This window comes from Acromyrmex echinatior, chromosome 6 (assembly GCF_024713525.1).
Source record: "Acromyrmex echinatior isolate Ae372 chromosome 6, ASM2471352v2, whole genome shotgun sequence".
NCBI lineage: Eukaryota > Metazoa > Arthropoda > Insecta > Hymenoptera > Formicidae > Acromyrmex > Acromyrmex echinatior.
In genome coordinates, this window is record NC_141857.1 from 15,204,397 (window position 1) to 15,657,706 (window position 453,310).

General features: G+C 36.4%; 14 protein-coding genes, 3 long non-coding RNA genes and 12 pseudogenes across 18 annotated transcripts; 12 read left to right on the forward strand and 17 right to left on the reverse strand.

Moving 5' to 3' along the window:
• Positions 1 to 8,017: 8,017 nt before the first annotated feature.
• Positions 8,018 to 8,578, reverse strand: LOC147909545 (uncharacterized). The gene has a single exon (XM_087406821.1). It carries the CDS (start codon positions 8,576 to 8,578, stop codon positions 8,018 to 8,020), a length of 561 nt encoding a protein of 186 aa, XP_087262947.1.
• Positions 8,579 to 8,594: 16 nt separating this feature from the next.
• On the reverse strand, positions 8,595 to 10,586 carry LOC147909546 (uncharacterized). The gene has a single exon (XM_087406822.1). It carries the CDS (start codon positions 10,584 to 10,586, stop codon positions 8,595 to 8,597), a length of 1,992 nt encoding a protein of 663 aa, XP_087262948.1.
• A 3,413-nt stretch (positions 10,587 to 13,999) lies between these two features.
• LOC147909547 (uncharacterized) lies at positions 14,000 to 15,389 on the forward strand (annotated as a pseudogene).
• A 14,722-nt stretch (positions 15,390 to 30,111) lies between these two features.
• Positions 30,112 to 30,738, reverse strand: LOC147909548 (uncharacterized; annotated as a pseudogene).
• Positions 30,739 to 34,636: 3,898 nt separating this feature from the next.
• LOC147909549 (uncharacterized) lies at positions 34,637 to 35,504 on the forward strand (annotated as a pseudogene).
• A 2,272-nt stretch (positions 35,505 to 37,776) lies between these two features.
• LOC147909550 (uncharacterized) lies at positions 37,777 to 39,632 on the reverse strand. The gene has a single exon (XM_087406790.1). It carries the CDS (start codon positions 39,534 to 39,536, stop codon positions 38,337 to 38,339), a length of 1,200 nt encoding a protein of 399 aa, XP_087262916.1. The 5' UTR covers positions 39,537 to 39,632; the 3' UTR covers positions 37,777 to 38,336.
• Positions 39,633 to 40,805: 1,173 nt separating this feature from the next.
• LOC147909551 (uncharacterized) lies at positions 40,806 to 41,603 on the reverse strand. The gene has a single exon (XM_087406791.1). The coding sequence runs from the start codon at positions 41,597 to 41,599 to the stop codon at positions 40,871 to 40,873; it is 729 nt and encodes a 242-aa protein (XP_087262917.1). The 5' UTR covers positions 41,600 to 41,603; the 3' UTR covers positions 40,806 to 40,870.
• A 1,048-nt stretch (positions 41,604 to 42,651) lies between these two features.
• On the forward strand, positions 42,652 to 44,780 carry LOC147909552 (uncharacterized; annotated as a pseudogene).
• On the forward strand, positions 44,389 to 44,790 carry LOC147909553 (uncharacterized). The gene has a single exon (XM_087406823.1). It carries the CDS (start codon positions 44,389 to 44,391, stop codon positions 44,788 to 44,790), a length of 402 nt encoding a protein of 133 aa, XP_087262949.1.
• Positions 44,791 to 61,316: 16,526 nt separating this feature from the next.
• On the forward strand, positions 61,317 to 62,471 carry LOC147909554 (uncharacterized). Its single transcript, XM_087406824.1, has one exon. It carries the CDS (start codon positions 61,317 to 61,319, stop codon positions 62,469 to 62,471), a length of 1,155 nt encoding a protein of 384 aa, XP_087262950.1.
• Positions 62,472 to 62,567: 96 nt separating this feature from the next.
• Positions 62,568 to 64,151, forward strand: LOC147909555 (uncharacterized). Its single transcript, XM_087406825.1, has one exon. The coding sequence runs from the start codon at positions 62,568 to 62,570 to the stop codon at positions 64,149 to 64,151; it is 1,584 nt and encodes a 527-aa protein (XP_087262951.1).
• A 41,842-nt stretch (positions 64,152 to 105,993) lies between these two features.
• On the reverse strand, positions 105,994 to 106,717 carry LOC147909556 (uncharacterized). The gene has a single exon (XM_087406792.1). The coding sequence runs from the start codon at positions 106,538 to 106,540 to the stop codon at positions 106,004 to 106,006; it is 537 nt and encodes a 178-aa protein (XP_087262918.1). The 5' UTR covers positions 106,541 to 106,717; the 3' UTR covers positions 105,994 to 106,003.
• Positions 106,718 to 106,864: 147 nt separating this feature from the next.
• On the reverse strand, positions 106,865 to 109,036 carry LOC147909557 (uncharacterized; annotated as a pseudogene).
• A 5,596-nt stretch (positions 109,037 to 114,632) lies between these two features.
• On the reverse strand, positions 114,633 to 117,415 carry LOC147909558 (uncharacterized). Its single transcript, XM_087406826.1, has 5 exons — positions 117,288 to 117,415; positions 116,679 to 117,214; positions 115,190 to 116,355; positions 114,861 to 115,091; positions 114,633 to 114,722 (listed from the first exon to the last, which is right to left on the reverse strand). Exons 1-5 carry the CDS (start codon positions 117,413 to 117,415, stop codon positions 114,633 to 114,635), a joined length of 2,151 nt encoding a protein of 716 aa, XP_087262952.1.
• A 1,136-nt stretch (positions 117,416 to 118,551) lies between these two features.
• Positions 118,552 to 120,004, reverse strand: LOC147909559 (uncharacterized). Its single transcript, XM_087406793.1, has one exon. The coding sequence runs from the start codon at positions 118,966 to 118,968 to the stop codon at positions 118,552 to 118,554; it is 417 nt and encodes a 138-aa protein (XP_087262919.1). The 5' UTR covers positions 118,969 to 120,004.
• Positions 120,005 to 120,710: 706 nt separating this feature from the next.
• On the reverse strand, positions 120,711 to 123,597 carry LOC147909560 (uncharacterized). Its single transcript, XR_015545475.1, has 2 exons — positions 122,218 to 123,597; positions 120,711 to 122,085 (listed from the first exon to the last, which is right to left on the reverse strand). It is a non-coding gene; the product is annotated as an uncharacterized LOC147909560 (long non-coding RNA).
• Positions 123,598 to 123,938: 341 nt separating this feature from the next.
• On the reverse strand, positions 123,939 to 403,505 carry spz3 (Spaetzle domain-containing protein 3). Its single transcript, XM_087407075.1, has 7 exons — positions 402,138 to 403,505; positions 362,967 to 363,893; positions 268,745 to 268,982; positions 202,930 to 203,054; positions 202,347 to 202,604; positions 127,986 to 128,111; positions 123,939 to 127,838 (listed from the first exon to the last, which is right to left on the reverse strand). Exons 2-7 carry the CDS (start codon positions 363,401 to 363,403, stop codon positions 127,643 to 127,645), a joined length of 1,380 nt encoding a protein of 459 aa, XP_087263201.1. The 5' UTR covers positions 363,404 to 363,893; positions 402,138 to 403,505; the 3' UTR covers positions 123,939 to 127,642.
• Positions 169,739 to 170,598, reverse strand: LOC105153265 (uncharacterized). The gene is made up of 2 exons (XR_847084.2): positions 170,492 to 170,598; positions 169,739 to 170,314 (listed from the first exon to the last, which is right to left on the reverse strand). It is a non-coding gene; the product is annotated as an uncharacterized LOC105153265 (long non-coding RNA).
• On the reverse strand, positions 169,739 to 171,229 carry LOC147909561 (uncharacterized). The gene is made up of 3 exons (XM_087407214.1): positions 171,158 to 171,229; positions 170,919 to 171,102; positions 169,739 to 170,847 (listed from the first exon to the last, which is right to left on the reverse strand). Exons 1-3 carry the CDS (start codon positions 171,227 to 171,229, stop codon positions 170,765 to 170,767), a joined length of 339 nt encoding a protein of 112 aa, XP_087263340.1. The 3' UTR covers positions 169,739 to 170,764.
• Positions 172,186 to 176,264, forward strand: LOC147909562 (uncharacterized; annotated as a pseudogene).
• LOC147909563 (uncharacterized) lies at positions 177,745 to 182,652 on the forward strand (annotated as a pseudogene).
• Positions 182,714 to 184,304, reverse strand: LOC147909564 (uncharacterized; annotated as a pseudogene). The gene is made up of 3 exons (XR_015545467.1): positions 184,254 to 184,304; positions 183,635 to 184,046; positions 182,714 to 183,527 (listed from the first exon to the last, which is right to left on the reverse strand). The product of XR_015545467.1 is annotated as an uncharacterized LOC147909564 (transcript).
• Positions 229,425 to 231,771, reverse strand: LOC147909565 (uncharacterized; annotated as a pseudogene).
• On the forward strand, positions 288,200 to 291,321 carry LOC147909566 (uncharacterized; annotated as a pseudogene).
• On the reverse strand, positions 330,457 to 349,369 carry LOC147909567 (protein GVQW3-like). Its single transcript, XM_087407076.1, has 2 exons — positions 338,945 to 349,369; positions 330,457 to 337,695 (listed from the first exon to the last, which is right to left on the reverse strand). Exon 1 carries the CDS (start codon positions 340,779 to 340,781, stop codon positions 340,137 to 340,139), a length of 645 nt encoding a protein of 214 aa, XP_087263202.1. The 5' UTR covers positions 340,782 to 349,369; the 3' UTR covers positions 330,457 to 337,695; positions 338,945 to 340,136.
• On the reverse strand, positions 383,051 to 394,683 carry LOC105154974 (uncharacterized). The gene is made up of 3 exons (XM_011070797.2): positions 393,058 to 394,683; positions 388,377 to 389,527; positions 383,051 to 386,925 (listed from the first exon to the last, which is right to left on the reverse strand). Exons 2-3 carry the CDS (start codon positions 388,888 to 388,890, stop codon positions 386,894 to 386,896), a joined length of 546 nt encoding a protein of 181 aa, XP_011069099.1. The 5' UTR covers positions 388,891 to 389,527; positions 393,058 to 394,683; the 3' UTR covers positions 383,051 to 386,893.
• On the forward strand, positions 394,853 to 395,526 carry LOC147909568 (uncharacterized). Its single transcript, XR_015545383.1, has 2 exons — positions 394,853 to 394,977; positions 395,101 to 395,526. It is a non-coding gene; the product is annotated as an uncharacterized LOC147909568 (long non-coding RNA).
• A 36,257-nt stretch (positions 403,506 to 439,762) lies between the features above and the next one.
• LOC147909569 (uncharacterized) lies at positions 439,763 to 440,906 on the forward strand (annotated as a pseudogene).
• Positions 440,907 to 451,012: 10,106 nt separating this feature from the next.
• LOC147909570 (uncharacterized) lies at positions 451,013 to 451,759 on the forward strand (annotated as a pseudogene).
• Positions 451,760 to 453,310: the final 1,551 nt, after the last annotated feature.

Here is a 453,310-nt window from a genome sequence, read left to right on the forward strand (position 1 = left end):
ACTTATACTTAATGTCTTACAAGAATAATATTAACGTATAATCAACGTCTTACAAACAGGATTGTTTCCCTTCACCTAACATTACGCCTTACAGAATAATATTGCCGACTTATGATTAACGCCTTACAAAAATAATATCGTCGACTTATAACTAACATCTTACAAAATTGTTCCCCTTAACCTAACATTACGTCTTACAAAATGATATTGGTTACATTCAACTGTATTCCAGGGTTTAATATATTCAGCGCAAGTCGAAGTACTTACAGGTCTTTCGTGAACTCCACTTTTAATCACATCGTATGTGTCATTAGGCTTAACCTTCTCAATTAGGTATCTCCTAAATATTTCGCGCGTAACTTTCGGCCTGAACCTAATTGTGTTCGCTTGATCGCTACTACGTCTCCTACCTGGTATTCTGTAGCTTTCTTACGTCTGAGATTATATATTTTACAATTCTCCGATTGCACTTTCAGAATTTACTCTTTCGCTCTAACTCTAATTTCGTTACGCTCTTCCTCAAATTTCAATCGAAATTCTTGTTCTATTACTTCGTGTAGTTTCAGATCGGTTTCGTCGCGCATTTTTACGCCGAATAGTAAGTCAAAAGGTGTCGCATTTACACTACGATTGAACGTGGAATTTAATATACGTTGCAATTTATCTACATTTGTACCATTTAGCAGGTTCTTCGATTGATAACTTGAAAAGTATCGATACGATCGCCCTATTCAAACGTTCCACTTGTCCATTTGCCCTTGGCAATCCCGTGGTGATTGTCACGTGTTCAATTCCTTCACTCTGACAATACTCCTTGAACTCTTGGGAGGTGAAAGCTGTGCATCTAACCGTCACGATTTGTTTCGGGCTCCCGAATATTTATTTTTGAATGTCTAACCGACTTGTGACCTCGCGAAGGTGGTAGATTTAGTCGGATACAACCACACAAATTTAGCAAAACTATCAATAATAACGAGAATATGATTGTAGTTTTTATTAGTGGTATCTAATGGCCCTAAATGATCGGCATGATATGTGTGTAACGGCACATTAGGCTTGGGAATGGGATGCAGATATCCTTCTTGCCTATCTTCTTTGCGATTCGTCAATATACATTGCACGCAATTGGCAATGTGTCGTTCTACTTTACTTCTTAAATCGCGTATGAAGTACTCCTGCCGAATACGTTCTTCGATATGTTTCGCTGCCATATACCCTTTCTCGTGAATCGTTCAAATTACGTCTAATTTTAGCGTTCTGGGAATAACAAGTAAATCTCTACTGTCTTGAAATTTGTATAATAAATCGCCGCTTATGTGGTAATTCTTATATGGTTTGTTTTTGACAATTTCTTTTATCGCTTGAATCTCTTCGTTCGCTTGTTGACTCCTAATTTGTGGTATAATCGGACTTTTTGCTATCGTCATACCGGATGTCAACTCAAAGCATCGGTGTTTCATACGGTTTCCCGGTCTGTGCTTTATGATGTAATCATAATCTTCTAATACTAAAGCCCATCTTCGCTGAAAAGCCGCACAATCAGTAATTATTTTGAATTGAATGCCTAGCAGGTATATTCGGAATTTTCTAAGTGCTTCTACTATCGCAAGCGCTTCTAATTCGTAACTCGTATAATTCCTTTCCTCCTTTTTCGTCTTTTTGCTCATAAAATGTACTGGGTGTAATAAATCGTCTTCGTCTGAACGTTGTAGTAGTACAGCTCCATAACCGTCTATACTTGTGTTCGTATGTACTTCCGTTTCGTGTCGCGAATAATATATTTTCAGTACTGGGTTCTGAGTTAAAATCGTCCTCAAGTGTACGAACGCGTTTCGAGCCTTATCATCAAAATTATAAGATTGATCTTTCCGCAACATGTCGCTCAACGGTTTCGCGATCGTAGAATATGAAGATATAAACTTTCTGAAGTAACCCGTTAATCCAAAAAAGCTTTGAACGTCTTTAAATTCTTTCGGCTCTGGGTAATCTATCACGGCTTTGACTTTCTCTTGGGAAGGGTAAATTTTGCCCCCTTCTACTACGTGTACTAAGAACTCGATTGTTCTTTTCACGAATTGACACTTCTTAAAATTAATTTGCAAACCGTAGTCGCTAGCTGTTTTCAATACGGTTCGCAATCGTTCCAACACTTCTTGTTCGTTTGCTGCCGGCACGATCAAGTCATCTACGTAAAGCAACACTATATTTTGTCTAATCAAATCCCAGAAAGCAGCATTAATGTATCTTTGGAAAACCCTTGGCGAATTACATAATTCAAAAGGGACTTTCAGGAATTGGTATTGACCGTTCGAGGTGACAAACACCGTATATTTTCGACTCTCTTTTTCTACGGATACATGAAAAAATCGTTTTTCAAATCTAACGTACTAAACACACACGCATCCTCTAATTTATCTAATAGATCTTCAATTAGTGGTAAGGGATGACCGTCTTTTTCTATGACTCGGTTTAACTTCCTATAATCGATACATACACGCGGTGATCCATCTTTCTTTCTTACGACGACTACTGGACTCGCGTATTCCGACGAACACTTCTCAATGACCCCGTCGTTTAACCGTTCCGCTATTTGATTTTCGACTACTTCGGTGCCGGTAATCGTCGCGGTTTTTGAAAAATAGGCCTTTCGTTTTTTGATACGATACGCATGCTCACGTCGGTTGTCTTACACTTATTTACTTACTCTTCAACAATCGTCTCTACTTCTTCGCGCACTTTCGAATTCGTCGCGCCACCAATGTCTAACGGTTGCTTTTCGATCACGTTGATTTGTGTTAATTATTTGTGTGATATTGTGTATTTGTGATTGAGCAGATGTTGCTCTTTGTATAATTATTCCATCGTTATTGATGGTCATTTCCGTCGTCGCTAGAAAATCGCTATCAATTATGATGCTCGACTTTGTAGCTTTATTTGGCACGTGCACTACCCACGGATATTCATCAGCATCTACTTCTATAATTATATTTACGCAACCTAACGAGTGTACTTCGTTTTTCCCAAAACCGGTTAAACGAATATTATTTCTCCGTAGCTTGTCTAATTTCATTCTATCGTAAATGTCTTTGCGCATTACTGTGATTTGGCTGCCGGTATCTATTAACGCATTGACCCGCACATCGTTTATCGTGATTCGTTTACACATTCTATCGCTCGGTGCATCAGTAACCGTATTAATTACCGTCGTCTTTTTATCCGCTACCGCCTCGCTATCGTCTGACGTTACACAACCACGCCGTATGTCCGTATTTTTGACACTTTTTACCTAGTTCTTTCTTCTTGCAGTTTTTAGCTTTGTCTCCTTTATCGCCGCAATTGTAGCATCTCACGTCTGTTTTCTGTTCCTTTTCACTTTTTGATGTTGATGGTTTCCTCGCTTCTTCTATCTTCTTCTGCATGTTGTTTCTCTCTCTCGTCCTCATCCTCTCAGTTCTTCTTCCGAATTGCTTCGTATACTTTCAGCTTCTCCTTGAATTCCGTCAATTTTTTTGCTCCGTACAATATAATCTTACTCTGCGCGTCTTCCGGAAGTCCATCAATCACATACTTCATGAGTGCTTCTGCTTCTATGTTGCCTCTGTAACTATTTCTTTCATCACATAATAATATTCCGGTACGGTTTCGTCTCTCTTCAATCTTCTTTTGCCCAGCATTTCGTGTATTTGAGCGCTGTTTATTTTGTCTATAAATTCGTCTCGTAGAGTTTCTTTTAATTTCTTCCATGACTTGGTGATGCCTTCGCTGTCGATGAGCATTTTAGCGAGTCCAGCTAGCGATTTCTTTGCGAACACTAACTTCTGTAATTCCGACCATCCAAACAAGTTAGCCGTATCTTCGAATTCAGATATCCACCTTTCAACCGGATATGCATCTTTTCCAGTGAAAGTTTTTATTGAGTCTTGTACGTCTCGATATGTCATTGCGAATTTCATATTCCCTTGGTTGCCTCTGATAGAGTGGCTCTCTTCGAGGTTATTTTCACTTTCTTTGTTACTTCTTTGCTCCTCCCTTTCCTCGTCTTGCTCGTCCGCTGTTCCCTCGTCGCTCTCCTCTTCGTCTAATTCGCCATCCTGTTCTCTGTTTTTTGGCGCGAGTATATCTAGGTCCATTAAATCATGTAGTATGCGCGTTATGATCTTTTTTCTATTTCCGCCATATTCTAGACTCAGGATGTTGCAGCATGATATTAAGTCGCCGATCGACAGTTTTCGCGCCGCTTCCATCTTGTTCACGTACCTACCGTGTCTTTCTTGAAGATGAAGCCTTCGAAATCTCTGAGTCTCTGTTGGTTCTTGCGGTCGCCTTCCTTTTCGAATACGAATCTATGCAAAGCCGTCACTGCAACAGTCGACGCCGTACGTATCTTTTGTCGAATAGCTTTTATTTGAACGAGGTTGCTCATTTTGTCTTCGCGCAACGTGACACGTGTTTGCCGTCGCTACTGTCGCGCACTCACTCGAGTCGTATTGTCACCGCCCTCTCGCCGTTGGCGTTACCGACGCTCTCGCGGTCTTGCTGGTGTTTCTGGTGTCGCTGCGTCACCTCGTAGTTGACTTTCGTCTTTTGTCTTTTCGTCTTTTCCTTTATCTTTTCTCCGTCTTTTCTCTCTCTCGTTTAATCGTCTTTAATTTCATGTCTTTTCTTTCGTCTTTTCTCCGTCTTTCGTCTCTCTTTCGTCTAATCGTCTTAAATTTTACATCTTTTCTTTCGTCTTTTCTCCGTCTTTTCTCTCTCTCGTTTAATCATCTTTAGTTTTACGTCTTTTCTTTTCGTTTTTTCTTTGTCTTTTCTCTCCCTCGTTTAATCGTCTTTAGTTTTACATCTTTTCTTTTCGTCTTTTCTCCGTCTTTCGTTTCTCTTTCGTCTAATCGTCTTTAATTTTACGTCTTTTCTTTCGTCTTTTCTCCGTCTTTCGTCTTTCTTTCGTCTAATCGTCTCTCACCAGCTCTTGTCATATATATCCCGGGCGACCCCCCCCCCCAAATTTGTAGGATATCCGACGACATCCAGAGAATGGAATGTCCGGTGAACCAGTATCGCTGGCCGACGGTTTAGCAGAGAGACTCTTTGTTTTTCAGCTCTTCAAGCAGAGAGACTCTTTGTTTTTCAGCCTCAACTCTTCATCGTGCCGCGCACGTGCCTCGCTGTTGTTAGACTGTGTCTTTGTTCTCGCTTTCCTCTTGCGCAGGCGCGCTGATATTCTAGCACATATCGTCAAAATCGGAAACGCACGAACTAAATAAGAATTCGTAAACACAGTATGTCCTTTTCTTACATATGTATGTTGCAGTTATTATGATTCATATACCTACGTCACTGCGATTATTTTAATTAATTTGAGAGTTTTATCTTTCACACATACAGTTGTCAGTACATACTGTTTTGCATATTTATTCCCTTCTAAAATTTTAAAGGCTTCGTTATCAAGGACATTACTGATTCTGATTTTTTTCTGCCACGCGACATGACGTACGCTCAGGCACTTAACAGGGAAGTTAGGCAAATCAAAAATTCTGAAAATTCTGTGAAAATAGGGTAGTTCATCTAGAACACAAAACTATTTTTTATTCGTGCGGAATTACTGTTGATACAGTATCTTTTTTTTTCACTATGTTGCAAGTAGCTGTTCTTAAGACCAAAATTAAATGCATGATATTTTATAAAAATAATAATTTCTTTATTTATGCTTTGTTTTTAATTGTCCAAAGTATTTTGTGCATACCTTTATACACTATAAAAATATTTGAGACTGGTTTTGCAAGCAGTTTGACAAATTATTATTACTATTATTGTTATTGTTGTTATATAAAAGTTCTTATTTCAATAGTTGCTGCTATACTGATGGATTGTATTGTAATTGCCTTTCACGCTACTTCGCGCACCCAACGCGGTATGAGACTAATACGTACAGGGCGCGCAAATAGAGAAATTTTGTTTATATTTGAAAAATGGATTTTCGGAACATAATTATCATATACATCGTCATTTTCAACGTAAAATGCTCTTTAATTTTAGTTACATAAACGTTAACAAATTTTTGAAAATAGGGGTGGTGGTGGGAGTACACAATAAATAATTAATTAAAAAAATTTTTTATTACAGTTCTGTAGTATTTATGAAGTGATTCAATTTTTAATTTGGAAATTTTTTTCTATCCTTTACAATTTCGACAATATTCGCTTCGAAAGAAAAAAATCGATTTTTTTCAAAGAGGTGTTTCACCCTTTAAAACTGAAATTCCGCACAAACAAAAAATAGTTTTGTGTTACGGATGAATTACTCTACTTGCACACCAAATTTCAGAATTTTGTGAATTTTTGAGTTGCCTAACCTCTCTTGTGAGTTGATTCTCGATAACAACTGAAGAACTATAATAGTTAAACACAATTTTACAATTATGGACTTTCGAACTTCTGATTTGATACTTATTTCGGTCCGTAATATCTTAATGCAATTATAACTAAATAAATAAATAAGATTAGCCTAAATAAGATTAGAGCGGTAATTTTTATTATATATTATATGTTAGTTCATTGACATTGAATGGGGTTATATAAATAAGTTTTCTTTATTATTACTGTGCGGGAATGCACCGCGCGGAAAGATTCGAGTGAGAGAACGGTACAAGGTTGATATGATACGCGACAGTAAAGAGAATTCCGTTTCTTGTAATTTAACAAAAGAATTTTCTTTAATATGCTCAGTTACAAATTCAGAAAATATAATTAAATAAATATTAGATTAACAGAATATTAAATGCGGTCACCTTTTCCCAATTGTAGTTGGAATCGCGGTGATGGAAAATCTCGGCGATTTTCTCGGCACTTCTCGAAAAGATTCGTTTTATAGCGGTTTTCACTAAGCGGTTAGCACGGCGGTTTTACGAAGCGATATAGTAGCAAGACTATGACTCTAAGAACTCTAAGAACTTTTTTGACTCTAAGAAAGAGGAGGCCCGTTGCTCCGGAAAGAGGAGGCCCGTTGCTCCGGTAAGTCCTTGATGGGCTCCAGATCGACGCTTGGCCATTGCGTCGGATTCCCGCATAACCATGCGGGACCCGTCCACCACAAGGGATGGCTGAGGAGCTCGCGTGGTGTCAGTCCCCGGGAGGCACAGTCGGCAGGGTTGTCCTTGCCCCGGACGTGACGCCATTGAGCCTCCGGAATTTGCTGCTGAATTCGTGATACTCTGTTGGCCACGTAAGTTTTCCAGCGAGAGGCGTGACCTCGAATCCAGTGGAGCGTGACCTTGGAGTCTGACCACAAGATCACTGGCGTTGCAGCTAGGTTTAGCACAGAGCGCGTGTGCACGAGTACACTTGAAAGTAAGGCGGCGGCGCAGAGTTCGAGTCGCGGGAGAGAAACAAGTTTGATCGGCGCGACCTTGCTTTTGGCTGTCAATAATCGAGTCTTTGTTTGGTTGTTTGCGGTGATGCGGAGGTATACCACAGCGGCGTAACCTCTTTCGGATGCGTCTGCGAAGCCGTGTAATTCAAGTTGAGAGCTCGTGTCGCCGGTGCCGAGCCAGCGGCCGACACTGAGCTTCTCAAGCAGTGGAAGTTCTTCCCAGAGCCGCTTCCACTTTCCAGCGATGGTTGACGGCAATGGTGTATCCCAATCTAGCTGTTGCAGCCAGGCCGACTGAATAAGAATTTTAGCTTGAATGGTTACTGGAGCCAGCCATCCGAGCGGGTCGAAGAGTCGAGCGGTCTCCGACAGCAGACTTCTCTTGGTAAACACGACGACGGTGCGAGGAGGAACAGAGAAGGCGAATTCGTCCCTAGTTGATACCGGTAGATACCAGCGCAATCCCAGCGTTGAGTGGTTCTCTTGTTCCCACGACCGCGAGTCTCTGTGAGGCAGTACTCTGGCGGAATGTCGCGAAGAAGCTCCTGGCAGTTGGCGGCCCACTTTCGGAGAGAGAACCCGCCCGCCATGCAGAGGTTGCGGAGCTCAACTTGGAGAGCGATAGCATCTGCTTTGTTATGCGCTCCGGTTACGACATCGTCGACGTAGCAGTCGTGTCGTAACGCATCTGTGCCTCGAGGGAAACGCGATCCGTCGTCATCGGCGAGTTGACGCAGAGTGTGAATGGCGAGAAATGGCGCGCAAGCGAGACCGTAAGTGACTTTTTCAAAGTAAACTCGCGTATAGGCTCATCAACGCTGTGTCGCCAGAGAATGCATTGATGCCTTTGATCGTCGGGATCAACAAAAATCTGACGATACATCTTTTCGATGTCAGCCACTAGCGCGTACCGATGCCACCGCCACCGCAGAAGTACGTTCGCGAGGAGTGGCAGCAAGTTAGCCCCAACTAGCAGATGAGTATTGAGTGACTCACCGGACCTTGTGCGCTGCGATCCGTTGAAGACGACCCTGAGCTTCGTAGTGGTGCTGGATTCTCGAAGGACGCCGTGATGTGGAAGGTAGCACCGATCTTCGCCAGAATTCGAAGGTTCTTGCGCCAATTCCATGTGACCTTGGTCCCCGTATTCCTTCAGGAAGGCGCGGTAGAGATCGCCGAATCGTGCGTCTCTCTCACAGCGTCGCTCCATGGCGATTAAAAGTCGTTCAGCAGATCTTCGCGATCTCAACCAGCGTCGTCGGCGGAGATGCAAAAGGTAGTCGCACTATGTATCTTCCTTCGGCAGTGCGTTGGTGCTGCAGCGCGAAGATGTCCTCGCATTGCTGCTCCTTTGGCGTGAGAGCGACGGGAGCGGGCACTTCTCGCTCCTGCTCCCAGAAGCGGTGCACAAGGTCGGCCAACTCGTGATCTGCTGTGCACTGAAGCGAGTGGCGTTGTGCTGAGTTGTTTACTCGGTCGCAACCTCCCGATAAGATCCAGCCGAGCAGCGTCTTTTGAGCGATAGGCGCTTGGGGGCCTCCCTTGCGGAGACCATCCTGGAGAATGATTGAGCATACTTCCGCTCCAAAAAGCAACTCAATAGCGTCGTTTGCTGCGTAGTCGGGATCTGCCAATTGGAGCCCCTTCAGATGTGGCCACTCCATTCTGATCCTTGCGTGAGAGCCTTGATAAAGCGACAGACGTGGCAGAACAAAGGCTCCGACGGTGAAGTCGGTCCCTGTTGTTACCGAGGTCACCTTGAGAGTCACCTTTCCCCGGCTGGGCCCGGAGCTCTTGCCGCTGATGCCGATGACTTCGATTGCGGATCGAGAACGTGGCAGGCGTAGGCGCTGGACCAGAGCCTCGGAAATCAGAGAAATTTCCGAACCTTGGTCGATGAGCATGCGTGCGGTATGCCAATTGCCATGACGATCAGCGATGGAAACTCGCGCAGTTGCGAGCAAAATAGCCTTGTGGTCGTTGTCGCGGCGCACTGCCGACAGTGAGCTGACCTTTTGAGGTTTCGGTGAAGCGTACGCGTCGTGTAACATTGAGTGGTGACGAGACTTGCACGTGGCACACGTCCTCGTCGACTGGCACTTCGCGAATGTATGAGAGCCGAGGCAGTTGAAGCACAGCTTGTGAGTTTCGGCGACGGCCTTGCGGTCGACCGCGGATTTATTCTTGAATTCTTCACACACCATCACGTGGTGCTTACCCTTGCATAGGACGCATTGTGAAGATTCGGTGTATTTCTTGATGTGATGCGACTTGGCAGATTGCGACGGGTTGTCGGAGACCTTGAGCGATTTTGGTTTGGCGGCTTTGAGAGTCAGCGTTCTTCTTGTAATGAAGTCCAGCAACGTGTCGTGGTTTGGCAAGTCCGTGGAATCGCTCACGTGCGATTCCCACTCGAGACGCATTTTCGGGTCGAAAAGCTCGATGACTAGGTGATTCAAAAGGTCGAATCCATGTGAGTCAATTGGTCTCCCAATACTTTCTTGGCCGTTCACGACACTGATCGCGGCGTTGTAGATGCGGCTAAGTTCCTCGGCGGTATCGCTTTTCATTTTCTGCACTGAGGTGAACGTGCAAAAATTGGAGCGCGACAACTCCCGTTTATTCTCATAATGCTTGCAGAGCAGCGTCCACGCGCGCGAATAGTTGTCTCCGGTTACGGCCAGCGGGCGTATCAACGCTTCCGCGGGTCTTTCCAAGCAATGCTTTAAATGGTGAAATCTCTCTACGTTTGAGATAGACGGATTGTTGCCAACGACAGACAAGAATATATCCCGAAACGATGGCCAGTCTTCAAACGCGCCCGAAAACGATCGGATTTTTAAGCGCGGCAGCGCCGACTTGGTAGAATAATCGGTTCCCGATTCACTTGGAGGAGCTGTACTAGATTTCTCAGCTTTGAGCTTTGCCAGGTACTCGCTCAGCAGGCCGCGCTGCAGCACGTACGTGTTTTCGGCGGAAACGGCAAATTGAGATGTGTTGTACTCACTCTGATCGAAGGCGACCTTGTAAAGTGCTCGAATAAGCTTGTGTTGCTTTTCGAATTCCGTCCACATCTGGTCGAGAAGCGCCAAGCGGGTTTCGACATTGTGGAGGGTGATGTTGGCCGTCCCCAATTTCTTCAAATTGGTTATTGACCTGGCCATACGACCATGGATGTCACTCTGGGCGTTCAGCAAGGTGGCTATTTCGTCACTCATGATTTTACTTGCGAATTCTTCTCTCTCTGATTTTCTTGATAATGCGCGCATTGGACGCGATGCACTCGACACTGCGGATGCCGGCGAGTATCCGGCTCGAAGGACCAGAAAATGTGCGGGAATACACCGCGCGGAAAGATTCGAGAGAACGGTACAAAGTTGATATGATACGCGACAGTAAAGAGAACTCCGTTTCTTTGTAATTTAACAAAAGAATTTTCTTTAATATGCTCAGTTACAAATTCAGAAAATATAATTAATTAAATATTAGATTAACAGAATATTAAATGCGGTCACCTTTTCCCAATTGTAATTGGAATCGCGGTGATGGAAAATCTCGGCAATTTTCTCGGCACTTCTCGAAAAGATTCGTTTTTATAGCGATTTTCACTAAGCGGTTAGCACGACGGTTTTACGAAGCGATATAGTAACGAAACTATGACTCTAAGAACTCTAAGAACTTTTTTGACTCTAAGAAAGAGGACGGCGAGATCGAAGCATTTATTGCTTTCGGCCTGGGCTTTCTTCTTGGGAAAAATCCAATAAAATTTTGCCACAATCGTCATTATTACGTGGCATTAGGTGTACAAAATTGATTGGCGCTTTGGATTCTTTTCTAACGACGTTCAACGTAACAGTCATGCGCGACAGAAAATCCGTACGTGGGATTGGTGACAGCGCGTGACGTATTCGTCGGAGCGCGGCGCTCGCGTGCGCGAATTGAATTGTTCTAGAACTTTCGAGTGTCCGTTACCGGTGCCTGTTTGCGTCTACCGAATTGTTTTAAAAGAACAAAGAACGCCAAATCGCTGATTTTTAACGAGGATTAAGATCATGCTCGAGATGAAATCACGAGCTCACTTTATGCGTGCGTTCAATGACAATTACTGTCGGTCGACTGAAAGAATTCTTGCTTTTCTTTCGAATTACCGATCTCAAACAATTACTGATGAAGATTTTGTAAATCGAAACGTTTAAAATTTATAACGTTATAGGAATGTAATAAAAGATGAATTCTAATTAACTATTTGCTCGTTTTTTAAAAAGCCTTGACGTTTTAATTTATTATGTTGCATTTACACGAGCCTACTTTTCTGTAAATGCTCTGCTCTCTTCGACGAAGTACATTTTCAATCGTGCGTACAAACGAGTATTGCAAGATTTATCGTATTCGTATAAATTGTAACGTATATGGTAAAACTTCTAGAATCGAAGAGAGGGGGGGGGCAACTCTTCCCCTCTTTCTAAATTACGAGCGTGTCGCGGTACGTTTTATCGTGTTTTTTCTACATATTTTTTTTGTTCGCAAATTTATCAATGTTTATACTTATATTTCTTGCCTTTATAGCTTATATTTCGATGGCATTGATGACATTGATAATGATGATGATTTTAATGCTTTTTTCCCAGAATATTCCCAATATTTCGCTTTTTCCTTCGATAGCGGTAGATTTGACGGACTTAGTAACAAGGAATGATACCCCTTTCGCTCGATTGATTTTCGGCGTATATATTTTTTTACTCGGTCCATGTCTTAACGTTCGTAACTGAAGCTTGAATGAAAAAAGCCATATACACTATACATATATGTACTATTAGATCGGCCATGTCGTGACGCGTTTAACAGAAGCATCGATTTGGACATATATATATATATATATATATTAGGTGTACAAAAAAGTTCTGAGCTTTTTTTTGTAAAATTTTGTAAAATATCGTACGGAAATGGCTTGCTGCGTAACGCCAAGCTGTTCTGCAAGCTCCTTTTCAGTTTGTGCAGAGTTTATATCCAGCAGTGCTTGCAATTCGTCCGTTTCAATCTTTTCAGGGCGTCCAGCACGCGATTCATCTTTAAGACTGAAATCTCCTTGGCGAAACTCTTGATACCGTCTTTTACATGTAGCATGACTTACAGCGTTCTCTCCATATGCAGCACAAATCATTGCAGTGGCTTCAGCAGCATTTTTCTTCAGATGAAACGCGAAGTAGATGGAAAATCGAATATGCTCTTTTGTTATTGCCATCGTGAACACTACTGATTTTTGAGGTTATGTGCATCAAACGCCAAACCGTATGGCATTTTAGAAGGCCAAATGTTAACGCTTTAAAACCGCAAAAGGGCGGGAAGATATATAAAATTTAAATTGTTATTTCGGTTGTATCAAATCTAAAGCTCAGAACTTTTTTGTACACCTAATATATATATATATAATATATATATATACACATGTATACGTTTAAACATACGTTCGTACATACACCTTACGTTGGTCTCGGCAGTAGCACGGGGTAGAGATTTCTCAGCCTCTGCCAAGTATTCTCCGCCAAAGACCGCCAGTTTCACTTCTCTATTCTTCCCAGCACATCCGAGAAGAATGCCGTGAATTATCGCATCGCGTATGGAACCACGCGCTGACGTATACTCGCGTCTTGCGTGCACAGTCAACTGTTTCGTCGTCAGCATCGTCCAGATCGTGTCGACAAATAAAAACTCGTGCGACTAGTTTCGCCGGCAATACACACGTACACATATACCATCATTGTACTTGCTCGCACAGACATATACGCACACAAACACAAACTTGCTTACACACATTTGCGTACCGAGCCGACACGTTTTTGATGAAACTACAAATATTCTGTATTATACACTGCATGGTTTTATTAAATATATTAGGTGTACAAATAAGTATCTGCCGTTTTTTATCAAAAATTAAGCATTTATTGTGAAAGAACGATACATAATGTTTTATTGATGTAAGTCAAAATGTAAGTGCAAGTTCTTTTTGCGTTTGACACGAATCTTCATTCAATAACGCTTCTAATTACGCTTCTTCGTACATTTTCGGCCTTCCGCTACGTTCTTTGTCTTCGACGTCAAATTCACTGTTCTTACATTTTTGAAACCATTCACGACAACTTCTCTCACTTAAGGCAGCCTCACTATATGCTTCTACAAGCAATCGATGAGCCTCAGCTGCAGATTTCTTCAAATTAAAGAAGTAAATCAAAAGTTCCCGCAAATGACGCTTATTCGGCTCAAAACTCGGCATTTTCGCACAAAAAAAATATATGATGCTGATACAAAATCGCTAGTATTTCAAGGTTATGTTGTTGACAGATGTCCAACCTTACGATATAATGTTTTACATCAGACAATTTTAACCATAGCTTGCTAGTGACGCCGTCTTTTGTCAAACGGCGGAAACTTATTTGTACAATAATAAATCGTCTTTATTTTTATAAATGTTAAATAAAATAACCGTATCAATACATCTCCTCTTCCCGAACCTTTTTCCGCACTCCGACCGCATAAAATCCGACGAGCTATTCTGCGCGAAAATCAGGTTGTCACATGACTGTCCGAAGGAAGGAAATGCAAGCCGTACCAAAGTATGGATATATAAACTTAACAAAAACGACATTATCATGAGCTGGAGTTCTGCGGATTGAATATCGAGGTCAATCTGAACGAGCTGAGATCTTGTCTAAGTGCATTTGTGGACGAAAATCCGGGGAGCTTCCAAGCTCATGCGTCATCGCTGCCACCCTCGCCGACGCGAATCTGATGCATCCGCCGCGAATGCTAACATAAATCCTTTTAACAGGGTACCCCGCTCAGTTCGGAGGAAAGGTCTGCAAAGGCTTAATTAACCAAATGCAAAAATAGAGCCTTCAATTCGAAGGACTCTTTGGCGCGATTTTTAAAGCGCGAGGAATTAAAAGATTATGAGCTGACTGATCACCAGTTTCTCAAAGGCTACCGGTATTCTTGAAGGGGAAATCGCGAATGTAGTACCGAGGAAATCGCAAACGCTGGGAAAACTGGCAGGACTTCGTTGATAGTTTTAAAACCACGTTTTTACCTTCGCAGACACCCTTCCAATTACTGGAAGATGTCCACGCCCGTAAACAGAAACATTTTTCCGGGGGAGACATTTTTTAAATTTTCACGGCGCTAATCGTCCTTATGAACCATGCCGGAATAACGACGCAACCGCAGCAACTCGAGTACTTCTACTGGATATGCATTTCTTCTACCAGTAGTGTATCCGATATACCGGACTTACAATCCATATAAGAAATGAGTTGCGAGGTTGCAACATGCGAATACTCATCACGCTTGAAAAGACAGAAAAAAAAACAAATAAAACGTCCGATCGCGAAATTTCCATTGCAGCCGCAGTATACAACCGTGACGAGTGTTGCTGGCGTTGCAAGCAAAGGAAGCACATCCGATTCGAGTGCAGACGCTTCCCCAAAAAATTTTGCTCGCAGTGTGGCAAGAACGGAGTCCTGACAAAAAACTGTTATTCGCTGTTGGGAAACAAGCCGCAGACTGGGGAAACCATGGCCGCTTCCAGGTCATGAACGTAAAATTTACGCCCCGGCTGCACGTCGACATGTACGTCCAGGATATAAAACAGGTCACGCTCACAGATACTGGTTTCGAGATCTCGTTTATCAACGACAACACTGCGCAAATACTGCATTTTTCCATAGAGGGGAACGTGGGGAAAGTCTAACTTGCCGACGGATAAATAATCTCCCTGACCAGTCTCGTAAATATACTTGTTAGAATCGACAACCAACGCACGCAGTATACAAGGTGCGTCCCAAAATTTTCCGAACTTTTTCAATAGGGATAGGTCGGGTGGCGCCATCCGTGTGTTCGATTGCGCGTTTGAAAGGTACATCCCTAGCTGACTTCCAGTAAAAATTTCATGACATTTGGTTCAGTGGAAACGAAGTTATGGCGTCTCAAGTGTCAGTATGTTGTATACATCGGTACGAGAATGAACTTCGAACAAAGAGCCAATATTAAGTTTTGTTTTAAACTTGGTAAAACATTTACCGAAACCCATAATTTGATGAAACAAGTTTATGGTGATAATTGTGTAGCCCGTGCCAGTGTTTATGAGTGGTATACGCGATTCAAGAACGGTCGTGAGGACATAAATGACGACGCACATACAGGTCGCCCAAAATCGACAATTAACGAAAATTCCATCGAAGTTGTGCGTAATTTCATCAAGCATGAGCCAAAATCTTCAGTGAGATACATGGAAATGGAATTGAACATCCCCAAATCAACGATTTATCGCATTTTGACCGAACATTTGGGTCTACAAAAAGTAGGCCTTGTTACACGATAATGCGCCATCTCACCGTTCGACACTTGTCACTGATTTTTTGACTAAAAATCACATTTTAACAATCAACCATTCCCCGTATTCGCCTGATATGGCACCTTGTGACTTCTACCTATTCGGCAAAATGCATTTGTCCATGAAAGGAAAGCGGTATGTGGACGTAGAAGACATCCAAAGGGCTTGTACCACTATTCTGAAGGACGTGCCTTTGAACGACATAAAACACTCATTTGAAATGCTTTTAGATCGTGCCAAACGTTGTATTGAGTCCGACGGGGACTACTTTGAATAAACAATTTGAATTTGAAAAAAAAAGTAAACCGTTGTTGTTTTATTTCAAAAGTTCGGAAAATTTTGGGACGCACCTTGTATATTCCGCGTAATTGTGACGCTAAAAAGCGAGGCATTAATAGACGTCGATTTATTAAGATTTGCAATCCCACCCCCTGCCCCAACCATAAGCCACCCATCATTGTCACTTCGACGGAAGGACTCACGCATAAAATCAAGGACGAAGATCGACAGCTACAAAACTTCCTAGACGAAAAGTTGTCAAAATTTGATCGCGACTCCACGGGATAAGTGCAACTTCAAATACGCGTCAAAACGGGCACCTGGCCGATTAAACAGAGACCGCCCCCGAAACCCTGCCATACAAACCATAATCAACGCCGAAGTGGAATAAATGGTGCAGGACGGCATAAAACCAGCAACGAGCTCCCGTGGAGCTCGCTGGTAGTCGTAAAAAAGAAGAACGGAAAAAATAGGTTCTGTATAGACTTCCGCCGCGTAAAAGAGGTGACCAGACACTTACCCTCTCCCGCAAATAACCGCAATATTAAATATTGCGGATAAATTGAGCGGAGCACGATACTCCATCATGTTCGACCTAAAAAATGGCGTAAATTCCGTGACGGGTTTGCTATCTGGTGTTAACAGTACTTGCCAATAGTAGTATCATATCGAAAAAGCTGCATCAATTTACGGTCATGTCCTTCGGACTTTACTCAGCAGCGACCACGTTCCTTTAGACACCATTTTGGATCCCGAGAACTGCGCGTATTTGCATACACGATATAATAATTATTAACCGGACGATTTACGAGCATTTAAAAACACTCCAGGTTTTCCGATTACTCCGAGACGCCAATCTACAAATAAATTCGGAAAAATGTAAATTCTGCGTAGATTAAAATATCTGGGCCACATAATGGACAGAGAAGGCATCAAAACCGATCCGGATAAAGTCAAGGCAATAGACGAGTAGCCAACGCCGAGAACCGTAAAGCAAATTCGGCAATTTTTAGGCATAACTTTCTAGTACTGTCGATTCGGTCATTCCGAAGACAAGACTTCGCTACTGTAGCCACCCCGCTCACCACACTTACGCGCAAGAACGCGCGAAGTGGGGGCCGGACGAGGAAGCCGCATACCAGCAGCTAAAAAATACGCTTACCACCGCCAATAGGAATATTAGGGGGATTCTAATCCATAGGGCTAGAGGGAGGCACGGGGCGCGAGGGGTATTCGTGAGGGGGGGGGGAGCGGTGGATACTCGTAGGCGCGGGGAAGGAGAGGAGAAGATCCCAGAGTAGGCACTATCGGTGTTTACGTAAACACCGATATCAATGATATGCCGCCATGTTGTGGCTTTACATATCATTGACGACCCTTCCGCGGATCGCTGCCGCCCGCCGCCGCCATTGCAGCCGCTGCAGATCCCACGCTTATCCCAAAATACGTCGCGGTATTATAACGCAAACAAGACATTTTCTCTAGGAGATTGGTGACGCATCATCGATGTTCCGGCTGCTAAACAAAAACTATCAATGAGGAGTAGATGTAGGAAATCATACTACTTCTCATAGTCCTTCCTTTCATGGCCAGAAGCGATAACGATATTCTGGAAAAATCCGCGGAATCAGTGACATGCCGCAATACGTTTATTCTAGATGTAAAGCGATGCTGAACCATGTATGAATGAGTCACGTGCAAGTACTCTATGAAAAAGTGTGACCTAAAGACTGTGAAAAAGACATAGAAAACCACGAGAGAAGCAAACGTGAACTGTTGAAGTAGTGCGGTCGCCACTCTGGTGAAGTGTTTCGCGTGGCTGCAACTATGCGATAAAGGCATCGAGCGGCTCGAAGAACGTTGTCGTGCTAAGCATCCGCGTCTCGTCGTTGGACACAGACAATCCGTGGTGACAAGGATCGCGCAATTCACGGATGCAAAGGCATAATTGGAGTGACGGTTCATTCACATTGGTGGCGAGTATGCGAATGGCAACGATAGATTTCTTGTTTGGCAAGAGATCGATGCCGCGTTCGAAAATTGTGCGGCGATTTTTAGAAGACGCTGGCAATGTTGTGCTCGAGTGAGTACGAGACGCTATAGAAAGACAGTAGGTAGTGTAAAAGTGACGTTCAATAAGTTTGCGACGAAGGGAGGTGCTAATAAGAGCATAAACACAAAGAACAGTAAGATATATCGGTGCACCGATATGCGCGAGTAGTACGAGCGACACATCATTGATCCTACCCTGGCATCGCTCGAAATATTCCAGGATGGGCGCTGTCGCAAATTTTCAACTTGACTGTTAACATGAATAAATTAAATTTATATCATGCGCGCGGGATGTCACATCGAAGTGCCGCAGGAAATAGCTATAAAACAAGTAGTGATCAGTATGCGTACGATAGACAATGCGTGCTTCGAGTGGGAATCATTATACCCATACATTACATGACAGTGTTGAATCTCGCGGGTATCGAGTTTCCGATTTTAAAAGACATTTCCAAATTCGAATATTTAAACGCGATGTCAATTAACGTATATATTGAAAATGGACAGGTCTGCGGCTCACCAGTGACAAAAAAGGGACAAGCACTTGAACATGTTATATCTGTATGATACACACAACGATGATGTCGGCCATTTTGCGTGGATTAAGAATCTGTCTCGTCTCGTAAGCTCGCAACTTACCAGAAAAGAGCACAAGAAATATTTATGCCACCGGTAAGTATAAAAAAAATTATAATTTTTCTTTTTACTAATAAATAATGATCATAACATTTATGCTTTTTTGTGCCTGTACTACTTTGAGTTGAGTGAAAAGTTACAGATACGCATGTTGTGGACTGCGAAAAATAAACAACTGCGCGGTCCGGCAACCTAGCGAGACGACAAATGGTTATGTTTTCATTGCAATAAGGACACCATCCTTTCATCGTCTACGCCAACTTGGAGTGTGTTCTACGTAAGACGGAACCCAACAAGGAAGACGCGTCGTCGTATCAACAGCATGAAGCATTTAGTATAGGCTACTACGTGTGATACGATGATATATTATCGTCATATCAGTGCCGTCACAATGAAGACTGTATAGCATAGTTCGCGCGACAACATCAAGATTTGGCGCATCGCGTATAAAATATCGTACTAACGTGGCAATTAAAACGTTGTCGAAAGAACAATAAGAGGCGTACTGTAGCGTGACGCGTTGTCATATCTGCGAGAAACCATTTGCGCCGGAAGACACAATGGTACGCGATCATTGCTATCTCATCGGTAGATGCGATTTAGCGCATTCAAATTGTAACTTAAATTATAAAAATTCGTTCTATATTTCGATTATATTTCATTTATCGGACTACGACGCACACTTTATAATTAAAGAAATTGCTAGTGGGTACGATGGAAATGAAGATTTCCTTTCTATAAAGGAAAAATACATTTCATTCATTAAACATGTTAAAGATACCAAGAAAGCAGACTCGCAGAAATGCATAAAATTACGTTATATTGATTCTTTTAAATTTCTAAGCAAAATACAAGCTTTGATAAATTGGCGCCGTAGCGCGATAAAGATTAAAAATTGTACGTCCCAAATTTTGCAAGCTCAGCACGAAGGATTTCGATTTTCTCACGAAAAAGCGCCTTTCCGTACAAGTACGTTGACTGCGGTGAAAAATTGCAGGATACGCGCTTACCACCGCGCGAATTACTTTTCAGTTCATTGACGAGCGATACCGTATCCGAGAGCGATTACACTCATGCCGCGAACTTCTGGAAGCGATTCTCTATTCGAACGCTCGGCGAGCCAATAATACCGGGAGCGTTACAATTATGATGAACTTGAATAATAATCCTTGTGATCATTATAAGAGGAGCCGAAACGTTAATTAAAGATGAAAAATTGAGTTTTTAACAAATTATATTAGGTGTTGGAATTAATTCGTAGCGTTTTACAAGTGATGGGAAATACTTTCATTAATGTATTTTTTAATGCTCATGTGAAATAAATAACATTCTTTCATTAAAAAACGCTACGAATTAATTCCAACACCTAATATAATAAAACATTTATTATATAAGAACTTCAAATATTATAAATCTATATATATAAACATATATGGTATGATTATATACAAAATATTTTCTTATGTTCTTCTTTTTTTTGTAAAATTATTGTGCGGTACAAGAAAAATTATAATAATGAAAAAATATAAAAAATAATCAAAAGGATAATTTTCGTATTGTTCCTGTTACGAAAAGTCAAGTTTGAAGAAATGAGAAAAAATTGCTCATATATAACTGTATAATGTTTTATATGTAATTATATAGCTAAGTAATTCTTTTTCATTTTTTTTAAAAGAAACAATGCGAAAATTGTCTTTTTAATTCTGCCGCGACTGTTGACAAAAAGAATATGACTTTTCAATGATGGACAAGAATAGCGCTTAAAGACAGAAGATACAAGAAAGGATATAACGAGTTCGCGATTGCGCCTACATTCAGAACAATTGCATTTAAATTTTGAATTATTAAGTCTAATGTTATATCATAAAGATGACTGAAAAAAGCAACCGAAACGTCGGTAATATATGTAAAGAATAAAGAAGAATTGTAAAGTACATTAATAATAATGTACATTAATAATAACTGTGTACTAGTTCTTAGTTGCATATTGTTTTTATAATAGTGTTTATACATATGTTTATATGTACACATGTATGTTATAAATACGTACGTTTATGTATACATATACATACATACATACATTTATACGTGGAAAAGTTTCTGCAATCTAATACTTCCAGTGGCGCCAACGTTCTGCTACTATCATATCCGTAAAATTAGACATTTTTAACCTATAATTTAGTTGATAGTTTGTACCCAAGCCAATTAGTTTTGTTTGCATAGTATTATAAAAGAAGTTATTTTGTAAGAAAATGAAAATTTCGCGTGGAAATTTTCGGGCAATGATTTTTTACGATTACAAATGTAATCTAACTTCGAAACAATGCATCGATCGATTTCATTTGGCTTTTGGGGATGAAGCACCATTCAATTTCACTATTTATAATTGGTTTGCCGAATTCCAGCGTGGACGTATCTTTTTTTGTGACGAATTTCGTGAAGGTCGTCCATCCACGTCTGTTGTTGCCACTAATGTTGATGTTGTGTGTGAAATGATTGAACGAGACCGGCGTATGACATACCGCGAGATTCAGGCATCCTTAGGCATTGACATGAAAGCAATACATACGATTTTGCACTTGAGCGTACGGAAACTTTGCAGTCATTGGATCCCACACAATTTGAAACCGAAGCTCAAAAATAGGTTAAATGACTCGTGTTAAATGGAGCAAAGAAATGCTCAAGAAATTCAACCAAGGTCGATCAAATTTGGTCTACAATATCGTTACTGGGGACGAAATATGGATCTATTCGTATGAGCCCGAAAGTAAACAACAATCCACTGTTTGGGTATTTCAAAATGAACCGAAACCAACAAAAGTTGTTCGTTTACGCAGTGCTGCCAAGCAAATGATTGCTTGTTTCTTCAGTTATATGGCAACCGTGGCTTTGGAGGATCGAAGGACTGTAAATACTGATTGGTACACAACAATTTGTTTGCCAGAAGTCATAAATGAATTGCGTAGAACAAATCGTCGCATCATCCTTCATCATGACAACGCCAGCTGTCACACAGCATGTCAAACCGTTGATTTTTTATTCAGTAAAAATGTCGAACGAGTTGATGACTCATTGTCCGTATTCACCTGATTTATCACCTAATGACTTCTTTTTGTTCCCAAACATTAAAAGGAAGATGCGTGGTGAGCGATTTGAGTCGCCTGAAGCAGCTGTTGAAACATTTCGTACACTGATTTCTGAGGTTACAGCCTCAGAGTGGAAAAATGCTTCGAAAATTGGTTCGAGTGTATACAAAAATGTATCGATCTTAAAGACGAATATTTCGGAAAACAATAAAGTCATTTACCGAATTTTACATGTTTTTTTTTCATATTGTTTGCAGAAACTTTTCCAGCAGCCTACATTTATATGTACGTTTATATATGTATTACAAAGAAAGAGAAAAGATACATAATAAATATGTTAACGTATTTTTATTAAAAAAAAATTCTTTTGCAACCACCAGTTATATATTTCCAATACATTTTGTAACGCGCAATTTTTAACATATTGTCCGCATCGTATAATATTAGTAACATCTAGATTAAATACAGATTCCATATCTTCGTAAACTACATCCGGGTCTCGATGTACATGCGTTCTCGCTCATCATTTAGAAACAAGTTCCACAGTCACGTTCGTTTCTCGTATCCCTTAACGCATACGATTTCATCATCTATATCACAAATATAGCTGTCGTAATCGGGCGTTTTGCCTCATTATACGTATTCTCTAGTCCTTCTTTCACAATCCATGGTAATAAGCAATCAAACAGGAAGCACATGACCTGTCGGATTTCAAAAATTTCCATGGTACGGGACTTGTAAAAATGTAATGCGTGAGGACAGCCCTCTATTTCAACACCGCTACTTCCTCCACGATAAATTTCTTGTTAACAATGAATCGCCCCCCCCCCTCTCCTTGCAGATCAATAAACGTTGATATGGTGTATCATGACGAACAATTTTTCGAGATTGCACCTCACTCCACTTTTTCTCTCTCTTTAAAATTCTAAATACATATGACGTTGCAATTTACATGATCTTGCACACTACATTAGTCAACGGACGGTATTCAATTACACGATCGTGTAAGATGAGACAATTGGTGGTAATAGTGACAGGCACATTTCTTCCTTGCAGTCAAATTCTATGCGTCGACAGTGGCACTCTTGACGGATTCGTTTTGTCGCGAGCAATCAATGACTACAAAAGGTCTTTTGTCGGTAAATGAGAGCACATTGAGTAGCACTTTGAAGCAATCAATTCCATAATATGCTCTAAAAACGCAAAAATGCACGTATATATCAAACAGAACATATCTCTTTTTGCCAAAATCTTCATTTAAATCGTCGTACGGATAAAACGTTAAATATAAAGTTTCACGTTACTCAAATTACAATCGTCGAACATACTAACATCTCGTGACGTGATATTCTTTTGACCGGCCTGCAAAATAAAAATAACGCGACTTCTCAAGCTGAGTCGCCGTTTGGTGGCCCATGAATGCTTTGTCGTATTCTGTAACGGAGGATGCTCGTACAAATCTCATGAGCGAAAACTCATACTCAGATAACGGTCGCTTCCAATGCTCGCAGCATTGATAATTTATTGATCTCGTTTAACGCAATGTGAGGCATCCGCCACTGTACTTTAAATAATTCAGCCTCAGACTCCGTTACAGGATTTCCCACCAAACAATTGTAATTGTTGCACCCTCATATCAAAATTAATTCGTGGCGAGCGTTGACGATCAAGCGTTTGTAATCTTCGCAAAAGCGCAACAGCATGTTGATCAGCACGCAAAAATTCAAGTGTCTTTCCTCCGTGTCGGATTTAGAGTTCTATCCAGCGTTTAGCAAAATCAAAGCTTTGTACGTTATCGATACTTAATTCTTAAGTGTGCTAGTTATGCCCACGTTTCTGTGTTGCGATCAATCTCCATATCGTTGAGTTCATATCAAATTTGATCAAACATGAAGGCCACGCAATTATTTACAAGCATCGCTGGCATCTAATCACTTTCCTTTTTTACCATCAATCTTTCTTCGCCGTAGAGAAAACTTTCGCATAGCAACGTGTACAAATCCTGTTGTTGTATGGGTACTCTTATCTTGTGGCTGTACCCAAACGTTGTGTTGGCGAAGGCTTTGTGTGAGTCACAATCTTAACGAATTGCAATCGTCAAAGATCGGTTGGCCGGTAATATTCAAGATATCAATTATCTCAAAAGTTGTGCACCGCGAATCCCAAAGATTGTACAATTTCAACGCGCTGAGCTTCTTCTTGCTGATGCAGTAGAACGAGTGTTGTCAAGCGGCGATGTCACCGGCCTTGTAAAGAATATGTTATCTCTCTGCGTGCGCTCCGCTCCGTTCAATACGAGCATCTCATGCGCGCGTCAACGTTATCGTACGTGCAATCTGAAGATAATCTTCTTTCCACGAAAATCGAGCAATCGTCCGTTCTGGTCGCGTATCGTTAAATTCGTAATGCTCCATGTGGTGATCGGCAAGTAAATCATCTGCGCGTCTTTCCAATATTATATATCCCGGTGACACGCTCGGCGAAAATTCGTGTATCGTGTGTGCACTTTTGCCGTTGCTATAAGCGCCCGCAGTCACGTTACACTCTAAACGTGGATAACGTTTACGTTCATTATGTTGATCGACACATCCAATTCGTGCCATCTTCTCGGTCACAGTATACGCTTTGACGAGAATCCCAACAGCGATTCGATGCTGTTAAGCTTACCAAAGTTTATTCTGTAGGCGCATTTAATCTCACATCTCAGAGCGTTATCGGGTTTTCTCTACCCTCGCCATTGTCGTCATCGGTATTATTGTTGCTATTGTCAACATGCATTACATAAACGATTTCGCGTGTCGCGATGCGAACGTTTCCGTAAAATCGCATGTTTCAAAAATTCATTTATGTCTCGCACTTTATATGAATCTCCCGGGAATCTCTGCGTTTTTTTTTGCCGAAATAAAATTTATTTTTCGATTCGTTTACGTATTGTGTGATATGTTTCAAAAATCGTTAAGCTCGTAATCGCCGTCACTCAAATCTATGGCAGGGAAGTAGATCGCCACGAGGAGGCTGCTCTTCCCATTCAATGTAAGTGTCAACGAAATGACGGAAATTCGATCAATACTGAGATTTCACGGCACCTCGTCAAGTTTTTTAAATTCACGCGTATTGATCGTTCGTAGAAATCGCAGACACATCTGTCCGCAGAAGCTTTGATCGTACGTCTGATAGAACGTGCGATTGTACTCTATCATCATAACACCGTTTCCGAAATATCGCACCACTTCCTTGGGCGGTCGAATATTACCGAAACTGTCAAAGTACACGATACAGTTGTTCCTCTTCGCGTACGCTACTCAGTGAGTACCGGATTTCGTCGCATCGTCCAGATTCACGATACCGCTTTCGTTTCGACGCGAGCTATTCGTCAATAACGTTACGCATGAAAACACTTCTAAAGTACGGTAAGCGCATACGTCTGCGAACATGTCCAATTGCATGTTGATAGTTGCACCCGAGGGCATTTTTATCGTCTCTTTGGCGTTTTTTTTTCTTTGTTGCTATGCCCTGTCCGCGTTTGTAAGGACCGAGATACAATCCACATCCGTATTTGTACGGCGCGAGATACAATCCATCGTCATATTTCATCGCGCCATTGTGACGTTGCAACTCTTCGAGCTGACGCTGCGCTTTGCTGTCGTTTACTGCTTTCGCCACGCTGGTCGTTCTACTAATCAATGATCCGAATGCGTCCAATATTGTTAGAAACGCGTCGCCTCGTTTCGCCGACGCTAGTATAGTTTTTTTCGTTTTTTTTTACTTGTCATCTTCTTTTTCGGTTTCATGTTCATGCCGATCTTAGTCTTGACTTTCATCGCTGCCCAAATGTAGCGGCGACTCTCTCGCTCAGAGCCGAATGTGTCGCGGTGACACGTCCTAGCACTTTCGGTGAGTACCTTGTCCGCCGCGTGTCAATCGATGAGATCATTGCTTCGAGAATACGCAATTAAAGAAAGACGGCGTAAAGAAGCGCAAACATAACGAAATGCTGCCGAGTACTATACGCGCTATCATTTGTGACCCGTAGAATTACGATAAACTCAACATTCTCATAAGCTTGCTGGTACGTCTACTCGAAATTGTTGCAACAGCCAAAGTATCAATATCGCGAAAATTTAACATCTATCGACGAAATCAGCTACTTTACGTTCTCCAATAAGCGACGTTATTCCACCGAGCGAGACGCGTTCAAATTTTTATTTTTATCTTTGATGCGGCATGCGACAAGCACGATGCTAGAGAATATTTTTCGATGGATCGTCACGCGAACGTCGACTACTTTTATCTCTGTCAGACGTACACGTGGATCTGAACGTCTACGCGACAACGCTGCTGATCCTGTTCAAACAGTACGGGATCAATTCAAAACATGTTTACAACGATCATGTGAATACCAACATGTCGTACGACGAACTTTGCGCGTTGTGCTGCGACTGCTGACAACAAAAATATGGATTTCTAGTGATAGACAAAAACAGTGCGCTTACAAACGGTAGATACAGAAAAAGTATTTAACGAGTTCGCAATACCGTAACATGACCAGTCGTTGTCGATTGTGACCACATTGTTCATATACTTATTTTAGAATTTAACCTTAAGATAAGAAATACGTCCTTTTCTTTATTTCCTTTACGTTTCGTTTTTTTTTGTGACTCTTATCCATTTACTTATGGACTTTAAGATAAGAATAGAAATAAATATTTCCCGAAGCCTTAAAATAGAGATTTGGACTAAATCAGGCAGTCCATTGAGTCTTGCGAGGCCGGTCGCATTTAAAAATGAAAATTATTGCGAATTAATAAAATGAACTTTGTAGAAAAATAAAAAATAAAAATAAGATTGGAAACAAGACTGTTTATGTTAAATAACATTGCTTTAAATACGAAGCGCCACTACGGTCTGAATGTTAAAATGTTGCACTATTAACATAAGAATTGAAAGATGTTGAAAGAAGTTTAACATAAAATGTTAAAAATTAACTCAATTTTGTTAATTTTCAAACAAACAACAGTCAGTATCTTTATTGTACTTAACCAGATCTTTGGAGAATTTAGATTTAATATTTTATATAAATTACCAATATTATAAAATACTCGTAATTAAAGAATTCTCAAATCGTTTGATACAAATCTGTGACAAACTGGATTCTCGATCTCAACCGAAGAATTTAGCAAATCTGTTTTATCGATGAACATAATTGATCTACTATTGACCGAAGTATTCAAATGTTTCTAGCTTTTTGTCATTTTGTCTGACGGGATACTTATTGACGTTAGAATTTTTTTATATTTTTTTTATATTCTTTTATTTTTTTATATTGTGACACTTCACCATTTTTTTGAAGGTTTTTAAATGTATCCGTTATTCTTTATTCATTAATGTAAGATTGTATTATATTATTGCGTTGCGACACTGAAGAAGGCTTTGTAAGCCAAAACAATTAAATTAATATAATTAAAAGTTAATTTAATTATAGCTCGAAATAAGCCATGACATTGTATTAATTTATTAAAATTGCTTTTAATAAAGATCCAATCTCAGGATGGAAAAAAATAGATCCAAAATCTGTTTTCTCAGAAAATCTCCGAATTTTGATCCTACCAATTCTTCAAAACTTAAATGCTGATCCTGATAAATAAACATTAAATTTTGTTGCACCTTAATAAAAAAATTTAGAATTCCATTGACATTCTTATTTCTATACATGACCTACAGTCAAAAATAAAAATTATTATCGAAAAGCTACCCTCACAATGGTTCTAAGAAATAAATCTAGTAATTAAGCCTCTGCCTAATTCACAGGAGGAATCTCCCTCTCGATTCAAACCTAAAATACAAAGACAAATAATAGTTAAAAATTAAGTTGGACGACAATCTAACAAAACGATCCTTTTTATTGAAACTTCCCCAGAAATTACAAGGAATAATGAAATTTATATTTTCCCTCATGCTACTCACAGACAACTTATTCAATTATATGATTTTCTAACGGAAAATGACAACACGTAAATGTAATACATGACCAAAAAGAGATTGCCAAATTAATTTCGGTTATTGATGAATACTATCTCGGAGAAAAACTATATATACATGTCTAAATATCTTTCTGAAATATTAAATAAAAAGGAGATTATTTCAGATGCACACTCTGGAATTTTAAGCGGACATTATTCAATAGAGAAAAGACTTCAAGGAATTAGACAAAAATATTATTGGCAAAATATAACCATTGACGTTAAAGAATTTATTAGTAAATGTGAATTATGTCAATTAAACAAACCAGATACTTAAAAGCCTTATATATATATTCCTCTCCAGATATCCCTCGAGCTCCTAATGAAAAGATATTTAATAAAAAGATATCATTTGAGTTGATAAATAAGGGAAATCATCATATTTTGGTCATACAAGATTATTTTACACGATACATATGGTATTAACAGAACCTATTATAGATAAATCGACCGCATCAATTATTAAAGCACTCTGATATTCTTGATTTAGATATTTTGACAAAGAATTCTTATCAGACAACGCTCTGGAATTCACTTTGAATGAATTCAAAACACTTTGCGATCATTTACATGCCAAACATACGCTCATGTCAGTTTATCATTCACAATCAAAAACGAAAGGTCACACATTAATCTTACAGAAAATATAAGGTATTATATGAAAGAAGAGCAATAGGACATGATACTGCCTCAGGCAATTCTCATATATAATTGTACCTTAAATAAGAACACAGGATACACACCCTATGAGTTACAATTTGGCAGGGAACCTAATCACATCTTCAGTGAAGAAGATGATAGATTATCTCTCCAAAAACAAATAGACGATCTGCATATACAGCATGAAAATATTGTAAATTAGAAGAGACACGTAGAAACATATGTGATTATCAGGATTCCAACCTCCCTACTAAATCCTATATTCCAATAGAAAATAATGATCCGGTACTCGTAAAGAACTTCAATGCTAAATCATTCGAACTTCAGTAGAAGGGCCCATTTCCTGTGATTCGATACGACAAATTCATAACTTATCATAATCGCGAAAACATAGAGATTAAACAATATCACAGGAGTATTAAGCCTTTTATTACAGATGAACACGATGAACTTGAAACGAGTTATTCCAATCTTTCTGTTGACTCTCCAGGGTCACTCTAGTAAAAGGATAGAAAAATATATCATTACACAATTCGATGACAATGAAGTCATTTATCTTGAAACGTTAAACAAAATTAAAAATGTACCATGAACAGTGAAAGATAGCGATAGGTTATAATTTAACAAATTTAAAGAAAAATTATGATATGCTTATTGTTGCATATACGAATTTATATGAATTTATAGAAATGTTTTCCTAAGCTTAATGAAGAAAATTGGACTTGTTCTTTTAAATACCATCTTGCTTGACGATTAAAGCGATTCGCGAACAATGAAATAACCGGCGATTTAAAAAATATGTCACATTTGGCGCGACTTCAAAGAAAGACGAAAACTAAACGCGATTATTCGATTTTATAGGAGAAATAAGTAAAACGTTATTTAGAACTTTAGTTGACACGGATGTAAGTTATTACAATAACGAATTAGATAAATTGTATGCCGATCAGTAAAATATTGTTCAGTATGTAAAGAATCAAACTAGTATTAATCGGTAACTTAAAATATTAATCGGTAGTGGAAAAGCTATCGAAATTACTTCAGCCACGATAAGAAATTTGAATAGTTGAATCGTATTAGAGACTTATCTAAAGCCAACGAATATTCGGATAGATAAGGCATTATTAAATTTGGATGACGAGTTACAAAAACTAATGGATGATATTAGAAAAATATAAGAACTTATCGTTGATGGAAGACTTGGAACTATCAAACCATATGTTTTATCACCTAAAGAATCATTTAACATTTTCAAGGAGCATAAACACATAGACAATTTCCCTGTACCGATGGATAATATACATTACATCACTCTTATAGATATTGTTGAGGAGGGATCGCGACGCAGGGAATGCTTGAACTGTTCCTTGTCGAATCAAGCTCGCGGAAGATGAACGTGCCGGTGGAAGCGCCATCTGTGGTCGGAGATAGCGTATCGTTAAAGCGATTTCCCAATACTTCCCCTCGATACGCGATCGAACCAAAAGAGAAACTATTGCTCATGTTTCGCCGAGGCCGATCAGACTCCGGCACTTGTCGTGCTTAGGTCTCGGTAAACCTTTCGTTAGGACGTCTGCAGCCATTTCATCCGTTGAGACGTGACGCAGCTGAAAGGATCCGTTATTTATAGCTTCACAAACAAAATGGTGTCGTATGTCGATATGCTTTGTTCTAGCGTGAAAGAATTCTCGGCTAGTTTCAGTGCTCCTTGATTGTCACTGAAAACGATGACCTCTGGCGGGTCCTCTGAATTGAGAAATTTCAGTAGTCCTTTTAAATGAATGGCTTCTTTAGAGGCTTCGGTGAGAGCCATATATTCGGCTTCTGTCGAGGATAAAGCCACTGTCCTTTGCTTCCTCCATTCCCAGGATACAGCACCTCCGTTGTACATGAATATGTATCCGGTGTACGACCGTCTGTCTGTGAGGCAGTTTCCCCAGTCAGAATCCGAGAAACCGGTGATTGAGCTTCCGCCATATCCGTAGGTAATCCCGATGTCCGGTGTTCCTTTCAAGTAACGCAAAACGCGTTTTGCAGCGGTCCAGTGCTCTTGTCTGTAGTTGGTTAGGAACTGGCTCAGAAAACTCACGGCATGTGCAATATCGGGCCTCGTTGCAGTGGCCAAATACATCAAAGCACCCACCAATTCACGGTAGGGCAACTCGGCATACTTCTTCTCCATGGCGCCCTCAGGACGGGTCAGTTTAACCCCAATGTCCATAGGCGTTGACACAGATTTCGAGTCGGCCATCCCGAATTTTTTCAGGACGTCTAAGATGTAACCCTTCTGGCGAATCGAGATACTTCCGTTATCTCGATTGAACTAACAGTCCTATGCAGTATCCAATCTCATCTTGATCCTTGATGTCGAACTTCTGAGCCAAGAATTATTTGAGGTTACGGATCTCCTTGATGCTGTCGGAGGCGATCACGATGTCGTCGACATATACGGCAATTAAAAGTGTGATTCCCCCTCGATTTACTCGGAATATGCAAGGATCGGCTTCGGTAGGAATGCCTCCGTACTCCTTGATGGCTTCACTAATTTTATTGTTCCAGCTTCGCGCAGCTTGGCGTAGACCGTAAAGGGATTTCCTTAGACGGCACACCATGTCGCCAGTCCTGATCTGGTCTAGCATCTTCTTGACCTTATCCTCGATTCTTCTTGATGCCATGCCAGATTGAATCACTCGCTGCATGGTTTCTTCTAGAAATTCCAATAGCTCCATGAAGATTTCTTCGTCAATGTCTCCATTCAAATAGGCCGTCGTCACATCGGTCTGCATCGACATCTGATGTTTCGCCGCCACCGCGGTTAGAGCACGAATCGAGCTCAAACGTGCTACTGGCGCAAACGTTTCGTGAAAGTCCACTCCTGGCTTTTGGGAGAAACCTTTTGCGACCAATCGAGCTTTGCGGCATTCAACGTTGGAGTCGTACTTATTCCTTAAGACGAACATGCTTCCAATCACGTCGCGGTTTGTCGGTCTTTGTTCGAGTTCCCACGTGTCATTTTTGACGATAGAGATCACTTCTTCCGCCATGGCGCGGAACCATTCATCCGCATCAGAGCAATCCATGGCCTGACGTATAGGGATCTCCACCGAGAAGGCTTGTTCCATTTCTTCGCGAGCTTCATGATACCTTTTGGGGGGTCTTCCCCTCAGTCCAGTGCGCACTATGGTAGGCCTGCCTCGGCCCCTTTTTGCCTGCGAGTCCCTCTGTGCAACGACGTCCCGCTCATTCGCCGCCGATTGCCTGTCTTCGAAGTTTTCCTCTGTCTCGTCTTCTGGTACGGTTTCGTTAATTATTGGTTAATTATTGGTGGGGGCATTAGCTCGATGTCCACTTTATGTGACCCGTCTATTGGATCGTCGGCCTGCTTCTCACTGAGCGTTCCCGGCACAGATTCAATACGGGTAGAATCTTTTGCGTTATTCTCCATGAATCTGACATCTCTGGATATCACGACTTTCTTTTCCTTCGGTAGCCAGACTCTGTAGGCTCTTGACGTATCAGAGTAGCCGATGAATACTCCTTTCGTAGATCGAGGCTCGAGCTTCCCCTTGCCGGATGTCCTATCCAGGACATAGACTTCGCATCCGAAGTCTCTGAGATGGCTGACGTTTGGTGTGCGTCCTCTCCATTTTTCGTACTGTGTCCTCCCCTTCAGACTACGTGTGGGGCACCGATTTCGCAAATAGTTTGCCGTGGCGATGGCCTCGCCCCAAAATGATGTGGCTAATCCAGATTGCGTCAGAAGGCATCTCGCCATCTCCACTAACGTGCGATTTTTCCTTTCCGCCGTTCCATTCTGTTCCGGGTTGTAGGGTGCAGTGAGTCGCCGCTGAATTCCGTTCGCTTTCAGAAATTCATAGAACTCCGTATTCACGTATTCCAGACCGTTGTCCGTTTGAAGATATTTTATCTTCTTTCCGGTAGAGTTTTCTGCGAAGGCCTTGAATTCTACGAAGCAATTGAATACGTCGCTCTTCCTTTTGATCATCCTCACGTGACACCACTTCGAATTGTCGTCTATGAAGGTCACGAAGTACCGGGCCCCGCCGTTCGTTTCCACACGCATGGGCCCGCAAACGTCTGAATGAATGAGCTCCAACAATTCCGTTTTTCTATTTGAGTTCTTCGGGAAAGGAAGCCTAGTCATTTTTGCTCGGGTGCAGATTTCACATTCGAGCGGTCCATGGAATTTATCCAAGCGCAGTCCTCACACTCTATTCTCGCGATCGCACTTCACCAAGTCTTTCAGATTCAGGTGTCCTAGGCGTCGATGCCATTTCACGATCTCAGAATTCGTTGATATTCCGGTTTAGATCTTGCGGTGCAAAGTCAGTTTACACTCCGGTCGCGCATTTCCCTCGAGATAATAAAGTCCGTCGATACGTTTTGCGACGAATTTCGTATTTCCGTCGTCGTCTATTATAGATGCGGAGTTTCTGTTAAATATTACGCTGAATCCCTTTTCGGTTATTTTACCGACTGAAAGCAGATTTGTGCGTAAGTCGGGGACGTGTAGTGTATCACTCAGCACCACGTTTGTCTCACGTCCGTCTGAATTCGCTACAATAGTCACGATTCCTTTCGCATTGATCTTTGTAGAGGCATTGCTCGCTAAGTTGAGTTGTCCGTCTTCGCACGCCCTCATCTCGGTGAATTCATGCGCGTCTTTACAGATGTGCGACGTGCAGCCGCTGTCGAGGCACCATAGTTCATTGCGAGTTGCGGCTAACGCGTGCGTCGACTTGTTATTCTCGCTGCGGTTCGCTACAGTCGCACCTTCAGCGTCCCTCGGGAAACTTCGGACGGTGTCGCCGAGTGGCCCCGCTCGTGGAGGTCTGCACTCTCCGTCCTCGGCGATCGCTCGGAAAACTTCGCCTTCGGTTATCTCCGCGAGTCTTCGTCGCGAGCGTCGTAAAGAACCCTATATCTTCGGCCGTTTTGGCTAATTATTTGTCTCGATGCCAGCAGTCGGCTGCCTTGTGCCTAGTTTTTCCGCAACTGTGGCATTTAGGCTTAGACTTTTCCTTGTCCACCTCGTTTTTCGGTGCGGCCTTCTTTTTGTTCTTCCAATTTTTGTTTGCATAAGGCTTGACCGCCATGGCGTTTTGCACAAGAACGTTGTTGTCCTTTTTTCGAGCGTCGCTCTCTTCAATTATTTTAATTCGTAGTGCTTCCGGTGCAGGTAATTCATCACGCGACTCGATGACACATCGGAAGTTTTCATATTGCGATGGCAGGCTGTATAATAACAAAATCGCGAGCAGATCGGGATTTATGGTCACTTCCATTTCGGTCAGTTTATCCACTGCGTCGAAGAATGTGCGAATGTGTTCGCGCACGTCTTCCTCGTCCGCCATTTTTTGTAATGCGAGGCGCTTCAGCAACGTTGCCTTTCGGGCGGGACCTTTGGATTGATATATCCCTTTCAATCTCAACCAAATTTCTCGAGACGATGTGCAGCCTTTGATCTGCTTCAATTCGCTCGGATGAATTGAAAGGATGAGATCCGACATCGCCTTGCTATCGTCCCATTCCGCACGAGCTTGGGCAGATATCCCGTCGTCGTCGGCAACTAGTTCCGTTTTCACGTTCGTTTCATTCACATATTTCCATGCGTTGTTTTTCACCAATATTGCTTGCATCTACATTTTCCAAGTGTCGTAGTTGTCTTTATTGAACGTTTCAATGTGGCTCATAGCGGATACGTTCATCGTGAGTGTCGTTTTCTTTTATGCATTTGATCACCGAGAACCTCTCTCGCTTTGTCACTTTAACACGAACACTTATCGCGAATCGTTGCCTGGGCCCATAACCTATTGAGGAGGGATCGCGACGCAAGGAATGCTTGAACTGTTCCTTGTCGAATCAAGTACGCGGAAGATGAACGTGCCGGTGGTAGAAGCGCCATCTGTGGTCGGAGATAGCGTATCGTTAAAGCGATTTCCCAATAGATATAAGTGATATCATTAACACAAAAACGATTGTTTATTCAATTTTTAATTCCCTTAATAGAAGATAAAAATTTAGAGTTAACTAAAGTAATCCCACTTCCCAGACACAGTTGGTTAAGACAGTTAGTTATAAATACAATTCAAAAGCTTATTTTATTAGATCCTTTTAGAACTACGTTTATGCCGATTAGCGAGCTAGAATTAAATACATCTACAAAAATCGGACGATATCAGTTATTGAAGCGAATATATCCAGACTATAAAGTAGGAATAAAAAATAATTGTCTTACAGAAATAATTACAAAATGTGATACCGAAAAATGTACGACTAAATATATGCAGATACAAAATATGCTCTGGATACAATTTCATACGAATTAAGACTGGATTGGAATTGCGCCGAGAGAAGAACTTATACATATACTCTGTTCTGACAAAATACTCCGTCATGCGCAAATTCATCAAAATTTTATACTCCACCTAGAACCGGATTATACAGCAATTTCCGATCCTGACAGAAAATTTGCTCAAAGACGGGATTGAAGTTCATAAAACCATTTCGCTTAATAGATCAAAAGACTATTATCGAGACACTTATAAAGCAGCAACTAACCGACATACTATTGGATCCAATAACAGAAGTTCATATTAATCCTGAACACTTACAGATTTTGGGAAAAAGTTTAAACTAATTAAACAATTTAATAGATCAAATTGCAGAACATGAAAAACTACAATTGGATGGAGAGATTTATGTACTATCTTCACATGGCAGGATATATAGTCCTTGGCTCTGTTTATATTTTTTTATAAAATCGGTCTTTTCTCAAGTATAATTAATTTACTTAAGCAATTATTCGGAAATTATTATAATCAATGTAGTTTTGGAAATCGTGCTTGAACACAACATTATACAGCTCGCGCCCCAGCTACTGTCATGTTAGACATGTTAGATTCAAAAGTACTAAAATTTTTGTTTAGAAATAAAATTTGGAGATACATCAAATTTTTATATAAGAAGGGAGGTGTAACTATATACTTATTTTAGAATTTAATCTTAGGATAAGAAAGCGTTAGAAATACTTTTTCTTTATTTCCTTTATTTTTGTTTCGTTTTTTTTGTGACCTTTGTCCATTTATTTATGAACAAAGAGCCTTTAGGATAAGAATAGAAATAAGCATAATCCGAAGCCTTAAAATAAAGAGCGTTTGGACTAAGCCATGCAGTCCATTGAGTCCTACGAGACCGATCGCATTTAAAAATGAAAATTGTTGCGAATTAATAAATAAATTGTGTACAAAATTAAAAAATAAAGTTTTTTTTTTGCAAGAACATAATTGCGAATCTTACATGATACTTAGACAGAGACGAACATGGTAAATGTGCACGAGCGTGAAAAAAAATCACTCGCAAGATCGAGAATATGATCGAGTCAATCGGCAAGAAACATCGCGTTCTGAAAACCAATAGAAGCAAGAAAAGCATCGCGTCGAACAGACATTTTAAACTTCTTATCGAACCGCTGCGACGTTGACAGCCCCGGCGTGCGACAAAGAGAGAATCGCGCGACGATGATGCAGCGTCTGCCACTAAAGGTGAGAGAAAGGAGGAGAAACAAGAGGAGGAGAAAGAAGAAGCGAGCGAGACGTTCGAGCGTTCCACGACTCTGCATAAATCCAATGATCGATCGCACGATCGTGCACAACCGATAACCACCACCTAGCATGACAAAATCCGACGATAGAATGGTTAGAGAACATTTTCAAAACGACGGAAGATTCGCTAGCGACAAAGGTTCAAAATCAGCTGCAAATCGGAAGGTTGAGAGGCGTTACGAACCGGCTTGGGTCCGCTGGGTCAAAAATACGTCGAGGCCGTCTTGAGAGGAGCGAGTAGATATACTAGGCGGGTTCTAACCCAGGGGCTAGAGGGGAATGCGGGGTGCGGGGAAGTACTTGTAGGCGCGGGGGATACCTAACGCGGGGGAAAGAGGGGGAAAGGTCTCCTACACAATAGGGTTCCTATACAATAGGGGCTCCTTTTTTTATTATCAAAATTTGATCATGTTTTTCTTTAAAAAATGCATTGATAATAAAGGTTTGAATTTGACCATGACATATTTTTCTTTAAAAATGCACCGATAATAAAAGCTTGCATGTTAGAGAAAGATAGAGCGCGCGTGCTATGAGTGAAGAAAGGATGGAAGAATTAATAGAGTACGAGTTTCTTTTGTATGATACAGTTTTTTCAATTTTTATGGTTTTTCCTGGCGCGTCGAGGCAAAGGATGGGAAGTAAAAGACAATACACATGAAATAAGGCTAACAAAAAATGTTTTATTTACATCTTATTACACCGGTTTTCGTACTTATTAAAAACTAAAGATACTAGTTCGCAATCGATGAGTTGCGGTCCATTGAAGATGTCGCTATCACATATAATGTTCTCAGATGCGATGTTGGAGAATCGCGTATACTTGGTATCTACCGTATCGACGAGTCGAGCTAATCGTTCGAACGTTACATCGATACACCCGTTAAAGTCAAACATACGGCGTAGCGTCGTTTCGGTCATCATAATGCGTACGGATGAAGAATCAAGACGTATGTCCGTAGCATAGTTCAACATGAAAACACTGACGATTAGCGGTCCAACGCTTATAAAATTATCCTTGTATTCGTTTCGAAACAGCTTGTAAATATTTCCTCGCTGCTCGTAGAGGCTCTTCCACGTTTCGAGAGATAGCGATAGTTCTTGTCCGCGATGATCTCCAAGGGCGATCTCCACGTAACTCGGTGGGCCAACGTTGATTCCAATTTCCAAAAATTTGTAGCCCGTATTCGTCAGATCGTAACGTCTGCTCAGTAAACGCACCGCACGATGCTCCGTACTGTGTACATACATAATGTTAAAAAACGTTTCTTTTATGTACAGAATGTTGGAACTTACATGTTATATTCCTTCTTCACATCGTACGATGCACTGTTCTCTTTAGCGTACATTTTTTCGACCGTTCGTACAAGCGGGTATCGTAAGACTGATTGCATCCGTGTAAATGGTAATACTTCTGGAATCGATGAGAGAAGGTAGGGTCCCCCCCCTCTTTTCCAAAAATTTCGAACATGTTGCGACATGTTTTATCAAGTCTTTCTACGTATTTTCTTTGTCACGAATTTACATACATACATACATACATACGTTTATACATACGTTTATACATACGTACATATGTTTATACGCACATACGTACGTTTATACATACGTTTATACATTACAAAGGAAGGGAAAAGAAATATATAATAAATATGTTAATGTATTTTTATTTAAAAAATTCTTTTGCAACCACCAGTTATATATTTTCAAAACATTTTGTAACGCGCAATTCTTAACATGTTGTCCACATCGTATAATATTAGTAACATCTAGATTAGATAAAGATTCCATGTCTTCGTAAACTGCATCCAGGGTCTCAATGTAAATGCGTTCTCGCTCATCGTCCAAAAGCAAGTTCCACAGCCACGTTCGTTTTTCGCGTCCCTTAACGTACACGATAGCATCATCTTCAAATACAGCTGCTGATCAGACGTGTCGCCTCGTTGTACGGGATCGTCCCGTCCTTCCATTGCAATCCATAGTGATAAGCAATCAACCAGGAGGCGCAAAACCTGTCGGATCTTGTCAAAAGTTTCCATGGCACAGGACTCGTAAAAATGTAATGCGTGAGAACGGTCCCCTGTTTCAGCACCGCCACTTCCTTCACGATAAATTTCTTATTAACGATGAATCCTTGCAGATCCACGAACGTTGGCATGAGCATGTTGTCGAGAAGACTGCAGTCGATTGTGGTCGTATCGTAGATCTTATCGTGTTAGAGGTGCACTTAGGTGATTTTGCGCACAACGTTGGTCAATGGATTATACTGAATCACGCGATCGTGTATGATGAGACAATAGGCTGTTGTATTTGCAGGTACATCCTCTTTACATTCAAAGTCTAATCGCACGTCCACGGTGCCACTCTTGATTGATTCGTTCTGTCGAGAGCAATCAATGATCACGAATGGACCATAACGTAAAAAAGTTGTAAAGGTGAGACTCGGCTCGAGATACTCGTATCCGTAGTAGCCCTTGCAGAAACGCGCGTACAATTCATACAGAATCGCACATCTGTTTTTGTCAAAATCCAGATTCAAGTCATCGTACGGATAACATTCCGAATTCAGGTAAAGTTTCGCATTGGTTAATTTGCAGTCGTCGAATCGACTTACATCCTCGGAAATGATGTTTTTTCGACCTGTTTGCATAGCGAAAATAACGTAGCGCGGCTTCTCGAGCTGAGTAGCCGTCTTGATGGCCCACGAATGCTTGGTTGTGCTCTGCAAGAGTGGAAATTCGTACAAATCCCACAAGCGAAAAGCCATGCTCAGATATCGTCCGCTCTCTAAAGCGCGCAGCATCGACAGCTTATTTATCTCGCTCAATAACACATGCGGCATTCGCCACTGTACTTTGAATAATTCGAGCGTTGGCTCTACCGCCAGATCTCCCGTCAGACAATTGTTGTCGTTGCGCGCTCGTATTAAAATCAACTCGTGACGAGCGTTAATCACCACGCGTTTGTAATCTTCGCAAAATCCCAGCAGTACGTAGAGCGGTACACAGAAATTAAAATATCCGGCTGCAGTAGTCTGCGCATCCCAGCCGGCATTCCGTAGAATCACGCTTCTGTCGGATGACACTGTTACATAGTTTTTGAGCGTGCTAGTTATACCCACATTTCTATTACGATCAATCTCCACACCATTGAGTTCATATCGAATCTCATCGAATATGAACGCGACACAATTATTTGCCAATGCCACATGAGCATCCTGGACAGTTTTGTTCTTCGTCAGTTTTCCCTCGACATATAGAAAGCTTTCGTACGGCAGTGTGTACAGATCCTGTTGCTGTATAGGTATTCTTATTTCGTCACTGTACCCGAATGTTGTATTAGCGAATGGATTGTACGTGTGAGTCTCAATCTTGACGATGCGATCGTCAAAGATCGGCTCATCTTTAATGTTTAAGATATCAGTCATCTTAAAAGTTGCGCACCACGAATCCCAAAGATTGTAAAAATTTAACGTTCGACGCACTGAGCTTCTTCTTGCTGACGCAGTTGGATGGAGCGAGCGTTATCGAGCGATGATGTTACCAGCTTTGTAAAGAATGCGTTATCTCTCTGCGTGCGCTCCACTCCGTTCAATACGAGCATCTCACGCTCGCTGTCGCTGTCGCACGTGCAATCTGACGGTGATCTCCTCTCCGCGAAAATCGAGCAATCGTCCGTTCTGGTCGACGACGCGTATCGTTAGATCCGTAATGTTCCATACCGTGATCGGCAGGTAAATGATCTGCGTCGGCCTCTCCGATATCTTATATCCTGGTGGCACGCTCGGCGAAAATTCGTGTATCGTGTGGGCGCTTTTGCCGTTGCTGTACGCGCCCGCGGTCACGTTACACTCTACGCGGATAACGTTTACGTTCATTATGTTGATCGACATGTTCGATTCGTGCCATCTTCGCGGTCGCAGCATACGCTTCGACGAGAATCCCAGCAGCGATCCAATGCTGTTGGGCTTGCCAATGTTTATTCTGTATGCACATTTAATCTCGCATCTCATCGTGTTGTAGTTTGCGCGGAGCGTAATCGGGTATTCTTCACCCTCACAATTATCATCATCAGTGTCATTATTGTTGATGTTGTTGTTGTTGTTGTCACCATGCACTACGTCAACGGTTTCAAGTGCGTTGCGGTGCAAACGTCTCCGTAAAATCATACGTTTCAAAAATTCATTTATGTCTCGCACTTCGTACGAACCCTCGGGAATTGTAATTTCTGCATCGTCTTTGCCAAAATAAAATTTATTGTTCGATTCGTTTACATTCGGTATCCTGTGATAAGTCTCAAAAATCACCAGACCGAGCTCGTAATCGCCGTCACTCAAATCTATGGAGGGAAAGTAGTTCGCCACGAGGACTTTTCCTGCTCAGCGTAAGTGTCAGCGACATGACGGAAAAAGCGTTCGACTAATACTGAGATTTTACTGCACCTCGTCGAGCTTTTTAAATTCACGCGCGTCTACCGTTTGTAGAAACTGCAGACACATTTGACCGCAGAAGCTCTGATTGTACGTCTGATAAGACGTACGATTGTACCCTATCGTCGTAGCACCGTTCTCGAAATATCGCACTAATTCCTTGGACGGTCAAAGATTACCGAAACTGTCAAAGTATATGACGCGGTTGTTCCTCTTGGCGTATGCTACCCAGTGAGTACCCGGCCCGGTCGCATCGTCCAGATTCACGATACCGCTTTCGTTTCGGTGCACCCCGCTCGTCGGTAAAGCGTTATGCATGCGTGAAGACACCTCTAAAGTATGGTACGCGCATACGTCTCGCGAGCACGTCCAATTGCACGTTGGTAGTTGCACCCGAGGGCATTTTTATCGTCTTTTTGGCGTTTTTTTTTCTTCGCTGCTACACCCTGTCCGCGTTTACAGGGGCCGAGATATAGTCCGCGTCCATATTTGTACGGAGCGAGATACGCGGCCCTGTTCCATCGCGCGGTCGTGACGTTGCAGCTCCTCGAGCTGACTCCTCGCGCTTCGTTTACCGCTTTCGCCACGCTGGCCGCTCCAGCAATCAAGGACCCGAGCGCGCCCAACATTGGTAGAAAAGGTAACGCACCACTTCGTTTTGCCGTTGGAAGTATCCGCTTTTTCGTTGTCTTCTTCCTCGTTGTCGTCTTCTTTTTTGATTTCATGCCCATGCCGATCTTGGTCTTGGCTTTCATTGCTGCCCAAACGGCAGCAGCGGCAGCTCTCTCGCTCAGAGCCGAATCTCTCGCGGTGACACGTTTCCGCGCCTCCTTGGCGAGTACTTTGTCTGCCGCGTGTCTATCGGTGAGATCGTTGCTCCGAGAATATACAATGTCGTGTTCTCGGCACGCCGCGTCCAGCGGATTTATGCCCACGTCACCTCTGGCTAATCGCTTCGTAAACTGAGTGCCCGGGCCGCAAAACTGGTACCCCGGAATATGTAACTCGAAAGGAAGCGCGTTTATCGTTCGATTCAACAGACTGCCGCCCGACGCTGACATTCGTTACAGTCCTTTATCTTAGGTGCGGGACCGTCGATGTGCGTCCTCTGCTGATTGTAGTGCTCGTCGCAGCGACGATACGTTTGAACCTCCGAATCCGCCTTCACGTGTTCCGGAAGCTTGTCCCACACGTAGTCGATATAGTCACCGTACACGCGTAAGAGTACAACCTTCGGTATATACTGCAGCTGCTCAGCGTTCAAATCCTGAATGTCGAAAGGATGACACAGCACGAGATACATTTTGCTACTGCGCGACTCGTAAATTCGCACGCCTTTAAATAGTCGTTCGAGAGCGCGTAGCCTTAGTGTGAGCATGAAATTCGTGCCGCAATCGTTGTCGATACGCGTCACGAACTGTGACGCGAAATCGCAAATGATGGGAGGCAGCGTGGAGAAGCGCAAGCACGGCGAAATGCTGCCGAGTACTATACGCGCGATCATTTGCGGCCCATCGAATTGTGGTAAAACCAACGTTCTCATAAGCTTACTCGAGAGCCCGAATGGCGTGCGTTTCGAAAACGTGTACGTCTACTCGAAATCGTTGCAACAGCCAAAGTATCGATATCTCGAAAATTTGTTTACGTCTATTGACGAAATCGGCTACTTTACGTTCTCCAACAACAGCGACATCGTTCCACCGAGCGAGGCGCGTCCAAATTCTATTTTTATCTTTGATGATGTGGAATGTGACAAGCAGGATGCGGTGAGAGAATACTTTTCGATGGGTCGCCACGCGAACGTCGACTGCTTCTATCTCTGTCAGACATACGCGAGGATACCTAAACATCTGATACGTGACAACGCGAACCTGCTGATCCTGTTCAAACAGGACGGTACTAACTTGAAACACGTTTACAACGATCATGTGAATACTGACATGTCGTACGATGAATTTTGCACGTTGTGCCGCGACTGTTGGCAGCAAAAATATGGATTTCTAGTGATAGACAAAGACAGTGAGCTCACAAACGGACGATATAGAAAAGGATTTAACGAGTTCGCGATACCGTAACGTGACCAGTCGTTACCGATACTTAGCCAGAGACGAACATGGCGAATGTGCGCGAGCGTGAAAAAATCGCGAGGGAGATCGAGAAGACGAGTGAGTCGATCCGCAAGAAACATCGCGCTCTGAAAACCGATAGAATCGAGGAGGGCATCGCGTTGGACAGACATTTTAAACCTCTTATCGAACCGCTGCGACTTTTCGTCGACAACCCAAGCATGCGCGCTACAAAAAGAGAGTCGCGCGACGAAGATGCAACGTCTGCCTCTAAACGTGAGAGGAAGGAGGAAGAGGAACAAGAGAAGGAGGAGGCAGAAGAAGCGAATGAGACGTTCGAGCGTTCCACGACTCTGCATAAATCCAATGATCGATCGCACGATCGCGCACAGCCGATAACCTCCACACCATGTGCCAAAATCGTACCGACGATAGAGTCGTTGGAGAATGTTTTCGAAACGACGGAAGACTCGCTAGCGACGAAGATTCAAAATCAGCTGCAAACGTCGGAAGGTCGAGAGGCGTTACGAGCCGGCTTGGGCCCACTGGGGCAAAAGTATGTCGAGGCTGTCCTGAGGGGAGCAAGATAAAGAGAGCGGTATAGATCACGTGTACGGCATTTACCTGCACAAGGATGGACTGATGTTTGACAATAAACGTTTCGACGTGGATGACGCGGACAACATAATTATCGATGGCGTACGATACGCCGGTACACCTGGTCTTTACGAGTTGATTTTCAAGAGAATTCCCGACGATACTCTCTACACGGAAGACGATATGCACAAGTACAAGAGCATGCTGTTGGTGACGAACGCGCACAAACACAAGTACCATTCGCAGGGTCGATTATTGAGCAACAGGGGATACAAGTACAAACACGTAATCACACCGTTGATGTCGATCACACCCAAGAAACGGAAGAAGAAATCTGGAAAGGGATTACCTCATGCAATGATGACATTGAATGACAACGCGATCGATTACGAGCACTAGGATGATCCCAACGAGCTGGTGGATCGTCTACGATTGCTCGACGCTTCGCACCGAGCAGGCAACAACGCTCACAACAACGAGATGCTGTCGATCATCGAGGAACTTCGCGAAGCGAAGTCTTATATAAATTAAATCGCATAGCCATGAAACGATTCAGTTGAGTAACATCAGCGAGAAAAAATACATTATTTTCTCGTACTCAGTGTATTACACGTCGAATCATGAAAAAGAAATCTGAGAAAAAGAGAGAGAAAATTAGCTCCGAGAGACGTCAACTCATTGAGGAATTGCACGCTCCTGCGAGAAGAAATTTTCCGCGAAAGCGCGTCATAGTTCGGGGATACGACGCGTAGGCTGATGGTCTGTGGCAGGCTGATGTCGTTGAGATGCGTCCGTACTCAGGTTTCAACAGAGGCCATCATTACATACTCACCGTCATCGATGTGTTGAGCAACTACGCGTGGGCCGTACCACTCAAGAGCAAGGGTGGAAGCGAGACGGCTAACGCTATCGCTGAGATCGTTCGAGAGAATAGAAGATGTCCAAAAAATTTACAAACGGATATGGGGAAAGAGTTTTACAACGCCGATGTGCAGAAAATCTTGAAAAAGCACAATGTTAATCACTATTCCACGTATTCGACGTTGAAAGCGTCAGTAGTTGAGCGGTTCAATCGCACGCTCAAGAACGACATGTGGAAGATGTTTACGCTCAACAATTATAAGTGAGTCGACGAGCTGCCGCGTCTCCTATCAGATTACAACGCGCGCAAGCATCGCACCATCGGCATGCGACCCGCCGAAGTAACTCCCGCGATCGCCGAAAGACTCTTGGACACGGTGTACAGCGCGATAAAAATCGCGGGTCCTGCAAAATTCAAAATAGGCGATTCGGTACGCGTGAGCAGGTACAAAACGATTTTTGAGAAGGGTTACACGTCAAATTGGACCATCGAAGTGTTTACGATCGTTAAGGTGCAGCGTACCAATCCTGTAACCTATTTATTCGAGGATTATTGCGGAAAATCCGTCGCTGGAGCGTTCTACGAGTACGAGTTGCATCGCGCTACTCATCCAGACGTGTATCTCGTGGAGAAAGTACTGCGCAGGAAGGGAGACAAGGTGTACGTCAAGTGGCTGGGATTCGATGGATCACACAATTCATGGATACACAAAAACAATGTTATTTGATAAAAATTTTGATTCATATATTTTATTTCTACAGGGTGGGCCATCTATTGGTACGTTTTTAAAAATGCGATCAAATGAGCATACATTGATATTTTTTATTAATTTTTTTTTTGTTGTGAAGCTAAAAGTATCCGCGTCAAGAATGAAAAACGATTTCGTTCATGTGGCTCCCTCTACTGGCCTTACAGTATGCCATTCGGTCACCCCAATTATTAATGACATTTTGGACTACCTCGGCGCCAATTTCACTCAAAACAGTCGTAATATAATGTCATCCACTAACATCCCTTTCTCACGAACTTTCCTCACCAATTTGCGTATAGCTCCTTCGGTGGGTGCTCTATCACGACCCATATTTCTTTTCAAAATTCGTACAGTTTCGGCGACACAGCACTGACTTTGAAAATAAGTTTTTAAAATTTCAAAACGCTCTTCAAGAGAAAACATGTTGTTTCGTGCCGCGGACGGTATGACTAATAAACTGTCAAAATTTCGGGTCTGTAGCTCGTTCGGTGTTGCCATACGACGAAATTCAAAAACGTACCAATAGATGGCCCACCCTGTACATATAAAAAATATATCAATATAAGTATATAAACTAAGTATATTTTTTATTATTTCCCATTCATCTTCGTTTTGCAGTATACAGATATAAAATACGTATATAAATGTATGATACATGAAAATGAAAATAATAGTAATACATAATAAATGATACTCTATAAAACGTAATAGTAATACTTATATAAATGTAAAAAAAAAATGCATTACGTGTAAATTAATAATGATAATAGTAACATGTACACTGTATGAAAATGTAGAAAAAACATAATAGTGATATAAATGTTGTTACACACACACACACACACACACACACACACACACACACACATACACACATATATATATATATATATTACAAAGTTATCCGCCAATGCCCCCACGGTAACGTCTCCGTCGAGTCTGGTACGACGTATCGTTTGTCATCGTATGGACTCAGAGCGATTTTCGATTCGGATATCGTGTACACATCGTGCAGTTTAGATCGTATACACGATTGACGACGAGTCATTTCGATCTCTTCATTCAAACACCGCGTGTAATCGTCGAACGTTATCGTTCGCGCTATGTTACCCTTTACGCCTTTCGCTTTTTTAGTTTCTCTCTTGCCGTCCACCCTCACCGCGTACATCTTCGCTCTGAGACCAACGAATTCGGTCATTATCACACCGTTATTTTCGTCTTTCATCAGACCAGGTACTTTTTTGTTCGCGAGAAGCATACCGTACGCGTTGTCCATCGAATAATCACTCGAATCTAGCGATATCACGTTTCATAGTCTCGTAAACGTTCTCGCACTCGACGCTGTATACAAGACTGTCCGTATCGGTGTACATAATTTTACATTTGTAGCGAAATAGTGGTAACATATACTCGTGATGAAATTCGTACAAGCAGACTTTCGATATGTCGAGTATACACATACCCACGTAAATCGGCTTGTTAAACTTCACCTCGAGTTTGCGCAGTTCGACGGCGATCAAATTTTCCGTAAAGATGCTACGGCTGTGGAAATTCGGTTTCGCAATCATTGCCTCCGCACCGTACCGTCCGTCCCATTTTGTTAATAATTTTCAACGTGGTTGCGCACATTCTCCATAGTTTTACCGAATACCGCGTTGTTCATTAATTTATATAAATTTTTCTCGAAATCATTTTTAGCGCGAATTCTGAAATTTGTATTGAGTTCAATATATCGCGAAGCCATGGAGATTGCGCGAATTGTAGTACTCGATGAATCTTTGTTACGCGAAGACCGTGACGAGTACATTACTGCAGGTTGCGGTAGTGGATGACGTAACGCTGTTTATCGTACAGCGTCGCTAAAAGTTTAGCCTCGCGCTTGCCGGGTGGCTTATCGCGCGTCGGACAGAACGGCAGGTCAGTGTGCAGATCGTGTAGATGTTGTGGATACTCAAGATCGACTTCGAGAATGTAACCGATGGATGAATCCAGAGCGATCGCACTCACGTCAAAATTCGCAGCATCTTCGACCCATCGAAATTCGGCGTATGGCAATGGTTGACACATCGCCCATCCGTATAAATTGATATAACATTGATAGTACATCAAGTACGACGATGATTTCGATGAGTCGTACGAACGCATGTACTTGTTATTAGCCTGTGCGTATCTACCGGAACATTGACTGAGACTACCGCGTATACCGCGCTCGATGAACATGATCATATCGATGTCAGTGAGTAACTCGAATCTTATACGCGTATGTTTTAGCATCGCATCCCACGTGAAACCAGGCAATGTATAGTAATGCGCAGGATCGAGACCGTAACTCGCGACACAACTTTCGCGGAAATTTTCGAAAATGTCGGCCAATAACAAGACATCAGTTTTCAAGTACAGATCACTGTACTCACCGAGCGTTTGAATGGAGAATCGCTTCCAGACGTTCGCGGCGTGAGCGTAATCGCTCTCGGATACTGTATCGCCTGTCAACGAACTGAAAAATAATTCGCGCGGTGGTAAGCGCGTGTCCTGCAATTTTTCGACGCGATCAATGTACTCGTACGGAAAGACACCTTTTCGTGCGAGTAATTCAAATTCTTCATCTGATAATGTTGGAAATTCAGAACGTACAATTTTTAATTTGTCTCTGCTTAAAAACGACGTCAATTTATCGAGGCTTGCGTTTAGAAATTTTAAAGAATCGATAAATCGTAATTTTATGCAATTTTTCCAAAAATTCTTTTTATTTGTGTCTTTGGTGCTATCGACATTTTTAGTGAATGAAATATATTTTTCTTTAGTTATCGGTAGTATATTTACATGTCCTTCGAACGCGGTAGCAATTTCTTTAATTATAAAATGCGCGTCGTAGCCTGATAAATTGTGAAAAACGATCGGAATATAAAATGAATTTTTATAATTTAAATTACAATTTGCGCTGGACCACGGAATCTATCGGTGAAATGACAATGATCGCGGACCCGCGTATCGTCCAGCGCGAACGGTTTCTCGCAAATATGGCAACGCGTCGCGCTACGGTACGCTTCCAATTGTTCTTTCGACTACGTTTCCATGGGTACGTTGGCGGATACTATATTTTTAACTTGATGCGCCAAATCATTGAGTTGTCGCGCGAACCACGTTATGCAATCTTCATCGCGACGGAACCGATACAATGATAACGCGTCGTTGTACAAACATCGCACGTAGTATCCTATACTAAATACCTCGTACTGTTGATGCGTGTACGACGACGACGATGCATTTTCCCTTTCAAGTTTCATCTTCCGTAGAACGCACTCCAAATCAGCGTAGACGATGAATGGGGCGCTCTGCTTATTGCAGTGGTTCTCAAATTCGAGCCACTTGTCGTCCACGCTCGGCAGTTTGATAGCGAAGTCGTTCATTTTTTCGCAGTCCATTACGTGCGACTGCAATTTTTCGTTGGTATTGAAGTAGTGCAAGCATCTGAAAAAAGAAAAAAATTATAACTATTACCATTATTTTATTAATGAGACGGAAAATTATAATAATTTTTCATGTATATATACCGATCGCAGAAAAATTTCTTGTTCTTTTTTCTACTAATCTGCGAATTCACGAGATGGGATAAGTTTTTTATCCACGCAAAATGTCCAATACCATCGTTGCGTGGATCTTGCACGTACAGCATGTTGACGTGTTTCTCCTTCTTTTCATTGGTGAGTCACAGAGGAAGGACCTGTTTATTCTCGATGCCGTACACGTTGATCGACACCGCGTTCGAATTTATAAATATCCTTTAAAGTCATTGGAAACTCAATGTTTGCGAGATTTAGTACTGTTGTATAATGCGGATATGACGATTCCCGATTTACATATCTTTCTGCAGGATACAGAGCGGCGACCACCGATCACGCGAAACATGTATTGTCTGCCGAATAAACACTGATCACCGCCCGTTTCGTCACTATTTCTCGTGGCACTTCGATGTGACATCCCGCGTGCATTGGATTATGTTTATTCACATTCACTATCAAATTGAGGATTCGCGACAATGCCCACCCGCTGTCGCGTTCCTAGAATTCTTCGAGCGATGCTAGGATAGGCTCGACGACGTGTCGCTCGTACCACTCGTGCATATCGGTGCAACGATATATCTCGCTGTTCTTTGTAATTATGCTCTTATTGGCACGTTTATCCTTCGTCGCAAACTCGCCATTGAACGCAGTATTCACTTTTGCGCTACCGTGTCTTTCTACTGCGTCTCGCACACGCTCGAACACTATTTCCTTCGCGTCTTCCAAAAACCGTCGCGGCTCAATGTGATTAGAGTTTATCACAGCACCTGTCGATACACGGTTTTCAAACGCGGCGTCGATCTCTCGCCAGATGAGAGATCTTTCGTCGCGATTCGCGTACTCGCCACTCTCGTAGTCGCCACCAATGTACACGAAACGTTGCTCCAATTGCACTTTTGCACTCGCGAGTCGTGCGATCCTCGCCACCATGGATTGTCTGTGTCCAACGGCGAGACGCGGACGCTTGGCACGACAAAGTTCTTCAAGCTGCTCGATGCACTCGTCGCATCGTTGCAGCCACGCGAAATATTCCATCAGAGTAGCGACCCGGCCGCACTGTTCCAACAATTCGTGTACTCGCTCGTGATTTTCCATGTCTTTTTTTTACAGTCTTTAGATCACACTCTTCTACGGAGCACTTGCATGTGATTCATTCACAATACTATTCGTAATAGTTTTTTCAATGTGTGCACTGTGGGCACTTGTTGCATGGAAATATAAGGTATGTTGGTAGTCTGCAATTTGTGCAAGACTGACCACTTAGCGCGTAAATATGTCCAACATCGTGGTTCCTTATGAGATACAATCCTGCGATATCAGTCTCATTCAAACGTATCATGCATTCTGCACATATACTTAAAGCACCATCCGTCGTTGTATAATAACAATGGATTATACAATGTTTTGTACGGCTGTTCAGTGCACGGATTTCTGATGATGACACAAACCTTTGTACATAATCTGTATCAATCTCGCTCAAATCGCTAGTATAGCCAGCGTCGTCCGATAATGTTTCTTCGTCGGAATCAATCTCTTGATCCATTAATTCTTCGAAGTTCACTTCTTCGAGTACTTCGAACACTTCGTCTCTGATATGTGCGAACTGTTCCGGATCTGCGTTTCGAACATACTGGACTGCGTTGGCTATGTTCGCATGATTAGCCATATTATGCTTATCAATAACTGAAGCGTCAGTAACTGAAGCGACTGATTCCTTGGTCTTCCAGGACACCACTGTGGTACATCGAGCACTTATGCACTTTTATATATTTCATTATGTCCAATGGACTCCAAAATTTCTCCGTTTCATGAAAATTTCAACAAAAAAGGAAAAAAAAACAATCGTTAATACAAAGCACGAACATAAAACTCAAACTTTAACGATCACTGATCTGTGAGTGATAATATTCAAGAAACTTGCCATTAGAAAATCTTCCCAACGATATTGGAAACATAAACAAAAAAACATAGATCCTCAGAATCGTCAGATCTACGACAAAATTTATGAAAAAGATTACAAATCATGTAGAAAAAATCCTATTTACATAGGATCCACATTTAGATTTTGTATTTACTGAACCAATCGTGTATAAATAAAGACTCATATTTTCACTGTATCATACAAAAGAAACTCGTACTCTATTAATTCTTCCATCCTTTCTTCACTCGTAGCACGCGCGCTCTATCTTTCTCTAACATGCAAGCCTTTATTATAAGCGATTCTCCAACATCGCATCTGAGAACATTATATGTGATAGCGACATCTTCAATGGACATCAGCTCATCGATTGCGAACTATTAGCTTTAGTTTTTAATAAGTACGAAAACCGATGTAATAAGATGTAAATAAAACATTTTTTGTTCGAGTTATTTCATGTGTATTGTCTTTTACTTCCCATCCTTTGCCTCGACGCGCCAGGAAAAAACATAAAAATTGAAAAAATTGTATCATACAAAAGAAACTCGTACTCTATTAATTCTTCCATCCTTTCTTCATTCATAGCACGCGCGCTCTATCTTTCTCTAACATGCAAGCCTTTATTATCGATGCATTTTTAAAGAAAAATATGTCATGGTCAAATTCAAACCTTTATTATCAATGCATTTTTAAAGAAAAACATGGTCAAATTTGGATAACAAAAAAAGGAGCCCCTATTGTGTAGGAACCCTATTGTGTAGGAGCCTAGACCTTTCGCCCTTTTTCCCCCGCGTTAGGTATCCCCCGCGTCAACAAGTACTTCCCCGCACCCCGCATTCCCTTCTAGCCCCGTGGATTAGAATCCGCCTTATACTACCTACTCTCGTTATATTTGAATCCTCATATTTCAAAAATTTCTGCTTAAAATAAAAATTTACAAATAACTTTTTAACTTAATTTTTCGAGATCTTTCTTGTTATATAATACTTTGATTCGAATTTCAGAACACCCTATATATGTGTATATGTATGTATATGTACATATACAGGTTATAAAACTGAAATAACGCCCTATTAATCATATAGTGTTATTTCTATAAAAAACTGAGTCCTCTATCATTTTGCAATTTTTTCAATATCTTTTTTAGTTACCCAATGAGCAAAATGTCTAAAATCGTATAAAATAGTTAAAATATTAATAATATAAAATATACATAATAAAGCAGCATTTATGTACAATAATAAATCTAATATGATATCTAATATATTTTAAGATGACACTGTATGATTTAACAAAAATATTCAGAACTGCACATATTTGGAAATAATAAACGTTATTAAAGCATAGCTTGCTAGAAGTGAGGATTTAATAATAATAAAAATACTAAAATATATAGTTGAGAAATTATAAATACCTAATAATAAAGAAAATCTGTACAAGGCCCGCAGCGTGAAAATTAATTCACAAATCTTTGTGAAAGGAAATTTGCATTGAAAGTGACTCAATTAAAATCCAGACGTTTGTAATAAATTGCTCCATTGATATTAGTGTGTCAGTTATTTAACTTTGAACTGTAATGTTAAAAAATACATCAAAGGTTACGTCAGTCTGACAGACCACTGTCATATTTCTGCTATTTTTGTAAGTCCTTAAAATGAAGAATGTACGCTATGTGTAGTATGTACGTACGTGCATACGTTTTACATACGCGTGACGCGATGTTTAATCATACTCGGGTCAATTTCGGACATCTTGTCGATATGGTTCTATTCGTTGAACACGATACATGGCGGTACCGTTCAACGACTGTTGGTTCAAAGAAAAAGAAAAGAAATACGAAAAGATCGATTTAGAAATTGAAGTTGAAGTTTCTGGGAACTCAGTGTGTATAGTTAGGATTAAAAGTGGTGCGATAGACATTCGATAACGGTTCGATAGATGTTTGACATTAATTCGAAAGATGTTTTTGACAGTGATTCGATAGACGTTCGACGATGGTTTAATATCTGTTTGATAATTGTCATAAATGTTTTGATTGTAGTTCACTAATACTATCAACATGTGTTAGTGGGTACACGATATAATAGTAAAGCATTTTTCGGTTGATAATTTAAGTTTAACAGATGAAAGTGCATAAATTCTTCTCGGTGAAACGTCGATGTACGGCAGTTGTGACCACGTTAGATACGATTTTGCATAAGTGTAATATAAAAATATTTTCTACGGAAAATCGATGAATCTCAACATGTTTTGCGGTAAGATTACTCTGTTGGATACGTAGAAACACAATTTTGCAGTTTCGCATAAATCAAGCGTGCCGACTTTAGCAATACTTGTCGCCAATGATTATAAATAAGTGAACATCCGTTTGATCAACAACTGATGAATATCGTTTTTAAGGGAACATGTATGAACACAAAATTGTAATATATCATAATTTGATAATACCACTGTAGTTCCATCCATGATTGCGTTTCAAGATTGAAAAGGACTTTATTGCGTGGCTTATAGAATTGTCTATGTACGTATGTATATAAATTCAAACTGAAATATTTAGGGAATAAGATCAGCTTTGATCGAATATAGGATTTTTTTTTACTTAATTGATGAAATTAATTTATTGATGCTGTCGTGTATGTCAAGGGACGCGAGAAACGAACGTGACTGCGGAACTTGCTTCTGGATGATGAGCGAGAACGCATGTACATTGAGACCCTGGATGCAGTTTACGACAGAACACACGGAATCTTTATCTAATCTAGATGTTATTAATATTATATGATGTGGACAACATGTTAAGAATTGCGCGTTACAAAATGTATTGAAAATATATAACTGGTGGTTGCAAAAGAATTTTTTAAATAAAAATACGTTAACGTATTTATTATATATTTCTTTTCCCTTCCTTTGTAATGTATAAACGTATGTATAAACGTATGTATAAACGTACGTATGTGCGAATAAACGTATGTATAAACGTATGTATGTATGTATGTATGTATAAACGTATGTATAAACGTATGTACGTATGTATAAACATATGTATGTATAAACGTACGTACGTATATACGTATGTACGTATGTATGTACGTATGTACGTATGTATAAACGTATGTATAAACGTACGTATGGGTATATAAATGTATGTATAAATGTATGTACGTATGTATAAACGTATGTATAAACGTATGTATAAACGTATGTATAAACGTATGTATGCGTGTATAAACGTATGTATAAACGTATGTACGTATGTATAAACGTATGTATAAACGTATGTATAAATTCGTGACAAAGAAAATACGTAGAAAGACTTGATAAAACGTGTCGCAACATGTTCGAAATTCTTGGAAAGAGGGGAGAGGACCTGTCTTCTCTCATCGATTCCAGAAGTATTACCATTTACACGGATGCAATCAATTTTACGATACCCGCTTGTACGAACGGCTGAAAAAATGTACGCTAAAGAGAGCAGTGCATCGTACGATGTGAAGAAGGAATATAACATGTAAGTTTCAACGTTCTATACACAAAAGAAACGTTTTTTAACATTATGTATGTACACAGTACGGAGCATCGTGCGGTGCGTTTACTGAACAGACGTTACGATCTGACGAATACGGGCTACAAATTTTTGGAAATTGGAATCAACGTTGGCCCACCGAGTTACGTGGAGATCGCCCTTGGAGATCATCGCGGACACGAACTATCGCTATCTCTCGAAACGTGGAAGAGCCTCTACGAGCAGCGAGGAAATATTTACAAGCTGTTTCGAAATGAATACAAGGATAATTTTATAAGCGTTGGACCGCTAATCGTCAGTGTTTTCATGCTGAATTATGCTACGGTCGTACGTCTCGATTCTTCATCGGTACGCATTATGATGACCGAAACGACGCTACGCCGTATGTTTGACTTTAACGGGTGTATCGATGTAACGTTCGAACGATTAGCTCGACTCGTCGATACGGTAGATACCAAGTATACGCGATTCTCCAACATCGCATCTGAGAACATTATATGCGATAGCGACATCTTCAATGGACATCAGCTCATCGATTGCGAACTATTAGCTTTAGTTTTTAATAAGTACGAAAACCGATGTATTATAATAAGATGTAAATAAAACATTTTTTGTTAGCCTTATTTCATGTGTATTTTCTTTTACTTCCCATCCTTTGCCTCGACGCGCCAGGAAAAACCATAAAAATTGAAAAAACTGTATCATACAAAAGGAACTCGTACTCTATTAATTCTTCCATCCTTTCTTCACTAGCACGCGCGCTCTATCTTTTTCTAACATGCAAGCCTTTATTATCGATACATTTTTAAAGAAAAGGAAAATATGTCATGGTTAAATTCAAACCTTTATTATCAATGTATTTTTAAAGAAAAACATGGTCAAATTTTGATAACAAAAAAAGGAGCCCTATTGTGTAGGAGCCTAGACCTTTCCCTCTCTTTCCCTCGCGTTAGGTTTGTATCCCCCGCGCCTACAAGTACTTCCCCGCACCCCGCATTCCCCTCTAGCCCCTGAGTTAGAACCCGCCTAGTATATCTACTGGAGCGCAAGATAAAAAGAGCGGTATAAATTACGTGTACGGCGTTTACCTACACAAGAATGGACTGATGTTTGGCAATAAACGTTTTGACGTGGATGACGCGAACAACAAAATTATCGACAGCGTACGATACACCAGTACACCCGATCTTTATGAGTGGATTTTCAAGAGAATTCTCGACGATGCTCTCTACTCAGAAAACTATATGCACAAGTACAAGAACATGCTGTTAGTGACGAACCCGCAAAAATACAAGTACCATTCGCAGAGTCGAATTATTGAGCAACAAAAAATATCTTCTTGTACCTTATATATTACGCATCAAATTATGAAAAAAAGATCTGACAAAAAGAGAAAAATTAGCTCTGAGAGACGTCGAGGAATTGCACGCTCCTGTGAGAAGAAATTTTTCGCGAAGGCGCGTCATAGTCTGGGGATATGACGATCTGTAGCAAGCTGATAATGTGAGATGCGCCCATACATAAGCTTCAACAGAGGTTACCACTACATACTCACTATCGATGTATTGAGCAAGTACGCGTGGGCCGTACTACTCAAGAGCAATGGCGAAAGCGAGACGGCTGGCGCTGTTGATGAGATCGTTCGAGAGAATGGAAGATATCCTTATAAACAGATATAAGGAAAGAGTTTTATAACGCTGATATGCAGGAAATCTTGAAAAACGATGTTAATCATTATTTCATGTATTCGACGATGAAAGCGTTAGTGGTCGAGCAGTTCAATTGTTCGCTCAAGAACGACATGTGGAAGATGTTTACGCTCAACGGCAATTACAAATAAGTCGACGAGTTGCCGCGTATCGTGTCATATTACAACGCGTGCAAGCATCGCACTATCGGCATGCGACCCGCCGTGATCGCCGAAAGGGCATAGTGTACAGCGCGATAAAGATCGCGGGTCCTGCAAAATTCAAAGTAGGCGATTCGGTACGCGTGAGCAAATACAAGACGGTTTTTGAGAAGTGTTACACGCCAAATTGGACCACCGAGATGTTTACGATTATTAAGGTGCAGCGTACCAATCCCGTAATCTATCTACTCAAGGACTATCGTGGAAAATCCATCGCTGGAGCGTTCTACGAGTACGAGTTGCATCGCACTAATCATCCGGACGTGTATCTCGTGGAGAAAGTACTGCGCAGGAAAGGAGACAATGTGTACGTAAGTAGCTGGGATGTGATGGATCGCACAATTTTTGGATACACAAAAACAATATCATTTGATAAAATTTTCATTCATAGATTTTGTATAGATATGACAAATATCTCAATATAATCTCAATAAGCATATAATCATATAAAATATATTTTTTTATTATACCTTCCATCTTCGTTTTGGAGTATACAGATATAAAATACATATATAAATTTAGGATACATGAAATGAAAAATAATAGTAATACATGGTACTACATAGAACATAATAGTAATATTTATATAAATGTAAAAAACATACATTATGTGTAAATTATAATGAAACTAGTACATAATAGTAACATAATAGTAACATATACACTATACGAAAATATAAAAAAATGTAGAAAAACGTACACGAAACAGTGTTGCCAGATACAAGGGAATTTCCCGAAACTTAGGGAGAATTACAATACAAGAAAAAAAATGAAAGAGAGAAAAAGAGATTTTTTGTGAAAATAAGTTAAAATTTATTGATTTTTCACAGTAAATAAAAATTTTGTTTTATGCTCGGTTTTCAGTCAGTAATTCGGCCGTGGGGTGACCACCATGGTGGTCGAAAAGTGTGATATGTGGATAGTAAGCCGAAAGTGTCGTTTTATCCTTATTATTCACCCAATGTTAAATAAGGATAAAACAATACCCGGGTGATGTTTCCGAACGCAGCCTAGCGCTTGGATTCGGGACTACTACGCACATGCGCAGTTAGTTCGTTACATCATGCTAATATGACAGATTTTTAACTTAAATAGTCGTTAACTTTAACGATAAATATCTCGCTTTATGGGACTAAGCACAACATTTAACTGCCAGATTCTTTCATTTCATACAAAAACGCGTCGAATGAATTTAATTTCATTGAAGGTGAGGAGTGTTTTCTGGATAATTCTTTTTTACTCTTGTTTTAAAAAAAAGTGCATGGCTTAACTTTGTTATAGAATCTGTATTATATCCTGTACATATACTGTATCGATTCAGTCAGTGCTTTGCTGGCGATCACACTTTTACATACAACGAAATAAAGATAGAACATGTAAGTATTTTTTTAATGAAATACTTAAAATAACTTGTATTGATATAAATATCTAACCTTTTACAATTTACACAGGTCATCAGAATTAGAAGTCGATAACACGGTTTCTACAAGAAATACTACTCCAAAAAAGAAGAGAAAAATTAGAGAACTTTCAGAAAAAGAGAAAACATGGTACACAAAAAAAATTCTGTCCAGAATGATTAAAACAAAAAGAATCTGAAGATTGATTAGAAGAAATGCCATGTAATATAAGTAAATGCAAATGTTTAGTTTGTAATGTGCAATTAATATGTGGAAAAAGTGAGTTATTAAAACATGCGAATTGAAAAAAACATAAAAGTCGTGTAGAAAATTATAAAAATACAAGGATAGTAGATACTTTTTTTACTAAACAGAAGCAATTGAATAAAGAAATAGATCGAATTAAAAAAGCAGAAATCAAATTTACTGCAATATTTGCAGGTCACAATGTAGCATTCTTAATGATAGATTATTTAGATCCTGTTCTACAAGACATATTTAATGATTCTGTTATGGCTAAGAAAATGCAGCTAGGTCGAACTAAGTGTATTAACATAAAAAGTAAAATATGTTTTAGCACCTAAAATATTAAAAGAAACGATCAATTACTTAAAACATGATAAATTTAATATCTTAGTAGATGAAAGTACAGATATAAGTTTAAAAAAAATCTTTGTGTCTATTTGTTAGGTACATGACAGCTGCAAATAAAATGAATACAAGTTTATTGGAATTGATAGATTTAGATGTGAGAGATTGTTCGGCTGAAAACATATACAGGGTTGGCCATATTCGACGGAAAGATCTGGCAATACTGTAACTTTTGACAGAGATGTTAGATCGAGTAACGATGTAGCGCGTTTGAAGCGTCAGTCGAAGGAAATTTTTGCCATGGAGCAGTACACGCCACGCGAACGCTCTCAGATTGTTGAAATTTACATTCAACAAAACAAGTCAATTGTTAAAACTCAACGTGCATGGAGAAAAATAAATAAAGTGAAAAGTGCGCCTTCCGCGAACACATTGTATCGTTTGTATGAAAGATTTTCAACTAGTGAGGCACTTACTAATCCCAAGCGTCCAAATAAAATGCGACCAAGGCGATCGGATGATAATATCGCACTCGTACAGGCCAGTGTTCAGAGGTCTCCAACAACATCTCAAACACGTCGATCTGAGCAGTTGGGCATAAAACGAACCACTTTACGTCGCATATTGCATCATGATTTGCATTTGTTCCCATACAAAGTTCAACTGACGCAAAAACTGTTACCTGTCGATAAGCCACGTCGATTGGAATGGGTCTAAAGAGTAATCGAAATGGTTGAACCTGACGAAAATTTTTGGCAAAAAATCATCATGAGCGATGAAGCTCATTTCACGTTAACCGGAACCGTAAACAAACAAAATTGTCGGTTCTAACGCTGCAAAACGGCTACTCGCCATGCAGGCTCAAGGCGGTCATTTAAGAGATATCATATTCAAAAAATGATGTACACAAATCTCCTTGAACCCTATTAAATGATTTTTAAAATGAACAGCAAAAAATGTGTTTTTTTCCCATGATTGAAAAAAAAAACATCTTTCCGTCGAATATGGCCAACCCTGTATAATAAGTTTTAACAATATTTAAGTGAAAAAAATATCCCTATTAATATCAGTAGTATAATCGATTTTGCTTCAGATGGTGCTGCTGTAATGATAGGATCTGAAAATTCTTTTAAGAGTAAATTAGAGAAAGATACTGATATCTTATTTACTATGCAATGTATTTGTCATTCTGTAGCACTAATCGCCAGTAAAACATGCCAGAAATTACCACGAATTCCTAAGAATTTGTTGAGGAATTTGTCCACATACATGTCATTCAGTGCTGAATGCTGCACACAATTTGTAAAAATGCAGGAGTTCTTTCAAATAGAAAAAAAGAAACTTTTAAAATTGTCTACCACTAGGTGACTCTATACCATTGCGTAACACGAATGTTAGATAATTAGGATGTTTTAAAAAGTTTGTTTTTAGTAGCTACAGTAAAAGATAAACAGGCGGAGAGTATTTTACTCGATTTAAATAATGATTGCAGTAAGGCATATTTACTATTTTTGAAACCTGTACTTTATTTTTTTTATTTCAACAACTTTAATACTTTGTTTCAAAGTGATAAAATTTTAATAAGCGATTTATCAAATGAAAGCAAAAAATTATTTCTCCAAATTTTAACAAATTTCAAAAAGCCTGAATTAATTTCAGTTACAGTCAATTAATTAATTGCAATTACCCTCACAACTTTCTGCAATTAGAAAAAATTTATTTAGGCCTCGAATGTAACACTTTTTTTAAAACTCTTTCCAACAGTATTGAAAACGATATTAGAAAGAATTGCTTAGAATTTTATATTTGTGCTAGTGAAGAAATAAAGAAACGTCTTCCTATTAATAATATCTTGTATTTCTATGATACGATATTATTTATTAAATCAATGTTTGCTCTATATCAGGAAAAAAAATGATACATTGTCTTCTCTCTCTTTATTAGGACAAAAATTTTCTAATTATGAGATAGATGTTGTTAAATCAGAAATAGAATGGAAAAATTTACCTGTTATGTTTAATGATGAAGAAAAGAAAAGTTGCGTCTTTATGTATAGAAGAATTTGGCAACACATTGGGGATGTCAGAGACTTCAATAATGAATTAATTGCACCTAATGTATACAAACTAGCAAATTTCATACTAACACTTCCTCATTCCAATGCAGAAGCATAGAGAATCTTTTTACTTGTCACAGATATGAAAAATAAAAAAAGAAATAAACTCAGTTCAGAAACACTAAATTCAATTTGTGTAGTAAAAAGTAATTTTTTAGCAAACAATACAACTTGTAAAACGTTTCAACCTAGCGCTGAACATGTAACTTTGATGACTGCAAGCAATTTATATAAATAATAAGTTTATTATATTTATATTCATGTTAACAATGGACGTCCATACCATTTTATATTGATTACTAGTCTTACCAGTCTGATTTCTGAAAACGTATAACAAATACAATTTATATTTTTGTTAAAAACATGTATTTTTTACGTTACGATAGATATGGAATACCATTTTATGTTGATTATTAATCTTACTAGACTGATTTTTGAGATTTTGAGATTAAATTGTGCTACAAATATGTATTTGTTTAGGTTAAGATAAGTTATGTATGGAACACCAATTTATGTTAATTACTAGTCTTACTAGTCTGATTTCTAATAGTCTACATTAGAAGTCTACATTTGAAGTCGTAGCGATAATAGTGTCTTTAATAGAAAATTAACCAACCAGAGTCGATTATTGTAATAAAGTAGCGTGTTCGTGTAAAATAAGAAGAAGTGTCTAATATTATTGAGAACCTTACGATCCCGAAACCGCGGCTGCAACATTCTGGCGACCGTGACAGGACTGAGTAATTTCGTTTCATAGCAAGCAGAGATCGTAAGAAAGTAATCCATAGACATGGAACAAGTAAAGTTAACGCTAAAAATAACACGATCCGCCTTTACGAGAGTGTACACTTCCTTCCGGATTGAGCAGTCGAAGGAATCGCCGGACATAACCTCATTGCAAGTCAGCTTCGCGTTGCTACGAGACAAAACGAGTGAGCTTAGTGAGCTAAATCAGAAGCTGCAGACCTTGATGATCGAAGCTGGAGAGTCTGAAGAAACCATTGGAAGAGAGGCACAACACGCAGATGAGTATGCCACGAAATACCATCAAGCAAAGGTCGGGCTAACCTGTCTTTTAGAGCGGAAGAATGAACTCGAAACGCCGACACCGGCTCCGCTACAACGGACTACCACGACAACACAGGAAAGTATACGCACATTGAAATTGCCGAAAATTGAATTGAGAAAGTTTGGCGGTGATATCAAAGATTGGTTTCCGTTTTGGAGTACTTTTAAGAAAATTCATGAAGACGCGTCGCTGTCGAGGGAAGATAAATTCCAATATTTGGTTCTATGGTAAGTTACTTTACAGTCTATGGTAAAAGACTCGCGCGCGTTTGAAGTAGTGAATAGTTTTCCACTAACGGCCGGTAATTATGAGAAAGCCATACACAGCCTCGAGTCTCGATTCGGCAAAAAAGACTTATTGATTGAATATTATGTACGCGAACTTTTAAAGTTAGTCTTAAGTAAGAATAAAACATGTCGCTCGCAATCACTTATAATAAATTAGAGACACATATACGAGCACTTGAAACTTTAGGCATGACAACAGAAATGTGCGCAGCAATGTTGCTTCCTTTAGTAGAATCCTCACTGCCTGAAGAGATTTTACGTACATGGCAACGAACAAGGATTCAATTAATTCCTCATTCTGACGCGTCTGTTACTGTTGTAATTACTACTGCAAAAGATCGTCTTATTAGTCTAATGACTTTTCTAGGAAGAGAAGTCGAGAACGAGGAACATATTCAAATGGCAAAAACATGCTTCGAGAGCAACGATTTCCAGATGACAAAGGACAAAAATAAAAGGAAATCAAAGAGTGAACGAGATCCAGAGATAGCGACAGCGTCTAGCTTACTAGCGGCGAAAGAAGCAAAGCCACAGCAATGTATATTTTGTGGAGTTAATCATGACAGCTTGAGTTGTGAAACGGCCAGAAGTATGGACTTAGAGAAGAGAATCCAAGCTGTAAAAGACAAGCAGGGCTGTTTCAATTGTCTAAAAATAGGGCACAGCTATAAAAGATGCCGTAACAAAATAAAATGCCCTTGGTGCAGCAAAGGACATTGCCTGCTGATGTGTAGAAACCTGTCGAGCAAGAATGAGACCAAGCAAGCGGATGAGAAGAAACCGAAAGAACCAGCTTTTCACGAGCGAAACAGTTGTCTCGCTAATGTCTCTTCGAATATAAAAATGTTTCTGCCTACACTAAAAGTCAAGATGCGAGGTCCAAAAGGCTTGGTGAATGTTCGTGCCATCATAGATACTGGCTCGCATAGATCTTATGTTTTGGAAAAAGTAGCCAGAGAGCTTGGATACGAGACTGAGAGCGAACAGACGATGGTACACTTGTTGTTTGGAGGAACTAAAACCAAACCTCAGAGACACAAAACTTGTCGGATCTACATCGGCAACTTAGATGGAACATATAAATGCGACTTCGTAGCTTTGCAACAAAACATTATCTGCCAGGACGCCCCTTGTAATATCGATGATACTTGGATGGATGTACTTGAGAAAAAAAACATACGCTTGAGCGACACCGGTGAACGTCAAGAATCCATTTCACTATTGATTGGAGCTGATGTTGCTGGCAAAATATTCACAGGGAAAGTCCTACAGATAAATTAAGGAATAACAGCTTTAGAAACTAAGCTTGGATGGACAATCTTGGGTAGGAATATAGACGATGACAGTGGCACCGATACTACGTTGACGATTTTGTCGATGTTCACTCAAGAAGCCAACATATCAGATTTATGGAGACTCGATGTCTTGGGCATCACGGATCCTATTGAGAGTGTTACTAAAGAGGCACGTCAAGCTGAAATAAAGACCTCATTTCAAGAGACAACGAAAATCGACAACGAAGGTCGATACGAAGTTCTTCTGCCGTGGAAAGAGAATCATCCATCTCTACGAGATAATCGAGACGTAGCCGAGAAGAGACTAAAAGGCGTTACAAAGAGGTTGCGACAAGAAGATTTATTCGACGACTACCAGGCTGTCTTTGATAATTGGCTCGAAGAAGTGATTATTGAAAGGGTACCTGTACTTGAAGTCGACCAAGAGAACTACTATCTTCCACACAGACCTGTAGTCAAGAAAGAAAAAACTATGAAGATACGCCCTGTTTTCGATGCGTCAGCAAAAGTCAAGGAATCGCCTTCGCTTAACCAATGCTTGGAGACTGGACCCAATCTTATAGAGTTTATTCCAGCATTGCTACATCGATTTCGAGAGAGGAAGATAGGAGTAACAGCTGATATCGCGAAAGCTTTCTTACAAATCAGCGTCTCTCCGTCGGATAGAGATGTTTTGAGATTCCTGTGGTGGAACGTTGACGGAGAAATAGAGATTTATCGACATCGTCGAGTTGTTTTCGAATTGACAAACAGCCCATTCCTTTTAGGGGCGGCGATTGAATTGCATATTAATAGAGCCTTAAACCCTACCATTTTGCCATATAAGAAAGCAGTTTATGAGAAACTGGCAAAATCCTTTTATGTCGATGACTGTGTTACTAGTGTCAATTCTTATTCTGATTTTGAAGTTTTCAGGAGAGAAGCCTGTTCCCTTTTGACTCAAACCAGATTTGATTTAAGAGATTGGAAATACAATACTGGCAAGGACCCTGAGAGTCAATCAACGGTGCTTGGACTTATATGGGACACCAAGAGGGATATTTTAATGTTACCGGAATTTCCTGCACTGACGATCACGGAGAAAATAACGAAGAGAGTCATTTTGTCACAAGTACAGAAAGTTTATGATCCTCTCGGATTCGTCTGTCCCGTATTGTTAAAACCAAAATTACTATTGCAAGATCTGTGGAATAAAAACGTGGATTGGGACACGGAAATAAACGACGACATTAAACATGAATTTCTTAAATGGGTTCAACAGCTGGGTCTTCTACGCATATTGAAGTTTCCACGATGGATTTTTGGAGAGGAGAGGGGTCCCGACTCACTGTCCTTTCATGTTTTTGTCGATGCCAGTAAAGACGCATACGCGGCGGCAATCTTCGTACGAGTTGAGTCAAGCACAGGAGTCGAGATACATCTCGTAGAAATGAAATCTAGAGTAGCACCCAAAGAGAAGAAGACCATACCTCGCCTTGAATTACTAGTAGCCTCCATTGGAGCTAGGATGATGCGATCTTTCATAAAGGCTATGGATTATCAAGATATCAAGACTTATTTCTGGAGCGACTCGATGACCATTCTAACATGGATTCGACAAACAAGAAAAATGGGCAGTCTTTGTATGGAATCGTGTTCTGGAAATAAGGAGCCTTACGGATATTAAATCTTGGAGATATGTCCCCGGAGTGATGAACCCAGCAGATTTACCCTCACGAGGTTGTGATACTAAGAAATTCCTTGAACTGAAATGGTGGGAGGGACCGGAGTGGTTGAAACTACCTCCCAAAGAGTGGCCCAAGGAGGAGGGAGAAATTGACGAAAACATAGTTAACTTAGAGTTACGCAAGACTGCCGGACGATGCAAAGAGAGAATATTCCCTGAGACTACTATTGAAGAAATCGCTATGCTAACCTCCGTAGAACAAGCGAGTGAAGAGACAGTCCCCTGGTATTTGCAGAGATTTTCGATGTATTCCAAAATTCTGTGTACTATCGCGTGGATATTAAGATTTGTGAATAATTGTCGAAGAATTCAAGTAAACAAAACTCAAGAGTTAACTGCCAAAGAAATAACTAAAGCAGAATTGTGTCTCTGTAGACTGGCACAGAAAGAATCATTCCTGGGAAGTAACGATTCACGATTACGAAGCTTAAATGTTTTCGAGGAGAATGGACTAATACGCACAAAGACAATGATCTCCAATCGTCAAGACACTTTTTCTTTCAGATGTCCCGTGTTGGACTCAACTCATTTATTGACGTTAAAGATCATCTTTCATATTCATCTGAAACTTAATCATGCTGGTATTGACATTGTGATGAATAGTTTACGCGAAAAGTTTTGGGTCCTGCAATGTCGTCGTACGGTACGCTCAGTTATAAGAAAATGCGTCGTTTGTCGTCGGTATGCATCGAAGACAATGAAAGCACCACCTGGATTGTTACCTGAAGACAGAGTGAGAGATGCCGCAGCGTTTGAAGTGATAGGTATCGATTACGCTGGACCACTCTTTTTGAGCGGTGGACAAAAGGCATACATCTGTTTGTTTACTTGTGCAGTCTACCATGCAGTCCACTTGGAGTTGGTTACATCTCTATCAACAGAGGAATTTCTGGAGGCCTTCAGAAGATTTATTGCACATCGAGGAAGACCTACTGTGGTATATAGCGACAATGGGAAAAATTTTGTAGGGGCCAGGAATCTACTACAGAAGATTAATTGGCGGAAAGTTTCCCAATATTGTGCACTCAATGAGATAACATGGCATTTTAATCCATCTTCAGCCGCCTGATGGGGAGGATGGTGGGAGCGACTTATCCGCCTCCTTAAGGATCTATTGAAGAGGACATTAAAGAGAACTTCGTTGAGCTACGAAATGAACACAATTTTATGCGATTGCGAGGCTACTATGAATTCAAGACCCCTTACCTACTTGACAGAGGAAAATACTGAAATCACAGCGCTGACTCCAGCGATGTTCATCAGTGACATTCGAGAAAATGGCGTTCCTGACTTCAGATCAAATTACAAGTCCCACTTTGCAAAGAGGATACGCTATCGTCAAAGATTAAAAGAAGAGTTCAGAAAACAGTTTCCGTATACAGTACTTGGGCCAGTTATCTAGACGAACTAAACCCAGCAATAGTTCCGCGTCCGTGGCTCTCGGGGACGTCGTGCTTATTGAAAACAATTTACAAAAGCGATTAGACTGGCCGCTCGCCGTCATTAGAGAAGTCTATCCCGGAAAAGATGGTTACGTGCAGGTGGTAAAACTGAAAACGAGCAAAGGTGAACTGGTTCGACCCATTCAAAAACTAATTCCCTTGGAAGTTGAACACTCCAGTCCTGAAGCTGATAACTTTATCGAGTCTACCACTACGACGTCAGAGACTACTAAGGGAAAAACAGCTAATACCCTCGAAGAATCTGTAGCTATCCCTAAAGAGGAACCGAAATCATTGGAAGAAACGAGCTTAAAGACCCGAAGGGGTCGTATCATCAAGAAACCGGATCGGTTCAAATATTAGAAAATGTTTGTCATTTTATTTTCGTTTTCATTTTTTTTTTAGATAGGTTGAGTTGCTCCTACCAAGAAGTCACAACTCAAGGTGGGAGAGATGTTGGAAACGCGCCCTCAGTACCGTTGACATAGAGGGCGAGACGCGTGTTACCGGCCGAGGAGTGACTTTGAGGAAGATGCCGGAAGTAGCCGCGTGTGAACGGAAGAAGACGAGATCGGATCGCGGGCAGAGAGAGTGCCCGCCATTATATATTTCCCGCCATTATACTCGTTCGACTTTTTTACTGCCATTGTTACTACGTTTAATCCGAACCGTGTGCTCTCAATGTTCTGTAATAAAGTAGCGTGTTCGTGTAAAATAAGAAGAAGTGTCTAATATTATTGAGAACCTTACGATCCCGAAACCGCGGCTGCAACAATTATATTTAACTGTGATTGGTAAATTTTCTATGATTATTTACTACATAAATTATTTTTTATTAATATGTCACAATTTTAAATTATAATAAATATGAAACAAAACATAGACCTTTGTGACGACATTAAAACCGTTTTAGTAAAAACCGTTCTATAAAGCTGGCCAATCACAGTCGTTTCATTCTTCCGAGCTCCAAGGAACAGCTACGATTGGCCAGTTTCATAAAACGGTTTTACCAATGCCGTGTCACAAAGGTCTATGTTCTGTTTCATATTTATTATAATTTCAAATTGTGACATATTAATAAAAAATAATTTATGATTTTATTTTAATAAAATTTGTAAAAAAACAAAAATTTTGTGAAGAAAAATAAATGAAATTAAGCCCTACTCCCCACTCTACAAGTTTATTCTTAATAAGTAATAGTTGAGTTTTAACAATTTGTAGTAATAAAAATTCTGTTTTCCTTAATATCCTTTATGCGAGGCGAATTCACTACATTTATATGTTTAAAATTAATTTAACTTTATTAGAAAAAGAAAAAGGGAAAAAAAAAGATATTCGTTCTCGCATTTAGGAAGATTTCTATTTTACTGCTAATTACTTAATCGTTAAACGCTAATATAATATACATTATTATTAATGTTAATGTACGCTTTTATATTTATTATTTTATAGGAGGGCTTCTTTGAGAAAGATCATGTGATATTCTTAGACATTCTTTCTAAAATAATCTGTAGATAATTTTTATGACGCATAAAAGTATATAACATGATCTATCTGTTAGTTTGAATGTTTAAATAAAGAAACTTAATATATCCTCTTATAAAAGAGAAAAGGAATTTTCGGTTTCGAAATAAAGATAAAATAGGGAAATCTAGCGATAAGATAAAAATAAAGTATAAATCGTATATCTATGAAAAATATCTATAAAGAATAAGAGGATTTTATCGAGATGTAACAGCAGAGATACAAAAAATTGCGATAAAGACTTTATGGAACCAGTGCCCACGATTCGTGCGAATGAGTATCGGCCCGGCATAGTCGATGTCGGTTCTGAGGAATGGACGCGCAGGAAGTGTTACGTCTCCTTGAAGAAGGTTACTCATTGGCGGCTGTGGCGTGACTCCTCTCCATCTGATACACGTGACGCACCGATGCCCAGTATTTTACCATGGCTCGCCCTCAAGGGATTCAATACCGTAGTCGCAAAAGGCCCAAAGTCAACTGCAGTCCTCCATGGAGTGTTCGGCGGTGACAGGATGATATCAAGAGGCGTATGAGGTGTGAATGCGGAATGATTATAGGATGCCGCTCGTCCGGAAAAAGAACTGTGTGCTTCAGGTGACTTCCGATTCTCAGCATTCCGTGTTCGTCGATGAAGGGATTCAAGGTAACTGGCTGCGAGGTGGCATTGGGCGCTGATCTTCTGCGGCATTGACCTCGTGCGCATAGTGCCTGGATTGCTCGGATCCATCGTCCAAGTGCAGCGTTGAGCTCATCGGCTCCGCACTTCCTTCCGTCGTTGGCATTTCTCTTAAGCGTAGCCAACGTAGACGCCACGCTATGACCCTCAGGACCTTCAGGAGCCGATGAAGTGAGGAGAATCGGAGAAGTAGCTCCGATTCCGTGACAACCTTTGATGTGCGAGAGTGGATACGTTGCTCGAGCAATTCCTTCAATGGAGCTTCAGGTTGTGTGCTGGGCCAGTTGGAGTTGTCCTTGAGCAGCCAAGAGGGACCTGAGTGGATGATCACCAAAGTGGATGATCAATAAGCTCGCCTGGTGTTATTCCCCGAGAGGCGCAGTCGACCGAGTTGTCCTTTCCGGGAACACGACATTGTCCTTCCAGAAGCGCCTCCTGTATCATGGACACGCAGTTGGCCACATAAGTCTTCCATCGAGAGGCGTGATCCTAAATCCAGTTATATAGAGTGACCCTGGAGTCGGACCAGAGAATGACTGGAGCTGTGGACAGGCTTAGAACAGTGTGCGTGTGTGCGACTAATTTTGTTAGCATGGCGGCTGCACACAATTCCAATCGCGGCAAGGACATTGGCTTGATCGGAGTGACCTTGCTCTTTGCCGCTAGCAAGAGAACATTGACACTGTTAGCGTGGGTGATACGAAGATACACGACTGCGTATCCTCGTTCGGACGCGTCGGCGAATCCGTGCAGCTCTACTCTCGCACTCGTGTTTAACCAGAGATTGATTCGAAGATGTTCCTTGGGAATTTCTCTAGGAAGTGACTCCACTGGCAGACGTCTGCTTGAGGGAGCGGAGTGTCCCAGTCCAGCCTTTGCAACTATGTTAATTGAAGCAAGATTTTGGTGCGAATCACCACCGGTGTCAGTCATTCGAGCGGATCAAATAAACGTGCAGTCTCCAAGAGAACCTTTTGGTGAATTTTTCAACGGCTTCGAATTGAGAATATGATAGTGTCATCGACCGGGTGCCACTGCAAGCCCAGCGTTGCGTGACTCTCGTGTTCCCACGATCGTGAATCCGCGAGACAGTGATCCGCAGGAATACCGAAGAGAATTTCAAGATGATTAGCGACCCATTTCTTCAGTGGGAACCCGCCTGCCATGCACAACTGACGAAGCTCGGTTTGCATCGCGATTGCCTCGTCTTTAGTGTACGCTCCGGTCACGATGTCGTCGACGTAGCAGTCGTCTCAGTACGGCGGAACCTCGCGGAAATCTTGCGTCTTCGTCGGCGAGCTGACGAAGTGTGTGGCGAGAAATGGCGCGCACGACAGACGTATGTCACGGTATTTAACCGATACTTGCGAACCGGATCGCTGACTGAGTGACGCCAGAGAATTCGTTGGTAATCTCTATCCTAAGGCGCTACAAGAATTTGACGGTACATTTTTTGAATGTCCATCACGATCACGGTGCCACCGCCACCGGGTCAACACATTGGCAAGCGACGGCAACAAGTTAGCGCCGATTAACAACTGAGTGTTCAGTGACTTACCGGACCTTGTACTCTGAGATCCGTTGAATACCACCCTGAGTTTGGTCAACGTGCTCGATTCTCGAAGCACTCCGTGGTGAGATAAGTAGCATCTTGCTTGTGACTCCGATGACTTGGCACTAATTCCAACTCTGATCCAACTCTTCGTAGTCTTTTAGGAAGCGTCGTACAGATGTCTGAACCGAACGTCACGTTCGCACCATCGCTCCATGACGATGAGCAGTCGCTCGGCTGATTGGCGGGTCACCGATTGCTGTTGGCGACGCGGCAAATGGTAGTCGCACAATGTACTTTCCTGTAGCTGTGCGGCTGTGAGTTCGAGCAAAGATCTCCTCGCATCGTTTTTCGTCTGGCGTGATGGACACTGAAGCTGAAGATTCTTTTTCTTGCTCCCAAAACGTTGTACGAACGTGATCAGCTCGTGGTCGGTGGTGTACTGGAAGGAGCGGTGTGGAGTCACTCAGAGATTCTCGCTGCAGCCTCCCGAGAGACTTCATCCAAGCAGAGTGCACTGAGCGACGGGAGTATCGTCCTTTCGAAGGTTCTCTTGTAATATGATGGAGCACTTTTCCGCGCCAAGTAACAGCTTTATAGGATCGGCATAAATTGCGAATCAGTTAGCTGGAGGCCTTCGAGCTCCATTGATCCTGGATATGAGGCTAAGAGATACTTTCCCACGACAGGAACCCGAAGGTGAGCCATCAATTCCGAAAATTGAGATTGCCGCGCGAAATCGCGGCAGGCGCAAGCGCTGGACTAGCGTCTCGGAGATCAAGGAAACTTTTGATCCTTGATCGATTAAGACTCTAATCGGGTGTGGATCCCCGTGACGATTAGCGACAGTAATTGTCGCGGTAGTACAATAGCCTTGCATTCTTCGTCTTGGCGTATAACGGTCAACGCGCTTACGTCGGTGAGCTTCGGAGTGATGTACGCTTCGTAAAGGAGCGAGTGATATATCACCTTACACGTAAAGCACATTTTCGTTGACTGGCACTTCGCGATTAGATGCGAACCGAGTTGTAACATAACCGGTGTGATTCCGGAACGGACTTTCGTTCGGATGCGGATTTCGTCTTGAACTATTCGCACATCATTATATTGTGCCTACTCTTGCACAGCAGGGAGCGTCGGTTGCACGTTTAGCGATATGCGATTTCGCGATTCGTAGTGGATCTCCGAAGACCTTGATGGACCTTTGGTTTTGCGACCTTGAGAGTTCGCTTGATAATAAAGTCCAAGGTGTCGTGATCTGGCAAGTTCATGGAATTGCTTGTGCGAGATTCCCACTCGAGTCTTCGAATCGAATATAATCGATGATAAAGTAATTAAAGAAGTCGAAGCCATGCGAATTAATTGGCTTCCTATGCTTTCTTGACTGTTCACGACACTGATGGCGGCATTGTAAATGCGGCTAAGCTCCTCGGCGGTATCGCTTTTCATCTTCTGCACTGTATAAACGTGGAGCGCGACAACTCCTTTTTGTTCTCGTAGTGTTTGCACAACAGCGCCTACGCATGAGAATAATTATCTCGATTATGGCTAACGGATATATCAATGCTTCAACAGACTTTTCTAGGCAATGCTTCAAGTGATGACTTCTTTACGTTTGAGACGAATTATTACCGACGATGGACAAGAATATGTCTCGAAACAATGGTTGTCTTCAAACGCGTCCGAAAATGATCGGATTTTCAGACGCGAAAGCGCCGATTTGGTGGAGAAATCGTTTCCAGATTCATTCGGAGGAGCTGTATTTGACTGCTCAACCTTAAACTTTGTTAAGTTAGTTGTTCAACAGGCTACGCTGCTGCACGTAAGTGATTTCAGCGGAATCGGCAAATTGAGACGTACTGTACTCACTTCCGTCGAAGGCTTTCTTTGTAATGTGCTTGTATAAGCTCGTTCTTTTGAACTTCGTCCACAGTTGATCGAGAAGCACTAAGCGGGTTTCGACAGCGTGGAGAGTGATGTTGGCTACACCCATCTTGTTCAAATTTGCCATTGATTTCGCCATGCGACCGTGGATATCACTTTGAGCGGTCAGCAAGGTATTTATTTCCCTACTCATGATTCAGTCACTTACGTTCTTTCTTTGTTTTTTTAGGTATGAATGCGACGACGACACTCCCGAACAAGCAATAATCGGCGAAGGCGAATCCGGCTTGAAGAACCAACAATGTTTGAGAGCAAGAGAGAGAGAGAGAGAGAGAGAGAGAGAGAGAGAGAGAGAGTTTGAGCGGGAAGACGTTTCGAGCGAAAGTTCAATCTACGCGAATGTTCACGTAACAGATCACAATTTTATTTTCGACAATTTACAGAGTTGATAATTTTGCAAAAATGTGTAACAAATTTTAAAATGATAAATTTAATACAGCACAAATAAACGCGAATAGAAATCAACGTTTCCTCTTTACAGGCGAACATCCTTTCGGATTTCTATCACGAGTCGAACGCGGCGGTTTTCTTCGGCGGAGCGTCTCAAAGGCGATTGATCTAAATTGCGGAGCGTTAACTATGACTAAAAAAGAAAAGGGGAGATCACTGCTCGATTCCTTTTATCGATTTGATCGAATAAAGACTCCTTTCATGTCAACTGCCTATGAAATTCTCCAAAATTGTGAATTTTGAGGTGACCTCATGATTCGGACAGCGATTGGCAATTTTTAACACTGGCGGTACGTTATTGTCATGCGCGCCCGCAAAATCAGCGGTTATGATTGAGGTATTAACGAATTACGCGTTTCGCATCACGCAAGCGCGCGTGCGCTGTGATCCGAATTTTAATTGTCGTTTTTAAGGGGATGCTGGAGTGTCCTGTTTTATCATTAAATTTTAAAAGCACCTTTCTCATAACTGTGTTTATGGACTGAAAAATTCTTCTCCACAATTAAAGTATCGGCAACAACGCAAATCGCCAGCTATATTTGAATACGAAAAACGAAAGAAAATTAAAGACTTACAGTTTTGTTATCGGCTTCAGTAGTCAATAGATCACAATATGTGTTGCATATAAGAGTTTCAGATCTTGCACGTTCATGAAAAGTAGCTGGCGAATTGCGAAAAACCTAAACGAATAATCCCATGCTTTTAGAAACGCGGTAGGAGTTTTAATTTAAGAGAAAGGTGCATCCGAAAATTTCGATTGTATATTACGAGTGAAATTGACGTGAAGCTATGAAACTAAGCAGTATTTTAGTTTCGCGATATTCCGACAGCGGCGCTGTCATGAAAAGTGCGTCGCTGAACCATAGAAATGATCTGAATCATCGACCTACTCAGGCCCATATCAATCAAAACGTGCCCAGGTCAAAGTTTTTTCTTTTGAGAGGAAAAATAATAAAAAAATATGAGTAAATATATTAGTTATTTCAATTTTGTTGAAATAATTTCTTCCTAAACAAGAAACATATTATTTACATATGAATACAAATGAAGATAATTATTTTAATTATACTGTTCTCTCTTTTACATACATTTTATTTAGTAAATTATTGATGCATATATATAAAATAACATATATACATATATATATATGTGTGTGTGTGTGTGTGTATATGTATGTATATATGTATGTATGTATGTATGTATGTGTATATATATATATATATATATATATATTATATATAATAGCATAAATACACACGCGTGTGCGTATGTATGCGTGTGCGCGCGCGCGCGCAGGTGCGTGTACATATATACAACACATGTCTAAACTTTATTTGCTGAATTATTTACACATGCATATATCGTTCGGAACGCGATGTGTGTTTCGGTTGAACTTTCTTTCTGCTCGGATGTCGGAACGACAAGCGGCAATCTCGTAGCAGACGTAGCATATAAATGAAATTTTCGAATACACTTTGCTCTTATACTAAAGCTCGTAAATCGTTTCTGCAAGCATAGTATTGTTCTTTGAGGTTTTTTGTCGCCAGCTACTTATGCAAGGTCTGAAATTATTGTATACAGCACATTTTTGACTCGACTCGGATATCGAGTCTTAGTAAGAAGCACCTTCTATCGGTCGCGCGCAAACGAAGTAGTATCGCTATTCAACTATAGAAATGGATTGAACCATTGTAAATAAACCAGCAATATATTATCAGTCAGAAACGCCATAATAATATATTTTTGTATATATAGAAATATATATCAGGATCGTTGTTTAGAGAAGGAATCGTGCGTCCTTGCTGCATCGACGATGATGCCAGAATCGATAGAAATCACATTCTTGAATTGCAGAACGAATTATTGAAACAGAAGTACGACAGAGAGAGACAGAGAAAAAACAAAAAAGGATAGAAACTCCGATTGTAATCGGTGAGACTCCGCATGTCGAGCTGGGCTCGTCGAACGAGACAGCGAGTCTATCCTTCAGAGTCTCTCTCTCTCTCTCTCTCTCTCTCTCTCTCTCTCTCTCTCTCTCTCTCCCTCTCTCTCCCTCTCTCTCCCTCTCTCTCTCCCTTTCTCTCTCCCTCTCTCCCTCTCTCCCTCTCTCTCCCTCTCTCTCCCTCTCTCTCCCTTTCTCTCTCCCCCTCTCCTCTCCTCCCCCCCATCTCTCTACGGTCGCTTGTTTCTAGCGACCGAAAATGCTTTCTGGAAAATTTCGACCGCTCAATGTGTATAATTAAGAGGAGAAGGAACATTATAGATAACATATAAATTATGCTAATCCTATATCCCACCAATTTATGTATAATAGCAAAAATAATTTCAAAACGATAATTTACGGGATATTGATATTTCTATCATTTTCCATGAGCGTTATATACCACGTTCATAGAAATGATTTGCAAGACCTCGGCGTGGTCTCACACGTAAGATGCGAAATCTGAATGTTAGAGATCTCATGATCAATTCCTTTTTTCTTTTCTCAAATATTTTTTTTTTGAATAAGTGACATTGTTAACAAACATATATTACAGGCTAAATATATTTTTATTTAATTATTGAAATTATATGTGTATTTCTAAACGTTTTAATTTACCTTTAGAAAAAATCCAAAAAAAATCATGTTTCTGTAATAATGTTAAGTCGATCAGTACTTTCTATGAAATGTTTTTTTTATAATTATCATCCGAAAGAAAATTCTGATAATCAATCAAATCGCAAAAGTGCGATTAATATAATTATAAGGATGATTAATATAATTATAAGGATGATGTCAATATAATTTTATAATTAACAAATCAAAAAGCCTTTATATGTGCCTTTATATGCAACATACAAATAATTTTTTATTTATCTATTAAAGTGATTCGGTATTCTTCCTATAGTTATTGGAATACATATTAAATTTTGGGTCGACTTTTGAAGCATCGCCTTCTTTCCCCCCGCCGCCGCCGCTCAATGCTCGATGGCTGAGCTGCACCGGATCGCGCGCGGATGTGTGTCTCAGGAGCGTTGCATTAAGAAATATGCTCCGTATCTTCTAGCAAATTATCAATCCTTTACTTTCCTTAGTCTTCTGTGATGTCTTCTTTATTCAACATGCCTTCTTTATTCACATGTTGAATAAAGAAGACATCACGGAGTTATTGAAGTTGAATCATTCCAGTTTAAAATTACGCATCTCGTTCTGTATCAACTCTTATTAGTCTTAAATTGATATTATCAGTATTCTATATTAAAAGATATTACATTTTGCACATAAGCGTGGTCAGTAGCTCTTTGAAAGAAAACCGAATGTATCAATGTAATGTATAAAAATAATAAAGTAAATATTTTAAAAGTACATAATATTTAGTAAAATGTATATACTTATTAATATGATGTTCAATCACTATTATTAAGAAAATAACAATTATGTAAGAAGGAAAATATTTTTATGATAATTTTCATGCTAAAATGTTGTCATAATAATTTTCATGTTGGAAGGTATGATAGCAGCATGTTTCTTATACTGTGACGCTTCTGAGATGCACGTCCGCGCGCGATCCAGCGGTTCAGCCGTTGACTGTTGAGCGGTTGTAAAGGAAAAATAGGCAGCACTTCAGAAATTGGCTCGAAATGTGTAACTAGTTCTGAGCACACTAAAGTATAAAGTCTAACACACATATAATTTCTATAAGTTTATAAAAATATATTTGGAGTAATATGTTCATTAATAACGTTATTTGTTTAAAAAAAAAATTAAGAAAAAAAGGAAAAAGCAGGATTGAACATAAGATCCTCAATATTCTGATCTCGCACCTAGACCACGCCCGAGACCACATTGAGTTTTTGCAGACCGCCTCTATGAACGTAGTACATAAAATACACGGAAAATCGTAAATTATATCTCGTTAACTATCACGTTTTGAAATCATTTTTGCTATTATATATTAATGAGAAAGGTATATGATTAACTCTTTCACTAATATCGTGTGAGACTCGTGGTCAAAGAAATCGGGCCAAACATAAGTATCATTGATGAGAGCCGTGGTATGTCTATCGGGCCAAACATAAACAATATGTTCCAGGCTGTTAATTATGGCACGCGCCATCGTAACTTAAATCGTAGGGCAAAGGATTAATATAATTTAATAAAAATTATGTATTGTCTAGAATGTCTCTTTCCTCCTTATGATACAAGCCAAGCAGCCGAGATCGTCGAGAAAATATTTTCGATCGCTAGAAACAAGCGACCACAGAGACAGAGACAGACTCATTGTTTTGCTAGCGAGCCCAGTTCGGCGTGTTCGCGCGGAGACTCACCGATTACAATCGGAGCTTCTATCCGTTTGTTTTTTCTCTGTCTCGCTCTATTGAAATAACAGAAATTGAAAGAATTTTAAATCACGGACACGGTTGCCAGTTCTCCGTTTTTTTTTTGACAGACTTCGGTTTCTTGGACTAATATTCAATACTCCAGCAGATGTGAAAATCTCCAATTTTTGTCGTCTGCTGGAGTATTAAATATTAGTCCAAGCAACCGAAGTCTGGCAAAAAAAAAACGGAGAGCTGGCAACCGTGTTTGTGAATTAAAATTCTTTCATTTTTTTTTTATTAAATTATATTAATCATATATCTTTCTCATTAACGTAGCAAAAATGCAAATGCAAAAATGATTTCAAAACGTAAACATTGATGAGATATACAATAGTTTACGACTTTCCGTGCACTATATCGCGTTCGAGGTGATCTGCAAGAACTCAGCGTGATCTCGAGCGTTGGGTGCAAGATCAGAATATTGGAGATCTTATGTTCGATTCTGTTTTTTCCTTTTTTCATAATTTTTATTTAATAAATAACGTTATTAATAAACATATTACTCCAAATATACTTTTTATAAAATTTCAGAAATTATATACGTGTATTTCAATGTGCTCGAAATTAGTTGCGCATTTCGAGCCGATTTCTGAAATGCTGCCTATTTTTCTTTCACAACCGCTCGACGCTTGACGGCCGAACCGCTCACGCGTGGACGTGTATCTCAAGAGTGTCATAAGAAACATGCTGCGACCATACTTTCCAGCAAATTGTCATGAAAATATTTTCCTTCCTACATAATATTGTATTTTCTTAATAATGGTGATTGAACATCATATTAATAACTTAATGCATTTTACTAAATGTAATGTACTTTTAAAATATTACTTTATTATTTTTATGATACATTCAGTTTCAAAGAGTTACTGATCACGTTTTTGTGCCACAGAATGTAATATAAAATTTTACTTTACCGCATCATACATCTGGTCATCTATTTGTATTTTTTTTTAGTGGAATAAATCTGGAGAATACACTTAAATAACGTATCAATAGAACTTCAAAGATAATAGAGAGTTTTTTTACAATAACGTGGATTTAGATACGGTGAATGCCTTTTCTTAATTAGTCGCTAAGGAAAAGATAATGTGATCATGATATCGATTATGTATCTTTTTTCTTAGAGTGATAAATAAAAATTTTTTGTATGTATATATATATATATATATATATATATATATATATGCATACATATATCATTTTGCGTGACGCTGTATGTGTAGAAAACAACTGCGTTATACGAGTCAATCAGTATGACCCGCATTCACAGTATCATTGCCGCACAACAATACTGTCAATGTAGTGTAGTGTAATAGTGTTCTACACACAAGCATATATATATATATATGTGTGTGTGTGTGTGTATGTGTATGTGTATGTATATATATATATATATATATATATATATATATATATATATTTATATAGTGTTTTTTGTCCACAAAATAGAAAAAATGTAGTAGCAGAATATTGTTTGCCTTTGATAAGAGAAGGTTATGGATGCTTTATAACAAGCGACTCAGTACAATACAGTACAATATCTCATCCTTGTATTATCGAACAAGATTGTAATGATGCACCGTGTCGCACTGTGTCTCTTGTTGGAAGGCACTCTAGAAGGCCAAAATTGGTTATTGTGATCTGTGTTTCTTGTTGGCATCCTATAAAGCCAGAATGAGAAAGGTTAGCATCTTTATGTTATTCGTAAAAATATCACTTTTATTTATCATACAAGTGATATGATTAAATTTATTGTTATAACAATAAATTGAGCTTCGCCTAATTATGATCCAATGTCAGAGGCGTTCATCGTGGGCTGACTATTTTTAATTTACTGCCAGAGGCGTTAATCGTAAGCTGGCTAGCTATAACAAAATGTCACAGCCATAAATCATATTTTGGCTAGTTATAGACAAATGTCAGAGGCGTTCATCGTGGGCTGACTATTTTTAATTTACTGTCAGAGGCGTTAATTGTGAGCTGGCTAGCTATAACAAAATGCCACAGCCGTAAATCGTGCTTGGCTAGTTATAGATAAATGTCAGAGGCGTTCATCGTGGACTGACTATTTTTAATTTATTGGCAGAGGCATTCGATTATCAAATTTGATGAAATACAATTATAGAACCAATTTGTAGAATTTTGCGTCTGCAATTAAAGAAATATGAATAGATACATTGTCATGATGGAATCAAAAGCTGATTGCTTGACATGATCGAAACAAAGAAACTAATGAAGAAAAAAAATTGAATATCAGTAAACAGTTTCTTTGAAACCTTATAACTTTTGTCTGAAACGTTTTTTCTAAAAACGTTATGTAATGGCTTTATAGCACAAGAATGGCCGTAATTCAATCGTAGAATGTAAATCATAGTCATAGGTCAACGCATTATATTTTGGCGTACTATGCATGCCGATACAAGTACCATTCACATTCCTTTACAATTATAATTATAGTCACTTTTATGTTCAGCTCCTAAATCCGGAGTCTTTTTTCAACCTATATAATACAGGGTGTTCGAAAAGTATGGAAACGGTCGAATATCTCGAGAAATACTCATCGAATCAAAAAAGTAAAAATACACGTATTCAATGGTTCCAAAAGAGCTATCTTGTGACACCTAACACAACCCCCCACCCCCACCCGCTGGGGGTGATAGGGTAACTTAAAAATTTTAAATGGGAACCCCCATTTTTTATTGCAGATTTATGTTCTTCAGAAAAAGTTACGTAAAGTTTACCTATCATTATAATTATTTTTGTGGACAGATGGCGCTGTAATCAGCGAAATTAAAAAATTACTCTAAAAAGTTTTAAAAATCTCGCGAAAAAACTCAACGAATCAAAAAAGTAAAAATACACGTATTCAATGGTTTCAAAAGAGCTATCTTGTGACACCTAACACAACCCCCCACCCCCATCCGCTGGGGGTGATAGAGGGGGTAACTTAAAAATTTTAAATGGGAACCCCCAATTTTTATTGCAGATTTCTCTTCTTCAGAAAAAGTTACCTATTGAATTTTACCTATTGAAGTGTATGTAACGAACATTATGTACATACATATGTATAAGCGGAAGATCGAGCAGAATGCTATCATACTGCGTTTATCTTATGACAATAATCTTTTTTACATTTAACACATACTTTGTATTTATATTTCTTCTAATTTTGTAATAATTTTTATGTTTTTCACTATTTGCTTAACATTTCTTCCAGTTTTTAAAATTCTGTATTCGCTCTCCCGTTGTAATTGTGCATACAAAGTTTTTGACAGAAAAAGAAAGAATCGAAATCCTTATTCTACGAGGATGTGGTGATAAAAAAAGATCATACGAACAAGTCGCCCATCAATTTCATGGTACCCATCCAGATCGTCAATCCATTTCTAAATCAACTGTTTGTAACACTGTTTTTCGGGTTCAGGATACTGACTGTCAAAGATTGACCAAAATCAGCCACGAACAAAGACAACAGTTTAGCGGTCTGTATAAGTGTCGTTGAGGATGTGTATTCTGCAGTTAGAAAGATTGCACAACAAGTTGGTATCGGCAAATCGTCCGTCCATGAAGTATCAAAAGAAAAAATTTCCATCCTTACAAGATAAAATATGTGCAAGAACTTTGGGAAAACAACTTCAATCGCAGATTAGAATTTTGAGGAAATGATGGTGCGGTGTGACGAAAATGAATTATTCCTTTTTTAGATATGCGCTTCCGATGAAGCTGCGTTTTAGCTGGGTGGAGAAGTTAACAGATACAACATACGATATTGGTCAGACGAAAATCACCATTGTGTGAGGGATAGCCAAACAAAACATGAATAGAAAATTAATGTATGAGTTAGAATTTTGAGCAACCAAGTCGTTGGGTCTTTCTTCATTGAAGATAATTTCACAGCTGAGGAGTACATTAATTTATTGAATAACCAGATTATACCGCCAATCCGAAATATTGCTGGTACATACATACATTTCATGTCTTGTTTGAACAGGATGTAGCCCCGTGTCATTTCGGTTTGATTATGCGCTCTATTGTACAACATTTTCCCCGGGCGTTGAATTGATAGGAGGGGTTCGACTGAGTGGCCACCAAGTTCACATGATTTAAATCCTCTGGACAATTGTTTCCGGGCCTTTTTGAAGAACAAAGTATTAAAAACAAGGCCATCAGACATCGATGCGTTAAAAGAAAAATAATTCAATGTTGTAACAACACGAGAACCAAAAAGCAAAAGGTTGTGCCTATTAACTTTTCTACTCAACTGAAACGTAGCTTCATCAGAGAAGCATATCCAGAAAGGAAATAACTCATTTTCGTCACAACGTCTCATCATTTCCTCACAAAATTCTAATCTCCGATCGAAGTCATCTTCCGAAAGTTCTTGTACATATTTTATCTTATATGGATGGAACTTATTTGCTTTTAATATTTGATGGACAGACGATTTGCCAATACCAGTTTGTTGCGCAATCTTTCTCACTGAAGTATGGACGTCCTCAACGACACTTGCACATACCTCTAAACTGTTGTCTTCGTTCGTGGCCGTTTTTGGTCTTCCCGATTTTGGTCGATCATTAACAGAGCCAGTATCTTGAAACCGAGAAACAGTCTTACAAACAGTTGATTTGCAAATGGGTAGACGATCAGGATGGGTATCATTAAATTGGCGGACGACTTGTTCGTATGTTCTTTTTTTATCGCCGCATCCTCGCAGAATAAGGATTTCGATTCTTTCTTTTTGTGTCAAAGACATAGTATACCAAATTACAACAGGAGACAGAATACAGAATGTACAGAAATGGAAGAAATATGAAGCAAATAATAAAAAAATAAAAGAAATATAAAAGAAATATAAAAAATTAGAAGAAAATCAAATGGTAGAAACGTTACAATAGTACATTACGTATCAAATCGCCGAATGCGAGCAGCACATTTTCCTTTGCCGGGAGTTGCCAAAATCGACCGAGTGTATGCAATGCGTTTCCACTAGCGATACGTACAGTACGTTTTGTCACACAAGTATAAAAATTCACAGTCACGCAAAAAAAATGAGTCTGAAGTTTGCAACGTTGGAGTGCAACGAAAATTTTTCTTTTTTTTAAATCAATTTTTTATTCAACTCTATGTCATATATGAACTTCATACATGACATAAAAGAATTTTTGGAACTCCGAGGGAGCCAGTGGTGGGGGTAAGAAACCAAAAAACCGTTCTCACGGCCAGGGTTATTTCAAAAGCAATCGTTTTATTTTTGAAATCTCAATTATTCACCGAAATACGTTTCCTGGAATTTTTGCAAAATTTTTCTATGGCAGGAACGTGCCGGGGGTTGGGGGTTGTGTTAGGTATCACAAGATAGCTCTTTTGGAACCATTGAATACGTGTATTTTTACTTGTTTGATTCGTTGAGTTTTTCGCGAGATTTTTAAAACTTTTTAGAGTAATTTTTTAATTTCGCTGATTACAGCGCCATCTGTCCACAAAAATAATTATAATGATAGGTAAACTTTACGTAACTTTTTCTGAAGAACATAAATCTGCAATAAAAAATGGGGGTTCCCATTTAAAATTTTTAAGTTACCCCCTCTATCACCCCCAGCGGGTGGGGGTGGAGGGTTGTGTTAGGTGTCACAAGATAGCTCTTTTGGAACCATTGAATACGTGTATTTTTACTTTTTTGATTCGATGAGTATTTCTCGAGATATTCGACCGTTTCCATATTTTTCGGACACCCTGTATATGTTATACATATATATATATATGTGCTATACATATTTATAACATACATTACATAATCAATAGTCACATGCATAATTTTCGTATGATGCTGTACGTTTATGAAATGTATATAAGTATATCATATTCAAAGTGTTTTAGCAAATGTATACACTTATAGGTCAATGTGTACGTTAACTAACAGCAAGTTACAATAAGTATATTTTTACTAAATACACTCTGACTGTGACTTAGACATATCTTCGGATGTAATCATGTATTTGAAATACATGTATACACGTGTAATGTAATAGCACTTTTTCCTTTATTCCCAATGTCATTTTAACTTAGGATTGTAACATATATTGTCAGTACGTAAATACATTGCACATACATATGTAGCTATTCCATCTCTTTTTATTATGTTTAATGGGCCTTTTACAATTATAAGTCATAAATCAGCCATAAATAAGAAGTCAGACGCTAAAAATTGGCTGTGATTGATCAATTTTTAGCTTGTGACTTCTGATTTGTAACCAATGGCTTATTTTAGGAGGCCCATAAAAGAGAGATAGAAGTTACTCATATTTAGCTTTTCATGCAGATATAATATAGACACATTAATGAATATTAGAATTATATTTTATGTGCATTATGTTGTACACATATTACATAAAATACATTTCTAATTCATATTCACATACGTGTGTAGCTACTTCATCTCTTTTTGTTACGTATAACAAAAAGGTGTACTGATGTCCTCTTTTTTCTACGTTCAATAAAAAAGATATATTTTTTTATGGTCAAATATACAGACATTAGTGATAAATACTTTTATATTTTCAATACCAGAATATACATACAACTAACATAAATCAAAGCTAACGAGAGTCAAACACAGATGATCAGACGTAACATCTTAAAAAAAATAATCAAATTACAAATTCTCTGATAAATCCTCATTTTATGTGTACGTATATGTGCATTATATACATATATATATATATATATATATATATATATATATATATATATTATATGTGTATACAATTTTAATATTGCATATTCAAACATAGGGAATGCATAAATAGCTTAGCATTGTAACTTTCATCTGCAATATGTGTATGTATATTCACACATTATAGTATACATACTATATATACAATATTGTATATATGTGTATTATATTGCCTATATGTGTATTGTATATACTTACACCACTAATATTTTAACATGATTAACTTCTACATATTTTTATTAAACATAGCAAAAAATAGTATAGCTATGTATATTATATGTGTAATATATTCATATATAGCTAATACATATCACATCTTGACTTAAAATGACATTATACACAGTAAAAATGCTATTAGGGCCATGTGTCAATGCACACTGTCAATACTGAAAATCTATAATTATGTATTTTCAGTACTCGCAGTTAATATCGGTACACAGTCGTAGTATCACTTTTTCCTATGATCAATATCATTTTAGGATTTAGTCAAGATGTAACATATATTATTGTTAATATATGGACACGTGTTTCATATATGTATGTGTATATATATATATATATATATATATATATATATATATATATATATATACACACGGATATTCATGAAAAAGAATTACATTATGTTTGTGTAATGTCGTATTCATTTATTGATACTATATTATTATTATCTAAAATGGTATTGGACGTAAGGAAAAAATGCTACTACGGCTTCGTATCGATATAACTATTAAAGTTAAAAATCTGTACTTTATGTATATTACAGATTTTTAATACTGGTGATATATATTGGAACACGGCCTACACTGCATGTGTACATAATACAACTGTAAAGTCTAACCTTTCTAAGGTCTGATTCTACAAATATAAGATTAACTTCAATTACGGTTTATTTTTTTCTCAATTTTAAAATTGAAAAATTTTCCAAAATAAATTTTACATTTGTGGAACCGATCCTAATACACGTCCCTGCTAAGATGGTAATGTAGGAAACGGAATAAAAATATCGATAATTAATCGATCGAATTTCCTGCATGATCATATTAACTCAGAGGGCGTAAGTATCTTATACATTGGAAATAAAAATCTGTAATATCGACCTTGATTAACTTCAGCCTTCGCTCCAGCATCCCCTTAACAATTGGTTTTTGTATGTACAATATATGGTTTTGATTACATTCTTGACTTCAACAAAAGAAGGTGATTGTCAAGTTCAATTGGAAGCTTCTAGAACTATAATAGAGCGTTTCTAGAGACGTTTTCAAACAACATGTCGCGTACACTAATTCCGTAAAATCGGCTTTACGGATGCTAATCTCGAATAATATGTAAATAATATGGTACATTTCTTGTTTATGAAGAAATTATTTCAACAAAATTTAAATAATTAATATCATATTTATTTTATTATTATTTTTCCTCTCAAAAAAAAAAACTTTGACCAGGGCATAAGAACGTTTTTTGATATACAGGGTCCATTATGAAAGTAATGCGCATGATTTTATTGTGACGCGAATATCCATCGCAGCGGAGTAAAATGGGTCGGGAAATGTGGTGGGGGGTCTGCCTTTCCAAGGCAGCCGATCGCCAGTTTGCTCCGAGCAGTCTGAGTGGAAAGACGTGCCTCCGCGTGAAATGTATTTTTCGACTTTGTAACACAGCGCGATGGAGCGTTCGTTTGAACAGCGATACGCCATCAAGTTTTGCGTGCGACTTGGAAAGAATGCAACCGAAACATTCCAGATGCTTCAAGAGGCCTTCAAGGACGACTGCATTTCAAGGTCACAGTCCGGGAGGTGGCACAAGGCGTTCAAGGAGGGCCGGGAGGAGGTCGCCGACGAACCCCGTTCTGGACGCCCAACAACGGCCAGAACCGACGAAAACGTGAATCGTGTGTGCGAAGTTTTGCGTTCCGACCGTCAATTGAGCATCCAGTACATCGCTGACATCCTAAACATGTCCACATTTGTGGTACATGGGATAGTGACGGAGAATCTGCGATCAAGCTCCACCATGACAATGCCCCCAGCCACACGGCCTTCATCGTTGCCAACCACCTGGCCCGGAGCAACACCCCGGTGGTCCCCCAGCCCCCTTTCAGTCCCGACTTGGCTCCGTGCGACTTTTTTTTGTTTCCCCGTCTGAAAAGAGAGCTGAAAGGAAAGCATTGGGAGTCCGTGGAAAACATCCAAAAGCATGTTACAACGTTCCTAAGAGACATTCCCGTCGAGGAGTTTCAGCGTGCCTTCCAGGCGTGGCAGACACGTGTATCTCCGCAAGTGTATTGATTCAGGGGGAGAGTATTTTGAAGAATTTTGAGCATTTGTACCGCTACGATCAATAAATCTATTTTTCCCAGAAAATGCGCATTACTTTTATAATGGTCCATGTAGACCTGAGTAGGTCGATAATTCATTATTTCTATGATTCAGTAACGCACTTTTTATGACAGCGCCGCTATCGGAATATCGCAGAAATAAAATACTGTTCGATTTCATGGCTTTACGTCAATTTCACTCGTAATATACAAACGAAATTTTCGGCGACTCTTTTCTCTTATAGTCCCTACTTCGTTTCTAAAAGCATAGGATTGCTCTTTCAGGTTTTCTGCAATTAACCAGCTACTTTTTATGAACGTGTAAGGTCTGAAACTCTTATATGCAACGTGTATATTGTGACGTGTTGACTACAGAAGTCGGTAACTCAGTAACAAAACTGTAAGTCTTCAATTTTCTTTCGTATTCAGTTGTAGCTGGCGAATTGCATTGTTGTCGATACTTTAATTGTGGAGAAGGATTTTTCAATCCATAAACACAATTAAGAGAAAAGAATCTTTAATAATTAATGGTAAAACAGGACACTCCAGCATCTCCTTAAACATTATTCAATTGGAATACTGCATTATTTAAATAGAGAATTGAATATCAAATGTCCATTATCTTCTATCATATATTTTGAACTGGTGATATTTTGAACTCATATATTCTTTAACTTTTCTGACAAATTTTAAAAAATATTGTACATTCATGGGCTGTCAAAATGGTGACTTGAGAAACCGCGATACGTTATCTTTGTTCTGTAGACCGGGCAAAGGATATCATATCTCAAAATGTTAGCGTTCGACGATTGTAATTTGAGCATCGTGAAACTTTATCTAAATTCAGAGTTTTATCCGTACAACAATTTGAATCTGAATTTTGGAAGAAAGAGATACGTTATCCTGTTATAGGTACGCGCATTTTCGTAAAGCATATTATGGAATCAACTGTTTCGAAACGCTGCTCAACGTGCTCTCGTTTATCGAGAAAACCTTTTACGGTCATTGAGTGCTCGCGACAAAACGAATCCATCAAGAGCATTATAGACGTAGGCATAGAATTTGATTGCAAGGAAAATGTGCCCGCCAATACTACCGCCTATTGCGTCATCATATACGATTGTATAATCGAGTACTGTCCGTTGTCCAACGTGATATGCAAGATTATGTAAATTGCAAGGTCAGCAAGTATTTAGAACTTTGAAGGGAGAGAAAAACCAGAATGAAGCACAAAAATTCTTGAAGAATTGTTCGTCATGATCATACCGATGTTTGTGGATCTGCAAGGATTCATCGTCGAAAAAAGATTTATCATCAAAGAAGTAACGGTTCTGAAACAGGGGACCGTTTTCACACATTACATTTTTACGAGTCCGGTGCCATGGAAATTTTTGACAAGATCTGACAGGTTTTGCGCTTCCTGATTGAATGCTTCTCATCATGGATTGCGATGGAAGGACGGGATGGTTCCGTACAATGGGCGAAATGCTTAATCACGACGGCTGTATTTGAAGATGATAGTCAAGGGTATATGTCAAGGGATGCGAGAAACGAACGTGGCTGTGAAACTTGCTTCTGGAGCGAGAATGCATGTACATCCAGACCTTGAATGCAGTTTACGAAGACATGAAACCTTTAACTAATCTGGATGATTGTAATACTATATGATTGCATGTGGGAAACATGCAAAGAATTGTGCTTTGCAAAATGTATTAAAAATATTTAACTGATGGTCGCGACGTCAGGAAGAATTATAAGATTTTTAAATAAAATGTATGTTATCTCACATTAATATGTTTTTATTTCTGCTGACCAGTATATATTTAAGTAAATATATAGTAGATGGAATTGAAAATAGACCGATAATGATCTGATAGCTGTTTGAAAGCTGTTTATAGCTGTTAAATATCAGTCTGATAACTGTTTATAGCTGTTAAATATTGGTCTGATTGTTCAATAGATATATATATATATATATATATATATATATATATATATATACGTTTAATTGCGCTTCAATGGTACGCGAAGCGCTGCAAATGATTCAAATGCTGAGGTGGAGTCTTTCGAGCGCGACCATATACTTTTTGATTATGGTATACGATTTTATTCGAGGCATTGTACATTTTGTCTCTGATATTTATTGTGATGATCTAATTATAACTGATAATCTAATTGCAACTGATAAATGCTGAAGTTTCATGGAATCGTTCGAACGCGTGATATACTCGATTGAGGAATAAACTTTTGACCGAGGCGTTGTACTTTCGGTTTCTGATATAACGCATTGATCTGATTATCATTGATAAAAATGATAAAGTCTATTCATGATATCATTTGATCGCGTGATATACTTTTTGGCTGAGGTGTAAACTTTTGATCGAGGCATTGTTCTTTTCCTTGCAATGATATCATGTTCCAATAAATATCTTTACTGTAAAATCTCGCACAATCCCTCCGCTAACAAATAATAACAAACGTTGTTTATCATTTGCCAAAATCTTTTTCCATTGATGTTAACATTGTAGATGAACATCAATTGATTTCATTGTAGATGAAAATTGTAAGTATATTTATATATTGTAAGTAAGTTAATATATATTAATGAGCATTATAGATAGAGTAAACTGCGATTCGGTAGAAGAAGTGTTGCAATCATTTAATACAAAGTCTTCATGTAGGGTAGAGTGGGACGAGTGTGTGTTGTGACTTTTTCTTTAAATTATTATAAATCTTCACACAATTATAGATGGACTAATAGTAAATGCTTTAAAACGTTGCATGTTCATCTGGCTTAATAATTGAGTACTTATAAATCCTTGATATATCTCGTAAACAATAAAAGATTACATTAATTACATGGATGCAAGTGGGCATGTGGTGCATTTTCAAAGGATAAGTTGAACCATGAAGATAATTGTTTAATGAAATTACATATTTTTAAAAACATGAAAGGATCATGTGTATGTTAATCAAATTTTTATTGTTTTTATCTTAAATGTAATAATTTGTAATATTCTTTTTAAATGCTTTAATTAAGAAAATCAGAAAAATTATTGTAAAATCTTAGCTCTTGTTACGTTCAAACTCTCAAAAATTTGGTAAAAGAGACAATGAGGAAGAATGGAGAAAGTATGGAAGGACGGTTAGATTCAATCTCACGTATATGCGCAGAGGCGAACACCTGTGAGTCGCACGCACTTTTTCGGTCCCGGAATATAAGTCAATCCCGAAGGGACGCTATGACCTGTTCCGAGGGACAGTATGAACGTTGGTCCTACTTTTTGGGTCAAGAAACTTAATCCTTTTGATCCGGGACTGGACCTCGTCTAACTATCTTAGGCGTTTAAAGGGAAAACAATGCGAGAAGTGATTCAAATAAATGGCAGCTAGGAAGATAGAAATGATTTACATTTATTAAAAAAAAAAAGAAAATTTAGGGTTGTATAAAATATTTATACATATTTTTACATAAAATAAGAAAAAAAACTTATCATTGTATGTGTAATTACAATCGATTTGCTTAATGTGGTTGAGTAAGAATTTAATTATAGAAGTGTGTGTGTGTGTGTGTGTGTGTGTGTGTGTATAAAAAGAGGAAGTAGGGTTATTGGAGGCGAGGAAAGGCAGGAGCACATCGGGATGAAGTGCTTGTACAGGATGGTGTAAAGGATGGGGTTGTCTGGGATGTAGACTGTAACTATTCTATTCCCTTCATTGGGGGAAGAATACAGTCTAAATAGCCGATCCCAGTCGATCGGCACGGGATCTGACTGAGAAGGAAGAGTTGGAAGCTGATTTAAAAAAAGAGGATTTAAGAAAGGAAATCCTTTTTTGAGAGGAGGAGGAAAAGGAAATCCTTGTTCGAGAGGAGGAGGGAGAGGGAATCGTTCCTCGAGAGGAGGAGAGGAATAATTCAAGATTTCTTGGATGGCGGGATCGATGACAAGGGGAGAGGTGAGGTCTAATGGTTGTGTCTGATCTGAGGCGAATATAAGATCTTAAGATAGTGATCGTCGGTCGGTTGTGGCGACACGATTGTGGCTTGGCTATGCGGACGGTTCCGTCTACTCCTCCTGACGTAAGAGACGTCCTCATCCCCGTTTTTTAATTTATGAACTAGCGCGCACTATAACTGAAAAGTAAAATACATATATGTTTCGTTAGAAGCGACTGACTTAATTCTAAGATGATTTTTCCTTTGCCAAAATTTTGTCAAAAGCGTAGTTTTTAAATTATAAGAAATAATTGGCGAATGACAGGGCGCGTAGAGAAGGTAACCAGGAGCGGCGTTTCTCACTGTCCGATGCAGACCATACGGGGAACCTTCGTTACGATCAGACGATCGCTACACACGCATGCATATGCACGCGAGATCGCATTCTCTCTCTCTCACACACACACACACACACACACACACACACACACACACAAAATTACCTTGAAAAAGTTTGATGACTTCGACATGCTGCAGCTTGAGAAAAACTTCCATCGATCATTGATGGATCACATACAGCTTCAAACTTTTGTCAGTTAAACTTCCATTCCTCTAACAAGTTTAGAAATCACTCATTTCCATCGATGCACGCAGATCGAGTAACCATTAAAATACTTTGTTTCTTATAAAACGCATCACTTCAATATATTTACGCTCAGCGAATAGCTATTCATTAACTTAAAGAAAACGAAGTATTTCAATGATTACTCAAAAAATTTATTACTGTATCTCTATCAATTAAGTTTCCGTTTTACTACCGACGGTCCATTTTAATTATTATCAATTAATCATTCGGTGACCGAAAATCACTCGAACAAAGATAATCACACGCCACGTTTATTCGATGATAGCATGCACTCGATTTTATATTAAACTAATAGAGAATCTGTTAGTTAATTATTATAAATCACTACCGATTAATTATTCGTCGACTAAATATCACTCGAAGAAAAAAGCACACGATTATTTACTAACACACGACGCGTTCACTCAACGATAGCAAGCAGTCGATCGATTTTATTAGTTATGTTTGTACTAGCGCTGTCAAAGCACGGACGTCTCAGTCAAAATCGAATCGATATCGGTTCGATATCGTTCGACGTCGAAAGCATCAAATCGACATCGAATCGATGTCAAAAAATCAATATCAGAATATTTCATGTTATGTTGTATAATTAATTTTTCTGACAATGATTTTTTTTCCAAACAGAGTAATGCTTCTTAAGTAGTATTATATGAAATATAATACTACTGTACGATAGTGTTGCGCCTGCGGTGGATAATTATTAAATCTTTTACAAATCCTGCTGCAAGGCGGTAAATGTATTCGAACCGTCAAAGACATCCATTAGCCACTGTTATTCTCCGAGCGGCTTAAAGATTGTACGAAGCGGTCCTATCAAATAATCACGACGTTGGTAGAAATCGTGTCGCAAGAAATTTACAAAATACGGAAGAAATTATTCGAGCTGTTGAGCGAAACTCTGAAACGCATATTCGGATTATTGCTCGGGAACACGGATCATCGTATTCAACCGTTCAGAAGATACAAGAAGAAAAATGGCATGCTTTTCATTATACACGTGTGCAATAGTTACGACCAGAAGATTATCCTCTAAGAAAAACGTTCTGCGAAAATTTTTTAAGAAGAGTAGATCGAGATCCAAGATTTCCATCTCGAATAATATTCAGCAATGAATCGTTATTTACGCAAGAAGGGATATTTAATTCGCATAACATGCATTTATGGAGTGATGAAAATCCTAGACTTACGCGAAACAGAAACTTCCAAATTCGTTGGAAGATGAATATTTGGAATTATGGGAACGCAGATACTAGGTCCAGTTATTCTTCCAGATATTTTGAATAGCGAAACATATTTGGAATTTTTAAGGGATAATCTATCAGATTTTTTAGAAGAAATCCCATTATTCGAGAGAAGCAAGATCGTATTTTAGCAAGACGGTTATCTAAATATCTTTTGTTATAAAATCTAACGTTTGCATTTTTGATGTCATTGATCGGAAATGATCATATAAATATCCACGAGAATTTTTGCGGAAAGTCTGTGTAAAATGACTGACCATATTTAATTCCCGCATTAATTTCTGCATTTAATTCCCGCATTTAATTAGCAATCGGGAACTAGATTCGTTTTATAGTGATCTCCAGCGCTATGGATTCATACGTTCAACATGAGTCGAACAAGTATTTCAATTATATTTGTTTGTAAAAAATTTTTTTTTATATATTGCTTATTTGTTTATTAGGATTCAATATAGGATTCAGTTTGTTCACGTTGACAGTGAAATTCAATACGTGACAATGCCCATTCGCTATCGCGTTCTTGGAATTCTTCAAGTGATGTCAACATAGGTTCGATGACATGCCGCTCATATCATTCGCGTAAATCGGTGCATCGATATATCTTAATATTCTTAAAGTTTATACTCTTAATGGCATGTTTGTCGTTCGTAAACTCGCCGTTGAATGCTGTGTTTACTTTTACGCTACCATGTTTCTTTCTATAGCATCTTTCACTTGAGCATTATTTCTTTCGCGTCTTCCAAAAATCATCGCGGCTCGATGTAATCCGCATTGACCATCGCACCGGTCAGAATACGATTCTCGAACGCGGCGTTGATGTCTCTCCAAACGAGAGACTTTCATTATCACTCGCGTACTTGCCACTCGCGTACTCACCACCAATATATGAAACGTCGCTCCATTTGTGTCTTTACACTCGCGAGTCGCGCAATTCTCGCCACCACGGATTGTCTGTATCCAATGACGCGGACACTTGGCAACAAAAATCTTCGAGCCGTTCGATGCACTTGTCGCATCGTTGCATCCACACAAAACACTCCACCAGAGTGGCGACCTGGCCGCACTGCTCCAGCAGTTCTCATTCTACTCGTGATTTTCCATGTCTTTTTTTCATTTTCCCAATCTTTAAATCACACTCTTACACGGAGCACTTAATAATTTTTCAAGATATGCAGAGTGGGCACATGCTGCACGAGAATACAGTACAGATGTACATCGGTTCTCGGCATTATGAGCACGACCACCTGTAACCATTTAATTAACCTGACCATTTAATGTATAGAAAGAAACAGTCTTTGTACTTCCTGACTAGATACATTCCTTCAATGCCAATGTTCGACAAATCAATCATACATGATGCACATAAGGCTGAAGATATGGTATTACCATCTGTTGTATAATAACAGCAGATTATAGTACATTGTTTAATACACCTGTTCAATGCACGAATTCCGAAGACTGCACAAATTACTCTGTGTGATCCGTATTACCGTCGCTCAAACCAATAAGACATTCAATTTTTGTTGGATTGTATTTTTACGACTTTTAGATGACTTTTGGACGACTCTTGATCCTTTATGTCTTCAAATTCTATTTCCATTGCTTCAAACAACTTATCTGTATTTACATCATACATATTCTTAATGTTCACACGATGATTAGCCATACTTTTTCTATTATTCTTATTGCGACCGATTCTTTCGTCTTCCAGGACATCAACTATAGAACTGAGCGCTCATAACCCATTATATATTTCATTTGTGACTTCTTTGCCCCTTTACATTGGGCGACACTTTCTTTAAAAGTAGATAAGGCAGTATTGCGGACGGTTCTAGCGGTTCTATTTTCCATATCTCATTGATATGTTTATATAAATAGCATCAACTCGACTCTTAACGCATAGCGCACATGTCATCGATCTCTTCCTAGAAAAAAATCGTTATCGACAATTCTTCGAAGAAATTTAAGGGCTGTGGGAACACAATGTGATTTTATACTTTTCACCGAAGTACCACTTTCATTTTACTGTAGAAGAATTATATTTTGTTTAGCAGCCGAAACATCGGCGCATCTCTTAACGCATTGCGACATGTCATTGATCTGATAGTATATACAAACAGTGTATAAACCCTTTTTCATTCAATCATAAACTTCGATTACGAACGATAAGACGTATTGAGTAAAAAAATATATACGTCGAAAATCGATCGAGCACAAGGATTATCGTCCCTTGTCATCAGGTCCGCCAAGTCCACTGCTATTGATGGAAAAAGCGAGATTTGGCAAATGTCCTGGCAAAAAAGCATCAAAGTTGCCAACGTGTTCCTCATTAATGTCATCAATGCTATCAAAATATATTTAGAGTGAATAATACTAATGTATTTTATTCTGCTGAAAAAGTGAATAGTGATCAAAAAAATTTTTCGTTCTCTTTTTCCAGAAAGCGCTGCTAGCGATATTCGAGCCACCGATCGCATTCGAACGCTGTCCATCGCGAAGAAATATAATAAAAAAAAAGAGAAAAATCAGTGTAATAAGTGTAACATGAATAAAAAATGTTTGTTCGCATTACTACATATGTATTTTCTTTTCCCTATCCTTTACCTCGACGCACTAATAAAAAACGTGAGTTCTTGTTATCTACGCATTTTTGGGGAAGGTGGTAGGACGACGACGGCGATGGCGATGGTCGACGGTGACAGTCCGCGGCAGCGGGGCGGCGGGTGACGAAAAAAGTAAGGAACACATAGCGGAATGTCATGTTTATGTATCATTTGACTAGGGTCCTATATTTACGTAAAACAATAGCGCCGGGACCTTCCCTGCGCTTTCCCTCTCCTTCCCCGCGCCTACGAATACTCCCGCGCCCTGCGCCCCCCTCAGAGGACCTAAGTTAGAACCCGCCTAGTATTACTACTCACTATATTATGAACTATGCTAATACGTGAATGATGTAAAAGAAAAGTTTAAAATATTTTGTAACTTATTTACGTCACAACTGTATAATTAACAAATATGATGCTATAAATATTTTGAGTAAGATTTATGATAAGAATTCAAATATTGTCCAGTTTGTTCACTTGATTCAAATCATTTTACTTTCAATAGCATCATATATAAACAGAATTTTGGAACACCAAATTGGGATCACCTCTTTCTCCAATAATTGCGGATGTAGTTATGCAAGACTTCGAAAATTAGATGCTAAGCACTTTTGATATATCCCTTTTTTATAAATACGTTGACGACATCATTATGGTGATTCTTGCTACTAAAATAGATATTAATCTTAACAAATTCAATTCGATACACTGTAGACTTCAATTTATATTGGAAAATGACCAAAAATTAACTTTTTTAGATACTATCATAATAGAAAATAACAGAATTAAATTTGATCTATATCATAAAATCAACCTTCTCAAGGGGATATCTCAATTTTTGGTCTCAGCATCTTTTTACACAGAAAAAAGTCATTATTCTTAGTCTTGTGGATTCTGTATTATTAATTTCTCACTCTGACTATTATGTTAAGAACTTGGAATCCATGGTTAGAATTTTATTGAATAATGACTATTCTTTGAAATTTATTTTCTCGACAATGACTGAAAGAATAATAACCTTGGCTAATAAAAAAACAATTTTAAATAAATCATCACTTTTAGCAACAATAACAGTAATAGTATTAACAATAATCAATTAAAAATTTAATTTATAATTCCGTACGTAGATCCGAAAAATTTAAAAACGTCATCAAAGACACTATATCCGTTGTATCCTTCTGTAGCATAAATAAAGTTAGGCATGAGTAATGGTATCAGGGCGCAATAAGATCCATTATCCGCGATTTGTAAGAAGAACGTCGTCTATAAAATTTCTTGTAAAGACTGTGATGCATTGATTATGTCGAAAAAACAGAGAGACAATTGAAAACGAGAATCTCTGAACATAGATCTCATATTAATAGAAACACAACAACACATTCGGTAATTACGGATCATAGGTTGCATCATAATCATGATTTCTGTTAGGAAGACGTTTAAATATTGGATAATTAGATAAGCGGTATTATTGATATTAGAGATGATCAATATAAAACAACAGAATAATAGCATAAACTTGAAAACAGACACATTGTGCCTAGATTACTAAACCAAGCATATTTGAATTATTTTAACTCTTAGTTTGTTTTTATTATTGACATTGAACATGACTTTTAAATGATCGGCGAGCTCTCACGAATTATTTTATTTTACTGTTTGACGATGTATGTCGACACGTTACTTAATACTGTACATTCTATTTATTATTTTATAATTTTACTAAAAAATCTTTAATTGTTTGACATCTTTACGATCGAGATATTGGATTAGCAATTTACATTATGTGCTTACAGTTTCCATTATAAGTAAGTTTTTTGTACATTCATTTTTTCATGCTAAAATATTTATTTAATTTTATTATTAAAGGCACCGACTTTGTGATTTCCATCCAGTTTTGTAACTGACATGGAAGAATGTATTCTCGAGTGAATTTAGTTTGGCTTGCCTGGAGATTGCAAAGAATAGATTCACATTTTCCAATTTTGTATGCGTAGACAATGAGCAATATTAATTATGTAACTTTTTTGATTAGAAGACTAACCGAGACAAATTTATTATTGTTTTATCGATTATATTTGTTCTACGGCCTCTTCAATAAATTTAATTTGAATATTGAGAGATATTCTTGAATTTGCTCACCTTGAACAGCACTTATTTCTTCGAGCTTTTTCATCTTTATTATATTTTAAGTTAAAATTTGAATAACATTCAAATTTTTATATTAAATATTAAGTTATAAACAAATAGATCGAGGACGAATAAACTTTTTTATTATTATTTCCTAGCTTAGTTAAAAACCAGTGTAAAATTTCATTTCCCCCCGTCCCAATTTCTTTTTGTTAATAATTAAAATAAGAATAATCCTTATATTAAAACAATATTAAGTAGTTTGTAATAGCCATTAGGAATTGACACTGTAATAATTACGCTAAATTAATAATAATATTTTTGTATAAATAATTTATTCTTATGGTCCATATATTCGAATATTTCGGCTAATTTCTAGCCTTCTTTAGCAAGAATGATGCATAATAAGAATCCTAATTAAGAAACATATGTGAATGAATGTCACGACTGTACCACAAACATCGTTACTTCAATTTAATTGATTTTGTTTAATTTACCACATTTCGTTTAAATTCCAACAACTATGTATATATATTACTGCTTCAAAATCTATATATGTATTGAGCGTTTCCAGTTCCGACGTTCTCCTGAAATAAAAAAATTCGTTAACCATCCAGCGTACTAACTGGTTATAGAAAATATGATGTAGAAGTTTGGACACGGAAATAATATGCGTTACTTAATTTGGATTCTTATTATGCATCATTTTCGCTAAAGAAGGTTATAAATTAGTCGAAACATTTGAATATATTGAACATACAAATAAATTGTATCTACATATGAAAATATCGTTAAAAATTTATTGCAATTATTACAACATCAATTCTCAATAGCCCATTTTAATTTCTTTTAAGTTATAATCAAATGGAGATCAATAAAGAATAAATAATTTTATGATTACCATTTCCTAGTTCAGTTAAAAAACACCAGCATATAATTTTAGTCCGATCTACTTTTGTTAAATATTATGTTATAAACGAATGGAGATTGAATAAATCGCTTTGTTATTACCATTACCTAACCCAGCTAGCAAAGATACGTTAAACTGACATTTTTTTCGGTCCGTAAATGTCGTCAGTTACTTGTTAACGACATCATTTAGACATCGCTATGATGTGATTATGTCAAAATTTACTGACGTCATTATTGTTACATAATAACGTTGACAATTGATGTAAAAAAAACATTTATTCTGCAAACAAGCTGACGTTATTTATCATTTTGACGACAAAATAATCTAAAAATGACAAATAATGTGAACTTGTTTAGTCGTTTTTTAGACGTATCAATTGCGATACTTTATAAATCTAGTAACTTTACAATTAAATAGCACAGCAGCGTCTGTAATACTGGGTCTACAATAGAAGTCGTAGCAGTTTTTATCGTAGGATTTTAAGTCGTGAAAAATTCATCAATTATAGTCGATTATTCTTCTCATAATGGACTACGATCGATTTCTATGACTTAAGATCCTACGATCGCTATAATTTCTACTGTGAATCTCGCGTAAAGCATGTATAAAGCGCTTATATACATTTTTTTAATGCTTTTTTCAATGTTTTATAGGTGCTACTTAGGAATAAAGCTTTAGATACACAAAAGTAACGTAAATGTGCTTTATCTTTGGATAGATCTAATAACCACAGTATATTAACGTATAATTCTTTTTTCTTATTTGAAAATTTTACTCGAAAAATATATTCAATAAAGGTTCACAGCATCTTTTATTGAAAATATATATTAAATACGTATCTATATTGCATTTACATTGTGTTTCATTTCATATATAATATATCAAACATAATATTGTAATATATATTAAATACATGCAATGGATTACAAAATATCCAAATCAAAATACGTATTTAACATGTATATAACATGTAGATATATTGTGCATATTCAAGTCGAAATACGCATATGATATGTATATAATACGTAGCAGGTATATTGTAGATATTTAAATATATGAATATCAAACACATAGTTGATATATACATAGCAGAATGTATAATATGTCATAAGATGGCGTAACGTAGCACATAACATTAAAAAAATCATAAATAGATAATTTTGAGCAAGTGTCTGTGTATGTAATTATTACAATCAACCGTATCTAAGAATATCAAATTTAACTATTTTGGTTAAGATCGTGTGATCTCCTTGCGTAGGGTAAGATCGCCCAAGAGCGCGCATCGCTCAAGATTTTACTTTACGACGAAACTATTGTAGATACTATTGTATATAGAACTATTATATATAGATTGTAAGAGATGTAATTTACACAGAATACGCCTTATTAGTTTACCAATCTGTGTATAAAAAATCATTGTGATCGTTACAGCAATAAAAAAGATATTTTAAATTTTATGATTTTGATTTTCTTTTCATATTTTTTATGGATAAATTTTAATCGATTTCTACATCAAATTGTTGCTTTATGAATCTGTACTATTTATATTGTGTGCATGTCTCTGCTTCATATTTAGTGATATATTTACTTAATATCTATAATAATTTTTATATAGTTATATTAAAAGTAAAAAGTGACACGATGACTGAAGAGCTCATACTTGAGAACAGTTCAAAAGTTTACACATAAGCAACATTGGCAGACACTGATCGTGGGTAATGTAATTTTGTAACGGTCTCTATTCAAGTTCTAAATTCGGGGAAAATTGGATCCAGTGCCAAAGCTGTTAACTCTGGGAGCCACATCGATTGTGTCGGGATTGATCATCGATTGAAAACTTACTTGCGTGAACTCTGTGTGTAAAAATACACTCAGGTACTTATAAACATATCTGTAATGAAAAATAAATGTTATTTTTATTTTAATTAATATTACTTTTCTAATGAGCCACACTTTTTTTATAGTGCAAACTCTTGAGAAAATACTTGCTCAAAAATTCTCATTTTTCCCTTCTTAATAGAATTAATCTCCTGTAAAAGTAAGTGATATTATTAAATTGATACGTGACAAATTTTTAGTTTAAAGTATAAGAAATATTTTAAACACCATTTTACTGTACAAACCTGGATCCTTGTACAAGTTACATAGCCTCAAAGAAAAAATGTTCACTCTTGGGCGATCTTACCCTATGTGTACGCATTCTTTCTCAATTGCCATGTGGTACAATCAAAAAGGAAATATTTTCTCTTTGCAGAGCAAAAACACGCTTGCAAAAAAAAACTAAATTTATTACAAGTGTATCTTACAATGTGCTCTCAGAACTTGACAAAAATCTGAAACTGAAACTGCCATAGCAAACGCGCTTGTTCTCTCTAGCTCATGACTCGAGTGTCATCGTTAAGATATATCGCTAAGCAGAGCGCCATTGCACATGTACTGAGATGCTAAAATAAATTATTTTTAAACATCAACTAAATAGACATGGAATTGGAACGAAGCATGTGCCGCCAACTTTGGCGTGTACATGCCACCGACTTTGATTTAATATTTCGAGAGTATAAAAACATTTTTATTACTTTAAATTTAATTATTTACTAGAAATTAAAATGCCTATAATGGTCGAATCATCATCGAATCATCGCTGCATCTTCATTGATTAAATAATTAAATCTTGAATTACTATATACATAAATAAAAAGACAAAGGGCTACGAGCCTAAAACAATCATCATAAATTAACAAATTTGTATTATAGTTAAAAAATAAAATAAAATGTCATGAATTTAAAAACATGAAATTTAATTTGACCGTCAGCAAGTAAACAACACAAACATTTCGATCCCTGTTGGATCATTTTCAATGTGACGCAAAAATAACAATAGAAATGTTACATAGATAAAATATATAAAAATTAATTAAAAATTCGCTCTCGGATGCAACATCAACTATAAATCTCGCTCCAAAATAAAATGAAAATTATACAAAAGTTATAGTTGACAACAATGTGTTCCTCCGGATTGTATGTAGAATAAGAACGAACATGTTTCTGTTAGCAAGTACAAAATGTAATAATAAATTACAACAGGAATAAAAATAAAAATAATAAGAAAAGTACAAATCGAGTTGCAAATAATGGACAGTCCATGTTTCCGATTGTTAAATGTTTTTTTTTCGTTCGCCACCAACTGTACACGTGTGTTGGTCTGTGTTCGGTGACAACGTGCGCTTATAAATGTCATATAATACGGAAGAGTATACAGATATGATTATCTGTTACGGGATGGCTGATGAAAATGCTGAACTCGCGGCGCGTATTTACGCGGAACGATTTCCTAATCGCGAGCGGCATCCTTCGTCAAAGGTCATTAGGAAATGTATCCTACGGGCGAAGGAAACAGGAAGTCTCCTGCGGGATACGCGAAACTATGGTCCACCGATACGTCGCAACGTCAGTCTCGAAGAAGGAGACTGACATCGGATGTTCGAGGAAAATCCTGAAACCAGTGTGCGTCGCGCATTCAGTTTACCGCGATGTACGGTGCATCGCATTTTATGGCAAAATAATTTACGGCCGTTTTATTACCAACGCGTGCAGCAATTGCTGGAGCGAGATGAAGCACCGCGCGTTCATTTTTGTGAAGGTATTTACTTATTCTTTTTACTCGATAATCACAACGCTTTTTTGCAGAGATTAAACGTCAATAAAATATGCGCAGGGCTTCTTGCACAATGTCGGCGAAATGCCTCATTTCCCGATTATATTTTATGGACGAATGAAGTCACCTTTACGCCAAATAGTGTGTTCAACTCAAGAAATCATTTAGTGTGGCAATTCGAAAATCCATACGCGAAGGCGCCTTTCAATATCGTTGGTCAATCAACGTATGGAGTGTTAAAGGACCGAGTGGTAAATATTCTTGTAAATTATAAAGAAAATAGCTTTTCTTCCATAGTTTTTTCGAATGTACTTACAATTGACAATTTTTAGGTCGGTTTGCCGCCTTTTTTGCCGCCACGTCTCAGCGCACAGGCCTACACAGAATTTTTAGAAAATGATTTACCGGTGCTTCTCGAGGACGTTCCTCTCAATATTCGCCAAACGCTGATTTATCAGCCCGCACATTTCTCCTGCCAAACAAGAGAAATGTTAGACGCGCGTTTTCCGGAGAGGTGGATAGGTCGTGGTGATCCGATTACTTGGCCGGCAAGGTCGCCAGATTTAAATGTGCTTGATTACTTCGTTCGGGGCCATATAAAAGATTTAATCGAGCACAGGCGTGATGGCCTTGAACATGAGGTACGCGATGAGATCATAGCGGCCTTTAATACCATTACGCTGGACATGGTGCACCGTGCAACGCAGCAAATAGTTCGAAGAGCCGAACTCTGTTCACAAGGAAGGATTTTTTCTTTAACTGTGTAGCAAAGGAACATTTCTTTGAATCGAAGAAACCTTTCTCTGAGTATATAACATAAATATTTAATAGTTTTAATTACACTTAATTTTTCTTATCTTAAAATGATTGAAAAAAATGATCTCGTAATTAATAATTAATCATAAGTCTGTGCAAATCCAATATTCTTTCAACTGAAACTCTTATCTTTTTTGTTTTTTAAATCATTAAATACAATTGAACATATTAATTACGTTATTTTGTATCACTGTTAGAAATGTTTTAATGAATTTTAAGTAACGTATAACGGAAGCTTATGGTCATGCAATAATTGAAAAGAATTGAATAATATAACTGAAAATTAGATTACACTAGTCTCAAATGTAATGAACGTTAAAAATAACTTTTATTATAAAAATAACTTTTATTATAAAAAATTATTAAAAAAAACTTTTTTAATAATTTTTTATAATAAAAGTTATTTTTTTATAAAGAAAAAAATTTTTTTACTACAGTTCTAAAGTACTTTTAAAGCCATTCTGTTTTCATTGTGAAATTTTTTTCTATCTCTTACAATTCCAGCGACATTCACTTCGAAAGAGAAACACTTTTTTTTTAAAGGGTGTTCTACGCCCCTAAAAGTACGTATGGGTACGTATAAAAAAATACGTGTCGCTTATTTTTGTCTGGAGAATAATATAGTAAATGCTCATTAAAATCGGAGAGGGACAGTTGGATACCTTTCCTTGTAAGTTACAGATTTTTTTAATGAACTTGGGCATTAAATTTGATGGATAGTTTAATCGAAATAAACTAAAACATTCAATTTTCAATTAGTGTTTTTCAATACACTTAAGGTTTCAGTTACTACAAATTTAAACGTCTCATTAACGTATACATAAATAATTTTTTCAGTGACAGAAAATTTAAATTTTATTCATCAGTGAACATAAAAGATTAATAAAATTTAAGAACGTTTCTAACGGTGTACAATGAAACTTGTTAAACGGTAAGAAACATGTGAAAAAGAACCTCAGTCAAATGTGTCACATGAAAAAATAATACATCTTTACAATGTAGCGGCTATCTACCTGAGCTTGTACTAATAATTTCAAGTGTATACGCATTAACATGTCAAAAAATAAAATTCTGACTAAATATAGCATAAAACGACGCGATAGTTCCGACAAAATGTGTCTCGAAGCGTAATTAAATATTGGGTCATCTAAAAAGTATCCGCGGTTTTTTGTCACTAGATGTGTTGACCATCAACACCATTTAGTGACAAAAAACCGCGGATACTTTTTAGATGACCTAATAAAAACATCGTATAATAATGCAAGCGGAAAGATATCGCGACGATCGGCATATACTTTGCCTAATTAATTAATGCTCTAATTAATTACATTAATTAGCTTAACATATCTATAATTGCGTTAGAACGTATTTAATCGTGCTAAATAACGTGATTTATAATGATAAGAAATGTGTAAGGAAAACTTCAGATAAAATAACATTTTGGATAGTGTAGACGCGATGCGGCGAAACACATAGGACCGCCATGCCAGACTGTGTCAAGCGATGAAGCGCTACTTTCCCCTCCCTACGCGCCGCCGCCGCCGCTCGAGTGTGGGCCGTCCTACGAATTCGCGCGGCGTGGTTTGATCGCATATTGGCTAGACGTTTCCTTTTCTAATTCGAAAACTACAGCCAGTATCTCTAAATAGTATAAGAATTTTTTATTCCCTTTGATCCATTCTCCGCCCTCAATGTGGCCCCGACCCATCTTAAAAGACATCCTGTGTATATATATATATATATATACAGGGTGCGGCAGTTAAATCTGGACAAATTTCAATTTGAATTTCCCACCATATCGTAGTACCATCAGAGGTCGCGATTGAGGTTCTTGAACGCCATGGGCGTCTAGTAAACAGTCATAATCTTAAAATAGCCGAGATGATACGTACAAGTGCGGAGTACAATCGAAGAGCCGCGATTATTGAAAGCCTTCGCGCTGGGCGTTCGGCGACCGAGATCATTCGATTCTTCGGGTACCCGAGATCGACTGTTTATGATGTTGCGAAATACAATGCTTCGGAGAAGTCCGAGGAAGGTTCCGCTAACCCATTTAATCCAAAACTCGCTATCAGACAATGCAGACATGTTCTGGTCCAAAGAGTTTTGGTCCCCGAATAGCCCGGATTTGAACCCCCTCGACTACTATGTTTGGAGCGTTGTTGAATGGGTTACCAACAAGTCGCGGCATCCTAATGTCGCGTCTCTACGCGCCGCTATCGAAGCAGCATTCGCCAATATGGACAGCGCTGCGTTACAGAGAGCGTGCGGGCGCTTCAGGACAAGGATGGAAGCGGTAATTGAGGCCAACGGCGGTTATATTGAGTAATTGTACTCCTGACAGGTCACACGAATATTGACTAAAAACATTTTCTTTTACATTTGTACTTTGTGTCAATAAATTATATTTTAAAACAAAGTTTAATTTGTCCGGATTTAACTGCCGCACCCTGTATATATATAAAACGACTTATACATTCGTACATGTATACATATATATATATATATATATATATACATATAAGTCGAATATATAAGTCGTTAACAGGTTAAAGTGATTAATTTTTTTTTAATTTTAAACTTTTAGAGCCAAAGTATCAATCAAGTTGGCATTATAATTTTTTTTAAATTAAAAAATAAAATTACATACTTTGACCTGCAAATAGCTTATATAGTACATGTATATAATACATTTTGAACATTAGTATTTGCAATATTAGGAAAACGTATCAAATACATAATTTATTGCTACGAATCTGCTATATAGATATAACATTGCAAATTTTATGTAACGAATATCTAATCCTTATGGAAATGGACTATTAGTGAAACTATTTGATTATTCAATCGTAATCTTTTCGCGAACTATTGAGAAGAGTTACTATTAGATTATTGGGAAAATTATTCAGATTATTATTGAAAAAATTAATTAATTCAATGTTATTGCTAAAATAAATATTGGTATTTAGCATTAGTAGTATAATAGTGGCGGTTCTAACCCAGGTCCTCTGAGGGGGGCGCGGAGCGCGGGGATACTCATAGGCGCGGGGGAGTAGGCGCGGGGAGTACTGGTAGACGCGGGGAAGGGAGGGGAGGCGCGGGAAGTCCCGGCGCTATCGATGTTTATTGATATGATGAGTCCCAGCGCTATCAGTGTTTACTGATATGATGATACGTATCGCCATGTTGTGGTGTCACGTATTATTGGGACCGCCGCCGCCGCAGACCCCGCGTCCATCCTAAAGTGCGTTTCGGGCCATCACCGCAGACCTCGCGTCTATCCCAAAAATGCGTTTCAGACAGTCACTGCGGAGTCCACTCCCTAAATGCATGATAATATTATAACGCGAACAAAAAATATTAAAGAAAAAAGAAAGAAAAAAAAACTATATAATAAAAAAAAATATTCTTACCTTCTCCACACCCTCTCCCTCTCTGAATTCTTAGTCATCTTCCTCTTCCTCTTCTTCTTCCTCCACCGTCTTCTCCTCCTTCTCTTCTTCCTCCACCGCCTTTTCCTCCTCCTCTTCTTCCTCCTCTTATTCCTCCTCCTCTTCCTCCTCCTCCTCCTCATCATCCGCTGAATTCTTATTCCTCTTCCTCTTCCTCTTCCTCCAAACCCTCATTGAAATTGTAGATGAGACAATTGAACGCAGTTCTATTAATGCTCACATGCTTGAGATCGTCCGTCTCATCGGCAACCTCGATGAGGCGATAGAACAGTCCTAATTCATCTACGCGTAACCGAGTGAGATCAATTGTGATATTATCATGAATCTCCTCTAAGAAATAGGAGGAGACGCTCTCTTCTTCAGTTTCTCCTTCTTCCTCTTCCACTTCCTCTTCCTCTTCCACTTCCTCTTCTTCCACTTTCTCTTCTTCCACTTCCTCTTCTTCTTCCACAGCCTCATCGAGATTGTCGAAGAGGTGTTTGAGCGCAATTCTATTAATGCGCACATGCCTGAGATCGTCCACCTCATCGGCAATCTCAATGAGGCGATGGAACAGTTCTAATTGATCTACGTGTAGTTGAGTGAGATCAACTATGATATCATTCTGACTCTCCTCTGAGAAAGAGGAGGAGGAAACGCTCTCCTCTTTAGTTTCTTCTTCCACTTCCTCTTTAGTTTCTTCTTCTACTTCCTCTTCCACTTCCTCTTCCATTTCCTTTTCCATTTCCTTTTCCATTTCCTTTTCCATTTCCTCTTCCTTCATAGCCTTATCGAGATTGCCGATGAGGTGTTTGAACGCAATTCTATTAATGCACACATGCCTGAGATCATCCACCTTGGCAATGAGGCGATTAAACACTCCTAATTGATCTATAATACATTTAATTCAATGAGATCAACTGTGATATTATTCTGAATATCCTCTAAGAAAGAGGAGGAGGAGGAGGAGGAGGAGGCAGTCTCCTCAACTTTTTGTTCTTTTTGCATGTTATAGCTGCACAATAAAAAAATTATCATTTCACTTAATCACAGAAAATGTGCAACAATATTCTATCTCATTAACGCTAAAATAGTAGAATATTGTTGCACATTGGGGAAAAAAATATCACTCACGTCTTAACACGTCTTGCGCGCGGAAAGCAGAACAAAGACTGACGTTGAGAATCGATCTTCGCCGTTGAGAAGCGAGCCTGCCTAGGATCTATAGGGGGGCAGTTGTATATAAAACACTTTAGATCATAAGTGCCGTCACGAAAAGTTATCGCTATAGCGCGTCGAGATATAGGATGAATGGATGGATGAATGGATAGACGGATGGGAAGTAAAGAAAGTACATAGGTATATATAATGATATGAACAAAAAAAATTTTTTATTCACATATTATTACATCATTTCTTTTTTTTACGTATTAAAAACTAAAGCCAATAGCTCACAATCGACGAGCTGATGTTTGTTAAAGATATCACTATCGCGTATAGCGTTTTTGGACGCGATGTTGGAGAATTGCGTATACTTGACATCAACTGTATCGACGAGTCGGGTTAATCGTTCGAACGTTACATCGATACATTCGTCAAACTCAAACATACGTCGTAGCGTCATTTCGGTCATCATCATGCGTACGGACGAAGAATTGAAACGTACTAGCGTAGCATCGTTCAGCATGCAAACGCTGACAGTTAGCGGTCCAACACTTATAAAATTGTCCTTGTATTCGTTTCGCAGCATCTTGTAAATATTCCATCGCTGCTCGTAGAGACTCTTCCACGTTTCGAGAGACAGCAGCAGTTGATGTCCACGATGATCTCCCAGGGCGATCTCCACGTAACTCGGTGGACCAACGTTGATTCCAATATCCAAAAATTTGTAGCCCGTAGTCAGGTCGTAACGTCTGCTCAATAAACGCATTTTGCGATGCTCCATGCTGTGTATATACATAATGTTAAAAACTTCTTTCTTTTGTGTATAGAATATTAAAACTTACATGTTATTGCAGTTCTTCTTCGTTTCGTACGATGTGTTGCTGTCTTCAGCGAAGTATATTTTTTTTTTCAATCGTTCGTACAAGCGAGTATCGCAAGACTAATTGCACCCGCGTAAATTGCGATATATATAAAACTTCTAGAATCGAAGAGGGGGTAACTCTCCCCTCTTTTTCTAAGAATTGCGAACCTGTTGTTCGCAACACGTTTTATCGAGTCTTTCTATGTTTTTTTTTTATTTTTTATTTTTGTTCGAGAGTTTATCAATGCTTATACTTTATGATTTATATTTCGATGGCATCGATGACGTTGGTGATGAGCACGTTGGCGATTTTGACGCCTTTTCTCCAGGATATTCCCAATATCTCGCTTAATGGGTACCCCTTTCGCTCGATTGATTTTCGATGTATATATTCTTTTATTCGACCCATGTCTTAGCGCTCGTAACTGAAGCTTACGATTGAATGAAAAAAGTCTAATATACTGCCTATGTACATTATATGTACTGTCAGATGTACTGTCAGATCGGACATGTCGCGACACGTTTAACAGAAGCGTTGATGTTTTTGGATACATACATACATATGTGTTCATACATATACGTTCATACATATACGTTCATTCATACGAGTACATGTATTACAAAGGAAGAGAAAAAAGAAATACATAATAAATACGTTAATGTATTTTTATTTAAAAAATTCTTTTGCAACCACCAGTTATATATTTTCAATACATTTTGTAACGCACAATTCTGAACATGTTGTTCACATCGCATAGTATTAGCAACATCCAGCTTGGTTAAAGATTCCAGGTCTTCGTAAACTACATCCAAGGTCTCGATGCACATGCGTTCTCACTCATCGTCCAAAAGCAAGTTCCACAGCCACGTTCGTTTTTCACGTCCCTTAACACGTCCCTTACACGATAGCATCATCTTCAAATACAGCTGCTGTGATCAGACGTTTCGCCTCGTTGTACGGTACCACCCCGTCCTCCCATCGCAATCCATGGTGATAAGCAGTCAACCAGGAAGCGCAAGATCTGTCGGATCTTGTCAAAAATTTCCATGGCACGGAACTCGTAAAAATGTAATATGTGAGAACGATCCCCTGTTTTAGCACCGCCACTTCCTTCACGATAAATTTCTTGTTAATGATGAATCCTTGCAGATCCACGAACGTTGGCACGAGCATGTTGTCAAGAAGACTGCAGTCGATTGCGACGTATCGTAGATCTTATATCGTGTTAGAGGTGCATCTTACGTGATTTTGCGCACAATATTGGTCAATGGATTATACTGAACCACGCGATCGTGTATGATGAGACAATAGGCTGTTGTATTTGCGGGTACATCCTCTTTACATTCAAAGTCTAATCACACGTCCACGGTGTCACTCTTGACTGATTCGTTCTGTCGAGAGCAATCGATGATCACGAATGGGCCATTACGTAAAAAAATTGTAAAGGTGAGACTCGGCTCGAGATACTCGTATCCGTAGTAGCCCTTGCAGAAACGCGCGTACAAGTCGTACAAAATCGTACATCTGTTTTTGTCAAAATCCAAATTCAAGTCATCGTACAGATAATATTCCGAATTCAGGTAAAGTTTCGCATTGGTTAATTTGCAGTCGTCGAATCGACTTACATCCTCGGACATTTTTTCGACCTGTTTGCATAGCGAAAATAACGTAGCGCGGCTTCTCGAGTTGAGTAGCCGTCTTGATGGCCCACGAATGCTTGGTTGTGCTTTGCAAGAGTGGAAATTCGTACAGATCCCATGAGCGAAAAGCCATGCTCAGATATCGTCCGCTCTCCAAAGCGCGCAGTATCGACAGTTTATTTATCTCGCTCAATAACACGTGCGGCATTCGCCACTGTACTTTGAATAATTCGAGCGTTGGCTCTATCGCCGGATCTCCCGTCAGACAATTGTTGTCGTTGCGCGCTCGTATTAAAATCAACTCGTAACGAGCGTTGATCACCACGCGTTTGTAATCTTCGCAAAATCCCAGCAGTACATAGAGCGGTACACAGAAATTAAAATATCCGGCTGCAGTAGGCTGCGCATCCCAGCCGGCATTCCGTAGAATCACGCTTCTGTCGAATGACACTGTTACATAGTTTTTGAGCGTGCTAGTTATACCCACATTTCTATTACGGTCAATCTCCACACCATTAAGTTCATATCGAATCTCATCGAAAATGAACGCGACGCAATTATTTCCCAATGCCACATGAGCACCCTGGACCACTTTGTTCTTCGTCAATTTTCGACATATAGAAAGTTTTCGTACGGCAGTGTGTACAGATCTTGTTGCTGTATGGGTATTTTTATTTCGTCGCTGTATCCAAACGTGCTGTTGGCGAACGGGCTGTACGTGTGAGTCTCAATCTTGACGATGCGATCGTCGAAAATCGGCTCGTCTTTAATGTTTAAGATATCAGTCATCTCAAATGTTGCGCACCGCGAATCCCAAAGACTTTAAAAATGTAACGTTTGTCGCTCTGAGTTTCTTCTTTTTCTTCCTGATGCAGCTAGATGAGCGAGTATTGTCGAGCTGTGGCGTCACCGACCTTGTAAAGGATGCGTTATCTCTCTGCGTACGCTCCGTTCCGTTCAGCACGAGCATCTCACGCTCACGTTATTACTGTCGTCGTCGTACGTGCAATCTAACGGTGATTTCTTGTCCTCGAAAATCGAGCAATCGTCCATTCTGATCGACGATGCGTATCGTTAGATCTGTAATGCTCTGTGCGATGATCGGCAGGTAAATGATTTGCGTCGGCCTCTCCGATATCTTATATCCTGGTGCCACGCTCGGCGAAAATTCATGTATCGTGTGCGCGCTTTTGCTGTATGCACCTGCGGTCACGTTACACTCTACGCGGATAACGTTTACATTCATTATGTTGATCGATACGTCCGATTCGTGCCACCTTCGCGGCTGCAGTATACGCTTCGACGAGAATCCCAGCAGCGATCCAATGCTGTTGGACTTGTCAAAGTTAATTCTGTACGCACATCTAATCTCACATTTCATCGTATTGTAGTTTGCGCGAAGCGTAATCGGGTATTCTCCACCCTCATCATCATCATCATCATCATCATCATCATCATCATCAGTGTTATTGTTATTGTCACCACGCACTACATCAACGGTTTCAAGTGGGGTGTCACGTCGCGGTGCGGACGTTTTCGTAAAATCGCGCGTTTCAGAAATTCATTTATATCTCGCACTTCGTACGAACTTTCGGGAATTGTAATTTCCGCGTCGTCTTTGGAGAAATAAAATTTGTTGTTCGATTCGTTCACGTTCGGTATCGTGTAATAAGTCTCAAAAATCGCCAAACCGAGTTCGTAATCTCCGTCACTCAAATCTATAGCGGGGAAGTAATTCGCCGCGAGGACGGTGTTCTTTCCGCTCAACGTAAGCGTCAACGACATGACGGAAAAAAGCGTTCGACTAATATTAAGATTTCACAGCGTCTCGTCGAGCTTTTTAAATTCGCTCGTCTACCGTTTGTAGAAACCGCAGACACATCTGTCCGCAGAAACTTTGATACGTTTGATAGGACGTGCGATTGTATTCTATCGTCGTAGCATCGTTCTCGAAATATCGCACCAGTTCCTTAGGCGGTCGAAGATTGCCGAAACTGTCAAAATACACGACGCGATTGTTCCTCTTCGCGTACGCTACCCAATGAGTACCAGGCCCCGTCGCATCGTCCAGATTCACGATACCGCTTTCGTTTCGGCGCACACCGCTCGTCGGTAACGTGTTGCGCATGAAAACACCTCTAAAGTATGGTACACGCATACGTCTCGCGAGCTCGATCAATTATACATTGGTAATTGCGCCAGACGCATTTTTATCGTCTTTTTGACGTTTTTTTTTTCTTTGCAGCTACGCCCTGTCCATGTTTGTATGGATCGAGATACAGTCCATATTTGTACGGAGCGAGATACAGTCCGCGACCCTGTTCCATCGCGCGATCGTGACGTTGCAGCTCTTCGAGCTGACGTCGCGCGGTTTTGCTATCGTTTATCGCTTTCGCCACGCTGGCTGCTCCGCCGATCAAGGACCCGAGTGCGCTTAACATTGGTAGAAACGGTAACGCACCACCTCGTTTCGCCGTCGGAAGTATCTGCTTTTTCGTCACCTTTTTCTTCGTCATCTTCTTCTTCGGTTTCATGCCGATGCCGATCTTGGTCTTGGCTTTCATCGCTGCCCAGACGGCAGCTGCGGCGGCTCTCTCGCCCAGAGCCGAATCTCTCGCGACGACGCGTCCTAGCGCTTTATCGGCGAGTACCTTGTCCGCCGTGTGTCTATCGGTGAGATCGTTGCTTCGAGAATACGCAATGTCGTGTTCTCGACACGCCGCGTCCAGCGGATTAATGCCCGCGTCACCTCTGGTTAATCGTTTCGTAAGTCGAGTGCCCGGACCGCAAAACTGGTAACCCGGAATATGTAACTCGAAAGGAAGCGCGTTTATCGCTCGATTTAGCAGACTGCCGTGCGACGCCGACATTCGCCTACAATCCTTTATCTTCGGTGTGGGGCCGTCGATGTGCGTCCGCTGGCACGGCTGATTGTAATGTTCGTCGCAGCGACGATAAGTTCAAACCTCCGAATCTGCCTTCACGTGTTTCGGAAGCATGTCCCAGACGTGTTCGATGTATTCACCGTACACGCGTAAGAGTACGATCTTCGGTATATATTGTAACTGCGTGGCGCTCAAATCTCGAATATCGGAAGGATGACACAGCGCGAGATACATTTTGCTACTGCGCGATTCGCGGATTCGCACGCCTTTAAATAATCGTTCGAGAGCGCGTAGTCTTTAGTGTGAGCATGAAATTCGTGCTGCAACCGCTGACGATACGTGTCACAAACTGTGACGTGAAATCACAAATGATGGGAGGCAGTGCGGAGAAGCGCAAGCACGGCGAAATGCTGCCGAGTACTATACGCGCGATCATTTGCGGCCCGTCGAATTGTGGTAAAACCAACGTTCTCATAAGTTTGCTCGAGAGTCCAAATGGCGTACGTTTCGAGAACGTGTACGTCTACTCAAAATCACTGCAACAGCCAAAGTATTGATATCTCGAAAATTTATTTACATCTATCGATGAAATCGGCTACTTTACGTTTTCCAACAATAGCGACATCGTTCCACCCAACGAGGCGCGCCCAAATTCTATTTTTATCTTTGATGACGTGGTATGCGACAAGCAGGATGCGGTGAGAGAATACTTTTCGATGGGTCGCCACGCGAACGTTGACTGCTTCTGTCTTTGTCAGACGTACGCGAGGACCTAAACATCTGATACGCGACAACGCGAACCTGCTGATCCTGTTCAAACAGGATTGTATCAACTTGAAACACGTTTACAATGATCACGTGAACACCAACATGTCCTACGACGAATTTTGCACGTTGTGCCGCGACTGTTGGCAAAAAAAATATGGATTTTTAGTAATAGACAAGGATAGTGCGCTTAAAGACGAGAGATACAGAAAGGGATTTAACGAGTTCGCAATACTGTAACGTGACTAGTCGTTGTTGATACTTCGCCAGAGACGAACATGGTTGATGTGCGCGAGCGTGAAAAAATCGCGAGAGAGATCGAGAAGACGAGCGAATCGATCCGCAAGAAACATCGCGCTCTGAAAACCGGTAGAATCGAGGAAGACATGGCAATGGACAGACATTTTAAGATATTTTATTATCAAACCGCTGCGACAAATCGTTGACAGCTCCGATAAAGTGCACGCGACAGTAAAGAGACAGTCGCGCGACGATGGCGCAGCGTCTGCCTCCAAGCGCGAGAGGAAGGAAGAAGAAGAGGAGAAGGAGGAGGAAGAGGGAGAGAAAGAGAGTGAGACGTTCGAGCGTTCCGCGATTCCGGATAAATCCGATGATCGATCGCACGATCGTGTACAGCCGATAACCTCCACTCCGCGTACGATCGTACCGACGATAGAATCGTTGGATAACGTTTTCGAAACGACGGACGATTCGCTAGCAACAAAGATTCAAAATCAGTTGCAAACGTCGGAAGGTCGAGAGGCGTTGCAAGCCGGCTTGGGTCCGCTGGGTCAAAAGTACGTTGAGGCTGTCCTGAGGGGAGCGCGAGATAAACAGAAGAGTGGTATAGATTATGTATACGGCGTTTACTTACACAAGGATGGATTAATGTTTGGTAATAAATGTTTTGACGTGGATGATGCTGACAACATAATTATCGACGGCGTACGATACGCCGATTCATCCGGTCTTTATGAGTTAATTTTCAAGAGAATTCCCGACGATCTCCTTTAAACGGAAGACGATATGAACAAGTACAAGAGCATGCTGTTGGCGACGAATGCGCACAAACACAAGCATCATTCGCAGGGCCGATTATTGAGCAACAGGGGATACAAGTACAAATACATAATCGCGCCGTTGATGTCGATCACACCCAAGAAACAGAAGAAGAAATCTGAAAAGGGATTACCTCACGCAATGACATTAAATGACAACGCGATCGATTACGTGCACTGGGACGATCCCAAGCTGGTGGATCGTCTACGATTGCTCGACGCTTCGCACCGAGCGGGCAACAACGCTCACGACAACGAGATGCTGTCGATTATCGAAGAACTTCGCAAAGCCGGTCTTATTATAAATTAAATCGCGTATCGACGAAACGAGTCAGTCGAGTGGCGTCAGCGAGAAAAAAAAATACTTTTGTCCTTTATATTACACGTCGAATCATGAAAAAGAAATCCAGCGAAAAGAAAAAAATTAGCTCCGAGGGACGCCGACTCGTCGAGGAATTGCACGCTCCGGCGAGAAGAAATTTTCCACGAAGACGCGTCATAGTTCGAGGATACGACGATTTATGGCAGGCTGATATCATCGAGATGCGTTCGTACTCGAGCTTCAACAGAGGCCGCCACTACATACTCACCGTCATCGATGTGTTGAGCAAGTACGCGTGGGCCGTACCGCTCAAGAGCAAGGGTGGAAGCGAGACGGCTGATGCTATTGTTGAGATAATTCGAGCAAGTGGAAGATGTCCTAAACATTTACAAACGGATATGGGGAAGGAGTTTTACAACGTCGATGTGCAGAAAATCTTGAAAAAAACACAACGTTAATCACTATTCCACGTATTCGACGTTGAAAACGTCGATAGTCGAGCGGTTCAATCGTACGCTCAAAAGCGACATGTGGAAGATGTTTACACTCAATTACAAGTGGATCGACGAGCTGCCGCGTCTCGTATCAGATTACAACGCGAGCAAGCATTGCACTATCAGCATGCGACCCGCCAACATAACTCCCGCGATCGCCGAAAGACTCTTGGACACGGTGTACAGCGTGATAAAAATCGCTGGTCCAGCAAAATTCAAAGTGGGCGATTCGGTACGCGTGAGCAAGTACAAGACGATTTTTGAGAAGGGTTACACGCCAAATTGGACCACCGAGGTGTTTACGATCGTTAAGGTACAGCGTACCAATCCCGTAATCTACTCGAAGACTATCGCGGAAAATCCGTCGCTGGTGCGTTCTACGAGCACGAGTTGCATTGCGCTACTCATCCGGACGTGTATCTCGTGGAGAAAGTACTGCGCAGGAAGGGAGACAAGGTGTACGTCAAGTGGCTGGGATTCGATGGATCGCACAATTCATGGATACACAAAAACAATGTCATTTGATAAAATTTTTTCTACATATAAAAAATATATCAATATAAATATATAAAATATATCAATATAAACGTTTTTTATTACTTCCCATTCATCATCATCATCATCTTCGTTTTGGAGTATACAAAAAAAAACATGAGATACATAAAGTAAGTAAAGTAAATTAGAATACTAGTATATAATACGTATATAAATGTTAAAAACATGTGATATGTATTATATGAAAGTACAATAATCGTAATACATAAAAAAAATAATACTTGTATAAATGTAAAAAAAAGTGTAAAATACAATAGTAATACATAATAGCATAATACATATAATATACACAATACATATATTGTATTACAAAGGTATCCGCCAATGTCCCCATGGTAACGTCTCCGTCGAGTCTGGTACGACGTATCGTTTGTCGTCGTATGGACTCAGAGCGATCTTCGATTCGGATATCGTGTACACCTCGTGTTATTTAGATCGTATACACGATTGACGGCGAGTCATTTCAATCTCTTCGTTCAAACACCGCGTATAATCGTCGAACGTTATCGTTCGCGCTACGACGTTATTCTTTACACCTTTCGCCTTTTTAATGTCCTTCTTGCTATCCACTCTCACCGCATACATCTTCGCTCTAAGCCCAACAAATTCGGTCATTAATACACCGTTGTTCTCATCCTTCATCAGGCCGAGTACTTTTTTGTTCGCGAGAGGCATATCGTACGCGTTGTCTGCCGGATAATCGCTCGTGTCGAATCTAGCGATATCGCGTTTCATAGTCTCGTAAACATTGTCGCATATAGTATTCTATATAGTAAATGAGACTCCGTGTCGGTGTACATGATCTTGCATTTGTCGCGATACATCGGTGACATGTACTCGTGATGAAATTCGTACAAACAGACTTTCGATATGTCAAGTATGCACATACCCACGTAAATCGGCTTGTTGAATTTCACCTCGAGTTTGCGCGTTTCGACGGCAATCAAATTTTCCGCAAAGACGCTGCGGCTGTGAAAATTCGGTTTCGCGATCATTGCCTCCGCGCCGTACCGTCCGTCCCATTTTGTTATTAATTTTACATCAACGTGATTGCACACATTCTCCATGGTCTTACCGAATACTGCGTTGTTCATTAGCTTATACAAATTTTTTTCGAAATCGTTTTTCGCGAACGTTCTAAATTGTGTATTGAGTTCAATGTAATCGCAGAGCCATGGAGATTGAGCGAATTGTAGCACTCGATGGATCTTTATTACGCGAAGACCGTGACGAGTACATTGCTGCAAGTTGCGATAATGGATGACGTAACGCTGCTTATCGTACAACGTCGCTAGAAGTTTATCTTCGCGCTTGCCAGGCGGTTTATCGCGCGTTGGACAGAAAGGTAGGTCAGTGTGTCGGTCGTGTAGATGCTGCGGATATTCGAGATCGACCTCGAGAATATAACCGGTAGGTGAATCCGGAGCGATCGCGCTCACGTCAAAGTTCGCAGCGTCTTCGACCCACCGAAATTCGGTGTATGATAAAGATTGACACATCGCCCATCCGTACAGATTATTCACATCGTAGTACATCAAGTCCGACGACGGTTTCGATGGATCGAACGAATACATGTACTTGTCATTAGCCTGCGCGTATCTGCCGGAGCATTGACTGAGGCCGCCGCGTATACCGCGCTCGATGAACATAACCATATCAATGTCGGTGAGCAACTCGAATCTTATGCGTGTATATTTCAGCATGGCGTCCCACGTGAAACCTGGCAATGTATAATAATGCGCGGGATCGAGACAGTAACTCGCGATGCAGCTATTGCGGAAATTTTCGAAAATGTCTACTAATAACAAGACATCAGTTTTCAAGTACAGATCACTGTACTCGCCGAGCGTTCGAATGGAGAATCGCTTCCAGATGTTCGCGGCGTAATCGCTCTCGGATACTGTATCGCCTGTCAACGAACTGAAAAATAATTCGCGCGGTAGTAAGCGCGTGTCCTGTAATTTTTCGACGCAATCAATGTACTCGTACGGAAAGACACCTTTTCGTGTGAGTAATTCAAATTCTTCATCTGATAATGTTGGAAATTCGGAACGTACAATTTTTAATTTATCTTTGTCGAGATTCGACGCCAATTTATCAAGACTTGCATTTAAAAATTTGAAAGAATGAATCTTAATTTTATGCAATTTTTCTGAACATTCTTTTCATTTGTGTCTTTGATGCTATTGATATGTTTAGTGAATGAAATATATTTTTCTTTAGTTATCGGTAGTATATCTACATGTCCACCGTACGCGGTAGCAATTTCCTTAATTATAAAATGCGCGTCGTAGCCTGATAAATTGTGAAATACAACTGGAATATAAAACGAATTTTTATAATTTAAATTACAATTCGAATGTGCTGGACCATGATATCTACTGGTGAGATGACAATGATCGCGAACCCGCATGTCGTCCGGCGCGAACGGTTTCTCGCAGATGTGACAACGCGTCGCGCTACGGTATCTCTCCCATTGCTGTTTAGATAACGTTTCCATGGGCACTTTGGTGGATACGATATTTTTCACGCGATGCGCCAAATCGTTGAGTTGTCGCGTAAACCACGCTATACAGTCTTCATCGCGACGAAAGTGATACGACGATAACGCGTCATCGTACGCACATCGCACGTAGTAGCCTATACTAAACGCGTCATGCTGTTGATACGCGTACGACGATGCATCTTCCTTGTCGGATTTCGTCTTGCGTAAGACGCATTCCAGATCAGCGTAGACGATGAACGGTACTGGTTCTCGATTGTTATAGTTGTCGAATTCGAGCCACCTATCGTCCTCGCTCGGCAGTCGGATGGCGCAGTTGTTGATCTTCTGGCAGTCCACTTCATGCAACTGCAATTTTTCGCACGAACTGAAGTAATGAAGGCACCTACAAATAATAAAGAAATTTTTCTATTTCTTTTTTACTGTTTTTTTATTGACTATTTTTTTATTATACTTACCGATCACAAAAATATTTCCTGCTCTCGTTCTTAGTAATTTGTGATCTTACAAGGCGGGATAGATTTTTTATCCACGCAAAGTCTAATGTTGTCGTTGCGTGAATGTTGTAGGTACAGGAGATTGACATACTTCTCCTTTTTGTCATTAGTGAGCTGCAGAGGAAAGACCTGTCTATTTTCGATTAGACGTTGATCAATACCGCGTTCAACCGTTCGAATTTCGGAATGTCTTTTAATATCATTGGAAATTCGATACCCGCAAGATTTAATACTGCGGTGTAATGCGGGTATGATGATTCCCGATTTACATATCTTTCTGCGGGGTACAGAGCGGCGACCACCGACCACGCGAAACATGCACTGTCCGTCGAATAAGCACTGACCACCGCTCGTTTCGTCGCTATTTCTCGTGGCACTTCGATGTGACATCCCGCGTGCATTGGATTATGCTTATTCACATTCACTATCAAATTGAGGATTCGCGACAATGCCCACCCGCTGTCGCGTTCCTGGAATTCTTCGAGCGATGCTAGGATAGGCTCGACGACGTGTCGCTCGTACCACTCGCGTATATCGGTGCAACGATATATCTCGCTGTTCTTTGTAATTATGCTCTTATTAGCACGTTTATCCTTCGTCGCAAACTCGCCATTGAACGCGATGTTCACTTTTGCACTGCCGTGTCTTTCTACAGCGTCTCGCACTCGCTCGAGCATTACATCGCCAGCGTCTTCTAAAAACTGCCGCGGCTCGATGTGATTAGAGTTTATCACCACACCTGTCAATATACGGCTCTCAAACGCGGCATCGATCTCTCGCCAGACAAGAGATCGTTCGTTGCCACTCGCATATTCGCCACTCGCGTACTCGTTACCAATATGCACGAAATGTTGCTCCAATTCCAACTTTGCACCCGCAAGTCGTGCGATCCTCGCCACCGCGGATTGTCTGTATCCAATGGTGAAGCGCGGACGCTTGGCACGACAAAGCTCTTCGAGCTGCTTGATGTATTCGTCGCACTGTTGCAGCTATGAGAAACACTCCGTCAGAGTAGCGACCTGGTTGCACTGTTCCAGCAGTTCACGTTCCACTCGCTCGTAGTTTTCCATGTTTTTTTTCTTTTAATGTGCAAAGTGGACATATGCTGCACGAGAATATAATGTACAAAGGTAATCTGCAATTTGTGCACGACCTACCGTCTAGCCTACCGAAAGAACCGGTGCACTCATGCACCCTGACGTGATACATTCCTCCATCGTTAATGTCAGCTATATGAATCATGCATGATGTGCATACGGTTAAAGAACCACCCGTTGTATAATAATTGGATTACACAATGCTTAGTACGAGCATTCAATGTAGGAATTTCTGGAGACGACACGAATTTTTCTACGCGATCCATTTCATACTCGCTCATATCACTAGCACATCCACTATCGTCGGATAGTATTTCTTCGTCGGACGACTCTTGGTTCATTATATTCTCAAAGTCTACTTCCACTTCATCAAACACTTCGTCTCTAATATTCACGAACTGTTCCTCATCCACATTTCTAATATATTCTGCTACGTCGATTCTCTCCTCAATGTTACCGATATTCTCGAACTCTACATCGTCCATTATGTCCTCAAATTCTATTTCCAATGCTTCAAATAACTTGTCTGCATTTATATCATCCATGTCCTCAACGTTTGTATGATATCAGCCATACTTTTCGCATTACACTTATTGCGATTCGGTAATTTTTAAAAACGTCAACTGAGATGCCGCGCGCTTATGACCCATTATATATTCTATTTGTGACTTCTTTGTCCCTTTGTCTACCCTCCCTATTGGGTTGCAGCATCAGCGACGTGTCACCGATCTTTTCTTACAAAAAATATCGTTATCAGTTTCTCTCTCTTAACGCATCGCGACGTGTCGCCCGATCTCACGGTTCTTCCTAGATAAATATCATTATCAACGTTTCTGACTTTCTTGAAAGAAAGAACTGTAAGAATGCAGTATGATTTCATCATCTATCCCTCATTGAAGGCGCTTTGTGTAGCAGCCGATACATCGATGATGTGCCACCGATCTTCTAGACAAAAGTCCACGTTATAGTGCAGCATTTTTTAGGGTGAATGTTGGGGTGGGTGTTGGGGTGATGGCGCAACGCATTTTTTTTTTCGACAATTCGAAACGCACTTTAGGATGGACGTGAGGTCCACGCGGCGGCGGTGGTGGCACTGATGCTTGCGGCGATGGGGTGTTGGGTAGCGACGGTTCCAATAATACGTGACACCACCACATGGCGATACGTATCATCATATCAGTAAACACTGATAGCGCTGGGACTCATCATATCAGTAAACATCGATAGCGCCGGGACTTCCCGCGCCTCCCCTCCCTTCCCCGCGCCTATCAGTACTCCCCGCGCCTACTCCCCCGCGCCTATGAGTATCCCCCGCGCCCCGCGCCCCCTTCAGAGGACCTGGGTTAGAACCGCCACTGCATACACTACTAGCATTATATTCCAGAATATATACAACAAAATTATGATAAAAAAGAAGGTTTTCTCCTAAAATCAGGATCTAATTTCACAATGCTCTCTAGCTATCACTCATCCAAAACCTCATTTAGTGTTGCTTGACCTCTGTGATCATATGGGAACTGCTTCTTCGATGATCCCCGAATCCTCAATATTTATAGATGTATAACTATGACATCTAGTCAATAGATATTGTCAAAATATGTTAAATATTCAATACTTGTACTTTCATTATTATTGTAGATAGTTAACTATTAAAAGCTAATAATCATTTATATTATATAATTATATTAAAAGTAGTAATGATTATTGCAAATAATCTGATTTGGCATCAATAATTACAGTTGAAAACTATTGAGTAGTGGTTATTGTAAATAATTTGATTATGAAATCAATAATCATTCTATAAAAAAATTATTGAGGAATAATTATTGCAAATAATCTGATTATGAAATCAATAATCACTTATTCAAAAACTATTAAAAAATTATTATTGCGAATACTCCGATTATTGGATGCTACATATTAGAGAATGAATAATCACTATTAGAGAATAAATATATATAGGATCACTATATATATATATATATATAGGATAACTCCGGAATATACGCCGCACTTATCAAAAACTTAATTTATTAAGTATTGTTTACTATGTTTAAAGTAAATGAATGTATATTAGTAAAAACTTTGTACTGCCTACTATTATGAAAAAAATATTAGAAATCTGAAATATTTATATTTCGTATCAAAAAATGAACTTTTTTATTATATATCCTTGTATTTTTGCCGTATATCCCATAGGGGTGGACTACTCATAGGGAGAGGGAGATATTTACAGTTCATAAAAAATTTACAAATAATACATAAAATGACACAATAACTTATGAAATGTATTTATAAAGTTTTATTAAGGAATAAGAATGATAAATATGTATATGAAGTAATAAATAATAATTACAATCTTCCCACATGTATTACAAGTGTTATGACATGAGGTACATATTTCATGTAATGCGTTTATTGCATTTAGTGCATTGAATTCAATCTGTGCACTTTGTATGCTTTGAGCATAAATCTCGCCTGCTAAAAATGCCGTATATCCCAAACAGATGGGATATACAAGATAATAAATTAAACAAAGAATACGAGAGCAAAGTACTTATATTTTTTTTATACAACATGCTTTACTATTCCTCTACACTCATGTAGAGGAATTACATCACGTAATAACCACTATACCTTTTGCACATCCTACAGTCATCATTTTATGTAGATTAAAATTTATGATAATGCTTAATACAGTGACAAATCGATTCAACTCAATAATTTCATTAATATTAACAGTAAGAAACTAAAATCAGTAAAAACTAAAACAGTAAAAAACTAAAGTAACACTATACTAATATAACATAAAGCCATGTAACAGAGAGTAATTGCGGGAAAATTACTCTCATTCCTTCTATTTTTTATGACTTCTGCGGCGTAAATTCCAGCGCGGCATATTTGCCGGAGTTATCCTATACATATTAAGTTATAAAAAAGTTATTAACAAAACAGTTTGAAAAAATAACGTTTCATTTCTATTATATATAATATTAAAAACTATTCTATATCCTTCTTTGCGTAGTAACTTTCCATGCGTAAGGAGGTCTACCCTACTACCCCGCTGCCTAGCTAGGGACGCGCAATTTTCTTTGCGAAACGACTTTCACCTCACTTCTCCACGACTTCCACGCGAAGCTACTTTTACCCTATCTCCCCTCTTGCTTCAAAAGCGCATGACTTTCACGCGAAGCGACTTTCACTCCACCTTTTCCCGTGCTTCAGATGCGTATGACGTCTACGCAAATCGACTTTCACCTCTCTCCCTGCCAAGAGGGGCGCGACTTTCCATGCAAAACGAGATCCTCCCCCTTGCCTCAAACAAGGAAGGATACAAAATAGTTTTTAATATTATAGGTGCGCAATTAAGTTCTCGCTGTTATTTTGATGAAAATGCAACTTTATTGTGAAAAAATGGCTTGGAAATGGCTTGGCGGGTAACTCCTAATACTGAAGCAAGCTCTTGCGTTTGGCACGGATCCTCATCGAACAATGCCTCCAATTCAGCGTCTTCGAAGATTTTTGGCCTTCCTTCACGCGGACGGTCGTCAACATCGAAATCACCGTTTGAAGCGACGGAACCAATCTCGGCACGTTGTTTCACTTAGAGCAGCATCTCCGTAAACTTTTTGGAGCTCTCTATGCGCTTCAGCCGCCGTTTTCTTCGAATGAAAGAAGAAAATTAATACTTCCCGCATATGACGATTATTTGGCACAAAATCAGGCATTTTCACACAACCAAAAGAATATGACGTAAAAACAAAATCACTAATGTTTCAAAGCGGTTTGTTTACCATATGTCTAAGCTTAGTTCATGACGTTTAGGTTATGTCAGAATCGACCAGCACTTACTGCTGGAGCCATCTGTTGACAAACAGCGGGAACTTAGTTGCGCACCTAATATTATATTTTTCTAATTTAATCAGCTGCCTTCGCTGTTTCGCGTATATTCCACATATTTTATTAATTACAATATAATTAATTTTTGAAAACGCGTAATAATTACGCAGAGCGTTACGGACTACCTTCCGATGACCTTGATTTTGTGATCTTCAACGTTTTAGCATCGCTCGTTATTCATTAAAAAGTTATTTAAAAAAAAGTTTTTAAAAATTATGTCTTATATATGCTATATCAGGATGTCCAAAACTTGGAATTCTCAGGGAATTTTTTTTACTTTTGAAAATCCTGGAATTCTCATGGAATTTTGTTGAAATTGTCAGGAAAATTTTTCGTATTCTATTTTTAAATTTAAATTTTATTTTGTTTAACAAAATCATTTCTTTCGTAAACGCTTCAAATCATTTATGATGAAACTTTGACTGTAGCCTAAAGAGACTATGGCAGAGAATAAGATATAACAAGACGTAGTCGTGACGTAAGTAAAACATAAGAAAACATAGATGTTGTAGTCCGATGCTGCGATGATCTATGTTTTTTTCTGTCATATTTTATATCCACGACTACGTTTCGTTATATCTCATTCTCTGCTATAGCCCTAATTCTACTGTGAAAAATATGGCATTGAATCACGTGATTTAACCAGTCAATCAGACGATTTCCTCACTTGTCGCTTCTCTGATATCTAGGCCCCTATTATTGGCTGTAATGTATTTCTTAACCTGAATAGTTGTCAACTTTAACGATTAATATCTCGGTTCACGAGGCAGAGCGACGCTTTTTTCAGATTCGTTCGTTTTGGACAAAAACGCGTCAAATTTTGAGGTGACATAGCTAAACTGAACAATTATCAAAACTTTTATCGACAGTATAGAAGAAAAGAATGTAATAATGCCCTCTAAATTCAGAGGTGCTAGTGTCTCAATATGTCGCAAACCATATGATAACCACCTTTGACTATATAAGTCAAAGATAGCCACAAAAGAGAATGTATTTAGTCATGTATATTTATGGTGTGCTAACCTCTCCAAAGTCATTAGATTTAATAACTTTATCATCTTCACATGCTGCCTCTTTGATGCAAACGACTGTCATCTAGCATTGTAGCTAATTGAAACTGTTCGACATGTTATAACGTGTATTTGTATGCATATATACTAACTAACAGTTATCTAAATTTGAGTAAGTTTATTAATACTATTGACAGCATAAGCAATGCATTTCTTAATATTGTTTAGAAGAGAATTAATAATATAACAAATATATAATCTAAATACTATTCATTAATAATAGTTTTATTAATACATAAACAACTTTTGCATTACATATATATATATATATATATATATATATATATATATACACATGTATGTGTATATATTGGTAAAAGAGAATAGCTCATGATAATAGCTAAGTTAAATGATACTAATTCATAATATAAATGAACTTAATAGATAAACGGAATGTTTGGACAAAAAATTACTCTTTACAGATATTATTTTTCTCTCTTAGAAATTATATTTTGCTATGATAAATATTAAAGTTTTATATGTTATTTGGTGACATATCATTGCTGTTTTGCATTGAATCAAAAAATTCATATAAGCATGATGTATTTAATTTTTTTTTGTGCAGATTTATACGATACCGAAATATTTGTGGATAAAATTTCAAGAAAATAGGCTTAAAAGTTCTAAGTTTCAGAACTGAATATGATTTACAAAAGAGAAATCCCATTATGCTCACTGCATTTTATGTTCCTCAAAATATTTTTTTGGGAAGACGAGCTCTCCTAAGTCCTATGAAAAGTAAAAAACACGGTCAACGTCAAAGTTGTGTGCTATTAAAAGATTTTTTAGAATCCACAACCGACAGCTCAGTTGCAGTTACTTCTTCTAATTTTGTCACTTCTGAATTAATTCAAGTAAACCCTTCATCTATTTTCATTGTCGGATTTTCTACGAATTCTAATACAGATCAAGCTTTATCTAATCCATTAGTACAAAATAAAATTGATACATTTTTTATCAAAAATAATATTACAACAGTTGAAGTGTTATGGTGCATAGAACTGTCATGAGTCACAAGTCATTGCATAGTTCAGAGAAAGACGTTTGTGTTTTTCGAAGAATGTTTCCGGATAGTGACATTGCTAAAAAAATGCAATTAAAAAGGAACAAAATTGATTATATTATTATGTTTGGTATCGCTCCTTCCTTCAATAAGAAATTATTTAAAAAATATTAACCGCGCATATCTTGTTGTTGTTGGCTTTGACGAATCTCTCAATAAGATTATAAAACAAATGGATATAAATATGAGATTTTGGGACATAAAAAACGAAGAAGTAATAACGCGATATATAACTTCACGGTTTTTTGGACGAAGGGCAACAGATCTTTTTGAAGCATACAAAGATGGTATTGGAAATCTGACAGACAAGTTACTGCAAATATTTATGGATGAACTAAATGTGAATTGGGCTTTTATAAAAGAATATAAATCAGAATTTTCAAACAAACTATTGATATTGGAAGTTGAGGTCTACATCGTTTGCATTGTGCGTTCAAATCTAATATATATGCTGCTGATTGGAACATTATTTCATACATGAGACCTTATACAATCTATTCAAGAATGTGGCAGCTTTATATGCTCGTAGAGCTTTATATGTGCAATATTCTGGATCTGATATTTTTCCACTAAAATTTTACTCTATAAGATGGCTGGAAAATTGCGGTAGCTCAAAGAACGATTGATGGTACATCACATATTAAAAAATTTATTGAAGGTATGCAGCAAGATAAGATTGAACCAACGTATATGAAAGTTACAAAATAATTGTAAAATATATTAAAGATCTTTTATTGTGTGCTAAACTTGTTTTTTTTTAAATCTCTTGCTTCTAATGTAGAAATCTTTTTTACGAAAATTTCAATCAGATACACCTTTAGCTCCATCTTTACGTAGTGCTTTTTCTTTAATGCTGAAAAACGTGTTAGAATGTTTTATGAAACTTGAAGTAATAAAAAGTATTTTATCAATGAAAGATGTCCGGACAGAGGCTAATTTTTCTGCAAAAAATATCACATTAGATTTTGATATTATAAAAATAATAAGAAAAGTTAATATTAATACTGCAGATATGTTACACTTTCGACAGGATTGCAAGAAGTGTCTCCTAAAATTTATTTCCGTATTAATGACACGATCATCGTTAACATATCCTTTGACAAATTCTGCTACCTGTTTAGATCCAAGCCTGATAGCTTCAAATTTAGACTTAGCCAAGAAACGTTTTACATAATTTGTATACCATTCTTAATGAAAAGGATCAAATAACTGGATTAACAGCTGACGCCATAATTCGGCAATTTCGAGATCTTACGTCGCGATAGTACATCATGGATATCATAAAATATTATAATCGTTCTGAAAAACGTTTAGAAAGAGGAATCTATAGTTGTCCGTCGTCAAATATATGATGCTTTATTACACGAAGGTGGCGTTTATGCTTTAGAAATATCTAAAGCTTTTTTGCATTGTGCTCGAAATGCTTATTCCCGTTACGCACAAGATCTTGAGCAGCGTTGGCACCAAGATCATCTGCAGAATAAGAAGCGTCTATGAAAAGAAAAAGATTTTAGAAATAAAAGAGTTAGAGGTCAAACGTTTAAGAATTTTAGAAAATGCTCAGAAGAAAGTAGATGCACTTAACGAACAAATTAATGCTTTAAAAAAGATTTTAATATTGTATGTCATATTTTGTATTGTCTAGAGGTTTGTTCTTTCCTACACTACCTGAAAGTGCACACAGTGCAATAAGTTGAAGTGAAACAAATATATGTTTTTCGTTTTAATTTATTGTACGAAGCAATGCACTGTGTGCACCAATTTAGATAGTGCAGGAATAAAGAACAGACCTTAAATGTTATTTATCCATAAATATTATTTAATTATAAATATATTATAATAATATATTAAAAAATTTATTTTTTTCGTTAAAGAATTGTATTATTGTATTTGTTTAGACTATCGAAATCGAATCATTCTAAGTGTCGAAAATTCATCGAATCAAGTATCACTTGAATTCATTGAAATCGATGAATATTTCGATCGGTTTTCGAACATCTTCGATGTCGATATCATTTTGATGAGTCATTTCTCGCTGAAATGTTATTGCTTGTTCTTTTCCAGATTCTTTCCTGGGTTTTTCCTGGAGATGTAGAATCGTAAAATTACCTGATATCTGATACCGGATATTGGATATTCCAAAAGAATGTGACACCGAATCCAATATTCGATCGGATATCCAGTAAGACAATTATTCAGCTGGATATTTACCGGATATTTTCTGAATATTCAGTGCAATTACTCCATTCTGTTAATGGCTTTAAGATCACCTTAAAGTAGCTATATTAATTTTTTTATCTCTCTAACTTGAAAAGAAAAAGAGAAAGATGAACTGTGCATGAAGTTCAGCTAAAAAGAAATTTTGTCTAAATGATGTGAACTTTCAATATATTGTATAATTTTAGTATTGTTATTGAATATTGATACTCAGTTATTCGGGCGGATAATAAAAAACAGCCGGATAAAGCCGGATGCCAGATACTTCTCAGATATCCGGTACAGTCTCAATTTTTTTCTTCTTTACAATACTTCTTCTTTACAATAATTGTAACATAAAGAAAAGAGACGGAAGAAAACGTGATTAACCTCTTGAAAAACTGGCACATATGCATACCTAACGTTTTACCTAACGTTTGACTGTTTGGCGAAATATGTTACAGCTACATATGTGTACGTTATATTTCTCAAACATCTTATAATACAATAGTGTCACTATTATTATTCTATCCGCTATTATCATTTCGCTATTATTGTTTCATATAATTTGTTTTAGCTTATATTTTAAATAAATGTATCTGAAACGTCAATAAAATAATTTTTGCCAGTCTTCAAAAATTAATCCCTCAGTAAGTTAAACAATTAAGTCATCTGAGAAAAGAATTAAAATATGCAATACACATTAACGAGTTAATATTTTTTACGATTAATTTATCTCTAATTTGATTAATTCACTAAAGAAGTGTGGGATTATGCATTTTTTTAGTATTATAAAATATCTTCATATTTTTAATCGAGGTGATAGATCGCTCAAATTTGCCGACACGCATACCTATTATTAAACATTTCTTATTAGTGGTTATTGGATGTTAAAGATCCTTATTGTTTAAATACGCTGAATGAGTAGTCAGAATTTCCATGGCGAATTTCGAACTACGAGCTATCTCAATCTCTATGTCAATTTCTAAATTAGTTTCGACCATTAGATGAAGAAAACTTGCTACTGTTGACAGGATCGCATCTACACACGCAGCAAGAGGGAAACAAGAACCAGTCCATGAATATACCCTTACAGTCATTATCAGGATCGTACGCGAGCAACCTGTGCCACTTGTACTTCTGCTCGCATCCGCAGTCACTGCTGCATCGATTCGTTTGTGTTTTTCTGCAAAGAAGAAAATACAGTTTACCCAGTGTTTTTTATTATGTAAGAAATCGTATATGAATCTATACATCCATATAATGAACATTTATGAAAAATCACACAAAACATTTGAAATGAGGTGACTCAGAAAACAGTTGTTTTACTCACGAGCACACTTCTTGATGTATCGCTTGTTCGAAATGTTGAGTATTCACGATCGCACGAATTTTTCCTGCACTGTTGCTTGCCCAATAAGGAGTCACAATTTCAATTTTTGATTCACATACGTCAATTCTGTAACCATCGCGACATTAATTATTATATGTTTAATCATTCCATAGCAGCAAGAAAAAAAAGAAAGGAAACTATTCTTAAACAAACAGAAAATATTCTTAAACGGGACGAGTATTTAAAAAATATATAAAAAGTGTATTATTATTGAATCAATATACTATATGTCTATATTACGGAGCCCAGAACATAAACAGCATAAATTCCTTCTAAAAAGTGCATTTTAACGTATATACCTAGCCAAAGCAAAGCATTCCTGAAATATTCACAAAAGTTTTCTAAAATGCAAAAAGAAAAATATTCCAAGAGTATTATATCGGTATATGCCGAAATATTTACGGAATGTAATGCAACTTCTATACTTATAAAGCAACTTTTTATTCTATAAAGAACACATTTTATATGTTTTTCTTAAAGCCCAGTTTTCGGACTCATTTCACAAGCGAAATGCTGCACTTATATCTCTTAGTTAATTTTCATTTACAAATAAATGCTCTTTTCCACGGCCCTCTGTCGGCGGAAATGTTCGCGATTTTCGTGATATATTCAAAGAATACTCAAATAGCACAACAGCGCTTATAAAGCGCTAAAAAAAGCGATTATATGCATTTTTTAGCGCTTTGATAACGCTTTGTAAACGCTGTGTGCTACTTGGGTATTCATAAACATTCTGAATGTTTCATCGACATTTACACATTTTGTGATAATTCATTTACTGTTCCAGAATAATTTTGATACACTGGGAATACGGACCAAATTTTCTAAAAATATTTTAAGCCTCGTTTTTACTGAGCGCGTCATGCATCGTGTCATCACGAGTTAAACAATTAAAACATCCCATCTATATGTATACACATAATCTCTTTTTTTCTCTCTTATACGGTAACACATTTAATAGAAACGAGACCTTAACATCTAGGTATATACGAGGGGCATCACAAAATTAATTTCTTTATCAGTTAAGTTTTCTTTTCATAGCAAAAAAAGAAACCGATTATCTTACGAGTCATCTAGCTTACTAGTAGCTAGTGCATTGTAGAGACTATTCATTTGAGTATTTTATTTTAGTAACATTTTCACTTATATAGCGAATTCGATTGAAAGCAGTAGAGACTCTTTAATCAGAGATGACCAAGGATTTCGTCAAATTCCTCCAAACGAGAAAGGAATATAGACTATCTCACTCCTCCACCAATAGCGATGTGTACATGATGTATACACACTCATGTTATTTTGGTATGTCGGTTTTAATATGCCAATAAAATTCGCTATTAGTGTCACCTTCACTGCAATCATTAGATCTGTTAGTATTGCTTAAAATTCTCAAAAATTGTTGAATTTAAAGTGAGATAGATATATATTTAAAAGACATTAAAAAGGGAAAAAACGAAGATGCTGAATGTACACAACGCGAACAGATCTATTATTAGCTGAAGATCATAAAGGCGTCAATACAAGGCAACAATACACGACTACAAATTACGTTCGGTAATTAGATCCTTAATCACAAAAAAAAAACAAAAATGCAATAAATATTCATCATCAATTAATTTTTATGTGGAAAACAATGAACAAGTGTGCAAATAGTTTGACGCAAAAAATAAAATTCATTAACGGTCGCACAAAAATTGCACTTGTTAGAGAAAAAAAATCGTATCTGTAACTATTAAAAAAAATTTGTTATTAGATAGTATTTTCATAAAATAATTTTCTTACGAATGTAGTAAAATTTTAAATACAAATAAACTGAAATACTCTATGCTTGTGTGCAATTAGAAACATAGACCGTCTAGTTTTTAAGATAATTGCAATTAAAATGTGCAGTTTTAACACATGATGCATATATGGAACTCAAGTTAACTCTAGCAAACTATTCATGGGTTCAACATACCTTATGCGATTTTTTTACATTACTGTAACTTTTTTATAATATAATTTGAAGACCCGGATTGAAGCTGAAAAAAAAAACTTTAACTGTCCATAGATATCATAAGCCTGCAAGGGTATTTTTTTTGCGTTATTTTCAATGTGAGAATGCACGAAAGTTCAAAGAGGATACTTGGGACTCATACGTTACTAACTCGTAAGTTTTCGGCATTCTAAATGCCCCTTCATTTTTTATTAAATCTACGTTTATTGTATAAACTAAGTTTCAGATAGTAAAAAAGTAAGAACACAAAAATGTAGAATTAAAAAGAATTATTTCAATATAATAAATAGGAATTTTATAATCTCTGTCAGTCTCTTTGGAGCTCGGCCGAGGCGGATGCATTACTTTAGAGCGAGTGTTGCATCATTCTCTAAACTAAATCCTAATAAACTTAATTATATATACTATAATAATATTCATATCTGTACAATCCTTTATTTACTATTTTATATTGTTCAAATAATAAAATTTTATTTATTACTTGTAAACTTATAATATGTATAAATTTTTCAAAAATGTCGATTTTCGATAGTTCAAATAATTTTTTGAGCAATTCAAATCGTACTAACTTTTTTTTGTTAGTCCAAAGGTCAATTAAAAAAATCCTACAGATTTTTGCTTGAACATTAAATTTAAAAATTTGAAAATTTTTTCATCCAGTCATTTTTTGCGAATTTTTCCAATCAAATTTCTTTAAAGCATTGTGATTAATTGAAAATAACATATTATTTATTTGATTCATATTTATCTGCCTTCGTCTAACTACGAAGTATAAATTTCACACGTTTTGAGCTAAAAAATACATATTCAGTCCAGAGATATATAGCGTGACAAAGTTGCAGGGTTTCACATACTCTGGTAGCCGGAAAGGTAACCAAAAATAACAATAGTTTAGGGTTAACAGATTTTTAATTATACCGAATTTTTAATTATACCATTCTTAGGATTGTTATAAAAAACGAGTATGCGAGGAACATGAAACAGATATTGAAAAAAAAGTTAAAATAATTTTTTATCATTTAGTTAAAAAAATAGGGCCGCAAAAAGAACGATTTTGTTTGGCATATGGTGGCGATCGAAGGGAGTGGTGGGAAATGGAGAGGACACCAGCGAGCATCTAGCAGCACTGATGTTAAGGTCATAAGACATAACAAAACCTAAGATGAAAAACCCAAATAGAATGAAAATGTTGAAAAAATGTTGAAAAAACATTTTTCTGTCATTGAATAACGGTTACAAGTGAACGTTTTTAATATATTATATGTGTCCATGTTAGAAATAACAATTAATTAAACGTTTATGAAATCAGTATAAAAACTATTATAAAACTTTTTTTTTACTATAAAAGAATCATTTTAAAACGTTTATCTACAAGTTTAGCTAACGTTTTTACAACCCATTATATAATCCATTCTTAAAATAATTCCCGGACGTTTATTCATTGAAAACAATGTTTGTAATTTTACAAGAAACTTACATGTATATGACCAAAAAATTACCTAAATATGACTGAAAATTTTCTGGAGAAGAATTCGTTCTCTGGTGCGATGCGCAAAGTGCACACCGCTGATGTGCGAGTAAATCACCAAAGTGAGATAACAACAACATTTATAAATGCTGATTTCAATACGCTGCATGGAATGAAGAAATAAAATTCGAAATATTTCAATTGATACTTTTGTTTATAATAATAAAAACATATTTACTTTTATAAAAGGTGTTGTAACTATACGTTTTGCAAAAATATGTGAAAATTATCATCCATATATATTATAATACTTTTAACTATTAAAAAAACCATTGTACATTAAAAATGAAACAATAAAGCAGACTTATATACTTTTTTAAGTAACAGACTTCTTTTCATTACAGTGTATGAATATATATATATATATCAAGGTATCCTGAAATTAATATTTTGCGCTCTTATGTAGATAGAGCAGACTAAACTCGAGTCGAAAAGTCTTCTACCATTTTGCAATTATTGCAATAGTTAACAAGATATTAATTATTAAAAATTGCCGAATATTTTCAATAATTTTTTTCTCTAAATTCTATCAACTTTACAGAAAAACTGAAAGAAATAAAAATTGTTTATTTTCTCTTCATAAAACTCTAAGAATTTTTTCAGAATTTTTTATCAATCTTTTAGTACTGCATTTTCTAATTAGCAACCATTCTTACCAACATGAGAAAATATGGTATGTCACGTCCGAATTAATGAAACAGTTATGAAAGAAGGCATAAAAGGAAAAGCACGGAGCGAGTGGCGCGCAGGGTGGAGCCTTGGCTTCTTCGCGAGAGTATATATATATATATATATATATATATATATATATATATATATAATATATAATTGCTTGGATTGCACGCGGAATTCTCGAAGGCGTCCGTGAGTTTTGAGGACTCTATCAGCAGCGTGCCATAATAATGCAATGACGTTGCTCTCGCATCAACGAGGATTATCATTACGCAGAGTCTATACGGAAGGGGCAGGGAAGCGGGATAATCCAAGAAAAGAAAAGGAGAGAAAAAAGAGGGAGAGAGAAAAAAAAGAAAAATCTCGTCAGTTCTCATCAAACAGTTTTTATTGTTAATTTATATAGCTTTCGAATAAGTTCGCAAGCAATATAGATCCGAATTCGGCGATATATACTTAATATGGAAATGCTGGCCTTGCAGGCTTGGTTTACATGGAAAAAAAGGATTAGCTGCCACAGCTAAAAATTAGGTTTGGCAACTAATTCAGTAGCATTATATAGATACCTAACGTCGTGTCTGCGAGATTTAATTTCCATTAGCTGGCCTAAATATTATTATTGTAACAGACAAGCATTTTGCTATTATGTATTGATCATTGCAGCAAACGTTTTCTGTGACAATTTAATAGCAAATACAGTTTCAGCAAATCATATTTAGCTGTGGTAGAAACAATTTTCTTTTACACAGATATATCCGATAACTATGACAACTAATTTGATGTTGCTAAATAAATTGATCTATAATAGACATGCATACTTTGCTATCACATTCTTATATTAGCTACAGCAGCAAATCCTCTATATGTATTAACAAATTTTATAGCTATAGTAGCTAATGCAATTTCAGCTAATCAGAATTAGCTGTAGTCAGAAACATTTTTTTTCCGTGTATATACTAACTAAAAGCGTCTCGCGATAAGGGGACGATCTCGAGTATCATTCCAGAGATTTTCACATGTCCTTTGTGCCATTTTCTGATTGATCTAGGCGCAGGGTTTTAACAAGCAATGCACGGGTTTTAACAAGCAATCCCCGTGCGTGATTCTACAATTGAGTGCGCTCGGTTTTATTTTATATATGCTTGCATGCATGCACTGAGAGCAATGGTTTTTATATTCGCGTATCTAATTGCTAAGCGAGAAATTGTTTGGTAATATTCAGTTTATTTCGCTCCTTAATTTCTACTGCTTGTTACGCATGTAATTATCGTTTTGCTAGTTTTACTATTAACGTCACTGTTCTTACATAATTAAGCTTACGAATTATTAATCGAATAAAGTAAAGAACGCCGAACGGTCAAAGTTACAAATATATAATATTTAATCAATTTTTTGTTTCAAATGTGATTATGCGCCGATAATTGTCGGACTTTCAACGGTGCCTTCATATACGGTCGTTTTTCTTAATGTTTAAACACGCGGAATAATTGAGTTGTTCACGCGCTAAGCACGTGCATCGCGATCGTAGCGCATTACTCGCAGCTTGCAATGGCGCGGTTGGTACCTATCTATGATGACATCGGTCAGGTGGAAATCTGACAGCCGAACGTTACACGATATTAAAAAATTTTGAAAAAAAATTCTCAAAACTTTATGAGAAGAAAATAAACAATTATTGTCTTAGTGCTTTTTTTTTTTGATTGGCTGCTTTTCTGTAAAGTTGATAGTATTTGAGTAAAAAGTTATTGAAAATCAATATTCATCCTTATTTTTATATGATTTTTAATAATTAATATCTTGTTAATTATTGCAAAATGATAAAGAATTTTTTGACTTAATTTAGTCCGCTCTATCTATACAAAAGCGTTTAGCAAACAATTTCCTGTGTATATGGTATGTACCATATATACAGAAAATTGTTTGCTAAACGCTCTTGTGTAGATAGAGCGGACTAAATTAAGTCAAAAAATTCTCTATCATTTTGCAATACACATGCATACATACATATATACATACATATTCTAATATTAAGAAGTCATTACTACAATTAGGTAAAAATTTTTGTAATTATTATACAATATAATGAATACTGCTATTGATTTTGTTAAACACATTGAATATAATTTTATGAGACTTAAGATTCCTAAAGTTATTGAAATAAGAAATAAAATATTCCTGTTATTAAAAAACATAAAGAATGTTTCTAAGCGTTTAACCAACATTGACATTCTCTCTCTTCTTGCATCAACAAAAACTTTTTTAAAAAACAATTCTAACATTATTTTTACACGAGCGGACAAAGGCAATGTAGTTGTGGCACTTGATAAACATGATTATATACAAAACATAGAATTATTATTCATAGTATATACTTATAAATAAAATCACTAATACTTATGAAAATTTAAGACATAATCCAGTAAATAAAATTATTATAAAATTAAAATTATTATTAAAAGGTTGGAAGCACACGAATACTTTTCGGATTATAATTATAATAATTTAAATTTTACTATATCAATCTTACCACTAGCTTACGGTTTACCTAAGCTAGTTCACAAAATTGGATGTTCGTTGAGGATCATAGTTTCATCTATTCGAAGTCCACTCCATAATTTAGCATCTTTTTTACATAAGATCATTAATAAGAGTTTACCAGCAGCAAATAGCTCTACAATTAACAGTTATTTTTTGACCAAAAAAATTTCATAATTGACAATTCCTGCTGAAGCCTCTCTTTTATCTTTAGACATAATATTACTTTTTACTAATATACCGTTACGTCCAAGCAATTGTGATACTTTATAAATATAGTGACTTTACAATTAAGTAACCCAACAACGCCGGTAATATGGGATCTACAATAGAAATCGTAACGGTTTTAAGTCGTAGAAAATTCATCAATTATAGTTGATTATTCTTCTCATTGGACTGTGGTTAATTTTGTTGATTAATTTTCTACGATTTAAGACCCTACGACCGTTACTAACAAACTGCGCATAAAGCGTTAAGAAAGCATTTATATACATTTTTTTTGTAAACATTGTGTTGCTACTTAGGAATAAAACTCTACATACATTAAAATAGCGTAAACGTCTTCCATTTTTAAATCTAATAACCATAGCATATTAAAGTACAATCCTTTCTTCTTACTCGAAAATTTTACTCGAAATATATTAGGTGTATTAAAAAGAAATCCATTATTTTTCCAATAGATGGCTTTAGTAATCTGTATCTCGTCTACGCGTGATACAGATTGCTAAAGCCATCTATTGGAAAAATAATGAATTTCTTTTTACTACACCTAATACATTATAGTATATATACGTAATGTATCCCAGGTAGCAAGGTGTCGTCTTTTTAACGTCATTAATTTAGTCATTCTTATGACAAATGTGATGTTTAAAATGACAAACATTGACGTGGATTTGTCACAGATATATAACGCCATAAGTCAAAAATACGTCATTTTTTTCGTGTTATTGACGGTAGCAAGGTCATCATCCATTTGATGTCATTAATTAATTATTCTCATAACGAATCTACGGTTCCTGAGACAAAGTGAAAATAATTACAAAAATAATTAAATTTACTAGGTTTGAAGTTATAAATATTGTAGTAAATGAAACAGAATCTCGTAAAAGTAATAGTGGAAATCAACTATAATCAGAATTAATGGGATGAATTTGCTGTTCGTCTGCACATGTACATTAAATACAAGATTATCGAAATTTAATTTATAATATATTTATTATAATATAAAAAGAAATTCAAAATTAATAAATAATTGTTCGATAAGTATTCATTAATATATAAATATTCATTTTTCCAGCATATAAATATAATATCATTTATATTGTTGGGGATAAAATTGCGTGCTTGTCTGTCCGAAATTTTTGTGGTTGAGTTCCCCATGGAATGATTTTTTTGGCAAACGAACTGTTATTCTAACCTCAAACCATCTTTTAATTTAAAAGATTCTACCATTATCTTCTGTTATAATAAAAAATATGTCAAAATTTTATTTTCTTGCTGATTCTTCTACTGTATAATATTACTATATAATATATTACTATATAATATTACTATATAATAATTCTACTATATAATAATTTTTTTTCGTAAAATATTTAAAATAAATTTTCTGATTTCTCACAATTTCGGAAATATTGATTCATGGGGAATTTAGTCACAAAACAGTAACAGAGAATCTATTGTAACACTGACCGTAATAACTTTATTTATTAACGAAAGGCTAAATTGCGTGCACTGTTGCATAGGTTTAACAGAAGTAAGTTATTGATAAAAAACTGAGTAGGCGCACACCAGTGCAAACTTATCTGTTTATTTGGAATGTCAAATCGTAAATTTTGTCCGCTGTTATTTTATTATAACTCGTCCTATAATAATTTGTCATAAAATCATATTGCTTAATATAAACATATATGTATCAAGTTTTGCAAGGTGTGTACGTATCAACTGAATTTATTGCTTATATGTGAGTTTAATGGACATTTAATGGAAACAGCATCTGATTATAAAAGTAACAATTACAGTAATATCGATTGTAACATATTATAATCATATTATACTTTAAATTAGTTGTGAAGATGTGAGTCGTACGGAAAAAGTCAAGAAGACTGGTTACAGTGCACAGAATGCAGAAAATAGACATATTCAAGCTGTGATATGAGCTGAATATATTAGATTCTTGATAGATAACAGCCAATTTTTTATTTGTCTTAATTATTTAAACGATTGAATATTTGATCATTAACAATAGTTATTTTTACTTACCATATCTGAGACCTTATTATTATTTTTCTATTTTTTTTTTCTTTATGTTACTTAATGTTCGTTAGTGTTGATGTGTTACAATTAACACTTTGAGGTAGTATAATAGCACTACCATGGTGTTAATAGTAACAAGTTGTGGCGGTGCTCTTAATAGAGAATATTTTCTATAATTTGTTATTTTTACAATATTTATTACGTTATAAGCAACCCCAAAAAAGCCCCTTGTTTTCACATAAAATTCAGATTTCCTGTGATTTATAATAAACTAGCTGCAAAAATCATTTTTTATTACAACCGACACTACTCTCTCTTACTTATCGAACAATTATTTATTAATAATGAATTTCTTTTTATACGTATAGAAATTCAATTTTGATAATCTTAAATTTAACATATATGTGCAGACGAATAGTAATTGTTATGATCGTACAATATTTTTGCCTTTAGACAGTGCATTCTGTATTTCCATTTTATTCTCCTTTTTATCTTAAGTCACGAGCGTGGTGTAACGCCGCCCTCGCATGTAAGTGACCCGAGCGTTGCTTTCGCGAGCGCATCGCCGCAAGAGAGATCTGTCCTAAAACAGGTCGCTTTTGTTACGCAAACTACAGATGCGTGGAAGTAGGGAAACGGGTAACGCCGGATCTTTTAAAAGGAAGTGTCCCTCGCTCTCACTGTTTCCGAACGTCCGATTGAGCGGATCAGGATAAGTGGACACTCACGCAGCGCTATTCAAACATAAGCCACGTGCACATTTTTCAAACTTTGCTAATCCGATACCATCCCACTGAATCCTCATTCACAAACCCTCGCTGCGTCTCTTTAGAACTTTGTAAGTCTTTTGTTAGCATTTCATAGACATTAACCCACTTATTTCTAACGCTAACGTAATCCTGGAATAACTTTGCTACTACGTGTTTCTTGTTAATCTGTAGTCTATAAAGAATGTTTCATATTTAGCAACTTTAACATTAACGTAGTTTGTATACGTAATTGTAATTAGATAATGCTCAGTAGTATAACTTTGATGTAACTTACTATCACGTGCTCTTGACGAATTGCGATTGGGTGAACGAGAACAAGAAGCAAACACACATGCATATATGTACATGCGCGTAGATTATCCATGTAAGGATTTGAATCTAATAGTTTCTATAATTGAATAAATAAACATAAAATAATAGAGCTCGAGGAGTTACTGCGCATCCCCAATCATACTTTCTTTCAGAAACTATTTTTCCTACGGGATTATTAGTGCAAGCATTGCCACAAGGAGACTATTGCAAGCAACGACGCGACACGCCATTGCTGTCCGAAGATCATTATACAATCGCTGATGATTCACGTCGTAACGCTATATTTCCATCGTCGTGTGCTGCCCAATGGTATCAAAAATGAGACGTGAGTAAGGGAGTTCGAAATACGTCACTGCGCATACACAATTGACGAAACATAACCGTAAACACTCGTAGCTTCGGGCAACCTCGGCCACTCTCAAACAACTGACAAAGCATGTCCGTGAGCGCTCGAAACTTCGGGCTCCTCGTCGAGATAATTTTTATATGATTGTTTACATAATATGATTCCTATAATTATTCTGCATATAATAATATTTAGACAAAGCTATCGAAAAATCAATAGTTTAACGAATATTTAATATTGACATTATATTAGCATATTTTGACATATAATATTAAATATCTCGTAAATTTTTAATTTTTTAATAATAATTTGTATATACTTATTTATATTATACTTATGTCCTATTTTAATTATTCCAGGCAAATATCTTGAAAAGAAAAATACGTAAAAAAATATATTTCAGAAGAAAGTGAAACAATTTTGAGCGGGAGTTTAATTTTGTTATCTTTTTCTAGATGGAAGGACCAAAAAGATATAAATTCATCTCCATTTTTTAAATGGAATTATTATTATTATTTTTTTAAACAATGTGATCTGTTAATTACTCTGCATATAAAAGAAAACACATAGTTGCTTATTTAAAAAAGTATCCATTTGGTCTACATTGTTTTTAAAGCAACTATATTTTTTTTATATCAGTTGATTCATTTCATTATTTTGTTCATAAAAGTATTAGAATACGATTATCAAAAAATTAATACGAGATATTTAACATTTTATGTGCTAATACAAAGTATAAAATATCTTTTAAACTATAACTGATGTTCGAGAGCGAGATAAAGCGAGAGTGATAGAACAAAAATCTGAGCGAGAAAATATTTGAACTACAATTCGACTTACGCGAATCTCTGATTATAAGTCGAACGCAGCAGTTTTCTGGCGGCAGAGCATCACAGGCGATTGTACTTTTTGCGGAGCGATGTCTTTGATCGAAAAAACGAAGAAGAAGGGATTACAGCTCGATTCGGCTTTTTATCCCTTTTGCAGCACAAAAACTTTCTTTTTTAATCGCCTATAAGATTCTAGAAAATTATAAGAATTGAAGTGACTCCCACGATTCGGGTCGCGATTGACAATTCTCGACCGCGACGGCCAAGCGGTACGCTGTTGCCATGCGCGCCCGCCAAATCAGGAATCCGGTGTCAGTATGTTACGTATATGCGAGCGCGCGTGTGCTGTGACCAATCTTATTTATTTTAAATCTAATTGTCGTTTTAGTGGTTGGAATTTGTGTACGTACGACATGCGGGATTGTTTTTTGGAAACTTCTAGAAGCGTTTGAAATTGTTGCAGAAGCTTCCAATTTGCATGTCACACGTACATCGAACCTGCGAAAGCTGATTTTTGGATGCATCTCGAATAACTGATTTTTTCATAAGTTTTTTTTAATACTTTTATAAGCAGAATAATTAATGGATCACATTGTGTAAAAAAAAATAGAATTTCATTTAAAAAATGGAGGTAACCTTTATATCTATTTGATCTATTCATCTAAAAAAAGATAAAAAATTAAACTCCTTTTCAAAATCGTTTTGCTTTCTTCAGAAATATATTTTTTTTCGTATTTTTCTTTTCAAGATATTTGCTTGAAACAATTAAAATAGGACATTGCGTAAGTATAATAAAAATAAGCAATAGAAATATACATATTATACACTCAGTTCCAAAAAAAAGCGATACACTATAAATTTGAGAAAAATTTACCACATATCAAATGATCATAACTTGTTAAATAATGAAGATAAAAATATGTTTAAAAAAGCAAAATGAAGCTTGAAATGTTCACTTTAAAATTATTTGAATGGGAATTGTACTAGGCCATTATTTTCAAAATGGCGGATGACAAAGTAACAACATGCAAAATTGATAATCAAAGATCCAACTTTACGGTGGTGCATGATGCGAATCAGGTGTCGCCGCTTAATGAGACAATATGCACGTGAGAGTATAGAACTTTATCTTTAAAATGCTTTTTTTATCGACCTCGATATTGTCATTTTGCGCTGAGTTATTCCAATTTAAGATCTCAAACATCACATTTTTTGGTCCTTCGAGCCGGATTCTCGCCGGCATCCGCAGTGTCGAGTGCATCGCGTCCAGTGCACGCGTTATCAAGAAAAGTAGAGAGAGAAGAATTCGCAAGTGAAATCATGAGTGACGAAATAGACGCCTTGCTGACCACCCAGAGTGACCTCCACGGTCGCATGGCCAGGTCAGTGACCAGTTTGAGGAAGCTGGGGACAGCCAACATCACCCTCCGCGCTGTCGAAACCCGCTTGGCGCTTCTCGATTAGATGTGGACGGAATTCGAAAAACAACACAAGCTTATTCGAGCGCTTTACAAGGAGGCCTTCGTTCAGAGTGAGTACAATACGTCTCAATTTGCCGATTCCGCCGAAAACACGTACGTGCAGCAGCACAGTCTGCTGAACGATTACCGGATAAAGCTCAAAGCTGAGAAATCAAGTATAGCTCCTCCAAGTGAATCGGGAACCGATTGTTTTACCAAGTCGGCGCTGCCGCGCTTAAAAATCCGATCGTTTGTGAGCAATTCCACGGACCTGCCAAACCATGACACGTTGCTGGACTTTATCACAAGGAGAACGCTAACTCTCAAAGACGCCAAAGCAAAATCGCTCAAGGTCTCCGACAACCCGTCGCGATCTGCCAAGTTGCATCACGTCAAGAAACACACCGAGTCTTCTCAATGTGTCCTATGCAAGGGTAAGCACCACGTGATGGTGTGTGAAGAATTCAAGAAAAAATCCGCGGCCGACCGCAAGGCCGTCACCGAAACTCACAAGCTGTGCTTCAACTGTCTCGGCTCTCATACATTCGCTAAGTGCCAGTCGACGAGGACGTGTGCTACGTGCCAGTCTCGTCACCACTCAATGTTACACGACGCGTACGTTTCACTGAAATCTCACGAGGTCAGCTCACTGACGGCAGTGCGCCGCGACAAGAATCACAAGGCTCTCTTGCTCGCAACTGCGCGAGTTTCCATCGCGGATCATCACGGCAATCTGCATACCGCACGCGGGCTCATCAACCAAGGTTCGGAAACTTCTCTGATCTCCGAGGCTCTGGTCCAGCGCCTACGCTTGTCACGCTCTCGATCCGCAATCGAAGTCATCGGCATCAGCGGCAAAAGCTCCGGGCCCAGCAGGGGAAAGGTGACGCTCAAGCTGACCTCGTTAACCACAGGGACCGACTTCAAAGTCGGAGCCTTTATTCTGCCACGTCTTTCGCTTTACCATGGCTCTCACGCAAGGATCAGAATGGAGTGGCCACATCTAAAGGGGCTCCAATTGGCTGATCCGGACTACGCAGCGAACGACTCGATTGAGCTACCTTTTGGAGCGGAGGTATGCTCCATCATTCTCCGGGATGGTCTCCGCAACTCAGCACAGCGCCACTCGCTTCAGTGCACCGCAGATCGTGAGCCAGCCGACCTTGTGCAACGCTCAACCGCCGATCACGCCGATGGTCAACTCGCCGATGACGACGGACCGCGTTTCCCTCGAGGCGCAGATCCATTACGACACGACTGCTACGTCGACGATGTCGTAACCGGAGCGCATGAAAAGGACGACGCTATCGCTCTTCAAGTAGAGCTCCGCAACCTCTGCATGGCGGGCGGGTTCTCTCTCCGAAAGTGGGCCGCTAACTGCCAGGAGCTTCTTCGCGACATTCCGTCTGAGTACAGTCTCACCAGAGACTCGCGATCGTGGGAACTAGAGAACCACTCAACGCTGGGGTTGCGCTGGTATCCAACCAGGGACGAATTCGCCTTCTCTGTTCCTCCTCGCACTGTCATCGCGTTCACCAAGAGAAGTCTGCTGTCGGAGACCGCTCGACTCTTCGACCCGCTCGGATGGCTGACTCCAGTAACCATTCAAGCTAAAATTCTTATTCAGTCGGCCTGACTGCAACGGCTAGATTGGGACACACCATTGCCGTCCACCATCGCCGGAAAGTGGAAGCGGCTCTGGGAAGAACTTCCACTGCCTGAGAAGCTCAGAGTCGGCCGCTGGCTCGGTAGCGGCGACACGAGCTCTCAACTCGAATTGCACGGCTTCGCAGACGCGTCCGAAAGAGGTTACGCCGCCGTGAAGTATCTCCTCATCCCCGCAAACAACCAAACAAAAACTCTATTGTTGACAGCCAAAAGCAAGGTCGCGCCGATCAAACCTGTTTCTCTCCCGCGACTCGAACTCTGCGCCGCCGCCGTACTGTCAAGTGTACTCGGGCACACGCGCTCTGTGCTAAAACTAGCTGCAACGCCAGTGATCTTGTGGTCAGATTCCAAGGTCACGCTCCACTGGATTCGAGGTCACGTCTCCCGCTGGATTCCACGAGGCCGAGCGGTGGTCAAACGATGGCTGTATCAATGCGTGACATGCACACGGTGGAGGACTGCCACTCCGCAACCAAAGATGGGAAACCTTCCTCCAGGAAGAGTGACTCCTGCACGACCATTTCTTCACGTGGGCATCGACTACGCCGGGCCTATATTCACGAGCAAAAGGCGTGGGCACAGCGCTCACAAAGCGTTTATCGCAGTCTTTATTTGTTTTAGCTCCAAGGCCGTTCATCTTGAGGCTGTTTCAGCTTACACCACCGACGCCTTCCTGGTTGCTCTCCGTCGATTTACATCTCGCCGAGGACTGTGCACGGACATCGACTCCGATTGCGGCACCAATTTTTCAGGCGCCGACCGGCAACTTCGAGAGATGCTCCGAGCCTCTTTGTCACGCGAGTACTTACACACTCTGGCTACCAGACCGAAATGGACCAAGGACGCTTTGCCACCACGCCTTGGATCGCTATGCATTCGCTCCGAGCTCTCACCGCCTAATAAGTGGCCTCTGGCGCGGATCACGCAGCTACATCCTGGAGACGACGGCGTAGTGCGAGTGGTCACAGTCAAAACCGTCTCATCCGAATCAATTCGTCCTCTAGTCAAAGCAGTTTTATTGCCAGAAGAGGCTAACGCGTTTATCTCGCACGCTAGTGCATCAAATGTAAAGAAGAGCTTGAATTGATCGCGTGTACTTTCGTGAATCATTCCTTCAATGTTATTTATCAGATAACTCTCGTTTACGGCTCAAGTTCTTCCACGAATTCATTGTATTGTATCGCTTGTTTTATTTACGCGTTTACTGTTTTTTTTGTAATCTCAATGCGTAACCTTATACATATATCGTCACGGAGATGACGAGGCGGGCGGGATGTTTGAGATCGGTAATTCGAAAGAAAAGCAAGAATTCTTTCAGTCGACCGACATTAATTGTCATTGAACGCATGCATAAATTGAGCTCGTGATTTCATCTCGAGCATGATCTTAATCCTCGTTAAAATCATCGAATTCGTCGTTCTTTGTTCTTTTTAAAAACAATTCGTTACACGCAAACAAATTGTCGTTACCGGCAACGGACAATCGAAAGTTCTAGAACGATTCAATTCGCGCACGCGAGCGCCGCGCTCCAACGAATACGTCACGCGCTGTCAATCCCACGCACGGATTTTCTGTCGCGCATGACTGTTACGTTGAACGTCGCTAGAAAAGAATCCAAAGCGCCAATCAATTTTGTACACCTAATGCCACGTAATAATTACGATTGTGGCAAATTTTTATTGGATTTTTCCCAAAAAAGAAAGCTCAGGCCGAAAGCAATAAATGCTTCGATCTCGCCGTCCTCCTACTTACTTCGAAAAAGTTCTTAGAGTTCTTAGAGTCATAATCTCGCTTCGTAAAATCGCCGTGCTAACCGCTTAGTGAAATCGCTATAAAACGAATCTTTCGAGAAGTGCCGAGAAAATCGCTGAGATTTTCCATTACCGCAATACCAAAATATCATTTGGTAAAGGTGACCGCATTCAATATTCTGTTAATCTAATATTTAATTAATTATATTTTTTGACTCTGTAACTGATCATATTAAAGAAAATTCTTTTGTTAAATTACAAAGAAACGGAGTTCTCTTTACTGTCGCGTATCATATCAACCTTGTGCCGTTTTCTCACTCGAACCTTTCCGCGCGGCGCACATTTTTTGGTGGAATGCTGCCTTGTCGTCTGTTGTTTTACTACCGATACGTCGATGATATTATCTTAGCCGCTCCTTCTGAAAGTATTTATGATATTTTGGATGTTTTCAATTCATTACATACTAGATTACAGTTCACCATGGAGATAGGTGATGGAAGAATAAGTTATTTAGATACGATGGTAATTATCGATGAACGGAATCTCATTTTTTATGTTTACCGTAAAGCAACCTTTTCCGGCAGATTTCTTAATTTCCATTCACACCACCCGCTCTGTCATAAAAGAGGTGTGATTTATGGAGTCGTGGATAAGATATTTTGTTTGTGTCATCCGAAATTCCAACAAAATAATTTGATTGACGCTATTAAGATTTTTTTACAGAATGGATATCCATTAAGTTTTATTTTTTCGATCATTCATAATAGAATAAAATATCACATAATTAATAAGTTTAATAATTTAAATAAGAATAAGGATGACACTGGGGGAAGGTTCTTTACGATTCCATATGTTAATACGATATCCGAAAGATTTATACCTGTTGTTAATATGCTTAATTGTAAATTGGTTTTTACTATTCCTAACACGTTGAGAAGTTTTATAAGGAGAGGAAAGGATGATTTGGAACACGTTCAGAGTCAAAATGTGGTTTATAGAATATCCTGTGATGATTGTGATGCCAGTTATGTTGGCCAGACTAAAAGACAATTGAAGACCAGATTGCATGAACATGTTTCTGATATCAATATAAATTCAAAATCTCCATCAGTGATTTCCAACCATCATATGGTGGAGAATCATAACTTTAAGTGGGATAAAGTAGAAATATTGGATATAGAGCCTTCATACAACAAAAGGTTGATATCAGAGATGGTTCATATTAAAAGACAGAAGCATGGGATTAATAGACAAAATGACACGGAGTCTTTGCCGGATTTGTATTCTGACATTATACATTCACTTTCTCCTTTCTAATATCTTCTGTCCTTTTCCTCCTATTTTTCCTTTTTCCGTTTATCAATAATGTTTTTCTGTTTGACATTTCGTTGTGTGACATCGTTTAAGTCAGATGCTCGTTACTTTTGCGAATTTGCTTTAATAACCTATTAAATTAAAAAGACTATTTTACTGTACCACGAAATGGACCACATTTTACATTTTTTTCTCGTTGTGTATTATGGGATTTTTAACAGATTTACTAAGGTATATCATCATATTTTTAATTTTTATATGATTAATATTAATTCTTTTTGTATACGGTTACTTTTCCAGAACTTTCTTATGACTTTGTTAATTCTTGATAAAAATGACTCACAGCGTATTACACCGAAAGAGGAAAGAATTATTTGTTAATTTTAAGAATATTGTAAGGTTATGTATTAATTTTTAATTTAGAACGACATTTATATTATTGTATGATGGCATTGAAAATGACTCAATTGGAGTTGAAACGTTTGTTTTATTTTATTGTATTTTAATTGTTTTTGTATTAAGTTTGCTTATCTAAATTATAATTTTTTATATACGTCATTGGCTCTTTGCCCTGCTTTTATACTACCTTTTGCTTATTACTACAGAGCCTTTTATATTACTTTTAATTGCATATTAAAAATTTCAAAATACTCTTTTTTAGGAAAAAAGTCAAGATCGCCCTAATTTTTTTTAATGGCACTACATATTTTTTACTTCTTAATATTGTAACTGGTCTCAAGACGAGTTCAATGACCTGTACTATGACCTTGAGGTGACCTTATAGTCAGACGTGAAGAACAAAATTATTTCGGAATTTGTGATATTTCCTAATGTAATTCACAGGTGTAGTATGTACGTAACAAAAATATCAACATAACTTGTACTATAGCGTAGCTGGAACGTTTCAATAGTTCTTATGTTCAGTCTTAGTTTGTTATTAGAGCAAATCATAGTTCAGTCTCAGTTTGTCGAAAATGTATTCCTATAAGAGAAAGTTGATATGCTGTCAATATTCGAAAATGTAAAAAGGAATGCACGTGAAGCTGCAATTCTCTATGCTACAAGGTACCCACAGAGACATCACTCGTGTGCAATGTTTTATAACATTGAAAAGAATTTAAGAAATTATGGAAAATTGGAAAGAAGAAAAGGAACAAATCGCATTTAAGTACAACTGGAGACAATATTTTTATGATCTTAGCACATTTAGAAAAAAATCCGCACACTTCCATTTGTACAATTGCTACTGAAACTGATTTATCTAAGAGTTTTATTCATAAAAAAGTAAAACAGTAAAGGTAAAAAAAGTACAGGTAAAATAGAATCGTTATCATCCTTACAAAATGATCAAAGTACAACATTTACGTATAATTGATTCACATGTCGTCTAAATTTTATAGCAGAACTGTTGTCACATACGAAAGTAATCCTGAAATATTACAGAATATGGACAGATGAATGTAAGTTCTCAAATAATGGTGTAAATAATGGGGTAACCGTTATAATCATTACTTTTGGTTGATAACCCCTATTGCTTCTGAAAACATAATTTTCAACAAGTTACAGTGAATGTTTGATGTGATCTAGTATACGATTATCTGATTGGACCTTACTTTTATGAACAGAATTTGACGACTCAAGCTTACTTTAATTTTTTTTGTTCTCAACTTCCAATGTTGCAAGTGCTTCCGAATGATATTGTGTAACGTATTTATTTCCAACAAGATGGTTATTCATTTCATGACGCTTGGATTGTTGTTCAAATCTAAATTCAAAATACGGAGAACGTTGGTTGGGAACTTATGGATCAATTTCTTGGCCATATCGATTCCCCGATTTGTCACCACTAGACTTTTTTCTATGGAGTCATTTGCAATCAATAGTCTACGCGGGATCAACTCAAAATATGGAACATTTAAAGCAGCGAATCCGTATAGCATGTGAAGAAATTCGCCGTGAAGCATTATAGGAGCAACTAATGGATATTTATTACATAGAGCAGAATTGTGCCTACAAAAAAATGGACTACAATTCGAACAATTATTGTAATTATATAATTTCTTTCATTAAATTTGTTATAATTTAGTGTTCTACTTTTTTGTGTTCTACTTTTATGCTACTATTTTTGTTCATAATTTGTTGTTTTGTATGTAGTTTCATTTAAAAAACGAGAATCCAAAAACAAGAATCTGTGAAAAAGTAGCAGATACAAAAATCTTTTTCTCTGTAAAGTAGTCCATATAAAAAATTTAATACAAATAAAATAATTTTTCATGAAAACGTTTCCGTTCATTAATCCCATAACTGTAAGGTCATCTCAAGGTCATAGTAAAGCAGATCATTGAACATCGTTTTGACATCAGTTACAATATTATGAAATAAAAAATATATAGTGCCATTTAAAAAATTAGGTTCAACTTGACTTTTTTCCTAAAAAAGAGTATTTTGAAAATTTTTAATATTGCAATTTGTAACCGATTTAAAACTGATTATTCAAAATCATGATCACAATTACGTGGGACATCCTGTACACACACACACACACACACACACACACACACACACACACACACACACACACACACACACACACACACTTCAGTAAGAAATGACAATAAAATCGACATCAAATCTACGATTCTATTATCATTTCTTATTAAGGTAATTAAAAGTATAATAGATTTCCCCGTCACCTCTGAGATATTATTGTTGACGTCTATTTTTTAAGTGATTTCCCCTGTAGGCATATTCCACTAAAAAATGATATTAGGAAATGATATCGAATTTATAGTCAGACAAAATTAATTCTATATATACATATAATATTATATATACTGATAATAAAAATGTAATAAAGAAATATTGAAAATGCGTGTGCGTGCGTGTGTGTATTTGTTAATATATAACATTAATTCAAAATTTTACTTTCTGATGTACTACAAATTCGATCATTTCCTAATATTATTTTTTACACACTTTTTTTATATATTACGTTAATTTTATTAACGTAAAATAAATATAAAAATTGTACATTTATGTGTACCAATGTGTATTCAGACACGGAGTGTCTTGTTCAGACATGATGTTTTATTTAAACATGTGAAAAAAAACCAATTGAAAAACAATGAACTTTTTTTTACATTGCAATACTGTTGGGCGAAGAGAGACCAGCAATGGCAGCAATATCTTCATTTGCAGGAAATAGCCAAAGACTGTTTTATTGTCTATTAAAAAATGTAGCATATACTTTATGATAATATAAGAGATAAATGCTCTTCATCAATTTTCGTGCTATGAACAGTTTCTCTTCTTGTCTTTAATGTCAATTTTATGATACAAATTGCATTTAGTACAATCAGCGACAGTATTTGTTTTTTTTTTACATCGATTAACAGGAAAAAAATTTTTTCCAAATCAACCTTTGTATTTGATAGTGATCTAATAGCATTCAGTAAACATTTTAAATTCGAGCCCCTATTCTTGAAAATTATCACATATATAGAACTAATAGAGAAATACTATATACGTATATGTTATACGTAACCTATTATTAATTAATCGTAAAAGGCACGTGAAAGTGAAGATAGACAACATATACGCATTGAGCAAATACACTTCACGTAACTTTTATCACTTTTTACGATTATTAATTGACTATCGGAGAGATAAAGATAAATCTCTACAAAAAAGATTTTGGATAAAACGAAATGATGAGATCGCTTTTAAACAATTGTAAAAATGAATGAGAGTTATATACGGTATATGTATAATATGTGTGTGTGTGTGTGTGTGTGTGTGTGTGTGTGTGTGTGTATATATATATATATATATATATACATTGTATATATAATATATATATTCGTATATACTTATTTATATTATATTTATCATTTTAATTGTTCCAGACAAAAATCTTGAAAAGAAAAATACGAAAATAAGAAAAATAAGAAAATATATTTCAAAAGAAAGTAAAACGGTTTTTGAGTTTAATTTTGTTATCTTTTTCTAGATGGAGGGACCAAAAAGATATAAAGATCATCTCCACTTTTTAAATGAAATTATATTATTTTTTTTTACACAATATGACCATTAATAATTTTGCAAAAGTATTAAAGTAAACTTAGGAAAAAATCAATTATAGTGTAAGAGATATTTTATACTAGCACATTTTGACATAAAATGTTAAATATCTCGTATTAATTTTTTGATAATCGTATTCTAATACTTTTATGAATAAAATAATAAGATGAATCAATTGATATAAAGAAAATACAGTTGTTTTAAAAACAAGACCAAATGGACACTTTTTTAAGCAACTATGTTTTCTTTATATTAATTCATTCATCTCATTATTCTATTCATAAAAGTATTAAAGTACTATTATTAAAAAGTTAATAGTTTACAAGATATTTAATATTATAAATCAAAATGTTAGTATAAAGTATTAAATATCTGCTAAACTATTGATTTTTAGATAACTTTATCTAAATATTATTATATGCAGAATAATTATAGAAATCATATTGTGTAAAAAAAAATCATATTAAAATTATCTCAGTATAAAGAGGAGCGCGAAGAGTGAGGCAAATCACTCTCCCAGGCAGTCTGAAGCTTTGAGCGCTCACGGACATATTTCGTCAATTGTGTACAAGCGACCGAGTGCGGCCCAGGTTGTTCGAAGCTACGAGCGCTCACAGATATGCTTCGTCAATTATGTGCATGCAGTGACGTATCTCGGACTCCCTGACTCCCGTCTCATTTCTGACACTACTGGCGCTGCCTGGACGCCGCCATAGAGAGACCATTGGATAAGTTAACGCAGCATGACTCGGTGCGTCAAATGGCGTCACCACACCACGTCGCTGCGCTGCATCCGCCACGTGTTATTGGGACCCCGCCATTTTGAGACGCGACATTACGACTCTACGCTTCTCTCTCTACGTAACTTGGCTTGGACGTTGCTTATTTTTTCCTAAATTTATAATACCTAGTTGTAGACTCGCGTTAGCGCGTACCTAAATATGCCTTCCGGCTATGTACCCTGTTGATAGAATATGTACCATGCGCATGCGTCCCGCATTCCTCGACGCGTATTATCAATGAATCGCGAGTTCGTTGTGTGTGACCTTAAAATTTAATTTCAGCATCATATGAGCTGTGAGATAAGTTGTGACGCATGTCACGAGCTCAAATCAGCCGAAGATCAGGCATCCAGTCATCGCATGGTGCATCGCTATTCATATTGGTTACCCTTACTGGTTCAAGAGATACTCAACTTACACCGCACGTGTTTCCGCGATTCAGCCAATCAATGATAGCGTCACGTGTCTGGATATGCGTTCACATTTTCTGATCTCCTTAACGCGAATCGGCGAACAACCTTGGAACGACGACAAGTCGACAATCGTCACTATCTCTCGCATGAGTTAATTAGGCTCTCACCCGGGAGAAAGGCAAAATTTTCCGAGTTAATCCGCTATTGGTCGCGGGACAGGCGTCGATTCCTAGGGACAATCGTGGCGAACTCTCATCGTAACAAATTGGCAGCGGGATATCGGTAAAAGTTTTACCACACGCTTTACACGCCGAACATGCCTCCAAGCGAAGAAGAACCATATCAGTTTTACCTGACGATTGACAGGAATCTGTTTCTATACTCTCTGTGTGATCGTACTGTTCTACGAGGAACCCGGGCCCTCCTCTGTGATGACTATTACAACATTCTGGAACCCGATCGCGGAAACTACAATCGTGTACTCCACTACACATTTATCGGTAAAGAGCTTATCTACGAAAAATGTGACTAGTGTGGTGTAGTTTTGACTAAAGATATCTCGATCTCTCGCGACGTCTGTATTAAGTGTTTAAATGCTTATTTAAGTTGCGCAGAAATTGAAAATCAGGTATTAAATACTCTTACGATCTCTCATTACGAATTTTGCCGCTCTGTCAATCTACTGTAAACCTTCGCGACACGACTCGTGGGAAGAAGAGTGACGAGGGCGCTACCTTGAAACTGAACGAAAACGAGATAGAGGAGCTGCGTTGGACGGAGAAGGAGTGCACGGAAATCGAAAGAGAGTGCGAGATTGAGAGATCGCGTCTGGAAATGGGACGCGCCACCTTCGAGCGAGATTGTGACATAGAAAGATCATGTTTGCAGGCCGAACGTAGCACGTTGAAACAAGACCGCGAGATCCTGAGTTACGAAAGAAATGATGCTCGTGTAGTGACTCGCGGAAACAACAATTTTTAGCGTTCTAAGACGACATAAATCGCGAATTATCCCTACTCCGCTGAGAATTAGTTGACTGGTGCGACCTAGCCCGAGTATTCATATGGGCCAGCGGTTTTTCGATTAATAGAAAGTATCGCCGTTGAACGATTATGCGAATAATCGCGCAAACCTCCAAAATTTCTCTCCGCGAAGCCATCAACGGCCAGAATTCGATGGATACAATATTTCTTTCTCGTACTTGGCGCATGCATGCCGCCGAACACGAGAGATAGTACTGTCGCATTATGTAAAGGCACTAAGCTATTGCTTAATGAATTCCGGGGTCGCGCGTATTATGCAGTCGAAAGCAAACTTTGTGACACTGTCACGCAATTAATAGACCTATTGAATGGAAAATTTGGCTCGCCTAAAGTGCTGGCCCAATATCGCGGAGCTCAACATCATGTACCTAAAATCCAACGTACACATGCTCGATTATATTAGTTGCATCAAAAAATTGCGATCCGTCATCCTCGGCGCGGAGCGCCGCTCCAGAGATGTTGTAAGTCCTGTAATATTCGCAGAAATCGACGAGCTGACAACCAGTTTATTTTATTAAAGTCTGCCTCTGAAATTTCGATTTCAAACCGGATTCCTCGGGATCGAGACTCGAACGGGTTCGTTCAAAGTCTTTAACTCCTCGATTCAAGACGAGTTCGAAAGGCAATGGTACGACACGGGGCACGCATCGATGCGAAAACCCGGTATGACAGTTACTCACAATGATTGTAACATTGTACGTTATTTGTGATAATGGGAACTTCCATCGCGTCACGATCGATATGCGGAATGATATACTGCGAGAACATGGTTTTTCCACGGGATGCGCCTTATCCCGAGCGAATGCCAGCGCGCAATCGGACACGGACGCGGGTGACGAACGCTATCGCACGGACTCCGACAATAGAACATCCGACAGAGCGTGTCGGCATCACAATGGTGCCGTTACTGCAAAAACCCCGGCCACAAGATTTACAAATGCAGGAAATGGCAGTTCAATAATGCGCGTCAAGGAAACTTGCCAGGCCCTCTGAGCCGTTCGGCCTGCCTCGGGCGGAGCTGTCTCCGACGCGTCCGTATCAAATCGTCAACGATCCACGAAGAGCCCGAATCGGGATCCTCCTCATAAAAGATTTTTTGCATGTACCCGCGATAAAAATTCGCAGCGATCGATACAAGGGAAACACCGCGTTTATGATAGACACAGGTGTCGCCCCTAATTTGATTAAACATGGGAAGTTGAAGTACGACACTTCCATAAATAACTTTGACCTGCTGCGACATTATTGATGGATAAGTGGGAATCTTAGGGTCCTCTTCGTTATCGCGAACATCTCTGATCGATAAATCTCCATGTAGTGGCCGACAATTTTCCAATTTCCTAGGATGGCATCCTCGAGGCCGAATTTCTCCGCAACACCGGAAGAGTTGATTTTATTAACTAGATAGTTGATTGGGGTATCCCAATTGTGGGTAGAAAAATGCTTACAATTTCTGTCCATTTAAACACGGTGCTATACGTGAACGTAACTAATCTCGCAATCTGGACTAGATATGTTCCTCGGTTGCACATACACGACGATCTCTACTTAGGAGATGCCGTTATCATAAATCGCGATGATAAGGCTTATATGCGTTATTTTAACAACAAATCTAAGGCTCTTGCCAGTTTGTTTTTCAATCGAACTCGAAGAATTTCAAACGGCCGCACAACTGCCTCGCTGGCTCTGTCTTAGAGCTTAAAGCAGTCTCTATCTGACTTAGGTCATATAACTGACAAATCAGCTAATCGCGACAATGGTCGCCGCGGATAGAAGGAAGGAGGCATCGAAACTCCTATGCCTCGAGCATCTAAATTATGACAAGTCAGAACACGTACAGCGTCTAGTCTCTAAGTATAGCGATATATTCCATTTGCCCACCTATAATATACCACCGGAATGTATTCCGGTAGTGAAACACTCCATAGCTATTATTGACGAACAGCTGGTGCATGTAAAACAATACAGATTCCCATCAATTCACAAGGAGGAAATTAGTAAGAAGTGCAACAATTACTAGACAACGATGTAATAAAACCATCAGTTTTGCCTTACAACTTCTCCCTGTGGATCGTGCCGAAGGTTGATTCAAAAGGTAACAGACGTTGGCGAATGGTGGTAGATTACTGCGCAGTAAATGAAAAAACGATAGAGAACGCCTATCTCCTTCCCAATGTGTAGAAATTCTAGTTCAACTAGGTAGCGTGGAATACTTCAATGTGTTCGACCTTGCGTTCCGTTTCCATCAAATAAAAATAGACGAACGTCACGCATTCTCAACATTCTCTACAAATTTAAGCAAATACTGTTTGGCCTTAAGAACATGCCTGCTACCTTCCAACGTCTTATGGACCTCATGTTAACTGGACTCCAAGGCACAGAACTCTTTACATACTTGAACGACATCGTGCTCTACGTGAATTCCTTCCGTGAACACAAAATTAAGTTTAGTAAGTTGGTAAGTTTTAGTAAGTTGGCCGCGCGATTACGTGACGTAAAATTAAAGTTACAACCGGACAAGTGCGATTTCTTTGTAAGGAGGTTAACTATCTCGGTTATATTATTAGAAATGACGAGATCCGATCCGACCCGAAGAAAGTGGAAAACTTTTCACCACCCGCGAACGCAAAAAATATAAAGCAATTCTTAGGACCGACGGGATACAACCGTCGATTTATACCGAATTTTTAAAGGTAGCTTAACCATTCACTAATCTCCTGAAAAAGGACTCAGCATTTCTCTGGTCGAGCGAGCAGGCAAGCGCTTTTAACCAACTGCGCACGGCGTTGTGCTCTCAGCCACTACTGCAGTATTCGCATTTCACTGAGCTCTTTGTGGTAACCACCGACGTCTCTAAAATAACGGTAGGAGGCATATTAGTCAGGACCGATAGGCAAGAACTTATCGATATCTTATGTGTCGAAGTTACTCAATATCGCCGAGCAGAATTATTCGACGATGAAAAAATTGCTGTAGTCGCTATAGTCGTTAATTACTTTAAGCTCGCTAACTGCGTTAATTACTTTAGGCCGTACCTTTATGGACGCAAATTTTAACTAGTCACCAATCATAAACCGCTTGTCTGGTTACACTCCGTCAGAGACCCTATGTCTACTTGTGTGATGATGGTTGAAGTTGACAGAGTACAAGGTGGTATACAAAACAGGGAAAACAAACACGAATGCAGATGCCCTTTCCCGTAATTCTGTCCCGGCGAAAGAGGGAGTGGCTATGACTCTCTCGCAAGGCTCATAGCAGGACGATTAATGCGCAATACACAGCCTCTCATCACACAGTTACCTCCGAGTTAATACTGCCGGAAACGTCTCAGGACGGCTGAATACTGGCAGCGAACATGGAATTGACGGAAGGGATCCTGGGACTGTTGGTCCCCCTTAGCGCCTTGATTCCTTCGTTGAGAATTCTTTGACACTGGGGTCAGGGTTGGCTCCTCCTAAGGAAGCTATACTGACACAGCATAGCCATGAGTTGGTGCCGGAAAGGCCAAATGGGTCTCTTACGTGGCGAACATAGAATTGACATAATTTGACAGGACATCCTAGGACTGCTGACTCTCTTGGCGTCTTGATCCCTCCGCTGAAAACTTTTGGTATTGGGATCGAGGACGGCTCCCTCTGAGGAGGCATTCTAACACAGCATAGCCATGAGTCGGTATCGTAATGACCAAATGGGTCCTATGTGGCGACCACAACTATTGTGGCGTGGTCGTGTTTCAACCCTGCTGTCGCTGGCCTCCTTTCCTCGGAGAGGAGGGTGATAGCCATAGGTGATGAATCCCTCTGGAACCGACACGACTGGAATTGATTTCGGGCCTTGGCGGAACCAGGGTGCCTAACGCACGAATTATTTATACGAGGGCAAGTCAATAAGTTTTTAGAAAAACATAGTAAAACACATTTTTTTTTATCGATTCATTTTTATTTCTCAACATAGTTTCTTTTCAGCTTGACACACTTGATCCAACAATTCTCCAACTTTTTCAAGCCGTCCGAATATGATTTGTAATATGATTTGTCCAACCCTTCAAAATAAGCCTCTGTTTCGGCTATGAGCTGCTCTCTGGTGGTGAATCTCTTTTCTCCGATTTCCATTTCTCCTTCAGGTTTGGAAACAGGAAATAATCGCAGGGAGCTAAATCTAGCGAATATGTTGGATGGGGAATTCGTAGCGGAATTCGTTGAATTTGGCCATCGGTGCTGGACACGTGTGAACCCGTGCATTGTCTTGATGGATGAGCACTTTCCTCTTCGCCAAATGGAAGTTTTTTCTTTAAAATGTTGTTGAAACGGTCCAATAAGATTGCGTAGTAATCGCCATTGATCGTTTGCTTCGACGGAAGGTAATCGATATGAATTATATGCCGTGTGCATCCCAAAAAACTGTGGTCATCACCTTTCCGGTCGACTTCACGGTCTTCGCCTTCTTCGAAGCTGATTCACTCGGTGAAGTCCATTGTTTTGACTGTTCCTTCGTTTCGTATGTGAAGTAATGGATCCATGTTTCGTCCACAGTAATGAATCGACGCAGAAATTCATCTGACGTTGAAACATCTCCAAACATTATTTTGAAATCGTCACACGGTCGCGCTTATGGTCCACAGTGAGCAAACGCGGCACCCATCTTGTCGATAGTTTTTTTATACCCAATTGTTTGTGCAAAATTGAAATCATTATGCCATGTGATATGCCTGTGGCCTCAACAAGTTCGCGCACTTTCACTCGTCGATCAGTCAAAACAATATCGTGGACTTTATCGATGATTTCTGGCGTAGCAGCGTCCTCAATTGAACGTCCCGAACGAAGTGCATCACGTGGATGTACAACCATGTTTAAATTCATTCATCCAATTGTATACAGTCGCAAACGCTGGTACAGATGTGTTATGAACGTTATCCAACTCGACTTTGATTTCTTTCGGCGTTAAACCTTTCATATGTAGATATTTGATCACTGCACGAAACTCGTTTTTTTTCATTTTGCAAAAAATATAAAAGTTGTTTGCTTTAATCGTCTACAGAAATGAAACCACGCGACGAATTCCGCTCAAAATTTGACAGTAATCAGCTGAAAGATGCTACTTGTCAAAAAGTAATGTGACATGACACTGCGAGTGCCCTCTGACAAATTTTCCAAGAACTTGTTGACTTGCCCTCGTATTTTTCAGCTCACAAACATCGATGGATCAAACATCGATGGATGAATGCTTAATAAGCGTTTCCAAATAATGGCGCTCGTTCAAAGGCCAAGGTGTAGGAAGTCGTGCTTAGGATCTGCATGGCTGCGGAACGTAAATCGAATAGTCTCAAATAATGCCTCCAGTGTACTTGTCGCCCCCCTGGAATAGTCAGACTTAGTGGCGTATAGGTGGGTATGCTATTCGACTTCTTCTCTCTACCAAGAAAAATAATAATCATATGGAAGTCAAAAATATCAAAGTAAGGAAAAATTTGAACACCAAAGCTGGGAAAATAACTAAAATTAGCAAAAAATTAGCAAACGGTCGAAGTGTCAGGATAATCCTAGAGAGATGTGACGCTCGAAAAGAGTCAATAAAGACAGTGAGCAAATTTCGCACTGTCAAAATAGCCCTGGATGTGATAATCTGGTGAAGCAATATGCACAACGAAAAGGGCAAGAGGCAAAAACAAACAAAAGGTACCATCGTGAAGTCCTACAAAGATGTGATACGCAAAGATGCGATACGCAAAGATACGGATCGCAAAGACAAGGCACTCAAGCGACATCATCCTCCAGTTCCAAGTCAGTAGGAGTTAAAATACGGAGCGGTCAGCTGTGATAACAAGTGAGGTGCGTTCAGCTCGTCGCCGAAAAGCAACTTGACATCCTGTTATTACAGGAACTATATGTCAGAAAGCAAGGCAAGAACCACACCTTTTATGGGCTAGGAACGGGAATGAAAGTTGCTGAATGCGTTCGGAACGCCCATGGGTATTGGTAGCGGTCAGCAATCTCCGATTGCAGATATTTGTCTCGCAGCTTAGCACGACCCACTGTGTGTGTGTGCGCGAAAGTGCAGACTCCTGGCCTATCAATATATGTCATGTCACTTTCAGTACAGCGATGAAATCGAGAGCCACCTCAAGCACCTCGAGAAGGTGCTTCATTCCCTGAGAGACTCATAGTGGCGGTAGATGCCAACACGCGATCGTCGCTCTGGAGTTCCTATGAGACTAACGAGAAAGGAAGGAAGTTCAAAATCCTCATTCACGCGTTTGGCCTTAAGGTAATAAACGAAGTCCATCAAGGATCCATCTTCGAAACGAGGAGGGGATCGTTTTTCATAGATGTGATCCTGGTGTCCTTTTAAATAAGCCAACTCAACTCTTGTCTGGCAAGAGATCGCCGCCGCATTCAAGAACCGTGTTCTAATGCCGGTGCGGTGGTCAACGCGGACTATCTCGAGCCGCGACGACTTTTAGAAGACGCTGGCAATGTAGTGCTTAAGCGAGTGCGAGATGCTGTAGAAAGACGGTAGTGTAAAAGTAAATACCGCGTTCAACGGCGAATTCGCAATAAATGACAAACATACCAATAAATGCATAAATATAAAGAACATTGAAATATATCGATTCACTGATATGTGTGAGTGATATGAACGACATGTCATCGAACCCATATTGGCGTCACTTGAAAAGTGCCCGGAACGCGACAGCGGGTGAGCACTGTTGCGAATCATCAACTTGATTGTTAACGTGAATAAACTAAATCCCATACGTGCGGGATGCCATATCGAAATGCCACGGGAAATTATGCTGAAAAGGGCGGTGATTAGTGTGAAATCCAAGGACAATGCGTGTTTTGCCCAGTCGCCGTTCTGTACCCCGCAGAAAGAAATGCTGAATATTCGTATCCGCATTACACGACAGTATTAAATCTCACGTATATTGAGTTTTTGATGAATTTAAAAGACATTTTCAGATTTGAACATTTGAATATGATGTCAATCAATGCAACATGTGACATTGAAAATGGACAGATCCTTCCTTTGTGGCTTATCAAAGATAAGAGGGACAAGCACGTCAACGTGTCATATCTGCAAGATTCACGCAACGACGGTGTCGGCTATTTTGCGTGTATCAAAAATCTGTCACGTCTCGTGAGATCGCAAAATACTAGGAACAAAAACAAGAAATTTTTCGGCAATCGATAAGTATAAGAAAAAAATTATAATTTTCCTTCTTTCTAATAATAATCATAGTTTATGTTTTTTTAAGTGTCTGCATTATCTTGAGTCGAGCGAAAAGTTACAGTCGCAGACTGTGGACTGTGGCAAAATAAACAATTGCGCGGTCCGGTTACCTAGCGAGGACAAGTGGCTTGAATTCAATAACCATTGTAATAAGAGCGCGTCCCATTCATCGTCTACGTCGACTTAGAGTGCGTTCTACGCAAGACGGAACGCGACAAGGAAGACGCGTCATCGTATCAGCAGCATGAAGCGTTTAGTATAGGCTACTACATGCGATGTTCATACGATGACACATTACTGTCGTATTAGTTTCGTCGCAATGATGGTTGTATAGCGTGTTTCGCGCGACAACTCCAAGATTTGGTGCATCGCGTGAAAAATATCGTATCCGCCAACGTGCTAATGGAAACGTTGTCAAAAGAACAATGCGAAGCGTACCGTAGCGTGACGCGTTCACATTTGCGAGAAACGCGGTTCATACAGAACGACATGCGGGTACACCATCTCACCGATAAATATCGCGGTCCAGCGCATTCAAACTGTAACTTAAATTACAAAAATTCGTTCTATATTCCGATCATATTTCATAATTTATTGGGTTACGACTCACATTTTATAATGAAAGAAATTGTTACTGCGTACGATGGAAATGTAGATCTACTTCCTATAACGAAAGAAAAATACATTTCACTAAACATGTTAAAGATACCGCCGAACGAGCAAACTCGCGAAAAATGCGTAAAATTAAGTTTTAATGATTCTTTCAAATTTCTAAGTACAAGCCTCGATAAATTGCCGCCATATTTTGATAAAGATAAAAATTGTACGTTCCGAATTTTGCAAGCTCAGCGCGGAGGATTTCGATCTTCTCACAAGAAAAGCCGTCTTTCCGTATGAGTACATTGATTGTATTAAAAAATTGCAGGACACGCACTTACTACTGCGCGAATTATTTTTCAGTTCATTGACGGGCGATACCGTATTCGAGAGCGATCACGCTCACGCCATGAACATCTGGCAGTGATTTTCTATTCAAATGCTCGGCGAGTAATCTGTACTTGAAAACTGATATCTTGTTATTAGCCGACATTTTCGAGAACATTTCCGCGAAAATTGTGTAGCGAGTTATGGTTTTGATCCCGCGCATTACTACATCTTGTTTGGTTTCAAGTGGAACGCCATGCTAAAACTTACGCTCGTAAGATTTGAGTTGCTCATTGACATTGATATGGATATGTTTATCGAGCGCGATATACGTGGTAACCTCAGTCAATGTTTCCACAGATACGCGGAGACTAATAATAAAAAACATGCATGCGTACGACCCATCGAAATCATCGTCGTACTTATGTACTACAACGTGAATAATTTGTACGGATGGACGATGTGTCAATCACTGCCTAATTTCAGTGGGTCGAAGATGCTGCGAACTTTGACGCAAGCGCGATCGTTCCAGATTTGCATACCAGTTATATTCTCGAAGTCTATCTCGAGTATCCGCAGCATCTGCACAACCGACACACTAACTTACTTTTCTGCCCAACGCGCGATAAGCCGCGAAAATAAACTTCTAGCGACGATGTATGATAAACAGCGTTACGTCGAGGTGCGCAAACTCGAGGTGAAGTTCAACAAGCCGATTTACATAAGTAGTGTACACTCAACATATCAAAAGTCTGCTTGTTATTGTTACGAATTACACCACGAGTACATGTCACCGATATATCGCGACAAGTGCAAGATTATGTCAAATACACCGGACAGTTTTATTTACTATATAGAATGCGACGATGCTCACGAGACTATAAGACATAATATCGCTAGATTCGATACGAGCGATTATCCAGCGAACAACATGTACGATATGTCTCTCGCGAATAAAAATGTATCCGGCTTGATGAAGAACAAGAACAACGGTGTCTCGTATCAGATTACAATGCGCAAGCATCGGCAAGCAACCTATCGACGTAACTCTCGCGATCTCCGAAAGACTTTTGAGTACGATGTACAGCGCGATAAGGATCGCTGGTCCGGTAAAATGCAAAAGTGGGCGATTTAGTACATGTAAGCAAGTACAAGATTTTTGAGAAGGCTTACACGCCAAATTGGACCACCGAGGTATTTACTCGGTAAAGTTATTAATATACCATATGTATCGTATGTTTTATACATAGTATATGTTGCAATTATGTATTACAATTATTGTATTTTACACTTTATGTGTTTTTTATTGCTTATTACTTATTACTTATTACTATCATTATGTATTACAATTATTGTATTTTACACTTTATGTGTTTTTTATTACTAATTATTTATTACTTATTACTATCATTGTACTTTCACATAATACGTATCGTATGTTTTTACATTTATATACGCGCTTCTGTTATGTATTAATATTTATGTATTCTATCTCTATACATATGTTGTTGTTAAAAATAATTATATATTTTGAATACTCCAAACGAAGATGGGGAGATATAAAAATATACGTTTATATAATTATATTGATATATATTTTTTATATGTGTAAAAAATACACGAATCAAAATTGTATCAAATGATATTGTTTTCATGTATCCATGAAATGTGCGATTCTTCGAATTCCAATCACTTGACGTACATCTTGTCGCCTTTCCTGCGCAGTATTTTCTCCACAAAATATACATCTTGATGAGTAGCGCGATGCAACTCGTGTACGTAGGACGCTCCAGCGATCATTTTCCGCGATACTCTTTGAGTAGACAGGTTACAGTATTGATACGCTGCACTTTACCGAGTAAATACCTCGGTGGTCCAATTTGGCGTGTAAGCCTTCTCAAAAATCTTGTACTTGCTTACATGTACTAAATCACCCACTTTTGCATTTTACCGGACCAGCGATCCTTATCGCGCTGTACATCGTACTCAAAAGTCTTTCGGAGATCGCGAGAGTTACGTCGATAGGTTGCTTGCCGATGCTTGCGCATTGTAATCTGATACGAGACACGGCAGCTCGTCGACCCATTTATAATTGCCGTTGAGTATAAACATCATCCACATATCGTTTTTGAGCATGCGATTAAACCGCTCGACTACTGACACTTTCAACGAATACGTGGAATAGTGATTAATGTCATGTTTTTTCAAAATTTTTTGTATATCGGTGTTGTAAAATTCCTTCCCCATATCCGTTTGTAAATTTTTTAAATTTTTCGGACATCTTCCGCTCTTTCGAATTATCTCAACGATAGCGTCAACCGTCTCGCTTCTGCCTTTACTCTTAAGCAATACAGCCCAGGCGTACTTGCTCAACACATCAATGACGGTGAGAATGTAGTAGTGGCCTTTGATGAAGCTCGAGTACAGGCGCAATATCAGCTTGCCATAGATATTCGTATCCCCGGACTGATGTATCTTCGCGAAAAATTTCTCTTCGCCGGAGCGTGCAATTCCACGACGAGCTCATGTCTCTCGGCGTTAACTTTTCTTTTTTTGTCGGATCTCTTTTTCACAATTCGACGCGATAATACACAGAGTACTAAAAAAATTAATGTATTGTTTCTCGCTGATGCCACTCAACTGACCCGTTTTGTCGAAACGCGATTTAATTTATAATAAGACCAGCTTCACGAAGTTTCTTGATGATCTTCAGCATTTTGTTGTCGTGAGCGTTGTTGACTGCTCGGTGCGAAGCGTCGAGCAATCGTGGACATGATCCATCAGCACGTTGGGATCCCGGTGCAAGTAATCAATCGCATTGTCATTCAGTGTCATTGCGTGAGATAATCTCTTTCCAGATTTCTTCTTCTGTTTCTTGAGTGTGAGATCGACAACCGCGCGATTACGTACTTGTATTCCATGTTGCTCAATAATTAATTCTGCGAATGTTGCTTGTGTTTGTACGCGTTCGTCGCCAGCAGAATGTTCTTTTACTTGTTATATATCATTTTCCGTGTAGAGGAAATTGTCGGGAATTCTTTTAAAAATTAACTCGTAAAGACCGGGTTTAATAGCATACGTCATCGATAATTATATTATCCAAATCGAAATGTTTATTGTCAGAAGACGACATCAGTCCATCCATGTGTAGGTAAACGCTGTACATATAATCTATACCGCTATTCTATTTATCTCGCGCTCCCCTCAGGACAGCCTCGACGTACTTTTGACTTAGCGGGCCCGCCAGCTTGCAACACCTCTCGACCTTCCGATGTTTGCAATTTTGAACCTTCGTTGCTAGCGAATCGTCCGTCGTTTTAAAACCGTTCTCCTATAATTCTATCGTCAGTACGATCGTCGTACGCGAAATGGAGATTATCGGCTATACACGATCATCGGATTTAAACAGAGTCGCGGAACATCTCGAATGTTTCGATCGCTTCCTCTCCCTTCTCCTCCTCCTCCTCCTTCCTCTCACGCTTGGGAGCAGAAACTGCGTCATTGTCGTGCGACTGTCTTTTTGTCGCGCGCACGCAAAGACTGTCAACGGTCTGTCGCAGTGGTTTGATAATAGGCTTAAAATGCCTGTTCAACGCCATATCCTCCTCGATTCTATCGGTCTTCAGAGCGTAATGTTTCTTGCTCGTGATTGACTCGTTCGTTTTCTCGATCTCCTTCGCGATTTTTTCATACTCACGCATATCAGCATATATTCGTCTCTGGCAAAGTATCGACAACGACTGACCATATGACGGTATCGCGAACTTTGTTAAATCCATTTCTGTATCTCCCGTCTTTAAACGCACTGTCCTTGTCTCACTAGAAATCGATATTTTTTTCCAACAGTCGCAACATAACAAACAAAATTCGTTGTACGACAAATCGATATTCATGTGATCATTGTAAACGTGTTTCAAGATACCGTTCTATTTGAACAGGATCAGAAGGTACGCGTTGTCACATATCACATGTTTAGGTATCCTCGCGTACGTCTAGCAGAGATAGAAGCAATCGACGTTCGCGTGGCAACCTATTTGTAGTACTCTCACATTCTGCTTATTGTATGCCACATCATCAAAGATAAAAACAGAATTGGGCATGCTTCGCTCGTGGAATAAATCGCTATTGGAGTACGTAAAGTAGCCGATTTCGTCGATAGACGTCAACAAATTGTCGAGATATCGATACTTTGGCTATTGCAGCGATTTCGAGTGGACGTACACATTCTTGAAACGTACGCCACATACTTCTGACTCTCGAGCTTAAGAAGAGTTGGTTTTACTGCAATTCGACGGGTTGCAAATGATCGCGCGTATGGTATTCGGCAGCATTTCGTCGTGCTTGCGTTTCTCTGCGCTGCCTCCCATCATTCACGATTTCACGTCATAGTTTGTGACGCGTATCGTCGGCACGAATTTACTGCTTGCTTTAAAGGCTACGCGATCTCGAACGACTATTTAAAAACGTGCGAACGAATCGCGCAGTAAAATGTATTTCGCGCTGTGCCATTTTTCTGATATTCGAGACTTGAGCTCCGAGCAGTTGCAATATATACCAAAGATTGTACTCTTATGCATATACGGTGACTATACCACGTGTGGGACAAGCTTCCGGAACACGTAAAGGCTGATTCGGAGATACGAACTTATCGTCGCTGCGACGAGCACTACAATCAACTGTGACAGCAAATTGATGATCCCGTACCTAAGCTAAAAGACTGTAGCTAATGTCGGTGTCGCGCAGCGGTCTGCTGAATCGAGAGATAAGCGCGCTTCTTTTCGAGTTACATATTCCGGGCTACCAGTTTTGCAGTCCGGGCACTCGGCTTACGATTAGCCAGAGGTAACGCGGGCATAAATCCACTGGACACGGCGTGCCGAGAACATGACATTGCGTATTCTCATCGATAGATATGCGGCAAGACTCCCCGATAAAATGCTAAAACGCGTCGTCGCGAGAGATTCGACTCTAAGCAAGAGAGTGACCGTCGCTGCCGCCTGGGCAGCGATGAATGCTAAGACTAATATTGGCATAGTCATGAAATCGAAAAAGAAGACAAAAAAAAAAGGCAATGAAAAAGCGGATACTTTCAATGGCAAAACAAGGTGGCGCATTACCGTTTCTAACAATGTTAGACGCGCTCGGATCCTTGATCGGCGGGGCAGCCAGCGCGGCAAAAACGACAGCAAAGTCGTGCGGCGTAAGTTCGAAGAGCTGCAGCGTCGATCACGCGATGGAACAGGATTGCGGATTGTATCTTTCTCTTCGTACAAATATGGACGCGGACTGTATCTCAGCCCGTACAAACGCGTACAGGGCGTAGCATCGAAAAAAAAAACGTCAAAAAAATGATAAGAATGCCGTCTGGTGCAATTACTAACGTGCAATTGGATGAGTTTGCAAGACGTATGTGTGTATCGTAATTTAAAGGTATCTTCATGCGTAACGCATTACCGACGAGCGACGTGCGCTGAAACGAAAGCGGTATCTGGACAATGCGACGGAACTCGGTCACTGGGTAGCGTACGCGAAGAGGAACAATCGCGTCGTGTATTTTGACAGTTTCGGCAATCTTCGACCGCCTAAGGAATTAGTGCAGTATTTCAAGAACGGTGTTACAACAATAGAGTACTATCGCTCGTCCTATCAAACGTATGATCAGAGCTTTTGTGGACAGATGCGGTTTCAACGAACGGTCGACACGCGTGAATTTAAAAAGCTCGACGATGCTGTGAAATGTTAGTATTGGTTGAACGCTTTTTTCGTTATGTCGCTGACGCTGACGCTCACAGGGAAGAGCATGATCTTCGCAGCGAACTACTTTCCCGCCATAGATTTGAGTGACGGCAATTACGAGCTCGGTCTGGCGATTTTTGAGACTTATCACACAATACCGAACGTGAACGAATCGAACAACAAATTTTATTTCGCCAAAGACGACGCGGAAATTACAATCCCCGAGGATTTGTAAGCAATGCAAGATATAAATAAATTTTTGAAACGCGCGGTTTTACGAAAATGTCCGCGTTGCGACGTGCCCGATGCTGATGATATGACACAAAACGACAACAATAATTACAACAATTGCAATAACAACGACATCGATGACGATGGTGAAGAATACCCGATAACGCTCTGCACAAACTACAACACGATGAGATGTGAGATTAGATGTACCTACAGAATGAATTTTGGCAAGCCCAACAGCATTGGATCGCTGCTGGAATTTTCGTCGAATCACATACTGCGACCGCGAAGAATCGGACATGTCGATCAACATAATAAACGTTAATTGTGTAGGGTTTAACGTGACCGCGGGCGCGTACAGCAATGACAAAAGCGCGCACACAATACATGAATTTTCGCTGAGAGTGTCGTCGGAATATAAAATATCGGAACGGTCGGCGAATTTACCTGCCTATCATCGTACAGAGCATTACGGATCTAACATGTCATTGACTAGAAAAACGGACGATTGCTCGATTTTCGAAGAGAAGAAATTACCGTTAGAATACACGTACGACGACGACAGTGTAACGCGAGTGTGAAATGGACATGCTAAACAGAACGGAATGCAGAGAGATAACGCATTTTTTACAAGATCTGTAACGTCACAGCTCGATAACACTCGCTCATCCAGCTATATCAGGAAGAACAAGAAGCTCAGCGCGTCGAACATGAAATTTTTACAATCTTTGGGATTCGCGGTGTGCAACATTTGAAATGACTGGTATCCTAAATATTAAGAATGATCCAATCGCATCGTTAAGATTGAAACTCACATATACAACCCGTTCGCCAACACAACGTTCGAGTACAGCGAAATATGAATATTCATACAGCAACAGGATCTATACATACTGCCATACGAAAGCTTTCTATACTTTGAAGGAAAACCGATGAAGAACAGAACGATCGAGGGTGCTAACAGGGTGACATTAAGAAATAATTGCGTCACGTTTATATTTGATGAAATTCGATACGAACTCAACGGAGATTGACCGTAACAGAAACGTGGACATAATTAGCATTAGTCAAAAACTATGTAACTGTCGTCCGATAGAAGAGTGGTTATGCGGAATGCTGGCTGGGAAGCACAGACTATTGCCGCCGGATACTTTAATTTCTGTGTACCGCTCTACGTACTGTTGGAATTCTGCGAAGATTACAAACGCGTGATGATCATCGCTCGTCACGAATTGATTTTAATACGAGCATACAACAATAATTGTCTGACGGGAGATCCGGCGATAGAGTCGATGCTCGAATTATTCAAAGTACAGTAGCGAATGCCGCACGTATTATTGAGATAAATAAGCTGGCGATGCTGCGCGCTTTGGAGAGTGGATATCTGAGCATAGCTTTTTTTGCTCATAGGATCTGTACGAGATTCCGCTCTTGCAGAGCACAACCAAGCATTCGTGAGCCATCAAGATGGCTACTCAGCTCGAGAAGCCGCGCTACATCATATTCACTCTGCAAACAGATCGAAAAAAATGTCATGTCCGAAAATATAAGTCGATTCGGCAAATGCAAGTTAACCAATGCGAAATTTTATCTGAACTCGGGATTATTCGTACGATGACTTGAATTTGGATTTCGATCAAACAGTGCGATTCTGTATGACATATACGCGCGTTTCTGCAAAAGCTTCTATAGATACGAGTATCTCAAGCCGAATCTCTTTACAACTTTTTTACGTAATGGCCAATTCGTGATCATCGATTGCTTTCGACAGAACGAATCGGTCAAGAATGACATCGTGGACGTGCGATTAGATTTTGAATAAAACGAGAATGTGTCTACAAATACAACGGCCTATTGTCTTATCATACACGATAGCGTGATTTAGTATAATCCATTGACTAACGTTGCAAAATCAAACGTGTGCAAAATCACTTAAATGCATCCTCCGACATTATATAAAATCTATGAGATCCCGTACAGCGAGGCGAAATCTGAGCCTGACGGCTGTATTTGAAGATAATGCTTTCATATACGTCAAGGGATGTGGAAAACGAACGGGTCTGTAGAATTGCTTCTGGATGATGAGCCAGAACGCATATACATCGAGACCTTGGATGCAGTTTACGAAGACATGGAATCTTTAACTAATTTGGATGTTATTAATACTATGCGATGCGGACATGTTAAGAACTGCGCGTTACAAAATGTATTAAAAATATATATCTAGTGGTTGCAAAAGGATTTTTAAATAAATATATGATAACATATTTATTACGTATTTTTTTATCCCTTCTTTTGTAATACATGTACTCGTATGTATGTATGCCTGTGTGTATGAACGTATGTACGTATGTATGTATGTAACGAAACATCGACGCTTCTGTTAAACGCGATATATCCGATCTGACAGTATATATATATATATATATATATATATATATATATATATATAGACAATGTATATAGGTAGTGTATAAGTCTTTTTTCATTCAATCGTAATCTTCAGTTACAAACGTTAAATCATGAACCAAGTAAAAGTATATATTCGTCGAAAGTCGATCGAATGAAAATGATACCGTCCTTTGTCCAAATCCGCCAAGTCCACCGCCAAAGAAAAAAACTAGATATTGAGAATTTCTGAGGAAAAAGCATCAATGTTGGCAACGTCATCAATGCCATCGAAATATAAGCCATATAGTATAAACATTGATAAACTTCCGAACAAAGAAAATACATAGAAAGACGCGATAAACGTGTCGCGACACATTCGCAATTCTTAGAAGGAAGTAGAGGAAGAGAGGTTGCTCCTTCTTCGATTGCACAAGTATTACTATATACGTCACAATTTACGCGGGTACGATCAGTCTTGCGATACCCACTTGTATAAACGGTTGAAAAATATACTTCGCCAAAGAGAGTAGTGCATCATACGAAACGAAGAAAGACTGTTACGCGTAAGTTTCACCGTTCTATACACAAAAAAAAATATTTTTTTACCATTACGTACACAGCATGGATCATCGCGCGAGGCATTTATTGAACTAACGTAACAATCTGACGACTATGGGCTACAAGTATTTGGAAATTGGAATCAACGTTGGTCCACTGAGTTACGTGGAAATCGCCCTGGGAGATTATCACGGACACGAATTGTCGCTGTCTCTCGTAACGTGGAAGGACAATGGAATATTTACAAGATGCTTCAAAACGAATACAAAGACAATTTTATAAGAATTGGACTGCTAACCAAAGTTTGTACGCAGAACGCTCGTACGTCTCGATTCTTCGTCCGTACGCATGACATTGAAACGACTCTACGTCGTATGTTGAGTTTGATGGATATATCGATGTAACGTTCGAATGATTAATCCGACTCGTCGATATGGTCGATGTCAAGTATAGTGATTCTCAACACCGCGTCCGAAGACGCTATACACGATAGCGACATCTTCAATGGACATCAGCTCATGGATTGCGAACTATTAACTTTAGTTTCTAATATGTATAAAAAAAATGTAATACAATGTGAATAAAAAATATTTCATTCACATCACTATATGTACTTTCTTTACTTCATATCCGATCTATCTTATGCCATATGTATCTAACCGTTGTAAGAAAAAAGAACGAATAACAAGTATGAAAATAAACGCGCGCAATTTGGAGGTTAAAATTGATCTTTTTATTTTATATCATTATGCGCACTATTTGGCAACATCACAATCTTTAACTTTTATATGCGTATTATTTGGCAACGTCACGATTGTATCAAAATTACATTGATGATATTATCATCAGAACATGTGACATGTCAAATGGTTTTGGGTGTGAAAAGAAAAAAGGAAGATAGGAGAAGACGGCAACGCATCGAGAAAAAAGTGATAAGTATATGAGATAGTGTGCATGGTGGCAGCGGCAGCGATAGTGGAGGCCCACGACATATTTTACGTAAACACCGATATTGCTGGGACCTTCCCTGCGCCTTTCCTGAGCCTACGAATACTCCCCATGCCTACGAGTACCTCCCGCACCTCGCGCCACCCTCAGACGACCACAATTAGAATCCTTACTATAATCCTACTTTTATGTTGATAACATTATTAATATCTTAGTAACTGTTACATTAATTTCATATTTTTCTACTTGTCGTTCACTTTTGCTTCACACAAAAGTTGTAATATTGCGAGCATTGCTATCTCACTTGCATTCGCACTGTGGGCTCGCAGCTTAGAGGTGACAATCATTCCAAACCCAATGTATTCATCATTGAGTTTGGAATGATTGTCACATGATGATGATGATGCAGGCCTCCGGTTATATCAATCGATATGGGAGTATTCAGGTCCATCATCCTATCCATAATGATTCCAGGCTCGATGAACTTGTCGAACCTTTCTGAAATCAATTTGTTATTTTTTTATCAATTCATTATTTTTTTATTTGTTATTTTTTTATTTATTATTTTTTGCTATTTGTTTTTGTTGTTTATTTTTTGTTATTTGTTATTTTTATATCAATTTGTTATTTTTTAATATCAATATTAACATTTATAAATAATTGAAATATTTTTACGTGATTTATGTTCATTGTTTTGTGACATATTGCCACTGCGATCATCAACAGATATTTCTGTGATGTCTAGCGAAATATCTGGACTGTTGGTAATGTTCAATATCGTCCTAGAAAGGAAAGGTTAAAATTATATTTTGATCTTTTAATAGCTGTATGAATTACATTTATATATAACGTATACATTACACATATTCGTGTTTGCATATCATGCAAAAAACTAAGCCTATCAGAGTGGAAACATCTAACCTTCTTGGCAACCGTAGAATCACTTGGCTATTTGTGAGCTTTGCGAAGTCTCCTGAACGTATCGAATAATGACTTCCACTTCTTTTTTATCTCTGTTACAGTCATTTCTCCTAAAAATAAAGAACGTGATGAATACATTTGTAACAGACATGGTTTCCACATCTCAATTACAAAATGATACCTTTCATGTTGTCAGTAATCTCTTCCCACAACTTCTCCTTGGCACGGGCGCTCCGGTTGGATATGTGCAATTTAAAATTCCAAAGAGGTGGTCGTTTCCGTACTTTCTCTATGAGAAGTTTCTCATTGCGTACTTTCCTTGCAAGCAGATTTGTTAAATGATCACTGCTATTAAAACTCTTCTTCTATGTTTGTTTCCATTACCTCGGCTTCTTCCTGGTTAGCTCTTTCTCGTTCAACTTCTTGTTGCTCGGCCTCTTCTTCAATCAGGATCTCTTGTCCTGCAACAACTTTTTCTAATGATCGAGCCATTATTTGTAAAAATATGAAGATATAAACATCACCTGCCATTTAATATCTGCAGTAATTTCACACACTATACTGTAACGTGACAATTTTTATCAGTCACTGTTGGCGATATTTCTGCGAGGATCTTGCGTCCTACTGTCTCCGAGTACGAGCGCGCAAGCACACATGCAAGCGTGCACTAATTATTCGGCTGTTTGTTTTCTTTTTGGATCCTTTTGTTGCAAATTTATTTTTTCTGTTTAGTCGTCTCACATTTAGATTTGTTGTTATCAACTGATCGTGCTCGGTGACTAAAGAAAATTATTCTGTAATTTCACCCATTAACGGAAGAAAAACTACTGAGCAGAGACGGACGAAACGCAAGAGCCTGCTGAGAGCCTCACTCGGAAATCCGCACACACAGGTCGTATAATTTCGTATATTTTATGTTAACGCTGCCGTTCAGAGTCCTGTTGCACGCCAATTACAGGAACAATGAGAGAGAGAGAGAGAGAGAGAGAGAGAGAGAGAGAGAGAGAGAGAGAGGAAGGGGGAGCTCCTGGCATATCGGATAGCAGAGGACGCTGCCCATTAGAGATAGAGGCAAATCTAAACGGAACAGGTGACGGAGCTGATTTCGGAGCCCGAGATTTCTTAAGCCGGCCCGAATAACCGAGAAGCTGCTAAAAGCAGAGGAATCAATCTATTGTATAATTGTATTATGCCTGTATCACACTAGCGATTGGAGATTGCGTTCGCGTTTGCGTCTGCGATTATTTGTTGACCAATCAGAAAAGAAATATTGGCGATTGCGATTCACGATTACCATTTAGACATCTGTCTATTTTTCATAATCGTAGACGCAGACGCAACCAATCACAAAGTGACTTTGTAGTCATGTGACCATGTTGATCATGTATCGAAACGAAAATTGAAGACAACATTTCTTGGAAAAAATGTAAAATTTATATCGATGAATCATGCCGAAAAAAGCTGATATATTTTCAAAAGATACTGAATTTATATTAATTAATTTAGTTGAGTGTAGACCTATCCTCTTTGGAATTATACTTCTGAGCTCTACAAAAGAGTAGATCTGAAAGATGCAGTTTGGGAAGAGGTGGCTCGTTCTTTAGCACTTCATTTTTCAGATAGATATTTTATGTGTATTAATGTTGAGAAAAACAGATTGAAAAATTATTTCTAGCTATATTATTAATTATTTCTAGTCAATAGCTAGCACACATTATAGTGTGCATAATGTGAAAAGGTTATGTATACAAATAAACTAATGCATTTACAATAAAATATTTTCTTCTACAGGTCCTATTGTAGCAAGCAGATTTAAAAGTATGAGAGATACTTTTATGTCAAATTTAAAGAGAGTAAAGGAGTCCAAACGCAACGGAAAAGATCCTGCAGATATTTATATCCCTAAGTAATATTTGTATGATTGTTTAAAATTTTTACAAAAGACAGTAATTCAAAGTACTTCCACCTCAAATCTCACTATTTCCTCGGAAAAGTTTGACGATACACAGATAGAGCAGACTTTAAATGAATCATTGAATCAGTGTCTACCACATAGAGCAGAGGAGGACCAAGAAAAGCAAATCGTTACAGAGGAACTCTCAGTTATAAACATTTATTATAATAACTCTATGGAAGTACGACTATTAAAATTATTATTATTTCGACAATATTTGAATAAATTTTATATAAGGAATTAGTAGAAGTTATTTGAAATATATATCAAATTATATTCACGAAATTTGTTGTAGAAATTTATTGCATCAACGCCAACGGAAAAATCATTCGATAGTACTACAGATATTGTATATCCGTATTATCTGTAAGTTTTGTAAGCAATAAATTAAAACTATTTATTGATGTCATCAAACTTCCAGAATATTAATCTTTTTTTTGTATTCAGCAGCCAACATCTTCTCCACTTCATTCTTGGCAGCCTATATTTGCTCCTATTTACAACTTTGCAAAAAATGAAACTGTTTCTACGTCAACAGTATCAACAAGCTCTGTATTTACAACATCTGCTTCTAAAAGATAAGCTATACACTAAACGAGGATACGCTAAAAAAAAAGTTAACTTTGATCATACATAGTATGTCTGAAAAGTTCCCGGACTGAAGTTATAAAACATCAGAGGTTTAAGGTTTCATCTTTTCTTTTATTTAGGCTTCTTCATAATTTCCTCTTCTTTCAATATACATTTTAGATCGAAGATATAATATGATTGGAAATATTGTAATAATTCTCTTTTGGAACCACCTTCAGCTCACGTATTACATTAGCTTGAATGGTTGGTATATCCTCAAAAAACTGTTTTTTTAAAAGCATTTTTATTTTGAGGAACAAAAAGAAATCTGCCGGTGTGGGATCGGGAGAATACGGAGGGTTTATCACTATAATCTGACGTTTGTTCAAAAACCGTGATACAATTAAGGCAGAAACGCTGACGCGTTGTCATGAAGGAGTGTTCAATTCCCAGAAGCGATAAAATCTCGTCTGACACGTCTCATTCGATTCAAAAGGCGTTTCAAAACTTTTAAATAAAATATCGAATTAACGGTTTGTCCAGGTGGTACAAATTCATGATAAATCAATCCTGCAGAATCAAAAAATATGATGAGCATTGTCTTCATTTTTTATTTTTATTGGCGAACTTTTTTGGTCTTACTTTATTAGAGGCTACCCATGCAGACGACTGTCTTTTTATTTACGGATCATACATGAAAAACCATGTCTCGTTACCAGTAACAATAATTTTTATGAAATCTGGATCCTTGTCTGCCTTGTTCAACAAAGTCACGACAACAATTCATACGCATTTCTTTCTGTTCTAGAGTTAAAAAATGTGAAATAAAACGCGCACAAATTTTTCTTCTACGTTCAAATCCCCATGAATAATGGTAGAAACAGTGTCTTTACCGATTTTTAACTGTTCAGATATCGTACGAAGTGTTAGACGAGGATCCTTGGTTAGTAAAGAACACATAGCTTTCATAGTTTCCTCATTTCGAGCCATCGACCATCTCGCGTCGTCATCCAGTGACTGCTGGCCTTCCTTAAAATGTTTAAACTACTCGAATGTTACTGTGCGTGACGATGCATCCTCTTCGAATGCTGTTTTCATCATTTCATGAGTTCCATTGCAGTTTAACCAAATTTGAAACAAAACTTGATACATGCTCGTTGCTTCATCGTAAAAACTTGAACGGCACGCTTAACACATAAATCAAAACACGTCTTCACTTACCAAGTATTCAATTGATATTAATATAACTCACACATATTCTGCTTCTTGCTTCTATTCTATGAAGCTTCTTAGGAACTATTTCTAATATAGCCGTTAGATGGGGTGATTGTCTTGTCATAAGAAAAAAAAATCAGTCCGGAAACTTTTCAGACATACTGTGTAATGATAATAGTGCAATAATGGCAGAAGCAATTACTGCTATTAAAACTTTGTGCAAACAGGATCCAAATCCAAATAATTCATCAAACTCATCCATATCTACAGACTCCGCTCATACATTAGGATTATTTGTCGCAGAAAGATTGCGTGAAATGACAACTGATCAACGTAGGCTGTGAAAATGAGATACTAAAAGTACTGTCTCAGTTTTAATATATATAACATTTTATTATCTTTCATATTTAATTTCTTATTATATATTTTATTTGTATTACCTTATATTATATTGCGTACTTGAGCTTTTTATTTACCAAAGAAAAAATTAGAATTCAATACAATTAAATCATATTTAGTTATTATGTAGTAAGTATTCAAATATAAATTCTTATTATCTGCAGTAATTAAGTATTAAGTTATATGCAAATATTTTTACACAAAACTATATACGCAATTAAAAATATCTACTTATTATAGATTTAATATTTAAATAGCTGTGTGTTTCTCAGGAACATTGTTTATTCATATAAGTATTTTTTTATATATAAACATTTTATTTATAATTATATTTGACATTTTAAAGTACATATATTAATGTATATTATGTAAAAACTGTAAAATACAAGACAGAAGTTATATAAAAGTATATTATTCTTATATAATTTCATCTTGCCATGGTATTCTTTCAACGGTATAAGGGGACATACTCGTATAAGAAGACCGGGGCTAATAGACTCATTTTTCAATTTCGAATTTTTACAGACAAAATTAAGAGACTTATCAAAAAAATGAATTCTACACCAGTTACTACATACATTTGATTACTTAATAATATTTTAATAATAAGGGGAAACTAATGATTAATATGAAAAAAAATGCATTTTTCTAATGCATTCCATCTGATTCAACTTATCCCAGGACTGGGGTAATTCGAGTAAGATTATTAAAATAAAGTATTAATGTATTTGAAGCTACATCTTTGGCTATTAATAAAACTTTTATAAAAATATATTTTAAACAAACATTCGCTTCACAGAGCAAACAATACTTTTTTTTTGCAAAATTTGTTCATTTCGCAAAAACACGTCGAATAAACCTAGTTTTCGAGATTGGACATGAGGGAACTGTAATTATAATTATTTAAAGAGATTTACTACTGAGGAAAATCTCTTTAAAGGAATAAAATTTTGAGTAAGTATTATAAAAGTCATCACTAAATAAGACATACAGTTTTACTGTGCTGCAGTCATGCTGTGGTTAATCTACTATCCCCATCATCCGTTAATTTTTTAAAAACATTAACAATATAATAGAGATACATAAACAAAAAAAATCTATTGGACTTTAGTAAGTAAGAATTACACTATCTAAGTAGAAATCAAATATCTCAGACAATCATATGCAATAGTAAAATAAAAACTTTAAGAATATAACTTTAATAATAAAAATATTTATTAGGTGAATGATTTTTTAAAATTGTGGCTTCATAGATGTATTCGCAACAAGATGTTACAGCAGACTTAGGCAGTCGCTGCTGCGTGCTCAGACACGTTTACGCATGTCTCGCGTGTTTTGTTTTTAATGTAACCTCGATTATTTTACTTATCTCTATATTCAACTGACCCCGGTCTCCCCTACGTTTGTCGATTTCAAAAAAATTGTTTATGCATTTTTCGACAGTTTGAATCTTCGAGAATATTGTCCTAATACCATTTTTTGAAATTCCAATAAATAAAAAAGTTATAACGCACAGACGTGCACTACCCGACAAAACGCGTTGTAACTTGTTCTTTCTGAAGCGACTGTTGCAGAATCTAATGGCATTGTCGCAGAATTGAATTCACATATTCTGACATGTCAAAATGCTGCGAATTCTCTGAAATTGCGTACTCTGAAATTGAATATCGATGAGTATCGCTCGCATTCGTCGATGTTCATACGAATGTAAGCGATACCCGTCGATGTCACTCTCTATGCAATTTCAGAGAATTCGCAGCATTTTGACGTATTTTAATACGTGAATTCAATTCTACGTGATATTTGTTTTTCTTACGATGAATAAGCATAAAAGTTCTTGAAAGCCACAGCAAGAGAACATGTTTGGAAAAAATTTTACACGCAAGCGAAAAATGTTCTCCACCTAATAAGTGGCAAGGTGAAACCGCAACGATAGAAAGTTCGGCGAAGAAACTGCAGAGACTCAGTGACGTACTTGTGTCTGAAGACAACAATTTTAATTTTAGAATTTTGAATTTTAATTCGGTGTTTGCTGAAATTTCAAACGGAAAGCACGCGAGGGCTTCAAGATCTTGTTGTGTGAAAATTATCAGCTAACTGGAATTCTTTCATGTCCAAAAATGGTTCGGCGTATGAAATTAATCGTCAATTTTCTTTTACGATGCAGTGTTTAGGCCACGGATCAACCGGTGAACGTAAATTTTGCGGTTTAATAAACTTGTCTCCTCCCGTTATACAGAGTACGTATGACGAAATTCAAAAAAATATTTACATAGCATGGCGATCTAAGGCGATCACTGAAGTACTTATGCGAAACGCAGTTGAAGAAGAGCAATTACGAACGAGTTTGAAAGAAGGAAAAGTAAATGTCATGGAATTAGTTGTTTCGGGGGATGGAATATGGCAGAAGCGCGAATTTTCTTCTTTATTCGGCAGTCATTATCATATCGGCGTGCATTCGAAAAAAATCGACGTCAATGTGAAATAATCCTATTGCAAACAATGCGAAGTATGGACAAAGAAGAAAGACACCAAGGAGTACGACGAGTGGAAGAAAGAACACGGAGACAACTGCCACCTCAATCATCAGGGTTCAGCGAGAAAAATGAAAGTAGACGCAGTCGTAGAAATGTTCAAAAAATTGGAGGAACAGTATATATAACATGAGATATATCGATTATATCGGTGATGGTGATTCAAAAACATATAAAGGTATTGTTGAATTCAAGCCATACGGAGAAAAAGTTCAAATAAAGAAAAAAGAATGCATTGTCAGAAAAGAATCATGTTCAGAAGCGAATGGGCGCGCTTCGGCAAACCAAAAAAAAATCACGAAGGCATTGGAGATAAAAATAAGTTGACAGCAAAGATGATCGACAAATTCGCTTTGCACTATGGTCTTGCGATTCGAAGAAATTTTAATTCAGTAAAAAATGTGGGATGCGATATGGACTACCTTTTATCATTATAGCTCCTTTACGAGAAATCCGCAACATCAGCTTTGTCCCGAAGGCTCCGATTTGTGGTGCGAGTGGCAAAAATCAAACGCTAATAATAGGTACTTTGCACGAATACGAGCAAAGTTATAAAAACTGTACCCGACGACGTTTTAAATGCAATCCGTCCTATACGGGATGTTTCAAAATGAATATATTATCCTTGAAATGTCATATTCCTGACTTAATTCTAAGACGATTTTTCCTTTGTCAAAATTTTGTCAAAAGCTTAGTTTTTAAATTATAATAAGAAATAATTAGCGAATGACAGGGCGCATAGAGAAGATAGCCAGGAGCGGCGTTTCTCATTGTCCGACGCAGACCATACGGGGGACCCTCGTTACGATCAGACGATCGCTACACACGCATGCATATGCGATCGCATTCTCTCTCACACACACACACACACACACACACACACAAATTACCTTGAAAAAGTTTGATGACTTCGACATGCTGCAGCTTGAGAAACAAGAAAAACTTCCATCGATTATTGATGGATCACGTACAGCTCCAAACTTTTGTCACTTAAACTTCCATTCCTCTAACAAGTTTAGAAATCACTCGTTCCCATTAATGCACGCAGATCGAGTAACCATTAAAATACTTTGTTTCTTATAAAATCGATACGTTTACGCTCAGCGTACAGCTATTTATTAACTTGAAGAAAACGAAGTATTTCAATGATTACTCAAAAAATTTATTACTGTACCTCTATCAGTTAAGTGTCCGTTTTACTACCGATGGTCCATTTTAACTATTATCAATTAATCATTCGGTGACCGAAAATCACTCGAAGAAAGATAATCACACGCTGCGTTTATTCGACGATAGCATGCACTCGATTTTAATAGAGAATCTGTTAGTTAATTATCATAAGTCACTACCGATTAATTATTCGTCGACTGAATATCACTCGAAGAAAAAAGCACACGATTGTTTACTAACACACGACGCGTTCACTCAACGATAGCAAACAGTTGATCGATTTTATTGGTTATGTTTGTACTAGCGCTGTCAAAACACGGACGTCTCAGTCAAAATCGAATCGATATCGGTTCGATATCGTTCGACGTCGAAAGCATCAAATCGACATCGAATCGATCAATATCAAAAAATCAATATCAGAATATTTCATGTTATGTTGTATAATTGATTTTTCTGACATTCATTTTTCTTCCAAACAGAGTAATGCTTCTTAAGTAGTATTACATGAAACGTAATGCTGTACGATAGTGTTGCGTCCGCGATGAATAATTATTAAATCTTTTACAAAATAAGTTATTATATAATATTTCTTGTACGTTCTCTCCACCTCTTGATCTTTTTTACATAAGAGAGATATTCCATGTAAGAAAGTATTGGTCGCCCTTAAAAGTCTTGTACATGTTAAAAGGGCGGATTGCTGTCTGTCGCTCTAAAAAGAACGGATTGATTGTGATGGATAAAGTAATTTTATAAGAGGTGCTTGAAATGTCCACCATCCATTCTAACGCAGACTCTCATACGTCTCAATAAATTTCTTTGCACGTTTTGCATCACATCTTCTTCGATGGCCCATACGGCATATCGCAATCTTGTATCAAGATCTTCCATATCTTCGGGAAGCGTTTTATAAATTAATTTCTTGCAATATCTCCAAAAAAAGAAATCCAGAGGATTAACATCTGAAGATCTTGCGGGCCAACGTATTGGGCCGTATCGACCCATCCATCGTCTAGGAAATTGCTGATTTAAATAATCCGTCACAATTCTAGCGTTGTGTGGCCCTGCACCGTCTTACTGAAATACGATCTTGCTTCTCTCGAATAATGGGATTTCTTCTAAAAAAAAAATCTGGTAGATTATCCCTTAAAAATTCCAAATATGTTTCGCTATTCAAAATATCTGGAAGAATAACTGGACCTAATATCTGCGTTCCCATAATTCCTGCCCAGATATTCATCTTTCAACGAATTTGGAAGTTTCTATTTCGCGTAAGTCTGGGATTTTCATCGCTCCATAAATGCATGTTATGCGAATTAAATATTCCTTCTTGCGTAAATAGCGATTCATCGCTGAATATTATTCGAGATGGAAATCTTGGATCTCGATCTACTCTTCTTAAAAAGTTTTCGCAGAACGTTTTCCTTAGAGGATAATCTTCTGGTCGTAACTGTTGCACACGTGTATAATGAAAAGCATGCCATTTTTCTTCTTGTAATATCCTCTGAACGGTCGAATACGATGATCCGTATTCCCGAGCAATAACCTGAATACTCGTTTCAGGGTTTCGCTCAACAGCTTGAATAATTACTCGATATTACAAGAAGAAAAATTGCATGCTTTTCATTATACACGTGTGCAACAGTTACGACCAGAAGATTATCCTCTAAGGAAAACGTTCTGCGAAAACTTTTTAAGAAGAGTAGATCGAGATCCAAGATTTCCATCTCGAATAATATTCAGCGATGAATCGCTATTTACGCAAGAAGGAATATTTAATTCGCATAACATGCATTTATGGAGCGACGAAAATCCCAGACTTACGCGAAATAGAAACTTCCAAATTCGTTGAAAGATGAATATCTGGGCAGGAATTATGGGAACGCAGATATTAGGTCCAGTTATTCTTCCAGATATTTTGAATAGCGAAACATATTTGGAATTTTTAAGGGATAATCTACCAGATTTTTTTTTTAGAAGAAATCCCATTATTCGAGAGAAGCAAGATCGTATTTCAGTAAGACGGTGCAGGGCCACACAACGCTAGAATTGTGACGGATTATTTAAATCAGCAATTTCCTAGACGATGGATGGGTCGATACGGCCCAATACGTTGGCCCGCAAGATCTTCAGATGTTAATCCTCTGGATTTCTTTTTTTGGAAATATTGCAAGAAATTAATTTATAAAACGCTTCCCGAAGATATGGAAGATCTTGATACAAGATTGCGATATGCCGTATGGGCCATCGAAGAAGATGTGATGCAAAACGTGCAAAGAAATTTATTGTGACGTATGAGAGTCTGCGTTAGAATGGATGGTGGACATTTCAAGCACCTCTTATAAAATTACTTTATCCATCACAATCAATCCGTTCTTTTTAGAGCGACAGACAGCAATCCGCCCTTTTAACATGTACAAGACTTTTAAGGGCGACCAATACTTTCTTACATGGAATATCTCTCTTATGTAAAAAAGATCAAGAGGTGGAGAGAACGTACAAGAAATATTATATAATAACTTATTTTGTAAAAGATTTAATAATTATTCATCGCGGACGCAACACTATCGTACAGCATTACGTTTCATGTAATACTACTTAAGAAGCATTACTCTGTTTGGAAGAAAAATGAATGTCAGAAAAATCAATTATACAACATAACATGAAATATTCTGATATTGATTTTTTGATATTGATCGATTCGATGTCGATTTGATGCTTTCGACGTCGAACGATATCGAACCGATATCGATTCGATTTTGACTGAGACGTCCGTGTTTTGACAGCGCTAGTACAAACATAACCAATAAAATCGATCAACTGTTTGCTATCGTTGAGTGAACGCGTCGTGTGTTAGTAAACAATCGTGTGCTTTTTTCTTCGAGTGATATTCAGTCGACGAATAATTAATCGGTAGTGACTTATGATAATTAACTAACAGATTCTCTATTAAAATCGAGTGCATGCTATCGTCGAATAAACGCAGCGTGTGATTATCTTTCTTCGAGTGATTTTCGGTCACCGAATGATTAATTGATAATAGTTAAAATGGACCATCGGTAGTAAAACGGACACTTAACTGATAGAGGTACAGTAATAAATTTTTTGAGTAATCATTGAAATACTTCGTTTTCTTCAAGTTAATAAATAGCTGTACGCTGAGCGTAAACGTATCGATTTTATAAGAAACAAAGTATTTTAATGGTTACTCGATCTGCGTGCATTAATGGGAACGAGTGATTTCTAAACTTGTTAGAGGAATGGAAGTTTAAGTGACAAAAGTTTGGAGCTGTACGTGATCCATCAATAATCGATGGAAGTTTTTCTTGTTTCTCAAGCTGCAGCATGTCGAAGTCATCAAACTTTTTCAAGGTAATTTGTGTGTGTGTGTGTGTGTGTGTGTGTGAGAGAGAATGCGATCGCATATGCATGCGTGTGTAGCGATCGTCTGATCGTAACGAGGGTTCCCCGTATGGTCTGCGTCGGACAATGAGAAACGCCGCTCCTGGCTATCTTCTCTATGCGCCCTGTCATTCGCTAATTATTTCTTATTATAATTTAAAAACTAAGCTTTTGACAAAATTTTGACAAAGGAAAAATCGTCTTAGAATTAAGTCAGGAATATGACATTTCAAGGATAATATATTCATTTTGAATCACCCTATATATGAAGATCTATCCAACAATAATTTGCTAGAACGTTGCCTTGGCGGTTGCTTCACTCAAAATATAAAGTTGTCGAAAGTTTCGACAACATGATTTGGAGGATAGCACCGAAGATAATAAACAACAGTGTTGATGTTGTTCAAATTGCGACCTATATTGATGTTTGTTTATTCAATGAAGGCACAACATCGTTATTACAAATAATGGAGACGATGGGAAGAAGGATTGGACGAAACGCAGTTCAATTTACAGCAGAGAGCGACTCCCAGCGATATAACCAAGTGAACATCCGAGCACAGCATGCGCGGGAAGCCTGTATAAGTCGCAGTCTCGCTAAAAATCATCAAATGGAGGAAAATCTTGAGCAGGAAGGTTCCTTGTATGGCCCAGGAATTGACGATGACGTTTAAGTTGAATAAATTCAGTTTTACAATAGAGTAAAATTGTTTGAAAACTTTAAACGCATTTTTCCCAAAACCATGTTTTTAAAGTCGGTTACAATGATAACTTGAAGACGGATCAATTTGCCTCTTTTTTTATTGAAAGCTTATAATTCGCTTGTCGCTGTCGTATCCGATTTTTAAAATTCTAATTCTTTCTATTTTTTTTTAAACAAACAAATGAAATTTTTTGTCGAAAATCGGCACTCTAACTTTAAAGATTCACCATTTTGTTTAAAATTCAAATTATAAAAATTGGATACGTCAACGACGAGGAAATTTACTCTTCTTTAAAATGCCGTTTGATTTTTTGTTTCAGATAAATGGAGAAATCATTGTAACCGCGGAATCATGTGTGGCGTGCACGGCTGACTACATGACAGTGAAGTGGAGGGATTTTCCAATAAAATTACTCTAATAAAATTTGTATGAGAATTATAAAAGATGTACTTTATTATGCAAAAAATCCCATTTTTATAATTTGTCTCTTAATTCTAAAAAAAATTTATTTTAAAAAATGCATTTTTTTTATATTAGTTATTAGTTTCCCCTTATTATTAAAATATTATTAAGTAGTCAAATCTATGTAGTAACTGGTAGAATTCATTTTTTCAATAAGTTTCTTAATTTCGACTGTAAAAATTCGAAACTGAGTCTGTTAATCTCGATCTCCCCTATATATCATGCGGCCTATACTATGAGACCTCAACATGTTATAAAGACAACAAATTGCCAGTATAATCCAACGAGCATCTGGATCATATCTCAGAGAAGATCTGAGTATATTAAATCTGCTGATCATGGTTCCAAACCCATTTTCCAGAGTCTGTCTTCCTGTAGATAATCTGTAATTATTAAATATAAAATTTAATTAATAAAAAGCATTTATTAATAATAAAAACATTTCTGAATTAGAAGAGAGAAGAAGAAGTTATTTCTTTATTCTTCCTACCTGTAATTATAAATTCTTCTCTCTTTTTTGCCGATACATTGTTGCTTAGGATTAGGTATCATCACATTTGTAAGCAGAGTAAAATTTCATCCGCTATGATTACATACGGAAATTCTTATCCATCTGATAAAAAAACTTGATGGAGATATATTGTTACTTGTCTTCAAATAATGTTTTAAGGCACATTTGTTCCATATTTCTCTGTCAGAAACTCGCCCATTTGTATCGACGAATATAAATCTAAGTTGAGCATCCACAAGCGCCACAAAAAAACAATGCTGAATGTTTCTTTACAATTAAAATATGAAGAACCAGACTGAAGTGGAGGATCTATCCGAATATGTTTATCATCCATGGCATTCAAACAATTCGGAAAATTCCATCTCTCCATATAACAGTAGGTAATTGCTTTCTAAGCCAATTCACTAGGAAATTTAAAATATTCGTCTTGCAAAAACAAGGGCACGACAAGTATTTTTAATAATTCCCGATATAACTGTAAGATAATGATTTTTGAGTTTCATCTACGAGAGATAATAAGAATTTTTACTTGATATAAAATAGATCATACAAAAAATGTGTAAGTTGATTGAAATTGATTTGTTCACTAATTTGTTGCCAAATGACGTAATGTCACAGCGAGTCTCTCTGCAGAAGAGATGCTCTCCCGAAGATGAATTATTTTTTAATTATTAGGGTCAATTTTTTCACAAGATCTTCAAATATATCTAAATTCATACGAAGACATCTGACAAAGAACGTAGTATTTCTTTAAAAAAACGATTGATAAATTGATGTAGTTTTATATTCTATTGATTATAACCTATATGTATTATAGATAGAAAAAAAGAGTTAATTTACATCTACCTGCGATACTTCTCTGGATCTTCTAATTGTAATTCCAGAAAGAAGTTACGAAAACAATCTCTTTCTTCTAGCTTTCCATGATTTAATCTATATTCTTTTTTTGCGAAGTACTAATTCTTTCTCTATTACGGTATCATATTGTAACTTCAATATTAAAAACATAAAAATAATGCAAATTTTCTTTTTCTTCTGAAGATCATCTTTACATCTCACATAATCAATAAATTTAATTCAGTGATGATGCAAATATAAAAATGTAATCGCCGCTGGTGTGATTGAAAAACGTCTAATCATAAGCACAAGCGCAAACGCAGACGCAATCGCTAGTGCGATATGGGCATTACGCGCTCTGATGAGAATCCACGAGGACCTATGTGATTCCCGTGAATGACAAGGGCCCGATTAGAAGAGTTGAATGGCATGCGTAGATCAGCGGAAAAATCTTGGCCGGCACTCGTACTGTGGCCGGGCCAAGAAGCGTGTTGTAAGAAGACATACGATCCCCGGAGCTGAGAGTCAATGACGAGCGGAAGGAAGAAAGTAACCAGCGGATATCGGGAGATTTCAAGGAAGAGTATAGTCGGTGAGACGAACGTTGCCCCATTTATAAAGCCGCCGATCGCGAGATTCCGAGCATCGGATAAGTCATCCGATAAGACTCGAGATATGTCGGGAAACCGATGTCATGGCTGTCGCGTGAATTAAACACTTACGAGCTATGTACCACTCACTCGTACGCCCTTTTAGGATAGAGACAACGATTGCCGAGCGGCGCTCGTCACAGCCAAGTAATTTTTTTGGGTATATTTTTGAGTCGAGATTCTCGCTAATTACGACGTAGAATAGTCGTAAAGTCATTTATAGACCGATCTCAAATTTGTATATAAGAGTGTAAGTTCTTAATACGTCGACGACAGACGTTAATAGTCGCGCAATTATTGGGGAATATTCGTCTGTCTCACGTGATCATTGGGGGGAAACTCAGATCTTGTATTCATTCGATACGGTTGTCGGATCAGCTCGGATACATGAGATTCTAATTTCAGACTCGTGGATATCTCTGATAGACTCGAGTTATTGAAACTATCTCTACGAATAGATGTTTTGAAATGCACTTGTTATTCATTTTCTTGTTAAATTCTATGTCATTTTTGCAGTCTATCTCTTTCGTTCTCCGCCCGTAGCGAACCATCCCTGTTGCTGTTGCGAATTGTCGTTGCGCGTAAGCCTTGTAAAATTAAGCGAAATTAATCACAGAGGGATACGCTCTCTTGTGCCTGGCATCCAATTTAAGTTTGTTAAAAAGTTAAATACAGTAAATACGAGAATAGTTAGCTACTAACTTGTTTGATTATTGGGCTATCCTGTAAAGACAACTATTTACGAAGAAAAAGAAGTAGTAGAGAACGCGATGAAGTTGTGCCATTGTTCGCGAGTACGGTCACAATACTTACTGCACTGCGGATACAAATAGAAATTTTCGTTTACGTGGTACCTCTGGAATCCTTCCAAGCAAAGATGGTTGCATACCTCATCTGGGTAACAAATTGTTTCACATACACTGCAAATATACTACCGCAACTCCAATAGACTCAAATTCAAAATCATAATGTCTTCAAACTTATTTAGATTAGATATACGTTAATTATAGGTTAAACGTTCAAAAGTAAATTCGTTATTGTAAACATGCAAGAAAGTACATACAATAACATACCAATTTATTAATATTTTTTATATTGTAAACCTCATTTATCTCCGAGATCGGCGAAACTCATATTGCTTTTAAGTTATAAATCGCATTATTTGAACCGCTCTTTTAAAAATTCAATTCGCCACGATGTGTCGACTTGTCGCTGATATTGAGACAGATCAAACTTCTGGCGATTTGTTGTCGTTATTACGGATTTAGTGTGAAGGGGGAAAGTTGCGAGTGATTTGTCGCTGCATGAATTAGTACCTTAAGGGAACAAGAAGCAAACGCACATGCATATATGTACATGCGTGTAGATTATCCGTACAAGGATTTGAATCTAATGATTTCTATAATTGAATAAATACGAGGTCTGTTCAAAAAGTATCGCGAATTTTGAATTTCCGCGGGTTATATATATTCGATTTTCGATTTTTTTGTGGCGTTATGTTGGTACTCATGTCTATCACTTATGCCGACAAGTTCGGCCATTTTGAATGTCCAGTTAATTTTTTACAGCTGCTTTGCTTGCACGTGTTTTGGCTCGTCTTCGATTTTTGCCTATTCCAAAAAATGGACCAAAGAATCTGTATCAAATTTTGTGTGAAAAACAAAATTAAGTGCGCAGACGCATTCCGAATGTTGACTGTGGCATATGGTGAAGCTACCTTGGACCGAAGCAACGTTTATCGGTGGTACAAAATGTTCTCAGAGGACCGAGAAGATGTGAACGACGAAGAGCGTGCTTTCTGTCGAATGTGAAGGTTTTGCTTACAGTTTTCTTCGATTGCAAGGGCGTGGTGCATCATGAGTTCTTGCCACAGGGTAGAACGGTCAATAAGGAATATGTATATATATTACCTGCAAGTTATGCGCAATTTGCGCGAAGCAATCCGCCAGAAACGCCCGGATTTGTGGAAGAACAAAAATTGGCTTTTGCACCATGATAACGCATCTGCTCACACATCGTTGCTTGTGCGCGAATTTTTGGCCAAAAACAACACACTGATGCCGCAGCCACCGTATTCCCCAAATCTGGCCCCCTGTGACTTTTTCTTGTTCCCGAAACTGAAGAGGCCCATGAAAGGACGACGCTACGCTACGATTGAGGAGATAAAGACGGCATCGAAGGAGGAGCTGAACAAAATCACAAAAAATTTTTGAAGTGCTTCGAGAAATGGAAAAAACGTTGACACAAGTGTATAATATCTGATGGTTTATTATATCTGATTACTTTGAAGGGGACAAAATAGATATTCATGAATAAATAAATAATTTTTGAAAAAACACAAAATTCGCGATAGTTTTTGAACAGACCTCGTATACATAAAATAATAAATGCTCAAGAAATTACTGCGCATCTCTAACCACTTTCCTTCGAACCTATTTTTCCTGAGATTATTAGTGCAAGCGTCGCCACGAGGGGACTACTGCAAACAACGCCGCGTCACGCCATTGCTGTCCCAGGATATACAATCGCTGAGTCACATAACGCCACGTTTCCACGGTCGAGCGCTGCCTGGACACCGGCATAGCGAGACTATTAGGTGAGTTAACGCTGCATGGCTCAATGCGTCAGCCACGTCGCTGCGCTGCATCCGCCACGTGGGACCCATTTTGAGGAGCGACATTACGATCCTACGCATCTCCTCATAACTCGGCCGCATGGACGTTGCTTGTTTTTTTTTAATATATAATATAATACCTCGTAATAAATACCACATTAGCGCGTACCTAAATATGCGTTCTAGCTATGTGCCCTGTTGATAGAGTATGTACGCGCGCATGCGCCCCGCATTCCCCGAATGCGTATTACTAATGAATCCCGAGCGTGTTGTGTGTGATCTCAACGTTTAATCAGCATCGTGTGAGCTATAAGATAAGTTGCGACACGTATCTCATCAAATCGGCCGACGATCAGGCATCCAGTCACCGCACGGTGCGTCACTATATCCACATTGGTTACCCTTACTGATTAAGAGATGCTCAATTTGCATCGCACGTTTGTCCGCGATTTGACCAATCAGTAATTGCACCACATGTCTAGATGTGCGCTCACTTTGCGCTCGTTTTCTGATCTACTTAACGAGAATCGGTGTGGAACGACGATCGTCACTATCTCTCAGGCACGAATTTAATTACCCCACCCAAGTTCATTAATAGGCAAAATTTCCTAAGTCAACCGCTTTCTCAGAAATATTATAATAGTAAAATCGATGTCAAATCGACATCGATTTGACATCAATTTGATGATTTTGATGTCGATTGCATTATCATTTCTCACTGGGTATTAGTTATCGCGGGGCGTTCGACAAGCCCTAGAACAATCGCAGTGGACTCCCGTAATTCCCAATAATTCTGATTGATTGATCCCTACTCTATTACTTTTATTACTCTATTATTTTTCCAAGATTCCGTTTTCTGAAATTTCTGTCATGAGACAGCACCCTTAGGAGAAATTGAATTCCGCTGCGTCCCTCTGGTGACAATGTCACGTACTGTTTATAACTGAATGACTTTTTGAATATATTCTTTAAAGTTACCCAGGCATACCCAACTTCATTCAAAAAGCATATACAGTCTTTGTTGTTAAAGCCACTAAATTTATAAAGTACTATCTGTCATTTTGAGTCCAATATAATCCTTTAATGCTTTCCCTTCCATTCATTCCAATACATAAATTTGAAATTGTCACTATATTGGACTCAAAATGTTGGATGATTACGGTACTTTATATCTAGTGACTTTAGTTTGTAATAATTCAATATCGCTATATATAAGTCCGTACCGCAACTACGTAGTCAAAATCTGACATGGCATCAAACGATGAATCAAATGATGAATGTATATTCACGTTTATTATCTCATATATTTTCTTTCGCATTATCTTTTGTTACCATTTCTTCACAGATCTTAAGGTGTGCGTTGCATAAAAGTTAAAAGGAACCCTTTCAGGAGCAGTCAAGCATTACTACTGTTTATACAATTAACTTCACACTATTTTTGCTACTTTTTCCACAGGGGTGGGCAGTATTTGAAGTACATGTATTTAAATACATTTTTGTATTTCGTATTTCGTATTTAAGAATACTTTATTTGAGAGTATTTTGTATGTTGCACTTAAATACTTTTTTTTAGTATTTTGTATTTTAAATTTGTAAATAGTAAATTTAATTTATTACATTTACATTACATTTAAATTATGTGAAAATTTTTTTGATGAAAGTTAAAATCGCACTATTGTTGACTCAATCTAAAGTTCCATTTTACGCATTATGTGCATAATGCATCATTTATCCTTGTTTACATTTGATGAACAACCTTTAGCGTTGTGTCTTAGCCAGGAGTGAGCGTATTAAAAATACAATATATATTTAAAATATAATATATATTTAAAATACGTATTTAAATAGATTTTTATTCCATTGAGAGTATTTCGTATTTGAATACTTTTTTAAGAATATTTTGTATTTTATATTTAAGTACAATTTTTTTGAGTATGTTGTATTTTGTATTTAAATACAATTTTTTGAAATTTTCCACACATCTCGCGAATCGGTTATTATAACAGCGTTAATGTATATGTTACATAAAAGTTAAAAGAAACTCTATCCGTACTAGTCAAGTATAGTAATCATACTATTGTTTATACAATTAAACAAATGTGTAGGAAGTGTTGTGTTCCGAATTGTACATCGGATCAACAAGCATCATGTCACAAATTCCCAAAAGTCACAATGAGCTCTCATGAATAGATACAGAGTCTATATTTGTATTTTTTTAGATATGCGTGTACAAGTGAGTTTGTAAAAACATATAGTTTGTTATAAGCACTTTCGCGAAGAAGATTACATAGAAAACGATATTTCTTCAAATAATTGCTGAGCAACTTATAACAGCCTCTTGTACATTTATTAATAACAATAACATTTTATATTATTGTTGTTAATAAATGTACAAGAAGCTGTTATAAGTTGAAAAATAGAAATAGTATCAGATAATCATATTTGCAACGTAGCAAAAAGAATATCTCTAAAATATTCTAAAAAGGAAAGCGAAACAAAAATAAAGCAATAATATACAGGCAGATTGATTTAACCAATTCAAAATTTATCTTATTTTAATTTACATTCAGTGATGCAATCAATGAATATATTATTTTTTTGTTTTGCAGGAAATATTTTTATTCAGTGTTTACAACATTTTGATGACAATAAGACTGAAGAAAATTCGAAAGATCTTGTTTCTTTTCAATCCTTTTTGTGGCTTTGGAAGAGCGTTAAAAACAAATGCAATAGCAAACTTGAAATAACAAAGAAAAGAAATTATATAATATTAGCTCCAGCATCTCATGAATCAGTAGAGTCAGTAGATGTAAAATCTATGACAGTGTACGCTAGAAAAAAGGCATTGGCAGAAACAATTTTGATTTTTATGATGGGCACTGAGAAATAAATGAATTAAAAACTTTCTATACATGTGATAATTTTTGTCAGTCACAGTCGAGGATCGTCAGCAGAGGAATCGCGCATCCTCCCGTTCGGAGGGCGAGTGCGCACGCGAGCGGAAGAAGAGAACCCCCGAAGGAACATTACAGACACTAGTCGGGAGCATATGTCTCCGACGCGGAGCCAGTGGAGGAGCGGCCCGTACATCCCGCGCCAATCCAGAAAAATTTAGAGGCCTCAGACAAAAAAAGAGCCCGGAAAAATTGTATTGCGCGCTCTAAGATGCCAGGATTCGCGGTCCGTGAAGATTTGGCACGCGCTGATCGACAAAAATCAATCGACGTGACGGCACCCATGAGGAGAGAGGGGGGGGGGGAGAGGCGAATGGTTTGCATAAATCCGCGAGGAGCTCTCGGGCCTCACTTGTTCTATGGCTGAGTCTGACAATTGTAAGAGAATGTACGCCTTCCCCTGCCGACGTTATAGCGAGAAGATTAGAGACTATCACTGTCGAAAGCTGTCGTGTGCGGAGTAGCTGAGAATTCTGTATCCAAGGACGAGCGTTGCTATAAAGCTACCGATCCGGATTCGTAGCTTCGGATGGATCGCGCGTGAAAAACTCGCATGTTGGTAAACGACCGGTTTAATGACCGCCGTCTGAATCTGTGAAATTACGAGACACGTGCTATCCTGTCAAGCATTGATTTTAGGAGAATTATTCGTTATCGAATGGCGCTCGCCTCTCTTGTCGGTCGAGTTATTTTAGGCTTTCGTTTTCTTATATCGTTTGTGCCGTGTCGCGCTTTCGAGTTATCGTTCGGCTTCGCATCGACGTTATCCTTCCGGGATAATGTATTCCTTAGGATATATATATATATATATACTAGTTCTTGCACACTATCGAAAGATCTTGCAATAGTCGATAGTCATCTCCTAAGGTGACCATGGAGAGAAATAAAAACTCGTAGTATAAAGTACGGTTGCTGCCCGGCGTTAAAAATAAGTCGTAATTCGTGAAAGCAGATTATATCGAGTCCAGTGGAAAGAGCGAAGCTCCGGATATCGCATATAACCCGATCCGTTAAATACAATTGTTCTTTATTTCATTATTACTTGATGTGTGATTCTTGCAACCTATCTCTTTCGCCTTCTGCTATGGTCAGAGACATCTGCTACTTGTATCATTTTGAAGTGTGAACATTTCCTACTAAAATTCAGTCAACAGACGTCATCCTTGTTTACATATGTGCTTTTCTATAACTGAATTAAAATGGAACGTGATAAGTTTTCCGATGTGTACTTCTATACTATTTTGATTTTAAAAAAAGTGCAGCTGAAACTCATCGATTGCTTGCGGAAATTTATAGTGAATCTGCTCCATCGGAAACAGTATGTAGATACTGGTTTCGACGATTCAAAAGTGATGATTGACGTTCAAGACAAACAACGAACAGGTCAACCGAAAAAATTCGAAGATGAACAACTGCAAACTCTATTGGAAGAAAATCCAGCTCAAACACTCAAAGAATTGTCTCAACAACTCAAAGTCAATAAATCAACTATTTTACGACGTTTACAAGCTATGGGAAAGATTCAGAAAGAAGGAAAATGGCAGCACATGAATTGACCGAAAATGTCATTGCCAACCGTTTAAACATCTCAATTTCTTTGCTTGCAAAACATAACAAGAAGAGTTTCTTGTGGCGTATCGTGACCGGCGATGAAAAATGGATCTTTTTCAACAACCCAAAACGCAAAAAATCATGGATTGATCCTGACCAACCATCAATATCGATTCCAAAGCGAAATATCTACGGTCACAAAGCAATGCTCTGTATTTGGTGGGATATGGAAGGTGTCGTGTATTATGAGCTGCTTAAACCGAACGAAACAATCACCGAACATTATCAACAACAATTGAAACGTTTGAATGATAATTTGATGCAAAAACGACCATCAATTGCATTAAATCATCGAAAGTGATTTTACTTCATGATAACGCTCGGTCGCATATTGCTATAGCCGTGAAACAAACACTGATGGATCTCGAATGGGAAGTTCTCCCGCACCCAGTGTATTCTCCGGACTTAGCACCAAGCGATTATCATCTGTTCCGATCGATGCAACATGCTCTGGAAGATACGCACTTCCATAATTATAGCGAAGTCGAAAATTGGGTTGCTGAATGGATTCAAAAGACAGACCATTCTTTCGTCGTGGATAATTTCTGCCTGAAAAGTGGCAAAAAGTCATAGCTTCCGAGGGAAAATACTTTGATTGAAGTATTCATATATTTTGTTATTGAAATAAGTGCTCAAATACAAAGAAAAAACAGCGGCTTTTAATGCAACCCCCTAATACTTTATTCAGATACACCTATTTTGTATATATTCTTAACTTGTGAAATGGAAATAATAAGAAACTCCGCGCATTCTATTTTATTTTCTTTGCAATATTCAAAGAATTTTTTAAATATTCCAAAAAATTATAATATTAAAGTTGATTATAAAATTTGAAAAATCTCGCGCGGCGACGACAACAGATACATATTTCAACGAACATTATAATTCCTAACGGCTCTCGTAAACTGGACGTGGAGACATTTGCCGCAAAATGAGACGCGGTAACCAATAAGCTTACAGCTCCTGACATATTCATTGATTACTGTATCACATTTTCTCGCATGGCAAGTGTTTCCGTGTCCAGTGTACAGAAGCTATAAATTTATGGAAATAATTATCAATCATATAACGTGTAATTAATATATATTTCTACATGTGACAGCAGTTCATTACTCGAAAGCCAAAATATTCTTTAATGTCTCTGTAACAATGTTGCAAGATTTGTAAGATCTTGCGCCGTAATATGTATTATATATTACAATTCATAATACTTATAATGTTGCAGCGATATTACAGCGCAATCTGCAATATTGCAACATTTCTGCAATGTTGTTGCGGTTTCTATGCTATATGAATTGTCGTCACAACACGTGACGCCCCTGTGAGTGAGCTTACGAATTGATCGAGATCCTATTCATTCTTTTCCATTTCGTGCCGCCGAATCGTTGCGACGCCTCAGCCCGGTGCATACAGAGAAGGACGAGAGAGATTCCGGTTCACAAGTTTGACGGTTATCAGTGAGATTGCTCTTCGTTTTATAGGCTTGTAAAGTCTATGCATGCAATGGAGCGTAGGGTTACGTGCGTTCTGCCGCCGGCAATTTAGTGTTTGTGCAAAGTCCACCATAAGTGGCGTATTTGTGATGTATCAAATATACAGCATGACTGACGTCAAGCGTGAGGAGCTCTCGAGCTCGGTTGTAAAAGTAATATATTATTTATTGAGGATTGTTTTAGATCAATCGAAATAAACGTGCAATTGTCAGCGCCAATTCCTAATTCCGTTTGTAATTTGTTAATTTTTTAAATTTCATGAATGATTATGAACACTATTGATATATGATTTATTTTTTAGAATTCTTAAAAGTAAAAAAAATTAGCAATTTTATGAAATCATTGAGATAAAGAACAATAAAAATAAAATTACCTTAGAAGAAAAAAATCTGGAAAAATATGATACGAAAAAAAACCGAAAAAAACTCGTTCCTCAAAATTTCCGAGAATTTTTTCGTGAACACTAACAATGTGTGTATGTGCGTGCCGTTAAAAAAAAACAAAGAGTTTGACGCTGCGGAATTTTCGATTCTAATCTTGCGATAGAATGTTCGGAGTTACGATGTGAATGCGCGTGAATGTTGAGACTCAGCTAATTATTGAAACGACTTCGTGTTTTCTCGCGTCTGTTACAAGAGCGTTCTCGTTACCTACTCTTGCGATTCTGCATTCTAGCTGCTTGTTACTTTTTATTTTCATGTTCTCTAAAGAGATTTTTTTTCTCTAAGGAGTGCGGCCATCATTATTTTTGTTTTTTTTTGTACCTTTTCTTTTTATATTAAACGCATCGATAATTGCTATATTTGCGACGACTGTATTCTTTGGCTTCTTGTGCTTGTTTATCTCGTCAACCTTTCCACCGATACAGCCCTTACCTAAACATTCCGCCCCTCTGTCGTTAGGCAGAGCTAGTCAGCTCTCACGCGAGCGAGTTAGCATTCAACAAATGCGGTTATCATTCGTATTAGTGAGATCGATATTGCCTCAGAGCATGTCTGGCGCTCAATCTTGTCGCGATTCGCGATTCTCGCTCGACGTGAGGCGTACTTTTTTGTGTGAGGGCCTTTCCTTCCGCTCCAATTGATTCACTGTTTCTCAAGTGCGCTCCCGCATGCACTCCAATGAAGCCACTCCAAAAGGCGTGACAAACGATCGACTAATTTCGAGAATGATCATTACTTGTGATCAACTATTCATATATCAAAAAAATATGATTCTTGCTACGTATGTAGAAAAATAAGATATACGGACTGAATATACACTGCTCAAAAAAATTATGGCATAGAAAAATTGTGGGCAAAAATTGGCCAACTTTCACTAACGATAACTTTATCGAAAAATTATCGTAGAATAAGATTTTTTTTTTAATTAAAGCTTGAAATCTCTACTATAAGACACTATGGCCAAATTTTGAATTTGGTGCACCGTGCTACTGTAACTCTCAAATATATGAGGATGTTTTTGTCATTGAATTGCAAAGTTTGACGGAATGCACGGACTATGTAAAATTTGGTTTGGGGAATGCCGTTTGCAGCAATATAAAGTTTGAATTTTTTCCTTTAATTTGAAAAAAACGAGCCGTTGTGATTTTTTTTCGCAAAGTTACAGCATTTTAAAGTTATCCTTACATTTTTGACATCAACTGACGTTACCTCTATTACCGGATATGCATCACGACGAAGTTGTTGGATGGATTTTGTACGTTTCTACGCGTATGTAGATTTTGCACATTGTGTTTTTGTGTTTAAATTTCAATAATGCATATTGCCTCCGCATTGCTCGATTAATGTTTGCAATCGATTTCTCATATTAATGCAGGCTCTAATTTCTTTCTGCGAAATATCATTTCAGATTTGTACTAAATAATCATACATTAAGAGATTTGGTAAGACAATCTGTCAATCTGAGAGACTTATCATAAGCTCTAGTATAAATTTGGAATGACATTCTGTAGGAAAAAAATTAAAATTATGATCTGCATTAATATGAGAAATCGATTTAAAGGAGAAAATTCGCACTTTATGCCGTTGCAAGTGGCATTCTCAAAAAAAAATTACAAAGTCCGTGCATTCCATCAAATTTTACAATTTTTTTATTTGACAAACACATTCTTATATTTTAGAGAATTATAGTGGTAACAGTGCATCAAACTTAAAATCTGGCTAGTCTTAAAGTAAAAATTTCAAGATTTTTTCAATAAGAAAAATACGTCATCCTACGATAATTTTTCGCAAAGTTAGTCAAAGTTGATCAATTTTTGTCCACAATTTTTTTATCATAATTTTTTTGAGCAGTTTATAAGATATTTATAATTTTAAACGCTTCAGTCTTTCTTCATAAATTTATTTCTTTGTTTTTTTTTCTTACGATAGATTCTATTTACATGGCTTTCTTACGTGTAAAAAAATCGCGTGAAATAGGTGTGTGAGAATTTAATTAATTGGCAGAAAGAATTTTCTCAACAAAATAGAGATACTTATTATAAAAGGTATAATATAAAAAAGATTAAAGAAATTAATATTTTATTAATGTATTTTGTTATTATGATAAAAAAATAATATGAAAATGTATTAGGTGTTGGAATTAATTCGTAGCGTTTTTAATGAAAGAATGTTATTTATTTCACATGAGCATTAAAAAATACATTAATGAAAGTACTTCCCATCACTTGTAAAACGCTACGAATTAATTCCAACACCTAATATATTGCGTGTTTTATTCAAAAAATTAAAAATTATTTTAAAAAATTTAATAGAAATAACCATTTAGCTATGATAAAAACAAGTAAATTGTATTTGATTTAGATTGATATAGCCATATTGGATTTTGATAGTTGCGATACGGACTTATAGATGATACTGAATTACTATAAACGCTGTATATTTTTCTTGAATAAAGTTTGAGTGCCTAGAATCACATGAACAATGATTAATTAATTATTATGGTAAAGTATGTTTCATTTTAAAAGAGTGTTTGTCTAAACTATAAAAATATAATTGTTATTTTATTTTTTGTAAGATGTAAACTATTAATGTAGTTGTACTATTTAACTGCCAATTAATAGTACAAATATTGTTGTCGCAATTATATTTTTACTGTGTTGAGTACTAGAAATTGATAGCTATAATATTACTCTATAAAACTAATTATAAACACTATAATTGCTAATATTGCGAAAAAAATGATTGCCACAATTATTTTTTTTCTCGGCAGTGTGATGGTAAGTCTTGAAACGGTAGGCTGCACACATCAACGTCAAATATACAAAGTGTTAAGAAAAACCATTAGTATCAGTATTTATATGGTCGATGGTATACACATCATACTGAGTAAAAAAATCTTAGTGAGCATAGGTCGAAAGCTCAATCGTTTCTGAGATATCAACATTTTTGTATCTGGAGACACTGGTAGTATCTCAGTGCTAAGCTACGCGCAGCGACACTGCCATGACTGTATTATTAACCTTCAGTATCCACAAAAGGGTTAGCGTAACTCCTCCATAGATTTCCATAATTCAGACGTTTTTTTTCGACTCCTTTCCACTTACTGCAAAATATCTTTTGTGCTACGATATTTTAGACTTTCTAACTCAAAAATTCTTTTTTTTAATCTTTAAACGATAGATTAAAAAAGAATTTAGTTGAAATCGATGCATTACTCTGAAATAAAAGCAAAAGAAAATGGGTTACAAATATCCGGATGTGGGTAGATACTTTTTTCAGATGTGAATAGTGAGGGTTAACATAAATGACTTATTGGCTTCTTCATGTCGCATGCGATATTTACTTCAGTATTTATCAATTGCATTTTGTAGGCCTTCATTCGATATATACTTCATAACATTTCATCGGCAATCAGTCAGTTGTTATCAACGGATGATTGAGAATCTATTATATATATTTGATGATTACACGGTTATATATTATCGTAGTTAAAAATGTCAACGTATTATTCTAATCAAGACATGACAAATATATATTTTTTGTACGCCCTGCAATATCCTGTTTAGGGAAGCCTCCTCCACTGACCTTGACCTTGATATGTTGTCAAGGACATAATCCCGAGTAACCTCCAACAGATTTTAGCCGTCGCTCGTTACTCGTTTAAAAGTTATTAAAAAAGAAAGTATGTGAAAAATGATGTTTTTTCACTGTATTTCATTGTACTATATAATACAAAAATTTTCTGCTTTAAAATATATTTTATTATGCATGCGAAGCGATTCTCACCTCACTTCCCCCATGCTAAGAGGCGCGCGAGTTTCACGCGAAGCAATTCTCATCCCACCTCTCCCCTTGCTTAGGAGCGCACGACTTCCACGCGAAAAAATTTGGAGAAATGGGATGAAACTCGCTTCGCATAAAAAGTCCTGTGCTCCTAAACAGGGGGGAAAAATGGGAAAGATAGGTGTCGCTTTGCGGGGAAATTGTGCGCCAAGCAGATGGGGAGGTAAAAGTCGTTTCGCGTGAAAAATTATTACGTAAGTAAGGAAGGATATAGAATTGTTTCAATATTATACAAGGTATTTGGAATTTAAATATCAAAATTACAGGAACATATAAGGAATCAAAAAGAACAAGAAAAAAATGTCTTATAGAGATATACTCGTTTTTTATTCATTTAAAAAAAAATCATAAAAAAGGCCAAACGTAGTTTTCATTTTTATATTTTCTCATTACTTATTCACGTTGTATTCACTTGCTTAACGTATTGTTCAAAATGTTGGCTTCTTGCAGCAATACAAGCATTGCATCCAGTATGGACAGTTCGTGTTGCAGCTAAATACTAATCTGGCGATATTTGGTGCAGCCTTGAATCGATTTCTTAATTGTTCTCTTGAGTTGGTTTGGACGACGAATAAACTTTCTGCTTCAGTATCCCCTCCACACAAATAAGTCCAGTGGTATCAAATCAGGCGATCGGAGTGATCAAGGTACTACTCCTCCACCTGTCTAACCCATCGTTGTGGAAAATGTCTCTCTAGCCAAGCTCGAGTAATTCTGCACCACAAAGAGCTGGACATGTGGTTTCTATCAAGTTGAAACCACATTTCAATCCGTCGTTACAAGTGGATGTCTTCCAAATAATTAAAGAAATCAGTCTCCAAATAATAATCTGTACATCTGGATGTACCTAATTTATCGAATAAAAAAAATAATTCCCAGACAAAAACAAACAAAAAAACTTTTCAGCTGAAAACGGAATTGTTATTGTCTTCTTGTACGATTGTAGCGATTTTAATATTTTAATAATACTTAAGGACAGTGCAAGAACGAAGCAACTATATTTTGTCTTTTTTGCGATTTTCTCCAAAACGAAGCAAAAATGAGCATATCTCTACAAGACATTTTTCTTAGTTTATCGTAATCTCTATCGTATCTTAGATTTTCTACACACTTCAGAAGTTTTGACATTTAATTTCTATCCTGTATATAGCAAAAATAAGACGTTATTTTTCAAACTTTTTTTAAATAACTTTTTAACGAATACCGGTTAAAACTTGTTGAAGGTCATTCAGAGTTGTGACCTTGACAACATATGTAAAGTTAATTGGAGAAGGATCATCTAAACAGGATATTTACCAGTCCAGCTAATGGAAATGCTTCTGTTGCACGACGTCTTTACGTCGAAAAATTTCCTAATCGAAGAGTTTTCTCTCATACACTGTTTCAAAATCTTCATCAACGTCTTTGTGAATCAGGCTTATTTAGAATTAATCGAGACTCTGGTAGCCCTAAATCTCCACCCCCAATATAGATAATCGCATTTAAATATAGCAAATAAGTCATTCATGATGTTAACATATAAAAATATTTATATTTTGATTGAGTTTTTGACCTATGTTCACTAAAGTTTTTTTTACTCAGTATGGTGTACCATCTATCATATAAATGCTGAATGGTTTTTTTATGAACACCCTGTGTATGCTCATCCATCTTATTCTCCAAATCTTGCACCGAGTGATTTTCACTTTTTTCCTGCCCTTAAAAAATGTTTGAGTGACAAAAACAATGAAATCAAGGCTGAATTAAAAGTCATAGTTCCGTTCCAAAAAGATACATTCTTTTATATTTCTGATAGTATATCAAAAAACTAATGTCATATTGCAAATGTTTACAAATTAATGATGATTATATGAAAAAAAAACTTAAGATATAAGTTAATAAAATAAGGTAGTTTCATAATTGTCTTATCCTTCATTTTAATTTTCTATGATTGGGACTCTTACTTTTAAAATGCCCCTCGTAAAAATAAATAATAAATTCATATAAGGGTTAAATGAGTCAATGTTGTCGGTGCCAAAAAAATATATTGTTACAATTTACAAAAGTCTTCCAAACGTTTCAGTTTTCAACGGAACCATCTTCAATAGATACATAAATTATATTATTGAGAGTGTGCATTAATTTTAAAGGATTTTCAAGAGACGGCGTAACTAGTACTAGTCGCTGTGACGTTGCGAGCGTTGGTTGCGGCGCTACGAGCGTTAGCTGCGGCGCTGAAGTTGGTCCTTCTTTTCAGTTCTTCTTCCTTTTCGCTCTCTCTGGTGTCATGGCGTACTGCGTGCAGACTTCGTGTAAGTCTCTGCGGTAGTTAGTAAGTTAAAACTCGGAAGTTAAGGTTCCGAATTACTTTGTGTACATTGCGAGATCGATACCGATCACCGTCTTGTGATAATTGTTAGCGTCGTCGGATAAATACTCAGTGTATATTTTCTTAAATTCCTATTAACCTCGCGACGCAATGCCGGCATCCGAGCCGCTTTACGCACGCAATCACGTCTATATTTTTGTAATCTATATTTGTTAAATAATTAGTCAAGTTTGTATTAAATCGCCTTATGGCATAACAGTCAGAATTAGTGAGTAGCATTCATTTGCAACCTAACGATTTCCCGCCAATTGTCCTTCGTCGTTAGTTGGTAATCGCCAGCGCCCAGACACTCTCGGCGCCATATTGGGCACATCAGCCGCACCAATAACCACATCGCATCGGGTCATATTGTTGCTATCTTTGTTCAAAACACCATTGTTTTCTTGCTTCCATTTAAAGAAAAATGCTGCTGAAAGGAAGGCTGTCAGAAGCTTATGGTAATTATATCCATCTATTTCAACATGTAAGTACTGGTTTCGACAAAAAAGATAATTTTGACATGAAAGACAAGAAACGTCTAAGCCAGCCGAAAAAATTTGAAGACGAAGAAGTGGAAGCTTTACTCGATCAAGATCCGAATCAAATGCAAGAAGAATTTGCAGAATCATTAAATGTTGATCAATCAACGATTTCCATTTGAAGGCTATTGGAATGATTCAAAAGCAAGGAAATTGGGTGCCGTACGAGTTGAAGCTAAGGGACGTCGAAAGGCGCAAAATAATCTGTGAATTGTTGCTTCAAAGATACAGAAGAAAAAGTTTTTTGCATCGTATCGACAAGTGATGAAAAATAGATACGCTATGATAATCCGAAGCGCAAAAAATCATGGTGCAGGTCAGGCAAATTATCAACATCGACGGCAAAGCCAAATATTTATGGCGCCAAGCTCATGCTCTATATTTGATGAGATCAGCTGGGTGTAATGTATTATGAGCTGCTCCAACCCAACGAAACCATCATTGGAGAACGCTGCCAAGAATTGATGCAATTGAGCCAAGCATTGAAGCAAAAACGGCCAGATTACGCGAAAAGACACGACAAAGTGATTTTCTAGTACAACGACGCTCGGCCACATGTTGCGAAATCGCTTAAGGAAACATTAGAAGCGCTTAACTGGGATATCACATCCGTCATATTCTTCGTCATATTACTCCTTCCGATTACCACCTATTTCGATCAATGGCCTGTTTGAGAAACGTTTCCATTCTTATGAAGATACCAAAAAATAGGTCGATTCTTGGATAGCTTCAAAAGATCGTTCTTTCGGCATAGAATCCATCTATTACCAGAAAAATGGGAAAAGTAGTGGCTAGCGATGGACAATATTTTGAATGATCAATTTATAACCATTTTTTTACAATAAAGCCGTATTTTTACCAAAAAATCCTTTAAAATTATTACACATTTCCAATACATATGTTATCATCTTACGTCTGTTCCTCGTCGTTCCATAAAAAACTCATTGCAATTACTTCATGTTAGAATGCATTCGGAATAGAGATCCCTATCATATCGAGTGAACATTCTTGTGTAAATTATGGAAGTGAAGTCTGGCTTAGAATATATGAAAATTGATAGACCGTCAGGACGAAAGCTTACATGTCAGCGGAATGGAATAATGAGGAACAGACGCAAGATGTTAACAACATATGTAATATAATTTATGTATCCATTGAAGATAGTTCCATCGAGAATCGAAACGTTCGAAAGACTTTTGTAAATTGTAACAATATATTTTTTCGGCACCGACAACATGCATTGGCTCATTTAACCCTTATATGAATTTTTTGATAAATTATTAATTCGCTGAGCCTCTAAAATTTTATAATTTTAATTTTAAATATAAAATATTAATATAAAAACATTTATGGCTCTCACCTGCCTGTGCTGCGATTTTTCCCAAAAGATTGTCTGGCATTTCTATTCTTACTAAAATACTCTTTGTCAATTTCACTTTCTATATGTGAGTCATCTCTGGATTTACCGTCCAGGATATCATGCTTTCGCACTTCTCTACTTTTTCTTCGCGTTTTAGTATGAGGCCCGCGTTCATTTGACTCTGGATTCATCTCAAAATCACCATACATTCTTTTCATTAACGCTTTATTTTCGTCAATAAAACGTTCTATGCGGTCTCTGCAAAAATCGATTTAATTAAATTACAATTCATGTTAGTTAATTGCACATTGCCCTTAAGTTTTCTTACTTTCTCCAATAAGTTTTGTTTAACTGTAGTTAGATGTAACATTATCTCTAGAAGCATATTAAAAAGTAACAAATAGAATTATAAAGATTATGCGTTTCGCGGATTTTCTCTGTGTCCAGATCCATTCTTGGAATGTTTTGGGCATTCCAAAAATGGATCTGGATACGGAGAAAACTCGCAAAATGCATAATCTTTATATAAAAAACATTCGTGGAAGTCTTAAGAATATCAACAAATAGAATTATTCATACGCACATTGGATATGTGTTGCCAGCAGTCGGACAGAACAATTGATGATATCTCTTGATACATGGTGCGCCCCGTATCAAGTCTCCTCTCAGTTCAGCACCCAAAACTATCGAAAGTGCAGTCCATAATATCTACGAATCAATACATTTATTAATTACAACGTGATATCGCAAAATATTGGATAGCACGAAGAGAAAATGATTTGTATTTGGTATAAAATTGCTATCATAATTGCAATTATTCAAATTTTGCAACAAAATTTAAAATTGTTCCTTTGACAAAATATGAAAAAATATTATTGAAAATTAAAATAAAATCATTTTTTATATAATAATCTTGTCCTCTTTTTCTTCTTCTTATGTTAGGCACCTAGCCTATGTCAAATCTATCGCACATGCTTGTGATGATCACGCTAATTATTCAATTGTCACAAATATATGGGATCTACAGTTTTAAAGCCGGTTCCAAACCGCGGATTTCTTGAAAAGTATTTCTATGGGTAAAGATATTTTCGGGAGTCTGCTGACCTTTTCTAAGAGGAGACACGAGCGTAAATACTTTGGTTACTATCAGGGATCGAACTCAAGATCCCTGGCACGACAAATCAGTGTGCTGTCTACCATGCCACACTTGCGTTCAATTTAAAAGAATGTATTAAATATTTATATTTCAGCAAATTTTATTATTAGCAAATTGTATTGTATAGCGAAATCATTACTGCTTCAATAACAAGATAAGAATCTACTAATAATTTACAAATTTAACTTTGCATAAATAAAACTGTTCTTCTGACAAATTATTCTGTTGCCTGTATAACAACTGATGATATTTGCCACGATGGCACATAATAGGCTGTAAAAAAGGACATTTTTATTTCACATATTTATATATTCAAAAGATATCAATGATTTAATATCATACGACATCTATATACATATTCTTACTATATTAGTGTTAACTAATTTGAAATAGAACATACCAGCTTGATCAAAAAGTTTCCGGAAGAGACCACCAGGTGATGCTCTGAGTCAGCTGATTTGAGTTCTTTTCTTTGGCTAGGTTGCCACATCTATCATTGACATTTCCATCAAATTTTATCGCCATAGCTTGACATTTGTAAAAATTACACCGTCTTGAGTACATCTACCTCTGCGTGTGTTTTCGATTTTTTACAGTTTTAAAAATGGAGTTGAATTTGCAATAACGAGTTTGCAACAACGAATACCATCCAACAGCCATCGAATTCACCCGATATGGCTCCCTGCGATTTTTTTTTGTTCGATCGAGTCAAAAAACCTGCGGGGAACGCGTTTTAATAGCCGAAAGGAGGTAATGAAAAAATCGAAGACGGCTCTGATGGCTATACCAATAATAGAGTTCCAGAAATGTTTCGAGAGGATCAAGCGCTGGCATAAGTGCGTTGCAGTCGCTGTAGAGTACTTTGAAGGGAACAATATCACTTTTGATGAATAAACTTGTATTTTGAATTTTCTGAATGAATTCCGGAAACTTTTTGATCAAGCTAGTATATGAAATATTTTTATATATACCTTTTCTACAAAAAAACAATCAAATTACACATTCTCATAAACATACCCAAGAAAATTGAAACATAAAGAAACTGATACATAAATCCACGCTATCGGCATAAATGTACAATTCTGATATATCTTTTTTATTTTTTTCATTAGTCAACACACGGGAAAAATTTATGTGATTTTTATTAGAGGTAATCTTTCTTCATTTATTCACAAACAAAAAATTGAAAAATAAACCAATTCAGAATTCCTCGAAATTTAAAACAATATTAATTACAAATAAGTCATTTTATCATTGACAGTGAAGTAACTTTGACGAATGCATTGAATTATTCTATTATATTTCAATTTTTGGTAAATGTACTGATTAGGATGAATATCTAATGACATATTATATATTGTCAAGGTGATGTTATGACTCTAAGTGACCTTCAACAGGCTTCAGCCGTTACTCATCGTTCGTTAAAAATTATTAACAATCAAAGTTGGTGATTATTTCACTACTTTATGTGAAAAGTTGGACGACTATAGACAGGAGGGAGGTATAGAGTGAACCGACTAGAAGAGTACGATTTTCTACACGATGCGGAATCTACTTCACCTCTTCTCCTTGCACGACCTCGACGCCTCTAAGCAGGAGGGTATATGTAGACCTTGATTTACGTGAAAGTCGTGCGCTCCTAGGCAGGGAAGTGGGATAGACCTCTCTTCACGTGAAAAGTTGAATATTTTGAAACAGGGAAGGTATAGGATATTACTTAATATTGAATATGTATAGCAAAAATGTGATGTTATTTCTTAAATTTATTTTATTAATAACGTTTTTTACGAATAATGAACGACGATTAAAATCTGTTGGAGATCATTCAGAATCATAACCTTGATCATAATATATATGGTCAATGGAGCTCGGTCTTCTAATCAGTATTTTTATCCAATTTTCTAACTAATTTTTTAATATTTTCTAGATTGCCGAATTTACAACTGTCAAAATTTAATATGCTGTTGCAACAATGGAGTCTAAGATACACATAATCCTTTCCATTCTATGGAACTGATTTGAGAGTTTCAAGGATTTCTAAATACCTTTATCCTTTGGCTTGCAGCTGATTATAGAAAACATTTGCGGAGATAATGCGTGTTTGCGGATATTATTGGAAGTGTAATTGATTATATCTTGTAATGTGACAATTTGTGTCCATTACTGGCGAGAAGCCGTCAGCAGTAGAATCGCGTATCCTCCCGGCTAGGAGGGCGCGTGCGAGTGGATCTGCGAATGTAATTGTCTGTTCTTGTTTAATATTTCTTCTCTTTTTGTCAAAACTTTTTTTTTCTTTAGTGATTAGTCTCACAATTAAGGTTCAGATCGCCACGGATCGCACTCGCCAGCTATTATGTCATTCTGTAATTATGTCGTCTCACCCGTCAGTGGGGGAAAGAAGACAATATCGGAAGAAAGAAAGAAGAGGCGACGCTACATTGGAAGGCCGCCCACACGGAAGTCCGGACACGTAGGTCGTATTGTTTTGAATTTGTTTGTAATCCGCTGCCACCTTAAAACCTTCTTATATCGCGCACTCCTTGCAGAATTTGACTGGAGGCGAGAATTCCCGGCCATCTAAAGGACCGTACGGACGTCCGTCAGGAGTATATGTCCCTGACGTGAAGTTGCCATGACATTTCCCTGCCAGCCCGGGAAGTTTCGGGACCTTAGGCAGAAAAGCAGCCCTTAGAAGAAAATTATATTACGCGCATTTAAGAGCAAGGATTTGTAACACACGCGGACAGCGTAATAAGCAGGAGCGTGACGGCCCCCTGAGGGGAGGAGAGAAAGAGGGGCAAACGGCCTGCATGAATCCACAACAAGCTCCCGGGCCTCACTCGTACTGTGACTGAACCGACGATTTGTAAAAAACGTGCCGCTGACGAGAGAATTTTCGAGAATTACTGCTGCGAGCGAGATTGCCGAAAAGAAAAGCGGAAGGAGTAGGACCACGAGAATAAGACTAGCGTCGCCATCGCTGCTGTAAAGCTGCCGGTCCAAGTTCGTAACTTCAGGTGGATCACAGATTCGCCCGGCGTTAGTAAGTCTCTTTCGTGAAAATTGATTATATCGAGTCCAGCGGAGGGAGCGAGGCTCCGGAGATTGTAATCGATTCATGTAACCGATTCGTTAAATACAACTGTTCTTTATTTCTTTATTATCTCAGGTGTGATTCTTACAACCTATTTCTCTTGTCCTCCGACAATTTTTCCACTTTTGACGACCCACCCCTGTCGTCGCAAATTTAGGAATAAAAGTTAAGAAGATTATCGAAAGAGTGGCACGCTCTCTCGTGCCTGGCGCTCAATTTATTTAGTGAAAACCTAAGAGATTTGCCGAAAATCCGCCGTCGAAATATTACGTTGTCGAGTGAAAAAGTACGTTTTACGTAAGAGGAGAGCTAAGAGGACACGACGAAGTTGTGCCGTCGCTCGCGAACACGGTTACAACCTTTAGTGATATTACGTTGATGACTTAAATCTGAGCTTAAAACGTTCGTATTTAATATTAAATGTGACTAATGTGAATTAAAGTTTTGAATGAAGAATTTGTGCATCTCACAATGTGTTTTTTTTTGCGCTAACTTCTAAAGCTTTTATTTATAATTAATATTATCTTTCCTCTTTTTTACACTTCATAATATGGATAGCGTTCCGAAAAAGTGAACACCCCGATTTTCTTGTCGCTTGACATACTACTATATTTTGCCTGATGCCCTGATTACACATATGAAAATTGTCGACAATGTCATTTTCAAGGTCAAATATTTAAAAACCGATTTTTTCCACATTTTTCGAGTGTTTCACGTGCGCCGCTAAGCAAAGGTGGAGGTGAGGTGAAAGTCGCTTCGCGTGGAAGTGAGGTGGAAATCGTAAAGAAATTGTACGTCCTATCCATTTTTCAGTACAACATGTACTGACAAACATGCTGAGTAGTGACGCTTAACCAGATGATTGCGCAGCAAATGTCAAAATGATCTTGTAATTTTCATTATCATATTCGTAATCAGCACATCAAAATACAGCAGTATACTAATCGACAATAAAATCGAAGGATTTACCCTTTTGGAATTCCACCCAAATATCTTAATGTTACAGATTTCTCTTTTTTGAACGCTGTGTATGAACGCAAGACTTCCAAACTATTTAAAAAATATATTAATCATGAGAACATTTTTTTATACATATTTACGTTGCTTTAATTGAAACGTACTTGTGCTGGAAACAGCGATCATCAATGATTATACAATAATTGTCCGAAGTCTTACAAATTAATTGTTAAAAGATGATAAGAATAACTTTCTTTAAGAACAGTTTAATATCTCGATAGTACAATATTTCTTAAAGTAACGTACATCTTAATAAGAAGGAAAGGGAAATTAGTGGAGAAAGAGAAATCATTTTTTCAGTGGGAGAGGAAAACGTTGTTTATAATAGAAAGAAAAATGTCTAGAAACCGATCTATGTCACTTTGCACATTTATACCGAAATCTTATCTTTTTACCTGTGTCATTTCGGATATCATCCATTTATGATAGGATTGTTCTAAATCTGTGATGTTAATATTGAGAGTTGGATTTGATCTGTCGTCATGATAGCATTCTGTTATGGTCTCTCGTGTTTTAGCTAATCGCGATTTTCGTGTTCTACTCTTGAATATAATTTTGCTGCCTATTTTGTGCTTTTAGTGCTAATTTCTGTGCATCGAATAGTGTTGTTTCGTATTGCGATAGTCGGCACGTTATTTTATTAGTTTGCCTCGCATTGTGTCCTGCACTATATATGTAAGCTTGCTTCTCCGTTTTCGCGCCGTTATGTTCTGTTTTTCTCTCCGCATATTTGTGCTTGTAAGTACGCGATACTTCTGCTTTTGCATTTCTGTTTGTATCTTCAGCGTTTTATCCTGCGTATCGTAACTCTGTAATTCTTAATTCCGTAGTTTGCATAATTTCTGAAAATAATTGTATACTTATTTTCATCTTCTCTATTTCTATTTCTTGTCATTTTAGATTAGTTATACTTCCTCATATTTAGTTTACCCTTCGTTCAATCATTTCGTAACAACACTGAATCAACATGTTTCAAATGTAAACACTTTATTTCACGTTCCGATATCTGTATTTTTTGTAAAACGGATAACAACGCTTCACCCCCTTCGGCCATTGTGGAACCATGTCCGTTTCATCTGTGTCTGTTCCTCCTGATCGCACCTCTACTGACTTGCGTCCGTCTGCTTCTTTGTCTGGCGTTCTCTCGCCCCAGCTCAATCGCCTCTCTCTTGTCACGCGGCCGTCTGCTCTGATCATTTGGCGTCTTCAAGTTCTCCCGACATGTCATCCGCTATCGCCAACCTTCGGTCTACATTGTCTTCTCTATGTTCTTCCCCGGCTACTCTGGGGGAGAGCATTGCATCATTGGAATCGAGGGTCAAACATATCGTCCGGATTGATAGAAAAATTAACTCCGCCCTTGACTCCGGAATTATTGGTCTTGGGCCGATTGGTCGACGACTCGAGATTGCTGAATCCGCCGTCGAGTGTCTTGCTATTGCTGCTGAGCGCACGTCGAGCGAATTATGCACATTGGCTGCTGGACATGCTATCCTGGAGGATCGCTTCAGTCGTCTTAAGGTCTCTGTCCACATCCGGGCCTATTCCTGATCCTGACTCCGTTAATATCGGTGAGTTAGCCGTCCGTCTTGATAGATTTGAGAATGAGAAGTACGATCACGAGCTGATCATTTTCGGAATACCCGTCATCTCATCCGACTGTATTAACATTGTCTCTCTTATTGCCGCTTCACTCGGTACCTTTCTATCTCTTGCCGAGGTTATCGGCGCATTCAGGACCCTTGATCGTTCCCTGTCATCAAGTCCACTAATCGTCAAGCTGAGTACTATCGCCAGGAAGAATGAGCTTCTCATCTGCGTACGGCGCCATCATAATCTTTCGACCTCAGATGTGCTCCTTGGCAGTCCATCATATCTCTCTACGAACGTGCTACTGACCCAGAGCGACGCATTTACAGTGAGACTCGACGAGTGGCACCACGTCATGGTATAAGGAGTGTATGGATACGACGTGGGATCATATATTTTTGTTGCTCTGAGCGGTTGTCTACCTTGCGCTATTTCTCCCCCAATTTTTTCTCGTGTAGCGGCTTCGGAGTCTCCGTCTTTCCTTCATCTAGTATTTCTCTTCAAGTTTCTCCTCATTATCATACTTCTTCTATTGCCTTCACCGCTTGACTATCCCCCTCCTCCCTTTCACCCCTCCTGTTTCTGTCGATCTCCTCCCTAATGCATTTCTCGTTGGTCACATCAATTCCGTTCTCTTGTTCCACATTATAATCTTTTGAAAAATTCTTCTCTCTTATTCTTCTCGCCATTTTAACCTTGTTGTTGGGAAAACTTGGTTACTACCGTCGATTCTATGGTCTCTTTTCTGAATACACATTTTTCCACTCGAATCGCGTCGTCAGTCATGGCGGAGGCATTGTATTATACATCGATGGTTCATTCTCTGTCTCTCCGATTCGTTTCGACGCTCGTCCGCCGGATGTACCGCGCGAAGGTTGTGACCTTGTTGGCGCCCCCTACATCACAAAAGTAGACGTACTGCGCCTAACGTCCTCCTCGCTCTTCTATTGTCGACTATCACTACATTGAATTCTGTCTCTTGGCTGTTGCCTGTACATTCGAGACAATTATCTTTAGGTACGATATAAATATAAACTTGCTCAATCCCTCCGACTTAAATTTTCCTCATCTACTATTCTTCTTGTCCCATTTTTCCATTCACTAGCTCATCTCCGATTGTTTGAGATCGGTAATTCGTAAGAAAAGCAAGCGATTCGTCGTTCTTTGTTCTTTTTGAAACAATTCGTTACACGCAAACAAGTTGTCGTTACCGGCAACGGACAATCGAAAGTTCTAGAAATTCGATTCGCGCACGCGAGCGCCGCGCTCCGACGAATACGTCACGCGCTGTCACCAATCCCACGCACGGATTTTCTGTCGCGCATGACTGTTACGTTGAACGTCGTTAGAAAAGAATCCAAAGCGCTAATCAATTTTGTACACCTAATGCCACGTAATAATTATGATTGTGGCAAAATTTTATTGGATTTTTCCCAAGAAGAAAGCCCAGGCCGAAAGCAATAAATGCTTCGATCTCGCCGTCCTCTTTCTTAGAGTCTAAAAGTTCTTAAAGTTCTTAGAGTCATAATCTCGCTACTATATCGCTTCGTAAAACCGCCATGCTACCGCTTAGTGAAAACCGTTATAAAACGAATCTTTTCGAGAAGTGCCGAGAAAATCGCCGAGATTTTCCATCACCGCGATTCCAACTACAATTTGGAAAAGGTGACCGCATTTAATATTCTGTTAATCTAATATTCAATTAATTATATTTTCTGAATTTGTAACTGTGCATATTAAAGAAAATTCTTTTGTTAAATTACAAAGAAACGGAGTTCTCTTTACTGCCGCTTATCATATCAACCTTGTGCCGTTTTCTCACTCGAATCTTTCCGCGCGGTGCACTCCCGCACACCGATCGTATTACTCCCGATATCTCTTCTATTATTGACTTAATTATGATCTATTCACGTCTGTTATTGATTCCGCTCTGACATCACTATTAGCGACCACTTTGTTGTCCACGCTGCATTGCATCTCGACCAACCCCCTCGATGCTCTCGCATATCTCTATCGCTTAACCTGCTTTCAGTCGACTCTTTCCGATTGGAGTCGGAATTTACGCTCAGGAGCGTCTTCTCCTTCTTTGCTGGTCTCCCCATTTTTTACAACTCGCACATTGATACAAAGGTATTTCACGTTCTCTTTGTTATCCATTTTCGATCGTCTTGCATCACTGACTTTTAAGCGCCATACCAGGCCGCCCCTGGCTTAACAATACACAAACTTATTTCTCTTAAACGTCGCGCGTTAGCAAAATTCAAGCAAACCCGATTCGGAGTCGACTACGCTTTTATGAATTTCGCTATCATACAATCGCTGCCATCGTTAGAAAAAGAGGTCATTCCTATCCTCTTCCCTTCTCCTCTCACACTCTTCGTCACTTTTGGTATAACCTCTCCCTTCTCGGTGCCACTTCCTCTTCTTCCAGTATTCTTGCACACTTTCTCGATCCATCTCTCCTTAACAATTCATCGATTCTCTTCCTTCCTCTCCTTCTCCATCTTTTCTCTCTTCATTGTTTTCAACTTTCCCCACTATTTCAAATTCTTTCATCTTCTCTCTTATCACCTTTGCTGAACTCTAATATTGTCAAATAATAATCTAATATTGTGCATTAATTTTACCTCCGTCGATCTTTATCTCAGGCTACATGCTCTTTCTCTGTCTTCAGTGTCTTAATCCTCTTCTTCACATCCTCAACTCCTCATATCAGGCTTTTTCCTTACTTTATGGAAACATGCCGTTGTTTTTCCTATCTCTAAACTCCCAATCCCTCCTCACCCCCTTCCTTTCTCATTTCTTCCTTTCCTTTCTAAGCTTCTTGAGCAAATAAGCTTCAGGCAGCTGAGCTCTTATTTCAACTCTACCAACTTCATACCTAACTGTCAATCCGATTTTCAGAACTTGTACAACACTACCACCAAGCTGTTGCATTTATCAAATTCTGTTCTTCGTGGTTTCGACTCTGGTCTTCTAACCACTATAATTGCTCTCGATTTTTCCAAAACATTCGACACTATTGACCATGAACTTCTTCTGCTCAAACTTGGTCACTACAATCTCTCATCCTCCCTTGTACACTCTTTCCTTATTGATCGTATTCAGCATGTCCTTCTTTTCTCTCCTCGCCCTTCTCTCGCTACCTTCTCTTCTCCTCATTCTGTTTCCTCTAGTGTCCCTCAAGACTCTGTCCTCTAATCTATTACTATCTATTATCACTCTATTATTTACTGCATAATTTATTATTTATCCATTTGTCTCCATTTATCATTTACTCTATTTATCTCTGCCTTACCCTCTGTTCCTATTTCTTTCAAAATTTTCATGTATAATGATGTATAATCATGTCGTCTTTCTCCTTTCCTTCGAACCCGCCAATTCTTTCCTTGCCGAAATTCTTAACACTAACTTTAGGTTTACTTCCGAATGGGATTCATCTAAACCCCTCCTTCCTTACTTATTACAGATCTTCCTTACTTATTACAGAGTCTCTCTCTCTCTCTCTCTCTCCTCTCCTCTCCTCTCCTCTCCTCTCCCTCTGCCCTCCCTCCCACCATCTCTCCTTCTTCCTTCCCCGCCCCTCCTCTCCCTCCCTCCCCCCTCTCTCAATTCTGTTTCTATTCCACAATTTTCTATCAAAATTTTCTGTAAATTTTAACTCCTCCTAGTCCTTTTATCATCATGTCTCTGTCAAATGTCAGGTTGCCTTCCTTCGTCTTTTCTATCCATTTCGTTACATTCTTACTACTGCTCAGAAACTTCTAGTGTCTCAATTTTTTATTGTCTCTCTTTTCAATTATGTCAACATCGTGTATATTCCTACTCAATCTCAAAAAACATTATCCCTTGTCCAGCTTATCCAGAACATTTGTCTTCGTATCTCATATAATGCTCGTAAGTTTGATCATTTATCCCCACTTTTCGCAAAATCTAGTTGATTATGTTAAACTGCGTTTTACTCTCCATGCTGTCTCGTTTTCCGTTTACTTCGATATAATATCCCTTCCTACTTTCGCAACTACTTTACCTAATGCACTTCAACTCTGAATTTCATTCCAACGATACCCATCACACCTGCTACCATGATTCCTTACCTTTTCCCATGCATCACTTTATCAAATTCCATACTGCCTTTTCTTATATTGCTGTCAAAATTTTTAACATCCTTCCTCCTTCTATCTGTTTATCCTCCTCTCTCTCTTCTTTTCGAGTGTCCACTTTTTTATTGTCTTCGCATCGTTGATCCATTCTGGATCACATATACTGTCTCATACTTATGCCGCCCTTCAACCGCCTTTCTATATCATTGTTACACTGTAATTATTTTATTTCGTACTCTCATTTTTGTACTTCGAGTTTATTAATATCATTAATTTTCGTCTTCGATTTACCATTTGTAATCTATTACTTGCTGTTTTTTTCTGATAGAGCAGCAGTCTCTGCTGGTGTCTCACCATTTTGTGCTCTTCTATGATTGTTCTCTCATTTTACTGTTAATCTTATTTTATTTTTTGTAACTCTTATTGATGCAGAAATAACCAAGTCAGCAGACAATGTTTTTTTAAACATTTTTAAACGTTCATTTCTCATTAATTTTACATTTTTCACGATTTGTTTTCAAAATTCCTTAATTTAACGTTTATTTAATGTTTATTTTGAAATAATCTTTTATTTGAAATAATGATTTGCCAAAACATTTTTAATCGTTTATTTAATATTTATTTAATATTTATTTAATATTAATTATTCATTTGAAATAAAATTCAGTTGAAAAAAAATTTTTTAAACGTTTATTTAATGTTTACTAAATGTCTATTTTACATTAATTATTCATGTGAAATAAAGGTTTAAAGAAATATTTTTTAAATGTTTATTTAACATTCATAAAAAGTTTATTTTACATTATTTATTCATTTAAAATGTGGTGATAAGAAACAATTATTTCACATTTATTTAACGTTTAGTAAATGTTTATTTCACATTAATTATTTATTGGAAATAATGGTTTAAAGAAATATTAATTTATTAAATTTATTAAATTTTTTTTTAACGTTTATGTGACGTTTATTAAATGTTTATTTCTTGTTATTTATTTATTTAAAATATAATTAAAAAAACATTTATTTAACATTTATTTAACATTTATCTGACGTATATTGTAAATATGAAAAGAATATTATTTTCTAAACATAATTTTCTCAAATTAATAAAAAAACGGGATAATAAAATAATCAAAAGAGAAGTTAACATAATATAATTTATGTACTATATATAGATAAGAATTGTGTCACCGACTAGATGCTATTAAAGATCCTCGACATTTATGGAAATTCGCGTGCCTGTTAAAATTTAAGTGATTAAAAGTAATAAATATACGGTACTAATTTCATAATTTATTAGTTTTGTAGACATGTATTGGAGTGTGCATTAATTTTAAAGGATTTTTTGGTAAAAATACGTCTTTATTGTAAAATGATATTGTAAAAATGATTACAACTTGATCATTCAAAATATTATCCATCGCTAGCCATTACTTTTTCCAATCATTCTGGTAATATCTATAATACCTAATATCATTCTGATAATAGGTGGATTCCACGTAGGAATCTTTCGAAAAAACGACACATCTTTTGAGGCTATCCACGAATCGATCCATTTTTTGATATCAAGAATGGAAGCTACTCAGATAGGCTATGAGTCATCGATGGAAATAGGTGGTAATCGGAAAGAGCAATATCTGGAGAATACGGCGGGTGTAATAGGATCCCAGTCAAGCACTTCTAACATTTCCTTGACCGGTTTCGCAATATGTGACCGAGCATTGTCGTGCTAAAAAATGATTTTGTTGTCTTTTCGCGTAATCTGGTCGTTTTTGCTTCAATACTCGGCTCAATTGTATCAATTGATATTGATAGCGTTCCCCAGTGATAGTTTCGTTGGGAGCAGCTCATAATACATTACACCCAGCCAAATACAGAGGGTAAGCTTGGCATGAATATTCGGCTTTGCCGTCGATGTTGATGGTTCGCCTGGCTTGCACCATGATTTTTTGCGCTTCGGATTATTCAGAGTATCCATTTATTATCGTAGAGTATCCATTTTTCATCAGTCACGATACGATGCAAAAAACTTTTTCTTCTGTGTTTTGCAGCAACAATTCACAAGTCATTTTGCGCCTTTCGACATCCCTCGGCTTCAACTCGTACGGCATTCAATTTCCTTGCTTTTGAATCATTTCAATGGCCTTCAAACATCTGGAAATCGTTGATCGATTAACATTTAATGATTGTGAAAATTCTTCTTGCGTTTGACTCGGGTCTTGAGTGAAAAAAATTTCACTTCCTCATCTTCAAACTTTTTCAACTGGCCTGGACGTTTTTTGTCTTCCGTGTCAAAATCATCTTTTTTATAGCGTCAAAATTAGTACTCACATGTTAAAATCAATAAAATATAATCACCATAAGCTTCCGATAGCATTCGTTGACTTTCAGCAATACTTTTCTTGAAATGGAAGCAAAATATATGCAAATATATGCAATTATACATCTTTTGCTTATTTAACAAATATATTTATTTTTATTGTAACTGCAGCAAATCTTGATTGTTGAGTTAACAAATATGAGTCGACACATTTTATTTGTTACACCCGTAAATAATTTTGCGAACTCTATACTTACAAATGAAATTTGTTATTACGACAAAAGATTAGTGATCACAGCAAATTTTTTCTCTCCGTATATACTTACCAACCTACGCTATTTATACGAACCTCTTCCCGCCTGTCCTTCCACTCACAATAGAGGCTTCGACACTTATCTGATGTATCCTGTTACATTCTTACTCACATCCTTTCTACCCATCCTCACCTCATTTTGGACACTTTATGCTCCTCGAAACGTCCCAATTTTTTTAACACAATCCAATGCATCCTTATTCACTCGTGCACATTGTTACCCATACTTATTGTCCTTTACCTAATCCTTATATCTCAATGAATTCATACATGTACATATGGAATATATATACTGTAACCGTGCTCACGAGCTACGGCACAACTTTGTCGCGTGTTCTGTGACTTTTTACTACTTAAAGGAATTTTCGTATGAAATAAGTGTAGAATCTCAGACAGACAGATAGATTCCAACAATTATTAGAGCTTTTCACTAAACAAGTTGGACGCCAGGCACGAGAGAGCGTGCCATTCTTATGAATGACAATATTTTTCGTCTACGTTAAATTAATTGCTTACATTTAATTCACGACGACAACATGAGTGAGTCGGAAAGGTAGCGAAATTGTTAGAAGACAAGAGAGATAGGTTGCAAAAACCACACATAAATTAATAATGAAATAGATAATAATTATATTTAATAAACCGAGTTCAATTAATGTCTGGAGCCTCGTTCCATAAGATTTGACAAGATCTACTTCCGCGAACGACAACTACAACTTATTTCTAACTGGTTCAACAGTCGTACTTTATATCATAAGATCCTAATTTTCCGAACGATCACCTTCGGAAGTGGCGAATGTACGGCGACAAAATATTCCCGACATCCGTCGACAGCATACAATAATAATAATTCGTGTTTCGAACAAAGAACATTATCTACGAGGGCAACATCAAATTCGAACGATAATCCGAGCACACGATACAATTACAGCAATCGGTTCGACAAGGCATAAAAGATACAAGACGAAAAATGATTCGATTGCAAGAGAGACGAGCGCGGATCAGCAGCTAATAATTCTCTTAACGACAACGCTCGGGCGGATGGCACGTGGTTCGCAATTCCTCCGATCTTGACGGCGGCCATTATTCTAGACGCTTGCAGCCACGTGAGTTTTCACGCGCGATCCACCCGACACTACGAACTCAATGATCGGTAGCTTTACAACGGTGGCGGCATTCTCACCCAATATCCTCCTCTGGTCCTTGTCGCAACAATACTGGATTGTGAACGTGAGAGCTCACTGCTTCTCGACAGCTTACTGTTTCTCGAATTTTCTCGACAGCAGAGAAGTTTGCATCCTCTTATAATCGATGACGGTTCAACCACAGAACGAGTGAGTGCCAGCAGCTTTCCGTGGAATCACGCAGACCGTTCGTATCCCTCCCCCCCCCCCCCCAATTGGGGCCATGTCACGCGCCAATTGATTCCTGTCAATCACGCGGCCTGCGTATCATATAGGTCCTTGCGGGATCTCGTATAGATTCTGCGAAGCCTTACGTCTTAAAGCGCGTAATACAAATTGCCATGGACTTCTGCTTCGCCGGTAGCTCCTAAATTATTCTTGGTTGGCACGGGATGTCCTGGCAGCTCCTCCACCGGCTCCGTATCGGGATATTTTTATCTCCGACAAACGTTTGCATTGCTCATCTGAGGAGGGGCAAGAATTTTTGCCTTCCATAGCTCCATTTTGTGAGCGGTGTGCAATATAACAAAGTTCAGGACGGTAGCGGATTATAAAACAAATACATGAAATTCTACGATCTGCGTATTCGACTGCCTAGCGAGGTTCCTCAAATCCGGCTCTTTCGTTCTTCTCGGCGTGGTGATCCTTCTTTCAGTGATGGGTGAGACAAGAAATCACAAAACGATATTTCAGCCACCGAGCACGGTTCGCTGGTATCTTTAAGTCTAAATATGAGACTAACTAATAAAAGAATTAAGTTCTTTACAGAAAAAATAGACAAACGCAGACAAAGTGAGTGAATAACGCACGCACGTTCGTATGTGCGCTCGCATGCGCTCCCTCTTACGCGTTAGCCCTCTGAACCGGGAGGACCCAAGATTCCCCGCAAACACTCCGCGAAAGTGACGGATAAAAATTGTCATGTCACAATATATATATAACATTAATAATAGGAATTACTGTACAGACTATATCATATTTTTTGATACTATATCATATTTTTCGGTATATAGAAATAAACTCGAATCGAAAAAAAATTCTATATCATTTTGAAATTTTTATAATAATTATTGAAGTATTGATTTTTAAATGTCGCTGTATAAGCACGCATTCTCCTGGCTATATTGTGTCAAATGTGTGTCTATTAATCACATATATGCGCGAGAAGTTATTTAATATGCAACGGTTACGTATAGCAAAGAAACTTCTCTGTGCATTTGCGATATGGCCAGGCACATTCGGCTGTTTAGAAATTAATATCTTGTTAATTATTCTAAAAATTGCAAAATATAATAGGAGACTTTTCGACAATTTAGTCCGATCTACTTGGTTACAAGTGATGTCAAATGTTTGGGATACCATGTATATTATGAAGCACATCCATTTTATCATTAATAAAAATTACAATGTGTAATTATTTATGAAAATAAAAATTTTCGTTAAATTGACATATTTTTATAAAAAAAGTTAACGTTATATTGAAATTTCAATTAGAAATCATGAACATATTGTTTATCCCCTATAAAATGCATTTTCTTTCACTTTAATAGTTTAATTCTTAGGCATGAAAAATTGAAGATAAAAGTTATTTCGAATATGGAAACATTGGCAACATCATATGTATATGTATATGGACTAATTTTTTAAGGTTACAGTTTAATAATTGTACCTTGAGGTTCCTGAGTACTTGGTCTGAGTACTTGCTCTGCGTTCATAATGGCGATACAGAATCAGACGGCGGCCTGACGAAATCGGTAGCCACACATACAAACATGTACATATGCTCTCGGCGCGCGGAAAGCGAGCACATGTACTCGTGCTTTTGCGTGCGTGCGTGCGTGCGTGCGTGCGTGCGTGCGTGCGTGCGTGCGTGCGTGCGTGCGTGCGTGCGTGCGTGCGTGCGTGCGTGCGTGCGTGCGTGCGTGCGTGCGTGCGTGCGTGCGTGCGTGCGTGCGTGCGTGCGTGCGTGCGTGCGTGCGTGCGTGCGTGCGTGCGTGCGTGCGTGCGTGCGTGCGTGCGTGCGTGCGTGCGTGCGTGCGTGCGTGCGTGCGTGCGTGCGTGCGTGCGTGCGTGCGTGCGTGCGTGCGTGCGTGTGTGCGTGCGTGCGTGCGTGCGTGCGTGTATCCATTTTCGTTAGTCTAAAACTAGTAGACTAGTACATATTCAGGCATGACTAAAATTTGGTATTTCCACCTCTATTTTGAATAACGTCCTGCAAACGTCTATTTTATATTAATACATCTTCGTGTTGCAAACTGTGGAATAGTACACCAAATTTGACGGAACGCTAACTGTCCTAAATTTTCTAATTGCTGATAATTTCGCCGTAATTGACGACCAATTATATCACATATGCTTTATTTATTAGATTGAGATCGGGACTCATTGAAAGATGATTTAAAACTATAATATGGTTCTCTCTTAAAAATCAGATATGAAACAGACTTATCTTAAATGCACGTTTTCAGGCCGCAAATACGCGATTTCTAAGAGAGAACCATATTGCGTTTTTAAAGTATTTTTAAATAAATTTATATCGTTTTTAGCGAAAGAACTGAAAATTCATTATTTACTTCAAATCGTTACATCAGTGAAAAAATTACAGCGTGATGAATAAGAAATCATTTTAAGTAGAAAATGTTAAGTTGTACAATACAATTTTAAAAATTTGCAAAAAAAAATTGTTTTATCCGTGCACATTAAAATTTATTCTTCAATTTTACAAGGTACAATTTAAATTAACGGCATTTGTAATAAAATTTTTGCTGAGAAATATGATTCGAAACTTATATTTTAAGTTTTAAAATGCTTCACCAAACATTGATCCGATCGTTTCTTACGGAAATCCATAAATTTTAATTTTAGTCCTTTTTAATACTGATTTAAAATGATCTTTTAATCGTTTGTTCAGAAATAGATCAACTTCAAGATAAAGGAATTTCGTCAAAAATAGTCATAACGAGATTTTTAGAAAAGCATTTTATAGCTTGAAATCTCTACTTTTGAAGTCAGTAATTGATATTTCAATATGACTGATTTTTATGGAACTGTACAAACAGAAATGAATATCCGTAAAATCTGAAAATTTTGTATAAATTTGACAAAGGTCTAGAATGTGAAATAAAAATCGCATAAAAATGTTTACAACATTCGAAAGAGTGACTCCTTACCTTCAATTTGCATTTTTATTGAACATTGTACGATTTTTTTTCATTGAATTATTTAATATTGAAGTAAAAGGGATCATTTTTTATTTAATGTTGAATAATTCGGTGAAAAAAAATCGTACAATATTCAATAAAAAAGCAAATTAAAGGTAAAAGTTCACTATTTCGACTGCTGTAAATAATATTTATGTGCGATTTTTTGTTTATGCATAGACCTTTGTAAAATTTGTACAAAATTTTCAAATTTGAAGGATACCCAATTCGTATAGCTACGTAAAAAATCAATTTGATCAAAATATCAATTACCGATCTTGAAAATAGATATTTCAAATTTTTAAATGCTTTTTTAAAAATCTTGTTATAATCATTTTTGACGAAGTTACACTCTTTTGAATATTTATCTATTTTTGAGGACGAATAGGTGATTCTTTAATTTTTTTTGCGTTATGTATTAGACTACCAAGGAAAAAAAAATTTTTTCTTTTTAATCGGCTACACTTAACTCAAAAGCTTCCATTTTCATGCCAAAAGAACACTAAATTTTTAAAAAATATTAAAAAATATTAAAATTTAGAGATCGCTAGTAAACGATTTCTAAACAAAGTTTCGATTTTTCTTAATAATATGTTTAATTTGATGCAAGAATGGCTTAATCCGGATTTCAAATGTATTGTATGTTTTTTTAATCGCTGAATACGTTTCAATAATTCATTTAATCCTACGATATACGACTTAAGAAATACAGTCCGAATTATGTGAAGAAATGACAATTTGAACGCTTGGGACTTTGCTAAAATCGACCTTGAACTCGAAACGTGGTCATTTTTCACATTAATCGGGCTATAGTTCTTAAGGCATATACCGTAAGGTTAAACTATTGCATCAGCGATTAAAAAAACATACAATACCATATTTGAAATTCGTATTAATACATTTGTGCTTTAAATCATCATTAATCATGTATTAAGGAAAATCGAAACTTTAATTTAAAAATCACTAGCAACCTCTAAATCTTAATATTTTTTGATAAAAATTTATGGATGTTTTTTTGCATGAAATGGAAGCTAAGTGACTGATTAAAAAAAAATTTTTTTTCCTTGGCAATCCAACATACAGGATGAATCAGAATAAACGTTTATCCTTTAAGTGTCATATTTCTGACATAATTCTAAGACGATTTTTTCTTTACGAAAATTTTGTCTGAAACTTAATTTTTAAATTACAAGAAGAAATAGTATCATGGGTCGCGTAGAGAGGAGACGGGCAGGAACGGCAGTCATAGTCAGACGTGCAGGGCGCATACTGACGGATGCATTCACATGTTTATAAAAATACATTTCTTTTTACATTTCTCCTCTATCACATAATCTCTTTGTCATTCATGTACTTTAAATATGCTTTCATTAAATTATAAATTAAGATAATAAAATTAAAATAAATATTGAACCCTTTGAGTATCGGATTGTTTTTTAATTACATTAATTAAATTGTTAGAGAAATGTCGTGAAAGAGCGAAATTAGACAATAATTACGTGCGATAAGCATTATTATTGATATACAAATCGAACAATTATGTTAGTACGAATTCTAAGAGCGTTTCTTACAATTCAATGTACCGAAATACTTGTTAGATTTAATTGTATGTCAATAGGCGTTACAATACTTATATGCAATTATTGTCCAATTTCTCACTTTTACAAAAATTTCTCTAACAATATTATCTGCGCTATCGCGCTCATAACATTTATTACATACTTATGAGAAGTTTTATGAGAAACGCGATCGCATTTTGTAGCATTCAAAATATTATAAATATTTAAAACAAAAACGTAAGCCAAATACACGTTAAAAGCTTATTATTATCTTAATTATAAAATTGTTATTATCTTGTAGATGTTTAATGATTTTACTTTTCTCTAGTTTCTTGAAACAGTCGGAGGAATAAGTTTGGCACCGTAATAGTTCTCGACAACAGTATACTGTAATTCACTTTTTTCATTCAAATATTAAACGTCTTTTAAGTACATAGTTATCAAGGCACACGATAAAATTCTTCTTTTAAAATTGTGTCACGTTTCAATATATTGACCCTTCGATTACATTCACTTGATAAATCGAGGAATTTATTAACCGATTTATTAATTAATCATTGATAATCACAATCATTTAAATATTATTAAATATTGAAAATCACACGAAAAAAAAAACACGTCTGTAAGTATACAACACAACATGTGTTTACATGCTGCAAGCAGCTAACTAATTTTCTTGGTTATGGATGCAGTACATGCAGCGCCTTCTGTGGCCTTAATGATGCATGAACTGCACTTACTGCATCCATAATCAAGAAAGTCAGTCAGCTGCTTGCCGCACGTAAACACATACAATCAGCGATGGTTACTGTCAATGTTGTTATTGTCAACCAATTTCGCGTGTTATTACCCATTTTTCGTCCTCTACTTCTGATTTTAGTTGACCAATAGCAGGTCGAGTTCATGGCACGCCTTTTAATTTCTTCAGTACATAATCTCTTATGGGACTCATTAGGCGTCAACCGTGAAATGTTACTTTATGGGCGAAATATGTATGAACATATTATAGAACGGCTAAATAATTGATGACGCTTAAATAAGGATATTTGGTGGCTATCGATTAGAATCGATCATACAAAGACGTTAAAAATGTGTTCACGCTACATATGACCTCACTGTCATTTTTCTCACTCAATTGATAAAAATAAATAAATATCATTATATTTACAAATAAATTGACAAACAAAAAATGATAATACATATAATATATTAATATATTGTATTTCTGATTAGAAGAATTAAGAAACTGAATTTATAACTAATGCAAAAATAAAATGTTATGCACACAATAAAATTTATTTTAAGTATTAAATAATTAAATTTATTTTTAAAAATTAAAAATTAAAGGATGTGGGTTTATATAAGATGGAGTCATAAATTTAATTATATTTATGCAGTCATAAATAAAAACATTGATCTTTACTGAAAACATTTCTTATTCAATTATAGGTAAAAATATATTTTTATCGAAAATAACACTTATTCAATTATAAATAAGAACACATTTTTACCGAAAATAACATTTCTCAATAATTTCTGTTTTATATTTTTATCATTCTTTTTGTGTGTTTGTAACTCACATATGCCTAGTTTAACAACTCATCCCAATCAGCAGACAATGTTTTTAAAAATGTTTTTAAAAATATTTTTAAAAAAATTTTTTTAAAACATTTTTAAAAACGTTAAAAATAATGGGTTAAATCATCCTTCTTTATTTAAAAAAAACATTTATTTTAACATTTGAAAAAATATTTTTTTAATGTTTAAAAAACCTTTATTTAACGTTTGAAAAAATATTTCTTTTAACATTAAGAAAACAGTTTTTAATGTCAAAATTATTTGAACAAAATTAGAAAAAATATCAATGTAGAATTTTTTTAAATTAATTTTTTTATTGACAGTGCCTAAACATTAGACAACTAATTTTATTAATTAATTCTAATTTTTAATTATATTTAAATCTTTTTCACTTACCGATCGAGTTTTGAACTTGGAATCTTAGGATTATAAATCTTGTATCTTATCCGTCACGCTACTTATAATTAGCGATGCACACAATTTTTATTGTCCATATACACTTAACGCAATTATATTGTGTTAACTTCTCTTCCGTGATTATTTTATTATCCCGACTCATTTTTTATTAATTTGAGCTTCATAAAATGACATTTTTTAAATATTTATAATAAACGTCAGATTAATATTAAATATTTTTTTAATCACATTTTAAATAAATAAATAACAAAAAACAAACATTTAAATGTCATATAAACTTTTAAAAAAGATTTAATATTAATTTATTTATAAAGATTTAATATTAATTAGACATTAAATAAATATTTTCTTAAATCATTATTTCAAGCAAATAATTAATGTGAAGTAGTACATTTACTAAACGTTAAATAAACATGAAATAAATAATATATTTCTTATTACAACATTTTAAATGAATAAATAATGTAAAATAAATTTTATAAACTTTAAACAAACATATTTATAAACAACAATATAAAAATTTTTTGTTCCTTTTGATCCATCCTCCGCCCTCTACCCATCTTAAGAGACACTCTGTATGTATGTATAATATAATCTGATTACGAAACTACTTTTTTGTTTCGTTATTTATTTGTTATAAACAAACAATAATATAATAATTGTTTCATTGATATTATATTAATAATATATAATTTGAATTATGGCTTTAACCTCACGGTCTCTATTCGCGTCACGAAACTCTGTGCCAGTCGAGCTTCGAGTTGTAACGACAAAGCGCGACACGCGTGACAATTTGTACTTGAATCATGAGAATTTACGGACAAATGAGAATTACTTGTGTTATAGAAGAATATTATTAGTGAATTTAGTCGTTTGCATTACAAACTATATCAGTGCATATAAAAGCTGTTCTATGGAATTTAATGAAGTTAAATATAAAAATGGTAATTGTTTAACCCCTACACCTTCAATGTTAATTAAGTTCATTGGACGCGTTTTTGCATGAAATAAATGAATTTGGAAAATAAAATATTGCTTTGCCCCATAATGGACTAAGATATTACAGTAATGACTATTTAGGTTAGGAAATCACGTCTGTGAAGCTGGTTATAGCTCTTCATTTTCAAAATTTAAAAAAAGTAAGCAGATTTTTGGTTACCCCTCGAAAAGATCTAGAATTCTCTATTAATATTAGAAAGAGTTCCATCGATTAAAGCGGTAACAACATTTGAAATTTCAAGAGGGAGGAACCAAATTCACGATTTGAAGAGCTATAACTTCTTTACCGTTTGTAGCATTATGGTCCATAAGACAATCGGTAGAACTCGTTAGGGGGCAAGCAAAATTCTAAAAAAATACAGGATTTCCGAAAAAATTTTTTCAAAAAAAAATTAATTTTATAAAAAAATTTTTTTTTAGATTTCAGCCGTTCTGTTATGAGTTCTGGTAGTCCCTCGGAGAGTTCTAACGGTTATTCTCAATACCCAATCGGTGAAACCAATATCTAAATAGTTCTGTAACTTTAAAGTTTCGACTTTTGAATTTTCTAAGTCCATGCGAATCAATGGTGTTCCGAAATATTTTTTGGGGGTGGGGAGAGTATATTGAGTAGTTATCTGTCGGAGAGGGGTCTCCGGTACATCAGTAGGGACGATGTATTGATGGAAGCTGATGTGACACGATGCTACAGGGATCAGTACTTGGGCCGACCCTGTGGAATATAGATTACTATTCCATCTTGGGGTTGCCCCTCATTGCTGTGCAGCATCTTGTGTTAAGCTGATGACACCTTATTGGTGATGAGGGGATCCTGGTTCCGCTAGACCCTAATTAGGGCTGAGTTAGGAGTGGCGACGCTTGTCGGAGCTATTGAAAGATTGGGTCTCAAGGTCTCTATCGGAAAGACCGAGGTGGCTGCCTTTACGGCAGACGATGTGCCGAAGGCCTCTTTTCGAGTTGGTGGTGGGGTGATGGTTCCCATAGGGACTACAATGAAGTACCTGGAATTTGTCCTAGATCTTCCGTCTTCTTCTTCCGAAGGAGGTGCTGCCCCATGCTTGGATAGACTGACGACTAATCAGTGGCCCTAGGGAGTGCAGGTGACGGGTATATGCCTACGTGACGATGTCCCTCGTCCTGTACAGAGCTCCGGTATGGGCGCAAGGTGTTAAACAGTAGACTCACCTGTAGGGACGTTGCTCTTGCCCTCAGAGTAATCAGCGGGTATCGTACGATCTCGAATAAGGCCGCGGTCATACTGATCAGGATAATCTTCTTTAGGTTTGTGGTTGAGCGATATAGAAGGATGTATCTTTGACGTAAGGAGCTGATTCGGCAGGACGGGTACATAGCGTCGCGGTTCACGCTCATCATACTGCAAACATGAACGGGCAATAGATAGATGGCGCATCTTTTCTCGCTTCCCCCGGATGCACTGGGGATGGTAGTGAGGGATGCGATCGCCTATCGCCTTGAGGAGTGGATAAGGAGGAGACCTATAGTGGCCTTTCCTTTAGAATGACACAAATCCTCACGGGTTATGAGTGCTTATCTCTATGAAATTAAAAGAGCGCACTCTCCGCGGTATTTGTATTGTGAATACAGACTTTATACCGGTGTTCATACTCTCCTCTTCTATCCCTTTTAGTTGGAGAAGAGAAATATTATACTGGGGGTATGGAAGGGCCCGCTGACCGAACCTATTCAGCAGTGGTAGGGACCGCCATGTTCTCCTCAAGGGAATGGACGGCCCTCTTTTGCGAGTCAGTCATGACTCGCAAGGAGACGGATGGAAGAGCGAGACGGAGGGTAGGGGCGGTTAGGGCGATAGCTCTCTCTCCTCTTTCTGCTATGTCGAATTAAATGAAAAGTTGTACATAGTTGTACATATTATTAGATGTAAGTTTATGTGTAAATATACGTTGTGTATATGTATATGTTAGGTAGTATCCCGAGTAGGACTAGGGAGTGTTAGCTTCATAAGCCTTGGGGGCGTTCTGATGTGATGCTTGTCGCTGTTCCGGGACGTTCCCCAGTTAGACTAAGGACGTAAGCGACTAAAGGGGGAATTTTTAGCCGGTAGACAGCCGTCCCAGTGTATCCTTGAGATCATGGGAGGATTAAGTCCGGCGCGTCCAAGCAACTCGGGGCATGAGCGTCTTACCTTCTTCGGGTTGGATTCTCTTTGTAGGAATCCTCCCGGAGAGGGGCTTGAGAAGATTTTCTCCTCCTACGCAAAGAAAAAGTTCACGCGGATCAAAATTTTTTTTCGGAAATTCGGCATTTTATTGAGAGTAGAACGAAGAATTCCAACGGTTATCCTCAATAACCAATGCGCTGAAACCAATATCTAAAAAGTTCTGGAACTTTAAAGTTTCGACTTTTGAATTTTTCTAAGTCTATACAGGTCTATACTATCTGAAAAATTTCCTTCTACATATATCCATTGATATATGGGACTTACAGTTTAATGCCGGATCCGAACAGTCATGTCAAAATAGGTTCTTAGCCAAAGATACTCTCAGTGGTTTGGCATTGTCTTCCAAAAGGTGACGATTAACATCTGTAATAAAAATCAGATGTATATTCTGGGTAGATTTCAACTCGGATGATTAGCGCAGAGAGCTGCCACGCATCTCTGTACGCCACGGTCGCCATTGTATTTTTATTTGTTTATACTATCTATATGTTCTATATAAATCATTACATGCGGGCATATTACTTCGGTTGAGTTAACACTAGATCATTTAGTGAACAGATTATCGTATTTGGACCAATTTAGTCCCGTGTAAATGCGATGTAATGTCCATTGGTGAGGCTGCTGCCACATTTAATGTACGAAACGATATCTGCCAAACAATAACTGTTATCACCGTAACAATTTTGATTAAATTGTTTAGTAGGTAAATGTCACGTATATTGTGTGGCTTCATGTAGTTAGGATTGCTTAACGTCTGAATCAAATGAAAAAGTCGTGAATGTAATAATATTTTGAGTCCAATAAGAGAACCTCATGAAGACGTTGATGAAGTTAATTGAGAAATAGAAAAAAATGTAAAAATGGAAAAAGTTAAGAGAAATTCTTTGAACGAAATAGAAAATTGACGAAGCAAAATAAAAGCAGACATCCTCGAGCAATCGTATTTCGAAATTATTTAATACCATGTTCCGATTGGGATTTCATTGAAACAAATAAAACAATAGGTATCCCTCTTTTAAAAAATGGCAGCTTATGCAACGCAGCGATAATAATTTAATAAAAAACGCATTATTGTATGAGAGACATGTGCATTCGATTTCATATTTCAATTGTGGCATGGGTATGCGCAATTCTTACAAAACTGACATGACTGCATTAATGACATCTAATGATTTTATACAACTTTCAATAGATATATTAACACATGGCAAAATTTTTGCCAATGATTATGCCAAACGAGCATTGATTTCGTGCAACATACCAATATTTTATAAAAAATCAAGCACTCATACGATTTCTTCTCTGAACACTAATTGTAATGCCGCACATCTTGCAGAATGCTTATTCCAAAATACACCTAGTTGCACGACTTCATATGATTGTAACAATTGCGCCTATAATTACAAAAGAACAACGCACATGTCACATAAATGTAGACGAGCTATTAAAGAATGGCTTAAATAATAATATCAACAAGCAATTAATGATGATATTATTATCAAAAAAAATAACAACATGTCATATTTGCAAAAATATAATAAATCATACGATATCATATTTAATTATCGATATGAGTATTTTAAGCGATCATGAATACATGAAGTCACACAATATATAACGTGATACTTACCTACTAGACGATTCAGCTAAAATTGTACGGTAAATGATAACAGTTATTGTTTGGCAGGTATCATTTCGTACATTAAATGTGACAGCGGCCTCACCAATGGACATTACATCGCATTTACATTGTTACGTCCAAACTTTGGAAATTTGGTCAAGAAGACAATGAGGGAGAATGGAGAGGATGACTAGACTAAATCTCACAGATATACGCGCAGAGGCGAACTGTGAGTCATACACACATTTTCGGTCCCAATATGGGTCAACGTCCCAAAGGGATGCTATGATACCTGTTCCGATGGACAGTGCGAACGTCGGTCCAACTTTTTGGGTGAAGGTACTTAATTCTTTTGATCCGGGATTAAACCCTGTGCGATCTCAGGTGGAAAAGAATGCGAAAAAGAATGCGAGAAGTGATTCAAATGACAGCTAGAAAAATATAAATGACTTACATTTATTTAAAAAAAAAAATTAGATTTATGTATGATATTTATACATATTTTTACATAAAATAAGGAAAAGACTTATCATTATACGAGTAATTACAATCGATTTGTTTAATGTGGTTGAGTAAGAATTTAGTTATAGAGGTGTGAGTGTGAGTGTGAGTGTAAGTGTGAGTGTGAGTGTGTGAGTGTGTGAGTGTGTGAATGTGTGTGTGTGTGTGTGTGTGTTAAGAGAAGAAAAGAAAATTGTAAATCGTGCCGGATTTTCCCTTTAATTGCTCAATCTTTCAATTCAAGAGTATAGGTTCTTCTCTCGGAGGAAGGAGAGGATAAATAGGTTCTAAGTCTCAGTTTCGTTATGCTCTGTAATTCGAGATCTGGAGCGCTAGAATTTACATCTCTAATTTTATTCTTTCCTAAATGTAATAAAAGTTGAGTAGGTGAATCCCATACGGCTCCCAGTAGGTACACTGACCGTATACAGTGTGTAGAACATATCCATGTACGAATGTGTCTAACAGCAGTTTAATAACTCTAGCAATTAGGTATATCCTGATTAATCCATCGCTGATATTACCAAAGATTAAAAATTTATTCCAGAATTTTTCCCAAGCAGAAATAGCGATTCTTTCTATCGATGCTTCGTCTATGAAATTAGAGAGTGAGCCTCCATTTATTACGGTTGAGCACCCTAATATGCCTCTTGCTATGGTATTGAGGATTGCTGCTCACTCCTCGGGGAACATTATGATCCTTGAGTTCTTCCAGATCGCTTTGTGAATATATTCCACTGATCGCTAGTGATCCTGAGATGATATATTTCCATGATAATTTAGTTGAAAGCTTCATAATGGGTGATAATGTCTCTACCGGTTTAGGCATACCATGAGCCTATTTGCATACCATGAGTTTATTTTATACCATGAGTCTCCCAAAAGGTACATAGTAAGTACAAAAGAATTACAGGTAATCTGAGTTCCGTGACGTATTAATTCATGCGTTTACGGGGTCAGAATATGTTTCGTTTCCTCGTATTACTGGAAGCTGCTCGTAACATTCTGTGATTCGAGTTAATTTTATTTCGACCGGTACATATTTTACCATGTGAATTACTTCTCCTGCCAAAAGTGCCATATATTCAGATCCCTTCATAAAATGATACGCGAAAACGTCAGGTCATTTAGTGGCTATGGCTAATGCATTCTGCATCATACGATATTCAATAATATTGTTCAATAATATTCATTAATATTGTTGCAATAATATAATATATTTCTGTATAGTTGATTAATTTGAATGCGAACGTGTCTTTCTGTGTATACAAATTTTGAATTTACGTATATGAAAATATCGATGTTTACTGCTATAAAGTCAGAGTTTTTAAAAACTTCCACATCAAACGTCGTTACGAAAATTATTAATTTTGGATGTTCAGTTCTGGTAAGTGTATGTCCATAGGTGGTATATGTTCCAGTTAAAGAGTTAAGAGAATCATATTGGTCATGGTTATTGAAAAGACTGTTTGAGATCGCTCATTGATAGCATCAAGTATTTTATTAGCTTATCCATTAGTACGCCATAATCAGAAGCTCTGCAATGATCGACAGGTACGGGATACCAAAAGATATCCCCTCCCTCTAGGTCAGTGCAATGAGTGGAACTTAGTTCACAGGTTATTCCTGACCTGAGGTGTACACGGTTTGTGTTTATCCAAATGTCAGTGATGTAATCTTGTAAGGTAATTTTGAGGCTGCCTAATACAATGACATTTCCCCAATTTCCATAAGAATCGGAATAAGCATTGCCAGTACATGCGTCGTCATTGTCAATACCCGGCCAAAACTATTGGACGTGCAGTCTGATTAGATAGCAGACCTGTTATGTGAATTCCGGCTATTTCGAAGCTTCCATACGTACATGCATCTCGAGATACATCGGCTATGTATGAGAATTAACCGTTATGTACGTCCATCGTATGTGAAAACATTCTGCATCTTTTTACTGTACAATCTATTTCGGTTTTACATTGTATTGGGTATGGGAATAAGTTTCCACTCTTTTTAAATAAAAAAGATGTGTTTATTTAAACAAATCTATATAAGTGAGTTTATTCAAAGTATGCTCCTTCGGAAGCGACAACTTTCTCCCATCTTTCCGGTAATAAACGGATTCCTCGAATGAAAAAATCTGGTTCTTTTGAAGCGATCCATTCATCAAACCATTTTTTGATACCTTCATAAGAATTGAATCGTTCTCCAGAAAGGGCCGACTGCATGGATCAGAACAAATAGAAATCTGAAGGAGCAATGTCCGGTGAATACGGCGGGTGGGGCAGAATTTCCTACCTTACTCCTTCCAAGTATTTCTTGACCGGTTTTGCAACGTGTGGTCTAGCGTTGTCATGTAACAGAATCAGCTTGTTGTGCCTATTGTCCAATTCCGGTCGTTTTTCTTTCAAAGCTTGATTTAAACGTATTAGTTGTAGCCGATAACGATCGCCAGTGATGGTTTCGGACGGTTTGAGCAGCTCATAATATATAATACCTCTTTGATCCCAGATGGACAACATAATCTTCGAAGCATGGATATTTCGTTTTGGTGTTGATGGACCTGGTTCATCTGGCATCACCCAGCCTTCAAGCGTTTAGGATTATCGTAGTAGATCCACCATTTTTCATCACCAGTTACGATACGATGTAGAAAACCCTTCCTTTGTTGTCATTGACGAAGCATCTAGCAGATGAACAAACGTCTTTCCATGTCTCTCTCTTTCAATTTGTATGGCACCCAATTTCCTTCTTTTTGCACCATTCCCATTGCGTGTAGACGTTTTCCAACAGTGGATCTATCAACATTTAATTCTTTTACCAACCTATCGAGCGATAAACACGAATCTTCTTCGAATAATGCTTGCAATTCTGCATCTTCAAATTTTTTCGGTGCACCTTTGCGTTCTTTGTCACGCACGTCAAAATCACTACTGTTGAATCGCCGAAACCATTCTTTACAACTAGTTTTCGATGGAGCATGCTCACCGTAAATATTTACGAGCAAACGATTTCCGCAGCACTTTTCTTTAAAATAAAATAATAAAATAAAACTTCCCGCAAATGTTGCTTTTTTGGAATAAATTCCGACATCTTCAACGCAAAAAAAGTTACTCTTTGTTACGCTTCGAACGAATGCCATCTATTGGACTCAAAAGTTTGGACACACCTTTCAAAAACATGTCTTGCCGTTCTATCAAACACACGAGCAATGCTACTAACGACATCTTTCTGCAATGGGCGGAAACTTATTCCCATACCCAATATTATAATATTTTCATAGATTTTAAATCATTGAGTTGAAGTACTTATATTGTATATAGACTTTGTTAGAGTTTACATTCTGTGAGGAAATATTACACTCTTCGACGTTTATTAGCGATAATGTAGTTAAATTCACTGCTGCGGAGTCACAGTCGTATCCGTAAGTTCCTTGAGTTCATTATTAATATAAATATAACGGTTATTCCTTTGATGTAGCAATCCATCATCTGAAATGTCGATTTGATTTGTTTAATTATTATGAACTTAATTTGTTGGTTTAATGTGAGAAATTCGCAAGCGGTTAGGGTGAAGAATGCGACTATTTTTCTTCATCTTAATTTTAATATTATTTTTGTTTAAAATTTCCAAGACTTCATGAGGTCCGATATATTGATCTCCAAATTTTCCGGGTTTTGGTCCCTTTAATAAAAATATATGATCTCCAGGCTTGAATTTCTGTGGATTAATTTTCTTATCGTAATGTTTTTTCGATTTAACTTTAGGTTCTATGACGTTTTCACGAGCATTTGTTTAAATTGCATGGAGTTGTGTAACTAAATTTATTAGATAATCATAATTAATCGTAATTAGCTAATTTGTCTTCAGGGTTTAAGAACTCATTTGACGGTACTCTTGCTATTTTACCAAACACTAATTCATATGGAGTATGTTTCGTAGCCTCGTGTACACTAGTGTTGTAATTAAATATGGCTAAGCCAATCCATCTGTCCCACTGTTTCTGCTCGTATTGTTGTCTATTGTTTCAAGTATTCTCCTAATGCGTGGTGTGATTGTTCTAGGGATCCATTTGATTGAGGGTGAAATGCAATTGTACGGATTCTGAATATTTTTGCTATTTTCTTCATTAATTCTGATAAAATTTTTCCCTTGATCGGTTAATATAGCTTTAGGCGCTCCTAATACGGAAATAAATCTGTCGACAAAGCTTTTGCTATTGTTTCTGATGTCTGAACCAGTAAAGATATTCCCATGCAAAATTTAGTTAACTGCAAAGTTAAAATATATTTGTTGTTTCTTCCGGTTTTAGGTAAAGGTCCTACAATATCCATGGCTACTTTGTCAAAAGATCCTAGTGTATCAGTGGTTATCATAGATTGTTTGATTTTTACTCGAACTAGTTTTTTTAATTGACATTGTAAATATTGTTGTATGTATCGTTGAACATCGGACTTTAGATTTTCCCAATGGTATTTATGTTTTATTTTGTTGTATGTCTTTGTGATACCTCGATGTCTTTCCGTAGGTAAATAATGCATTTTTCCGATTATCGTAGGTCGAAGATCTTTAGGTGGGTATTTAACTAGTCCATTGCATATAATTAATTTGGTTGTTAAATCTACAAAAACTAATTGCAATGTGATTTTGATATGGCACATTGTTAACATAATCGATTTTAGCAACGCTAACAGTCTATAAATTTAAGTTTTCAATGATAATCCGTAAATCTTTTATTACGGCGGAAATCTGGGTAAGATTCATCGTCGGTCCCTTACGTTGCTCTTCGCTGATAGGCTGAATGGCAGTGTTTTTTTGTATTTTACGACTTTGGTTTTACTTAGAGCGAGATCTCCTAAGCGAGGGATCTCGTTTCTTTCAAATAGTTTTTGTGAATCTGAGTCCAACGGTCTTCCAATGGTGTCGACAAAATATGCAAAACGTTATCCTTTCGCAAAAATAATAGTTCGCGAGAACCGAGAATATTGTTTTTGATTATTTGATCGTTAACAATAATACGTCCTGTTTTTCCTTTTAATTTCTGAATTTTATGTTCCTTCTCAAATTCTTTCTTTTCTTAATTTTCCTCTTCATTGTTGCTTTCTGCATCGCCTTCTCCATCCAATGAGTCATTTCTGTCTTCTATTCTTTCCGTTTCATTCACTTGGTGTGGGAAATCTCTGGAAAGCTTGTCCTGCTTGGCATCCCTATTTTTGGCTTCGAGTTTGTATTTTATTATTTCAGGGCATATTGGGCGTTATAACCTTTTCCTCGTGATTCTTGTGACTCTTCTGTCTCCTTCTGTGTAAGAGATATTGAATTCGTACCCTTTTCAGGTAGATGATCGTCTGGTAATAAGTCTTCAAGCGGTTCGTCATTTGTCAAATATATTTATAATTTAAAATCTTCGTCCTCTTCGTCCTTCTCATCTAATTCTTCTAGCATTTTAAAAATCTGCATCTTTTGGATCATTAAGGTTCAAAGGCTTGTGGTGATTAATTATATTGCAGTTCGCTTCTTCAAGGTCTACCGGATTTCGTGATAATGCATCAGCATTTACATTAGTCTTACCTACTTTGTATACCACATCGTAATCGTATTCAGCTAATTTTAATCTCCATCATAGTATTCGCATATTTGCGTCCTATGCATTTTTAAACAAGAGAAAAGATTTGTGATTCGTAACTAAAGTAAATTTCCATCCATATAGATAAGATCTAAAATGCTTGACACAATACACTATGGCTAAAGCTTCTTTCTCATAAATGTCGTATTTTATTTCGTTTTCGGTTTTATTTAGAGTTCGCGAAGTATGCTATCGGTCGATCTTTATTTATCTCTCCTTGTGATAGAATGCCTCCAATTGCTATTCCGGAAGCATCAGTAGTTAATATAAAAGGTTTGGAAAAGTCGGGATATTGTAAGACAGGTTCTTCGCACAATTTCTCTTTTAATGCTTGGAAGGAGTCTTCTTGACCTATTGTCCATTCAAATTTAGTGTCATTTTTTAACAAATTGGTGAGAGATTTGATTAATTTTGAAAAGTTTGGTATAAATCTTCGGTAATATCCAGCTAATCCAAGAAATTATTTGATATTTTTCGGCATTTTAGGCCTTGGAAATTGCCTTATAGCCTCTAATTCCTTCGGATCGGGTTTAACTCCATCCTTACTAATTACATGCCCCAAATAAGTGATTTCGGTTTTCAAGAATTCGCATTTGTCGGGCTGTAATTTTAAATCAGTTTTGCGTAACCGTTCTATCAACAAATTATTATGCTTATAATTATACTTCCTTTTGTGTTTTTCTAATAAGGCAGCGTAGTTGACAATATCATTCATATACACAAATAGTTCTTCGCCTTGCAATCCTGATAATACTAAATCTATTAATCGTTGAAAAGTAGCAGGTGCATTCTTTAATCCAAAAGGCATTCGGTCAAATTTATAATGACCGAAAGGAGTTGCAAATACAATTTTATGACTATCAACAGGATCCATCTTTATTTGATGAAATCCGGATGCTAAGTCGCATACTGAGAAATATTGTGCCAAACCTTAATTGATCCAAAATGTTGATAATATTAGGTAACGAGTATGCATCTCCGATAGTTTTTTCGTTTAAGGCTCGGAAATCTAATACCATTCTCCATCGTTTGTTTCCCTTTATGTTTTCCTTTTTGGGAACTATCCATAAACATATTATATGGTGATTAAGAAGATTTTACGATGCCATCTTCTAACAGTTCTTCTATTTATTTCTTCTTTATGAATTTGCGGGAACCTATATTGTCGCATATTTATAAGTCGATTATCCGTTGTAGATATTTGGTGGTAATATATTTGTTGCTGACAATTTCTCTCCAGGGATGTGAAATCTGTCCTGGCTGTCAGTTATAACTGTCAGGTATAAGTCGTTGTACTTGTTTTTTCCTGGGAGTTCAAATGCTCTAAATGCAACAATTTTGTAATTTCCGTGAGTCTATCCTTTCCGATTTCTTCCGATACAACTAAACATTCGCGTGAAATATTTTCCGTAGGTTCGTTTCGACGTTCCTGTTTAGTTCTTTCCTTGTGTTTTGACTTGCGTTTGCGCATAAATTTGTCTATCATTTCTTGAGATTGATTTTGTAGATGCTAGGATATTTGAAGATGGCTTATTTTCCTTGGAATTATATAAACATTTATATAAGGATTATATGATTGCATTCTTTCTAGAAGTCATCGATAATAATATGAGAGGAACCATTTTGATGATTATCATTTTTTGCGAGCATTCCAATCTTTGGTAATTTAATTTTTTAAGAGTGGAGCTCTTTTCTTTTCTTGGCTTCCTCTGATAGAATTGAGTCGCGAAATTTAGTTATTTACCTCCTTGAAATCGCCAGGAGGAAAATTTAACAGGGAAGTATGGAAACTTTCCTCTGCGATTCCAGAATTATTTAATTCTTCAGGAGGGGTTTGGTAACTTCCTTCTCCAAAATCTTCTGAATTATTTAAATTTTCAGGAGAGATTTGGTAACTTCCCTCTCCAAAATTTTCTGAATTATTTAAATTTTCAGGAGAGATTTAGTAACTTCCCTCTTCAAAATTTTCTGGATTATTTATATTTTCAGGAGAGGTTTGGTAACTTCCTTCTCCAAAATATTCTGAATTATTTAAATTTTTAGGAGAAATGAATTTTTTCAAAATAAATTTGGATATCCCTTGGATGGGTAAGAAAACTTGTGCATTTGCAATTTCGTTTTGATTATCACGCATTTCAATGCTTGAGCTATCGTTGTCAAATAATTCATTCAGAGGTTTAAAGCGCAAAGTTGGTACTTGTACTTCAACTTCTTCGTCTAACGTGCTTATGACGTTTAAATATCCTTTTCCAGATACATTTTCTATTATTGTATCTCCTAGGTAAATTCCATGTGCTATTTTTAATTTCGGTACATATTCCATTTTTATCTCCGGATTTCCTTTTCTCACATAAAATTCTGATCGTGGTGGTACAATGATGATCTTTGGTGAAAAGAAAGGTATATTAACTCCTGATCTAAATATCCCTTTACGTAGTCAATTTTCGAGGAAGTATGTTTGAAGAAATCATTACCTAACATTCCGGATTGTGAGATTGAAAAAAATCACCTGATACGATATGAAAGATAATCTTTTTTCCAAAGAGAAGTAAAATTATTTCTTCCAGCGTATAAATGAGATATTCGTTTATACCATTAAATTTTAGAATATTGCTATAATTAACAAACTGTCCTTAGGTACAAAATTTTGATTATGTTTGGTCCGGAACCGATATCTAACATAAAAGCTACGTGTGGTGTTGTCGCCTGAAGTTTACCTGAACAGTAGGCACGCAACTATGCTTGTCGAGGATCACAGTTACGGAATGTATTTCTAACGTATTTTTGCCTACTGACCCTTTTTTTATGTCGACGAGTGTGAGACTCGCTCAGACTCCTCCTGACTGTACCCCACCCGACTTCGATCGGAGTTTCCTTGTTCATTTATCTTTCTTCGGTTATTGCTTGCGATTCATTGTTCACAAGTCTCGAGGAAATGTCCTTGCCCTTTACAGTACCGGTAGAATAATGAGTCTGAGGATACAATGTTTTGCCCTATCTTAGATCGACAATTTTTAGCATTATGCCCAAAATTGTTACAGATTTGACAGACAATTTTTATTTTATTAACTGCGTTATGTTGCTCATTCTTTCTAACAATTATTAGCCGAATGATCTTATCACACCTCTGACAGATTACAGAAGATTTATTCTGATTATTGTTATTATTAGTTCGACAATTTTTAGCGTTATGCCCTGATTTAGAACATATTTGACAAATAATATTATTTCCCTGTAAAATGTTAACGGATTGTCGTGCTTAAGGATCGCGAAGTCGACATTTGTCAGCGCAGTGTCCGCATTTCTTACAGATTTGACATATTAAAATCTCTGTTCCGAAATTAGTTGATTTTCTACAGTTCGAAGCTAAATGTCCTTTATAACAAATCTGACAGATTTCTCGTTTTTTATTTTTTTTTGTATTCAGCGCTTTACTCGATGTACTTTTTTGATTCTGTCACAAATCTGTCATCGAATGGAGTTCTCTTTCTATTCGTCGCATCAGCTACCATTTCTTGAATGCCTAAATTTCTTATTATTCTTTGCTCAATTTCTGGTTTTAATCTTCTAATAAAACACTTACACATGTCCTTTTCTAAAGATGGTTTAATATTTTCGGAAAATATCGGCATGGGCGTTTCCCAAAATTTTATGGGTTTCCATTATTTGCTTTCCTAAAATCTTTACCCGAGTCGCATATGTGACATCCTCCTCATTCTGTTGATAAATACCTAACTCGCCTTGCAATTGGTATATATTTTTTGAAGCGCCATAAACTTGTTTTAAATATTTGTTTTAAATATTTTAATTGTGCCATTGTCCTGATCTTGTATAGTACGATGCGCTTGCACCCACAATTCTCGTGAATTCTTATGATTTTTGTGAATTGCGATTCAACTTCATCCGGTAATATAGATTCTGCTTCCTCGCATCCCTCGATAAAGTAGTGTAAATGTTTTTGCCATCGAAAAAAGGTACGGCTTCGATTGCGAATTTAAGTAAATAAATTTTGATTGCGTCATGGTTTCAGGTCCCTTCGATTTAGGGATAGCCACGACTGTTTTACTTTCAAACGTGATACCACCGAATTCGCGCGCGAATTGAATGATTATGTCCTCTGAATCGGCGGAAATGTCAAACATAAGAGTTTTAGAATTATTTGAAATCTCTGATTCATTTAAAGAGAATTCCATTTCAGATTTAGATTCGGAGGATTTGAGGGGAGTAAAGGTGTGTAATGTGTTTTGTGTAGAATACTTGACTTTAACTTATTCTATATTATTATAGATTTTCTATAGCAGTTTTAAAAAAGGCTTTCTACTTCAGATTTATCAGAATTTTTTGTATTCATTATTGTTTTCTAAGATCACTTGTATATCGGACGAGCCCCAAAAAATTCATTTGGTCTTTTATGTCCAAACTCTTGGAAATTTGGTCAAGGAGACAATGAGGGAAAATGGAGAGGGAATATGGAAGGACGACTAAACACAATTTCACAGGTATACGTGCAGAGACGAACACCTGTGAGTCGCATGCACTTTTTCGGTCCCGAAATGGGTCAACGTCCCAAAAGGACGCTATGACACCTGTTCCGATGGACAGTGCGAACGTCGGTCCAACTTTTTGGGTCAAGGAACTTAATTCTTTTGACCTGGAACTGAACCTCGTACAATCTCAGATGTTTAAAGGGAAAAGAATGCGAGAGGTGATTCAAATAAATGGCAGCTAGGAAAATATAAATGTCTCATATTTATTTAAAAAAAAAAGAAAATTAGGTTTATGATATTCATACATATTTTTACATAAAATAAGGAAAAGACTTATTATTGTACGTGTAACTATAATCGATTTGTTTAATGTAGTTGAGTAAGAATTTAGTTATGGAGGTATGAATGTGTGCGTGCGTACGTGCGAGAGAGAAAGAGAGAGAGAGAGAATAGGTTATTGAGTATTGAAGACGAGGAAAGTGGTGCAGAAGCACACTCAGGATGAGGTGTTTGTATAGGACGGTGTAAGGAGTGGAGTTTCCAGGGATGTAGACTGTAAACATTCTGTCCCTTTCATTGAAGAGGGAAGAATACAGTCTGAAGAGCCGATCCCAGTCGATCGGCACGGGATCCGGCTGATAAGGAGGAGTTAGGAGCTGATTTAAGAGAAGAGGGAGAGGAAATTCTTCTTCGAGAGGAGAAAGGAAAGGAAATTGTTTCTCGAGAGGAGGAGGGGGAGGGAATCGTTCCTCGAGAAGAGGAAGGAAATTATTCAGGATTTCTTGGATGGCGGAATCGATGACGGGGGGAGAGGTGAGGACTAATGGTGTCTGATCCGAGACTAGCGAGTATGAGATCTCAAGATAGCTGTCAGACCGTTATCAAAAGACTCCGCTCGAGTCATCTCATAGACACCAACCATAGTTGCGATATGGAGCCGATTTTTTCAAAAGAAAAGAATAGTGACATCTATAGGACGTAATAATATACAAGACTAAATTGGTACAAATATGATAATCTGTTCACCAATTTCAACTCAATCAAAGTAATATGCCCGCATGTAATAATTTATATAAAACATAATATGGACAATATAAACAAATAAAAATTCAATGGTGACCGTGATGTAGAGAGATGCGTGGCAGCTGTCTGTGTTAATTATCCGGATTGAAATCGACCTAGAATATGATTTTATTACAGATGTTGATCATCACTCGGAAGGCAATGCCAAACCATTGAGAGTATCTTTGGCATAAGAACCTATTCTGACATGCCCGTTTGGATCTGACATTAAACTGTAAGTTCCATATATCAGTGGATATATGTAGAAGGAAATTTTTTCCTGTGTGGACTTAGAAAAATTCAAAAGTTCGAAACTTCAAAATTCTAGAATTTTTTAGATGTTAATTTCAGCGCATCGGTTATTGAGAATAACCGTTAGAATTCTTCGAGAGTCTATCAAAACTCTCAATAAAATGCCGGATTTCCGAAAAAAATTTTGATTCGCGTAAATTTTTTTTTTACGTAGGAGAAAATCTTCACAAGCCCCTCTCCGGGAGGATTTCCACAAAAAGAATCCAGCCCGAAAAAGGGAAGACGCCCCGAGTTGCCAGGGCTTGTTGAAGTCAACCCTCCCGTGATCTCAAGTATACACCGGGACAGCTGCCTACCGGCTAAAAACTCTCCCTTTAGTCTCCTACGTCCCTAGCCTAACTGGGATCATCCCGCGACAATCACATCAGGACGCTCCCAAGGCTTATGGAACTAACGCTCCCTACTCGGGACACTACCTAACATATATACACAACTATTTACAGATAAACTTACATCTAATAAATATGTAAACTTTTCGTTTAATTCGACGTAGCAGAAAGAGAAAGAAAAGCTATCGCCCTAACCGCCCCCACCCTCCGTCTCGCTCTTCCATCCGCCACCTTGCGAGTCATGACTGACTCGCAAAAGGAAGCCAGTGCCGTCCATCCCCTTGAAGAGAACATGGCGGCCCCTACCACTGCCGAATAGGTACGGTCAGCGGGCCCATCTAAATCAATCTCCCCCAGCATGATATTTTTCTCCTCGATCAAAAGAGGCAGAAGAGGAAAGTATGAACACCGGTATCAAGTCTGTACCCAGACGGAGAAATATCGTAGAGAGTATTCTTTTAATTTCATAAAGATAGGCTTGAAAGCATCCATGACCCGTGAGGATTTTGATTATCCTAAAGAAGAGGTCAGCATGTCTCCTCCCTATCCATCCCTCAAGGCGGTAAGCGATCGCACCCCTCACCACTACCCCCGGTGCATCCGAGGGAAGCGAGAGGAGATGCTCCCGCCATCTACCTACTGCCCGTTCATATTCTGCTTGTTATATGATGAGCGCGGCCCGTATCGCTATGTATCTGTCTCCGGATCAGCTCCTTACAAAGATACATTCTTCTATATCGCTTAACCACTAACCTAAAGGGGACTATCCTCGCCAGTATAGCCGCAGCCTCGTGCGAGACTGTACGATATCCTAGATGTCGTTGCAAACGAGCACAGACAAATCTACTGTTTAACACCATCTGCGTCCATATCGGAGCTCCATACAGGACGACAGACATCGCCACGTGGCATACACCCGTCGCCTGCATTCACCAGGGCCATCGATATTAGCCGTCAGTCTACCCAAGGCCGCTGCCACTCCCCATGCCTTCGGAAGGAGATGGCGGAAATCCCAGAAGGATCACCGCGAGTCCAGAACAAGTCCTAGGTACTTCACTGTAGTCCCCACGGGAACCACTACCTCGACCCGGAAAGAGGCCTCTGGCACATCTGCCATAAAGGCAGCTACCTCGGTCTTTTCGATAGAGACTTGGAGACCCAATCTCTCAATAGCCCCGACAAGCATTGCCATTCCTAACTCAGTCCTAATCAGAACTTGGCGGAACCAGGATCCCCTCACCACCAATAAGATGTCATCAGCATAACATAAGGCGCTGCACCTCGTAGTGAGGGGCAACCGATGGAATAGTAATCTATATTCCACAGGGTCGGTCTAAGTTACCTTCCTCCTGCAAACATTACATTCTGAGCGTAGATCAGCTATATCATTATTCCACCAGTAGACGGAAGGTCTGGTGGCTCTCGGTGTGGCATACTTGCCTCCGAGACTTCCCTGAGGATCTCATTGACCCTCTCCACCAATCGGTCCATCGGGACATCGCCCGAAAGAGACGGCTAGGCCTTCAAAGAAGCAGCGGCTTCCATCAGATCTATATTAAGTTTACCCGTACTCCATCTTGAGAAAAAGCGAGTCGACATCACCCTATTAACGGAACCGACCGCCGAGTTACCAATCTCCATGATGATGTACCAGTAGTCCTACAAGGACTCATATTCCGTCGCCACCCGTCAGTTCTTAATACTCCTCAGCGCGGGGATAGAAGCCCACAAGACGTCCACATGAAAGCCCCCGAGGATATACGCAGGTGAGGGTAAGTCCCCTATTGAGCAATCTAACCCCCAGACCCTTCGCCCAATCTAAGAGGATTTGAATCCTAATATTGAGCTGTCCTTTATCCCACAAAGGAGAACGAGCGTTAAAATCGCTCAGAATGAGAATAGGCCCATACCGACAACCCGCGACCCAAGTCATCTAGGTAGCCTTCAAACTCGGCCACCGTTTTATTGGGGGAGAAGTAGCAGCTAAAAACTACACTCCTCCAACTGTGTGACCTCCTCAACCGCAGTTGTCTCCGCATATGTTTTTTTGTTTTGCGGAAAGTCTGTCAGCATGCATTCCATCAGACCACGCCTCCTCTTCCGTATCGAGAAGGACCTAGACGACTTTGAAGACTTATTTGTCTTCGTAATGTCGAAGAAGTCTTCTCTATCTAAGTCCTCCATTTTTCCTAATGCCATTTTAGAAAGGGAATGGGAGCTAGGAACTGCTTCCCTCCTTCTTTCTCCCTCTCTTTTTCCCCCTAGGTCTCTCATGTTCCTTCATTTCCATAATAATAAGGTTCATGACCGACTCCGTCCTCTGTGAGTCGCCCATAGGTGCCGTATCCGGCATCGAGTCAGGTATAGAGACAGAGATGAGATGATATCGGAGAATAGATGATATCATCTCTCTGTGATGATACTCATAAACGCGTCAGTTTGGGTTGAAGTCTAACCGGCTGCAGCAGTACGTCACTGACAACCTTCGGACCGCCAGCAGAAGTATCAAGAATAGCACTCCCCTCTCCATTGTCATACGCGAAACCGTAGGATCCTCTATCAACTCGAGTTCACGATAGTGTCTTACTATTCCCATCCGTTCAAGCCAAGGTTAGTCTTGATGACCGCCTACTGGTTTTGGATGTCGGGTACATTATTTTTTCCGGAATGCCTCATATTCCTCAGCCCCTTAGTAGCTCCTACGGTAGCCACTTCGGCTGCAGGGCCCGTTATAAACCTTGTTATAGCCAGCCCCTCACATGAGTCCTCCGGACTCGCGATCATTAACCGCAAAGGTCGATCGCCCGAGAACGGAGACACAACCCTCGGGAAACCGTAGCAGAGATCCGACCACCTGCCGTGAATTTTCTTGGTCCGAGCTCATTTCCATAACATTATAGATCGACGATGACCTTCAGGCGGGGGGCTCGTCTGCACACCCTCCCATCCAGCTCCTAGCTCAGTCCGCAAAGATATAACACGGTCAGTCCGTCAGTGGCGAGGACACTACCACCAACGGGTAGTGTCAAGTGAGGAGATCATTCCTCGCTAGGGGACCATCAAATAGCCCATCATCACCGAGTGAACAATGGCCACAAAGATCGAACGTTGAAGAACCGTTAAGTCCCCATCACCTGATGAACACTCGGTCCGATCCTCCTCGTCAGGGAAGGGAACACTCACCACAAAACTTTCAAAGAAAATAACCCACTCCCTGACGTAGCGTACCTCGTCCACGAAGTCTAAAGATCCACTCATACCTTGCAGAGTGAAAAGGAGATTCACTCCGCAGGCCAGCTAATCCACGCCTCCAAGACGCGAACCTCCGGACACTCCAAAGAGCCCCGACAATCGCTTCTTCCACACTCCATACCTGGACCGCGCGAACATCGGCAAAAACTCCGAAACATAGAGCTAGATCTCTAGGATCCCCGACTTGAACATTCATCGGTGTTATACCTCATTATATAACATCGGATTAGCTTTAAAATCTATGCTAAGCGATGATACTCATGCCGATCGGTACACCCGGAGACACTCAGAGAGCCACCCTCCTACACGCACGATCTATTCCGCTCCTCTCTGTATCAAATCCATACACTCGTCCATTCTCGTCCTTCGATACCCATCATCTCATGACCGCTGTTGGGTGGTTCACCCATCACTCATTTATCTCGTGGCTGCGCGACACTGTCACGAGACAGGGGGACCTTTTATAAAAGGCCAACTCGTAGTTCGAGAAATTGAGTGCAAACTCGGTCTCTTCCTGCGGTTAAAAATTACTAGAGCACAGGCACCGCGGGTTCGTCATATCCGTAGTGGAATCACACCAAGGCGCATACGGAAGACCGAATCACCCCACCCTTTGTGGGGACCCGCGTGGACGTAGAAAAATTCAAAAGTAGAAACTTTAAAGTTCCAGAGCTTTTTAGATATTGGTTTCACCACATCGAGTATTGAGAATAATCGTAGAACCAGAACTCATAACAGGACAGCTGAAATCTAAAAAAAAAATTATTTTTTAAATAAATTTTTTTTGAAAAAATTTTTTCGGAAATCCGATATTTTTTTTAGAGTTCTGATTGTCCCCCCCCCCCCAAAGAGTTCTAAATCAATTGTCCTATGTGAACCATAATGCAACGGTAAAGAAGTATAGCCCTTTCGAAATCATGAACTTGCCCTCTCCCCCGAAATTTCAAATAGTGTTTTCACCGTTTTAATCAATGGAACTCTTTCTAATATTAATAGAGAATTGTAGAACTCTTCGGGGGATAACCAGAACTCTGCTTATTTTTTTTTAATTTTGAAAATGAGAGGCCAGCTTCACAGACGTCGACGTTTAAACATAGCGATGAGATAAGGATACCCATACAACAGCAGGATTTATGCAGCACGTTATTACAGCACGATTGATTACAGCAGCACGTTACAATGTGAAACCATTCTTTACATCGAAGATAGATTGACTTCAAAGGAAAAAAATGTACAAAAGCAACCAAATCTTGGATATAATTGTGTGGCGTTTATGTTCGATGAATTCGATATGAACTCAACGGTATGGAGATTGATCGCAGCAGAAACGTTGAAATAACTAGTCTTATGAAGGGTTATGCAACGTTTTCTAATGAAATCGTATATAATTTGCATAATGCTGAATTTATCGACTCTAATGATACCGCGAAAAGCCTAATAACAAGTGATGGATACTTTAATTTTTGTGAACCGCTTAGCATGTTGTTGGACTTTTGCGAAGACGTGTGGTAATTAACGCTCGTCACGAATTGATTTTGATACGAGCATGCAATGATAACAATTACATAGTGGGAGATCCAGCGACAGAGCCGACGTTTAAATTATTCAAAGTACAGTAACGAATGTCTCACGGTGCGTTGAATGAAGTTAATAAACTATCCATGCTACGCGCTTCAGAAAGCGAACGATATCTGAGTATGAGGTTCCGTTCCTGGGAATTGAATATGAGTATCCCCTATTGTCGAGTACAACGAAGCTTTCCTGGGCCATCAAGACTCAACTGGAAAAACTACGATACATTATCTTCTGTCTACAGACTGATAAAAAAAATATCATGACAGTACGTAAAAACTTACTTTGACACCTGTAAATTAACTAATGTGAAACTTTATCTAAATTCTGAATTTTATCCGTATGATATATAGTAATATACGTACGATATAATCTGAATCTAGACTTTGACAAATGCAGAGCTATTTTGTACGATATATATTTACGTTTTCGTATATCTTACTTTCAAATTCCTCGTAAAAGAAATGAACCATCATTCCAATTAAACTCCTTTTTGAAAGGTTTTACTCAAGTAACCATTGATCGCTCGCAACAAAACGAGTCCGTCAAGAGTGGCACCGTGGCTGTACGATTAAAATTTGAATTCAAAGAGAATATACCCGCGAATATAACCGCCTATTGCCTCATCATACACAACCGCGTGATCGAATATAGTCCAATGTCAAATGTACCCAAGATTACGTTATCATCACAAAAAAATATTCTTCCCCTCTTTTTAATATATGAGATAAAATCCAAAATCTTTTGTGATCATGCACAGTCTCGAAAAGTCATTCACCATAATCGTACCAACGTTTGTGGATCTTCAAGGATTTATCGTTGGAAAGAAATTTATTGCGAAGGAAATGGCAGTGTTGAGAAAAATAGAACTATTCTTTCTCATTACATTTTTACATGTCCTATACCATGGAACTTCTTAATAAAATCCTAAAAGTATTGCGCTTCCTGGCTGAGTGCTTATTACCGGATTACAATGGGAAAATTCCGTATAGCATGAAATGCCTGATTACGATGGCTGTAATTGGTGCGGAAGAGAATGACGACAATAAGGCTGTATACGTTAAAGGACGTGAAAAATGCGAATGGCTGGCTGGTAGCGACTCAATAGGGATGATTCGACAATTGAGACTGTGGATACTGTTTACGAAGATACAGATTCTTTATGAAATCTTGATATTATTAATACTGTACGATGTGGAAAACATGTTAAAAATTGTGCGTTACAGAATGTATTTAAAATATACAACTGGTAGTCGCAACACCAGAAAAAAATATATCAAGTTTAAAAAAATTAAGTATGAGATGTTTTTTAAATGTATTTTAATTTCTTTCCCCTATACCTATAATTAAGAATTTATCTCAATAATGATGGTTGTTCAGTAATATGTATATAGTTTAATAAGTGTTCGATAGTTACTCAATAATTTAATCAGTTTTAATAATTATTCGATAATTAGAAACGCTTGGCCATTTGTGTGTGTGTGTGTGTGTGTGTGTGTGTGTATGTATGTGTATGTGTTACTACATATTATCAGTCGCTAAATTAAAATTATTGCCGAGTCATATTATTAAAAAAATCGTAAAAAACAAATATCTATTTATTAATAAAATCAACAGAAGAAAAGAAAAGAGATCGCAACGGGAGGAAGAGACAGCGCAAATAATAAGTATAGGACTGCAACGGGTAGAAGAGAAAGAGAACTGTAATGGATAAGAGAGAGAGAACAATAGGTTAGAAAAAAAGAAGGAACGAAACCTCCTTCCCTCTCTAACATGAACTCCCGGTGCTTCTCCTCCCTCGAACCCAGCGTCTGTGACTTCGCCCTTCACATCCGCGCCATCTGCTGGTATATCCGTGCTATATCCGTGAATTAGAATTGACGTATATATCCTACTTACGGCAGTTGTGACAAAGATCACGTTAGATACGATTTTGCATAAGTGTAATATAAAAACTTTTTTCTATGAAAATCGATATATTTTGCGGTTAGATTACTCTGTTGAATACGTAGAAGCACAATTTTGCAGTTTTGCATAGGTCAAGCGTGCCGACTTCAGCAATGCTTGTCGCCAATAATTATAAATAAGTGAACAATTTAGTCAACAACTAGTGAATGCATATCGTTTTTCGAGGGAACGTGTATGAACACACAATTATAATACATAATTTTATAATAATACTGCAGTTACATCCATGATTGCGTTGCAAGATTGAAAAGAACTTTATTGCGCAACTTACAGAATTGTCTACGTACGTATGTATATAAATTCACACCAAAATATTAGGTGCACAAATAACTTTCCTCCGTTTGACAAAAGACGGCGCCACTAGCAAGCTATGGTTAAAATTGTCCGATGTAAAACATTATATCGTAAGGTTGGACATTTATCAACAACATAACCTTGAAATACTAGCGATTTTGTATCAGCATCATATATTTTTTTTTGTGCGAAAATATCGAATTTTGAGCCGAATAAGCGTCATTTGCGGGAACTTTTGATTTACTTCTTTAATTTGAAGAAATCTGCAGCTGAGGCTCATCAATTGCTTGTAGAAGCATATAGTGAGGCTGCCTTAAGTGAGAGAAGTTGTCATGAATGGTTTCAAAAATTTAAGAACGGTGAATTTGACGTCGAAGACAAAGAACGTAGCGAAAGCCCGAAAGTGTACGAAGACGCGGAATTGGAAGCATTATTGAATGAAGATTCGTGCCAAACGCAAAAAGAACTTGCACTTACATTAGGAGCGACTCAACAAGCAATTTCACATCGTTTGAAATCATTGGGAATGATTCAAAAGCAAGGAAATTGGGTTCCATATGAACTGAAGTCGAAAAACGTTGAACGCCGATTTTCCATATGTGAAATGCTACTTATCAGGCATAAACGAAAGAGTTTTTTACATCGTATAGTATATCACTGGTGATGAAAAATGGATCCACTACGATAATCTAAAGAAGAGGAAATGGGGATCACCTGGCCATGCTTCAACATCGACAGCCAAGCTGAATATTCATGGAAAAAAACTTATGTTGTGTATTTGGTGGGATCAGCTTGATATCGTGTATTATGAGTTGCTCAAATTGAACGAAACCGTTACTGGGAAACCGTTACTCTCTACCGAACACAATTGATGAGATTGAGCCGAGCACTCAAGGAAAAATGCGCCCACTACTACTCCAGGCATGACAAAATTATTCTCCTGCATGATAATGCTCGACCACATGTTGCGGCGTCGGTCAAAACCTACATGGAAACACTCAATTGGGAAGTTCTACCCTACCCGCCGTATTCACCAGACATTGCCCCTTCCGATTACCATCTATTTCGATCGATGGCGCATGGCCTGTCTGAGCAGCACTTCACATCATATGAAGATATTAAAAATTGGATCGATAATTGGATAGCCTCAAAAGATGAAGCGTTCTTCATCAACGCGGTATCCGTATGCTACCAGAAAGATAGTAAAAAGTAGTGAAAAAGTAGTAGGTAGTAGTAGGGAAAAAGTAGTGGCTAGCGATGGACAATACTTTCAATAAAACATTATGTATCGTTTTTTTCACAATAAATGCTTAATTTTTGATAAAAAACGGCGGAAACTTATTTGTACACCTAATATTTAGGCAATAAGATCAGCTTTTGATTGAATATAGGATTTTTTTTATTTAATTGATGGAACTAAAATTTATTTATCTAATTAAAGAAATTTTTTATAACGATTTATAATATACACATATATATATGTGCGGGAATGCACCGCGCGGAAAGATTCGAGTGAGAGAACGGCACACGGTTGATATGATACCCGACAGTAAAGAGAACTCCGTTTCTTTGTAATTTAACAAAAGAATTTTCTTTAATATGCACAGTTACAAATTCAGAAAATATAATTAATTAAATATTAGATTAACAGAATATTAAATGCGGTCACCTTTTCCAAATTGTATTTGGAATCGCGGTGATGGAAAATCTCGGCGATTTTCTCGGCACTTCTCGAAAAGATCTGTCTTATAGCGGTTTTCACTAAGCGGTTAGCACGGCGGTTTTACGAAACGATATAGTAGCGAGACTATGACTCTAAGAACTCTAAGAAGGAGGAACGGCGAGATGGAAGCATTTATTGCTTTCGGCCTGGGCTTTCTTCTTGGGAAAAATCCAATAAAATTTTGCCACAATCATAATTATTGCGTGGCATTAGCTGTACAAAATTGATTGGCGCTTTGGATTCTTTTCTAACGACGTTCAACGTAACAGTCATGCGCGACAGAAAATCCGTACGTGGGATTGGTGACAGCGCGTGACGTATTCGTCGGAGCGCGGCGCTCGCGTGCGCGAATTGAATTGTTCTAGAACTTTCGATTGTCCGTTGTTGGTGCCTGTTTGCGTGTACCGAATTGTTTTAAAAAGACCAAAGAACGACGAATCCCTGACTTTGACGAGGATTAAGATCAGGCTCGAGATGAAATCACGCGCTCACCTTATGCGTGCGTTCAATAACAATTACTGTCGGTCGATCGAAAGAGTTCTTACTTTTTTTCCGAATTACCGATCTCAAACAATATACAGGGTGATCTAAAAGTATGGAAACGGCCAAATAACTGTGGAGGAATGCACTTTGGGGAAAAAAGTTTCAGACAAAAGTCTTAGGTTTTTTTCCTGGCTATTCAATCGTGACCTGAGATTTGACCTTGACCGTGACCTTGAATGTCATTTCAAAGTCAAATTTACTTTTTTAAATAGGAACACATATTTTTGACCACAGGAATGGAAACAGTGGAAAATTTTACGTCCGCCTGTGACTTTGATCATGACCTTGACCATGCTCTTGAAGGTCAGTTCAACGTCAAGTTGACATTGTCAATGGAAATTCCTGTAAATTGGTATCTAGGGGTTTTCGGGGTCGCTGATTACGATTTTGAAGTCAATTTTCAAAAATTCAAGATGGTGGATCCAATATGGCTGACGAAATTTGAAAAAATTATTGAATTTTTCTGCAAATTGATATCTGGGGGTTTTCGTGATCGCTGATTGCAAATATGAAGTCCATTTTCAAAAATTGAAGATGGCGGATCCAATATGGTGGACGAATTAAAAAAAAATTATTGAATTTTCCTTTAATTTGAATCTAGGAATGTTTTGTGTTGCTGATAACGTCTAGGATCTGCTATACCTGAAAAAGTAAGGTACACCCAGGATGTGCCACGGGGAGACTCCTAAGTACGATTTACATCCCATTTTTTTTTAACTTTTTTTATTTTATTGTTTTTTTTTTATTTTTAAAATTTTTTGTGTTTTTTTTTGTTTTCTTTTTATTTTTTATGATGAAGTGAGCACCCAGCCAACTAAGGCAAGATGAAATGAGCACCCAACCAACTAAGACAAGATGAAGTGAGTACCCAGCCAACTAAGGTAAGTGTTAATGTAGCGGGTTAAGATGATCTTTGAACACAAGCTTTGAAGAGAGTAATTTTAAGATGACACACTTAAAAGCTTGTGTACAAAAATCATCTTAACCCGCTACATTAACACTTACCTTAGTTGGCTAAAACCAAAAAAAAAACAATAAAATAAAAAAAGTTAAAAAAAAATGGGATGTAAATCGTACTTAGGAGTCTCCCCGTGGCACATCCTGGGTGTATCTTACTTTTTCAGGTATAGCAGATCCTAGACGTTATCAGCAACACAAAACATTCCTAGACTCAAATTAAAGGAAAATTCAATAATTTTTTTTTAATTCGTTCACCATATTGGATCCACCATCTTGAATTTTTGAAAATCGACTTCAAAATCGTAATCAGCGACCCCGAAAACCCCTAGATACCAATTTACAGGAATTTCCATTGACAATGTCAACTTGACGTTGAACTGACCTTCAAGGGCATGGTCAAGGTCATGATCAAAGTCACAGGCGGACGTAAAATTTTCCGCTGTTTCCATTCCTGTGGTCAAAAATATGTGTTCCTATTTAAAAAAGTAAATTTGACTTTGAAATGACATTCAAGGTCACGGTCAAGGTCAAATCTCAGGTCACGATTGAATAGCCAGGAAAAAAACCTAAGACTTTTGTCTGAAACTTTTTTCCCCAAAGTGCATTCCTCCACAGTCATTTGGCCGTTTCCATACTTTTGGATCACCCTATATATATATAGAGCATATGTATATGTTAATCGTGAATTTCGGAGACTTATTTTGGTTCTTTTGAGGACTTTTGATTTCATCGAAGACTGTCTCCAAAGTTCTGCACATAAATCTTACACTTCAGGGACGTTCCCAAAGTTATTATTCTATAAAATTTGTTCTTTTCGAAGACATATTTTTTCTAGGTACATTGAGGACTGTCCCCAAAATTCTGTAAAACATATTGGCTATTTTGGAAACTATACATTATAACTATCAATTTTTATTGACTTTGTTGAAGTTTTGCGGAATATATACTACATATAAATTGGCATGACGGATTTCCTATCTTTATAGAAATTAATTTTTTAATCTTTATTATTTTTTGCACAGTAAGAAAAGAGATTTTCATTTTCACATATTCCTCCATCATAAGGCAAAAATATTTACAATGTCAAAAGTTGTAATTATAAATAAAAGTTATGAATAACTTTTTGCTTTATGAATGAAGAAATATATAAAAATATAAATCTTTTCTTATTGTGTAAAAATATAATAAACTTCTAAAAGTAAACTAATAACTTTCTAAAAGTAAAATTTTTGAATCTAGAAAAAATATCCTCCAAAAATATCAATTTTATAGAATAATAATTTAGGGGATAATTAGGTCTTTGAAGTATACAATTTGTATGCTGAATTTAAGAACAATCCTCAATGGAATCAGAAGTCCCCAAAATAGCCAATCCCGATCAAAAATTGTCCCCGAAATGTATGGTTAACATATATATATATAGATTAGAGAATCGACCATTTCAAAATAATCAATGATCTAATTTACATTGTACAATTAATTCGGGTTACTATAATTAGTAACTTTCTATTAACTTTAATTTCGGTAATATGTGTAAACGTATGCATATCATATTTATTTAATTAATCATTTCGATGCATATTGTATCAATTCACATCATCTTTTAAATACATTGCTAAAATTAAGATAATTTAATAGAAAAATACTAGTTAGTACGTTTCAAACTCGAAGCATTGATATGCAAGCGTCATAAGCGTTGTGTAACTTTAAAATTGACGCATCGGATTAGCTGACATAACAATCTTGCGACCTGCGACGCCTACGATATGACCAATATAGAATCGACCTTGAAAAACCAATATTTTTGTTCTCTCTCAAGTTCACGTTTTTCTTAAAATTTAAGTAATTAAAGAGTAAGAGATAATATAATACTAATAATATAGTACTTATTAATAATATAATACTAATACAGGGTGTCATGAATATACGGCCCCACTCGTTCCGAGCAGGTAGAGTGAACTAAACTGAGTAGAAAAGTCCTCAAGAATTTTAACCTATCATGTATTGTGGAATACGCAGTTTCTTCTAAGTTCCTGTATTTCCGGTATAATGGGACATAGAATAAGTCCGTAAGCTTTAAGAATGTAGGAAATGGATTTCACTTCATGCGGAGTCTACAATAGAAGTAGCGGTCGTGAGATCTTAAGTCATAAAAAATTAATCACAGCCCAATATCAGAAGAATAATCGATTATGATTAGTTAATTTTCTACAATTTAAAATCCTACCATATAGCTGCGTTCAGCAGACACAACTGTTGCGGAGTGGATTCGTGAGCGCTTGTCGCTATTGATGTATTCTTCTAGATCATTTAATAGCAGCGAGCGCTCGCGGATCCGCTCCGTAACAGTTGAGTCTGCTAAAGGCTACCAATACCATACATCAAAATACTAATAAATCATAAAATTAGTACTATATTATCAGTTTCTTATTTTTAATGACTTAAATTTTTACAGTAACACGAATTTTTATAAGATCAGTGGTCTTTAATAACATTTCATCTGTATCGGGAGCAATTCTTATGGATAAAGTTGGAAACACAATGGTTGCGTTCAACGGGCTCAAGTTGAGTGAGCGCTCGCTGCTTGATGTATTCTTCCAGATCTAAAATGCTGATTGTATGATCTAAAAGAATACAATAACAGTAAGTGCTAATTCAAGTGTTGGGTCTACTGAACACAAACAATAAAAAGCACAGGATATAGAAATAGAGCATAGAAATAGAAAATAAGAAATTTCAATCTATCAGAAATCACGTATAACTAAAATGCAGTTTCCGGTAGGCTAAAATTTCCCAGTCAAAAATATTTTATGCATGAGTATATATACATATGTACGAACATACATAAAGGGTGCATTCATTTACGCAGCGATTAGCGCAGAGAGCATCACTTAATCCTTGTTTAACATTCAGTGAACAGCAAGAATAAAGTAATACTTCTACTCTAACCGCTGCATAAACGAATGCAGGAAAATATTTACACACGTGTATAATTATATATTAAATATGTTCATGCATGTTCATTCCTCCTTTCTTTTGTAAAATTACTTTTAGTGTAATAAAAATAATAATAATGCTAAAAATAATTAAAAGAGCAATTATCATACTATTTGTTTCAGAAAAAATTAAGTTGGATGAAATCTTATTTTCATTTTTGCACTAAAAATTACATTTCTATGTAAAAATGAAATAAGAGGTGAAACCTCCAATGACTCCTTGATCTTAACAAATGTTATCCAGGTCATAATTATGAGCAACATTCAAAAAGTTTTAGCCGTCAGTCAGACATCTTGGATAATGCTAATGCCGGCGGTACTGTAACTTGCAAACCTTATAACTCGAAAAATACTTAATGAAAATGAATTTAATTTAATGTTTTGGAAACCTCTTGAGATGATCTACAAGAATGTGCAATAAAAAGTATCGGAAACAATAAAAAGTATAGGGAGTAGGGGGTTTCATTAAAAAAATTAAAGGTAACTTTCAGGTGAACTTCAAGCAACTATTCAAAGTCAAACTAATGATACCATCATATGGATTAAGTGATACTCTCAAAGCTATACAATTTTTGTCTAAAACTTTTTTTTCTAAGATCAAAAGTATGAAAGTTGTTGGAAATGGGACATTAAAATAGGATTATATACTCTGTATATAATTATACATGTTTATGAATATTTATGTATGTTTATACATAATCATGCATAAAAATTTTTTACAGAGTTCTTATTTCCTGTTTTTGTTTGTTCTTTTTATTGTGCTTTTTTTTGTTTTCAGCTTTACCCTCAATATATCATTTATACTTAATATCCTACAGTTAAAATATTATAAATCACGTTTTAATTACAATATTCGTAATCAGGAAAGTCACTGTAGAGTCTCTAGAGAAAGTCTCTATAGAGCGATTTGTACATATTTGTATTAAATATATAAGACGGTGTTATTTTCGGAGACAATGTACATTTGCATATCGTTCATTTCAGGGACATTAACAAAATATATAATTTACTAGTATATGTATATTAGTTGAGTTGCTCTACAGAGCGATTTCACACAACACAACTCAACAGATATAATACATACATTAGGAAAATATATATTTGTAGATGTCCCTGAAATGAACAATATACATTTGCAAATGTATGAGGGCAAGTCAATAAGTTCTTAGAAAATCTTTCAGAGGGCACTCGTAATGTCATGTTACATTATTTTTTGACAAGTAGCATCTTTCAGCTGATTACTGTCAAATTTTGAGCGGAATTCATCGCATGGTTTCATTTCTGTAGACGATTAAAGCGAACAACCTTTGTATGTTTTGCAAAATGGAAAAAAACGAGTTTCGTGCAGTGCAGATCAAACATCTACATACGAAAGGTTTAATGCCAAAAGAAACCAAAGCCGAGTTAGATAATGTTCGTAGTACATCTGCACCAGCGTTTGCGACTGTATGCAATTGAATGAATTTAAACGTGGTCGTATATCATGCATGTGATACACCTCGTTCGGGACGTTTGCCCAATTGACGCTGCTACACCAGAAATCATCGATAAAGTTCACGATATTGTTTTGACTGATCGACGAGTGAAAATGCGCGAGCTTGTTGAGGCCACAGTCATATCACATGTCACAGTGATTTCAATTTTGCACGAACAATTGGGTAAGAAAAAGCTACCGGCAAGATGGGTGCCGCGTTTGCTCACTGTGAAGCGCGACTGTGTGACGATTTCAAAATAATGTTTGGAGATGGTTCAACGTAACCCAGATGAATTTCTACGTCGATTCATTACTGTGGACGAAACATGGATCCAATACTTCACACCCGAGACGAAGAAACAGTCAAAACAATGGACTTCACCGAGTCAGCTCCGAAGAAAGCGAAGATCGTGAAATCAACCGGAAAAGTGATGGCCACAGTTTTTTGGGATGCACGCGGTATAATTCATATCGATTACCTTCCATCGAAGCAAACGATCAATGACGATTATTATGCAATCTTATTGGACTGTTTTAACAACATTTTAAAGAAAAAATTCATTTGGCGAAGAAGAAAATGCTCTTCCATCAAAACAATGCGGGTTCACACGTGCCCGGCACCGAAGGTAAAATTCAATGAATTTAGCCCCATGCGACTATTTCCAAACTTGAAGAAATGGTTCGGAGGAAAGAGATTCACTACCAGAGAGTAACTCATCGCCGAAACAGAGGCTTATTTTGAATAGTTGAACAAATCATATTATTCGGACGTCTTGAAAAAATTTTAGAATCGTTGGATCAAGTGTATCGAGCTGAGACTATGATGAAAAATAAAAATAAATTGATAAAAAAAAATGTGTTTTACTATGTTTTTCTAAAAACTTATTGACTTGCCCTCGTACGAATGTACATAATCCCCGAAAGTAATGCTGTCTTATACATTTAATACAAATGTGTACAAACAAAAAAGACGAATTATGTATATTTCAATGAGTGATTTCGCGTTTATGTATCAAAAAAAACAGTGTGTTAGTAAAAGTCCCTAAAAATGACAATTAACATACACACACACACACACATATATATATATATATATATATATATATATATATACAGTGATGGGAGAAAGTTCTGTAACGGTCACGGATATGACAAATAATAACACACAATGTCACAACAAATTTTCATTTGTGCAAAGGATGTACTTGAGATTCATCATTATTTTTTGCTGTAAAAAATTTTTTTGCAGGTAACCATTCTATCCTCACACATTTCGATTAGAAGATATTAATGATACGTTAATTTGTTAAATTAGAAATTCTCGTTCGACACTTTCCGTGATATGATAATTGGCGTTGTAACATTATTGTACGAGGCACCTTCACATATGAAAGAATACGTTTATATATAATTATACCATACGACAGTTGAATTTAATGTCAGCTATATGTAACTCTGCGTTTTAAGAATATTGTGAATTTACTGAGGATGGCCAGATTGTGGTCGAAACGTCTAATATTTTTAATAATGTAATGACAATTAAATATCACAAATTATAACTTGTGCGGTGGTTTTTTTATGCTCTTCTTTTCATACGTCTTCAAGATAACTTAGATTTCGATAGTGAACGTTTGCATAAAAACATTGAAATATATTATTCGTTTTAGCATTTTATACTTACTCATACTTACATTTTATACTTACATTTAGAATTACATTTTTTTATTATGATTTGAAGATGCATCATATCTGTAATACATTTAATGTGAAATTTATTAATGTTAAAATATAGACGTAACAAATTCTTCGGATTAAGTGAAAGAAAGTCAGATCGCGTTGAGAGATGTCATGATGTAACTGTTTTTGCATTCGATAATAAAAATGTACATTATAGCTTACATATTTATAAAGCATTAATTTAAAAAATCTAAGTCTTTTTTTGTTTACTTACATTCAGCGTGACAATATTCAATAACAAAGAGATATGTGTTTGAAATTTAAAATTTTTTTGAAATATCATTAAACACAATGGCACAAGAAAAACATGCTTTCTTAATGCATGCCTATGATTGTTTGTACAAACATACTTTCTTAATGCATGCCTATTGATTGTTTGTACAAGGATTTATCATTGGAAGGAAATTTATCGACGGAAGTGATGGTGTTGAGAAAAGGAGCCATTCTCTCATTACATTTTTACATGTCCCATGCCATGGAATTTCTTGACAAAATCCGAAAAGAACTTCTTGGCTGAATGCTTGTCACTATGGATTGCAATGGGAAGACAGGATGATTCCGTACAGCATGGTGAAATGCCAGAAAGAAATGTATCAAGTTTAAAAAATAAAGCATAAGATTTCTTTTTAAACATGTTTTGACTTCTTTTCCTGAAATTTATTTTTAAAAAAGAATAGGAGCAGATAGACTTTGTCGTTGACACCGATCCTATAGATAAAAAAGATTTGATCGTCAGAGTGTATTCTTATGATATGTGTCAATTTGGTATCCTTCGACGTCGCAACTGTTCTTCAAAGTATAATGTATATAAAAAAAATCCCCTCCATTTTAGGATGTGTAAAAAAATGTGTGAGGAAACACTTTAAAAGAAGAGCTCCGGGCAACGTTACTGCATCAGTCATTTAGAGAGTTTCAAAAGAGTTCAGACAGCTATTGCTAATTATAAATTTATTTTCTGAGAAAATAAAATATCTCGAGCCATGAACTATTACGTTCCAATTCAACAGGATGAGGCGTGCAAAAGACAGTAAATTTATTTAATTTTATATTTGCTTATACGTATTGTATTTTTGTAAGATCTATTTACATATTTTCTTTTTTTTTTCACACAGACATTGGGATTATTGTGGGATCTATATCTCATGTGCAAATTGAGATTGGTGATAATCGAAGCAATCGCATGTTCATATCTCATTCTACGTGGAAGACGTTCATCGAGAAGCGATGCAGATATCGAGCAATTAATCCAATTAACAGTCTTATCATCGATTCAAGATCTAAATGTGGAACTTGTTAAAATAATGAATAACGTGAAGTTAACATTAAATGGCACATGTTTGTACATGATACCAACAACTGTGCTTTTCTTATTTGAGATTGAGCAATGTGTTATGAACATATTATATATTTTATGAACTGAGTCAATATACGCACGATGTTAGTAAGAAATTCGAATATTTTGTGTCACTTTAAAGACAAAATTGTATTACTAATAAAAGCGACACTTTGTACAAAATTTATGATAGAAATTCTATTATAAATTTTATAATAGAATGTAAACTAATAGCCTATGGTTTAGATTATATTGTACATACTGCATTACATGATAAATAAATATATGTTAAAAATATATTCTTTTCTTCTAAAATTATTTTATCCCTAGTATCTTCGCCACTTCTTCTTCTTCATTTTTTCGTAGTAGTATTGAATTAGTCAATAAGAAAGCGCACTTGATCATTTTTGTATCTCATTACTAAAAAAAGAATATTATCATAATTAGTGTATTACTAGGTTATATTATTAAAAATTCATAAAAAAATATTATCGTAATTAGTTTCTAAGTTGTATCATTAAAAATCGTAATATACCATATCTATTCAATTAAATCACGTCAAGAAGAAAATACAACATGGGAGAGAGCGCAGCGGGAGGAAGAGAGAGCGCAAATAATAAGTATAGTACTACAACGAGTAAGAGAGAGAGAAAACTGTAATGGGTAGGAGAGAGAGGACAATAGATTAAGAGAGAACGGATGAGAGAGAATAGGAACGAACCCTTCCCTCTCTATCATGGACTCCGGTGATCATGGACTTCTTCCTTCCCAATGTTTGTGAGGCACTTCCCCCTCTCTGATTCCCTCACACGCACACACGCACGCACGCACGCACGCACACATATCGTATACGTATACGCTAATACATAGTAAGTTAAAATTGGCGTAGTTATCCTACTTCAGAGGGTAATCCTTTTTTTTTAAATTCGTAGAAAAATGTCAGATGTCGAATGCTTCACACGACTATCTGATTTGATGCATATTAACGGAATTAATTTTTTTTCCATTTTTTTATACAGAAAAAGATATCCATTTTTTAAAAGTTATTTTATAATCATTTAACTACAAAAAATTGTTTGATTATTAAGTGTATGTGATAGTGCAATTCTTGAAGAAGAAAAATCACCCCTGCAAATTGCTATGCGACTGCTTAAAGATGAAGAAATTAAGTTTTCCGCAGACAGGTTTTTAGTGAACAAATAGCTTTTTGTAAGAACTAATAAACGTTTCAGGCTTGTTTAGGGCTAAATTTGTTTTTCTTTACAAGGACTACATTTTATGAAAATTTCAAATCTTTGCGTTTAAATCTCAATGAATAGAGAGCGAGTGAAAAAAAGGTCTTTTTCGGTGTTTTTTATTATTTTTCTACAGAACTAATAGATCGATTTTAATGTTCCATGTCTCATTTTGTAGTTATTTCGGATATCAACATTTTTTATACCTATTTTTTTTCATACAATTAATATTTCTTTCGTAAGCGTGCTTTTTGCAACGATTTTTTTTCGCAAATTTTCTTCACAAATCTCAAACATACGCATTTCTTTTCTGATGGCCTTTCGAGACTTTCGTGAAAAGAAATGTTGGTTTATAATGTTTTTCCGGTAAAATTCTACTTCTACTGAACTATTCTCGCTACTCGACTTTATGAAGGAGAGGTATATTATATAACGTCCATGAAAAATTGTAAATAATTAAAGATCTCGTAAACTGTTGCGTTTTAACATGATTTATACTATTCTGGATTAATGGGTAGGGTACACTGTTACTACAATTTATTAAAACTTATATGTTATTTAGAAGACCCCCCCCCCCTCCCCGACTCTTATTGATCGAGCGGCCGAGAAAGCATTTTCGGTTGCTTGAAACAATGAGAAAGAGCTCGCTGTCTCGTTCACCTTCGGCGCACCGCAAGCGAGCACACGGACATGAGCTCGTGCTTGTGTGTTACAGCACCGCACCACGATAAATAGCCGAACTTATAAGCATGGAAAATGACGACGAAGTTTATTGCGTGCCATTTTGTTATTATTTGTTTGATTGTGAAAATGTGACTTGTCTTATATTTATCAAAATCATAATTATGATAAAAACTAAAGTTATCTTGAAGTTTTATATGTAAAAGCGTATATTTTATTCATTTCAACAACTTTCAGGCCATGTATTCTGCTCAAATATAGGCTCATTTTACAAACCATTTACTGACTATCAAGAGAGAAAAAGACAGTTTTCATCGATTTTTATAAGTGTTTTAAAACGATCTCGTCATTTCATTTCATCCAAATTATTTTTATAAGAATGGCATGTAACATAATTACCATGTCATTCCTCGCTTCTGGCGTCACGATGCCAACATGGCTGCCGCGACTAGTCAGGAGATTTAATAATATAATATTTAAATATAATTGACTTATCTAGACATTCGGTGATAATAGAACGTATATTATCATAGTTTTGATTGTAAGAATGTCAGAAGAATGGATACTGAATCGAATTACAATAAAAGACTCATTTCTGAACCATTACACATATTATACATATTATACATTATGTACATTACTAGATAAAAAACAGTTAAATGGTATAAATTTGAAAAAAGACACCGAATCTCTAGATGACATGTACATTTATCTGTTAAATTTAATCTCGAATAATAACAAAAACGACAGCACTTCTAATTCTTTGTTCTCTTGATATTCTGACATACACGTGTATTGCGTTTAAATTCTCTTGCAATCAAGATCTTGTATCATGTGAACAGTATTAGACTCTAAGTTTTTTAATTCTGCAATCGCAATAACCAGCTAATTCATTAAGATATATTATGTGTATTTGCCTCATGAATATTGTATAATATAAAAAAATTTGCATAATATAAAAAAATTTACTCTCTATTCTATTATAATAATTATGTATAACTTTTTTAAATTTTTTAATTAGCTTTATATAACTAACAGCAAATTCATTTATATTCTGTTTGGTTCAAATTATATATATATTTATACATAAATTTATAAATTTCATTGCTTTTATTCATATCATTTTAATTATTAAGACTTGTTTAAGTTTCAATCTGCAACGTTTCAATCTTCAATTTTACATCTCTAATTTGATCATATTATTTATTATTCTATTTAATTCTCTGTCAATAGTACTAAGGACACATGTACAAACATTTTATATAACATCAATCTATATCATATTTAACAATCTACATTTGTAATTTTACTGGAAACTTTTTTTACTCACACTGACTGTCCTTTCTCGCTGTTAATCGACGAATTGGTTGGATTATGACTCATCATTACTGTTTTATTGTTCTCGACAAATTGACTAAATATAATATGGTTTTATACTGACTATTGAAAATCAAAGTTGAAATGCTCGTCTAAATATGTTAATTTAATTTTTATTGTATGGAATAATATATTTCTGCGACTGATGAAGACTAAGTATAGTCAAAACTTTCGCTGAAAAATTATATTGTGAAAAAATAAATTTTACATCTCAATCATCAATTATAGCTTGTTTAATTTTTTTTGTTGACCTGGATTACTATTTACTAATTTGTGTGGAAGTATTAATTATTTAAAATTAATTCCCTATGGAAGTCATATATAATACTACATATATAAGTCAGAAACATAATTAGTTGGCGAGACAAGCTGATTTTTTCATTTTTTTTATAGATTCACGAGAAAAAATATTTTATATAATTATATAAAATTATGTAAAATTATATATAATTTTATATATTTGTATACAAATGGACATATTTTATATATAATTATGTATAAATATATATATAATTTTATATAAATATATATAATTATTAGGTGTTGGAATTAATTCGTAGCGTTTTACAAGTGATGGGAAGTACTTTCATTAATGTATTTTTTAATGCTCATGTGAAATAAATAACATTCTTTCATTAAAAAACGCTACGAATTAATTCCAACACCTAATATATACAGGGTGGCTCCATTTTATGACCCCACCCGTCTTGAGCAGGTATGTAGAGCGGACTAAACAGAGTCAAAAAGTCCTCTATTTTGCAATGCTCGCTATAGTTAACGAGATATTAACGTTTAAGGATAGAACGAATACGCGCATCCGCCCGACCTACTATTGCCGAAGGTACGGCCCACTGAGCACACGGCGTGCGGGCCGTGAAGAGCGCCGTTCGTGCTTAGAGGCTCGCGGCGGCGAGCGGACCAAGCAATCGATAGCGGATATTCGGCGCTTTAGAAATAATATCTCTATGAAAATTGAGAAATGATCAAAAACTATTTGAAAAAACTCACTAATTATACCGCATGCATCCCAAAACCTGTAGCCATCACCTTTCCGGCCGACTTCATAGTCTTCGCCTTCTTTGGAGCTGGTTCACTCGGTGAAGTCCATTGTTTTGACTGTTCCTTCGTCTCGGGTGTAAAGTAATGGATCCATGTTTCGTCCACAGTAATGAATCGACACAGAAATTCATCTGAATTACGTTAAAACATCTCCAAACATTGTTTTGAAATCGTCACACGGTCACGCTTATGCTCCACAGTGAGCAAACGCGGCACCCATCTTGCCGATAGCTGTTTTATATCCAATTGTTCGTGCAAAATTGAAATCACTGTGCCATGTGATATGACTGTGGCCTCAACAAGCTCGCACAGTTTCACTCGTCGATCAGTCAAAACAATATCGTGGACTTTATCGATGATTTCTGGCATAGCAGCATCAATTGAGCAAACGTCCCGAACGAGATGCATCACATGTGGATGTACGACCACGTTTAAGTTCATTCACCCAATTGCATACAGTCGCAAACGCTGGTGTAGATGTGCTATGAACATTATCCAACTCAGCTTTGATTTCTTTCAGCGTTAAACCTTTCATATGTAGATGTTTTGATCACTGCACGAAACTCGTTTTTTTCCATTTTGCAAAAAATACAAAGGTTGTTCAATTTAATCGTCTACTAGAAATCGTCTACTAGAAATGAAACTATGCGGTGAATTCCGCTCAAAATTTGACAGTAATCAGCTGAAAGATGCTACTTGTCAAAAAGTAGTATGACATGTCACTGCGAGTGCTCTCTGACAGATTTTCTAAGAACTTATTGACTTGACCTCGTATATAAAATTTTTCCATTTATATACAATTATATAAAATAAAATTATATATATTTTTATGTAATTTTATATAATTATATATAAAATAGTTATTTCCGAAATTTTTCTGAAATAACTAATAGTAAACGTTAATAGTAAACGTATTGAGTCAAATATATTTTTACATAATTATTGAAATTATTCGTGTGTATACTTGTAACAACTGTAGGAAGAATTCATTTTTCAATAGACAAAGAATTACTTTAAAATTGCAAATGTAAAGGCACTATAATATTATTTGAATAATAATATAATATTATTTAAAATAATATTTGAAAATAATTAAAATATTATGATGTACAATATTTCTATTAAGTATAATATTTTATTACTTATTTTTCTTACCATGGCACTTATTGTTACATACTTTTCTGTATATTCTTTTCTATATAGGATTTAAATATTTTGTATATCGAGATCAATCTCTATTAACTCATTGCGCTCTCATTTGATCTATACAAATACTACGTCAAATTTGTGAGATAATCACTTTTTTTATTCTCATTCTCTTGCATACTTTTTAGTGACAACTTCGACGATAATTAACGCGAAGTGCTAATGCACATTTTGAACATGACAACATTTTTAATGCAATTTTTCCGTATTTATGTGCACATGTAGAAGCAATGTGAAAAGGTGTAGAATTGATTCGAAAAAGGTATAAAAAATGTGGGAAAGTGAATAGATAACATAAACGAGATAGGTAGATGACATAAGTAAGTGATAAATACCATAAATAGCCAAATAAATAACGTAGATAGGTGAATAGATAACATTAAAAGGTGGATAGATAACATCGACAGGACTATAGATAATGTAGATATATGAGTAAATATATAAATAGATAATCCTCTAATAGAGGTATATAAGTAAATGATATATAAGTAAATATGTAAATAGATAATCCTGAAAGATAGTCCTAATACGTTATATGTTATAAAAATACATCTATATTGTATTTATATTGCGTTCCATTTATATCAAATATATTATAATATATTAAATGCGTAATTAACGCAATGGATATGAAATATTCAAGTCGAAATAGGTACTTAATACGTATGTAATATGTAGCAGATATATTATGCATATTCAAGTCGAAATACGTATATAATACGTATGTAATATAAATGTAGCAGATATATTATTTTTTAATGTATAGATATCAAATACGTAGTTGATACACAGGAGAAAGCATTTCTCATTTACAGAGCATCTCAAAAAAGTTTTTACTTCTAATACCAGAGAAGTAAGTCCGGAAGAAGAAGAAGTTATTTATAAACACCTAAAACTATCTCAACATCAAGCAATTGCAACAATGAGTTTCTCCATAGATGAAATAAGAGTCCCTATTCTTAAGCATCTAAACACAAAAGAAACTCTAGGGCACGACTTAATAACTGATAAGATTTTGAAGGAACTATCCGGAAATATAGTTTACATTTGACCATACTGAGAACAGGCTTCTTTCTTCCGCAATGGAAAGTGACTCAAGTAATTATGGTTCCAAAACCTAATCTAATCCGATAAGAATCCGATTGACGTTAAGTCCTATAGACGAATCAGTTTGCTACCTATTATATCGAAACTCCTCGAAAAGTTACTTCTATAGAAATTAATGTCCGCGATTGAAGATAAACGGCTAATACTCAAGCACCAATTTGGCTTTTGCAGCAAACATGTTACAACCGAACAGATTCACAGAATTGCAAATAAAATTATCTTTGCCTTTGAAGCTAAGAAATATTGCTCTACAGTATTTCTTGACATATCGTAGGCATTTGATAAAAAGAAAATATCGCATGATGGCTTGCTATACAAAATAGAACAATATCTACCAAATAAATTTCACCTACCCTCAGAAGTTATCTTAATAGAAGATACTTTTTCATCAAACAACATGATGCAGAGATCCATGAAATCCAATTAGATGTTTCTCAGGGTGTCCTCGACCTGATTTTACTTGTTATTTAGACTTGTTTATTTGTAGACTTACCAGCTGATATGAACGTTACTATTGCTACCTACGCGGATGATACTGCGGTAATTGCTATGCACAATGACCCTGCCACAGTATTTAAATATCTTCAAAGTAAATTTAAACTCATACAAAACTAGTTCAAATTTTGGCGTATCAAAATCTCATGTTACATTTATCATACACACCGCGACTTATTCTACTGTTTATCTCAATGAAACACTCATTTCCACAAGTTAATAACACTAAGTATCTAAGCATGCACGACAGATAACTTAATCGGAAAAAGTATAAGTAATAATATGACTCAACAAAAATTAAAATAAATAAAAGAGGACTACGAGTCAAACAATAACATTTAATGTTCAAGTAACAAACATATGTTTCGACAACAATCATGTCATTTTCAATGTACAAATAAAAGTTAATTTTGAACAAACGATCATTTAACAGCATGTAATTACAAAAGAAATAGGAATTAACATGATTTGTTGTCTTTTACATGATCCCTCTTATAAATATCTGTCGCCACAGTTGGTATATTATAGTCATTTGGTGAAATTGCAAATAATATTCAAGAGATCTGTTAATGGAACACATTATAACTTAATAAAATTCAATATATAGTCATAAAAAAATCGCATTAACAGTTACTGATATATAATCGCAAAGTATAGGGGAAACCGGAGCTAATAGAGTCATTTTTCAGTTTCGAATTTTTACAGACAAAATTAAGAGACTTATAGAAAAAATGAATTCTATACCATTACTACATACATTTGACTACCTAATAATATTTTAATAATAAGAGGAAACTAATAACTAATATGAAAAAAAATGCATTTATCTAATGCATTCCATCTGATTCAACTAGTTCCGAGATCGGAGTAATTTGACTAAGATTATTAAAATAAAGATTAATGTATTTTAAGCACCTTTGGCTACATATTAATAAAACTTTTATAAAAATATATTTTAACACAAACATTTTCTTCGCAAGACAAAATAATACTTCTTTTTGCAAAATTTGTTCATTTTATGCAAAAACACGTCGAATAAGTCTAATTTTTGAGATTGGACATGAGAGAACTAAACTTATAACATTTACCATTGCGGAAAATCTCTTTAAAGGAATAAAATTTTGAGTAAATACTAATAAGAGTCGTCACTAAATGAGTCATACAGTTCCATGCTATGGTTAGTCTACTATTCCCATCCGTTCATTTTTAAAAAATATTAACAATATACGATAACAAAGACACATAAACAAAAAAAAATCTGTTAGCCTTTATGAAATAAGAACTATACTTACTATCTAAGAAATCAAATATTTCAGTCAATCATACGATTGTAAAACAAAAACTTTGAGAATAAAAATATTTAATTAGGTGTACGATTTTTTAAAATTGTGGCATAACTTCTATCATAGATGTGTTCGCAAGATATTACAGCAGATTTAGCAACAGTCGCTATTACGTGCTCAGACACGTTTACGCGTGTGTCACGTGTTTTGTTTTTAATATAGCCTCGATTATTCTACTTACCCCTATATTCAACCCCGATCTCTATTTTTTTTTTAAATGATTCGAATCAAATTATAAAAAATACATAATTTAAAATAATATAAAATAATATAAAAATACACAATTTAAAATAATATAATTAAGAAAATATAAAATCACAGAAAAAATTAAACTATGTATATAGTTATATAAAAGTTGCAATTAAATTATAATCAATGTTAATATACAAAGGATAATAATAATATATAAGTATATCAATGTAAGACGGTCTCAATCAAATTACCAAATACACAAATTAAGACAAAATGAAAATTAAAATAATTATACCTTAATCTAACAATTGTAAGTCATACAGTTTGCTCCAATGGTGTCATTCGATTAGTATAGTCAATAAAATGTACTGGCTATTAGGCAGAAACTTTCATTAAAAAACAAAATACTGCTATATTAAAATCTATTTGGACTCATGGTATCCAACTTTGGAGCACCGCCTCAAACTGCAACATTGAAATAATGCAGAGATATCAATCAAAGGTCCTTAGGATCATTATCAAAGGGCATTGGTAATGATCCTAAGGACCTTTGATTGATATCTCTGCTGGTATCTTTGTTGATATCTCTAAAGTTTTAGTATGATTTTGTAGTACTTTGTTTTTTTAATGATAGTTGTGAGCTTCTGTCTAATAGCTAGTACATTTTATTTAGTTTAAGTCCCAATTGTTTACGTTTGCTGAATATGTGTTTTTTCAAATTACATTACAAATGATACACTTCACCGTGATCTTAAAATAACTATTAAAGAAACAATCAAGAAATATTGTTTGAGATATTGAGACAGACTAGAAAAGCACCCAAACAATTTTGTTACCAATCTTATGCATAACAAAAGAATAATGCAAAGACTTAAAAAGAAGATATTTACAGATCTACTAACATAATACGGTAAGTACTCCTAAATAGCATATTTGCAAGATTGTGAAATGTTAATGTACTGTACAAGAATATGACATTGATCATATGCCTTCCCTGGTATGTATACATGTATATTAGGACAAATGTATTGCTGAATGTTCTATTGATAGTAACTGTTACAATAATATTGGATATTAAAAAAAAATGTAATGTGCTACTAGAAATTGAAGATTTTTAATTTTCTTGCAGCCATGATCGCATTCATCAATTATCTCTATCATATCTGATTTCTGGCTCGACATTACTTACCGGAATCTGCACAAACGTCCCATTGTTTAGTTGGGGATATGAGTACAATGGTATCACAGGCACGGTGTTATTCTTTAGAAAGATGGGACCCTGGATAGGCGTGACATGCGTGTTTATCGGTATGTCGTGATCTTCGTCATCGTAGTAATCATCGAAATCGTTGTCGTAATCCAATACGGCGTGTATCGAAGTCTTAGTATCAGGACCGATGGAGCTCCCGCCATTGACACTTGTGTAACTTCAAACAAATTTAACTGGGTATTAATAGTGGTGTGTCGTATAAGTACTTACAAACAATTACTGCATGTGTACGTACACTGAGAAAACAGTTTATTTGAAAGAAAAATATATTAAATGTTTCACGAAAATTATTTCTTTGAAGAGTCCTTGAAACATATTTACTAGTTTTAAGATGCTGTATTTGCTTTAATGAAAAAATTAATTTTTTTTTAATGACATATCATGTTGTACATACACAATATCATATTCAGAAGAACGATAGAGATTTAATATACAGTGTAACTTTTTTAACTAATGGTATGATTCTGAATCGTTATTTTTTAGTTATTTTTTTATTTCTTAGTTATTTTTTCCCATTGAGTGTAATGAATGCTGCATTTCTGTCAATCTGGAAGTAACTTGTTCTCAGAAAACTTACAAATTGACGAGATAATTGTTATTAACTATTTTCATGTTATTAAATCGCTAGAGAATAAAGTTTTAGGGCAAGCAGAACTGACAGGTTTTTGTTTATTCTATTTCGCGTATAGTAACAGAGGAAGGAGGAAAAAGATTGAAGAAGAATTCCATCGGAACTAAATATGGATAGACGGAATTCAGAATAAACAGAATACACCAGAATACGGGAACGAAGAGGTTGGCCGGTAATTCCACGCCGAATCAATTCTTGTAGATCAAAATAATGGAGCCCGATTGTAGAAGTCCCCTCGGGAATAGGTTCAGTAGTCCGCGGGAATTGTCTAACGAGTAATTCAAATAAGTCTTTCTTGAATGCAGAAATAAGATCTCGGTGGAGGAGGAATTTCTTCTAGAAACTCCACGCTGTCCGTGGAGTTCGTCGGAGACGAAGTTCTTCTGCGGAAAAACGGGATTGAAATGACGGATGTTAGCGAAGAGGTGTTAGAGAAAATTCGTTCCGTCAGAGTGTCCGAAAACGTGGGTGACGGAGATCGCGAAGGAGGTGAAGGAGAAGGAGGAGGTATCACCTCTAATGCGTCTTGGTTAGCAGATAGAGCAGGCGAAGCCAATGATGGAGACAATGCATCCTCATCGTGGGTGACTTCGATCCCGATAAGCCTCAAGATACTCCTCGTACGCTTAATCCAGGAATCTCCGCGCTTCACAGTAGGCTTCTAAGCCAACCCTTGTAGGGACGGTTTAAGCGTGGCACTATGATTTTGCGTTGGATTAAATTTTGCGAAGAATATACGGATATATAAATTAAGAAGGGACTTACTGCTACTCTACAAGTCTTGGCTTTTAAGAATGACTAAGGATGATCGGAAGTCCGATTTGATTATAGGACTCCAAGGGGAGAGTTAACCCAGCGATTTGGAGACTTCGGTTGAGTCACTTGACAGTAATAAGCAAATAAGATCGCTTGATCGAACAGATTGCGGCTCACCATTAAAATCGGTTAAGCGATTTGGTTGCGGACCTGCAGAGTGTCGACTGGCTAAATAACTTTTGATATTTTATTAGCAGTCCCGAATAATCAGATTTATGAGATATTAGATAAATTCAATTCTTATCATGATAGATTGAGATTTACAGTGGAGCATGGGAATGACAAATCTAAATTTCTTCGATGTTAAATTGATATTAGAAGATAGTTACACAAAATTTGACACAAAAAACCCACTAACTCAGGAAGATATCTAAGCTACAAATCGAATCATCCAATGTAACACAAAAGAGGAGTAATAATTGGTCAGCTTGATAGAGTTCTGTTCCTCTTACATCCGAAATATCAAAAAAAAATATTGAATCCATGATAAATATTCTGTTAATTAATGGTTATCCTCTTGACATAATTTTTTCTACAATTAACAAGAAACTTAAAAAATTGGCAAGTAAAAAGAATTTATTTGAAAATAATATTGTTAATAATGATAATTCCATCGATCATAAGAGAAAAAAATTTTTCACTATATATAAACACAATCTCGGATCAATTTAAGACTATAGCAGAAAAAAACAATTTTATAGTAGCTTATAAACCTATAAACGCTTTAAATCGATTCATAAAATTAGGTAAAGATAGACTAGAAAAAATGGAATAATATTAGATCGAGGAAAAAGTTTCTTCGTATTTAAAAAAAATTTTTCGCAAAAGTTTTTCATTTGTTGCAAAATTTTCGTTACAATTATATTATTCGTCAGAACAAAGTTTTAGCTTTAAGAATCTGTTTTTTAAATTGCGGTGAGATGATTTTTATCGGAGTTACGAGCAATCAAAGTTAAAATGCTCCTTTACTTAATTCGCGAATAACTCAGTAACAAAAAATCATAGGAACATTTTTGAAAAATGATTTTGTAGGAAAAGCTTCGAACTTTTACGATAGGTAGTCGAAAATTTTTGTAAATTTTTTTTGGACACGTGAGAGACCTTCAAAGTGAAAAGAAAAATTTTCATCTTTTTCAGCTCGCAGTTTTTTTTATGTAAAAATTATCAAACTCACAGAAACTGAAAAAATATAGTAATTTTTCGAAAGTAGAGATTTCAAGCTTTAAAACTCTTTTTAAATTGAAATTTCATTTATTTTTGACGAAGATATTGTATATACAATTTTGAATTAAAAAATACGAAGAAACTTTTTCCCCGACCCAATATAATGCGGCATACAAAATAAGCTGTCTGGATTGTGACTTCTCTTATGTTAGTCAAACAAAAAGGAAAGTAAAAACGCGAATCAAAGAACATAAAGCGAATATAAAAAAAACAAGAGATTCTCTGACCGTTTTATTACATCATCAGATCGATTATGGTCACAAAATTAATTGGGATAATGTTCAGGTGTTAGACATAGAACGTGCATGATCGATTTAAATCGAAGATCTGAACTTGCAGAGTGATACGGAAAAATTATCAGAGATATTTTCCTTAGCACAACTCCCTCTACATAATTCCTTTTTACCCTCTCTTTCGATACATGTTAGGTATATATAGTTGTATATCATGATAAGAAACTGGCAAAACATTGTAATGAGTAATTTATTATAACAAATCATCCACTCTCGATATTGTTCCACATAGTTGACTATAACACAGGCACGCACGCACGCACACACGCACATCGTATACATATACGCACTAATATATGAGTTAGAATCGATGTAGCTGTCTTACTTGTAATGTATGAGTTAATAATTTATGCTTTAGATAATATTGTAAACAGTGTAAAAAGTAAATGTACATTTTATTGTTAATCGAAAGCAAGTGTTCGATTTGAATAACTATAATATACATCGTTGTTTTTAACATTAAATATTCTTTATTTTGTGTTATATAAAAATTAAAAATATTTTCTTAATAGGGATAGAGTGGTATAAAGTAAATAAATAATTTAAAAAAAAATTTTTTATTGTAATTCTAAAGTACTCTTGAAACCATTTAATTTTTATTGTGAAAATTCTTTCGTATCTCTTATAGTTTTGACGATTCGTTTCAAAAGAAAACAATTTTACAACCAATTTTCTTCAAAGAGTTTCACCCCCTAAAATTGTAATTCTGCACTAACAAAAAATAATTTTATGTTATATATGGAACTATTATACTTTACTTGTACACAAAGTAAAGTTTCAGAATTTTTTGAATTTTTGAATTGCCTAGTGTTCCTTATTAGTTAACAAATATCAGTGTATAATTTCATTTTCGTTCGATCTCCTCTTGTTAAATATTAATTATAAACAAATAGACATAAATCGCTTTTTCATTTTCATTTTCTAGTTTAGTTAACAAATACCAGTGTATAATTTCTTTTTCATTCGATCTCCTTTTGTTAAATATTAATTATAACCAAATACATATAAATCGGTTTTTCATTATCATTTCTTAGCTTAGTTAACATATATTGTACTATCGTATAATTTCGTTTTCATCTGATCTCCTTTTGTTAAATATTGAGTTATAAACAAATGGAGAACCATATAAATAAATTGCTTTGTCATTATCGTTTCCTAGCTCAATTAACAAATATCAGTGTATGATTTCATTTCCGTCGGATCTTCTCTTGTTAAATATTAATAAACAAACAAATGGAGATTGATATCGAATAAATTGCTGTGTCATTATCATTTCCCAATTTAATTAACAAGTACCAGTATATAATTTCATTTTTATTCGATTTCCTTTTGTTATGTACTAATTTATAAACAAATAGACATCGATGATAAATAAATTACTTTTTCGTTATCATTTCTTAGCTTAGTTAACAATTACCAGTGAATAATTTCCATTTGATTTCCTTTTGTTAAATGTTAATTAGAAACGATATAGAAATCGATGATTTTTTATTATCATTTCCTGATGAGTTATTAACAAAAGTTATTAACAAATACCAGCGTATAATTTCGTTTACCATGCACCGTGCACCGTCAGCACTTGTTGCATTGCATTGCATCAATCATACGTTAACGCACTTTCGCGCCAAAACGTCCATTACATTCTAACTGGACGACTAACGCACTCTCGCACTGAAACGTGCAACAATACATTTGGCTAGTCGACCAAGATCGACGATAATAATGATGATAATAACGATGACATATCATAAATTATATGTGATAAATTTCACATCGGGACTTTGCGTCGCAATATCTCCGCTCATAGGGCACGGAAAAAGAAAAAAAATAAAAGTACTTTTATTACATAATTTGAGTGAACGCCATCGATTGAGCGTATGTAAAATCTAACTGGTTTAGCCATTAATCTAATAATCTTAACTCGCGGTTTCGCGTAAAATAGCCACGATAGTGTCACTGCGCGTATCTTAGCACCGAGACACTACCAGTATCTCCAGATATAATAGAAGTATAATATATTATATATTGATGCTACAGCAAAAAAAAATATAATAAATAATTAATAAAATCAAATGATACAATATTTTAGCGCAATATTTCTTTTATTTCAAACAGTCATAAACTACAGTGATAAACAATATTCGGTAATATATTATAAATGTTATCTGAAAGACAAATAACTAACAATATAGTAGTATAGCAATGGGGATTCGAATCCACGGATACAGCTGGCTGCTACCAGGCAGCGCTAGCGTCGCGGTCTCGAGAGAAATGTGGGGGGGGGGGAAGGCGCGGGAAGGCCCCGGTGCTATCGGTTGCCACCGCCGCCGCCGCCGCCGTCGCGGACCCCGCGTTCACCCCAAAATGCGTTGTGGGCCACTGCCACCACCTTACATCCAAAATGTGACGATTAATGTCAAAATTTGTACTTACCTCCTCCATCTCCTCCTCCTCTTCCTCTTCTTCCTTTTACTTCTCCACCCCCTCCACCACTTCTTCGAGAATGTGAAACAGTTATTCTTCGCTTTGTAAGTGGAGAAGTTCCATCATACTCGATGCACTCCTCAACGCTTACGTTGTTAAAATTGAAGGGCAAGTCGTTGATGTATATGATCTCTTCTTCGTTATCGTCATCTTTCTCCTCCTCCTCCTCCTCTTCTTGCTTCTCCTCTTCTTCATCGAGAATGTTCTCATCGAAAAGAACACCCTCATCACCGAGAACGTTATCTTCGGCGAGGACATCCTTAGATGTTGACGTCCTCTTTCTTTTCCTCCTTAATCTTTAGCCGTTTAGCTGGAGGCTCATCGGAATTTATGATCTTTTCCTCCTTAATCTTTAACCGTTTGGCTGGAGGCTCATCGGAATTCTTCATGCTAAATACAATCACTTAATCATATATAATTTACTCAATATGCAAAAATATTTCGTCACTATTGGCAGAATACTTTTACAGGTTGAAGTCACTCACATCGAATACAGTGCTTCGCGCGACGTAACTCGATAAAGACTGCTGCTGAAAAGCATTCTTCGCTGTAGCGAGACTGTCCTGCGATTTATCTATGGCAGTCGATGTATATAAAACAAAGTAAATCAAAAGTGCCGCCGCGAGAGAATCGATAAAATAAGTTCGTAGAAAATTGCCTTTGTTGTGCATAGAGCATCCGAATATCAAATATTATCATTAGATACATTGAAATATTGAGCAGCGCTACCGTCGCCGCAGCCGTGCGCTCTATCTCATATACTTGCCATATATATACTTACCATCTTTCTCTCGATACGTTATGCTATCTGTTGCGACTTATGTGCATCCTATACTTACGATTTTTTTCTCTCTCATTGCAGCTTCTTATATCTTACTCTTTTTACTTATTCTCATACGTAAAATATACAGTGATGGGAGAAAGTTCCGTAATGGTCAAATATCTTGGAAAATAATGAAAGATAATGGAAGAAAAGGTTCAATACAAAAGTTTTAGTATATCAAATGGTCTATTATATGGTTATATTGAAATGACTTTCATACGACCTTGAAGGACACCGTGAAGGTCAACTTTGAAATCTTAAATGGGAATTCCTATTTTCTATTACATCTTCTTAAAGCTGGTGTCAAACGTTTACGAAACACTGGTTACAAACCTTTTTTGCTTGAGATCTTTCTGAGTTACGAACCTTCAAAGTTTAAGTATCGCCGGTGCGTTATCTAAGGTGTACCGCGTGGAGATGGCACGGTCGGATATCCACTCTTCGAGATGTTTGATCAAAGTGAGTCCTTGTGTGCGTGCGTGCGTGCGTGGATGTGTGTGTGTGTGTGTGTTTGTGTGTGTACGTGTTAGACATAATTAAAAAATTAATGAATTAAATGTTCAAATTGTTGTCCGTTTACTGCTTGACAGTGTGCCAACCGGATATAGATACTTTGCATACATTTTCTAGCATTTCCTGTCCAATTGAATTTGAAACGTCTATTATTCTTGCTCGTAATTCATTAATGGTTGCCGATTTTGTTTCGTATACTTTGCTCTTCAAATATTCCCAATAAAAATAGTCAAGTGGGGTTTGATCTAGATGGCCATTCGATTTGATCTCTTCTACCAATCCATTTATTGGCAAATGTTTCATTGAGAAAGTTACGAGTTCATTATTGCAAAATGAGCTGGGGCCCCATCTTGCTGGAACCAAACATTTTCAAAAGCATTTCCTGTAATATTTTAGATACATAGGACGACTTCGATTCTTAGTAAATGCACGTAATTGTGTACATTTATATTTCGATAAAAAACGGACAATACCTACAATACGATAACCTATTATTCCAGCCAAAACATTTTTTTGGGAATATTGAGCGTGACAATCTCTCATCCAATGGAGATTATTGTCAGCCCAATATCTTAAATTTTGACGATTAACAGATCCGTTCAACACAAAAGTGGTTTCGTCAGAAAAACAAATCCAATTAAAAAATTGATGGTTTCCATCATATCGCCTCATCATTTCCTCACAAAACTCAATTCTTCTGTTGAAATCAACTTCAGACAGTTTCTGAACGAGTATCATTTTATACGGGCGGTAATCATGTTTTTTCAAAATTTTTACGATTGATCTTCGGTTTATACTACATGGGTTGAAAAGTCCCAGGATTTTTAATGAAAACAAGCGTTTTTTGTGCAAAGTTATATTTATTCCTCACATAGTTGCCTTCGAGGGCGATACACTTGGTATAGCGATTTTCCAACATTTCGATGCCCTTTCTGTAGTATGAAATGTCCAAGCCTTCGAAATACGCCTCGGTTTCCGCGATGACTTCCTCATTCAATGTGAATCTCTTTCCCTGGAGCCACCGCTTGAGGTTTGAGAACAGATAATAGTTGCTGGGGGCCAAGTCTGGAGAATACGGTGGGTGAGCAACCAATTCGAATCGTAATTGGTCCAATTTGACCGTCGCTTTCAAGGACGTGTGTGACGGTGCGTTATCGTGATGGTACAGAACTTTTTTCTTCGCCATATGGGGCCGTTTTTTTCTTTATTTCGTCGTTCAGTTTGTCCAATAACGCTGCATAATACTCTCTCGTAATTGTTCTTCCCTTCTGCAGGTAATCGATGAAGATTATGCCATGCGCATTCCAAAAAACGGAGACCATAACCTTTCTGGCCGAGCGTTGGTCTTTTGGCCGCTTTGGTCGGCTTTCGTGGCTTTTCAGCCACTCTGCAGACTGCCTATTGGACTCAGGCGTATGGTAATGGACCCACGTTTCATCCATCGTCACAAAACGTCCGCGAAAAAAGTCCGCTCAATTACGCTGCAACAACGCCAAACCGACCGTTGAATCATCAACGCGCTGCTGTTTTTGGTCGATGGTCAGCAAACGCAGCACCCATCGTGCCGATAGCTTTTTCATCTCCAAAACATCGTGCAAAATGTATCCCGCCCGTTCTTTTGAGATGCCCACGGCCTCAGTTAACTCGCGCAACTTCACTTTACGATCACTCAAAACGATTCGATGCACTTGCTTTGCGATTTTCGCATTCGTAGCCTCTTTTGGCCTTCCAAAGCGAGGTGCGTCTTCGGTGCTTGTACGATCCATTTTAAATTCACTAAACCACCGATAAACTATTGTTCTCGAAGGAGCAGATGTGGGATAACATTTCTGCAACCATTTCAATAATTGTTCAGAAGTTTTTCCCATCAAAAAACAATGTTTGATCAAGATGCGATATTCCTGTTTTTCCATTTTTTTTACGAAGGTGAAAGTAACGCCACTTAAACGACTGTAGCTTGTGAACGAATGAACGAAATGTCATGAAACTTCATACATAAACTAGTGACAGATGAATCTCTCGAAATGAATCATGTTCATTTTCTAGAAGCACCACCTATTGAAAAATCCCGGGACTTTTCAGCCCATGTAGTATTGCATTCCTGAACTATTTTCAAAGCTTATGATGATTTTCGATAACACTTTGAAGAACTATTAAAGCTACATTATCGTCAGTTGCTGTTTTAGGTCTCACAGATCTTTGTTCAATGCAACTGAACCCGTTCTTTCGAATCTGTCTGATAGACAGTAAACTTTAGAAAGACTTTAGAAAGTAATTTTAGAAATTGGATTGCGGTTAGGATATGTGTCATTAATCAGATTCGCGACATCTTGGTGAGATCTCATTTTATCATCCCCGTCATCATAAGAATAGTAATTCTCTTTGTGTTAGTTAGATGCATTTTTAATAATAATCAAAAATATAATGATGCAATTGTAGAAAAATTAAAAATTTTATATAGAAAAAATGATAAAAAACGATGGATTTCTCAGATCTTTTTTAATTATACTCGTATAATTAAAAAAGATCTGAGATATCGATTCCTTATCACTTTTTCTACATAAAATTTTTAATTTTTTCACGATTGCACCATTACATTATTGATTATTATTAAAAATGCATCTAATTAAGATGAGCTGCTCTTTGGTGGTGAATCTCTTTCCTCCGAATCATTTTTTCAGGTTTAGAAACAGGAAATAGTCACAGGGGACTAAATCTGGCGAATATGCTTGATGAGGAAGCAATTCGTAGCGGAATTCGTTGAATTTGGTGCCGAGCATGTATAAACCCGTGCATTGTCTTGAGGGAAAAGTACTTTCTTCTTCGCCAAATGGGGACGTTTTTTCTTTAAAATGTTGTTGAAATGGTCCAATAAGGTTGCATAGTAATTGCCATTGATCGTTTACTTCGACGGAAAATAATCGATATGAATTATACCGCGTGCATCCCAAAAACTATGGCCACCACCTTTCCGGCCGACTTCAGCGACGGTCTTCACCTTCTTCGGAGCTGGTTCACTCGGTGAAGTCCATTTTTTTGACTGTTTCGTCGTCTCGGATGTGAAGTAATGGATCCATGTTTCGTCCACAGTAATGAATCGACGCAGAAATTCATCTGGATTACGTTGAAACATCTCCAAACATTGTTTTGATATTGTCACACGGTCGCGCTTATGGTCCACAGTGAGCAAACGCGGCACCCATCTTGCCGATAGCTGTTTTATATCCAATTGTTCGTGCAAAATTGAAATCACTGTGCCATGTGATATGCTTGTGGCTTCAACAAGCTCGCGCACTTTCACTCGTCGATCAGTCAAAACAATATCGTGGACTTTGTTCATAATTTCTGGCGTAACAGCCTCAATTGGGCAAACGTCCCGAACGAGGTGTATCACATGGAGGATGTACGACCACGTTTAAATTCATTCAATTCTATACAGTCGCAAACGCGACTCTGGTGCAGATGTGCTATGAACATTATCCAACTCGGCTTTGATTTCTTTCGGCGTTACCTTACATATGTAAATGTTTGACCGCATGAAACTCATTCTTTTCCATTTTGCAAAAAATACAAAGGTTATATGTGTGTGCGTATGTAGTGTATGAAGAATAAACAAATATCAACTGTGTGTCTCACAGCGAGAAATGAAATTATCTATTCCTTTTGTCTTCGCGATATCTGTTTGTTCTTTTCCTTCCTACATTCTTCGTATCATATTACATATGCCGGCAGCATCATCGCGATCGATGGTATCATGATTTGATAATATCACTGGGCTCGCTTTAAAAGCATTATTAGAATATAATTGAATAAGTACAATAGAAATGAAAAAAATGTATATATATATATATATATATATATATATATATATATATATATATAATATGTATGTGTATATATTTTGCGTATGAGCATAAGTAAATGGAATCACATAAAAAGCTGCAATGAGAGAGAGAAAAAATCGTAAGTCTAGGTCGCACATGAGTCGCAACAGATGGCATAACGTATCGAGAGAATGTGGGAATATGTGACTCAATGGATAAGTCAGAGTTCTTTTGACAAGCCCACGCTTGTCGTGTGATGTGATAAAGAAAATAATAATCGAGACTTAATTTGTAACTGTAAATATAATATTTATTTCACGAGCACAATTTTATATGACCGTACAGGACGAACACCTCTATTGATCTGTTAATATAATATTTCTTTTTTTATTATTTTTTTACGCTGCTAGGCAACTCGTTACCAACACAATTTTTAAGCTTACTACGCTCGCTGCGCTAGTGAGGCATTAAGAATTCCCCACATACTCCCCCTCGAGTGACAACGAATCCGGCACTTAGGTCTACCTTATAAAATATATACAACGTGTCATATAGAATATCTTAAAAGTATCTGACAAAAATTAATTACATTTTTGGAAGATCTATTACAATTATAAGGCGAAAGTCACCTTCCTCTTCGGGCGCGCATACGTTCTCAAAGTTGGTCGCTCGTTGCTAGACGAATTAGCTGTTTGCCCTGTTTCTAGAATTGCACTACACAAATCATCGCGTATGCCATACGCTGGCTTCAAATTCTCGACTGATACACTGCGCTGTGCACCATTAACTTCAATATCGAAAACTCGATCCGAAACACGATTTATAATCTTGTGAGGGCCGGTGTAAGGACGCTCTAATGCTCTCTTGGTACCGCCCACCCGTAGAAAAACATGGGAATAAGAATATAAATTTTTAAATACGAATGCGCGTTTCTTGTGCTTATGCTCTATTGAGATTGGCTTAACTTTGCGCATATGCTCGCAGAATTCCTCTATGAAAATTTGCGGACTAGGAGTGAAGTCATCCGGAAGTATAAATTCTCTGGGGACGCGCAGTGTCGTTCCATAGACAAATTCCGCAGGCAATGCGCCGGTGTCAAGGCGGACATGAGTACGCAGACCTAATAATACGGTCGAAAGTACTCGTGACCAACCTTCATTAGCATGACACATAATAGCAGCTTTTAAGCTTCTATGCCACCGCTCAATCATACCGTTCGAAGCGGGATGATACGCCGTGGTACGAATTCGTTGACAGCCGATCAGCTGAAGAAGTGCCGTAAACAGTTGCGCTTCAAACTGAGTACCTTGATCAGTAGTTATTATTTTGGGTGCTCCAAAATTTGCTACCCAGTTGTCATAAAACGCGCGTGCCACTGTAATGGCTTCAATATCTTTCACAGGTATTGCTACTGGCCAACGCGAAAATCTATCAATCATCGTCACACAATATCTGTACCCGTCCGACTCAGGCAAGGGACCTATTAAATCCATATGAACGTGCTCGAAACGCCCATCGGGTGCGACAAATTTTTCAGGATGTAATTGAACGTGTCTGGATATTTTTGACTGCTGACAGTCAAGACAATTCTTACACCATTTTGTAATATCGCGATGCATGTTGGGCCACACATATCGTTGATGAATTACCCGATCCGTGACTTTAGGGCCTGGATGAGCCGCGTCATGGAACAAGTGAAAAACGCGATCTCGTAAAGATGCCGGTATATAGGGATGGATTGCCTCGCCGGTCATTTCGCAGTAAAGTGTAATATGTGTCGGCCCCCATTGAATTCGCTTCATAGACAGCGGAAATTCAGGAGATTCGCGAATGGACTGTAGCTCCTCGTCTTGTTCTTGTTGCTGTGCAAGCTCATTAAGTTTGATCTCGGCAGGTAAACGAATGGCTTCGATGCGGGAAAGGGAATCCACCACAATATTATCTTTACCCGATTTATTCGATACGCGTAGTGAACTGCGAGATGAACGAAAGTTGCCTCTGTTGCCGAGGTGATGCTTTTTCGGAACGTTGCATAAACGCATAGATGAGAGGCTTGTGATCGGTCACAATTTTGAAATTTCGCCCCTCGAGGAAATATCGAAAATATTTGATTGCCTCGGCGATCGCCGTAAGCTCCCGATCGTACGCGCTGTAGTTCTGTTGTGCCGAATTTAATTTGCGCGAAAAGAATGCGAGCGGTTTCCACAAATCGTCTAAACGTTGTTCGAGGGCGGCCCCGATGGCGAAATCTGACGCGTCACAAACGAGGCACGTCTCGGCTACGTCGGAGGGGTGAGAGAGTATAGTCGCGTTGGCCAGACTCTCCTTGCACTCATTGAACGCTTCTTCAGCCACCGGCGTCCATATGATTGGCCGTTTGTCATTTTTGCGTGAATCGCGAAGGTACTCATTTAATGGCTTGAACGATAGCTGCATTATGTAGTAATTTACGATAGAAATTGACAAGCCTAAGAAAACGACGCAATTCGACTATGGTGTTAGGCCTTGGAAACTCGCGAATAGCCTGAATTTTATCGAGTGTTGGTTTACACCCTTCGCTGTTAATCGTAAATCCGAGGAATTCTAATTCCTCCTTGCCGAACTCGCATTTATTTACATTGAGTCGTAAATAAAATTTTTTTAATCGCTGTAACACTATGCGTAAATGAGCTTCGTGCTCTTCAAAAGACGTCGACGCTATGAGTATGTCGTCGATGAATGCAAACACAAATTCCAGATCGCCTAGAGCGCGGAAGATTTGACGCTGAAATGTTTGACTCGCGTTTCTAAGACCGAATGTCATGAATTTATATTCGAACAACCCGAAAGGCGTAATGACAACCGTTTTCGGAATATCTTCCGGCGCCACTGGAATTTGATTGTATGCCTGATACAGATCTAGCTTAGAAAAAATGACTTTCCCACGCAAATTGGAGGAACAATCGTGCAAATGCGGTACGGGAAATTTATCCGGCACGGTAATTGCGTTAAGACGACGGTAATCGCCGCAGATCCTCCATGATCCGTCTTTTTTCGGTACCATGTGAATGGGACTTGCCCATGGACTACTGGACAGACGGCAAATACCGGCTTTGACTAGCCGTTGAAATTCAGCCTTTGCCGCTTTTAATTTTTCCGGACTTAACCGCCTGGGGCGCTCAGCAACCGGCAGACCCGTGGTAATGATATAATGACGAACATCGCTACTGCAATTCGGAGTTACCTGTTCTAAACCGGTGACCTCCGGAAATTCAGATAAGATACTCGCGAATTTCGTACTGGGTTTGACTGTGCTAATGGCAAGCTGTGGTACCGATTTAACAATGCCCGACACGTACACATTATTTTGTGAATCGATGAGTCTACGACCTTTAAGGTCCGGAAGGAGACCATAATGTGCAATCAGGTCGGCCCCAATAATCGGGTACGGAACTGATGCTACGCAGAAATTCCATGTGATCGGGCGTATCCCTAAATGTAGCGTTCGGAACGACTCCCCATATGTATCTATACACGTATTGTTTGCCGCGTAAAGTTTGAAATTGGTCGGAGTTTTGTCCTTCGCGTAAGTGCTGGGAAGCAGCGAAATTTCCGCCCCCGTATCTACAAGGAATAACTCTCCGGTGACTCGATCTCGGATGTGGAGACGGACAGAAGAATCGACGCCCGCCATACCTGTCTCCTCGGTGGCAGACGATTCTATTCCCCCGCCTTTTCGTCCGTTAAAATCTTGGGCTTTGGCCAAGGGCACGGGAATTTTTCAGTTCCCTTACAGACTCGCGCTTGTTTCCCAAAAGTACGATGCGGCCAGCAGACACGAGAGTTTCTGCTTTTGGAACGCTTACGATTTTTATTTGCCTTGTCTCTCGTCTGAGATTTGCTGTATCGCTTGACCTCAGCAGCGAGGATAGCAATATCAGCGGCCAGACCGTCGATCCTAGCTTCTAAGTCGGACGGCTTAGACTCTGACGACGATACGGCGGCACACTGCGCAGAATCACCCACGGTCTCAACTATTTTATCCGCCATTTTGGCTAATTTATCCAGATCCGTACTTTCGGTAGTCGCAAGAATGCTTCTAATGTGCGGTGATAAATGTTCAAAGAACACAGTTTTTATTACGGCGTCGTCATATCGTTTGTCAGAGTTTAAGTTACGAAGTCGACTGAGAATCTGCGACGGTTTATCTGACTTAAGCACTTGGCCTTTTATTAATTGTCGCAGTTGACTTTCTGCTGACGCTGAAAAATTTTCAATGATACGCTGTTTTAATTTGGTGTATGGTTCATTAATATCGGGTTCCGCGATGAGATCTCTGCAACACGCGATAGCTTCTGCGTCCAGAGACATAATCACGTGATGCGCCTTAGTCTTTTGCTCTGTGATTCGAGCGGCCTCGAAAGTGGCCTCGACTTGAATGAACCATATCACCGGATCTTTAATTAAGAACGGCGGAATTTTCGGAACCCTATATGAATCCACGCGCGCGACATTGCCTGCCACCTTGCCCTGCATCTGCTGAAGCATAGCTTGCAGTTGCATCACTTGCTCCTGCAATTCCTCGTTGGTGGGAGGAGCCATGATTATACGTGACGGAGCTCGCGAACAATCAGTACTTCCTAACGGTCTTAAATATTAACCACTTACGCGCACGCTATAAAAATTTCGATCGCTCAATGCTAATTTGTCAATAATGGAGAAATTGTTAATTGACGTTCGTATAATTGACCTCGTGAAGAAAAGCATGGAGGATCTACTTTCCTGTTTACCGGATTACGCACGCTTAAAAACTAACGCGCTGCATACACAACTTGCCCGACTGCTATGCGGCGAAGTCGTCCTTCACAGGTCACAATGGCGGCGAGGTCGTCCTTCACAGGTCACAATGGCGGCGAGGTCGTCCTTGACAGATCACAATGGCGGCGACGGCGATGACGTCCTGAACGCCGGCTCCTGGGCTGATTCGTGCAGTTCCCACGTCGGCGGAACGCTGAGCGCCTGTCGTTGGATATGTCTCTGCGGTGCTTCCAACGGCGAGAATTTTCCACTGGCCCCGGCCTTAACGATGGGGCCTTGCGACAGGTCACAATATCGGCGATGAGCCTGCTGCTACTTATGACGTCGGCGATGGGCCTCCTTGTCGGCTACTACGTCGGCGACGAGTTTCCTTATCAGCTACGACGTCGGCAATGTGCACTTCTGCTTGATTCGAAACCAAGTTCGTCTCGATGTTGCTCGAACGAGTTACCAGTTAATCGCTTCTTCCTCTCGATCACATCGGCCTTTAGATCTTGTCGGCCTTTTGTATCACGATGGCCTTTCGTATCACAACGGTCTTTCGTATCACAATCACGTCGGGGTCACCAATGTGGGAATATGTGACTCAATGGATAAGTCAGAGTTCTCTTGACAAGCCCACGCTTGTCGTGTGATGTGATAAAGAAAATAATAATTGAGACTTAATTTGTAACTGTAAATATAATATTTATTTCACGAGCACAATTTTATATGACCGTACAGGACGAACACCTCTATTGATCTATTAATATAATATTTCTTTTTTTATTATTTTTTTACGCTGCTAGGCAACTCGTTACCAACACAATCTTTAAGCTTACTACGCTCGCTGCGCTAGTGAGACATTAAGAATTCCCCACAAGAAAGATGATAAGTATATGGCAAGTATAATATATGAGATAGAGCGCTGCGGCGGTGGCAGCGCTGCTCAATACATGTAACAATCTCAATGTATCTAACGGTAATATTTGATATTCGGATGCTCTATGCATAAGAAAGGCAACTTTCTACGAACTTATTTTGTGGATCTTCTCGCGGCGGCACTTTTGATTTACTTTGTTTTATATACATCGACTGCCATAGATAAATCCCAGGACAGTCTCGCTACAGCGAAGAATGCTTTTTAGCGGCAGTCTTTATCGACTTGCGTCGCGCGAAGCACTGTATTCGATGTGAGTGTTTTCAACCTGTAAAAGTATTCTGCCAATAGTGACGAAATATTTTTGCATATTGAGTAAATTATGTGATTAAGTGTAACGTGATTATATTTAGAATGAAGAATTCCGATGAGCCTCCAACCAAACGGCTAAAGGTTAAGGAGGAAGAGATCAAAAATTCCAATGAGTCTCCAGCCAAACGGCTAAAAATTAAGGAGGAAGTAATATTACTGAAAAATTCTTCTTTACTATATTGGTAATATTGTTTTTAAAATTGCAAAAATCGGAAGAAGAACTATAATGCAGCTATTAACGATATTAACGAGGTCGCATTGATACGCAACTTCAAATTATCACAAAAATTTATATTGCAACGTGTTCTCCTGTAGAAACATCTAACAAAGGAAATATCACAACTGTCCGGAACCGATTTGATTCTCCATGAAATATGTTGTAAAACTAAGAGACTCTTACTTTTTTATACATGTTTAAAGGGTGAAACACCTCTTTGAAAAAAACGGTATTTTTCTTTCGAACCAAATATCGTCGGGAATATTAAAGATAGAAAAAAATTTTTTAAATAGAAGTTATACGATTTTAAAAGTACTTTAAATTTATAAAGAAAAAAAATTTTTTTTATTTTTTTGTTTAATAAAATACCTCCACCATCTGTAATTTTCTTAAATTTTTAATCCTTTTTTTCTACCAAATTAAAGACTATTTTTTTATAAATTCAATCATGTGTAATAAAGTTACAATACGATATATCATTTCCGAGAATTAATTATTAATGCTTCCGTATATACGCTATCCATCGCTCATATGCGATAGTACAATAACTGTCGTCGGAACAATAAGATATAAGAAAAGATGTCTTAAATAAAATTTGTATAGTTTTTTACATGTGTGTGTATTTAGATTTTGTAAATATATAACATTTTTAAGGTTTATATATATATATATATATATATATATATATATATATATTAGGTGTACAACTTTGCTTCCGCCGTTTTCCTATAGATGGCTTTAGCGGTAAGTGGTGGTCGAAATAAATAGATCATAGACGTCGTATAATAAACTTGGGCATCTGTCAACATAACCCCATAGAAACATTAGTCGATTTGTCTGCATCATAAAGTTATTCTTGATTGAAAATGTCAGTTTACGAGTCAAATTCTCGTCATTTGCGGGAGGTTTTAATTTTCTGCTTCAATATGAAGAAATCTGCGGCTGAGGCTCATCGAATGCTCTCAAATACTTATGGTGAGGCCTCTATTATTGAAATAGCGGTGAAAGAGAGAAGGTTTTCAAAGATGCAGAATTGGAGGCATTACTTGATCAAGACTCGTGTCAAAATCAAGAAGAATTGGCACGATCATTGGGAGTGACTCAATAAGCCTCAAAGTCATGGGAATGATTCAGAAGCAAGGAAATTGTGTGCCGTACGAGTTGAAGCCGAGAGATGTTGAACGGCTGTTTGTTTGCTTGTGAACAGCTGCTTGAAAGGCAAAGACGGAAGGGATTTCTGTATCGCATTGTGACTGGGGACGAAAAATGGGTTCATTACGATAGCTCCAAGCGCAGAAAATCATGGGGAGTTCCCGTGCCATGCTTCCACGTCGACGGTCAAACCGAATATTCAAGGCTCCAAGGTCATGTTCTGTATTTTGTGGGATCAGCTCGGCGTAGTGTATTATGAGCTGTTAAAACCGACTGAAACAATCACAAGCGATCAGTAGCGAATGCAATTGATGCGTTTGAGCATTGAAAGACAAACGACCGCAATACGAGAGACACGATAAAGTGATTTTGCAGCATGACAATGCTCGACCCCATGTTGCGAAAGTCAAGACATACTTGGAAACGTTGAAATGGGAAGTCCTACCCCACCTGCAGTATTCTCCAGATGTTGCTCCCTCTGATTATCACTTGTTTCGATAAATGGCACACGGCCTGGCTGACCAGCACTTCCGTCTTATGAAGAAGTAAAAAATTGGATCGATTCGTGGATCGCCTCAAAAGATGACCAGTTTTTTCGACGCGGGATTCGTACACTGCCCGAAAGATGGGAGAAAGAAGTGGCCAGTGATGGACAATACTTTGAATCATAAATGTATAATCAGTTTTTTACAATATAGCCTCGAATTTCAGAAAAAAAACGGCGGAAGCAAAGTTGTACACCTAATATATAATATATATATATATATATATATATGTATACTTTAAATACGCGCCACTACGGTCTGAATATTAAGATGTTGTTATTATATATATTCATTTCAATGAATTAATTTCAGAAATTATAATTGCGTACCGATATGATTGTCGGACTTTCAACATAATCAATCTGAAATATTAATAATCCCCTCAAATTTCCTAAATTTAATCTTAAAAAATTGTAATAAACTTATTGCGAAAAATATTTCGGCCGGAAGTCGAACCCGGTTCTCTTGTATTCCGAAGCAATATTTTCCGACAACCATATCGGCACGCAATATAATTTCTGAAATCAGTTTATTTAAATGAATTTTTCATCTCTTAACATTCAGATCGTAGTGACGCTTCGTATTTAAAATATGTTTCTAACATAAACAGTCTTATTTCCAATCTGATTGTTTTATATATATATATATATATATATATATATATAAGAATGGATTTGGAATAAAATTGTTTTTAATTTTTATTCAAGGAAGAAATTAAATGTCAAAAAATTAATAACAGGGTTAATATGTGTGTGTATGTATATATATATATATTGTGCAATTTGTTAAATTGTTTTTATATTACGATTCAAAGCCAAGTTTAATCTTTGGAATGATATCAATCCTTAATGTTGTTAGACTTTTATTAGCATCTATAAGTTCAATAGAAACACTAGTAACTCAAGCAGAAATAAAATTTAAAAAAAATATACAAAAATTATTGCTGAATAGCATTTTTCACTATAATGGATTGGAAATAATAGAAGAAACCTATCTCGATTATCAAGAACCTTATAAACTACATAATTCTGAAATAATTGAAGATGATGAAGAAGCATGAAGTGAAGATAATTTAAATTCTCATCCTCAATGTTCAAATTATGACGCAGTCATCAATGATTTGACAGTTCATATAAAAGACGAGTATTGGGACATTAATAAAAAAAATAAAAACAAAAGGAATCGTCCACTAAAATCAGTGCAAAATAGATTTAGAAGAGTTTCATTTGAACATTAATTAAGAAAAGAATTACATTCAGGTGGAATTCGTATAGAAAAATTATCTTACATCTCCAAATTTACACATAATAAATTTACTGCAGCTGTTGAATCAGGATTCATAATTCATGATATCGATCTACAAAAGCGAATTTTACAAGCTCAAGAAGAAATAGGAAATTTAAATCCTATATTTAAAGCATCTCACGGGTATCAAGATTTAAGAAATCTCATCGAATTGTTTCGAGAAAAATTACAAAATTTGTAACTAGAAGAACAATAGAAGATTCCGTTGAGTTGCAAAATATAGCTAATGATTTTCTGAAAACAGTGAAACCACTTATTTTCGGAACAGTTCGGATCTGAAAACGTTTTTAATTCTCAAAGTGATTTTCAATTGGAAATTCATTCTGAAAGATCATTGTCTAATGAAGGAGTGAAGAAAGTAGAGTGTGTTGTGCAATCTATATCATCAACACACTCACATACCATACAATAATAATGTAATAGATAATATCATGTAATGGAAATTTGCTGTCACCTTTATTTATTGTATTGAAAGAAACTAATGATATATTTGGACCGAGAGTACAAGAAATCTTGTTTGCACCAATAAATGTTATTAAGTAAAAGCATCGAAATCTAGTAAAATGACTTCAGATAATTCAATTAATTTCCTTTTACAATACATTTTCAGATTCTGTTTTTACTATTAAAAAGTAAATATAAATTTGCTTAAACGAAATAATATAATGAAATTATAAGTCTTATTTCTGTAATATATTTTATATTTTATTTAAGAATTTCAACAATCATAAAATAATTATTAATTTAACATTTACATTTCTTACAGACCATTTTAAAATGTGGTTAGAAGAAGCTTATTTTTCAAATATTGATTCTAATAGCGTTCTTCTTATTCGTTCTTTTTATGCGTTCTTCTATGGACTGGACATTGTTCCAATATTATTTCAGATTTAACACTTGCAAGAAAACATATTACTACTATGATTATACCGAAAGGCAACAATAGGGAAAATACAATCATTAGATGTTTACGGATTTAGAATTTGGAAAAATTTTGCTAAAAGATTTTCAGATACTGTTTTATTATTGGAAAGTAATATAAATTTACATGAACAAAATAATATAATAAAATTACAATCTCTGATATATAATCAATTGTCATTCCCACGATATCATAATTTATTTAAATATTCGTGGTTTAAAAGTGGTTATACAAACGAAAGACGAGAAGAATTTGAAAATCCAGTAGAGAATTTAGTTTTGATAAAAGTTCAACAATATGTAATATCGAAGGTTGCAGTAATATAGCTGTAGTAAAATGTTTATGGTGCAAGAAGTCATTATGTTTATGTAAAATATTTTTTCATCGAGTATCATTATTATAATGAGTATAATGAGTAAACGATACAAAAATTATTGTGTGATATAAATTTATTGTGCATAAACATTTACAAATTGTTTCATTACTTACACAATAGTATAATATATACTATACTATAATATATACGTTTTGATGAATTATTACGCAACATAAAACTGAAAATAACTTTAAGAGAATAATCTTAAGATATTATAAGTAAGTAATATACAGAGATGAATAAAAAATTTTTACTCACTTTAGGAAGAAATGATAAAAATTATTATAATTCTTAACCTTATTTATAATTTGTTACAAATATCAATCATGTCAATTTCCTTATTCGTTGATTTATGTATTTTATTGTTTCGATGACAATTACTTTCGTATATGAGCATGGATAGCATATATATGATAGCGTTAATAATTAATTCTTGAAAATGATATGTCATATTATAACTTTATTACACATGGTTGAATTTGTAAAAAAATAATCTTTAATTTGGTAAAAAAAAGATTAAAAGTTTAAGAAAATTACGGGTAATTTTCTTAAATTTTTAACTTTAAAGTACTCTTGAAATCGTACAACTTTTATTTAAAAAAATTTTTTCTATCTTTTATACTTCCGACGATATTCGGCTCGAAATAAAAATACCGGTTTTTTTTTTCAAAAGGGTGTTACCCCTTAAACATGAGAGCACGTATGAAAAAATACGTGTCTCTTAGATACACGTTTTCGTGTTTTAGAACATATTTCATGGAGAATCAAATCAAACAGTTGTAATATTGGATCATCTAAAAACCGCGGATACTTTTTAGATGACCCAATACTTTCCTTGTAAGAACTATATTAGAATTCCAAATCTTTCATTATTTTCCATGAAAGAATTGAATAAGTGGAATAATTTTTTATCAGAGGAATAAAACAAATTGTTAAACGTTAGAAGATATTTAATCTATTCCTTACTACAGTAAAAAAAAACATTTACTGCATCGTATTATATTTTTCTTTATCATTTTACTATAATATGTATCATAGGTTGGACTCTTAGCAGAGCATGGATGATCTCAAAAGCTCAATATATGTTATCATGCGTAAAGTATTGTCAAATAAAGTAGCTATGCATTTTAATTTAAAGGGGATTAATAGAGAAGGAACAAAAGATAAGATTTCAAAATACTGAATCTTATGGTACTGTCATTGGTATGATTTTTATTATTTATATATGCTTTAATAAATATTCATTTGTACATTAGTGTTAGATATAATATTAATAGTATAGGTATAATAGAAATATCATTTTCAAGATGTAATTATTCGAAAACTTGTTGGCATGTTGCGTTTACTAGTTTTTATTCAATGTGCAAGCGTAGCGTATATACATATATATTATATATATATATATATATATATATATATATATATATTCATTTTACTAGCCATTTTTGATTGTCAGGGAATATAAGGAGAGAATCTTCACTAATTTTTACAAGTGTTTTGAAGCGATCTTGAAGAGTATCATTTCATTTCATCCAAAAATTCTCTTTATTTACAAATGTCACGCAAAAAAAATCAATCATGTGTCATTTTTTGCTTATGACATCACTATTCAATATAACTAAAGTGACTATTCAGGAGCCGCAAAATTCGTTTTTTATAGAACTATCTTTTTTTACAGCTGCTCTGAAAAAATACAGGAAAGACAGAAATAACAGAGGTCTTCAGTTCTTTTATAATAGTGTTATGCCTCAAATAGGTCATACTCAAAATTTACGTCTACAGATTCTCTGCAGACCGGTAATTAAAGCATCACAAATCAAGTCACCTACTTTGATTTCCAAACCGACGACATACTTTACTTTAAAATGCAATCACGCATTAATTCGGCCTAATTTGTATATATAAAAACATAAGCCTTGAGCATCGCGGATTATTCCGAAAAGTCAAGAAGACAAACAACTACTGTGAGAATTTCTGTTACTGCGAGCGCACTGCAAGACGTCGTAAGATTGTAACACATCGAGTACTCGTAAGTGACAATAAAACTTCTTGCACCACAAATGCTGACTTATATTAATTGGAGGATCTCGAACCCTTACAAAACGACACCGCCATATCCAATCTGTAATTCCCCCACACCTTGAGCGGCACGTCATACCTTGACGGTACGACTGATTAACGGGGGGAGGGGAGGGGCTGACCCGTAAATTCTATAAACGTTGCCTGGAGCGACACCCTTACACCTTGAGCGGTACAACATTTGATGGCAGCGGTGGGATCCAGCCTTACCGGTATTCATCCAAGGATAACGCATGTCAGAACCAAGCAGAGCAGATTACGCACACCGACCAACCTCAACATCGGTAACAGCGAGTTGATCATGCAGCATAGGCCAAACAAACTACAAGCACTGTACTTCTACTGTAAGTCGAAAAAATTTTTTCAAACCGCGTGAATGTCGGACAATACCTTCCACCGAACGCATCATGATTATTAAGTCCACAAGCACAGCGTGCAATAGAACGATTAAATTCGCCACCTGTGACAACCGCGAAAATTAAATAAATCTCATCGAATTAAATTCAAGAGAAGAGCAAAACTCTCATAAAAATAACAAGGTCGTAAATTTCAAAATGGGAAATGATAACGATACTCTTACGTTTAGTGATGATAGCACAGACGATAAACGAGACAGGATAAATCATAGCAGAATTCCTAGTAGAGTCATTCTCAGACGAGAATACTCCCTTATGTCATATGATAATAGCATTTTTCCCGAAGAAAATTATAGAGATAACACTCTTATAGAAATGTATCGCACTCTGCTTAGTGCTAAACGACAAGCATCGACAGCCCCGTCCAGAGAATTAGCGCAAGCTGTAATGGAACCACAGTTATCAGCTGGAAACGACCATAACGATTTGTAAACAGATCCCTTAACATGTTGGGAATTAGATAATTCTGGGAAGAAATGAAATCCATGCATAAAAGATCGGTAAGCTAGAGGATCATCGAAATACTCAGCACGCAACACGCGCGGAACGATTACCGCTTAAACAGCATTTACAAACGTACGAGGACGTACGCAACTCACACGTAATGAATATATGAAACTTAAAGAAGCACGAGAAATGATGGAAATTCACAGGCTAAAGAGTTTCTAAGCGTATGTTCATATGTCATAATCATAAATCCAATAGATGAACGAACGTTACTAGATGTTATATTGTGCAAGTTAAAAGGCAAAGCAATAATAGATACGAGATATATATGACTTCCAATAATTAAAATCGGAGCTAGAAACTTGCTATCTTAGCAAAAGAAGCACAACTCACATAATAGAATATAGAATTTAAATAGAATAAATAGAATTTAATATTATTAAGCAAAAACCAGGCGAGAACGCTAGACAATACGGCTTGAGAGTCATCGATAACTTATCAATGGAATTATATGAGTCGATGATCGAAGGACAGGGGCATAACAACGAACAAAAACGCATAATTCTAAATACTATTCAAAAATAAGCTCTACAGAATTTCCAAATAGGATTGCAAGATGAAATCAAACTACTTGTGAGGTCACAACATTATGCTACACTGCAAAAAGCAATAGCAAGGGCCACTGTCGAAGAAAAAATCAAGGCATCACTTGGTTGGAGCAACCCTTGATATTCAAACTTGTCAAATCATCATATTGTCAAAAATGTGGGAAAATGGGACACAGTGGTCAAGAATGCCGAACCAGCAGATACGCTGACCGACATTTGTCGGTCGAGCGGACAAGGTAACATAAATACAGCTGCAAAATATTGTAATTATTGCAAAAAGACAGGACATATCCGTAACGAATGCTGGATATATGGTTAAATGGACGCTCAGGAACTGCATCAGGAGGAAGCGTGAAAACGCATGAAGGAAAAATTCGAACACAGGGTACAGCAGAAAATAAAATGGCGATGGAAGGAGGAGAAGAAGCCGATTTTGCAAGGACGAAATCGCCTGCACGCGATTATCAAATTTCGCAAGTCACTGAAGTGCCACGAGCCAGTACAGGGCTGGCTTTAATAAATTTGCAAATCAAAGAATTCAAGAAAGAAAAAACTAAATTTCTTTTCGACGCTGGAGCAGCAGTAACCCTCGTAAAACTATGGAATTTGAGGGGAGAAATGTTAATATAGACAAGATGACGTTAGCTAGAGTTATAGAACACGAAATAATTGTTATAAGAAAAATAACTGCTATAACAGTATTAGGTGAACGCCAGATACAGCACTCAATGTACGTAATTGCAGATGATTTTCCAATCGACTACGAAGGCATACTTGGAGTTGATTTCTTACGAAAACATATTGCGAAATGCGACTACAGCAACAAGATTTTAAAAATAAGAGACAGTATATTGAAATTATATCCCTACAAAATAATAAGAATCCCTAGGTACGAGGCAATCATAGAAGCAACCACAACTACGAAATAATACGGGAATAATTCAAGCCGAAGAAGCGCAACCAGGAGTACTTACTGTGTTATTTTTATTAGAAACTGTCTGGTACAGTCGAAAAATCATCTCTGTCTGACCAATATCATAAATACATAGGCTGCTGGTAAAGTTTCTGCAATCTAATATTTCCAGTGGCGCCAACGTTCTGCTACTATCATATCCGTAAAATTAGATGTTTTTAACTTATAATTCAGTTGACAGTTTGTACCCAAGCCAACTAATTTTGTTTGTATAGTATTTTAAAAGAAGTTATTTTATGAGAAAATGGAAATTTCGCGTTAAAATTTTCGGACAATGATTTTTTACGATTACAAATGTAATCTAACTCCGAAACAATGCATCGATCGATTTCATTTGGCTTTTGGGAATGAAACACCATCCGATAGGACTATTTATAATTGGTTTTTTGAATTCCAACGTGGACGTACCTTTCTTTGTGACGAATTCCGTGAAGGTCGTCTATCCACGTCTGTTGTTGCCACTAATGTTGACACTGTGCGTGAAATAATTGAGTGAGACCGGCATATGACATACCACGAGATTCAGGCATCCTTAAGCATTGACATGAAAGCAATACATACGATTTTGCATGATCACTTGAGCGTACATAAACTTTGCAGTCGTTGGATTCTACACAATTTGACTGAAGCTCAAAAACAGGCTCGTGTTAAATGAAGTAAAGAAATGCTCAAGAAATTCAACCGAGGTTGAGAAAATTTGGTCTACTACATCGTTACTGGGGACGAAACATGGATCTATTCGTATGAGCCCGAAAGTAAATAACAATCCACTGTTTGGATATTTCAAAATGAACCGAAACCAACAAAAATTGTTCGTTCACGCAGTGCTGCCAAGCAAATGATTGCTTATTTCTTCAGTTATACCGGACATGTGGCAACCGTGGCTTTAGAGGATCGAAGAACTGTAAATACTGATTGGTATACAACAATTTGTTTGCCAGAAGTCATAAATGAATTGCGTAGAACAAAATTGTCGCATCATCCTTCATCGTGACGCCAGCTGTCACACAGCACGTCAAACCGATTGATTTTTTATCCAATAAAAATGTCGAATTGATGACTCATTCATCAATTGATGACTTCTTTTTGTTCTCAAACATTAAAAAGAAGATGCGTAGTGAGCGATTTAAGTCACCTGAAACATTTCGTACACTGATTTCTGAGGTTATAGCCTCAGAATGGAAAAAATGCTTCAAAAATTGGTTCGAGCATATGCAAAAATGTATCGATCTTAAAGACGAATACTTCGAAAAACAATAAAGCCGAATTTTACATGTTTTCTTTTCATATTGTTTGCAGAAATTTTTCCAGCAGCCTACGTACCATGGAGATACATGTAGAAATGCAAGTACCTTGCATAACTCCGATAGAAATAGCGTTGGAAGACATTTGTGAGTCGTCTATACAGGGAAAAGAAGAAGAAATTAAGATAGTAATTTCAAGAAACACCTGCATCGAAAATACTTTAGAATTAGAACATTTAAATGCCGAGGAAAAAAAAGAGCATAGAAATCTGCACGCAGTACAATGACATATTCCATTTGGAAGAAGATCCATTGACGCATACTAATACTGTCGTACATGAAATTCACACGCAGGTAGACAGTACACCTATTATAACGTGAAACCATATCGGATACGAGAAGCATAAGGAAGAAGTGCACAAGCAAATACGCACAATGCTTAAAGACGAAATAATACGACCAAGCAAGTCAGTGGAACGCGCCATTACTTGTAGTACCCAAAAAGCAATGCAACAGGAACAGCTAAATTACGCATAGTCATAGACTTTAGGAAATTGAACGACTTGACTATAGATGATTCTTTTTCTCTGCTTAATATAACCGACATATTGGATTAATTAGGAAACGCTAAATACTTTACTACATTAGACCTAGTGTCTGATTACCACCAAATTCCCATAACTGAATCGGATAAAGGCAAAACTGCTTTTTCAACTGCTTATGGGCATTACGAATTTAATAGGATGCCCTTCGAACTGAAAAATGCGTCAGCCACTTTTCAAAGATTGATAAATTCTATTCTAACTGGGTTACAAAGTATTAAATGTTTAGTATATCTATATCTAGATGACATAGTCGTGTACGGAGCCGGTTTACAGGAGCAATGCACGGCTCGTCGAAATATTCAATAAGCTGAGATAATATAAACTAAAATTACAGCCAGAGAAATTTTTCAGAAAAGAGGTCATTTATCTAGGACATGTAATAACCGATGATGAAATCAAACCAGACTAAGCTAAAAGCTATAAGTAAATTTCCTATTCCAATAAAAATAAAAGAGGTATAAGCATTGGATTAACAAGATATTATAGGTGTTACGTCCTACAGACGCCACGATTTTTTTTTCTCTTCGCCGCGACTATAATTGGCGTCTACGAGATCCGAACGGCACCTTCTGATAATGGATTCACAGAATTGAAAAAGGGACCGGACAGGCGCCGCAAAAACTCGTAAATGTCAATCAACCTAGAAAGAATAATAACCTTAATGTAGGCCCGAAAAAAGACAAGATTGCAAAGACATTATAAATGTACCGAAGTCACGCAATAGTAAAAACCTAGGCTTTATCATCCGAGACTGACTAACAATTTTATCTTAGAAAACAGGCGCCATGTCGCACTTAAAAAAAACGTAAACGCATAGAATAACTTCCAACAGGAGCGTCATCTGAAACCAGACTCGCAACTGACAATGGTAGCATGGTAACCATCTGCTTATTTAGCCATATTTTTCGCGAGAATAACAGAATTCGTCATCCATCTCAAAGCAATCTTGGCTCTTTAAGGAAAATCATAAATCACTTTCTCTTCTTCTCAAAACTACTCTATGTAGTCTATGTGTCTTTAGATCAACCACGACGATAAAACGTTATAAAAATCGTAAATCTTGCGTGACATTACAACTAACTTTAGCATCCTAGACAAAGGGCTCAACACCCTTTTTTCGGGGTATAAATAGAGGTCCCGCGGAAGCACAGAGCGTCAGTACCAAATTTTGAAGCACCCGGTTCACGTCAGTACAGAATTTTAAATTTCCATTCAGTCCACGTCAGTGGAGTTCGTGCTTAGTTACTTATTATCTCGCACAGTCCGAAAATCATTATAACCCGCGTTAATCATGCCAGTTCGCGATTTCGTCCGAGTGTGAACTTGTAATCAAATCGCAACTGAAGTTAGCCATACGCCACGGCGACTGCCCTTCAGACGCTCTTCGCTGATGACGGATCTCCTTGGCCACTCGCCTAGAACCTACTCGATCTTGGGGACAGCTAATAAGTAAATCGTAATTATTTACAGTCCACCCCACGTTTCCCCGCATAGAAAAACTCATTTATTGTGCATTAATACACATACACGCGTTTCCAAAGAACGTACTCCAATTTTAACTCGTCGGTTCGTAGTGCGTACTATCAAGAAACGCGGACGACCCCCCTATAACCGGAACCGCTCCCCAGGGCCACCCACAATCGCGCCGGCACAATCGACTGTCGAACAATCCACAGAAATCTCCTACTCACCAACGCAACCATTGGACCTCACCTCTTCTCCTGTTATCGACCTCGATATCCAAGAAATCCTTGGTTATTCCCCTCCTCCTCTCGAGGAACGATTCCCTCCTCCTCCTCCTTACGAACAATGATTCCCACTCCCTCTTTCTCTTTCGAATCAACTCCCGCCCTTCCCATTTCGATTAAATTCCGAGCCGATCAACTGGGATCGGATGTTCTGATTCTATATGCCCCCCCTCCGACGAAGGGGACAGATTAATGACTGTGTATATCCCCGGAAATCCCGCACCTTACACCGTGCTTTTTAAACACCTCATCCCGATATGCTCCTGCAATAATACGTCCCTCGCCGTACCCGCTAACCCTTTCTCCTCCACACACACACACACACACACACACACACACACACACACACACACACACACACACGCACGCACGCACGCACGCACACGCACGCACGCACGCACACACACACACACACACGCACGCACGCACGCACGCACGCATCCACAAGATAGTATATATTTTTTCTATAGATAATATATATTTTTTATGTAAAAAGAAGTTGTATTTTTTATGTAAAAAGAAATGTATAAAACCCTTTGTTTATTATTTTATTAATAAATATAACTTAAGATATTCCTCTGTCTTTTCTTAAAATCATCCCTCGCATTCACTTTCCTCGAATACCTGAGATCGCACGAGGTCCAGTCCCGGGTCAAAGGGATTAAGTTCCTTGACCGAAAAAGTAGGACCGACGTTCGCACTGTCCAACGGAACAGGTGTCATAGCGTCCCTTCGGACGTTGACCCACATTTCGGAACTTAAAAGGTGCGTACGACTCACAGATGTTCGCCTCCGCGCGTATACCTGTGAGATTGTAAATCTGACCGTCCTTCCATACCCTCTCCATTCTCCCTCATTGTCTTCTTGACTAAATTTTCAAGGGTTTGGACGTAACATAGGAAACTTATTGAAAATTTTTCCAAGATCGCCAAACTAACTAAACTGACAAAAAAAGGAGAACCATTCGTATGGTTAGTCGAACAACAAAATGCGTTCGAATTATTGAAAAGTAAATTGATTATAGCACTCGTGCTCCAATATCCAGATTTCATATGAGAATTTCTTGTGACTACCGACGCATCTGATTATGCGATCGAGATTACTCTCTTAAGGGACTTTAGGTCAAGACAGACCAATAGCATACGCTAGTATAATGTCGCATAATGTCAAAAGCGGAGAATAATTACAACACTACCGAAAAAGAATTATTAGCCATCGTTTGGGCAGTTACCGATCGTATTTGTATGGCAAAATTTAAAATAGTAACTAACCATAAGCCTTTAATATGGTTGTTTAATGTAATTGACCCTGGATCAAGATTAATCCGATGGAAACTCAAATTAGAGGAATACGATTAAGAGATTGTTCACCGTGCAGGCAAGATGCACATGAACGCGGATGCATTAAACCGATGCATAAATACCATTACCTTACCTGAAGATATAACAAACGAAGACATACACGAGGGAAATAGCGATAAAATGAACGAATATAACGACGTAGATACACAACGAATACTTTATAAATACCACAACTTTAGGAGGATATCAAGGAAAAATCGATTAAATGGATTCGATTGAAACACAATTGACCAGGATTAACTAAATAGGTAGAAAATTATATCGTGAGATGCGAGACATGCCAAAAAAACAAATTAAAAGGAAGAATAAAGGCGCCTGGAAATAACAAATACGGCTCGACGACCCTTCGAAAAATGTGCTTTAGACATCGTCGATCCATTAACGCTGAGCAACCATGGAAATATTAGGGGTTTGCATTAAAAGTTACTGTTCACGTTTAGATGACAGTAGCTGCGTATGCTATGATCAGACATCTGCTACTTATATCATTTTGAAGTGTGAACATTTCCTACTAAAATTCAGTCAACAGACGTCATCCTTGGTTACATATGTGCTTTTCTATAACTGAATTAAAATGGAACGTGATAAATTGTTTTTCCGATGTGTACTTCTACACTATTTTGATTTGAAAAAAAGTACAGCTGAAACTCATCGATTGCTTGCGGAAATTTATGGTGAATCTGCTCCATCGGAAACAGTTTGTAGAAACTGGTTTCGACGATTCAAAAGTGGTGATTGTGACGTTCACGACAAACAAAACAATGCTCTGTATTTGGTGGGATATGGAGGGTGTCGTGTATTATGAGCTGCTTAAACCGAACGAAATAATCATCGCCGAGCGTTATCGACAACAATTGAAACGTTTGAATGATAATTTGATGCAAAAACGACCATCAATTGCATCAAATCGTCGGTCAAAGGTGATTTTACTCCATGGTAACGCTCGGCCGCATGTTGTTATAATCGTGAAACAAATACTGATGGATCTCGAATGGGAGATTCTCCCGCACCCAGCCTATTCTCCGGACTTAGCACCAAGCGATTATCATCTGTTCCGATCGATGCAACATGCTCTGGAAGATACACACTTCCATAATTATAGCGAAGTCGAAAATTGGGTTGCTGAATGGATTAATTAAAAAAACAGACCATTCTTTCGTCGTGGAATTCAACTTCTGCCTGAAAAGTGGCAAAAAGTCATAGTTTCCGAGGGAAAATACTTTGATTGAGGTATGATATATTTTGTTATTGAAATAAGTACTCAAATACAAAGAAAAAACAGTAACTTTTAATGCAACCCCCTAATAAATATATATTAACCTTCCAAGATAATCTCACTAAATTCAGTAAAGCTATATCAAATCAAGAAGCCGCCAAAATAACAATCTACACAGCAAAAACAATTTATATTCAAAATTATTTTTAAAACGCTCTTATCGTACCTTGACAGAGTACAGGGTTGGCCATATTCGACGGAAAGATGTTTTTTTTTCAATCATGGGAAACATCGTTACTCGATCTAACATCTCTGTCAAAAGTTACAGTGTTTGCCAGATCTTTCCGTCGAATATGGCCAACCCTGTACATGCGACATTACCGCGGATCAAACGGACTGGGATGAATGGGTTTCATACGCCATATTTACATACAACACTACTCCACACACAGCAACAGGGTATATTTCATTTCGAATTAGTTTTTAGATATCAAGTAACATTACCCTCTGCACTGTAAAAATCTCCAAATCCTACGTACTGTTATGACGATTATACCAAGGAGTTAAAAGAGCGATTACGGGCAACTAATCGAATCGCTAGAGAACATATAATTAAAGCTAAACTAACTGCCAAACAACAATACGATAAAGACACTAAAACTATCTCATTCAAACTAGAAAACAAGGTATTGCTCCATAACAAAACTCTGCGAAGAGATCGATCGAAAAAATTAGATTCATTATGAATAGGACCAAACGAAATTATCGAGAAACTATCAGCTGTCAATTACAAGATAAAAATAGGACAAAAAATTAGTGAATACACATCAACCGCCTAAAAGCATTTATCGAATACTAATAGAATAAGAAAATGGAAGGAAGATGAAAATATATAGGTTATACGTATCTAAGCATACGTATCTATCTCACCTTATCCTCATATCTCTTCTTCCGAGAATTCGCTAAGAGACTCAATGAAGTTCAACAAATCTTGAACCTTCCGATCAATAAATTCAACATCGTCCACAACAACCTCGACTTGATTTACAACACCATGAACTGAATCAGCACGCTGTTGTATATGAGATAACATAGTTACAGTATAATTGAATAGCAACGATTAAGAAAGCAAAAGAAAGACGGAAAGAAATATAATAAAATATACGAAAAATTTTTTTTGCATAGTATCAGCAAAACACACCGGCTAATACCATTTATTTCAGATTGATGACTGCTGGTTCAACAACCGGACATATAAAGAACAAAGTAAGCTTACGAAGTAAAAAATTTTTTATATGAGCCAGGATTATACTATGAAAAGCTAAGAGAATTGTATCAAGCAGAGTCATCATGGAAGCTGATAAATATTGACATTGACTCGATAAATTCACACACTACAAGATTATATCGATCATGTTCATCATGTGTTCATCTGTATAAAATCCAGATAGAAGGACGCAAAACGAAAATATGAAACAGCTAATCGAAGTGCAAAACCATAAAATATTTACTTTAACCGATTGAATAAACACCATTTATGAAACAACTCAAAATAAAAAACGTGGATTAATTGATGGAATAGGCTCCATTGCTAAAGCGCTTTTTGGACTATAGATGCTTCAGATGAAAAAAATCATTCAAAGAACAAATTACGATTCTGAATAATAAACAGTAAAATACTTCATCATGTCATGGCGAATCAATTAAAAATTCTAAACATCACAATCGCGCATGTCGAAGTTAGAAGAAATAATCAGTTACAATGCTCAATTATTTTTTAACATTACCACCAGAATAAATAGCAAGATGGCCAAACAGGAGGGGAGATGAATGAATATTTTCTTACACTAAACGCCATTATTACGGACATCTTACAAGATATAAATTGTATTATCGATCACCTCACTTTTGTTAAAAAAGGAAGACTACATCCTGGGATTAAATGAGATCGTAATCAGTCTGAAAGAAGCTCAAGTACATTTGTCATTAGGACTCCATTTCTCTTTCAGGATCCTTGATATCAAATTGGGATAGAAAATTGAGATAGAAAAATGCATCACTGTCAGTGCATATTATCACGAACCAAATATACACACCATTTTGAAATTCCCTGTAAATTCTCTTATCCGAAATACGATATACTCAAGGTCGTACCATTACCCACATCCAACCACGATAATGTATTCACTTTGACTGAAGTAGATCAGACCATAATAGCCATAGATAGCGAAAATCAGCATTATATGACGTTAATACGTGATGATTTAAGATGTAAACAAATTGACTATACTTATGTCTGTGAACACACTAATCCTATATACCACGAAAATACAAATTTGTTATGTGAAATTCAAATTTATGTGCAAAATTCTAATTCTAAGATATTATGTAACAATATATTAAATCGTGATATATTAAATCTAATCATACCATATGGATAGCCCTTGAAAATCAACGAGCATGGCTATACTCCAATCTTATGAACAAACAATTACTATAGACTGTAAAAATCGCGAGGAATATAGAACGAAAATTGTAAGAACGGGACAAATTGCGCTATACGGAGAATGTAAATTAACAACTGCGGACATGACTGTAAAAACAATAGGAACCATCAAAATTACAACCATTCAAACTCGCTTACCAGAGTACAATTTAACCCGTTTGCGAAATCAGCTAGAGCATACAGACTTAAGCCAACCAGAAGTAAAATTAAGAAAAATTATTCGTGACATGACGGAAGTAATGGATCTAAGCGTCAAACTACAAGATTTAACTGCAGAATTAAAAAACGCACGAGATTTATCACTTCTGCCGGAATATATTATATGTACAATTTTATTACTAGTAGATATACTAGGCGGGTTCTAAGCCATGGGGCTAGAGGGGAATGCGGGGTGCGGGGAAGTACTTGTAGGCGCGGGGAATACCTAACGCGGGGGAAAGAGGGGGAAAGGTCTAAGCTCCTACACAATAGGGCTCCTACACAATAGGGCTCCTTTTTTTGTTATCAAAATTTGACCATGTTTTTCTTTAAAAATGCATTGATAATAAAGGTTTGAATTTGACCATGACATATTTTTCTTTTCTTTAAAAATGTATCGATAATAAAGGCTTGCATGTTAGAGAAAGATAGAGCGCGCGTGCTACGAGTGAAGAAAGGATGGAAGAATTAATAGAGTACGAGTTTCTTTTGTATGATACAGTTTTTTCAATTTTTATGGTTTTTCCTGGCGCGCCGAGGCAAAGGATGGGAAGTAAAAGACAATACACATGAAATAAGGCGAACAAAAATGTTTTATTTACATCTTATTACATCGGTTTTCGTACTTATTAAAAACTAAAGCTAATAGTTCGCAATCGATGAGCTGATGTCCATTGAAGATGTCGCTATCACATATAATGTTCTCAGATGCGATGTTGGAGAATCGCTTATAATAAAGGCTTGCATGTTAGAGAAAGATAGAGCGCGCGTGCTATGAGTGAAGAAAGGATGGAAGAATTAATAGAGTACGAGTTTCTTTTGTATGATAGTTTTTTCAATTTTTATGGTTTTTCCTGGCGCGTCGAGGCAAAGGATGGGAAGTAAAAGACAATACACATGAAATAAGGCTAACAAAAAATGTTTTATTTACATCTTATTACACCGGTTTTCATACTTATTAAAAACTAAAGCTAATAGTTCGCAATCAATGAGCTGCTGACCATTGAAGATGTCGCTATCACATATAATGTTCTCAGATGCGATGTTGGAGAATCGCGTATACTTGGTATCTATCGTATCGACGAGTCGAGCTAATCGTTCGAACATTACATCGATACACCCGTTAAAGTCAAACATACGGCGTAGCGTCGTTTCGGTCATCATAATGCGTACGGATGAAGAATCGAGACGTACGACCGTAGCATAGTTCAGCATGAAAACACTGACGATTAGCGGTCCAATGCTTATAAAATTATCCTTGTATTCATTTCGAAACAGCTTGTAAATATTTCCTCGCTGCTCTTCCACGTTTCGAGACAGCGATAGTTCGTGTCCGCGATGATCTCCAAGGACGACCTCCACGTAACTCGGTGGGCCAACGTTGATTCCAATTTCCAAAAATTTGTAGCCCGTATTCGTCAGATCGTAACGTCTGCTCAGTAAACGCACCGCACGATGCTCCGTACTGTGTACATACATAATGTTAAAAAACGTTTCTTTTGTGTATAGAACGTTGAAACTTACATGTTATATTCCTTCTTCACATCGTACGATGCACTGCTCTCTTTAGCATACATTTTTTCAGCCGTTCGTACAAGCGGGTATCGTAAACTGATTTCGTGTAAATGGTAATACTTCTGGAATCGATAAGAGAAGACAGGTCCTCCCCCCTCTTTCCAAGAATTTCGAACATTTTGCGACACGTTTTATCAAGTCTTTCTACGTATTTTCTTGTCACGAATTTATACATACGTTTATACATACGTTTATACACACGTACATACGTACATACGTACATACGTTTATACATACATTTATACATACGTACATACGTTTATACATACGTTTATACATACGTTTATACATACGTTTATACATACGTTTATACACACATACATACGTTTATATATACGTTTATACACGTACATACGTACATACATACGTACATACGTACCTACGTTTATACATACGTTTATACATACGTACATATATACATACGTTTATACATACGTTTATACGCACATACGTACGTTTATACATACGTTTATACATACGTTTATACATTACAAAGGAAGGGAAAAGAAATACATAATAAATACGTTAACGTATTTTTATTTAAAAAATTCTTTTGCAACCACCAGTTATATATTTTCAATACATTTTGTAACGCGCAATTCTTAACATATTGTCCACATCGTATAATATTAGTAACATCTAGATTAGATAAAGATTCCGTGTGTTCTGTCGTAAACTGCATCCAGGGTCTCAATGTACATGCGTTCTCGCTCATCATCCAGAAGCAAGTTCCGCAGCCACGTTCGTTTCTCGCGTCCCTTGACATACACGACAGCATCAATAAATTTTAATTTCATCAATTAAGTAAAAAAAATCCTATATTCGATCAAAGCTGATCTTATTCCCTAAATATTTCGGTTTGAATTTATATACATACGTACATAGACAATTCTATAAGCCACGCAATAAAGTCCTTTTCAATCTTGAAACGCAATCATGGATGGAACTACAGTGGTATTATAAAATTATGTATTACAATTTTGTGTTCATACATATTCCCTTAAAAACGATATTCATTAGTTGTTGATCACGATTCATTAGTTGTTGATCAAACGGATGTTCACTTATTTATAATCATTGGCGACAAGTATTGCTGAAGTCGACACGCTTGATTTATGCGAAACTGTAAAATTGTGTTTCTACGTATCCAACAGAGTAATCTTACCGCAAAACATGTTGAGATTCATTGATTTTCCGTAGAAAAAAATTTTTATATTACACTTATGCAAAATCATATTATCTAACGTGGTCACAACTGCCGTACATCGACGTTTCACCGAGAAGAATTTATGCACTTTCATCTGTTAAACTTAAATTATCAATCGAAAAATGCTTTATATCGTGTACCCACTAACACATGTTGATAGTATTAGTGAACTACAATCAAAACATTTATGACAATTATCAAACAGATACTAAACCATCGTCGAATGTCTATCGAATCACTGTCAAAAACATCTTTCGAATTAATGTCAAACATCTATCGAACCGTTATCGAATGTCTATCGCACCACTTTTAATCCTAACTATACACACTGAGTTCAGAACCTCAGAAACCTCAACTTCAATTTCTAAATCGAGATCTTTTCGTATTTCTTTTCTTTTTCTTTGAACCAACAGTCGTCAAACGGTACCGCCATGTATCGTGTTCAACGAATAGAACCATATGAACGTCGACAAGATGTCCGAAATTGACCCGAGTATGATTAAACATCGCGTCACGCGTATGTAAAACGTATGCACGTACGTACATACTACACATAGCGTACATTCTTCATTTTAAGGACTTACAAAATTAGCAGAAATATGACAGTGATCTGTCAGACTGACGTAACCTTTGGTGTATTTTTTAACATTACGATTCAAAGTTAAATAACACACTAATATCAATGGAGTAATTTATTACAAACGTCTGGATTTTAATCGAGTCACTTTCAATGCAAATTTCCTTTCACAAAGATTTGTGAATTAATTTTCACGCTGCGGGCCTTGTACAGATTTTTTTTATTATTAGGTATTTATATTTTCTCAGCTATATATTTTAGTATTTTTATTATTATTATTAAATCCTCACTTCTAACAAGCTATGCTTTAATAACGTTTATTATTTCCAAATCTGTGCAGTTCTGAATATTTTTGTTAAATCATACGGTGTCATCTTAAAATATATTAGATATCATATTAGATTTATTATTGTACATAAATGCTGCTTTATTATGTATATTTTATATTATTAATATTTTAACTGTTTTATACGATTTTAGACATTTTGCTCATTGGGTAACTAAAAAAGATATTGAAAAAATTACAAAATGGTAGAGGACTCAGTTTTTTATAGAAATAACACTATATGATTAATAGGGCGTTATTTCAGTTTTATAACCTGTATATGTACATATACACATATATAGGGTGTTCTGAAATTCGAATCAAAGTATTATATAGCAAGAAAGATCTCGAAAAATTAAGTTAAAAAGTTATTTGTAAATTTTTATTTTAAGCAGAAATTTTTGAAATATCAGGATTCAAATATAACGAGTTACAGCCTACTAGGTGGGGTGAAAAGTAACCTCCTTGGGAATGAAAAAAATTTTTTTCTTATGCAGAATCTCGCCCAAAATATGGCGTGTTCGCTCAGTACTAATCTTTGTAGCATCTGCTAGCTCGCGCACCTTCACTTTCCGGTCAGCCAACACCATTTCATGTATTTTTTTGACATTTTCCTCGGTAACCGCATCGGAGGGCCTGCCGCTGCGGACTTCATCGGTAATGGAGTTGCGGCCACCACGAAACTCTCGAAACCAATATTTGACGGTGTAATCTGACGGAGTATTAGCCACATAATATTTATCCAACTTTTCTTTTGTTTCCTTCGCCGTTTTGCCTCTCAAAAAATAATGTTTTATGAGAGAACGAAAATCGTTTTCGCAAACACGTCAACAACAATCAGCTCTCAAAACAAAACTAAGGGCAGTATCGCACTGCCACTTGGCATGTCTGCCTAAATATGAACGGACTACAAGGCACCATAAACTTTTTTGCAGTAGTGGCGCATTCTGGCGGTCAAGGAGGTTACTTTTCACCCCATCTAGTATTTAGATGATCACTTGAATTAGTGAGTGCGCTGAAATATACGCTTACTTACTCTATAATACATATTACCGCATATGCAACTCATCGGCAGGTAGCCCTTTAAGCATAGTCTGTAATTAACCATATTTAAACCTTTATTACAAAAATTACTGTTAAAAATAAATAATTACAAGTAACTTTTTCACTTAATCTTTCGAGAACTTTCTTGCTGTAGTACGTAGGCTGCTGGCAAAGTTTCTGCAAACAATATGAAAAAAAACATGTAAAATTCGGTAAATGGCTTTATTGTTTTTAGTAGTATTGTTTTTAGAAGTATTCGCCTTTAAGATCGACATTTTTGCATACGCTCGAACCAATTTTCAAAGCATTTTTTCCACTCTGAGACTGTAACCTCAGAAATCAGTGTACAAAATGTCATGTTTCAACAGCTGCTTCAGGCACTGGCGATTCAAATCGCTCACTACGCATCTTCTTTTTAATGTTTGGGAACAAAAAGAAATCATAGGTGATAAATAAGATGAATACGAACAATAAGTCATCAATGCGACATTTTTACTGGATAAAAAATCAACAATTTGACATGCTGTGTGACAGCTGGCATTGTCATGATGAAGGATGATGTGATGATTTCGGTTTGTTCTACGCAATTCATTTATGATTTCTGGCAAACAAATTGTTGTATACTAATCTGTATTTACAGTCCTTCGATCCTCTAAAGTCACGATTGCCACATATCCGGTATAACTGAAGAAACAAGCAACTATTTGCTTGGCAGCACTGCGTGAACAAACAACTTTGGTTGGTTTCGATTCATTTTGAAATACCCCAACAGTGGATTGTTGTTTACTTTCAGGCTCATACGAATCCATAGATCCATGTTTCCCCAGTAACGATATTGTAGACCAAATTTGATCGACCTTGGTTGAATTTCTTGAGCATTTCTTTGCTCCATTTAACACGAGCCTGTTTTTGAGCTTCGGTCAAATTGTGTGGGATCCAACGATTGCAAAGTTTCCGTACGCTCATGCAAGTGATCATGCAAAATCGTATGTATTGCTCATGTCAATGCCTAAGGATGCCTGAATCTCGCAGTATATTATATGCTGGTCTCGCTCAATCATTTCACGCACAGCATCAACATTAGTGGCAACAACAGACATGGATGGACGACCTTCACGGAATTCGTTACAAAGAAAGGTTCACGCTGGAATTCGGCAAACCAATTTTAAACAGTACTTGGATGGTGCTTCATCCCCAAAAGCCAAATGAAGTCGATCGATGCATTGTTTCGGAGTTAGATTATATTTGTAAAAAATCATTGCCCGAAAATTTTTACGCGAAATTTCCATTTTCTCACAAAAGTAACTTCTTCTAAAATACTATGCAAACAAAACTAGTTGGCTTGGGTACAAATTGTCAACTGAATTATAAGTTAAAAACGTCTAATTTTACGGATGTGATAGTAGCAGAACATTGGCGCCACCGGAAGTATTAGATTGCAGAAACTTTTCCAGCAGCCTACATATTCTGATTCGCGACACCCTGTATGTACATTAAATTAATTTTTATACGGTTACATGCACATACAATATTATTTATCTATTATATTAAAATAATAAATAAATAATATCATAATATTAGGTGTAGTAAAAAGAAATCCATTATTTTCCCAATAGATAGCTTTAGTAATCTGTATCACGCGTGAAAAGTTTCTGCAATCTAATACTTCCGGTGGCGCCAATGTTCTGCTACTATCACATCCGTAAAATTAGACGTTTTTAACTTATAATTCAGTTGACAATTTGTACCCAAGCCAACTAGTTTTGTTTGCATAGTATTTTAGAAGAAGTTACTTTTGTGAGAAAATGGAAATTTCGCGTAAAAATTTTCGGGCAATGATTTTTTACAAATATAATCTAACTCCGAAACAATGCATCGATCGACTTCATTTGGCTTTTGGGGATGAAGCACCATCCAAGTACTGTTTAAAATTGGTTTGCCGAATTCCAGCGTGAACCTTTCTTTGTAACGAATTCCGTGAAGGTCGTCCATCCATGTCTGTTGTTGCCACTAATGTTGATGCTGTGCGTGAAATGATTGAGCGAGACCAGCATATAATATACTGCGAGATTCAGGCATCCTTAGGCATTGACATGAGCAATACATACGATTTTGCATGATCACTTGCATGAGCGTACGGAAACTTTGCAATCGTTGGATCCCACACAATTTGACCGAAGCTCAAAAACAGGCTCGTGTTAAATGGAGCAAAGAAATGCTCAAGAAATTCAACCAAGGTCGATCAAATTTGGTCTACAATATCGTTACTGGGGAAACATGGATCTATGGATTCGTATGAGCCTGAAAGTAAACAACAATCCACTGTTGGGGTATTTCAAAATGAATCGAAACCAACCAAAGTTGTTTGTTCACGCAGTGCTGCCAAGCAAATAGTTGCTTGTTTCTTCAGTTATACCGGATATGTGGCAATCGTGACTTTAGAGGATCGAAGGACTGTAAATACAGATTAGTATACAACAATTTGTTTGCCAGAAATCATAAATGAATTGCGTAGAACAAACCGAAATCATCACATCATCCTTCATCATGACAATGCCAGCTGTCACACAGCATGTCAAATTGTTGATTTTTTATCCAGTAAAAATGTCGCATTGATGACTTATTGTTCGTATTCATCTTATTTATCACCTATGATTTCTTTTTGTTCCCAAACATTAAAAAGAAGATGCGTAGTGAGCGATTTGAATCGCCAGTGCCTGAAGCAGCTGTTGAAACATGACATTTTGTACACTGATTTCTGAGGTTACAGTCTCAGAGTGGAAAAAATGCTTTGAAAATTGGTTCGAGCGTATGCAAAAATGTCGATCTTAAAGGCGAATACTTCTAAAAACAATACTACTAAAAACAATAAAGCCATTTACCGAATTTTACATGTTTTTTTTCATATTGTTTGCAGAAACTTTGCCAGCAGCCTACGTACTACAGCAAGAAAGTTCTCGAAAGATTAAGTGAAAAAGTTACTTGTAATTATTTATTTTTAACAGTAATTTTTGTAATAAAGGTTTAAATATGGTTAATTACAGACTATGCTTAAAGGGCTACCTGCCGATGAGTTGCATATGCGGTAATATGTATTATAGAGTAAGTAAGCGTATATTTCAGCGCACTCACTAATTCAAGTGATCATCTAAATACTAGATGGGGTGAAAAGTAACCTCCTTGACCGCCAGAATGCGCCACTACTGCAAAAAAGTTTATGGTGCCTTGTAGTCCGTTCATATTTAGGCAGACATGCCAAGTGGCAGTGCGATACTGCCCTTAGTTTTGTTTTGAGAGCTGATTGTTGTTGACGTGTTTGCGAAAACGATTTTCGTTCTCTCATAAAACATTATTTTTTGAGAGGCAAAACGGCGAAGGAAACAAAAGAAAAGTTGGATAAATATTATGTGGCTAATACTCCGTCAGATTACACCGTCAAATATTGGTTTCGAGAGTTTCGTGGTGGCCGCAACTCCATTACCGATGAAGTCCGCAGCGGCAGGCCCTCCGATGCGGTTACCGAGGAAAATGTCAAAAAAATACATGAAATGGTGTTGGCTGACCGGAAAGTGAAGGTGCGCGAGCTAGCAGATGCTACAAAGATTAGTACTGAGCGAACACGCCATATTTTGGGCGAGATTCTGCATAAGAAAAAAATTTTTTTCATTCCCAAGGAGGTTACTTTTCACCCCACCTAGTAGGCTGTAACTCGTTATATTTGAATCCTGATATTTCAAAAATTTCTGCTTAAAATAAAAATTTACAAATAACTTTTTAACTTAATTTTTCGAGATCTTTCTTGCTATATAATACTTTGATTCGAATTTCAGAACACCCTATATATGTGTATATGTACATATACAGGTTATAAAACTGAAATAACGCCCTATTAATCATATAGTGTTATTTCTATAAAAAACTGAGTCCTCTACCATTTTGTAATTTTTTCAATATCTTTTTTAGTTACCCAATGAGCAAAATGTCTAAAATCGTATAAAACAGTTAAAATATTAATAATATAAAATATACATAATAAAGCAGCATTTATGTACAATAATAAATCTAATATGATATCTAATATATTTTAAGATGACACCGTATGATTTAACAAAAATATTCAGAACTGCACAGATTTGGAAATAATAAACGTTATTAAAGCATAGCTTGTTAGAAGTGAGGATTTAATAATAATAATAAAAATACTAAAATATATAGCTGAGAAAATATAAATACCTAATAATAAAAAAAATCTGTACAAGGCCCGCAGCGTGAAAATTAATTCACAAATCTTTGTGAAAGGAAATTTGCATTGAAAGTGACTCGATTAAAATCCAGACGTTTGTAATAAATTACTCCATTGATATTAGTGTGTTATTTAACTTTGAATCGTAATGTTAAAAAATACACCAAAGGTTACGTCAGTCTGACAGATCACTGTCATATTTCTGCTAATTTTGTAAGTCCTTAAAATGAAGAATGTACGCTATGTGTAGTATGTACGTACGTGCATACGTTTTACATACGCGTGACGCGATGTTTAATCATACTCGGGTCAATTTCGGACATCTTGTCGACGTTCATATGGTTCTATTCGTTGAACACGATACATGGCGGTACCGTTTGACGACTGTTGGTTCAAAGAAAAAGAAAAGAAATACGAAAAGATCTCGATTTAGAAATTGAAGTTGAGGTTTCTGAGGTTCTGAACTCAGTGTGTATAGTTAGGATTAAAAGTGGTGCGATAGACATTCGATAACGGTTCGATAGATGTTTGACATTAATTCGAAAGATGTTTTTGACAGTGATTCGATAGACATTCGACGATGGTTTAGTATCTGTTTGATAATTGTCATAAATGTTTTGATTGTAGTTCACTAATACTATCAACATGTGTTAGTGGGTACACGATATAAAGCATTTTTCGATTGATAATTTAAGTTTAACAGATGAAAGTGCATAAATTCTTCTCGGTGAAACGTCGATGTACGGCAGTTGTGACCACGTTAGATAATATGATTTTGCATAAGTGTAATATAAAAATTTTTTTCTACGGAAAATCAATGAATCTCAACATGTTTTGCGGTAAGATTACTCTGTTGGATACGTAGAAACACAATTTTACAGTTTCGCATAAATCAAGCGTGTCGACTTCAGCAATACTTGTCGCCAATGATTATAAATAAGTGAACATCCGTTTGATCAACAACTAATGAATCGTGATCAACAACTAATGAATATCGTTTTTAAGGGAATATGTATGAACACAAAATTGTAATACATAATTTTATAATACCACTGTAGTTCCATCCATGATTGCGTTTCAAGATTGAAAAGGACTTTATTGCGTGGCTTATAGAATTGTCTATGTACGTATGTATATAAATTCAAACCGAAATATTTAGGGAATAAGATCAGCTTTGATCGAATATAGGATTTTTTTTAATTAATTGATGAAATTAAAATTTATTGATGCTGTCGTGTATGTTAAGGGACGCGAGAAACGAACGTGGCTGCGGAACTTGCTTCTGGATGATGAGCGAGAACGCATGTACATTGAGACCCTGGATGCAGTTTACGACAGAACACACGGAATCTTTATCTAATCTAGATGTTACTAATATTATACGATGTGGACAATATGTTAAGAATTGCGCGTTACAAAATGTATTGAAAATATATAACTGGTGGTTGCAAAAGAATTTTTTAAATAAAAATACGTTAACGTATTTATTATGTATTTCTTTTCCCTTCCTTTGTAATGTATAAACGTATGTATAAACGTATGTATAAACGTACGTATGTGCGTATAAACGTATGTATAAACGTATGTATATATGTACGTATGTATAAACGTATGTATAAACGTAGGTACGTATGTACGTATGTATGTACGTATGTACGTGTATAAACGTATATATAAACGTATGTATGTGTGTATAAACGTATGTATAAACGTATGTATAAACGTATGTATAAACGTATGTATAAACGTATGTACGTATGTATAAATGTATGTATAAACGTATGTACGTATGTACGTATGTACGTGTGTATAAACGTATGTATAAACGTATGTATAAATTCGTGACAAGAAAATACGTAGAAAGACTTGATAAAACGTGTCGCAAAATGTTCGAAATTCTTGGAAAGAGGGGGGAGGACCTGTCTTCTCTTATCGATTCCAGAAGTATTACCATTTACACGAAATCAGTTTACGATACCCGCTTGTACGAACGGCTGAAAAAATGTATGCTAAAGAGAGCAGTGCATCGTACGATGTGAAGAAGGAATATAACATGTAAGTTTCAACGTTCTATACACAAAAGAAACGTTTTTTAACATTATGTATGTACACAGTACGGAGCATCGTGCGGTGCGTTTACTGAGCAGACGTTACGATCTGACGAATACGGGCTACAAATTTTTGGAAATTGGAATCAACGTTGGCCCACCGAGTTACGTGGAGGTCGTCCTTGGAGATCATCGCGGACACGAACTATCGCTGTCTCGAAACGTGGAAGAGCAGCGAGGAAATATTTACAAGCTGTTTCGAAATGAATACAAGGATAATTTTATAAGCATTGGACCGCTAATCGTCAGTGTTTTCATGCTGAACTATGCTACGGTCGTACGTCTCGATTCTTCATCCGTACGCATTATGATGACCGAAACGACGCTACGCCGTATGTTTGACTTTAACGGGTGTATCGATGTAATGTTCGAACGATTAGCTCGACTCGTCGATACGATAGATACCAAGTATACGCGATTCTCCAACATCGCATCTGAGAACATTATATGTGATAGCGACATCTTCAATGGTCAGCAGCTCATTGATTGCGAACTATTAGCTTTAGTTTTTAATAAGTATGAAAACCGGTGTAATAAGATGTAAATAAAACATTTTTTGTTAGCCTTATTTCATGTGTATTGTCTTTTACTTCCCATCCTTTGCCTCGACGCGCCAGGAAAAACCATAAAAATTGAAAAAAACTATCATACAAAAGAAACTCGTACTCTATTAATTCTTCCATCCTTTCTTCACTCATAGCACGCGCGCTCTATCTTTCTCTAACATGCAAGCCTTTATTATAAGCGATTCTCCAACATCGCATCTGAGAACATTATATGTGATAGCGACATCTTCAATGGACATCAGCTCATCGATTGCGAACTATTAGCTTTAGTTTTTAATAAGTACGAAAACCGATGTAATAAGATGTAAATAAAACATTTTTGTTCGCCTTATTTCATGTGTATTGTCTTTTACTTCCCATCCTTTGCCTCGGCGCGCCAGGAAAAACCATAAAAATTGAAAAAACTGTATCATACAAAAGAAACTCGTACTCTATTAATTCTTCCATCCTTTCTTCACTCGTAGCACGCGCGCTCTATCTTTCTCTAACATGCAAGCCTTTATTATCGATACATTTTTAAAGAAAAGAAAAATATGTCATGGTCAAATTCAAACCTTTATTATCAATGCATTTTTAAAGAAAAACATGGTCAAATTTTGATAACAAAAAAAGGAGCCCTATTGTGTAGGAGCCCTATTGTGTAGGAGCTTAGACCTTTCCCCCTCTTTCCCCCGCGTTAGGTATTCCCCGCGCCTACAAGTACTTCCCCGCACCCCGCATTCCCCTCTAGCCCCATGGCTTAGAACCCGCCTAGTATATCTACTATTACTATATTAATTATTGTAATTATTGTAATAATTGTATATACTATCAACAAACGAAAGAATCGCGGAGCGAATGTAACAAATCGCATGTAAGAAGAAAAAAAGAAAGCGTCAATTCTCCGTTTTCTTTTTTCAATGGGGGAAGGATGTTATGATCCAAATCAAGTACATATCCAAAATCTACGTCTGCAGATTTTCTGCAGACTAGCAGTTAAAGCATCACAAATCAAATCACTTACTTCTGATTTTAAAACCGACGACATATTTTACGTTAATCACGCATTAATTCGGCTTAATTTGTATATATAAAAACATAGCAAGTCTCGAGCATCGCGGGTTATTCCGAAAAGTCAAGAAGACACACGACTACTGTGAGAATCTCCGTTACCGCGAGCGCTACTGCGAGACGTCGTAAGATTGTAACACATCGAGTACTCGTAAGTGACAATAAAACTTCTTGCACTACGAACGCTGGCCTATATTAATTGGAGGACCTCGAGCCTTCACTGCCACGTCCAATCTGTGATTCCGCTCTGAGCGGCACGTCGTACCTTGACGTCGTACGACTGGTTAACGAGGGGGGGGGGGGCTCACTCATAAATTCTATAAACGGTGCCCGGAACGATACAACAATAGAGAAACCAGATTCTCACATTGCAAACTGATTGAAAGATGTAAGAAAGCGTTTTGAACAAGAAGAGTTAAGGGGATGCTGGAGTGTCCTGTTTTATCATTAAATTTTAAAAGCACCTTTCTCATAACTGTGTTTATGGACTGAAAAATCCTTCTCCACAATTAAAGTATCGACAACAACGCAAAGCGCCAGCTACATTTGAATACGAAAAACGAAAAAAAATTAAAGACTTACAGTTTTGTTATCGGCTTCTGTAGTCAACACATCACAATATGTGTTGCATATAAGAGTTTCAGATCTTGCACGTTCATGAAAAGTAGCTAGCGTATTGTAGAAAACCTAAACGAACAATCCCATGCTTTTAGAAACGCGGTAGGAGTTTTAGTTTAAGAGAAAGGTGCATCCAAAAATTTCGTTTGTATATTACAAGTGAAATTGACGTGAAGCCATGAAACTGAGCAGTATTTTAGTTCCGCGATATTCCGACAGCGGCGCTGTCATGAAAAGTGCGTCGCTGAACCATAGAAATGATCTGAATTATCGACCTACTCAGGCCCATATCAATCAAAACGTGCCCTAGTCAAAGTTTTTTCTTTTGAGAGGAAAAATAATAAATAAATATGATATTACTTATTTCAATTTTGTTGAAATAATTTCTTCCTAAACAAGAAACATACCATATTATTTACATATAAATACAAATGAAGATAATTATTTTAATTATACTGTTCTGTCTTTTACATACATTTTATTTAGTAAATTATTGATGCATATATATAAAATAACATATACATATATATATATGTATGTATATGCATGTATGTGTATATATATGTGTGTATATATATATATATATATATATATATATAATATATATATATATATATGCATATATAATAGCATACATACATACGCGTGTGCGTATGTATGCGTGTGCGCGCGCGCGCATGTGTGTGCGTGTACATATATACAACACATGTTTAAACTTTATTTACTGAATTATTTACACATGCATATATCAAGGTTCGGAACGTGATGTGTTTCGGTTGAGCTTTCTTTCTGCTCGGATGTCGGAACGACAAGCGGCAATCTCGTAACAGACGTAGCATATAAATGAAATTTTCGAATACACTTTGTTCTTATACTAAAGCTCGTAACTCGTTTCTGCAAGCATAGTATTGTTCTTTGAGGTTTTCTGTAAATCGCCAGCTACTTATGCAAAGTCTGAAATTATTGTATACAGCACATTTTTGACTCGGATGTCGAGTCTTAGTAAGAAGCGCTATTCCTCCTATCGGTCGCGCGCAAACGAAGTAGTATTGCTATTCAACTATAGAAATGGATTGAACCATTGTAAATAAATCAGCAATATATTATCAGCCGGAAACGCCATAATAATATATTTTTGTATATATAGAAATATATATCAAGATCGTTGTTTAGAGAAGGAATCATGCGTTCTTGATGTATCGATGATGATGCCAGAATCGATAGAAATCACATTCTTGAATTGCAGAACGAATTATTGAAACAGAAGTACGACAGAGTGAGACAGAGAAAAAACAAAAAAGGATAGAAACTCCGATTGTAATCGGTGAGACTTCGCATGCCGAGCTGGGCTCGTCGAACAAAACAGCGAGTCTATCCTTCAGAGTCTCTCTCTCTCTCTCTCTCTCTCTCTCTCTCTCTCTCTCTCTCCTCTCCTCTCCTCTCCTCTTCTCTCTTCTCCTCTCCTCTCCTCTCCTCTCCATTCCTCTCCTCTCCTCCCCCCCCCATCTCTCTACGGTCGCTTGTTTCTAGCGACCGAAAATGCTTTCTGGAAAATTTCGGCCGCTCAATGTGTATAATTAAGAGGAGAAGGAACATTATAGATAAAATATAAGTTTTAATAAATTATGCTAATCCTATATCCCTCCAATTTAGGTATAATAGCAAAAATAATTTCAAAACACGAATTTACGGGATATTTCTATGATTTCCATGAGCCTTATATACCACGTTCATAGAAAAGATTTGCAAGACCTCGGCGTGGTCTCACGCGTAAGATGCGAGATCTGAATGTTAGAGATCTCATGATCAATTCCTTTTTTCTTTTTTCTAATTTTTTTTTTAAATAAGTGATTGAAGACATTGTTAACAAACATATATTACAGGCTAAATATATTTTTATTTAATTATTGAAATTATATGTGTATTTCTAAACGTTTTAATTTACCTTTAGAAAAAATCCAAAAAAAAATTATGTTTCTATAATAATGTAACGTCGATCAGTACTTTCTGTGAAATGTTTTTTTTATAATTATCATCCGAAAGAAAATTCTAATAATCAATCAAATCGCAAAAGTGCGATTAATATAATTATAAGGATGATTAATATAATTATAAGGATGATGTCAATATAATTTTATAATTAACAAATCAAAAAGCCTTTATATATGCCTTTATATGCAACATACAAATAATTTTTTATTTATCTATTAAAGTGATTCGGTATTCTTCCTATAGTTATTGGAATACATATTAAATTTTGGGTCGACTTTTGAGGCATCGCCTTCTTTCCCCCCGCCGCTGCCGCTCAATGCTCGACGGCTGAGCTGCACCGGATCGAGCGCGGATGTGTATTTCAGGAGCGTTGCACTAAGAATATGCTCCGTATCTTCTAGCAAATTATCAATCCTTTACTTTCCTTAGTCTTCTGTGATGTCTTCTTTATTCAACATGCCTTCTTTATTCACATGTTGAATAAAGAAGACATCACGGAGTTATTGAAGTTGAATCATTCCAGTTTAAAATTACGCATTTCGTTCTGTATCGATTCTTATTAGTCTTAAATTGATATTATCAGTATTCTATATTAAAAGATATTACATTTTGTGGCACATAAGCGTGGTCAGTAGCTCTTTGAAAGAAAACCGAATGTATCAATGTAATGTATAAAAATAATAAAGTAAATATTTCAAAGTACATTTCCGTAATATTTAGTAAAATGTATATACTTATTAATATGATGTTCAATCACTATTATTAAGAAAATAACAATTATGTAAGAAGGAAAATATTTTTATAATAATTTTCATGCTAAAATATTGTCATGATAATTTTCATGTTGGAAGGTATGATAGCAGCATGTTTCTTATACTGTGACGCTCCTGAGATGCATGTCCGCACGCGATCCAGCGGTTCAGCCGTCGACTGTTGAGCGGTTGTAAAGGAAAAATAGGCAGCACCTCAGAAATTGGCTCGAAATGTGTAACTAGTTCTGAGCACACTAAAGTACACATATAATTTCTATAATTTTATAAAAATATATTTGGAGTAATATGTTGTCATTAATAACGTTATTTGTTTAAAAAAAAAATTAAGAAAAAAAGGAAAAAGCAGGATTGAACATAGGATCCTCAACATTCTGATCTCGCACCTATCGCCCGAGACCACGCTGAGTTTTTACAAACCGCCTCTATGAACGTGGTACATAAAATACACGGAAAATCGTAAACTATATCTCGTTAACTATCACGTTTTGAAATCATTTTTGCTATTATATATTAATGAGAAAGGTATATGATTAACTATTTCACTAATATCATGTGAGATTCGTGGTAAAGAAATCGAGCCAAACATAAACAATATGTTCCAGGCTGTTAATTATGGCACGCGCCATCGTAACTTAAATCGTAGGGCAAAGGATTAATATAATTTAATAAAAATTAAGTATTGTCTAGAATGTCTCTTTCCTCCTTATGATACACGCCAAGCGGTCGAGATCGTCGAGAAAATATTTTCGGTCGCTAGAAACAAGCGACCACAGAGAGAAGGACAGAGACAGATGACTCATTGTTTTGCTAGCGGGCCCAGTTCGGCGTGTCCGCGCGGAGACTCACCGATTACAATCGGAGCTTCTATCCGTTTGTTTTTTCTCTGTCTCGCTCTATCGAAATAACAAAAATTGAAAGAATTTTAAATCACGAACACGGTTGCCAGTTCTCCGTTTTTTTTTTTGACAGACTTCGGTTTCTTGGACTAATATTCAATACTCCAGCAGATGTGAAAATCTCCAATTTTTGTCGAATTAAAATTCTTTCATTTTCTTTTTATTAAATTATATTAATCATATATCTTTCTCATTAACGTAGCAAAAATGCAAATGCAAAAATGATTTCAAAACGTAAACATTGATGAGATATACAATAGTTTACGACTTTCCATACACTATATGTATCGCGTTCGTCGAGGTGATCTGCAAGAACGCGTGGTCTCGGGCGTTGGGTGCAAGATCAGAATATTGGAGATCTTATGTTCGATTCTGCTTTTTCCTTTTTTAATTTTTATTTAATAAATAACATTTTATTTATTAAATTTATTAATAAACATATTACTCCAAATATACTTTTTATAAAATTTCAAAAATTATATACGTATACTTCAATGTGCTCGAAATTATTTGCGCATTTCGAGCCGATTTCTGAAATGCTGCCTACTTTTCCTTCACAATCGCTCGACGCTTGACGGTCGAACCGCTCACGCGTGGACGTGTATCTCAAAAGTGTCATAGTATAAGAAACATGCTGCGACCATACCTTCCAGCAAATTGTCATGAAAATATTTTCCTTCCTACATAATATTGTATTTTCTTAATAATGGTGATTGAACATCATATTAATAACTTAATGCATTTTACTAAATGTAATGTACATTTAAAATATTACTTTATTATTTTTACATTCAGTTTCAAAGAGTTGACTGATCACATTTTTATGCCACAGAATGTAATATAAAATTTTACTTTACCGCATCATACATCTGGTCATCTATTTGTACTTTTTTTTAGTGGAATAAACCTGGAGAATACATTTAAATGACGTATCAATAATAGAACCTCAAAGATAATAGAGAGTCTTTTTACAATAACGTGAATTTAGATACGGTGAACGCCTTTTCTTAATTAGTCGCTAAGGAAAAGATAATGTGATCATGATATCGATTATGTATCTTTTTTCTTAGAGTGATAAATAACAATTTTTTGTATGTATGTGTATTATATATATATATGCATACATATATCATTTTGCATGACGCTGTATGTGTGGAAAACAACAGCATTATACGAGTCAATCAGCTGTAACCAGTATGACCCGCGTTCACAGTATCATTGCCGCACAACAGTACTGTCAATGTAGTGTAGTGTAGTAGTATTCTACACACACCATATATATATATGTGTGTGTGTGTGTGTGTATATATGTGTATGTATATATGTGTGTATATGTATATATATATATATTTATATAGTGTTTTTTGTTCACAAAATAGAAAAAATAGTAGCAGAATATTGTCTGCCTTTGATAAGAGAAGGTTATGGGTGCTTTATAACAAGCGACTCAGTACAATATCTCCCTTGTATTATCGAACAAAATTGTAATAATGCACCGTGTCGCACTGTGTCTCTTGTTGGAAAGCACTCTAGAAGACCAAAATTGGTTATTGTGATGTGTGTTTCTTGTTGGCACCCTATAAAGCCAGAATGAGAAAGGTTAGCATCTTTATGTTATTCGTAAAAATATCACTTTTATTTATGATACAAGTGATATGATTAAATTTATTGTTATAACAATAAATTGCGCTTTGCCTAATTATGATCCAATGTCAGAGGCGTTCATCGTGAGCTGACTATTTTTAATTTACTGCCAGAGGCGTTAATCGTGAGCTGGCTAGCTATAACAAAATGTCACAGCCATAAATCATATTTTGGCTAGTTATAGACAAATGTCAGAGGCGTTCATCGTGGGCTGACTATTTTTAATTTACTGCCAGAGGCATTAATTGTGAGCTGGCTAGTTATAACAAAATGCCACAGCCGTAAATCGTGCTTTGGCTAGTTATAGACAAATGTTAGAGGCGTTCATCGTGGGCTGACTATATTTAATTCACTGTCAGAGGCGTTAATTGTGAGCTGACTAACTATAACAAAATGCCACAGCCGTAATCGTGCTTTGGCTAGTTACAAATAAATGTCAAAGGCGTTTATATATGTACTGACTATTTTTAATTTATTGGAAGCATTTCGATTATTAAATTGGTGAAATACAATTACGGAAACAATTTATAGAATTTTGCGTCTGCAATTAAAGAAATGCAAATAGATGCATTGTCATGATGGAATCAAAAGCTAATTGCTTGACATAACCGAAACAAAGAAACTAATGAAGAAAAAAAACTGAATATCAGTAAATAGTTTCTTTGAAACCTTACAACTTTTGTCTGAAACGTTTTTTCTAAAAACGTTATGTAATAGCCTTAGCACAAGGATGGTCGTAATTGAATCGTAGAACGTGAATCATAGGGCAACGCATTATATTTTGGCGTACTATGCATGCCGATACACGTTCACATTCCTTTACGATTAGTTATAGTCACCTTTATATTCAGTTCCTAAATTCGGAGTCTTTTTGGACACCCTATATAATATATATGTTATACATATATGTATGTATATATATATATATATATATATATATATATGTATGTATATATACAACATACATTACACAGTCAATAGTCACATGCATAATTTTTGTACGATGCTGTACGTTTATGAAATGTATGTAAGTATATCATATTCAAAGTGTTTTAGCAAATATATACACTTACAGGTCAATGTACGTTGACTAACAGCAAGTTACAATAAGTATATTTTTACTAAATGAACACTCTGACTGTGACTTAGATATATTTTCGGATGCAACCATGTATTTGAAATACATGTATACACGTGTAATGTAATAGCACTTTTTCCTTTATTCCCAATGTCATTTTAACTTAGGATGTAACATGTCAGTACGTAAATACATTGCACATACATATGTAACTATTCCATCTCTTTTTATTATGTTTAATGGGCCTTTTACAATTATAAGCCATAAATCAGCCATAAATAAGAAGTCAAACGCTAAAAATTGGCTGTGATTGATCAATTTTTAGCTTCTGACTTCTGATTTGTAACTAATGTGTTATTGTAGAAGGCCCATAATAAAAAGAGATAGAAGTTACTCATACTTAGCTTTTCATGCAGATATAATATAGACACAGTCTATTAGTGAATATTAGAATTATATTTTATGTGCATTATGATGTGTACACACATTATAAAATATATTTCTAATTCATATTCACATATGTGTGTAGCTACTTCATCTCTTTTTGTTACGTATAACAAAAAGGTGTACTGATGTCTTCTTTTTTCTACGTTTAATAAAAAGAGATATATTTTTTATGATCAAATAATAGTGATATATACTTTTATATTTCAATATCAAAATATACAACGAACATAAATCAAAGCTAACGATAATCAAACGCAGATGATCAGACGTAACATCTTAAAAAAAATAATCAAATTACGAATCCTCTGATAAATCCTCATTTTATGTGTGTGTATATATATATATATATATATATATATATACATGCATTATATATATATATATTTTATATATGTATACAATTTTAATATTGCACATTTAAACACAGAGAATGCATAAACAGCTTAGCATTGATAACTTCTATCTGCAACGTATGTATATTCACACATTATAGTACATATATGCAATATTGTACAATATTGCCTATGTGTGTATTATATTTAAGTACATCACTAATATTTTAACATGATTAACTTCTACATATTTTTATTAAACATAGCAAAAAATGGTATAGCTATGTATATTATATGTGTAATATATCTATATATAGCTAATACATATCACATCCTGACCTAAAATGACATTGTACGACAGGAAAAATGCTATTATATAGGCCCATGTGTCAATGTACACTGTCAATACTGAAAATCTATAGTTACGTATTTTCAGTACTCGCAGTGAATATCGAAATACAGTTGTAGTATCACTTTTTCCTATGATTTTTCCTATCATTTAGAGTTTAGTCAAGATGTAACATATATTACTGTCAATATATGGACACGTGTTTCATATATATATAAATGAATACGACATTGCACATACATAATGTAACTCTTTTTACTCTGTCTAATAAAAAGAGATAGATACTTATAGTACTTATACATTACTAATATGTCGACTATATATCTAATATAGAAAATTGTATGTACATTATACTATGATAATTCTAACATTGTTGTAACATATAACAAAACATTATTAGTGAATATAAATTATAATTATATTTTATATGTATTATAATGTACATATACACAATAATGTACAAAATATAATTTTAATATTGCATATATCATTAATTCTATCTTGCATATATCATTAACTAACATGTTTATGTCTTCACTAATATGTCAATAATATTTTTTGTGTTATTGTGTATATACACATATATTATAATACACATAAAATGTAATTGTAATTCGTATTCATGAATGTCTTTTTATGTACAACATTAGAATTACATTTTATATATCATTATACACATTATAATATAAAATTTTAATATTGCAAAAATGGACATAGAGAATATCTGCATGAATATCTATATATATATATATATATTATGATATTCATTTATGATAATATATTATCGTAACCTAAAATGGCATTGGATGTAAGAAAAAAGTGCTATTACGGTTTCGTATCGATATATTTATTAATTAAAAATCTGTATTTTATATATATTACAGACTTTTAGTACTGGTGATATATATTAGAACACGGCCTACATTGCATGTGTATATAATACAACTAAATATGTATATAATGCAATTAAATTTCTAAGGTCCGATTCTACAAATATAAGATTAACTTCAATTATGTTTATTTTTTTTTCAATTCTAAAATTGGAAAATTTTCCAAAATAAATCTTACATTGTGGGACCGATCCTAATACACGTCCCTGTTAAGATGGTAATGTAGGAAACGGAATAAAAATATCGATAATTAATCGATCGAATTTCCTGCATGATCATATTAACTTCAGAGGGCGTAAGCAGATTATACATTGGAAATGAAAACCTGTAATATCGACCTTGATCAAGTTCGGCCTTCGCTCCAGCATCCCCTTAAGATTAAAGAAGGATCAAATTGAAAGCAGCAGCGAGAGTGATAGCGATAGTGATAGTGAAGAAGAAGAATTAAAATCAAAAAAAGATCAGCAACAGAACAAAAAGAGTGTAAAAATAAAAGCAGAGGATATACAGCAAAAATAATTGAGAAAGAAATATAAAGAAATTTTAATGATTTTTCTTCTGTAAACTTGTAAAGATTAATAAACGCGGATTTATGTTTCTCCATTATATATATATATATACTTATATATATATATATATATATATATTATATATATATATATAATATTCTTTACTTTATTCAATATTTTTATATATATAGTATTTTTTCTATATTTTCTATATATAGAAATTATAATAATAAGTTTGATTTTATAAAAGCTTTGAAGAATGTTTCATACATTGAGCTGCAAAAAATTAATTTTTGTATTTTCCTATTTTTCTTGTAATATTTACATTCTTTTATTTTCATGATTCCGTGATTTCATTTTTTTTTTTAATTAATCTTATCAAAATTCCTGAAACACATATATTTTTTAAAAACAGAATCATGAAATATTACAAGAGAAAAAAAATAAATATTAAATATACAAATATACAATAAAAATCTAAATGTTTGTATTTATTTTCTTGTATTTTTACATTCTCATATAAATCTCTAAATTAAAACAAAGCCAAATTATCATTACATTAATAAAACATTAGACGTTTCGGCCACAATCTGGCCATCTTCAGTAAATTCACAATATTCTTAAAATGCAAAATTCTGACATTGTTTTTTCATCATGTGAAGGTGCAACGTACCTTTTGACACAAATATATAAATAGTGGTAACATACATGCTATGACAAATAATAACACACAATGTCACGACAAATTTCCATCCATGTAAAGGATGTACTTAAGGTTCATCAAAAAGTTTTTTTGCTGTAAAACAGGTAATGATTCTATTCTCATACTTTTCGACTTGAAAATATTAATGATAGGTTAAATTTTAAATTAGAATCTAGAAATTCTTGTTCTACATAATTCGAAATATGACAATTAGCGCTGCAACATTGTTGTACGATGCACCTTCACATGATAAAAGAACATGTTTAGATATAATTATTTCACATGACAATTGAATGTAATGTCAGATTTGTAATTTTGCGTCTAATGTTTTATTAATGTAATGATAATTAAATATCATAAATAACACCTTGTACTGTGGTTTTATGCTCTTCTTTTCATAAGTTTTAATTTATAAACCGTTAGTTTCTATTATGTATATATACATATATATTTTATATATATATATATATATATATATATATATATATATATAATATATATTTGAAGATTTGAATTTATGTACATAATAAAAATAGAGATAAAATTGCTTTTACATTAATAATTCATGTAATTATTCTCTACATTTTTGGAGTGAAATTTTATTCCAAAATAATGAAAATTGAATGTCTTGAAAGAGTACAAATCCAATCTTCAAGAGTAACAAATTTTTACCCTCTCGAAATGAATTTCACTCCAAAGGATTTTATTCTCTAAATTCTTTGGAGTAAAATTCACTCTTTTGGAGTCAAATAAAGTGAATTTTATTAATAAATATAAATCTTGATATCCACGTTATTTAATGGGAAATAATATAAGTATTCATGAATTACACATCCACGTGGAAATCCAGTAAAATATCTATTATACATATGTGAATATTATGTGGAAACTCGCAGGAGAAATTTGATTAGAGATATCGATTAAACTTCCACGTGGATTATTTGAGCGGATTGTTTAGATTATTCACGTGGATTCATGTATTTATTCTCATTATTATATGGGTGGATATCGTATTATGTGAAATCTTATAAGAAAAATTGACTAGAAATATTGATTTGACCGTTTTTGAGTGGACTGTCACTCGTAGAATCCACGTGTCAGTCCATGTTAAATCCGTGAAATCTAAGTACATGTTCTCATCGAGATGGTGATATGGCAATGGCAGCGGCGACGAAAAAAATACGGAATGTATAGCGGAATGTCATCACGTGTATGTTTATGTAATTCATCGACCGAAATCCTGTATTTACATAAACATAGGACCCTGGTTATCACTGTTTACATAAACAGTGATACTGGCGATCGGGGATCTTCCCGCGCTTACGAGTACCGCCTCGCTTTTCCATCAGAGGACCATAGTTAAAACCCGCCTAATACCTACCTTCGATATTTTTACAATAACATTTATAGGTGTAAATAAGGTTTTTTATACTCTGAAATCATTGTTACGTCCAGCAGACTCCCATTCTTTTCTTTCGTGAAAATCTGGAATTCATTGAAATAAAGAGACAACGAATACGAATAACGAACAAGTTGAGCATTATAGCCTAGAGAAGACTAAAAATTTTCTTTTCCCATACTAAAGACTAAAACAAAGAATCCAGTATCTCTTCGTAAATGTCACTCTGAGATAAACTAAAAATCGGTGCACATGCACAAGCGGTGGGACCAAAAAGACACCGAGTTTGTGTCCCTCGGACACTGTGGCTGAAATAATAATAAATAGAAGCGTAAGACCGACGCCAAGATACTTTTTAACGATTAAGTCGCAACGATTCTTATGAGTCCGTGGTCACAAAATCTAAGAAGCGACACGCGACATTCAGGGATAGATTCTGGGTCTCGTGCTGCATGTGCGCTTTCTTGACTCACTGCATGTGCTTTTTCCCATAAATATTAAAGCCACAAAATTTAGGAGAACACTTTTCCACATTACAGATTCCGGTCAACATCCTTTCCTCTCCCAAAATCTTGATCAATCCGAGAGCAAAAAAAAATCCTACTACTATCTAAATCCTACTACTAAAAATCATCCTATTAACGAAACCTATTCCACCAATCCGAACCTGAGTAATCGGGACTGATTAATATAAAAACCGCGATTCCGCGATTTTCTGAATGATTTTTCTCTGAGTTTTTGGAAGCTATAGTTATGTCGGAACTTTGAAAAAGGCTTCATCCGATTCTCGAAGCCCTTTTTCTCCAATAAAGTCAGTATAATCTAGTAATCTATACTATCAACTTAAGACCAACGACACTGGTTGACCGGGGAAATTGAAACGGATCTGGCGTCCAGCATCCCATAGTCCGACGGTCTCTCGGACACTCGATAGATCGCTATCACCAAGTAGTAAGTCTTGGATTTCGCTGTAGTACACTGGGTGGTCCCTCGTTTTTTGTATGCTGTCTCTTTAAAGATAATCAAATTTTCACGCAATTCTTCCGCCTTTTGTCACCATCATCTAGTGGGGACTAACAATGCGCGCCGATTTACCATGTCCGCTTTAACACCGCGGAAAACTCGAGAACAATCTCTGTTAATTTAGGCATCGCCCTAAAACAGACTCCGGTCATTCAGCCTCCAGCCTCGACTCTATCACCGCTAGAAATTTCTTACTCCCCTGTCTCCGATCTATCCCCAAACTTCTACGATAACATCTTCCCGTCTAGTCTTCCCTCTGTTTCACATCCGATATCAACATCCCCGATTAAAGAATTTTCTCGTCTTGCATACCACTCCCTCAATTCCTCCTGTTCAACCTGATGCTTACTCTCCCGCTAGTCACCTTCCTCTCCTCTTTCATATCCATTAGTTGTTGGAATACATTCTACCTTCTTTATTTCTTCGATTAACGACCGAATGATAGTCAGCATCGCAGGATCCACTTCCCTATTTTCAGTCCTCATGTCATCCCCCATCGATCCTCTTTCTCTCCAACCATATGAACTTGCACTTGAACCACACAACTTTAACTTTCTCCTCCTTTTTCCAAATTTTTCATACTCAAAATAACGTCCGCATTACACACAACTCTCTTTTCACCTACACACTCACACATACATAAATGCGTACGACCATATATTTCAGAATAGAAAATCAAAGGATTGTATTTTTATATTTAAGAAAAATGTATTACTAAATATTGCTTTTATTATAATTAATAATAAATATTTATTATTATTAAATTAAACACACGTTTGTTAATTTGAAAAACATCTCCTTGTATTTATTGTAAGCTCTCTCGCGGTTGCACTTCGCCTTCTCCCCAAACACTTGGATTAAGCCAGTTCCATGAAAGCCAGGACGTACTGGCACATCTGGTTAAAGTGCGCCCCGGCACACTGATCCAGTTTAGGACCTTTAAATTAAGTATATTCGACTCGTGTGTTCGTTTAGCGGAGCACGAGTTGAGGTTTCCACTTCGTCCTCCATTCAACTCCCGGCTCGTTAGGAACCTTAGAACGAAGCGAAGTGCCTCCCGATTTGCGTCGGTTCTTCCCCACAGCTCCCTTGCAGAACCTGGACATGACCAAATTTAATAATTCGATTCCTATTGCGTTCACCCCCTCAGCTTTATGCACGCGGAGCTTAGACATAACATCATTATATTTAAAACATTTTTTCATCGAGTATCATTATTATAATGAATATAATGAATAAACGATATAAAATATAAATTTATTGTATATAAACATTTAGAAATTATTTTATTATTAACAATAAGTACATTTAGAAATTATAACATAATCGACAAGCAAATAAGATATTAAAGCATAAAACTGAAAAAAAAATTTTAAGAGAATAATCTTAAAATATTATAAAGAAGTAATGTACAGAGATGAATAAAAAAGTTTTACTCATTGTAGGGAAAAATAATAAAAATTATTATAATATAACTCTATAATTTGTAATGTTACAAAAATCAATCATGTCAACTTCCTTATTTGTTGATTTGTGTATTTTATTGTTCCGATGACAATTACTTACGCACATGAACATGGAAGCGTTAATAATTAATTCTCGAAATTGATATGTCGTAATGTAACTATTACATATGAATGAATTCGTAAAAAAATAATCTTTAATTTGTAAAAAAAAATTGAAAATTTAAAAAGTCATAGATGGAAGGATATTTTGTTAAACAAAAAAATTTTTAAATTTTTTTCTTCTCTTAAAACAATACAATTTTTGTTTAAAAAATTTTTTTTTATTTGGATCAAGGTTATCGAAAACTCAATAGACTGAATCACCAATCAAATTTTAAGTGTGCTCAATCGATTGCAACCGCTCGAAACATACAGAGTATTTGATGCGTCACCAAAATCCGGACAATTTCTTTAAATAAAATGTTTTAATGTTTTTAATGAAAAATTAAATATTACAAAAAATCCTTTTACATGGCACTTGAGAGATTACTGTAAATCACAATTATTCGACATATCCCCTATTAGTTTGAATGACGGCCTCTGTTCTCGGTCTGAAGCGTTCTCACGCACGCTATAATATAGCGCTGTCCATGCCGACGAATGCTGCCTCAATAGCTCCTAACGTCATATTGGGATGCCGAGACTTGTTTGTGACCCTTTCAACTACGCTCCATACGTAATAGTCCAAGGGATTTAAATCTGGGCTGTTGGAAGGCCAGAATGGGAGCCGGACCGAACAACTCGGCTTGTCCTGGCAATTTCAGAGAGCATCTGTCGTATGTTTAATGTGTACGATTTGTTCGAAGGTTCTCCTCGGCAATTCGACGCATTGTTGGCTCGCTTATATCAACAATCGATGCTAATTTTCGCAACGATTGCCCTGTCATCCGAAATCAGCGCTTGAGTCCTTTCAACGACTGCGAAAGTCCTCGCGGTGCGTTCTTTCGAGTGACTCTTCCTCACTGGCATACTGGAACCTTCATTGGATTGTTCTAAAGCCGTATATTTTGTCACAACATCATAAACGATTGATCTCGGGTATCCAAAGAACCGAATTATTTCCATTGCTGAATGCCTAGCGCGAAGGTCTTCGATGATCGCGGCTCTTCGATTATACTTCGCACTTGGTTTCAACATCACGGCCATTTTGAGAATATCATTGTTTACTAGAAGCATCAGGCTTTCTCGGACGCCAACAACAACTTCTGGCGACAAAATATAGCGGAAAATTTAAATTGAAATTTGTCCGGATTTTGGTGACGCGCCCTGTATAATAAAAGTGTTTTTATTGTTTCTGTACGTATCCTACAAGCGGAGATATCGCGACGCAAAGTTTTTGAACTGCCACTTTTTCAGATTAAGATATGTCGTCATCGTCGATCGCATTCCACACATTCATTTCGTGTTCTTCTAACATTCTTTATGCAAGGAGCGTTAATGGTATACATGATCAGCGAGCGCTGCGATTTGAAGATATCTGGAGACATGATGACAGTGTCGCGATGCTAAGCATGGTGAGTCTGTACTACGATAGTGGTCTCGGTCGGTTCTTTCAAAACAGGATCGGTAAAGTATGATAATAAAACACGCTGGTAATTGCTAAAAACTAGGAAATATAATTTAAAAAGCAATTTATTCGATCTCGATCTCGATTTGTTTATAACTTAATATTTAACAAAGAAGATTAAATAGAAATGAAATTCGCTGATATTTGTTGACTAAGCCAGGAAATAATAAAGAAAAACCAATTTATTTCCATTTATTTATAATTAATATTTAACAAAAGAAGGTCGAACAGAAATGGAATTATACACTGGTATTTGTTAACTAAGTTAACTAAATAGGAAATGATACTGACAAAGCAATTTATTCAATAATGATCTCCATTTGTTTATAACTCAATATTTAACAAAAAGAGGTTGAATGTAAACGAAATTATACGCCGGTAATTGTTAATCTAGCTATTTTATAAACAAATAGAAATAAATTACTTTTTCATTATCATTTCTTAGCTTAGTTAACAATTACCAGTGTGTAATTTCGTTTCCATTCGATCTCTTTTTGTTAAATATTAGAGAGTTATTAAGTTATAAACAAATGGAGATCGAGATCGAATAAATCGCTTTGTCATTTCCTAACTTAGTTAACAATATAATATTTACTGCATTGGTGATATCGTTTTACTTATTCCATATTGATTACTGCCACTGATTGTTCATTTCTTTAATCAATATTTAATTCTTTATTCAATATTTAATTTAAGACATAAATTATGAAGGTTAGAAAGAGAAACTAATTGTAAGATGCATTATAAAATATGTCAGACAAGGAAAGATTGAGGGCCGATTTCATCAATGCCGCTCAAGCTTAATCGTAATTAACTGTCAACCGCAATTGATCGATTCTATTAAACAGTAAAGGTGATTGATCAGTCAATTAAGCTAACTGACCGATTAAGGTAACTAGCGTCAGTGAAACTGGCCCTTCTCGAGTATGCCAACTTCTCGAAATATATCTCTCGTTTCATAATTGACAGCCTTTGTCTCTTATGCTACATTCATAAAGGTGCCTTTTCATGCTTTCAATGCTCATTTTCAGCGTTAAAATCAAATGACATTTGATATTCGTCAATTTCTATCCTTAAGCCTGATGTTAGGGGCCAGTTTCACCAACGCCAGTTAGCTTAATCGCCCATTGACTGATCATCGCGTTTGCTTTAGAAGAATCAACTAATTGCAATTGACAGTTAATTACGATTAAGCTTGATCGTGATTAACTGTCATTGATGAAACGGCCCTGGAAATCAGATCGAGATCTCAGAGAAGGAATTAACAAATTATTTGATTACATGACCATTGTGATTGGTCAATTCTTTCTTTATCCGAGGATCGATTTTTAGCATTGTGGACACAAGACTATAGACAGAGATGGCAGAGATTTAGAGAGAGATACCGTCCAACTGAGCACATCATGGCCATTATTCATAGACAGATCTTATATTTAATCTTAAGTCTTAAGATGTCATGAATCAATTAGAAAGCCGCATTAGCAACTTAAAATGTTACTTAAAGCCGATTCTACATTAGTTGCAAGCTGATCGCAAATTTGTTGCTACAGCCAATCTGAAGTTTGGATTTTGAAATCAACACCATATTGACTGTCACAAACGAACTTGCAATCAGTTTGCAACTAATGTAGAACCGACTTAAGACGGTTAAAATAAGAACCGACTATGAATATCAGCCCATGAGAGAGTGGCAAATTGCATTACATGAATGACAGCATCCAATCACATGATTAGTTTTCTCCAATCTCTTCCACTTCTATGCCTATGGAGCTTTGATGACCGCTCCCAATCAGAGAATCAGAGGAAACGAATCACGTAATGCAGTTTATCACGTAACATTACTCTCTCCCTTTGAGATTCTCTAGTCGCCATTGTCTTTACTCTCCTCTCCGACTTCTTGTGTTTCTCGTGGATGAGAATTAAATTTTTGGATTTTTGGATTTTGGAAAGTGTAACCGACTTCAAACGCGCATTTACAATAATAAGTATATTATATTTTATCTGGAGACAATAGTGGCTCGGCGTGTTATTTTTCACCGCAAGCGGCATTTTGAACCTCTGGCTGGAGTTGCTGCCATTATTACCATTACCAGTGGCAAGGTATCAATCTATTATACTATTAAATCAGTTAGGCTTTGGGGCCAATAGAAGAAAAAATTTTGATGAACTTGCAGTGATGTTAAGAGATGTAAGTATATATTTATCAAGGATATTCTTATATTCAATCCAATTAAAATAGTACTTTTATTTTTTTTCAAGGATATTCTTATTGAAGGTCGTCTTATTCCAACCCTCCTCCAAATCTCTACCTTTCATATCATTAAATAATGATATGACTGATTTTTACGGAGCTACACGATTGCAAACAATAAAATCCATAAAGTTTCAAAATTTTTTGTGAACTTTGTGAAGTTATGCAGTAAATGAGAAGTCGGGCACAAATACTGTTTACAGTTTTTGAAAGCGTGAACCTTTAATTTGCTTTTTTGCTGAACATTGTTGTGTGGCCTTTTTTCACCGAGTTATTCAACATTGAATTGAAAATGGTCCTTTTGACTTTGACTGCTCATAAAAGACGAACGGAGTAATGTATTGTATATGTTAAAAAATTATAAAATATTGTAAAAAAGAAAAAAAGTTCAAAGTTTTTACTTCAGATGTTCGTATCATTTCTTAGACACAAATAAGCTTTCTATGTAAAAACTTAAGTGAAAGATAAAGTTGAAAATTGATATAATTATCTGTTCAACACGTTCTACTCTGATCAAAAGGAAAGAGGAACCCTATGATGTTAACGTAATTTTAAATTTTAGAGTCTACTGACTTCAACGGAAAAAGAAAGTAATTGCGACATTTTTAAATTAATGCCATTTTCATGTTCAAAATTACGACTTTGGACAAAACGGCAATCGCTGTATTCATCCTAACCTTATATCGCAGTAAGCATTAGCGATACCCGAAGCGTACTACATGAAGATTGCACAGTCAGATTTATGCATCTTGTGTGCGTGCGTGCGTGTGTGCGTGCATGCGTGCGTGCGTGCATGGGTGGATGTGTATGAGGGGGAAGGTGTAACAAAATTTTTACCAACAGACTGATTAAGTCTTATTAAGTTTGCAATATATCATTGACTGTAACCTTCTCGTGTGATAATGCATATCATATTCAGTAAGATATTCTAGCAGCATTATATATAAAAAAATCTCAAGAGAATTATTTCAGAAAAAATGATTAAAATGCTAAAGCAATGCGCAAAGATCTAACAAATCTAACAAATATTCAAAACGTTTCCACATACATTAAATGCATAGAATGTAATATAAGACAGTGTTTCAAAATTGAAGCAATATTAAAAATTCTTCATACCAAAAATTTAATTTTATTATGTATTATACATGCATGCATACACACACACACACACACACACACACACAAAAGATACATTAATCCGACTGTGCAATCTCCGTATACTTCGGATAATGCTAATGCCTGCGATATGAGATTAGGATGAATACAGCGATTGCCGTTTTGCCCAAAGTCATAACTTTGAACATAAAAATAACATTAATTTAAAAATGTCGCAAATACTTTCTTTTCTCGTTGAAGTCAATAGACTTTAAAATTTAAAATTACGTTAACATCGTAGGGTTTCTCTCTCTTTTTGATCGGAGTAGAGCGTATTGAATAGAAACAGATAATTGTAGTATTGATAATTTTTAACTTCATCTTTCACTTAAGTTTTTATATAAAAAGTTTATTTCTAAGAAATGATACGAACATCTGAAGTGAAAATTTTGAACTTTTTTCTTTTTTAACTATTTCTTTTTTTTCTTGTTTAACCCTTTTTTATATTATACGTTACTTCGTTCGCCTTTTATGAACAGTCAAAGTCAAAAGGACCATTTTCAATTCAACGTTGAATAACTCGATGAGAAAAAAATCGCACAATGTTCATGAAAAAAGCAAATTAATAGTATAATAGTGGCGGTTCTAAGGTCCTCTGGAGGACCCAGGTCTTCTGAAGGAGGTGCGGGACGCGAGGAGTACTCGTAGGCGCAAGGGAAGGCGCGGGGAGGTACTGGTAGCGGGGAAGGGAGAGGAGGCGTGGGAAATCCCGATGCTATCGGTGTTTACTGATATTATGAGTCCCAGCGCTATCGATGTTTACCGATATGCCTACCTCGTCGCAGGCGCCAGCGCCACCGCCGCCACCGCAGAGCCCGCGGCCATCCTAAAGTACGTTTCGGGCCGCCACCGCAGACCTCGCGTTTATCCCAAAATGCGTTTCAGATAGCCGCCACGGAGTCCACTCCCACCCCAAAATGCGTGGCGGTATTATAACGCGAACAAGAAATATTAAAGAAAAAAAGAAAGAAAAAAATATATAATAAAAAAAATATTCTTATCTTCTTCACACCCTGTCCCTCTTCATCCTCTTCCTCTTCATCCTCAGCTGAATTCTTAGTCCTCTTCCTCTTCCTCCACCGCCTCCTCCTCCTCCTCTCCTCCTCCTTCTCCTCCTCCTCCTCCTTCTCTTCCTCCTCCTCCTCCTCCTTCTCCTCCTCCTTCTCCTCCTCTTCCTCCTCCTCCTCCTCCTCATCTTCCGCTGAATTTTTATCTCTCTTCCTCCACTACCTCATCAAGATTGTCGATGAGATAGTTGAACGCAATTCTGTTAATGCGCACATAAGTGAGATTGTCTACTTCGGCAATCTCGATGAGGCGATGGAACAATCTTAATTGATCGACATGTAATTGAGTGAGATCAATTAGGATATTATTCTGAATCTCCTCTGAGAAAGAGGAGAAGGAGGAGGAAGAGGAGGCAGTCTCCTCAATTTTTTTGTTCTTTTTGCATGTTATAGCAGCACTGTAAAAAAAATAATCACTTCACTTAATCACAGAAAATGTGCAACAATATTCTACTATTAACGCTAAATGGTAGAATATTGTTGCACGTTGGGGAAAACAAAAAATCACTCACATTATAATACGTCTTGAGTGCGGACAAAGCAGGACAAAGACTGACGTTGAGAATCGATCTTCGCCGTTGAGAAGCGAGCCTGCCTAGGATTTATCTATAGGGGGGCAGTTGTATATAAAACACTTTAGATCATAAGTGCTGTCACGAAAAATTATCGCTATAGCGCGTCGAAATATAGAATAAATGGATGGATGGATGGGAAGTAAAGAAAGTACATAATGATATGAACAAAAAAATTTTTTATTCGCATATTATTATCATATTGTTTTTTTTTTGTATGTATTAAAAAATTAAAGCCAATAGCTCACAATCGACAAGCTGATGTTTGTTAAAGATGTCACTATCGCGTATAGAGTCCATTTTTGAACGCGATGTTGGAGAATCGCGTATACTTGACATCAACCGTATCGACGAGTCGGGCTAATCGTTCGAACGTTACATCGATATATCCGTCAAACTCAAATATACGTCGTAGCATCGTTTCGGTCATCATCATGCGTACGGACGAAGAATTGAGATGTACGAGCGTAGCATCGTTCAGCATGCAAACGCTGACAATTAGCAATCCAACGCTTATAAAATTGCCTTTGTATTCGTTTCGCAGCATCTTGTAAATATTCCATCGCTGCTCATAGATGCCCTTTCACGTTTTGAGAGACAGCAGCAGTTCATGTCCGCGATGATCTCCCAGGGCGATTTCCACGTAACTTGGTAGACCAACTTAATTAATTCCAATTTCTCAAAATTTGTAGCCCATAGTCGTCAGATCGTAACGTCTGTTCAATAAACGCTCCATGTGTGTACATATTAGGTCTACAACTTTGCTTCCGCCGTTTTCCTATAAATGGCTTTAGCGGTAAGTGGTGGTCGAAATAAATAGATCATAGACGTCGTACGATAAACTTGGGCATCTGTCAACATAACCCCATAGAAACATTAGTCGATTTGTCTGCATCATAAAGTTATTCTCGATTGAAAATGTCAGTTTACGATCCAAATTCTCGTCATTTGCGGGAGGTTTTAATTTTCTGCTTCAATATGAAAAAATCTGCGGCTGAGGCTCATCGAATGCTCTCAAATACTTATGGTGAGCCTCTATTATTGAAAGAACGTGTCTTGAGTGGTTTCAATGCTTCAAGAACGGTGACGTCGAAGACCGGCATAGCGGTGGAAGAGAGGAGGTTTTCGAAGATACAGAATTGGAGGCATTACTTGATCAAGATTCGTGTTAAAATCAAGAAGAATTGGCACGATCATTGGAAGTGACTCAACAAGCCATTTCAAAACGCCTCAAAGTCATGGGAATGATTCAGAAGCAAGGAAATTGGGTGCCGTACGAGTTGAAACCGAGAGATGTTGAATGGCGTTTGTTTGCTTGTGAATAGCTGCTTGAAAGGCAAAGACGGAAGGGATTTCTGCATCGCATTGTGACTGGGGATGAAAAATGGGTTCATTACGATAACCCCAAGCGCAGAAAATCATGGGGAGTTCCCGACCATGTCCAATTCCCGATCTTCCACGTCGACGGCCAAACCAAATATTCACGGCTCCAAGGTCATGCTCTGTATTTGGTGGGACAAGCTCGGCGTAGTGTATTATGAGTTGTTAAAACGGACTGAAACAATCACAGGCGATCAGTATCGAACGCAATTGATGCGTTTGAGCCGAGCATTGAAAGACAACCGGCCGCATTACAACGATAGATACGATAAAATGATTTTGCAGCATGACAATGCTTCGACCCCATGTTGCGAAAGTGATCAAGACATACTTGGAAGCGTTGAACTGGGAAGTCCAACCCCACCCGCCGTATTCTCCAGACGTTGCTCCCTCTGACTATGACTTGTTTTAATCAATGACACACGGCCTGGCTGACCAGTACTTCCGGTCTTATGAAGAAGTAAAAAATTGGATCGATTCGTGGATCGCCTCAAAAGATGACCAGATTTTTCGACGCGGAATTCGTACGTTGCCCGAAAGATGGGAGGAGTGACCAGCGATGGACAATAGTTTGAATCATAAATGTATAACCAATTTTTCACAATAAAGCCTCGAATTTCAGAAAAAAAACGGCGGAAACAAAGTTATATATCTAATACATAATGTTAAAAATTTACTTTCTTTTGTATATAGAATCTTTTGTATAATGTTAAAACTTACATGTTACTGCAGTCCTTCTTCGTTTCGTATGATGCGTTGCTGTCTTTAGCGAAGTACATTTTTTTTCAACCATTCGTACAAGCGAATATCGCAAGACTAATTGCATCCGCGTAAATTGCGATGTATATAAAACTTCTAGAATCAAAGAGGGGATAACTCTCCCCTCTTTCTAAGAATTGCTAACATGTCGCAACACATTTTATCACATCTTTCTATGTATTTTTTTTTTGTTTATCGATAGCGAGTTTATCAATGCTTATACTTTATGATTTATATTTCAATGGCATCGATGACGTTAATGATGAGCACGTTGGCGACTTTGATGCCTTTTCTCCACGACATTCCCAATATCTCGCTTTTTCCTTCGATGACGGTGGACTTGGCGGACTTGGTAACAATGGACGGTACCCTTTTCGCTCGATTGATTTTCGGCGTATATATTCTTTTACTCAGTCCATGTCTTAACGCTCGTAACTGAAGCTTACGATTGAATAAAAAAAGTCTAATACACTGCCTATATACATTGTATATACGTACTGTCAGATCGCACATGTCGCGATACATTTAACAGAAGCGTCGATGTTTTCGGATACATACGTACATACATACAGGGTCCATTATAAAAGTAATGCGCATTTTCTGGGAAAAATAGATTTATTGATCGTACAAATGCTCAAAATTCTTCAAAATACTCTCCCCCTGAATCAATACACTTGCGGAGACGTCTGCCACGCCTGGAAGGCACACTGAAACTCCTCGACAGGAATGTCTCTTAGGAACGTTGTAACATGCTCTTGGATGTTTTCCACGGACTCCCAATGCTTTCCTTTCAGCTCCCTTTTCAGACGGGGAAACAAAAAAAAGTCGCACAGAGCCAAGTCGGGACTGTAAGGGGGCTGGGGGACCACCGGGGTGTTGCTCCGGGCCAGTAGTTGGCAACGATGAAGGCCATGTGGCTGGGGGCATTGTCATGGTGGAGCTTGATCGCGTCTTTGATGTCAGCCCTCACGCGCGCGACCCGGCGTTTCAATCTCTTGAACACCTCCAGGTAGAAGGCTGATTTGACAGTTTCTCCCTGCGGTACAAACTCAAAATGGACGATTCCTCAGACGTCAAAAAAGACAATGAGCATCGTTTTAATGCGAGACTTGCTCATTCGCGCTTTCTTGGGGCGGGGGGATGATTTTGAGTGCTACTCGCTGCTCTGCCTTTTCGATTCTGGGTCGTGCTCGAACATCCAAGATTCGTCTCCGGTTACGACAGAGTTAAGAAAATCCGGCTCATTTTGAATCAAATCCAACAATTCTTGACAGCGCGAAACTCGAAGTTCTTTCCGGTCTTCCGTCAACACTTTCGGCATAAGCTTCGCGCAGACCTTGCGCATTTGCAGATTCTCCGTCATTATCCCATGTACCACAAATGTGGACATGTTTAGGGTGTCAGCGATGTACTGGATGCTCAATCGACGGTCGGAACGCAAAACTTCGCACACACGATTCACGTTTTCGTCGGTTCTGGCCGTTGTTGGGCGTCCAGAACGGGGTTCGTCGGCGACTTCCTCCCGGCTCTCCTTGAACGCCTTGTGCCACCTCCCGGACTGTGACCTTGAAATGCAGTCGTCCTTGAAGCATCTGGAATGTTTCGGTTGCATTCTTTCCAAGTCGCACGCAAAACTTGATGGCGTATCGCTGTTCAAGCGAATGCTCCATCGCGCCGTGTTACAAAGTCGAAAAACACACTTCACGCGGAGGCACGTCTTTCCACTCAGACTGCTCCGAGCAAACTGGCAACCGGCTGCCTTGGAAGGGCAGACCCCCCACCACATTTCCCGACCCATTTTACCCCGCTGCGATGGATATTCGCGTCACAATAAAATCATGCGCATTACTTTCATAATGGACCCTGTACATACATACATACACACATATGTGATTCGGATACATACATATACGTTCATACATACACATTCATATATACGAGTACATGTATTATTATACAAAGGAAGGGAAAAAAGAAATACGTAATAAATATGTTAATGTATTTTTATTTAAAAAATTCTTTTGCAACCACCAGTTATATATTTTCAATACATTTTGTTATGCATAATTCTGAACATGTTGTCCACATCGCATAGTATTAGCAACATTCAGCTTGATTAACGATTTCATATCTTCGTAAACTATATCCAAGGTCTCGATGCACATGCGTTCTCATTCATCGTCCAAAAGCAAGTTCCACAGCCACGTTCGTTTCTCGCATTCCTTAACGTATATGATAGCATCATCTTCAAATACAGTTGCCGTGATCAGACGTTTCGCCTCGTTGTACAAGACCATCCCGTCCTCCCATTCCAATCCATGGTGATGAGCAATCAACCAGGAAGATCTATCGGATCTTGTCCAAAATTTCCATGGCGCGGAACTCGTAAAAATGTAATGTGAGAACGATTTCCTGTTTCAGCACCGCCACTTCATTCACGATAAATTTCTTGTTAACGATGAATCCTTGCAGATCCACGAACATTGGTATGAGCATGTCGAGAAGACTGCGGTCGATTGCAGTTGATTGCGACGTAGATTTTATACCGTGTCAGAAGTGCACTTAGGTGATTTTGCGCACAACGTTGGTCAATGGATTATAACTATGCAATCGTGTATGATGAGACAATAGGCTGTTGTATTTACGAGTACATCCTCTTTACATTCAAAGTCTAATCGCATGTGCCACTCTTGACTGATTCGTTCTGTCGAGAGCAATCGATGATCACGAATGGACTATTACGTAAAAAAGTAAAGGTGAGACTCGGCTCGAGATACTCGTATCCGTAGTAGCCCTTGCAGAAACACGCGTACAAGTCGTACACATCTGTTTTTATCAAAATCCAGATTCAAGTCATCGTATGGATAACATTCCGAATTTAGGTAAAGTTTCGCATTGGTTAATTTGCAGTCGTCGAATCGACTTACATCCTCGGACATGACGTTTTTTCGATCTGTTTATATAGCGAAAATAACTATCAATGCAATACGTGGTATACAAAAGTGTTCTACATTAAAAAATGAAGATATGGATGAGGAGCAACATATAGGTGAAGAGGAATATATAGATGAAAAGGAGTGTATGGAAGAGTACATAGATGAAGAGGAGTATATGGAAGTAGAAGATTATGCCTCGTCGTATTATAAGATTCTTCCCAATGAATCCAAAACAAGTCGAATGATACTATCAGAATGAATGCTAGATGTGCCGCAAGATCTCATTGAAAATTGGATTATGATACATACTAACGTAGTGCGGCTTCTTGCTGAATAACCGTCTTGATGGCCCACGAATGCTTGGTTGTGCTCTGCAAGAGCGGAAACTCGTACAGATCCTACGAGCGAAGAGTTATGTTCAAGTATCGTCCGCTCTCCAAAGCGCGCAGCATCGACAGCTTCTCGCTCAATAATACGTGCGACATGTATGGGCCACTGTATTTTGAATAATTCGAGTGTTGGTTCTATCGCCGGATCTCCCATCGGACAATTGTTGTCATTGCGCGTTCGTATTAAAATCAATTCGTGACGAAACCACGTCACCACGCGTTTGTAATCTTCATAAAATTCCAGCAGTACGTAGAGCAGTACACAAAAATTAAAGTATTCGGCTGCAGCCGACATTTCGTAGAATGACGCTTCTGTCGGATGACACTGTTACATAATTTTTGAGCGTGCTAGTTATGCTCATTCTGTTACGGTCAATCTCTACACCATTGAGTTCATATCGAATCTCATCGAATATAAACGCGACGCAATTATTTCCCAATTCCACATGAGCACTCTGGACCACTTTGTTCTTCGTCCCTCGATATATAGTTTTCCCTCGACATATAATTTTCCCTCGATATATAGAAAGCTTTCGTACGGTGTACAGATCCTGTTGCTGTATGGGTATTCTTATCTCGTCGCTGTACCCAAACGTTGTGTTGGCGAACGAGCTATACATGTGAGTCTCAATCTTGACGATGCGATCGTCGAAGATCGGCTCGTCTTTAATGTTTAAGATATCAGTCATCTCAAATGTTGCGCACCGTGAATCCCAAAGACTTTAAAAATGTAACGTTCGACGCGTTGAGTTTCTTCTTCTTCCTGATGCAGCTAGATAAGCGAGTGTGGTCGAGCTGTGGCGTCACCGACCTTGTAAAGAATGCGTTATCTTTCTGCGTACGCTCCGTTCCGTTCAGAACGAGCATTTCACACTCACGTTATCACTGTCGTACGTGCAATCTAACGGTGATCTCTTCTCCTCGAAAATCGAGCAATCGTCCGTTCTGATCGACGATGCATATCGTTAGATCCGTAATGCTCCGTGCGATTATCGGCAAGTAAATGATTTGCGTCGGCCTCTCCGATATCTTACGCTCGGCGACAATTCATATATCATGTGCGCGCTTTTGCTGTTACTGTATGCAGGTTGCACCCGCGGCAACGTTACACTTTACGCGACTAACGTTTACATTCATTATGTTGATCGACACGTCCGATTCGTGCCACCTTCGCGGGTAGCAGTATACGCTTCGACGAGAATCCCAGCAGCGATCCAATGCTGTTAGACTTGCCAAAGTTTATTCTGTACGCACATCTAATCTCACATCTCATCGTGTTGTTTTCACGGAGCATAATCGAGTATTCTCCACCCTCACCATTATCATCATCATCAGTGTCATTGTCACCACCCACTACATCAACGGTTTCAAGTGCGTCGCGATGCGGACGTTTTCATAAAATCGCGCGTTTCAGAAATTCATTTATGTCTCGCACTTCATACGAACCCTCGGGAATTGTAATTTCCGCATCGTATTTGGTGAAATAAAATTTGTTGTTCGATTCGTTCACGTTCGGTATCGTGTGATAAGTTTCAAAAATCGCCAGACCGAGCTCGTAATCTCACTCAAATCTATAGAAGGGAAGTAATTCGTCACGAGGATGCTCTTTCCGTTCAGCGTAAGCGTGAACGATATCAACAATATAACGGAAAAAGCGTTCGACTAATACTAAGATTTCACAGCACATCGTCAAGCTTTTTAAATTCACATGCGTCTACCGTGTAGAAACCGCAGTCACATCTGTTCATAGAAACTTTGATCGTATATCTGAGAGAACGTGCGATTGTACTCTATCATCGTAGCACCATTCTCGAAATATCGCATCAGTTTCTTAGGCGATCGAAGATTACCGAAATTGTCAAAGTACACGACGCGGTTGTTCCTCTTCGCGTACGCTACCCAGTGAGTACCAGGCCCCGTCGCATCGTCCAGATTCATGATACCTTTTGTTTCGGCGCACGCCGCTCGTCGGTAACGTGTTACGCACGAAAATGCCTCTAAAGTATGGTACGCGCATACGTCTCGCGAGCTCGTTCAATTATACATTGATAGTTGCGCTAGACGGCATTTTTATCTTTTTGACGTTTTTTTTTCTTTGTAGCTACGCCCTGTCCATGTTTGTATTGGCCGAGATATAGTCCGCATCCATATTTGTACGGAGCGAGATACAATCCGCGGAACCCTGTTCCATCGCGCGATCGTGACGTTGCAGCTTTTCAAGCTGACGTCGCGCGACTTTGCTATCGTTTACTGCTTTCGCCACGCTGGCCGCTCTGCCAATCAAGCACCCGAGTGCGCTCAACGTTGGCAGAAATGGTAACGCACCGCCTCGTTTCACCGGAAGTCGTTTCAGTCGGAAGTATCGCTTTTTCGTGGCCTTTTTCATCATCTTCTTCTTCGGTTTCATGCCCATGCCGATCTTGACTTGGTCTTGGCTTTCATCGCTGCCCAGACGGCAGCTGCGGCGGCTCTCTCGCCCAGAGCCGAATCTCTCGCGACGACGCGTCCTAGCGCTTTATTGGCAAGTACCTTGTCCACTGTGTGTTTATCGGTGAGGTTGCTCCGAGAATACGCGTGTTCTCGGCACGCCGCGTCCAGCGGTTGCCCACGTCACTTCTGGCTAATCGCTTCGTAAGCCGAGTGCAAAACTGGACCCGGACCGCAAAACTGGTAGCCCGGAATATATAACTCGAAAGGAAGCGCGTTTATCGCTCGATTTAGCAGATCGCCGCGCAACGCCGACATTCGCTACAGTCCTTTATCTTCGGTGTGGGGTCGTCAATATGCGTCCGCTGCCACGGCTGATTGTAGTGTTCGTCGCAGCGACGATAAGTTTGAACCTCCGAATCTGCCTTCACGTGTTCCGAAAACTTGTCCCAGACATGTTCGATGTATTCACCGTACACGCATAAGAGTACGACCTTTGGTATATATTGCAACTCGGCGCTCAAATCTTGAATATCGGAAGGATGACACAGCGCGATATACATACATTTTGCTACTGCGCGATTCGCGGATTCGCGTGCCTTTAAATAATCGTTTGAGAGCGCATAGCCTTTAGTGTGAGCATGAAATTCATGACGATACGTGTCACAAATTGTGACGCGAAATCACAAATGATGGGAGGCAGTGCGGAGAAGCGCAAGCACAGCGAAATGCTGCCGAGTACTATACGCGCGATCATTTGCAACCCGTCGAATTGTGATAAGACCAACTCATAAATTTGCTCGAGTGTCCAAACGGCATATGTTTCGAGAATGTGTACGTCTACCTCGAAATCACTGTAACAGCCAAAGTATCGATATCTCGAAAATTTATTTATGTCTATTGATGAAATCGACTACTTTACGTTTTCCAACAACAGCGTCATTGTTCCATCGAACAAGATGCGCCCAAATTCTATTTTTATCTTTGATGACGTTGCATGCGACAAGCAGGATGCGGTGAAAGAATACTTTTCGATGAGTCACCACACGAACGTTGACTACTTCTATCTCTGTCAGACGTACGCAAGAATACCTAAACATCTGATACGCGACAACGCGAACCTGCTTGTTCAAGGATTGTACCAACTTGAAATACGTTTACAATGATCACGTGAACACTGACATGTCCTACGACGAAATTTGCGCGTTGTGCCGTGATTGTTGGCAAAAAAATATGAATTTTTAGTAATAGACAAGGATGCGCTTAAACAGATACAGAAAGATTTAACGAGTTGGCGATACTGTAACGTGACTAGTCGTTATCGATACTTCGCCAGAGACGATCATGGCTGATATGCGCGAGCGTGAAAAAATCGCGAGAGAGATCGAGAAGACAAGCGAGTCGACCCGCAAGAAATATCGCTCTCTGAAAACCGGTAGAATCGAGGAGGACGTGGCATTGGACAGACATTTTAAGCCTATTATCAAACCGCTGCAATAGATCGTTGACAGCGCCGATGTGCACGCGATAAAGAGACAGTCGCGCGACGATGACACAGCGTCTGCCTCCAAGTGCGAGAAGAAGGAAAAAGAAGAGGAGGAAGAGGGAGAGAAAGCGAGTAATATGTTCGAGCATTCCGCGATTCCGCATAAATCCGATGATCGATCGCACGATTATGTACAGCCAATAAGCCACTCCGCGATCGTACCGACGATAGAATCGTTGGATAACGTTTTCGAAACGGCGGACGACACGCTAGCAACAAAGATTCAAAATCGGTTGCAAACATCGAAGATCGAGAGGCGTTGCAAGTCGGCTTGGGCCCGCTGGGTCAAAAGTATCGAGGCTGTCCTGAGTGGAGCGTGAGATAAACAGAAGAATGGTATAGATTATGTATACGGTGTTTACCTACATAAGGATGAATTGATATTTGGCAATAAACGTTTCGACGTGGATGATGCGGACAACGTAATTATCGATGGCGTACGATACGCCGATGCATCCAGTCTTTACGAGTTAATTTTTAAAAGAATTCCCAATGATCTCCTCTACACGGAAGACGATATGAACAAGTACAAGAGCATGCTGCTGGAGACGAATGCACACAAACACAAGCATCATTCGCAGGTCTGATTATTGAGCAACAGCGGATAGAAGTACAAATACGTAATCGGGCCGTTGATGTCGATCACACCCAAGAAATAGAAGAAGAAATCTGGAAAGGGACTACTTCACGCAATTGAACGACAACGCGATCGATTACGTGAATTGGGACGATTCCAACGAGCTGGTGGATCGTCTACGATTGCTCGACGCTTCGTATCGAGCGGGCAATAACGCTCACAACAACGAGATGCTGTCGATTATCAAGGAACTTCGCGAAGCCGGTCTTATTATAAATTAAATCGCGTATCGACGAAACGAGTCAGTCGAGTAGTGTCAGCGAGAACAAATACTTTTGTCCTTTGTATTACGCGTCGAATCATGAAAAAGAGATCCAGCGAAAAGAGAAAAATTAGCTCCGTTAGACATCGACTCGTCGAGGAATTGTTCCGGCGAGAAGAAAGAATTTTCCACGCGTCATAGTTCGAGGATACGATCTATGGCAGGCTGATATCGTCGAGATGCGTACTCGAGCTTCAACAGAGGCCACTATATACTCACCATCATCGATGTGTTGAGCAAGTACGCGTGGTACCGTTCAAGAGCAAGGGTGGAAGCGAGACGGCTGATGCTATTGTTGAGATAATTCGAGCAAGTGGAAGATGTCCTAAAAATTTACAAACGGATATGGGGAAGGAGTTTTACAACGTCGATATGCAGAAAATCTTGAAAAAACATGATGTTAATCACTATTCCACGTATTCGACGTTGAAAGCGTCGGTAGTCGAGCGGTTCAATCGTACACTCAAAAGCGATATGTGGAAGATGTTTATACTCAACGGCAATTACAAGTGAATCGACGAGCTGCCGCGTTTCGTATCAGATTACAACGCGCGCAAACATCTCACTATCAGCATGCGGCTGATGTAATTCCCGCGATCGCCGAAAGACTTGGACACGGTGTACAGCGTGATAAAAATTGCTGGTCCAGCAAAATTCAAAGTGGGCGATTCGGTACGCGTGAGCAAGTACAAGACGATTTTTGAGAAGGGTTACACGCCAAATTGGAACTGAAGTGTTTACGATCGTTAAGGTGCAGCGTAACCTATCTACTCGAGGACTATCCGTCGAGGACTATCGCGGAAAATCCGTTACTGGTACATTCTAGGAGCACGAGTTGCATCGCGCTACTCATCCGAATGTGTATCGTGGAGAAAGTAGTGCGCAGAAAAGGAGACAAGGTATACAAGGTATCAAGTGGCTGGGATTCGATGGATCGCACATTCATGGATACACAAAACAATGTCATTTGATAAAATTTTTTGTGTATTTTTTTTCTACATATAAAAATATATGTTAGGTGTACAACTTTGTTTTCGACGTTTTTTTTCCGAAATTCGAGGCTTTATTGTGAAAAACTGGTCATACATTTATGATTCAAAGTATTGTCCATCGCTGGTCATTCCTCCCATCTTTCAGGCAACGTATGAATCCCGCGTCGAAAAATCTGGTCATCTTTTGAAGCGATCCACGAATCGATCCAATTTTTTACTTCTTCATAAGACCGGAAATGCTGGTCAGCCAGGCCATGTACCATTGATCGAAACAAGTGATAGTCAGAGAGAGCAACGTCTGGAGAATACGGCGGGTGGGGTAGGACTTCCCATTTCAAAGCTTCTAAGTATGTCTTGACCACTTTTGCAACATGGGGTCGAAGCATTGTCATGCTGCAAAATCATTTTATCATATCTCTCATTGTATTGCGGCCGTTTGTCTTTCAATGCTCGGCTCAAACGCATCAATTGCGTTCGATACTGATCGCCTGTGATTGCTTCAGTCGGTTTTAACAGCTCATAATACACTACGCCGAGCTTGTCCCACCAAATACAGAGCATGACCTTGGAGACGTGAATATTCGGTTTGGCCGTCGACGTGGAAGGTCGGGAATTGGACATGGTCGGAAACTTCCCCCCCATGATTTTCTGCGCTTGGGGTTATCGTAATGAACCCATTTTTCGTCCCCAGTCACAATGCGATGCAGAAATCCCTTCTTTGCCTTTCAAGCAGCTATTCACAAGCAAACAAACGCCGTTCAACATCTCTCGGCTTCAACTCGTACGGCACCCAATTTCCTTGCTTCTGAATCATTCCCATGACTTTGAGGCGTTTTGAAATGGCTTATTGAGTCACTTCCAATGATCGTGCTAATTCTTCTTGATTTTAACACGAATCTTGATCAAGTAATGCCTCCAATTCTGTATCTTCGAAAATCTTCTCTCTTCCACCGCTATTTCAATAATAGAGGCCTCACCATAAGTATTTGAGAGCATTCGATGAGCCTCAGCCGCAGATTTCTTCATATTGAAGCAGAAAATTAAAACCTCCCGCAAATGACGAGAATTTGACTCGTAAACTGACATTTTCAATCAAGAATAACTTTATGATGCAGACAAATCGACTAATGTTTCTATGAAGTTATGTTGACAGATGCCCAAATACTAATATATAATACATATATAAATGTTAAAAACATACGATATGTATTATATGAAAATACAATAATCGTAATAATAGTAATAATACATGTATAAATGTAAAAAAAGTGTAAATTACAATAGTAATACATAGGAGCAATATATACTACATATAATAATAATACATATAATATATATATATATATATATATATATATATATATTGTATTACAAAGGTATCCGCCAATGCCTCCACGGAAATGTCTCCGTCGAGTCCGGTATCGACGTATTGTTTGTTGTCGTATGAACTCAGAGCGATTTTCGATTCGGATATCGTGTACACTTCGTGTAATTTAGATCGTATACACGATTGACGGCGAGTCATTTCTCTTCGTTCAAACACCGCGTGTAATCGTCGAACGTTATCGTTCGCGCTACGACGTTATTCTTTACGCTTTTCGCCTTTTTAATGTTCTTTGCCACTTTCATCGCGTACATCTTCGCTCTAAGTCTAACAAATTCGGTCATTAATACATCGTTGTTCTCAGGCCTGCTTCATCAGGCCAAGTTTTTGTTTGCGAGAGCCATACCATACACGTTGTCTGCCGGATAATCGCTCGTGTCGAATCTAACGATATCGCGTTTCATAGACTCATAAACATCGTCGCATTCTAAATAATAAATGAGACTGTCCATGTCGGTATACATGATCTTATTTTTCGCGATATATCGGTGACATGTACGTGTATCGTGGTGAAATTTGTACAAGCAAACTTTCGATATGCCAAGTATGCACATACTCACGCAAATCGGCTTGTTAAACTTCACCTTGAGTTTGTGCATTTCAATCAAATTTTCCGCAAAGACGCTGCGGCTGTGAAAATTCGGTTTCGCGATCATTGCCTCCGCGCCATTTTGTTATTAATTTTACATCAACGTGGTTGCGAACATTCTCCATGGTCTTACCGAATACCGCGTTGTTCATTAGTTTACAAATTTTTTTCGAAATCGTTTTTCGCGAACGTTCTAAATTGTGTATTGAGTTCAATGTAATCGCAGAGCAATGGAGATTGAGCGAATTGTAGCACCCGATCTTTATTACGCGACGACTACATTGCTGCAGATTGCGGTAATGGATGACATAACGCTGCTTATCATACAACGTCGTTAGAAGTTTATCTTCGCGCTTGCCAGACGCGTTGGACAGAATGGTAGTTCAGTGTGTCATGTAGATACTGTGGATATTCGAGATTGACCTCGAGAATATACGCAGTAGATGAATCCGGCGCGATCACGCTAACGTTCAAAGTTCGCAGCGTCTTCGACCCATCGAAATTCGGCGTATAGTAAAGGTGACACATTGCCCATCCGTACAGATTATTTACATCGTCGTACATCAAGTACGACGACGGTTTCGATGGATCGAACGAATACATGTACTTGTTATTAGCCTGCGTGTATCTGCCGACATTGACTGAGGCCGCCGCGTATACCGCGCTCGATGACCATATCAATGTCGGTGAGCAATTCGAATCTTACGCGTGTATATTTCAACATGGCGTCCCACGTGAAATCTGGCAATGTATAATAATGCGCGAGATCGAGACAGTAACTCGCGATGCAAAATGGAAATTTGCGAAAATTTTCGAAAATGTCTGCTAATAACAAGACATCAGTTTTCAAGTACATCCGAATACAGATCACTGTATTCGGATAGAGAATCGCTTCCAGATGTTCGCGGAGTAAGTGTAATCACTCTCGGATGCTGTATCACCTGTCAACGAACTGAAAAATAATTCGCGCGGTGGTAAGCGCGTGTCCTGCAATTTTTCGACGCAATCAATGTACTCGTACGGAAAGACATCTTTTCGTGTGAATAAATTGTGATTCAAATTCTTCGTCTGATAATGTTGGAAATTCGGAACGTACAATTTTTAATTTATCTTTGTCGAGATACGACGCCAATTTATCAAGGCTTGCATTTAAAAATTTGAAAGAATCAATGAATTTTAATTTTACGCAATTTTTCTGCAAATTTTTTTCATTTTTGTCTTTAGTGCTATCGACATGTTTAGTGAAATATATTTTTCTTTAGTTATCGGTAGTATATCTATATGTGTACAAAAATGCATTTATTTCAAAACAAAATGAATGAACAGATTAATTAAAGTATTGTCCATCGCTGGCTACTACTTTTCCCCATCTCTCAGGCAATTTTCGAATTCCATCTCGAAAAAATGACTCGTCTTTGGAGGCGATCCAATTTTGGAGACAATTTTCTATTTCTGCGAAAGAAGTGAACCGATGACTTGCCAAGTCGTGCTCCATCCTTCGGAACAACTAGTAATCAGAAAGAGCAATGTCCGGAAAATACGGCGGGTGCGGTAAAACATCCCACTTGAGCGTTTCCAAATATTTTTTTATGACTTTAGCAACATGAGGCCGAGCATTATCATGAAGAAAAATAACTTTATCATGTCTTTGCTCGTATTCCGGCCGTTTTTCTCGCAATGCACGGCTCAAACGAATCAATTGTAGCCGATACCGATCGCCCGTAATGGAATTGCCAGGTTTCAGCAGCTCATAGTAAACAACACCCTTTTGGTCCCAGATACAGAGCATGATCTTCGAATCATGAATCATTCAGCTTTGGTGTTGATGTTGAGCGATGGCAACGATTGACCGGCTTAGCGTAGTATTTTTTCTTCTTGGGGTTGTCGTAGAATATCTACTTCTCATCTCCAGTCACAATCCGATGCAAAAAACCTTTTCTTTGTTGTCTTTGAATCAGCTGTTCGCAAGTGAAAAATCACCTTTCAACGTCTCTCGGTTTGAGTTCATAAGGCACCCAATTTCCTTGTTTTTCAATTATTCATCATTCATGGCTTTCAATCAGTGCAGAAACGGCTTGTTGAGTTACTCCCAATGATTCTGCAAGCTCCTCTTGCGTTTGACTCTGATTTTCTTCGAGTAATGCCTCTAATTCTTTGTCTTCGAATTTTTTTGGCTGTCCAGAGCGAGGTTTGTCTTCAACACTGAAATCTCCATCCTTGAAACGTCGAAACCATTCCCTACATGATTTATCAGTTGGAGCAGTGTCACCATAAACTTCGACAAGCATTCGAAGGGCTTCAGCTACACTTTTCTTCCAATTAAAGTAAAAAATTAGAACCTCCCGCAAATGCTGCTTGGTTAACACAAAATTCAACATTTCAAACACAATAAAAATCAAGGTTTTTGTATGAAACTCAAAGCGATATAAACTAAATATTATTAGCAGATGTCTAACCTCTCTGAAAACGCCAAAATCAGTTGTCACTATGAACCATTCACAACAGCCGGAGCCAGCTTTTGGAAAATTAACCGAACTAATTTATATTCCCAATATAATTTAAATTATAATTCGAAGCGCTGGACCACGGTATCTACCGGGAGATGACAATGATCGCGGACCCGCATGTCGTCCGGCGCGAATGTTTTCTCGTAGATGTGACAACGTGTCGTGCTACAGTACGCCTCCCATTGCTGTTTAGATAACGTTTCCATGAGCACGTTGGCGGATACGATATTTTTCACGCGATGCGCCAAATCGTTATCGCGCGAATTATGCTATACAGTCTTCATCGTGACGGAAGTGATACGACGATAACGCGTCATCGTTCACACATCGCACGTAGCCTATGCTAAACGCGTCATGTTGTTAATACGCGTACGACGACGCGTCTTCCTTGTCGGATTTCGTCTTGCGTAAGACGCACTCCAGATCGGTATAGACGATGGACGGCACTCGTTCTCGATTGTTATAGTTGTCGAATTCGAGCCACCTGTCGTCTTCGCTCGACAGTCGGATGGCGCAGTCGTTGATCTTCTGGCAGTCCACTTTGTGCGACTGCAATTTTTCGCACGAACTGAAGTAATGAAAACACCTGCAAATAATAAAGAAATCATTTTTCTATTTCTTTTTACTGTTTTTATTGACTATTTTTATTATACTTACCGATCACAAAAATATTTTCTGCTCCCAGTAATTTGTGATCTTACAAGGCGGGATAGATTTTTTATTCACGCAAAGTGTCTAATGTCGTTGCGTGAATGTTGTAGGTACAGGAGATTGACATGCTTCTTCTTGTCATTGGTGAACCGCAGAGGAAAGACCTGTCTATTTTCGATGCTGTACACGTTGATCGACCGCGTTCAACCGTTCGAATTTCGGAATGTCTTTTAATGTCATTGGAAATTCGATACCCGCGAGATTTAATACTGCGGTGTAATGCGGGTATGATGATTCCCGATTCCCACGCGAAACATACATTGTCCGTCAAACAAACACTGATCATCACTCGTTTCGTCGTTATTTCTCGCGGCACTTTGATGTGACATCCCGCGTGCATTGAATTATGCTTATTCACATTCACTATCAAATTGAGGATTCGCGACAATGCCCATCCGCTGTCACGTTTCTGGAATTTTTCGAGCGATGCTCGACAACGTGTCGCTCATATCACGTATGCATATCGGTGCAACGATATATCTCGCTCTTCTTTGTAATTATATTATTTATCTTATTAGCACGTTTATCCTTTGTCGCAAACTTGCCGTTGAACGCGGTGTTCACTTTTACATTGTCGTGTGTTTCTACAGCGTCTCGCACTCGCTCGAGCACTACATCGCCAGCGTCTTCTAAAAACCTCCGCGGCTCGATGTGATTAGAGTTTATCACCGCACCTGTCAATATACGACTCTCACACGCGGCGTCGATCTCTCGCCAGACAAGAGAGATTGTTCGTTGCCACTCGCGTATTCGCCACTCGCGTACTCGCCACCAATGTGCACGAAACGTCGCTCCAATTGCAACGTTGCACCCGCGAGTCGCGCGATCCTCGCCATTGCGGATTGTCTGTATCCAATGGCTTGGCACGACAAAGCTCTTCGAGCTACTCGGTGCATTCGTCGCATCGTTGCAGCCACGTGAAATACTCCACCAGAGTAGTGGCCTAGCCGCACTGTTCCAGCAGTTCGCGTTCCACTCACTCATGGTTTTCCATGATTTTTTTTTAATGTGTGCAAAGTGGGCACATACTGCATGAGAATATAATGTACAAAGGCATTCGTGCATGACCTGCCGTCTAGCCTATCGAAAGAACCGGTCTCATGCATCCTGACGTGATACATTCCTCCATCGTTAATGTCAGCTATACGAATCATGCATGATGTGCATACAATTAAAGAACCATCCGTTGTATAATAATTGTGGATCACACAGTGCTTAGTATGAGCATTCAATGTACGAATTTCTGGAGATGACACGAATTTTTCTATGCGATCCATTTCATACTCGCTCGACTATCGTCGGATAGCATTTCTTTGTCAGATGATTCTTGGTCCATTATATTCTCAAAGTCTACTTCCACTTCATCAAACACTTCGTCTCTAATATTCGCGAACTGTTCTTCATCCACTCTTTCATATATTCTGCTACGTCGACTCTGTCTTCAATGTTACCGATATTCTCGAACTCTACATCGTCCATTATGTCCTCAAATTCTATTTCCATTGCTTCAAATAACTTGTCTGTATTTAACTTGTCATCCATATCCTCAACATCTGCATGATGTCAGTCATACTTTTCGCATTACACTTATTGCGATTTGGTAATCTTTAAAAACGCCAACTGAGATGCCGCGCGCTTATGACTCATTATATATTCTATTTGCGACTTCTTTGTCCCTTTGTCTACCCTTCCTATTGAGTTGCAGCATTGGCGACGTATCACCGATCTCTTCTTACAAAAAAATATTGTTATCGGTCTCTCTCTTTTAACGCATCGCAACATGTTACCCGATTTCACAGTTCTTCCTAGATAAACATCATTATCGACGCTTCTGATCTTGAAAGAAAGAACTGTGAGAATGCAGTATGATTTCATCATCTATCCCTCATTGATGACGCTTTGTGTAGCAGCCGATATATCAATGATGTGCCACCGATCTCCTAGACAAAAGTCCATGTTATAGTACCGCGACGCATTTTGGGGTGTGGATCTGGCAGACCGCGGAGTCCGCAGCGGCGCCCCGAAATGCACTTTAAAATGGACGCGGAATCCGCAGCGGCGGCGGTGGCGCTAGCGCCTGCGGCGGGATGTGGGATGACGATGATGACCCGCAACGCATTTTAGGATAGACGCGGGATCCACGGCGACGACTCAAAACGCACTTTCGAAAGCTGTAAACAGTATTGGTGCCCGACTTCTCATTTACTGCATAACTTTATAAAGTTCACAAAAAATTTTGAAACTTTATGGATTATCGTTTGTAATCGTGTAGCTCCTTAAAAATCAGTCGTTATTTAAAAATCCGAAAAGTAGAGATTTCCAGCTTTTACGTCTCATTCTGACCATATGTATCGAAATTTCACTCATCTAAAGTTTATTCGTTTTTTGAAGACATGAAAAGTGGTGCTTCGATTTTTGCGGGTAGTGTATTATAACATGTAAAAATCATGCTCACTGCAGAGATATATAATATTTTTTTTTTTATTAATTTTTTCTGAAATGTATTTTCTAAAAAATTTTTACTTTAAATATGAAACGCCACTACGGTCTGAATGTTAAGATATTCAACTATTATATATATTCATATAAATGAATTAATTTTAGAAGTGATAATTGCGTGCCGATATGATTGTCGGATTTTTAACGCAATCAATCTGAAATATTAATAGTCCTCCTAAATTTCCCAAATTTAATCTTAAAATACTGTAAACTTATTGCGAAAAATATTACTTCGGGGAATTCGAACTCTTAGGATGCTCGCACGGAATGCAAAAGATCCGGTTTCGACTTCCAGCCGAGGCAATATTTTTCGCAATAAGTTTATTACAGTTTTTTTAAGATTAAATTTGAGAAATTTGGGAGGATTATTAATATTTCAGATTGATTGCGTTGAAAGTCCGACAATCATATCGGCACGCAATTATCATTTCTGAAATTAATTCATTTATATGAATATATATAATAGTTCAACATCTTAACGTAATGGCGCTTCGTATTTAAAGTAATGTATTTAACATAAATGGTCTTGTTTTCAATCTTAGTGTCTAAAAAATTTTCTTTCTACTTTCTTCTTTTAATTTTTTCTATTTTATGACGTTTTAATTACATTTTCTAACAATTAGTTTACAAACAAGAATATAAATAAAAAGCGCTCGAAGTTTGCACAGTAAAACAATTTAATTACAAACGATCAAATAGACGAGCAATATCAGGTGTTTTATTAAAATATTTAATATTAATTTGACATATCAATATAAGAAATATTCCTTGTCAACAATATATTACGTTATTTTATATTGTTAAATTAGTTTACCTTTATTAATAAATTATAATGAGAACAATAAATTGATGTACTCTTATTAATATAATAATAAATCGCGATAAAAAAGGCAATTAGAGTCGTCGCAAGAAGTAATTGTCAAATATTAAAATTAATTATCTTACAATGTAACAATAATTTAAATGATTTGAACGTTTTGGCTCATAATTTGGACCATCCTCAGCAATTTGATGTTAAGACATTGTTTACTTCTCAGTCCTATTGCTTGTGACCGAGTGTGGTGACTTCTCTCATATGCCTGTGATAAGTACGTGATTGTACAGTTAGTCATATGGGACCTATAGTTTAACGTCGATTCCGAACGACGATTTATTCGGAAACATTTTTTGGTTCTGCCTGGGATCCCGGAAGTCTCTGGGATAGCAATATCGTGCTCTACACGCCACAGTCGCATTCGTTAAAACATTGTATAATTTTATAATCACGTCTGTAAGAAACTTCATTGATAAATCTGTTGACCATTTCAGTTTATAAGCTGATTGATAACCTTTATTCTTTTTATGACAACAGATACGGTTACTAAGTTTCATTCTATCGTTATCATATTCAATGGCAGGATGATCATGACTAACGCATTGTGTTTTTTTATCAAATTCCTAAATTATAAAAAACATTTTTATAATCTGACACAAGAGGTTGCAGTTTTTGATATAGGCCATTAATCTGTGGATGCAATAAGTAAGAATATTTCAAATTAACAAAGTTTTTATGCCAATTTCAATATTTATTTATTAACATTGAAAATTACCTTGTGTTTAAATCGAAATGTATGTATTATATGTGATTGTTTTTAATATATATCTTGAAACTAACGTGGTTCTAATATTAACACATATAAAAAATAAGAGCATAAAAAACCACAGCACAAGTTATAGTTTGTGATATTTAATTATTATTACATTAATTAAAACATTAAACGTTTCGGCCACAATCTGGCCATCTTCAGTAATTCAATAATATTCTTAAAACGCAGAGTTACATCTAGTTGACATTAAATTCAACAGTCGAGAGTTGTAATTAAATAAACATGTTCTTTTGTATGTGAAGATGCTTCATGCAGTAATGTTACACCGTCAATTGTCATATCAAGAAAAGTGTAGAACAAGAATTTCCAGATTCTAAATAAAATTGTATATATTAAAATCTTCTAGTCGGAATATAAAGAAATAGAATCATTACCTGTTTTACAGCAAAAAAACCAAACGATGAATCTCGGATATTTCTTTTACATAGTTAGAATTTTGTCGTGACATTATGTGTTGTTATTTGTCCTATCATATATTTTACCACTATTTATATATCTGAGTCAAAATTTTTAGAAAGTTCTAGAATTGTTTATTAACAGAAAGAGACATCCTTATTTAGAAGAGGAAAATAAACCTCAGGCAAACCTTCCGTGTCACTTTGCTTATTGATACCACTTGTTTGTCTTTTTATATGTATCATTTCCGAAATTCTTCTTTTCGCTAAAGATTGTTCTCTATCTAAAATTCTTATATTATCCCAATCTAATTCATGCATCTCATTCATACGGTGATGTGAAACCACAGAAATTTCGGAAGAAGGTTTTCTTATATCAGCCTTATGTTCTTTAATCCGAGTTTTTAATTTCCTTTTGGTTTGGCCAACATAAGACGATTCACAGTTTAAGCAATTAATTTTATAAACTACTCCGCATTGGTCATCCTTAGGCAAAGAATCCTTTCCTGTCTTAATAAATGTATTCAATTTATTCATAGGTTTATAAGCTATATTAAAACCGTACATATGTGAAAGTTTTTTAAATTTTTCCGAAACTGCCCAAATATGATATCGTGAAAAATTTTTTTGAAGTAACATTAGAGTCACATTCATTATTAATTTCTTTACGATTTTGATCTAAATTAGTTCTGTTTTCCAACGTTTTAATTCTATTATTTATTGTAGAAAATATAAACTTTAAAGGATAATCATTACTTAGAAACGTGTGAATTAATTCAGAGATGTTTTTTTCATGAAATTTAGGATGGGATAAGAATAGAATTCTATCAAATTGCCCAATAATAACTCCCCTTTTGTGTTCTAACGGATGATTCGAAAAATAATTAAGATATCTCCCAGAATTGGTAGGTTTTTTATAAATATCGAAGATGATATTTCCTTCCTGTCTCATTAATTTAACATCTAGGAAATGTATGCCGTTATCATCGCCAAAGTCCACAGTAAATTTAAGCCTTTCATGATATGAGTTAAACAATTCTAGAACTCCTTCAACTTTTTCTTTGTGTATAGCTAATACAATATCGTCCACATAACGAAAATAAAAAACGATGAATTAATGTTATTCTTGGTAATGATTTCTTGTTCAAAATCTTGTAAAACAATGTTCGCCAGTATGGGGGATAAAGGAGAACCCATTGGCATGCCAAAAATCTGTTTAAATATTTTATTATCAAAACTAAAAAATGTAGAATTAATTATAATCATAATTGCTTTGATAAATTCATGTAAAGGAATCGAAGTCTTATTCTCCATAAGATTCCATCTGCGTTCAATGCTTTTTGATACTAATTCGGTCGGAATATTCGTGTACATGGAGACCACGTCAAATGATATAATACTAAAATTTGTATCAATTGCTTTACCATTGAGTTTATTTACTAAATCAAAGCTGTTTTTAACGAAACTGAAATTTTTTATATTATTATTGTCAATGATTTCCTTTAAGAAAGTCGCCAATGGATAAAAAGCACTATTAATACAACTGACAATCAATCTTAAAGGGTGACCTTCTTTGTGAATTTTTGGCAAACCGTAAGATCTCGGAAGTTCGCCGTCCGAAACGTACAATTTTTTATATAAATTAGAATCAATGTACCCCTTATTTTTCCAATTTTTTAATAATTTACCAATTTCAACAGTTATTTTCTTAGTGGGATCTTTTTTGATTGAATCGTATGTAGTATGATCATTAAGAATCTCATACATTTTTTCTTTATAGCTATCACGACTCATAATTACGGTGGTATTCCCTTTATCCGCTCTAGTAATTAAAATATCAGGATTCTCTGAGATGAATCGCTTAACCTCTCTTACACCTTCGTATAAAATTGTATTTTCAGAAGATTTACTATTACAATTCTTAATCGCTTTAAGAATTTGAACAGTTTCATTCCTAACATTTTTACGCGTTTCATCATCCGCCCTGAAAAAATTATATTCCACGTGTTTGATGAACTCACGTGTAATACCATCCTTACTAACCACGTTATTAGGCAAATTAAACTGTTGACCTAATTGTAGTAAGGCTAAGGCTTTATCTGAAACTTTAGCATTGCTCAGATTTATCAGCCATTGTTTATTAATATTACTTATATCAAAATTGCCATTAAAACTTTCAGGAGTGATATTAATATTGTATGATGAATGAATTTTGTCAGGATTCGTGATTTTAGTTGAAACTGTATTCAATTTTAAAGGTACACAGGAAGTATCACAATTCATCTCAGAGGTCAAAAATTTCGTAATATTATAGTTAATACGATTTATATTCACAATTTCTTGGCGAATGTATTTGGCCCGCAGATTAGAGATTTTTTTACCGATTCTATCTTGTTCCTTTTGCCACATAATGTCAAAATTAAATTCCTGTCTTCGAAAGAAAGAATAAGCTATATTATTCGGTAGAATTTTTTCAATTTTTCTACACATGCTGAATAATTCCGATTTTGTTTGCCCAAGATGTTTATAGGCGTCTTGTAATTCTACCCTTAAGTATTTAAAAATAAAATTATATTTAAGTTTATCAATTCTTTCTTTCGAAGAATGGAACAGCTTATTACTATTTTTTCGTGTAAATCTATACATATGAATGGGAACTAGACGTTCCTTTATACATGTTTTTAAGAATTGAATTTGTATTCTTGTATAAATATTCGCTCTATGAGTTCTTACACATTTCTTAAGAAGCAAACATACGTGTAATCCAAAATTAAAATTGATGAAGTCAAAAAATTGCGTTAATTTACACATGTTAATGCTCGTGTAATTAAAAAATATCTTGAAACTAACGTGGTTCTAATATTAACACATATAAAAAATAAGAGCATAAAAACACAAGATTTTGAACAAGAAATGATTACCAAGAATAACATTAATTCATCGTTTTATTTTCGTTATGTGGACGATATTGTATTAGCTATACACAAAGAAAAAGTTGAAGGAGTTCTAGAATTGTTTAACTCATATCATGAAAGGCTTAAATTTACTGTGGACTTTGGCGATGATAACGGCATACATTTCCTAGATGTTAAATTAATGAGACAGGAAGGAAATATCATCTTCGATATTTATAAAAAACCTACCAATTCTGGGAGATATCTTAATTATTTTTCGAATCATCCGTTAGAACACAAAAGGGGAGTTATTATTGGGCAATTTGATAGAATTCTATTCTTATCCCATCCTAAATTTCATGAAAAAAACATCTCTGAATTAATTCACACGTTTCTAAGTAATGATTATCCTTTAAAGTTTATATTTTCTACAATAAATAATAGAATTAAAACGTTGGAAAACAGAACTAATTTAGATCAAAATCGTAAAGAAATTAATAATGAATGTGACTCTAATGTTACTTCAAAAAAATTTTTCACGATATCATATTTGGGCAGTTTCGGAAAAATTTAAAAAACTTTCACATATGTACGGTTTTAATATAGCTTATAAACCTATGAATAAATTGAATACATTTATTAAGACAGGAAAGGATTCTTTGCCTAAGGATGACCAATGCGGAGTAGTTTATAAAATTAATTGCTTAAACTGTGAATCGTCTTATGTTGGCCAAACCAAAAGGAAATTAAAAACTCGGATTAAAGAACATAAGGCTGATATAAGAAAACCTTCTTCCGAAATTTCTGTGGTTTCACATCACCGTATGAATGAGATGCATGAATTAGATTGGGATAATATAAGAATTTTAGATAGAGAACAATCTTTAGCGAAAAGAAGAATTTCGGAAATGATACATATAAAAAGACAAACAAGTGGTATCAATAAGCAAAGTGACACGGAAGGTTTGCCTGAGGTTTATTTTCCTCTTCTAAATAAGGATGTCTCTTTCTGTTAATAAACAATTCTAGAACTTTCTAAAAATTTTGACTCAGATATATAAATAGTGGTAAAATATATGATAGGACAAATAACAACACATAATGTCACGACAAAATTCTAACTATGTAAAAGAAATATCCGAGATTCATCGTTTGGTTTTTTTGCTGTAAAACAGGTAATGATTCTATTTCTTTATATTCCGACTAGAAGATTTTAATATATACAATTTTATTTAGAATCTGGAAATTCTTGTTCTACACTTTTCTTGATATGACAATTGACGGTGTAACATTACTGCATGAAGCATCTTCACATACAAAAGAACATGTTTATTTAATTACAACTCTCGACTGTTGAATTTAATGTCAACTAGATGTAACTCTGCGTTTTAAGAATATTATTGAATTACTGAAGATGGCCAGATTGTGGCCGAAACGTTTAATGTTTTAATTAATGTAATAATAATTAAATATCACAAACTATAACTTGTGCTGTGGTTTTTTATGCTCTTATTTTTTATATGTGTTTTTAATATATTGTTATGTGACGCAAGGTTTTTTATTTTATGTTAATTTTTTTTATTAACATTTCCAAGCGCTCCACAAAACACTTTTTGTGTATATTATGAAAATCACTCTGCGAACAGTACGCATTCTCATTGACAAAGGGTCGTAGCGAAGATGCATTAATTCGTAGATAAGAATCATGAAAAAATATGAATAGCGCATTTCGCTTTTGAAGTAAGTCTTCAAAATTTGGCTTTAATCGAAAATAAGAAAAATGTGTTTCTAACAATTTCATTAAAAAATTTATTCAAGGATCACCGGATCAAAATTACTGAGAAAATTATAATTTTGCAAAATATATATGAAACGTTCTTCGAATATGTCACGATATAAATAGAATATTTAATGATTATTTTAATATTATTTTTTCTGAAAATATTTCGGGATATTCTTGGAATCTACTATTTTAGGATTTTAGAAACATTTTACGAATATTTTAAGAATATTTAACATTAGCTGGACATTGATCTAAATTAAAAATACCGTAAACGATATTATATTATTAGTTAAAGAGAGATATTTATATTACGAGAGACAACCATAAGAAATATAAATAAAAAGAAAATATACAAATAAAAAGAAAAAGAAAAGAAATGCATTTACCCGATAGGTCTTTCTGGCTGATTTTGTTGATCTTCTATTCGAGTTTTAATGTGTTTAGGCGATTGCTGATACTGAAATGATGAGGGAAGCGATGGCGGTCTTATTTGTTGTTGATGCCTTGATCGCGTGCTTCTAAGATCCTGGTTATACATATTGTAAAGGGTATCTTGTGTTGAAAAGGACATGTGTTCCATATAAACCTCATGATTCTTCTGCGTAGATTGACCACCTTGATGTTGATGGTACCTAATCGGTGGAGTATAGGGCTCCTTACGAAAGCTTTCTTGTTCATCGTAACCGATCATCGTAGATCCCGATCGTGACATGGTGTTCAAATGAAGACTATGAGCAGTCGTGTAGCCCTCGGTTGAGCTCGCGTAAAGAAACGGTGCCATCGTAACCGACTGATATGGCAAACTGAAATTCACCAACGCCATTTCTCTTGTATTCGGAAAGATTCTCCCAGGCACACTTTGGAATGCAAATTTATCTTTCACTTGCGAACGGTAAATCTCTTTTGGATAATCTCGTGGTGATACCTTGAGCGATAGTTAACTTGATTTGGAGTAAGATCAGATACGTATCCTCGCACAGATCATAATCGAATTATTGATGATTTTACAAGGTAGCACCAAATTCCAAGAATCTGTGAGGTAATCGAAATCGTGCAGAATAAGAACACTCTAATTGTCGCGATCATATTAAACATTTCTGCTTCCTGATTGCGTCGGTCATTTTTTGTGTACGTGAAAACATTAAAATTTCACTACATTTAAATTAGTTTGTATGGTGAGTCCGACATATTTTTTTTTCAATCTTTAATGCTCATGTTGCTGCATAATAAATCGAAGAAAAAATCTGGATATCAACTAATCAAGACTACTGTTTTTCTTTTACGTTTCTCATGAACACATTATCGAAGTTGAACTGAAAATTGAAAAAATCGTAATATTATATCAAATCAGTAAAATGAAGAGTCACACGAATAAAATATTAGATAAAACTTCCCCTTTACACCCCAGCTCCAAATGACCTCCGAGTCAAATGATCTTGACCTTAACCTTGACCCTTAAGAAGATCAAGATCATTGACATTTTCCGCTCGTTATTCATTATAAATGAAAACATTTTTATGAATAGGATACTCTCAACACAACTAAATTTCCTGCTTTGAAAACAAAAAATCTTTTCTTTAAAATAAATTTCTTGCTTAAAAACAAAAAATCTCTGCTTTAAAATTTATTTCCTGCAAAAACAAAAATTATCTGCTTTAAAATAGATTTCCTGCTTTAAAAACAAAAATTTTCTATTTTAAAATAAATTTCCTGCTTTAAAAATAAAAAAATTTCTGCTTTAAAATAGATTTCTTGCTTTAAAAATAAAAATTCTTTGCTTTCAAATAGATTTCTTGCTATAAAAACAAAAATTATCTGTAAACAATAAAAACAACTGTTTTTAAAGCAAGAAATCTATTTTAAAGCAAAGAATTTTTATTTTTAAAGCAGGAAATCTATTTTAAAGCGAATAATTTTTGTTTTTACAGCAAGAAATCAATTTTAAAACAAAAAATTTTTGTTTTTAAAGTAAGAAATGAATAAAATGTAATACATTCTTCATGTTAGAATGTGTCTGTTGTGTTGAAAAAGTGTCTTATTTATAAAAACATTTTTATTAATAACTTTTTAATTACTAACGAGTAACGGAAAAGGTCAATGATCTTGAGCTTCTTAAGAGTCAAGGTCAAGGTCAAGATCAAGATTACTCGGAGGTCATTTGAGGCTGGCTGCGTAAAGAGGAAGTTTTACCAATGTTATTTTCATAAAATTATATCATTATCAAGTTTTGTTATTGAATCAATTTAGTAAAATCTCAACCCTAATTGTTGGTATCACTGTTAAAGAAAGTGAGTAAAGTAATATATTGGAATTATAGAAAAATAGATACATGCAATATAATCAATATGTCAAGGCATTTTTTAAATGAGCAATTACATTATTATCTCAAAAAATAAAATAAAATTTGTTTTTTAATTACGTACGCACACGGCTACAAAATTCATCAAATGTTTCGACTTACAAAGTCTTCTTCAGTGATAATAACATTTCTATATAATCCCTTACAAAGTCAACGAATTACATTGTAATACATAATAAAATTGTCGCTCTAATCTAATTTTACAAAGTTATTCCAGCGTTAGAATATTAAAGATCGAAATAGATATCCAGTCAGAAGTTTAGAAGAATAAATGTGTTTTACTAATCCTTCGGTTGTTATCGAGAATCCAGCTCAGTCCATAATTTAATAAAAAATAAGACAATCCGATCGAGGATTTCTTCAATGACTACTTACTGTATTCTGTATAATTAAATGTCAATTTATAATTAAATAATTAATAATTAATTTAATGATAAAAAGTTATGTTCACACTGACGTTAATTTACATAGCATAGTCTATTAAAATTTAATCTTCCGGACTTTTACAATAATACACACAATAAAGGAATTTATCAAAAATATTGAAAATTCCTTATTTAGAAATAACATTGATTATTTAACTAAAATTAGGAATATCGCTTTCATCGCTTTCTCTACAATAATTCACATTTGAGAATCTCTGAAATGAAAATTAATAAGATGGTTAATACACGACACAATGGTGTAAAGAAAATAAAGAAATGTTTCCACATGCCGACAAAGGCAATGTGACAGTAGCCATGAAATTATTTCTTTACAATCACAAAGTACAGGAATTGACATACCAGGTATGTAAATATGAAACCGGAATTTTTTTATAGAAAATACACGTTTATTGCATAAAAATAATAAAAAATATTTTATTCGAAGTATTGCCCATCGCTAGCTATTATATATACATTTTTCCCACCTGTCTGACAATTTGTGGATGCCACGCCAAAAAAATTGTTGCTCTTTTGAGCCAAACCAATCATCTAGCCATTTTCGTACATCTTCGTAAGAAGTGAAGCGCTGCTGAGCAAGTGCGTGTATCCCATCGATGTAAATAAGTAGTAATCGGACGGAGCCAAGTCTGGTGAGTAAGCCGCATGCGAAAGTATTTCCCAACCAAACGCCTCAATCGTTTCCTTGATCAGTTTTGCTGCGTGTGATGGTGCATTATCATGAAGCAAAATCTTTGTGTTGCCTTTTTTGATATTTCCAGTCGTTTTTCACGCAAAGCTTAATTCAAATTGATCATTTGTTGTCGGTAGCGTTCAGTATTAACGGTTTTGCCAGATTTTAGCAGCTCATAATAGATCACACCTTTCTGATCCCACCAAACACAGAGCATTGTCTTCCGTTCATAACGATTTGGCCTTACAGTCGATGTCGATGGTTCGCCTGGAGTTACCCATGATTTTTTACGCTTAGGATTCTGAAAATGTATCCACTTTTCATCGCCAGTCACAATTCGATGGAGAAATGACTTTCTTTTGTACGTGGCGAGCAGCATTTCGCAAATGGTTTTTCGGTTTTCCTGCTGTCTTTCATTCAGTTGGAACCCATTTTCCCATCTTCTGGATCTTTCCCATGAATGGGATGGATTTCAAACGTATAGAGACGGCTTCTCGTGTCACATTCAATTGATCCGCGAGTTGTTGTTGAGTTTGAGCGTCATCCTCATCCAACAATGCTTGCAATTCGCTGTCTTCAAACTTTTTCGGTGGTTTTCCACGTTCTTCGTTTCTCACGTCAAAATCGCCACTTTTGAATTTTTTAAACCACTCAAAGCACTCTGATTTACCAAGAGCATATCCACCGTAAGCTTCGACAAGCATTCGATGCGATTCTGCAGCAGTTTTCTTCAAATGGTAACAGAAAATTAATGCTGTCCACAAATCGTAGTTTCCAGGCACAAAATTCGACATGTTCAACGCTATTACAAACTATACTATTACAAACTGTTGTATGAAACTTGTATTGTTGTGAGTTGAAAATCTTTGTCAGATGTCAGAACAAGGAAATGGTGTCAATGACGCGGTCTGACGGCAACTGCTTGATTGACAGCTATTGGCAAATTCCGGTTTCATATTTACATACCTGGTAAAAAATATTTGGTAAAAATTCAGATTAAGGGAGCATACCCTTTAATCTTGACATATGTTGTCAAGGTCATGACTCTAAAATAGGTTTTAGCCATTGATCGCCTTTCGTTAAAAAGTTAACAAAAAAAATTTTGCTATATGAAATAAAAATTCCTCACTTTAGAATAAATTTTCTGCTTTAAAAAGTTATTAACTATGAGGCTAAAAAAGTTCTGCTATATAAAACAAATATTCTCTGCTTCAAAATAAAAAAAAAGAAATCGCTTCGCGTAGAAAGTCGAAAAAAGGATGTAGAGTTTACATAGAAAAATTTGTAGTTTTAATTTATAATAAAAAAAAAATACTCAAAAGTATATATATGAAATAATAATAAATATGAATAAGTGACTTTATTTTTTTTAAAGCAAAGAATTTTTGTTTTATACAGCACAACTCTTTTTTTGCCTTACTGTTAACAACTTTTTAAAGCAGGAAATTTAAAGAAGAGAATATTTGTTTTATATAGCAAAATTTTTTTTTTACTTACTATCAATTTTTTAAAGCAGGAAATTTATTTTAAAGCTAAGAATTTTTATTTTATATAGCAGAACTTTTTTTCACCTCACTATTGTCAACTTTTTATAGCAGGAAATTTATTTTTATTTTAAAGAAAATTTTTGTTTTATATGGCAGAACTTTTTTTGTTAACAACTTTTTGACGAAAGGCGACTGATGATTAAAACCTGTTAGAGATTACTCAGAGTCATGATCTTAACAACATATGTCAAGGCCAAGGTCATTGCGGGATCCTCCTCTAATCTGAATTTTTACCAAAAGATTTTATCTCAGTCAAAGAACTTTTTAGTCTCCGATCTTGTGACTCAAATCTGCTAAAAACTCTAACTAAGTTAATTAAGATGGTATTCCGTTTAAAATCAGTGTGGCTTTCATAAATATAATCCTTATATCCCATAACTAGATTCCGACAAAACATCATTTCGGAAAGTATTCCTTCTTCAAAAAGATAAATCATAGCTTTGAACTTCATAAATCTTTAACTGGAATGACAATAGATGTATCGGGGATAATGATTTCTTTGGATGTGACTTCTCTCTTCACAAATGTACCGTTAGAACTCGCAATAGACTTATAAAAAGATAGAACTCTATTACAGGTTTACTATTTTAAAAATTCGCGCGTGAACGTGCTAATGCGTGCATCCGTGCGTACAAGAGATTGGTGCTGACAACTAGCGCTTCAGTCACGCTAACTGGCAATCAGGGTGCCGCCATTGTAAATTCTTTTCGTATCCGTAAATGCGGTGTTTTTCTGCCATTAATTCGTTGTAGTTTGAAAAGCGTACATGAATAAATTCGAAAAGTTAAGTTCGACCAAGAGACGTCCTTTCGAAAGCTGCATTGGATAGCGGCCGGGGAAGTAGGGTGCATCCTCAGATCAATTGCCTGTGTCAACTGGTACAGGAATATAAGGCTTGCTGGTCGACGATTCGAATCCCGGTCCGCGTGCACGGGTCAGCCATTGTTGCGTACCCATCGATCGTACGTAATTTTAATTGCGTATATAGTGCCGGCCTTGCTGGATGTACGGGTTGTTTGCTGCTGGAAGTAAGATGAGAGCTCTCTGGTCCAACACACGGAAACACTATATGAATGTTTGTAAAACCGTTGGATGAATATTTGTAACCGTTAACTACTAGATGGGGTGAAAAGTAACCTCCTTGACCGCCAGAATGCGCCACTACTGCAAAAAAGTTTATGGTGCCTTGTAGTCCGTTCATATTTAGGCAGACATGCCAAGTGGCAGTGCGATACTGCCCTTAGTTTTGTTTTGAGAGCTGATTGTTGTTGACGTGTTTGCGAAAACGATTTTCGTTCTCTCATAAAACATTATTTTTTGAGAGGCAAAACGGCGAAGGAAACAAAAGAAAAGTTGGATAAATATTATGTGGCTAATACTCCGTCAGATTACACCGTCAAATATTGGTTTCGAGAGTTTCGTGGTGGCCGCAACTCCACTACCGATGAAGTCCGCAGCGGCAGGCCCTCCGATGCGGTTACCGAGGAAAATGTCAAAAAAATACATGAAATGGTGTTGGCTGACCGGAAAGTGAAGGTGCGCGAGCTAGCAGATGCTACAAAGATTAGTACTGAGCGAACACGCCATATTTTGGGCGAGATTCTGCATAAGAAAAAAATTTTTTTCATTCCCAAGGAGGTTACTTTTCACCCCACCTAGTATTTTATTCTTTTCTTGGATTGCATATAATATAGCATACGAGAACGGGATTGACTCGTATAGAGGATCACATCAACCTGACTACGTCCGCATTTGCAAAGACGGGATCGACACGTATGAGGAAATACCTTTACCTGCCGGGTAAAGGTCGGCATTCAATTTTACACGGACGACATCGATATGTAAAAACTCGCACCTCTAGCAACATATACCATTTGTATAAACGATTTAATTCATGATATACCCGAAGGAATTGTCATTAAAGTAACATACTCTATAGAGACTTTACACTGCCGATACTTGCGACACCTTACTACATTCATTTAACATTCATTAAATATTATTACGTCAGTTCTACCTTATGATGATACAGTCTGACTTATGATGATTTAATTGAATTATTGAGCGCATTATTAACTTAACTATATCGATATCATCATTATTATTAGTAATAATCCCTCGGTTATACTTGTATCCATTCATTATACATGTTTATATCTATGTTATATTGATATTTCATTTTATGCCCATACTGTCGTTTATTATATTCCTATTCATGTAAGTGTGTTGTGTTGAGTCAGATCAACGCTACCCTCTAAGTGAAATACCGATACTTAATTTGTTATTCACAATAGATATTATCTTTTCCTTTTGATTACGTTTTATTAATATTTCGTCACGCGTTATTTCGATTTTAATTAAATTAGCAATGCTAACCTTTCAATGCTTAAATCTCTATTATGACTAATTTTAGACTTATTCGATCTGACTCTCCTATGACAGTTAATATCATTATTATAATGTTTGCATATCGTTACATCGAATGAACTAATGTATTCATAGTCTATTTTAATTTTCTTTAATATTTTATTCGGTTAATCTCATTGATTATTATATCTATTCCGAATTCACATACAGTAACTTTCTGTTTCGAATATATGTCTCGTTCTTCTTCCTTAGTTAGTGATATTTGAATGAGCTCTATCGAATAAACTTCATAAAACGTGTCATAAAAATATCTATTTATAAATGCGATAAAATTTGTTTTGACATCTACATATTTCACATTCAATGGAATCATCTATAAACAGACTTATGGTAGGACTATGGACCTCTATTCCCGAATTTTTCTGATATCGTTGTGATTGATTTAGAAAAGGTTTCAAATTCTATCAGTTGTCTCATCTCTGTTTATTACAGATACGTTGACGACATATTGCTCCCATGAATTTGAGTAGGTATACTAGGTCGATTCTAACTAGGATTCTCTGAGGAGGAAACTAAGCGCAGGGAGTACTCGTATACGCGAAAAGGTCACCGAGAGCTGGTATTGATGTATATAAACAGCGATAGTCAGGGCCTTATATTTATGTAAACATAGGACTTCGGTCGATGTATTACATAAACATGATACGCGTGATGACATTCCGCTATATGCGTTCCGTATTTTTTTCGTCACCCGCCACCTTCTCCAAAAATGTATCGATAACAAAGACTTGCATACACTTACCGCATATACTTATCATCTCTATTCCTCTTATGTCGTCATCTTTCCTGTCGAGTTTTCGCTTCCGTTGTATCTTCTTCTCACACGAAAAAATATTTTATCATACGTTTTTTACTTAATAATTTAAATAGAGAGAATGCTTAATATAGTCGTGACAGTATCATTGAGTGCAAAGATGCTGGTGGCGTGCGTAACATGATAGCGCGATAATAAAAAAGGAATAAATAATGTCATTCATCCAGTATATAGTTTAAATAAGCGTTTATTTTTATATATAATGTAGTTTTACAGTATTAACAGTATTAATTTTACAATATATAGTTCTTACAATATTTATAAGCAGGAACTTTAATTTAATTTAATTTAATTAATTTCAAATCTAATTTTAAGCACCTGCTTCCAATTAACAATAAAATGTAAATTTACTTTTCACACTGTTTACAATATTATCTAACGCATAAATTATTAACTTACACTTTATATTTGATTTTTTTATTATAAATTTTGGGTAAAAAATCTACAGCATCACATTTATTGATTATACAATTTTCACCTAAAAGTGTTACAAAATATTTAAATATTTCATTGACGATATACTGGCACAGCTCAGAGTATACGAGGGCAAGTCAATAAGTTCTTAGAAAATCTGTCAGAGAGCAATCGCAGTGTCATGTCACATTACTTTTTGACAAATAGCATCTTTCAGCTGATTACTGTCAAATTTTGAACGGAATTCATCGCATGGTTTCATTTCTGTAGACAATTAAAGCAAATAACCTTTGTATTTTTTGCAAAATGAAAAAAACCGAATTTCGTGTAGTCATTAAACATCTACATATGAAAGGTTTAATGAAAGAAATCAAAGTCGAGTTGGATAATATTCATAGCACATCTACACCAGCGTTTGCGACTGTATACAATTGAGTGAATGAATTTAAACGTGGTCGTACATCCACATATGATGCATCTTGTTCGGGACGTCCAATTGAAGCTGCTATGCCAGAAATCATCCGATAAAGTCCGCGATATGTTTTGACTGATCGACGAATGAAAGTGCGCAAGCTTCTTGAGGCCACAGGCATATCATATGGCACAGTGATTTCAATTTTGCACGAACAATTGGGTATGAAAAAGCTATCGGCAAGATGGGTGCCGCGATTGCTCACTGTGGACCATAAGCGCGACCGTGTGACGATTTCAAAACAATGTTTGGAGATGTTTTAACGTAATCCAGATGAATTTCTGCATCGATTCATTACTGTGGACGAAACATGGATCCATTATTTCACACTGAGACGAAGGAACAATCAAATAATGGACTTCACCGAGCGAACTAGCTTCGAAAAAGGCGAAGACTGTGAAGTCGGCCGGAAAGGTGATGGCCACAGTTTTTTGGGATGCACACGGTATAATTCATATCGATTACCTTCCGTCGAAGCAAACGATTACTACGCAGCCTTATTAGACCGTTTCAACAATATTTTAAAAAAAAACATCCCCATTTGGCGAAGAAGAAAGTGCTCTTCTATCAAGACAATGCATTCACAAATGCCCGGCACTGATGGCCAAATTCAACGAATTCCGCTACGAATTCCCCATCCAGCATATTCGCCAGATTTAATTCCTTGCGACTATTTCCTGTTTCCAAACCTGAAGAAATGGTTCAGAGGAAAGAGATTCACCAGAGAGCAGCTCATCGCCGAAACAGAGGCTTATTTTGAAGGGTTGAGCAAATCATATTATTCGGATTTGAAAAAGTTGGATCAAGTGTATCGAACTGAAAGGAGACTTAATGTCTGTGGAGAAATAAAAATGAATTGATAAAAAAAAATGTGCTTTACTTTTTTATATAAACTTATTGACTTGCCCTCGTACGTTCTCAACGCAATGTTCGAGTTCGAGAACAGTTGAGAGCGGCTTCATATACAGATATGTATCGCGCAGTGTTTATTTGACCAAATTAACATCACGCATTTTTACGATTTCTATCAAGATTTAGAATAATGATGAAGGCGCGATTGATTGCACGAACAGCTCAATATCCATGCGTCTTTCGATGAAAGCCCTTATTGCACGAGACAAGATTATGTTGTTGTATTGGTTGTCGCCAATTGCAATTTCCACAAAAGACATAGGCTCCAACCGATTCTGACCTTCATATATTGATAAGTTGTAGGAGTCAGTGTAAATTTCCTTCCCAATATACGAGGTGTATGACGAGGTTTATTGCAAAAAGATACTCTGCAGAAGAAAGTTATATATATATATATATATATATATATATATATATATATCTATATATATATATATATATATATTAATCCTGAATTTCGGGGACCCTTTTTAGTAGGAATTGGTTCTTTTGAGAACTTTTGATTCCATCGAGGACCATCTCCGAAGTTCTGCACACAAATTGTACACTTCAGGGACGTTCCGAAAATTATTATTCTACAAAATTTATACTTTTCGAGGACACATTTTTCCTAAGTACATTGAGGGCCGTCCTCAAAATTCCGTAAGACATATCGGCTATTTTGGGGACAATACATTACAACTATCAATTTTTATTGACTTTGTTAAAGTTTTGCGCGATATATACATACTAAATATAAATTGACATGACGGATTTTATATCTTTGTAGAAATTAATTTTTTTAATTTTTATTATTTTTTGCTCAGTAAGAAAAGATTTTTATTTTCACATATTCTTCCATCATAAGGCAAAAATATTATAATATTATATTTATCCGTCATAAGGCAAAAGTATAAAATATTATAATATATTTATAATGTCAAAAGCTGTAATTATGAGTATGTAAATAATAGTTATGATTATAATTGATCAATTTTCTAAGACCCTACGACTACTACGACTTCTATTGTAGACGCATTAAATGAATTTCAACCGCTTGAAACTCGCCTTATGGAGTAAGTTTACCCTTAAGTTTACTGCTATTTCTATTTCCGTTAGAGTACGTAGATCTAAAGCAGTATCTTGATTGGCTCAGCGACTTAAGTTCACGTCTTAAGATTACTGTTACATTTTTGTGTGCGGTTCTTGAAGCCTGGGATCGATTCTGTATCTTCAAACAAGGTGAAAACTACAAAAGTAGAAAATTTACTAGATGTTAACCAATGAAATAATCAGTATTTTAGTAAATTCGCTCACTTTTATAATTTTCACCTCATTTCAAGACACAGAATCGATCCCCATAGCTCACTTTCCGTAACACTAATCATAAGACGTACCGTAAGAATCAGCCAATTAAAATTAAGAGTTCAAACGAATTCTTGGCTGTGATTAGCTGATTCTTATGGTACATCTTCTGATTTCTATTACGGAAAGTGTGTGCCATGGCCTTTAGGCTGTGTTTCAAAATTTACTGCTAATAGTCATTTTGCATCATAGAAATAATCAATCAGCGTTATTCTGTGTTATTCCGAATAGCGCTAATTGGTTATTTCAATGACACATTCTCTATTTCGCAGCCCTTTTCAGCACCGTATAATTTCATCCTAAGGGTTACTGCAGACAAAATTTCTGTAACAGTAACCTTAAGATGCGAATTTAAGCTGATGAGCCAATCAGAATACTGCTTTAGATCTAGTACTCTCTAGTACTCTACGGAAATAAAAATAGCAGTAAACTAAAGGCTATGGCACACACACACACATCTTTTGTAAGGCCGGAATCAGACTACGCATGAAGAACGAGATTGAAAATTGAAAGAGTGAAGTCTGATCAAAAAGAAAAATCAAAACGAAAGGAGCTAAAATTTCTTTGTCCTCATTGGTGAAATTTCAATCTTTAATCTTTAATCTCAATCTTTAATATATTGGGTCATCTAAAAAGTATCCGCGGTTTTTTGTTACTAGATGTGTTGACCACCAACACCATCTAGTGACAAAAAACCGCGGATACTTTTTAGATGACCTAATATAAACTGCATTCGGCAAATCTGAGGCATTTAAATGTCCTTTTCTACAGTGCACGTGACATATGCTATAATATAAGAGAATTCCGACGCATCAGATTTGCATTGTCGAAGCTAATGATTTGATTCCGGCTTAACACTAACCATAAGACATATAGTAAGAATGAGCCAACCACAGTCGAAAATTCTTTTGAACTCTTAATTTTAAATGACTGATTCTTAGAGTACGTTCTTATGATTACTATTACGGAAAGTGCCATGACCTTTATCCATAAAACAAGTTTGAACCAGTTGAAATTTGCCTTATTACGAGATTATGAATCTTAAGTTTATTGTTATTTCTATTTTCGGTGTATTTAGATTACGTAGACTGAAACAATATCGTGATTGGCTCATTGGTTTATGTTTACATCTTAAGGTCACTGTTGCGGAATTTTGTGTGTGACATCCCTAATGGTTAGGTCTGTGGATAAAAATTAATTATAAGCAAGCTGTATTCCAAAACTTATCGAAAAAAATATTGCAATCTTTCTGTGACTGGCTGTATATCAATTGCACATGAGTCAATTGCGCACAAACCGATCACAGCACTCGAAAAAGAATAAAAAAACTCCCTACGCAGAAATCACTATAATTAGAGAGATCAATTGTCAGTGTATAAATCACTCCCCGTTTATCTCAATTCACTGCGTACATGGAGTCTTAAGATGCCTTTTCATGCTGTCGCTCAACGCTCATTTTAAGCATCAAAATAAGTCACGTGATAGAAATTGACGAATATTAAGCGTTAATTTTGATCATGTAATTTATTTTGACGATGAGCGTTGAAACGGCATCTTGAGTTATGTTCCGCATAACAAAAGAAACAGGGAACAGAGAACACAAAATAAGAATTTTAAACTATCAGAAATCATGTATTGTGGAATACACAGTTTCTGATAGGTTGAATTTTTATTCTCTGTTCTCTGTTCTCTATTACTTTTATTGTGCGGAGCTCCTAATGGTTCCGACACAGCAACGCGATATGCCATACTCGATGTCTAACCAGCAAAGTTTTTCCTGAAAAGCTTTACGTCTTCATGCATATGTTTATGTGATTATGCAAGTTGTGTTGACATGCCCTTAAAGATGCATTTTCACAAGCTGCTCGAACTGATCATTTCAGCGTAACGTGATCAAAAAATATCACGTTACGACTTTTGTCTTAAAACTACTAGAGCGACAATTTTATACATGAGAAAGAGCAAGAAGCATTAAATTTGATATTTGAGCAACAGATTCGATATGTTGTTCGTATTTTTCATGTATCATTTGCGATATTAATACGCTTAATGAATAACGCTTACGAATTAAACAGTTATTAGATTATTCTGATTGCATAAAAAAAAAGAATAAATTAGGTATATCACAGTTAACGGTGGTCAACATGGTTGATAGTATGTCAGCACTGTCAATAGCGTTTGAGCGTTTGACGCTTGTAGTTGAAACTGTTCAAACTATAAAATTTCAGCTGCTAAATAATGAACGACAAATCTGTCGCTCCAATTGCTTATTTTAGCAGCACGTGAAAATGTATCTTAAGGTATATTCAGACTAGAAGCATCAAATGTCAAGCCTCAAGCAGCGAGCAACAAAACCAATCAGCAATATTTTTTGATTGACTACGAGCAAGGTCATAAGAGCCACTGTCCTTATCGCCTCGTTCATTGGTTTATTACTTATTGCTTAACGCTTGACACTTCTAGTCTGAATCACAGACTTCTCTGTATTACATTAGACTGCTGACTCCCCTCTTTTCCTTATGTTAAAATGCTGCCTACGCGAATTAGATATGCAGAATAATTGGTATTACATTGTTGTATGACAAAGATTTTAAATTTATTGATTGACTATAATAAGATAAAAAGATCCAACAACTTCTCTTTTTTCTTATTAATCAATAGACTTCAAATGCTTTGTCATACGACAAATGTAATATTAGCCTAAGGGTGCTATTCTTTCATGACGATAAATGTGTACAGAACAGAAAGTTCTTCGGATTTCTCTATCCCATAGCCGATCAACAGGCTTTGAAAAATTTGTCGACAAAAACGTACAAATGCTCAGATTTGTTCGCAACACGTGCTCCAGCATACTTTAATAACTCCTGCTATAGCTGCTACTCACTTCAACAAGCGCATTAGCGTAAGTAAATGCTATGATAGAAACATTTTAGAGCATGTTAAAGCATACGATGCAACAAACCTGATCACCCTAATGCCTCCGGCACACCAGCGCGATGTTCGTCGCGCATGACATGCGATATCCAATGAGTGTATAACTTTACCGATGTTTTCATTCTAAAGATATACTCTCATTGGATATCGCGCGCGACGAACATTTTATGGGCGATATTCATAGTCCGTTTTTATTTCTGTCTTACGTAATATCTTAAGACACTAATAGTCTCATTTATAGTTAGACCTTGTACTTAAGGCTTCCTTAAATTTATCTTTAGATGCTCAATAGCCAATGAAATAATTTGTAGAGTATCTGAAGATAAATTTAAGGAAGCCTTAAATTTATCTTCAGATACTCTACAAATTATTTCATTGGCTAAATAAAAAACCTAACTATAAATATGGGAATAAGACGGCTTTCTGATTGGTTCCTAACTTTTTAAGATTGTACTTAAGTCGAACTACGTTTAAGACGATGGCATACACCTTCCGTAATAATAACCATAATAAGAATCCATGTACTGTAAGAATCAGCCAATTAGAATTAAGAGTTCAAAAGAATTCTCAACTGTCTTTGGCTCATTTTTACTGTACGTCTTACTGTTACGGAAGATGTGTGCCATGGCCTTTAAGGCAGGGACTGCCGCAAACAAAATTTCTGTAACCTTAAGACATGAATTAAGCCGATGAGCCAATCAAGATACTGCTTTAGATCTACGTACTCTAATGGAAATAAGAATAGCAGTAAATTTATCCATAAGGCGAGTTTCAACCGATTCACGAAATTCACCTTATTGTAAAGTTATGAATTACGGTCTGTTGCGGAATTTTGTGCGGCAGTTCTTGCAGAGCATACTTAGGCCTAATTGTACCAATGTTACTTTAATTTTAAGATTAATAATATTCATAGTTGAAACCTAACCAATCAGTCACTCCATTCTTTAGAAGAATAGCTATGATTGGTCAGTTTCATAACTATAGATGTTATTAAACTCGACTAAAGCCCGGTTGCACCAATGTTACTTTAATTTTAAGCGAGACTTAAAACTCTCTTTATCCTGTCTCGTTTTGATTTTAAAACCCAATATTATAAACCCAATCAAGGGTGATCGTATAAATATAGTCACTGTCTTGAATATAAAACTTGATTTTGAATCGGCCTATGATTTATTCAAGATATCATATATCTTTCTGTGATTAAATGCCTTATTCTGCGCATGCGTACATCTTTGACAATAATTTTTCAAGCATATTAATTAGCTGCAAGACAAAGAAGACTTCGGACCTCTTTGTCCCATATTCAATCAACAGACTTGAAAAATTTGTTCTACGACAAAAAACGGACGCATGTGATGCGGGGTCTACAATAGAAGTCTTAGCGGTCGTATGGTCTTAAGTCGTAAAATTGACCAATCATAGTCGATTATTCTTCTCATGACCGTTCTACAATAAACCATAAATCATAAATCAGAAATTAGAAGCTGGAAATTGATCAATCTCGTCAATTTTTTACTCTGATTTCTGATTTATAATTAATGGCTTATTGCAGAATAGCCATTCTATTCGACTGTAATTGTTTAATTTTCTACGATTTAAGATCCTTTAACTTCTGTTGTAAATCCCGCATTATATTGGTCTGAGGCCGTAAGACACGTCGGAGGTAAGGGGCTTCGCACAATAAAAAGAACAGGAAACAGAGAACAGAAAATAAGAATTTCAACTTATCAGAAATCATGAATTGTAAAATACACAGTTTTTGATAGATTAAAATTCTTATTCTCTGTTCTCTATTCCCTGTTCTTTTTATTGTGCGGAGCCCCTAAGTTCATTTCCTGGTATAATGGGACATAGAGTAAGTCCGTAAGCGATAAGAAAGTAGAACGTGTAGGAAATGGATTTCAACCACTTTATGCGGGGACTACAATAGAAGTCGTAGCGGTCGTAGGGTCTTAAGTCGTAGCGGTCGTAGGGTCTTAAATCGTAGAAAATTGACCAATCAATAGATTATTCTTTGATTATTCTTCTGATATTGAGCTGTGATTGGGCACCTACCATGTGATCGCGTTCAGCGGACTCAATTGTCACAGAGCGGATCCATGAGCACTCGCTATTGGATGATCTAAAAAAATACATTAATATTCGCTCCGCAATAGATGAATCTGAAGGCAAACAATATCATACATCAGGATATTAATAAATCATAAAATTAATATCAGTTTCTTAACTATTCTAATATTATCAGTTTCTTACTTTTAATGATTTAAATTTTTACAGTAACACGAATTTTTATAAGATCAGTGATCTTTAATAGCATTTCATCTGTGTCGGTAGCAATTTTCATGAATGAAGTTAGAAACATAATGATTGCGTTCAACGGACTCAACAGTTGAAGCGCTCAGTGCTATTAATGTATTCTTTCAAATTTAAAATACTGATTGGATGATCTAAAAGAATACACCAATAACAGCGAGTGCTTAAGTTACAGCGAGTTAGAAGAAGACTGAAGAGAGACGAAACCGTGCAGGAATATTATTATGTGATGAAAGAAATAGCTGCTAGAGGCAAAATAGAAGCAGAAGCACTCATGAAATACGTGATTGACGGGATTGAATTCCAGAAGACGCACAGGGCAAGATGATATTGTAGAGCTAAAAAATTGACAGAATTCAAGGAGAAACTTAAAGTATAAGCTTCCGAAAGCTCCGAATTCGTATTCGGAAGAAGAATAGAAAGAAGAGTAACGAGAGAGTTGTAAAATGGTGGAACACGTGTGTGGCATGGGGAACACGTGTGTGGCACGACGAAGCGTGAAGTGTGATTTGTGATTCTCTCCTGAATTGTCGTCCATCAATATTGACTCACCAAACATTCCATCATTGGATTCATCTTATTTCCTACAAATTTGGGATTTGCTTCTTCTTTACTCAAGTGTTGAGTTCATTGAATGCAAACAATAAAAAGTACAGGGCATAGAAATAAAAAATAAGAAATTTCAATCTATCAGAAATCACGTATATTAGAATGCACAATTTCTGATAGGCTGAAATTTCCGATCAAAAATATTTTATGCATGAGTATGTATAAATATATATGAACATACAAAAAAATAAAGAGTGCATTCGTTTACGCAGCAGTTAGCGCAGAGAGTATCACTTAATCCTTGTTTAATACTCAGTGAACAACAAGAATAAAATAAGAATAATATAAGATAATTATAAGAATAATTATAAGAATAATTATAAGAATAATATACTTCTACGCTAATCGTTGCGTAAACGAAAGCAGGAAAATATTTACACACGTGTATAATTATATATTAAATATGTTCATACATGTTCATTCCTCCTTTCTTTTATAAAATTACTTTTAGTGTAATAAAAATAATAATAATGTTAAAAATAATTAAAAAGATAGTTATCACACTATTTATTTCAGAAAAATCAAGTTTGATGTAAAAAATCTTATTTTCGTTTTTGCACTAAAATTTACATTTCTATGTAAAAATGAAAAAAGAGGTACAACCTCCAATGGCCTTGATCTTAACAAATGCTGTCCAGGTCATGATCATGAACATTCAAAAGGTTTTAGCCCTCGGTCAGACACCTTGGATAATGCTAATGTCGGTGATGCTGTAACTTGCAAGCCTTATAACTCAAAGAATACTTAATAAAAATTAACTTAATTTAATGATTTGGAAACCTCTCGAGATAATCTAAAAGAATGTGCAATAAAAAGTAGAGGGTTTCATTTAAAAAACTGAATGTAACTTTCAATTATCAACTATTCAAGGTCAAACTAATGATACCATCTTATGTCCCTCTCAATGCTATACAACTTTTGTCTGAAACATATTTTTCTAAGATCAAAAATAAGAAAGTTGTTGAAGGTGGGACATTAAAATGGGACACCCTGTATATGATTATACATATTTATGAATGTTTATGAATATTTATATATGTTTATACATATTTATACATAATCATGCATAAAAAATTTTTTACAGAGTTTTTATTACCTGTGTTCATTGCCTGTGCTTTTTATTGTGTTTCTAGCTTTATCTTCAATATATCACTTATACTTAATGTTCTATAGTTAAAATACTATAAATCGTGTCTTAATTACGATATTAGTAATCAGGAAAATCACATAGAAATCGCATAGAGCAAGTTGTACACATTTATATTAAATGTATAAGACGTTGTTACTTTCGGAAACAATGTACATTTACAAATGTATTTCGTTCGTTTCAGAGACATCTACAAAATGTAAAGATTATGCGTTTCGCGGGTTTCCTCCGTATCCAGATCCATTCTTATCAATATCATGCTGCGCCTCGCCCTAATGAAGTAGACTGTAAGGTTCACGAAACATTGGCATTCCAAGAATGGATCTGGACACGGAGGAAACCCGTGAAACACATAATCTTTATATAAAAAGCACCCGTGGAAGTCTCAAGAATATTATCTACAAAATATATAGTTTTCTAGTATATGTATTATATCTGTTGAGTTGTGTTGTGTTGTGTTGCTTTACAGAGCAATTTCACACTACACAACTCAACAGATATAATACATACGTTCAAGATGAAGAGTTTTATACACAGTAAAAAATTAATAAAATACAACGTACTGTGTATAAAACTCTTCATCTTGAACAGGAACGTAAAACCTCATGGAATTGTACATGTTTGGAAAGCGTTGCAGTAGCGGTCCATCTGAACGACTGATGCATGAACATTGTCCGAGCTCTTTCTAAGTTTCGTCCATTTCACATTTCTTCGAGAATGCATATGGGATTGTTCAACCAACACAAGCGAGAGATCAAAAATGCAAGCGCCGATATACAGCTTTATTAATGTAAAAAAAGATTTTTTTAAGGACATTCGACATGTTAATACGACATATTTCACGATGACATCATGAATGTTATTTTGCATTGCAACGTTGCCAAACAGTATGCATAATAATATAAAATTTAAAGATCGAGATGCATTGCGACGTTGCCAAATAGTGCGCTGCTAATGATATATGTCCCACCCATTGTACTCTTATTTCGCTATAGTATTCGTGCCCATTGCGGTCCTACACTTATCATCGTATTCGCGTTCTCTCTTCTTCTTATATTCTCTCCCACGTTTCCTTTTCTCCTTGTTCGCAATTTTATTAAATAAATATGTTATTTGTTCTACGATCTTTTAATGATATGATTTAGCAATGATTTTAATTTAGCAACTAATTATAATAATATTTTTAGTAATGTAATGTAAAACAAATAGCTAAGCGTTCCTAATTATTGAACCATTATAAACTATTATCGAATAGCTATCGAACATTAATTGTCTACGTCATACTGAACGGCTATCATATAGTTAATTGTAACTAGAAAGAATATTCGTTTCCACTCGCGATAAGAAGAAATAGGAATGTGCAAGTTTTAAAATCACGTGACAAGTAGATGATGTTATAGAAGAGAGCGAAAAAAATATTTTAGGATTGTGGAGGAAACCCAGAAAGAAATAGAGATTAGAATTACAATTTCTTATTATTTAATTTTTATTTTAACAATTTGATTAACTTATTTGAAGAACAATTTTGCGCTTTCTCATCATATATAATTTTTAAACCGCTGAATAGAGGCAGGGAAAAAGGAGATTAAAAATAATTTAAAAAATTCAGTAATATATTTAAGTATTATATTATATATTTTTTTTTATAAAACATTAATTTCTTATTTTAAATAGAATCCAATGTATACAATTTCTGAAGCGCATATTACTAATTCACACTCCATGATTGAAGTTTCATCATAAACTTCACGCAATCTTTTAATGCATCACATACATTAATATTATAATACAATTTCGGCGTATAGTAGACACAAATTGTTGAAATATATTCTATCGCACACGATTTTATTAAAAAAATGTGGTATTTATTTTGCGACTTTTATGATACGTTTACAATAGAAAGATACGAGCACAATTTTAATAATATTTTAATGGTATTAGTTGATTTCTCTCAGTTGAACACGCTATCATATTATGCACTTTCCTCTTAAGTAATTTAATATCACAAAGATATAAAGAAGGAATGATGAAAAGATTAGGGAAAAAAAAATATTCAAAGAAATATATTTTTTAATATAGATTTATTTACGTAATATTTAATGCAGCATGTACAATATAATTTAAATCATGGACTATAAGTTCATTCTATAACAGAATTTTTATTATCAACTTTGTGCAAAGTTTTTTCATTGCGTTTATTAGTAATTTTGTTTTAAAAATGACACAAAATATTTGAATTTTTCACTAACACCATGCATACATTGACTTAGTTTAGAGTACGCATGCTTGACACATTGCTCGAGTTTAAATAAGATGAATACAATTGTTGGTTTCATGTACAAGCATGTACCATACAATGACAATTTTACATTTTTCGTATCATACTTTAACAAGTTCTACGTTCAGATCTTGAATTAGTGGCGATGATAATGATGATGATGAGACAGTTGACTGTATTAATCGCTCAATATCTATACGTCTCTCAATGAACACCTTCCACGTAGCATGAGGCATGATTATACGGTTGCCTCGATTGTTGCTGATCGCAACAATCTATATCTATATCTATTCTACATGAGACGTACGTCCCACGACTATTCCAATGTCCAGAAACTTATACATAGTTAATGTTAAAGCATATCTCCTCATCATGATATGAAGTATGTAGCGAGGTTTCGAAAATGTATGGGAAGATGTATGAAAAGATGCGCTGTAGAAAATAAAAAACATGTAAATGGACCTTAATACGTAAAATATATAATCTTATAAAAATTAAATAAATTTACTGTCTCTCGCACGCCTCATTCTGTTGAATTGGAACGTAATTCATAGCGTCAGACGTTTTCAAGGCAAGTATACTTTGATACAGTAGAAGTAATCTGTTCTATGTAGTAGGAGCGGTCCACAAATCGACTGATGTAAAAAGACTTGTGTATCATACATCTCTTTTTTATATAATGATCCCCACCACAAATTTTCAGAAACTTTTCACTCCACTGAATCCTCAGCGTATGTAGTAAGCCAATTAACAGAATCACTAACAGAGTGAGTACTAACAGAATCGCCATAAGTCTCTCTAATAAGTGATCACCATTTCACATTTTCTTGCAACATATCCAAGTTGTCATTGAGAATTATTATGTTCGCATCAATAGTTATTTTAATTTCGCTATGTGTTCAATTTTACTTTAAATATTAGGTGTTGGAATTAATTCGTAGCGTTTTTAATGAAAGAATGTTATTTATTTCACATGAGCATTAAAAAATACATTAATGAAAGTACTTCCCATCACTTGTAAAACGCTACGAATTAATTCCAACACCTAATAGCAATTTTACTTTATTACGGATATCATTATTACGTTTTATGACATTGAAATAATATATGTTCCACATTGTCTATGTTTGGATAAGCTTCGCTGTACATATGTTCCATCAATAACACCATGAATCGTACAATGACATGTGGGAAAATTTAAATTTATGTAATCATCAAACTTCGAATGACACACATTAATATGATTATATATCTGGTATGTCTTATACTTGGTATACAATATATTACTACGAGTAAGTACATTTCGAAATACAAGTTCTTTATACTGTGACTCATCGACGAGCAATATTGTTTATAAATTTCACACAGAGTAATGTAAACGTACAATTCTTGTATAACGGTTAAAATATAATATCCTCACAAATGTTTTTTGATGCGATGACTACGGTGGTAATTATTCACTGAACGACTGATGTATTAGAGCTCTCTATCGTTCATGAGTTTCACGTTTTTTATTTTATTTATTTTACATATTATAATTTATTTTTATTTTTTCATTTTTTATTCGTTTATTTTTTCCTTCGGACTGTGTATTCAATGTTTAATTTTATTTATTCTTACAATTATGCGAGTTAATTAAGTATAATTGCCATGAAACCTACATTACACTATGCAATGATACATATATAAAAATGCACTTTGAAGATATCAAATCTTATTTTATATCTAAGCAATCAGCGTCAGCAACAATAAAGTCTGTTTTCCCATTCTCTTTTCAAAAATGAGTTTAGATAGTGTATTCCATGGAATTTTCCGTATATTTACAAATATAGTTTTAGTTTTTTAGGGTAATATAACAAATAATATATTTCCATTCAGACGTACACCACCGATATCTAAGTTATCCTAATTGCAAAGAATTTGATGTATGCATCTTCAATGTTAAAAACGTTATGATATCTTTTTAAAGATATAAAAGATCAACATTGTTGATCAACTGATCCCTTAGATAAAAATAAATATTATATTTCTTTAAACATTTGCGATTTACAGGGAGCGTCACTAAAATCCGGACAAATTTCAATTTAAATTTTTCGCTACTATATTGTGTCTTCACCAGAAGTTGTTGTTGGCGTCCGAGAAAGCATGATGCTTCTAATAAACAGTCATATTCTCAAAATAGTCGCGATGTTGATACCAAGTGCAGAGTATAGTCGAAGAGATGCGATCATCGAAGGCCTTCGCGCTGGGCGCTTAGCAACGAAAATAATTTGGATATTGGAGATTAACCGTTTATGATATTGTGGCAAAATATACGGCTTTAGAACAGTTCAAACGAAGGTTCCAGCGAGGAAGAGTTACTCGCGAGAAAGAACGCACCGCGAGGATCCCAGCAGTCATTGAAAGGGCTCAAGCGCTGATTTTGGATGAGGGCAATTGTTGTGCATTCTGATGGATGAAGCCATGGATGGAAATTGTGGCATCCGGAAGGTCATATGTTTTTTAATAGGATCGTGCATCAGCTCATACAAATCATTTGATTCAAAATTGGATCTCAGACAATGTCGATATGTTTTGGTCCAAAGAATTCTGGCCTCCCAACAAGTCCAGATTTAAATTCCTTAAACTGCTACATATGAAGCGTAATTGAAAGAGTCACAAATCGCTCATCAAAGTCCGGACAAATCGAACAATTTTTTTAAACAAAGTGTTTTTAATGAAAAATTAAATATTACAAAAAATCCTTTTACATGGCACTTGGGGGATCCCTGTAGAGGACTCCAATTATTCGATATATTCCCCATTAGCTTGAATGACGACTATTCTGATGCGTTTGCACGCACGCTGTAATGTAGCGCTGTCCATGCCGAATGCTGCTTCAGCGGTCCTTAATGACGTCATATTGGGATGCCGAGACCTGTTTGTGACCCTTTCAACTACACTCCATATGTAATAGTCCAAGGGATTTAAATCTGGGCTGTCAGCAGGCCAGAAGTCTTTGGACCAAAACATATCGATGTTGTCTGAGAGCCAATTTTAAATCAAATGACTCGTATGAGCCGGTGCACCATCCTGCTAAAAAACATATGGTCTTTCGAACCACAGTTTCCATCCACGGCTTTACTGCATCCATCAGAACGCGCAACTACATTTCTTTTGTGATAGAAGAGTTTCCCTCTTTTTAAAGAAATGTGGTGGCATTACATCACCCTCACTGGACATAACACCTAGCACGTGAACATTGGTCGGAAATTTCATTCTGGCAACAATATTGCATATATTCAATATTGCATATTTTTGCAGAGCGCAGAATCTCTTAAGAGTCACAAGGTCAACGCAAGGTCATTACCACAGCCATTGTCTCCAATTCGTAAGAGTAATAACAGCGTTGGTCCGCCGTCATATGTTTACTAAAGTACGCTACTACACTCATTTTACTATCCACTAGGAAAACAGCACCTACGCCGGTTGCGCTTGCGTTCGTATATAGTTCTGTCGGATGATTTGGATTGAAGATCATCAGTACAGGCCGATCCACTAGCTTCTGTTTAATAGTAATGAACGCTCTATCCTGCGTCTCGCCCCACACTCATGGTTCATTTTTTTTCGTAAGCCTCGTCAGTTTGATTATAGCCGCGAAATTTGGAACAAATAAAATCCTAAAACAAAAAATCCTAAAGTAATTGGCCAATCCTATAAACTGTCTCTCTTGCTTGACCGACCATGACATCTCTATGTTCTGTATGGCTTCAATTTTCCGCTGTCCGGGTCGCATCCCCCGTTCGTTAATCTCCCGACCCAAATAATTAATGGACTCGGCGAAGAACGAACATTTCTCTAGTTTAAGGGTTAAGTAGTGTTTGCGAAACGCCTCTAATACTTAGCACAAATGGCTCATATCCTCTTCGACGGTTGTGGAGGGGATTATAACATCATCTAAGTAGGAAATATGATGGTATCTTTTAACGTACCTAATACCTAGTCAAATGTTCGAATAGCCAGCGCATTTGTCAGTCCAAACAGTATACGCAAGAACTCGAAGTGAACCTTGGGGATCACGAAAACTGTCTTTTCGATGAAACCGGATTCTATCGGCATCTGATAATAACCCAATGCCAAATCTAATCCCGTAAAGTAATCACCGAGTTTATCGATCTACCAACAGGAGTGGATATTTGTCCTTAATAGTAATCGCATTCAATTTATAAAAATCGATGCTCGCCATTACTCTTTTTAACGAGTATAACAGGATTCGCATATGGCGATGTCAAGTGCCGGATAATATTATTTTCTCATAACTCGCTAATAATACTTCGCAGTGCTCGTTTCTCCGACTTGGAGAACATTCTATATGGCCTGTAAACTATCGGTTCGTCCGTTGTACAATGTATGTTCATCGCATGAGCGTCCGTTTTTCCCAGATTTGTAACACTAGTCGAAATGCAATCATTGTATTCGCGAATTAAATCTTTCCGTTGTGTCTCCTCGTTAACAGCGCCGATGTGCATTGGACACTCAGTTGATGCGTCTAGAAAATTCACGTCACTCATACGCTCGAGCTGTTTTTCCGCGAAAGGCAACTGTTGAAGCATTGACTCTTGTCCGCGCTTAACTAACATCCACTAGTTCCACAATCAGGTCGTAAATGAGATGATCGTTTGGGACCACAATAGTGTCCACGCTGTTGCCTCCATTATTCGGATATTACACCGCGTCGATTTATCGCTGGTTGTTGCCTGTCCTACGAATCCCCTTAATACATTTAATATTAATTGAACGGCCCACTTATACATTTCGACAACTGAATTTCGCATTAGTGTGCGGCTGCTTCCTATGTAGATCAATCTTTTAAGTCGGTGACCATTAACCAACATCATACGAGTTCCGCGCGGTATCCGTGGCTTTAACAGTGTTTATATTTTTCTTACGCGGACACATGGCAGTTGTATCACCTTTCCATTTATAATTCTCACATACCGCACGTGGCTTACGATATTTTCTGCAAAATGGCCTACTTTTCCGCAATTAAAGCATTAAGATCAACTCGATAAACTTGGTGGATACGTTACGGGATTAGATTTAGCATTGGGTTATTACAATAGTAGCTTACCGTTACCGCCGCCAACGAGCTGGTCAACCGGTGTCACATTTTCATCCACGTCCCGAGCATGCTTCCAGATTTTCGATGATCTTTCTCTCCGATCATCCCTACGCGTTTCTTTCTTTCGCTCGCTTCCTGACGACGATGTGTCCAGCGACGTCATATACACGTGTAATCCACTCGCATTATCCAATTGTGCAGAACGTACTGCCCTTGCTACACTCGCGACTGTTATACCGCCGATAACCGCATCGATCAAATACTCGGGTATAACTAAAATGTCGGGTATAACTAAATCCAACTTGCGCAACTTATTTAATTTATTGAAACAACAATAACCCAAAGCTTGACCACGAGAAGTCTCATATAATGCGGCATCCTTCAACAACTTATTGAATGGTACGGACTTACGGAATTGTTGCATTATCTCCTCTTTTGTCGCTATCCATGTGATAACAACTTCCGGTCTCGTATTGTACCATAATTTAGCATGACCTTTTAAACGGGTTAGTATAAGTCTCATAATGGTGCGATCATTCCATTCATACTACTGTACCAATCCTTCCACGTGCTGTATCCACTTTTCGGTCGTTAGATCATCTCTCGCCGGATCGAAGGGGGGAATCATTAATTCATTTTGATGAATGCACGGACTACGCGCCCGCCGATCTAAGTTCTTTACAACATGCTCGTTTTTCCTTCCATCGCCTGATCGCGACGAAGAAGGTGAACCTTCTTCTATAAACAATACCTCTTAGCTCTCGATTCGATACTCGAGTCACGACGTGACTTATGGCAGTCCATGCCAACGTTGTATCTTGTTACCTCGAGATTTCCGAATACGGCATGTGTTTATCCCGCTTCTAATATGTAAAAAAATCTATTAGACATTATTTGTAAAAATATGGATATACTTCGACTCCTTGATTAATGCGTATAGAGACTGTATGCTCTCTCAAAATGATTGCCATTGACAGCTTAGCTCCCGCTAATCTGATCTCCTTTTCCTCCATACATTCGCTTCCCCCCCCTCAGCACCGCCAGCGATCCTCCGGGATTGGCTGCGTGTATGTGCTTCCCATTGGTTGTCGCATGATCGTGGCGTACCGGCCAATTCTTCGTGTCGAAGAGACTAGGCCTCAGGTAATTTTCTTACAGAGCTGAAACATTATGTGGAGCACGTATACTTTAAACTGTGTCAGTATGAGTGAAGAAATTAAATAATTTTTCACGCCAAAAATTATATTATCAGTAAATTTAGTGCTGTAAATACTTTTCATAAAATTTATGATAAAGCTTTTATTATAGAATGTGAATGGTTCGCGCTTTAAATAATATTGAAAATGAACAACTGGTGAGTGAATATTGTTTTTTAAGAGGACATGTATGAACACCCAATTATAATATAACATTTTATAATACTATTAATATTATTATAGTTCTAGTCATGACTATGTTTCAAGATTGAAATGGCTTTTATTGCACATTAAATAAATTATTATAGAAAATCGTTATTTTAATGATTTATTCAACTTTATTTCAAAAAATATGTATACATATGTATACATATGTATACATATATGTAAATACGTATATATATATATATATATATATATATATATATATATGTTATGTAATATATTATTTTAATAATTCTGTGAGAAAGAAAAAAAAAATTTTATCACAGAAAAAAATGGTATTTTGACCGATTCTTAAACGTTTTTTATCAGAAAAAAACATTTTCTATACGTTTTTCGAATGGACATTTTAATCAATTAGAAATGTTTTCAAGAGCCGGTTATGAAACATTTCAAAGAAACATTTGTGAAACATTTTTTAAACGAATATGTGCTACCTGGGCAGTTTACAGAATTGTCTAGTGTACTTGTATAAATTCACTGAAATATTGAGGTAATAAGATCAGCTTTGGCCGATTATAGGATTTCATTTACCTAATTGAATTGGAATTTATATTTAATTATCTAATTATAAAAACTTTTTTATACGATTTATAGCACATACATATGCATATATATATTATTTCTAGGAAAAGTTGATTCATAAGCATGTCAAAAATCAGGAACAAAAATCTTTTATAAATAAAATTAACGTTTCCTGTAATTAAGATAATTAAATTTTATAAGATACCTATATGTAAAACAAAGAATAAAAAGAATACAAAAAAGAGACTAAATTAATAATATATAATTTTATGAAATATGTTTAGAAACAATATAGATAATATCACGAATTTACCGTTGTATCAGTAGAAAGTTTATGATTGATCACAATAATAAAACAGAGTCATATTGCAACAATTTATTTAATTTTATTATAATTAATATGTAAATAATTGTCATTATTAAGCAATAATTTGATATTGTAGCAGTAAATATAGACCGTTCAAACATTCAAAGAAATAAAGTATTTATTTTTATTTAAAGGATCAGTTGACCAACAATGCTGGTCTTTTATAAAAGTCTTTAAAAAGATATCATAACGTTTTTAAACGTTTTAACATTAAAGATATGCGAGTACCGAATTCTTTGTAATTAGAATAACTTAGATGCCGATGGTGTACGTCTATATGTCGAAAACATATTATTCGTTATAACATTACTCTGAAAATCTAATACTGTATTTGTATTATAAGTAAAATTCTACATCGAATACACCGTTCGAAAGAAAAAATAAACGAATAAAAAATGAAAAAATAAAAATAAATGATAATATATAAAAATAATGAAATAAAAAACGCATGAACGATAGAGAGCTCCAATACATCAGTCATTCAGGGAGTAGTTACCGCCGCAATCATCGTATCAAAAAACGTCCGTGAGGATATTATATTTTGAACATTAAACAAGAATTGTACGTTTAAGTTGCTCTGCATGAAATTGATAAACAATATTGCTTGTTGATGATGCATTTGTATCGCAGTAAAGAACTTAGATTTCGAAACGTAGTGATACTTACTCGTAGTAATACATCGTGTACCAAGCATAGCAGATATATAATCATATCAATGTGTGTCATTCGAAGTTTGATGATTACGTAAATTTAAATCTTCCTACATGTCATTGTACATGGTGTTACCATAATGGAACATACAAGGTGCGTCCCAAAATTTTCCCAACTTTTGAAATAAAACAACAACGGTTTACTTTTTTTTTCAAATTCAAATTGTTTATTCAAAGTAGTCCCCGTCGGACTCAATACAACGTTTGGCACGATCTAAAAGCATTTCAAATGAGTGTTTTATGTCGTTCAAAGGCACGTCCTTCAGAATAGTGGTACAAGCCCTTTGGATGTCTTCTACGTCCACATACCGCTTTCCTTTCATGGACAAATGCATTTTGCCGAATAGGTAGAAGTCACAAGGTGCCATATCAGGCGAATACGGGGAATGGTTGATTGTTAAAATGTGATTTTTAGTCAAAAAATCAGTGACAAGTGTCGAACGGTGAGATGGCGCATTATCGTGTAACAAGCGCCAACTTCCTCCTTCGCGATATTCTGGCCGAATACGACGAATGCGGTGCACCAAACGCTTCAAAACGCTTACATAGAATACAGCATTAACTGTTTGGCCTGCTGGAACGAATTCTTTGTGCACAATACCCTTGGAATCATAAAAACTTCGATGGAATTTTCGTTAATTGTCGATTTTGGGCGACCTGTATGTGCGTCGTCATTTATGTCCTCACGACCGTTCTTGAATCGCGTATACCACTCATAAACACTGGCACGGGCTACACAATTATCACCATAAACTTGTTTCATCAAATTATGGGTTTCGGTAAATGTTTTACCAAGTTTAAAACAAAACTTAATATTGGCTCTTTGTTCGAAGTTCATTCTCGTACCGATGTATACAACATACTGACACTTGAGACGCCATAACTTCGTTTCCACTGAACCAAATGTCATGAAATTTTTACTGGAAGTCAGCTAGGGATGTACCTTTCAAACGCGCAATCGAACACACGGATGGCGCCACCCGACCTATCCCTATTGAAAAAGTTTGGAAAATTTTGGGACGCACCTTGTATAGCGAAGCTAAACATAGACGTTGTGGTACATATATTACTTCAATGTCATAAAACGTAATTATGATATCTATAATAAAGTAAAATCGCTATCTAAAGTAAAATCGCACATACATAAAGGCAAAATTGAAATAACTCTTGATGCGAAAATAATAATTTTCAATGATAACTTGGATATGTTGCAGAAAAATGTGAAATGGTGATCACTAATTAGAGAGACTTATAGCGATATTACTGATTCTGTAATTGGCTCACTACATACGCTGAGGATTCAGTGGAGTGCAAAGTTTCTGAAAATTTGTGGTGGAAATCATTATATAAAAAAGAGATTTATGATATACAAGTCTTTTTACATCAGTAGATTTGTGGACCGCTCCTACTACATGGAGCAGATTTCTTCTACTGTATCAGAGTATACTTCCCTTGAAAACGTCTCACGCTATGAAATATTACGTTCCAATTCAACAAGATGTGCGAGAGACAGTAAGTTTATTCAATTTTTATAAAATTTTGCTTATACATTTTATACATTATGTATTCTTTTAAGACCACTAGACTATTTACTAACTATTTACATGTTTTCTATTTCTTACAGCGTATCTGCTCATACATCTTCTCATACATCTTTGGAACCTACATACCTTATATCTTGATGTGAGGAGATATGCATTGATATTGACAGCGTATAAGTTCTGGATATTGGGATCGCTGTGGGATCTACTTCTCATGTAGAAATTGTGATCAGTGACAATTGAGACAATCGCATAATCCTGCCTCATGCTACGTTGAAGGAGGTTCGTCGAGAGACATACAGATATTAAGCAATTAATTGCAGTCAACTGTCCCATCATCATCATCACAACCAATTCAAGGTCTGAATGTAGAACTTGTTAAAGTATGTGATTTGAAAAACATAAAATTGTTATTGTATGGTACATGCTCGTACATGGAACCAATAACTATAGTCTTCTTGTTTCAGCTCGAGCAATGTGTCGAGAATGCGTACTCTAAACTAAGTCAATGTACACATGATGTTAGTGAAAAATTCAAATATTTTATATCATTTTTAAGACAAAATTGTATTACTAATAAACGCGATGCTGCAAACATTTTGCACAAAATTTATAATAAAAATTCTATTATAGAATGTGAACTAGTAGTCTATGATTTAAATTATATTGTACATGTTGCATTAAATATTAAATAAGTAAATCAATATTAAAAAATATATTTCTTTGAAAATTTATCTCTCATCTCTTCATTATTCCTCCTTCATTCATAATATTAAATTACTTAATAAGAAAGTGCGTTCGGCTGAGAGATCGACTTGTACTATTAAAATATTATTATAAAATTGTGCTTGTATCTTTCTATTGTAAAATCGCATTATAAAAGTTGCAAAATAAATATCATATCTTTTTAATAAAATCGCGTGCGAGAGAATATATTTCATCAATTTGTGACTATACGTCAAAATTGTATTAATAATAAATATAATGCATTAAAAGATTGCATGAAGTTTATGATGAAACTTAAGTCTCCTTTTTTCCTACCTCTATTCAGTGATTTAGAATGAGAAGACGTGAAATTTTTCCTCAAATAAATTAATCAAATTATTAAAACAAAAATTAAATAATATGAAATTGTAATTCTAATCTCTATTTCTTTCTAATCTCGTTTTTTTCACAATCCTAAAAGATTTTTTCTCTCCCTTCTATAACATCATCTGCTTGTCACGTAACTTTAAAACTTGCACTTTCTTGTTTCCATCGCGAGTGGAAACGAATCTTCTTTCTCTATAGTTACAATTAATTATAATGATATAATAATATGATAGCTATTTAGAAATACGATGTAGTATAAGTGTTTCTTGCTACTCGATAATAATTTATAATGGTTTTATAATTAGGAACGCTCAGCTATTTGTATTATATTATTAAAAATATTATTATAATTAGTTGCTAAATTAAAATCATTGCTAAGTCATATCATTAAAAATCTTAAAACAAATACCGTATTTTTTAAATAAAATTGTGAGCAAGAAGGAAAGAGAACGTGGGAGAAAACATAACGGGAAGAAGAGAAAGCGCGAATACTATAATAAGTATAGGATCACAATGATAGAAGAGAGAGAGCAATACTATACGAGTATAGGACTACAGGTAGAACATACATCATTATGCGCACTATTTGGCAACGTCGCAATGCATCTCAATCTTTAAATTTTATACCATTATGCATACTGTTTGGCAACGTATCAAAATTATTCATGATGTCATCGTGAAACATTTCGTATTAACATGTTAAATATTCTTAAAAAAAATCTTTTATTACACTAACATAGCTGTCGTATATCGGCGCTTGCATTTTTGATCCCCCGCTAGTGTTGGTTGAATAATTCCATATGCATTCTCGAAGAAATGTGGTGGAGGGGATGAAACTTAGAAAGAGCTCGGGCAACGTTCTTGCTTCAGTCGTTCAGACGGACCGTTACTGCAATGCTTTCCAAACAATTTCATGAGATTTTATGTTCCTATTCAAGATAAAAAGTTTTATAAACAGTAAGTTTTATTTTATTAATTTTCTTTATACCTTTTTTCTACAGTTTGTTTATCTCTGTTTTCCTTTTTCTTCTATTAGTATTTCCTTTTTCTTATATTAATATATATTACTTTCTTCCGCAGAGCATCTTCTTGTAATAAACTCCGTAATATTAGAAACTTCGTATATTGGAAAGAAAATTTACTACTGACTCTTACAGCTTACAAATATCTAGATCGGAATCGGCGTGGAACTTGTGTCTTTTGAGGAAACTGCAATTGACGACAACCAAAATAACAATATAATTTTGCCTCATGCAATAAGGCGGGCTTTCATCGAAAAATGGATATTGAGCGGTTCGTGCAACCAATCACACATTTATCATTATCGGTCCATGATCTTGTGAGAGAGATCATAAAAATGCGTGATGTGAATGTGGTCAAATAAACATGCGCAATACATGTCTGTATATGAAGCCGTCAACCGTGTTCTTTATGTTCGAACTCGAACATTGCGTCGGAAACGTATACTCTGAGCTGTGCCAGTGTACGGATATCGTCAATGAAAAATTCAAATATTTTGTAACACTTTTAGATGAAAATTGTATCGATAAATGTAATGCTGTAGATTTTTTGCGCAAAATTTATAATAAGAAATCAAATATAGTATGTGTTTAAGCTTTAGATAATATTGTAAACAGTATTAAAAGTAAATGTACATTTTATTGTTAATCGGAAGCAGATACTTAAAATTCGACTTGAAATTAACTGAATTAAATTAAATTAAAGTTCCTTCTTATAAATATTATAAGAACTATATAGTAGACCTACGTTATATAGTAGAAATAAACGCATATTTAAACTATATCTATATATCTGGGTGTATGACATTATTCATTCCTTTCTTATTATCGCAGTGTTATCATATTACGCGCACCGCCAGCATCTTTGCGCTTGATGATACTGTCACGCCCGTATTAAATGTTCTCTCTATTTAAATTATATTAAAAAAACGTATAATAAAATATTTTTGCATGCGAGAAGAAGATACAATGGAGGCGACAACACGACGGGACAGATGACGGCACATAAGAGGAAGAGAGATGGTAAGTATATGTTCTTAGTATATGCAAGCCTTTGTTGCATTTTTAGGGAAGGTGGCGGATGACGAAAAAAACGGAATGCATATAATGGAATCATGCATATCATGTTGTGTAATCCATCGACCGGAGTCCTATGTTTACATAAACATAGGACCCTGGTTATTACTGTTTATATAAACATCGATATTAGCGATCGGGGATCTTTCCGCGCCTATGAATACCCGACGCGCCTCGCTCCTCCCTCAGCGAACCGAAATTAAAACTGATCTAGTATACTTATTGATATGATTCCTTACATTGTAGACACATTTAATAATCAACATAAGAGACTGAATTCACAGTAGAATGTGAGGAGAACCATCCCGTCGCGAAAAAACAGATTTTACTATTAAAAGTATCATTGAAAAACTTGAAAATGAATGGCGTTTTCAATAATATTTTATAGCAATCTGAATGAGTTTTTGCCAATGGTAATATTTTATCACTGGTTAGTAATGTTTTCAATGATACATTAATTTTATAGTTTTATTGCTAAAATGAATATTATTATTGATTAATATCTTATTCCAGAATATACATCATAAAATTATGATAAAAAAAAGTTTTTCCCTAAATTCAGAAACTAATTTTATAATGCTTCGAAACAGTCATCCATCCGGTTGCATACAGCCATCCTTGACTTCTGAAATCGTATGGAAATCGCTGCACTTCGATGATTCACCTATATAATCATGGATGCTATATTTATAGCTATGATACATCTGTTCAATATATAGTCCTGATAGAAATTTGTCCAGTTTAACTGAACATCCAGTCAGCTACAATATTTAATTTTGATGTTATAACGACTATTTTCAGATTAGGAAATCATACGCTGTACTTTGTAGTATCAATTATCATGTATCTCTTTGATTAGAGGTCTCCACAATCTGTCTCTTCTGTCGATAATAGTATTGATACAGTACGGGTTATGTACCATGATGTACCTAAACAGTATGCAGTACAAGTACTGCATACTGTTGACATGTTGCACTATAATATCATGTACACTTTTTGTATTGCTACCATACATTACATTACGCCACTTCGTGACAGTACAGTAACAATATGATAACGGTATTTTATGCGGGTATCATGGAATATTGCATGCTTGGTTATTTGGGGTAATATTTTACTATTGAAAATTTTATCAGCGGTCAATGATAAAATTTTCAGTAGTAAAATATTGCCATTAGTAAAATTTCATTGAAAACACCACTGGATTGTATAAATGAGTAGCTTTCAATGCGAATGATATTCCTATTGACGCGTATCTAATAGTAACTAATATACCATTAGTCGAATGATATCGGACTACATCCAATGATAAAATATTTTACCACTGACCGAATGATTTTCTTATTGAACGCTTCAAGTAATAAAAATCATTCGATAATGATAATGCCGTTGAATCCGTATAATTTTATCATTAGTTCAAATGATTTTATTATTGATCTGAATAATAATACTATTGACACTTTTCGCGACGGGATTGTTTAAACTTTCTCGAGATATATCTGTCATTGACAAAGATAATAAAATTTTTATAGACTGGTATCACAAAAAACATTTTCAGATATTTGTCTTTTTTCTCATCAAGTCATTCCACCATGCCATAAAGTTCGAACTATATCTGAATTAATCGATAGGACAATTTTACTATCCAATCTATCTTTTTACAAAAAGAACTTGAAACTCGCTATCGAGATTTTATTGAATAATAATGGTTACCTTTGAAAATGATTTTTAATCATATCAATAATAGAATTAAAAACTTAGCAATCAACAAATCTAATGACAATTGAGAGAATATTTCAAATTGAGATAATAATTCAAATACTGAAAATGAAAATGAGACATTAAAGAATATGATTGTATTTTCTTACTTTAGATTGATTACGAACAAGGTTACTAATGTAATAAATAAATCAAAAACTATGATAGAGTATTGATGTTTCAACAAATTGGATAATTCATAAAGACACAAAGAAATAAAAACCAAAATATCAAGAAAATAATAATTTATAAAATCAATTGCAATAATTGTGATGTCTCTTATGTTGAACAAACAAAGAGACAGCTTCGAACTAGAGTAAAAAACACTATAAGATTAGACCAATCCAAACACTCAGTGGTCACAAAACACATTAAATTATTAAATTGTCAGAGTTACACTATTACTGGAACTAGAACATAAGAAAAAAAATTAAAAAATTGAAACGGGTAATGTTTTGAAAAATGGTATTAATTTTCACTTATAAATTGGTTTACAATTTAATAATTTTTTTGGTTTTTTTAATTTCGAGCTACTAGAACTAATGGAATGATGTCAACGCGTCAAAAAGAAATTTTTTCATACGTCTTGCGTATCACTACGTATTTTTTTTGTATGACATACGAAAAAATAATTTTTAAATATCTATTTTGTACAAATAAAGTTTCAAAAAGTTTCATATCGATACATTAATTCATTTCTTTTAAAAAAATTCCTGAATAGTCATGTAATTTTTAGTCTTACAAATAAGAAAATTCCCTTAAAAAAAGCCTTGACTTATTAATTATATTGCGTTGCATGTACACGAGCCTATTTTTTTATATTTTTTCTGACCTATAATATCAGTTCATTCCAAAACGTTTGACAATCAATAGTTGTTTTATTATACACAATTTTTGATTTCGATTCAATAGACTATTCTATTAGGTGCGCAACTAAGTTCTCGCTATTATTTTGATGAAAATGCTATCAAAATAACAGCGAGAACTTAGTTGCGCACCTAATATTATATATATAAATTAATGTAAGTGTGAACATAACTTCTCATTATTATTAAATTAATCATATTAATCATTTAATTATAAATTGACATTTAATTATATAGAATATAATAGAATAGCCGTTGAAGAAATCTTCGATCGGATTATCGTATTTTTTATTAAATTATTGTCTGAGCTGGATTCTCGCTAACAAAAACTGAAGAATTAATAAAACACACTTGTACAATTTAGACTTCTAAACTTCTGATTGAACACCTATTTCGATCTTTAATATCCTAACGCAGGAATAAGTATATAAAACTAGATTAGAACAATTATTATATAGATTATTACAATGTAAGTTCGTTGACTTGTAAGTTATATAGAAATGTTATTATTTATTATCACTGAAGGAGATTGTAAGTCAAAATGTTTGATGAATTTTGTAGCAGTCTGCATATATAATTAAAAAACATTATTTTATTTTATTTTTTGAGTTAACAGTAATTGCTTGTTTAAAAAAAGCTTTGACATATTAATTATATTGCATTATATTGAAATTATTTTGCAACTATTTTCTACATTGTTTATCGTTTTGAGAAATAATCCGTAATAATTAATTGTTAACTTGGATCACGTTCTTGAGTACGCTATCTATCTATACGAAGAAAGAATAACGACCTATATCATTCGTTGAGTCATGCGTAGAAAGTGCTTCGCGTCTCGGATCAAGTAGTGAGATACACAAATGTTGTTTATTGCGATTGTGTAAATCGCAATTTATCACGAAATGGAAATCGTAACGTATACAAAATAAGCGAGCTAAAGAAAATGCTTCTAATTTATTGTTGAATAATGACTGGCGATGAATTATTACTTGACGCGCATTATCTTATCTGATCGAAAATTGTTCGACAATTGTGAACGTAATGTGATTTGCAAATGAAACAAGAAAGAAGCAAGAATCACAATATCATATACAATTCAATTTCTATATATTTTATATCTTTTTATGTTGATGTTAGAATAAGTTTGCTGATGTTGCTTGAATAATCCTTAAAGAATTTTGCACTTAAACGAGTGCGCTTAAATGTATACTTGGATATGAAAGAAAGAAAGCGGATATTTTCAGTGCAAAAAGAGCAAGCAACGCGAATAAACTTATACTGTCTTATCTTAAAAGCAGTATAGATGAATGAATATCTATTGCAATGCAGAGAATGTTCAAAGCTAACAATAAGAGAAAAAAAGAAGCGATTGTTATGCCAATGCATCGCCAGATAGAAATATTATATATTTGGAAAGTCAAACGAGTTTTTTTCGTTCGTTACTTTCGCCTACTGGATTACTCTTTCCAATCGAATATGCAAAATGATTTTCACTAAATGTAAAAGCAAGACCGTCCTACCATTGATCTTATCGCGAAGCGCTCTTTATTTTTTATAAAATAAACGTTTTAAACGTTTGCGCAAAATGAAAATAATTTGTACAAAAATTCTGTAACAATTCTCTTTCCTTTCTTGATATGACTCGCTAAATTACGGTGAATTACGGTAATTTTAAATATTTATCTCATATTGAGTAATTTAAATGCATAGAAGAATGGAAAGAGATAAAAAAGCATTTGCAATCAAAATTATATGTAGTAAAAAATTGCTACTATGCATCATTTACGAGATAATCGATATCTTATTAAAATAGTAAATTGGATTCTAAGTAATTTTGAATGTGATTTGAAATGTCAAAGAGAGGTCGAAGAAGAAAACAAACATTGTTTTTTATAGAACATTTATTCGTTATATAACTCGTTTTATAATGTTTCTCATTACCCAGTAAGCAAGAAACATTTTGAAACATTTCAATAACATTGTAGCAATGTTATTACGCTGCTACAATGTTATTGAAATGTTCCAAAACGTTTCTTGCTTACTGGGTATTGACTGCAGCATTTCTATTGTAATGCCTTCAACAGCTCTAGTGATTTTACATCGTAAATGTTATTTTTCAACAAGATGGGGCACCATCACATAATACACATGCTGTAGCCAATTTTTTAAATAATAGATTCGCTAATTGTTGGATAGGTACTAATGGTCCTACAATGGTACACAATGGCCACCGAGATATGCGGATTTGACATCTTGCGATTTTTTTCTTTGGAAATATATTAAAGACATTATCTACGCAACTGTTCTTGAAAATGAAGAAGATTTACTGCCTAAAATCACTAGAGCTGTTGAAGGCATTACAGTAGAAATGTTGCAGTCAGCACTGAGAAACATATAATAAAACGCGTTGAATATTGTATTGAGAACGATAATCAAAATTTCGAGCAATTTATGGGTTAATAAATGTTCCGTAAAAAACATTGTTTGTTTTCTTCTCCGACCTATCTTTGACATTTCAAACTACATTCAAAATTACTTAAAATCCAATGTATTGCTTTGATACTTAAGATGTCGATTATCTTATAAACGATGCATAGTAGCAAATGCTCCCTACTATACAAATATGCAAAAAAATTATAGGTATCCATTTTAAAAAACTTATATTAGCCTACATAATTTGAAAAAGTCAAAAATTTTATGTGTACTTTATAGCTGACTCGGAGTCGTACAAATTTCTTTTATTAAACTTTCTTGCAATTTTAATTAAACTTTCTTCAATTAGTTGCGAGATATTTGCTTGGACATTTATGGACAGGCACCCTGTATATATATATATATATATATATATATATATACACATACATACATACATACATACATACATACATACATACATACATACATACATACATACACATATACATACATACATATATACATACATATGCATACATACATATATATACATATATGCACGCGCGCGCGCACACACACACACGCACACACCTTTTATATAAATATATATATATATATATATATATATATATATATATATATCTAATTGATGATTCAATATTTACAGGATATATATATATATATCCTGTAAATTATTGAATCGTCAATTAATCTGAAAAAGTCAAATTTATTGTGTCATGTGTTTTAAATAAATACACACGATATTTTTCATCATGCGCATGCAAGTATGGTTTTTTATGCTGTCCGAGAATTACGGCCAATTACGAAAAGCCATTTTCTGCGATATACAGCACTGGTCATAGATACAATTATCTGATCTATACAAATAGTAAGTAAGTAGGTATGTAAGTAGGTATGTAAGCTAAACACGAAAACACGAACTGTGATTTTCGTGCATTTGTAAACGAAACGTTAATCTTACCTGATATTAACTTTACGCATGAACGTATAATAAATATTGATCATCTATCTATTCCGTCATACTTGCTTATAATGTAAGTGCATAGATCGATAAACCGATTCGACAAAATATATTAAAAATCCATTCGACCCGTTCTCACTTTCACCTCACGTGTACGAAGAACCGATCTGGAGCACCGTGATCACGAAAAATCAATGGTAAGAAAGACACTGCGCGCACGCGAAGACGGGGAACGATCGTGGCGCAGAGCGGCACGGTATGATACCATCGCGTTGGCGAACAGCAACTGAAGAAGGAGAAATCTTTTAAATCAGCTATACACACACGAGAAGAAACGAGAATAAAGTGAGAAATGTCCCTTGATCGCATGAATAAAAGCGCTCTCAGTACGGTGGACGATTACTTTTACGTTAGGCATATATATCCGTTCTCGAAATTGTCCTCTGTAGTGTGCTTCCCTACTTTCATCTTCGATTTCAATTATCGTTCATATTGAGAAGTTTTTTTCTTTAGTGCATTTCTCTCTCCATCAATGACGAATGAGTTATACTTCACGCGTTCTCAATTCTTATAGATTAAAATTCCTAAGTAGGATATATAATATTATAATATAAGGATATCATGATTATCATGACCTTATTTGTCTCTTATAAGTTCATTTTTAAGTGACAAGTGAAATCATGATGACATTTTATATCATTTATGACTTAATTACTGCATATAATTGAAACTGTGTTCTATCTGGATTAGTTCGATAAAAATCGAGCCTTAGAAATATCCGAGCGCTGGGTGATGTTTTTCGGTTATTGAGAAATTAACGAATAACATCGATTGAGAAAGAGAAAAGATGAAAAGAATCGGTCAATTTTAACAACGCGATTGTATTTGCAAATTGCTATTTGCAATCGTCCTTTCATTAATGCTGGTATTATCGAAAAGTCGACATCTTTTAAGTCTAATATGTTCTTTTCTATATATAGAAAACCTTTTTTATAGGACAAAGTTTAAGTATCTCATAAAGAGTAATTTTGCAAAATTTGGTTTCAGTTTTTTTACTTAGAAAGTATAGATTTAATTTCTATAATAGAAGATACAAATAAAATACATAAAAATGCTGAAGGAAGAGAGAGAAAGAAATAAGATATAATGTTATATAATAAAAGCATGCAAAAAAATTTCTATTGCATCGATAACAATAAAAGAAGTTAATTAATTATTCACTTAAAATCTTGTTTCCTTTCACTGCAGAGCATTAACGTTAGCTACATACATACACGCCCTATATATGACATTTGCAGCGAAAGGACTGATAGAAGAGGAATGCAAAGCTTTAGAAAAAATGACAAAAAAAAAGAAAAATTCCGAAAAGGTTTCAATGTAGTACACACTTGGATTGCTTCGTGAGAAACAAAATGAAAGGTGCAGTAAAAGAATTAAAAGAAGTAAAAGAACAGAACGCTACAAGAGAGAACATTTTAAAAAGCACATTCCATATAACAATACGTCCAAATGACGTAGCGGTTGTCATACATGGACTTAGCATGTCATTCAAGATAACCAATAGACATCTTTTATATGTACGCAATGTACTGTTCAAGACGTCAAATAGGCATCGTTATTACGTCCAACTCTCAATGGTATAGAGAATTAATTCTAAAATATTCTTTCCTTATATATAAATTTTTTAGAAAAAGAGAAGGACATTAAACAGTAGTGATAGGCAATAGTTTGATTAGCAACATATTTTTTATCTTAAATATCGATACCCCAACAGTTTAAAATATTGCAGCAATCTGCAGTAATATTTTAATAGTACGCAATATTATAAAAATTGCAGCAATATTGTTGCAATATTGAAATTTTAATATCTTATTGGGAATATTATGTAATATTGTAATATTTTGTAAGAAATATTGCAATATATTGCTACGATATTATAATTTAACATGTAAGTATACGACCCTGTTTCGAGATGGACGCGCTTTTCGTAAAAAGAAAATGCATTCAAGAGTCCTAATGAACTTCAAAGGCGGTTTGTAATTAACATTTTCATAAAAAATCGTTTTTTTCTTTTTGCGTAACAATATTTGTATCGATACACATATCATACGATGGGTTAGAAAAATTGCAACACTTTTTTTCGATAGGCTTTGCAATACAGTCTGCTCACCGGAGCGATTCGTACTTGGATTTAATCATTTACATTCAACCGCTCTATGAGCAAGACTGAATTCTGAAAAAAAGTGCAATCTTTTTGTGATCCACTGTCATTAGTATAAATAAAAATCCAGTATTTATGCATTGATATTGATAATATCGATACTTTTACTTTGATATTCGATATTAAAATAATATTCAGCATATTAAAATATTCAGCAAAACATAACTGTAATATAACTTAGAGAGCACGTAGAAAAAAACAATATTACATTTCATGATTATGAATACGATATGTAAATATCGCATAACTTCGAGGGTGCTTTAGAAAAATAAAATTATATTTTTTCGTTATGTTATATAATTATAACAATTATTTAAAAATGTAATCTAACACATACACCCCGAAATAATACATGAAAATATTATGCACTTCGTATTTAAAATTTAAAAATTATAAATTTTTTGTTCTTTGTAATTTAAATAATAACATTCATTATCAATCTTAGTATTTAAAATACAAAATACAAAATATTTTCAATCATTCGTTATTAATATTAGGTGTACAAATTAATTCTCGGCCCCTATCTTTCAGCGACCTCAGAATTAAGTTGAACTTTCTCTGCCCCCTCTATAGTCATTTTGAAGTACCATCTTTTAGCTTTAAATAAGATACAATACTTGATCTTCCTATGAACATAACTTGAAATATTAGCAGTAAACATGATGTCGTTTAAAAAGTAACATTTGAGGTACTGTCTTCTTTTCGCATTTCAACTTAAAAAAAAAACGCTACTGAGGCGAAAGAAATGATTTCTTCTGGTTTGAGCGAGAATGCTGTATCATACAGCACGTGTAAAAAATGGTTCCAAGTTTCGAGAGGGAAATTTCGACTTTGAGGATCGTGAACGCCTTGGTTAATCAAAAAAAGTGAAAGAGGAGTTGGAGAACATTTTGGACGAGAATTCTTGCCAAACTCAATCGGAACTTACAAATGCACTTGGAATAACAGCAAGATGTTTCCTATTGCCTAAAACAGCTGGGGAGGATTCGCAAGGAATGTTGATGGGTCTCTCATAAGCTCACTCTCGAAAACAAAAGCAGGCGCCACGATACTATTCTCTCCTTGCTTTCTAGGTTCAAAAAAAGGACCTTTTGCACAAAATTGTTACTTGCTATGAAAAGTGGATATTATACAATATCCTAAGAGACAAAAATCATTGGTCCAGCCAGATGAGCCGTCAACAAGCATCGCAAAACCGAACATTCATACAAAAAAGATGTTGCTATGCATTTGATGGGATCAGAAGGGCGTGATCCACTATGAGTTGCTCCGACAAGGTCAGATCGTGACTGCTGAGCTTTATCAACAGCAATTAATTCGTGTAAATGACACCCTGGAAGAAAAAAGGTCATTTACTGACAATGGAAGAAGAAAGGTGATACTGCTGCAGGATAATGTTCGACTCCATACAGCAAAACATATTCTGGAAACCATCTCCAATTTAGGCTGGGAAATTCTTCCTCATAGGCGTAGATCTCCAGATTTAGAATTATCACTTATTTCGAGCCCTACAACCTAACTGATTCTCGATTCAAGTCAGTTGAAGAGATCGAAAAAAGTTTCGATGAATTCATTAATTCAAAGCCACTATCATTTTTCCGATCTGGAATCCGGCAATTTCCTGAGAAATGGAAAGAATGTATAAACAGCCAGGGAGATTACTTTGAAGATTGAGTTCGTATTCATGTTTTTATAAATAAATGTCAAAGTTAGTCAAAAAAGGCCGAAAATTAATTTGTACACCTAATACTAAAATACAAAATACTTTTATATGCTCCCATGAAATACAATATACCGATTATTTCCTCCATTGAAATGCAAAATACATTTGTCTTACAAATGTTTTTCAAATAAAAGTATTTCAAATATAGCCAGTCCTACCTATACAGGGTGTCCCATTTTAAAGAACCCACTAAAACATCTCAGAAACACTGCGTTAAATCGAAAAATGTTTCAGACAAAAATTTTTTATGCAAAAATTAATTTGTAATGCAAAAATGAAAATAAGAGGAACAATCTCCAATGGCCTTGATCTTGATAAATAGGATAAAATCACTAGATATTAGTCATTAGACACTATTTCCGGATCACATTTTATATTTAAATAATTATAGTATTTTTCATTAAATGGTACATATTATAAAATTTTTTAACATTTGTTTTATCTTTTTCAAGTGTCAATTGAATTTGATTATTAGAAAGAGCGCTTTGAAGAAGAAACACATTTTATTGATGTCGTTAACTAATTAAATATGCGAAGTTAATTAATATATGTATTTTTAAAAATTAATTCGAGGTTAACACACGCTCTCAAGACATAGTTATAATCACATCGCGTTATAATGGATCATCGTTATGCTGAGTGCAATTTGAATTGTTGTTGGTTATCCAGCTAAGTACAGACGATAATAAAGTCCTTAATTTTGGACTAACGATGATCCACAGCATTCGCCTATTGTTTTACAACGTATCAATTCGACTCCGATAATTTCATTTTGTTATACCTAATCTTATGGCCGAAACGTCAGTAATTGATGATTGACATATATTATTTTTTATTACACACGTATAATTGTGTCAGTTCTCATTAGCTTTAACATTCCTTTATTGATTTAAGCTTCGGAGTTTTTTTAATTTTAAGTATTAACATATGTATCTTTAAAAATTTATTCAAAGTGTAATATCATAAGAATTATCTTTTATAGTAAATAACTTACAAGAGAAGTTTTATAACTCTCCAGAATCGATTTGATTGTCCATGAAATATGTTATTAAACACGAAAACTTAAGAGACATATATTTTTTTATACGTGCCCTAACTCATTTAAGGATAGAAACATTCCTTTGAAAAAAAAAACGGTATTTTTCTTTCGAGACGAATATCATCTGAAGTATAATATAAAAGAAAAAAATTTTTTTAAACAAAAGTTGTACAGTTTCAAGAGTACTTTAAAATTATAAAGAAAAAAACTTTTTTATTTTTTTGTTTAACAAAATACCTCCACTGCCCATAATTTTCTTAAATTTTCAATTTTTTTAATCAAATTAAAGATTATTTTTTTACAAATTCAACCATGTGTAAAGTTACATTACGACATATCATTTTCGAGAATTAATTATTGACGCTTCCGTATATACGTTAACCATGCTCATATGCATAAGTAATTGTCGTCAAAACAATACAATATATAAATCAACAAATAAGGAAATTGACATGATTGATATTTGTAACATTACAAATTATAAATAATGTTAAGAATTATAATTTTTATAATAATTCCTATACGCGCGGTTATTGGTATATTACAAATATGTTGACACTTCTACTCCGAATGAATATTTGAATAATATTTTGACTGTTTTTAACTCCTTACATACACGATTGCAATTTATCATGTAAGTTAGCAATATCAATTCCATTAATTTTTTAGATATAACTTTAATTGTAGGCAACAATAACAATATTTTTGACCAATATCGTAAACCAACATTCTCAGCTAAATTTTTAAATTTTCAGTCTAACTATCCGGTTTGTCACAAAAGAGGAATAATATATGGTATGATTGATAGAATAGTTCTTTTGTCCTATCCATGTCACCATCGAAAAAATTTATTGGAGTCTGTTCATATTTTATTAGATAATGGTTACCTCCTTCTTTTTTCATTTTTTCAATTATTAGGACGAGATTGAAATTTCATTGTTATAATTCTAAAAATCCTATCACTAAAAAAATGGAATAAAAAAATTGAGTAAAAAATTTAATGTTAAGGACAAATATTTTAATCCCTTATATAAGAATTTCCGAAAGTTTCCTTCCAATAGCGTCAACTATAAAATCAGCCTTTATGATTCTCAATATCTTGCAGAAATTTATTAGAGCGAGTAAAGATGTTTTGTATCCTTTATCACAGTAGGCTGTGGTATACAAAATTTTATGTCTAGATTGTGAGTTACGTTAGTCAAATGAAAAGACGGTTGTATACAAAAGTGCAGGAGCACTCTTCTGATATTAACAAAAAAACAGGATCTCCTTCCGTCATTTCAGACCATCGCATTAAGTTTAATCAATTTTGATTGGAAAGATGTGAAAATATTAGATATTGAACCATCTTATAATAAGAAGTTAATACCTGATATAGTGCATATAAAAAAACAATATCAAGGTTTAAATAGATAAACCGATATCGAATCTCTATCCGACAATTTCAATATTCCAGTCTCTATTCCCTTTCTAATGTCTTTTAGATATTACTTAGAATGATCTTAAAAACGCAGTCGCAACATTTCTGCACTCTCAAACTGACAACGACTCTAAATATTGTTTAAAACATAATTCGCAAATGATTATAAATAAAAAATTTTTTACAAAACCAATCGCAAGCTATCAAAAATTTTATACATAAACAATACATATACAAAAACTGTTAATTTTATTTATGCATTTTACTACCGTTTTATTATTAGACACACACTTGTTATTTGTATATCCGTATCATCATAATGGAAATTGTCTGAATTGAGAAATTTTGATAGCTTACGACTGGTTTTTTGTAAAAAATTTTTTATTTATACAATCATTTGTAAATTAGACAATATTTATATTATGTTTTAGACAATATTTAGAATTGGTCATTGTCAGTTTGAGAGTGCAGAACCGTTGCAGACTGCGTTTTTAAGATCATTCTATAAGAGAGCTGTTGGATGACCACCATGCGCTGTAACGTATCTACATTTTGTCTAAATTTTCATCTATTTCTTCACGTTTATATTAATTAATGTTCACAACCATTCATAACAAAATTGTACATATACGATGATGAATTTATATTTTATTATTTTTACCTTTTAAATCAGCATATTAGCAAGTTATTGTTTTTCAAATGAGCCGTTGATTTCAAATTTAATTTAAACATTGAAAATAACCAAATAGGGGTCAAAACATTTGTATAATAAATTTATGTTTTTGTAGTTGAACTAGCATTAAGATTTAACTTGGCTTGTAGCCCTCGTTTTATTTTTAATAATAATTTTTATTATTTCTCCTTAAAGTGAGTAAAACTTTTTTATTTATCTCTGTACATTACTTCTTTATAATATCTTAAGATTATTCTTTTAAAGTTATTTTCAGTTTTACTTTAATATCTTATTTAGTATTAAGTACGTCTTATTAAGTACGTTTAGAAATTATTATATAAACTTGTCGTTTATATAATAATTTCTAAACATACTTAATAATAAAATAATTTCTAAATGTTTATACACAATAAATTTATATTTTGTATCGTTTTCTCATTATATTCATTACAATAATTATGCTTGATGAAAAAATGTTTTGAAAATAATGGCTTTTTACACCATGAACATTTTATACAGCTATATTACTGCTTCCTTCGATACCACATGTTGTTGAATATTTGTCGAAACTAAATTCCAGTGGATTTTCAAATTCTTCTGGTCTTTCGTTTGTATAATCACTTTTAAATCATGAATATTTAAATAAGTGATATCGCGGGGATGACAATTGATTATGTATCAAAAATTGTAATTTTATTATATCATTTTATTTATGTAAATTTATATTATAGTAATCCTTTCCAATAGTAAAACAATATCTGAAATTTTTTAGCAAAATTTTTCCAAATTCTAAATCCGTAAACATCTAATGTATTTTCCCTGTAGTGTCTTTCGGTATAATCATAGTAGTAATATGTTTTCTGCAGGTATTAAATCTGAAATAATATTGGGATAATGTCCAGTCCATGAATCTAAGAAAAACTATTAGGACCAATGTTTGGAAAATAAGCTTCTTCTAACCACATTTTAAAATGGTCTGTAAGAAATATATATGTTAAATTAATAACTATTTTAGGAAAGCAACGAACACACACCGAGTTACTATTCGGGGCGCACACATGTAAATCTCTTCCTCCAATTCGCTATTCAAATAAGTGGTTTTGACATCGAATTGATAAACTTTTAAATCATTGACTGCGGCAACTGACAAAAGCGTTTAAACAGAATCATATCGCACGACTGAAGAGAAATTTTGTTAAAATCTATACTGGCTTTCTGCGAGAAGCCTTGAGCGCATAGACGTGCCTTATAACGCGCGACTTTGCCTGACGACGTTGTCTTTATTTTAAAGATCTACTTATATCCTATGGCTTCGATCGCGAGGTAAGGTCGTTATCTCCCACATTTTATTCTGATCATAAGCCACTTTCGTGAATGGCTTGGGTCTATTTTTTCTATTCTTCCCCGGTCATGGCTTTATTACATGTTTTTAGCTCGACGTACGAGACAAAATAAGTTTCGTATCGGCATGGCGCACGCAATAAACTGCGATCTCTTAGGTTCAGTCGCGAATTGATATTTGATTGGACTTCATATTACGCGTTTTCGCCTTGGCTAGTTTCGCATTGAACTCAGTGGTTCGTTTGAGTGGATCATCGCCGCTTGATATATTTTTCTCGCTTACGAAAAGACAGGCTTACAGCCGGGCGTATAAATTTTGTATTCGTTCAAATTGATATCTCGTGAGATAGTTACCTTATCTATCTCCGGATCTAACAAACGATAGTTTTTTTAATCTCCTTGGTAGTCGACAAAAATAAGCTTTTTCGATTTCGAATCCCATTTTTTTCTTTGCTGACTCGGAATATGAATATACGCTTTACACCCGAAAACTCTTGCGTATGAAAGATTTGATTTCTTGCCCACTTATGGCGTCGCTAACTGCTTTGACCGAGACGATGGGGTTGTGTTCAAAGATAAATGGTTATGTTAACAACTTCAGCCCAAAGACAAACAGATAGCTTTTTCGCTAGTAACATTGTTCTTACACTCTTTACGATAGTATGCATATCACGCTCTGAAGCACCGTTTTGTTCGAGAGTATACGGCGCGAAGAATTCTAATTGAATACTAACTTCAGACTTCAAATAGTCGCGGACACGATAATTCGTGTATTCATGATACTCTGTATCATTATCGGAGCGTATCGTTTGGATTCTCCGACCAAACTTCTTAATGACTAAGCTTCATATTCCTTGAGTACGTCAAACACGTCATCTTTATGTCGTAGAAAATACATGTAACGAAAACCAGTACAATCATCCTTGAATAGGATAAAATATTTCGCGCCTGCTATGGACGAATTTTGCATCGGACCGCATAAGTCGGTATGAATAAATTGACCGAGCTTTTGTTTTCCTTAAATTTTTGCTTTTGAATGCGGGACGATATTGTTTGCCGAATTAACAATCTTCACAGAAAAAATTAAGCATTTCGGAAGTACTTATGCCCTTAATTAAATTGTTTTCAATTGCTGCTTGTAAATATTTATGATTGACGTGTCTGAGATAATCATGTCAAAATTTTAAGTCGCCTTCTGAAACAATATTAGCTTCATATTTTGCAGTTACAAATGCTAGTCTAAATAAATTATGGCATCGATTGAAAACAAATTTTTATGTAGCTGGAACATATAATACATTCTCTAATCTGCGATCTCTCCAGTCGCCATTTACTAATTTTTTTTATAAGAATCGCGTCACGGCCTTTGACCTCGAGAACTGAATTATCAGTTCACCGAAGCTAACATTCACGTTATCGCCTCCGCGAACCATTTTCCAAAACTCATATGCTGCAAAGCACGCGTCGTCTACGCACACATGATCAGTCATAGAGATGTCGTTACTAACAACGAATGCGTCGAGATCTGCAGCGCCGTTCTCGCGCTTATCGTTCGCGTCGCATTTTTCGCGCCCATCGCTCGCGTTGCGCTTCTTCTCATCCTTTATTTTTTATCATTATCTCTTTTTACAATTACGGGAATGACCTTTATTATGACAATAATAACACTCATAATTTTTGTACTTCTCGCGCTCAGTGTCTCTTTCTTGAGATTGGCGGGTTTTTCCCTTTCTTGAGATTTCCTGGCGTTGTTTCATACTGACAGTCACTAATGCACACGCTGTCTCGTCGGCTGCATCTCCTCCTTGATAAGTCTCTGCGTTAGGTTAGGTTAGAGATTGTTTGATTGGCTATTTCCACGCTAGGCAGTTATAAAGGCGTTGTATTTCGCTGATAGAAATCCAAAAATTTTCGCCATTATTGTAATGTCAGAGACCTCTTCGCCGATATCTTTGAATTGTCTCGTCATGTTTTCCACCTTGGGGATGTATTGCGAAACTGAATCCGCCCGTTTTCGTGCGATATTCATAAAATCTTGTAAGCAGTAACTTGCTTATTGCGCTAGTTTGTTGATGGATTGCCGATAGCCTCGTTCCAGTAGCATTGTCACATGTAATTAAGTATTCCAGTTGCAAGTAGTGTCATCACAAATGACAAAAGCGCCATTGCCTGGGCGTTCTTCAATAACCAGGCGATTTGTTCTTGTTCTGCTCCGATTTTACCTTGATCCCATATACTATAATATATCGAACAAATCATTTGCTATGAGAATTGCTTTCATTTGAAATTTCCAGAAATGGAATCCTGGAAATTTTGTCCATCGAACTTCGTTTTTTGCATCTAATGAATCCATCATTGTTCCTTCATTTCAGTCTATTTCGGTAACTTTTGACGATCTGAACAGGATCACGATACTCGTGTCGAGAGAATGACGACCTGATACATATGCACAAATTCTCACAGAGTAATCAAGTGACAGGAAAATTGACATGCACCTCGAACCGAAGGAAAAAAAAAGGAGTCACACAAGGAAAAATGATGATGCACATTACCTACGGATTCTGACGTGTCTTTCGAGGAATTCTTATTCATTCGACAAACTCATGCTTGTGGTTAAGTGAAGAAACACGCTGAATTGCACAAAAAAAGTTTATTAACATTACACTGTACGTGCCGAACGGGGTAAGCGAAGGCAACGAACTAACTTATACACAGAGAATGGAGATTTAAAAGAATATTAGCCATATGATTAGACAATCCACAAAAGTGTAAAATAAACGGTAGGACAAAAATATAAGATATCAACTGATTGAAACTCGACAGAATATAATGAGTAAACGATACAAAATATAAATTTATTGTATAAACATTTAGAAATTATTTCATTTAAGTACGTTTAGAAATCATTACGTAACAATAAATAAATAAACAAATAAATAAGATACTAAAGCGTAAAACTGAAAACAACTTTAAGAGAATAATCTTAAGATATTATAAGGAAGTAATGTACAGAAATGAATAAAAAAGTTTTATTCATTTTAAACAGAAATAAAAATTATTATAACATTATTTCTAATTTGTAATGTTACAAATATCAATTATATCAAATTCCTTATTCGTTGAATTGTATTTTATTGTTCTGATGACAATTACATATGGATAACGTATATACAGAAGCGTTAATAATTAATTCTCAAAAATGATATATTGTAATGTAACTTTATTACACATGGTTGAATTTGTAAAAAAATAATCTTTAATTTGATAAAAAAAATTGAAAATTTAAGAAAATTATGGGCAGTGAAGGTATTTTGTTAAACAAAAAAATAAAAAACTTTTTTTCTTTATAATTTTAAAGTACTCTTGAAACTGTACAACTTTTGTTTAAAAAAATTTTTTTCTTTTATATTATACTTCCGACGATATTCGTCTCGAAAGAAAAATACCGTTTTTTTTTTCAAAGGAATGTTTCTATCCTTAAATGAGTTAGGGCACGTATAAAAAAATACATGTCTCTTAAGTTTTCGTGTTTAATAACATATTTCATGGACAATCAAATCGATTCTGGAGAATTGTAAAACTTCTCTTGTAAGTTATTTACTATAAAAGACAGTTCTTATGATATTACACTTTGAATAAATTTTTAAAGATACATATGTTAATACTTAAAATTGAAAAAACTCTGAAGCTTAAATTAATAAAGGAGTGTTAAAGCTAATGAGAACTGACACAATTATACGTGTATAATAAAAAATAATATATGTCAATCATCAATTACTGACGTTTCGGCCATAAGATTAGGTATAACAAAATGAAATTATCGGAGTCGAATTGATACGTTGTAAAACAATAGGCGAATGCTGTCAGTGGATCATCGTTAGTCCAAAATTGAGGACTTTATTATCGTCTGTACTTAGCTGGATAACCAACAAGAATTCAAATTGCACTCAGCATAACGATGATCCATTATAACGCGATGTGATTATAACTACAGGGTGGGCCATCTATTGGTACGTTTTTAAAAATGCGATCAAATGAGCATACATTGATATTTTTTATTAATTTTTTTTTTGTTGTGAAGCTAAAAGTATCCGCGTCAAGAATGAAAAACGATTTCGTTCATGTGGCTCCCTCTACTGGCCTTACAGTATGCCATTCGGTCACCCCAATTATTAATGACATTTTGGACTACCTCGGCGCCAATTTCACTCAAAACAGTCGTAATATAATGTCATCCACTAACATCCCTTTCTCACGAACTTTCCTCACCAATTTGCGTATAGCTCCTTCGGTGGGTGCTCTATCACGACCCATATTTCTTTTCAAAATTCGTACAGTTTCGGCGACACAGCACTGACTTTGAAAATAAGTTTTTAAAATTTCAAAACGCTCTTCAAGAGAAAACATGTTGTTTCGTGCCGCGGACGGTATGACTAATAAACTGTCAAAATTTCGGGTCTGTAGCTCGTTCGGTGTTGCCATACGACGAAATTCAAAAACGTACTAATAGATGGCCCACCCTGTATGTCTTGAGAGCGTGTGTTAACCTCGAATTAATTTTTAAAAATACATATATTAATTAACTTCGCATATTTAATTAGTTAACGACATCAATAAAATGTGTTTCTTCTTCAAAGCGCTCTTCCTAATAACCAAATTCAATTGACACTTGAAAAAGGTAAAACAAATGTTAAAAAATTTTATAATATGTACCATTTAATGAAAAATACTATAATTATTTAAATATAAAATGTGATCCGGAAATAGTGTCTAATGACTAATATCTAGTGATTTTATCCTATTTATCAAGATCAAGGCCATTGGAGATTGTTCCTCTTATTTTCATTTTTGCATTACAAATTAATTTTTGCATAAAAAATTTTTGTCTGAAACATTTTTCGATTTAACGCAGTGTTTCTGAGATGTTTTAGTGGGTTCTTTAAAATGGGACACCCTGTATAGGTAGGACTGGCTATATTTGAAATACTTTTATTTGAAAAACATTTGTAAGACAAATGTATTTTGCATTTCAATGGAGGAAATAATCGGTATATTGTATTTCATGGGAGCATATAAAAGTATTTTGTATTTTAGTATTAGGTGTACAAATTAATTTTCGGCCTTTTTTGACTAACTTTGACATTTATTTATAAAAACATGAATACAAACTCAATCTTCAAAATAATCTCCCTGGCTGTTTATACATTCTTTCCATTTCTCAGGAAATTGCCGGATTCCAGATCGGAAAAATGATGGTGGCTTTGAATTAATGAATTCATCGAAACTTTTTTCGATCTCTTCAACTGACTTGAATCGAGAATCAGTTAGGTTGTAGGGCTCGAAATAAGTGATTCTAAATCTGGAGATCTACGCCTATGAGGAAGAATTTCCCAGCCTAAATTGGAGATGGTTTCCAGAATATGTTTTGCTGTATGGAGCCGAACATTATCCTGCAGCAGTATCACCTTTCTTCTTCCATTGTCAGTAAATGACCTTTTTTCTTCAAGGGTGTCATTTACACGAATTAATTGCTGTTGATAAAGCTCAGCAGTCACGATCTGACCTTGTCGGAGCAACTCATAGTGGATCACGCCCTTCTGATCCCATCAAATGCATAGCAACATCTTTTTTGTAAAAAAATAATCTTTAATTTGGTAAAAAAAAAATTGAAAATTTAAGAAAATTATGAGCGGTGGAGGTATTTTATTAAACAAAAAAAAATTTTTTTCTTTATAATTTTAAATTACTCTTTAAAGAACTATAAAACTTTTGTTTAAAAAATTTTTTTCTATCTTTTATATTTCCGATAATATTTGCCTCGAGAGAAAAATTTTTTTTTCAAAGAGGTATTTTACCCCTTAAACATGAGTTAGGACACGTATAAAAAGATACGTGTCTTTTAGATCTTCTTGTTTAAAAACATATTTTATGGAGAATTGAATTGGTTCGTGACAGTTGTAAAACTTCTCTTGTTAAATATAGATTTCATGAACGTTATGTACAGTTGAGATTAAATATGTTCGCGGGTTTAATCACTATGTTATAATGATACTTTTATTGCTTAAATTTATTATAAAAATATTCAAAAACAAGTTTTACAAATAATACCATTCCAAAAAGATTTAAGTAGGAATAACCGGCACTAACTCAGGTCCTCTGGGGGGAACGCAGGGCACGGAGAGTACTTGTAGACGCAGGGGGGAAGTCGCGAGGTACTCGTAGATACCGGAGTGATGGCAGCGCGGTAAAGGACCCCGGTCGACGGCATCGCTGTTTTTTATAAACAGTGATAACCAGTTCTACGTTTATGTAAACATAGGATTCCAGCCGATGAATTATATAAACATAATATGCGTGACGACGTTTTGCTATGCGTTCCATATTTTTCACCGCCGCAGCCCGCCGTCGTCATGCATATTATGTTTATGTCATTCATCAGTCGGAATTCTATGTTTACATAAACATAGCAAAAATGCATCGATAACAAAGGCTTGCATACACTTAGGCTTACTACGTGTATACTTACTATCTCTCTTCCTCTTATGTGTCATCATCTTTTCCGCTGCGTTGTCGCTCTCATTGAATCTTCTTGTCGCATGCAAAAATATTTTATCATTAGTTTTTTTATTTAATGATTTAAATAGAAAGAAAGCTTAATACGGTCACAACCGCCTGCAATACCATGAAAATGCTGGCAGCGCGCGTAATATGAGCGCTGCGATAATAAGAAAGAAGTGAATAATGTCATACACTCAGATATATAGTTTAAATATGCGTTTATTTTTATATTGTATATAACGTAATTATACAATATACAGGGTGTCTCAGATCACCCGTCCATCTTTTTTTATCTTCGCAGGATAAGATTCAATCAAAAATATGTTCAGACCAAAATCGTGAGGTTTAAACCTACTTACTAATCATATCAGTTTGACTTTGGATGGCTTTGCCAAGGTCAGATCAAGGTCACATCGATTTTTTTAAATGAAACATCCTACTTTTTATTCTAGAATCTAATAGTCGATATCAAGAGCGTTCCGAAATCCTATAATAAAATATCTTTTAATATCAATGTCAACAACATTGATATTATAATCAATAAATTTCAAAAATTCGATTAGAGAATACAAATATGGGCTCACGCTATGATGTATGTTGCCAGTCTATCCCCGTAAGTGGGGATGGGATAGAATAGCAAAAGCTTTATAAAATATTTTTAATTCAATTTTAGCACATAAAATTAAAAATAACTTTTGCAATTGCTAGTATGTGTACAAGTGATCTAAGATATATTTTAAAATAATACAATTGCTGTTATGTCTTAATTTTTTACACGATCATTCGATGAAATTTATGCGGACGAACTTCCATGAGCGGTAGTGTAGAAAAATGCAGAAAAATATCATTCTAATGCTAAAAGAGAACGCAGTTTTTATTCTTCTTCTTTTGAGTAACGATTATATCATTACAAAGAATATTTTCTTGATAATATAATTTTAAATTCTCCTGTTATTTACTTGAAACAAGTAATATTTACATAACCTTTTTTTTGTATGTACATGTGAACGCTTCAAAACAAACTAACTAAACAGAATTTTTTTCATCAGTTCTTGATCATTTTCCAATTTTCGCAATCGAGATATTATTTCTAAAGCGCCGAATATCCGCCATTGATAGCTTGGCGTGCGAGGAATAGGGCAAGCGCTCCATTCACTGCTGCGAGCCTCTAAGCTCGAATCGCATGGCGTGCCTGCTAGGTCATCCCCGCTCCTCGCGGCTTGCGCGCCATGCGCTCAGTGGGCCATACCTTCGGCAATAGTAGGTCGGACGCGCGTATTCGGCTATTAAACGTTAATATCTCGTTAATTATTGCGAGCAAAATGATAGAAGACTTTTCGACTCAATTTAGTCTGTTCTACTGCTAAAGACGAATGAGGCCATATATTGATGCCACCATATATATACACACACACATATATATTAGGTGTTGGAATTAATTCGTAGCGTTTTTTAATGAAAGAATGTTATTTATTTCACATGAGCATTAAAAAATACATTAATGAAAGTACTTCCCATCACTTGTAAAACGCTACGAATTAATTCCAACACCTAATATATATATAGGTGTATGACGGGGTTTATTACAAGATGTTCTGCGAAAGAAAGTTTTATACACACACGCGCACGCACGCACGCACGCATACAGTCATACATATGAAGGCAAATCAATAGTAATAAAGTACCCGTGTTAGTAATGAAGACGCAAGCTCTTCACAAAAATTTTTTTATTTTTCAACGTAATCCCCTTTTAGGAGGATACACTTTTCCCAACGCTTCTGCCATTTTTTTAACTCCTCAGAAAAATACGATTTGTCGACTTCTGCAAAATAGGCCTCCTTTCTGCAATGACCTCCTCATTCGAGTGAATTTCTTTCCACCGAACCATTTTTTCAAGTTTGGAAACAAGAAGAAGTCACAGGGGGCTAAATCCGGAGAGTACGGTGGATGCGGCAGCAATTCGTAACGCAATTCGATCAATTTGGCTGCGGCGACTGCGGAGAAGCCGGTACATTGTGAGCAATCGCGGTACCCATTGGGCCGATAGCTTTTTCATTCCCAAGTTGTCATGCAAAATATTGAATGAATCACTCTGAAATTTTGTATGGAGTCGTTTGAAAGATGGTAATACCAACTTGCATCAATAACGTCGCCTATCTTGAAACAGGTACTTATTGATTTGCCTACGTACATTCACGTTCATACATATACGTTCATACGAGTACATGTATTACAAAGGAAGAGAAAGAGAAATACGTAATAAATACATTAACGTATTTTTATTTAAAAAATTAGCGGCGGTTTCTTTTTATACGATTTAAAAAATTCTTTTGCAACTACCAGTTATATATTTCCAATACATTTTGTAACGCGCAATTCTTAACATGTTGTCCACATCGCATAGTATTAGCAACATCCAGATTAGTTAAAGATTTCATATCTTCGTATCCAAGGTCTCGATGTACGTGCGTTCTCGCTCATCGTCCAGAAGCAAGTTCCACAGCCTTGTTCGTTTCTCGCGTCTCTTAACGTATACGATAGCATCATCTTCGAATACAGCCGCCATGATCAGGCGTTTCGCCTCGTTGTACGGGTCCTCTCATCGCAATACATGGTGATAAGCAATCAGGAAGACCTTGTCAAAAATTTGTATGGCAACGAGACTCATAAAAGTGTAATGCGTGAGAACAGTCCCCTGTTTCAGCACCGCCACTTCCTTCACAATAAATTTCTTGTTAACAATGAATCCTTGCAGATTCACGAACATTGGTATGGGCATGTTGTTGAGAAGACTGCGATCGATTGCGGAATATCGTAGATTTTATACCGTGTTGGAGGTGCACTTAAGTGATTTTGAGCTCTACGTTGATCAATGGATTATGAACCACGCGATTGTGTATGATGAAACAATAAACTATTGTATTTGTGGGCACGTTCTCCTTATATTCAAAATCTAATTGCACGTCCACGGTGCCACACTTGACCGATTCGTTCTGTCGAAAGCTATTATTTAATCAGGAACAGGCCATTACGTAAAAATGTTGTAAAGGTGAGGTTCGGCTCCAGATACTCGTATCCGTAATAGCCCTTGCAGAAACGCGTGTACAAATCGTACAGAATCGCACATGTTTTTATCAAAATTCAGATTCAAGTCATTGTACGGATAACATTTCAAATTCAGGTTTCGCATTGGCATTAATTTGTAGTCGTCGGATCGACTTTTATCCTCGGACATGACGTTTTTTCAACCTGTTTACATAGCAAAAATGACATAGCGCGACTTCTCGAGCTGAGTAGCCGTCTTGATTGCCCACGAATACTTGGTTGTGTTCTGCAAGAGCGGAAACTCGTACAGATCCCACGAGCGAAAAACCATGCTCAGATATCGTCCGCTCTCCAAAGCGCGCAGCATCGACAGCTTATTTATCTCGCTCAATAACACGTGCGGCATTCGCTACTGTATTTTAAATAATTCGAATGTTGGGTCTGTCGCCAAATCTTCCGTCAGACAATTGTTATCGTTGTGCGCTCGTATTAAAATCAACTCGTGACGAATATTAATTACTACGCGTTTGTAATCTTTGCAAAATCCCAGCAGTATGTAGAGCGGTACACAGAAATTAAAATATCCGGCAGCAGTAGTCTGCGTATCCCAACCGGCATTCCGCAGAATCACGCTTCTATCGGATGACACTGTTACATAATTTTTGAACGTGCTAGTTATGTTTCTGTTACAGTCACTTCACCGTTGAGTTCATATCGAATTTTATCGAATATAAACGTGACACAATTATTTCCCACGTGAGCACCCTGGATCACTTTCTTCTTTGTCAGTTTTTCCTCGATGTACAGAAAGCTTTTGTACGGCAATGTATACAGATCCTGTTGCTGTATGAGTATTTTTATCTTGTCTCTGTACCCGAACATTGTGTTGGCAAACGGATTGTACGTGTGAGTCTCAATCTTGATGATGCGATCGTCGAAGATCGGCTCGTCTTTAATGTTTAGGTCATCAATCAATCATCTCAAATGTTGCGCACTGCGAATTCCAAAGACTTTAAAAATGTAACGTTCGACACGCTGAGCTTCTTTTTCTTCTTCCTGATGCAACTGGATGAGCGAGTGTTACGTCGAGCTGTGACGTTATCGGCCTTATAAAGAATGTGTTATCTCTTTGCGCTCTGTTTCGTTCAGCATAAGTATCTCACGCTCACGTTATCTGTTATCTGTTATCACGTTACTGTCGCCGTCGTACGTGCAATCTAACGGTGATCTCTTCTCCTCGAAAATTGAGCAATCGTCCGTCCTCGACGATGCGTATCGTTAGATCCGTAATGCTCCATGCGATGATCGGCAGGTAAATAATCTGCACCGGCCTCTCCGATATCTTATATCCTGGTGGCACGCTCGGTGAAAATTCATGTATCGTGTGCGCGCTTTTGTCGTTGCTATATGCGCCCGCGATTACATTCTACGCGGGTAACGTTTACGTTCATTATGTTGATTGACATGTCCGATTTGTGCCACCTTTGCGACCGCAGTATACGCTTCAACGAGAATCCCAGCAGCGATCCAATGCCGTTGGGCTTGCCAAAGTTTATTCTGTATACACACACTGTACATACACATGTAATCTCGCATCTTATCATGTTGTACTTTGCGGAGCGTAATCGGGTATTCTCCACCCTCACCATTATCGTCATCGATGTCATTGATGTTATTATTGTTACCACGCACTACGTCAACGATTTCAAGCGCGTTTCAAAAATTCATTAATGTTTCGTACTTCGTACCCTCGGGAATTTCCGCGTCGTCTTTGGCGAAATAAAATTTGTTGTTCGATTCGTTCACATTCGGTACCGTGTGATAAATCTCAAAAATCGCCAGACCGAACTCATAATCTCTGTCATTCAAATCTATGGCGGGAAAGTAGTTCGCTGCAAGGACAGTGCTTTTTCCGCTCAGTGTAAACGTTAACGTCATGACGGAAAAAGCGTTCGACTAATATTAAGATTTCACAGCACCTCGTCGAGTTTTTTAAATTCACGCGCGTCTACCGTTTGTAGAAACCGCAAACACATCTGTCCGCAGAAGCTCTGATTGTACGTCTGATAGAACGTGCGATTGTACTCTATCGTCATAGCACCGTTCTTGAAATATCGCACTAGTTCCTTGGGCGGTCGAAGATTACTGAAACTATCCAAGTACACGACGCGGTTGTTCCTTTTCGCGTACACTACCCAGTGAGTATCAGACTCCGTCGCATCGTCCAGATTCATGATACTGTTTTCGTTTCAGCGAGCGCTCGTTGATTACGCATGAAAACGCCTCTAAAATATGGTACGCGCATACGTCTCGCGAGCTCGTTCAATTACACATTGATAATTGCGCTAGACGGCATTTTTATTGTCTATTTGACGTTTTTTTTTTCTTTGCAACTACGCCCTGTCTGTTTGTGCGAGTCGAGATACAGTCCGCGTCCGTATTTGTACGGAGCGAGATACATTCCGCGATCCTGTTCTGTCGCGCGATCGCGAACGTGACATTGCAATTCTTCTACCTGATGTCGCGCGGCTTTGCTGTCGTTTACCGTTTTCGCCACGCTGACCGCTTCGCCGAACAAGGATCCAACATTAGCAGAAATGGTTACGCACTGCCTCGTTTCGCCGCCGAAAGCATCCGCTCTTTCGCCTTTTTCCTCGTCATCTTCTTCGGTTTCATGTCCAATTTTAGTCTTGGTTTTCATCGCGGCCTAGACGGCAGCAGCGGTGGCTCTCTCGTTTAGAGCCGAATCTCTCGCCACGACGCGTTCTAGCGCTTTATCGGCGATTACCTTGTTCGCCACGTGTCTATCGATGAGATCATTGCACCGAGAATATGCAGTGTCGTATTCTCGGCACGCAGCATCCACGCTGTGGATTTATGCCCGCGTCACCTTTGGTTAATCGCATCGTAAGCCAAGTGCCCGAGTCGCAAAACTGATAGCCCAGAATATGTAACTCGAAAGGAAGCGCGTTTATCGCTTGATTCAGCAGACCGCCGCGCGACGCCGATATTCACTACAGTCCTTTATCTTCTGTGCGGGACCGTCGATGTGCGTCCGCTGCCACGGCTGATTGTAGTGCTCGTCGCATAGATGAGGCTCGAACCTCCGAATCTGTTCCGGAAGCTTGTTCTCAGATGTGTTCGACGTAGTCGCCATACACGCGTAAGAGTACGAGCTTCGGTATATATTGCAACTGCTCGGCGCTCGAATCTCGAATATCGGAAGAATGACACAGCGTGAGATACGTTTTGCTATTGCGTGATTCGCGGGTTCGCGCATCAGTGAAATTCCGAGCCGCTTGCAGCACGCGATCAGCGCCACCGATTGGCGGCTTAGCGCAATCGGTAGCAACACAAGCATGAACCCGTGTCCGTGTGACTTGGTTAGTTAGAAGCATATCGACTATATCTCTGTCCTTTTTGCACTACATTCTTATTGCTTGCCTCGTCGGCGCGCTGAGAACGAAAGAGAACCTTGCTGTTTCACTCAAGCAAGCGTCGAGCGATCGAAATATGCTTTCTCGACCTCTCGGCTCTCGTTGCCAGGCATGTATCAAGAGGCATGGAGGCATGGGAACATTCTAGAACATATAAGTTTTAATAAATTGTAATAATCATATACCCATTAATTCAGAATATTATAAATCAAAACGCGATAGTTGACGGGAGATTAATTGTTTAAGATTTTCCATTCGTGTTATGTACCGCGGTCATAAATTCGATTCGCAAGAAATTGACGTGGTCAAGCGCGCAAAGTGTGAGATCGGAAATAAGTACTGTAATTAGTAATAAACATATATTAGGTCAAACATATTTTCATATAATAATTTTTGAAATTATTCGTATAAGTAATTTTTAAGCAATAGTTGTAGGAAAAACAGATTCGCTTTTCAATGAGCAAATAAAAAATTATTTAAAAATTACACAACATGAAGGCTTTCAATTATGCACTACAAAATTATATTGGTATCATCTTTATTTATATTATTAGTAATCCCGTTTTCGAAATTTTGTTCATTAACAGAATTTTAAATGCGGATGTGATAGTTAGAAAGAAACATTTTATACTAAATATCGACATAAAGTTATAAACGTAATATCATTAAACATGTTTTTTTTTAACAATAGAAGTCGAAACGTGATTAAACTTAAAACAATGTGATTGAAAAGACATATATCACGAGCGCAAGATGTTAGTAGCGAAATATTTATATTTTAAAAGATTATCAATAATAAAATAAAAACAATACAATAAAATAGACGTTTTGGCCTTATATCAGGCCATCTTCAGTATTACAAAATTAATGTGTGTTATAACTTTCATACATGTTGAGAACACCTAATTTTGAATAAATTTTATTCACGTTATAATAATGAGATAAAACATTTTTCACGCTCAATTACAATTATATTTTCGAAGAGCTTGACGCTCAGGTTATTGTTATAAATTTTTTCAGTATCCCATAAAATCATGTCAAATACTCCAGATGCCAATTGTCGTTTTTTTGTCACAACAGTTAGTCAAACTTATTGAAATACATAATTTCAAGATTCTAATAAATGTGAAATTTATTAATAATGTTAATAGCTCTTCAATTGAAAAAATTATTATAATTTAGCTGTGATATATATATATATATATAAATTATGATACCTGTATTAACAATAAGTAGAGTTGTGGAATCCAAGACTTGGAAAACTATATTGAACTGCTCAAAAGTCGAAAACAAAATATCTAACTCTAATCATGAAAGACGGATTATATACAATTTATGTCCCGCGAGTGGAAAATTCTAGAATTATTTTGAAAGAAGTCATGTTTAACAAAGGCAAGTATAATTCTGATAATTTTTTCGTGTCATTTTGTTTATTTATGAAGATCATTTTTGACGTTAGTCTCTTTTGAAAGAATGGTTTTATATCTAATACCTCAATATTAAATTAAATTTGTGACAATATTCAAATTGATGTTATGAGACCACATTGTGAGCGCTATTTAATTTTTTAATGTTAATTTTATGTTCATTTATTCCAGTTTTAACTTTTAGTTTGGCCCACGTAAGAGAGATGTTTTTTTTATATGAATCTTTCATCGATTAAGTCGAATACATACTATATATGTCGAATCATTATTTTTCCCACAATTTTTGATTTTAAGGTAATAACGAATAATTGCTATACGAAAATATATTATTTGACCTTATACAGATAATTAATTGAACTACTTGTATCACAAAAGTATATTAAGGGGAAAAAAGGAAAAAACAGGATTTTCGCGTGAGACTATCAGCGTACTATCCGCGCATTTTATTTACTCAGCCACATCGATTGAGTTTGACGTTTACCAGTACAATATAGAATCCACACGATGAACGCTCTCGTGTTCTCGTATTCTCAAGAATTTCGAGTTGTCGATGCAACGCGCGATTATTATCAAAATATCACTCTCTTTCTCTGCTTTCCTATATATTTTAAATATTAATCGGAATAAAGTGAGGTGTATTAAATATTATTATAGTGCATACTTCTACGAATTACGCAACATTAAAATTTGTGAGTGTGAAAGTATCCACTCTCGGCCAATATGTACATCTTTTAATTTAAGATGTTATGTTATAATGAAATTAAATTTAGCAATTAAAGGGTTACACCATCTTTAATCTAAAATTATAAATTACTTTGAGAAATATTTTTTTTTGAAAGAACAATCGAAAGGAAACAAAGTTTGTTTTAAAGCATTTGCAGTATAATTCTTTGAGGACAAAAATCTTATATTTATTATTACTTTTCTTTGAACACAATTGTGACACTGGTGCCCTATTGTCAAATCGACGTTGCGGGGACCACTCGGTTGGAATAGGTACAAAAAACAAAATATTCTTTTTTCTACGTATTTACTAAAGGAATGCTAACGGATACTTTCAAATATTGATTTTTATGAAAATGAATATTTGAAAAAAAAAGTTTTGTGACTAAAAATAAGACTTTTTTTCAAACATTCTTCATTTTTATATAAAAATATATACCTCGAAATATTTTTCTTGAGGCTTCCACGAGTGCTCTATATAAAGATTATACGTTTTGCGGGTTTCCTCTGTGTACAGATCCATTTTTGGAATGCCAACGTTTCATGAATCTTGCAGTCCATTTCATCAGTGCAAGGTTCACGAAACGTTGGCGCGCGCGCGCACACACGCACGCACGCACACACATGCATACAGGCACGCTTGATGTTTATTAATAAATTGATTTTTTAATTTTAATTAACTTTATTTTTAATAATAATAATAATAATGAACATTTTGGGTTATATTGCCGGGGTCATCACTGCTATCAGTGGTGGCAGTGATGTCCCGACCACTATCCTTCTTCGCCACGACCTCCTCCACGGCCTCCTCCACGGCCTCCTCCATGACCTCTTCTGCGGTCTTCTTCACGGCCATCTCTGCTACTTCTTATAGCGCCTCTCCATCTCCAGTAAGGCATTATCCCTCTTTGTGCATACCACGATGCACGGGAGCGGCCGTGTCTGTTCCGAACTAAGAATTAAATTTATAGATAATTTTTAAAATATTTATATATATTTTATATATACTTGATGTTCCAAACTTTTTGATACACCGTTTATGAACAGGTGGAGCGGACTAAACTGCATCGGAAAGTTCTCTACTATTTTGCAATTTTTTTTAATTATCTAATGAATAAACTCTCTGAAATCGAATAAAATCGAATGAAATCGCATAAAATAATTTTAAGGTATCTTTTGAAATTCTTTAACAAATATCTTTAAGTTATTTCGTAAAAAAACTCTGAAAGATATCTACAAGTTGATTTATGAGTCTATATACCCCTTTGTTAGATTATCTCTAGAAATTAATATCTGTTAATTATTACGAAAAGTGGTAGATGACTTGGTGACTCAGTTTAGTCCGATTTATCTGCCCATAAGTACGTAAAAAAATTTGAAACACTCTGTATATATTATACATATTATATACAGTGTTTTTCATTTTTATTGGCTCCAGTAAATATCTTAAAAAATATAAGATACGAAATAATGTTTCAGCCGAAAGTACGGCCCACTGAGCGAACGGCGCGCGAGTCGCGAGGAGCGGGAATGACCTAGCAGGCGCGCCGCGCCATTTGAGCTTAGATGCTCGCGATGGTATTGACGGTAAGCCCCGCTCCTCGCGGCCCGCGCGCTCGGTGGGCCGTACTTTCGGCAATAATAGGTCGGGAGGACGTGTATATTCGGATATCTTTAAACGTTAATATCTCGTTAATTATTGCGAGCATTACAAAATGGTAGAGGACTTTTCTACTCAGTTTAGTCCACTCTATCTGCTCGAGACGAGTGGGGCCGTATATTCATGCCACCCTGTATAGGATTGCCAAGTCTAATACCAATAATTTTTTATTTCATTTTAAATAAAATAGCTTTTTTTTTAAATAGAAAGGCAAGTCGAAAACTATAGGACTTATATTATTTAAAAAAATTTTTATAATTATTTACAAAAAGATCTTTTAAGAAAACTCAGTGATGCCACAACGCACAAAGTTGAGTATAATTGTCTATAAATCTTAAATGTAAGTGCTGACGGTTGCGATCATAAAAAGTGAGTTGAAAATGTGAGATGAAACCTAAGATTTCGTTAAAATTATATATTTCTGGATAATTTACGGGAAATCCCAGCCATTTAGCAATCCTAATTATAGTATATCGCAATATATAGCAATCCTAATTTTCATTTATATTAATATTTATAATAAATATAAACAGTACAGATTTATTATTAGAAAAATGCATGACATCTTAAAATTACCGGAAATCGGATATCTGAGAAGGCAATTTCTTCGAGTCGGATATCCTACATTTTCCGGATATCTGACCGAATATCGAAAAAGTGTTTTCTAAAAAAAAAGGCTATAGAGAAAAAAAATTATATATATATATATATATATATTAGGTGTTGGAATTAATTCGTAGCGTTTTACAAGTGATGGGAAGTACTTTCATTAATGTATTTTTTAATGCTCATGTGAAATAAATAACATTCTTTCATTAAAAACGCTACGAATTAATTCCAACACCTAATATATATATATATATAATTATAATAAGTTTACAACATATATAAGATATTATAGCATCATGAATATGCATACTTGTTTCTAGAACATTTATATAAGAAAAAATCAACAATTTAATGATATCTAATTTCAACCGGATACATTTTCGGATACTAATGATATCCGACTATCCAGTCAGTAGTAAAAAGTGTCGGATAATACCGGATACCGGATATTTTCTACTTATTATCAAAATAATTTCGATATTCAATCTTCGCTTACGTTAAAATAATAAATTGTTTGCATTAACCTTCCATTGCGTCGTAATCTTTCATGTACTCTGCAGCTCCTCCACACGGTGTGTGCATGTATATGTGAATTCGCGAATAATAATAAATAAGCATCCAAGTTTTGCCGCAACGATGCGCTATATATTATTGTTGATTTTTGCTCGCATGGTCGCAAGCAATATCGCCACATCATTTTCAATATTAGCTATAATATTGAAGATGTTCGAGAGCGAGTTAAAGCGAGAGCGACAGCGAGAAAATTTTGAGTGAGACGGCGTTTTAGCTGAAGTTCGATTTGCGCGAATTCTCGATCGCAAATCGAACGCGGCGGTTTTCTGGCGGCGGAGCGTTTCCCAGGCGATTGCATTTGTAGCGAAGCGTTGACTCTGACCGAGAACAGCGAAGAAAGCACATCCAGCCAAAGATTTATTGTTTATAATGGATAATGTAGAAACAAAAGCTTATTTTCTTTTCTTACAGTATATTTTAGATTTTTTTAAATTTAATGCACATTTTCAGTAATTAGAAACACGAATTCATGAATTGCAACCAAAATCTTTAACATTACTTTATAAAATATGCCAAAATTTTTTAAAGAATGAACATATACAATGTTTTTCTATACATATATTGTTTTCTTTAAAAGAAAATCAAAGAAATCTTGATGAAATTAACTTAGGATCAGAATGTCAGGAATATCTTAACGAATTAATGATGCAAGGACACAAAAACGTAGTTACAATATCGTAGTTCGAAGCAACTGCTTTTACGTGACTGCTGCTGAAGAAATTCATAAAAGATTGCCTGTAAATATTTTTTTATCAATTAAATGTTTTTGGGCCTTCAGTATGTTTACAAGATACTGATAGAGAAACATCATTCAGTAATATTTTATTCGTAGCTCAAACTATCGGTGGTTTCGATAAAGACACTTTAAAGAAAGAATGGTTTGCATTGCCATTAGATTTTGCATTACAGAAGAAAATCAGTCTCGCTAAATTAAGATTCGATGATATGTGGAAACAAATTTTGCAATGTCAGCATCCAAAGAACATCGATAAATATTCAAACTTAACAAAACTTTTAAATGTTGTACGATCTTTTCCAAATTCAAATGCCGACGCAGAGAGAATGTTTTCCTTCTTAACTGATTTGAAAACAAAAAAACGCAACAAATTGTCATCAGTTTCTGTTAATGCCGTTTGCATTGTGAAATCAGCATTAAAAACGAGAGGAGAAACTTCTTTAAGTATGACTATCGAAGAAAAACATTTGTCTCGTATGTCGACATATTATACAGTAGTGTTGCTAAAAAAAAAAACAGTACTTTAGAATTACGTGCTGCTGATATAAATGATATTGCTGGTCTCTCGAGAACGGATTAAAAATATTAAATGTAAAATTTAAATCTTTGTAAACTTTCTTAAATATCCGTAAGGATATAACGTTTAAAAGCGTATTAAAAATATTGTCCATGTGAATATGATGTTTATAAACCCAATGAGCGGAATGTCTAAAGTTGACACATACAGCAACATTAAGATTTCTTTAAAAGCTCTTTAAGAAGCATCTTCAAGATAATTATAAAGAACTTTAAAAGGTATCTTATATAAAGATGATCTTATCGAATTTAGATATCTTACTTATTGGGAAGGAAAAAGTCAGCGTATTAAAATTTCCGAACATAATGCTTAAAAATATTGTCACACACACACACGCAAACACACACGCGCGCGCGCGGGCACACACACACAAACAAACATCCAGGGAAATGAAAAAATTAATTTTTAACATTTATTTTTTGACAATAATTGTAAATGTAAATATATTGTAAATTTATTAATGAATTTTGTATTTATTTTTATATAATAACAATTTTTTACATTTCCCTTCTAACGGAAGAGACCTTCTCGCAGTTTCCATTGAGCAACATGTACGTTATTTAAAATAAATAAGATGAAAGTAACAGTACAATATTTTTTAAATAATTTACGTTATAAGTTATGGTATAATTAAAAGTGCTACAATTAATTTCATTATAACATAACATAACATCTTAAATTAAAAGATATACATATTGGTCGAGAATGGATACTTTCACACTCACAAATTTTAATGTTGCGTAATTCGTAGAAGTATGCACTATAATAATATTTAATACACCTCACTTTATTCCGATTAATATTTAAAATATATAGGAAAGTAGAGAAAGAGAGTGATATTTTGATAATAATCGCGCGTTGCATCGACAACTCGAAATTCTTGAGAATACGAGAACACGAGAGCGTTCATCGTGTGGATTCTATATTGTACTGGTAAACGTCAAACTCAATCGATGTGGCTGAGTAAATAAAATGCGCGGATAGTACGCTGATAGTCTCACGCGAAAATCCTGTTTTTTCCTTTTTTCCCCTTAATATACTTTTGTGATACAAGTAGTTCAATTAATTATCTGTATAAGGTCAAATAATATATTTTCGTATAGCAATTATTCGTTATTACCTTAAAATCAAAAATTGTGGGAAAAATAATGATTCGACATATATAGTATGTATTCGACTTAATCGATGAAAGATTCATATAAAAAAAACATCTCTCTTACGTGGGCCAAACTAAAAGTTAAAACTGGAATAAATGAACATAAAATTAACATTAAAAAATTAAATAGCGCTCACAATGTGGTCTCATAACATCAATTTGAATATTGTCACAAATTTAATTTAATATTGAGATATTAGATATAAAACCATTCTTTCAAAAGAGACTAACGTCAAAAATGATCTTCATAAATAAACAAAATGACACGAAAAAATTATCAGAATTATACTTGCCTTTGTTAAACATGACTTCTTTCAAAATAATTCTAGAATTTTCCACTCGCGGGACATAAATTGTATATAAACCGTCTTTCGTGATTAGAGTTAGATATTTTGTTTTCGACTCTTGAGCAGTTCAATATAGTTTTCTAAGTCTTGAATTCCACAACTTAATTTATTGTTAACACAGGTATCATAATTTATATATATATTAGGTGTTGGAATTAATTCGTAGCGTTTTTAAATGAAAGAATGTTATTTATTTCACATGAGCATTAAAAAATACATTAATGAAAGTACTTCCCATCACTTGTAAAACGCTACGAATTAATTCCAACACCTAATATATATATATATATATTAGGTGTTGGAATTAATTCGTAGCGTTTTACAAGTGATGGGAAGTACTTTCATTAATGTATTTTTTAATGCTCATGTGAAATAAATAACATTCTTTCATTAAAAACGCTACGAATTAATTCCAACACCTAATATATATATATATATATATATATATATATATATATATATATAAAGAGGTAGTATACAAGAAGGGCAAAGAGCTAATAACGTATAAAAGAATTTTAATTTAAATAAGCAAAATTATTACAAAACAATTAAAATAAACAAACGTTTCAACTTCAATCGAGTCATTTTCAATGTAATCTTACAATAATATAAACATCGTTCTAAATTAAAAATCTGTACATGGTCTTACAATATTCTTACAATTTCTTAATATAAAATTTTTCTTCCTGTGTAATACGCTGCGGACCATTTTTATCAAGAATTAACAAAGTTATAAGAAAATTTTGGAAAAATAACCGTGAACAAAAAGAATTAATATTAATTACATAAAAATTAATAATATGATAATGTACCTTAGTAAATATGTTAAGAGTCTAATAATATACAACGAGAAAAAAATGTATACTGTAGTCCATTTCGTGGTACAATATAATAATCTTTTTATTTTATAAGTTATTATAAGCAACTTTGCAAAGGTAACAAGCACTTGCACGATGTCAAATAACGAAATGTCAAGCAGAAAAACATTATCGAGAATGAAAAACGGCAAAATAGGGGGGAAAAAAGGAGAGAAGATTAGGAAGGAGAAAGAGAATGTATAATGTCAGAATACAATTCTGCAAAGATTCCGTGTCATTTTGTCTATTTATTCCATGTTTCTGTCTTTTAATATGGATCATTTCAGATATCAACCTTTTATTATATGAAGGCTCTATATCTGATATATCCACTTTATCCCATTTAATGTTATGATTTTCCTCAATACGATGATTGGAAATCACTGATGGAGATTTTGAAATTGATATCAGAAACATGTTCATGCAATCTGGTCTTTAATTGTCTTTTAGTTTGGCCAACATAACTGACATCACAATCCTCACAAGATATTCTGTAGGCACATTTTGATTCTGAACCTGTTCTAAATCACCCTTTCCTCTCTTTATGAAAAAAACTTCTTAATATATTAGGAATGGTAAAAGCCAATTAACAATTAAACATGTTAACAATAAGTATAAATCTTTCGGATATCGTATTAACATATGGAATCGTAAAAAATCTCTCAGTCATCCTTATTATTATTCAAATTATTAATCTTATTAATGCGTTATTTAATTCTATTATGAATAGTCGAAAAAATAAAACGTAACGGATACTCATTCTGTAAAAAAATCTTAACAGAGTCAATCAAATTATTTCGTTGTAATTTCGGATGACACAAACAAAAAATCTTATCCACAACCCCATAAATTACACCTCTTTTATGACAAAATGGATGGTGTGAATGGAAATTAAGAAATCTACCGGAAAAGATTGCTTTACGGTATATATCAAAAATAAGATTCCGTTCTTCAATAATCAACATCGTATCTAAAGAACTTATTTTTCCATCAAGACCAATCCATGGTGAACTACAATCTAGTGTGCAATGAATTAAAAATATCCAAAATATCACAAACACTCTCAGACGGAGCAGCTAAGATAATATCATCAACGTATCGATAATAAAATAGCAGTCGACAAGGCAGCATTCCGATAGCCATTTTTTCAAAGTACTGCATAACCATATTTGCAACAACAGATGACAAAAGTGAACCCATGGGGGTCCCAAATATTTGCTCGTATATTTTTTATTAAAGATAAAAACCATAGAATTTAAAACCATTCGAAAGGAAATCAAAAATTCGTCCAAAGGAATTTTAATCTTCTTGGATGTAGCACTTGGATGTCCCACCTTACAATCACACTATCAGATGCCAAATCTATATTAGTAAATAGAGATACCAAAGTAAATAGAGAATCCAAGGAAATCAACATAGAATCTGGTTCCAGTTTGACATCTTCAAGTTTATTAATTAAGTCAAAGCTATTTTTTATAAAACTAGGAGTCTCTGGTATAGAATCTGTAATGATGTTATGCAAAAACAATGATAGATTATATAATGGGCTATTTAAAGATGAAACAATGATTCTCAGAGGATAGTTTTGTTTATGTATCTTCGTTAAACCTCTATGCTCTAGGAATGATTCCATCAGACGTACGCAACTTCCGATACGTCAAGTCATCTATTAATTCTTTTCCTTTCCACCTACTAAGCATGTTACATAAATCATTCGTAAGTTTTTTTGTAGGATCTTTAGTTATCAACTCATATGTATTTTTATCTGAAAGTATCAATTCCATCTTGGATATGTAATCTAGTTTATTTTGAGTAACATTACCTTTATCTGCTTTAGAAATTAATATTTCAGGATGATTTCTAACAAATAATTTTGTTGTCTTAAATCAATCAAATAATAATTTATCATTCAAACCAATCCTAGGAAAATCATTCTGAAACTTCTCCAGAATTGAAACCGTATTATTTCTAACGAAATTAATTATCATTCTGACGACCAATAATTATTCTCAATATTCTTAATGAACTCAATTAATGTTCTATCAATATTATGTTTAGTAATAGGAAGACCAAAGCCTTTCCCCAACTGAAGCAGATACTGGACTTCTATAGGAATGTCAATATTGCTCAAATTGAGGAACCATTTGTTATTTAAAAAATCTAGAGGAGTCGCATCTCCAAACAGTTCAGCCGAAATATGTATTTTTTTACCCTGTAAAGAAATGTCATTAATGACATTGTAATTTTATTTAGCAATTCATTATTCGAAGCACAAACATAAGAAATTGGTTTAATATTTGCTCTTTTATTTTTCAAATCTTTTTCCTTTAACTATAGAATTTTCTTATCAATTTTTCTTGTATGTTGAAAAAACCGTTGTATGTTAAAACCGTTAATATTGTCTAAATATTTAAAATTAGCAAAACCATGGAGACTGGCAAAACATTATGGATTTTAAAGGAAAAATTAAAGATGCTCATTCTGATAATGAATGTAAGTGACTGTCCTTCAATTATAATTGCAAAATTGCTTTCACATTATTAACTTGTATTCTCTGAAGTCTTCTGTAAGAATGCCTATTAAACAAAGCTAAATTTCTAATATTCGTGTATCTTTTAAGATGTAGAGGAACTAAATTGTAATTAATGCAAGATTTCAAGAATCTGATGCGAGTTCTAATATTAACACTCAATTTAATTAGGTTACAAAACTCTTTTAAAAATTGACAAATTTCAAAACCATATTCATATCGAATATAAGAAAAAGAGAAATTAAAATATTTACAATGACGCATTATTTCGCCCGCGTACATAAATTAAAAGTATTAAAAAGGCTTTGTACTTATAACAAAAGGTGGAGATTAGCCTTGATGGAAAAATAAGTTTTTTAGATACGATGTTGATTATTGAAAAACGGAATCTTATTTTTGATATATACCGTAAAGCAATCTTTTCCGGTAGATTTCTTAATTTCCATTCACACCATCCACTTTGTCATAAAAGAAGTGTAATTCATGGGGTTGTGGATAAAATTTTTTGTTTGTGTCATCCGAAATTACAACGAAATAATTTGATTGACGCTGTTCAGATTTTTTTACAGATTGAATATCCGTTACGTTTTATTTTTTCGATTATTCATAATAGAATTAAATATCGCATTAATAAGATTAATAATTTGAATAATAATAAGGATGACTGAGAGATTTTTTACGATTCCATATGTTAATACGATATGCGAAAGATTTATACCTATTGTTAACATGTTTAATTGTTAATTGGCTTTTACCATTCCTAACACATTAAGAAGTTTCATAAAGAGAGGAAGAGATAATTTAGAACACGTTCAGAATCAAAATGTGGTCTACAGAATATCTTGCGAGGATTGTGATGTCAGTTATGTTGGCCAAACTAAAAGACAATTAAAGACCAGATTGCATGAACATGTTTCTGATATCAATATAATTTCAAAATCTCCATCAGTGATTTCCAACCATCGTATTGAGAAGAATCATAACATTAAATGGGATAAAGTGGATATATCAGATGTAGAGCCTTCATATAATAAAAGGTTAATATCTGAAATGGTCCATATTAAAAGACAGAAACATGGAATAAATAGACAAAATGACACGGAATCTTTGCAGAATTGTATTCTGACATTATACATTCTCTTTCTCCTTCCTAATCTTCTCTCCTTTTTTCCCCCCTATTTTGCCGTTTTTCATTCTCGATAATGTTTTTCTGCTTGACATTTCGTTATTTGACATCGTGCAAGTGCTTGTTACCTTTGCAAAGTTGCTTATAATAACTTATAAAATAAAAAGATTATTATATTGTACCACGAAATGGACTACAGTATACATTTTTTTCTCGTTGTATATTATTAGACTCTTAACATATTTACTAAGGTACATTATCATATTATTAATTTTTATGTAATTAATATTAATTCTTTTTGTTCACGGTTATTTTTCCAAAATTTTCTTATAACTTTGTTCATTCTTGATAAAAATGGTCCGCAGCGTATTACACAGAAAGAAAAATTTTATATTAAAAAATTGTAAGAATATTGTAAGACCATGTACAGATTTTTAATTTAGAACGATGTTTATATTATTGTAAGATTACATTGAAAATGACTCGATTGGAGTTGAAACGGTTGTTTATTTTAATTGTTTTGTATTAATTTTGCTTATTTAAATTAAAATTCTTTTATACGTTATTGGCTCTTTGCCCTTCTTGTATACTATCTTTTATTATAAGTACAGAGTCTTTTTAATACTTTTAATTTTATATATATATATATATATATATATATATATATATATTAGGTTAGTGCGTATGAAATGTAGGATTTTTAAGTGAATATATAAAACTGCATATCTTTTTTTAAAAGCTGTTTATTTAATCAAAATATGCTTCATTTGTTTCAATACACTTTTCCCAACGAGATTTTAATGCATAGATGCCTGTCTTAAAAAAATTCTCTTTCTTTCGAATCAATAAACTCTGATATGGAATTTTTCAGTCTTCATTTTCTGTCTTCATTTTCATACTGTTTAGCCCGTAAAAACTGTTCTAAAAAAATGAAAGTCGGTTGGCGAAAGATTCGGTAAAAAGCTGGGTGCTTCAAAATTTCATATTTTAATTCATTTAATTTCGTAATTGTTTTGTATGACGTATGCGGCCGAGCGTTGTCGTGGAGAAGTATTGGGCCATGCCGATTAACAAGTGATGGGCGTATAATTTTCAATTTTTCATGCATTTCATCAATGTACTGGCAGTACTTTTCGGCTGTAATTGTCTCGCCAGTTCGAAGGAATGAGTAATGAATTACTCCAGTCACATTCCATCAAACTGTTATTAAAATTTTCCGTGGATGAAGTGATGGCCTTGGAGTATGAGCACAAGCCTCATTCCTATCAAGCCACCGAGCACACCTTTTCCTATTGTCGTAAAGAATTTTTCATCACAAGTAATAATCGGATCGAAAAATGGCTCTCGATGAAATCGGGTTAGTAATGATGAGCATACGTTCAATCGATCCAGCTTATTTCGGTCAGTTAGTTCGTGCGGTACCCATTTATCCATTTTTTTCACCTTGCCAATTTCAGAAAAGTGCCGCAATATCGTTGTATGGTCAACTTTCATTCTGGCAGCAAGTTCCCTTATAGATACAGTTGGATTCGTTTCCACCAATGCTTTCAGAGCATTATTTTTCACAGACATCTTTCACGCGATTCATTTTGTAGGGAAAAATCACCAGACTAAAATTTTTCAAATCAACGCTGCACTTTTCGATCGTTAACAGTATTCTCCCCAAATGCCTGGTTTATATTGCGTGCAGCTTTTGCAGCATTATTACCAAGTTTATACTCATATAAAAAAATTACATGAATATCAGTTGAATTCATATCCTTACGAAATTCAAAACAAATAACAAAATGGAACATTTTTGAGAAAATCTTCTTTATTGAAATGTGAGTCTGGCAATGGACAATACGACTATAAACGAGGCCAAAAACAAAAATTAACAAAAATATAACGAAAACAGAGAAACACACGTTCATATGTAAAGAAAATCTGACATTTCATATGCACCAACCTAATATATATATATATATATATATATATATATATATATATATATATCACAGTTAAATTAATTTTTTTAATTGAAGAGCTATTAACATTATTATTGAATTTCACATTTAAAGAATCTGGAAATTATGTGTTTCAATAAGTTCGATTAACTATTGTGACAAAAAAACGACAATTGGCATCTGGAGTATTTGACATGATTTTATGGACTAAAAAAATTTATAATAATAATCTGAACGTCAAGCTCTTCGAAAATATAATTGTAATTGAGCGTGAAAAATGTTTTATCTCATTATTATAACGTGAATAAAATTTATTCGAAATTAGGTGTTCTCAATATGTATGAAAGTTATAACACACATTAATTTTGTAATACTGAAGATGGCCTGATATAAGGCCGAAACGTCTATTTTATTGTATTGTTTTTATTCTATTATTGATAATCTTTTAAAATATATACAATATATTTCACTACTAACATCTTGCGCTCGTGATATATGCCTTTTCAATCACATTGTTTTAAGTTTAACCACATTTCGACTTCTATTGTTAAAAAAAACATGTTTTATGATGTTGCGTTTATAACGCTTTGTGTCAATATTTAGTATAAAATGTTTCTTTCTAACTATCACATCTGCATTTAAAATTCTGTTAATGAACAAAATTTCGAAAACGAGATTACTAATAATATAAATAAAGATGATACCAATATAATTTTGTAGTGCATAATTGAAAGCTTTCATATATTGTGTAATTTTAAAATAATTTTTTATTTGCTTATTGAAAAGCGAATCTGTTTTTTCCTACAACTATTGCTTAAAAATTACTTATACGAATAATTTCAAATTATAATATATGAAAATATGTTTGACCTAATATACTAATTACAGTACTTATTTCTCACACCTTGCGCGCTTGACCTCGCTTGACGTCAATTTCTTGCGGATCGAATTTATGACCGTCATCAATCATAAATAATTAATCTCCGGTCAACTATCGTGTTTTGACACGATTTATATTAGGTGTACAAATAAGTTTCCGCCATTTGACAAAAGACGGTGCCACTAGCAAGCTATGGTTAAAATTGTCTGATGTAAAACATTATATCGTAAGGTTGGACATCTGTCAACAACATAACCTTGAAATATTAGCGATTTTGTATCAGCATCATATTTCTTTTTTGTGCGAAAATGCCGAGTTTTATGCCGCATAAGTGTCATTTGCGGGAACTTTTGATTTACTTCTTTAATTTGAAGAAATCTGCAGCTGAGGCTCATCGATTGCTTATAAAATCATGGTGAGGCTGTCTTAAGTGAGAGAAGTTGTCGTGAATGATTTCAAAAATTTAAGAACGGTGAATTTGATGTCGAAGACAAAGAACGTAGCGAAAGGCCGAAAGTGTACGAAGACGCGGAATTGGAAGCATTATTGAATGAAGATTCGTGCCAAACGCAAAAAGAACTTGCACTTACATTTTGATTTACATCAATAAAACATTATGTATCATTCTTTCACAATAAATGCTTAATTTTTGATAAAAAACGGCGGAAACTTATTTGTACACCTAATAATATTCTGAATTAATGGGTATATGATTATTACAATTTATTAAAACTTATATGTTATCTAGAATGTTCCCATGCCTCCATGCCTCTTGATACATGCGTGACAACGAGAGCCGAGAGGTCGAGAAATCATATTTCGGTCGCTCGACACTTGCTTGAGTGAAACAGCAAGGTTCTCTTTCGTTCTCAGCGCGCCGACAAGGCAAGCAATAAGAACGTAGTGCAAAAAGGACAGAGCGATATAGTCGGTACGCTTCTAACTAACCAAGTCACGGGTTCATGCTTGTGTTGCTACCAATTGCGCCAGGCCACCGGTGGCGCTGATCGCCATTGCTGCTATGGCAATTCCAGTGCGGAACACGGTAATCGCCGATTATCTTTGTAATTTGATCGAATGACGCTGGCGACGTAAGAGAGTAAGTAAGAGAGTCAGTTAGAGAATTACCATATATGTAACGAACACAATATAAATAAATATTCTTTTCAATGGAAAGCCGCGAATAGTTTTTCCTTGTTGTGACTATTGCCTCTCCGGCATTTTTTGTAGTGAGTTTGCACTGTGACTCGTGAGAAGAAATCCTCATACGAAATACGTAATTGATGACTCCGATTTAAATTCACGCTATTCCACGCCTTGTGAAAAAACCTTTTTCACACTTTACCAAAAATGGCTTCGGGCAATGGAAGGGACGATTCCTTAGGGCAAAATTCAGACAACACCGAAGGAACAATGCGCACATTTTTTCAAGGCTTATTGCCAAATTGCCACCCTTCTGGAAAAAGGAATCGGATCTTTGATCCCTACAGGTTAAAACAACTTTTGGAATCACCGGTATCATTCGAGACGAAACAAAATTTCAATACGTTATCTCACACGCGGACTCGTTGTTCTTGTCACACATCACAAGTCTTGTTCGTCACCCTCCGGTGGAAAATAAATACTCTGAAGCAAAGAATCCTCGAAGCTTTCGCAGAATCAGAGAAGGTAAAACTTCGCAAAGTATTGCAAGGCCAACATCTCGATAAGTCTAAACCAACGCATTTCTTACAAAAAATAAGGAATTTGACTCTTACTCACGTCAGCGATTCAATAATAAAATCAATGTTTCTCGATCAAATGCCGCATCAACTTCGACAAATTCTAGTCGCAAACTCAGATCGATATTTGGACGTTCTGCCTGTTTTAGCCAACAAGCTAATCGAATTTTCGAATCCGTCGCGTCTGGCCGTGCAAGTTAGTCAAGCAAGTTCCGATTCCTCAACTAACGATATTCTCGCCGATATTATAAAACGTAGACAAAATCGAGGCATGTTTTATACAAAGAAACACTAAAAGTCGCAGCAAATCACGTTCGCGTTCGCATTCAAGAAATAGCCAACCGAAAATATTGTTTCTTTCATCGCAAGTTTGGTACCAATGCGCGAAAGTACATACAACCATGTTCTTGGAAGCAACCAACAGCTAAAGCGTTGGAAAACTAGCACCCTCGCTCCGTATCGAGACGGCAGAAGGTGAGGACCACCACCAAAACGTCGTCACTGACCGAAACAGCGGCCTACACCTGCTAATAGACTCTGCAGACATCTCCATTCTATCAAAATCTTTCGCGCATAAGACAATCTTGCCAGCGAAATTTAAACTCTTTGCGCACGGGTCTGTTATCGACATCTTCGGAGAGAGACTTATGACACTAAACTTAGGTTTATGCAGACCAATTAACTGGATGTTTACGGTAGCGGACATATCGCAATCCATCATTGGAGCGGATTTAATCTCACACTTTAATTTGTTCATTGATCTAAAAGGCAAGAAAATTATTGATAAACATATTCTCTTTTCGTCTACAGATTATTCACGTTCCCGTTCGCCTAGCATCTCAACTATCAACGAATAACACCATTATTGAAAACTATTAAAAGAATTCAGTGACATCACAGATGTCTCGGCATCTTAAGGGGATGCTGGAGCGAAGGCCGAAGTTGATCAAGGTCGATATTACAGGTTTTCATTTCCAATGTATAAGCTGCTTACGCCCTCTGAGTTAATATGATCATGCAGAAAATTCGATCGATTAATTATCGATATTTTTATTCCGTTTCCTACATTACCATCTTAACAGGGACGTGTATTAGAGTCGGTTCCACAATGTAAGATTTATTTTGGAAAATTTTCCAATTTTAGAATTGAAAAAAAAATAAACATAATTGAAGTTAATCTTATATTTGTAGAATCGGACCTTAGAAATTTAGTTGTATTATATACATATTTAGTTGTATTATATACACATACAATGTAGGCCGTGTTCTAATATATATCACCAGTACTAAAAGTCTGTAATATACATAAAATACAGATTTTTAATTAATAGATATATCGATACGAAGCCGTAATAGCACTTTTTTCTTATATCCAATGCCATTTTAGGTTACGATAATATATTATCATAAATGAATATCATAATATATATATATGTACGGATATTCATGCAGATATTCTCTATGTCCATTTTTATGCAATATTAAAATTTTATATTATAATGTGAATAATGATATAAAATGTAATTCTAACGTTGTATATAAAAAGAGATTCATGAATACGAATTACAATTACATTTTATGTGTATTATAATATATGTGTATATACACAATAACACAACAAATATTATACTATTATTGATATTAGTGAAGACATGTTAGTGAATTAATGATATATGCAATATTAAAATTAAATTTTGGGTACATTATTGTGTATATGTACATTATAATACATATAAAATATAATTATAATTTATATTCACTAATAATGTTTTGTTATATGTTACAACAATGTTAGAATTATCATAATATAATGTACATACAATTTTCTATATTAGATATATAATCGACATATTAGTAATGTATAAGTACTATAAGTATCTATCTCTTTTTATTAGACAGAGTAAAAAGAGTTACATTATGTATGTGCAATGTCGTCATCATTTATATATATATATATTTATATATATATATATATATATATATATATATATATATATGAAACACGTTCCATATATTAACAATAATATATGTTACATCTTGAGTAAATCCTAAATGATATTGATCATAGGAAAAAGTGATACTACAACTGTATTTCGATATTCACTGCGAGTACTGAAAATACGTAACTATAGATTTTCAGTATTGACAGTGTACATTGACACATGGGCCTATATAATAGCATTTTTCCTGTCGTATAATGTCATTTTAGGTCAGGATGTGATATGTATTAGCTATATATAGATATATTACACATATAATATACATAGCTATACCATTTTTTGCTATGTTTAATAAAAATATGTAGAAGTTAATTATGTTAAAATATTAGTGATGTACTTAAATATAATACACACATAGGTAATATTGTACAATATTGCATATATGTACTATAATGTGTGAATATATTAGGGGTTTGCATTAAAAGCCACTGTTCACGTTTAGATGGCAATAACTGCGTATGCTATGGTCAGAGACATCTGCTACTTATATCATTTTTAAATGTAAACATTTCCTACTAAAATTCAGTCAACAGACGTCATCCTTGTTTACATATGTGCTTTTCTATAACTGAATTAAAATGGAACGTGATAAGTTGTTTTTCCGATGTGTACTTTTATACTATTTTGATTTGAAAAAAAGTGTAACTGAAACTCATCGATTGCTTGCGAAAATTTATGGTGAATCTGCTCCATCGGAAACAGTATGTAGAGACTGGTTTCGACGATTCAAAAGTGGTGATTGTAACGTTCATGACAAACAACGAACCGAAAAAATTCGAAGATGAACAACTGCAAGCTCTATTGGAAGAAAATCCAGCTCAAACACTCAAAGAATTGTCTCAACAACTGAAAGTTGATAAATCAACTATTTTTCGACATTTACAAGCTATGGGAAAGATTCAGAAAGAAGGAAAATGGCAGCCACATGAATTGACCGAAAATGCCATTGCCAACCGTTTAAACATCTCAATTTCTTTGCTTGCAAAGCATAACAAGAAGAGTTTCTTGTGGCGTATCGTGACCGGCGATGAAAAATGGATCTTTTTCAACAACCCAAAACGCAAAGAATCATGGGTTGATCCTGGCCAACCATCAATATCGACTCCAAAGCGAAATATCCACAGTCACAAAGCAATGCTCTATATTTGGTGGGATATGGAAGGTGTCATGTATTATGAGCTGCTTAAACCGAACGAAACAGTCACCACCGAGCGTTATCAACAACAATTGGAACGTTTGAATGATAATTTGATGCAAAAACGACCATCAATTGCATCAAATCGTCGAAAGATGATTTTACTCCATGATAACGCTCGGCCGCATGTTGCTATAGCCGTGAAACAAACATTGATAGATCTCGAATGGGAGGTTCTCCCGCACCCAGCGTATTCTCCGGACTTAGCACCAAGCGATTATCATCTGTTCCGATCGATGCAACATGCTCTAGAAGATACACACTTCCATAATTATAGCGAAGTCGAAAATTGGGTTGCTGAATGGATTGACTCAAAAGACAGACTATTCTTTCGTCGTGGAATTCAACTTCTGCCTGAAAAGTGGCAAAAAGTCATAGCTTCCGAGGGAAAATATTTTGATTGAGGTGTTCATATATTTTGTTATTGAAATAAGTGCTCAAATATAAAGAAAAAACAGCGGCTTTTAATGCAAATCCCTAATACATACGTTGCAGATAGAAGTTATCAATGCTAAGCTGTTTATGTATTCTCTGTGTTTAAATGTGCAATATTAAAATTGTATACATATATAAAATATATATATATATATATAATGCGTGTATATATATATATATACATAAAATGAGGATTTATCAGAGGATTCGTAATTTGATTATTTTTTTTAAGATGTTACGTCTGATCATCTGCGTTTGACTATCGTTAGCTTTGATTTATGTTCGTTGTATATTCTGATATTGAAAATATAAAAGTATATATCACTAATATTTGATCATAAAAAAACATATCTCTTTTTATTAAACGTAGAAAAAAGAGGACATCAGTACACCTTTTTGTTATACGTAACAAAAAGAGATGAAATAGCTACACACGTATGTGAATATGAATTAGAAATATATTTTATGTGTGTACACATCATAATGCACATAAAATATAATTCTAATATTCACTAATAGACTGTGTCTATATTATATCTGCATGAAAAGCTAAGTATGAGTAACTTCTATTTCTTTTTATTATGGGCCTTCTACAATAACACATTAGTTACAAATCAGAAGTCAGAAGCTAAAAATTGATCAATCACAGCCAATTTTTAGCGTTTGACTTCTTATTTATGGCTGATTTATGGCTTATAATTGTAAAAGGCTCATTAAACATAATAAAAAGAGATGGAATAATTACATATGTATGTGCAATGTATTTACATACTGACAATACATGTTACACCCTAAGTTAAAATGACATTGGGAATAAAGAAAAAAGTGCTATTACATTACACGTGTATACATGTATTTCAAATACATGGTTGCATCCGAAAATATATCTAAGTCACAGTCAGAATGTTCATTTAGTAAAAATATATTTATTGTAACTTGCTGTTAGTCAACGTACATTGATCTGTAAGTATATATATTTGCTAAAATACTTTGAATATGATATACTTACATACATTTCATAAACGTACAGCATCGTACAAAAATTATGCATGTGACTATTGACTGTGTAATGTATGTTGTGTATATATATATATATATATATATATATATATATACATATATATATATATACATATACATATATGTATAACATATATATTATATAGGGTGTCCAAAAAGACTCCGGATTTAGGAGCTGAATATAAAAGTGACTATAACTAATCCTAAAGGAATGTGAACTTGTATCGGCATGCATAGTACGCCAAAATATAATGCCTTGCCCTATGATTCACGTTCTATGATTCAATTACGACCATTCTTGTGCTAAGGCTATTACATAACGTTTTTAGAAAAAACGCTTCAGACAAAAGTTGTAAGGTTTCAAAGAAGCTATTTATTGATTTATTTATTCAGTTTTTTTCTTCATTAGTTTCTTTATTTCGGTTATGTCAAGCAATTAGCATTTGATTCCATCATGACAATGCATCTATTTGCATTTCTTTAATTGCAGACGCAAAATTCTATAAATTGGTTCCGTAATTGTATTTCACCAAATTTAATAATCGAAATGCTTCTGCCAATAAATTAAAAATAGTCAGTCCATGATAAACGCCTCTGACATTTATCTGTAACTAGCCAAAGCACGATTTACGGCTGTGGCATTTTGTTATAGCTAGCCAGCTCACGATTAACGCCTCTGGCAGTAAATTAAAAATAGTCAGCCCACGATGAACGCCTCTGACATTGGATCATAATTAGGCAAAGCGCAATTTATTGTTATAACAATAAATTTAATCATATCACTTGTATGATAAATAAAAGTGATATATTCACGAATAACATAAAGATGCTAACCTTTCTCATTCTGGCTTTATAGAGTGCCAACAAGAAACACACATCACAATAACCAATTTTGGCCTTCTAGAGTGCCTTCCAACAAGAGACACAGTGCGACACGGTGCATCATTACAATCTTGTTTGATAATACAAGGATGAGATATTGTACTGTATTGTACTGAGTTGCTTGTTATAAAGCACCCATAACTTTCTCTTATCAAAGGCAGACAATATTCTGATTCTACATTTTTTCTATTTTGTGGACAAAAAACACTATATAAATATATATATATATATATATATATACATATACACATATATATACATATATATACATACACGTACACTCACACACACACACACACACATATATATATGGTTGTGTGTAGAATACTACTACACTACACTACATTGACAGTACTGTTGTGTGGCAATGATACTGTGAACGCGGGTCATACTGGTTACAACTGATTGACTCGTATAACGCCGTTGTTTTCTACACATATAGCGTCACGCAAAATGATATATGTATGCATATATATATATATATATATATATATATATATATATATATATATATACACATACATACAAAAAATTTTTATTTATCACTCTAAGAAAAAAGATACATAATCGATATCATGATCACATTATCTTTTCCTTAGCGACTAATTAAGAAAAGGCGTTCACCGTATCTAAATCAACGTTATTGTAAAAAAACTCTCTATTATCTTTGAAGTTCTATTATTGATACGTCATTTAAGTGTATTCTCCAGGTTTATTGCACTGAAAAAAAATACAAATAGATGACCAGATGTATGATGCGGTAAAGTAAAATTTTATATTACATTCTGTGGCGTGACAAAAACGTGATCAGTAACTCTTTGAAACTGAATATATCATAAAAGTAATAAAGTAATATTTTAAAAGTACATTACATTTAGTAAAATGCATTAAGTTATTAATATGATGTTCAATCACCATTATTAAGAAAATACAATATTATGTAAGAAGGAAAATATTTTCGTGACAATTTGCTGGAAGGTATGGTCGCAGCATGTTTCTTATACCATCACACTCTTGAGATACACGTCCACGCGGTTCGGCCGTCAAGCGTCGAGCGGTTGTGAAGGAAAAGTAGGCAGCATTTCAGAAATCGGCTCGAAATGCGCAACTAATTTCGAACACATTGAAGTACACGTATATAATTTCTGAAATTTTATAAAAAGTAATATGTTTGAAGTAATATGTTTATTAATAACGTTATTTATTAAATAAAAGTTATGAAAAAAGGAAAAAGCAGAATCGAACATAAGATCTCCAATATTCTGATCTTGCACCCAATGCCCGAGACCACGCTGAGTTCTTGCAGATCACCTCGACGAACGCGATACATATAGTGCACGGAAACTATTGTATATCTCATCAACGTTTACGTTTTGAAATCATTTTTGCATTTGCATTTTTGCTACGTTAATGAGAAAGATATATGATTAATATAATTTAATAAAAAGAAAATGAAAGAATTTTAATTCACAAACACGGTTGCCAGTTCTCCGTTTTTTTTTTGCCAGACTTCGGTTGCTTGGACTAATATTTAATACTCCAGCAGATGACAAAAATTGGAGATTTTCACATCTGCTGGAGTATTGAATATTAGTCCGTGATTTAAAATTGTTGATTGTATGCCGTTAGTCCCACTATATATATATATCACGTGTTCTTGTTTTTATTATATCTGTTACTAGACAGATGGCGTGAGCACCCTTCTCGTACTAACCTTACCTTTTGTTTCTTTATTATTGTTCGCACGCGCCGAAAACCAAGCTCTGTATTTTGTTTTGTTATTCAGCAATAAAAATCCCAATAGGTTATGGGCCCAGGAGTGTGAACGGCTATAATAATAAATAGAAAAAAGGAGAGTGATAGTGTGTGCAAGGAAGACAGAGGTCCAAGTAACATCGCTTGAATCTGCAAGGATGGAAATAAACTTGAAGTCTGTTACGCAACTGAACTCAAGCAGTTACGTTCGTTGGCGTTTTGAAATTCAGGCTCATCTCGAAGCAAACGATGTGTTTGATGTGGCTGATGGATCGAGAGAGCAACCAACAGATGCCACACTGGCTGATTGGAAAAAGAAGGACGCCTTGGCGAGGTCTTTGTTAAGTAAATCTCTCGATGATGCACATTTTAATTTGGTGGTCGCCTGTAAATCATCCGCTGATATGTGGAAGACTCTCGTGGGACATTATGATGAGGTTTCAAACACGACGAAGCTAGCTGCATTGGAAGCATACAACGACTATCACTGGAAAAACGATATGACTGTGACGTCGTATATTTCAGGGCTTATGCTCATTGAAAATAAGCTCAAGGCGCAAAAATTAAACATCGAAAAGGAAATGATTATTACAAAAATTGTTCGTGGTCTACCGCAAAAATTTGATAACTTCAAGCAAGTATGGCGGATTTGTCCTACGAAGGACATTACGGTGGAACAATTACAAGCAAAATTGTTAGATGTCGAACGTGACGTTAACGTGACGTCATCCGGAAATCATGGTGTAGCGTTATCTGGTCAGAAAGATCAGAAAGACCGAGAAGTTTTCAAAGATAAGAAGAAAGCAGGCTGGAAAAAGGACCGAAAGAAGCTACAATGTCACAACTGCAAAGGTTTTGGACATTTTGCTCGTGACTGCCCATCCGAGAAGAAAGACACGAGCTCAGAAGGACATTCGTCTAACAATCGTGTGGCAATGCCAGCAAAACAACAATTAGGAGATATTGATGAGTGGATCGGTGATTCAGGTGCGTACAGCCATATTACTCGTAATAGTGATTGGTTTGTAGAATCAAAGGCATTGAATCCTCCGGAAGAAGTGAAAATAGGGGATGGCAGGATTCTAATGGCGACGGCTATTGGCAAAATAAATGTAACAGTCCATAACGGTAAAGAGTGGGTACCGAGATGTCTCAAGGATGTAAGGTTAGTTCCTGATTTTGGATCATTCAATCTTTTCTCTATTGTAGCCACGACCGACCTTGGTTACGAAGCACTTTTTAGTAAGTCAGAGGTTGTTGTAAAGAATTCAAAAGGCGAGGTGATTGTCCGTGGTATTAAAAAAGGACACTCGACGTATCGAATGCTGATCAAAGTCGAGAAACTAGCTAAGGTTTGCACGGCTCAGAAGGAGATCTCCGCATCATGGGAAACCTGGCACCGTCGACTTGGACATGCAGGAAAAAACAAGGTCAAAGCTCTATTAGAATCTAAAGGATATTGTGCAACTGGAAAAGAAGATTTCTTCTGTGAAGCCTGTATTTTTGGAAAAATGACCAAAGGACCATACAAGGAAATCGTTAATAAGGATTTCAAACCAGGTGCAAAAATTCACTGCGACCTTAGTGGAAAGGTTTCAATTGAATCGGCAGGTGGTTGCAAATATTTTGCTGACGAGAGCTCAGGATACAAGAAAGTTGCCATGCTGAAAAAGAAGGAACTTGTCGAAGAATTCAAGAAAGTGATTCAGGAAGTCAAGGAAGAGACGGGTCATCCAATTGAGATTTTGCGGACTGATCAAGGCACTGAATTCATTGGTACATCATTTCAAGATCTTCTGAAAGAATATAAAATCAAGCATGAGATGAGTGTTGAGTATACACCACAGTCGAACGGTATGGCCGAACGTGCCATTCGATCTCTTACAGAAAAGGCTCGATCTCTACTTGCAGATGCAAACTTGCCAAAGTTTATGTGGGCCGAGTGTGTCTCGACTGCTTGTTATCTGTCCAATCTCGTCGCCACTCGTGATCTAAAGAAGACATCGTATGAACTCTGGCATGGGAAGGAGCCGTCCATTGAACATCTGCGTGCATTCGGTTGTGATGTTTTTGTGCACATCCCAAAACCGAAGCGAAATAAGTTCGACAAGAAAGCTCGAAAAGGTCAGCTGATAGGTTACGGACCGAGTACGAAGCTGTATCGAGTTTACTTTCAGGATCTTCAAGATGTTCGCATCGCACGTGATGTAAAATTCAATGAAGGAAAGCAAAATTCTTTCTATGTAGAAGACGAGATAAAATCATTATCCAATAACGAAACTTATGAAGTCAAAGAAAATGATTCTACTGAGATTGTAAATGAGATCGTTAAAGTATCTACTCATCCGAAGTCAACAAATGTACGCAAACCCAGTGGACCTTTAACCATGAAGCTCCGAAGTCGTAGCATCATCAGTGAGGATGTTCTTGACGAAGAGCAACAAGGAGGGCATGAAGTCCTGATGGCGTTAAACATGGAAGAACCCAAGACAGCAAGAGAGGCTCTTGAGGGTAAGGACTCCACCGGATGGCAAATGACTATGCAAGATGAACTCGATTCCTTCGCGAAAAATGATGTGGTTGAGACATGTGTCTTACCATCGGGAAAGAATGTTATTGACACAGGCTAGGTATTGAAGATCAAACGATATCCAAATGGTGAAATCAACAAGCTAAAGGCTAGAATTGTTTGCCGTGGATACAGTCAAAAACGCGGGATTGATTTTACCGAGACATTCGCACTTGTAGTTCGTATGGATTCAATTAGAATTTTGTTAGCTATTGCAGCTCATGAGAAGCTGGTGATCAAGCAATGCGATGTCAAGTCGGCATTTCTCTACGGAGACATCGAGGAAGAAATTTATGTGCGACCTCCTGATGCAGTAGACATTGATGATGGAAAAGTTTGGAAATTAAAAAAATCGCTCTATGGTCTGAAGCAGTCACCTCGGAATTGGAACAAGAAATTTAATAAGCTTGTCACAACCTTCGGTTTGATTCGTTCTATAGCTGATCCTTGCATATATTATGGAAATGGTCAGAAGGGGCGTTTGTTGTTGGCAATATATGTAGACGACATCCTCGTTGCTGGACAACCAGAAAACGTTGTGACTGAATTGCTGGATTTCATGAAGGCTGCGTTCGAGATAAAGATCGAAGAGCCAACCTGTTTCCTAGGTTTGGAACTAAATGTTGACCGAAGATCAGGACGTATTCGCGTAAATCAATAGGGATATATTCGTAATATGCTCGCTCGTTTTGGAATGGAAAATTGTAACAAAGCCCATACTTCGGGAGAAGTTCAAATTAGGAAACATCAACTAACGGACGATGAAACATTTGGAGTTCCATTCCCTTATCGACAGGCTATTGGATGTTTACTATATGCAGCGACGCATACGAGACCAGATATCTCGTTTCAGGTTAATCATGCTGCTCGCGCTGTTGAAGCACCAACACCGTATAACGTGAAGGAAGTGAAAAGAATTTTCCGTTACTTAAAAGGCACAATGTCAGTAGGAATTCAGTTTGGTGAAGGTAAAAACGAAGTTGTTGGATATTGTGATTCAGACTATGCAGAATGTCCGGACACTGCTAAAAGTACTTATGGACATGTGTTCGTATTAAACGGTGGACCAATATCCTGGGAATCACGGAAGAGCACGATTGTCGCTGACTCCACAACTGTTGCTGAACTGCAGGCTGCTTATGAAGCATCGAAACAAGCCATATGGATTAAAGATCTCTTGGAAGAACTCATAACGTCTTCTGAGAAACCAATAATAATCTATTGCGACAATGAAGCGGCTGTTAAGCTGTCAAAATCCGAGGAAATAAAGAAGAAAACCAAGCACGTCAATGTTCGCTTTAATTTTCTACGACAGACTGTTGGAGACAACAATGTAGAAGTTAAACATATTGCGGGCACAGAGAACCCAGCGGACATGCTAACGAAGCCTCTACCCCATGCAAAGCTGCTCCATTGCTGTAATCTTCTTTTTATCGAGTGAGACTACGTCAAGAGGGGGTGTTGATTGTATGCCGTTAGTCCCACTATATATATATATCACGTGTTCTTGTTTTTATTATATCTGTTACCAGACAGATGGCGTGAGCACCCTTCTCGTACTAACCTTACCTTTTGTTTCTTTATTATTGTTCGCACGCGCCGAAAACCAAGCTCTGTATTTTGTTTTGTTATTCAGCAATAAAAATCCCAATAAAAATCCTTTCAATTTCTATTATTTCGATAGAGCGAGACAGAAAAAAAACAAACGGATAGAAGCTCCGATTGTAATCGGTGAGTCTCCGCGCGGACACGCCGAACTGGGCCCGCTAGCAAAACAATGAGTCTGTCTCTATCCTTCTCTCTGTGGTCGCTTGTTTCTAGCGACCGAAAATATTTTCTCGACGATCTCGGCCGCTTGGCGTGTATCATAAGGAGGAAAGAGACATTCTAGATAATACATAATTTTTATTAAATTATATTAATCCTTTGCCCTACGATTTAAGTTACGATGGCGCGTGCCATAATTAACAGCCTGGAACATATTGTTTATGTTTGGCCTGATAGGCATATCACGGCTCTCATCAATGATACTTATGTTTGGCCCGATTTTTTTACCACGAGTCTCACACGATATTAGTGAAAGAGTTAATCATATACCTTTCTCATTAATATATAATAGCAAAAATGATTTCGAAACGTGATAGTTAACGAGATATAGTTTACGATTTTCCGTGTATTTTATGTACCACGTTCATAGAGGCGGTCTGCAAAAACTCAACATAGTCTCGGACGTTAGGTGCGAGATCAGAATGTTGAGGATCCTATGTTCAATCCTGCTTTTTCCTTTTTTTCTTAATTTTTTTTTTAAACAAATAACGTTATTAATGAACATATTACTCCAAATATATTTTTATAAAATTATAGAAATTATATGTGTACTTCAGTGAACTCAGAACTAGTTACACATTTCGAGCCAATTTCTGATGTGCTGTCTATTTTTCCTTTACAACCGCTCAACAGTCGACAGCTGAACCGCTGGATCGCGCGCGGACGTGCAGGAGCGTCACAGTATAAGAAACATGCTGCTATCATATCTTCCAACATGAAAATTATCATAAAAATATTTTCCTTCTTACATAATTGTTATTTTCTTAATAATAGTGATTGAACATCATATTAATAAGTATATACATTTTACTAAATATTATGTATTTTTAAAATATTTACTTTATTATTTTTATACATTACATTGATACATTCGGTTTTCTTTCAAAGAGCTACTGACTACGCTTATGTGCCACAAAATGTAATATCTTTTAATATAGAATACTGATAATATCAATTTAAGACTAATAAGAGTCGATACAGAACGAGATGCGTAATTTTAAATTGGAATGATTCAACTTCAATAACTCCGTGATGTCTTCTTTATTCAACATGTGAATAAAGAAGGCATGTTGAATAAAGAAGACATCGCAGAAGACTAAGGAAAGTAAAGGATTGATAATTTGCTAGAAGATACGGAGCATATTTTTTAGTGCAACGCTCCTGA

What these genes read in the sequence shown, in the direction of transcription:
- LOC147909545 (XM_087406821.1), bottom strand. Translation starts at nt 8,578, where the DNA reads ATGGAGCGACGCTGTGAGAGAGACGCACGATTCGGCGATCTCTACCGC.
- LOC147909546 (XM_087406822.1), bottom strand. Translation starts at nt 10,586, where the DNA reads ATGAGTGACGAAATAGCCACCTTGCTGAACGCCCAGAGTGACATCCAT.
- LOC147909550 (XM_087406790.1), bottom strand. Translation starts at nt 39,536, where the DNA reads ATGACTGATATCTTAAACATTAAAGATGAGCCGATCTTTGACGATCGC.
- LOC147909551 (XM_087406791.1), bottom strand. Translation starts at nt 41,599, where the DNA reads ATGTCAGCGTCGGGCGGCAGTCTGTTGAATCGAACGATAAACGCGCTT.
- LOC147909553 (XM_087406823.1), top strand. Translation starts at nt 44,389, where the DNA reads ATGCGACCCGCCGAAGTAACTCCCGCGATCGCCGAAAGACTCTTGGAC.
- LOC147909554 (XM_087406824.1), top strand. Translation starts at nt 61,317, where the DNA reads ATGTCGCTCGCAATCACTTATAATAAATTAGAGACACATATACGAGCA.
- LOC147909555 (XM_087406825.1), top strand. Translation starts at nt 62,568, where the DNA reads ATGTTCACTCAAGAAGCCAACATATCAGATTTATGGAGACTCGATGTC.
- LOC147909556 (XM_087406792.1), bottom strand. Translation starts at nt 106,540, where the DNA reads ATGTATATACACAGCATGGAGCATCGCAAAATGCGTTTATTGAGCAGA.
- LOC147909558 (XM_087406826.1), bottom strand. Translation starts at nt 117,415, where the DNA reads ATGTCAATCTCCTGTACCTACAACATTCACGCAACGACAACATTAGAC. An exon ending in AGGAAATATTTTTGTGATCG is followed by an intron (nt 117,215 to 117,287) that starts GTAAGTATAATA and finishes TATTATTTGTAG; the next exon opens with GTGCCTTCATTACTTCAGTT. An exon ending in TGGTCCAGCACATTCGAATT is followed by an intron (nt 116,356 to 116,678) that starts GTAATTTAAATT and finishes CAACATTATCAG; the next exon opens with ATGAAGAATTTGAATTACTC.
- LOC147909559 (XM_087406793.1), bottom strand. Translation starts at nt 118,968, where the DNA reads ATGGATGATATAAATGCAGACAAGTTATTTGAAGCATTGGAAATAGAA.
- LOC147909561 (XM_087407214.1), bottom strand. Translation starts at nt 171,229, where the DNA reads ATGGCTCGATCATTAGAAAAAGTTGTTGCAGGACAAGAGATCCTGATT. An exon ending in AAGAGGCCGAGCAACAAGAA is followed by an intron (nt 171,103 to 171,157) that starts GTTGAACGAGAA and finishes AAACAAACATAG; the next exon opens with AAGAAGAGTTTTAATAGCAG. An exon ending in GATTACTGACAACATGAAAG is followed by an intron (nt 170,848 to 170,918) that starts GTATCATTTTGT and finishes CTTTATTTTTAG; the next exon opens with GAGAAATGACTGTAACAGAG.
- LOC147909567 (XM_087407076.1), bottom strand. Translation starts at nt 340,781, where the DNA reads ATGGGTCGGGAAATGTGGTGGGGGGTCTGCCCTTCCAAGGCAGCCGGT.
- spz3 (XM_087407075.1), bottom strand. Translation starts at nt 363,403, where the DNA reads ATGGCGTTGGTGAATTTCAGTTTGCCATATCAGTCGGTTACGATGGCA. An exon ending in GCTGGCAACACATATCCAAT is followed by an intron (nt 202,605 to 202,929) that starts GTGCGTATGAAT and finishes CGATTTTTGCAG; the next exon opens with AGACCGCATAGAACGTTTTA. An exon ending in AAAAATCGCAGCACAGGCAG is followed by an intron (nt 128,112 to 202,346) that starts GTGAGAGCCATA and finishes CGATGGTTACAG; the next exon opens with AATTGACGTATGTGAATCAA.
- LOC105154974 (XM_011070797.2), bottom strand. Translation starts at nt 388,890, where the DNA reads ATGAGACTTATACTAACCCGTTTAAAAGGTCATGCTAAATTATGGTAC. An exon ending in GCTCGTTGGCGGCGGTAACG is followed by an intron (nt 386,926 to 388,376) that starts GTAAGCTACTAT and finishes TTTTTGTTTTAG; the next exon opens with GATTTTATTTGTTCCAAATT.